This window comes from Microcaecilia unicolor, chromosome 8 (genome assembly GCF_901765095.1).
Source record: "Microcaecilia unicolor chromosome 8, aMicUni1.1, whole genome shotgun sequence".
Taxonomy (NCBI): Eukaryota; Metazoa; Chordata; class Amphibia; order Gymnophiona; family Siphonopidae; genus Microcaecilia; species Microcaecilia unicolor.
Window position 1 is genome coordinate 91,219,831 of NC_044038.1, and position 576,716 is coordinate 91,796,546.

Below are 576,716 nucleotides of genomic sequence, written 5' to 3' on the forward strand. Positions count from 1 at the left end.
TGATCTCATCCTATGGTTTTCAGTACCATCTTTACGCTGATGACTCCAAGATCTACCTCTCCACACCAGAAATCTCAGCAGGAATTCAGTCCAAAGTATCAACCTGCCTGTCTGACATTGCCACCTGGATGTCTCACCGCCATCTGAAACTAAACATGACCAAGACTGAGTTTCTTATCTTTTCCCCTAAACCAATCTCTCCTCTTCCCCCATTCTCTATTTCTGTGGCTAACTCTCATCCTCCCTGTCTCATCAGCTCGTAACCTTGGGGTCATCTTCGACTCCTCTCTCTCTCCTTCTTTGAACATATTCAGTAGACTGCTAAAACCTTTTGTTTCTTTCTCTACAACATCAGCAAAATTCGCCCTTTCCTTTCTGAGCACACTACCAGAACCCTTATCCACACTCTTATCACCTCTCACTTAGACTAGTGCAACTTGCTTCTCACAGGTCTCCCACTTAGCCATCTCTCTCCTCTTCAATCTGTTCAAAATTCTGTTGCATGACTTATATTTCGCCAGTGTCGCTGTGTTCATATTAGCCCTCTCCTCAAATCACTTCACAGGCTCCCTATCCGTTTCCGCATACAGTTCAAACTCCTCTTATTGACTTATAAGTGCATTCACCCTGCAGCTCCTCAGTACCTCTCCACTCTCATCTCTCCCTACACTCCTCCCCTGGAACTCCATTCACTGGGTAAATCTCTCTAATCTGCACCCTTCTCCTCCACCGCTAACTCCAGACTCCGTTCCTTTTATCTTGCTGCACCATATGCCTGGAATAAACTTCCTGAGCCGGTCCGTCAAGCTCCATCTCTGGCAGTCTTCAAATCTAGGCTAAAAGCCCCCCTTTTTGATACTGCTTTTAACTCCTAACCCTTACTCACTTGCTTAGTACCCTTATTTTATCATCCCCACCTTAGTAATTCCCTTATCTCTTATTTGTCCTGTTTGTCTGTCCAGTTAGATTGTAAGCTCTGTCGAGCAGGGACTGTCTCTTCATGTTCAAGTGTACAGCGCTGCGTACATCTAGTAGCACTATAGAAATGATAAGTAGTAGTAGAGGGGCATGGGTGGGTCAAGGGTGTTCCCAGAAATTAGACACAGTGTTATAGAATACTTGTATTCATGCACTCAGCAGTCATATGTACATAAGTACATAAGTAATGCCATACTGGGAAAAGACCAAAGGCCCATTGTAGGTGGTTATATAGATTTTGTAAGAGGCCAATTCCTACATACGTACTCGCTTATGTCTAGGGGGTGTGGCCTCCGCCTGACAATCGCTACATGGAAAATAACGGACAGACCAATGGAATATATTAGTTTATTTATACAGGGTTATATACAAAAATATAGAAAAATCCTAATCAGCTTATAGCATCAGCAATTCCTGATTGCATGCACAATGATACCAAAAATATAGAGAATAACTATGATTATCCTATTGGCTAATCTGTAATGACAGATAAATACAATACCGAGATCCTAATGATTACCACACAAGTCTTGTACTAGGCTAACAGCGAGTAGAGATCATAAATCCTGACGTCACGCATCTGATGGGTCCGAGCACAGACCAATTATCTAACCCAGCCTGAAAGAAGTAAGCTATGATCTCACCGTTCCGGTCACCAGATCAGGTTCCTTCCGATGCCTTAGCTGAATGTCTCAGCAAGGTCCCACGAGCTTAGGTGATGCACTTGTCTTGCTCAGCAACAGATGATACAGACTCAGTATAGATCCTGTAGACAGCTGTAACCTGGGGAAAAGCTTTGCCAGGTATTATCAGTAAGTCTCTCAGGTAAATCAGGTGCTTGCCGAAATGCAAGTCCTCTCCTCTTCTTTTCTCCTGTTCTTCTTCCGTTCTTCCCGCCAACTAACTTTCTTCTCTTTCTGTTTCTGGAATTTCCGACCCATCCGTTTTCTGGGAGCCAATCAGAAATAATCCCACCATGTACTCCCAGCATCTGTATGAAGCTTCCATTGTCCGTCTTATCTCGTAAGCTCTCTCTCTCTCAGGGACATGCATTCTCCCCCGATACAGAGTGACCTTGGAGGTGGTGCAGGCTTCAGTAAATCTATTACAAGCTGAAATGCTGACTTCTGCACAGTTGGTAGTCAGACATATAGGTGAAAGGTTGCAGCGTCCATGTTGGCTGTAAAGGTGCTCTCATGTGCACACCGGGTGGGTGAGATCACAGCAAATACTCCTACAGATTCCCCCCCTTGGAGATGGAAATTACTACAAAGGAGTAAAGGCCTTCTCCAACCTAACTACAAAAATAAGCCAGACAGTTCAGTCAGGATTCAGGTACAACTTCATGGTCAACTACAAAAAGTTTCAAAGTAAATCTCAACTAATGCAAACTAACACACTTCCAACAGTTCTATTAAGCAAGAGAATGTTCACAAGGAAATCAAAAATGCTAATACAGCAAAATACTGAATAATAGAACCCGCATGTGCAGTTAGTTAAAAGTCGTAACACATGAAAATTAATCAAACAAATCATGAACCATAATCACATAGATCATGAAAATCACATCATGCAAAGCAAAGCATATTAGTACAGAGAAGTGAAAACGGAATAAATTGTTGGCAAAACGCTGGTCAGATGTAACTACATAAAGTCTTGCAATCTCCTCGCCGTAGGTGACAAAGTGTTTACGCGATAGCGTAAATGACGAAGGTCTCTCCAAAACACTACAGCACACAGGAACATGATGAACCACGAGATGGACAAAAGTGGGATGACCACGTGAGTGGACATGTGGAACTGGGTGACATCAGATGAACGACGTTTGTAATCTGCAACCTCGAGAGTCTCATGGTCAACAGATAATTCAACAGTGTGAGAGTCTTTGGACTGTAAAAAGGGTATAAGGTCCATAGCAAAGTCAATAGGATGTCCACGAAATACATCAAGCACTTCCAACTCAGAAACAACCGGGTCTGTGTCAAGATAAAACAGGGAAACTCCTCCTACATGAGCAACAGCATACTTGGGTACAGCGATCACACAAACGTTGCAAGGAAGAGTGTAACGGTTGATTACATCATGCTTCTGAAAGGTGACAGTAAGTTCCGTACTAGGTGTGCTAACTAACCATACCGTATCCAGTACAGCTACAGTGGTATCAGAAAAATCGTCATATTTTGACACGGTAACCTTACACTTCTCTTGGACATTCTCTGTGGACAAGCCACAAAGAGCTTCTGTTGTGTCTTTCAGGAAAGGTTTACCAGGGCATAGCCAATTAACATCTTTAGTTTTGTGGCAAAGGTCTAAGTTAGGGACCAAATAATGTTGCGGAGCATCCTGTTGGTAAGCAACATACTTAGGTGTATCAACATTAAGGTACAAATTCTCATGCCAAGTACCTACATTTACAACTTGTTTAAGCTGGTATACATTCTCAGGCATAATAAATGGCAAATTAAGGATGAAGGCAATTTCCATACGCTCCATATCCAAATAAAGGGGAAAGGCAGTACCTAAATGAAATGCGATTTGAATTTGAAAAGGTTCAATAGACAAACGGGTAACTTTGGCAAAGGCATCTTTAACAACATCAGATGGTATCAGGTACATTGGTATCTGTCCCTGCATTAGCTTACTAACACTAGTATCTACTTCCCTAAATAAATCCTGGATAAGGTCCTTAACAGGTTGTATAAACACACGGTCTTCATTCATGGTACCTTTAATTGTCAACAAATCAGCTGTGTTAGCACTAATTTTATGTGTATGTAAATTCACAAGAGTGACCGTATCAGCAATAGTTTTACCCTGGGCCACAAGTTGGCTCTGTTGGACTACCAATTTGGTCTCGATGGCTTTCAAGTCTGCTTGGATGGCTTGTATATTGGCCTGCAGCTTTTGGACAGAAACTACGTTGGCAACAGACATGGAAATACCAAAAAGTGAACCAATGGCCGAAAAAATCAAACCACCGGCCAGACCAAGAAAACGCTTAGATCTGGACCTGGAATTATAAGGTTGCATAGGTTGTACCATGACTTTGTCCAGTTGATGCAAAATGTTCTTCACTTGTGCACGGGCATTTTGCATATAATTGAGAAACCAGGAATGGGTAACAGCAGACAGAGATAAGTTACTCATATTGAAATGTTTCAGTAGCACATGCATTGGGTCAAGGGACACAACTACTTTCTGTGGAACAATCTGGGACTGGGTAATCAGGAAGCCAGGGGTATCTTGCAGAACAACTCCAGACATGGGACCAGGTTCGATCATCTTGGACCTTGATCCCAGCAGCACGGAGATCAAGAACACGATCATCAGGGTTCTTTTCTGCATCTGCAAGGTACAAAGAAAACAGACTATGCTGTTGGGGTGTTAGTACAGTTCGTGTCATCAACACATACATCTGGAATCAAATGACTGGGATGACGTGGTCTCAACTGATTGATGTGGACCCATTTAAGGGTGTCTTCACCCTTAGTATTTTTCTTGAGGCAAATTTGGTAAGCCACAGGTGAAGCTTTTTCCACTATTGGGAATGGACCACGCCAACTAGGCAGAAACTTCCTTTCTTTAACCTTGTTTCTGGCAAAATTGAAGTAGAATACCTTGTCGCCAATTTGGTATTCTTTAGAGGTAGTCCCTTGATCATAATAGGCTTTTCTACCTCTAGCGCTACTTTCCAAATTTTTCTGAGCAAAGGCAAAGGCACTTTGCAAATGCTTACGCAAATGGGTGACATATTCATGAGTGGAGGTAGCACTGGACAAGTTCACATCATTAGTCCTGTACAACAAATGCATTGGTAATGTCATTTCCCTACCTGTCATCATCTCAAAAGGAGACACTCCGGTGGAACGGTGGGGTGTGGAACGAATCGCCATAAGGACCAATGGTAAGACAAGGTCCCAATTCTTACCTGAGGATGACACATACTTCTTCAGAATGGTCACGATGGTGCGATTAGCTCTTTCCACCTGTCCCGAAGATTGAGGTCGGTAAGCTATGTGCAACTTACTCTTTACTCCAAGCATCTTCCACATATGTTGAATCACCTCTGCCGTGAACTGAGAACCTTGGTCTGAATCCACTCGCATAGGCAAACCCCACCGGCTGAACACATGATTCAGTAGTAAGGTAGCCGTGGTTTCTGCCGTGCAGTTGGGTGCAGGCAGACACTCCAACCACTTGGTGAACAAGCAGGTGACTGTGAGCAAGTACTTGTTACCACGAGTGGATCGAACTACAGGACCAACCCAATCAATCTGGATATCCGACCAGGGCATGGCGATACCCTTCTTCCTAAGTGGTGCTCGGTGAGATGGTGAAGATGGCTGGAAACGACAACAGGTCAAACACCCTCGCGTGTACAACTGTACATCCTGTCGCATGTGAGGCCAATAAGCTACTTGCTTTAGGGTCTCATAGGTGATATTCTCCCCTCGATGTCCAGCACATGGTTCGTCATGGGCATGCTGCAACATAATGCCTCGATATTCTTTAGGCACCACCCATTGCTCAATGCCATGCTTGCTCGTCCGAATAAGCAGGTCCTTGTGAAGTTTGAACTTCTCTCGGGAGGCGTAGAGTATCCTCATTTCCTCATCTTGCTTGTGTTCTTCCGTCAGGGAACAGTCTTGCGGATTCCATATGTACTCATAAAATCTACCGATCACCGGGTCGGATTTCTGTGCCATGACAAGATCAAAGGATGGGACTTCCCTGCACCACTGGACCACCGGCGTGTCGTTGGACTGCTTCGCCTGTCGTCGGGTGACCGCATGGACAGCCGCAGTCTCCACATCTGGGGGTCGCCATAATTCTCCTGTAAGCGCACCCTCCTTGGCCAGGTGATCGGCCAAGTCGTTTCCCAGCTTGTCGGGACTGTCAACTTTTGCATGACCCTTGACCTTCTTCCAATAGATGGTCATGTCATGGTCCTTTACCAGTTGATCCAAAATCCGGATCAAGTTTCCATGATGTACTGGTTTTCCTTTGGAATTTAACATATTTTCCTGCTTCCAGATGGGCAAATGGGACACAAAATTCTGTCTCACATAGTCCGAATCCGTACATATGACCAACTGTCGGACTCCTTTCTGAATTGCAGACTGTACCGCCACCAGAGCTGCCACAATCTCAGCGTACTGATTAGTTCGCGAGCCCAAGCTGTGCTTCAGGGTCTCTTCAAGATTGGTTGGATCCCATACCACTCCTACTCCTGCAACCAATTCCTTGACTGTATCACGACGGTAAGCACAACCATCTACATAGACCTTAGGCATGGTAGCACAAGTCTGTTCATCATACAGATGGTGTCGATGAGGTTCTTTCTCTAGCGGGGGAACATCTGCTTCGGGAATACCTGCAATGGAATCCTGTTCTGCACAATCATGTAGGTCAGCCATACCTTGGGCTACTGCGTTACGATGTTTCTGAGCATACCTTACCTCCAGAGGCCAGCCTTGAAGAGCCAATGTCCAGGAGACTATTTTGCTGTTTGACACTCGACCGGTCTTAATTCGGTCACTACCCAAGAAACTGATGGGCTGGTGGCAAGTCTCCACAATTAGCTTCTCACCTTGGATGTAACTTCTGAAGTGTTGCAAAGCCCAAACGGTAGACAGGAGTGCTTTCTCACATTCGGAATACTTCCTCTCCACATCCGTTAGTCCTTTACTGGCATACGCCACTACCCTCTTATCCGTGTCATACTTCTGATATAGGACAGCACTCATAGAGTGTTGGGAATATCCCAAGTCCACGTAGAACTCACGACCTCCCTCGGGGTATGCGAGGCATGGGAAGCAGCTAAGCTTGTCTTTCAGCTCCTGCATAGCAGATTTCTGTTCTGGCCCCCAGACCCAAGGTGTATCTTTCTTCAACAACTTGACCAACGGTCGGGTGATCTCCGCATACTCATCTATGAACTGTCTGGAGTAGTTGCAAATTCCTAGAAAGGAACGAAGTTCAGTGATATTGGTGGGCTGTTTCAACTGTTGTAAAGACTGCACTCGCTTCTTCTGGGGTCGCAGACCCTCAGCAGAAATTTCATACCCTAAGTAATTCAGTGATTTCCTGCACCATTGTCCTTTGGCAAGAGTCAGTTTAGCTCCAGCATCTGCCAACTGCGTGAAGACATGCTCCATCTCCTCCAGGTGTTCCTGAAAGGTAGGACTCTTGATCAGAATGTCATCCACATAGACCACTGTTCCTCGAGCTTCAGCATCTGGTAGGGCTTTGTGTAGGAAAATGTTGAATTCAGCAGGTGAATTGAGAAACCCAAAGGGTGTCCTGTTCCACGTATACTGCTTCTTCCCAAACGTAAAAGCCAGTTTATGCTGATCGTGGGGATGGACTGGTACTGTCCAAAACCCTGATGCCAAATCCAGGCTGGTGAAATACTTAGCCCCCCTGATGGTTGCAAGGTTCTGATCCAGTGGAGCCATAGGCCACCGGGACAAGGGTACTCGCTTATTCAACTGACGGTAATCCAGAGCGATTCTCCAGCTGTTATTCTTTTTCAAGATGGGCCACAGAGGGGAGTTGTACGTGCTGTTGCATTGTCTGATGATACCCCTGGTCTCCAAAGTGTTGAGAATCTCTTGTACAGACTCATAGGAAGCCAATGGAATCTTATACTGACGCACAAAGACAGGCTTGCCACCAGGTTCCGTAGGCACTCTGGTGACATGTAGGTTCGTAAGTCCACAGTCATACGAATCTACAGCAAAAAGGTCCTTGTAATTGTACAACAACTGAGTCAACTTCCTCTTCTCTGTGTGAGTAGTACAAGCATCAGCCTGTTCCACTTGCTCTTTCACCATAGCATCAAACTCTGAGAAAGGTTGGTTGGATGAAATTTCCACCTGTTCTTCAATGTCCTCCTGCAAGGTTGAGGTTTCCATAGAATTCACCCTTCGAGGCTTCTGAGGTACAGACATTTCCCTGGACAGAAACAAGAAGTCATCTTCCACCTGTACCTGTGCACACGTCGCATCATAGGGCCAAACAAACTCGAGAGATATGAGGCCCCTGGGAGAGGTAAACCAACTGTCAGTCGTCTCCCCCCCCTGGCAGGTGTCCCAAGAAGAAGGCAGCCTGCCAAGGATAGGCAAACTTACCTCGACATCATGGAAAGACTGGCCAACCAGAAAGCCAAAAGAATCTCCAGCAGATAGCTCAACTTCAGCAGACTGTGGATTGGTGACCAACAGGTATAAGGTGGTACCGGTGACCTCCAAACATGGCAGAACACCAATTGCCAATCCAAGGTCTCGAAAGTGGGCATGTGGGTTAAAGAACACAACCTCATCCAGCAGACGTTGTCCTTGAGCGAGACGAAGCTTGAGGGAAAAATCCCGTACCCTACCTGGAATGGTTACATCCTTGTCACAGACTACCTCACAGACCTGGGGAATGGTCTGTCCAGACTTCAAACAAACAGCCTTAGGTTCAAGTTCCACTGGGTTGTTCTGCATTCTACTCCACAGGACTAGATTCACCAGGTCCACATAAACTCCCAGTCGTGCAAGGCAATCTGACCCCAAACATAAGGGTTCCCTCACGCCCCGGACAATAGAGAAGTGGTGAGTGAATGTCTTCTTTCCCACAGTCAAGGGAAGGCCACATATTCCGTCAAGCGGCTTGGAGCCTTGTCCCGGTACCTGTACCGAAGTAGAGGAACATCTGCTGAAGGGAAGTTGTACAGACTTACGAATTTGGCTGTACAACGAGTCACTGATGTAGGAGAGATCACTAGTGAACAGTAAAGTAGCTTGAAGCAATTGGGTGTTAGCCACCTGAACTGGTATGGTGAATTCATCACCTTTATGGGTGATGACAGTCACCTTGCAAGGATGAGCAAAATCAGGACCAGAGATAGGAGATGAGATTTCAGGTGATGCTGTGTCCTGTAAAACAATCTCTAGATGGTCCGCTTGTTGCACCAGCTCTTCATGCTTCTGACCCCCTTTTGGTGCCTCTGTCAACGGAGGCTCCCGCATGGGCGGATCCGCGGAACACCGGAGATCAGTCCGCAGGGGAGTGTCCTGTAGCTCCACAGAGTTGGCATCACCGACTGTACGCCAGTATCTCCCTCGCACATATTTAAGGGGTCGAGTGACCTTAGACCAGATCGTTTCCTCGTCATAATCCAAAACAGGCCGAAATCTCTTCAAAAGGTCATTTCCAATCAGAAATTCTTCACCCTCACTGGTAGTGATGATGGCAGGGTGCCTGACGGTCATCTGTCCAAGCTGTAAAGATAGCCAAACCTGTCCCACAGTTCCAATACTTTGATTGCCATAGGCCACCAGTGACAAGTCGCACGGTGTGACACGCAGCACATCCTGACCCCCCCCTAGAGATGCCTCGAGTTTCTGAAACAGGCCCTGGGTGACCAAAGTCACCTCTGATGCTGTATCCAGGAGACCTTCACAGGAAAGTACTTGTTGAATTAACAACTCCACGGTATATCTGTAACCTTTAGATATAAGCTTACCTAGAAAATACCTGACTTCCTGGGATGAGTCTTTTGAAAGAGGCCCTTCCGGGTTCGAGGGCTGCGACGCAGCATGGTTCACGGGGGACTCCTCACTGATGGACGACAACGCATCCACGTGGACAGTGGGGACGCTTGCGGTAACAGGTTTTGTGGCCACGTCTAGTCATGCTTGTTCTTCCTCCGAAGAGGATGGCTGTTCCACCTCAACAGATTTAACACTCAGCCCCGGAGGGGTCGGCGGTCTAGAAGACTGGTCCTTCTGCTTCTGGAATTTGACCTTTTTATGAGATGAAGGTGTCTTAGGTACACTGCTAGACTCCGCGATTGAACATCTTGCCATCAATTGGTCCAGCTGCGCTTGCATAGCACGGATCTTCTCTGCATTCCACTTCTTCTGATTAAACCGCTTCTTTTTAGGTTGTTGCTGTCCCTCCTGTGCAATAGGAGGCGCTGCATCCCGCGGCAGGGCCTGAGAGCCCGGCGGCGTAGTTGGTCTCGGTGCTTTGTTTTCCAGAGAAAGCGTGGAAGTGACCGCACAAACAGCGGGTGGTATCACCCTGTTGCGACTCTTGGATGCCGGTTTCGGAGTCTCTGCGATTGGCTTGGCGCGGCAGATTTCAAAAATTCCTTCAGCCTGCTTTAGAAGGCTGGAATAGGGTTCTGCGTTTTTTCCTGCCAAGGGAATCTTTATCGGATCAGGCAGACCCTGTATAAAAAGTTCCCTGAAATCACCAAATTCAAGATCTTTAGAATCAGGCGGCACCCCCCCTTGGTAAAATGCACGCTTCAAGCGATGGGCCCACTCCCGCGGACTCTCCTCCGGATTACAACTAATAGTATACGCTGCACGCTTAGCTTCAAGAGAGTTGGCAAAGAGACCGTAGCGCTTCGCTAAGGCTTGCTCCACTGACCGTAAATCGGGGTTATCGGACATGATCAAATCTAGAACTTCATGACACTCGGTGCTAAAGGTCCATTTGAGGAGGGCTCTGATGTCATCCTCAGAAGAGACGTGCATGGTCTGCAGGAGTTCATGCACTGCCTTAAGATGGGTTTCGATGGATACCGAGGCAGACTCTTTAAAAGGCGCTATTACGGTGCGTAGCATCTTTATAATATATGCTTGCCTCTCCATAGACATTCCTTTCTTGGGTTCCGGCCTGACATGCCGCTGATCACTACCAGGTGTAGAGAACCTCGGGGCAGGTGTATTGCTAAAACTGGGTGGATCTGCCGAAGGCTGAAACCCTGAGCTAGGCACCTGACCAAGTGAGCTGATGATTTCAGCAGGCCGTCCCTGATCCCGTGCTCCCAATGGGTGTGTCACTGTCTCGGGTCTGCTGCTTCGGTCACCAGCCACTATGGGGCTGGATTGTACAGAGGGGCGGGAAAGAGCCGAAGCCATGCCCCCAATGGGTGTGTTTAACTCGGGTCCCTCCCGGCTCACGTAACGGTTCATTTCGGGAGCCGGGCTTGGGTGACCCGCAGCAAAACTGTCGGGGAACTCTAAGGTATACGGTACTTCTTCCTGCGCCATGTGCGTAAGCTCTTGCTGCATTGTGGAAATCTTTACAGTGCACTCATCTAATGCTTTAGACAATGAATCTCTGTCCTTCACTGTACATTGTAATTGCAGTGAGACTGTCTCCTGCTTCTCTTTTAACTCCGCCAACTCTAGCTTGGCCGCGTGCCAATCTTGAAACACAGACACAGATTCTTCTTGAGTGGTCACTAGCTCCCTGCGCAACTCACTCTGAACACCTTCTGAGACCTGTTTTAGCTCCCGATATAATGTCTGCAACTTATCTGTTTCCCTAGTCTGGTTGTGTAAAGCACCAGTCAAACGAGAAAATTTCTCTTGCAACGAATCAAAAGACATGAGGTACTGGGCAATTTCTTGCTTTAATGTGTAATTACGTGCTTCACAATCAGATAGGTCACACTGCAAAGTTTTACACTTATCATACAGTGTCTGGCACTCCGTACACATCTCTTCCGAGGAGTGAGGTGGGGCGGGGCTTACATTGGTTCCTGCTAAAGCAGATTTGGCAGTCTCTAAATCAACTCGTAATGCAGCTAACTCGCTGTCTCGCTCCTGGACAGTTTCCCTAGTCTGGGACAAATCTAACTGCAAATCCGCTATGCGATCTGTTAGAGGTACAGATACCTCTCTTATCTCATTCTCTTATCTCATTCATCAAAGAGTCTTTAACTGCCAGTTCACAAAGCATCCATTGTGACAAATGCTGTTTCTCCTTTATAATTGTATTTAAAACCGTAGCATATACTTCTGAGCTATTCGGTGAACTGCTACTAAATAAAGCACGTACAGACTCTACTGTAGGAGGTGCTGGTTTCGTCTTACTATGAGAGAGTGGCAGTAATATTTTCAGCACGCCCTTCTCCTGTTCACTTAGGAGCATTTCAGGCAATGTGCCAACCGTGCCGGTCGCCATGTTAAAGACTAAACACACCCTGTGTTCGTTCCTTCCTTACAGAGTTAGAGAAACCGTTTTTTTCTCTTTTGGAGCTCAGAGTAATAAATCTGTCAACCAATTACAGCAATAAAACACCGCTGTATAAACAAAGGTCTGCCGTCAGCTAGGGTGGAACTGCAGTTCGTGCAAAGAGAAACAGAAGGTCAAACCAGCTTTCTGAAAAGACCCAGAAAAGTTTTAACTTCTGCTATTCTTGCACCAACCATCCCGGACGAGCCCCCAATTTGTAGGTGGTTATATAGATTTTGTAAGAGGCCAATTCCTACATACGTACTCGCTTATGTCTAGGGGGTGTGGCCTCCGCCCGACAATCGCTACATGGAAAATAACGGACAGACCAATGGAATATATTAGTTTATTTATACAGGGTTATATACAAAAATATAGAAAAATCCTAATCAGCTTATAGCATCAGCAATTCCTGATTGCATGCACAATGATACCAAAAATATAGAGAATAACTATGATTATCCTATTGGCTAATCTGTAATGACAGATAAACACAATACCGAGATCCTAATGATTACCACACAAGTCTTGTACTAGGCTAACAGCGAGTAGAGATCATAAATCCTGACGTCACGCATCTGATGGGTCCGAGCACAGACCAATTATCTAACCCAGCCTGAAAGAAGTAAGCTATGATCTCACCGTTCCGGTCACCAGATCAGGTTCCTTCCGATGCCTTAGCTGAATGTCTCAGCAAGGTCCCACGAGCTTAGGTGATGCACTTGTCTTGCTCAGCAACAGATGATACAGACTCAGTATAGATCCTGTAGACAGCTGTAACCTGGGGAAAAGCTTTGCCAGGTATTATCAGTAAGTCTCTCAGGTAAATCAGGTGCTTGCCGAAATGCAAGTCCTCTCCTCTTCTTTTCTCCTGTTCTTCTTCCGTTCTTCCCGCCAACTAACTTTCTTCTCTTTCTGTTTCTGGAATTTCCGACCCATCCGTTTTCTGGGAGCCAATCAGAAATAATCCCACCATGTACTCCCAGCATCTGTATGAAGCTTCCATTGTCCGTCTTATCTCGTAAGCTCTCTCTCTCTCAGGGACATGCATTCTCCCCCGATACAGAGTGACCTTGGAGGTGGTGCAGGCTTCAGTAAATCTATTACAAGCTGAAATGCTGACTTCTGCACAGTTGGTAGTCAGACATATAGGTGAAAGGTTGCAGCGTCCATGTTGGCTGTAAAGGTGCTCTCATGTGCACACCGGGTGGGTGAGATCACAGCAAATACTCCTACACCATCAAGCCCAGCATCCTGTCCCCGACAGCGGCCAATCCAGGTCAGGGGCACCTGGCAGCTTCCCAAACGTACAAACATTCTATACATGTTATTCCCGAAATTGTGGATTTTTCCCAAGTCCATTTAGTAGCGGTCTATGGACTTGTCCTTTAGGAAACCGTCCAAACCCTTTTTAAACTCTGCCAAGCTAACCGCCTTCACCACGTTCTCCAGCAACGAATTCCAGAGTTTAATTACAAGTTGGGTGAAGAAAACTTTTCTCCTATTTGTTTTAAATGTACTACACTGTAGTTTCATTGCATGCCCCCAAGTCCTACTATTTTTGGAAAGCGTGAACAGACGCTTCACATCCACCTGTTCCACTCCACTCATTATTTTATATACCTCTATCATTATATACCTCTATCATGATGGGATTTATGCCAGGTTTCAGCAGACATAAGCCCTTGTGGCCAAAGTTGGGCTCGGGAATCTTTTTGTCACGCCCATCACCTGATTCAGGAAGCCGCCAGAGTCCTGCAGCATGCCATGCCTAAGAATCTTGTGAGTGTTTACTTCCTGGTTGCTGCACTTCCCTTTTACAGCCCTTGATGGCGTGCTGACAGGTGACCTCTCTTCCTGGCTAGGGATATATAAAGAAGTGCTCTGCTCTCCTCCAGTGCTTCAGCAACAGGCTTCCAGAGTTGTGCTGCTCCGGTGTTCATTGCCTGGCTAGTTCCTGCTTCCAGTCCTGTTCGTTCCAGTCCTGTTTGTTCCTGCTTGTTCCAGCCCTGCCTGTTTCTGCTTCCAGTCCTGTTTGTTCCTGCTTCTTGCCCTGTTTGTTCCAGTCTTCCAACCCTGCTTGTTTCTGTCTCCAGCCTTGCTGTTCCAGCCACTCCCTGCTGGCCTCAACTCCATTGGGCCAGCCCCAAAGTCCCCCAAGAGCTCTTTTGAGACATCTAGACCACTCTGGTCTTGTTCCAGCCAGTTTGCTAAGCTCTGCCTAATCCTATGCTTCAGCCAGTCTGAGTCAGGTCCTGCCTTCTCCAGCTTCCAGACTCTGCCAGGCGGTCTCATCAGCAGCTGTCACAGAGGGCCTGTGCAGCATTTTCGCTGCACAGGTAGAGCCAATTTTGTCACAGCCAAAGGGCTCACCTTCCCCAACCATGACACTTTTCCAAGCACTTGGTGCAGAGCACCTTTTATAAAATACAATCTTAGCGCAGATAATTCCGGCGCCTACCTTTCAGCACCATTTATTGAATAACCATTCAGTGCCAGAGTGGTTGGGGGCAGAACCAGGAGTTATTGTGGTTCCACCAATATTCAGTGTTAGTGCCCAGATAACTATCTGGGCAAGTAGGAGCATATAAAAAGCAATCCTAACTTGCCTAGATAGCTAGCCAGTCATCGGCACTGAATATCGGCAGTACCTAGATATCTCAGATCTGAATATCCATTTAAGAAAACACTGACCACTACCAGCTGCTATTGATCTGAAAATCTTTGTTTAGAGAGTGTTCAGCAAATTTCCATTCTTACAAGAGATGGGTATTTCCTGATGTATCTCCAAGGACTCAGGAAGTTAAAAGAAAGTTTAATCAGTTACGGCCTAAAGCCTCGGCTTTAGATACATCCTTCCTCCTAAAGTATCCCAAGAGATATACAATTAGATATCAAGGAAAATGATTTGTTTAGTATCAGGAATTATTGTATAAAATCAAACCAATAGTGTAAGATGGCCTACTTGTACATTGGCAACCTGCACAGGCTTGGTTGTCTATGTTGCGCTGTTCCTAATTTCACTAGTTAATGAAGGAGCAGGCTGCCCCTGTGCTTGGTAAGGGTTTTATCCTGGCTGCTGCTCTAGCTCCAGACTTCTGTCTCTGTCTCCAACTGAGGTACAACCGAGCTTCCAGCAGTGGAACTCCATTTCTGCAGAGGGGAGGAGTGAAAGTCCAGCTTGCAGCCCACAGTTTGTTCTTGCTATAAACTTTAGGGACCCAGCAGTGGCATACTTAGGTGGGGCCATGGGGGCTTAGGCCCCCCAAAATTTGCTCTGGGCCCCTGGCTGGCTGGCAGGGGTCCCCAACCCCCCCCCCCCCAGCTTAAGACTTCGTCCAGCACTTGTCTGTGGCAGTGCCACCACATTGCCTGCCCTGCTCTCTCTTCCCCTCATGTCGGGCATGCTCTTTTTAGTGGTATTTGTGGCAGCGATGCTTCAGCCAAGATGTTACAGTGGCGGCAGTGGGCAGCGGAGGGGGGATAGAAGGCAACAGAGGGGGGCGGTGGCGGGACGGCAACCAAAATGTGCCCCCCCCCTCCCACTTCAAGGTCTGGCTACACTCCTGGGACCCACTAATAAACTTAGGTGACCAGAGGGAGTGGAAAACATGAAAAAGGATCTGCAGAAGCTAGAAGAATGGTCTAAGGTTTGGCAATTAAAATTCAATGCAAAGAAATGCAAAGTGATGTACTTAGGGAGTAGAAATCCACGGGAGACGTATGTGTTAGGCGGTGAGATTCTGATATGTACGGACGGGGAGAGGGATCTTGGGGTGATAGTATCTGAGGATCTGAAGGCGATGAAACAGTGTGACAAGGCGGTGACCGTACCTAGAAGGTTGCAAGGCTGTATATATAGAGAGATGTGACCAGCAGAAGAAAGGAGGTGTTGATGCCCCTGTGAGGCCCCACCTGGAGTATTGTGTTCAGTTTTGGAGTATGTATCTTGCTAAAGATGTAAAAAAAATTGAAGCGGTGCAAAGAAAAGCTACAAGAATGGTATGGGATTTGAGTTACAAGATGTACGTATGAGGAGAGACTTGCTGACCTGAACATGTATACCCTGGAGGAAAGGAGAAACAGGAGTGATATGATACAGTCGTTCAAATATTTGAAAGATATTAACCCGCAAACAAACTTTTCCGTAGGTGGGAAGGCAGTAAAACTAGAGGACATGAAATGAGATTGAAGGGGGGCAGACTCAAGAAAAATGTCAGGAAGTATTTTTTCACGGAGAGAGCGGTGGATACTTGGAATGCCCTCCCACAGGAGGTGATGGAGATGAAAATGGTAACAGAATTCAAAAATGCGTGGGATAAACATAAAGGAATCCTGTTCAGAAGGAAGGGATCCTCAGAAGCTTAGAGAAGATTCAGTGGCAGAGCCGGTGGTGGGAGGTGGGGCTGGTGGTTGGGAGGCGGGGCTAGTGCTGGGCAGACTTCTACGGTCTGTGCCCTGAAAATGACAGATACAAATCAAGGTCAGGTATACACATAAAGTAGCACATATGAGTTTAACTTGTTGGGCAGACTGGATGGACCCTGCGGGTCTTTCTCTGCCGTCATCTACTATGTTACTATTCTGCTTATTTTCGAAGGAGAAGGCCAGCCATCTTCCGACACAAATCGGGAGATGGCCAGCCATCTCCCAAACCCAGCCAAATCGGTATAATTGAAAGCCGATTTTGGCCGGCTTCAACTGCTTTCCGTCACAGGGCCGGCCAAAGTTCAAGGGGGCGTGTCGGCAGTGTACCGAAGGCGGGACGGGGGTGTGGTTAACAGATGGCCGTCCTCGGCCGATAATGGAATGAGGAAAGGCGGCCCTGACGAGCATTTGGCCGACTTTACTTGGTCCCTTTTTGTTCACGACCAAGCCTTGAAAAGCTGCCCGAACTGACCAGATGACCACCAACCCCCTCCCACCCAAAAAAAATATATATAAACATTTTTGTGCCAGCCTCTATGCCAGCCTCAAATGTCATACCCAGCTCCATCACAGCACTATGCAGGTCCCTGGAGCAGTCTTTAGTGGGTACTGCAGTGGACTTCAGGCAGGCGGACCCAGGCCCATCCCCCCCTACCTGTTACACTTGCGGTGGTAAATGTGAGCCCTCCAAAACCCACCTGAAACCCACTGTACCCACATGTAGGTGCCCCCCTTCACCCCTAAGGGTTATGGTAGTGTTGTACAGTTGTGGGTAGTGGATTTGAGGGGTTTTGGGGGCTCAGCACACAAGGTAAGGGAGCTATTCACCTGGGAGCAATTTCTGAAATCCACTGCATTGCCCCCTAGGGTGCCCGATTGATGTCCTGGCATGTGAGGCGGACCACTGCACTATAAATGCTGGCTCCTCCCACGACCAAATGGCTTGGATTTGGCCGGATTTGAGATTGCCGCCATTAGTTTCCATTATCGGCGGAAACCATTGACAGCGATCTCTAACGCCGGCCATCTGTAAGGCCAGCCCAAATGTTGAGATTTGGCCGGCCCTGACTGTATTATCGAAAAAAAAGATGGCCGGACATCTTGTTTCGATAATACAGTCAGGTATGCAGCTTTACGGTGCCGGCCTTAGAGATGGCCGCCCTTATAGATGGCCTGCCCCGTTCGATTATGCCCCTCCACGTTACTATGTTAAAGCAGGAGGAACTGTCATCTAATGAGTGTCCTCATATAAAGTACCTAGAGGCCTCAAAGGCTATAGTCACTGTACTCTTTCATAGCCTTCTGTAGACCTGCACTTCTGCAAACCCCACTTACTATTCAGCCTGTCTCCAAAAGATGTGACATATGAGGTCCAACCAATTCCTGGTTTCATTCAAGTCCAGCTCTCCCCTTCTCTCTCATAGTCAAATTAGCTACGAAGAAAGCAAGGAAGGGCAGAGAATTTTCAAACATGCCTACTGGCAAAGTCTTACTGTTTTCCATTAGTGCTCTAACAGCACTTCACAGACTGAAATTTGTGGATGCTGGTTTCCTGTAGGATAGCAACTTGGAATGTGGGAGGAATAACCTCTCCCATCAAATGAATAATTCTGACTATGCTACACCGCCACCAGGTGGATGTTACTTGCCTGATGGAGACCAGATTATTAGACAGTGAACTGACATCATTGGGTGGGAGAGGTCTTTTCAGTCTGCACTGGGGATTGTTGGGGTTGAGTTGCCATATTAATTCAGAAGATTAATTTAACGTCTTCCGAATTAATAGGGCCAAGCTAGTGCTCAAAGATGCTAAGGGCTGCTATTTGCTAATACAACTGTGGGTACAGGGACGCTTACTGCATTTTCTGGTACTATATGGCCCTATCCCCTTTGACACCTGGTTCTACCCGACGTTACTAGGTAGAATACTTTCTTATGCACAAAAGAATCTTCTAGTAGTGGGTGATACAAATCTTGTCTTAGATGACTTGCAGGATCGTTCCAATGGCCCACGGGGGGGGGGGGGGGGGGGGCTTGAAGAGCCCTGGGGATGGAGTGTTACAAATGCTCTTGATGGAGCTAGATCTTGTAGACCCATGGCTCCTCCTCCACCTGGGAGAACAGCTGAACTATGTATTTTACAACATACCCTATTTGAACATGTTTCGAGGGCGGTTGTGGGTCCTGGGGGTGTGTCGGACCACTCCATTGTATGGGTGGACTTAGAGCCACCGGCTTCATACCAGTTCTCCAGGTTCCAGAGCCCACCTACCTGTCCCATAATCAGGAATTTCTTAAATTTCTCGTAAAAAAATGGAAAAATCTTTACTCATGAATGTGCAACATAAAGAACAACCTTGTTTACTTTGGGACATATACAGGGGGAAATAATTGTATTTATTAGCACGCACAATGCTCATCTTGCCTCTAGTATTCTTCATTTAGAACGCCAGTTGGTGATGTCTAAACGCACATTTCTTCGATGTCCCACTCTGACCAACAGAGAGGCCTATTTTATCGTTCAGATTGCTCTCAACACACTGATCCATGAACATACCAATCACTTACTATTATACCAGAAATTTCATTTTTATAAGTTCAGTAATAAGTCAGGTAGACTTTTAGCACACCTGACAAAAACTTGGGGTGGCTCTCGGGCTGTACCTTGCCTTCAGGATCCAGTAGGCGGGGACACAGGGAACCACAGACGTATCTTACAGATTTTTCAGGAACACTTTACTTCTTTGTAGGGGGGGGAGGGGAAAGGCGTTTCTGTAGAAGCACTTATGCTCCAATGATCAGAAGCAAGCACAGGCTCTAGAGGCTGTTAGCACCATACTAGCGCCTGCGTTTGCTACTGCCCTATGATCAGAGCCCCTGAGCACGTGAAACAACACGCTCGCAGGCTCTGAACACAACTAGCAATCAAATGCATGCAAAACAGGACTCTTCAAGTAGCATGCAAATGCATGCTAAACCTATTCATCCCGAATGATCAGTGACCAGCTTGCCAAAGATTGGCTTGCTGGCTGTGGCAAACCCTACGCCAGCTCGGAGCTGGCGTTAGAGCTTGCAGACCATTGGGGAGGAATGGTGAGCCCTGTCCAGCATGCATTTGCACGCTAGTAGGCCCCCTTTTCCCCCAATGAAGCAACTCCCCCCAAGGAACCAACAACCACTCCACCCCCCAGCAACAGGGAGCTGGAGGTCCGGTGGACCTCCGGTCCCCCCGACCCAGATTCAGGGAGGGCTTGAGATCCGGAGGGTCTCCAGCCCCCCCCACCCAGTATTTGCAAGGTCCGTGGTGGTCCAATGGGCTGCTGTCAGTCCCCCACCCCCCTACCCCCTACCTTGAGTTGGAGGAGGGAGGTGGCCTGCCTCCCTCCTCTTCCTTCGACACTGCCTGCAAAATGGCGGCACCCAGCCCTGCCCAGTGTATCCTGAGATGTGCTGGGCGGGGATTCACTCCTATTCATCCCCAATGATCAGTGACCAGTGTGCCAAAGATTGGCTCGCTGGCTGCGGCAAACCCTATGCCAGCTCAGAGCTGGCATTAGGGTTTGCAGACCATTGGGGAGGAATGGTGAGCCCTGTCCAGCATGCATTTGCTTGCTAGTAGGCCCCCTTTCCCCTAATGAAGCAACCCCCCCCAAGAAACCAATGACCACCCCCACCAGGAACTGACAAAACCCCCCTCCAGCAACAGGGGGCTGGAGGTACGGCGGACCTCCGGTCCCCCAACCCCCCCGACCCATGTTCAGGGAAGGCTTGAGATCTGATGGGTCTCCAGCCCCCCCCCCCCCCCCCCAGCATTTCCAAGGTGGTCCAGTGGGCCGCTGTCAATCCCCCACCCCCTACCTTGAGTTGGAGGAGGGAGGTGGCGTGCCTCCCTCCTCTTCCTTCGACGCCACCTGCAAAATGGCGGCGCCCAGCCCTGCCCAGTGTATTCTGGGATGCGCTGGGTGGGGCTTCACTCCTATTGATCCCCAATGATCAGTGACCAGCATGCCAAAGATTGGCTCGCTGGCCACGGCAAACCCTACACCAGCTCGGAACTGGCATTAGGGTTTGCAGATCATTGGGGAGGAATGGTGAGCCCTGTCCAGCATGCATTTGCCCCCCCAAGGAACCGACGACCACCCCCCCCCAGGAACCGATGAACCCCCCCCCCCCCAGCAACAGGGGGCTGGAGGTCCCAGTCCCCCCGACCCAGGTTCAGGGAGGGCTGGAGATCCGGTAGTTCTTCAGCCCCCCCCCCCCCCCCAGCATTTGCAAGAAGTGTCTGGTGGTCCAGTGGGCCACTGTCAATCCCCCCACCCCCCTACTCCCTACCTTGAGTTGGAGGGAGGTGGCCTGCCTCCCTCCTCTTCCTTCGATGCCGCCTGCAAAATGGTGGCACCCAGCCCTGGCCAGCGTATCCTGGGATGCGCTGGGTGGGGCTTCACTCCATATAAGGGAGAAATTTAACATAAAATGCCCAACATGGCCATTTTTCACCAGTATAAAATGACTGCATCAGGGGCAGTAGGTCACCAGCTGATATATGCTGTTTTATCTTCCATATTGGATTTGGTGGACCACTTGCCTTGCTGCTTTTTGGCCCACTGTTGTTAATCTTTTCCCTGGAACCCCTTCTTTGAGTTCTTAACACGGACACACAAATATCAGGGGTGCAGATCTCCTTTGATATAAGGGATGGCATTTGCAGATGATTTGTTGGTAGTCCAGGTGGAACCCCACATATCATTGCCAGGGTTCTTAACATTATTTACAAATTATGGGGAGATGGGATTTTCACTCAATTTACAGAAATCCAAGGCTATGCCCATAGGGAATGAGGTTCAAGTCTGCTGAAAAGGAGTTTTTCCCTTGCAGTGGAAAGAGAAGGCCCTGTGCTATCTAGGTATACTCCTACCCGCCAATCTTTCTACTTCGTATGGGGTGAACATTCGGCCTTTGGTAGAGGAGACGAGACAGAGGTTGAGGTGGTGGGGGACAATACCATTATCTTTATGGGGTCGTATTAGACTCTTTAACATGATTTTGGAACCAAAATGACTCTATACCTTTCAGATATTGCCTCTGTTTTTGAAGGGTTGTGATGAGTGGAAGAGCCATAGGATTCTGCGATATTTCTTGTGGCAAGGAAAGAAATCTCAGTTGCCCATGGCGATTCAGCAGACTCTCGTTGATCATGGGGGAATGGGTCTCCTCAACATTAAATATTTAGCAGTAGTGAGCATCATGCATCACATAAATGATTGGTACAGAGGGACTGAATATTTTTCTATCACATTGGTGGAGACTGACTTGGTTCCAGGAATCCACCTTAGCATTATTTTCCATGGCTTGCCCACCCTACCACCTGGATTGTACAAAAGATATCCCAATTATAAAGCAGCAAGGGAAGCTTGGAAGTGGGTCTGTAAGCACTCTGCTTTTTCTCACAGAACAACTCCCTAGCTTGCAATTTGTGGCAACCTGGATTTCACACCAGGGCAGGGAAATGGCCCCTTTGCTAGTAGGAAGTTGGTAGACCTGGAGAGCAGATCGAAGTCTTTTGATTCTCTACAAAGGGAATTCCATCTACCTTCTTCAGACGTATTTTTATATGTGCTTTCTAAACTGGACCGACTTGACGGAGAACGTCCAAGACACATTATTGGAGACTTTCACCTTGGGAGGTCAACTCCTCATTCCCTTGCGATTTCACCATGGACAGTTATTGGACACAACTCTGGATATTCAAATGAAATTAGTGCAACTTTGGAATATCGAGTTAATGGTCTCTCTCACAGGAGATCAACTCTGAGCTTTCATACTTAACAGTAAAACGTATTCAGACTGTGTGCTTCACAAAGAATCACTGTACAAGTTTGCATTGCGTCTGCACATGGCACCTTATCGAGCTCATAAGGCTGGTTTAATTCCTTCAGGACATTGCCCCAAGTGTCAACATCCTAGGGCAAATTTGGGCCACATGTTTTATTCTTGCCCCACTTTCCAGCAGTTTTGGCATATTCTCCTTCAGTGGTTTGCCCAGCATTGGTCTACCTCAGTGTCATGTACACCCCTGTTACTATTTGGGGCTTAAATTTTGGACTCACCAGCACACAGGGGATGGAATCGCTTTTTTACATCGTTTAGTATTGTTTGCCCTCAAGTCAATTCTCCAAAACTGGTGTGGGTCTGTAGGTCCCTCCTTTCAGCAGTGGCAAGTCCTGATGTTGTGAGACCTACAAAGCTTGGGGAGTTCTGGCCACCAGACTGGAGGAAGAGGTCTTCAGCTGGCAGGACTTGGGGATCCCCACTAGCTTAGGTATTTATATTTTGCATTTGGACAGAGGGAATAGGGGAGGATGGGGAGAAAATATGGTGCCCACCCTCTTTGGGCTCAGGGCCACTGCCCCCCCCTCCTCCCTCCCCCCATCAGCTGTCTGGCTAAGCCACTGAACACAATACAATAATCTGTGATGAACATATCCCAAAGTTAACATATTTCACTTAATAAAAATAAAGCCCATTTTCTACCTTTGTTATCTAGACATTTTATTTTTCCATCATGTTGGTCCCATTTTTGTCTCTTCTGCTTTCCTGTGTCTTCTGATAATTCCATTCCCAGTGGTTACTGTCCATTTGTCTTTTCTTCTTTCTCCTGTCTTGTTTCATTCTCTCTCTACACCTTTCTCTGATATACTGATCTTTCCTTTTTAGCTGTTCCCTCCCCTTTTTTTTCTTTTCTGCCTCGCGGTCCACTCAAATTTCTTTTTTTACTTTTCAGATCCTACCAACTTTCTATCTCCCTTTCTCATGCTCTAGCTCTCCCATTCCTATCTCACTCCTTTCCCAGCCTCCTATTCCCTTCTATCATTCATCTGCTCCTCATTGCCACATTTCTACCGCTGTACTCACTATCCTCCTCTCATTTACCTCCTTGCCACCCCCACCTCCCCCACATGATTCCACAATTTCCAGTATATATCCTCCCTCCATTCCTGTAGCCCAGCATCTCCTCTCCGTCTCATAGTAACATAGTAACATAGTAGATGACGACAGAAAAAGACCTGCACGGTCCATCCAATCTGCCCAACAAGATAAACTCATATGTGTATACCTTACCTTGATTTGTACCTGTCTTTTTCAGGGCACAGACCGTATAAGTCTGCCCAGCACTATCCCCGCCTCCCAACCTCCAGCCCCGCCTCCCACCACCGGCTCTGGCACAGAGCGTATAAGTCTGCCCAGCACTATCCTCACCTCCCAACCACCAACCCCTCTTCCCCCCACCGGCTCCTCCCTCATGGCCTGACATCTCCTCATCTTTTTTCCTCCACCATCTTCCTGTCCCATCTCTCTTTCCTCCTGTCCCTTCCCTCATGCGCCATCATCTCACCTTCTCTCTCCCATTCCCCTCATGGTCCAGCATTGCTCCTGCTCTGTTTCCTGCTGTTCTTCCGTCCTCTCATCCCATGATCCAGCATCTCTCCTTCCCTCCCACCTGCCCACCCCCAGGTCCAACATTTCTCCTTTTCTCCCTCCCTCTCATCCCCTGATCCAACATATTTCTCTTTCTTCCTGACTGTCCTTCCTTCTACCATCTTTCCCTCCCCTGGGTCAGCCTCCCCTGGGTCCAACATCTTTGCCATTCTCTTCCCTCCTTCCATCCCATTGTCCACCATCTATCTATCACCATCTCTCTCCCTCCATCCGCCCTCTCTGTTTCCAGGCCATCATTTCTTTTTCTAGACCCCTCCCACTATCTCCAATCCGTCATTTCCCCCTTGTGAAGAAACAGTGTGTTTTAAGTCTGTAAAATGTATTGGATATTTTCCTACATTAATTATGTCTTGTGTATTTCTCCTATTTGACCAGCAGGTGGTGTTTCTTTGCTGTAAAGCTGTTACAGGGAAATGAATGCTTTTTCTTTAGTTTTAGCACACAAATAGGAAGCAAGAAGCAGTATGCTTTTAAAACTTGTTCTGAGCTCTAATTGGCCCAGGAGCTCATTTTCATTTGAAGTTTCATTTGAAATTTTGGACTCACCAGCACACAGGGGATTGAATCGCTTTTTTACATCGTTTAGTATTGTTTGCCCTCAAGTCAATTCTCCAAAACTGGTGTGGGTCTGTAGGTTCCTCCTTTCAGCAGTGGCAAGTCCTGATGTTGTGAGACCTACAAAGCTTGGGGAGTTCTGGCCACCAGACTGGAGGAAGAGGTTCTCTTTGCTGAGGAAGAGACAGTTCTCTTTGCTGAGGCTCAGTGAATTATATGTCCTGATATTCCCTGGTACTTTTTAGAAAGTAAACAAATGTTTAGTTAGTGTTAAAATTGATCCATATTTCAGTTATATGTTATTGTTTGCTGATTGCACTTTTTATGTTACAGTGTTCAATTTTTAAGACAATAAACAATTTTCAGTTTATTGCCTCTTTGTCTGGACTAATAAAGAATCCTGGTGGTTTGTGTGTTGGGTCTTTTATGGGAGTATTTTATGAGTATTTTATGGGAATTGTGGGACCACTGGGAGTGTGGCCTCCAGTAACCTAGAAATCACTGAGGATAATTTGAGAGTGGGAGACTCGCCCAGAGGCAGTTGGGACCCAATCGGTGGGAGGAGGGTGCTAGTGTAGAGCACAAGCGGCAGGTGCAGGCGGACCTGAGCTATGCTATATGACACTCTAAGTGGCCACAGAGTAACACCAGTCATTTCATGACACCCCTCTCTCTCATCCCTCCCTGCGTCCACCCATGGGCTAACTTAAAACAGCACCAGAGGGCCCCATGGTCCAAGTATCTCTTCCCCTTCTCCCCACCATGATCTGTCTCCCTCCCTTCCCCTCACCTCCCGGTCTTCTTTAAAAATCAATTTCCCTTCTCAGAGGGGTCCCAGCATGGCAGCCATTTTCACAAGCTGCCTGCGGCTACCCAGATGCTTTCCCTCTGTCACAATTTGTCCAGGTAGAAACAGGAAGTTGCGGCAGAGGAAAAGCTTCAGGGCAGCCACATCGGGGCTCCTCTGAGAAAGGAAATTGATTTTTTTTTTTTAATAATTTTTTTTTAATTGATGAATGCAGAGATAAAACAATTCCATGTTAAACAAGATAACTCAGGCAATTAACATTGTAAACCTGTACTAATACAGCGAAACTTCTATCATCAATTTATTTTCCCTTGTGTTCCTCCCCCCTATCTTCCCCCCTCCGCTCCCCCTTCCGTATTACTATATTAATTAACAATGGCATGTGCCTGCAAAAGTGTTGTACATAACTATTATCAATAAATCTGCATATTATTTTGGGATGTATCAACTCACAACCTGAACATTATTCAACAAAATTTTTAAATAAATATAAATCACTGGTGCCATTCTGTGTTCTTGGTTTGTAGTTCATTGTTCTGTTATACTGTGGTTCTGCCAGTCAGCAAGTTATCACCCACTTAGCAGGAGAGTTACATCGCATCTGTATGGTGCCACTATCCCATCCTACTTCCATAAACTACCTCTCTCCCCAACTATACCTACCCCCTCTTCCCTCCCCCCCCCTTACCAACCCCTCCCAAGGTATCTTCCAGAATCAACCCACCTATAAACCATGCTCTCTTCCAACAAAGTCAGAGGGAATTTAGTACTAAACTTCTACCTCTTGTGTGCAGCGACTGAATGTATGGGCTCCAAACGTCCAAAAAAGACTTCCTCCTCTTAGAGGAGCCTCTGACTCCCCGGTGTTCACAAAGCATCAGCTCATGAAATCTATTTCTCCAGTGCCAGAAGTCCGGGAGGGTACTGCCCACCCATTGACAAAGTAGCAACCTCTTACCAACCAGACAGGCCTTACGAACTAGGTGTTTCCCAGTTGTACTCAAGACAAAAACCTCGTGTCTATCCAGCAGTACACCCATCGGAGAACATATAATCCTAGAGCCCAGGAGAAGTGACAGATAGTTCAAAACAGCCATCCAAAAGCGCTTTACCTGAAAGCATTCCCACAAACAGTGGAACAGAGAGCCCGGCATTCTCCCACACTTTTCACATAACGGGTCTTCCACCCCTCCCATCTTAAAAAGCTGAGTTTTTGTGAGATACGCTCTATGGAGAATTCGGTATTGACATTCATGGAGGCCCGCATTACCAGTCATCTCCGGGATCCGAGAAATCAGTTTATCAAAATCTAAGGATAACCCCGGTCTGGCAAAATCTTTAGCCCACCTCATCCTAATCAACTCTCTGTCCTTCTGAAGTGGCAATTTCCCTAATATCTTATACAACTTTGAGAGTGAAAGTCGATCCGTGTCTACTCTGTCTAAAAATTGTCTCATCCGATGACAATGCCTGTCTCTCAAAGCTATCCAGACTCGAAATGTCCTATTTTCCATCCCCGGCCTAAAGGACAAATTGCCACAGATGGGCAACATATCCGACGTGTGAATCGATAAGCCCCAAATACCCATCAACTCTCTCCAGAGAGACCGCAAAGTTGTCAACAGTAGGCTATTCCGCAAGTGTTCCGGAACCTTTGCCCTTGGTGCTTGTACTAGAAAATAGAAGTGACAAGGGGCGAAAAACTGTCCCTCAATCGTACGGGGTGTATAATCTTCCCGGTCAAAAAACCAGTCACCAAAATACCTCAGTAAACACGCCCTGTTATACCTTTTCAGATCTGGTAAGCCCAGTCCTCCCTCCTGCCAGCGGCCCATCAACAGAGGCAGTGACAGTTTGGCCTTCCCCCCCCCCCCCCCCAACAATATCTTCTAAGCAAGCGATATAGGACTTTAAAATCCCGACGGTAGATAAGAATAGGCAATAACCTTATACAATAAAGCCACCTGGGGAATTCTACCATCCGAAATAACTGAATGCGCCCGTAGAGTGTAAGAGGCAAAGTCCCCCAACTCTTCAGCCATGCCTCCATAGCCTCCAGTAGTCGATTCACATTCAGTCCATATATCTCAGTCGAGTTCATAGACAGCCAAACCCCCAGATAACAAAACGAGCCGTGCGCCCACCGGAGCGGAAACGTCTGTCCCCATTCCCTCTTCTGTTCCTCCGAGGATGCCAATGCCAAAGATTTCATATAGTTGAGCTTGAACCCTGCATAATCACCAAACTCCTGGAAAAGTTCTAACAAAGCTGGGAGTGACTGGGAGGGTTGTGTCAAATGCACCAATAAGTCATCCGCAAAAGCAGACACCAGGAACCGCGACCCCCCTATCGGTACTCCCCTGATCTCTGGATGGGTTTATATCGCTCTAACCAAGGGGTCCAAGGACAACACAAACAATAAAGGAGAAAGCAGACACCCCTGTCTGGTTCCTCTAAAGATGTTAAATGAGCAGGAGCAAGCCCCATTTACCCAGACATGTGCCTTAGGCTCCAGATATAACACCTTAATCGCATCCAGAAAGAGCCCCTGGATACCATATTGCTTCAAAGTCTCAAACAGATAGTGCCAGTTCACCCGGTCAAAAGCTTTCTCCGCGTCAAAACTGACTAATAGAGACGCCAGACGCCTATGTTGTACCATCTCTAAAGAGGCCAATATAGCACGGAGATTCCTAACCGCTGTCCTCCCCTTTACAAAACCCACTTGAGCGTCTTCTATCAACTCCGGAAGCACCCGAGCCAGCCGATTTGCCAGAATCTTAGCGTACAATTTGGCATCTGCATTAAGGAGGGAAATTGGTCTATACGATCCAGGATCTTCCTTGTCCTTACCTGCCTTCGGGATAACTACAATCTGGGCCACCTTCATCGTTTCCGGCACAGTCTGCTCCTCGACCATAGAATTAAACAAGGCCAAAAGCGGTCTCTTAAGATTGTCATAAAACTGCTTGTAAAACTCCATGCGGTAGCCATCCATGCCCGGGGTTTTATGAGAAGCACTTTGCTGCAATGCTAGCATGAGATCTCCCTCCACAATTGGGCTATTTAACCTCTGCAACTGCTGAGGGGACAATTTAGGGAGCGCTACCGACTCTAAAAACATTTCAGCATTCAGCCCCTCATCTGCAGGCCTAGCATATAATGTTTCATAGAACTGGCCAAAATGGTCTGCTATGCTCTGATCTGTTCTCAATACCTGCCCATTTAAAGCTTTCAGTTGCAGAACTCTGGAAGCCCCCCTTTTACTCCGTACCATATTCGCTAACAATTTCCCTGCCTTGTTACTATACTGGAATAGTTTATATTTATAATAGAGCTGGGACTTAACTCTGATGCAACAATTCATTAAGTTTTTTCTGTACGCCCAAAAGCAGTGACCTATTCTCTTCAGTAGCTGTCCGACCATATATCTTCCTGTATTTGCGGACCTGCAATTCTAACCGCAATATCTCCTTATCTCGGACCCTCCGAGCTCTAGCACAGTAAGAAATAATATCCCCTCGTAAGACAGCTTTCTCTGTTTCCCAAAAAAGGATTGACTGTTGTCTGTGATTATCATTATTAAACTCGTAGTCAGCCATCCTTTCCGTTAGAAATGTTTGGAATCTCTGACCTCCAACTAGATCTAAGGGATATCTCCAGAGGCGCATACCCCCCCCCCCCCCCCTGCCTGGGTCTCCGCCAACTCAGCCAAATGAGAGCATGATCTGAGAACCCGTATGGACCAATCTCGGCACGTTCCATCTGCGAAACGAGCCCAAGTAGTTTACCTATGTCAGAGGAGGGCGGACCCAGGAAGAAAGAAGGGACGTCTGAGGAGGCCTTCTGACTCGCCGATCAGCTGTTCTTGCCCGTGCAGCAGAGGTGAGAGGCGCTGCACGGGCCGGTAAGGCAAAGGGGGGGTCGTTGGACGGGGGGAGCGGCAGCCACGACCAAAGGGGGCGGCGGGGCGGGGCACGGGACCGGAGCATGGCAGGAGGCGGAGCTAGTGTGGGAGAATACAGGAAGGGAGGAGGGCCGGCCCGGGGCTGCTAAAATTGGAGATTTTTTGTGCGGGGGGGGGGGGAAGCGGGGAGCAGCGGGGGGGGGGGCAAAGCGTCCATACAGGACGCTCATGACGAGTGCCTTTGCCCCCTCCCGATCCTTTTTTTTTTTTTCTTTTTTGGTGCTGAGGGAGAGGGGAGCAGCGGCGACCTGGGGCGTCAATAAAGGACGCCCCTGACGCGTTTTCGCCCCCCCCCCCGTTATTTTTTTTATTGGATTTTGTTAACTTCTAGCAGACAGACAGCCCTAACGGAGGTACAGACTCTCGTTAGATTTCACGGTGTTCTCCTGTGTTAAACGAATCGGAAAAGGTTAGTGCATGTCATTTCAATGGGATTTGTAGAAGAATTGCTCATCTGCATTCAGTTTTCGTTAGTTGCTACTGTCGTCGGAAAATAGGCTTTAGTGCATGGAAAGGATAGGAAATTCTTCCTTGAGGGCTCATTTAACGATGAAAAATGTTTAGTGCATCTGGGCCTATGTCTGGTAATTTGTTCCTCTACTGATAAGTGTCCCTGAGTGTAAGAAAAAAAAAAACATGACAGGACAGATGCCTAGGAGCCAGCTGGAAATTTAATGGAAACCTAATCTGCATCAAACCTTTTTTGTATTGCAAGAATAATTCTCATGACTGCTGTTTTATCACTTTTCTCCTCCTCTGCGTTCTCTTCTGATGTTCAAGCCGCATTCTTCCTTTGGATGTATCAGGGTACAGGTTTCTGTTCCCCCAATGTCATTCCTCAGATGTTCCTACTGCATTCAAACCACAGATAGATAAGGTGAGCAAGGCCTGCCCAATCATTAGGCAAGATTAGGTGTTTGGCTGGGGCACCAGTTTCTGGGGAGCAGCAAAGAGCTGCTGCAGTCAAAGTGAAACAATAGAGTCTGACAGCCACACCAACTTAAAGCACCATCAATGTGCACTTTTACCTGCAGGAAAAAAACACACACTGGTTTAATATTTTAAAGCATGATTAGAGGCAGATTAAGGGCCTGAAAGTTTAATGAGGGGGGGGGGGGGGAGTAATAAGGCTGAAGGTTAACTTAGTGCACTCAATATCCTTGCACTGGCTCTGGTGAGTGGGAAGATTTTTGATGATGAACAGCAACACAGCACCCCAATTTTACTGAAAGCTGCAAAAGAAAAAAAAAACCTTTAAAACCCATTACATGGTTATAAAATAAACTGAACAGGGAGCTCTATTTTGTACCAGTATGACAGGGCTTGTTGTTTCTTACCATTGACTGACTAACAATCTTTTTATTCAGGTAACCCTTACTGGTTTCAAAGTGCCTCTGACAAGCCTGATTGGTGGGTGGATGGTGGTTTCATAGCCAACCAGCCCTCACGTACTGTAAGATTGCATCTCCCCTGATGAGGGGAAAAAGGAGGGGGAGGGGGGAAGTTTCATTCTCTGATTGACCAGAAGCCTTGACACCTGTTAGACAGAGAGACTCTCAGATGAGGTTGTAGGCAGCAGCAGAGGGGAATCGAGTGGGCACCTTCTTCAGAGTGGTGAGTCGGAGCTAAAAATCTCTTGATTGCAAAAAGAAACTTTCCCAAGCTTCTTAAGGTCTGTGCTGTGAACTTTTGCTTTTGGAACCTGCTGTATGAACCTGTGCAAACATGGAAATGGGGTGCTTGTGGAAAGAGGGTATCCACAGTATGCTGTAGAAGGAGCTTGGATTTCGTATTTGCTGGTTCTGGATAGTGGCAGAGGTAGGAGCACATGGAACAAGGCTGGAAGTGCACATGTAACCAAGGCTGCAGTCTCCACCTCCTGCTCTGAGGTGTTAATATTCCTTCCAAGAACATTAAAAGATTTAGCTGCTGACTTTTCAGTAACTTTTCCAGGATTTTTTTTTTGGGGGGGGGGGGGGGGGTGTTGAGAGAGGCTTGTGAATCGAAAACAGAAGTGTCATAGACTCCAATTAAATGCAGAATGCAGAAAATAAAGTAGGAAAGACCGGTGAAAGGCAGAATGCAGAGGGTGATAAAGCTGGGTGCTCTGTGACTGAGATGTATGCACGTGTAAAGCGCTATCCTAGTTTTACCTCCAGTTGTTTCTAGTACCTGCCACTAACTCTTCTATTGATTTCAGATTTCATATCATTGTTAGCATGGTCAGGTTATGGAATCCTCTGACCTGTTAGGGCCATGTATGAAGTATCAGTGCACATTCTGGGCAATCAGAAGGTTGAATGTAATGGACATATATATGGCTTTCCATCAGCATAACTGACTAAGAGACCAGATGTGCTAAACAAAGCTTTTTCTCCATTTGGGGCATCTAGTCCATAGAAAACTGCATCGTTTCATGAGCATGGGAGGCTTTTAATGGATGTGGTGTGCACAAATCAGCTTGCTGGCAAAGTACTGGGAGAGGTGAATCCAATTCTGCTCTTTGTAACTGGGTCTTTAATAGATCCATGGGAACAATTTTACATTTGTTGAAGTAAGTTCTCCCTGAAGAAAACTCACATTTTATTTATTTATTTTTTGTTATTGCCCCAAACTACTCAAAAAAGTGTGGGCAAAAGACCATCTCACTCTATGATTTGCTGTAACTTTCACTTGAACTCTAGGTGCTCCAAAACAGTGCTTTCTGTGGGTTTTGCAAATCCTTTGGCTCAATTTTTTTGAGTGTTCACACCTATATATGCTGCCAAACTTTGGTAGCAAGGTGAAATCAAGGAGATTCTCAATAACCAGCCATCCTAATAAGCCTTTGAGGTGATCGTTTACCACATTAAGATCAAATCACTGAAACCAATTGATCTTTGCAGCCAAGTAGAAGGACGTTTTATTTAAGGGCCCTTTCACTAAAGCTTAGGGCCTCTTTTACTAAACCGCATTAGCAATTCTCATGCAGCAAATGCGAGACACCCCATTTAAATTTAATGGGCTGCATTGTATTTGCCGCACTGGGAATCACTAGCATGGTTTAGTAAAAGATTTTACTAAGCGGCAGTAAGCCCACCGCGGACTTACCATGCGCCAAACAGGAAATAATGCTAGGCTGCCACGGCAGCCCGGCAGAAGTTCCCACTCCGAACACGCACCATTTCTAGTGCCACAGCAATAGTTTCTATTTTTGTAGTGCCGGTGTTTACCCGGCGGTAATTGGGCACTGCTATATGCTGTCCAGTTACCGCAAGGTTAGCACAGGAGCCCTTACTGCCACCTCAATGGGTGGTGGTAAGTGCTCCCCCTGAAATGACCACATGGTAAGTGGTTCACTTACCGCATGACCATGTCTTTAAAAAAAAAAAAAAAAGAGATGCCTTTTACCCACTGCGGTAAAAGGGGCCTCAGCATGCATCAAAAACACACACTGATGCTAGCTTTGAATAGGCTGTGCTATATTGCCGTGCGGCAGCTGCTAGCATGACTTAGTAAACAGGGGAGTTAGTTATTTAACTTATGGAAGGACTGGGCAAAGTTAGAGCTTACAGAGTGAAAAAAGCCCCAGATCAACAGGCTGACACTTTTGAAATAGGCCCATTTTTGCACTAAAGTTTATTTACTACAATCATAAGAACATAAGAGTAGCCATACTGGGTCAGACCAATGGTCTGTCTAGCCCAGTATCCTGTTTTCCAAACAGTGGCCAAGCCAGGTCACAAGTACCTGGCAGAAAACCAATTAGCAGCAACATTCCATGTTGCCAATCCTGGGGCAAGCAGTTGCTTCCCCATGTCTGTCTCAATAGCAGACTATGAACTTTTCCTCTAGGACTTTGTCCAAACCTATTTTAAACCAAGATATGCTAACTGCTGTTACCACACCCTCCGGTAAAGAGTTCCAGAGCTTAACGATTCATTGAGTGAAAAAATATTTCCTCCTATTTGCAAAACTACTTCCATGTAACTTCCTTGAGTGTCCCCTAGTCTTTGTACTTTTGGAACGAGTAAAAAATCGATTTACTTCTACTTGTTCTACACCACTCAGGATTTTGTAGACCTCAATCATATCTCCCCTCATCCATCTCTTTTCCAAACTGAAGAGCCCTAACCTCTAGCCTTTCCTCATAAAAGAGGAGTTCCATCCCCTTTATCATTTTGGTCTTTCTTCTTTGAACCTTTTCTAATTCTGCTCTATCTTTTTTGAGAAATGAATGCAATACTCAAGGTGTGGTCACACCATGGAGCGATACAAAGGCATTATAGTATTTTCTGTCTTATTCACCATCCCTTTCCTACTAATTCCTAGCATCCTGTTTGCTTTTTTGGCCGACACCGCACACTGAGCAGAAGATTTCCGTGTATTAGCTACAATGACACATAGATCCTTTTCTTGAGTGCTGACCCCCAAGGTGCACCTTAGCATCGGGTAACTATGATTCGGATTGTTCTTTCCTATGTGTGTTCACCTTGTATTTGTCCACATTAAATTTCATCTGCCATTTGGATGCCCTGTCTTCCAATTTCCTCAGGTCTTCCTTCAATATTTCACAGTCCACACATGTTTTAACAATCTTGAATAGCTTTGTATCATCTGCAAATTTAATCACCTCACTCATTGTTCCGATTTCCATATAATTTATAAACATGTTAAATAGCACCGGTCCCAATACAGATCCCTGGACACTCTACTGTTCACTCTCCTCCATTGAGAGACATTACCATTTAACCCTACCCTCTGTTTTCTGTCCAATAACCAATTCCTAATTCACACCAGAACCTTGCCTCCTATCCCATGACTCTTTAATTTTATCAGGAGTCCCTCATGAGGAACTTTATCAAAAGCTTTCTGAAAATCTAGATACACTACATCAACAGGCTCACCCTTATCCACATGCTTATTCACGCCTTCAAAGAAATGAAGCACATTGGTGAGGCAAGACTTCCCTCGGCTGAACCCATGCTGATTCTGTCCCATTAAACCATATTTGTCTATGTGTTCTATAATTTTATTCTTAATAATGGTTTCCACTATTTGCCTGGCACTGACATCAGGCTTTCTGGTCTGCAATTTCCCAGATCACCCCTAGAACCCTTTTTAAAAATAGGCGACACATTGGCCACCCTCCAATTTCAGGTACTACAGACGATTTTAACGACAGGTTACATATTACTAACAGCAGATCAGCAATTTCATGCTTGAGTTCTTTGAGTACCCTTGGATATATGCCATCCGGTCCAGGTGATTTACTACTCTTTAATTTGTCAATTTGGCTCAGTACATCTTCCAGGATCACCGAGATTTCTTTCAGTTCCTCCGCATCATCACCCTTGAAAACCATTTCTGGTACAGGCAGATCTCTTACATCTTCTTCCTTAAAGACAGAAGCAAAGAATTAATTCAGTTTCTCCGCTATGACCTTGTCCTCTCTGAGTTCCCAAGAATTCCCTCGCAGGCTTTCTGCTTCTGATGTACCTGAAAAAGTTGTTACTGTGAGTTTTAGCCTCTGTGTCAAGTTTCTCTTCATATTCTCTTTTAGCCTTCTTTATTAACCACACTGGCTGTCATTGTCTCTTCTTTTCAACTTTGCAAATACGTAGAATGCATCTAGACTGAGCTTCCATGATGGTATTTTTGAAAAACGTCCATTCCTGATTTAGTGTCCTAACCTTAGCAGCTGATACTTGTAGTTTCTTTATAAACATTTTCCTCATTTTATTATAGTCACCCTTTCGAAAATTAAATGCAGCTACAGTAGATTTCCTTTGCAAGTTCATCCCAGATAGTAGCTCAGACTTGATCATATTATGATCACTATTTCCCAGGCGACGCAACACCGTCACCTCTCACACTATATGCCCTGCACACTACCAAGCACCAGATCCAAAATGGCTCCCCCTCTCATTGGTTTCTTGACCAGTTGCTCCAAGAAGCAGTCATTTATTACATCTAGAAATTTTATCTCCCTGGCACTCCCTGATGTAACATTTATCCAGTCAATATCGAGGTAATTGAAATCACCCATTATTATAGCATTGCCCAATTTGCCATCTTTCCTAATCTCTGTAAACATTTCTTCATCCGTCTGCTCTGTCCCGGCAGACGGTAGTACAGCCTTACAAGAATACTCCTTCCCTTCACACATGGAACTTCTATCCATAATGATTCCATGCTACTATCTGTTTCATGTGGAATGATTATTTTATTTGACTCAATTCCCTCTTTAACATACAGTGCACCCCTTACAGAAAAATACCTTTTCACAGCCCCAGCACGTTCCTTCCTAGACAAGTAATTCCAGTTATAAAAGTGATCTCTATATAAGGCACCTTAAACACTTTGTGTATTCTCACCTGCTTGGGTTAATGAGAATAGCTCAACAGCCACAGTGGTTAATGAACCCAGAGGGTATAAAAAACCTATATGTTTTTGCTGAAAGTGTCATACCAATTAGTGATTCTATAGATCATCTATAGATACCTATAAATTTTTGCTTTTCTTGGGACAGAGCAGCTGTCACACTGGTTTATGATCCCACAGAATGTCTGGGGGACTATTCATTTTGATCATGGCCAAGGCAACCTGTAAGCTGCATTGTAAAACATTTTCTTTAGGCATCTATAGATCTATTTTATTTGCTTGTTCGGGATAATGCATTTGGCATATGCAAACTGATGTTTTTTGCAGCTCTCTTACTGGACCTGTGGAAGAATTCTCAGGAACTGTTTCACATGAGTCACTGAGATCAAACATAACAAACATTTGAACAAATTTGTAAAAGAGGAACCTGATTAGAGATGAGCAAATAGCTCTGTTGATCTTGGACATTACCCCAATAGCTTTGGCTGTCCATGCTGTATTTGTGTTTTAAATGTTTGAAGATTCTACTGCCTGAGCTGTGTTCATGTGTTATGTGTATCAGTATAAAATCTGCATCGGGTTCTGATGAAGACCCGCTCTTTAGCTGCCTAAGTGCAACCCCTGCATAAGGTTCTGATGGATATCTAACCTCAAGCTGTCTGTGCTATATTCATGCTTTATGTGTATCAGTCTGACATCTGCATGGGGTTCTGATGAAAATCCACTCTTAGCTGTCTGAGTGCAGTGCCTGCATGTTTATGATGGATATCTACTGTCCCGCTGTCTGTGCTGTGTTCATGCTTTATGTGTATCAGTGTGACATCTGCATGGAGTTCAGATGGCTATCTACTCTCCAGCTGTTTGTGCTGTGTTCATGCTCAGTGTGTTGATATCTGCATTGGGTTCTGATGAAGATTCACTCTTTAGCTGTCTCAGAGTGACGACTGAATAAGGTTCTGATGGATACCTACTCTCCAGCTGTGTTCATGATTTATGTGTTCAGTATGATATCTGTATAGGACTCTGAAAATGCGTTCTTTAGTTGTCCATGCTGCGTTTATGGTTCCTTCTGCAGATGACATATGCGGTCTCCTAAGTGGATAATTCTTACACACCAATCCAGGAAAAGTTATTATAATACATATATGCTAACAACAGGGTGATCTGGGCCAATGGGTATGTCTGAGTGACATTCCTAGCTAATAAATTATTATGTCTGTTGCATGAAGAGACTTCAAGTGCTTTGGAAATAAGAGTCAGTGGCCAGGCTGTAGGAGATACCATTTTATTGGGCTCACTTACTACTTTTGCGATAAGCTTCGTGTGAGAGCTGTCATTCTGCACTGACCTGGTGAGCTGAGCACAGTTCTTGAAAGCTCATCATGAATGTATGAAGTTGAATAAAAAGATGCCGTCATGAAGATTCTGCACATTCAAGACAACAAACCCTGCAGCAGACCTGTCAAGTAATCCAGTTCCAGGAGGGAGACTCTTAGCCTGTCGTGATTTTTAAGCTTACATCCCAATGCACTACGGTATTTATTTATTTGCATGATGACATTAACCACTCGAGACCATTTACAGCAAATGTAACTGGACACAGGCATAATAAATCACTTAAACATCATCACAGGACACAATTACAACAGCAAGATAAACCTGAAAATAGGCAAATTAAATCATAGTACTAACGGTAATATAAAATGGGGTCACACATTAAAACTGTGCAGTAAAAGATTCATATGACAGTACAGCTTAAAAGTTATTGCAGCATTTATGTAACAGAGGCATGATACTCACAGTGCCAACACAATATACTTAAAAAACAACTTGACAGTAAAGGGGACATGCAGAGGTAGCACATCTATATGTCTCAACTGCATTTGCTCTCTCAGCTACATATTAGGATGTTCCATTGGCTTTGTACTGATATTTTGAGTATCGTATCTATATAATTTGAATGTTCTAATGTGTGTTTATGAGCTGCTTCATTGGTATTATGCTGACATTGTATCATATCTATGTTATTTGAATTTTCTTTCATGATGTCGATTATGGTATCGTTTGTACTGACACATTTCTGTTATATGATTGTTCTACAGTGCTGTTAAATGTGTATATTTCTGATACTGTTTCGTGCTTGTCCTATTACTGAGCTTTAATTTGCTAGTTCCAAGTTTACCTAATTTATTGTATTTATGTTTATATTTGGTTATTTTACTATTGTTATACTGTTAACAAAATTGTAATTTTTATGTTAAACTGTGCCTGCTGTACACTACCTTGAGTGAATCTCTTTATGAAGGCAGTTAATAAATCCCAATAAATAAATAAATGTAGAGACAGACAAGACAATCTTGGATTGTGGGCTCACTGGGGACAGAGAGAGTGCCAGTATGTGGTATGTAAACTGCTTTGGTTGTACCGCAGAAAGGCAGTATATCAAATCCATGACTCTGTATGCAGAGCTTAATTTCTGGGGGAATGGCCTGGCACACAGTTCCACCTCTTCTCTTTAGACTCCAAAGATCCTGCAAGGAAGAGAAGGGAAGGGAAGGGAAGGGGATGAGCCTGGAACAGAGCACTGTGCTCTCTTATCCAGCCACTCTTCATTGCTCATACCCCTGGCCTACCTGCTTGCCCTTTCCACCTACTCCAGTTTCTCTGCCTTTTTATCTACAAATTAAGCCCTGCCTTTATGTATGCTCAACTTTATTTGCTAATGTATATCAAATTTCGAAGAGGAAATATGTTGGGGTTTCCTGTTCGAAAATATGTGAGAATGTCCAAAATGAACAGCCACTTTACAAACTGAAAAGTTCAAATAATGAAGCTAAAAATCCAGTGATAAGGATTTTAAGAGAAATGGACATACAGATGTCCTTGCAGAGCAGAAGGTCAGCCTAGTGGTCAAAGCAGTAGACCGTAAACCAGGGCACCTAGGTTCATATCCCCCTACAACTCTTATTTTAAATGCTGAGCTCTTCAAGAACAGGAAAATACTTATTATACCTGACTGTATACTACCTCATTGGCCTTCAGGCTTGCAGGTGTCATAAATATGTAGGTACAGTAGGGATATGTCTGTTTCTGGAGGGCTCACAATTTAAAGGAAAAAGAACAAGAGAGAGCTGAAGTGTGAATTGAACCTGGATCCCTGGTTTACAGTCCGTAGCACTGACTATTAGGTTACTCCTCAGACCTACTTTCTGCTTTGTTCAGAATCCTTTAGATTGTAAGCTCTTTGAGCAGGGCCTGTCCTTTTATGTTAAATTGTACAGCGCTGCGTAACCCTAGTAGCGCTTTAGAAATGTTAAGTAGTAGTAGTAGTAGTATACAAATTGTCTACTAGTCCTGCTGTGTTGTGCACATGGATGTGTGACCAGCTAGTCAGTCGACTAAAACGATCAAAGGCTTAGGAGAGGAACCAAGGTTTCATCTGCTTCCCAAAGTAGAGAGCTGCTCTCAAGTTTACTGATTTACACCAAAACAACACGGTTTCATCCTGTGCTGCTGTCTAGATCCCTATGATAAAAAAGTGCAATGTCTATATATTTAGACGTTATTCTTATCGGGTGGGAGGTTTCAACGAAAAGGAAAACAAAATGTTAGAATTCTGTTAGCATTTTCAGAGTTGGGGTTCACTCAGCTCTGACGATACTCTAGAACAGAGATGTCTAACTTCGGCCCTCACTAGGTCGGGTTTTCAAGATTTCCCCAATGAATATGCATTATGTCTGTTAGCATAGAATGGAGGCAGTGCTCATACATATTCATTGGGGAAATCCTGAAAATGTGATTGGATTGCAGCCCTCAGGGACCGAAGTTGGACAACCCTGCTCTAGAAGAATGAAGAGTTATACGTAGAAGCTCTGGAATTTGACAAGAAATTTTTTTCTTTTTGCTATTTGATTGGATTCTTTAATTTTTATTAACATTAAGTAAATGTAATCATTTTTATAACTCTGTTGAGTGTTTCATGAGTTTGCATGTGTGGTTGGTCAATGCTGAAAGGTATTTGGAAGATGAGAAATGTCCAGTCTTGGACAGAGAATAGAGACATGACCCAGAAGGCAAGTTCTTAAACTTATAATTTTTCATTGCACTGTGAAGCATCCACAGCTCTGGTGTACATTTTCATTATATAAGACCTCAATATATGGAATTTTCTTGTGGTTAATAATGAGAAGAGCTGGTATTCATTGACTTTCAATTTCTCTTTGTGAACTATTGAAGGTTTCCCAACTTGAAAATATACGGTCTTAGGTGTGTAGAACATTTGGGGTTTCTTTTTGATTTCCAAAAATGATTTTGTACTTGAATGAATTGACTTAAGCTGGTCATCACATTTGGAGTTGGAAAAGAATTTTTTTAATTGCAGCAGAGGTAGCTAAGATACCAGTGTTTTTCATCTTCCCCTGGATTACGGCATAGAGCATTATGAATTAAACAAAAGAGGGTCAGCCTCAATGAACCTAAGCCAACTATGGGATCATTTTACTAAAGAGTTGCCACATGGCAACCCAGAACTACCGCCGGCCCAACACAGCTGCTGGCAGTAGTTCTGCCTCCAGCACCCATCATTTCTGGCGCTGCTGGATTAAAAAAATATATACTGCAGGGGGTTACCGCTGGGGTAGCGCAGCAGTCCTTGCCACCACCTCAGTGGGTGGCAGTAAGAGCTTCCCCCTCCCATATGGCCACACAGTAAGTGCAAGCTTACCACATGGCCATGTGTTTTTTCAGGCTTTTTAACCCGCTGTGGTAAAAAGGGCCCTGGTGCATGGCAAAAGCGGCCGCTACCTCAGGGTCCTTTTTTACCGCAGCTTGGTAAAAGGACCCCTGTGTAACTAAAAATATGGCCTCTCATTCTCTTGCAGTTCTCCATAGCTGAGCTGCACTGGAGTGAATGAATAACCTAATAGAAGAGCAGTGGGCTGAGAATGAGGGGAACCCAGTTCAAATCCCACTGCTGCTCCATGTGATCTTGGGCAAGTCACTTAATCCCTCCCAGGAAGAAAAATACCCACTGTACCTGAATTTACACTACTTTGATAGCTTTTGGGCTTGCAGGTAGCATATTAAAAAATACATTATTAGAGATATTAACTCAGTTTGGCTTGAAGTGTGAAAACTGGTCTTGATAAAGATATTCTGCCATGCTCCTTATTGCTTCACTGAGCTATCGACTCTGTGCCATGCAGCATCCTGTGAAGGAGTGCTTTTGCAATAAACATCTGAAAACATTTGTAAAACAAAATAACAACAAAAATCAATTAGTGATGTACAAATAGCTCTTTCCCATTTGGAAACCATCCTCGTCTGTGCTGTATTAATGATTTACAATCATGGGCCTCTGATGATGATCTGCTCTTCAGCTGTCCATAGGGAGATGGGATACCACCTTTCTGCGGTTACAATCAAAGCGGTTTACTATATATGTAGTAACATAGTAGTAATATAGTAAATGACGGCAGAAATAGACCTGCACGGTCCATCCAGTCTGCCCAACAAGATAAACTCATATGTGCTACTTTTTGTGTATACCTTACCTTGATTTGTACCTGTCCTTTTCAGGGCACAGACCGTGTAAGTCTGCCCAGCACTATCCCCGCCTCCTGCCACCGGCTCTGCCACCCAATCTCAGCTAAGCTCCTTAGGATCTATTCCTTCTGAACAGGAATATAGGAGCTTATTTTTGTTGTATCTAGGGCATTGAAGGTTTTACTAATGTGCACTAATGGATTATGCTAATGATTATTGTGTGCTAAATTATAAAAAGACCATTACATTCCTATGGGTGTCTTGTCATTTAGTGTGCGTTAATTGTTAGCGCATCTTATTTATTTATTTATTTATTTATTTCATTTGTATCCCACATTTTCCCACCTCTTTGCAGGCTCAATGTGGCTTACAATGTGTCATTGTTAGTAGATAGTAGATTAGGAGATAACAGTTAGTGTTAAATAGAAAGTAGCATCATCAAAATTTAACCAAGTAGATATAAGTAAAAAACATTATTGATAGTAGTAGGTAAGGTGGAGATGTCATAGAAAAATAATAAAGGGGCCCATAAGTGACTTGCGAAGAGTCACAATGAACTGCAGTGGGAATCAAATCCAGTTCCCCTGGGTCTTGGGCTACTCTTCCAGTCCTCTATGTTATATTCATGTTTATTTTTTTCTTATATAGTTCAATGTGAAAGTAGAAGAAAACAAACACAAGTCCACATCAATGGGGAAAGAGAAAATACAAATCAGGAAAATAAATTACTTCAAAGAAATTCAGGAAGAAATCCTTAAATGCATGTACCTAATACCTAGACCTAATTATCTCCACTAGATAAAAATATACTACTTAACTTCTTTTTTCAATAGCAGCTGTTCCACCTTGATTGGAGCAAAGAAAATATATTTACAATCAGGAAAATTAACCAAACATTTACAAGGGAACCTTACAAAAAAAGTTGCCCCTGGTGCCAAAATCTATTGTTTTCAACTGAAAACAAAAAAAAGCCTCATAGCGTTGCTGAGTGGCACAAGCCACATTGGGAAAAAATTGCAATTTACCACAACAAAAAATGAAATCTTTCTTTTTTAAATATGCTTTTAAAACAGTAGCCTTTTCAGATAAAAAGGTTACCAGGAGGGTTGCCCTTTCAGAAATATTTTCCTGTGATGTCTCAAGAAATTTAGTCAAATTAAAAGAAATCCTTTGACAACACATCCAAATCGCCCCCACCGCACCCCCACCCTTGAGCTACTTATTTCACTTGTTTAGGTAAATAACAACAATGAGAAATAAAAACATGATCCACACCTCCAATTACTAAAACCTCCTTGAGATATTTTATAAACAGTATTTCAGCTGACAAAAGTGAACAAACAAGAAAATTCAATATTCATACACCTAATATTATTTTCAAGAATCTCTAACTGCCTATGGAGGGAGAGACTATCCTTATAGCAGATATTCTAGTCGCTCTCAATGTCTTCACTTGAGACTCAACAGAAATCAGTTGCTCTGTCATCTGCACAATCTTATTATCAGTCACCTCCAAACAGGAGGTTACCTTAGAAGAAAACTCACACAGCTGAGATACTGGGCCACTAATGAGATCTTCCAGGCCTAAAACACAATCAATTAAAGTAACCTGCGAGAGAAAGGTAGAACAAACACCACTGAGTCACTGGCAGAGTCACTGGTCTTAAAACTCTGGACAAAGGTCCCCCTAAAGATGGTGGTCCATCAGTTGCTGCCTGAGCCAAAGCCCCGTGGGAAAGAAGAACCATCTTGGCTATCACTTAATCCCAACAGGCTCACAAGAGGAATAGGAGATGATGGGTAGGTCGTTCCCCCTGAACTAAGACAGGCACCCGAAATAGGAATGGAGTAAACATTCTCCTAAGCAGATCTTCCTGAAGAAACTAAATGTTTGTCCATAGGGCCTACCTTAGAGCCCAAAGAGTTTAAACAAGCAGCTGCCTGTACAGGTTATTCCTTTCTTCTTGCCCCTCATTGCACCTCAATAACAAATAATAAACAAAGTACCTTGAGCTGGCAAGTCATACAAAGATAGTTCCGGGCTCCAGGCTCCTCTTGGGTTCCAAAGGGGCATGTCCCTTAGGTCATGTCCCTTTGGGCCACACCCCTGAATTTGCACGCTGCAGGAGTGGAACATGTGTGTCTTCAGCCGGCCCTGAATACATCACTGGGATTGATCAACACTGCATCTCTTCCAGGAACTCCCAGCTGGGCCTCTTCAACTCACAGGTACAGCCACTGCTTCTCTCTCCCTGCTGTATTCATGCTTTATGTGTATCAGAGTGATGCCTGCATGGAGTTCTGACGAAGATCTGCTCCTTATCTGTCTGTGCCTTGTACATGCTGTATATTTATCAGTGTTAAGACAGTGTGGTTGTGATATTAATCTACTTGAATACTTAGAAATAAAGGTCAACAATCAAAAATTATACAACTTAGTCCATCAAAAAGGTAACATTCATTGGCTAGCCATTCTTCTGCCACCACGCAGCTTTTCCGGAGCTTTAAAAATATTTTTCTATTTTTAGCGCCAGGTTAGCGTGAGAGCTCTTACCACCTCCTAAATAGATGGCAGTAAGGGCTTCCTCAGGAAATGACCGCGCGACAAGTGTTTAACTTACCGCATGACCATTTCCTTTTTTCTTTTTTTTTTTTAAGCCTTTTACCCGCTACAGTAAAAGGGGGCCTTGGCACGCGGCAAATCCATGCACCAACGCTACCTCGAGGCTCCTTTTCCTGCAGCTTGGTAAAAGGGGCCCTAAGAGAGGAGACTTTCCCCTATAGTGTGTTAGGCACCAATAGGGCAATTCATTAATTTGGAGCCTCATGTTAGGTGCTTCGATGCCACGGGCTGAGTGCCAATTCTATGACAGCATTCTGGCACCAAGATTCTTATTATAGAATACTAGTGCAAGTCGATACTTAGGCACCTACATTGAGGCACACCCACTTGTGCCAGGTCTATGGCTGCATAACGTGCCATAGCTAAGTGCGCCATGCAGTGTACATAACATAGTATTCTATGAGCTATGCATGTAAGTTGGCACAATGCCTATGCCTTCCCATGTTCTGCTCACATGTACACCCCCTCACATTCACACTCCATAGCACTTATATGCTACTTTATAGAATAGTGCATTTGGGTATGTAAATGGCACTAACTGGTGCAGTTATAGAATTGCATTGCTAAAGTGTGCATTAAGGCACACTGTTAGCACATAGCCACGGTAACAGTTACCACAGTGGCTTGACACTTGGCACTCACTAGTTCACACAAGGAGGGTGTGTTTACGCACATAAATATTTAAATAACATATACGCATATATGCGTGCACATACGCGCATAAATGTACAACTTCCACCTAAGTTATATTCTGTAAATATGTGCTTATCTTACATAGCATGGAATTTACAAGTGGGCGTACCAATGGGAAGGCCTCTCACTTATGTGTGTAATTTACAAAATACTATGAATTATACACAGATCTCCTAGGTTTCATTGCATAAATGAGACCTGTACTAAAATAGCACAAATTAGTGGTAAAATAACCCATCTTACTGGTAGCCCCCATTGATAACTTCCCCCCCCCCCCCCCTTAGTGCGAAAAGTTTCAGTCTCTGGTAACCAGAGCTGACATTGTGATGTCATAATGCCTCATTCCACCAATGCCTAAGAGCCAGCCTCATCTGTGATGCCAAAACGAGAGGTGACAAGGGTGTGGATGAGGGTTTTGGCAGAGTGCTTGGAAAGAAAGGGGCGGATTTTACCGATGTTGTAAAGAAAGAAACGACAGGTCTTGGCGATCTGCTGGATATGAGCAGAGAAGGAGAGAGAAGAGTCAAAGATGACCCCAAGGTTTTGAGCTGAGGAGACAGGGAGAATGAGAGAGCCATCAACAGAAATAGAAAACGGGGGGAGTGGGGAGGTGGGTTTGGGGGGAAAAATGAGAAGCTCGGTTTTGGTCATGTTTAATTTCAGGTGGCGTTGAGACATCCAGACAGCAATGTCAGACAAGCACGCTGAAACTTTGGTTTGGATGCAAGGTGAGATATCAGGGGTAGAAAGGTAGATTTGGGAGTCATCAGCATAGAGATGGTAGGAAAAGCCATGGGATGAGATTAATGAACCAAGGGAAGAAGTGTAGATAGAAAAGAGGAGGGGACCAAGAACAGAACCCTGAGGTACACCGACAGGCAGAGGGATAGAAGTAGAAGAGGATCCACCAGAGTGAACACTAAAGGTGCGGAGGGAGAGGTAGGAAGAGAACCAGGAAAGGACAGAGCCCTGGAATCCAAGTGAGGACAGGGTATCGAGAAGTATGCTGTGATCAACAGTGTCAAAAGCAGCAGAAAGATCAAGAAGAATGAGGATGGAATATTGACCTCTGGATTTAGCCAGTAATAGGTCATTGGAGACTTTAGTAAGCGCAGTTTCGGTTGAGTGGAGAGGGCGAAAACCAGATTGTAGTGGGTCAAGAATAGCATGTGAGGAGAGAAAATCAAGGCAGCGGTGGTGAACAGCACGCTGAAGTAATTTGGAGAGAAAAGGGAGGAGGGAGATAGGTCGGTAATTAGAGGGACAAGTAGGGTCGAGTGAAGGCTTCTTAAGGAGAGGTGTGACCACAGCATGTTTAAAGGCAGTAGGGACAGTTGCAGTGGAAAGTGAGAGGTTGAGAATGTGACAGATAAAAGGAATAAGAGCAGGTGAGATGGCATTAAGAGGGTAGGAATGGGATCAGAGGAACAGGTGGTACATTTTGAGGAAGAAAGAAGAAGTGTAGTTTCCTCTATAGTAACTTCAGGAAAGGAGGAAAAGGAATGAGGGGAAGGAGAGAGAGGGGAACGGACTAGTGGAGGGAGAGGTGGCGAGGTAGAGAATTCAAGGTTTATCTTTTGAACCTTGTCATGAAAGAATTCAGCAAGCGTCTGAGGAGATAATGAAGGGGGAGTTGGGGGAGGGGGCACCTTAAGGAGAGAGTTCAATGTGGTGAAGAGAAGTCGAGGGTTAGAGCCAAGAGAGTTGGTCAGTTGGATATAATAATCCTGTTTGGCGCGTAAAAGAGCAGATTGGAAGGAGGTCAGCATGAACTTAAAGTGTAAGAAATCAGCAAGGGCCCGAGATTTCTGCCAGAGGCGTTCGGCGGAGCGGGTACAGGAACGTAAGTAGCGGATATTAGAAGTCAGCCAAGGTTGGGGTTTTGTACGCCTTATAGGGCGGGTCATCAAAGGTGCAAGTATGTCTAAGGCAGAGGATAGAGTATTGTTGTAAGAAGAAATAGCCTTGTTGACAGACGTGGATGGTGCCACAGTAGAGAGGAGGTTTGAAACATGGGAGGATAGAGATGAAGGGTCAATATCATGAAGATTCCTAGATAAATTAGATAAGATAGGCTGGGACTGGGAGGGAGGAGATTTAAGTGTGAAAGTTATAAGATGGTGATCAGAGAGGGGAAGATCAGAGGCAAGGAAACTAGAGGGTGAACAGATGGAGGAGAAGATGAGATCAAGACAGTGACCATTTTGATGAGTGGGGGAGGTGGAGCATAGTTGGAGATTAAAGGAGGATGTTAAAGCAAGTAACTTGGAAATATAAGAGTTGGAAGGATCATTAGAAGGAATATTAAAGTCACCAAGGATGAGAGAGGGGGAGGAAGGATCATGGAAGAAGGCAAGCCAGGCATCAAAGTCACTGAGAAAGGATGAAAGGGACTTATCAGGGGGACGATAAATGACCGCTATTCGAAGAGGCAGAGGAGAGAAAAGGCGAGATAAAGAGGTCCTGGATATAGGGGAGTTTGTTACAGATAGAGCGGGCATTCCATAGGGCGCAAGAGAAGGGCAGAGAAGAGGAGGGGAGTAGAGGAATAGAGATGAAGTTAGAGAGGTCGCGGTGAGATCTGTAGAGTTGGGATAATAGTTGGTGAGGAGGGCCAGGATTGGGATTGATGTCACCGGCTGAGAGTAAGAGAAGGAGTAAAAGAGAGCGGAGGAGAGTAGGAGAGGTGTGGCCATGAAGGCGTCGAAGGTGAGAGATATTTAGGTGGAATGGGGAAGGCAAAATGGAGGGAAGAAAGAGACGGAGATTAAAAGCCAAGAGGGAGGAAGAGAGTAGGAGAGAAGGTGAAGTGATGAAGTCGATGGAATGGCAGTGAGTTCCTGTAGTGGAGAGAGGTAGGGGGTGAGGGAAAAGATTAGGAAGGGACAGGGCTAGGAAGAGAATGTGAATAGGGGCCATAAATGACTGAGGTACTTTAGCAACTGGGAAGAAGATTAGATGTAAAGAGAAACGGTGCGCAGCACCTAGAGTGGAGGCCCTGAGTGGATCGGAGTGGACCTGGGTGTCACCCCAGAGAAGACTGTAAGGATATGCAGATGAGCTGCAAGTCCTCCACAGCACCTGAAAGGCAGCCGGTGGTAGAGCTGGGCACCTCTCAGCTGAGGAAAGGCTTACCAGGGGTTAGGCCGAAGCCAGCATTCCTCCCCCTGAGGGTCGCCTGATCTGCACATTTCACACTCATGGTCACGCCCCCTTTTTGGCAGTACACATTAGAAGTTACGCACATCACTTTACAGAATACGACTAGCAAGTTCTGCACGTAAATTCTAATTATTGCCAATTAGTATTGATATTTGCTTTTTAAGTGGTGATAATCAACGCTGATTGGTTTGTTAAGTAATTAAATTGCACACACAAATCCAGAATATGACCGGATTTTTGTGCACAATTTCAGTCGCCCTATATAGAATCTGGGGGTTAGTGCCTAACTGTAGGTGCATTGATGTCGACTTACGCCAGTATTCTATTATAGAAATTATACATGTAAGAGCCATTATAGAATAGGCACACTACTTGCTTAATGGTGGTGCCCAGTTATAGACTTACCTCCCAATTGCATTGCCTAGAAAGAGGTGGGGAATGAACAAGAAATGGGTGTGAACTGCGCACAGTAACCAAGGGGCCCTTTTACTAAAGGTTTGGCATTTGGCAACAGGCTTGCTGTGCGCCAATCTGGAACTACCGCCAGGCTACCGAGGACCCGGTGGCAGTTCCCACCCCCAGCACGCGCCATTTCCAGCGCTACAGAAATAGTTTCAATTTTGTAGGGCCGGTACTTACCTGGTGGTAATTGGACAGCGCCACGTTCTGCCTGGTTAGTGCGGGAACCCTTACCGCTACCTCAATGGGTGGTGGCAAGTGCTTCCCCTGAAATGGCCACACGGCAACTGATTCACTTACTGCACAGTCATTTCTTTCTCCAAAAAAAGGCAGACTTTTACCTGCTGTGGTAAAAGGGGGCCTCAGTGCACATCAAAAACATGCACTGACGCTAGCGCAGGCTCCATTTTACTGCAGCTTAGTAAAAGGAAACCCCAGTATGTATTAACTATTAGCATAGCAGGTAACACAGATCACTTATCACTGCCTCGGAAGGTGGTATTATGTGCATCTGTGCTATCTGCAATATATTTAATACTCAATGAATGTTTTCTTTCTGTGTTAACTGTATGGGAAGATGCTGTGGTAACACAGATGCTTTGCAGTAACAGTGCATTAATTTTTTCAAATAACATAAGGGAGTAGCCTAATGGTTAGTGCAGTGGTCTTTGATCCTGACAACCTGGGTTCAATTCCCACTGCAGCTCCTTGTTACCTTGGGCAAGTCACTTCATCCTCCATTATCCTAAGTACAAAAACTTAGATTGTAAGCCTTCTAGGGACAGCAAAAGTACCTGCATATAATGTGTACAGTGCTGTGTATGTCTAGTAGTGCTATAGAAATGATTAGCAGTAGTAAAATATTACCACACTAGTAAAAGAACCCCTAAGAGATTTACTGAGGCAGAAGCCTATGAGACAGGGGGTGCTGATACATCTGTGAGTGGAACCCTCATCCTGCAGACCGCTTATAATCTGTGTCTATACAGTGCAACCAGTCTCAGTGTTGTTCTACCAGTCTTTCCAGTGACGTGAGAACTGGATTGCTGTTTCTAGATCTGCAGGAAGGAGTCTCATTATTAGTGTCACTCGGCCACATACATTCTTTATTTGTTTTGTTACTGCATTTATCTTGATAGCCTGCCAGATCTTCAAAAGTGCACAAAGCAGAATACAGCAACATAAAGATGAAGCAACAAAATTAAAACGAGTCAAGCAATAAATAAAAGCAAACGTTAAAACAGGGGCAGATTTTCAGACACTTATCCAGTTTGCACATAGTGCCAGAGTGGTCTGTGGGCAGAGCTTGAGCAGAACCAGAGGTTATCCAATTAGCAACCATATTAAAACCAGATAGCTCACTGGATCAGGTTAGGCCAGCAAAAAGGCTGAATGTGGCTGCTAACTGGAGAGCACTGAAACCAGTATCTTTGATTTCATTTTAATTGTGGCAGCTGGCATTTTACCTAGGTGCAGATCTTCACAGTTAAATATTGGGCACTGAATCAATAAATAAAACTGCAAGAAATAAATCTAATAATGAAATTATAATACCAATCCATGAAAGAGCATAATATATATTTTAAAAAATCATCAACATAATGTTAGTGTTGGCTTTGCTCTTATTTAATTCCCTCTGACTCCTCCCTCTCTTGCTCTAGGCCTACATTGTTTTGCAACAACAGTAGCTGGTATAGATGGGAAGACTGGATAGGCTGTAAGATCTTTATCTAGTGTCATTTTCTCTATTTCTGTATTTCATGAAAAGTTGCTGTGTTAATATCGGTATGGTTTTTAGAGCCTGATTAAAGGATGAACGCAAAAAAATGAGTGTGAAAAGCTGGTAGGTCCCTGTGTTGCACAGTTTGAAACAGGCCGTCTTCTGCATTCATTTTGTGCAGCCTCTAGACAAGGAAAAATTCCGCGAGTGCTGCTGAAATTTTTGCCTGGTCCTTAACCTTTACTCATTGTGTGCAACTGTTTCCATAGAAAATGTTTTTTACATAGAGGCTACTGGAAATTAAAGCTTGGGGCAACAAGTGTGCAACTTCAAAACTGTGCAAAGCAAACAGACTCGTAGATGTGTTAGCTAATATTTTGGTTGATCCTTACATTTATCTCCTAAGTTCCTATTCTCCTAAGATAGGTAAATGACAAAATATTTTATTGATTCAGCCTGCAACTTTTTCTCATCTGATGGCGCAAAAAAGCTACTGGTACACTGAGCTGCCCACCCATCTCCATACACCTCACGAGTGTGGTGGAGGCATTTCTGTATTTCAGAAGTGGAAAATATTTCCCCTATATGACTCAAGGGCGAATCTCAAACCTTTACCTAATAGGCTAACATCACTTGTCTAGCCACTACACAAACAACATTCAGTTTTAAAACCAAGATGATAACTAAACTCAGTAGCTATCAGACACCTTTGCAGCTTCGCAGTGAATATTAGTTAGAGGTGATCTTGCATCAGATCCAGGAGATTTTATTGACATAAAAATGTGTGCATGTGTTGCCAAAGTAAAACACATAGGGATGACGGGGGGAGGGGGGATAATTTTATAACAGGACACCTATAAAAATGTCCAAGAATGCACTTATTTCATACAGGCAACACAGGTGCCATTGCGCTTTTAGAAAACAGGCTTATAGAATTAACCTGAGTATACTCCATTTGTGTATATACGTATTTTTATTTAACATCGCAACTACACCCCAGCTCTGCCCAAACTATCCTCCAGGGACGACCTATGTGTGGACTGCACAAAAGTACATGTGTTCCTGTCAGAATGCAGATTACTTTGCATATATTTCCCAATTCTATATAGTGTGCCTTAAGTTGCATGTGCAAATACAATCGTATTAACAAGCCAATCAGCGCTGATAATTGCCAAGCTTTATACCCCTTTCTTATTAGCCTATGGGGGCCCCTCCCCTTCCCAACTGCGGCCCATGTTCAAATTATATTGCCTACTCAGCCAGGGAGCCTGGGCTAATTTGGGAGCCTGGGCTGTCTGTAGGGATTGCTCCTGAAACTGCCAGGGATCTATCTGTCTGGGCAGTGGCGTACCAAGGGGGGGGGGCAGTGGGGGCGGTCTGCCCCAGGTGCTGGGGGGGGGGTGCCGCGCGCCTGTTGGCCGAGTCCGCTCGCTCCCTCCCTGCTGCTCCCTCTGCGCGGAACAGGTTACTTCCTGTTCCGCGCAGAGGGAGCAGCAGGGAACGAGCGGACTCGGAGCTGACAGGCGCGCGGCACCCCCCCCCCCCCAGCAGGTAAAAATGCACCCGGGGGGGTGTAATTTCACCAGGGAGGGGGGCGCATCGGCGATCCGCCCTGGATGTCAGCCAGCCTGGGAACACCACTGTGTCTGGGTCCCTTTCCTTTCTCTGGCATGCCTGGCTTTCCACCTTTTTCAAGATACTATGCTGGGGCCAGGGGTAATACGGGTTAGATCTTTCCCTGCTCTGCCTGTCTCCCTTAGGCAGAGCCTATGAGCCACTACAGTGTGTATATGTGCACATACACATGTAAAGGCCAATATCCCAACTCTAACATGAACTTGATCTTACCACAACATCACCCTGTATTTGTTCACACTGAAGCCTGCAAAGGCCTCTACGGTACTATGTAAGCCAGATTGAGCCTACAAATAGGTGGGAAAATATGGGATACAAATGTAACAAATAAATAGCACTTAAATGCAATGGTAAGTAGTTTGAAGGTGGCTGTACACCTGGGCTGAGCCTGGACAGAGTCGGGGTGGGGCACACAGTTATGCATATAAACTATAGAATCCTATAATCTATGCATGTTTTTTAAAACAATCTAGGCTCCAGTATTTACACCAGCTCTATAACTGGTATATGTGGTCATGCCTAAATTATAAGTGCATATTTGCACTGCAATGCTATTATTCTATAAAGCAAAGTTGGCACCTTCTTCCCTTACTAGACTAGACTTCAAACAGGCACCTACTAGACACCTAGAAATAGCTGTGTCTTTATAGAATTGCCTTCAAAGATGATTAGCCGATATATCACATTTGTAATAAACAATAATGTAATAACAGGTCATCTAGGTTTGAAGGTGGAGAAGGTGCCTATTTTGGTGCTATTTTTTAAAGACACATAAGTACATCTCTGGGGTCAATATTCAGCATGGTTTAAGTGGACAGGAGAAACTTCTGTCCACTTAATCCAAGCTGAGCAGACTGCCATCTATATTTAGAAGCATTTAACTGTGCAGTGCTGCTGAATATTGACTGACCACCGCAGCTGGAGCAGCATCGAGGAGGAGGTGGCAGTTAATTGGGCACTGGTCATATTACTGCCAGTGTCTGCATAGCTGTGCAGGTGCAAGCACTGAATATCAGCTGGTACCTGTATAACTAACCCCGGATACTCAATGCTGGTGCCTGACAGAGGATTCAAAACTGCTGACTGCTGTAGGCTGAATAGCAACCAGTCTGTTCTTATAGTCCCTTCAGTCTCTTTGAGTCCTGCCTAGCTTTATAACTCAGCCCAAGGTTCAACTTCTGACCCTATTGGTCATTTCCAGAGCCCCATAGTTCTTATGGGTATTTTCCCCCATTCCTTCCTGTAGATCAAAAAATCTCCATCTTGGGCTTAGAAAGCAAACACTGCACAGCCTCTTTTATTTCTCTCCCTTCTATCCCCCTGGAACACGCATCCTCCTGTTACGACTGAAGCTTAACATCCTTCTCTCTCTGTCTTCAACATTCATCTGTGCAGTAATTCAGATTCCATCTCTCCATCATTCTAAATCCATCCTTCAATCTGATCATCTCTCAGCCAAGTGGTCAGTATCCACTTGTAAAGGACTCAACCTGCTATGGCAGAACTTTTATTCAGCTACCTTCAGTAATGATTTGTTTTACTTATTTGTAATAAACTGTTGGAAATCAGGAAGAGCGAGTCTCCTTTTTGGGTATTGGGCTGTCTAGTAATACTACTACTACTACTACTACTATTTAACATTTCTAAAGCGCTACCAGGGTTGCGCAACACTGTACAATTAACAAAGAAGTACAGTCCCTGCTCAAAGGAGCTTACAATCTAAAGGACAAAAAGTGCAGTCAATCAAGAATGAGGCAGTCTAGATTTCCTGGATAGAGGTACAATGGTTAGGTGCCGAAAGCGACATTGAAGAGGTGGGCTTTGAGCAAGGATTTGAAGACGGGTAGGGAGGGGGCTTGGTGTATGGGCTCACAGAGTTTATTCCAAGCATAGGGTGAGGCGAGGCAGAAAGGGCGGAGTCTGGAATTGGCGGTGGTGGAGAAGGGTACTGAGAGGAGGGATTTGTCCTGCAAGCGGAGGTTATGGGTAGGAGCGTAAGGGGAGATGAGGGTAGAGAGGTAGTGAGGGGCTGCAGATTGAGTGCATTTGTAAGTTAGTAGGAGAAGCTTGAACTGTATGTGGAACTGTATACGGTACCTGATTGGAAGCCAGTGAAGTGACTTGAGGAGAGGGGTAATGCATGGAATATGCGCTATGGGAACTTATATCTTTGTGACTTTATCAAATACTAGTTCAGATCCAGCAGCAATAGAGCCTACATTTCTTTGAAGGGGTGAATAAACATGTGGATAAAGGAGAGCCGGTCGATATCATGTATCTGGATTTTCAAAATGCATTTGACAAAGTACCTCATGAAGACTCTTGAGGAAATAAGAAAGACACGGGATAGGAGGTAATGTCCTATTGTGGATTAAGAACTAGTTAAACAATAGAAAACGGAGAGTAGGGTTCAATAGTCAGTATTCTCAATGGGGGTGGGTAGATAGTGGGGTTCCCCAGGGGTGTGTGCTGGGACTGCTGCTTTTTAACATATTTATAAATGATCTAGAGATGGGAAAAACCAGTGAGGTAATTACATTTGCTGATTTCAAAGTTATTAAATCGCAAGAGGACTGAGAAAAAATTGCAAGAATATATTATGAGACTGGGCATCCCAATGGCAGATGATGTTTAATATGAGCAAGTGTAAAGTGATGCATGTGGGAAAGAGGAACCCAAACTATAGCTACGTGATGCAAGGTTGCACACTAAGAATCACCACCGAGGAAAAGGATCTAGGTGTCATCGTTGATGATACGTTGAAACCTATGCTCAGTGTGCAGCAGTGGCTAAGAAAGCAAATAGAATGTTAGGAATTATTAGGAAAAGAACGAAAAACAAAAATGAGAATGTTATAATGCCTTTGTATTGCTCCATGGTACGACCGCACCTTGAATACTGTGTGCAATTCTGGTCACCGCATCTCAAAAAAGATATAGTGGAATTAAAACGGTACAGAGAAAGGTGACAAAAATGATAAAGGGGACGGGACGACTTCGCTATGAGAAAAGGCTAAAGAGGCTAAGGCTCTTCAGCTTGGAGAACAGATGGCTGAGGGCAAATATGATAGAGATCTATAAAATACGGAGTGGAGTGGAACAGGTAGATGTGAATCGCTTGTTTACTCTTTCCAAAAATACTAGGACTACGGGGCATGCAATGAATCTACTAAATAGTAAATTTAAAACTAACCAGAGAAAATATTTCTTCTCTCAACGTGTAATTAAATTCTGGAATTTCTTGCCAGAGAATCTGCTGAAAGCAGTTAGCTTAGCAGGGTTTTAAAAGGTTCGGATAATTTCCTAAAAGAAAAGTCCATAAGCCATTATAAAGATGGGCTTGGGAAACTCCACTGCTTATTTCTAGGATACTGCCCAACAGTTTACAGCCTCACTCAGTATCAATCAAAAATAACAAAAACTAATGACAGAGTGTGTTCAACGAGTCAACTCTATAGTGTTCTGTGAGGAGTCAGCTGTTTCCGGTATTGATAGCGTGAAAAGAGTGCTAGTGCCATTTTGCATTCACCAAAAGCACTGATCGCAACACCTTTTTGGAATATGGCAGTTGCCATCCTAAGGCATTAAGACAGAGCCTTCCCTTCTCGCAGTTCTTGCGGTTCAGGAGCATATGTACAACGGAGAAAGATTATAAGGCGCATTCTGAACTGTTTGGAGCTAAATTAATACAAAGACATTACCCACGGAAAGTGGTGAAGCAGGCTTACACAAGGGCCAAATATAACAACAGGGACCTACTGCTATGTGACAGGCAATGACAAGAACAGGACAATCATATCATGACATTTGTAACGAGATATACCCCAGGAGGCGAGGTAACAGCGAGTATAGTGAGACGCCATTGGGATATCATGAGAGCATATCCTTTATTTACCGTACAATATAAGAACTGCCTTTTCATGATCCAGAAACCTAAAAGAGATTCTCAGCCCAGCGGTATTGCCAACGGATTTAATAGTGACAACTGAAAATCAGAGAGTTGGCAATGTGGGACATTACAAATGTTTGAAACAACATTGCAAAACATGTCCGATAACAATTGAAGGATTGAGTTTTGTAAATAAAGAGAAAACATACCGACTGAAGGGCAGTACCATATGTCGCACATCTGGTGTGATTTATTACATCAGGTGCCCATGCGGGAAATTGTATGTAGGTAAAACCACAAGATCGTTACATGAGAGGATGATAGAACATCGTTCGCGCATATCAGCACAGAGTATGGGAGCCCCTATGGTCCAACATTGGGTGATAAATAATCATGATATCGATGATCTTAAATGCATGGCAATTGAACAGGTATTTCCATCGAAGAGGGGAGGGGATTACAACAGGAAGATGTTGCAACGTGAAATATTTTGGATTTTTACATTGGGCTCAGTGGGACCCAATGGTTTGAATACTTTCGAACATTGGGGCTGTTTCTTTTAAAGGAGACGGGGCACAGTAATATAGCAATACAATTATAGTAATAGCAATATAGGAACATTAGAAACGGACATCAGTAACGGATATAGGAGTCAGCTGTTTCCGGTATTGTTAGTGTGAAAAGAGTGCTAGCGCCATTTTGCAATGATAGCGATGAGGCACACACAGAAGCTGTAACTAAGAACAAGGTAAGCTGGGAACGCTTTGTAAACACAATGAGGCAGCGAGTGGTTGTTATAAGAATAGTAAATGGATACATTTTTGAATGAATAAATTGATATACTATCTAATAATGAATATATCAGGAGGTGGGGGAAGAGTCTATGATTAAGAAGAGACCACGAGCAAGTGATTCACCTTAGAGTGAAAGATAAAGAGCTGTGGCAGGCATATAAGACTCCACCTGAACACTATAGAGTTACTACTACTACTTAGCATTTCTATAGCGCTGCCAGGGTTACGCAGTGCTGTACAAGTTTAAACATGGGGAAGGACCGTCCCTGCTCAAAAGAGCTTACAATCTAAAGGTTACAAACTATGTAGTCAGTGTAGGTATCATGAGTAGGGAAGGTGGTTAAGCGCCAAAAGCAAGGGAGAAGAGATGGGCTTTGAGTAAGGACTTGAAGATGGGCAGGGAGGGCGCATGACGTATGGGCTCGGGAAGGCTGTTCCAGGCATATGGTGATGCGAGGCAGAAGGGGTGGAGTCTGGAGTTAGCGGTGGTGGAGAAGGGTACAGATAGGAGTGATTTGTCCTGAGAGCGGAGGTTAGGGGTGGGAACATACGGGGAGAGGAGTGTAGAGAGGTACTGGGGGCTGCAGATTGAGTGCATTTGAAGGTTAAAAGGAGAAGCTTGAACTGTATACGGTAGCAGATCGGGAGCCAGTGAAGTGACTTGAGGAGAGGGGTGATATGAGAGTATCAGTTCACGCGGTAGATAAGACGTGCAGCAGAATTTTGGACAGATTGAAGGGGGGATAGATGGTTAAGCGGGAGGTCAGTGAGAAGAAGGTTGCAATAGTCAAGACGAGAGGTGACAAATGAGTGGACGAGGGTTTGGGAGGTCTGTTCAGAGAGGAATGGGCGAATTTTGCTAATATTATAGAGGAAGAAGTGACAGGTCTTAGCTGTCTGCTGGATATGGACAGAGAAGGAGAGGGAGGAGTCGAAGATGACTCCGAGATTGCGGGCTGAAGCGACGGGGAGGATGAGGGCGTTGTCAACAGAGACGGAAAGTGGGGGAAGAGGAGAAGAGGGTTTGGGCGGAAAGACAAGGAACTCAGTCTTTGCCATGTTCAGTTTCAGATGCTGGTTGGACATCCAGGCAGCGATGTCTGAAAGGCAGGCCGAAACTTTGGCCTGGGTTTCGACCGTGATGTCGGGAGTGGAGAGATAAAGCTGGATGTCATCAGCATAGAGATGGTACTGGAAACCATGTGATGAGATCAGCGAGCCCAGGGAAGAGGTGTAGATCGAGAAAAGAAGCGGTCCAAGGACAGAACCTTGAGGAACCCCAACAGAGAGCGGGATGGGGGTGGAAGAAGAGCCATTAGAATATACTCTGAAGCTGCGTTGGGAAAGATACGAAGAGAACCAGGAGAGGACGGAGCCCTGGAACCCGAATGAGGACAGTGTGTCAAGAAGTAAATTATGATTGACAGTGTCAAAGGCGGCAGATAGGTCGAGGAGGATGAGGATGGAATAGTGACCTTTGGATTTGGCAAGGAACAAGTCATTACAGACTTTAGAGAGTGCTGTTTCTGTCGAGTGTAGTGGGCGAAAGCCGGATTGGAGCGGATCGAGGACGGCCTGAGAGGAGAGGAAATCAAGGCAGTGGCTGTGGACAGCGCGTTCAAGTAATTTGGAGAGGAAGGGTAGAAGAGAGTTGACTTGTTGAACACACTCTGTCATTAGTTTTTGCTATTTCTAGGATAAGCAGCATAAAATCTGTTTTACTGTTCTAGGATCTTGCCAGGTACTTGTAACCTGGATTGGCCACTGTTGGAAACAGTATACTAGGCTTGATGGACCTTTGGTCTGTCCCAGTACAGCAACACTTATGTTCTTATGTACTTTCAAGGCACAGACATTACTCGTGCTCGAGAGAAGTGTAAATGTTAACATATACTTTATGTGCATATTTTATAAAATATGTGTACAAATTGTGACTCTGCCCATGCTCTGCCCACACATCAACCCTATGCACACTGTAATGGGGTCTGCTTCCTCCACTCTGGGTTGGGGCCGGCAGCCCTGTTAGGCTCACAGGTTTCCAGCAAAGAACCAGACTGCCATATGGACTTAAGACCAAAGTGCTTTATTCTCAATTCAGTTTCACTCTCAAAATTGAAATGCAGTTCACAAACAGGGTTCAGGCCGGGTTCCAAACTCCAGCCAACATTCAGTTCCTTAACAGTTCAGGCCCACTTCCTTTGCACTACCTTCCCCTTTCCCTCAGAAGGGCTCAGTCAAAGTTCAGCCTGCTTTTCTATACATCCCAATAATTCAACCCTTTCACAAACCGTCTCTTCAAAGGAAACCACTACTTAATGCCCCTGTCCTCTTCACAGCACCCAGGAGGACCCTGTATCAAACAGGGCTGGCAGCTTTTCTCCTACCTCACAGCACCACACCCCTGTGGCCTCTCACACTGCCTTCATGTGCTGGTCAGGGTTAAATCTACATTCTCACACTCCATGTCAGCTTACTATTCCCCCCCCCCCCTCCCAGGGAAGCTCCAGTGGCAGGTCCTTTCCGTCCTCCACCTACTCCATGGCAGCTTCTCTCTCAATCAGTTTCCTCTAAATCTCTCCCCCTCTCACAGCTGGAGGGAATTATATACCGGCGATGAAGCTAAGGCACTGAGCTTCACCTCCCCTTCTCCCTCTAGTGGGGAAGGGAGTAACTGGCTCCCCTAGCACTGAGTCACTGCTCCCCCTGCTGGGGTTGGAAATCCATTTCACCCTTTTGGGGCTACCCTCCTCTCTCCTGCTTGCAAGGGCTTCTGGAAACTGTAGTTCAGGGATTAGCTGCTTCTCTGTGGGGCCCCGAATGCTAGCTTTGTCACAACACCTACTGTACAACTATGCATCAGCTTGTATACATGTACCTTTAGGCAGGACCCACCCATTTACACATGTAAAACTCAGTTTATGAGTGAACATGGTTTATAAAATTACCCAATATTGGCCGATATTGCTGTTTAATGTATATGGGTCAATATTCAGCATCAGTTAACAGGGTAGGAGAAGCTCTTACTCAATTCATTCAAGCTGATTAGGCCCAGGGCAGATACTCAACAGCACTTAACTGGAGACTGCCACAGTCTATATTTTTTCTTTATTGTCACTCATTGTATTTCTTTTTCACCCTATTATTTTTATATTGTATTGTTAACCTCTCAGAAAGCCTGCTAATTGAGCGGTATATCAAAAGTCAAATAAGCATAAATCACTGCAGACAATGGAGTGCTGGAGCAGGCTCTCACGGGCTCAGGAGAGCCGTTTGTTATGTTTTTAAGAAACTGGCTCCCAAAATGTGGGCTCAAGTCCCCTCCTGAATTATCTTTTACTTTGCTGGTGGGGATGCTGAGCCCCGCCAGCCAAGTAAATAGACTGTTGCTGCTCCCTGCTCTTTGTTTCCAGCTCTGAGCAGCAGGCTGGGACTTCTCATGCATGCACGAGAAGTCCCAGCTTGGTGCTCAGAGCCAGAAACAAGCAGCGGGGAATGGTGGCAGTCCATTTATTGGCTGGTGGGGCTTGGCATCCTTGCCAGCAAAGGTATGCCTAATGTGCCTGCACGAAGAGGAAGAAAGAGGCAGGTGTTGGCCCCCCCAGTCCACTCCTGCCCCCCCCCCCAATTGCACGGCTGGATTAGCCCAGAGAGAGAGCCCGTTGTTAGAAATTTACCAGCACACTCCTGATTGTGGCACTATCCACGTTGTGCTGGGGCAGAGCAAAGGCAGAACTGGAAATTACTGAGGCACTGCCAGTATTTAGCACTAGTGCCCAAATAACTATCCAAGCAAATTGTACCACATAAATAGTATCCCTAATCTGGCCATATAACTATCTACATACCAGCCTTGAATATCAGCAGTACCCTGATAACTTCCATTGGCAGCCAAATATCCAAGTATATTCAACGTTGGTATCCAGATATGGCCTGGTGCTGAATTTCTGGGGCATAATCACTCCATGGTTGACAGTTTAAAAAAGAAACGCTGACCACCTGTGAAGAAACAGTGTATTTGAAGCCTGTAAAATGTATTAGATATTTGGCAGCAGGTGGTGTTTCTTTGTGTAAAATTGTTACAGGAAACTGAATGTTCTTTTCCTTTAACACAAGCAGGAAGCAAGCAACAATATACTTTAAAAACTTGTTGACTGGGCTGTGATTGGCCTGGAATTTGAAATTACCCAGCAGTTGTTGCTGGTTGTTGTTTCAGTTTCAGCCTGGAAGGAGAGAGAGAGAGAGAGATCTCTTTGCTGAAGCTCTGTGAACAGCTGTATGCCCTGATCTCCCCAAATACTTTCCAGAAAGTAAGCAAATGTTTAGTTAGCAGTATAATTGATCCATAATTCAGTTACCTATTATTGTTTTCTGATTGCACATTTTTTTTGTTCATTGTTCCAGTGTGACAATAAGCCTGTTTAGTTTGTTGACTCTGCCTGTCTGGACTGATAAAGAATCCTGGTGGTTTGTGTGTTGGGTCTGTGAGTGCTTTCTGGGAACTGTGGGACCACTGGGAGTGTGGTTCCAGTAACCTAGAAATCACTGGGGATAATTGGAGAGCAGGAGACTCACCCAGAGGCAGTTGTGACCAAGTCGGTGGGAGGAGAGTGCTAGTGTAGAGCACAAGTGGCAGGTGCAGGCGAACCTGAGGTGTGCTGGGGACAGACCCTCTAAGTGGCTGCAGGGTAACCCCAGGCAGGTGGCTAGGCATTTTGTGACACCACCACAAGCTGAATATTGACTAGATAGTAAAAACGTTCCTCATATATTCTGCGCTGTCGCCTCTTCCTATAGCAGCGTTGAAGAATATATGCATTTTTGTTTTAATACTATGGCTGACATTTAAAAAAAAAACCAAATGCAGACTGCTAGGTTTGATTACTGATCTATTTATCTGTAAAAAAATAATGATGTAGAGACCCCTAATGTTCTGCCATGCTCGGATGGCAGAGACCTCTGATGGCTCTATGAGAGTTTTATGTGGTGACCTGTTTATACCCCAGCAGTTTCAGAACAAGGGCAAGGGGACAGTTGCCTGAGATAATGATGGGAGCAGAACCCTTTTGGAGGGAAACCGGGACTTGTATAAAACCTCAGCCCACTGTAATCTTTGTCTTTGGCTGCATTAGAGGAAGTAGATGTTTATGTTTATTATGAGACTCTGGAGCTCATTTTCAAAAGCGAAAAATGTCCAAAAAGTGTCATAAAGCCCAATTTGGAAGTTTTTCTTCTCAAAACATCCAAATCAGTATTTTCAAAACCTATTTTGCAGATATTTATCTATGCAATTCATCTGCAGTGCGTCCAAATCTCATGGGAGCGTGTTGGGGGCATTTCAAAAGCAGGATTAGGGCGTGCCTAACACTAAGAATGTTTTATAGACATAATGGAACAAAACCAAAACATCCAGGACTAAAGCTAAGCTGTTTTGGTCTAGACCTGTTTTCAGAACAAATAAGGCACAAAAAAGGTGCCCTAAATGACCACTGGAGAAATCAGGGTGACCTCCCCAATACCCCCGATAAATGAGAATAAAAATATGACTTACCAGCCTTCATGACGGCCTCAGATGTTAAAGTCAGGTCTATTAGAGCATCATGCAGGTCCCTGGAGTAGTGTAGTGGTCGGTGCAGTGCACTATGGAGTGGGGGACTTGAGTCTCTATCTCCCTCTACCTGACACACTTGTGGTGGAAACTGTGACCCCCTCCCAAAGTCACCAAAACTCTACTGTACCCACATACAGTTGCCTCCTTCACCCATAAGGGCTATTGTAGTGGTGTATAGTGGGGGACAGTGTGTTTGGATGAGGTTTGCAGGGCTCAGGGGACAAGATAAGGGAGAAAAGGTTTGATGGGCACCTAGGAGCATTTTTCTGAAGTGCACAGAAGTGCCCTCTAGGGTGCCCCATTGCTCTCCTGGGATGTGTAGGGGACCAGTCTACTAAAAAGGCTGGCTCCTCCTACATCCCAATGGCATGAATCTCTATGTTTTGCACTTATTTGTTGTTGTTTTTTTCAAAAATGGACCAAAAAAACAAAACGTCCAAAGCATAAAACCTTGTTCAAAACAGTATTTTCGAAAAAAAAAAAAAAAAGATAAGACGCTTTTGTTTTTTGAAAATTACCACCTTTCCTATTTGGATTTTGGACGTTTTGTGCAAACGTCCAAAGTCTGACTTAGATGTCATATCAAAAATGCCTCTCTTTATATACTGCCTAATTTAAAAGCAAGTCTAAGTGGTTTGCACTAAAATTAAATAAGCAAATAACCAGAAAAAGAAAGAGGAACACCATCATAATACAGGAAAGATCATACATACCAGGAATCATTCATTCAACCCCAAAATTATGTAATATATCGTGTCAATAATCTCACTCAGGTCCATCTCCTGTGTAAGACTCCGATTGGTGCCCAAAGGCTACATGAAAGAAATGTGTTTTTAAAGCTTTCTTAAAAAGCATCAGATTATGTTCCTGCTGGAGTGAACAGGGGAGAATATTCCACAAGGACAGGGCTAAAAAGAAAAAAAGCTAGGGGGATTCAGGCTGCTAAGGCCTGGTCTCTACTTTTAGGGCTGCTGGTTCTGGCCTGATTAGCCAGGACATCTACTGAAAGGAGAAGAGAAGAGAGGGAGTCCAGAGGTGCTCAGAAGAGGAGTATGTCTCTTGCTACAGAAGGTGTAGTTCCCTGAAGAGAAAGGAGTAAGTACATTTGTGTGTGTATTTTTTTTTTTTTGTCTGCTCTGCTGCTTATGGACATGTTTTTATATTTTCCACCCTGCTTCACTATTGAGTAAAAATCTGGTTCACAGCAAACCCAGGCCTGGACTTACGTTTTTGGAGGTGGGCATGGGTGAAGAAGAGAGAATGGGTTCTATTGCCAACAGCCTCCCAGGTTTTACTGGTCCAGACCTGGAGCCCTAAATTACTAGAGAGTTAAATCCACAAAAACCAGTGTTATTTCCCTGAAATTGTGCTCCTGATCTGCTACATAGCCTAAAATAGCTGCTGTAAGGGTACCCAGGTTGGTAAGGGTTACAATGATACTAACAGTGAGGTTAAATTACATGGTGCTTCTCTCTGTTCAGATGAGGCTTCCAACCCGCTGGCAGAGCACAACATATTTTGTTGTTACTGCTGCTGATTCTCCTCTTTCCTCCAAGATTATAGGGTGTTTTTCACTCAGTTCCCTAAAACCACACAGGGAGAAATGTACCTGCTGCCTTTCAGGAGCATGCTGGTGGTTTGTTGGAAGTGGTGATGTCTGCCAAGATGTATGAGCAGTGTTGGTTGAGGGAGTGGCAGCTCCTGGCATCAGGAGCAGAAGAGAGACCGCTGTGGGTCAGCAAATTACCACTGATCTCGAAGACTCTTTGCAATCCTAAACAACAAACATCTTCCAGTTTTACTCAGTTTCAGTCTTAGTGGTATTTCTGATTTTAAATTTGCAAGATACAGTTATGTAAAGACAGCAATGCATAGAACAAAAACACCTGCTTTTTCTGTTCCCTTGACGTTCTTGTTAAAGCAAAATGTATAGGAGAGTTCCATGTGATCTGAGAAATTTATGGAACAACTATCACTACTACTACTATTTAACATTTCTAGAGCGCTACTAGGGTTACGCAGCGCTGTACAATTCAACATAGAAGGACAGTCCCTGCTCAAAGAGCTATTAAGCATAAAAGTCAAAGATACCAGCATAGATTCACTGCTTTCCTACATCTAGAGTGCTGGAAACAGATATCTGTACACATGCTGTTTCTCACATTCTGTAATCCCCCACATTTTACCCCACAGCTTGCTGCTCTCATAGAACTGGCTATAACATCTGAAGCTGTCATAGAGGCTGGTAAGTACTATTTTTATTCACATATTTGTGGGGTGAGGAGGGAGTCAGTGATCACTGGGGGAGTAAGAGGGGGTCATCCCTGATTCCCCCCAGTGGTCATCTTTTTCTGCCTTATTCGTTCTAAAAATAGGTCTAGATTAAAATGTTGACGTTTTAGCCTAGACGTTTTCATTTTGTTCCATTATGACTATAAAGCTTCCAAGTGTTAGGAACTCTCTAATCCCGCCCACAAAATGCCTAAACACGCCCCTTTGTGATTGGGACGTACACCAGACGAATTGCATAGATAAATGTCTGCAAACTAGGTTTTGAAAATACAAATTTGGACATTTTGGTGAGAAAAACGACCAAATGCTGCTTTATGTCACTTTTTAGACGTTTTTCTCTTTCGAAAATGAGCCCCATAGTGACATACTAACATAGATGATGGCAGATAAAAACCTGCATGGTCCATCCAGTCTGCCCAGCAAGATAAACTCCTAATATATGATAACATATGCATACTTGATCTTGAGCTGTCCTTGCCATTTTCAGGACACAGACCATAGACATCTGCCCAGCAGTGGTTTAATTTTCATGATGATGACAGCTAACTAGCTAATTTTAGCAAGACACAACCAACAACACAATTTGTCATTCTAATTCTGACGCCGCAAATTGTGCTCAGCCAGATTTAGGGCAGTTTTCAACTAAAAACCTAGCTGGTTAGGTTCTGCTGAAAATTTGGATAAAAATAACTTAGTGTAGCAGTTTAGATTTCCCCACACTAATCTTGCTCCTGATGCAGCTAGAACTTTTAGTGCAGGAAAATCCGTGGTGAAATCACTGCACTAAAGGGTAGCATGGTGGGCATGCAAAAGGACTGCATTTTAAATTGCTCTTCTTCTAATAGCTGTGCTAAATTTTGGTGCAGTTTTATTTTTCTTTGTAGTGCTAAATCTTTATTCCAACTCAGGGCTGGAGTAAAAAATTCAGCACAGGTGCAAATGAGCATCTGAGGTAAAGTACAGTACTTCACCTCAGATGGCCATTTCTACCAGGCTTCACTGGTGGCTCATGACCCCCTAACCACCCATCCCACACCATAAATATGTCCTTGATGGCCTAGTAGGCCCCTGGATCCTCCATCTCACAAACATGGCCTTGCTGGTCCAGTGGCCTCCTGACCCATCACCCTTCACATATATTCATGGTCTATCAGTGGGTCCCGGACTCCTCAATCTCTCATCCATCTTTGGAGTTGGTCAGCTGGAGTGATACCCACTCAACCTACTTCCTGTGCCATCATAATGAAAATGGTGGTGCTTGACTTCTAGAGGTCAGCCTACCAAACAAGGGAGTGCTTCTCATTGTCTCCATGTCTTAGGCCATGCCAGTCTAGGACAGTTCTTCTCAGCATCCAAGTTCTAACTAGACAAGAGAAAAAGCAGCTCCCTCGCTTTTCTACCTGAGCCTCTTTGAGCTTCTTCACAGCACCCCTATGCTGGAATCAATTATAACAACTCCAGTACCAGAACACCCACCACCAATATTTGGTGCATTAAATAGTTTAATCCAAATCTTATAAGGATACTCCAATTGCCCAGTGATGGACATATAGGCCCATCCTCTACTATAGGTCACATAAGGAATGGGGACCGACTCCAGAGTTTCCTCTATTTAAACATAGAGGGACTATTCATGAGGATCCTGCTACAATGCTATTAAAAATGTGTTTGTCTCAGACACACAAAATATATTTCCACTCAGAAAGAGTGGTAGGAGTTACACAGAGGATCTCCAGCAATTGGGGAGTGAAGGCTAAAGCCCAAGTCGAGCACAGAGGATCCTTGGTGCAGAGTAAGGAGCAAAACTGGAGATCAGGTTGGATTTATGGTGATACACCAGGAAGGTAGAATAGGCAGAGATTACAAGAGCCCAGAGGTCTTTTTCTGATGTCATATATGTTTTACATTTCTATGTATATTTCTGGTAGCAATGAGACAATTAAATACAGTTAGACTCACACAGAGTTGGAGAACAGTTGAGGTGAGATAAGGTGGCAGCTTGCTTTTTAAGGGTCAGATGTACAAACATTTTCTCATAAACACAAAATGAGAAAAAGCCTTCAGTACATCTGGCCCTGGCTGGGTTGTCACCATTCTGCAGTCCTCTGAATGAAGGAGGCAGCCTTGCCAGGACAGGATTATGTTATCTCAGAGTCACAGCCACCTACAGCCACCCTGGCTCTGCAGTAAAGTGATGTGTAAGGGACTCCAATTCTTGTTGCTGTGATGAGAAGAGTAGGCAGGACAGAGATCAGACACAGACATTTCCAGTGCAGTCTAGTATGCTAATCTCTCACCTCTGATTTACAACAGAATGTAGGACAGCTAAGTTTAGAACCTTTAGTGTCCACAGGAAAGTGGCTTACAACTTTGAATTCTCAGTACATTAAAAAAGAAAACCTCTGAAATATAGAAAAAAACATATACCACAATAGAGGTTGTACTAGAAAAAGAGCAACTATTTCTATACATCAAAACTGACATCAACAGAGCATGTGAGAAGATTTTTGATTTGATCAGTTGGGCTTTAAACCACCTGTCCAATAAGTAGCTGACATGTATTTTTAATTAAAAAAAATACAGAGGCAATACCAGTCAATTGCTAAATAAAAACAGGATTTTAAGTTTGTACATCAATTAATAGGGCTCAGACAGAGTTGAAGGCTAAGACTCACAATGCATTTGCCAGTGTTCACAAGTTTCTTTTTGTTCTTTTCAAGCCAATGTTGATGGAAAGAATTATACAAAAGGGGTCTACTATGTAACTTCATGGACTGTCCCTCTAGACTTTGTACATTTTGAAAGACTAAACAATCAATGTTTACTCGTTCCTTTCCATTCAGGATTTTATAGACCTCTATCATATCTCCTCTCAGCTGTCTCTTCTCTCTTACTCTCAAGCCTTTCCTCATTTGAGAGCTGTTCCACTAACTTAATCATCTTGGTTGTCTTTCTCTGTACCTTTTCTAATTTCACTGTATCGTTTTTTGAGATGCAGTGACCAGAACTGCACACCATAGAGCGATATAGAGGCATTATGTTTAGGTTTATTGTGCTTGATGTATGGCATTTCTTGAGGGCAAAACAAGGTGGTTTACATAGTTCAAAATAAAATAAATATTAGAAACGGAACGGAAATGGAACAGACTAGTCAGAATCCGAATGAAGAGAGGAAAAGATATAGGTGGAGAGGGGAGAAGTGCAGACCGTCCAGCAGTGCTTCCCTTTCTTAGGCCCGAGCAATACCAAAAGCGTGGGATTTTTAGAGCTTATTTAAACTTTAGCAATGGATGGTTCAAGCCTGATAGGAGATGGGAGTGAGTTCCACAGAGCACAGGCAAAGATGAAAAACACAGGGTACCTAATGGACTCAAGAAGGGCAAAGAATGGCGGAGCTGGGAAGAGCAAAAAAGTACTGGAAGAGCAGAGGACAAGCGGGGACGAGTAGGGGGTGAGAAGGGACACAAGACAGCCCATATTAACTACTTTGTGGGCTAGAACTAGGATTTTTAACTGAATTTGAAAAGCAATATGGAGCCAGTGATGTTGGTAGATATTCTTTTTTATTATTCTTTATTCCTTTTCTAATAATTCCTGTGTGCTTTCTTTTCTTGTTTTTTTTTTTTTTTTTTTTGCTGCCACTGTATAGTGAGCAGAAGATTTGAAAGTGCAAGCCCTTTGCTTATAAAGTTACACTGGCTCCCAATCAAAGCCAGAATAACATTCAAACTATGTACATTTGTTTTCACAACCCCTGATTATATTCAACCTTTAATATTTCAACAATTTTATTGATGGAACATTTCACAGTACATAGTTAGTATCCATAATATACAGGACAATAAATGCGATATCTTACATACATTTATACAGTTACTACGTGCCATCAAGTGTTTTTATAATTCCCGCCCCCCCCCCCCACCATGGCCCTTTTCCCCAAACCCTCTCCAACCTAACTCACCCCCCCCCAACCCCCCCGAATCCTAACCCTCCCCTTCCCCACCATAAGAATCCTATCTCTTCAACAAAGGGAGTCAACCGTCGCCTACATTTGGTAAGCGCCTCTCTCGTACATGCAGAAGGGGGTCACCCAATTGATTAAGAATGGCATTACGGGCCCGCGGTGCAAGGGCATGTTGTCGCGTCCCGCGCCCCTACCTGCTCTTCTGCCACGGGGGGCGGGAAGCCAGCGTCCTCCGCGGCGATGGGTAGCGGCCCGAAGACCTCGGCGTAGAGTCGGGCCCCGCCGCAGTGATGGCCGTTCCGGCTGGGACCGGAGGCCGGCGATTGCGACCACCGGTCTCTCGGTCACCGGTTGTGGGGGCGATATTCGCGCCGCCGAAGGAGACGGCGCCAGGACGCGGTGGTCGGCGTCTTCCTCCCTCCTGGGCAGGAGGGCCCGGAGCTCTGCCTCTGAGGCGCCGGATTGGGTGGCCAAGTTGGTGGTCCCACCTGGGAAATCGGACAGAGCCAATCAGAGGGGCTCTGCCGATACCTGGGACCGGATTGGTCGGCTGTTCCTACGGGGGCGGGGCGGCTGATGGTGTACAGTATTTAAAGAAGGGAACTGAGCTAGCACTTTGCTTCAGGTTCTGTTCCCGAAGCCTTTCTCCGTGGTTCCTGTGTTTTGTTATTTTCCTGGTTTTGCGGAGTTTGGAATTTGGACTGTTTCCTGGTATCTCTGCTTAGTTGCCTGCCTCGACCTCCAGCCTGACTTTGACTTCTCTACTAGCCGCCGGCCTTGACCTCTTGCCTGACCCCGACTTCGCTTTTGCTGCCGGTCCTGATCTGCTGCCAGTCTTTGGACTCTTCTTTCCACCTGCCCGCTTCTCTCCCGGTTCCAGCCCAGGCCAGTCCGGTAACCCCGCGGTTCCTGAAGTCCCATTGACCGCCTGCAGCTGGGGGCTCAACCCTTGGTGAATGGCGGTCGCCGCGGGTGAAGACTTGGGGTTGCGCGGATGTCCTTTGAGGTCCTTTTGGGCCTTGCGGGACCTAAGGGCTCACCCTCCTTGTGGACAAGACACATGTATGTAGCATTGCCAGGTTAAGTAAAACTCTCTCTGTCGCTTAAATTTCAGACGAACATCTCTTAATTCCAATAGTAAGAACGCATGTAGCTTGTTACGCCATTGCCAGTATGTAGGAGCCTCTTGTTTTACCCAGTTAATTAAGATGCATTTTTTACCTATTAGAAGCGCTTTATATAGCAGCGCGTTATAATGGACAGCACCAGCCCCTCTCAGCGCCCCCACTCCCAACAGAATGTTTTCAGGCCCCAGTGACATAGGGACCTTCATTATATGCCCCATAAAGTTACAAATTTTTGCCCAAAAAGCCTTTATCTCCAGACAGTCCCACATAGCGTGGTAATAATTGCTCTCGGGCTCCACACACTTGCCACACTGAGGTGAGTCCACCCCTCCCATTTTATAAAGTCGCAACTTAGAAGTGTATGCTCTGAATATCACCCTGCCCTGACATTCCCGCAGTTCAGCAGTAGCTGTTCCTTTTGGGATTTGTCGTATGCATGTCAGTAACATTTGTGATGAAATCACTTTATGCAAATCGGCGGACCACTGCGTCGCGAGGTGTGTCAGGTCTCTCTGTGCAGTACTCTGCAGCAACCGCTTGTGAAGTAGCGAAATCGATATAGCTTATTCATTAGGCATATCAAAAAGTTTATCTATCATGCCAGGCACATCAACAGCGAGAGAATTGATCTCCCCCTTCGCAACGCTCTCCCTGGTTCAAGAGATTATCTAACCTTCCACTTTCCCAGTTGTAAAAATGTGATCTACAAGTCAATCTACATTCCCTTACCTCTGTACCAAATGGTAGAATTCCCTCCTGAAATTCATTAGATGGAAACCTAATTATTTGATATTCCGGAAATACCTTAATGCCTCTCTGTTTAAGCAATTTTTCACAGATGATCATAATTAATTTAAACCCCTAACTGCACAATTATTCAATTTCTCAGTTCCATTCTAATTGTTATTATACATGGATGACTATAAATTGTTACGTTTTTGCATCTAGCATTCATTTCCATATTACATATTGTAATTACTCAATCCTCATTTAGGGCCCCTTTTACTAAGCCGCGTAGGCACCTACGTGCGCCAAATTGGAGTCACCGCCCAGTTACCACATGGCCCTTGCGGTAATTTCAATTTTGGCACGCGTCCGCTACGCACGTCTGAGAAATATGTTTTATTTTCTGGCACGTGTAACGGACGCGCGCCAAGTGGCATTTGACATGCGTAGGTCATTACCACCCAGATTCTTTACCGCTAGGTCTATGGCTAGTGGTAAGGACTCAGACCCAAAATGGATGCACGGCAATTTTGATTTTGCCGCACGTCCAATTTTGACAAAAAAAAGAGGCCTTTTTTACAGGCATGCTAAAAATGGATTGGTGTGTGCCCAAAACCCACGTTTACACTACCGCAAGCCATTTTTCAGCGCACCTTTGTAAAATGACTTAATGTATACTGTCCCGCATCACTTTTTGTATTGTTAATCACAATAGGTTGTTAGCCACATTGAACCTGATCTAATGGGATAATGTGGGATATAAATTAAATAAATAAATAAAATGTCAGCATATTGCAAATGATGACTCTTAGATCCTTTTTCTGGGTGGTGACTCCTAATGTTTAACTTACCATTGTGTAGCTATTTTTTTTTTTGTTACATTTGTACCCTGTGCTTTCCCACTTATGGCAGGCTCAATGCAGCTTACATGGGGCAATGGAGGGTTAAGTTACTTGCCCAGAGTCACAAGGAGCTGCCTGTGCCTGAAGTGGAAATTGAACTCAGTTCCTCAGTTCCCCAGGACCAAAGTCCATCACCCTAACCACTAGGCCACTCCTCCAGTGTGAGTCCCTGACAACTCTGTCTGCATGGTGCAAACTACCTGTTCCCCTGCCCTACTAGTGTCCCTCCAATTCCAGCTATCTCCTCCACAGACACAATATTTGGGGAGGGGGTGCTGATTTTTCTGGATCCCTGGTCCAGTTTGGCTCATTTTCAAACTCAGTAGGATGAATAGGAGTGGCCTAGTGGTTAGGGTGGTGGACTTTGGTCTTGAGGAACTGAGTTCAATTCCCACCTCAGGCACAGGCAGCTCCTTGTGACTCTGGGCAAGTCACTTAACCCTCCATTGCCCCATGTAAGCCACATTGAGCCTGCCATGAGTGGGAAAGCACAGGGTACAAATGTAACAAAAAAAAATATTCAGTGCAATTTAACTGGCCAGAAATGGCTCCTGACCAGTTAAATCACCTGTTCAAGGCTAACTGGTCATTTTCAGTGGTACTTAACCAGTTAGCACTGCAGTAAATCTTTGAGGTATGATTTTGATTATATCTGTTGGAATGTTTCATTCTGAATGAATGTGTTTACCTTTCCTATCATAAAATAACGTTCCTTTCATCATTTAACTATAATTTAAATTTGTAAATCACTGTGATGTGACCAAGCCTAGTGGTAAAGAAAATTTTCATAAACCATAATATCTGGGTCAAATTCAGCTGGCAGTGGGCAGTGTCTTTAAAAATGCTGCCCACTGCCAGCTGAATATTGAGGGGATAGTTTTTCATAAAGATCATTATAGGTTTGAACCACTCTGAATGAGCACTTTGTCATTTTTAATATTGTATTGGATAACTGATTGTTTATTATATTGTTGTTTCCTGCCTTAAACCCTCAATGGTAAAGTGAAATATAAATACCAGGTTGGTTTAGATTCAGAGAGACAGGAATTATATTTTGTAGACAGTGTAACCCAAAGAATATGGGCTGATATGTCAGGTGAAGGAAAGAAATCTTCAAAAATCAGAACAAATGGGGAAGGAATATATAATTAGCATAAGATAATAACATACTATCATTTCACGTTAGAAATGCTCTTCCATTGGTAATTCCTATGGGTATTATTTAATTTATGTTTTTCATTTTTTATTTTATTCTCTATGGAGAAAAAGACCTCACTGCCTATGTTAACAGCTGCTCCACCAGGGGTATCAAACAGCAGTCGTGAAGACATCAATTTACTTCAGTGTTCTAAAAAAAATATGGGTTTTCTTTTATTTAAATAGTCACTGACATCTTCATAATTCAGTCATACTTTTTAACTCATCACCTGTAACGTCCTTAAAACTTACCAGGTCTTGTGTTTAAATGTGTTTGTATTCTCCTTCTCTTACTATTGGTTAAGTGTTTTACTACAATTGAAGAAGGGTCAGAATCATTAAACATGCTTGAAGTGGTGCAAGCAAAACACTGTCAGCATCGGAAGACAAAGAAGTTGAAAGGGTCCAGTCTTCCAATTTCCTAAGATCCTCCTGCAATTTCTCACAGTCCGTATTCAATTTAATAAATTTGAATAGTTTTATGTCATCTGCAAATTTAATCACCGCACTCGCTCGTCTTCCCATTTCCAGATCATTTATAAATACGTTAAATAGCACTAGTCCCAGTACAGATTCCTGGGTCACTCTGCTTTTTACCTTCCTCCATTGAGAGAAATTGGCATTTAACCTTACCCCCTGTTTTCTGTCTTTTAACCAATTCCCAATCCACAACAGAACATTACTTCCTATCCCTTGGCTTTTTAATTTTCTCAGGAGTCTCTCATGAGGGACTTTGTCAAATGCTTTCTGAAAATCTAGATACACTACATAAATCAGATCACCTTTATCCATATGTTTATTCACTACTTCAAAGAAATTAAGCAAATTGGTGAGGCAAGATTTCCCTTGGCTGAGTCCATATTGACTCTGTCCCATTAAACCATGTTCGTCTATGTATTCAGTAATTTTGTTCTTTATAATAGTTTCTATCATTTTGCCCAGCACTGACATCTATTTTGCCAGTGTGTAATTTCTTGGATCACCCCTAAAACCCTTTTAAAAAATCAGTATTACATTAGCCGCCCTCCAATCTTCAGGTACTACTGATGATTTTAATGACAGGTTAGAAATCACTAACAGCTGATCTGCAATTTCATATTTATGTACCCTAGAGTGTATACCATCCTGACCAGGTGATTTACTACTCCTTAATTTGTCTCAGTACATTTTCCAGGTTCACCAAGATTTCTTTGAGTTCCTCCACATTGTTAACCTTGAAAATAATTTCCAGCATGGGTAGATCTTTTACATCCTCATTAGTAAAGACCAAAACAAAGGAGCTTGCCATAGATGCAAAAACTCATAGTAAAAGCTTTTTCAGGTACCTTAGAAGCAGAAAGCCTATGAGGAAGTTAGTTGGACCATTAGATCATCAAAGAGTAAAAGGGGCACGCGGGGAAAACAAGGCCTTAGCAGAGTCACTAACTGAATTATTTGCTTCGGTCTTTACTGAACAGGATGTATGGGAGCTACCCTTGCCAGATATGGTGTTTAAAGGTGAAGATGTGTAGGAATTGAAACAAATCTCAATGAATCTAGAAGATGTAATAGGTCAAATCAGCAAGCTAAAGAGCAGCAACTCACCTTAACCAGATGGTATAGAACCCAGAGTACTGAAAGAACTCAAGAATGAAAACTGTAAATCTACTATTAAATAATTTATCATCATAATTGTCCATGGTACCTGAAGACTGGTAAGTGGCCAATGTAACACCAATTTTTTAAAGGATTTTGGGATGACCTGGGAACCTACAGAATAGTGAGTCTGATGTCAGTGCACGGCAAAATGGTAGAAACCACAGTACTATAAAGAACAAATTACTGAACACATAGGCACGCATGTTTTAATGGGATAGAGTCAAAATGGGTGTAGCCAAGGGAAGTCTTGTCTCTCCAATCTGCTGTATTTTTTGAAGGTGTGAATAAACATGTGGATAAAGCTAAGCCAGTTGATGTAGTGTATCTAGATTTTCAGAAAGCTTTTGACAAAGTCCCTCATGAGAGACTGCTAAGGAAATTTAAAAGCCATAGGATAGGAGGCAATGGCCTGTTGTGGACTGGGAACTCAGTTTAAATTTCAGACTTTTTCTGTCATTGAGCCATTGAAGGAAAATTCAATGGCATATTTTATAAGCAGGTAAAACCAAATACCGGGAGATGGTGCATCTTGTCTGGTAATGCTGAAGAGACAAAGCTGGTCTTTCAGCTTCTGGCCTCAACTTTATGTTATGATCAAACATTTATCTTTAAAACGGTCGATGCCTTGTATTAGCTGTCAGTGGTGTCTAAGAATGTTCTTAATTAAGGGGCCTTTTTACTAAGCTGCAGTAAAATGTGACCTGTGCTAGTGTAGGTGCATGAAATTGGTGCACATTGAGCCAATTTTTACTGCAGCAGGTAAAAAGGGCTTTTTTAAAGGGGGGGGGGGCAGTAAATGGTCGTGCGCTAATATTAAAAGTAGCGTGTGGCTATTTACTGCCTGAGCCCTTACTACCACCTATTTACTTGGCAGTAAGGGCTCATGCGCTACTCATGCAGTAATCAGGCAGTGCGCGGCAATGTGATCACTCTGCAGATTACAGTCATGAACGCCCCCCCACCCCACCCCCATGGTAGCCCGGGGGTACTTCCTTTTTAGCAAGCGGTAAGCCTGCATTGGGCTTACCACTGCTTTGTAAAAGGGGCCCTCAGAGTCATGATCCCACTGTTTTTCTGGCACAGCAAAGATAGTGGTTACATAGCTTCTAGTGGATGAGATGTGTTTCCTTATTGTGCCTCTCTGTATATAGTTTTTCAGACATATGCTATTTTTTTATGTACTGGCTATTAACCATCTTGTTCATGAGGCAATATGGGTGGTGAGGGAAGTGGTTGAGAGTGCACTGAGGATTGAGAACAGGAGGTGAAAGCAGAGAAAGAACAGTGAAGAGGCTGTGTTGGTGAGAGCAATGGGTGAGAATGGAGAGAGAGCATTGAGAACTTTGTGGTGATGAGGGCAGCAGGTGACAGTGAAGAAGTAGTGAAGAGTTTGAGGTAGGGAGTGAAGTTAGTGAGAATGGAGAGGGAGCAGTGAAGAGATACAGGTTGGTGAGATCGGTGAAAGTGCTGAAGGAGAAGTGAGGAGCTTTCAGTGATGAAGGCAGTGGGTAAGAGCAGAGTTTGGGGTAGTAAAGGCAATGCTTAAGAGTGGAAAAGAGTAGTGAGGAGGTTGGGGTGGTGAGGGCAATGAGTAAGAATAGAGAGAGAGAGAGCAGTGAGGAAGCTCCAGCGCTGAACTCCAGCACGAACCAGCGAGCGACCCGGGATAGGCCACGGCCATCAGCCTGCCGCGTGGCCATGACGGGTCCCGACCGGAAAGACCCTGCTGAGCTCCAGCGCGAGCTCCAGTGTTGAACTCCAACGCGAGCCAGCGAGTGACTCGGGATAGGCTGCGGCCTTCAGCCTGCCGCGTGGCCACAACGGGTCCCGACCGGAAAGACCCTGCTGAGCTCCAGCGCGAGCTCCAGCGTTGAACTCCAGCACGAGCCAGCGAGCGACCCAGGATAGGCTGCGGCCTTCAGCCTGCCGCATGGCCATGACGGGTCCCGACCGGACGAGCCCCAGTTGTGCCGAGGTAAGCCGACCTCACTGACTGACTACCTTCGCAGAAGACCGCTACGAGGCCTGCCCTCCCTAGGTCCGAGTCAGAGTATTGCGGCGAAACCTGGAATCCTCGTATGTGCCTGTATGCGCCCGAGAGGTGTACGATGCGAGGAGATGCCAGATCGATCCAAGGTGTATGGAAAGCTGCATAGTTGACCACACACCAGATCGCAAGCCTCTAAGCAGACTGAAATCACCAGGAGAACTGCCGAACACAGCCTTCCAGCGTGGGAGACACTCGAGACAAGGAACCAACAGTCTGGGGCCGGAAGAGCTGGAGGGGACGCTGGGGACCCACACGAATGTGACCTGCTGCACGTTGGAGCTGAGCGAGTTCGGGTGAGTTCGGATGAGCGAACTCCTAACTAGGACCAGCCCATTCCATTGACCCAGAAAACCGATGAAAACCTCAGCCATTAGGCAGCCTGCGATTCTGCTTACTCATCGTATTTCACTGTTTTGTTTTGCTTCATTTGTGTGCACTGGAGACCTGATAAGAGCTGCTGCTGCTACTAGGCTGCCTTTGACTTTGCATGCTTGCTTTTGTTTCTGCTTTATCTCGTTGTCTCATTCTGTATGATTTTGTTTTATTTCTTCATTCTATGTGGACGATAATGAGGTATCAGCTGTTTTCCTCTTAAACCATATCTAGATTACAAATATCCTAGCCAACGCTTAAATCCGCATATTTGCTGACTCAGCAAACATGCTTTACACTTTGTGGTATCCTGCTTTTGTTCTGCTCCGCTTTGGGCACAATCAAGATGACAGCTCCACAAACTGGAGACCTGATGAGAGATGCTACCAGCAGGCATCCTGCGTCTCTGCTCGCCTACTTGCTCTATTCTGCTCTATTTTGTTTTGTTCGCTCTATGTACATTAGAGAAGATGGTTACACAAACTAAAGGAAACAAGAAATTCCGATGAAAGCCACCAACACTAGACTATCAAACAAGTGGTTGTTTTGTATTGTTCTGTTTAGTTCATTTTATTTTATTTTATCTCACTATGCTAAAGTGATCTAAATAAGCCGCAAGTGATGCTGCCTATCTGTACTGTATTGCTATGCTTGCTTTACATGCCTTGCTAGAACTACACTATGAATTGCAGATGCTATCCATGTTCTACCCGCTCTAATCACAATCAAGCACCAGAGGCAACACACTAATCCGCACTGAGCCACTGATCAGAATTATACAAATCTGTGACATAATTGCATGGTTTTCTTATAAATTACTGCACTGCCTAAAAGTGGATATGAACCCTAGCAAAACACTCTTAATTCTCTACTGTCTCACCTTAACCTTACACATATATACAACCTTCGATACAATTACCAACAACCACACAACTCACAAATCATTCATCACTTACACACACAGAATTCCCGCCCAAATAAACAAAAAGGACCACGATAAGCTTAAAACCATGGACACCAACAAAGAATACCAAGAGAAGTTCCCAAACCAACACACCAAGACAATAGACAATTGATAAAAATCACCACAAACCCGAACCCAAGGAAGAAACACCAACTAATACAAATAGATACACCAACGCCAGATCTATAATCAGAAAAAACACATCGATAACCGACTGGATAACGGCAGACCACCTTGACCGCCTTCTCATCAATGAAACCTGGATACATGACTCTAAAGACCCAATAATCCTAGAGCTTTGTCCACCAGGGTACAAAATTACTCATTGGACGAGAGAAGGAAAAAGAGGCGGAGGTATAGCTATAATCTATAAATCCCAGTTTACAATCACAACTACAGCCGAATTGATCCTCCCCCAACTCGAAATAGCCTCAGTCAGAGTTACTCACCCGAATTTACACGATCAATTAAGTATAATCCTATTCTACAGACCCCCGGCTAAGTGGCAAGAAGCACAAATCCACTTTACAGACTTCATATCCAATACTTGTTTATCATCCCAGAACATCATCATAGCAGGAGACATTAACCTCCACCTTGAAGACACTGGCTCAAATAACGTACACGAATGCAAGGAATTCCTCCAACTCTGGGAGTTCCACTGGCCTAAAATGCAGCCCACCCATAAACATGGACACACACTGGACATCATAACTCACAAATTTTCAGCTGACGCGAACCTCACATTCAAGGACACAAAATGGATTACCACACCGTGGTCAGACCACCACAAAGCAAACATTTCCCTCCTTTGGAAAACAAAAGAGAAACTACAAAAACAAGAAAAAAGAACCTACACAACGAGAGGAAAAATAGACCCTACAACATTTTGGCAACAAATATACTCCGCCGAATGGATAACAACCACAGAATCACCCCAATTCTTACAAGAATGGGATAATAAATGCAGAACAGTCCTAGACAATATAGCCCCGCTCCAAACCAGAACCTCGCATAGGATCAACTCAATCCCATGGTTCAATGAAGAACTGAAAGAATTAAAAACACAGGTCAGAAGACTGGAAAGAGCATGGAGCAAAAAAAAAGATGATCACACTCTTAGAGAATGGAAACAGTTACAAAGAAAATACAAATACAGCATCAGACATACCAAAAGAACATATTACAAAACCATAATAGGACGAGACTACAAGGACACTCATAAACTCTTTTCACTTGTTAACAATCTCCCAAACACCACACGGGTCACCTCGAACAACACGGACACCCCATCGGCAGACAACCTAGTGAAGTATTTCAATTAAAAAATCATAAAGCTCCGACGCATGATACCAAGTAACACCATTGAATACTCAAGCATCCTTGAATGCCTAGAGCCAACACCCGGGGAATACCCAGCTGACCGAATTTGGTCTAATTTTGACTTAATTTCAGTAGATGAACTCTCACACTGGCTCAAAAAATATGCCAAATCGCAGTGCAAACTCGACGTTTGCCCTACCAGCCTAATAAGAGTTGCACCCAAACAATTCAAAAAAGACCTCACGAATCAAATAAACTATAGACTCCTACATGGTCTCTTCCCTACGGAAAATGGAAACATATTACTCACTCCGCTGCCAAAAGATGCCAAGAAAAGCTCAATGGACTTAACTAATTACCGACCAGTCGCCTCTTTCCCACTCACTACAAAGTTGATGGAAGGAATAGTGACGAAGCAACTTACAGACTATTTGACCAAACACTCCATCTTACACAAGTCACAGTCAGGTTTCCGATCAAATCATAGCACCGAAACCGTACTTGTGTCTGCAATGAACTCCTTCAAAAAAACAATTGCAACCGGCAAGAACATACTCATATTACAATTTGACATGTCCAGTGCCTTCGACATGGTGGATCATGGAATACTAATACACATACTAGAATACTTTGGAATCGGAGGCCCAGTTCTCAAATGGTTCAAAGGATTCCTCACTACTAGATCTTACCAAGTTATAACGAATACTGCCAGATCACCGCCTTGGACACCGGAATGTGGAGTACCTCAAGGTTCTCCCCTTTCACCCACAATCTTCAACCTAATGATGATACCACTAGCCAAACTCTTGCCTAATCAAAACCTCAACCCATACATATATGCTGACGACGTCACAATCTACATCCCGTTTAAGAGTGACTTAAACGAAATAAACAACAAGATCAGCCAGAGCTTCCAGATCATGCACTCATGGGCGGACTCATTCTGGTTAAAGCTCAATGCAGAAAAACCCCAATGCCTAGTTCTCACCTCCCAATACAACACAAACAACTACTCCACCATAACCACACCTCACTGTACACTTTCTATCTCAGAAAATCTGAAAATTCTCGGAGTCACCATTGATCGAAACCTCACACTTGACACCCACGTGAAGAACACAACGAAAAAAATGTTCCAATCGATGTGGAAACTCAAAAGAATTAAACCTTTTTTCCCAAGAAACGTCTTTCGCACCCTGGTTCAGTCACTAGTAATAAGCCACCTGGACTACTGCAACGCTCTGTACGCAGGCTGTAAAGAACAGACCATCAAAAAACTTCAAACAACCCAAAACACGGCAGCCAGACTCATCTTTGGAAAGCCTAAATTTGAAAGTGCGAAGCCCCTAAGAGAGAAACTACATTGGCTTCCGCTCAAGGAACGCATTGAATTCAAGATCTGCACAACCGTGCACAAAATCATTCATGCAGACGCCCCACTATACATGCTAAACCTAGTGGATCTACCGCCCAGAAACACTAAAAGATCAGCCCGCAAATTCCTCAACCTGAATTTCCCCAGCTGCAAAGGAGTGAAATACAAACAGGCTTATGCTACGACCTTTGCATACAAAAGCACACAGTCTTGAAATGTGCTACCCAAGGCCCTGAAAACCATGAACAATCTAACCAGCTTCCGCAAAGCTCTGAAAACACACCTCTTTAACAAAGCTTACAAAAATCACCCTCAATGATACTAATCATCCCCAAACCACCCAAGCACACCTAAAACACTTCACATAAGCCACCCAGCATCTGTCCATCTAACTCCTTGTTTACCTCAGCTCATGACCAACTATCTCTTACTCATGTACTGACTTTAGCTAACTCCTTGTTTGCCTCAGCCCTTGATCAACTGTATTTTAATCATGTACTGACTTTAACATAACCCTACTCTGTAAGCCACATTGAGCCTGCAAAAAGGTGGGATAATGTGGGGTACAAATGCAATAAATAAATAAATGAAGGCAAAGGGTGGTAATGACCAAAAAGCATAATTGCTGAGCCATTCGTGGATTTGTCTCACTGCCTTTATTGAATGATTTAAGAAAATCAACCTAATCTGAACTATGACCCTGTGGCAGTGGTTCAAAATTTCTGTGGCAGTTTTTAAAGCTGTGATATAGTTACATATTGTGATTCTCAAGATGCACCAAAGCACCAATCTAAACTGCAAATTATTGTTTAAAATATGTGATCTTCAACAGGACTATTTTTCGTGTTACTTATACATGATTAGTTTCTTGTCTGTCTTTCAGTTGTCTTTTTTTTCACTCTTTAATTCCTTTTTATGTTTTCATTTTATTTCTTCTTTTCTTTCTTATTTCTTCTCTTACCATACCTTTTCTCCACAACCTGCCTCTCCCTGTCCTACTACAGGTTCTTGTTCTGTTCTTCCCTGTTTCATTCCCTAGTTTATGTTTATGTTTATTAGAAGGCTTGATATCCCACTATTTCTGATTGCAGGCCATGGCAGCTAATAATTAAGAAATAAAAGTTGAGAGAAAAATGAAAGGAATGCCAAAAGTAAATAGAAAAGGAAAAGACCAGCCAACAAAGAAACAATCATACATATATAATGGAAAGCAAAAGGATGTTAGACACACGTGAGTAAGCTGTTGGGACACTCAGACCACCACAAAACCCCGAGCCCTTATAATGGAGATTTAAAAGCTCTGTCAAAAAAACGTTTTTAGTAAAATTTTACATTTTAAAAATGACAATTCAGAACGAATTTGATGAGGGAGTGAATTCCAAAGTGAAGGTGCCAGGAAATAGAAAGCAGACAAAAGAGTGGATTTATAATATGCAAATCTGGGAGAGGGGAGAACCAAACGGTGGGAATCCAATGAATTGAGTCTCTCCTTCTTTTGCTCCATCAATGCTCAGTTTACTCTGTTCATAATCTTTCCTCTTGCGTCCAATTTGCCTCTTCCGCCATCCTCCACATACCTGTCTCTTATTAACCCTTCTGTCTTCCTGCACTTATTCTTTCCTCTCTACTAGGGCATGATTAAGGCATTTACAAACTGGGCACATCCCTTGGCCCTAAAGATTAAGTAGGGCCCTCTTTGAGGTACTAATTCCATAGCTCCCAAGACAGTCTTTTGCCTTGGTATGTCAGCTGTAAGCAGGAAAATGAGTTGAGGGAGGGTACCTTAAAACCTTCAGTTCTTTGCCGGCAGCAAGCAGCGACTCATACCTGCAGCTTGCACCAGCCCTGAACCTTCCCTCTGATGCAACTTCCTGTTCACGAGACCAGGAAGTTGTGTCAGAAAGGAGGCTTGGGGCTGGCGCAAGTAGCAGGTATGAATCGCTGCTGGCAAAGAACTAATGTGCAGATGATCAAAAGTCCCTTGCTGTTCCAAACAGTGTTCTAAAAATAGCTCTGGAACAGTGTGGGGCTATAACACCCCTATGATCAGAGCTAATAGCATGGAAATTTAGCATGCTATTAGCTCTGATCATAGGGATAAAGTGCAGGAGGATTGTGCTTGAGCGTATCCCACACTAGTTTGAAAGGTCCAGGCTGTCAAAAGTCTGGACCTGTCAAACGCAGGAGATGGAGGTCCATGGGACCCCCCAGACCTCTGCAGTCCCTCCAGTCCTGGTGGCCTAGTGCCACCCAAGCCCTCCCCCAACAGCGACACGGGGGCTGGAGGTCCACCAGACCTCCAGTCCCCCCGACCTCCATGCCACAAGGGCACCGGGGGCTGGAGATGCACCTAATCCCCCCTCACACCCCAAAAAAGCCAACAAACCCAACCCCACCACCTGTTGATCTAGTGGCCCCCTCTCCCCCTGTACTTCTGCAATGGAGGAGGGAGTAGCACATAGTAGGGAAGCACAGCTCAGCACGTCCCAAGATGTACTGAGCAGGGCAAGGCGCCATCATTTTGAAGGTGACACTGGAACAGGAGGGAGTATGGGGGGGGGAAGAGGGGACTGCTTGACCACCAGGTGGGGGGGGGGGGCATTAGCGCTTTTTTTGGGTGTGAGGGGGGTTAGGGTGGCTGGAGATGCATCAGATCTCCAGCCTCCCCTGTGCCCTTGTGTTAGGGAGGTCAGGGGCAATGGAGGTCTGTCTGACCTCCAGACCCCATGTCACTGGCTTGCTGTGGGGGGGTCGGGGCTCCTGCGGGGGAGCCCTTGGGTTCGGATCATCTGTTGGAAGAGATGGAGGAGCCTGCTAGCATGCAGTTGCATGCTGGACAGGGCTCCCCATTCCTACCCAATGCTCTGTAATCCCTAACGCCAGCTCCGAGCTGGTGTAGGGTTTACAGCAGTAGCAGTGTGCTAGTTTGGTGCACTGCCCACTGAGCATTGGGGAGGAATACTAATGTCCCTGTGTAGCATGCATTTGCATGCTGTAGCATTCAGAGCCAGTGAGCATTTGTTATACGCTCACTGGCTCTGATCCTGGGACACAAGCAAACGCGGGCGCCAGTCCGGCACTAATGGCCTCTAGTGCCCGCGTATGCTTTTGCTCATCTGGGCCTAAAGGACTTAAAAGGTACTGTGGGTTGGGGGAGTGGACATAGGAGATCCTCAATTGCCTGGGGGGAGGAACAAGGGCAGGGTAAGCACTGCAGGAGGGCGCCTGCCTTCAAGGGCGCCAGTCTTTGCAAGCAATCAAGCTCTGCTGAGGCTTTTGTTTTTCAGTATCTAATCTCTGCTGCTCATCTCAGTCTGACTCCAAAGCTGTCAGCTCTCTGTCCCATCCCCTCCCCCTCCCAAGCAGAGAAATATCCTCCTTGTGTTTGTCAGAGGACGTCACTGCTCCAACTGAATCTGGCTCTGAAATAACTTGTGGGAGCTCAGCTAACCTCTGCCCAGAGAGGGCTCAGACAGAGACAGCACAGCAGAGCCTGGACCCTTGTTTTGTCAGAGACTGCTGTTTAGTGCTGCACCTGACCCACCCTTTTCCACCCCCCACCCCCACCCCCAACACAGCAACTCACAGGACAGGAGGGCTAGATGCCTGCTTTCAATTCCTAACCATCACCTATCTCTCATTCCCACTTCAGTAACTCCTGCTAGTCTGTCCAACTCAGATTGTAGAATATGTTAGTTTATGCTGATTAAGTCTGTCCTAGCTAGATCCTAAACTGTGCTCGATGGGAAGGCTATTGTGCTGCATGCAGAGTCTAACTTCTTAAGATTTCAGGTTCATTTTTGAAGAATTTGAAGAGGAAAGCTACAGTTGTTGACTGAGCATTTTTCTGTGACTCTGCAGAAAAAGGAAATGCTGCAATGGGTTCAAGACCAACTCTGGATAACAATTCAAGGTTGGTCTGAGACTGTGTGGATAATCTGAGAATATACTGGCCCCAGTGTGTACAAATTCAACATCTGGAAAAAACCCAAAAGAGGCAAAAAAAAAAAAAAAGACCAAACCCCGGCCAGAGAGCTCTTCTGTGGTTATTGTATTTGAGGCCTCATATATAGCCTTTAAGCAGAAAGGTATCTGTGACAATTTGTCTTCATGCTATTGCTGACTCACTTTTGACTGAACAAGACAAACTTTGGGTGTACTGTATATACTCTAAACTGCAACTGCTTCCCTTGATGGGAGTCTGTTCTTGTGGCAAGGGTGAAAAAGACACATGGCAGGAAGAGAAGGTAAACATGTATACTATACATGTATCTTCATAGTTCCAGGAAGTCTCTATAGTTGGTCGTCCCCACCTCACTCCTGGACACCTAAGGTCATGTCAGTTTGCTGAGCTCATACCTTTCAGTAGGTCAAAGACCAGGCAGATGATTGTTTATTTATGTATACTGTAGATGCAGAGGACATGGAGCAAAGAATTGTTCTTTACCAGGACTCTGTCCTATCTCTAATTCAAGTTCATCTTACCAGCTCAGATATACAGTGCCAGGATTTGAGTCTACCTCTGGTTTTTGATAACAGGATCTTATTTTCTCTTTTTTTTAAATGAAATTCAAGGACTTCCGGTGACGTCATGAGCTAGGGAGCAGCATGCTGTCGAAGCTCTGAGACTCCTGACTCCACTAAAACTTAAATCTTGCATTGAGAACCCTACGGAGCGATTCCACTGTATGGAAAAATACTATAAAGCACTTCCGAAAGACATGGCACAAAAATCTGCAAAAAAAGACAAACTTAAAACAGGCAGCGGGGATACCAAGATGGCGGACGAACCCGCGATTATGGAACCTGCGTTTACTGAAAATCAACTCCTGCAGCTTACCCAGGCAATTACGAAAGCGTGGGAGCCGAAATGGGAAGCGCTGAACACCAAAATAGAAGCTTACCAAACTACATTAGACGGGATGGGAATCCGAGTCGGAGATTTGGAGGCTAGAGTTTCGGCCGTGGAAGATGATACACGTGGATTTAGCCCAGATATTGTAACCCTAAGACGTCAGCTCGCAGATCAGAGAAACTTATTGGATGATTTTGAAAATCGAGCACGTCGAAATAATATACGGATTGTTGGGCTGGACGAGGCGCTTCCAGAAAGAAACCTCGACACGTGGCTGGAAACATGGCTCTCAAAAGAGTTAGCGATTACAGATACGATGGGGCCGCTTATTGTGGAAAGAGCACACCGCGTGGGCCGCCGAACAGAGGATCGCCATAATGGCCGCCCACGCGTGGTTGTCGCGAAAATACTAAATTATTGCCATAAACTAGAAATCCTTCAAGGTTTCAAACACAAAAGAGATACGCTAAAATACAACAAAAAAAATGTGTTGATCTTTCAAGACTTTTCTACTCTAGTTCAAGAAAAACGGAGGCAATATCATGCGATTTGTTCAACCTTGGTACTTAAGAAAATTCGCTTTGTGTTGCAATACCCGGCTCAATTAAAAGTGCTCATACAGGACCAATGGAAAATGTTCCCTACAGTATCAGATGCAAAAAAATATCTCGTCGAAAATAACATCATTGATACTGTTTGAACAAAAGTTTAACTCCTTTGTGCAACAAGCTCTGTTGGGGTTAAAGTGTATGGAATTCTCAGACTAAGTGTATGTATACATATTTGGTTATATTGTGGAGTTTGGGGTCTCTACTGTTCACTGAAGTCCTAATCTCAACACCTGACTAGTTTAGGTGGATGAGGAAGGGTATATGTGGGGTGGATGGGATAAGGGGATGGGAGGGGGGAAGGGGAAATAGATTGGGGGAAAACTTTTGGCAGATGGTCAGTAGAAAATGTTCATCTAGAAACTTATTAATAGAATATTTATGTGCACAGATTATGAGAAATCTGACAAATTCCAATATGTGCTCAATGAGCAAGGGGGTGCCCTTGTATGGTGATGATGGTGGGAATACTAATATTACTTTCATGGTATGCCAATTAGAATAATATCTTGGAATGTGGGGGGTATAACGTCCCCTATAAAGCGGAATAAAATCTTAACGGCCTTAAAAAGGTATAGGGCTGACATAGTTTGCCTTCAGGAAACGAGACTTAATGATGTGGAACAATCAAAGCTGCAGAGATCATGGGTGGGGGAATGCTATGCAGTGGCAGCCAGGGGGCGCCGAGGTGGAGTGGTGGTCTTAATTCGAAAAGGATTAGCATGCAAAATATCGGTAGTGGAGAAAGGGGATCACGGGCGTACCCTCCTCTTAAAGGTATGGATACAGGGCACTGAATTTTTATTAGTGGGGGTATATGGCCCAAATGAATATGACCCAGGGTTTTTCAGATCACTAGAAAGCAGTTGTATTCAACATAAAATAAATAAATTGGTAGTGTTGGGTGATTTTAATTTAGTATCTAATCCAAAAGAAGATACCTCAAATCCCACTTCATCACATTACTTAGGGCAGAGGGCGAAAGGATTGAAAATGTTCACAAAAGCTCTAAATTTAGTAGATACCTGGAGAGTGATGCATCCTGGGGAAAAAGATTATACACACAGATCCAGGGCACATGGCACATTGGCGAGGTTAGATTATATATTCCTAGAAAGATCTATGTTCTCCCAGGTAAGAGCAGCCCATATAGGACCGGAAGAAATATCAGACCATGCATCAGTGTGGCTAGATCTCGAGGTTACGGGCGGGGGTGTTGGAGGAGCAGGATGGAGATACCCAGCATATTTACATACCGACCCCCTGTTTCAGAAACACTTGGCAAATAAGTGGGAGGATTATGCCATTAATAATAAGGAACATGCACAAACAGACCCATTATTATTTTGGTCTGCCTCGAAAGCAGTCCTGAGAGGTGACCTCATAGCATATTGTAATATTAGGAGAAAACGGCGGGTGGCAAACATCCTGCGTTTAGAAAAACAACTAGCGAAAGCTAAGAGAATTTATGCACATAAACACACATTAACTGCTTTAGAGAATATGAAAACAATCCAAATAACTCTGAATACTTTATTGCATGAACATGAGACCAGATCCTCGATTTACTACAAATATAAATTGCAACGTTTTGGTAATAAAACAGGGAGGTTATTAACTAGAGTTATCAAAAATTGGGGTGCACCTCGGGTGGTGACTACGTTAAAGGAGGATACTGGTAAAATTATAGTCACACAAAATGAAATTGGGCAGGCTTTTACTAATCATTTCGCCTCACTTTACTCGGCCAGTGCTCCACCAGAGCCAAGCCTGGTGCAGGAATACTTGGGTAAGGCGGGGCTCACAAAGTTGACGAGTGAGGAATTGACTATGCTAAATGCACCATTGACCCTGGGAGAACTGCAACAGGCGATTAAGAAACTTAAATTACGCAAGGCACCAGGACCCGATGGCTATTCCGGGGAATATTATAAAAGCTTGCCCCAGGAGGCACAGCTGGCATTACTAGAATACTTTGAGGAGGTGATAGAGAGGAGGGGCTTCCCCCGTTATGCCAACTCAGCTTTAATTACATTAATACCAAAACCGGGAAGACCGCATAATAGAGCAGAAGATTTCCGACCAATATCTTTGTTGAACGTAGACACAAAACTGTTGGCAGGAATACTGGCGGAAAGACTTGCAAAATATTTGCCCAAATTAATTGGAATGGAGCAAGTAGGCTTTGTTCGAAATAGGCAAGCCACACACAATGTGCGCCGCCTATTATTGGCAATGGCATCCAGCCAAGAGGGGGAGATCCCATCAGTAATAGTGAGTTTAGATGCAGATAAAGCATTTGACAGGGTAGGGTGGGAATACTTATTTCATACTATGGAAGCAATGGGAATTACAGGCTGGTTTCTGTGGGCGACGCAGGCTCTTTACTGTAAACCAGGAGCGCAGGTGTTAGTGAATGGAGTAAGAGGGAAAGAGTTTGAGATTATGAGGGGTACTAGGCAAGGTTGCCCTCTTTCACCTTCCCTCTTTGTGATATCATTAGAACCACTCATACGCACACTCCTGAAACAAAGAAACATCACAGGAATATCTGTGGCAGGACAGCAGGTGAAGGTACTGGCTTTCGCTGATGACTTGCTGTTGGCTGTCACTGACCCACCTAGATCAATGCGAGTTCTGTTAACTGAAATAAATAGATATGGACAACTATCGGGTCTTAAACTAAATATGTCTAAATCGTCAGCGTTAGAGGTAGTTAAGGGAGATAATCAAGATTGGAAACATAAATTTCCCCTTACTTGGGAGAAGAGATTTATTAAGTATTTAGGAATTCGCATTCCAGTTCAGTTGTCACAACTATATGAACTTAATGTGCAAAAATTGCTTACAGATACAAAGTTAAGTTTACAAACTTGGAGTGCACTCCCGGTATCGTTACTGGGGAGAATAGCATTATTTAATATGATTATAGCCCCCAGATGGATTTATTGTTTTCAAACTATACCACTGTATTTGAGGAGAAAAGATGAGCAAATTTTGAATCAACAGCTACAGACATTTCTTTGGAAAGGGAAAAGGGCCTGTTTATCTGTTAATTCCTTAAGTATACCAGTGGAATATGGAGGGTTGGGACTCTTAAACCTTCGTTATCTTAATGTTGCTAGCGGAATGAGGCACATAAATGATTGGTATAGGAATACCAGTGATTACACAAATACAGCCCTAGAATTGAGCCTTACCCCGAAGCTACACTTTAGCAATTATCTACATGCCACAGGCGCACCAATGCCATATATTTTAAAATATTCTGGGATTATGACAACGGCTAGAGCAATATGGAGATGGGTGTGCCGATTGCACCATTTTGATATAAAAGTGACACCATACTTACAAATACTGTATGTGATAACTTTGCTTTTGTGCCAGGTCAAATGTACTCTATATTTCACAGATGGAAACAAAAAGGAATAGTATATTTGTTGCAAGTGGTGACTAGAGAAGGTCGTATACGAACGTTTTCAGACTTGCAAAATGAATATACACTGTTGGACAGTGATAAATTTTATTATGGACAGTTGAGCCACTATATCTCTACACTACCATGGACATCGATGACAGAAGATGTTCAAGAAGAACTCTCCTCGGCTTTTACCTTGGAGTCACAGCAGAGAGTACCGATGTCGTATCATCACAGACATATACGGGATACAACTCCAGAACTAGAATACTGCAGATTGGCACACTTGTGGACTGGGGATTTACAAATAACAGTCTTGGAACAACAGCTGAAATCCCATGTTCAGCAGATACGACGAGTCACAGATTTTGCGACTCACTGGGAATTACAATATAAAATAGCCCTACGCCTGTACATCCCACCAAAGCGAGCATTTTACATGGGGTTATCGCCCTGGGGAGATTGTGTCAAATGTGGTGCCCCAGGGGCTACTCTGGGCCATATGTTTTGGGCTTGTGTTGGTATACAGCAATTTTGGAAACAAATCATAGCCTGGGTCACCAAGATATGGAGACAGGCATGGCATAATGAACCACTGCTGCTATTTGGACATCCAAACTTGGGGGTGTCTTCAAAAAAAAAAGGATATGCTGCATTTGTACAGAGAGTAATAATTGGTGGTAAGCAAACGATCCTTGCAGAGTGGTTATCCTATCAATACCCTACATGGCAGCAGTGGCATGTTCGTATGGTGGCCTTATTACGTATGGAGTGCATGTCCATAAAGGACTTGGAGTCAAGGACTGGAGTGAAATTCCAACAGCGTTGGAGTCCATTTTGGGACTCAATGACATCCGCAGCGCGCAGTCACATACTGAATTACTGACTACACTGCTATGACTTACAAAGACCAGGGGGGGGGGAAGGGGGAGGGGGGAGAGGGGAGTTAGAATGGGGGGGAGAGGGGAGATAAAAGTTTCCAACAGAATAAAAGAAAACCAACTGTAGATGCATAATGAAAGCTGTCAATACAGAAGTTTTTGTTACTAAAAGTTTAAGAGACAAGGCGATAACATTCATTTATAATATGTATAATCATATGAGGAAAGTTTTGTCGAATCCTTGGTTCTAAGTATACATGGAAGAATTGTATAAATATGATGTAGAATATGACTGTTCTTCAATAAAAACAGATTTAAACATAAAATGAAATTCAAAATGATATGTTAAATAATATAAATCAAGAAAAATTAGAAAACAAGATTTCTAAAACTTTTATAGAAAAGGAAAAATTCAAACATTCTACTCCACATTTAACTGGATCACATTTTCACCAAGAGTTTTTACTATAGGCTGAGCTTGTCTTTGTGGAAGACTACTTTTGGAGCCACCTTAACCATTAAGCCTAGGTGGCAACCTATGGTGACAGGTTCTGGGGTTTGGCAAAGACCAGCTGCAGTCAAAGCAAAACAACAGATCACAACAGCTACACAAACTCAAAGATCCATCAGCATGTACTATTACCTGCAGAGAAGGTGGGTAATTTTTTAGCCCATTGGTAAATTGGTTTTGAAAATTGCCCTTATTACATACAAACATACAAAACAAAGTTTAATATTTAAAAGCGTTATGTCCGTCTTTGCATTTTTGTAGGTGTGACCTCTTTGATTAAGGTGGTCTAGGCAGCTGCTTAGAATACGCCCAAGATAGGTGGAAAACAGGGGTACACACTATTATTTATTTGTGGGGACCAGGGCAGGACTAGGATATACCTAAGAGGCAGAGCAAGCTGTGCACCAGACTTCACACACTTCACACAATGATGGAGACCACACCAGTTCTTTTGCTGAAAACCAGAACCTTTTTTTTTTTTTTTTAAATCTCTATATTAATTCATAGAGACATTTACAGAATAAACACAGGAAACCCGTCACTCCCCAGCAGAACTGCAATACAGAGCAGGGGCGTAGGCAGACAGCAGATTTTGGGTGGGCCTAGTCAAGACGTGGGTAGGCACCAAGTGTTCTCCCCCCCCCCCCCCCCCCCAATGCGACGAGGCCAGTATCAGCAGCTTAGGAAGCTTAGACTGCTGAAGTGGAAAGCAGTGTTTTCAGCACCATCAGGGGGAGGTCTTCAGCTGGCAGAGCTTGGGATCCCCACTAGCTATAGCATTAAATATGTGCTGCTGTTGGGTGGGCCTGAGCCCTAAGTGGATGGGCCCCGGCCCACCCAGGCCCACCTGTGGCTACGCCACTGATACAGAGAGGTATTATGAAACAATAATCATGGGAAAAGCAACCAACCCCCACTTAATAAAACAGTTCAGCATTATTATAGGAGTCCCATTGCCTCTACTCTTTTTTTTAACTATCATTCCAACATAAAAATAAATCAAACCCCCATCCCCCTCCCCCTACAACCCCCCCCCCCCCCCCCCGACCCTGTCCGCTCATTTTCATGTCAACAAGATTTGTCTAACAGGCCCTCTGATGAGAACAAGGAAAGTACCCTACTCCACAAGTCCCGATACTGTCGGTGTCCCAGAGAAGTCGAAAATTTAAGTGATGTGAGTACCCAACTAGCCATTTCCCTCATAACTCTCTGCCAAACAATTATTGAAGGGGACTTGGGGTCTACCCAGGCCTGCAGAATACATTTCTTTACCAGCAGGGTAGCCAGCAAGGAAACCTGCACTGGGCATCTCCCAATCCCTGCTCACGGAGCGAGGCCTCACTTCCCATCAACACAGTTGTAAATTTTCACTCTACCGTGCATTGCAGAACCTTTTCAATGGCACCCAGCGTCCCCGTCCAGAGTGGTAATAGAGAAGGGCATTCCATGAAGGAGTGTAAAAAGGTACCCACGCTCGCCCTACATTTATTACAAACATCGCTGTCCCACAAACCCATGGCCCTCCCTCTTGCCTTGGAGATGTGCACTCCATGTAGGATTCTGTACTGAATATCCTGCAATGCAGCATTAGGTGTGACACAATGAATGCCTTTGAATACCTCTCCCAATTTCTTGTCTGTAATAGGTTCAGCCATGTCCTCACTCCAAACTTCCGCTAACTGCACCAGGGAAGGTGATTTTTTTGGCATCTCGAATCAGATGGTACTATTACTACTACAAATCATTTCTACAGCACTACCAGTCGTATGCAGGTACCATTGTGACAGCCTGTTTAGGTCGGGGGGCAACTGCGTGAATGTTTGATCCAATTGAGTAAAACCCATTTGTACCTGATACCTACGCTCCATGCTCAGAATGTAATCCCTTACCTGGAGGTAAGCAAAAAATTGCGAATTGGGGAGATTCCATGCATGCCTGACTTGCTCGAAGGAGGGGAATACCGTCCCTCCCAACTGCCTAAATTATCCCAAGTATCTGCATCCCTTCCCCCTCCATTGACTAAATACGGTGACACCCAGACCTGCAGGAAAATCTGCATTATTCAACAACATTAGATATGGGCTAGGTCCCTTGGCCGCCCCACTATGCTCCCTCCACCATGTCCATGCACGCCGTAATGCCAGAATAAATGGGTTCCTCAGAGCTCTTCTTTCCCTCCGCAGCCGCCGTGGTTCCAGAAGAACAAATGGGTAATTTTGATCACACCAGTTCCTCCAAAAGTCACCAGGTGCATAAAATCCCGCCACTGTGTGAATTTCATGAATCCATCTCAATAAAGCCGCAACATTATAGGCCCTCAAATCGGGTAAGCGAAGGCCGCCCTGAGCCCTATTACATAGTAACATAGTAGTAACATAGTAGATGACGGCAGAAAAAGACCTGCACGGTCCATCCAGTCTGCCCAACAAGATAACTCATATGTGCTACTTTTTGTGTATACCATACCTTGATTTGTATCTGTCTTTTTCAGGGCACAGACCGTATAAGTCTGCCCAGCACTAGCCCCGCCTCCCAACCACCAGCCCCTTGATTTGTATCTGTCTTTTTCAGGGCACAGACTGTATAAGTCTGCCCAGCACTAACCCCGCCTCCCAACCACCAGCCCCGCCTCTGCCATCCAATCTCCACTAAGCTCCTGAGGATCCCTTCCTTCCGAACAGGATTCCTTTATGTTTATCCCACGCAGTGGCATAGCAAGGGCGGGGCAGTGGGGGCGGTCCGCCCCGGGTGTCATCGGGTGGGGGGGTGCTCCGCTCCCACTGCTCCGCCTTTAAAAAATTTTTTTCAAAGCGCCGGAGAGTGGCAGGCAGCGCACCTCGCGTCTGCCCTGCTAGTAAAGAAGATCTCGCTGACGTCGTCGCCCTTCCCACATTGAGTCCCGCCCCCCTCTGAGGCAACTTCCTATTACCGCGAGGGCGGGCGGGACTCAGTGTGGGAAGGACGATGACGTCGACGAGATCTTCTTTACTAGCAGGGCAGACGCGAGGCGCGCTGCCTGCCACTCTCCAGCGCTTCGAAAAAAAATTTTTTAGGGTAGGAGCAGCAGGAGAACGGATCTCAGCTGTCAGGTCGGGGGGGGGGACTCAGAGGGGAGAAGGGGATTGGGGAGGGGTGGGGGAGCTCAGAGGGGTGCTTAAAGGGGATTAGGGAGGGTGGGGGAGCTCAGATGGGTGCTCAGAGAGGGGAGAAGGGGAGGGGGGAGGGGAGTGCTCAGATGGGAGAAGGGGTCTGAAGCTGGAACTGGGGTCTGACAAGGGGGCAGGAGGGAAAATGGGTCCATGCCTGGGGCAGGTGGGAGAATGGGTCTGGGGCTGAAAAGGGGGGATGCAAGGCATGTGGTGGATGAAGGGGGCTGAAACTGTGGGGACTAGTGGCTTTAAAGGGGACAGGGAGAACTGGCTGGGGGCTGAAGCTCGGGACTGATGGGAGAAAAGGGCTGGGGACTGGTGGGATAGTGGGGCTGAAAAGGGGGGCAGGTGGGAGATGTGGGCTGGGGCTGGAACTAGGGGCAGGTGGAATAAGGGGGCTGGAACTGGGGGCTGAAAAGAGCGGGCAGAGAGAGAGAGGGGATAGAAGGGGGGAGCGTGAGGGAGGGCAGACCCTGGATGGATGGTAGAGGGAGGGCAGACGGATTGAAGGGGCAGAGAGAAATGGCAGATGGTGGGTGGAAGGGAAGAGAGAAAGAGGGCAGACTGGGGCAAATGGTGGATAGAAGGGGCAGAGATAGAGGGCATATGTTGATGGAAGGGGGAGAGAGAGATGGCAGACTGGGGCAGATGGTGCATGGAAGGGGCAGAAGTGGATGGAAGGGAGAGAGGGCAGACAGTGGATGGAGAGAGAGGGCAGACACTGGATGGCAGAGAGAGAGCGAAGACAGATGCTGGATAGAAGGAAGACAGTGAAAAGATGAGGAAAGCAGAAACCAGAGACAACGAACTGTAAATATATATTTTTATTTTTTTGCTTTAGGATAAAGTAGTATTGTAGCTGTGTTAATAAATGTTTATAATAGAACATGTAAAAAAAAATATAATAGAACGGTAAAAAAAAAACGTATGGGGGCAACTGAGAGAGTAAAAACTGTACAACAGGTGTGGACGCTGTTCAAAAATAGCATCCTGGAGGCCCAGGCCATACATATTCCACGAATTAGAAAAGAAAGACGGAAGTCCAAAAGACACCCGGCCTGGTTGAAAAGTGAGGTGAAGGAAGCTATTAGGGCTAAAAGAAACGCCTTCAGAAAATGGAAGAAGGAACCGTCTGGAAATAACAAGTAACAGCATAAGGAGTGTCAAAGCAAATGCAAGGCGCAGATTAAGAAGGCCAAGAGGGAGTATGAAAAAAAGATAGCATTAGAGGCAAAAAAACATAGTAAAATTTTTTTCGGTATATTAAAAGCAGGAAGCCGGCAAAAGAATCGGTTGGGCCGCTGGATGACCAAGGGGTAAAAGGGGCGATCAAGGAAGACAAAGACATAGCAGAGAGACTGAATAAATTCTTTGCTTCGGTCTTCACCGAGGAAGATTTGGGTGGGATACCGGTGTCGGAAATGGTATTTCAAGCGGACGAGTCGGAGAAACTTACTGACTTCACGGTAAACCTGGAGGACGTAATGGGGCAGTTCGGCAAACTGAAGAGTAGCAAATCTCCTGGACCGGATGGTATTCATCCTAGAGTACTGATAGAACTGAAAAACGAGCTTGCGGAGCTTCTGCTAGTGATATGCAACTTATCCTTAAAATCGAGCGTGGTACCGGAAGATTGGAAGGTGGCCAATGTAACGCCCATTTTTAAAAAAGGCTCCAGGGGAGATCCGGGAAATTATAGACCGGTGAGTCTGACGTCGGTGCCTGGGAAAATGGTAGAGGCTATTATTAAAAACAAAATTACAGAGCACATCCGAGGACATGGATTACTGAGACCAAGTCAGCATGGCTTTTGTGTGGGGAAATCTTGCCTGACCAATTTACTTCAATTCTTTGAAGGAGTGAACAAACATGTGGACAAAGGGGAGTCGGTTGATATTGTGTATCTGGATTTTCAAAAGGCGTTTGACAAGGTACCTCATGAAAGGCTACAGAGGAAATTGGAGGGTCATGGGATAGGAGGAAATGTCCTATTGTGGATTAAAAACTGGTTGAAGGATAGAGTGGGGTTAAATGGGCAGTATTCACAATGGAAAAGGGTAGTTAGTGGGGTTCCTCAGGGGTCCGTGCTAGGACCGCTGCTTTTTAATATATTTATAAATGATTTAGAGATGGGAGTAACTAGCGAGGTAATTAAATTTGCTGATGACACAAGTTATTCAAAGTCGTTAAATCGCGACAGGATTGTGAAAAATTACAAGAGGACCTTACGAGACTGGGAGACTGGGCGGCTAAATGGCAGATGATGTTTAATGTGAGCAAGTGCAAGGTGATGCATGTGGGAAAAAAGAACCCGAATTATAGCTACGTCATGCAAGGTTCCACGTTGGGAGTTATGGACCAAGAAAGGGATCTGGGTGTCGTCGTCGATAACACACTGAAACCTTCTGCTCAGTGTGCTGCTGCGGCTGAGAAAGCGAATAGAATGTTGGGTATTATTAGGAAAGGTATGGAAAACAGGTGTGAGGATGTTATAATGCCGTTGTGTCGCTCCATGGTGCGACCGCACCTTGAGTATTGTGTTCAATTCTGGTCGCCGCATCTCAAGAAAGATATAGTAGAATTGGAAAAGGTGCAGCGAAGGGCTACTAAAATGATAGCGGGGATGGGACGACTTCCCTATGAAGAAAGACTAAGGAGGCTAGGGCTATACAGCTTGGAGAAGAGACGGCTGAGGGGAGACATGATAGAGGTATATAAAATAATGAGTGGAGTGGAACAGGTGGATGTGAAGCGTCTGTTCACGCTTTCCAAAAATACTAGGACTAGGGGGCATGCGATGAAACTACAGTGTAGTAAATTTAAAACAAATCGGAGAAAATTTTTCTTCACCCAACGTGTAATTAAACTCTGGAATTCGTTGCCGGAGAAAGTGGTGAAGGCGGTTAGCTTAGCAGAGTTTAAAAAGGGGTTGGACGGATTCCTAAAGGACAAGTCCATAAACCGCTACTAAACGGACTTGGAAAAAACCAAAATTCCAGGAATAACATGTATAGAATGTTTGTACGTTTGGGAAGCTTGCCAGGTGGCCTTGGCCTGGATTGGCCGCTGTCGTGGACAGGATGCTGGGCTCGATGGACCCTTGGTCTTTTCCCAGTATGGCATTACTTATGTACTTATGTAAATAAGGTAATCTTTTTATTGGACTAATTTTAATACATTTTACTTTCGGAGAACAAACCCCCTTCCTCTGGTCAGGATAGGACACTGTAACAGTACTATACTGAATTGACCTGAGGAAGGAGGTTTTGGCCTCTGAAAGCTAAATGTATTAGTCCAATAAATGATATTATTTGTTTTATTTCTATTTGTTAATTTGTAAAGTGGTGATTGGTATTTGTTAGTTTTTTCAAATTTACATCTGCTGTCTTTATATTTTGCACAGTACTAGAGGACATTTTCTGTTTCTGTGGTGTTGCATTGTATGCAGAGTCTGGCATCGGGGGTTCAGTTTAATTTTTGTCTAAATAGAAAGTTTATGATTACTTATTCTATAGTGGATTAGGGTGTATCTGTATTTGTGAAAAAGACATGGCTTTAGGTTGGCATTGACTGTGCAGGATCGACGATCTGTACTAATCTGTCTGTTTTCGTTTTACAATAGGTGAATTGATGTTCTAGTGCTCACTGTAGTGTTTAAGATGCTTTCCTTTTCCTTGTGTGACTCGTACAAATTACTGCTTATGGTATGGTAGAATTGCTCTATAGGTCCTGAGTGTTTTGTATTCTCGGTATGCCTAGTACTGGATTTCGGGGGGGGGGGGGGTGTTAAAAAATGACTGGCCCCGGGTGTCAACTACCCTAGCTACGCCACTGATCCCACGCATGTTTGAATTCCGTTACCATTTTCATCTCCACCACCTCCCGCGGGAGGGCATTCCAAGCATCCACCACTCTCTCCGTGAAAAAATACTTCTTGACATTTTTCTTGAGTCTGCCCCCCTTCAATTTCATTTCATGTCCTCTCGTTCTACCACCTTCCCATCTCCGGAAAAGGTTCGTTTGCGGATTAATACCTTTCAAATATTTGAACATAATTATCATATCACCCCTGTTTCTCCTTTCCTCCAAGGTATACATGTTCAGGTCAGCAAGTCTCTCCTCATACGTCTTTTAACGCAAATCCCATACCATTCTCGTAGCTTTTCTTTGCACCGCTTCAATTCTTTTTACATCCTTAGCAAGATACGGCCTCCAAAACTGAACACAACACTCCAGGTGGGGCCTCACCAACAACTTATACAGAGGCATTAAAACCTCTTTTCTTCTGCTGGTCACACCTCTCTATACAGCCTAGCAATCTTCTAGTTACGGCCACCGCCTTGTCACACTGTTTCGTCGCCTTCAGATCCTCAGATACTATCACCCCAAGATCCCTCTCCCCGTCTGTACCTATCAGACTCTCACCACCTAACACATACGTCTCCCGTGGATTTCTACTCCCTAAGTGCATCACTTTGCATTTCTTCGCATTGAATTTTAATTGCCAAACCTTAGACCATTCTGCTAGCTTCCTGAGATCCTTTTTCATGTTTTCCACTCCCTCCCGGGTGTCCACTCTTTTACAGGTCTTAGTATCATCCGCAAATAGGCAAACTTTGCCTTCTAACCCTTCGGCAATGTCACTCACAAATATATTGAACAGAATCGGCCCCAGCACTGATCCCTGAGGCACTCCACTACTCACCTTTCTCTCATCCGAGCGAATTCCATTAACCACCACCCTCTGGCGTCTGTCCGTCAACCAGTTCCTAATCCAGTTCACCACTTCGGGTCCTATCTTCAGCCTGTCCAGTTTATTTAAGAGCCTCCTGTGGGGAACCGTGTCAAAAGCTTTGCTGAAATCTAAGTAGATTACGTCTATAGCTCGTCCCTCATTCAGTTCTCCGGTCACCCAATCAAAGAACTCAATGAGATTCATTTGGCATGATTTCCCTTTGGTAAAACCAAGTTGTCTTGGATCTTGCAACTTATTGGTTTCCAGGAAATTCACTCTCCTTTCCTTCAGCATCGCTTCCATTACTTTTCCAATAACCGAGGTGAGGCTTACCGGCCTGTAGTTTCCAGCTTCTTCCCATTCGCCAATTTTGTGAAGAGGGACCACATCCGCCATTCTCCAATCCCTCGTAACCTCTCCCGTCTGCAAGGATTTATTAAACAAATCTTTAAGAGGACCCGCCAGAACCTCTCTGAGCTCCCTCAATATCCTGGGGTGGATCCCGTCCAGTCCCATGGCTTTGTGCATTAGCTTTGCGAAAGAGATCCGTGGTCGCTTGGCATGCCATATGAAAGAGCCTACCAGACTGCGGAACAGATCATCCTCAGGCTTGCGAACCCAGATTGGGAGCATTTGCAAAGGGTAAATCAGCTTAGGCAGCAATACCATTTTGACTAACGCAATCCGGCCAATGAAGCTCACCAGAAGGTCTTTCCACTGGTGACATAGTTTCTTGATCATGTCCAACCTGTCTAACACATTCCTTTTATAGATCCACACCTGATCAGCACTTAGATAAACTCCTAGGTATTTTATTCCCACTTTGGCCCATGGTAGAGGAAAACCCGGCACGGCTACGCTGACACATGGGGAACTAATAGGTAGTGCCTCTGACTTCCCAAAGTTTATGATAAGGCCTGAAAAGTCGCCAAATTCCTGAATAATAGTCATTACCAATGGCAATGTGGTAGATGCATTGTCCAGCAGTAGGAGCATATCATCAGCAAATAAGTTTATCCAATATTCCCTGCCCCCTTCGGAAACCCCCCTTCAAAGCTGAATCCTGCCGGATTCTAGCTGCTAGAAGCTCTAGTGTGAGGATAAAAAGTAAGGGCGACAGCGGGCACCCCTGCCTTGTGCCTCCTTTTAATGACAGTGGGTCTGTGAGAGAGTCATTTATATTATTTGGGCCGTGGGATTACTATAAAGTGCACAAATCCAATTCAAAAAATCCCCCTGGATGCCAAAGCGTTGCAACACCCAAAACAAATAATCCCACACTACTTTATCAAATGCTTTTTTGGCATCCAAGCTTGCCAAGATTGCATCCCCTGCTCTCTGGTTTCCCTCAAACAAAATCCTACTCACTTTTAAAATGTTAGCTGAGGCGAATCTTCCCTGCACGAAGCCCACTTGATCCGAGTGGACCAAACAAGGAGCCAAGGTGCTCAGCCAGGCCGCCAGCACCGCCGCCATGATCTTAATGTCTTGGTTGAGCAAAGAAATTGGTCTGTATGAACCCACCAACTCTGCATCCTTGCCTGGCTTTGGGAGAACTGTAATGTAAACATGATTTAGAGTAGGGCCCATTAAACCAGCGGACTTGACCTCTTCACACATTGAAATAAAAGAGGGAACTATCATGTCCTGCAAGATTTTATAATACTCCACGCTTAATCTATCCGGTCTGGGTTTCTTTATTACTCGCTGAATTTCTTTCCCTTGCAGCGGCGCATTAAGAAACGCTTGCTGCTCAGTGAATAGAGATGGGAGATTCACTTTGGCAAAAAAATCTTTACACTTGCTCTCTGAAAAACAGCCTTCGCTGTACAAGAAAGAGTAGAATCTCACAAACTCTCTTTTTATAGCATCTATCCCCGCATGCAGCGCTCCCTTTGAGTCCCTTAATTTACTAATATAATTTTTTGCTGATCTCTGATTCACCAGGGATGCGAGAAGTTTGTCTGTTTTATTCCCCCACTAGTGCAACCTATACTTATACAATTTTATATTATAAAGTGCCCTCATATCTAATAATTCCTGCAGCTGCTTCTTATTTTCCATATAAGCCTTCTTCCCATCATCCGAGGGGGATTGAATAAACTGCCTATGCGCATCTCTCAATTTAAGTGTTAGCTCCTTGGTTTGGGCTTCGCGGCGTTTGTTCAAAGATGCCGTATAAGCTATGATTTTACCATAAAGTACCACCTTCGCGGCCTCCCAATATATTCTGGCCCCCACTGATTCCATATCATTATTACCTAATCCAGCCAGCCCTGCCTCAGGTACATAAGGAATTCTCTATCCTGGAATAGAGCCGGGTTCATTCGCCAACGGGGTGGACATGGTTCTCCTCTCCACTGCAGATTGACCCACATTGGAGCATGGTCTGAAACATCCGGTTCCCCAATTCCCGATTGATCCGTTATACGAATTAACGAGTGGGACACCAGTATGTAGTCAAGGCGTGCATGGACCCCGTGCGGATGTGAGAAGAAGGTATAATCACGATCATCCAAATGCTGAAGGCGCCAGATATCTTCCATCTCCAACTCCCTGACCACAAAATTCACCCCTCTCCCATCTTGGTCTGTACAAACTTTCTTTGGGGTTTATGATCTATCGAAGGGTCACTAGTTATATTAAAATCTCCCCCTATAATAAGCGGGTAATCATCAAAGGTTGCCAAACGGGCTGTCAGCAATGTAAAAAATTTGTGAGAGTAATTGTTGGGTGCATAAATGCTGCAGAGCGCCACTTTGACGCCCTGCAGGTCACCCGCCACTATGACAAACCGACCTTCTGGGTCCTGATATAACTGCTGTATGTCAAATGCCACAGTTCTCTTTATCAATATAGCTACTCCCCTTTGCCTACTGTTATATACTGCAAAATATAGATCACCCACCCAGTCCCTTTTCAATTTTAGATGTTCAGATTTCCCCAAGCGAGTTTCTTGCAATAGCGCCACATCAGCCTGCTGCCGCTTAAAAGCCTGTAATATTTTTGTTATTTTTATTGGAGAGTGCACACCGTCCACATTAAGTGACACTATTTTCAAATTAGCCATGGCTTCTATATTGGGCACCCTGCGGAGCAAAACAGCAATGCTTATTTGAGTCTAGAGGATCCCCCAGCTGGACCCCCCAACACACCTACTCTCCCATGGCCAATACGGTCCCCAAAACCTACTCATTGTAAAGAAAGAACTCCTCCACTTCATTGAACCTGTCAGTGCACATTTTTGTTCTAGTTCCATAATCCTTCCATTTGCACTGTCCGCCTGATCCTCCTGATGTGACACGTGCTCTTCCACCTGCTGCAAGCGAACGCCTTGTCTTCGTATGTGGTCTACCGAGGCTTGTAGCTTGGACAGCTTCTCTTCGAGAACTACTGAGATCTGCTGCACCAACTCCCAAATGAGATCCGTGGGTAAGTTAGTAACAGGGGTAGACTCCTGCGCTGCCGCCATCTTTGTCTGCAGACCTTGAACGCTTTGCTTCTTCCCTCGCGGGACCTTCACAGGCATACCCTCTGTGCCTCTGTTGAGTAGGGATTAATAACTCGCCACTACAAACGTGTTCCAAATGAATCCAGCCAGGTAGGTTAGAAAGCGAATCGGGGGCTATAACGCAGATTAAATTACTGTTTTCGGTGTGACAGGAGCGGAGCCGGCAAAGAAGCATCCGCTCAGCTCCTTAGCATCACGTGACCCCCGAAAACCAGAACCTTTACTGTACTTCAATTGATGATGGTACAGCTTCAACAACTTCAACACTGATGGCCAACTATTTACAATAGCTTTCTCCTCTCTTCTAATCAAGCACAGAAATTACAAACAGCTTCTCCTTATTCTCCTTGTTACTCAAACCACTCATTGGTGTGGTGAGGGCTTGGCTTGCACACAATTCACTTGCTGGTACATTTAAGCAGATCTTAACTGTGATCAATATTTAATTAGTTGGTAAACACGTACATGCTCCTTGGTGGCTAGATGATAGACACTGTGGCTCTGCAGTGATTAAATTATCAGATGGTAAATAGTTATTTTCTCCTCCTGCCTGCTATGCAGTGTTGCCAGGTGGGCGGTTTTCCCGCCCAATTGGGCGGTTTTCCACGACCCGCCGCGGGAAATTTTTGCCCGCGGTGGGTCGCGGTTTTTTTGGGCTTCTTTTTCTTCTTTTCTGCGGTTTTTCGCGGTTTTTTTTGGCCGCGGGGGGCGGGGTTAGTGACGTTGTGGGTGGGGTTAGTGACGTTTTGGGCGGGGTTAGTGACGTTCTGGGCGGGGCCGGTGACGGGGGAGGCGGGGCCGATGACGGGGAGGCGGGGCCGATGACGGGGGAGGCGGGGCCTGTGACTGTGGAGGCGGGGCCGATGACGGCGGGGGCGGGGTTGATGACGGCGGGGGCGGGGTGATGACGCGGGGGTGGGGTGTCAGGGGCGGGGTTTGAGTTTGGGCGGGTTTTGGGCTGGTTTTTGGCCTGGATTGGGTGGGAAAAAAATTTTCCACCTGGCAACCCTGCTGCTATGTTAGAAGTTGCAGGATGCCTGGATGTCACTACAGGTACCATGAATGAATTCCTCTCTCCTTCTTCCCTGGACCACACAGGGGTGGAAATGTTCCCCTTACCTTTCCACTACACAAGCCAGCAACCGGGTTTCAGGTCTGTTATTTGTCCCTTGGTCCTTGAATCCTTGCTCTTTTAGCAAGTGCCTTGTAGTGCCAAGTCATGGGAGTTTGACAGGCTGATTCTGCATTCAAGATTTCTGCATCAGGCTGGACAGGAGGGGTCTCCCTAGTAGTATGGGTCAAAGGCGGGAGATGAAACCCAAGACAAATTTGGTGGGCAAAACAGGAAGCTTATAACACATAGGGGGGAGGTAACTGCTTCAACCAGATCCTTTCCCAAATTATCATAAAGTAAACCCCTCCTACCCTTCCTTTAGTTTCCAGAGGATTCTACTGTCTCTGGAAACTGGCAGGTGCTGAAACAGGAAAAAAAAAACAACAGGTTTACAGAAAGGCCATAACTTAAGCTGGCTCCAAACTGTTTATCTGATGAGGGATAGAAGCCTAGAGATGAGAGCTGGGATAAAATTTAGGCAGCTTATTCCTACTGGCTATCAGGGCTCCCATAGGCCAGCAATGGAAGCACTAACTTAATGGACTTAATGAACTATGCACAGCATAGATAATTCAAGACAGCACAAACTGCTGTAAAAATTCTCATGATGTTACATAGGATTGATCTAGGATAGGTGATGATGGGATAATCACAATCATTAACTTTAAGTATGAAAATATTGCGTGTGGGGGGGGGGGAGGGTTGCAAGCTTAATGATTCACCTAGAGCATCTAATAGCTTTGTAGTGTCCCTGACTATTTCTCCATTGGCTGATTTGGAATGGTAATGTGTTTCTCACCTCTAACTGTAGATTTTAACTGGAGCACCTTTTCATATTTGCTTAATTAACGTATTAATTTTTTTAGCAGGACAGCGATATGTTGTAGCAGAGGTCAAAAGAGTTGTTTGAAGAACATCTTAAGGAATATGAACCAGGTGAAGCTATGGAACCCATACCACTCAAGCCTGCTGCTACAGAAAGCCAATGAGATGAGACTTTCAGAGATGTTCTGTGATGTGCATATCAAGGTAGGCCATCAGGACTTCCATGCACATAGCCTGGTCCTGGCATGTGCCAGCCGAACGTTCCAAGCCCTTTTTCAAGGTCACAGCAGCAGGGCCCAAGATCACACTAAGCACTACAACCTGGACTTCCTGACGGGCAAGACCTTTCAGCAAATCTTAGAATACTCTTACACAGAGAGCCTAGAGGCCAGAGTGGAGGACCTCAGTAGCATCCTAGCAGCTGCTGAGGCCTTGGAGATGGAGTTTTTGGCAAGTGAATGCCTGAAGAGCCTGGGATCTCTTTCATCCCAAAGTCAGAAGATCAAAGCCAAGGTACTGGGTAATCCCACTGCGGATATCTTATTGAAAAAGGAGGCTGACTCAAACAGTTTAATAGGCAAAAGCACTGAGTTCAACAGGTCACCCTGTCAGGAAAGTCACAGTAACCCTGTCAATGGTATTGTCCAAGGTCAGAAATGGTATCCTACTACACTAGTGAGAACTGAATCAGACAATCTCTCCAAAGCAAGTCTGATAGAATCCAGTGGGTCTTTACTGGCCAATGGACATGAAAAAGTTAACAAAATGGCCTTTAATCTAATTGACAGCAACACACACCCAGCATCACCATCAAAAAGAAAGGTCGATTCTGAAGATCCCATTACTGCAGACAACACCAGTTCCATGGTGGAAGAGACAGAAAACAGTCATAATTTTGGCAACAGCAGCTTTAAGACAAGAGACAGTGTTATTACTTCTGCCACCACCACCACAATGCACCAGAACAGCCAAATCCCAGAGAACAGAGCAAGACACTGGTCTCCTGAGATGATCTGGGGCAGTGATGGGATGGTAGCTCTAAAATCCAATCAGTCTTTCCAGCCTGCTGTGCCACTGGTCAGCTACCAGTTGAGAGCATTTCCGCCTTCCTTTCCTATGATGAGCCCCCCACACACAACTCTGTCATCTTCAGTGGGGTTCCCTGGCTGTGTAAATCCTTTCCCAAAGGGTTTACTCCACAGTGAACATGGCAGCAGAAAGGACTTGACTGAATCCAGTATGCGTGAAGTAGTCAATGACAATGGAGGGACCACAATGGAGGTGCAGCTGATGAAACAACCGTAAGCATTAGGGGACAAGGTGTTATTATAGAGTCATCATGTGAGCACTGGTCATCTCAGACATACTGAGGATCTGGTCCCACCTTTAATACACTGCACTGGCTAACTTTTAATTCCTGCTTTTCTTAGAAAATTGGAAACTACAACTCTACAGGTGAAATGGGGCAGAGCCAGGACAGGGTCAGTGCATCCTTAATAAGCTAGATTCAACTAGTGACCGTAGAAAAATAAATTCCTATACTGAACCTTTGAGCTCCACTTGGGGCCCAATGCACAAAAGTCCCTGGAAAGAACCGCCTGCTATTTCTACCCCAATAAAAATTACCAAGGTGGAAATAGCGGGCAATTCTGAAAAGTAATCACATGAAAATGAGCTGCTTGCAAAAATAGAGCAGCTCGGTAGGGGAAAGCACCAGCGCATGCGCATAACAGTCAATTGGTAAGTGTGGCTGTTAAGTGCATGCCCTGAACGCGGCTCCATGGCAACTTTTTGTAGGGTTCCCGCTTTCGCGCCCCAGGGTTTTTTATTATGTGCGTGTATAAAAGCCGTGTGTGGCTTTTTTCTACACACAGCTTTCACACATGCACAAAGCTGTCCCCCAGCCCAGTTCCTTGTAGTAGTGCAGCTCCTCCCTGGATCCTTAATTATGCAGCCCCGTCAAGCAGCCCACAGATTTCCTCCCCTGTAGGTGATTAAACATCCGCACCACTTTTCTTCTCTACTTGCCTGCTTCTGCCCCTCTATCCAGCGCTAATATGATCCCCATCTGAACTGTGCCCTTTCTTCCAGAGCAGACCTCTAAGGCTCTGCACCAGCAGCTCTGACACCTTCAGCATCTGAGTCCGGGTTGTCCCCCACCCTTCTCCAGCAGAAGAGTTTGGCGCTACGCCGAGCCACTGCATACACTTTCTTATGGCAATAATGTGACAGTACCTGTAGCACTCTTTTCTTCCTCTGTGCAGGCAAAATTCACTGTGACCTGTCCTGCTATGGCTGCTCTAGACCTCCCGTAAAATTTCTGTCAATAAAAGTGGGTGGGCCTTTCTGTGCTACGCTTGCAAATGCTACTACTACTACTACTACTTATCATTTCTAAAGCGCTGTGCATCCCTCCGAATGCACATTTACACAGTAATCAGCTACTTATAAACATTTGCATATCATTAGCGTAGTCTGCTACCATGAACAGAAAAGACCCTGCAGATTCCCTTTGTGCATTTCTCGTTGAATACCATGATTGTAAAAATGTCTGGAACCGGTCAAAAACCCATGTTGCTGGCCCAGTAAGTTTTGTGCATCAGGCCCTTGGTCTTCATTCCCAGTCCTTGAGGACCATCAAAAGGTCAGGTTTTCAGGATACCCCTAATGAATACGCATGAGAGAAATTTGCATTAAATGGAGGAGTAGTCATGTAAATTTCTCTCATGGATATTCATTAGGAATATCCTGAAAACCTAATCTGTTGGCAGCCTTAATGGACTGGGAGTGAAGACCAGACTCTCTAGAGCTTGCATTGTTTCTCAGAGACACCAACATTTTGTCAACCATTTTATCCTCCAGTCACAGCTTAGAGCAGGTTAAATAACAGTGAAGAGTATTTTTGCAAGAGCTGGATACAGGGGGAAAGTGTAAAGAGAAGGTGTAATAAGAACATAAGAATAGCATACTGGGTCAGACCTATGGTCTATCTAGCCCAGTATCCTGTTTCCAACAGTGGCCAATCCAGAGAGAGGAAGAAGGGGTTAGAGGGAGAAAGGCAGAAAGAGGGCTAAGCAAAGCAAGGAGAAAGAGGAGCGAGTGTGATTGACAAAAAGAACCAATGAAGGAAGGATGGAAAAGCTGAGAAAGAAAGACAGACAGACAGACAGAGACAAAAGGTAAGAAAGAAGTATGAGGAGAAAAGCAGCAAAGGAGAGAGGAGATAGAATAGAGCAGTGAAAGGAAGAAAGACGTGAGAGGGATGGCACAATAAAGAGAGAGAATGGAGGGGTGAAAAAAGCTGAGGAAAGAGATAGAAAGACAATGGGAGCAGAGAAAAGGATGGATACAAAGAGGGAAAGCAGAGGCAGTAAGAGAAAGCTGGAGAGACAAAGGAATGAAGGTGAGGATAGGGACAGAGGAATTGAGAGAGGCAAAGAGGGAGAGGGGAAAGGGGGAGAGGGGGAAGGAAAAGAGAGGGGAGAGAGAGGGAGAGAGAGAGAGAGAGAGAAACAATCACAGTGCCGAAGGAAGGAAGGTAGACATGAAGAAAGTCCTTGATTTACTGAAGTGACACAAGAAACAGTCTGACTAAGTCTGTCCCTTATGAGAGGACTTTCCAGGCACCATAGGAAATTTCCACTTCTGAATCACTGCAGGTTATTTAAATCACCACCTTCCTATTAGACCATTCTTATCTCCTCCACCCTACAACCCGATAATGATTTCAGTGGAGAATATGGTTAACAATGTTCTTCGTATGTTATAATGTTTTTCTAGAATGTAGGCAGAATGATACAGCACACTAGAACTAGGGTTACCGTATTTGCGGAGACAAAATAAAATGGCTACTACCTTTGCTAAAGAAATATTTATTCATAGCAAATGTGTAAATGACTTTTAGTTAATGAACACATATCAAACAGTGACTGACTTAAAGTGCAGCAGTAGACAATAATCTACTGTTCAAAAACTTCTGGATTTGAGTTTGACTAAGTCTGAGCCCAAGCAATGGTGCTCAGTCACCTTGCTTTGCCCCTCACCTCTCTCCACCACGACAAGGTGCACAGTCACCTTTCCCTGCCTTCTGCTATACCCAGCCACAGGCAGGCAGCAGCTGTGCTGTTCACTCTTTCTTCTACTTCCCTGCTGAAATTGCACTGCAAGAGTAGGAGGAAACAGCCTGCTGAAATTGCACTGCAAGAGGAGGAAACCGTGAACGGCTGCATATTGGTCTGCTTCCTCCCCCTGTGTCTGCCTAGAGCTGACTACTCATGTGAATCAGGTGAAGCGGTAGAGACCCCCACAATTCATGAACAGATGGCTCCAGGCAGATACAGGAGAAGGAAATCCATATGAAGCCGTTCACTCTCGGTTTCACTGGGTGAAACGGAGAGAGAGCGAACAGCACAGCTTATGACTGCCCTGAATTTTCACTGGACTCCCAGATGATCAAAAGCAAATGTGGGCACTAGAGGTCAATAGCGCCCAACTAGCACCTGCATTTGCTCTGGCCCGATGATCAGAGCTGGCCAGCTCGTGTAACAGCGCACTGGCCATCTCTGAATGCAATGAGCATGCAAAGGCATGCTAAACAAGGCATTACCTATTCCTCCCCAATGCTCAGCAGGCAACATGCCAAACAAGGGTGTTGCTCCTGCAGCAAACCCTATGCCAGTTTAGAGTTGACATTAGGGTTTGCAGGTCATTGGGGAGAATGGAGAGCCCTGTCCAGCATGCATCTGAATGCTAGTGGGCCTCCCCATCCCACCCGGACAGATGACCCGACACCCCCCTCCCCCCCGACACAGCACCGGACACTGACACCCCCCAATACCCCCAGCCTCCTCTGACACAGCAACCAACACTTCCCTGGTGGTCTAGTGCTCCACAACCCCCCCCCCCCCCCCGACAGAGGCAAACCGGACACCCCCTCCCTGACAGAGAGGGCTCAAGGGATGGAGGTCCGGTGGACTTCCAGTCCAGCTCTTCCCCCCTGGTGGTCTAGTGCCCTCCACCCGTGTACCTCTGAGGGAGTAGCACTCCTTTCTTCAGCGCACCTCCAAAATGGTGGTGCCCTGCCCAGTGCATCCTGGGATGCGCTGGGCGGGGCTTCCCTACCATTCATGGGAGTTTCTCCCTTATATGGAGGAAAGCCCCACCCAGCACATCCAGGATGCACTGGGCAGGGTACCGCCATTTTGGAGGCAGTAGTGAAGGAGGGAGTAGCTCGTCGTTAGAGGTACACAGGGGGAGGGATGTTATACCACTGGGGGGGGGCTGGAGGGTTGGAGCACCGAGCCCTCTCTGTCTGGGAGGGTGTTCAGTTTGCCTCTGTTGGGGGGGGGTTTGAGGTTGCTTTGTCATTGGGGGTTGGGGAGTGCTAGACCACCAGGAAAGTGTCAGGGGGCTGGGGGTATCGGGTGCTTTGTTGGGGGGGGGGTGTAAGGGGTTCTGTCGGCGGGACTGGGGATGCCGGGCCCTGTGTCGGGGTGGGATGGGGGACCTTCAGCCCTGTTTGACAGACTTCTTTTTTTTTTTTGACAGCCCAGAGCTGTCACACAATTTCTGTGAGAGGATTGTGCCTTGGGCGCATGCCCAGGCACAATCCACCTGCAAAAGTACCCATATGATCAGAGTTAATAGCGTGCTTAAATTTGCATACTATTAGCTCTGATCATAGGGGAGTTAATGTCTCACGCTGTTCCAGCGCTAATTTTAGAGCACTGTTTGGAAAAATGTGGGACTTCTGATCATCTGCCTGTGAGTCTGGAATAAGTTGCAACTTAAGAAGGCTAGTGAATACTGCTACCACCCAGACAGAGGTGCAACTTACCACCTTAAGCAGTTTTCTCTCTGAGGGGGGTCAGACAGCAGCGGCAATACTAGCAGGGGGGGGTAGTCCTTGGAAGCACTGTGACTGGCAGCACGGGGGAGGGGTTAATGGCATAAGAACAGAGGGGAGCCTAGGGACAGTCTGAGTGGGGATTTGTGGAAGCAATGGTGGCTCTGAGGGGGGGGGGGGTCTGGAACTGCAGGTGCTCAGAGCTCTGTCATAGCTAGCACTCCTGTACCATTTCCTACAGCAGTGTATCTCAACCCTTTCCTGGAGGCACAGGTCGCCAGTCAGGTTTTTAGGATTACCACATTGAATATGCATGAGAAACATTTGAATCCAATGGGTTTCCAATATATGCAGATATGTCTCATGCATATTTATTGTGGTAATCCTGAAAATCTGACTGTCTAGGTGTGCTTTCAAGAGACTGCTAAGAAATACAGCACCTTCTGCTGAGAGGTACAAACTATTCAATCCCTCAGTCTTATCTCAACAACAAAGCAGACACAAGAAAATCAAAAGTTCTGAAAAATCAGGTTTCAAAAATCATCAGACATTTGGAAATATAAAAGTCACTTAAACATGTGAAGAAAAAAAAAAGATGTGTGTGCACAAGACTGATTTCTCCTAGAAACTGAGCTGGTGCTTCCCCAGTTCTCTCCCCTCCCACACTGCACATCTTCAAAAGAGGAGACATACTGCTTTGCCTGTAAGTACATTCCTAGAGCTCTCTTTTCCCCTCTTTCTTGACCTTTTCTATTCCTTTTTCTCATAAATTTTAACTTTTTCTCTTTCTGCCTGTTATTCTCTTTCTGTCTCCCTGTTTCTCCCTCAGTTCACATTAAGAAATTATATGGTGTGATGGGGTGTATAGGAAACTGGTCTTCTTTATACATATTCCATCACAGGGCAGTGGCATCAACAGGGGTGCAAGCTAGGTACAGGAAGGGGCGCAAGCCAAAGCAACACATGCATACATCATTCCCACCACATCACTCCTCCCTCACCCCTATTTTTAAATTAGCAATATATGAAACTAGGGTCTCTAGCTAGCTATAATTGATAGCATCTTTCAACAAATTATTCTGTGTGGGAGTGAAGTTTGGATTCTCTACAGGAATGGACAGAATCTCAATATAAACCCTGTACTTCAAGTTCTGTATCAGGTTCCTGAATCTCATGGAGAATCACGGTGCAGTAAAAGACAAACTTTTACTGCACCTTGATGAATTCCCCCCATAATGACCTCATTACTGTATATTTTAATGCAATGTGTGGCCAGGTCTTCCATGCGAGTTATCACCCATACTCAATTCCTCTCTTCATTGATCTGCCATTAACGTTTGCACACAACCCGCAGTAACCATGCAGCTAGGCTTCTGCATTGGCCCCTTAGTCACTCATTGCAATCAAATTGTCAAATGTGACACAAGAACAAGCAATTAAGCACCAGTAGCAAACAGGCATTTACAAAGTCTCTAAGATATATCACTCCTTTTATCAACAAGTGCTTCAATCTCGTAATCTCTTGATTCCCACCACAGGGTGTAGCACAATTCTTATTTTTCGCAGACTAGATGACAGTCACTTTTAGGATTCCATTTACAGTTCAGAAGATAGTAGCTTTAAGGATCAGGGAATCTGAGCTCAGATGTTGGTTTTAGCTTGGGATCCAATAAGCTGTACTGGAATCCTCAGGAATCCTGTAGATGTAAAAGATGGTGATACCCTTCAGCTTAAATATGTTCTTGAACCATAGGGTATATTGTCAGGGCACCTTGCTGGAATGCAAAGATATAGCCCAGTCTCTCTTTCTCCTATGTGAAAATAGAAGGGATGTAGTAGACGAGCCTCCCAAACCACTAGCACCCAACAAGGCAGCAATTTAAGTGGTTCTGAGTCTTGTGTACTTCAGTCTCATGCCTTTCAGTATATCAGCATGGGTGTCATTAGCATGCAGGATCCTGCTTCTGGAAAAAATGGAATAAAACCAGGCATGTCAATATTCAAAGCCATATATCTGGATAATGGCCACTGTTATCCAGATAAATGGTTTAGCCAATGCTGGTTGTAGATATTCAACGGCACTATCTGAATAATGCCATTGAATATTCTTACAGACTGCCTTAGTAAAATCTGGATAGTGTGGGGACAGTGTGTGGGTGGAGTGAGGGGGAGCTGGGAGAGCAACAATATTCAGACCACTGTCCGGATAATTGCCCAGGACAGAAAATTTGCTGTCCTAACTTTCTCAATGTTTTCCTGGCTCCCTTAGCTTCCCTAATCCACTCTTCATATTTCTACGATGATGATAGCCTCCTGATCTTCACTCAGGATCCTGACAATCCTGCCTGAATGCTATAGACAGTTGGCTTGTCTCGCACCATCTGGTCCTGAACCTGTTCTAATACACTTGCTTTATGGGTGACTAGTCGTTCTTCCTTTTCCTCCTTGATTCCATCCATTAGAAACTTGCCTGTAACACTAGTTGACTCTCCAGCTCATAATCGAAAGTGAAAGACACCTATATTTTGACCCAAATCGGGAGATGGGCGTCTTTCTCCCGTGGGCGCCCAAATTGGTATAATCGAAAGCCGATTTTGGGGGTTTCTAACTGCAATCTGTCGCGGAAACGGGTAAAGTTGACGGGGGCATGTCGGAGGCGTGGTGAAGGCGGGACTGGAGCGTGGTTATCGGCCGAGGAGAGATGGGCATCTTTAGCTGATAATTGAAAAAAAAAGGCGTTTTTAGTGCGATTTTGGGTCACCTTTTTCGGACCCTTTTTTTCATGAACAAGTCCCAAAAAAGTGTCCCAACTGCCCAGATGACCACTGGAGGGAATCGGGGATGACCTCGCCGGACTCCCCCAGTGGTCACTAACCCCCTCCCACCAAAAAAAAAACCACTTTATAAACTTTGTTTTCCAGCCTCTATGCCAGCCTCAAATGCCGTACCCACCTTCATGACAGCAGAACGTGTTCTATCCTGTGACAGTCTTTCCCTGGTTCTGATGTGGCTCTCGGGTGAGTGTGACACCTTTTCTGTTAAGGGCACTGCAGAGTCACATCAGCAATGCATTGTGGTGGGTGTAGGGTATTGGGCTCCGTGATTCCACTAGTTTGTGGTAAATGCTCACGATGTTGGTAGTTGGTAGGCTGTACTCCCATGGTGCTTTTCCCCCTGCTTACTGGGTCAGAGTGTGCCCTATTTTGTTTCCGGTAGTCCATGAGGTAGTGGCCATTTTTGTAAGCCAGTTTTAGATCCCTTTCATGTGTTAGCCACGTTACAGAACCTAGTTCTTACCTTGAATGTTGCTGAAAGAGGGCATTGTACAGCATTCTGCCAGCTCTGATCTACTGCTAATCTCAGTACCAGGGAGACTCGTTGCCAGTGGGGCACAACCTCTGATCTGAAGTTAACTGTGAGTAAACGTGCTTATTCCAATAAAGGACGTTTTCGGAGAGATTAGTCTTCAGGTGTCAACTGGTGTGCCAAAGTTATACAGCAGCAACAAGTCCTAGAGGCCTGCGTGTATGCAGGTCCCTGGAGCACTTTTAGTGGGTACCGCAGTGCACTTCAGGCATGTGGACCCAGGCCCATCCCCCCCCCCTTACCTGTAACACTTGTGCTGGTAAATGGGAGGCCTCCAAAACCCACTGTATCCACATGTAGGTGCCCCCTTCACCCCTAAGAGCTATGGTAGTGTTGTACATTTGTGGGCAGGGCCGTGCCTAGGGTCTCTGGCGCCCTCCTGCAGCCTATCAGTTGGCGCCCCCCCCCCCCACCCCCCCCCCCCGTGAAAATGATCGCTCACCACTTGCCACACTGACAGGAATTGTCAGCAATATTCTTAGAAACAAATTGCTATACATTGCAAAATAAGATAGCAGATGTAAATTCTCAAAGTGGACATATTCCAAACACTAAAATGAAAATAAAATGATTTTTTTTCTACCTTTGTTGTCTGGTGACTTTCTTTTTCTGATCATGCTGGCCCAGTATCTGATTCTGCTGCTATCTGTCCTCTTAACTCCGTTTCCAGGGCTTCCTTTCCATTTATTTCTTTCCTTTCCTCCTTTCTTCTTCATTTCTGGTCCTCAGCTTCTGCCTATTTTCTTCATACATGTGCAGTTTTTCTCCTCTCTTCCTTTTCCCTCATTTCATCTCCTTCATCTCTCTTCCCTCCCCTCTATGTCCAGCAATTTCTCCTCTCTCCCTGAGCCCTGCCCTCCCAATCCATGCCCATCCATGCTCCTCTGTCCCCTGCCCCCTCCATTCATCCCTTTCCAGCAATTCCCCTCTCTCCCTGAGCCCTGCCCTCCCAATCCATGCCCATCCATGCTCCTCTGTCCCCTGCCCCCTCCATTCATCCCTTTCCAGCAATTCCCCTCTCTCTCTGAGCTCTGCCCTCCCAATCCATGCCCATCCATGCTCCTCTGTCACCTGCCCCCTCCATTCATCCCTATCCAGCAATTCCCCTCTCTCCCTGAGCCCTACCCTGCAATCCATATCCATCCATGCCCATCTGTCCCCTCCATTCATCCCTATCCAGCAATTCCCCTCTCTCCCTGAGCCCTGCCCTCCCAATCCATGCCCATCCATGCTCCTCTGTCCCCTGCCCCCTCCATTAATCCCTATCCAGCAATTCCCCTCTCTCCCTGAGCCCTGCCCTCCCAATCCATGCCCATCCATGCTCCTCTGTCCCCTGCCCCCTCCATTAATCCCTATCCAGCAATTCCCCTCTCTCCCTTACATGACCCCCCTCGCATCCATGCTCCTCTCTCTCCCATGTCCCAGCCTGGCCCGCCCTATTCTCCCCCCCCCCCCTTCGCATCCATGCTCTCATTTCTCCCCTGCCCTCCCGCTCCCATTGTTCAACTGCCCACCCTCTTCTCTCCCCCCAACATCCCTTTTCTTTTTTTTCTTTTTAAATTTACCTCCGTGGCGGCGGTTCCGGCAGCGCAGCGTCAGGGAAGGAGGCGGCGCTCCCGACGTCTAGCCTTCCCTTCGCTGTGTTCCGCCTTCTTCTGACGTCGAAGAAGGCGGAACACAGCGAAGGGAAGGCTAGACGTCGGGAGCGCTGCCTCCTTCCCTGACGCTGCGCTGCCGGAACCGCCACCACGGAGGTAAATTTAAAAGGAAAAAAAAAGAAAAGGGATGTTGCGGGAGGGCGAGCGAGGTGAGCATGGTGCGGCGGCGCCCCCCAGAGGAAAGCGCCCCCCTGCCATGCTTACCTCGCTTACCGTGTTAGCACGGCCCTGTTTGTGGGTAGTGGGTTTTGGGGGAGGGGGGTTGGGTGCTCAGCACCTGTGGTAAGGGAGCTATGAATGTGGGAGCTTTTTCTGAAGTCCACCACACTGACCTCTAGGGTGCCCAGTTGGTGTCCTGGCATATCAGGGGGGCCAGTGTACTACGAATCCTCGCCCCTCCCGTGACCAAATGGCTCGGATTAGGACGTTTTTGAGCTGGGCGTTTTTAGTTTCCATTATCGCTAAAAAAAACAGCCCAGAAACAAACAAATCCATGGCATTTGGTCCGTACAAACCGTATTATCAAAAAAAAAAAAAAAGATGGACGTCCATTTTTTTCAAAAATACGGGCTGTCCCGCCTCTTCACATACACGTTTTCGGACATAGATGCCCATGGAGATAGGCGTTCGCGTTCGATTATGCCCCTCCACATGAGTTACTTAGGGGTGATATTCGATCCACAACTTTCTTTCAGTCAGTACATCTCCAAAGTAGTTCAATCTTATTTTTACTCCCTCCGCCTCATCTGTTCCCTCCACAGTTCCCTGGATGACGACTCTTGTGCTACTCTGTTGTGTTCTCTTGTCACTTCCCATATGGATTATTGTAACATTGTTTTATCTGGTGTCCTTAATATCCTTCTTAAATATAAGTACATAAGTAATGCCATACTGGGAAAAGACCAAGGGTCCATCGAGCCCAGCATCCTGTCCACGACAGCGGCCAATCCAGGCCAAGGGCACCTGGCAAGCTTCCCAAACGTACAAACATTCTATACATGTTATTCCTGGAATTTTGGAGTTTTCCAAGTCCGTTTAGTAGCGGTTTATGGACTTGTCCTTTAGGAAACCGTCCAACCCCTTTTTAAACTCTGCTAAGCTAACCGCCTTCACCACTTTCTCCGGCAACGAATTCCAGAGTTTAATTACACGTTGGGTGAAGAAAACTTAACTCCGATTTGTTTTAAATTTACTACACTGTAGTTTCATCGCATGCCCCCTAGTCCTAGTATTTTTGGAAAGCGTGAACAGACGCTTCACATCCACCTTTTCCACTCCACTCATTATTTTATATACCTCTATCATGTCTCCCCTCAGCCGTCTCTTCTCCAAGCTGTATAGCCCTAGCCTCCTTAGTCTTTCTTCATAGGGAAGTCGTCCCATCCCCACTATCATTTTAGTCGCCCTTCGCTGCACCTACAAACAGTGCAGAATACCACTTTGGCTGCTTGCTCATGCCCATAGATCTGATCATGTCATTCCACTCCTTGCCCAGCATCACTGGTTGTCAGTTTCTTTTTGTATTTGCTCTAAGATCCTTAGTCTGGTTTTCAAGGTCCTTCAGACAGGCACCCCTTCCTAACTTTCTTCCCTTATTTATCCCTATGTCGCTTCTCGTGCCCTTCATTCAGCCTCTGCCCAGCATCTATCCTTGCCCCCCATCCATTGCTTTTGTCTTACAGTAACTCAACACTCAGCATCCTTTTGTACTGCACCCATGCTCTGGAATTCCCTTCCTCCAGGTCTTCGAGCCGAGCAGTCATACCCTAGATTTAAGGCATCTCCTCCAACACACCGCACCAGGAAAAAGATTTTCCTGTATTAACTAGCTTGGAGAAAAGGCAGCTGAGGGGAGATATGATAGAGGTCTATAAAATAATGAGTAGAGTCAAATGGGTAGACGTGAAGCATCTGTTCACGTTTTCCAAAACTACTAGGACTAGGGGGCATGCGATAAAGCTACAAAGTAGTAAATTTAAAACAAATCTGAGAAAATGTTTCTTCACTCAATGTGTAATTAAACTCTGAAATTCATTGCCAGAGAATGTGGTAAAGGCGGTTAGCTTAGCCGAGCTTAAAAAAGGTTTGTACAGCTTCCTAAAGGAAAAGTCCATAGACCATTATTAAATTGGATTTGGGGAAAATCCACTATTTCTGGGATAAGCAGTATAAAATGTTTTGTGCAGTTTTGGGATCTTGCCAGCTATTTGTGACCTGGATTGGCCACTGTTGGAAACAGGATGCTGGGCTTGATGGACCTTTGGTCTGTCCCAGTATGGCAATACTTATGTACTTATGTAGATATCTGGGTACCGGTGCTTCATATTGTTGACACCCAAACAGAATCCATTTCTGCCCTGACACAACTGAATGAGTACCAAGGTGGTATGTCCAGAGTTTCAATGGCATTACCTGGATAGTCCAACACTTCAAACAATAGAAAAAACAGGTATGGGTATCTGGATGGCACCCTGACAAAATAGCCTTGTAACAAAATAACCCTTGACAAAATAGCTCTTGATGAAGATAAGAAGTAAAAACTTTATTGAATGGCATAAGCAAATTCCATCTACCATGATAATTCATTCATTTCATAATCTATATATAGTTTAATTCATGCTAAACTATAACATTTAATATCCTATAATAGAAATATAGCCATTCATTTAATCACATCTTTCACAATTTCCATAATAGTCTGGTGAGCCTACATACAGCAAAATCTACAATTGATACTGCCGATATACTACCCAAGCTGAATTTATAGGATAATAACTCAAGGGAATCAATTTCATCAAATTCAACCCCAAATTTTGATAAAATTATTTTACCATAAACACTCCTTCATCTCCTAGAGACTTTCGTAGAATTGAGTGTCAGAGTGCTATTTTTTAAAAATGTTTTCCCCGCTATAGTAATGAAATTCAGCCTTCCCAATACACTATGCCACATTCAAAATATGTTATTTTACACAAATAAATTCATAATAGATACTTGTCAGTTCTGTTTCTTTACAGTCCTGCTTTCCAAACGCTGGCCCTTCAGACAGTTCTGATTTTTACCTGTATTGCAGGGCTGTTCCTTCCTCCCTCCAGGATCCTCAACTCTTGTATCAATCCCAGCGCTGGCAGCGATTAAGACAGACTGTTGTAGCAGGTGTCGGGTTGGCGTTGCAGCCTTCCCTCAGCCTGATCCGGGAGCAAGGGAGACACACCACAGGATTTAGCAGAACAGATGGGACAGATACCTCAGCTCAAAGTAGCAGTGGGACTCAGAAAGACACACAGTTGCAGAAGAACAGGTAAAATACTCAGGGCGGGCCCTTTTGTCAGGGAGGTGCTTTTGTCGAGAGCCAAATTGTGGGCAGGCCCTTTTGTCAGGTGCTGATTTGTCGGAGGCTATTTTGTCAGAGGCTTTTTTGTCTGCTTTTATTTTTTTTTTCAGGGCTATTTTGTCTTCGGGCCTTTTTGTCGGGGCTATTTGACCTGGTACCTATCTGGATAGTGCAACTTAAAAATCCAGGTATTGCTCCAGTGAGCAGAACTTATTCTAGTTGGAGTGACTCCTAGCCACAAAAACCCTGCTGAATATTGGGCCCTTTGGGATAATTCTTTAAGAAATATGCTAATATGTTAGGTGGCAAGTATGTGTGTAAATGACTAGAAAAACAGGAATATACAGTGGTGGAAATAAGTATTTGATCCCTTGCTGATTTTGTAAGTTTGCCCACTGACAAAGACATGAGCAGCCCATAATTGAAGGGTAGGTTATTGGTAACAGTGAGAGATAGCACATCACAAATTAAATCCGGAAAATCACATTGTGGAAAGTATATGAATTTATTTGCATTCTGCAGAGGGAAATAAGTATTTAATCCCTCTGGCAAACAAGACCTAATACTTGGTGGCAAAACCCTTGTTGGCAAGCACAGCGGTCAGACGTCTTCTGTAGTTGATTATGAGGTTTGCACACATGTCAGGAGGAATTTTGGTCCACTCCTCTTTGCAGATCATCTCTAAATCATTAAGAGTTCTGGGCTGTCGCTTGGCAACTCGCAGCTTCAGCTCCCTCCATAAGTTTTCAATGGGATTAAGGTCTGGTGACTGGCTAGGCCACTCCATGACCCTAATGTGCTTCTTCCTGAGCCACTCCTTTGTTGCCTTGGCTGTATGTTTTGGGTCATTGTCGTGCTGGAAGACCCAGCCACGACCCATTTTTAAGGCCCTGGCGGAGGGAAGGAGGTTGTCACTCAGAATTGTACGGTACATGGCCCCATCCATTCTCCCATTGATGCGGTGAAGTAGTCCTGTGCCCTTAGCAGAGAAACACCCCCAAAACATAACATTTCCACCTCCATGCTTGACAGTGGGGACGGTGTTCTTTGGGTCATAGGCAGCATTTCTCTTCCTCCAAACACGGCGAGTTGAGTTCATGCCAAAGAGCTCAATTTTTGTCTCATCTGACCACAGCACCTTCTCCTAATCACTCTCGGCATCATCCAGGTGTTCACTGGCAAACTTCAGACGGGCCGTCACATGTGCCTTCCGGAGCAGGGGGACCTTGCGGGCACTGCAGGATTGCAATCCGTTATGTCGTAATGTGTTACCAATGGTTTTCGTGGTGACAGTGGTCCCAGCTGCCTTGAGATCATTGACAAGTTCCCCCCTTGTAGTTGTAGGCTGATTTCTAACCTTCCTCATGATCAAGGATACCCCACGAGGTGAGATTTTGCGTGGAGCCCCAGATCTTTGTCGATTGACAGTCATTTGTACTTCTTCCATTTTCTTACTATGGCACCAACAGTTGTCTCCTTCTCGCCCAGCGTCTTACTGATGGTTTTGTAGCCCATTCCAGCCTTGTGCAGGTGTATGATCTTGTCCCTGACATCCTTAGACAGCTCCTTGCTCTTGGCCATTTTGTAGAGGTTAGAGTCTGACTGATTCACTGAGTCTGTGGACAGGTGTCTTTCATACAGGTGACCATTGCCGACAGCTGTCTGTCATGCAGGTAACGAGTTGATTTGGAGCATCTACCTGGTCTGTAGGGGCCAGATCTCTTACTGGTTGGTGGGGGATCAAATACTTATTTCCCTCTGCAGAATGCAAATAAATTCATATACTTTCCACAATGTGATTTTCCGGATTTAATTTGTGATGTGCTATCTCTCACTGTTACCAATAACCTACCCTTCAATTATGGGCTGCTCATGTCTTTGTCAGTGGGCAAACTTACAAAATCAGCAAGGGATCAAATACTTATTTCCACCACTGTATGTATGTATGTATGTGAGCATTAGTGCCAGTATTCCAGCTACCCATTATTCTGTAACTACACACTTATCTTCCATTATCTTCCATTATTTATAAACGATTTAGAGATGGGAGTAACTAGCGAGGTAATTAAATTTGCTGATGACACAAATAGGTGTATTTTCAAAGCACTTAGACTTGCAAAGTTCCACAGTAACCTATGGAACTTTGTAAGTCTAAGTGCTTTGAAAATGAACCCCAAAGTTATTCAAAGTCGTTAACTCACGACAGGATTGTGAACAATTACAGAAGGACCTTACGAGACTGGGAGACTGGGCGGCTAAATGGCAGATGATGTTTAATGTGAGCAAGTGCAAGGTGATGCATGTGGGAAAAAAGAACCCGAATTATAGCTACGTCATGCAAGGTTCCATGTTAGGAGTTACGGACCAAGAAAGGGATCTGGGTGTTGTTGACGATAATACACTGAAACCTTCTGCTCAGTGTGCTGCTGCGGCTCGGAAAGCGAATAGAATGTTGGGTATTATTAGGAAAGGTATGGAAAACAGGTGTGAGGACGTTATAATGTCGTTATATCGCTCCATGGTGCGACCACACCTTGAGTGTTGTGTTCAATTCTGGTCGCCGCATCTCAAGAAAGATATAGTGGAATTGAAAAAGGTGCAGCAAAGGGCGACTAAAATGATAGTGGGGATGGGACGACTTCCCTATGAAGAAAGACTAAGGAGGCTAGGGCTTTTCAGCTTGGAGAAGAGACGGCTGAGGGGAGACATGATAGAGGTATATAAAATAATGAGTGGAGTGGAACAGGTGGATTTGAAGCGTCTGTTCACGCTTTCCAAAAATACTAGGACTAGGGGGCATGCGATGAAACTACAGTGTAGTAAATTTAAAACAAATTGAAGAAACATTTTCTTCACCCAACGCGTAATTAAACTCTGGAATTAGTTGCCGGAGAACGTGGTGAATACGGTTAGCTTGGCAGAGTTTTAAAAGGGGTTAGACGGTTTCCTAAAGGACAAGTCCATAAACTGCTACTAAATGGACTTGGGAAAAATCCACAATTCCGGGACTAACATGTATAGAATGTTTGTACGTTTGGGAATCTTGCCAGGTGCCCTTTGTCGCATTCTCGAGGACCTTGGCATACTGTCAGGCTTCTTCCCCGGGAGCACTGGGTTTGTCAGTCCTTGGACCACTACCGTGGAGCGGCGGTGGCAGGCAAGGTCACCTTCTTCAAGGTAGAGACGAGGCAAGACTGGACTGGAACCCTGGACTGGAGTTCTGCAAGGAATTCACAGGACTGGAACGCACCGGACGGGTGCGCACTGGACTGGAACCCACTGGACTGGAACACACTGGAGCAGAGCCCACTGGACTGGAACCCACGGGACCGGAACCCGCTGGATCTAGGCTTCACTTACACTTAGCCACAGTTCCCCGAGGGTAGAGCCCTCAGGTTCGGGCGGCCGGCAGGGCTTACAGGAAAACCGGAACTGGAACTAGCAGGCAGGAACAACAGGAGTCAGGATACAGAAGTGCCCCCAGGCACCTAGGCGAAAGCAAGGCAGACAGGCAGGGAATGTCCGGGTTCCGGCAATAGTCAGGTCTGACCGCAGGCAGAGAATATCCGGGACCAGGCAGTAGTCAGGTCAGACAGCGGGCAGAGTGTAGTCAGATTCAGGCAATGGTCAGGTCAAGGAGCAAGCAGAGAATATCTGGGTACAGGCAGTCGTCAGGTCAAGGAGCAAGACTATGGCTGGAGCTCCAGTAACAAGGAGTACTGGCAACAGACAGAACTAGGGCTGAAGCTCCAGAAGCAAAAGAAAACACACACGGGAAAACCAGAAAGCTAAACACAAGAAGACTAGTAAGCTGTACACAAGCTAACAGGAAAGCTATGCCCAAGCTAACCAGTCATACGCTAGAAACTCACACTAAGCAAACACAGGAGAACTAGTAAAGCTGTACACAGGCTAACAAGCAAAGCTGTGCCCAAGCTAACTAGTCATACGCTAGGAACTCACACTGAGCAAACACAGGAGAACTAGTAAAGCTGTACACAGGCTAACAAGCAAAGCTGTGCCCAAGCTAACTAGTAATACGCTAGGAACTCACACTGAACTGGACAATGTAGCAGTGCACAGAGCACTCTAACATAGCAGGGACCTTAGACGATGCAAAGGCAAAGGCTGCAGTCTCTAAGTGCTTAATAAAGCCCTTCAACACCAGAGGTACAGCTGCAGCAATCTCTAAGTAACTACGGAGGCTGTACAGGCACAAACCAAGGAGCAGGCAGAAAGCACAGTGAAACACAGAGAGGCTTCCCACACCCAGGTGTAGTGTAGTGAGGCAATTAGAGTCATGCTGGAAGCAGCCAGCACAGAGAGAGAGAGAGAGAGAGCTAACCCAGGCAACACCCACAGGTGCAGTATAGTGAAGCAATTAGTGTCATCCTGCTGGATGCAGCCAGCAGAGAGAGACAGAGCTAGCTCAGAAAGGACAGACAGAAGAAACAGGAGCCAGCTAGGAAGCTGACCCCCAGGAACAAGGTAAGTCTAAGGGTGGTCACGGCCACAGACGTGACAGTACCTCCCCCTCAAGACCCCCCCTCTGGTCTCCACGGGGGGTTCAGTGTCCAGGGGTAACTGTGGTGAAACCATCTGATGGGTTTCAAAACCCAGACATGGATCACTGGACTGGAAGTCCCAAGGAAGTTCAAAACTGGCAGACAGGAGCGGAGCTTGTAAACAGGAGGCTCCTTCGAATCACCGCTGGACCAACTCAGGAACTTGGATGCATCAAGAGGAACAAAATTCAAAAGGAATCCTTCCCTGAGGGAACCCACAATGTCCTGGACCTCTTGGCAATTCCATGTAGTGGCAGGAACAAGGCTGGAGACACTACCCCAGCTGACATCAGAAGCTGGACTGAGGCCCGAAGTGGCATCCCAGTCTTGACAGGACCCAGAAGTCTGAACAGGAGCAGATCTGAAACTGGAACCTGGGTTGGCATCCAAAGCTGGGCCGGTATTGGGACCCGGACTGGAATCAAACACTTGACTGCAACTGGAACTGGATTCAGGAGCTTGACTGGAACTAGAATTCAGCAAGAGGTCAGCCTCCTGACTGGCACTGGAACTCGGGGCGACCTCAGCATCTTGGCTGGAACTGGAACTCTGAGCAGGCTCAGCATCTTGGCTGGAACTGGAACTGGAAACGGACTCAGCATCTTGGCTGATCCTGGAACTCAGAGCGGACTCCACATCTTGGCTGGAACTGGAAACGGACTCAGCATCTTGGCTGGAACTGGAACTCGGAAGAGATTCAGCTGCAGGGCTGGACGCACCCCTCTGGCCGGACTGGAACGTCTCTCTAGCGTTAGCTTCAGGAGTCGTCCACCGAGCAGGGTCCAAGAGGAAACAGCCATGGTATCCCCAGAGCATGCTAGCAGGGTGAAATGCAAAAAATGGGTTTCTCCGGACCCCAAGCCGTTGAACACGCCTTCTCTCAGCTATAGCTTCGGGGGTATTCTCCAAGGTTGAATCAGAACAAGGTCTATCACAGTCCTCTTGGAACGCCATCTCATCATCAAGAACAGTAATTGAAGCAAAACTTATGGGCTGGACGCCCACGCTGGAATCAGGAACGGAACCGGGACTAGGACCCGGGCTGGCATCCAAGTCTGAAGTGGAACTGGAACTCTGGACAGGAGCTGGACCGGGACTGGGACCCGGACTGGAATCAGAGTCTGGACTGGCAGCGCCCCTCAAACTGGACTCAGGAGCTTGGCTGGGAGCGCCCCGCAAACTGTACTTTAACTGAGGCTCGGTCTGAAGCACCACTCGAACTGGCCTTAGGAGCTTGATTGGAGGTGCCCTCTGAACTGGAAGCGGAGGCTCCACCTGAACCACCCTTCGGACTGGCACCGGAGGCTTGGTTAGAAGCCCCCCTTGAACTGGACTCAGTGGCTTGACTGGACGGATCACTTGGACAAGAACCGAAGGCTCGACCCGAAGAGCCACTTGCACAAGACTTGGAGGCTCAATTAGAAGCGTCCCTCGGACAGGACTCAGAGGCTTGACTGGACAGGTCATTTGTACTAGAACCGGAGGCTCGACCTGGAGCGCCACTTGCATAGGCCTTGGAGACTCCGTCAGAAGCACCCCTCGGACTGGACTCAGAGGTTTTACAGGGCGTGCCACTTGAACGAGGACTGGAGGCTCAGCCCGGAGCGCCACTCGAGCAGGAATCAGAGGCTCAATTGAAAGCTTCCCTCAGACTGGACTCGGAGATTTGTGAAATTGTTACTTGGACTGGAATCGGAGGCTCAGTATGAAGCACCCCCCCGGACTGGACTCAGGTGCTTAGGTGGCAGCGCTACTTGAACTGGAGTCAGAGGCTTGGTTTGAAGTACCCCTCAGACTGGCTTAGGAGCTTGGCTTGACTTGACATCCCGAACAGGAGCTGAACCGCGAGAGGAACCCAGATTGCTCTGGACCAACGGCTGGGGAGCCTGAGCGTGGGCCTTCCACAGCATATTCTTTCAGCCTCCGCTTCTGGAGTATCCCGCAGGGCTGGCTCCTCGAGAAGTCTGGAGCGGTATTCATAAAGCTTAGTCAAAGGATCGATATCCAAAACTGGGCTATGGTGGACCCTACGCCCCTGGAGACGCTTTCTCTCGGCTGCCGCTTCCAAAGTATCTCTCAGGGTTGGGTCAGACAAAAGTTTCTTCCGGTAATCGCGGAGGGTCAAAAAACGATTCACAGAAAAAATTGGGCTGATATAGGGATCCGACCACAAATTAAGAACTACGTCCGGATTGTCCCTAAGGAACAAGGTCATGGGCAGCAAACCCAGATGGACGGATGATCTTGCCGGACTCATGGCCTTTGCATCCTGTCGCGTTCTCGAGGACCTTGGCATACTGTCAGGCTTCTTCCCCGGGCGCACTGGGTTTGTCAGTCCTTGGACCACTACCGTGGAGCGGCGGTGGCAAGCAAGGTCACCTTCAAGGTAGAGATGAGGCAAGACTGGACTGGAACCCCGGACTGGAGTTCTGCACAGGAATACACAGGACTGGAACGCATCGGACGGGTGCGCACTGGACTGGAACCCACTGGACTGGAACACACTGGAGTGGAGCCCACTGGACTGGAATACACTGGAGTGGAGCCCACGGACCGGAACCCGCTGGACAGGAACACACTGGATCCACCTACGCTTAGCCACCGTTCCCCGAGGGTAGAGCCCTCAGGTTCGGGCGGCCGGCAGGGCTTACAGGAAAACCGGAACTGGAACTAGCAGGCAGGAACAACAGGAGTCAGGATACAGAAGTGCCCCCAGGCACCTAGGCGAAAGCAAGGCAGACAGGCAGGGAATGTCCGGGTTCCGGCAATAGTCAGGTCTGACCGCAGGCAGAGAATATCCGGGTCCAGGCAGTAGTCAGGTCAGACAGCGGGCAGAGAGTAGTCAGATTCAGGCAATGGTCAGGTCAAGGAGCAAGCAGAGAATATCTGGGTACAGGCAGTGGTCAGGTCAAGGAGCAAGACTATGGCTGGAGCTCCAGTAACAAGGAGTACTGGCAACAGACAGAACTAGGGCTGAAGCTCCAGAAGCAAAAGAAAACTCACACGGGAAAACCAGAAAGCTAAACACAAGAAGACTAGTAAGCTGTACACAAGCTAACAGGAAAGCTATGCCCAAGCTAACCAGTCATACGCTAGAAACTCATACTAAGCAAACACAGGAGAACTAGTAAAGCTGTACACAGGCTAACAAGCAAAGCTGTGCCCAAGCTAACTAGTCATACGCTAGGAACTCACACTGAGCAAACACAGGAGAACTAGTAAAGCTGTACACAGGCTAACAAGCAAAGCTGTGCCCAAGCTAACTAGTAATACGCTAGGAACTCACACTGAACTGGACAATGTAGCAGCGCACAGAGAACTCTAACATACCAGGGAGCTTAGACGATGCAAAGGCTGCAGTCTCTAAGTGCTTAATAAAGCCCTTTAATACCAGAGGCACAGCTGCAGCAATCTCTAAGTAACTACGGAGGCTGTTCAGGCACAAACCAAGGAGCAGGCAGAAAGTACAGTGAAACACAGAGAGGCTTCCCACACCCAGGTGTAGTGTAGTGAGGCAATTAGAGTCATGCTGGAAGTGTTATGATTGGGGTCAGAACCCCTCTCAAACTTACCTCTTTCCTGGGGGTCAGCTTCTTAGCTAGCTTCTGTTTCTTCTCTCTGTCCTTTCTGAGCTGGCTCTGTCTCTCTGAGCTGGCAGCTTCCAGCAGCATGGGGTTAATTGTTTTACTTTACTACAGCTGTGTGGGTGGACTGAGTTAGCTCTACCTCTGTTTGGGTGTACTGGCTTCAAGTGCTTCACGGTGTTGCATTGGTATGGGTTGGGCCTCTCTGGGTCAGTGTGCTTTTGCCTAGGTCTAGGGAGTGTGACATCATCAGGGAGGGCCTTGATAAGGAAGTGGTGGTGTTTCCTTCAGAGCCTTTGCAACGGTGGTGTTTGCTTTAGGTAGGGTGGTGCAGTGTGCACTTCTGACTTTGTGTCTAGTTTCCCTGCTTGCTTTTGTTAAGGGCCAGGTTAGTGTTAGTGCAGTGTGCACTGGTGACTGTGTGTTTAGCTTTCCTGCTTTTCCCTTTGGTTCCCCTGTTTTTCCCTCTTGGTTTTGGAAGCATTGCTGTGTGTAGGGCTTTGGAAGCTCTGTTTCTGTTAGAAGTACTTCAGGGTTTGGTGTTGTTAGGAACACTACAGATTTTGCTGTTAGAAGTACTTCTGGTGTTTGTGCTATTGGGAGCATTGCAGTCTTTGCTGTTTGGGTTTTGGGTGCTGTAGAAAGCACTTCAGTTTGCTGTTAGAAGTACTTCTGGGTTTGGTGCTGTTAGAGGCACTTCAGTTCGCTGTGAGAAGTACGTCAGTAGCTTGGTGCTTAGTGGAACCTGGGTTAGGTTAGTGCGGTGGTGCACTGCTGTAGCGTGGGGGCTTAGGAAGCTCCTTTGCTAGCGTGTGTTTGCTTTCCTGCTTTTTCCTTGTGCCTTCCCTGTCTTCCCTTTTAGTGCTAGGAGCTCTATTGGATGTTTGGTGCATAGGAGCACGTTAGTTAGTTTAGAGTTGTAGAGCACTGCTTGTAGCTTGGTGCTTAGTAGCACCTGTGTTAGCTTGTGTATTTAGTTCCCTGCTCTGTTAGTTTAGGGTTTAGGAAGTCCCTTTCTTGAGCAGGGCTTAGGAGCTCCTGTTTAGTATAGGGCTTAGGAAGTCCTTTTGTCAGTTTACTGTTAGGAACACTCCTGCTGGTTTAGGGCTTGGGAGCACGTAGATCAGTTTAGGTTTAGGAGTACTTCTGTTTCCAGTCCTGGTCCCTGTGTCATCCGGTATCCAGTAAGTCCTGCCGGCTACTCAAACCCAGGAGCTCAACTCCTGGGGGGCTTAGTAGCTAAGTGCAGGTGAAGCTGTGTGGACCAGTCCTGTGTCCTCCAGTCCGGGCGATTCCAGTCCAGTGTTCCAGTCCGGGGGGTTCCAGTTCTGTGTCCTCCAGTCCGGGGAATTCCAGTCCAGTGTTCCAGTCCGTGTGTTCCGGCTCACTGGGCAGTGCCTGCAGTCCCTGCCGGTGTGCTTACCCTGTGTTGGTTGGTGGGTTTTGCCTGCTGCTGTCGCTCCTCGGCAGCAGCCCAAGGGCTCACGTTTGCTCCAGAGCCCGGCCCCGCGGGCTCTGAACTTGAGAACCTGACAGGAAGCAGCCAGCACAGAGAGAGAGAGAGAGAGCTAACCCAGGCAACACCCACAGGTGCAGTATAGTGAAGCAATTAGTGTCATGCTGCTGGATGCAGCCAGCACAGGGAGCCAGAGCTAGCTCAGAAAGGACAGACAGAAGAAACAGGAGCCAGCTAGGAAGCTGACCCCCAGGAACAAGGTAAGTCTGAAGGTGGTCACGGCCACAGACGTGACACCCTTGACCTGGATTGGCCGCTGTTGTGGACAGGATGCTGGGCTCGATGGACCCTTGGTCTTTTCCCAGTGTGGCATTACTTATGTACTTATTGTGCATAGCTTGCAGATGAGAGGACATATGGGCAGAGTGTAACCTATAGAACAATGATTCCCAAGTTTGTCCAGGAGTACCCCTTGCCAGTCAAGTTTTCAGGATACCCACAAAGAATATGCATGAAAGAGATCTACATATAATGGAGGCAGTATGTGCAAATCAAGAGTGGACTTGGGAAACACTGCTATAGAATACTATAAGTTATGCACATATCTTCAGAATCTAAGTGTGAGCATTTACACCAGCTCTATAGCAGGAGTAAATGCTAAAACTACTGCTAATTCTTATCATTTCATAGTGCTACTACTATTGCTACTCCTAATTCTGATCATTTTTATAGTGCTGCTACTACTGCTATTCCTAATCATTTCTATAGTGCTGCTTCTACTACTCCATATCATTTCTATTGTTACTGCTACCCCTTATCATTTTAATAGTGCTGCTGCTGCTGCTGCTGCTACTACTGTTGCTGCTACTTCTTATCATTTTAATAGTGCTGCTGCTACTACTGCTAGGCATCATTTCTAGTGCTACTGCTACTCCTTATCATTTCCATAGTGCTGCTACTACTATTAATGCTACTCTTTATCATTTCTAGAGTGCTGTTACTACTGTTACACCTTATCATTTCTAGAGTGCTGCTACTACTGCTACTCCTTAACGTTTCTAGTGTTACTGCTACTTATCATTTCTATAGTATTACTGCTACTTTTACTGCTACTACTTATTATTTATATAGTGCTGCTGCTACTACTACTTATCATTTCTATAGTGTTGCTGCTACTCCTTATCATTTCTATAGTGTTATTACTTCTTATCATTTCTATAGTGTTGCTGCTACTTATCATTTCTATAGTGTTATTACTACTTATTATCATTTCTATAGTGTTACTGCTACTCCATATCATTTCTATAGTGTAACTACTACTATTTATCATTTCTATAGATTCACTGCTATTCCTTTTCATTTCTATAGTGCTGCTACTACTGTTACTCCATATCATTTCCATAGTGTTACTTTTACTACTGCTACTCCTTATCATTTCTGTAGTGCTACTAGACGTAGGCAGTGTATATGTGTGCATATACCTGGTTATGCTAGTATTTTAGAAAGGAAAGTATGCACCTACTTTCCTCTATAGAATAGGTGCCTCTTTATAAAATTGTCTTCCACGGGTGTATTTGCCATTTAACAATTTACAAGAATTTCCCCATCTGCTTTGCACCTGCTTCAGAGATACCAATTTACCCAGTTCCAGGCTAGAGATTTTGGGACTGCCCTAGATTTCTGACCACTCAATCCTGGTATATTATGGGATTTGCAGAACTGATTTCAATGGGCAGATTCAGGCACTACAAATTTCACACTTTGGGATGCAAGTTCAAAACCGGGACTGTCCCAAAATCTCCAGCCTGGAACTGGGTAACTTGGCATCTCTGAGGCAGGCATAAGGTTCATAATAGTACCCCTTTGGCACTGTTTTATACAAGAGATTAAGGGGTAATTTTCATTAATCCTATATTTATTTTTCCCTCAAAAGTTAAGAAAAGCAACACCTTTTTCAGCTTCAGTGGTTAATTGTTGCTACTTGTAAGTGCAGGTTTTTAAAATCAGATTAGTATACATCTAAGTGCCAGCACTGGTTCATGGAAGTTACAAAATCAACACTTCCAGCTATTTATTGCGGGCAATTATATATAGACGCTGCAGAGTGATGCTGCTCTGTGTAATTTCTATGTGTATTTTTCTAAAATCACAGCTCCCACTGTATACATGTATTTGACGATGTTGTTATATGTATTTTACACATGGCTCTATGTTCAGCAGAACCTTCTGTAAACTATCAGGGAAAATGACTATCCCTTCCTGGGCATCCCATTTCCCATGCAGAGCCCTCATGCAAAATGGAGCTTCATGTATCTTTTCTTAAACGTATATTGCAGCATTCTACTTCCTGTCTATGCTCGTATGTCTATTTATATTCTCTTCTCTTATTTTTTCCCTGATAAGGGGATGATCAGAAGCAAACGCCGGCGCTAGAGGCTGTTAGTGCCATACTAGCGCCGACATTTGCTATTGCCCCATGATCAGAGTCCCCGAGTGCGTGAAACATGCTCGAGGGCTCTGAACGCAACTAGCATGCAAATGCTTGCAAAACAGAGCTAAACATATTCATCCCCAATGATCAGCGACCTGAGTGCCAAAGATTAGGTTGCTGGGTGCGGCAAACCCTACGCCAGCTCTGAGCTGGCGTTAGGGTTTGCAGACCACATTCTCCCCAACAAAGCAAACCCGAAGACTACCCCCCCCCCCCCAGCGACAGGGGGCTGTAGGTCCGGTGGACCTCCGGTCCTCCCCCCAGGTTCAGGGAGGGCTGGAGATCCGATGGGTCTCCAGCCCCCTCTAACTCCCCTCAACATTTCCCGAACAGTCCCTGGTCCCCCCGATGATTCCCCCCCCCCCCCAGGTTCAGGGAGAGCTGGAGATCTGGTGGGTCTCCAGCCCCCCCAACCCCCCAGCAAAGGGTCCCTGGTGGTCCAGTGATCAATCTGCCCCCTCCCTCCCTCTCTACCCCCTACCTCCCCACCCCCCCCCCCCACCTTGTGGGTTGGAGGGAGGGAGGTAGCCTGCCTCCCTCCTCTTCCTTCGACGCCGCAAAATGGCAGCGCCCAGCCCTGCCCAGGGTATCCTGGGATGCGCTGGGCAGGGCTTCACACTATGGTGTGATCACTGGACCAACAGGGACCTTTTACTGGGGGGGGGGGGTTGGGGGGGCTGGAGATCCACCGGATCTCCAGCCCTCACTGAACCTGGGGGGGGGAATCGTCGGGGGGACCAGAGGTCCAGTGGACCTCCAGCCCCCCAGTTGCTCGGGGAGGGGTTTGGTCACCCACTGGGCCACCAGGGACTGTTTGGGAAATGTTGAGGGGAGTTAGCAGGGGCTGGAGACCCACCGGAGGGGGATCGTCGGGGGAACTGGAGGTCCGCTGGACCTTCAGCCCCTGTTGCTCGGAGCAGGGGTAGTTGGGGCCTGGTAGTCCCATGGACCTCCAGCCCATGTTTGACAGATTTTGACTTTTGACAGCTCAGATCTGTCAAACAAGTGTGGGAGGATTGTGCTGAGTGCATGCTCAAGCACAGTTCTCCTGCACTTCTACTCCATGATCAGAGATAATTGCGTGCTTAAATTTGCACGCAATTATCTCTGATCATAGGTCTAATAACACCCCGCGCTGTTCCAGCGCTATTTGGAACAGTGTGGGGCTTTTGATCATCTCAGTGTGAGTGCTCATGCCAAGTAGCAAATACACAAAAGTGTCTGAGTGCTCCAGCACATGTTTCCAACCAGTGGATTGTATATATGCTGTGAGTTTAGCCTGCAGTAGTAGTGATAGCTCTTTAGGAAGTGGAAATGTATGTGCAGTCTCCCCTCTTGCTTTGCTTTTTTGGGTTTAGTGGTGGCTGTGGAGCATCCTCTCTGAGTTGCCTTTTTGTTCTTTCCAACCCAATGGAAGCTAGAAAGAATTATACAAAATAGTTTAGGAAAGTCTGTCTGGGAGCAAAATAACCTGCAAATATTTAATGGACTGGGATGAAATTTGGCAGATCAGAAAAACCAGTAACAAGACACAATTAGTTAAAAAATGGGCAAAATTGGACCAGAGCATAGGCATTGCTACCCCCAAAATTATGTTGCCACCCTGATATCAGCACACTGTCCCTGCGAGTACATCATTTTCTCCTTACTTCACTCTCTCCTCCCTCATTCCCTCCTGCAGGTCCCGCATCACTTTTCTACCTCCCTCTGTCTCTCTCCTCAGGGGTCCTACAAATTTGCAGTTTTCGCCAGCACTGCCAGCAACGATAACATCAGGCTCTTTTCATCCAGCCCTGGGGTCCTTCCTTCTGGCACAACTTTTGTTGCCACATGGCAAGGACGCAGCACTGGGAAAGCCTCAAAGTGGCTGGAAGGAGCTTGATGTAATTGCTGGGGGGGGGGGGAACAAAGGGAGATAGGAAGTTGATGCTGGACCTGCAGGAAGGAATGGGGAGGGTAGAAGCTGCACACAGAAGGGAAGGGAGAGGGGGAGAAATGTAGTGCATGAAGTACATGGATGGAAAGGGAGGGAGAGGGGCTAAATGTTGCACAAGAAGGAAGGAAAGGGAAAGGGAGAAATGCAGCACATGAAGCGAAGGGATAGGAGGAAACCGAGCTCATGGCTGAAAGGGAAGGGAGGGGTCTAAATGCTGCACAGGAAGGAAAGGAAGGGAGAGGGAGAAATGCAGCACATGGTGGAAGGGGAGGGAGAGAGGCTAAATGCAAAGGAAGGGAAGAAAGGGGGGCAATGTTGCACAGGAAAAGGAGATGGGGGTCAATCTGTACATGGATGGATGGATGAGATGGGGGAGGGAAATGCTGTACATGGAAGGGAAAGAGGAAATACTGCACATAGATGGAAGGGAAGGGTGAGGGGGAAATGTGCATGGATGGAAGGGAAGAGAGAGAGAAGAAATTTGCATGGATGAAAGGAAAGGGTGGTAATGTGGTCAAAGCGGTAATAGAAGATGGAGTAGAAGGTAAGAAACAGACTGGCCTAGAGACAAGGGAAGGAAGGAAGGAGAAACAGGGATGGAGCTAGGGCTGGTGAGGGGATGAGAGGCAGCAGATGATAGATGATGGCTGAGAGGGTGAGTACAGGGGATGGAAATGGGTGACTAGGAAGTGGGTGAAAGATAGAGAGGGGATTAGCAGAGTGAGGAAGGAGAAAGACAGGAGGGGAGAGCAATGGAATTGCTGGATAGGGGATGAGAGGGAGATGAGAAAAGCTGGTAGGTAGATGAGAAGTGAAAAGAAAGCAACTAAGTACTAGAGGGTGAGAGAAAGGGAGAATAAGGGGTAAAAAAAAATCATATATGGATGGAGAAAAGTGAAAAAAGAAACAAAAAAATGATCAGTGCCAGCTGTAGAGAAGAAAAAGGAAGGACATGAGGAGAGAGAATAAAAAATTTAGAAGATCAACATAAATAGTGAAACAGACTAGGACCTACCCAATTCAACCCAATTACAAAAGTGTCCAAATTACAAAGGTAGAAAAGAAAAAATATTTTTATTTAATACTTTTCAAGGATTGGTATGTGTCTGGTTTGGGAAAAGTACATCTATGCTATTTTTGTATTTAGCAGAGTACAGAAGAAAATACATTTTTTTAAACCAGTATTTTCACTGCTTATATAGTCTGGCTTACTTGGGGGTCTCCAATCCAATTTTTGTCTGCATGCTTTTTGTGGTCCCCTATTTTGTATCAGGTGAAGTGAAAGAGTCTACTAAAATGTAGTGTCTGTGTAATATTGTGTAACTGTCCAGCTTGTTCCAGTTTCCCAGTAGCAGGTATACCGGTGCTTTAAGGCCCAGTTTAATATTTATAACACTATCTTTTCATGGGTAGGTCAGGGCTGTTATGGTTTGGCAAGTTTTTGAGTGTCTTTTTGCTGGGTTTTCCGTTATTTTGCAAAATGTCTGTGGCCTGTTTGAAAGCAGGCTGTGGGGCAAGGGCTGTCAAAAGGTGGCCCTTGTCACCCAAAATAAAATACTCATGAGTAATGGTCTCCACATCCTATAGAGTCACCACACAAACTAAAACCCATCTGCTTTAAACAGTGGAAGGAGCTTGTGCTGTTCATGAGGTGATAATCACAATTGGAATATTTTATATGGCATGTTCTAAGTAGTTAAAAGTATGTACATCGGTTTCAGAGTACATGTATTTGCAGTAAAGGGAAAAGGGACAGAGCAAGGGGAAGCAGGAAGGTGTGCTCAGATTTCTTCTTCTGGTTGGACCACTTGGTTTACTTCTCATGAATGCAGTGATCAGGATCAGTGCACTGGTGATGAAGCTCTGATGAGTGAAAAATAGGGCTCAAAGAGTGTGTGAGTGAGAGCTTTCATGAGTGTAACACTCCTAATGAGTGAGACTTGGCATCAACATCCAAAGACAAGGGTTTCAGTATTGTGTTGTTATTTTATAGTCTGAGGTGGGGGGAGTGTTCCTGCTACCACCAGTTTCTCTCACTGATTATAGGAGACACTCCTATCATCTTGTAGTTTCTCTCAGCTTCTGTGTCTTTCTGTTAAAGATTAGAAGGTTCACAGGACAAACAAGACTTTGCCTACCTACACTAAGGTTAGACAATAAATATTTTTCTATTAGTTTAAAGCAGTGGCACTATGAATCTAAGCAGGCATTCCTCACTGCCAGATTCTCAGGTGCACTACAGGCATACACACACAAAAAAACAGAAATATACAGACAATACATAGGCATAAGACAAACATATGTACACATGCAGAGGGGCTGGAATTCCATGAGCCATGCTCTGGATGATTTTTCCATTTGTTCTTTTATGTCTCAGTTCTATCTTTTCTTTCAGGAGCAGATATTTTTAATCTTTTTCTTCTGTTTTTTTTTTCTATACCTTTTTCTTGCTTCTTTTCTTTTTTATCTTCTTCCTTGTTTCCTAATCCTATTCTTCTTATCTTATTCCTTCACTCAACCCAAACAGAAGAGGCACTATGGATCCGTAAAGGATCACAAACCAAAGAAACAAAACAGATCTCAGGTGAAGGTCACACAGCAACTAATTTATTAAAAATTAAAAAGAATAACCTGACAAGGCCACATTTTGCCCGAAGGTTGCGTCAGGGGTAATGCTAATGGGGCCTGATATGAAATCTGCACAGCCACTTTGGTGGCAGTCCACGGTTAACTAGTACTGTGCAACAAGTCCTCAGAGTACTCACTTCAATAATTCAGCGCAGCCCGGGCAGATGCAGCTAAGCTCTCCTTCGCTCTCCATCCCCCATCTACCTTTCAGAGTGTTCAATCTATCACTGTCCTCCCTCCATCTCCAGTCCTTTGACACCTGGGAAAGACTCTTCAGCGGTGCACATTTTTTTTTTCGTGATGAGTTGGCTGAAAGTCTAGCACGGGCTTCCTCTGTGCTTAATTTTCAGGAGGAGGAATTGCCTGTAGAAAGCAGTTCTATGAGGGTCAACCCTTTGGTGAAGGGCATCAGGAGACTCCCCCCCCCCCCCCAAAAAAAAAAAAAAAAAAAAAAAACCCTTCCCTATGAATCAAGATCTGAGAGAAATGGATTTTACAGAGTGGAATGCACTGGATACCTGTGCAGAGTAGCCAGGGCCATGGTGAAGCTTTATGCTATTCCTGAAGTGGATGCACCTGTCATGGCAGTGATGAAGAAGACTTCTATTCCAGTGGATTGGGGGGGGGGGTCTTGCGCTTAAGGATCCTGAGGATTGCAAGATGGAGACACTCTTGAAGCATAATTTAAACCTCTCAACTCTGGCCCTGCAGGCTTCTATCTGTGGCGGTCTGGTGACCAGAGCCTATTTTCGGTAGGCCAGGAGGATATTTGATGCCTCTTCCTCTTTTCAGATATTCAGCATTAACCACTTAAGTTATACGGTCAAATCAGACTGCATAAAAGTCAGTCCTATCTTTATGCAGTGTCACTTATGTGGTTAATTGCTGAATATCACAGTTAACCACTTAAGAAATAGCGAATGCTACATACCTGTAGAAGGTATTCTCCGAGGACAGCAGGCTGATTGTTCTCACTGATGGGTGACGTCCACGGCAGCCCCTCCAATCGGAAACTTCACTAGCAAAGGCCTTTGCTAGTCCTCGCACGCCCATGCGCACCGCGCATGCGCGGCCGTCTTCCCGCCCGAACCGGCTCGTGTTCGTCAGTCCCGTATGTAGCAAGACAAAGACAAGGGAAGACACAACTCCAAAGGGGAGGCGGGCGGGTTTGTGAGAACAATCAGCCTGCTGTCCTCGGAGAATACCTTCTACAGGTATGTAGCATTCGCTTTCTCCAAGGACAAGCAGGCTGCTTGTTCTCACTGATGGGGTATCCCTAGCCCCCAGGCTCACTCAAAACAACAACCATGGTCAATTGGGCCTCGCAACGGCGAGGACATAACTGAGATTGACCTAAAAAATTTACCAACTAACTGAGAGTGCAACCTGGAACAGAACAAACAGGGCCCTCGGGGGGTGGAGTTGGATCCTAAAGCCCAAACAGGTTCTGAAGAACTGACTGCCCGAACCGACTGTCGCGTCGGGTATCCTGCTGCAGGCAGTAATGAGATGTGAATGTGTGGACAGATGACCACGTCGCAGCTTTGCAGATCTCTTCAATGGTGGCTGACTTCAAGTGGGCTACCGACGCTGCCATGGCTCTAACATTATGAGCCGTGACATGACCCTCAAGAGCCAGCCCAGCCTGGGCGTAAGTGAAGGAAATGCAATCTGCTAGCCAATTGGATATGGTGCGTTTCCCCACAGCCACTCCCCTCCTATTGGGATCAAAAGAAACAAACAATTGGGCGGACTGTCTGTTGGGCTGTGTGCGCTCCAAGTAGAAGGCCAATGCTCTCTTGCAGTCCAATGTGTGCAGCTGACGTTCAGCAGGGCAGGAATGAGGACGGGGAAAGAATGTTGGCAAGACAATTGACTGGTTCAGATGGAACTCCGACACAACCTTCGGCAAGAACTTAGGGTGAGTGCGGAGGACTACTCTGTTAAGATGAAATTTGGTGTAAGGGGCCTGGGCTACCAGGGCCTGAAGCTCACTGACTCTACGAGCTGAAGTAACTGCCACCAAGAAAATGACCTTCCAGGTCAAGTACTTCAGATGGCAGGAATTCAGTGGCTCAAAAGGAGGTTTCATCAGCTGGGTGAGAACGACATTGAGATCCCATGACACTGTAGGAGGCTTGACAGGGGGCTTTGACAAAAGCAAACCTCTCATGAAGCGAACAACTAAAGGCTGTCCTGAGATCGGCTTACCTTCCACACGGTAATGGTATGCACTGATCGCACTAAGGTGAACCCTTACGGAGTTGGTCTTGAGACCAGACTCAGACAAGTGCAGAAGGTATTCAAGCAGGGTCTGTGTAGGACAAGAGCGAGGATCTAGGGCCTTGCTGTCACACCAGACGGCAAACCTCCTCCATAGAAAGAAGTAACTCCTCTTAGTGGAATCTTTCCTGGAAGCAAGCAAGATACGGGAGACACCCTCTGACAGACCCAAAGAGGCAAAGTCTACGCTCTCAACATCCAGGCCGTGAGAGCCAGGGACCGGAGGTTGGGATGCAGAAGCGCCCCTTCGTCCTGCGTGATGAGGGTCGGAAAACACTCCAATCTCCACGGTTCTTCGGAGGACAACTCCAGAAGAAGAGGGAACCAGATCTGACGCGGCCAAAAAGGAGCAATCACAATCATGGTGCCTCAGTCTTGCTTGAGTTTCAACAAAGTCTTCCCCACCAGAGGTATGGGAGGATAAGCATACAGCAGACCCTCCCCCCAGTCCAGGAGGAAGGCATCCGATGCCAGTCTGCCGTGGGCCTGAAGCCTGGAACAGAACTGAGGGACTTTGTGGTTGGCTCGAGATGCGAAGAGATCTACCAAGGGGGTGCCCCACACCTGGAAGATCTGTCGCACTACACGGGAATTGAGCGACCACTCGTGAGGTTGCATAATCCTGCTCAACCTGTCGGCCAGACTGTTGTTTACGCCTGCCAGATATGTGGCTTGGAGCACCATGCCGTGCCGGCGAGCCCAGAGCCACATGCTGACGGCTTCCTGACACAGGGGGTGAGATCCGGTGCCCCCCTGCTTGTTGACGTAGTACATGGCAACCTGGTTGTCTGTCTGAATTTGGATAATTTGGTGGGACAGCCGATCTCTGAAAGCCTTCAGAGCGTTCCAGATCGCTCGTAACTCCAGAAGATTGATCTGCAGATCGCGTTCCTGGAGGGACCAGCTTCCTTGGGTGTGAAGCCCCTCGACATGAGCTCCCCACCCCAGGAGAGACGCATCCGTGGTCAGCACTTTTTGTGGCTGAGGAATTTGGAAGGGACGTCCCAGAGTCAGATTGGACCAAATCGTCCACCAATACAGGGATTCGAGAAAACTCGTGGACAGGTGGATTACGTCTTCTAGATCCCCAGCAGCCTGAAACCACTGGGAAGCTAGGGTCCATTGAGCAGATCTCATGTGAAGGCGGGCCATGGGAGTCACATGAACTGTGGAGGCCATGTGGCCTAGCAATCTCAACATCTGCCGAGCTGTGATCTGCTGGGACGCTCGCACCCGCGAGACGAGGGACAACAAGTTGTTGGCTCTCGTCTCTGGGAGATAGGCGCGAGCTGTCCGAGAATCCAGCAGAGCTCCTATGAATTCGAGTCTCTGCACTGGGAGAAGATGGGACTTTGGATAATTTATCACAAACCCCAGTAGCTCCAGGAGGCGAATAGTCATCTGCATGGATGTGTTCTTCACCAGCCAATCGTCGAGATATGGGAACACGTGCACCCCCAGCCTGCGAAGTGCTGCTGCTACTACAGCCAAGCACTTTGTGAACACCCTGGGCGCAGAGGCGAGCCCAAAGGGTAGCACACAGTACTGGAAGTGACGTGTGCCCAGCTGAAATCGCAGATACTGTCTGTGAGCTGGCAGTATCGGGATGTGTGTATAGGCATCCTTCAAGTCCAGAGAGCATAGCCAATCGTTTTCCTGAATCATGGGAAGAAGGGTGCCCAGGGAAAGCATCCTGAACTTTTCTTTGACCAGATATTTGTTCAGGGCCCTTAGGTCTAGGATGGGACGCATCCCCCCTGTTTTCTTTTCCACAAGGAAGTACCTGGAATAGAATCCCAGCCCTTCTTGCCCGGATGGCACGGGCTCGACCGCATTGGCGCTGAGAAGGGTGGAGAGTTCCTCTGCAAGTACCTGCTTGTGCTGGAAGCTGTAAGACTGAGCTCCCGGTGGACAATTTGGAGGTTTTGAGGCCAAATTGAGGGTGTATCCTTGCCGGACTATTTGGAGAACCCACTGATCGGAGGTTATGAGAGGCCACCTTTGGTGAAAAGCTTTCAACCTCCCTCCGACTGGCAGGTCGCCCGGCACTGACACTTGGATGTCGGCTATGCTCTGCTGGAGCCAGTCAAAAGCTCGTCCCTTGCTTTTGCTGGGGAGCCGAGGGGCCTTGCTGAGGCGCACGCTGCTGACGAGAGCGAGCGCGCTGGGGCTTAGCCTGGGCCGCAGGCTGTCGAGAAGGAGGATTGTACCTACGCTTGCCAGAAGAGTAGGGAACAGTCTTCCTTCCCCCAAAAAATCTTCTACCTGTAGAGGTAGAGGCTGAAGGCTGCCGGCGGGAGAACTTGTCGAATGCGGTGTCCCGCTGGTGGAGCTGCTCTACCACCTGTTCGACTTTCTCTCCAAAAATATTATCCGCACGGCAAGGCGAGTCCGCAATCCGCTGCTGGATTCTATTCTCCAGGTCGGAGGCACGCAGCCATGAGAGCCTGCGCATCACCACACCTTGAGCAGCGGCCCTGGACGCAACATCAAAGGTGTCATACACCCCTCTGGCCAGAAATTTTCTGCACGCCTTCAGCTGCCTGACCACCTCCTGAAAAGGCTTGGCTTGCTCAGGGGGGAGCGCATCAACCAAGCCCGCCAACTGCCGCACATTGTTCCTCATGTGTATGCTCGTGTAGAGCTGGTAGGACTGAATTTTGGCCACGAGCATAGAGGAATGGTAGGCCTTCCTCCCAAAGGAGTCTAAGGTTCTAGAGTCTTTGCCCGGGGGCGCCGAAGCATGCTCTCTAGAACTCTTAGCCTTCTTTAGGGCCAAATCCACAACTCCAGAGTCATGAGGCAACTGAGTGCGCATCAGCTCTGGGTCCCCGTGGATCCGGTACTGGGACTCGATCTTCTTGGGAATGTGGGGATTAGTTAGAGGCTTGGTCCAGTTCGCCAGCAATGTCTTTTTTAGGACATGGTGCATGGGTACAGTGGACGCTTCCTTAGGTGGAGAAGGATAGTCCAGGAGCTCAAACATTTCAGCCCTGGGCTCGTCCTCCACAACCACCGGGAAGGGGATGGCCGTAGACATCTCCCGGACAAAGGAAGCAAAAGACAGACTCTCGGGAGGAGAAAGCTGTCTCTCAGGAGAGGGAGTGGGATCGGAAGGAAGACCTTCAGACTCCTCGTCAGAGAAATATCTGGGGTCTTCTTCCTCTTCCCACGAGGCCTCACCCTCGGTGTCAGACACAAGTTCACGGACCTGTGTCTGCAACCTCGCCCGACTCGACTCTGTGGAGCCACGTCCACGATGGGGGCGTCGAGAGGTAGACTCCCTCGCCCGCATCGGCGAAGCTCCCTCCGCCGACGTAGTCGGGGAGCCTTCCTGGGAGGCGACGGCAGCCGGTACCGCACGCGGCACCGACGCCGGAGACCTCACCTCGGGCGATGGGCCAGCCGGCGCCACGCTCGACGGTACCGGTGGCGCAAGCACCGCCGGTACCGGAGGGTTAGGGCGCAACAGCTCTCCCAGAATCTCTGGGAGAACGGCCCGGAGGCTCTCGTTCAGAGCGGCTGCAGAGAAAGGCATGGAGGTCGATGCAGGCGTCGACGTCAGAACCTGTTCCGGGCGTGGAGGCTGTTCCGGGCTGTCCAGAGTGGAGCGCATCGACACCTCCTGAACAGAGGGTGAGCGGTCCTCTCGGTGCCGATGCCTGCTGGGTGCCGACTCCCTCGGCGACCCAGAGCTCTCGGTGCCGACACGGGAAGGAGACCGATGACGATGCTTCTTCGACTTCTTGGAACGAAGCATGTCACCTGAGCTTCCCGGCACCGACGAGGAGGATGTAGAATCCAGCCGTCGCTTCCTCGGGGCCGAGGCCGAAGGAGGTCGGTCTCGGGGGGGCTGTACCACAGGAGCCCTCAGGGTAGGGGGAGACCCACCCGAAGGCTCACCGCCACCAGCAGGGGAATGGACAGCCCTCACCTGCACTCCAGACGAAGCACCACCGTCCGACGACATCAGCCGACGAGGTCCCGGTACCACCGACGTCAATGGAGCTGTCCGATGTCTCAGCGCCGATGCAGAGGGCCGATGCCTCGATGCACTCGATGCACTGGCGGCCGAGGATGAAGCTCTGGACGCTGAAGACGTCGATGCACTCGATACCCCCGGTGCCGATGCCGACGAAGAACCCGAGAACAAAACGTTCCACTGGGCCAATCTCGCTACCTGAGTCTGCTTCTGCAAAAGGGAACACAGACTACAGGCCTGCGGGCGGTGCCCAGCCCCCAAGCACTGAAGACACGACGCGTGCCTGTCAGTGAGCGAGATGACCCGGGTGCACTGGGTGCACTTCTTGAAGCCGCTGGTAGACTTTGATGTCATGGGCGGAAAAATCACGCCGGCGAGATCAAAAGTCGAAATGGCGGAAAAGGCACCGAAAAAACAAGGGGAAGAAAACTTCGACCCGAGGCCTAAAAGCGGCCTACCCCGACGACGAAAGAAAACTTACCGGGGCGAAAAAGCTGAAAATAGCGGGGGGAAAAAAGACCAAAGAGTCTTTTTCCACACAGAATGGATTTTTTTTTTTTTTTGTGAAACACGACGAACGCGCGAGGTCGACTTTGCGGGGCCCAACACGGCGAAAACACGACCGTACCGAGCGCAGACAAAAGAAGACTGACGAACACGAGCCGGTTCGGGCGGGAAGACGGCCGCGCATGCGCGGTGCGCATGGGCGCGCGAGGACTAGCAAAGGCCTTTGCTAGTGAAGTTTCCGATTGGAGGGGCTGCCGTGGACGTCACCCATCAGTGAGAACAAGCAGCCTGCTTGTCCTCGGAGAAAGCCAGCTGCATAACCCAGATATTCAATGCTGATGCCCAGACATGGCCCGGCATTGAATATCTGGGAATAACACTGCTGTTGGCTAAAAAACACTCACCACCGCCAGCTGAATATCGATCCTAGAAATGTTTTAGCCAGATTGAGGAGAGGCATTTCTGGGGACAGTTTTTAAATTCAACATAGATATTCTGCGTCGCTATCCAGAAAGCGAGAATCGCTGAATCTGCAAGTGGAGCGGTGAGTGCCACCGCACATTGACTGCCCACAGAATAAGCAGGCACAAATCTGCAGATACTTTAACCCAGAAAGTCTTTGAAAATCAGCTACAAGGCTTGTGGCCGGTAAAAAGTACACGCACACTATCAACTGGGTGGGTTACCTTAATCCCCTTCCTAAGAGTCATATTCCAATCTGAAAAACACCTTTGTGCTACAGCTTGAATAAAGATCTTTATAGCGTGTAGCAAAGAGCCCCCATTAATTGTGTACTGCAACCTCAAACAGCCCACAACTGGATTTTCTCCTCACACCTATGTGACTTTTATCCAGCAACCTGGAAGTGGCCACTATGAACATTAGTCTGGGCTGCCTTTAGTTTTCCATATAGCCTCTATAGGGGTAGATCTATCAAAACTTTTTGTTGTTTAATAGGAAATCATGGAAGCCATTTATGTTCGTCAGGCCGGAGATCTCAAAAGATATCATTTCCTTAGCCCTTACATTTTTAAGCGCACTCAGACAGAGCACACCAGCAACACAAGTTACTACTGATCTCACTAATCATATGCACACTTTTCTGTCATTACATCACATCTTCTTTCATGTACATAAACAAATGCATCCAGATTCCTACATGCAGTGATATCAATCATGCATACATACCACTAACCTACAAAAAAAAGATCAAATGCCATAATGTTAGCAAATGTATTATTTTTCTTCAAAATGTTGAGAAAAATGTTTATTTATTTGTAAAATCTTTTATACTACCCACAGTGATTCAAAATCATTCAAGGTAATTTATAATAAACAATTCAAATACAAAATTTAAAGACTGTGCTACTAATAGCATCAAAAAGTATAGCAACAACTCACAGGCCATAACATTGATATTCCTGGTATTTTGTAATATTTACCTCTCTGGGCTGGATGTTCCATATATAGGGCTGGTCCCACCACTATGCAGACTAGGCATTCACCTAGGATGGCTGCATTTGAGCGGTGTATCAGTGCTGCACCAGCAAAGCCCACAAGATAAGCCAAAGAGCAGCAGTGCATCAGTGGGCCTATGGGTACCTGCACACACTCAATGCAGCAAATCCAAGAAGACAGGAGGAGCCTCCACGGAAAGTCAAAGCAAAATAGCAAAAGTAGAGGCTGACAAATGCGCAAACCAATAGGGAGATAATATCAATAACCAGTTTATTCATATCAAGGACCCGACACGGTCCGTGTTTCGGCGCCAAAGCGCCTGCCTCAGGGGTCACAATCAACTTTCTCTGAGAAGAAGCTGATAGGCTTGAATAATTCTTTTATGTATGCAAGTTAATCCACAGAGAGAACAAAAGAACAGCCAACCGATCAGCAAACACCATGTGACAAGAAAGTTTGCTGATCGGTTGGCTGTTCTTTTGTTCTCTCTGTGGATTAACTTGCATACATAAAAGAATTATTCAAGCTTATCAGCTTCTTCTCAGAGAAAGTTGATTGTGACCCCTGAGGCAGGCGCTTTGGCGCCGAAACACGGACTGTGTCGGGTCCTTGATATGAATAAACTGGTTATTGATATTATCTCCCTATTGGTTTGCGCATTTGGCACACTCAATGCAGGCCACATCCCGCCCTCTCTGACTGGAAATAGCATTGGAGGAAACATGATGCTGCAGGCCTGGAGCATGCATAGTTCCTGAAAGACCCCCCACCACCACCACATCTTAGAGAACGGAGATAGGGTTGCAGTTACGGTGGCAGGTAGAGAATGGGCTGGACATGGTGGAGGAGCATGGAAGGAGAGGTGTGCACATGGTGGGGTGGGGAAGAGATTCTGGACATGGTGAGGGGAGGAAGGAATGGAAGAAGAGATACTGGAAACTAGGGGGAGGAGGGATGCTGGACTATAGAGGAGTGCATAACTGAAGATTCACATAGAGTATTAGATACCCTTGGTCTGGCCTTTTCCCTGTAGCTAAACAGACTGCACTTCCCTAGGGGATGGGGGATCTCCTTCTTTGCCAAGGTATCCTCCCCTTTCCTTCCAGCTGGCCCTGATGCCAGAGGAGAATCCATGTGAAAATGAAAGAGTAACAAGTGGGGAAAGCATGCAGAGCATGGTTCATGATACTTTTACCAACCCCTCTGTGCATGCATGTATGTGGATATCTTTGTTGTGTGTTCTGCATATGCACTGTATGTGTTGTCTCTTTTAGTGAGGTAGCTGTAGTGATGGATGCTGATGCACTTTGCACCTTTGCGGGATGGTGAAGCAGGTGTGGGAGGTAGTTTTGGGGGAGAGTATAGTTTCTAGGGGTGGAACAGTTTGTGGGGTGGTAGCGCAGTTGTTGGGACTATTTGGGGGAGGGGCAGTTTGCAGAATGGTGGAACAGTTGTGGGGTAGTTTTTAGGTGTGGGAAATTATGTAAAGGTAGTTTTTAGGGTTGGAGCTGGTAACAGGGGAGTCTTTTTGGATGTGGGCCAGTTAGCAGAGTGGTAAGGCAGCTATGGAAGTAGTTTTTAGGGTAGGAGCAATTTGCCGGGTGGTGGGGCAGTTAAGGGTGGAGCAGTTTGCAGTGTAATAGGGCAGAAAAAGGGTAGTTTGGGGTGGGGCAGTTTGCAAGATAGTATGGCAGTTGTGAGGGCATTTTTGGATGTGAGGCAACAGCAGGGGGTATTTTGTTTGGGTGTAGGGCAGTTTGCAGGATGATGTGGCATTAGTGGGGTAGTTTTGGGGGTGGGGCAGTCTATATGATAGTAGTAAAGTTGCAAAGAGCAGTTTGTGGGAATATGGGCAAGTTTTAGGGGTTAGGTTTGGTGGTGAGGCAGTTGCAGAGGGGTGCTTTTTATATGGGTCAATTTGCAGGGTGCTGAGGCAGTTGGAAGGGGTAATGCTTGGGAGTGGGACAATTTGCAAGGGGCTGGAGCAGGTGTGTAGAAGTTATTTGGGGGAGTAGGGTGGCTTGCAGGGTGGTGGGGCAGTTGCAGTAGTAGATTTTGAGGATGACAGCAGTTTTTAGGGTAGTGGGACAATAGTGGGGGTAGTTATAGGACATGGGGCAGTTTGTGCAGCAGAGTATTTTTAGGGGGTGGGACAGTTTGGAAGGTTAGGATAATAGAAAACAGAAAGAGGCAGTTTGAAATGAGGAATTCCCTAACTGCTATGTTTCACTATATATAAATTTATGTCCTACAGAAGCTGGAACTCCATCTCCCATCGAAATGCATTGGGCAAACTTTTGGGTGGAGGCTTATTTCTCTGGAACCCTCAGTCTGAATTGGCTCATTTTTGAACTTGATGTGACTTTTTTTTTTTTTACCAGTTTTCCCCACGTGCCGAGTTTAATCTAATTCTGTTAAATATTTATCCCCCCCCTCCTTTAGGGGGGGTGGCTTATTTATCTGGAACCCCTTGTCCAATTTTGCCCGTTTCTGAATTCAGTGTGTCTTTCTATTGTTTTTTCCGATGTGCCTAATTTCATCCCAATCAATTAAATATTTGCAGTTATTCTGCCCCAGACAGGCTCTCTCAAACTCTTTTGTATAATTCTTTCCAGCTTTCATTGGGTTGGAAAGAACAAAAAGGCAAACCAGAGAGGATGTTCCTCAGCCACAACCAAACCCCAAAAAAGGCAAAGCAAGAGAGGAGGCTGCACATACATTTCCCCCTCCAAAAGAGGTATCACTACTACTGCAGGCTAAACTTATAGCATGTATACAATCCACTGGTTCTAAATGTGTGCTGGAGCACTCAGACACTTGGTGGGGGGTGGGGGGGTGTTGCTACATGGCATGGGCACTCAGGAAAAAAAATAGAAGATATAAATAAATAAACAGACATACGATCATATTCAATACTGCAATATACGTTTAAGAAAATATATGTGAAGCTCCATTTTGCATGAGGGCTCTGTATGGGAAATGGGATGCCCAGGAAGGGACATTCACTGTTTCTGGGTAGTTTACGAAAGGCTGTGCTGAACATAGAGCCATTTATAAAATACTTATAACGACATTGACAAATACATGTATACAGTGGGAGCAGTGATTTTAGAAAAATATACATAGAAATTGCACAGAGCAACATCACTCTGTAGCTTCTACATATAAGTGCCCACAGTAAACAGCTGGAAGTGGTGATTTTGTATCTTCCATGAACCAGTGCTGGCACTTACATGTATACTGACCTAATTTCAAAAACCTGTACTTATAAGTGGCAACATTTACACAGTACATGTACCAATATCACATTCACTAGTACAAAGTATCCCTCTGTTAGCAGCTGCCATGCGCTAATATGGACATAGCCCATTCACTTTGAATGGGCTGTGTTGGCATTGCTGCACAGCAGCTGCTAATGCAGCTTAGTAAACAAGGGGGATAGTTCCTTAATCTAGGTATTAGACCATCGGAAGTAAATCCCATTCAGGGAATTGTCACTTTAAATCATCATCTGTCCAAATTTAGAAAAATGTTTAAAAACTTTTTATGCATTTATTATTCACTGTAAATCTCAATAGCCTTGCTTAAAATTATGAAACTTTTACATATCTTAAAGTTAAGGGGAATATGTGTCAAGGTGAACATGTGCCGACATGGTCGTGTTTCGCCTTAGATGTTTCAAAGCTATCCCTTTTATTTGTGTCTCACACGATGACAACTTGAAATGACAATTCCCGGAATGGGATTTGAATCACTTAGCAACAAGTTGAACTTCCGATGGTCTAGTACCTATATTAAGGAACTATATTTTGTGCTAGTGAATGTGATATTGGAACATGCATTTTGGATAGATTCACTATTTGAAGAGACTTGGTGCCATTATTAATCTAAACTATTACACAGTAGCACACAGTAACACAGTAAACGATGGTAGATAAAGACCCTCATAGTTATAGTTTGCCCAGCAAGGTGATCAGAGTCGCGTCCACCACTCTGTGTGGGCCCCAGTCACCCATGCTTAAACGCTGGTTGTGAAGTCTTCACCATGCCACCATACAGGCAGCCAAACAGGATGGAGTCTTGGTTATAATCACATATCATCCCCAAGTATTGCTGACAGTATTCAGTTTACCAGTCAAGATGTCTTCCCCTCCCCCAACACCCTCACTCGCAGCACATGACAATAAAAAGATCCACAACACTGGAGTTGCCAAAGCTTCACCTGTCTTTTGCCATTTGTGGGACACAGACTGTATAAGTCTGTCCAGCATCAGCCTCGGTTCTCCCAATGCTGGAGTTGCAAATCTTCTTTCAATCTTTTGTCATTGGTGAGACACAGACCATAGTAGTCTGTTCAGCATCAGCCTCAGTTCCCAACTTTTTCCCAAGATAACACCTCATCAGCCATTTTGTGTTTTCATCCTCTTTCCCCTGTGTCTATCCCATGCATTTTTGAATTTGCTCATCGGTTTTGACTCATCCACCTCTCCTGGAAGGATATTCTAGGCATCCACTACCCTCTCTGTGAAAAAGTATTTCCTGACATTACTCCTAAGTCAACCTCCCTGCAACCTCCATTTCTGTCCTCTAGTTCTACCACTCCTACATCTCTGGAAGAGGTTTGCTTGAATATTAATACCTTTCAAGTACTTAAATGTCTGTATCATATCACCTCTCTCTCTCTCCTTTTCTCTAGCGTATGCATATTCAAGTCCTCCATTCTCTTCTGATATGTCTTATGGCACAAACTCTGTTTCATTTTTGTCACCTTCCTCTGAACCACCTCTAGTCTTTTTATATCCTTGAAGAAATACGGCCTCCAAAAGTGGACACAATACTCCAAGTGGGGCTTCACCAGTGACTTGTACAGGGGCATCAACACCTCCTTTCTTCTGCTGGTTATATCTCTGTCTATGCAGCCTAGCATTCTTCAGGCAACAGCCACCACCTTCTCACATTGTTTCGCTGTCTTGAGATCCTCAGACACTGTCACCCCAAGATCTCTCTCCTGATCCGTGCGTGTCAGTCTCCTACCCTCTAGCATATACTGCTCTTTTGGATTTCTACACCCCAAATGAAAAAGGGTCTGTTTTTCTTAATATCTAAGGGAAAAAGAGATTAATAAAAATTACCCTTTAATCCCCTGTTTAAACCCATGGCCTCGGAGCTGGTGCAGAAGCAGACAGGGAAATTCTTGTAAATTGTAAAATGGCAAATACACATCTGCTGTGCATGTATTCTATAGAGAAAAGTCGTGCACACTTTCCTTTCTAAAATACTAATGTAACCGGGTATATGTACTGCATATGTCTAGTATTTATTTATTTATTTAGTAGCACTATAGAAATGATAAGAAGAAACAGTAGCAGTAGTAACACTGTAGAAATAATGAGTAGCAGTAACACTAACACTATAGAAATGATAAGAAGTAGCTGAAGCAATAGTAGTAGCATTTTAGAAATGATAAGGGGTAGCAGCAGTAACACTATAGAAATGATAAGAAGTAGTAGAAAAACAGTAGTAGTAGCACTGTGGAAATGATAAGGGGTAGCAGTAGCAGTAGCAGTAGCAGTAACACTATAGAAATGATAAGAAATAACAGAAGCAGTAATAGCAGCACTGTGGAAATAAGGGGTAGCAGTAACACTAGAAATTATAAGGAGTAGCAATAGCAGTAGTAGCAGCACTATGGAAATGATAAGAAGTAGCAGTAATAGTAGCACTTAGAAGTGATAAGGAGTAGCAGTAGTAGTAACACTATAGAAATAATGAGTAGCAGTAGCAGTAACACTATAGAAATGATAAGAAGTAGCAGAAGCAGTAGTAGCAGCATTACGGAAATGATAATGGGTAGCAGTAGCACTAACACTAGAAATTATAAGGAGTAGCAATCACTGTAGTAGCAGCACTATGAAAGTGATAAGATGTAGCAGTAACACTATAGAAATGATAAGGAATAGCAGTAGTAGTAACTATAGAAATAATGAATAGCAGTAGCAGTAACACTATAGAAATAAGTAGTAGCAGTAGTAGTAGAACTATAGAAATGATAAGAAGTAGCAGAAGCAGAAGTAGCAGCAGCACTATGGAAATAAGAAGTAGCAGTAACACTACAGAAATGATAAGGAATAGCAGTAGTAGTAGCACTATATAAATTATAAGTAGTAGCAGTAGTAGAAGCACTATAGAAATAATGAGTAGAAGTAGTAGTAACACTATAGAAATAAGTAGCAGAAGCAGTAGAAGTAGCACTATGGATATGATAAGGGGTAGAAATAACAGTAATACTATTGAAATGGTAAGAAGTATAAGTAATAGTAACACTTAGAAATGATAAAGAGAAGCAGTAGTAGTAAACTTTAGATATGATAAGTAGCAGTAGTAGTAACACTGTAGAAATAATGAGTAGCAGTAACACTATAGAAATGATAAGAAGTAGCAGAAACAGTAGTAGCAGCACTATGGAAATAAAAAGTAGCAGTGACACTATAGAAATGATAAGGAATAGCAGTAGTAGTAGCAGCACTATAGAAATGATAAGGAGTAGCAGTAGTAGTAAAACTATAGAAATGATAAGGAATAGTAGTAACACTATAGAAATGATAAGAAGTAGCAGTAGTAGTAACACTATAGAAATGATAAGGAGTAGCAGTAACACTATTGAAATAAGAAATAGCAGAAGCAGTGGTAGCAGTTCTGTCGTAAGACTCTTTGGTGGGGATTTAAACCGAGGCGCCTTGCAGCGCAGAGCTGCACAGCAAGCCAAAGGTATGCATCTTTGTGGGGCATCGAAAGAACTGTAGCTTTAAATCATCATATTAGTAGATGTTAGTGATTTGAAATGGCTAAAATGGATTGGGTATGGTTTTATGCTATAATATTTTTAATTATAGGGAGGATCACTGATAAATCTGACCTAGTGGCCCACGGCTTATCTTGCCCACCAGATCACATATAATGGAGATTGAAAAAAAGCAGTTGGATAGGTTCTTGCTAGACTGCTCCTTCTATATGGCTAATACTATTGAAGTCCTGTTTAGAGATAGAAAACAATTTATATGTGGTCAATACTGAGACTAGGATAGGATAAGTCATAGAAGGCATTGTCCTCAAACTTCAGAGATTTGTTTGCAAAGACTAGAAAGTGTACCCATACCAGCTTTTTATATAAATGCATGTTCTCTACGAAACAAAGTGAATGTTATACATGATTGGATAGAAGAAGTTCAACCTGGCATTGTTTTCTTTACTGAGACCTGGTTAATTTCAAATGAGGACCCAATTCTTAATGATCTGTGCCCTTTGGGTTACAAATTTTTATCTGTATCACATCAAGGAAAAAAGGGTGGGGGAAGTATTGGTATGTTATATAAAGATTTTTTTAATGTAATTGTTGAAGAATTATTTAGTTCCCCATCACTAGAGATTTTGTGTTGCAGACTATATGATTCTTCCTTAATAAGTTCTTTAAATTGTATTTTATTCTATTGTCCACCAGGCAAATGGACAGATGCCAAAGATGATTTTTATGATTTTATTGGTAAAGCTGTTTTAAATTCTCCTTACAACTTACTGTTAGGTGATATAAATCTTCATTTAGAGTTAGTGGATACTGTGAATGTGCATGACTTGAGAGCTTTTTCAGACAGCCTGAATTTTGTACTACCATCATTCTGTTCAACATATGAAAAGGGACATCAACTAGACATGATAGCTTATTCATATACAATAAGGGGGGATATAATTTATTTATTTATTGCATTTGTATCCCACATTTTCCCACCTATTTGCAGGCTCAATGTGGCTTACAGAGTATTCTTATGACATAGTCAGTACAGGATATCAGATACAATTGGTAGTGTACAGAGCTTAAGTACGTGAAGAGAGAAGGAAGGTGTTAGGGAGGATCGTGTAGAAGGTGGATTGTCATAGCTGGGTGGGTTATTGGGTAGTTTGTAGGGCTATGGGTTCTCTTTCTAGGCCTTGTTGAAAAGATGTGACTTCAAGGATTTGCAAAAGTTAGTTGTTTCATCAGTAGTTTTCAGGGCTGTAGGTAGTTCATTCCACAGCTGCGTGCTCATATAAGAGAAGGTTTTGGAGTGTATCAGCTTGTATTTTAGTCCTTTACAGCTGGGGAAGTGCAGATTGAGAAATTTGCAAGATGATCTTATGGCATTTCTGGGAGGTAAGTCCACGAGGTTTAGCATGTAGATTGGGGCGTCTGCGTGAATGATTTTGTGTACCATCGTGCAGATCTTGAACGCAATGTGTTCCTTGAGTGGGAGCCAGTGAAGTTTCTCTCTTAGGGGTTTTGCGCTTTCATATTTAGTTTTTCCAAATATGAGTCTGGCGGCGGTATTCTGGGCTGTTTGTTGATATTCTGTTCTTTGCAGCCGGCGTACAATGCATTGCAGTAGTCCAGATTGTTGGAATGTAATTGTATTTTGCATGCATTGCCTGTCACCTATTATTTCTCTGTGATTACTCTGTGACCTCTGATGTGAATTACTTAGAGAGGTCACACAGCTATGCAACTTCCTGTGGGGGTTAGATGCAGCAGATGCAGCACATGCAGCACATGGAGCACATGGAGCTCATGATCTCTCCTAACCTGAGAGGATCTATGGTGGTGTGAGCATCCATTACCATCTAAGCACATGGAAGGAGCTGATAATACAAATGTATAGTAATATGTATATATAAGCCTGTCTGATTATAATCTAACTACAAACTGTGAGTAAACAGATGTTTTGTTACTTCAACTTTAAAGTGACTCAGCAGTGAATTATTCAGGGGTGAATGAGAGAGAGATGAAGAAAGAAATTAACATTTCTAAAGCTGAAGCTGTGTGTACTAAAATCTGCTAATTATTTACTACAAATAATCCAACAAAAGGGTTACGGGCCCAGGGCCAGGAATTGAAAAAGAAGAGAAATATTACCAGGCAGAAAAAAAGGCCACATTTTTCTCTTAAGTTTTAAAGGAAAGATTCAGTCTGTCTCTCTCTCCCCCCACACAGCAGACAGAAGGCTAAGAAAATGGCTGAGGGAAGAAATTCACCATTTTTCTATTCTCTCAAGGTGCCTAAATTAACTGAGTTTAATTATCGGCAGTGGGAATTAAGATTCATATGTCTCCTTCGAGCAAAAAGATTAGATATATGCTTAGACCAAGACAGAACAGCTGAAAATATGGCTGAATGGGACAATGCAAACTATTATGTGAAGTGCATGCTTTTGGAAGCTCTCTCAGAGAAACAAGCCATATTAGTGGAGGGAAAAGATACACCAAAGGACATTTTACATAAACTGAGAACTATGTATGCAACTACATATGCAAAGCAGCAACCAATTTGGCTGGCAGAGTTGAATGAAACCAAATTAAGGGATAAAAGTAAGTGTAATGATCACATTATGCATCTTATGTCTTCATTTCAAAAGCTAGAACTTTCTGGAATTCCCATGTGTGATGCATTGAAAAGAGCATTTCTTTTTACCTCACTATCAAAGAAGTTTGATGTTTTTAGGTCTGTAAATGAGGCCATTGAAGGTCAATCTTTTGAACAGGCAACATCAAAACTAAGGCAGGAATGCATAATAAATGATTCTGAGGAGATGTGTTCTCAAAGCAAGTCAGAGAGAAATGAAACAAATTTCTTGGCAAAGAACAGAGGAAGGCGGAGCTATGGGAAAACTCCACCCAAGGGCAAGCTGATTTGCTACTCATGTGGAAAGGAGGGACATGTATCTAAATGGTGTAAGGAAACACAAAACACTCCCTCTAGCTCACCTAAGCCAATGGAACTAAAGAATTTTCAAACCAGGAAATGTATGAAGGACAAAGATAAACACAAGGGCTTTCTAATGGCAGAAAAATCTTTGACTATGGTAAATAATAATTCAAATGAAAGTACTTGGATTTTGGATTCAGGGAGCACATGCCATTTAACCAATTCTAAAGATTTCTTTCAGGAAATGTGTCCAGAGGAAGGTATTCTTAAAACTGCAAACGCAGGGACTGCTAAGATCCAAGCAAAAGGTATTGGATTCTTAAAATGCAAAGTGTCTAATGAAGTTAAAGAAATTCCTGTAAGTGATGTCTTGTATATTCCCCAAGCAGTTTGCAATATGCTTAGTGTATCTACATTAGATAAGAAGGGATTTGTGATTCATTTTGAAAACAGTAAGTGCACAATCTCTAAAAATGATGAAGTGTATGCTGAAGCTTTTATGCATAATGATGTTTATAAACTGAGCATTTCAGGTGAAGCCTCACATATGGCGCAAGTAAGGAAGAATGATGGTAAATGTAGTCTGGAAATCTGGCACCGCCGCCTGGGACATCGTGATTCTAAGGTGATCCAGGATCTTTACAGTAAGCAACTGGCCACCGGCATTCAGATAAGTGCAGATGCTGGTAAAATGGAGAAATGCATAGACTGTGTTACTCAAAAAGGTGTAAGACCCTCATTTCCTGCATACACAGGAAATAGGAGTAATAAAGTGCTGGACTTAATACACAGTGACTTATGTGGACCGTTTAATATCCCATCATTGGGAAATAACAGATTTGTGCTAATATTCTTGGATGATTTCTCTAGATATTGTGTGGCCTATTTGCTGAAAGAAAAAAGTCAAGTCACAGACATGCTGAAGAAATACGTAGCCATGGTGAGCAATAAATTTGAAAGAAAACCAAAGGTTCTTCAGACCGACAATGGTGGTGAGTTCACTTCACAAAGCATGCGCACATTTCTAGAACAAGAAGGCATTCAGCATATCACAACAGTAGCTTATACACCAGAGCAAAATTCTGTTGCAGAGAGAAAATTTAGGTCAATTGTGGAAATGACCAGATGTATGCTGTCAGATAGCAATCTCCCTAAAAGACTATGGGGGGAAGCCATTCTCACAGCAGTGTACCTACAAAACAGAATGCCAACTAAAGGCGCTGAGCGCACACCACATGAGACATGGCATGGTAGGAAGCCAAACCTGTCACACATAAGAACATTTGGAAGTACAGCATATGCTCATGAACCAAAGCAAAGAAGGCATAAGCTGGATTCCACAACAGAAAGGGGCATTTTAGTTGGCTATGCTCCAGGACACAAAGGATATAGAATTTTGAATCTGAAAACTGGCATTGTTGGCATAAGACATGTTACATATTTTGATGAAAACAAAAGGGTTGATAAAGGCTGGATTATCCCAGATGAGCCTTATCATCCAGAATATGAAACTAGAACCATAATAGACATGCCAGTGTATATAAATGCCATACCAAGGCAGATGTCTGAAAGCAACTCACCTGTATCTAACGAGGAACAGGCAGAGGAAGCAGACACAGAAAGGATCATTGAAGAAGACAGTACAGTTGGAGAAGGGGAATCAATTGGAGAAGAACTCTCAGATTTAGAGGATGCGGAAAGGTCAGACCAACCTGTTGTCAGACGCTCATCCAGGGAAAACAAAGGTGTTCCACCCCTAAGACTGTCTTACCTAACAAAGTCAGCAGAAGCTCAAGAGCCCTTAACATGGGATGAGATTGAGAAAATGCCAGCAGAAGAAGCTGCTGAATGGCATAAAGCTGCACAAGAAGAAATTGATGCATTGGATAAAAATAATACTTGGATTCTTACAAAATTACCTCCTGGCAAGAAAGCTATAGGATGCAAATGGGTATTCAAGTTAAAAAGGAATGCACAAGGAAAAGTGGAAAGGTATAAAGCCAGATTAGTGGCAAAGGGATATCTTCAAAAATATGGAGAAGATTTTGATGAAGTGTTTGCACCTGTAGTGAAACACACGACAATCAGAACACTTCTGAGCATTGCAGTCTCAAAAGGCATGCAAGTCAAACACATTGATGTGAAAACAGCGTTTCTTCACGGAGATATAACTGAAGACTTGTACATGGAACAACCAACAGGTTTCATAAATACAAAACAAAGACAGCTAGTGTGTAAATTAAACAAAGGTCTTTATGGATTAAAGCAAAGTGCAAAATGTTGGAATGAAAAATTGCATGAAATATTGACAAATTTAGGATTTAAGCAAGGTGAAGCAGATAAATGCTTGTACACTAGGTGCACAAATGGACAATATGCATACATTTTAGCTTTTGTTGATGATCTGCTCATTGCAAGCAAAAGTGAGCAAGAGTACAAGGACATTGTAAAGTGTTTAAACCTCAATGTTGAGATAAAAGAACTGAGTAATGTGTCATACTATCTTGGTATAGAAATTGAGAAACAAAATGATGGTTCTTATCTTCTAAGCCAGAAGCAGAAAATAAATGAGCTTATTGAAAGTTTAGGTATGCAAGATGCCCAAGTTGTAAGCACTCCCATGATCACTGATTTTCTGAAGGATGAAACAGTAAGAGAACCTTTACCAGATAACATCCAATATAGATCAGCCATAGGTAAGCTTTTATATCTAGCTACCACATACAGGGCTGATATAGCAAATGCAGTAGGAATTTTGAGCAGAAGGGTCAGCTCACCTACCAAATCAGATTGGACTGCAGTTAAAAGGATGGTAAGGTATTTAAAGGGTACCATTGATTGTAAATTAAAGATTTCAGCCAATAGTAATCCAAAACTAATATGTTACTGTGATTCAGATTGGGCAGGGGATCATTCTAATTATAAATCCACAAGTGGATATGTGTTTATGTATGGAAATGTACAAATTTCATGGGCCAGTCATAAACAAAGTATTGTGAGTCTGTCTTCTACAGAAGCTGAATATGTGGCCGTATCGGAAGCGTGCAGAGAACTGATGTGGATTGAAAAACTTTTACTGGATTTTGGAATAGCTGAAAAGAGACCAATCCAGATAATGGAAGATAATCAGAGCTGCATCCGACTGTCACAGAATGACAAGGTTCAGTCACGCACCAAGCACATCGCAACGAAATACCACAACGTGCGAGAGTTGGCGAAAGAAGGGGTCATCAGTCTACACTATTGTCACACCAGTGAGATGACAGCTGACATCATGACCAAACCGTTACCCAGAGAACATTTTGTGAATCTGCGTATAAAGCTTGGACTTTGTATGAATAAATAATTGCATGACAGTTATGCATGAGAAGGGGTTTGTTGGAATGTAATTGTATTTTGCATGCATTGCCTGTCACCTATTATTTCTCTGTGATTACTCTGTGACCTCTGATGTGAATTACTTAGAGAGGTCACACAGCTATGCAACTTCCTGTGGGGGTTAGATGCAGCAGATGCAGCACATGCAGCACATGGAGCACATGGAGCTCATGATCTCTCCTAACCTGAGAGGATCTATGGTGGTGTGAGCATCCATTACCATCTAAGCACATGGAAGGAGCTGATAATACAAATGTATAGTAATATGTATATATAAGCCTGTCTGATTATAATCTAACTACAAACTGTGAGTAAACAGATGTTTTGTTACTTCAACTTTAAAGTGACTCAGCAGTGAATTATTCAGGGGTGAATGAGAGAGAGATGAAGAAAGAAATTAACATTTCTAAAGCTGAAGCTGTGTGTACTAAAATCTGCTAATTATTTACTACAAATAATCCAACACAGATGACTTATTACCATTGATTGTACCAGGGTACGGAAGATGTGTCTCTGGAAAAAAGGTTTTACTCTTTTGAGTTTCCACATGAAGTAAAACTTCTTTTTCGTTGTATTCTTCACATGGGCATCGAGTGTGAGGTTTCGGTCAATGGTAACTCCAAGAATTTTCAGATTTTGTGACACGGAAAGAGAGCAGTATGGTATAGTTATCGTGGAGTATTTGTTTGTGTTGTGTTGTGAGGTGAGTACAAGACATTGTGTTTTTTCTGCGTTGAGTTTTAGTTGGAATGCATCCGCCCAGGAGTGCATGATTTGGAGGCTTTGGTTGATCTCGTTGGTGATTTCGTTTAGGTCTTGTTTGAACGGTATGTAAATCGTGACATCATCTGCGTATATGTAGGGGTTGAAGTTTTGATTAGCTAGAAGTTTGGCCAAAGGTATCATCATTAAGTTGAAGAGAGTTGGAGAGAGGGGGAATCCTTGGGGAACTCCGCATTCAGGTCTCCATGGGGGTGATATGTCCGCATTCGTTGTTACTTGGTATTTATTTATTTTTGTTATATTTGTACCCCGCACTTTCCCACTCATGGCAGGCTCAATGCAGCTTACATATACAGGTACTTATTTGTACCTGGGGCATTGGAGGGTTAAGGAGCTGCCCGTGCCTGAAGTGGGAATTGAACTCAGTATGATCTTGTGGTCAGGAATCCTTTGAGCTATTTGAGGACTGTGCCTCCTATTCCGAAGTATTCTAATATATGTAGTAACATACATAGTAACATAGTAGATGACGGCAGAAAAAGACCTGCACGGTCCATCCAGTCTGCCCAACAAGATAAACTCATATGTGTTACTTTTTGTTTATACCTTACCTTGATTTGTGCCTGTCCTTTTCAGGGCACAGACCGTATAAGTCTGCCCAGCACTATCCCCGCCTCCCAACCACCAGCCCCGCCTCCCACCACCGGTTCTGGCACAGACCTGCCCAGCACTATCCCCGCCTCCCAACCACCAGCTCTGGCACAGACCGTATAAGTCTGCTCAGCACCATCCCCACCTCCCAACCACCAGTCCCGCCTCCCACCACCGGCTCTGGCACAGACCGTATAATCTGCCCAGCACCATCCCCGCCTCCTGCCACCGGCTCTGCCACCCAATCTCGGCTAAGCTCCTTAGGATCCATTCCTTCTGAACAGGATTCCTTTATGTTTATCTCACACATGTTTGAATTCCGTTACCGTTTTCATTTCCACCACCTCTCGCAGGAGGGCACTCCAAGCATCCACTACTCTCTCCGTGAAAAAATACTTCCTGACATTTTTCTTGAGTCTGCCCCCCTTCAATCTCATTTTATGTCCTCTCGTTCTACTGCCTTCGCATCTCCGGAAAGGTTCGTTTGCGGATTAATACCTTTCAAATATTTGAACGTCTGAATCATATCACCCCTGTTTCTCCTTTCCTCCAGAGTATACATGTTCAGGTCAGCAAGTCTCTCCTCTTACGTCTTGTAATGCAAATCCCATACCATTCTCGTAGCTTTTCTTTGCACCGCTTCAATTCTTTTTACATTCTTAGCAAGATACGGCCTCCAAAACTGAACACAATACTCTAGGTGGGGCCTCACCAACAATTTATACAGGGGCATCAATACCCTCTTTCTTCTGCTGGTCACACCTCTCTCTATACAGCCTAACAACCTTCTAGCTACGGCCACCGCCTTGTCACACTGTTTCGTCGCCTTCAAATCCTCAGATACTATCACCCCAAGATCCCTCTCCCCATCTGTACCTATCAGACTCTCCCCGCCTAACACATACGTCTCCCATGGATTTCTATTCCTTAAGTGCATCACTTTGCATTTCTTCGCATTGAATTTTAATTGCCAAACCTTAGACCATTCTTCTAGCTTCCGTAGGTCCTTTTTCATGTTTTCCACTCCCTCCGGGGTGTCCACTCTGTTACAGATCTTAGTATCATCCGCAAATAGGCAAACTTTACCTTCTAACCCTTCGTCAATGTCACTCACAAATATATTGAACAGAATCGGCCCCAGCACCGATCCTTGAGGCACTCCACTACTCACCTTTCCCTCCTCCGAGTGAATTCCATTCACCACCACCCTCTGGCGTCTGTCGGTCAACCAGTTCCTAATCCAGTTCACCACTTCGGGTCTTATCTTCAGCCCGTCCAGTTTATTTAAGAGCCTCCTGTGGGGAACCGTGTCAAAAGCTTTGCTGAAATCTAAGTAGATTACGTCTATAGCTCGTCCCTGATTCAATTCTCCTGTCACCCAAAGACTAACCATGTCGAAGGCGCTGGACATGTCAAATTGTAGGAGAAGTATGTTGTTGCAATTGCTTGTTTGAATGCGTTCATCGCGGACACTAGTACAGTTTCGGTGCTGTTATTTGACCGAAATCCTGATTGAGACTCATGTAGAATTGAGTGTTTATTTAAGTATTCAGTGAGTTGTTTTGTTACTATGCCCTCCATGAGTTTGGTTATGAGCAGAATCGATGCTACTAGGCAATAGTTAGTTAGGTCCATTGTGCTTTTCTTAGCATCTTTTGGCAGCGGTGTAAGTAAGATATTCCCTTTGTCCGTGGGGAAGAGTCCATTTTGAAGCCTGTGGTTTACATGATTCGTGATGTCTTTTTTGAATTGTTTGGGTGCGGATCTTATTAGGCTGGTAGGGCAAATGTCTAATTTGCATTGTGACTTGGCGTATTTACCGAGCCATTGTGAGATTTCATCTAACGATAGCGTGTCAAAGTTAGTCCACAATCGGTCTGCTGGGCATTCCCCGGGTTTTGGGTCTAGACATTCAAGGATGTTTGTGTATTCAGTACTGTTGGTAGGTAACTTGAGTCGAAGCTTTATAATTTTTTCATTGAAGTAGTTCGCAAGATTGTTTGCGGATGGGGTGTCTGTATTGTTAGAGGTAACCGGTGTGGTATTTAGGAGTTTGTTTACGAGTGAGAAGAGTTTGTGTGTGTCCTTGTAGTTTGGTCCTATTATGGTTTTGTATATAATCATTTCTGACCTGACATGGACTGAAATTATATGGTCTGATCATTTTCAGGCATCCTTTACTATATATTGGTTGCCAATGCCCAAGAATCAGACTAGTCATACTAAGGTTTTATTTATTTATTTATTTATTGCATTTGTATCCCACATTTTCCCACCTATTTGCGGGCTCAGTGTGGCTTACAATACATTGTGATGGAAATACAGTGTGTTACAGTATGATTATGGGTTACATTGTGAGGAGTTATGGGAAGACAAAGTCAAGTCAAAAGTCGTTAGGGCGTAGAAACCATGGGATGTTAAGGCGATAGAACAATATCAAGAGAACATAGGGTATAACATTTCATCTGTGGGTGGAGATTGAAGTGTGTTGAAAATACGGGGTAAGAGAAATTCAGAAGGGAGTGTATTGATGCTTTTCTATTAGTGTGTGCGGACTTCATGTGTTTTGATCCTTGCAATAAATTTTCTCAAAGAGATGAGTCTTCAATTGTTTGTGGAAGTCAGTTAATTCGTAGATCATTTTCAGGTTGCGTGGTAGTGTATTCCAGAATTGCGTGCTCATATAGGTTAAGGTTGATGCATGCAGTACTTTGTATTTTATGCCTTTGCAATTAGGGAAGTGGAGATTGAGGAAAGTTCTGAATGATCTTTTAGCGTTTCTGGGTGACAGGTCTATTAAATCAGACATGTATGCAGGGGCTTCACCGTGGATGATTTTGTGGACTAAGGTGCATACCTTAAAGGTGATACATTCCTTGAGTGGGAGCCAGTGTAGTTTCTCACGCAAGGGTTTTGCGCTTTCGTATTTTGGTTTTCCGAAAATGAGTCTGGCTGCTGTATTCTGGGCTGTTTGAAGTTTCCTCAGTATTTGTTTTTTGCAGCCTGCGTATAGTGAGTTGCAATAGTCCAGGTGGCTGAGTACGAGTGATTGCACTAGGCTGCAGAAGACGGATCTTGGAAAGAATGGTCTTATTCTTTTCAGTTTCCACATGGAGTAGAACATCTTTTTGGTTGTGTTATTTGCGTGAGTCTCTAGTGTTAGGTGGCGGTCAATAGTGACTCCAAGGATTTTTAAAGTTTCAGAGATTGGCAGATTTAGTTTAGGTGTGTTGATAGCGGTAAATTTATTTGTGTTGTATTGGGAGGTAAGTACGAGGCATTGAGTTTTTTTTCTGCGTTCAGTTTTAGTCGGAATGCATCTGCCCAGGTATTCATGATGTATAGACTTTGGTTGATTTGATTGGAGATTTCATTAATGTCCTGTTTGAAAGGAATATATATCGTTACATCATCTGCATATATGTAAGGGTTAAGGTTGTGATTTGATAGAAGTTTTGCCAAGGGGATCATCATTAGGTTGAAGATAGGTGGCGAGAGGGGGGATCCCTGCAGTACTCCACATTCAGGTGTCCATGCGGTAGACGTAGTTGAATTTGATGTGACTTGGTATGAGCGCAAGGTTAGGAACCCCTTGAACCAGTTTAGGACATTGCCTCCAATGCCAAAATATTAAAGTATGTGTAATAGGATTCTGTGGTCAACCATATCAAAGGCACTTGACATGTCAAATTGTAAGAGGAGTATATTGGTGCCGGTAGCAATCATTTGTTTGAATTTGGTCATTAGGGTAATTAGTACTGTTTTCTGTGCTGTGATTTGACCGGAATCCTGATTGGGCATCATGCAGTATTGAGAACTTGTTGAGATAATTCGTGAGTTGTTTGGTTACCATTCCTTCGGTTATTTTGGTTATTAGTGGTATAGATGCTACTGGTCTGTAGTTAGTTATTTCGCTTGCGTTTTTCTTTGTGTCTTTCGATATTGGGGTGAGTAGAATTTTTCCTTTTTCCTTTGGGAAAAGTCCGTTTTGTAGCATGAAATTCACGTGGTTCATTAGGTCTGTTATGAATTGTTGAGGAGCTGTTTTCGTGAGGTTGTTTGGGCAGATATCTAGTTTGCAATGGGATTTGGCGAATCTTTTGAGCGTTTTAGAGATGAGGTCCTCTGACAGTGATTCAAATTCGGTCCAGATCCTGTCTGCTGGGTGTATTCCGTCTTCTGGGTCTAGACAGTCTAGAAGTGTGGCGTATTCAATAGGGCTGGTGGGAATTTTAATTCGTAATTGTATAATTTTCTCCTTGAAGTGTTTCGCCTGGTGTATCTTTGCTGTTATTTGTAACTGGTGTGGTGTCTAGCACCAATGATGAAATTATGCAGGCCACAATTATCAAACTCATTTCTGGAAGGAGATTATGTCTTGCAACACTCTTCCTCACCACGGAAAGAGGGAACAGAGAACCGCAGCGCTGGGTTATGACTGGTGATCACTGCAGCGAACTGTAAGCAGCAGCAACCGTCAATACAAAGACGCCCTTGCTAATGGAACCTCTCTGCCGCCAACCACTGAACAGCACCCGGAGCAACAGAGCTCTGCGCCCAGGACATCACCCCCGAGCATATAACTGTGAGTAACCTACCATCCCAAACTGACACCAAAATGAATACAATCAAAATACTCCTAACAATCTACTCCCTCTCACTGATCCACCTAATAATATCCATCACAGAAAACAATATCATACCCATCCTACAAAATCACCAAAAGCTGATCAAACACTCCACACTTCACCAAAATGACACCCATCAAATTAAAGGAAGACTATCTAAATACGGACAATACCAACAAAACGGAAGGAAACATTACAATAAACACACACCACCCAATGAACGACAACTAATAAAAATCCATACATCAAACCTAGCAACCCCATACCAAAATATCCAAGTGGGCTACATTAATGCTAGGTCCGTAGTTAACAAAACAACAACAATATCAGACTGGATCAGCTCAGAAAACCTCGATCTTATCTTCATCAATGAAACATGGATCCACGATCAAAGGACCCCATAATCCTTGAACTATGCCCTCCAGGTTACAAAATCATTCACTGGACCAGAACGGAAAAGAGAGGAGGAGGCATAGCAATAATCTACCGAACCCAATTCACTACCGAAACCATCGCCGAATCCATAACACCCCAGCTAGAAATTGCATCATTCAGAATCCATAACAAATCCCTGTTTGATCATCTGAACTGCATCCTGTTTTATAGATTGCCCGGTAACTGGAACGAAAGCCAGCCTACTTTCACGGACTTCATCTCAAACACTTGTGTAAACAGCTCCAGTACATTAATACTAGGCGACATAAATCTTTACCTAGAAGCCCCAACTCCACCAACGCACGTGAATGCAAAGAATTCCTACAGTCCTGGGATCTCAAATGGCCTCACATGCAAGCTACCCACATCAAGGGACACACACTAGACCTCCTATCATAACCTATTAATAACAGACATCAAATGGACAGAAACACCTTGGACTGACCACTACAAATTGAACTTATCCCTAGACTGGTGGACGAAGGGATTAAACCATACACCAGCACACACAACCTACACCACGAGAGGGCAAATAGATTCACAAGTATTCTGGCAACTGATATATGACAACGAATGGCAAACATGTACGGACTCCATACACTACCTCAACCATTGGGAGGACAAATGCAGACGCGTACTAAATGAAATAGCGCCCTTAAAGACAAGAATATCAAGAAGACAAAACTCGATACCATGGTTCAATGATGAATTTAAAAAACTCAAAACGGGGGTCACGTGATGCATTAGAGAGGGGAAGACGTGATTCCATGCTCTCTTAGGCCCCAGTACCCTACTTCATTAAATAAACCCGATAGAAACTTTGACTTTGACCCTCAGAATATATACGAGGTGTGCGGATTGCCAATGGACAAATTTGTAGAATCTCAAACGAAAACAATGACCGGAAGGGGAGTGAAAAGAGAGAAAGAAAAACCGCGGGCGACTGGCGGTGAGGAGGATCAGTTGAAGCGTGAGGGGCCGGCTTTCATGACGGAGCAATTGAAGCAGATAACGGAGGCTGTGATGAAAGTGCTTGAGCCCAAATTGGACCAGTTGTGCAGGTCGCAAATTTAGAGTCGCTGATGACAGAAACTACCCAGTGGACCAGCGAGCTTGAGCGATGAGTATCGGAACTGGAGGACTCGCTTACCCCGAATACACTCCAGATTAAGAAACTGACCTCCACAATTGATCAACTATCGGCAAAAGTAGATGATCTTGAGAACAGGTCCCGCCGCGCCAACTTGAGAATTGTTGGCTTACCGGAGACAGTCGGTGACCGGATCCTCGTTTCTGTTTTAGAAAGATGGCTGACAACTGAGTTCACATTATCAGATAGCATGGGGCCATTGTGCCTGGAGAGGGCCCACCGCGTGGGATGCCGGCAAGATGGCCGGCAGTCTCCACGGGTGGTGATCCTAAAAATCCACAATTATATACATAAAACAGAAATACTACGAGGTTATAGTATGAAACGGGACACAACTAAACATGAAGGACATCTGATTTGCATATTCCAGGATTTTTCAGCTTCTTTACAAGACAAGAGAAAGCAATTTAACCCTCTATGTTGATGCTTGCATGATCTGCAAATTAAATTTATGTTACTTTACCCTGCGGTACTGAAGATAAGGCAAGATGGCTCTTCGAAAACATTTGAAAGTGCATCTGAAGCAGCAGCTTTTGTGCAATGCCTCGAGGGTAACCAAAATGGAACCACCGCAGATAATGTGGAAAACTGAGTGGTCTTGGTGCAGACACTGAGGACATTAGGATTTATCTAGAGAGAGGTATTTTGTGGTGACAGGACTTTAACATAATTAAGGGTTTGAGTTACTACCTGTTGGTTTCAGAGGGCGGGGGGGGGGGCCTTAAGCAGGAAAGTGACCCCATACCCATTGGTAGAATGGGCCGGCTGCATAAGGAGTGGGGGTGCGGGGAGAGGGGGGAGGGGAAGAGTGCGGATAATTGAAGGGAGGGGGGGAGGGAAGCTCTTCAGGAATATTTGATAGGAGATGTGAGAAGAACTTGAGGGATAATATGTGGAGCCACTGGAGGAGCAGATCTCCTGGGGAGAAAGGCTGGGCTCCCTGAGAACACAATAATAAAATAACATCTGGTTGGAGCCGTCAACACGATCTAGGTGAATAGGTTACCAGTTCGTTTGATATCTTGGAATGTGTCAGGTATTTCCTCTCCGATAAAGCAGTCCAAGATATTAACCCAACTTTAAACATCATAGAGCTACCATTGCATATATCCAGGAAACAAAGCTGAACGATGTGGAACATGAGAAATTAAAGCAACAGTGGGTGGGGGAATGTTATTACTCCTCTTCAGGAGCTAAAAGGAGTGGAGTGGCTATATTGATCAAAAAGGGTTTATTATCTAAGTCTAAATTGGTTTATAAAGACACGGAGGGTAAGGTGGTGCTGCTTCATCTGAGTATGTGTAGGCAAAGCTTTTACTTGTGTGCAACATATGGTCCAAATTCTTATTCTCCCTCTTTTTTTCAAACACTAATCTCGCTGGGATTCCAATACTCCGATGCACCTTGGGTGTGCGCGAGAGATTTTAATCAGACCATGGATCCTCGGGTGGACCGATCCAGGGGTGAGGCAAGGGCGGAAAGAGGGAGAGAGGGGGGTCTGCCTCTGCTGTGTCAGACCTTAGGGCTGGTGGACCCTTGGCGTTTACTGTGTCCTACTACAGTGGATTATACTCACCCGTCGAGGGTGCACCAGTCCTGGTCTCGGTTGGATTACATACTGATACAACAATCTTTGTTTTTCAGAGTCACCCAGGCAGAGATAGGTCCCTTGGAAGTCTCAGATCACTCGCTGATTTGAGTAGACCTGGCATTTGTTACACCAGGGGAGTCGGGTTATTCCTGGAGGTTCCCTTCTTTTTTCTATAGAGATCAAAGCTTTATTACTTACATTAAAGAACAATGGGAACATTATGTAACTAATAATGCAGATTCTTGTGACTCACCCATGGTGTCTTGGGAAGCCTCAAAGGTGGTATTGCGAGGGGGGATCATTGCTTATATGAGTGCCCGGGCAAAGAGACTTTCGGCAGGTATAATAAGCTTGGAACGTGCTTTAAGACTGGCAAAGCATAAATATATACAGAGGCCCTCCCCGGAGAATCGTGACTCCTGGTCGGCAGCTAGCTTAGCTTTGAACTCGCTAATACATGAACAAACCCAAAAACGATTATCCGTGAGACGCATGCATTTTCATCATCACGGGAATAAGTCGGGGAAATTGCTAGCTCAGATAGCACAAACACGTTCCCAAAGGAAATTGATTACATCGATTCATCCCCCAAAGGGTCCTCGGGTATGTAGCCCAGAAGGGATCGCCAAGGCATTTTTATTCACATTTTTCTAAAGTGTTCGCTTGGGAGGGTGACCCTAGTGATATATGAGTCGATAACTATCTGGATGATGCGGGCCTTCCCCGTCTTTCACAATCTAATCGGGAGAGGCTTTTGGTATCATTGAAGCTCAAGAAATACAGAAGGTCCTTAAATCTCTCCCGTTGGGCTCTGCGCCAGGCCCTGATGGGTTCTCAGCTGAATATTATAAAATACTGCCGACCCAGTTTTGTGCACCATTTATTGAGTATTATGAAGCTGTGGTACAGAGGGGCTTCTTCTCTCCTAGAGAAAACGAGGCATTGATTACTTTGATCCCCAAACCGGGTAAACCCAGCGACAAAGTTGACTCTTACCAGCCCATTTCCCTCATTAATGTGGACTTAAAGATCCTAGCTAAAGTATTGGCAGCAGGGCCAGTCTTAGCAAGTGCGGGGCCCTATGCAGACCAATTTCGTGGGGCCCCATCCTAGCCCCGCCCCATCCTAGCCCTGCCCCCACCCTAGCTCCGCCCCCCACTCTAGCTCCACCCCATTGATAAGATTATTCCATTTTTAGAACATTTTTTTATTTATGAAATTTCAAATAAAGACAAATGAAGCTAAACTTGTACAAAAAAAGTGATTGAAATAATAAGCACAATGCTATCATGAAACCTCCCCTCCCCAGAAATTATTCCATTCAAGTCCACTACAATTAGTAGTTCCAATTCTCATAACAAAGGAGAATAAAGGAAAAATATTAAGAAAAGATCCAGTACTTTCAAATTCCCCTATTCATAGGCGACGACTCCGTGGGTGCTGTGGGTGCTCAAGCACCCCCAATAATTTGGCAGTGGCACGTGGGCATAAAGTCCCTCCCAGTCCTGCTCCCTGCACCGTCCCAAACCGAGACTCCCGACTCCCTGCACCGCTGTCTGACTGTCGCTGTGCTATCCGACGTCCGTCCGCTCCTACCTCCGCTCCTTCAATCATGTTCTGGACCGGGACCGCTGATGCCGTCAGTGACTCTCCGTGACGTGTCAGTGCAGCAGCCAGTAAGCACAGCACACTGTCTTCTTCGATGGTCGGAAGCTTTCCCTCTGACTGGCTTGCTCTGTTACACACAGTTTCCTGTCCCGCATAAGTGGGATGATGATCATGCTGCCTGCAACAGTCAGAGCCAGAGGAGCTTCCGGAGCCGCTATTGCTTCTGTGGCCGGACGGTCCCGCGCCTTCCTCCAGCAGCCTCCAGCCCAGTCAAGTTGTCACCACCACCGCTACTGCTTCTCATCCAGTAGACTAGCAGCGGACAGCAGTAGTGAAAAGCAAACGCTGGAAGATTGCACGGTCTCTAAGCTACCCGTGGCTGCCGATCCCGCCCCTTTGATGTCACTTCCAGTTCTGGAGCAGAGTCGGCAGCCAAGTGTAGGTAAGGCCCCGCGATTTGGTTATTATTTTTTCTTCTGATATTTTGAAGCGGCAGGAGGAGAAACAGCAGCATTTGGGGGGGGGGGGGGGCGAATGGATCTGGAAAGGATAGAGAGGGCAGACAGTGGATTGAAGACAGGGCAGAGAGAGGGAGGGCAGATGGTGGATGGAAGGGGGCCCAGGAGCAGAGAGAGAGAGAGAGGTAGAGAGGGAAGACCCTGGATGGAAGGGAGAGAAAGGACAGATGGTCGATGAATGGAAGGGGAAGAGAGAGAGAGAGAGAGAGAAGACATATCCTGGATGGAACGAAGAAGAGGTAGAGCAGACCCTGGTTGGATGGGAGAGAAAGGGCACATGGTAGATGGAAGGGGCAGAGATGGAAAGGGCACATCCTGGATGGAAGGGAGAGGAAGGGAAGATAGTGGATGGAAGGGGCAGCGACAGAGAGAGGACAGATCCTGGATGGAAGGGAGAGGGCGGGATGGCAGACCATGGATGGATCAGAGAGAGAAAGGGCAGATAGTGGATGGATTGGGGCAGAGAGAGAAAGGGCAGACCCTGGATGGAAGGGAGAGAAATGGCAGAGGATGGAAGGGCAGCGACAAAGAGGGCAGATCCAGGATGGAAGCAAGAGAGGGCATACAATGGTTGGAAGGGGGAGAGAGAGGACAGACAGGGGCATACGGTGGATGGAATGGGCAGAGACAGAGAGAGCAGACATTGGATGGAAGGGAAAGAGGCAGCAAATAGTGGTTGGAAGGGGCAGACACTGGATGGAAGGGAAAGAGGTACAGATGCTGGATGGAGGGGGCAGAAAGAGAGAGAGCAGACACTGGATTGCAGGGGCAGGGAGAGAGAGAAGGCAGACCCTGGATGGAAGGGGCAGATGGTGGATAGAAGGGAGAGTGTGAATAGAAGATGAGGAAAGCAGAAACCAGTGACAGCAAAGGTTGATAAAATATTTTTTTATTTTTTCTGCTTTAGGTTAAAGTACTATTGTAGCTGTGTTAATACATGTTTATAAATAGGAAATGGAAATAAGGTAATTTTTTATTGGACTAATTTTAATACATTTTGACTAATGTTCAGAGACCAAAACCCCCTTCCTCAGGTCTGGACAGGATACTGTAATAGCAGTATACTGTATTGACCTGAGGAAGGAGGTTTTGGCCTCTGAAAGCTAAATGTATTAGTCCAATAAAATGGTATTGTCTTGTTTTCCTTATTTGTTTTGTCTCTATTTGTTAATTTATAAAGTGGGGATTGGTATTTGCTAGTTTTTTCAAATTTACATCTGCTATCTTTATATTTTGCACAGTAGTAGGGGACATACATCACTATCACTGTTTCTGTGGTGTTGCATTGTATTCAGACTCTGGCTTCTTGGAGGTTCAGTTTAATTTTGTCTAAATATTTCTATTGTTAGTTTTATATTTTATTTAAATTTGCTATACTGCTAATGCTCACTAGCAGATCTCAGTGTTCACAATGATTAAAACCAGTTTGTGGTTACTTATTCTATAGTGGATTAGGGTGTATCTGTGTCTGTGAAAACGACATGGTTTTCTGTTGCCATTAACTATGCAGGATCGAGGATCTGTACTATTCTGGCTGGTTTAGTTTTACAATAGATGTTTGATGTTCTACTGCTCACTGCATTCAGGGAATACTTGGTGGAGCATGGCCTCTTGGCCTCGCTGTGCCACTTCCTTAATAATGCTCTTTTGCTCATCAAGAAATTGATTCTGTTCTATTGGGTGGCAGAAGATTCACCACCACCACTATTTTGGGAAGCTTGCCAGGTGCCCTTGGCCTGGATTGGCAGCTGTCGTGGACAGGATGCTGGGCTCGATGGACCCTTGGTCTTTTCCCAGTGTGGCATTACTTATGTACTTATCTGCAGCTATGGTTAGTCAATATGAGGGAAATGACCTGTTTTGAACATAGGACCTATCATCACAGCTGGCAGTCTCACTGTCTGCCACAGCTGATGATAAGAAATGCTGTGGCACAAGTTTTTACACTTGTGCCACAGCATTTCTTATCATCAGCTGTGGCAGACAGTGAGACTGCCAGCTGTGATGATAGGTCCAAGTTTTTACACTTGTACCATGCAACTACTTAGACAGTAGACTAATTTTGCACACCATTCATTTTCAGTTTGGTATTGCTCCGTTGTTAATTGTTTTATCTGAATGTTGCAATAAAATATATTTTTAAAAAAAACAAAACAAAAGGTGAATGTAGTCTAAGACTATTTTTGGTGGTGGCAAGTGGAGGGAGAAAGAGAATATTTGGTTGCGTTCATTCAGCACCCCCAATCATTTTGAAAAGTTGGCTCCTATGCCCCTATTACTCTGTAACCCATCAAACCAGAGAGGCAAGTAGCCACATCAGTTACTAAATAGTTTGAACTGATTGTACCTACTTTATATCAGATTTTGCTACTTCATGATTTCCATTCTCAGATTTTAGCTTAGTAATCTTTTCTTCCTGTGATTGCAGTCTAGCTTCCAAATGATTAATTCGAGGTGTCATATCATTAATTACTGGAAGCAGTGTTTTAGCTAAATCTGCTATTGCCATCCAAATTTTATCAGGAGAAATATCTGCAGATCTATGTGAAAATAACCCAGATATGTTAGAAACAGCCTCTTCCAAGCCAGAAGATCTTACTTGCTCAGCTTCTCCAGCAACTAATGTTGTTGGGCCAAATTCCTCTCAGGGAGGCAGACATTTCCAACCCTTGCACCGTCCGCAAGCGTCATTAGATGAGAGAGACACTTCTCCTGATCTCCTGCCTGCATGGAGTCCGATTTCGATTTGGCATAAGTGCACAACTGTTGGCGTCAGCAACGATGGCTCACCTCATGTCCTTACCACCTCCGACCAGGCTCCAGCTTTTCCTGCTCAGTGACTCCAGCCCTCGTGTCCGGAAACAGGAAATACATCAGAAGGCGGGACATTGAGCGGGAAGCTGGAGCCTGGAGGTGAGCCGTCGCGCTGCAACTGTCTGTCGTCGCCTTCGTGGGCGGGGCCATCGCTGCCTGAGATGGCTCGCTGGCATCGCTCAGTTAGTCGCCGGGGTCCAGGGACTCGGGAGCTGACGGCAGGCTCAGCGGGCCCAAGCCGGGGGTGGGTGCCGCGTCGGTGGTGGCGGGAGCGGAGCGGCCGAGCCGCGGGAATGGGGATCATCTCAGGCGACTAAGGTGAGCAGCAGCGGAGGTCAGCGCGGTGGCACCAGTGAGGCAGAGTTGAGGCACACTGCGCGGGGCCCTATACGGTCGCCTCTGCCTAAGACCGGCCCTGATTGACAGATCGCTTGGCACCCTGTATGCACTTGTTGATAGGGGATCACCAAGTGGGGTTCATTAGGGATAGGCATTCCGTACTTAATGTGCGGAAAGTGCTATTGCCAATAGCTCAATGTCATGCCACCGAGTCTGAACTGCTACTGGTTAGCCTAGATGCTGAAAAGGCATTTGGCAAGGTGAGATGGGATTATTTATTCCAAGTTTTATCCTACGTGGGCATAGAGGACTGGTATCTTGAAGCAGTTAAAGCATTGTACACGCCAGATTAATAGTAAATGCGACAAAATCACCTCCATTAACGGTTCGGGCAGGTACGAGGCAGGGTTGTCCTCTTTCTCCCCTTTTATTTTTGTTACATTTGGAGCCATTATTGCACACAATTGAGGCAGATCCTCACATCATTGGGGTGCAACTCCCTGCTCAACCGGTAAAGGTCTTGGCATTTGCAGATGACCTGTTTTTGACATTGACTCATCCAAAGGAATCCCTTACCAGGCTATTATCAGCTATAAAAGAGTTTGGCTTTTATTCTGGGTTTGTATTGAATCTTCAGAAATCAATAGCTCTCCCGTCCACATCAGAGATTAAGACTAATTGGGAGGGACCCTTTCCATTGCAATGGGCACAGGAGGATGTGACATATCTGGGTGTCCGGATTCCAGTAGACCTAAATACACTGTATTCGCGCAACATGGGATATTTGAAAAGGCGAGTAGCCAAGGCCTTACAAGGCTGGCATGATCTCCCCATTTCTTTGATGGGGAGGGTAGCATTATATAATATGGTCCTCTTTCCAATTTGGATTTACGCTTACCAAAGTTTACCCATGTTTTTGCAATATAAGGATGAGAGATGGTTGCATAAACAATTAAATCACTTTCTTTGGCAGGGGATGAGGGCCCAGATGACTATTGCCAGGGCAGATCTCCCCCGAGCTAAGGGGGGTTTGGGTTTACTGGACCTTCGCCTCTTCTCAGTGGCAAGAGGAATGCTCCATCTCTCAGATTGGTTCCATGACACTCATTTCTTTTCCCACACGTTAACTGAAACCCAATGGTTTAAACCACTGCACTTTGCTAGTTGGCTTCACATGTCCGCAGGTCAAACGACAAATCTAGGTACAGTCTGTCCTATTTTTCGTCCTCTGCGACAGACGTGGAGGTGGCTATATAAATTCTTTACCCTTAGTAATTCAGTATCTCCATTATTACCTATAAGAGGCAACCTTGGGACACCTCCAAGACATTTCACTATTGGGCGACTAGGGGGGTCCATTACCTGTGCCAAGTGATAACAGAACAGGGTACTATTAAATCTTTTCCAGATTTGTGCAGGGAATTTAAATTGCAGCAATGAGATTGTTTTGCTTATCTGCAACTTAGCCATTATGTTAATTCCTTGCCCAAGTCGTCCCTGACTCTGGATATGTGGGAATGCTATAATGATATGTTTGGACTTGATGCGCAGTCCCGCATTCCCTTGAAATATTTTCATGCTCACCTAAGAGACCATACAAAACAACATGACTTTGAAAAGGTGGCACAACAATGGAGTATGGAGTTGGGAGTGCGAGTAACACCGGAAAACCTTCAAACCTGTCTTTTAAGAACCTATAAGCTGGCAGAGAGTGTGGGCTCGTGGGAAATACAGTACAAATTCATTTTTCGTCTCCACATTTCACCGAAAAGAGCTCATCGGGCCACCCTGCAAGCTACGGACAATTGCCCTAAGTGCGGGAAGGGGAATGCACACTTGGGGCACATGTTTTGGTCATACTCCGAAATACATAAGTTTTGGAAGGACATGGTTACGCACGTATCTGCCATGGGGAGAATCAAGTGGGACCATTCCCCAAAACAGCTCTTTGATGGATTTACTACACAAGGGCGAATACGGACAGGCCTAAAAGACTTTCTACAATGTGCAACTCTGATGGGGAAGAAGGTGATTCTACAACACTGGCTGGCACCAGAGTGCCCTACGATGGCCCAGTGGCGTTCCACAATGATATATATGTGCTCCCTGGAGCGAAGAGACATTTCTGATCTAGCTTCCAAAAAAGGGGACATTTCCTTGTCATCAAGCAGATGAAGCCATTACGTATGGGTTGTGTCCATCAACCAGCAGGGGGAGATAGAAAGCACTCAACTTTTCACAGTGCCTCATGGCCAGCTAGCTCCACTGCCTCTTCAGTATTCTCTATCTCTCCAAGCAGGGTGGCTGCAGCTTCTTCGAGCTCCATCAAAAATCTGCCTGGGGGTGGCTCCTGGCTTGCCAATTGTTAGCCGGGGTGTTAGAGGCTATAGCAGCTGCACTTTGAAGGCACATAGGTCAGCCCTTTCCCTGCCTTACCCATGGCCCCGTGGATGTGGACATATTAGCTTGCTTTTCCCTGTCCTTTCCTACTTATCTGAGCCTCCGGAGTGAATTTATTTACCTCTTTTGCCTCTGCTTTTCTCACAGCGTAAAAAAAAAAAAAGTCGCGTCGCACTTTAGCGCAGCAATCTTGGAAAAGAGGTTTTGTCATGAGATTCTTCTGCAGGACCGGAGCTGTGATACTTGGTCTAGTGAGGTAAGCGTGTTTTCTGACTCCTCTGGGGTGGGCCCGCGATCGGGACGTTTTTGGCGCAAACCGCCATTTTGAATTTTACCTCCGTTTTCGGCGATGGCTGCGGAGACTGTAAAGCGCTGTTCTAAATGTGGCAAGCTCTGTAAATCGTGCTGTACAGGTGGCAGAGCTGGCCCGAGCATGGCGAGCGGCGATCTTTCGCGCTCTGAGCTGGCAGCGGACGCCATTTTGGATTTTCCACATGGCGCAGCCTCCGTTGCGACGGAGAGCCCTGAATCCGGGGGGGGGGGTCCTCTGAGTGAGGCTTATAATAGAGCTGATAGCCCTAGGCAGGATCCGGGCGTTCAGGGAGCGGTTTTCTCCCCTGATTTTGTTTTAATGCTGCATAAGGCATACATGCTTAAAAGAGCTCTTCCACAGGGATCTTTGGAAACTATGCCTGCCCCCCCCCCCCCCCCCCCCCCCCGGTGGATCCTGGCCTTTTGGAGTTGGCTTTGCCTGTTTCTTATCCTCCTGATAAATGCAGAAGGGCTAATTCCCCTTCTGGAGTGCAGGGGCGACCCTCTCAATGATGGTGCGCTGGCCCCCTCCTCGTTTCCTGTCATCGGAGGAAGACTTTCCCTCTTTTTCGAGGAGTGGGCCAAAATCTCCGCAGATCAGTGGGTCTTGGACCTGATCAGAGACGGATACCGAATAGAATTCGATGCCCCGGTGAGAGACGTGTTTGTGGAGTCCCGATGCGGTTCTGCCGCCAAACGGGCAGCGGTAGAGGAGACTTTGCACAGTCTGTGCCAGATAGGGGCTGTGACCCCGGTGCCTCCCGCCGAACAAGGTCTAGGCCGCTACTCCATTTACTTTGTGGTGCAACGAAAAGGCGGGTCTTTTCGCCCGATCCTGGACTTAAAAGAGCTAAACAAGTCCTTAAGAGTGCGGCATTTTCACATGGAAACCCTGCGCTCCGTCATTGCGGCGGTACAGCCAGGAGAGTTTCTCACATCTCTGGACCTGAAAGAAGCTTACTTGCACATACCAATTTGGCCCCCGCACCAGAAGTTTCTGCGTTTTGCAGTGTTGGGAAAACATTTCCAGTTTCGGGCCTTGCCTTTTGGCCTCGCCACAGCTCCCCGAACCTTCTCCAAGGTAATGGTGGTAGTAGCTGCTTTTCTCAGGCGAGAGGGTATCCGGGTTCACCCGTACCTAGACGACTGGCTCATCAGAGCAGACTCAGAAAAAGAGAGTCATCTAGCTACAGCTAGAGTGATTTCAGTCCTTCAATCTCTGGGCTGGGTCGTCAATATGGCCAAAAGTTACCTGACCCCCTCGCAATCTCTAGAATATTTGGGGGCCAGGTTCGACACCGCCTCGGGCTATGTATTTCTTCCCGAGCAAAGGCAATGCAAGCTTCAGAATCAGGTCCGTCTGCTCCTGAGGATGCCCCACCCACGAGCTTGGGACATTGTCCAGCTGTTGGGATCGATGACGGCCACCTTGGAAGTGGTGCCATGGGCGAGAGCGCACCTGAGACCTCTACAGTATTCTCTACTTGTACGATGGTCTCCAGTATCTCAGGATTATCAGTGCAGACTTTCTTGGCTCCCTGCGGCCCGCCTCAGTATGGAGTGGTGGCTCTCGGACAGCATGTTGCAGCGGGGAATGCCACTGGCGCTCCCCGATTGGTGCCTGGTGGTGACAGATGCCAGCCTGAAGGGCTGGGGCGGACATTGCCAGGGGAAGCATGCCCAGGGTCTGTGGACGCCCGACGAGTTGGAGTGGTCTATCAACCGCCTGGAGTTGAAAGCGGTGTTTCTGGCTCTTCTGGCCTTTCAAGTGACCCTGGAAGGATTGGCTATCCGAGTGATGTCGGACAACACGACAGCAGTGGCCTACATAAATCAACAAGGCGGAACTCAGTGCAGAGCTCTAGCCGTGCAGGCCGAACAAATTTGCCACTGGGCCGAGCTGCATCTACAGTTCCTGTCAGCAGCTCACATTGCAGGTCAGAACAACGTGCAAGCCGACTATCTAAGCAGGCATCAGATCGATCCAGCGGAGTGGGAACTAGCAGACGATGTATTCCTGCAGATATGTGCCAAATGGGGCAAGCCAGTGATGGATCTTATGGCGACCAGTTCCAATGCCAAAGTCCCGTGCTTCTTCAGCAGACGGAGGGATCCTCACTCTGCCGGGTTGGATGCCTTGGCTCAACCCTGGCCCCTGGGCTTGCTGTATGTCTTCCCTCCGTGGCCCTTGATAGGGCGAGTGCTCCTGCGGATTCGGCTGCATCCAGGAGAAGTGGTGCTCATCGCCCTGGATTGGCCCAGGAGGCCTTGGTATGCGGACCTCCGACAGATGCTGTTGGAGGCTCCCTTTCCGTTACCTCTGGTTCCACACCTGTTGTGACAGGGTCCGGTGGCCATGGAGGACGCCTGCCGCTTTGGTCTTAAGGCATGGCGATTGAGAGGGCGCAATTGAGAGATAAAGGCTACTCAAATAAGGTAATTTCCACTCTCCTGCAGGCCCGTAAGCGCTCCACTTCCGTGGCTTATGCCAGGATTTGGCGCCAGTTTGAAGTCTGGTGTGCTTCAAGAGCGCTTTCTCCGTTGCGGGCTCCTGTCTCGCCGATTCTGGACTTTTTGCAGGATGGTGTACACAAAGGCTTGGCCTATAATTCCCTGCGAGTGCAAGTGGCAGCATTGACCTCCCTGCGTGGCAAGGTTGAAGGCGTGTCCTTAGCTGCTCATCCAGATGTGGCATGGTTTCTTAGAGGGGTGCTTCGGCTCCGTCCTCCCATGCGGGCACCTTGTCCAGCTTGGAACCTGGGATTAGTATTGAAGGCCCTTCAGGGGGCTCCCTTTGAACCGCTTCGGTGTGCTTCAGAGAAAGATTTGACACTGAAGGCCATCTTTTTTAGTGGCCATTACCTCGGCGAGACAGGTGTCAGAGCTCCAGGCGCTGACCTGTAGAGACCCTTTTCTGCAATTCTCAGAGTCAGGGGTCATGGTTCGGACCGTGCCTTCCTTCATGCCTAAGGTGGTTTCAGCGTTTCACCTAAACCAGCCTGTTTTTCTTCCCTTCTTTGTTGAGGAGTTTCCAGTTTCATTTGGGCAGTTGCACCTTTTGGATGTGCGCAGGACTCTGTTGCAGTATCTGCGAATTACAAATGCTTTCAGGACCTCTGATCATCTTTTTGTGCTGTTTGCAGGTCCTCGTAGAGGGTCTTCAGCATCTAAAGCCACTATTGCCCGTTGGCTCAAAGAAGCTATCTTTTCAGCATATCTGCTGTCTGGCCGGGCTCCGCCTGAAGCCTTTAAGGCACATTCCACAAGAGCGATTTCCTCTTCCTGGGCGGAAACTGGAGCACTATCTCTTCGGGAGATTTGCGGTGCTGCAACATGGGCTTCTAAGTTCTCTTTCGCCCGATATTACAGGCTGGATGTGGCTGCTAGGAGGGATGCGCATTTTGGAGCACAGGTGATAAAGCACAAGGAGATAGAGCAGCTTTTAAACTAGAAATGGGGGGAAGGCCGACAGTCGCTCAAAAGTGCATGGTTTGGGAAAAGGTATCGTGCAAAGATACCTCACAAACAGGGAAGATAGGGTGTCTGGATAGTGAGGTTGCACAACAGACCGTGGTAGGCCAGGTGCCCTTAAATACAACTAAAGATCAGACAAAAGATGGCAAATCAATAGTGTCAGGTACTAAGCATCATGCAAATAGGAACAACAAACATACTCTGAAATGTCTATATGCAAATGCTAGGAGTCTAAGAAATAAGATGGGAGAGTTGGAATATATTGCACTAAATGAAAAATTGGATATAATAGGCATTACTGAGACCTGGTGGAAGGAGGATAACCAGTGGGACACTGTCATACCGGGGTATAAAGTATATCGTAGTGATAGACTGGACCGAACTGGTGGAGGGGTAACATTGTATATTAACGAGAGCCTTGACTCAGATAGGTTACAAATTCAGCAGGACACAAATCACACCTTTGAATCATTGTGGGTTGAAATTCCATGTATAAAAGGGGAAAAAACGGTGATAGGAGTGTACTACCGTCCGCCTCGCCAGGATGAGCAGGTAGACGCAGAAATGATAAAAGAAATCAGAGACGCGAACAAAATGGGCAATGTGATAATAATGGGTGACTTCAATTATCCAAACATATAGACTGGGTAAATGTAACATCGGGACACGCTAGAGAGGTACAATTCCTTGATGAAATCAAGGACAGCTTTATGGAGCAGCTGGTGCAGGAGCCGACCAGAGAAGGAAAAATTCTAGACTTGGTCCTTAGTGGAGTGCATGATCTGGTGAGGGACGTTATGGTACTGGGGCCGCTTGATAACAGTGATCACAATATGATCAGTTTTGATATCGACCTTGAAGTAACTGTACACAGAAAGTCAAATACGTTAGCATTTAACCTTAAAAAAGGAGACTATGATAAAATGAGAAGAACGGTAAAAAAAAAAACTTAGGGGGGCAACTGAGAGAGTAAAAACTGTACAACAGGCGTGGACGCTGTTCAAAAATACCATCCTGGAGGCTCAGGCCATACATATTCCGTGAATTAGAAAAGAAGGACGGAAGTCCAAAAGACAGCCGGCCTGGTTGAAAAGTGAGGTGAAGGAAGCTATTAGGGCTAAAAGAAACGCCTTCAGAAAATGGAAGAAGGAACCATCTGAAAATAACAAGAAGCAGAATAAGGAGTGTCAAAGCAAATGCAAGGCGCAGATAAAGAAGGCCAAGAGGGATTACGAAAAAAAGATAGCATTAGAGGCAAAAAAAACATAGTAAAAACTTTTTTTGGTATATTAAAAGCAGGAAGCCGGCAAAAGAATCGGTTGGGCCGCTGGATGACCGAGGGGTAAAAGGGGCGATCAAGGAAGACAAAGACGTAGCGGAGAGACTGAATGAATTCTTTGCTTCGGTCTTCACCGAGGAAGATTTGGGTGGGATACCGGTGTCGGAAATGGTATTTCAAGCGGACGAGTCGGAGAAACTTACTGACTTCACGGTAAACCTGGAGGACGTAATGGGGCAGTTCAGCAAACTGAAGAGTAGCAAATCTCCTGGATCGGATGGTATTCATCCTAGAGTACTGATAGAACTGAAAAATGAGCTTGCAGAGCTACTGCTAGTGATATGCAACTTATTCTTAAAATCGAGCGTGGTACCGGAAGATTGGAGGGTGGCCAATGTAACGCCGATTTTTTTTAAAAGGCTCCAGGGGAGATCCGGGAAATTATAGACCGGTGAGTCTGACGTCGGTGCCGGGGAAAATGGTAGAGGCTATTATTAAAAACAAAATTACAGAGCACATCCGAGGGCATGGATTACTGAGACCGAGTCAGCACGGCTTTTGTGTGGGGAAATCTTGCCTGACCAATTTACTTCAATTCTTTGGAGTAAACAAACATGTGGACAAAGGGGAACCGGTTGACATTGTGTATCTGGATTTTCAAAAGGCGTTTGACAAGGTACCTCATGAAAGGCTACAGAGGAAATTGGAGGGTCATGGGATAGGAGGAAATGTCCTATTGTGGATTAAAAACTGGTTGAAGGATAGGAAACAGAGAGTGGGGTTAAATGGGCAGTATTCACAATGGAGAAGGGTAGTTAGTGGGGTTCCTCAGGGGTCTGTGCTAGGACCGCTGCTTTTTAATATATTTATAAATGATTTAGAGATGGGAGTAACTAGCGAGGTAATTAAATTTGCTGATGACACAAAGTTATTCAAAGTTGTTAAATCGCGACAGGATTGTAAAAAATTACAAGAGGAGTTATTCAAAGTTGTTCAATCGCGACAGGATTGTAAAAAATTACAAGAGGACCTTACGAGACTGGGAGACTGGGCGGCTAAATGGCAGATGACGTTTAATGTAAGCAAGTGCAAGGTGATGCATGTGGGAAAAAAGAACCCGAATTATAGCTACGTCATGCAAGGTTCCACGTTAGGAGTTACGGACAAAGAAAGGGATCTGGGTGTTGTCATCGATAATACACTGAAACCTTCTGCTCAGTGTGCTGCTGCGACTAGGAAAGCGAATAGAATGTTGGGTATTATTAGGAAAGGTATGGAAAACAGGTGTGAGGATGTTATAATGCCGTTGTATCGCTCCATGGTGCGACCGCACCTTGAGTATTGTGTTCAATTCTGGTCGCCGCATCTCAAGAAAGATATAATAGAATTGGAAAAGGTGCAGCGAAGTGCGACTAAAATGATAGCGGGGATGGGACGACTTCCCTATGAAGAAAGATTAAGGAGGCTAGGGCTATTCAGCTTGGAGAAGAGACGGCTGAGGGGAGACATGATAGAGGTATATAAAATAATGAGTGGAGTGGAACAGGTGGATGTGAAGCGTCTGTTCACGCTTTCCAAAAATACTAGGACTAGGGGGCATGCAATGAAACTACAGTGTAGTAAATTTAAAACAAATCGGAGAAAATTTTTCTTCACCCAACGTATAATTAAACTCTGGAATTCGTTGCCAGAGAAAGTGGTGAAGGCGGTTAGCTTAGCAGAGTTTAAAAAGGGGTTGGACGGTTTCCTAAAGGACAAGTCCATAAACCGCTACTAAATGGACTTGGGAAAAATCCACAATTCCAGGAATAACATGTATAGAATGTTTGTATGTTTGGGAAGCTTGCCAGGTGCCCTTGGCCTGGATTGGCCGCTGTCGTGGACAGGATGCTGGGCTCGATAGACCCTTGGTCTTTTCCCAGTATGGCATTACTTATGTACTTATGTGCTAGCGCGTGGTGTGGCTTGTTCCCACCCTATTTAGGGATTGCTTTGTTACATCCCATACGTAATGGCTTCATCTGCTTGATGACAAGGAAGGGAAAATTAGGTTCTTACCTTGGTAATTTTCTTTCCTTTAGTCATAGCAGATGAAGCCATGAGCCCTCCCTGTATGATTGTCTGTATTGCAGTGATTCTGATTTCAGGTGCTGTTCTTGTTTCCTGAAGTTATATTCCTTCCTTGGGGAGTCGGAAAACAGTCTTCAGGATTCTTGTTACAGTTATAGGAGGATGAGTTCATTCCCTCCAGTTCATGTTTTGGGAGGATGAGTTTATTCCCTCCAGGAGGATGCAAGTATTCCCTCCGTTTATACAAAGTGGAGGACGAGTTTATTCCCTCCAGGAAGATGAGTTCATTCCCTCCTTTTTTTTGAGTTCATGCCTTTGTTAAGGGGCCATCATTCGCTGTGAGGAAAGTTCATGTTATTCCCATTGCGGTTTGCCATACTGCTTTGGAAGCTTCAAATACTGAAGAGGCAGTGGAGCTAGCTGGCCATGAGGCACTGTGAAAAGTTGAGTGCTCTCTATCTCCCCCTGCTGGTTGATGGACACAACCCATACGTAATGGCTTCATCTGCTATGACTAAAGGAAAGAAAATTACCAAGGTAAGAACCTAATTTTCCCATTTTGCAGGACCTGGGCTCCTTTCTGGGACACATTAACTCCAGTGGCTCGTAGTAGAGTTCTAAATTCCTAAAGGGGGGGGGAGGTGGGAGGGTTAGGGAAGGGTGAGAAGGAGGTAAGGGGGGAAGAAAATGAAAAAAATAAAAAGTTGTAATGTCACAATTGAATTCTGAACTACCTTTACTGTACATTACAGTAAAAATTGTTTAGTAAATGTTCTGAACCTATTGCTTTTATTAATAAATAAGATTTATTAAAAAAAAAAAACTCAAAACACAATCCAGGAAACTTGAACGAGCATGGAAAAAAACAAAAGATGAACATTCACTCAATGCATGGAAACAAATACACAGAAAATACAAATATGCAATAAGACAAACCAAAAGGTCCTATTACAAAACTAAAATAGGACCAGATTACAAAGATATGAAGAAACTCGTAAATAAGTTATTAGACACCACTCCTATTACCACAACCAACACAAACATCCCACCCGCAGACAAACTTGCTAACTACTTTAATGAAAAAATAATAAAACTAAGCAGCACACTTCCTCAGCACAACAGACATAGAAAACTTCTTCAACGACCTGGACCTAATCCCTGGTGGATGCCCAGCTGACCGTATCTGGTCAACATTCACTCTCCTCACCACTGAATCAGTTACAAAAACAACTCATAGGTTTGCCAACACCCACTGCAAACTGGACATATGTCCCAGTCATCTACTTAAATCCACCCCTGACCACTTCATAGCAGACCTCACATCCCACCTAATCTTCAAGCTACAACAAGGAATATGGCAACATCCTACTCACCCCAATACCAAATGACGCCAAGAAAAACACAAACGATCTTACCAATTACCGCCCAGTTGCGTCTATCCCACTAGTAATCAAACTGATGGAGAGTTTGGTGACCAAACAACTTACGGAATACATGGACAAGTTCTCAATACTACACAACTCACAGTCAGGATTCCACCCCACCACAGTACTGAAACTGTCCTAGTCACGCTCCTGGCCAAATTCAAGCAAGAAATAGCCACAGGTAAAAGTATACTTCTCCTCCAATTCGACATATCGAGCGCATTCGACATGGGAAACCACAACATACTACTAAGACTCCTTGGCCACTTCGGGATTGTTAGAAACGTACTTAACTGGATAAAGGGTTTTCTAACCACCAGAACTTACCAAGTAAAATCAAACTCAAACATATCACCACCATGGAAAGCTACCTGCGGAGTACCTCAAGGATCACCATTATCACCAATACTCTTCAACATGATGATGATCCCACTAGCAAAGTCCCTATCCAACCCAGGCCTCAAACCGTTCATCTATGCAGATGACATCACAATCTACATTCCCTTCAGCCATGACTTGACAGAAATAACCAATGAAATCAATGATGGCCTGAACATCATGAACTCCTGGGCAAATTCATTCCAATTGAAAATGAACACTGAAAAACACACTGCCTCATCCTCTCATCTCAACATAACAAGTACAAACCCACAACCATAAACACCCTAGAACACACCCTCCCTACCTCAAACAGCCTAAAGATACTCCACGTCACAATTGACTGCAACCTTACCCTTGAGAGCCAAGTAAACTCCGTAATAAAGAAAATATTCTATTCAATGTGGAAACTTAAATGAATAAAACCTTTCTTCCCAAGGGAAACCTTTCGCAACCTAATACAATCAATGGTCCTAAGCCATGCAGATTACTGCAACGCAATCTATGCAGGATGTAAAGAACTTGCAAAAAAACTCCAGACCGCCCAAAACACAGCTGCCAGGCTGATATTTGGTAAATCACGGTTTGAAAGTGCTAAACCCCTCTAAGAAAAGCTGCACTGGCTCCCAATCAAAGAACGGATCATCTTCAAAATCTGCACCTTTGTCCACAAAATCATCTACGGCGTAGTCAAAGGATACATTACAGACCTCATAGATCTACCAACCAGAAACAGAATCGGATCATCACAATCATACCTAAACTTACATTACCCAAATTGCAAAGGACTTAAATACAAAACAACTTACGCATCCAGCTTCTCCTACGTAAGCGCACAAATATGGAATGGACTCCCAAAAGCTGTAAAAATAATCCATAACTATCTGAACTTCAGAAAATCATTAAAAACCAACCTCTTCAAAAAGGCTTACCCCACCAATCCAACGTAAATCCCCACACCCAGCAACATAGCACAACCAATGATCGTACTGGACAATATATAATCTCAATTCCCTTCGAACATCATGGTGCCTGACACGCACCTACCACATTCGACCACAACACAACCTTGTATTTGTTATCAACCGACTGCTGAACGCCTTTGCGATATTGAGTGAGCCACATTGAGCCTGCAAATAGGTGGGAAAATGTGGGGTACAAATGTAATAAATAAATAACCTTCCTTTGTCAGCTGATGAACAGATTGACTGGTTGCATAACTGGAATGAACATTCTGAGACAATTTTAAATATGTTAGCTCCTACTTACTTAAAATGGATTAAACAACCTGGTAATAAGTGGTACACAACAGAATTAGTAGATATGAAGCACAATTGCAGGATTTTAGAAAGGCTATGGGAGAAAGATAAATCCCTGTTAAAAGAATTGGAGGATTGCTATATATATATATATATATATATATTGTCATGCTCAGCCGCCAGATCCGCACCACTCTTTCTCAGTCTCTTCCTTTCTTTACCAAGCACGCCCTTCACTCCAGAGTCGACAGTCTGCAATCAGGGTCTCCGGACAACAGGCAAATCACCAGAAGTGCTTTATTATCTCCTGAGTACATTTACTCTGCTTTAAGGCTTCACAGGCCTTTCCCTCTCCTCAGTGTAGCTCCACTTTTGAACACAGTTCATTGGAGCCCTGCTTGCAATATAGTTCAGCTTGGGCCTGCTTTCCACACAGTTCACTTTGGCCCTGCTTTCAATATGGTTTTCCCCAGCACTGCTTCTAATCCAGTACTTAGTAGCACTGCTCTTTCCCACAGTTAATGAGCACTGCTCACAATTCCGTTCAGGTAGCAATGTTTTCCTCCTCAATTCAGTTTTAGCACTGCTTTCAAACACAGTTTAGTTTAGCATTGCCTTCAAACACAGTTCATCTTAGAAATGAAATTAAACAGTTCAATTCAATGGCAATCTGGTCTAAGTCACTTTCTCACTCTTAGACCTAATGACCCACCTCCCTCATTTGTCAGCACAAAACCACCTGACATCCACCCACAGGGTCAATTCACCAAGGCTTCATTCACGCTCTCCAGTTCAGTTCATAACTCACTTTAAGAGCCCTCCACCAGCACTTCCATTTCCTCCTCATTCTCCCCTCCTTTCTCCTCCTCCAGTTCCATTCTCTCCTCCCCTTCCTCCCGGTCTAGGGGCTCCTCCCTTCCCCCATCTGATTCCATCTCCCAATCACACCCCGGCTCCTCCCTCCCTTGCATAGATTCTTCTCCCTTCACCTGATCTGTCTGCTGGTGCTGCACTGCCTTCTGGGGCTTGTAGTTTCTTAGCTCCTGGCTTCTCTGACGTTGCCCTGCCTTCTGGGCTTTGTAGTTCCTTGGTTCTGAATCTCTCTGGTGCTGCACTGCCTTGTAGTTTCTTTGCTCTTCACATACCCCCCCCCCCCCCCCCCCAATCAAACAATTGCTAGTCCGGTTGTTTTTTCCTTCCTTTACTACCAGACTAGCAATCCTAGACAGAACATCAACATGCTGCATTAATTTCCCTGCTTGATGTTCCACCTGAAACTGAAATGGTTGCAACGCCAAATACCACCTCATCAATCTAGCATTATGGTTCTTCATCTGACCCAGCCACTTTAAGGGGGCATGGTCCGTTACCAGCTTAAAGGGACGCCCCTCAAGATAGAACTCACAGGCTTGTATCGCCCACTTAACTGCCAGGCATTCCCTTTCAATCGTGGCATATCTAGTTTCATGAGGGAGAAGCTTCCTGCTCAAGTACATAATCGGGTGCTCCTCTCCCTCATGCACTTGTGATAACACCGCACCTAATCCTACCCCAGATGCATCAGTATGCAATACAAAAGGTTTCTCAAAGTCCACTGCTTTAAGTAGAGGCTCCTGGCATAATGCTGACCGCATCCCCGCAAATACCCTTTCCGAGTCCTCCTGCCACCGGAGCTGATTCGGTCTATTACCCTTCAACATATCTGTCAAGGGGGCGGCTCGAGAGGCGAAGTGAGGTATAAATCTTCTGTAATAACCTATCAATCCCAAAAAACTTCTTAGCGCTTTCTTATTTGTAGGAAGGGGAAACTCCTGAATACTTTTCACCTTATCACACAATGGCTTAACCTGTCCATTTCCTACCCGATAGCCCAAGTATTTTACCTCTCGCTGTGCAAAATGGCATTTTTGAGGGTTAAGGGTGAGACCTGCTTCCCGAAAAGATTGCAATACCCCCCTAACCTGGACTACATGAGTCTCCCAATCTGGACTATGAATGATTACATCATCCAAATCAGGGCCGCCGAGAGACTGGGCCAGGCCCGGGACAAGGCCATACCCGGGCCCCCCCCCCCCTGAGGTCGCCGCCACTCCCCCTCCACCGGGCCGAGCCCCTGCATTGAAATCACAGCGCCTCTCACCTCCATGTGAAAGCGCTGCAGGCAGCAGCAGATCGCCTCCCTCCTTCGGGCCTCCTTCCCTCCCTGTGTCCCGCTCTCTTCTGACATAACTTCCGTGAGAGCAGGACACAGAGAGGGAAGGAAGCCCGAAGGGAGGCGATCTGCTGCTGCCTGCAGTGCTTTCACATAGAGGTGAGAGGCGCTGTGATTTCAATGCAGGGGGCCCGGCCCAGTGGCAGACAGTCAACGACGGACAGGGCCAGTCTTAGCAACTGTAAGGAGCTGTGCAGACCAGTTCGCTGGGGCCCACCCACCCCATCCAGCCCCGCTCCAGTATACCCAAAATGACAAAAAACAAATTAGCATACAGATTCTGCATGCAGCACAATACCAGAAAAACAGAACATTGCTATACATTGCAAAATAAGACAGCAGATGTAAATTCTCAAATTGGACATATTCCAAACATTAAAGTGAAATAAAATGATTTTTTTCTACCTTTGTTGTCTTGTGACTGTTTTTCAGATCATGTTGGTCCCAGTCTCTGATTCTGCTGCTCTCTTTCTGCTCCCTTAACTCCACTTTCAGAGTTTCCTTTCCATTTATTTCTTTACTTTCCTCCTTTCTTCTTCATTTCTTGCCCTACATCCATAGGTAAAAGCTGGGTCCTCCGCGGACTTGACTGGAAGAGGTATAGAGTGGATCCAGCTTTTGCCTATTTTCTCCAGTCATGTGCAGTTTTTCTCCTCTTTTCCCTTTCCCTCATCTCCATCAGGATGCATCTCCTTCCTCTCTCTCCTCCATCCATGTCCAGCATTTATTCTGTCTCTCCTCCCCGCCATCCATGTTCGTCTCATGTCCTCTCTTCCCTCCCCTCCATCTATATCCAGCATTTCAACTCTCCCCTCTCCTCCATCTGTAGCCAGAATTTCTCCTCTCCCCTCCATCCATGTGCATCTCCTTCCTGTCTTCCCTCTCTCCCATCCATGTCCAGCAATTCTCCTCTGCCCTCCCCTCCCATCTATGCCAGTGATTCTCCTTTGCCCCATCTTCCCCTCTCATTCACTTCCAGTGATTTTCCTCTGTCCCCTGCCCTCTCCTCCATCCATGTGCATCTCCTTCCTGTCTTCCCTCTCTCCCATCCATGTCCAGCAATTCTCCTCTGCCCTCCTCTCCCATCTATGTCCAGTGATTCTCCTTTGCCCCATCCTCCCCTCTCATTCACATCCAGTGATTTTCCTCTGTCCCCTGCCCTCTCCTCTCTCTCCCCTCCATCCATGTGCATCTCCTTCCTGTCTTCCCTCACTTCCATCCATGTCCAGCATTTCTCCTACCCTCCCCATCATCCATAGCAACTATCCTCTCTCCCTTGCCCTCCCTACCCATCCCCTTTGCTCCCTGTCCTCCCTTCCCCTTCATGTCCAATGACTCGCCCCAGGCCCCAACTTACCCCCCCCCTTTTCACCCCCCCCCCCCTCCGAGTTTCAGTTCCCAGCCCCAGCTGTGCCATCAGTTTTCCACCACAGCCCTCCTCTCCTTACAGCCGCCCTGCATTTAAAAAGTTGCAGCGGCGGCGAAAACGCAGGCTCGTCTCTCCTTTAAGCCCTTCCCCTTCTCTCTCAGCGTGCACTGTGCCGCCTTCGCGGAAACCGGAAATTACATCAGTGCACGCTAAGAGAGAAGGGGAAGGGCTTAAAGGAGAGACGAGCCTGCGTTTTCGCCGCCGCTGCAACTTTTTTAATGCAGGGCGGCTGGAACTTGGAAAGAAGCTGAGACGCCAACGATGTGGCAGGGAGCGACAGGAAGTGCCGCGGGGCCCCTGGAGGCGCGAGGCCCTGTGCGACCGCTCCTGACGACGGAGGGCGGGTGGGACTTCAGGCGCCGGGCCCCCCTGGAGGCCCGGGCCCGGGGAATTTTGTCCCCCCTGTCCCCCCCTCTCGGCGGCCCTGATCCAAATATGCAGCCGCATATTCCTGGTGTGATCTCAATACTCTGTCCAGCAGGCGTTGGCAAGAAGCCGCAGCTGAATTTAAGCCAAATGGCATTCGCTTGAATTGAAACAACCCAAGCGGGGTGCAAAAAGCAGTCTTAGGCCGAGCCTTCCTCGATAAGGGAATTTGCCAGTACCCCTTTGTTAAGTCAAGAGTTGACAAGAACTGTGCCGAACCCCAGCCTATCTATCAAATCCTCAATACGAGGCATAGGATAAGCGTCTGGCACAGACAGCGCATTAACTCGCCGAAAATCAATACAAAAACGCCAGGATCCATCCCTCTTAGGCACTAGCACCACCGGACTCGCCCACGGACTAAAGGATTCCTCGATCACCCCAAAGTCCAGCATTTCCTTCACTTGTTTAACTACCTCCTGCTTTTTACCTGGGGATAACCTATAAGGCCGCTGACGAACCACCCTCCCTTTCTCCGTCTCAATTTCATGTACGATTAAGTGTGTCTCCCCAGGACACGCTGTGAGAACATCCTGAAACTCCAGCAACAGAGCTTGCATCTGTTCCTTCTGGGGACCCTCTAAGCTGTCTCCCACTGTCACTTCCCTAGGAATAAAGATCTCCGATACCTGCGGTCCCAAGTCCTCCTCCAATTCCTCCTCCCCTTTTGCCCAATAGGCTTTCCTTTCCTGCCAAGGCTGGAGTAAGTTCGCATGATAGGTCTGAGGCTTCCCTCGCTCATTCAATACCTCATAAGTGACCGGGCCCAACCGTTTCCTCACCGTACCGGGCCCCTTCCATTTACTTAAAAATTTATGTGGATTATCCGGGACCCTAACCACCACCTTATCCCCTTCCTGAAATACTCTGACCTGCGCTCCCTGATCATAATGCGTCTTCTGATAACTTTGGGTTTTCTCTAGATTACCCCGGGAATAAGTGCCTAACCTCCATAACCGCCCTTTCAAATCATGAAGATATTCTACTACCGTCTTATCCTCCCGTTCCGGCGGTACCCACTGTTCCCGGAGAATATCCAACACTCCCCTTGGGGCCCTCCCATATAATAATTCAAAGGGGGATACTCCTAGGGAAGCCTGCACACATTCCCTAGATACATACAATGCAAAAGGCAAAAGTTGATCCCAGTTCTCATAGTGTAATCCTAACCCCTTCCTTAACAACATCTTCAAAGTTTTGTTGAACCTCTCCACTAGGCCGTTGGTTTGAGGGTGATAGGCTGAAGTACAAATGTGTTTAATACCAAAAGCCTCCCAAACCTGTACCAGGGTGCGAGAAAGAAAATTGGTGCCTCTATCAGTTAACAACTCCCTAGGAAAGCCAACCTCACAAAAGAGCCGAATCAGCTCCTCAGCAATCACCTTTGCCGAGATATTTCGCAAGGGTATGGCCCAGGGGAAACGGGTAGCCATATCAACAATCACCAGAATATAAGAAAACCCTCTCCTGGATTTAAGTAGGGGACCGATAATATCCATTGCCAACCTCCCACACGGATTCTCAATTCGGGGAAGAGGGTGCAATGGAGCAGGCCTTGGCCCTTTCTCTGTCAGCTTCTGACATACCACACAGGATTTACAGTATTCCTCTACCTCTTTATATACCCCAGGCCAGTAAAACCGCCCTAGTAACTGTTGCACTGTATTCTGGATCCCTTTATGTCCTCCCAGAGGATGGTCATGCGCTAACTGTAACACCAACTTCCGGAATCCCCTAGGTACAATAAGTTGTTTAATCTCCTCCTCACTGCCCTCAGCTGGCATCACCCGAAACAGTAAACCTTTCTCTATCACAAACTTGGGTCCCTGTGTGCCCCCCACCGGCTCCCTCGCCCGTTCCTAGGCATATTTCAATGTGAGATCTGACTCCTGTTCCCTGCTAAAATAAGGGAACCTGCTCAACAACTCCTCAGGATCCTCCGGAAACTCCCCTCCATGCTCAATCCCTTTCATTGTCTGAGTCCTGTGCCTCTGCGTTAATTTTTTTACTTGCCCTGACTCCCGCGTCTTCCCAGGTGCCCCTAGTACCTCCAAATGAAAGGGAAAAATATGTGACAAGTTCTGCTCTACTCCTTCTTGCTCTTTCCTCTGCCCCCGAGTAACGACCAACCCTTCCTTTTCTCTTAAACAGTGCACAAATGGGGGCCAATCCCTCCCCAAAATTAGTTCCTGAGGTAGCCGGGGTAATATTGCCACCCATACCCAGTGTGACCCTGAAGGACCTTTTATACCAACCCGCTTAAGGGGATATGTAGTGGTAGCCCCGTGAACACACTGAATGCTGACCTCCCAGCCCCTATTATCATTACATACTCCCCTCTTTCCCTTTATTCTTTCCCACAGGGCCCGAGACAGCATGGTCTGATCCGCCCCTGAATCTAGCAGAGCATTGACCCAGACCCCACATATCTCCACTGCTTGCCTCAACTGCTTCACCACTGGCCCTTGGGAGTACGAGGTGAACCCTAGTTTCGCAAAACAGTCCCTCCTCAGATGTCCTTTCCTTCCACACCGGTAACACATTCTCTCCTCATTCACTGAAGGTCTGGCCCCTGTTACTCTTGCCACTTTCTCCCCCATTCGTCCCCCTCCCCCTTCACACCGCTGGGCCTCCAGGAAGCATTCCATGCTTTTAATGGCCTCCTCAAGTGACGTACACCCCTTCTTTATCAAATCCACCCGAAACTTTTCAGGTACATAAGTACATAAGTAGTGCCATACTGGGAAAGACCAAAGGTCCATCTAGCCCAGCATCCTGTCACCGACAGTGGCCAATCCAGGTCAAGGGCACCTGGCACGCTCCCCAAACGTAAAAACATTCCAGACAAGTTATACCTAAAAATGCGGAATTTTTCCAAGTCCATTTAATAGCGGTCTATGGACTTGTCCTTTAGGAATCTATCTAACCCCTTTTTAAACTCCGTCAAGCTAACCGCCCGTACCACGTTCTCCGGCAACGAATTCCAGAGTCTAATTACACGTTGGGTGAAGAAAAATTTTCTCCAATTCGTTTTAAATTTACCACACTGTAGCTTCAATTCATGCCCTCTAGTCCTAGTATTTTTGGATAGCGTGAACAGTCGCTTCACATCCACCCGATCCATTCCACTCATTATTTTATACACTTCTATCATATCTCCCCTCAGCCGTCTCTTCTCCAAGCTGAAAAGCCCTAGCCTTCTCAGCCTCTCTTCATAGGAAAGTCGTCCCATCCCCACTATCATTTTCGTCGCCCTTCGCTGTACCTTTTCCAATTCTACTATATCTTTTTTGAGATACGGAGACCAGTACTGAACACAATACTCCAGGTGCGGTCGCACCATGGAGCGATACAACGGCATTATAACATCCGCACACCTGGACTCCATACCCTTCCTAATAACACCCAACATTCTATTCGCTTTCCTAGCCGCAGCAGCACACTGAGCAGAAGGTTTCAGCGTATCATCGACGACGACACCCAGATCCCTTTCTTGATCCGTAACTCCTAACGCGGAACCTTGCAAGACGTAGCTATAATTCGGGTTCCTCTTACCCACATGCATCACTTTGCACTTGTCAACATTGAACTTCATCTGCCACTTGCACGCCCATTCTCCCAGTCTCGCAAGGTCCTCCTGTAATCGTTCACATTCCTCCTGCGACTTGACGACCCTGAATAATTTTGTGTCATCGGCGAATTTAATTACCTCACTAGTTATTCCCATCTCTAGGTCATTTATAAATACATTAAAAAGCAACGGACCCAGCACAGACCCCTGCGGGACCCCACTAACTACCCTCCTCCACTGAGAATACTGGCCACGCAATCCTACTCTCTGCTTCCTATCTTTTAACCAGTTCTTAATCCATAATAATACCCTACCTCCGATTCCATGACTCTGCAATTTCTTCAGGAGTCTTTCGTGCGGCACTTTGTCAAACGCCTTCTGAAAATCCAGATATACAATATCAACCGGCTCCCCATTGTCCACGTTTGCTTACCCCCTCAAAAAAATGCATTAGATTGGTGAGGCAAGACTTCCCTTCACTAAATCCGTGCTGACTTTGTCTCATCAGTCCATGTTTTTGTATATGCTCTGCAATTTTATTCTTAATAATAGCCTCCACCATCTTGCCCGGCACCGACGTCAGACTCACCGGTCTATAATTTCCTGGATCTCCTCTGGAACCCTTCTTAAAAATCGGAGTAACATTGGCTACCTTCCAGTCTTCCGGTACTACACTCGATTTTAGGGACAGATTGCATATTTCTAACAGTAGCTCCGCAAGTTCATTTTTTAGTTCTATTAATACTCTGGGATGAATACCATCAGGTCCCGGTGATTTACTAATCTTCAGCTTGCTGAACTGACCCATTACATCCTCCAAGGTTACAGAGAATTTGTTTAGTTTCTCCGACTCCCCCGCTTCAAATATTCTTTCTGGCACCGGTGTCCCCCCCAAATCCTCCTCGGTGAAGACCGAAGCAAAGAATTCATTTAATTTCTCTGCTACGGCTTTGTCCTCCTTGATCGCCCCTTTAACACCATTTTCGTCCAGCGGCCCAACCGACTCTTTGGCCGGTTTCCTGCTTTTAATGTATCTAAAAAAATTTTTACTGTGTATTTTTGCTTCCAACGCTAATTTCTTCTCAAAGTCCTTTTTTGCCCTCCTTATCTCCGCTTTGCATTTGGCTTGGCATTCCTTATGATCTATCCTGTTACTTTCAGTTGGTTCTCTTCTCCACTTTCTGAAGGATTGTTTTTTGGCTCTAATGATTTCCTTTATCTTACTGTTTAGCCACGCCGGCTGACGTTTAGTCTTTTTTCCCTTTTTTCTAATACGTGGAATATATTTGTCCTGAACCTCCAAAAATTGTTCCAGCACAAGCTCTTGCATTACCTGATTCATAGTTCTCTTTTCAGGCTCTAACCACTTTCCTGCTAAATCCAAAAGCTTTTGAGCCAACGCCCGGGGTGTTTCACTCTCCACCCAGCGTAATTCTCTGAATCGCCTTCTATATGTGTGTCGGCTCACTACATACCTGTCCAGAATAGCTTCTTTCAATTTGGTATAGTCTGCCACCTCCAGTGTAGGCAAAGCCCTAAAGGCGGCCAAGGCCTCACCAGACAGCGCAGGGGCTAATCAAATTGTCCATTGTTCCCGGGGCCACCCTGCAGCCACCGCCACCCTTTCAAATGCCCCTAAGTAATCTTCAATATTGTCCGACTCAGTCGGCTTACCCCACGGCAGCCAGTTCACTCCGGGAAGTCCTCCTACTCCCACCGCTCCTTCTGCTCGGTCCATCTTCCATCCGGCCCCCTGTCAGACAACCGTCCTCCACCTCGAAGCAACTCCTGAAATAAGTCCAAGAGAGGTTGCTGCTGCGCCCGGGAAGCCGCCAACGACTCCTCCAACAGCTGATGAGCCATCTCTTGCTGTTTCTGAAATTGATGCGTCATAAATGCAAACAGCTCTTTGGGATCCATATCCTTCACCGGATTCCCCGCACCTGCAAAAAGACAGAAAAACAACCACCCAAGTGCGGTATCTCACAAACTCTTTTCCACTGCACAGAAACTGTGCTTCCCCAATTACTGTATCCTCCCTCGCCTCCTCCCTAGGTACCCTTTACCTGGGTAGGCGAGTAATACGCCTTGGTCAGCGTTGGCCCCCACGACGGGCTTCCGAAACCTCCAAGACTCCTTCACCTCGCTCCGACTGCTTGACTGGTCTGGTCCGGAACTCACTCCACTCCTTCCAGGACACTACTCCTTCCCGTGGATGTTCACTGTGATCCCACCACTGCCACCATAATATGTCATGCTCAGCCGCCAGATCCGCACCACTCTTTCTCAGTCTCTTCCTTTCTTTACCAAGCACGCCCTTCACTCCCGAGTCGACATTCTGCAATCAGGGTCTCCGGACAACAGGCAAATCACCAGAAGTGCTTTATTATCTCCTGAGTACATTTACTCTGCTTTAAGGCTTCACAGGCCTTTCCCTCTCCTCAGTGTAGCTCCACTTTTAAACACAGTTCATTGGAGCCCTGCTTGCAATATAGTTCAGCTTGGGCCTGCTTTCCACACAGTTCACTTTGGCCCTGCTTTCAATATGGTTTTCCCCAGCACTGCTTCTAATCCAGTACTCAGTAGCACTGCTCTTTCCCACAGTTAATGAGCACTGCTCACAATTCAGTTCAGTTAGCAATGTTTTCCTCCTCAATTCAGTTTTAGCACTGCCTTTGAGGCAGCCATGGGCAAAGAAATTGTTAATTCTGTTTTAACTCTTCAGTTCTGTAAAGTAAAGTGGAGGAATGCCATATGGTTTAGATTATTTAGAAGTTTAACGTTTGGGTTAGAAAGGTCAGAGAGAGAAACTTTCTTTGACCCCTTGTGAGTGATGGATGGTTAAGGCTAGTTCATAGATATTATTTTACCACATATGGGTGTCATTATGAACAAGGCATGTTGCAGACATACTGTAGTTTTAAAAGGATTAGTTTTAAAATGCTTAGAAGGAGATAGTGTAAGTGTAGATATTCCTGATGTTTAGATTTGTTTTATAAGGAATTTTGATTTCTGCTTATTTTAGAATATGTTTTATTCTGTGTAATTAATAAGTTTTGTTTCTATGTAGAATATCTGTTCAACTCAGTGTTACTTTACAAGTAAGACTGCAGTTGAAAAGGTCATCATCTGGTTTGAATTATCCACAGTCCTAGCTAGTTCAATGTATGAAGCTAATAGGTGAAAGAGGTCAGAAAAAGTCAACTTACTTCCTTGATGGATTATAGCAAAATGTAGGACTGTATGCCATTAAGCAAGACTGGCCCCTTAGCCCCTAAATGAACCTAAGTTAGTATGAAGTTGATTGGGAAATTGATTATGTGAATAATAATAAAATGCAAGAGTTCTGGTGCCCAATTGTCTAGTGTGAGGGGCCCCAGGTCATAGGTCAGTTTAGAAAATATCAAACCTATGTAACTGATATTTTGAAATATATGTATAGAAATGATTGGTTCAGACAGGGTAATTAATCTATTCTTTACCATCTGGAAAGTAAGGGGGGCTAGGAGGGGGTTAGAACTGTATATAACTGGAAGCAGAAGCAGCTTACATCAGAAGAAGGAGCTGAGAAGGAGAGAAGAGTACTGAAGAGGACAGACAGAAGCCACAAAGACACAGAGAGCTGAGAAAGAGAAGAAGAGACTTACTGATGTCCTACTTTGTTTGCTGGCAAATAGAGAAGATTTCTCCCTCATTCTGGTGTGTGCTATTTGACTCCTGAAGTACCACAGATTCTGCTAACACTAGTGGTAATTCCTGCAACAATTCTTGGTGGCAGCGGTGGGATTATGAACCCTGCAGCAATTTCTGGCACCCAACTGCCTGAGGAACATTAGCCCTTCAAACACAGTTCATCTTAGAAATGAAATTAAACAGTTCAATTCAATGGCAATCTGGTCTAAGTCACTTTCTCACTCTTAGACCTAATGACCCACCTCCCTCATTTGTCAGCACAAAACCACCTGACATCCACCCACAGGGTCAATTCACCAAGGCTTCATTCACGCTCTCCAGTTCAGTTCATAACTCACTTTAAGAGCCCTCCACCAGCACTTCCATTTCCTCTTCATTCTCCCCTCCTTTCTCCTCCTCCAGTTCCATTCTCTCCTCCCCTTCCTCCCGGTCTAGGGGCTCCTCCCTTCCCCCATCTGATTCCATCTCCCAATCACACCCCGGCTCCTCCCTCCCTTGCATAGATTCTTCTCCCTTCACCTGATCTGTCTGCTGGTGCTGCACTGCCTTCTGGGGCTTGTAGTTTCTTTGCTCTTCACAATATATATATATAAGGCAAAACCAACGTTCTATGAAGCCTCCAGCCGGAAGTGTGAAGGGGGCGAGATATCCGGTTTCCCTATGAGTGTCTGCCCCACCCTCTCTGTAACACAGTCAGTGAAGGAAAACAGCAGAGCACGAAATCAAATCGCTGGCTCTGTAACAGTGAAGGACTCAGAGGGGGGAGGGGAGAGAGGCCAGAGGGCAGGGACACACACACTCCCACATGCACACAGAAGAAAACATTGCTAGCCCCCGTTTCATTTGCATCAGAAACGGGGCTTTTTTACTAGTATATATATAAAAGCTATTGTTTATGTCGAGAATAAATATTTTTCTGAGATTATAGCTTGGGATATACAAAGTCAGGGAAAACTTTTTCAAATGGTTAACAGTTTAATTCATGCATCACATATTTCTGAGACATCTGATGAATTGATGCCCAACGCAGATAACTCAAACTAAGCACAGGCGACTGATAAATAAATTGAGTTCCCTCGGTGCGGGACCCTAGAGTAACTGATTGGGTAAAAAATTGGTTGAATGGTAGGAGACAGAGGGTGGTGGTAAATGGAGCTTGCTCTGAAGAAAAGGAGGTCGTCAGTGGAGTACCGCAGGGATCGGTCCTAGGGCCGGCTCTTTTTAACGTCTTTGTAAGCGATATAGCGGAAGGGCTGTCTGGTAAGGTTTATCTCTTTGCGGATGATACTAAACTCTGCAACAGGGTGGACACCCTGGAGGGTGTGAATGACATGAGGAAGGACCTAGTGAAGCTAGAGGAATGGACCAATATTTGGCAACTAAGGTTTAATCCCAAAAAATGCAGGGTCATGCACTTGGGTCGCAACAATCCGAGAAAATGGTACAGTATAGGGGGTGTAGTGCTTCAGTGTGTGAAGGAAGAGCGGGACTTGGGGGTGATTGTGTCTGACAACCTTAAAGCTTTCAAACAGGTAGAAAAAGCGACGGCCAAAGCCAGAAGGATGCTTGGGTGCATAAAGAGAGGCATGACCAGCAGAAAAAAGGAGGTGATAGTGCCGTTGTATAAGTCTCTGGTGAGGCCTCATTTGGAGTACTGCGTGCAGTTCTGGAGACCACACCTATGGAAAGATATAAACAGTATGGAGTCAATCCAGAGGGCGGCTATGAAATTAGTAAGTGGTCTTGAATGCAAAAATTATAGGGACAGGCTTATGAACCTCAACATGTATACACTGGAAGAGAGGAGGGAGAGAGGAGACATGATAGAAACATTGAAATATCTCAAGGACATTTATGTACAGGAAGACAGCCTTGTTCAAATGAAGGAGAGCTCTGGAATGAAGGGGCATATGACAAACTTAAGAAGGAATAGGCTTAGGAGTAACCTAAGGAAGTATTATTTCACAGAAAGGGTGGTGGAGGCGTGGAATGGCCTCCCGATGGAGGTGGTGGAGTCGAGGACTGTTCCAGAATTTAAAAAGGCGAAATATTTTAAAGAATAAACAATTATGGGAAACATTCCCTCACACTTCTAACATATATGCTGTAGTTCACAAAATGGGGGGGGGGGGGGGGGGGGGAACTGATACACTAATCCTTTAAAGAGGATAAGGGTATACAAAAAAAAGAAATTCTATCATGTTACTAAAGGATAGCATTGAAGAGACTACAATTACATCATATAATTAAAGTCCAATGATAGTAAGAATCTCTATGGTCAATTAGGATTTCTTGCATTAATAAATGATCAAAGTTGTAATGGTTCAAAGAAATGATATGTCTTATTCTCAAGATAAATTACACATTTACAAGGGAACCTTAGTTGGAATTTAGCTCCCAAATTCAAAGTCTCTTGTCTCATAGATAGAAATCTCTTCCTTCTTTCCTGTGTCACTCTAGAGACATCTGGAAATATTTGAATCTTTTCTCCCATGAATAGAACCGGAGTAGTCTGTCTTAAATAAAGTCTTATTAATGCCTCTTTATCTTGAAGAAAAACAAATGAAACCAATAGAGTAGACCTAAAATCTACTTCAACTTGTGACTGCTTGAGAATCGCTGAAACATCCAAACTTTCAGGGGAAACAGTTAAAGGCAATTTTTCTTTCGGTCTAGGATCTCGAGGTGGCAAATAATAAAGTCTTTGCAACGGAGGAAAACCATTTTCCGGATATTGGAGAACATCTTTTAAAAATCTTTGAAATAATTCTCTTACTGAGGTATATTTAATAGAAGGAAAATTTAAAAGTCTCAAATTCAACTGTCTAGCCCCATTTTCCAAGTTCTCCAATTTACCATATCTGCATTCTGAAGCAGTTTACTCTCCAATTCTTTTACTTGGGTTAAAGATGATTCATATTGTTTTAAATTAGATTCTTGAAGAGTAATTTGAGATTGGAGAGAATCAATCGTAGAAGAGTTCGAGTTTGTATTAGTAACAAAAGTAAGGCATACCTTATGCAAGGATTCCATTGCAGTCCAGAGGGAGTCTAAAGTTACCTTTGGTGGTTTCTCTAAAGGTAGTAGGGGCATTTCAGGACTTAGCTGCGATTCTGTTTCCAGCTGCGCAGCAGATTTTTTTCTCTGAAACAAACTCCTCACACCCATTAACTTTAGGGGTAGACGTTAGGTTCAGATTTTCATGGGATTCTCCCAGTTGAGGCGTCGCCATATCCTGGGGGCTATACTCCTTATCTCGTCTCACCGCCGCAACTTCCGGTAGTTGGGCAAGATTTCCACCCAGTCTACTCTCTGCCTCTTGAACCTGACAATTTGGACTACGGGGACTAAGTGATATTTCACTTTCCTGGCCAGGACTCCTCTCAAATCCGGTCAATGGAGCGTCCCCATAGGCGTAGACTGGGGGGGCGAGGGGGGGCAATGCCCCCCCAAACGACGATGAGGCGCCGCCGTGCCATTAGTTTAAAAAAAAAAAAACACATGCACGCACGCGCTCCTCTCCATCCGCTTGGCTTTCCTGCTCTCTCTGTCTGCGTCCCGCCTTCCTCTGACGTCAGAGGAAGGCGGGACGCAGACAGAGAGGGCAGGGAAGCCAAGCGGAGTAGCGGACGGAGAGGAGCGTGTCCGTCTACCCCTCTCTCTTCCTCCCTCCCTCCCTCCACCGCAGGCAGCAGTCTTTTCCAGCATTCCTGGCAGCGGTAGCGATGTACACGCTGCCTTTGGCTCTGCCTCGAAGCCTTCTCTTCAAGTTCCTGTTCCCGCATAGGTGGGAACAGGAACTTGAAGAGAAGGCTTCCGGGGCAGACTGAAGGCAGCGTGTACATCGCTACCGCTGCCAGGAACGCTGAAAAAACTGAAGACTGTTGCCTGCGGCGGAGGGAGGGAGGGAGGAAGAGAGGGGGTAAACGGAGTCACCATCTTGGACCTCGCGGGGGGGGGGAGCAGAGGGAAGATGGATGGGACTGGGAGGGGTGGGGAGCAGAGGGAAGGAGCAGGAGATGAATGGGACTGGGAGGGGTGGGAAGCAGAGGGAAGGAGCAGGAGATGGATGGGACTGGGTGGGGTGGGAAGCAGAGGGAAGGAGCAAGAGATGGATGGGACTGCGAGGGGTGGGGAGCAGAGGGAAGGAGCAAGAGATGGATGGGACTGCGAGGGGTGGGGAGCAGAGGGAAGGAGCAAGAGATGGATGGGACTGCGAGGGGTGGGGAGCAGAGGGAAGCCTACTGGAAAGAAGACACTGAATAAAACAGAAGACACTGGGACCAAAGCGAATAGAAAAACTAAATGATCAGACAACAAAGGTAGATAAAAGTATTTTATTCATAATTTATTAATTGAAATGTGTCAGCTTTTTGAAATGTGCATCTGTGATATTTTGCCTGTAAATTCAATTCCTTCCTCCACATTAGCATATTCATTTGCATATGTATATATGCAAATGATATGCTAATATGCTCCGCCCATTCTTTGCCCCCCCCAAATGAAACAGTCAAACTACGCCTATGAGCGTCCCTTGGTGTAATCAGCGTCGCATTTGCTGTGATCGGTAACTGTCATCGAGTAGGGTCAGCAGAGGGTAAGGAGAAACCTCCTCTTACTTTCCCGTTCGTCTTGGGCATAGTCAAAAAGGAAAAAAAAATATTTTAGGAAAAAGCTCTCTAGAGCTCAGCATAGCACGTCTGGTCTCGACGCTATCTTGGTCAGTTCCCCCCCTGCCGTCATGTTTCTATGTAAAAGACCTTCTCTGTGAGAAATCTTATGGTTTAGAGGATTTCTAACTTTATGAACTTATTGTGTCAAATTTAAGGAGCAGATCTCTAAACATTGGTCCTCTACTTCTGGTGTACCCCAGGGATACCCACTTTCTCCAGTATTATTTAATATTCTTATATCCTCCCTGGGTAATCACCTGGAAAAAGCAGTATTAAAAAGTTTTATTTAGCAGACAATATCACTATTGTATTCCCTGTTACTATCAGCCTACAGGGTTTGTATAATGATGTTTCTAATTGTTTCTCTTACAAACTGGATGAGCTCCCATTATTTGAAATTGAACAGAGAAAAAAACAAGTTCCTTTTGATGGGAGCAAAACATAATTAGGAATCAAAATCAAGTCTGATTATAGATGGGGAATGTTTTATTTTAGATCAGTCTATTAAAATCTTAGGCATCACTTTGGACAATAAATTATAAATGGAACAACAACAACAACAACCATTTCTAAAGCGCTACTAGGGTTACGCAGCGCTGTACAATTCAAACATAGAAGGACAGTCCCTGCTCAAAGAGCTTACAATCTAAAAGACAAGAGAACAATCTAAAGACAAGTGAACAATCTAGAGGACGAGTGAACAGTTAATCTGATATGGTGGATAGATTGGGGTATTTTATATTTCTCGAGCGGTTAGGCGCCGAAGGCAGCATTGAAGAGGTGAGTTTTAAGCAGAGATTTGAAGATGGGTAGGGAGGGGGCATGGCGTATGGGTAAAGGAAGATTATTCCAGGCATAGGGTGAGGCAAGGCAGAATGAGCGGAGCCTGGAGTTGGCAGTAGTGGAGAAGGGTACTGAGAGAGAACAACAGATAAATTCATTAATTAAAAGTTATTTTATGCTATGAGAAGGTTACAGACTATTTGTAAATATCTGTCAGTAGAATTATTTTGACTGGTGATTCTTAGCAAATTGAATTATTGCAACATTGTTTATTTGGGGTTACCAAAATATTTGTTGAAAAAAACTCAACTATTCAGAATGTTGCTGCTCGCTTAATCTTCTTGCTTAAGAAATCAGACAAAATTACGGATTATTTTATCAAGCTTCACTACCTTAGTGTTGAGGCGAGGATCATTTTCACATTAGGATGTCTCTTGTGGAAGATAACCCAGGGTATAGTACCATTATACATGATTTCTCTGGTGCATTATTCTTTAATAGGATAATGCTATAAAACTTGTAGTCAGTTCACATTTGCTTTACCAAGTCTCCGGGGTATCACATCCAAGAAACTTTTCTCAGGTCTATTTACATATCAGGCTGATAAATTCTGGGATTGTTTACCATCAAATTTGAGATTTCTACCCAGTTATGGTCTGTTTAAAAAGAATCTTGACCTTATTGTTTAACAGATATGTGATTAATACATTTGGAATTTTTAAGTTGACTTTATAATATTCTTTGTTAAATTGTGACATCCTAGGTGAATTGTGTCCTATTGTCTTGCTGTAACCCGCTATGAACTATTTGATATGGTATTAGCGGGCTATAAGTAGCTTAACTGTAACTGTAGAATCAGGGCTGGCTCTACAGCAAATGACAAAATCAAACATGTGGCCTGCATGTGTGTGCCTTGAGGTGGATGGATATGTATGTGAAGAGGGGGCTGAGGGTTAGGTAAGGTGTCAGAGAAGGGGATATTTTTGTGATTAGGTGTAGAGTTGTCCTTGTGTGTGTATTCGGAGGGTGGTGATAAGGATAACCCACACTTGTTTCTTCTCCATTCCACTCCACTTGACCCCATGATAAATATTTAAAATATTTATCACCTGCCCCATCCACTGTTCTAGGCTAGGTACTCAAAAGAGGCTTTCACACACCTCCCTCCCCACTCCATTTCCAGTTACTAATCCTTCCCTGTATCCACTCCTTCATTCAGGAGCTGATGCAGAAAGTTGTGCACTAAAGAAATGTGCAGGGTTTCCTAATGTATGTGTAAAAAACACATTTTGCATCCAATGTCGTAATCAAATAGTATGCAAATAAGATGTGCAAAAAATGCCTGCTAACATTGGGTAGACTGAATGATTATGCTGTTTAATAGGGTTTCACAGTAATACAGTAAATGATACTAGTTCCTTGTCACCTGCAGCAGATGGTTGGTTATGTCCGTTTACCAGCAGGTGGAGATAGAGATAAATAGAACTGCAGGCAGTGATGTCAGACGGCCAGCCCCTTTCTCAGTTAGTATATCTCTATCTCCAGCAGGTGGTGGACGGCTTCTCTCCAGCTCCTGGATCCAAGGCTCCTGAGGGTGCTCCTGGGCCGGTGGCCAGTTTGAGCCGGGGGTGTCTGACTGAGGGTGTCAGCTTTAGGGGCATACCCAGTCTCTGGGTCCCTGTTTTACCTTATATTCCCTCTTTACAGGCTCTCTCTGCTGCTCTCTTCCCTTTTTCCTGCCTCCTCACTAAAAAGAAAAAAAAAAAAAAAAAAGGAATTTTTTAGTGAAAGCAGTTTTGTTCAGTGCCTATCTGATTCCTGGCTTAGCTCAGAGCCGGAGTGTTTTTACCTCGACTCCTGACTTGCAGGTCCCACGCTTTTCTTCAACAGCGGGTAAGTGCTGGTTTCTTTGATCCTTCGGGGTGGGCTGGTATGGCGGCGGAGACCGTGAAACGCTGTTCCCACTGTGGGAAACGGTGGTCGGTGGCGGGTCTCTGCAGCTCTGGGTGCACTGAGATTTCAGTAATAGAGGGGCCCTTACTTTTCCCTGAGAGCGTACTTTCCCACTCTGAGCCTCACGATCCGCACGCCATTTTGAAGAATGCCGCTGAGGCGGCTCCGGTGGCGATTTCTGATTGTATTCCTTCTCCTTCATTGGGAGAGCCTTCAGGGGGATCTGGCACGTCTGCTTTTCTTTCTGGAGGCATGGTGCAGGTTTGACTTCGTTGGGTGATTTCTTTTCCCCTGAATTTGTTTTGCTATTATATCAGGCTTATGTTCTGAAGCGTTCCCTCCCCCTTTCTGTCCCAGCTTCTGCTCTTGAGGTTCCTGGGGGCTCAGGGGGAGACCGGAGTCTGTTGGGCTTGTCTCTGGAGGAGATCTCCTCCCTGAAGAGACGGAGGGTTTCTTCGGTGTCCGAGGAAGGGTCCTTGGTCCCCATGCCTACAGCCCTATCTCTGGTTGCTCCTACAGAAGGTTTGTGGAGACAGACGTGCCTGGATGAGGTGGAAGAGAGTGTTCTTCCTGACCAGGCAGATACTTCTGCGGTGCGACTTTTTCATAAGGAGGAATTGTCCTCCTTTATTTCCCAGGCTTTAGAGGCTTTGAATATTGCAGACCCAGAGGTTGCGGCCTCTCACTCTGTTAACCCCAAAATGGCCAGTACCAGACGCCCGTCAAAGGCTTTTCCAGTGCACGAGGCTATAGAAGAGTTAATTTCAGCTCAGTGGGCAGACCCTGATGGGGTGCTTAAGGTGGCCAAAGCTATGTCTCGTCTGTATCCAGTCTCGGCGGACCGGACAAAGCAGTTTTCTCTTCCTAAGGTGGATGCTTTGGTGACAGCTGTCACTAAGAAAACCATGCTTCCGGTAGAAGGTGGGGTAGCGCTCAAGGATATGCAAGACAGACGTCTGGAGTCCTCCTTGAAGCGTGCCTTTGAAGTGGCCACTTTGACTCTTCAGGCTTCTGTTTGTAGTTCTTATGCGGCTAGAGCCTGTCTTAGTTGGTTCTATTCAGTTATGGACTTTTACTAGGAGAATGATCTTCCGAGAGCTCCGCAATTCTCTCAAATGGACTTAGGCCGCGCCTATTTGGTGGATGCCCTGTATGACTTGGTTCGCGCGTCGGCCAAGCTCATGGCCCTGGCTGTTACCTCCCGACGCCTGTTGTGGCTTCGACATTGGGCAGCGGATATGGCCTCTAAGTTAAGTTACCTTTTTGAGGGAAATTGCTCTTTGGTGAGGACTTAGAGAAAATTGTTAAAGATTTGGGGGATTCCAAATCACAATGCCTCCCCGAAGATAGACCCAAGCCTAGTTCTGGGCAGGGATCTTCAAAATCTTGTTTCTGGGAGGCATGGCGGTATCGCCCGGGTCGTTCTACTGGTGCTTTTCAGCGTCCTCGCTTTTCTCAGTGTTCGTACTTTCACAATGACAAGCATTTGACCGGAGCCCCTGCTCATCAGGGAGCTGCTCCTCGAGCCTCCCAATGATGGGGCGCAGGCCCACTCTGTAGGGAAGCAGATCAGGGGTTGACTCTCCCTATTTCATCCAGAATGGGTCAAAATAACTTCAGACCAATGGGTCCTTGATGTGGTGCAGGAGGGTTACAAACTAGAATTCGTCTCTCCCATCACAGACGTTTTTCTAGAGTCCCGCTGTATCACGTGCTCCAAATGGGCAGCGGTTCTAAAATCCTTACAAGATCTTCTACGGATAGGGGCAATAGTGCCTGTCCCCCCTCTCGAAGTTCGCACAGGCCACTATTCCATTTTCTTTGTAGTTCCAAAAAAGGGAGGGGTCTTTCGGCTTATTCTCGATCTAAGGAAAGTGAACAAGTTTTTACGGGTCTGCCACTTCCGTATGGAGACGTTATGGGCCGTTATTACTGTAGTTCAATCTGGCAAGTTCTTGACCACTCTCGACCTGTGAGAGGCTTATTTGCACATTTCCATTTGGCAGCCTCATCAGCGGCTCCTCAGGTTTGCAATTTCACATATAGGTAGGTCTATGTCCAGCTCATTTTCGAAAGAGAAGGGTGCCCATCTTCCGACACAAATCGGGAGATAGGCAGCCTTCTCTCAGGGCTGGCCAAATCAGCATAATTGAAAGCCGATTTTGGCAAGCAAGGACGGCCAAAGTTCAAGGGGGCATGTCGGCAGTGTACCGAAGGCGGGACGGGGGCGTGGTTAACAGATGGCCGTCCTCGGCCGATAATGGAAAAAGAAGAGCAGCCCTGACGAGCATTTGGCTGACTTTACTTGGTCCCTTTTTGTTCACGACCAAGCCTTGAAAAGGTGCCCGAATTGACCAGATAACCACCGGAGGGCATCAGGGATCACCTCCCTTTACTCCCCCAGTGGTCATCAACCCCCTCCCACTCAAAAAAAATGTAAAAACATTTTTTTGCCAGCCTCAAATGTCATACCCAGCTCCATCACAGCACTATGCAGGTCCCTGGAGCAGTTTTTACTGGGTACTGCAGTGCACTTCATGCAGGCTTACCCAGGCCCATCCCCCCTACCTGTTACACTTGTGTTGGTAAATGGGAGCCCTCCAAAACCCACCCGAAACCCACTGTACCCACATCTAGGTGCCCCCCGTTACCCTTTAAGGGCTATGGTAGTGTTGTACAGTTGTGGGGAGTGGGTTTTGGGGAGCTCAGCACCTGGGAGCTATGCGCCTGGAAGCAATTTGTGAAGTCCACTGCAGTGCCCCCTAGGGTGCCCAGTTGGTGTCCTGGCATGTGAGGGGGACCAGTGCACTACAAATGCTGGCTCCTCCCACGACCAAATGGCTTGGAGTTGGCCGGTTTTGAGATTGCTGTCCCTAGTTTCCATTATCGGCGAAAACCAATGGTGGCCATCTCTAAGGGCGGCCCAAATGTTGAGATTTGGCCGTCTCCGACCATATTATCGAAATGAAAGATGGTTGCCCATCTTATTTCAATAATACGGTCGGGGTCGCCGCTTTACGGGGCCGTCCTTAGAGATGGGCGCCCTTATAGATGGGCGCCCCCGTTCAATTATGCCCCTCTATGTTACCATACCTATCATATCTCGGGAGTTTTCTACGTTACTATGCCTAATGCATACAGACAGGTCTATATGTTACCATGCCTTTCATATATAGGCAGTTGTATTTGTTACCATGCATATCATGTATAGGGAGTTCTATATGTTATCATACCTAACATATATAGACAGGTCTATATATTACCATGCCTATCACATATAGGCAGTTCTATATGTTATCATGCCTATCACGTCTAGGGAGTTCTATATGTCACCATGCTGTCACATATAGGCAGTTCTATATATTACCATGCCTATCATGTCTAGGGAGTTCTATTTGTTACCACGCCTAACACATACAGACAGGTCTATATGTTACCATGCCTATCACATATAGACAGTTCTATGTTACCATGCCTATCACATATAGGCAGTTCTATATGTTACACTGTTACCAAGCCTATCATGTCAAGGGAATTCTATATGTTATCATGCCTAACACATACAGACAGGTCTATATGTTACCATGCCTATCATGTATAGGGAGTTCTATATGTTACCATGCCTTACATTCAGACAGGTCTATAAGTTACCATGCCTTACATTCAGACAGGTCTATATGTTACCATGCCTATACAGACAGGTATACATGTTACCATGCCTATCAACATATAGACAGTTCTATATGTTACCAATCCTATCATGTATAGGGAGTTCTATATGATGCTGCAATATCACAACACCAGCATCAGTTTGAAGAGTGGCTTTATTATTATGGCCTCAGCATAGTCAGATTCATTATAACAATTAAACCAACAATCCAACCATATTGCTAACTAACAACAGTTTATTAATTTAATTACTGGAGTTGCCAACTGTGTATGTGTGTGTGTGCGCATAAATCAACTGCTGAGAAGGTCTGACTGGTGATTCCTGGAAGATGAAATCCCCTTGCCAAAGCAATTCTGGATTTGACTGCAATAAATTAGCTCAATCTGGCATGCACAGTGAACATGTGACTCATGATTTAGAAGATCTCTTTTGGCACAAACATCTGCTTGAGTATTTTTGTCATGTGGTTGCTGCTTCCTCCCTCTGTGGCCCAGGACTTCGTCAGAGGAAGTAGTACAGTATAGATAGGGCACAGTATGTTCTGCATCACCTCTGGCTTCTCAGGTGAAAAACAACCAAACTCCCTTACTGTAACAGCCTAGCACTGTACTCTGATAGGGTTATGAAAGGATAACGAAGCAGATCCAAGACATGAGGTGTATGTATAGAAAAGTTTTGCTTAATTTTCAGATTTTTAGCCTACATTTTGGACAATATTTTCAGCTCATTTCAGAAATGAATGCATGTGAAATTTGATTAATGTGTGTAAAAATATTTTTTAACACTCATAAAGTGAAGTTACTTACCTGTAGAAGGTGTTCTCCAAGGACAGCAGGATGAATATTCTTACATATGGATGTCAATACTCTTACTGATGGGAGTTGTCATCCGACAGAGCCTGGTCCAGCAAGCACTCCCCAGCATTTTTCTAGAAGCCTACTGCACAAGCATACATCTTCTTGCCCATCATTGCTGCACAAGAACAGCTCAGTCTAATACAACAGCTGATAGAATTCAATTCCAAGGGGAGATGGGCAGAGCAGTAACAACAATATTCATCCTGCTGTCCTTAGAGAACACTTGCTACAGGTAAGTAAATTTGCTTTCTCAGAGGACAAGTAAGAGGAGGATATTCTCACGGATGGGAATCCCTAGCTACCAGGCTGTCTTAAAATAAAAAGGGGGTAAAACTGAGGCCTTCAAGAGGCAAAGCCCATAATCTAAACTAAATATCAAGTAACAAACGGGCCTGGGAGGGAAGGATGTAGTTGGGTTCTAGACCCCAAATAAATTCTGAAGGACTGTCTGACCAAATTGTCTGTTGCTATGGGAGTCCTGCATTAGGCAGTAGTGTGATGTGAATGTGCGGACAGAAGACCACATTGCAGCTCGCCAAATCTTTATTGAGGCTGACTTCAAGTGAGCTACTGACGCAGCCATGGCCCTGAGACTGTGAGCTGTGACATGATCCTCCACATTAAACCCAGCATGGGCTTATGTAAAGGAAATGCAGTCATGAGCTGATTTTAAAGTATGCATTTACCAATGGCAGCCCCATCCTGTTGGACTCAAAAGAAACAATAAGCTGGATGGACTTCCTATGGCTTTAGTCCACTCCAGATATAAGACCAAGGATCTCTTGCCATCCACAATGTACAGTGCACTTTCACCATCATGGGCATGTGGCTTTGGGAAGAATACTGGCAGAACAATTGACTAGTGTAAGATGGAACTCCAACACAAGCTTAGGAAGAAACTTAAGATGTGGACACAAAACCACTCTGTTGTTGAAAAACTTAGTGTAAGGCGGATCAGCTACTAAGACCTGTAGCTCACTGACTCCACATACTGAATGACCACTACCAAAAGCAAGACCTTCCAGGTCATACTTCAGATGACAGGTATCCAGTTTTATTAAAAGCAAGCCCCTCATGAAGCGAACTAAAGGCTGAGCAGGGATAGGCTTATCCTGTAAATGGTGATAAACACTCTAATTTAATAAGGTGAACCCTTACTGAGTTGATCTTGAGACTGACTGTGTCAGGTGTAGAAGGTATTCAAGGAGTTTTTGTGTAGGGCAGGAGAAGGGTTCTAGGACCTTGCGCTCACACCAAAAGGCAAACATGTTCTACTTGAAACCATATGACTTCCAGTGGAATCTCTTCTGGAAGTAAACAGAATCTGAGAGACACCCTCCAGTAAGTTTAAGGAATCCGCTTCCAACCAACATCCAAGCCATTAGGGCCAGAAACTCAGGGCTGGTCTTAGCAAGTGCGGGGCCCTATGCAGACCAATTTGATGGGGCCCTACCCTAGCCCCGCCCCCACCCTAGCTCCAGGGCCGGCCACCCCTCCCTCCGAGCTCCTGGGCCGCTCCCTCCGAGCTCCAAGGCCCCCAGCTCCAGGGCTTCCCCCACTAGGGCTAGGCCCCCCTCTCTCCCTCCCGGTCATTTTTTAACACCCCCCCTCCAAAATCCAGTACTAGGTATGCTGAGAATATAAAACACTCAGGACCTATAGAGCAATTCTACCATACCATAATCAGTCTTTTCTATGAATCACACAAAGAAAAGGAAAACATCTTAAAACACTACAGTGAGCACTAGAACATCAATTCACCTATTGTAAAATGAAACCAGACAGAATAGTACAGATCGTCGATCCTGCACAGTCAATGCCAACTGAAAGCCATGTCTTTTTCACAAACACAGATACACCCTAATCCACTATAGAATAAGTAATCATAAACTTTCTATTTAGGCAAAAATTAAACTGAACCCCCAAGATGCCAGACTCTGCATACAATGCAACACCACAGAAACAGAAAATGTCCCCTAGTACTGTGCAAAATATAAAGACAGCAGATGTAAATTTGAAAAAAAAACCTAACAAATACCAATCACCACTTTACAAATTAACAAATAGAAATAAAACAAATATAGAACATAAAATAATACCATTTTATTGGACTAATAGATTTAGCTTTCAGAGGCCAAAACATCCTTCCTCGGGTCAATATAGTATAGTACTGTTACAGTATCCTATTCTGACCTGAGGAAGGGGGTTTTGTTCTCCGAAAGTTAGCCAAAATGTATTGAAATTAGTCCAATAAAAAGATTACCTTGTTTACATGTTCTATTATAAACATTTATTAACACATCTACAATACTACTTTATCCTAGAGCAAAAAAATAAAAATATATATTTTATTTACAGTTTGTTGTCTCTGGTTTCTGCTTTCCTCATCTTCTTGTCACTGTCTTCCTTCCATCCAGCATCTGTCTTCGGTCTCTCTCTGCCATCCAGTGTCTGCCCTCTCTGCTGTCCCCTCCATCCATTGTCTGCCCTCTCTCCCTGCCCCTTCCATCCACATCTGCCCTCTATCTCTGCCCCTTCCATGATCCATCCACCATCTGCCCCTGTCTGCCCTCTCTCTCTTCCCCCATCCATTCACTGTCTGCCCTTTCTATCCCTTCCATCCACTGTCTGCCCTTTCTCTCTGCCCCTTCAATCCACAATTTGCCCTCCCTCTCCCATCCATCCAGGGTTTGTCCTCCCTCTCGCTCCCCCATCCAGGATCTGCCCTTCTCTCTGCCCCTTTTTTTCAGCCCCCAGTTCTAGCCCCACTATCCCACCAGTCCCCCATTTCAGCCCCAGCCCTTTTCTCCCACCAGTCCCGAGCTTCAGCCCCCCAGCCACTTCTCCCTGTCCCCTTTTCAGCCCCCAGTCCACAGTTTCAGCCCCTGCCCCTTTTCAGCCTCCAGTCCCAGTACTAGCCCCCTTATCCCACCTACCCTCCTTTTCAGCCCCCAGTTCCAGCCCCCTTCATCCACATGCCTTGTATTAGGGTCCCCCTTTTCAGAACCATTCTCCCACCTGACCCACGCATGCCCCATTTTCCCACCAGCCCCAGGCATGGCCCCCATTTTCCCATATGGCCCCTTCTTAGACCGCAGTGCCAGTCCCCTTCTCCCATCCAAGAACCCCCTCCCCACTCCCTTCTCCCATCCGTGAACCCCCTTCCCCACCTCAGTCCCCTTCTCCCATCCAAGAACCCCAGTCCCCTCCCCACCCGTCCCCTTCTCCCATCCAAGAACCCCCTCCCTAGTCCCCTTCTCCCATCCAAGAACCCCAGTCCCCTCCCCACCCGTCCTCTTCAATCATCCAAGAACCCCCTCCCCACCCCCTTCTCCCATCCGTGAACCCCCTCCCCACCTCAGTCTCCTTCCCATTTGAGAACCCCCTCCCTTCCCCCACCTGAGAACCCCCACCCCACACCCTTCTCCCATCTGAGTCCCTCCCCCCCGACCCACCTACCAGCGCCGTTCTCCTGCCGCCCACTGAATGATCTATGTGGTATAGATCATTCAGTGTAAAAAATGTAACGAAGGATGCTATATTGGAGAAACAGGCCAGATGCTTAAGACAAGATTCAATCTGCACAGACATCACATGAAAATAGCCGGTGCCAGTCAAGCCCCCACCCCTGTGGGCCAACACTTTACAAGACCAGAACACTGCACCAGTGATTTCACAGTAAGAATACTGAAAGGTAATTTTAAAACAATACAGGAATGTAAGACCTTTGAAATAAGAATGATTGAATATTTTGACACACAACAAACAGGACTTAATAAGGATCTGGGTTTTCTAACCCATTATAAACCATAAAGCTGTATTTCTCTGTTTATTTCTCTGTTTATTACCTCCTCTCACCTACCAACACCCATCCTGTTAGAATATCAATGAAATGCTTTGATGTCCCCATGCATACCCCCACCCTCCCACTCTGTCAGACTGTCAAAGTAATGCTTTGATGTTTCTCTTATATATACACTATCTGCTACCACATTTGCTTATTTCCGATCTGACGAAGAAGGGCAACCTTCGAAAGCTAATCAAGAAATGTATTAAGTTATGTCCAATAAAAAAAGGTATCATCTTATTTTCTTTTCCATGTTTTATTTTGTTTGATTTCTATTGATAACCACCAAGATAGGAATTCCTTCAGAGAATGGGTGATGTTCAATTCAATTCAATTTAGCTCTTATATACCGCTAATATCCCCTGTTTAGGGTTTAGTGCGGTTTACAATATTATTAGAATAACAGTTACAGTTTTATAATTATAGTGATGACATCATGAAGGTTACCTGTGGCTCAAGTTCACTAGGAAGACAGTTATCCTCAAGAGGAGGCGCGCCTTAGGAGTGGCATGTACGATGGAGGCCATGTGGCCTAGCAATCTCAACATCTGCCGTGCTGTGCTGATACTTGCTGATTGGCAAACATTCCGAACCACAGAGGTGAAAGACTGTTGGTTTGGGAGGAAAGCACTGGCTCGAGCTGTGTCTAGCAGGGCTCCAATGAACTCCAGTTGCTGGGATAGGCAGAGGTGGGACTTAGGTATTTTATCATGAACCATAGTAGCTCCAACACCTGAACGGGTCTGTGCATTGATCCTTTTGCACTTTCCTCTGATGTGCTCTTGACCAGCCTATTATCTAGATCAGCAGTATCCAAAAAATGTCTTCATTCAACATGCAGTTAACTTCTGGAATGTGTTGCCAGAGAATGTGGTAAAAGCTGTTAGCATAGCAAGGTTTAAAAAAAGGTTTGGATAAGTTTGTAAGAGAAAAGACCACAAGTCATTATTAAGATGGACTTGGGAAAATCCACTGCTTATTCCTGGGATAAGCAGCTTAAAATCTGTTTTCCTCTTTTGGGATGTTTGGGTCTGGCACCCCCAATCATTTTGAAATGCTGGCTCTTCTACTCTAGACACCATATCAAAAGCATCATAGGTTGCCCGTCCTGTGTACTTTCCCCAATCCAACTACTTGGCTACTATATAACAGAGCTCCTCAGTCTTCTCTCCAGGGAGAGTGATTGCAAACTCTGCCACACTGCGTACAATGCTGTTTTAAGAGTTGGTGCAAAGCTATGTAGCAGTGAACATAGCATTTTGGTAAAATTTCTTCCCAAAAGACTCCAAGGTCCAATCCTCCCTCCCAGTTTATATTATTGTTATGCTTACTCTTTTAACTCTAGCTATGATTTTTTTTATTCTTACCAACCCACTGTGTATACAGAGTATACAGTATATGAGAATGACTGATTGTCTGGGGGCAAATAACTCCGCAAATATAATGGAATGGGACCAAATTTGGAATGACAGAAAATGCAGTGAAAAGACACATCAAGTTAAAAAATCAGCCAAATCAGACTCGGGGGTTCCAAAGATATAAGCATATCCCAAAAATAACCTAATACATTTCTGTGGAAAAATCAGTTCTAGCTTCTTCAGGATAGAAACTAGGATAAAGTGAAACAGGGGAGTTAGGAAATTCCTTCTTTCAGCACTAACACACACACGTACTGCTAGACAACACACATATAAGCATACACATCCTATATATTAAAAAGCACCCTCAACGTTCTGAAGCTGACTCCGTGGCTTCAGTGAAGGGTTTGTAACAACTGAAGCTCAGGCTCCATCTCTGTCTGCTCCGCCCTCGCGTAAAAACATGATGACGTCGAGGGCGGGTAATGAGTTCTACCGGCATTAAAGAATCGTGCTCGCACCACTCGCCTGCACACGCACGCGCCTTCAACTAGACTCACATGCAAACACCAAGCGCCTATGTCTCGCTGCACACAAACCCACCAAGCCACTCCCGTACCCACAACAAGCGACCATATCTGTCTACTCCGCCCTCGCATCAAAACGTGATGACGTCGAGGGCAGGTAATGAGTTATACCGGCATTAAAGAATCGCAGTCGCTCAAATCGCATGCACACAGGCGTGCGCCTTCAACTCCACTCGCGTGACAATACCAAGCGTGTCTGTGTCTCACTGCAAAAAAAAGCGCCAATCGAGTCCCGTGCCCACAACAAGCGCGCCTGTGCACCGGCTATGATCAATGTGTCAATCCGCTCACACACAGCACCAGCTGTCATTTTAACACAGACAGGCTCGCACACAGCACCAGCTGTCATTTTACCACAGTGCTGCTGACAAACGGACGGGATTATTTCCAAACTCGAAAAGTTGATACTGGTGAGTGCCCTGACTCCCCCACACAGATGCTGCTACACTCTCCCCCCCCCCCCCCCCACTATCATACACAAACTTTGACAACCTCCCCACACCCCCCCCCCAACATCATACAAGGAATATCCAAAGGAAAATCAGCATGTTTCTGTATGACACACACACAGACATACATTCCTTCAACCCCCCTCCACCCCTTCCCACAAGCATCATACAAACACTGTGCCATGGAGAATTACACTCACTCAGACACACACACACTACCTCCAACCACCCCCACAACAGCAGACACAAACTCTGCCACGGTGTCTCTCACTTACACCCACACACTCCCCCCCCCCCAAAAAAAAAATAAAAATACATACACAAGCTGTACCCTGGAAAAACACCATCTCTCACTCACAACCAAAAACACAACCAAACTACACCCCCCAACCCACACAAAAACATACACACACTCTGCCATGGAGAGACAGCATCTCTCTCTCACACTCACTCACAATCCCACCCCCCTCCATACACAAACTCTAACAAGGACATTCAACATCTATCTATCTCACTCACACACCCACACCCACAGCCACAGCCCCCACCACCACCACCAAAAAAACCCCATACACTGATGGAGGACAACACTACGCTCCCCCCCCCCCCCAAGAATGAGCATGCACATTAGTCATGCAAATCAAACAATCCAAAAAAAACAAAAACCAAGGTAAACCTCCCCTCCCCCCCAACTTCCAAAACAGGGCAAAAGAAAGGGAAGTACAGGGGAACAAATGCAATTGTCCTCCCCGCCAAACACTCTCAAGCGCAGACCCCTCTACCCTCTCCCCGCCCCACATCATACACAAACTGTACAACCTTCCACACTCTCTCAATCTCATACACTCTCGATCTCACAGAGGGTCTGTATCGCACACATACTCTCTCACACTATGTCTCACACACACACTCTCTCTCACATACACTGTATCTGTGTGAAACAATCTCTCACTCTCACTGTGGCTCACATACGCACTCGCACACACTCTCAATCTCACACACACACTCTCTAACAGACACACTCGCAGCCACACACATTCAGTCTCTCTTACACACTCACTCTCACACACACACACTCTCTCAAACATACACACTCTGAGGAAAACCTTGCTAGCGCCCGTTTCATTTCTGAAAGAAACGGGCCTTTTTTTACTAGTAGATATACAATACACAAAACTGCCCTCACAAACAAGTGTAGTTTTCTGGCTAACCAAAATATACAACCAGTTATGCTTCCTGATGAAATGCATACAAATATTCCTCATAAATATCTGCTGTGGATATATCAACATGTCTGGTGGGGGAGGGAGCAGCAGAAGTGGTTAGTGATGACTACTACTACTACTACTACTATTTAGCATTTCTATAGTGCTACACTAGAGTTGAAAAACAATGATCTGGAACTCTTCTGCTCATACATAATCTCTTATTCACAGTAAAGTAGCAGGAGAAAGCAAAGTTACTTACCCTTAGCAGGTGTTCTCCGAGGACAGCAGGCATATATTCTCACATGTGAGTGGCGTCTTCCATGGAGCCCAATGCGGACACTGCCATAATGCCTTCCCACCCAACGCTCAAGCGCGGGACTAGCAGTGTAATATGAAAGCTAAGAAGACAACTCCCAGGGAAGGCGGGAAGGATGTGAAAATATATGCCTGTTGTCCTTAGAGAACACCAGCTACAGATAAGTAATTTTGCTTTCTCCACGGACAAGCAGGCATAATACTCTCACATGTGGGACTCACTAGCTCTCAGGGTCATAAAGTCCATAACTAATTTGGTAAGCAGAAATTGAGCATAGCGAAAAAAAAAAGAGGCAGAGGGTGAACTTTCAAGTAGTAAAAAGATTTTGCTGGACGGCTTGTCCAAATCGGCTATCCCGCTTGGAATGCTGCTCCAGACAGTAGTGAGCAGTAAAAGTGTGAGTAGAAGACCACGTTGCTGCCTTGCAAATTTTTTCAATGGAGGCAGAATGGAAATGGGCTACTAAAGCTGCCATGGCTCTTACATTGTGAACAGTGACACGGCCATGAAGGGTCAGCCCAGCTTGAACATACATGTAGGAGATAGTCAGCCAGCCAAGTCGAGATAGTACATTTCGTAATGGGAATTTTCATTCTGTTATGGTTGAAAGATATAAAAAGTTGGGAGGATTTCCTAAGAGGTTTAGTACATTCCATATAATACGCTAGAACACACTTGCAGACTAAGGTATGCAGTGCTGCTTCTCCAGGATGAGAGTATGGCTTAGGGAACAAGACAGGAAATACAATGGATTGATTTAGGTGGAACTGAAATACCATTTTGGGAGAAATTGAGGGTGGGTTCAGAGAACAACTCTGTTATGGTAGAACCTAGTGAAAGGCAGGTCTGCCACAAATGCTTGAAGTTCGCTTACTCTTCTGGCCAAACCAGAACCTGTACCTCACACAGAAAGAACTCAATACCATGGTTCAATGAAGAACTGAAAAAACTTAAAACACAAGTTAGAAGATTAGAACGTGCATGGAATAAAAAGAAAGACGAGCCCACACTTAACGCCTGGAAACAACTCCAAAGAAAATACAAATATACCATTGTATTTCCATCATTACAATGTATTGTAAGCCACACTGAGCCCGCAAATAGGTGGGAAAATGTGGGATACAAATGCAATAAATAAATAAATAAATAAGACAAACTAAAAGATTATACTACAAAACTGAAATTGGACCAAACTACAAGGACACACATAAATTCTTCCAACTCGTGAATAAACTACTAGGTATTACACCAGTCACAACCAACAGCAAAGATGTACCAGGAGCAGACAATCTCGCGAGATACTTCAATCAGAAAATCGTACAACTGCGACTTAAGATACCGATTAGTACCACCGACTATGCTGAATTCCTTGACTGTCTAGACCCAGACCCTGGCGTATACCCAGCAGACTGAACCTGGACCAGCTTCGAGACATTATCAGAGGATATCATCTCCCAAACGCTCAAAAGATTTGCCAAATCTCACTGCAAACTAGACATATGCCCAAACAACCTTATGACATCTGCTCCTCAACAATTTATAACAGACATAACAAAACACTTGAACTACATGCTACAAAATGGACTCTTCCCGAAGGAGAAAGGAAACATTCTACTCACACCCATACCCAAAGACGCAAAGAAAAACGCTAGTCAACTAACCAACTACAGGCCAGTAGCATCCATTCCCTTAATAACCAAACTAACAGAAGGAATGGTGACCAAACAACTCACAAACTATTTAAATAAATTCTCAATACTCCACGACTCCCAGTCAGGATTTCGGACTAACCACAGTACTGAAACAGTACTAGTTACACTCATGACTAAATTCAGACAAATGATTTCAACAATTTGACATGTCAAGCGCTTTCGACATGGTTGATCATGGAATACTACTACATATCCTTGAGTACTTCGGAATTGGAGGTAACGTTCTTAAATAGTTCAAGGGATTCCTAACCACACGATCATACCAAGTGACATCTAATTCGACTACTTCAGCCACATGGATACCCAAATGTGGAGCCCCACAGGGATCCCCCCTCTCGCTGACTCTATTCAACTTAATGATGATACCCTTGGCCAAACTATTATCAAACCAAAACCTCAACCCATACATATACGCAGACGACGTAATGATTTACATCCCATTTAAACAAGATTTAAAGGAAATTACCAATGACATCAACCAAAGTCTCCATATCATGCACTCATGGGTGGATGCATTCCAGCTGAAACTTAATGCAGAAAAAACCCAATGACTAATACTTACCTCTCAACATAACATGAACAAATTCACCACCAAACCTGAACCTTCCAATTTCAGATACCCTAAAAATTCTTGGAGTTACCATCAATCGACACCTAACACTTGAGAGCCATGCAAAAAACACAACCAAGAAAATGTTCCACTCAATGTGGAAATTAAAAAGAGTAAGACCTTTCTTCCCAAGGAATGTTTTCCGTAACCTGGTACAATCAATGGTGCTCAGTCATCTAGACTACTGCAACGCACTCTACGCCGGCTGTAAAGAGCAAATAATCAAGAAACTTCAAACAGCCCAGAACACTGCAGCTAGACTCATATTCGGTAAAACAAAATATGAAAGTGCTAAACCCCTTCGGGAAAAGCTACACTGGCTCCCACTTAAAGAACGCATCACGTTCAAAATATGCTCCCTAGTTCACAAAATCATTCACGGAGACGCACCAGCCTACATGTCAGACCTGATAGACTTACCACCCAGGATTGCTAAAAGATCATCCCGCACATTCCTTAACCTGTACTTCCCCAACTGCAAAGGTCTAAAATACAAACTAATGCATGCGTCAAACTTTACCTACTTGAGCACACAGTTATGGAACACACTGCCGCGCAACTTTAAAACGATCTACAAATTAACCAACTTCCGCAAACTACTGAAGACCCATCTCTTTAATAAGGCATACCACAAAGATCAACAAATGTGAACATATACTACTCCTCCACTTATATTCAGAATTGTCTTATAATATTTGCTTATTATATTACTATCATGTTTTATCATTATCATGTTACCCAAGCTTCTTCTATAACACTAAATGCATATCTTCTAACATATTTCCACCATTCATGATGTATTGTAAGCCAAACTGAGCCTGCAAAAAGGTGGGAAAATGTAGGGATACAAATGCAATAAATAAATAAATAAATAAAGTAAGTGCTATTAAGAACAGTACTTTCAGAGAACAGGAACGGAGTGGTTCATATGGAATTTTCATGAGAGCTGTAAGGATGGCATTAAGATCCTATGCCATCAGATGTAGTTTGATAGGAGGTTTGGTATGAAATAAACCTTTCATGAATCTTATGATCCAGGGACAAACAGAAATTGGTTTATTATCAACCTTTGAGTGGTAAGCGCTAACAGCACTCAAGTAACTTAGTTTTGAGGCCGGAATTAGTAAGATGGAGGAGGTTCTCTATAAGAGAAGGAAGAGAGCATATAGTAGGGTTGAGTGCTCTGGCTGTACACCAGAGAAAAAAATCTTCTCCAATTGAAATGGTAACATTTCTGTGTAGAGGGCTTCCTAGAGGCTAGTAGTATCCTAGAGACATCGTCTGGCAGATCTAAAGAAGCTAACTCTATGTTGTCAAGAACCACACCATTAGAGCCAGCAAGCAGGGGGTCTGGATGCAGGAGGAACCCCTTATTTTGTGTTATCAGGGTTGGAAAGGGATCTAACCTCAACGGTTCCTTGGATGGCAACTCTAGTTGAAGAGTGAACCAGATCTGTCATGGCTAGTAGAGAATAATTAAGAAGAGTTTTCCCAATGAGAGGCAGTGGGGGAAAGGTGTATAGAATATCTGTTCCCCAATGAAGTAGGAAGGCATCTGGGGCTACATGGTTTGGAGTATACAACCTGGAGCATTCCATTTCATTTCATTTATTACCATTTATAGACCATTCTTATCCAGAGTGGGATACAAAATAAACATACATAATAAATAAATAAAACATAGTAATTACTAACATATACAAACAAAAACAATATAAACAGACTCATCACTTCACTGTGTCTTTATTATACAAAAAAAAATCACATCAGCCGAAGATAAAGTAAAGTAACTTTATTCAGCACCAGATATGTACATGACCCTTCTGATGAAAATCACAAAGTGTAGGTGCAGAAAGCAGGGTAAAATATCTTGTAATAAAATTGTTAACAAGCAGTGAAGGCTCCACGGATGCTTAAAGCCCATCAAATGTAAAAAAAGGTCCACTCCTACTCTCTTGTACTTGTTTGTTGGACTGCATGTGGGGGTTTCTCTTATCTTGACCTTTTGGTTGCTGTTTTATTTATTTATTTATTTATTTATTTATTTATGTATTTATTGCATTTATATCCCACATTTTCCCACCTATTTGCGGGTTCAGTGTGGCTTACAATACATTGTGAATGGTGGAAATACAATTTGTTACAACTCGGTTATGGATTACATTGTGAGGAGTTATGCGAAAACAAAGTCAAAGTATCATTAAGGGAATAGAACAATGGAGAAGAACAATGGAACAATGGAAAGAAACAACGGGAAACTGATAGGGCAACTAAACAATAGTAGGAGAACAATTCGGTATAACATTTTTCTGTGAGTAGAGGTATAAATGTGGTAAAATTACGGGGGATGGGAATTCAGAAGAGAATGTATTGTTGCATTACTGTGTGTGGACTTCATGTGTTTTGATCCTTTCAGTAAATTTTATCAAAGAGATGGGTTTTCAATGATTTGCGGAAGTTGGTTAGTTCGTAGATCGTTTTCAGGTTGCGTGGTAGTGTATTCCAGAAATGCGTGCTCATATAAGAAAAGGTTGATGCGTGTAGCGTTTTGTATTTTATGCCTTTGCAATTAGGGAAGTGAAGGTTGAGGAAAGTTCGGGATGATCTTTTAGCGTTTCTGGGTGGTAGGTCTATTAAGTCAGACATGTAAGCTAGGGCTTCACCGTGAATGATTTTGTGGACTAATGTGCATACTTTAAAAGTAATGCGTTCCTTGAGTGGGAGCCAGTGTAGCTTCTCTCGTAAGGGTTTGGCACTTTCGTATTTTGGTTTTCTGAAGATGAGTCTGGCTGCTGTGTTCTGGGCTGTTTGAAGTTTCCTCAGTATTTGCTCTTTACAGCCTGCGTATAGTGAGTTGCAGTAATCCAGATGGCTGAGTACGAGGGATTGCACTAGGCTGCGAAAGACGGATCTTGGGAAGAATGGTCTTATTCTTTTCAGTTTCCACATGCAGTAGAACATTTTCTTGGTTGTGTTGTTTGCATGAGTTTCAAGTGTTAAGTGGCGGTCAATAGTAACTCCAAGGATTTTTAAAGTTTCTGAGATTGGAAGGTTTAGTTTTGGTGTGTTTATAGCGGTAAATTCATTCGTGTTGTACTGGGAGGTGAGTATCAGGCATTGAGGTTTTTCTGCGTTTAGTTTCAATCGAAATGCATCTGCCCAGGAGTTCATGATGTGTAGACTTTGGTTGATTTCATTGAAGATTTCTTTAATGTCTTGTTTGAAAGGGATGTATATTGTTACATCATTGGCGTATATATACAGGTTGAGGTTATAGTTTGATAGACGTTCTGCCAAGGGGATCATCATTAGGTTGAAAATAGTTGGTGAGAGGGGTGATCCTTGTGGTACTCCACATTCAGGTGCCCTTGTAGCAGACGTAGTTGAATTTGATGTGACTTGATATGAGAGCAGGGTTAGGAACCCCTTGAACCAGTTTAGGACATTTCCTCCGATGCCAAAATATTCAAGTATGTGTAATAGGATTCCGTGGTCAACCATATCAAAGGCACTTGACATGTCAAATTGTAGGAGGAGTATGTTGTTGCCGGTTGCAATAATTTGTTTAAATTTTGTCATTAGGGTAATTAATACTGTTTCTGTGCTGTGATTCGACCGGAATCCTGATTGGGCATCATGCAGTATTGAGAACTTGTTTAGATAGTTTGTGAGTTGTTTTGTTACCATCCCTTCAGTTATTTTGGTTATTAGTGGTATAGATGCTACTGGTCTGTAATTGGTTATTTCACTTGTGCTTTTCTTTGTATCTTTAGGTATTGGGGTGAGTAGAATTTTTCCTTTTTCCTTTGGGAAAGGTCCGTTTTGTAACATGAAGTTTACGTGGTTCGTTAGGTCTATTATGAATTGTTGAGGAGCTGATTTCATGAGGTTGTTTGGGCATATATCTATTTTGCAGTGGGATTTGGCAAATCTTTTGAGTGTTTCAGAGATGAGGTCTTCTGATAGTAATTCAAAATCGGTCCAGGTTCTGTCTGCTGGGTATATTCCGTCTTCTGGGTCTAGACAGTCTAGAAGTGTGGCGTATTCAATAGGGCTGGTGAGTATTTTAAGTCGTAATTGTATAATTTTATCTTTGAAGTATTTCGCAAGGTTGTCGACACCTGGTATGTCTTTGCTATTGGTTGTAACTGGTGTGGTGTCTAACTATTTATTCACGAGGTAGAAGAGTTTGTGTGTGTCTTTGTAGTTTGGTCCTATCATTGTTTTGTAATGTAGTCTTTTAGTCTTAATATACCAAAGTAATATTTTAGCTTTCTTCAAAAAATGCTGTTTCAACAATTTTTTTAAATAGTCCAACGTTCTTCTGGCTCCTAAGGGCACCTGGGAGTTTATTCCATTCTGTTGGGCCTGCTACAGAAAAAAAATCTTCCTCCTATAACATTTCAATTGAGAAAGTCAGGCACCTCCAATGTACAGGAATTATAAGAGCAAAATGCACGCTTCAAATGCTTTGAATGATACCAATGAAGAGCAGAAGCAGGGAAGCATGTTGTTCTGAGAAAGAGCAAAGAGATCTATTACTGCCCCCCCCCCCACCCACCGTTGGAAGATTTGATGAGCCATAGGCATGCTGAGGGACCACTTGTGAGGCTGAAGGACCCTGCTCAATTTGTCCACCACAGCATTCTTCTTGACGGCTAGGTAAAAGGCCCTTATAGAAGTGTTTTGAGAAGTTGCCCAAGTTTATATTTGGATTGCTTGCTGACAGAGGAGAAAAGACCCTGTTCCCCCTTACTGAGATAATACATCACAACCTGGTTGTCCATGCAAATGAGAATCATCTGATTGAGGAGGTGATCCTGGGAAGTTTTGAGGGCATTCCAGACTGCTCATAATTCCAGGAGATTGATTTGACACCATTTCTCCCATGGGGATCGAGAACCTTGTGTATGAAGGCCATCGAGTTTACCCCAACCTACCATGGAGGCATCCATGGTGAAAACTTTGTGATGTAGAGGGGGCTAAAGCAGAAGTTCCCAGGTGAGATTCTGTGGAACCATCCATCACTGGCAAAGTTGTGGGGAACCCAAATATGGGCTGAGAGGGGTTCCCTGGCTTGAGACCACTGAGAGGAGAGAGTCCACTGAGATATTTGGAAGTGGAGCTGAGCCAATGGTGTTACATGGACTGTTGAAGCCATGTGATTGATTGGACAAAGCATCTGACGAGCAGAAACTTGTTTGGAACTGGAAATCTGGTAGAGAGATACACTATAGTGTGTACCCTCAGTTGTGGGAGAAAGGCTTGTCTATGAACAGTGTCCAGGAGAGCCCTGATGAACTGCAAAGTTTAAACCAGTTGAAGCTGTGATTTTGGGTAATTTACTGCAAATCCAAGGACCTCAAGGAGATGTATGGCAGAGATAATGAAAGTCTGCGCCAACTGTTGAGAGCTTGCTTTGATCAACCAGTTGTCAAGGTAAAGAAAGACATGTATGCCCCATCTGCAGAGCGTTGCAGTTACCACTATCAGGCATTATGTGAAAACATGAGGTGCTGAGGCCAAGCCAAATGGCAAGACCTTGTATTGGCAATGATAGAATCCTAAAGTGGAAACGGAGAAAGTTCCTGTGAGCAGAAAATATAGATATGTGGATGTATGCCTCTCTTAGGACTAGAGAGTAACAGGGCCTGCTCAAGGGGCCATAGCACCCTGAGATAATTTTGGTTTGAAGCCCTCTCATTGGCACACCCCCCCCCCCACTGGCACCTCTCCCCCCACGCCATCCTTACCGCGGTCCGCCTTTAAAGGCAGTTTCCCCCTCCTGAATACCAACAGCATTTCACCTAACACTATCCACATTGGCACCACGTGTCTTCCCTCTGCTGCACCCCTGTGGAAACAGGAAGTTATGTCAAAGGGCAGGCCAGGACGCAGCAGATAGAAGATGCCGGGGCACTGATGTGGGTAGTGTTAGATGAAACGTTGTCTATGTTTGGGAGGGGAAAACTGCCTTTAAAGGTAGATGGGGGATGGTGGCCTGAGACAGAAAGAGGAAGGGGGTTCCAGGTCTTATTTTTTCCCTGCACATGCAACACTGCCAGGTAAGCTCTGGGCCAGCTTAACCCATAGGGCCAGTGACATCACAGGCTCAGGTGTTTGATGCCATTTATCTCCAGTATCAATAGGTTAAACCGGCCCTGGAGAACAAAGCCGGTCGTTGAGTTGGATCATGGGAAGAAGTGATCCCAGGGAAACCATGCAAAACTTTTCTTTGAGCAGGTATTTGTTTAAATCCTTTAAGTTGATAATCGGCGTACTACCCCCATCTTTTTCAGTATGAGAAAGTACCTGGAGTAAAACCCTCAACCCCTCTCCAGCAGAGGAACTGGTTCTATTGCATTTTGCCAGAGGAGGGCAGAAAGTTCCTCCTGAAGTTGGCTGGAAGGCCTTCTTTCCTAACGCAAAGTGTAACTGTGCTGAATGATCCAAAATAACCAATGGTCAGAGGTTATGAGGAGGCACCTCTCTTGAAATAGGATCAGCCTACCTCTTATCTATAGGTTGCTTGGTACTGACAACTGAACAGTGGCAATACTCTCTAGGAAGGAGTCAAAAACTAGATTGCTGTTTATACTGAGGAAGGGCCTGCCCTGCTGTTGTCGCAGGCGTAAGAGCTGAGAAAAAGTCCTTTGAGGAAGAGAAGCAGTAGGAGTATAATGATGCTTAGAACTGTAGGAATTAGAGCATCTACATCCTCCCGAATATCTTCTAGAAGAAGAGGAAGTAGTGGTAGAGGGCTCCAGTCTGCAGAGGGTTTTAATGGCATCTTTATGTTTTTTAATCAGGTCAGCCGCTTCCTCAACCTTGTTACCAAGTAAATTGTCTCCACGACAAGGGACATCTGTTAAACGTTCATTGACTGCAGATTCTAGGTCGGAAACTCTGAGCCAGGAAAGACGTCCCATTGCTACTCCCAAAGTGGAAATGCAAGAAAAGACATCAAAGCCTTATCTTGCCAGATATTTGCAACATTACAATAGTTTCCTGTGAAGTTTAAGAAAATCAGAAGCCTGTTCAAGAAGAAGGAAGTCTGCAAAGGAGAGCGCACTCTGCAAAAGAGACTTCAAGTAAATTGTGGAATAAAGTTGATAATCCAATATGCGGTTAGTTAGCATAGAGGCCTGGATTGTTCGCATCTCAAAAGCATCTAAAGTTCTTGCTTTTCTGTCTGGAGGAGCAGAAGCATGAGATCTCACACTGCAACTGTGCTTCAAGGTGGATTCCACAAGTAAGGAATGATGGGGTAATTGTGATTTTTTTTCAAACCCAGTGCATTTCTGTATCCTGTACATAGTGTCAGTTTTTTTGGGAGCAACCTGAACTATTAAGGGAGCTTCCCCGTTTTTGAAAACAGCATCCTTCATAACTGTATGAAGGGGGACAGTGATTCCCTCTTTAGGAGGAGAGTCGTAATCTAGAACATCAAAGAGTTCTGAACGATGTTTCTCTTCAGTCTCCAATTTGAAAGGTATGGCCTGGGCCATCTTGCGGACAAAAGCAGGAAAGGATATACTTACTGGGAGACACTTATGCCTTTCAGGTGGCAGAGAAGGTTCAGATGGAATGCCATAGGAGTCCTCAGCTGAGAGGTTGTGTGGTTCTTGTTCCGACTCCCAGGAGACGTCTGAGTCTGACTCTTCAAAGTATTTGTTTTGGGAGGTATCTGGAACAGTGTGTCTACTCTAGTGTCAATTCTGTGTGGAAGAATGTCGAAGCAGATGTGTCTATGAACCAGGACAGAGTTCCTCTGCCGATGTCGATGCATGCATTGGTCAGATTCATGCTGCCCCCCGATGATCGACACCGAGCCGGTGTGCAGGACCTCTTCCGTGACTGGCACTCTGATGTATCCTCAGGTTGGTCCAGGGAGCTTGAGTAAATTTCAAACCGAAAATAGTCGATGGTCCTTGGCCAAAAAAAAAGGCCCCAAAGGGCCCTAAATTTGAAAAATTGAAAAACTGAAAACATTAGAAAAATGTGTTTTGATGAAAAATAACAATGAGAAAAAGAAAATATGACGGAAAAAATATCCCAAAAAGAGAAGACGCCAAAAAAGAGAAAATTTGACGTGCTGAGGAGAGATTAGAAAGCCAACCTCTCTGCTCTATGGAAAACACAAGACTGCTGGTCCTGCGCTTGAGCGTCTGGCGGGAAGGCACCCCCGTATGCACGGCGGGGGCACTGCTCAAAGTTTTAAAGTGATAATACACAATGGTAGCGTCTGCTTGTTCTCAGAGAATTAGCGGATGAGTGATAGGTGCAACTACTTCCATTGGAAGGTTCCGGTTATCTTCAGAACTTTTAAGAGACACATTGGGGTTTGTACCTAGATGAGGGCTATCACTGCTAACAGTTACAATGTGAAATTATGAGATGTTTTACCTTGACAATCTTTTCAGTTTTACTTGGACGACTATTTGAATAGATAGATTTTTGCTGGACTATACTTCAACTAATCTTGTTAAGAATTACAGAGACAATACTGTTCTTTGTGCTGAGGTCTGAAGTGTGTATTATGTGGTTGGATAAACTGGACAGCACACTTCTCATTGCTACCTAGCTTTGATCTTTAAGATACCCAGTAGCTGGAAAAGATAGTTTATCTGTTTATCCATTGGTGTACCTCAGAATTGTCACCTCTCTGTTATATACACATACATACACACAACCTGGTTTTAAGAAGTGTAAATTCTGAGTATTCAGCAAGTTTCTAACAGGAAACCAAATGTACATGGAATAAAAAGAATGCAGGTAACAGATAACATCATGTTTCTGAGAATACAATGTTCTCTTAGCCAAGGTTGAATCTTTTCCTTCTCCTCTCCAACCCAACCCTGGATCATAAGCAGATCAGTGGCAGAACTCTTCCAACATCACTCCTCCCCGCAGTTCCTAGCCAAAGCAGTCAATTTGATGAGATGACTCTAGTTATGTGGTTTTGAAAGGGGCCTCTTTTCTCAGAACTGACCCTCTTCACATTGCCTTTGCTGAGGTTCACCACAGTTGAAATAGTAAGTTCACATAAGATAGAAAACAATGGTGGGCTGTAGAAGCAGTTTTAATGCTTTGTTGCATGCGACCGGCAACAATACAAATTCAGTTCAATTTTCTGTCAGCACAGCAGCAATTCTTTGCATTTCCTCAACTAGTGTTATCACTTATTGTCTAAATCAGACTAAAACTGATTAAGTTATCTGGAGTTCAGTGCTCAACTTCATTTCTTTTTTTCATTATGATCGAGAAAGCTCTTGAGGTTAGGCAGATAAGTGCTTGTGTGAGTACTTCAGTGGTTGGGCAACACTTTGTTAACCTCATGTTTGATCACTCTTCAGAACTCCTTTCATTCTAATTGAATAATCCTGATATTTTAAAGGGGAAGGTCATTGCAGTTTATGGAGGTGAATGAAGATATTTAGTGGGGTAGCACTGTGAAGTCTTAGAAGGTAAATGACATGATGGATGAATATTTAAGAGAATGATTTTATTGAGGTCTGTAAATATGAATACTATAGGAAAGATGTTAACTACCTTATCCAGAGGGTAAGCACGTAATACTTGGTGATTAATGCATGATCTAAATTTTGTCTTCCTACCAGGAAAGTGCAAGACATTACATGTCACTTCTGCGGGAGGTGCTTCTTGGATACCTTACACCTACGTTTACATCTCCACTCTCATGCATGTAAGTTCCATACCAGCTCAATCCCAGGAAGGCACAGAAATAAACAAGAAAAATTTAAAGTATACAAAATTAATGTTCTAACCCAGCTAAACATCCTGTATCAATTAACAGTGTTTAACTTGTAGAAGTGAGGATCAACAAACAAGTTTTGATTGATCCATTCTAGCCTTAGTTCTATTCAAGCATAGGCTTCCGAGATGGCACTGTAAATGTTTGTGTTGCAGTGTGTATGTGTGACTCCCTCCTTATAACTTTAAAATGGCTTGACCCAGCTACACCAAATTCTGTATGGCAGTAAGTTCTTAGGTAAACATCAGAACTGTCTACTATTTAAAATTGGTGAGTAATTTAGTAGGTGCTGTTTGGGGGGGGGGGGGTTGCAGATTTGACAACTCTCTAATATAAAATGCATCTAAAATGTTATACTTTCTACAGGTTTTTGGATAAATGTAATGCAGATGTATTTAGTTCAATAAAAAAAAGTCTCACCTACATGGCAACTACAGTACTGTCCTTAATTTTTGATATGAAGTTGTTGTTGTAATTAAACAGCAAAAACTAAATAATGTTCTGCTCCTAAAATTGAGAAGACAGCATTACAACTGAGTATTTTAAAGTTAAATAACATGAACCTCAACTGCCCCTGGACAAATCATAGACTTTTACACAGTGTGTTTTTACTAGCAAAAAAGGTGCCGGTACTCAAATGCTAAGCCCACCCTTCAGGGGTGAGGTGATCACTGATGGACCCATCCCACAATAGCCAGGCCCTCTGCAACCAGTCACAGAATCTATGACAAGGCAGAATTGGCATGTAGAGCCTGAGCTCTTTCATTAAAACTTGGGGTCCATGGGTCAATTTTAGCAGACAGTGGAAAAGATGCTGGTACTCGGTACCCCCAAGTACCCCCTCAAAAAAGCCCTGCTTTTACAACATACAACCTTATGGGACTACTTGGTTCAATGGTTGACTGAAAAACTGGAATGGGAAACAACTCCCAATTATAGGAGAAAAAACCACTACAGAAAAAACTGCTACCATTTACTAACTCAAAGTGTAATACCAAATATACTCAATTTTAATTGAACTGAAAAAGAAAAGGGTTCTAGGGCTAGAGCTCTGCCCAATAAAGTATCACTTATCTGAAAAACCATCGCCAAAAGAAGCTTCAATTTTTAAACAGATCCATATCCAAAGGGTCGTTTCAGCTTCATAGCATTGACAACTAGGCAGCTTGCTCAAAGTCCATAACTTCAACAAGGGCCCCCTTGTTTCACGGAGTTGCGTTAGGAAGAGAAACTTGTATTAGCAGCAGATAAGAGGAAAGAGAAACTAAGGAGTAAACACAAACATTAGGCTGGATTATCCACAAAGGGGACATCACCAACCAATAAAGCTACATGTTCTTTAACAGGATCATGAGATGGAGCAGCAAAGGACTAATTAACCATAATAGTTGTAGTACGAGCTAACAAATGTTTACAAAAAGCTAAAATAAAATGCATCCAATTACAGCAATAATGCAAATAGAAAAATGAAACATAAGTAAACTCTTTACCATAGATCCCAAAGTATCCCACCAGTCTATAAAACCCATGAACCAATATCACTAGGACTGATAGTATTTAACATAGGTCAGATCGACCATCTTTTTAATAGCATCTAGAGCTATTTGAGTAGTTTGGAACAGTAAAAAACATACAGTGCAATCCTCAGAAGCACTTACATGTCTCTTAAGCATACGGTACATATATAGTGATTGTATGGATCAGCAAATCTAGTATCAGCTGCTAAAAAGGACAAATTTCGGGGAATCCTAGGGAAATAGCAGGGCAGGGGACTCTGATGAAGATAAAATACAAAACAAGTAAAATGTAAACATTTTGTTAACCACAAATCAAAGCAAGAAGATCAAGAGCCAATAGACATCCAGAATCTATCAATTGAAATAAAATTGCAAAACATCAGAAACAAGTCCATGACAGGAGGCCACATCAAATAAAAGGGGGGGGGGGGGGGTTGTAATAAAAAAAAAATGAGATAACAAGTATCAAAACTAACATCCAAGGTCAATCAACAACACTGCAATAATCATAAAATGTCCCAAGAACAGAATAGTGAAGGCACACAGTCAGACTGTTCAGCAGACATCAGGAGAGAAGAGGAGCTGGCCAAATGTCTGCCTGATGCAAGAAAGTCAGAAAATCTAGTTGAACAGCAATGGGAATAACCACTTTTATAATATCTGGTCCAGTATACACAGAAAACTTTCACGTCTTATGGGTAAAATACTTCACATAAACCAGGTCTCCAGTCTGGTAGTGCAGGTAGGCAGCAATGACAAGTCTGCCTCTGGCGGGTGTTGATGAAAAAATAAAAGAGGCATTAACAGTATTCTGAGAGACAGAGAACAGGTGGGTAAAAATGTAATCCGGGTAAAGGTAATCTTAAAGAGAAGCATACGTTGGAGAGGGAGACCATAATCCTGTACCAAGTGTGGAAAAAGTTATAACATTCATATATTTAATGTATTAAAAAGTTGATAAGAGATAGTACTTGTGTGTTTAGTGTGCTTTAATAGGGGATTCAGAAGAGATACCTTTTTATGTTTTGCACCCAACTAATATTTCATTCAAGAGAGAGATCATCTTTATGTACTGATTGTACTACCAAATAAATTAGAAAGTCAGAATCATTCACTATACTGACTGTATCTGGTAGGTCATATTTTTTTTCAAAATATTTTATTAGTTTTCCATATATAACAACAATAAAGGGCAACAAAGAAATTAATGAAGGTACAAAAGGGAAAGGAAAGGAGAATATCTAGGTGTCTATTACATTATGAAGATATTCTCAACTGGCAACCAGACTTTTTTTCGTAGAAATGGTTGAGCGAAACTTCTCTGTCATGGCAAACTCAAATTTCTGATGTTGCAAAACTGTATTCCACCAAAAATGGACATTCAAAAGGTGTGCAGATTTCCAATTTTGTAAGATATGCCTTTGAGCAATGGTAAGAAGTACGTCTAGTAACTTTGCTTGTGGCTTTGGTAAGTCAAAAGATGTATAGGCAGATTTAAAAATTACGATGGAATAGGTCAAGTCATCATCAATAGATATAATCTTTTGCATGATGCTCCAAACCTCTTTCCAGAATTTATGAACCACTTGGCAGTCATACATCATATGAAGGAGGCTGCCCACCTGCTGTGAGCAGTGCCAACATTTATCTGATGGACACAGACCCACAGCAGCAAGTTTCCTAGGAGTCCAATTTGTTTTATGATATAGGAAAAACATGGACTGTAAAACTGTTGTGGAGGAAAGAGGTCTCACAACTCTTGACCAGAAGTAAGACCACGTTTCTTCGCTTAGAACACAACCGGTGCCTAGTTGCCAGTTTTGTTGGAGGACACAGTTATAATTATACGTTTTATTAACAAAAATTTTATACACAGAAGAAGCCGTTGCCCCTTCAACACCAATGTTTGTGCATTAACATATAAAGATGGCTGTTGAAATGACAATGAGGTTGACTTAATGAATGATTTAACACTATGTGAGAGTTGTAACCATTGGAAATATTTAGATGGAGACAGAGGGTATTTAGCTGTGAGGTCCGAGAAAGCCACAAGACTCATATCAGCCTTTACAATGTCCGAGATACAAAAAAACTCCCTTATATATCCACTGTTTCCAAAAGAATGGAGCCTTGTTTATTAAAATGTGCAGGTTATACCAAAGTGACATATGTAGAGACTTATTGAAGGGGATGATTTGGAGTTTGTCTAGCTCTAATAAAGGTTTAACTGTGGAGACAAAGATCTGGTCTAGTTTATTTATTGGAAATGAACTGGAAGTAAGAAGAAGCGGTAAAGTAAAAGGGGCTGCCATAGATTCTTTGAAATGTAGCCATATAGGGGTATAGTCATGGTGCTGGAATAACCATCTACATCCTTGCTGTATAAGACTTGTGATAAGTAAGAAAATCTGGAAACAGAACACCACCAGACTCCCTAGTGCATTTAAGCTTTTTTAACGCAATTTTTTTGGGATCTTGGAAAACCACAGAAAGGAAACAACCAAAAGAAAGGGAAGAAAGGACATAACAAAACTAGATACCAAGAAAGCAGGCAACTAATAAAAATTAATACATCTACGTCTCGAACCGAACCCTACCATTCAATCCAAATGGGATACAGTGGTGGAAATAAGTATTTGATCCCTTGCTGATTTTGTAAGTTTGCCCACTGACAAAGACATGAGCAGCCCATAATTGAAGGGTAGGTTATTGGTAACAGTGAGAGATAGCACATCACAAATTAAATCCGGAAAATCACATTGTGGAAAGTATATGAATTTATTTGCATTCTGCAGAGGGAAATAAGTATTTGATCCCCCCACCAACCAGTAAGAGATCTGGCCCCTACAGACCAGGTAGATGCTCCAAATCAACTCGTTACCTGCATGACAGACAGCTGTCGGCAATGGTCACCTGTATGAAAGACACCTGTCCACAGACTCAGTGAATCAGTCAGACTCTAACCTCTACAAAATGGCCAAGAGCAAGGAGCTGTCTAAGGATGTCAGGGACAAGATCATACACCTGCACAAGGCTGGAATGGGCTACAAAACCATCAGTAAGACGCTGGGCGAGAAGGAGACAACTGTTGGTGCCATAGTAAGAAAATGGAAGAAGTACAAAATGACTGTCAATCGACAAAGATCTGGGGCTCCACGCAAAATCTCACCTCGTGGGGTATCCTTGATCATGAGGAAGGTTAGAAATCAGCCTACAACTACAAGGGGGGAACTTGTCAATGACCTCAAGGCAGCTGGGACCACTGTCACCACGAAAACCATTGGTAACACATTACGACATAACGGATTGCAATCCTGCAGTGCCTGCAAGGTCCCCCTGCTCCGGAAGGCACATGTGACGGCCCGTCTGAAGTTTGCCAGTGAACACCTGGATGATGCCGAGAGTGATTGGGAGAAGGTGCTGTGGTCAGATGAGACAAAAATTGAGCTCTTTGGCATGAACTCAACTCGCCGTGTTTGGAGGAAGAGAAATGCTGCCTATGACCCAAAGAACACCGTCCCCACTGTCAAGCATGGAGGTGGAAATGTTATGTTTTGGGGGTGTTTCTCTGCTAAGGACACAGGACTACTTCACCGCATCAATGGGAGAATGGATGGGGCCATGTACCGTACAATTCTGAGTGACAACCTCCTTCCCTCCGCCAGGGCCTTAAAAATGGGTCGTGGCTGGGTCTTCCAGCACGACAATGACCCAAAACATACAGCCAAGGCAACAAAGGAGTGGCTCAGGAAGAAGCACATTAGGGTCATGGAGTGGCCTAGCCAGTCACCAGACCTTAATCCCATTGAAAACTTATGGAGGGAGCTGAAGCTGCGAGTTGCCAAGCGACAGCCCAGAACTCTTAATGATTTAGAGATGATCTGCAAAGAGGAGTGGACCAAAATTCCTCCTGACATGTGTGCAAACCTCATCATCAACTACAGAAGACGTCTGACCGCTGTGCTTGCCAACAAGGGTTTTGCCACCAAGTATTAGGTCTTGTTTGCCAGAGGGATTAAATACTTATTTCCCTCTGCAGAATGCAAATAAATTCATATACTTTCCACAATGTGATTTTCCGGATTTAATTTGTGATGTGCTATCTCTCACTGTTACCAATAACCTACCCTTCAATTATGGGCTGCTCATGTCTTTGTCAGTGGGCAAACTTACAAAATCAGCAAGGGATCAAATACTTATTTCCACCACTGTACGTAAATGCCAGTTCTGTGGTAAACAAAACGCAGACTATAACAGACTGGATTACTGCAGATAACCTTGACTTCCTATTCATCACAGAAACCTGGATACACGACCTTAAAGACCCTATCATCTTAGAATTATGCCCACCAGGATACAAAATTACCCATTGGACAAGAAATGGTAAAAGAGGAGGAGGAATAGCCATAATTTACAAATCTGAATTCACAATCACAAACACAGCTGAATCCATACTGCCACAACTCGAAATTGCCTCAATAAGAATCAATAACCCTAAACTGCAGGAACAACTTAACGCAGTTATACTTTATAGACCACCAGGCAACTGGCAAGACTTCCAAACACACTTCATGGACTTTATCTGGAACACCTGTATCTCTTCCTCAAACCTCATCATAATAGGAGACATCAAACTACACCTTGAAGATATCACCATAACAAGTACCCAAGAATGCAAAGAGTTCCTACAACTATGGGATCTCCAAGAACCAAATTCGCAACCTACTCACACCAAAGGACACACATTAGATATCATCACACACAAATTTGATCACAATTTAAACCTTATATTAACAGATACTAAATGGACACCTGTACTGTGGTCAGACCATTATAAAGCACATATTACCCTCCTATGGAGAATGAATGACACAACTAACAAACAAACACGAAAAACTTACACCACGAGAGGAAAAATAGATCTGGTAAATTTCTGGCAACAGATCTACCACGACGGTTGGACAATAAAGGCAGACACAATCCAATTCCTCTCAGAATGGGATAACAGATGCAAATCAATACTAGACAACATTGCCCCAATCCAAACTAGAACTTCGCACAGAAAGAACTCAATTCCATGGTTCAATGAAGAACTGAAAAAACTCAAAACACAAGTTAGGAAATTAGAACGTGCGTGGAACAAAAAGAAAGACGATCCCACACTCAACGCCTGGAAACAACTCCGAAGGAAATATAATTATACCATAAGACAATCCAAAAGACTATACTACAAAACTGAAATTGGACCAAATTATAAAGACATACACAAACTCTTCCAAATCGTGAATAAACTGTTAGACACCACACCAGTCACGAATAACAGCAACGACACACCAGGAGCTGGCGACCTTGCGAGGTACTTCAAGGAGAAAATCATACAACTGCGACTCAAAATACCTGTTAGCCCCATCGAATACACTACACTCCTAGACTGCCTAGACCCAGACCCCGGAGTATACCCAGCAGACAGGATTTGGACTGAATTCGAAATATTATCAGAAGATCTCATCTCACAAACGCTTAAAAGATTCGCCAAATCTCACTGCAAATTAGATATAAGCCCAAATAATCTTATGAAATCGGCCCCCCAACAATTCATAACAGACCTAACGAACCACGTGAACTATATGCTACAAAACGGACTCTTCCTGAGGGAGAAAGGAAACATTTTACTCACCCCCATACCTAAAGATGCAAAGAAAAATGCCAATGAATTAACTAACTATAGACCAGTAGCATCCATTCCCTTAATTACCAAAATAACAGAAGGAATGGTGACCAAACAACTCACAGATTATCTATACAAGTTCTCAATACTACACGACTCCCAGTCAGGATTTTGCTCTAATCACAGTACTGAAACCGTACTAGTTACGCTTATGACCAAATTCAAACAAATGATAGCAACCTGCAAAAACATACTACTTCTACAATTCGACATGTCAAGCGCCTTTGACATGGTTGATCATGGATATTATTACACATCCTCGAATACTTCGGCATCGGAGGCAGAGTTCTCAATTGGTTCAAGGGGTTCCTAACTACACGCTCATATCAAGTGACAGCAAATTCGACTACATCAGCCACATGCAGTGGCGTAGCAAGGGCGGGGCGGTGGGGGCGGTCCGCCCCGGGTGTCCGCAGGTGGGGGGTGCTCCGTCGCATCTCTTCTCCTGCCACCGCCTGCCTTTTTTTTTTTTTTTTTAAAATCCGTGCACCCACACAGGCAGCACTTCGCATCTGCCCTGCGTGTGCTGTGAAAGAAGTAAATCGCCAGCGCTGGCGTCGGGCCTTCCCTCGATGTCTCGCCCTCGAGGAAATAGGAAGTTACCTCACAAGAGGGCGGGGCATCGAGGGAAGGCCCGACGCCAGCGCTGGCGATTTACTTCTTTCACAGCACACGCAGGGCAGACGTGAAGCGCTGCCTGCGTGGCTGCACGGATTTAAAAAAAAAAAAGAAAAAGGCAGGCGGTGGCAGGAGAAGAGGGCTCTGTGGCTCTCAATGGAAGGGGGACGGGACTGGGTCAGGGGGGGAGCTCAGAGGGGAGAAGGGGATTGGAGAGGGGTGGGGGAGTTCAGAGGAGGGGTGCTCAGAGGGGAGAATGGGGATTGGGGAGGGGTGGGGGTGCTCAGAGGGGATTGGGGAGGGTGGGGGTGCTCAGAGGGGATAAGGGGACTGGGGAGGGAAGTGATCATGGGAGAAGGGGTCTGGAACTGGGGGCTGAAAAGGGGCAGGGAGAACTGGCTGGGGGCTGAAGCCCAGGACTGATGGGAGAAAAGGGCTGGGGACTGGTGGGATAGTGGGGCTGAAAAGGGTGGCAGGTGGGCTGGAACTGGAACTAGGTGCAGGTGGAAAGAGGGGGCAGAGAGAGGGGACAGACCCTGGATGGAAGGGGGGGTGCGTGAGGGAGGGCAGACCCTGGATGGATGGGAGAGGGAGGGCAGATGGATCGAAGGGGCAGAGAGAAAAGGCAGATGGTGGGTGGAAGGGGGAGAGAGAAAGAGGGCAGATGGTGGATGGAAGGGGCAGAGAGAGAGGGCAGACACTGGATTTCAGAGAAAGAGCGAAGACAGATGCTGGATGGAAGGAAGACAGTGAAAAGAAGATGAGGAAAGCAGAAACCAGAGACAACAAACTGTAAATAAAATATATATTTTTTATTTTTTTGTTTTAGGGTATAGTATTGTATCTGTGTTTATGTGTTAATAAATGTTTATAAATAGAACATATAAATAAGGTAATCATTTTATTGGACTAATTTTTAATACATTTTTACTTAACTTTCAGAGAACAAAACCCCCTTCCTCAGCACTATACTGTATTGACCTGAGGAAGGAGGTTTTGGCCTCTGAAAGCTAAATGTATTAGTCCAATAAAATGGCATTTTATTTTCTATATTTGTTTTATTTCTATTTGTTAATTTGTAAAGTGGTGATCGGATTTGTTAGTTTTTTCAAATTTACATCCACTGTCTTTATATTTTGCACAGTACTAGGGGACATTTTCTGTTTCTGTGGTGTTGCATTGTATGCAGAGTCTGGTATCGGGGGTTGTTTAATTTTTGTCTAAATAGAAAGTTTATGATTACTTATTCTATAGTGGATTAGGGTGTATCTGTGTTTGTGAAAAAGACATGGCTTTCGGTTGGCATTGACTGTGCAGGATCGACGATCTGTACTAATCTGTCTGTTTTCGTTTTACAATAGGTGAATTGATGTTCTAGTGCTCACTGTAGCGTTTAAGATGCTTGTGTGACTTGTAGAAATGACTGCTTATGGTATGGTAGAATTGCGCTATAGGTCCTGAGTGTTTTGTATTCTCGGTATGCCTAGTACTGGATTTGGGGGGGCGGGGGTGTTAAAAAATGACCGGCCCCGGGTGTCAACTACCCTAGCTACGCCACTGGCCACATGGATACCTGAATGCGGAGTTCCACAGGGATCCCCCCTCTCACCGACCATATTCAACCTAATGATGACACCCTTGGCCAAACTACTATCGAACCAAAACCTCAACCCATACATATACGCTGATGATGTAACGATCTTCATACCATTCAAACAAGACCTAAGTGAAATCTCCAACGAAATCAACCAAAGTCTACATATCATGCATTCCTGGGCAGATGCATTTCATTTGAAACTTAATGCAGAAAAAACCCAATGCCTAGTACTCACCTTGCAACACAACATGGACAAGTTTACCACCATCAGCACACCAAAACTAAATCTACCAATCTCGGACTCCCTAAAAATTCTAGGAGTCACCATTGATTGGCACCTAACACTTGAGAATCATACGAAAAACATATCCAAAAAGATGTTTCACTCAATGTGGAAATTAAAAAGAGTAAGACCATTTTTTCCAAGGACTGTCTTCCGCAAGTTGGTACAATCACTGGTACTCAGTCATCTGGACTACTGCAACTCACTCTATGCCGGCTGTAAAGAACAAATACTCAAAAAACTCCAAACAGCCCAGAACACTGGGAAATCCCATCTGCTGTGAAACTAGACAAAAACACCCCAAAGCAAAGAAAGTTAAAACATTTACAGTGTCCCGAAAGTTATTATTAAGCTGTCACAGGATAGTTTTAAGAAATAAGATGGGATAAAGCAGCCCGTGGAAATTCAAACAAGAGGACGATTAAATATGTAATTTGCAAGTGATCTGCAGACCGCATTCAGTGCAGTAATGAATTAACAGGGAATCGGCTCCTTTGAAGTACCTTGTGGCAGTGAGACGGTTAACGAACTGCACAGGAAAAACAAAGCCTTGTTTATCTCCGGCTAAGTTTAAAGGCCATGTAAATTTGTTGTGTGTTAGATATTGCTACAGAGAGCTGCAAAAGATATGCCTGTTCCCTTGTCTGGGGTATTCATCATGGACGAGGAAGAAATCCTGCAGGACACGCTCAATAGATTCATTAACAGCCACGAGCAAACGTATGAAGAATTCTTCAGCTCATTCACTAACCTTTGTAGAGTCCGCCTGATCCAGCTTGTCCCAGTCCACCTGATCCAGCTTGTTCCAGTCCGCCCAATCCAGCTCTCCCTGCTGCTCCAGTTCGCCTGATCCAGCCAACTTGTTCCAGCCCGCTGATCCAGCCTCTTCCTGCTTGCTCCAGTCCGCCTGATCCAGCTTCTTCCAGCTTGTTCCAGTCCGCCTGATCCTGATCCTGCTCTCCCTGCATACTCCAGTCCATCTGCTCCTACCTGTTACAGCCCGCGTGATCCAGCTTGTTCCAGACCGCCTGTTCCAGCTTCTCCCTGCTTGCTCCAGTCATCCTGCTCCACCTTGTTCCAGTCCGCCTGATCCAGCCTCCCTGCTTACTCCAGACCTCCTGCTCCAGCCAGCTTGCTCCAGACTGCCTGATCCAGCCTGCTCCAGACTGCCTGATTCAGCCTGTTCCAGCCCGTCTGCATCAGCTTATTCTAGATTGTTCTAGCCTGTTCCAGTCTGTCTGCTTCAGCTTGTGTAGTCCGCCAGCTCCTGCCTCAAACCATTCCAGCTTGTTCCAGCACTACTGCCGTGCTCTCCACCGCACTCACCTGCTCCTGCCCGCCTCTTACCCAATCCACCTGTGCCTACTAGCCACTCACCTGACAGACTACCACCTCCCAGCCCATCTCCCTACCAGCTCATCACTCCCCTCCCCAACTGATCACCCTCACCACCTGCCTGTCTCCCAGCCCACCGACCTGCCCTGTGAACACTTCAATCACTACCCATGGCCCCCATCCACATCCTATTCCTTGCCCTGTCCCTCCCCAATCTTTTCCCCCTCCAACCGCCATCTACCACACGATCTCACTACCCATCCCTGTCCTCTTCCGCCCTCCTCGCTACTGCAATACCCTACCTACCCCTGTCCCCCACCACCTCACCATCCCTACTGTCTTCCTCCTACTTCCTAGCTCTCAACCTTCAACACCTCCTTCCTGCCATGAACCCTTCCCCTTTCTTCCTAAGCGCATCCCGTCTTCGTCGCCTTCGTCGACCTTCCTCTCCCACCCTTCTCCGCACTGTCTTGCTCCTTCTCCTGCTATCCGCGGTAGACATCAATCCCAACCCAGGTCCCCCACTCCTGTCCTCGCCCTCACCTCATCTATGCAAACGTTCCCGCTATAGCTCCAATCTCATCTCTATCCCCCTCCTCCCCGCCTCCTCCCCGCCTCCTCCCCGCCTCCTCCCTCCCCTTCTCGTGCGCCCTGTGGAACGCCCACTCGATCTGCAACAAACTTCCCTTTACCCACGATCTCTTCATCTCCCATTCCCTTCAATTGCTTGCCCTAACTGAAACCTGGCTCACCCCTGACAATTCTGCCTCAATCGCAGCCCTATGCCACGGAGGCTATCTTTTCTCCCATTCGCCCCACCCAGCTGGCCGCGGTGGCGGCGTCGGGCTACTACTTTCGCCCTCCTGCAGTTTTCAACCTCTCCCCCTACCTCAGTCTCACTGTTTCTCATCCTTTGAAGTTCACTCCATCCGTCTATTCCACCCACTGCCACTCAGAGTTGCAGTCATTTACCGCCCCCCCCCCCCCGATAAATCCCTCCATTCCTTCCTTACCGACTTCGATGCCTGGCTCACCGTTTTTCTCGAGCCCTCATCCCCATCCCTCATTCTTGGTGACTTCAACATTCACACTGATAACCCATCCGACTCATATGTTTCTCAGTTCCTCACTCTTACCTCCTCCTTCAACCTCCAACTGAGCCCCACCACCCCTACTCATAAATCTGGCCACTGTCTTGATCTCGTCCTCTCTTCCACTTGCTCTCCCTCCAATTTCTGCGTTTCAACTCTTCCTCTCTCTGACCATCACCTAATCACATTCACACTTCAGCACCCTCCCCCTCAATCTCGCCCCACACTAACTACTACGTCCAGAAATCTCCAGGCTGTTGACCCCCCCACCTTATCCTCTTGTATCTCTGACCTCCTCCCTTCCATCTTGTCCTCCAAATCTGTTGACAAAGCTGTCTCCACTTACAATGCCACTCTCTCCTCTGCTCTTGACACCCTTGCACCGTCCATATCCCGTCCCACAAGGCGTACTAATCCCCAGCCCTGGCCCTTGCACCCGATACCTTCGCTCCTGCGCCCATTCGGCTGAACGCCTCTGGAGGAAATCTCGCACCCATAATGACTTCATTCACTTCAAATTCATGCTATCCTCCTTCCAATCCTCCCTATTCCTCGCTAAACAGGACTATTACACCCAATTGACTAACTCCCTCAGCTCTAACCCTCGTCGTCTCTTCGCCACCCTCAACTCCCTCCTCAAAGTGCCCTCCGCTCCCACTCCCCCCTCACTCTCTCCGCAATCTCTGGCCGACTACTTCCGTGACAAGGTCCAGAAGATCAACCTTGAATTCATCACTAAACCTTCTCCTCCTCTTCATCCTATAACCCACTCTCTCAACCAACCTACCCAGGCCTCCTTCTCCTCTTTTCCTGCTATCACCGAAGAGGAAACCGCCCATCTCCTCTCCTCCTCAAAATCCACCACCTGTTCCTCAGACCCCATCCCCACCAACTTACTTAACACCATCACTCCTACTATCACCCCCACCATCTGTCATATCCTCAACCTCTCTCTCTCCACTGCAACTGTCCCGGACACCTTCAAGCATGCCGTGGTCACACCACTCCTCAAAAAACCATCACTTGACCCTACCTGTCCCTCCAATTACCGCCCCATTTCCCTCCTACCCTTCCTCTCCAAGATACTTGAACGCGCCATTCACAGCCGCTGCATTGATTTCCTCTCCTCTCATGCCATCCTCGATCCACTTCAATCCGGCTTTCGCCCCCTACACTCAACAGAAACAGCACTATCTAAAGTCTGCAATGACCTGTTCCTCGCCAAATCTAAAGGTCACTATTCAATCCTCATCCTCCTTGACCTATCCGCCGCTTTTGACACTGTCAATCACAACCTACTTCTTGACACACTGTCCTCCTTTGGGTTCCAGGGCTCTGTCCTCTCCTGGTTCTCCTCTTATCTCTCCCATCGTACCTTCAGAGTACACTCTCATGGCTCATCCTCCTCCCCTATCCCGCTCTCTGTTGGAGTTCCCCAGGGTTCTGTCCTTGGGCCCCTTCTTTTTTCAATCTACACCTCTTCCTTAGGCTCCCTAATCTCTTCTCATGGTTTCCACTATCATCTTTATGCTGACGACACCCAGCTTTATCTCTCCACACCAGAAATCACTGCGGAAACCCAGGCCAAAGTACTGGCCTGCTTATCCGACATTGCTGCCTGGATGTCCAACCGTCACCTGAAACTAAACATGGCCAAGACGGAACTTATTGTGTTCCCACCCAAACCCACTTCTCCTCTCCCTTCACTCTCTATCTCAATTGATAACACCCTCATCGTCCCTGTCTCATCTGCCCGCAACCTTGGTGTCATCTTCGACTCCTCCCTCTCCTTCTCTGCGCATATCCAGCAGATAGCCAAGACCTGTCGCTTCTTCCTCTATAACATTAGCAAAATTCGCCCCCTCCTCTCTGAGCACACCACTCGAACTCTCATCCACTCTCTCATTACCTCTCGCCTTGACTACTGCAACCTACTCCTTACCGGTCTCCCACTTAGCCATCTATCCCCCCTTCAGTCCATCCAGAACTCGGCCGCACGTCTTATCTTCCGCCTCAACCGATATACTCATATCACCCCTCTCCTCAAGTCACTTCACTGGCTTCCGATCAGATACCGCTTACAGTTCAAGCTTCTCCTACTCACCTACAAATGCACTCGATCTGCAGCCCCTCCTTATCTCTCTACTCTCATCTCCCCTTATGTCCCCACCCGTAACCTCTGCTCTCTTGACAAATCCCTCCTTTCAGTACCCTTCTCCACCACCGCCAACTCTAGGCTTCGCCCTTTCTGCCTCGCTTCACCCCATGCTTGGAACAAACTCCCTGAGCCCATACGCCGGGCCCCCTCCCTACCCATCTTCAAATCATTGCTGAAATCCCACCTCTTCAATGTCGCCTTCGGCACCTAATCACTACACCTCCTCTCAGGAAATCTAAACTACCCCAACTTGACATTTCGTCCTTTAGATTGTAAGCTCTTCTGAGCAGGGACTGTCCTTATTTGTTAATTTGTACAGCGCTGCGTAACCCTAGTAGCGCTCTAGAAATGTTAAGTAGTAGTAGTAGTAGTAACACGGCAGCCAGACTAATCTTTGGAAAACCAAAATACGAAAGTGCGACACCCCTATGAGAGAAACTACACTGGCTCCCACTCAAATCACTTATAATGTCTTCTGCAATACCACTATCTTATATTCATGACCATGTAACCCAAAATCCTTCTGTAAAACCAAATGTATATCCTCTTCTTATTTCCAGTATCCATGATGTATTGTAAGCCACATTGAGCCTGCAAAGAGGTGGGAAAACGTGGGATACAAATGCAATAAATAAAATAAAATAAATAAGATAGCATTTTATCAACCTGTTGATAAAATGTGGAGGAAAAAAGAATCGGAATCATGCTCAAGATATAGTTGATTTTAGGAGAGATCATCATTTTAATAGTTTCAAGCCGGCCCCACCAGGATAAATTTAATGGGTGCCAGGTATGCAGGAGGGATTTAAGGGTCTTTACAATTAAATCAGCATTATGTTGAATGATGTCTGCATGCTCGGTATACAATTCTATACCCAAGTATTTAATTTTTGGCGCAATCCATACCAAGTTAAATATTTCAGCTATGTTTGGTAGCGCAAATTTGTTGAGTGGCAATAACTCTGTTTTTTGCTGATTAATTTTGTAGCCCAAAAAATATGAGAAACGAGATATTAACTCTAGCAAAGCAGGAATAGAATTGTATGGATCTGACAAATAAAGTAACACATCATCTGCATATGTTGAACGTTTGATCTCTAAGTCCTTATAAACAACTCCCTTAATGCATACATGAGACCGAATTGCAATTAACAATGGTTCAAGTGCAACATTAAATAGATATGGAGAAAGAGGGCACCCTTGTCTAGTGCCCCAGTGTAAAATAATATTATCGGATAAGAAGTTATTGGTGAGTACTTTGGCCACAGGATTAGCATAAAGAGAGTTAATTTTGAGCAAAAATTCTAAGGGACATCCCAACCAAGATAATGTTTCAAATAGATATTCCCATTCCACTCTGTCAAAGGATTTTTCTGCGTCTAATGATAAAGCCATAAGTGCTTGTGACTTCGAGGAGGCTATACGGGATAAGTGAAGAAAAAGTCTCGTATTATCACTTATAAGTCTACCAGGCATCTGGTAGGTCATATGAAGAGAAACACTTTTTATTCATGGTTTTGAATATATACTTGCATGCTTGACATTAAAGCTTTTAATACCATCATAAAAATAATTCTTAGCTGAGCTATAATTAGAGTGTATTAACCACAGCTTAAGTAATTGTGAACATGTTTTTTCTATAGCTTTCCTGCCAATGGGAATATGTTAGAAAAGGACAGGGCACAATTTGGACTAATGAAAGGGTGGAAAGTCCTAGGAATGTCAGTTGTGTTATAGTCCCCTGGGTATCCCATAAGATAAACAACAAACAGACAAAATAGAAACCACTTGAGACAAACAAATAAAAGACAGAGTTCTAGTAGGCCTTATATATATCAGATCGATCTGCTCAGGAGTCAGGCATGGGCTTAACCTGCAAATAAACACATGGTTATATTAAAAAAAACACCGTGCACGGTATCCAATCGGATTACCAAAACAGTTTCCTAGAATTAGAAGTACTTCTTATGTGCACAAATAAGCAAACTATATGTATATACAAATTATACATGGGATAACCATCCCATAAGAAGAAAAAACACAGCATTACTCTTTAAATGCTCCTTGGAGAGTATTTCTGCAAATAATAAAGAGGCTCTTTGGAGTGCATTCAAACAAAAAAGAGACAACAATGGAGTAGAGGAGTGGCCTAGTGGTTAGAGCACCAGTCTTGCAATCCAGAGGTGGCCAGTTCAAATCCTACTGCTGCTCCTTGTGATCTTGGGCAAGTCACTCAACCCTCTATTGCCTCAGGTACAAACTTAGATTGTGAGCCCTCCTGGGACAGAGAAATATCCAGAGTACCTGAATGTAACTCACCTTGAACTACTAGTGAAAAAGGTGTGAGCAAAATCTAAATAAATAAATTCCTTTATGTAAAAAGTTTCTGGGATAGCCATATATGGATCAAACCCTGTCATCATAAGAATCCTAAATTTATAGCTTGAACTGTGAAAAAGAAAAAAGACACTTCCACATTAATTTACAAGGTTATATGGCTCCACTATGCTGGCTCTTTTATTGGTAAGACACTCCCTCATTCACAGCTCCTTCACATATTCTTAATGTAAACAGGGCAGGGGAACTCAGAAGCATAGAAAACCATCATTTCTGCCGATGTTGGTGCGTTATCAGCAATATGCAAAATTCCTGTGAACAAAAATAAAACAAAAGCCCCCAAGTCTGGTTGCCAGTAGCTGAGCAACTAATTATTCAATTGTTTCTCCTTACTTTAAAGTACCTCTATCTGCAGTCAGTGGTAACCTCTGCATTTCTCCTGTCACTAAAATAGAGAGTTGCATGAGAACAGAAATCTAACCTGTGGTCGCCGAAATCTAACCCAACCCCACCAGTCCCTGTAGGGAACCTAACCCGTCCCCGCCTCAAGTAATTTCCTCCATTCCGTCCCCCCAGCCTGCCCTTGCCATGCTGCAGTCACCTTGACCCCCTCCCAAGAAACCAGATTCTATAAGCAGTAAAAATACTCATAAAAGTAACAAAAATAATTTTCTTCCGTACTCTAAATACAAAATTAAGATACACATATCCATGAGCAGCATGTCCCCCTCTCCATCCCCTTCTATTCCATGTGCTCTATTTCCACTTTTCCCTTCCCCACTCCTTTTCCCTGCACCCACCCACACTCCATCCACCCTTATTATCAAGGAGGTTATATAAAACAGGAGACAGGGTGATCCTATCTAGCCTGTTATATGGGCTGAAGCCAGTAGGTGGAGATTGACGCCACACTAGTTCACCCAAAACAATAGCACAAAGATTATTAGAAATAAGGGACATTTTTTGTACATTTATATCACACATTATCCCAAGCAATTTCTGATTCAATGTAGCTTACATTTGAAAATAGAGTGAGACAGAATAATAGAATTCAGTTATATCATGGAAGCAAGTAGATGGATATGTCTGAAACATTTAATAAAGTTGAGATTAGCATACATACCCAACTGGGCATTTAAAAAAAAGGCAAGTGCATTTTTATAATATACCACTGCAATCTACAAAACAAAAGGAGCAAGTTCCCACATGCCATTTTTTTTTCTTTTGATGTAGGCACAGGAAAAAAATAAGAATTTAAATGCTCCCAGGTTTCAACCTAATTCATGTTTAAGATGATAAAAATGCCATTAATAAGTAAATAAATAGACAGATCGATAGATACAAACTCTGAATGCTGAGCACCTAATTCTCATATCATGATGTCTGTTTTAGTGGCCCTTTACCAGGAGAAACAAATCTCTGCACAAACATAACAGTACTAGGGTGTCCCTTTAACCAGCCCCTCCATATGATACACTGATTATGATTTATAACAAATTACTACTCTATCTATAAAAAGTTATTCCATTATTATACTTCCTCTGTGTACATCTGTATGCACAAGCCAGCATGTTTGAAAATCTTAGTGAGATTAAATAAAAATTCCACCAACAATAAAGAACGACAATGTGGATGCAGCAGCTCATAGGTTTGCTTGCATTGTTTTGAGTGAACAGGGATTCCAGCTGCGCGAGGAAGGGGATACAGATAACCTTGTTTTGGTTTTTTTACAGTACCTTCCCTCCCACCCACCCACATACATAGTCCAGACCTCCCCTCCAGCCCTGGGTGCCCTCCCGGCACATACCTCAAGCCACCGTGGTGATCTAGTGGATTCTTCGGGGCAGGAAAGATCCCCTGTCTTTCCTGCCCACTGCCGCTGACCCTCTTGCTGCCGCATCTTCTTTAAAATGGCTGCTGAGATTTCCAGCGGTGGCCTCGCAAGACTTCAGCGGAAGTCTCACGAGGCCGCCACTAGAAATCTTGGCAGCCATTTTTAAAAAGCGATGTGGCAGCAAGAGGGTCAGCGGCAGCGGGCAGGGAAGACAGGGGATCTTTTCTGCCCTGAAGAAACCACTAGACCACCAGGATTGCTTGAGGTATGTGCCGGGAGGGCACCCTGCGGCTCAGGGGAGGAGAGGCAAAGCTCAGATCTCTGTGCATTTCCGCGGCGACCCCGCACCAGGTCCATCCCCACGGGATCCTCGCTCCCATGCAGCTCTCTACACTAAAGCAGAAAATCACAGCTTTACAGTCAGGAAAAGGTGGAAGAAAAAATGCCTCAAATCAGCGAGCAGACTCAGAGCTGGGGAGGTAAATAAACCTTTTTGTACTAGAAAGAAAAAATGCATCCACTAGATTCAGTTAAGGGAAGAGATGCAGAAATGCATGAGGCATAATTTAAAACTTCAGCAGTCCCAGCACTCAATCTTCAGGATTAGGTTACCTATTGGGAAGTAGTACTAAAGAGGTCAGCCTGGTTAAGGACGCAAGTGACAGATATAGTGAAGAGAAAGACGCTCCTGAATCACTGTTATATAGGGGGTGGCTGCAGAGGCTCTTTAGATGACTCGTCTAAAATTTCATTTCCTTCAACTTCATTCTGTACCTCACTAGTAGTTCTCTTAGCCTCATCTTTTCTCGCTTTATTCCAAAGTTCAACATTAATAAATGCTTTTTCAAACTTTTACCCTTCTCACAATTCTCCAAGGCTTTCAACAAGACTACCAAATTATAGGTCACTAGAGATCCCTCTTTGGGCCAGGACAAGAAAGGGCTAGACTTTACCAATTTATGCCATCTTTCATTGTACAAGTTAATATCCTTAGCCAATAAAAGATTAACATTACATACCCACCTTACAGGTGTTAAATTTTCCTTCTTTTTAGTCATTATATTACAATCCTAAAATCTACAAAGCATCCATAAGTAAGCCAAATACAATGAATAAAAAAAAATCAAGTAATCGATAAAAAATATTTATATACAATACTTACAATCGGACATCTTCAATTAATCTCACATATTCATTTACATGGCTTCGATCGGATTTCCTCCGTCCCTCTCGGACAGGCTCTCACTCTCCTCCGTCCGTTTTGAACATGCCCCCTTCCATCACAACCTGCATGACAGGTTCCACAGTCCACGATCATGCATGGAATCATGTCAGCGGACCAATTTTTTAGCACCCCCCCCCCCCCCCAGTTTCCTGGAAAGGATAATCAGTGGAAGGCTGTACAGGCTAAACCTTCGGGGTGCTGTTCCCTGAATTCACTCTTTTATACTTTAAATCTTACATGTTCTATTATCACACAAAGAGATAAACTCTGAATCAATTTGTAAAAGTAATTTATTTTTTATTTTTTTAAACTTTTATTTCAGACACCAATCAGACAAAGCCAATTACAGTGCAATTAAAACATATATTCTGTAATAAGCAATTGGGTCTCTCCCTTCCCGTGAGGGGAACTAAAGCAAATTCTGTAGCAAGACGTTGACTAATTCTCCTGATGTTCCCATCTCTTTCTTTAATTTTGTTTTTTTATCCTTCTTTCTTTCACTTCTAATTATATACATGCAAAGCTCCACATCTGCTGACCCAACCCTTCTTTCTGGTTTCGGCTGAATTTGCAGTTAATTACTTCTACACCCTACCCACTTTTTCTTGTTTGTTTACTTTTTCAATTCCATTCCTTCAGAAATGCTCCTATCTTTAAGCTGCACTTTGCCCCTGGAGTCTGTCACATCCATCTTCACCCTTCTGATATTCTGCTGATGTCTTTACTTGTTATCAGTTTTCCATGGCAGGCTGCTATTACATAAGTACATAAGTAATACCACACTGGGAAAAGACCAAGGGTCCATCGAGCCCAGCATCCTGTCCACGACAGCGGCCAATCCAGGTCAAGGGCACCTGGCAAGCTTCCCAAACGTACAAACATTCTATATATGCAGGGCTTTTTTTGAGGGGGTACTGAGTACCGGCACCTTTTCCAGTGTCTGCTAAAATTGACCCATGGACCACAAGTTTTAATGAAAGAGCTCAGGCTGAACACACCAATTCTGCCTTGTCATAGATTCTATGACTGGTTGCAGGGGGCCTGGCTATTGTGGAGTGAGTCCCTCAGTGATCACCCCACCCCTGGAGGGTGGCCTGGCATTTGAGTACCGGCACCTTTTTTGCTAGAAAAATTGCACTGTATACATGTTATTCCCAGAATTGTGGATTTTTCCCAAGTCCATTTAGTAGTGGTTTATGGACTTGTCCTTTTTAAACTCTGCCAAGCTAACCACCTTCACCACGTTCTCTGGCAACGAATTCCAGAGTTTAATTATGCATTGGGTGAAGAAACATTTTCTCCGATTTGTTTTAAATTTACTACACTGTAGTTTCATCGCATGCCCCCTAGTCCTAGTATATTTGGAAAGCGTGAACAGACGCTTCACATCCACCTGTTCCACTCCACTCATTATTTTATATACCTCTATCATGTCTCCTCCTCAGCCGTCTCTTCTCCAAGCTGAAAAGCCCTAGCCTCCTTAGTCTTTCTTCATAGGGAAGTCGTCCCATCCCCGCTATCATTTTAGTCACCCTTCGCTGCACCTTTTCCAATTCTACTATATCTTTCTTGAGATGCGGCAACCAGAATTGAACACAATACTCAAGGTGCGGTCGCACCATGGAGCGATAAAAAGGCATTATAACATCCTCACACCTGTTTTCCATACCTTTCCTAATAATACTGTTATCACACAACCTCCCAATGAAACAGCCAGGCTCTGCTTCAGTCAGGTGTTACAGCGTACAGACTCCATTTTTCATAACAAGCAGCTATCAAATGCACATAGATGTCTACACCACATGTACACCCTCTTGCAGTTAACCCTACTTATAGAATTGGCCTGTTTATGTAGTTGCCAAAAATGGAAAAGATCCCTGTGGCAACGTGACTCGCGGCTGGCTGCAGGACCTCACAAAAATGTGGTACACGCAGGTTGCAGATAAAAAGTCAAAAGTGCTTTATTTATGTACACCAAAAAGGCTGTACTCAGCTCTGTTACATCACAGGCTTAGTCCTTCTAAGCAGAGGCTTTCTCTCACAATACAGTCCTAGTCAATACTCTTCATAGGGGCTGGCTCCTAGCCAGGTCCAAACACTATGGCAACAAATGCTGTTTCAGGTCCCTTCTGGGCACACTTCAAACTTATACACTTTAGGAATACACTGCAAGATTCTCTCCTACTTTGGCAGTTTTCATTCTATCATTAACTCCTGGAAGCTGACTTGGCTGCTTACAACTTCCCACCTCAGGGAAACACACCACTCAGGTGCCACTCCTTTAGAGACCTCTTGACAATCTTCACTGGAGGCCTCTCCAAACTGTTCTGCTTTAGGGCATTTAACCCCATCCCTGCCTGAACCCATCCCCTCTGTCTCAGCACCATAAGGTGGTTCAACTTCAGCCTTGAGGGAGTGATCCTATGGAAACCCAGCCTTGTACCACCCACTCCCTCACAAAACCTATGAGACTGAACCAAGAAGACAGGAATACCATCACTCCTACTATCACCCCCACCATCTGTCATATCCTCAACCTCTCTCTCTCCACTGCAACAGTCCCGGACACCTTCAAGCATGCTGTGGTCACACCACTCCTCAAAAAACCATCACTTGACCCTACCTGTCCCTCCAACTACCACCCCATTTCCCTCCTACCTTTCCTCTCCAAAATACTTGAACGCACCATTCACAGCCGCTGCATTGATTTTCTCTCCACTCATGCCATCCTCGATCCGCTTCAATCCGGCTTTTGTCCCCTACACTCGACAGAAACGGCACTAAGGTCTGCAATGACCTGTTCCTCGCCAAATCCAAAGGTCACTACTCCATCCTCATCCTCCTCGACCTATCCGCCACTTTTGACACTGTCAATCACAACCTACTTCTTGACACATTGTCCTCCTTTGGGTTCCAGGGCTCTGTCCTCTCCTGGTTCTCCTCTTATCTCTCCCATCGTACCTTCAGAGTACACTCTCATGGCTCATCCTCCTCCCCTATCCCGCTCTCTGTTGGAGTTCCCCAGGGATTTATCCTTGGGCCCCTTCTTTTTTCAATCTACACCTCTTCCTTAGGCTCCCTGATCTCTTCTCATGGTTTCCACTATCATCTTTATGCTGACGACACCCAGCTTTAGCTCTCCACACCAGAAATCACTGCGGAAACCCAGGCTAAGGTATCGGCCTGCTTATCTGACATTGCTGCCTGGATGTCCAACCGCCACCTGAAACTGAACATGGCCAAGACTGAACTTATTGTTTTCCCACCCAAACCCACTTCTCCTCTCCCTTCACTCTTTATCTCAGTTGATAACACCCTCATCATCCCCGTCTCATCTGCCCACAACCTCGGTGTCATCTTCGACTCCTCCCTCTCCTTCTCTGCGCATATCCAGCAGATAGCCAAGACCTGTCGCTTCTTCCTCTATAACTTTGGCAAAATTCGCCCCTTCCTCTCTGAGCACACCACCCGAACTCTCATCCACTCTCTCATTACCTCTCGCCTTGACTACTACAACCTACTCCTCACTGGCCTCCCACTTAGCCATCTATCCCCCCTTCAATCCATTCAGAACTCTGCCGCACGTCTTATCTTCCGCCTTAACCGATATACTCATATCACCCCTCTCCTCAAGTCACTTCACTGGCTTCCGATCAGATACCGCATACAGTTCAAGCTTCTCCTACTCACCTACAAATGCACTCGATCTGCAGCCCCTCCTTACCTCTCTACCCTCATCTCCCCTTACGTCCCTACCCGTAACCTCCGCTCTCAAGACAAATCCCTCCTTTCAGTACCCTTCTCCACTACCGCCAACTCTAGGCTTCGCCCTTTCTGCCTCGCCTCACCCCATGCTTGGAACAAACTCCCTGAGCCCATATGCCGGGCCCCCTCCCTACCCATCTTCAAATCATTGCTCAAAGCCCACCTCTTCAATGTCGCCTTCGGCACCTAATCACTACACCTCTTCTCAGGAAATCTCAACTACCCCAACTTGACATTTCGTCCTTTAGATTGTAAGCTCTTCAGAGCAGGGACCGTCCTTATTCGTTAATTTGTACAGCGCTGCGTAATCCTAGTAGCGCTCTAGAAATGTTAAGTAGTAGTAGTAGTGGGAATACCCACTCCTCTCTGTGAGAGTCAACATAAATGTGCTGTTCACAACATGCATATTTTGACAGGGGAGGAAGGAGTGGACTCCACATGTGCTCTCTTTCACAAGCATATTTGATGCCTACTTCAAAGTACCTGTATTCCCTCACCAGTTTGAATTATTATAGACAGTTTAAAAATTGTCACCAAAAAGCTTTGTAAAACTATAGAGCATATAGCAGAGAAGGCAAGACTATCTTCTAGCAACCTAAAAGTACCGGAAAAAGAAATATTGCTAAAGATAGCAAAATCAAGATTTGGCAACTCCCATGGCCAAATTGTTTAATGCTTTCATAAGGAATCTAAAGACTCCAAAATCAATGCTTCTTGCAAGGATTATCATTATTACCAATGAAGGTAAAGATTGATTGTGGGTCATATAGGTCTATCATACTTCTAAATTTAGAATTAAAAATCTTAACAAACACTGTGGAACAAGGTTGGCAGGGACTATGCAGAAATTGAATCATTCTTGGCAGATGGGATTTATAAAAGGCAGAAAAGCTACACTCCATAATCTTAAACTATGCGACCAACTAACTTGCATTCTGTTTTACAGACCTCCAATAAACTGGAATAACAGTCAATCCATTTTTATGGACTTTATTGCAGACGCCTGCACTAATTACTCCAATGTACTATTAATTGGAGACCTAAATCTACACTTAGAAGACTCCAACTCCCCGAATACCCGCGATTGTATGGAATTCTTTCAACTCTGCAATATTGACCTTCCTCCAGTGCAACCAACTCACATTAAAGGTCGCTCGCTTGACATAATTTCTTACAAATTCTCCAACAACCAAAACATAACTATATCTGATATCAAATGGTTTAATATCCCTTGGTCTGATCATTATAAATCGACACTAACCTTATATTGGCGCACAAAGGATATGCTTTAACTCAAAATCCCTCAACAATCACCTCTAGAGGACGGATTGATAAAGACAGTTTCTGGCAACATATATATAACAACAACTGGTCAGCACAACCTAACTCTCTCTCTCCTTCCTTACAGTTTGGAACACCAGATGCAAACTCATCCTAGACGAAATTGCTTCCCTTCAATCCAGAATTTTATGTAAACGTCAACCATCACCATGGTTTAATAACCTACTAAAAAACCTAAAATCACAAACCAGAAAACTAGAAAAAGCATGGAGCAGATCAAGAAATAACCTCACCTTTAACGCCTGGAAACAGTCACAGTGAATTTATAAGAACACCATAAAAAGAGCAAAAAGAACCTACTATACTCAAAAAATCACAACCAATGGCACAGATATAAAGAATGTGTAACAAAATTGTTGGTAGCAGCCCGCATTTAATTTGAACAAACCAAATATAGTCAGCTGCTACCAATGATCTGAAGTCTTTTCCTCAATTAAATTCATTATCATCATTGTAGTAGAGTAATAGCTAGCCCTAAATATATTTGGTTTGTACAGATATAAAGAAACAATATCAGCTAATAAAGAGTCTCCTCAACACTAATCCAGTTACCTTCTCACCTTCAAATTGGCCATCTGCAGACCAATTGGCTAAGCACTTTTATAATAAAATTACTAATCTTCGTAACTCAATTCCCATGATGATAACTACATAGATACCTTTCTCGATGAATTGGATCCCAACATTAATGAAATTCCGGCTGACCAATCATGGACAAGTTTCACCCTCCTCACCACCGACGAAGTTTCCAAGGCGATCTCTAAACTCTCCAGATCCCATTGTCATCTTGATTCCTGCCCCAGCCACTTAATGAAAGACACCCCTGAACGCTTCATCACAGATCTCACTGCCCACCTTAACTTCTTGTTACAACAAGGTTCCTTCCCTACAGAACACGGTAAGATATTACTCACACCAATACCCAAAGATTCCAAAAAACCTATAGGTGATGTTACCAATTACCGACCAGTGGCTTCCATCCCCCTACTAACTAAATTAATGGAAAACAGAGTGACCTTTCAAGTCAACGAGTATATACAAAAATTCTCCATCCTTCATGAATCTCAATCAGGGTTCTGTCCTACCCATAGTACGGAAACAGTATTGCTTACTTTAATATCCAGATTCAAGCAAGAAATATCAATTGGAAATAGCGTACTCCTTTTGCAGTTTGATATGTCTGGAGCATTTGACATGGTTGACCATTGTATTCTTACTAGACTTCTGGATAAGTTGGGAATTGGTGGCAATGTTATAAAATGGATTGAAGGCTTTATTACCTCTAGATCCTATCAAGTCAAATCATCTACTGCAATTTCATCTCCCTGGTCATCAGATTGTGGTATACCTCAGGGTTCTCCCCTATCCCCAATTCTATTCAACCTTATGATGATTCCTCTGGCTAAATCCCTTTCCAAACATGGTCTCAACCCTTTTATCTATGCTGACGACGTTATCATATTTATTCCCTTCAAATTTAACCTGGCAGAAATTTCCAACAAAATAACCAATGGTATGAATACCCTAACTTCTTGGGCCAATGCTTTCAAAATGAAATTGAACAAAGACAAAACTCAATGCTTAATCCTCTCCTCCCAATATTCCACATTCCATCCAACTACTCTCACCACTCCTGATATCACAATTCCTATATCCAACAATCTGAAAATCCTTGGAGTTACATTGGATAAATACTTATCCCTTAAAGACCACGCAACATCCATCACCAAGAAAGTGTTCAACATGATGTGGATGTTGAAATGTGTGAAACCTTATCTCCCCTTGAATACCTTCTGCAATTTGGTACAATCCACAGTACTAACCCATGCTTATTACTGTAATAGTATCTTCATTGGATGTAAGGCCCAAATCATGAAGAAACTTCAGACTGCCCAGAACACGGCAGCTAGATTTATTTATGGGAAGCCTAGATTCGAAAGTGCAACACCCCTCCGTATGAAACTTCATTGGCTCCCTATTAGAGAACAAGTCAACTTTAAGGCCATCACACTAATACACAAGATCATCCATCGAGTATCACCAAGTTACATGGTCAATCTATTAGATCTTCCATCCAGAAACAGGTCAGCATCTTCACGAACATACCTTAATCTGCACCCTCCCAACTGCAAAGGACTAAAGTATAAAACATATCATGCATTTAACTTCCCCTACCTGGGATCCCAACTCTGGAATGCTGTATCCAGATACATTCGATCAACTAGTCAATACCTTCCCTTTAGGAAACTATTGAAAATCCATCTATTCAAACAGATTTACCCAAATGACTTGACCTACCATAAGGAAACATAAGCAACCCATCCATTTACCAGTTCATCTAATCATTAACAGCAATGGCTCAGAAATTACCTCCTACCAATCTTCTTACCCTCCATGCTCTTCCCTACCTCTTCTTCATCGCTCCACTTACTTACCTATTCCTATCCTTTCTCTCATACCTCTTTTATCCCATTTACCCTTGTTCATTTGTCCTACCACATACCTCCTTTGTTGATTCAGATACTACAGATTGTATTCTCTTGTTACTATGTAAGCCGCATTGAGCCTGTGATGAGCGGGAAAGCGCAGGATACAAATATAATAAATAAATAAATAAAGGTCGGCAGGGATTATGCAGAAATTGATTCATTTTTGGCAGGTAGGATTCATAAAAGGTAGAAAAGCTACAAATTACATTAAAGTTAAGTTGATTTGATCTGAGTGGCACAAATGGGTAAAATCCCATTGATATTGCTATTTACTGGTACTGAAAAAACCTTTGATAGAGTTCAATGGCCACTTCTGATAAAGGTTTAAAAGAAAACAGAGGTGATCTTTTTGAGGACATGTCCGGGTGGGTTTTGCCAATCTGCCCGTTTGTCCGGATTTCCAGAAATCTGGACAAATGGGCAGATTGCTAGCCTCCCTTCCGCTTACTTACTACTGCCCTGGTGGTCTAGTGACCTCTTCTGCCTTCGGGGCAGGAAACAGCCCCCTCTTTCCTGCCCGGAGCGCTGCCCTGCATGCATTATTATTATTATTACATTTGTATCCCACATTATCCCACCTTTTTGCAGGCTCAATGTGGCTTACATTTCATCGTGGATATTGGAAGTAGAAAAGAATGTACATTTGGATTTACAGCAAGTTTTGGGTACATGGTGGTGAAATACATAATATTGGGAATAGAAAAGAGTATACTTTGTTTTAGCAGAAGTTTTGGTTACATGATGGTGAAATACATGATAGTGTTAGAGTCAAAGGCATTAGGTACAAGAAGGTATGGGAGCAAAAGACAAAGAACATTCCTGGATATCTAGAAGAAGGTGGAGTTACGCATGTTGTTCTTTATAATATATTTTGTCGAAGAGATAGGTCTTCAGGAATTTGCGGAAAGTGGTCACTTCGTACACCGATTTCAGGTTAAGTGGCAGTAAGTTCCTTCCTGTTCCTGATCTCGGCGCCGATTCAAAATGGCCACCGAGAGTTGAAGTGGCCTCTCGAGACTTCAACTCTCGGTGGCCATTTTGAATCGCAGCCGAGATCAGGAACAGGAAGGATGCATGCAGGGCAGCGCTCCGGGCAGGAAAGAGGTGGCTCTTTTCTGCCCCGAAGAGGTCACTAGACCACCAGGGCAGTAGTAAGGTAAGGGGAGGGGGAGTGACAGGGTGTGTAACAGGGGGGGAGGAGAAAATGTGACAGGGGGTGGAGCAAGGGCATGAAAGGGGGCTTGGTGGGTGTGTGGTGGGGGCGGGGCATGTGTCCTCCTTTTTGGGGGACAAAATATGATAACCCTACTTGTTCCACACACATGATCCAACAGGTAGACAGAGCTCTGGAATCTCAATGTGAAGATCAGATGATGGGGGAAAGTAGGGAGCTTTCCAAAAGTGGAGGAGCCGTGCGGCAGCTACTAGCATGGCTTTGTAAACAGGGGGGTTAGACTTTATGCACTCCAGGGACAGGGAAATACCTAATGTACCTGAATGTAACTTGCCTTGAGCTACTACTGAAAAAGGTATAAGCTAAATATAAAAAGGAGATAAAGCAGATTTTAAACTAGAATATGGAGGAAAGGCAAAAGTCACTCAGGATCACATGGTTTGGAGTAAGGGACCTTCAAAAGATACTGGCAAAGTGCAGAAGTTAATCCCTCTCTCAGGATGTTCTATGATAAACGCTGAAGTAGCCCAGGAGTAAATTAAAAAGATTGAGATAAATGATTTCAAATTACCCCCATCAACTGTCACACAGGTTGTACATATTAAAAAAAACATTCTTTAAATTGTCTATATGAGAATGCTATTAGTCTAAAAATAAGATGGGGGAGTAAAAATGTATGGCAGTAAATTAGAGAGATATAATAGGCAATTCAGAGACCTTGTGGAAGAAGGGGCAGCCCTTTAATGTGATAGCAGGGCAAAAATGTTGAAAGGTGTAGCTATGTTAGTCCTGTGTAACAAAAATGTCTAAGGCAGGTAGTATCTTATACACACATCAAAAGAAAGCTCTTGAAAGCTCGTGCCTCAATAAATTAATTAGTCTATAAGGTGCCACCTGCCTTTATTATTATTTGTTACATTTGTATCCCACATTTTCTCACCTATTTGCAGGCATAATGTGGCTTACATAGTACCATAGAGGCATTCGCCAGTTCGGTAAAGAAACAAATATAGGTGATAATATGGTTGAGTAAGGAACATATGTTTCAGTTACAATCAGAATCAAGGAGAGGAGAGATTATTTAGTGTCCAGTACAAGCTTTGGTTGTGATGTGTTGCAGAGTTCATGCATTTAAGTTGGGTCGGCGGGTTATGCCTTTTTAAATAGGTAAGTTTTCAGTGATTTCCTAAAGTTTAGGTGGTCGTAGGTTGTCTTCACAACTTTAGGCAGTGCGTTCCATAATTGTGTGCTTGTATAGGAGAAGTTGGACGCATAGGTTGTTTTGTATTTAATTTTTTTTGCAGTTCGGATACTGGAGGTTTAGGTATGTTCGAGATGATCTGGTTATATTTCTGAGTGGTAGGTCTATAAGATCTGACATATATTCCGGGACTTGGCCATAAATAATCCTGTGGACCAGGGTGCAGATTTTTAAAGTAATACGTTCTTTGATTGGCAGACAATGCAGTTTTTTCACGGAGGGGCTTGGCACTGTCAAATTGCGATTTGCCAAAAATTAGTCTGGCTGCTGTATTCTGAATGGTCTGGAGTTTCTTTATAAGTTGTTCTTTGCATCCAGCGTATATTCTGTTGCAATAGTCTACGTGACTTAGCACCATTGATTGTATCAGGTTATGAAATATTTCCCTTGGGAAGAAAGGTTTTAAGCGTTTAAGTTTCCACATCAAGTGGAACATTTTCTTTGTTGTAGAGTTCACTTGGCTCTCTGGAGTGAGGTTGCGGTCGATTGTCACGACCAATATTTTCAGGCTGTTTGAGATAGGGAGGGTGTGTTCTGGGGTTGTTGGTTTGTATGTATTGTGTTGAGATGAGCGGATGAGACAGTGTGTTTTTTCAGTATTCAGTTTCAATTGAAATGAGTTTGCCCATGAATCCATGGTATTCAGTCTGAGTTTAATTTCGTCATTGATTTCTGTTAGATCATGTCTGCAGGGAATGTAAATTGTGACATATTTGATAATGCCTTGGCTAGTGGGATCATCATTATGTTGAAGAGTATTGGTGACATTGGTGATCCTTGAGGTACTCCACAGTCTGCTTTCCAAGGTGGTGATATGTTTAATTTTGATTTTACTTGGTATGTTCTAGTGGTTAGGAAACCTTTGATCCAGTTGAGTATGTTTCCCCCGATTCCGAAATAGTCTAGAAGTCTCAGCAGTATTTTGTGGTTTACCATGTTGAATGCGCTCGACATGTCAAATTGTAGAAGTTTATTTTTACCTGTGGCTATTTCCTGCTTGAATTTGGACAGGAGAGTGACTAGCACAGATTCAGTGCTATGAAGGGGGCGGAAGCCTGATTGTGATTCATGGAGTATTGAGAACTTGTGTAGGTAATCAGTAATCTGTTTGGTCACCATGCTCTCCACCAATTTAATTGCTACTGGAATAGATGCAACTGGGCGGTAGTTGGTAATTTTGGTTGCTTTTTTCTTGATATCTTTTGGGATTGGGGTAAGTAGGATGTTACTGTGTTCCTCAGGGAAAAGACCTTGTTGGAGCATGTAGTTAAGGTGGGATGTGAGGTCTGTTGTGAAGCGGTCAGGGGCAGATTTTAGTAGGTAGCTGGGGCAGGTATCCAGTTTGCAATGGGTGCTAGAGAACCTTTTCACTGCTTGGGTTACGGTTTCAACGGTCAGGAGTGTGAAGTTTGACCAGGTTCGGTCGGCTGGGTATTCTCCAGGATTTGGATCCAGATTATTGATAAAGTTTTCGGTGTTAGTTGTGTTCTGAGATAACATTTTTCATAGGTTGGTAATTTTTTCATTGAAGTAGGTAGCCAGTTTGTCAGCAGATGGGATGTCTGTGTTGGTTGCAGTGACTGCTGTAGTGTCTAGTAGCTTGTTGACATTTTGGTACAGTTTCTTCATATCTTTGTAGTCCAGCCCTATTTTAGTTTTGTAGTATGTCCTTTTGTTTTGTCTTATTGCGTATTTGTATTTTCTGTGTATGAGTTTCCATGCATTGAGTGTGTGTTCATCTTTTATTTTTTCCATGCTCGTTCGAGTTTCCTTGTTTGTGTTTTTAAGTTTTTCAGTTCATCATTAAACCATGGTATAGTATTGTGCCTGCGTGAGGTTCTTGTTTGTAAGGGCGCTATTTCGTCTAGTATGTTTCTGCATCTTTCATCCCATTCTGTGAGATATTGTGCAGAATCCGTTTGTGCAGTCCATCCTCCACTGTAAATCTCTAACCAGAATATTTCTGGGTCCATTTGGCCTCTGGTGCTGTAGGTTGTAGGTTGTTGTGTGTGGTGGGAGCCTTTCTTACGCCATTTTAGTGATAGATTTAGTTTATGGTGGTCGGACCAAGGTGTTTCTGACCATTTAGTATCTGTAATTTTAAGGTTCTGGTCTGGTGGTAGTTTATATGAGATGAGGTCCAACATGTGGTTGCGTTTGGGGCCATGTGAGGTCCCATGAATGGAGAAAGTCCTTACATTCTCGTGTGTTAGTGGAATTTGGGTCTTCTACTACTACTACTATTTAGCATTTCTATAGCACTACAAGGCGTATGCAGCGCTGCACAAACATAGAAGAAAGAGAGTCCCTGCTCAAAGAGCTTACAATCTAATAGACAAAAAATAAATAAAGTAAGCAAATCAAATCAATTAATGTGAACGGGAAGGAAGAGAGGAGGGTAGGTGGAGGTGAGTGGTTACAAGTGGTTACGAGTCAAAAGCAATGTTAAAGAGGTGGGCTTTCAGTCTAGATTTAAAGGTGGCTAAGGATGGGGCAAGATGTAGGGGCTCAGGAAGTTTATTCCAGGCGTAGGGTGCAGCGAGACAGAAGGCGCGAAGTCTGGAGTTGGCAGTAGTGGAGAAGGGAACATATAAGAAGGATTTATCCATGGAGCGGAGTGCACGGGAAGGGGTGTAGGGAAGGACGAGTGTGGAGAGATACTGGGGAGCAGCAGAGTGAGTACATTTATAGGTTAGTAGAAGAATTTGAACAGGATGCGAAAACGGATAGGGAGCCAGTGAAGGGTCTTGAGGAGAGGGGTAGTATGAGTAAAGCGACCCTGGCGGAAGATGAGACGGACAGCAGAGTTTTGAACCGACTGGAGAGGGGAGAGGTGACTAAGTGGGAGGCCAGCAAGAAGCAGATTGCAGTAGTCTAAACGAGAGGTGACAAGGGTGTGGATGAGGGTTTTGGTAGAGTGCTCGGAAAGAAAGGGGCAGATTTTACGGATGTTGTAAAGAAAGAAACGACAGGTCTTGGCAATCTGCTGGATATAAGCAGAGAAGGAGAGAGAAGAGTCAAAGATGACCCCAAGGTTTCGAGCTAAGGAGACAGGGAGAATGAGAGAGCCAGCAACAGAAATAGAAAATGGGGGGAGCGGGGAGGTGGGTTTGGGGGGAGAAATGAGAAGCTCAGTTTTGGTCATATTTAATTTCAGGTGGCGTTGAGACATCCAGACAGCAATGTCAGACAAGCACGCTGAAACTTTGGTTTGGATGCAAGGTGAGATATCAGGGGTAGAAAGGTAGATTTGGGAGTCATCAGCATAGAGATGGTAGGAAAAGCCATGGGATGAGATTAATGAACCAAGGGAAGAAGTGTAGATAGAAAAGAGGAGGGGACCAAGAACTGAACCCTGAGGTACGCCGACAGGCAGAGGGATAGAAGTAGAAGAGGATCCACCAGAGTGAACACTAAAGGTGCGGAGGGAGAGGTAGGAAGAGAACCAGGAAAGGACAGAGCCCTGGAATCCAAGTGAGGACAGAGTATCGAGAAGTATGCTGTGATCGACAGTGTCAAAAGCAGCAGAAAGATCAAGAAGAATGAGGATGGAATATTGACCTCTGGATTTAGCCAGTAATAGGTCATTGGAGACTTTAGTAAGCGCAGTTTCGGTTGAGTGGAGAGGGCGAAAACCAGATTGTAATGGGTCAAGAATAGCATGTGAGGAGAGAAAATCAAGGCAGCGGCGGTGAACAGCACGCTCAAGTAATTTGGAGAGAAAAGGAAGGAGGGAGATGGGTCGGTAATTAGAGGGACAAGTAGGGTCGAGTGAAGGCTTTTTAAGGAGAGGTGTGACCACAGCATGTTTAAAGGCAGCAGGGACAGTCGCAGTGGAAAGTGAGAGGTTGAGAATGTGACAGATAAAAGGAATAAGAGCAGGAGAGATGGCATTAAGAAGGTGGGTGGGAATGGGATCAGAGGAACAGGTGGTACATTTTGAGGAAAAAAGGAGAAGTGTAGTTTCCTCAATAGTAACTTCAGGAAAGGAGGAAAGGGAATGAGGGGAAGGAGAGAGAGGGGAACAGACTAGTGGAGGGAGAGGTGATGAGGTAGAGAAAGCAAGGTTTATCTTTTGAACCTTGTTGTGAAAGAATTCAGCAAGGGTCTGAGGAGATAATGAAGGGGGAGTTGGGGGAGGGGGCACCTTGAGGAGAGAGTTCAATGTGGTGAAGAGAAGTCGAGGATTAGAGCCAAGAGAGTTGGTCAGTTGGATATAATAATCCTGTTTGGCACGTAAAAGAGCAGATTGGAAGGAGGTCAGCATGAACTTAAAGTGTAAGAAATCAGCAAGGGCCCGAGATTTCCGCCAGAGGCGTTTGGCGGAGTGGGTACAGGAACGTAGGTAGCGGATATTAGAAGTCAGCCAAGGTTGGGGTTTTGTACGCCTTACAGGGCGGGTCATCAAAGGTGCAAGAGTGTCTAAGGCAGAGGACAGAGTATTGTTGTAAGAAGAAACAGCCTCGTTGACAGACGTGGATGGTGCCACAGTAGAGAGGAGGTTTGAAACATGGGAGGATAGAGATGAAGGGTCAATATCGTGAAGATTCCTAGATAAATTAGATAAGATAGGACGGGACTGGGAGGGAGGAGATTTAAGTGTGAAAGTTATAAGATGGTGATCAAAGGAGGGAAGATCAGAGGCAAGGAAACTAGAGGGTGAACAGTTGGAGGAGAAGATGAGATCAAGACAGTGGGGGAGGTGGAGCATAGTTGGAGATTAAAGGAGGACGTTAAAGCGAGTAACTTGGAAATATAAGAGTTGGAAGGATCATTAGCAGGAATACTAAAGTCACCAAGGATGAGAGAGGGGGAGGAGGGATCATGGAAGAAGGCAAGCCAGGCGTCAAAGTCACTGAGAAAGGATGAAAGGGACTTATCAGGGGGACGATAAATGACCGCTATTCGAAGAGGCAGAGGAGAGAAAAGGCGGATAGAGTGGACTTCAAAGGAGGAAAAACAGTGAGATTGAGGTGGAAGAAGGGGTTGAAATCTGGAGGAGGGAGAGAGAAGTAGTCCAACACCGCCCCCACGGCCAGCAGGGCGAGGAGTATGTGAAAATAGATAACCGCCATGGCAGAGGGCTGCGACTGAAGCAGAGTCATCAGGGCAGAGCCAGGTTTCTGTTATGGCGAGCAGATGGAGGTGACGCGAGATAAAGAGGTCCTGGATATAGGCGAGTTTGTTACAGATAGAGCGGGCATTCCGCTCTAGGTGCCCAGCGCTCCCACCAGGTGCTGTGGAGGACTTGCAGCCCTTCTGCATTTCCTCACAGCTGTATCCGGGGTGACTCCAGTTCCACCCCGATCTTCCCAGGGCCTTCTCTCCAAGTGCACAGAGTTTCCAGGTGCTTTTTGGCTAGGATCAGGCGACCCTCAGGGGGAGGAATGCTGGCTTCGGCCTAACCCCTGGTAAGCCTTTCCTCAGCTGAGAGGTACCCAGCTCTACCACCGGCTGCCTTTCAGGTGCTGTGGAGGACTTGCAGCTCATCTGCATATCCTTACAGCCTTCTCCGGGGTGACACCCAGGTCCACCCCGATCCACTCAGGGCCTCCGCTCTAGGTGCCGCGGGGCATTTTTCTCTTTGTATCTAATCTTTTTCCAGTTGCTAAAGTACCTTAATTGTTTATGGCCCCTATTCACATTCTCTTCCTAGCTCTGTCCCTTCCTAATCTTTTCCCTCACCCCCTACCTCTCCCCGCTACAGGAACTCACTTCCCATCCATTGACTTCATCACCTCACCTTCTCTCCTACCCTCTTCCTCCCTCTTGGCTTTTAATCTCCGTCTCTTTCTTCCCTCCATTTTGCCTTCCCCATTCCACCTAAATACCTCTCGCCTTCGACGCCTTCGTGGCCACACCTCTCCTACTCTCCTCCGCTCTCTTTTACTCCTTCTCTTACTCTCAGCTGGTGACATCAATCCCAATCCTGGCCCTCCTCACCAACTATTATCCAAACTCTACAGATCTCACCGTGACCGCTCTAACCTCATCTCTATTCCTCTACTCCCCTCCTCTTCTCTGCCCTTCTCTTGCGCCCTATGGAATGCCCGCTCTATCTGTAACAAACTCCCCTATATCCAGGACCTCTTTATCTCGCGTCACCTCCATCTGCTCGCCATAACAGAAACCTGGCTCTGCCCTGATGACTCTGCTTCAGTCGCAGCCCTGTGCCATGGTGGTTATATATTTTCACATACTCCTCGCCCTGCTGGCCGTGGGGGCGGTGTTGGACTACTTCTCTCTCCCTCCTCTAGATTTCAACCCCTTCTTCCACCTCAATCTCACTGTTTTTCCTCCTTTGAAGTCCACACTATCCGCCTTTTCTCTCCTCTGCCTCTTCGAATAGCGGTCATTTATCGTCCCCCTGATAAAGTCCCTTTCATCCTTTCTCAGAGACTTTGACGCCTGGCTTGCCTTCTTCCATGATCCTTCCTCCCCCTCTCTCATCCTTGGTGACTTTAATATTCCTGCTAATGATCCTTCCAACTCTTATATTTCCAAGTTACTCGCTTTAATGTCGTCCTTTAATCTCCAACTATGCTCCACCTCCCCCACTCATCAAAATGGTCACTGTCTTGATCTCATCTTCTCCTCCAACTGTTCACCTTCTAGTTTCCTTGCCTCTGATCATCCCTCCTCTGATCACCATCTTATAACTTTCACACTTAAATCTCCTCCCTCCCAGTCCCGTCCTATCTTATCTAATTTATCTAGGAATCTTCACGATATTGACCCTTCATCTCTATCCTCGCATGTTTCAAACCTCCTCTCTACTGTGGCACCATCCACGTCTGTCAACGAGGCTGTTTCTTCTTACAACAATACTCTATCCTCTGCCTTAGACACTCTTGCACCTTTGATGACCCGCCCTGTAAGGCGTACAAAACCCCAACCTTGGCTGACTTCTAATATCCGCTACCTACGTTCCTGTACCCGCTCCGCCGAACGCCTCTGGCGGAAATCTCGGGCCCTTGCTGATTTCTTACACTTTAAGTTCATGCTGACCTCCTTCCAATCTGCTCTTTTACGTGCCAAACAGGATTATTATATCCAACTGACCAACTCTCTTGGCTCTAATCCTCGACTTCTCTTCACCACATTGAACTCTCTCCTCAAGGTGCCCCCTCCCCCAACTCCCCCTTCATTATCTCCTCAGACCCTTGCTGAATTCTTTCACAACAAGGTTCAAAAGATAAACCTTGCTTTCTCTACCTCACCAGCTCTCCCTCCACTAGTCTGTTCCCCTCTCTCTCCTTCCCCTCATTCCCTTTCCTCCTTTCCTGAAGTTACTATTGAGGAAACTACACTTCTCCTTTCTTCCTCAAAATGTACCACCTGTTCCTCTGATCCCATTCCCACCCACCTTCTTAATGCCATCTCTCCTACTCTTATTCCTTTTATCTGTCACATTCTCAACCTCTCACTTTCCACTGCGACTGTCCCTGCTGCCTTTAAACATGCTGTGGTCACACCTCTCCTTAAGAAGCCTTCACTTGACCCTACTTGTCCCTCTAATTACCGACCCATCTCCCTCCTTCCTTTTCTCTCCAAATTACTTGAGCGTGCTGTTCACCGCCGCTGCCTTGATTTTCTCTCCTCACATGCTATTCTTGACCCATTACAATCTGGTTTTCGCCCTCTCCACTCAACCGAAACTGCGCTTACTAAGTCTCCAATGACCTATTACTGGCTAAATCCAGAGGTCAATATTCCATCCTCATTCTTCTTGATCTTTCCGCTGCTTTTGACACTGTCGATCACAGCATACTTCTCGATACCCTGTCCTCACTTGGATTCCAGGGCTCTGTCCTTTCCTGGTTCTCTTCCTACCTCTCCCTCCGCACCTTTAGTGTTCACTCTGGTGGATCCTCTTCTACTTCTATCCCTCTGCCTGTCGGCGTACCTCAGGGTTCTGTTCTTGGTCCCCTCCTCTTTTCTATCTACACTTCTTCCCTTGGTTCATTAATCTCATCCCATGGCTTTTCCTACCATCTCTATGCTGATGACTCCCAAATCTACCTTTCTACCCCTGATATCTCACCTTGCATCCAAACCAAAGATTCAGCGTGCTTGTCTGACATTGCTGCCTGGATGTCTCAACGCCACCTGAAATTAAATATGACCAAAACCGAGCTTCTCATTTTCCCCCCCAAACCCACCTCCCCGCTCCCCCCGTTTTCTATTTCTGTTGATGACTCTCTCATTCTCCCTGTCTCCTCAGCTCGAAACCTTGGGGTCATCTTTGACTCTTCTCTCTCCTTCTCTGCTCATATCCAGCAGACCGCCAAGACCTGTCGTTTCTTTCTTTACAACACCCGTAAAATCCGCCCCTTTCTTTCCGAGCACTCTACCAAAACCCTCATCCACACCCTTGTCACCTCTCGTTTAGACTACTGCAATCTGCTTCTTGCTGGCCTCCCACTTAGTCACCTCTCCCCTCTCCAGTCGGTTCAAAACTCTGCTGCCCGTCTCATCTTCCGCCAGGGTCGCTTTACTCATACTACCCCTCTCCTCAAGACCCTTCACTGGCTCCCTATCCGTTTTCGCATCCTGTTCAAACTTCTTCTACTAACCTATAAATGTATTCACTCTGCTGCTCCCCAGTATCTCTCCACACTCGTCCTTCCCTACACCCCTTCCCGTGCACTCCGCTCCATGGATAAATCCTTCTTATCTGTTCCCTTCTTCACTACTGCCAACTCCAGACTTCGCGCCTTCTGTCTCGCTGCACCCTACGCCTGGAATAAACTTCCTGAGCCCCTACATCTTGCCCCATCCTTGGCCACCTTTAAATCTAGACTGAAAGCCCACCTCTTTAACATTGCCTTTGACTCGTAACCACTTGTAACCACTCGCCTCCACCTACCCTCCTGTCTTCCTTCCCGTTCACATTAATTGATTTGATTTGCTTATTTTTTATTTTTTGTCTATTAGATTGTAAGCTCTTTGAGCAGGGACTGTCTTTCTTCTATGTTTGTGCAGCGCTGCGTATGCCTTGTAGCGCTATAGAAATGCTAAATAGTAGTAGTAGTAGCATTCCATAGGGCACAAGAGAAGGGCAGAGAAGAGGAGGGGAGTAGAGAAATAGAAATGAGGTTAGAGAGGTCACGGTGAGATCTGTAGAGTTGGGATAATAGTTGGTGGGGGGGGGCCAGGATTGGGATTGATGTCACCGGCTGAGAGTAAGAGAAGGAGTAAAAGAGAGCGGAGGAGAGTAGGAGAGGTGTGGCCACGAAGGCGTCGAAGACGAGAGGTATTTAGGTGGAATGGGGAAGGCAAAATGTAGGGAAGAAAGAGGCGGAGATTAAAAGCCAAGAGGGAGGAAGAGGGTAGGAGAGAAGGTGAGGTGATGAAGTCGATGGATGGGCAGTGAGTTCCTGTAGCGGAGAGAGGTAGGGGGTGAGGGAAAAGATTAAGAAGGGACAGGGCTAGGAAGAGAATGTGAATAGGGGCCATAAATGACTGAGGTACTTTAGCAACTGGGAAGAAGATTAGATGTAAAGAGAAAAATGCCCCGCGGCACCTAGAGCGGAGGCCCTGAGTGGATCAGAGTGGACCTGAGTGTCACCCAGGAGAAGGCTGTAAGGATATGCAGATGAGCTGCAAGTCCTCCACAGCACCTGAAAGGCAGCCGGTGGTAGAGCTGGGCACCTCTCAGCTGAGGAAAGGCTTACCAGGGGTTAGGCCGAAGCCAGCATTCCTCCCCCTGAGGGTCGCCTGATCCTAGCCAAAATGCACCTGGAAACTCTGTGCACTTGGAGCGAAGGTCCTGGGAAGATCGGGGTGGAACTGGAGTCACCCCGGATACAGCTGTGAGGAAATGCAGAAGGGCTGCAAGTCCTCCACAGCACCTGGTGGGAGCGCTGGGCACCTAGAGCGGAGGCCCTGAGTGGATCGGAGTGGACCTGGGTGTCACCCCGGAGAAGGCTGTACGGATATGCAGATGAGCTGCAAGTCCTCCACAGCACCTGAAAGGCAGCCGGTGGTAGAGCTGGGCACCTCTCAGCTGAGGAAAGGCTTACCAGGGGTTAGGCCGAAGCCAGCATTCCTCCCCCTGAGGGTCGCCTGATCCTTCTAGATGAAGGTTGATGTCTCCTAATATTAGTATGTTGAAATTGGTCGCACATGTGTTTGAAATGAAATCAGTGAAGGTAGTCTGGCACTCATTCCAGTTTCCCGGTGGTCTATAAAACAGGACAGAGTTAAGATGGTCGTGGAAGGTTTTGTTATGGATCCTAAGGGATGCAATTTCAAGTTGTGGTGTTATGGACTCGGCAATGGTTTCGATAGTGAACTGGGATTGGTAAATTAAAGCTATGCCTCCACCTCTCTTTTCCTTCCTGGTCCACTGAACGATTTTGTATCCTGGGGGGCAAAGATCTAAGATCATGGGGTCTTTATCATCATGGAGCCAGGTTTCATTGATGAAGAGTAGGTTGAGGTTGTCTGACGTGATCCAGTTTTTTAGTAGTGTTGTTTTGTTTACTACAGATCTGGCGTTGATGTTGCTGATTTGAATTTTTTGAAATGGGTCAGTTAAGTGGATTTTTGTTATTTGTCTTTGGTTTGTTGTTGTGAGTTTGTTGTGGGGGTTCTTTCCCTTCTGTAGTGATTGTCTGCGCACTGGTGGTCTTTCTTTGGTATGATTGATGATGGTCTGATGAGGTAGTGTGTATCTGGTCGGTCGTTGGGGGTGGTGTAATATGGGGATGATGTTGCTTCCTGCAAGTGGGGTAGTTAGTGTTAGGTGGACTAGTGATAATGAGTAAATTACTAGGAACAGTATGAAGGTATTCATTTTGGTGGTGGATCAGCTTGGGCACTTGGTGATCGTGTGTTGTAGGCTATTTGTTAGAACTTGAGTGAGGGGTTTTTTTTGTTTTGTTTTTTTTGGGGAGGGGATATGGGTGAGGTACTCACAGTCAGGTGTTAGGAGTCTTTCCTCGATTAAGGAATCTTCGTGCGTTAGGAAGTTGTGGTGGTGATTAGGGAAGTTCACTCATGGACAGTGCACGTGGTGTTGCTCCAGGTCGGGAGAGTCCTTGGGTCTGGGGTTCACATTTGCAGGCCGGGGCTGTGTTTTCAGTGGCCCCGGTGTTCTCCCTGATGCACTCCGGCATCTCCTGATGTTGTCCCAGAGGTGTTCTTTGTTGCTGCTCCTCCGGTCTTGTCTCCGGCTCCTTGGAGACTTGAGTGATCTCCCTGGGGGCTCTAGTATGTTGCCGAGCTTCCCTACTATGGTGCAGCCCACTGATATGGCTCCCTCACCTAATTTTGGCCTCCAATATGGGGTCAGGTGCCCGGCTGTTCGCGGCTGCAGCGTGTGGGATCGGATGGACCCTGCTGAAGATTTCGATTCTGTTGCGCTGAGAGGTAGACGGTGGAGGCAGGGGTAAGTACACTGCGTGGTCCCTATGCAGGCCCTTGCGGGGAGAGGTTCAATTGCCTTTCCCTGCACAAGGGTGGCCGTGAGTCAGCTGGAGCCCGATCGCTGGAGGCTAACGGTGAAGGCAGGGGTAGACGCGCTGCATTTGTTTTTTATAATGCAGGGTAGAATTTATATTGAAATGACAGTGTGGATTAAATTGGTGAAAAGGATGGCAGAACAAACTTTCTGCAGGAAATAAGATGCAGTGTGGAATCTTTAAGATAGAAATTCCATGTGTGATGGGGCGGGAGTATAGTGATGGAGATATACTGTCATCCATCCAGACAGAATGAAAAGACAGTCAGTGAAATGCTAACAAAAATTAGGAAAGCTAATAAATTTGCTAGCATAATAATATTAGGAAATTTCAGTTACCCCAGTATTGATTGGGCAAATGTCTCACTGAGACATGCCAGGGAAGTTTCTGAATGTTGCTTCTTTGAAATGTTGGTCCTGGATCTGGGGAAAGTACTTTAGATCTAGTCTTTCTTGATATACAGGACCTGGTGCAAGGAGTAAGGGTGGCAGGGTAGGTCATAAGTGGAGTGAAGATACTGAAAAAAATTCTGATGTGGCACTTATGTTTAAAAAGTGAGACTATGATAAATGAAGAAATTAGAAAACAAGAAGAGCAACTGCCAGGGTCTAAGGTTTACATGAGGCATGAACATAGGACAAATCATGGCCAGCATGGTTTAATGGTCAGGTGAAAAAGGCAGAGAAAGCCAAAAAGGCATCTATCAGAAAATGATAAGAGGTCCCTAATGAAGAAAATGGAGATCAGCACATGCACCATTAAATTAGATGTAAAAAAGAAATAAGGCAGGTCAAGAGAGATTATAAAAAGAAACTTGCTGTAGAGGAAAAACACTAATACTAAAATCGTTTTTTTTAAAAACCCATGAGGAAGTGAGCTGGACCACTGGATGACCAAGAGTAAATGGTGCTCAGGGAGGATAAAGTAATAGCAATAAGATAAAATAAAATAAATTCTTTGCCTCGGTCTTTATGATGTTGAGATGATGCCCACACTGGAAACCTTACCAGGGGGTTTCTTGGCATAAAGCTTCTGCTGCATCCTTTTCCATCTCTGACATTTCTGCCTCTTTCTAACACTGCTCATGCCCCAAGTGATCCACCATTATGACGCTAACAACAATACCATCACTTTATATGATTTGTGATGAATGTCTTTCTACATAAATGCCAGTTTTCCTTCTCTGCCTACTTGAATCATTTCTTGGTGCCTTTGTTTTTCATTCCACTGTTGCTGGTGCACTGCACCCTTTTTGCAGTGCCTTGGGGTCTTCTTCTCATCTTGGTAGATAAAGTTAATGATTGCTATACCTCCTAGTCTCTAACTATCAACTGCTCTCAAGGATAACATTTCCTCTTAGGCAAACAAATTTTGTGCAAATATGCATCCAATTACCTCAGGAAAGTATTGATGCCATCTCTAATGGTGAATAGCCCGTTGAACCCCAATGGCCAGATCTTTGGAGGAGTAGCCTAGTGGTTAGAGCACCAGGCTTCACATCAGGGGCACCGGGTCAAATCCCACTGCTGCTCCTTGTGATCTTGGGAAAGTAATTTAACCTTTCATTGCCTCAGATACAAAATTAGATTGTGAGCCCTCCAGCCCTCTAGTGTACCTGAAGGTAACTCACCTTGAGCTACTAAAGAAAAAGGTGTGAGCAAAATCTAAAATAAATAAATAAATATAACACCCCACCCCCCCCCCCCACCCCATGAACACCAGTGCTCAAACTTTTTGTCTTCATTGCATTGGGCTCTTCATGCCAGTGCTAGTACCACTTTAACCCACTCCCATTGCCTTGGGGGTCTTCCAGCCAATGTTAATGCTGCTATAACCCTCTCCCTCAGGGTATTCCAGCCAATGCTAGCACTACTATAACCCACCCCTGCTACCTTGGGTTCTTCCAGTCAATGCTGTTGCTACATTAACCCATTCTTGCTGCCTTGCAGAGGGGGGGTGTCTTCTGGCCTGTATTGGTACTGTTTCACCCTTCTCCCAGTGCCTTGATATGTTCCTGCCATTGTTGGTGCTGCTATGTCCCTATCCCAGCACCTTGGAGTCTTCATTCCAATGTATCACCTTGCTCTTCTGGGGGTGGCTTGGAGTCTTCATGTAGCTGTTAGTGCCCTTTGCTGGTGCTGTGGGGTCTTCATGCCTCCCTTGATAGCTTATAGTGCTGTTGCCTCTGTTACAGATACCTGCTAGAAAGTTTTAATAATGCTTCATTGAAAATATGGAAAGTAGCATTATTAGAGAAGAAAATAGTTTGCCCCATTGACTTTAATGGGAACAAATGAAATTCAATTCAAATCAATTCTTGTATACCGCTTTCCAGGGTTCAGTGTAGTTTACATTCTAAGTGAGACAAAAGCAAGTAGTGTTAGTGTGAGGTTTGAGAAACATTAGAGACCACTTGATTCATGCATGAGACTAAAACATTAAAGAAAGGATAATGGATGATACTAGGAAGCAAAAGTCATGATGGATTGTTATGAAGCAGTCTTTGGGAAGAGAAAGGTTTTTAGCCTCTTCCTGGTTGAGGTAGCTGTTGTCTGTTCTGATGGGAATAGATAGAGAGTTCCATATTTTTACTCCAAGAACGGGGAATAGAGAGCTGAAAATCTTCTGATTTCTAATTGTCTTTTTGGAACGGTGATGCTAGCTACCTCACAAACAGGGAAGTTAGGGTTTCTGGATAGTGAGGTTGCACAACAGACCGTGGTAGGCCAGGTGCCCTTAAATACAACTAAAGATCAGACAAAAGATGGCAAATCAGTAGTGTCCAGTAGTAAGCATCATGCAAATAGGAACAACAAACATACTCTGAAATGTCTATATGTAAATGCTAGGAGTCTAAGAAATAAGATGGGAGAGTTGGAATATATTGCACTAAATGAAAAATTGGATATAATGGGCATTACTGAGACCTGGTGGAAGGAGGATAACCAGTGGGACAAAGTATATCGTAGTGATAGGGTGGACCGAACTGGTGGAGGGGTAGCATTGTATATTAACGAGAGCCTTGACTCAAATAGATTACAAATTCAGCAGGACGCAAATCAGACCTTTGAATCATTGTGGGTTGAAATTCCATGTATAAAAGGGAAAAGGACGGTGATAGGAGTGTACTACCGTCCGCCTCGCCAGGATGAGCAGGTAGACGCAGAAATGATAAAAGAAATCAGAGACGCAAACAAAATGGGCAATGTGATAATAATGGGTGACTTCAATTATCCAAATATAGACTGGGTAAATGTAACATCGGGACATGCTAGAGAGGTACAATTCCTTGATGAAACAAAGGACAGCTTTATGGAGCAGCTGGTGCAGGAGCCGACGAGAGAAGGAAAAATTCTAGACTTGGTCCTTAGTGGAGTGCATGATCTGGTGAGGGACGTTATGGTACTGGGGCCGCTTGATAACAGTGATCATAATATGATCAGTTTTGATATCAACCTTGAAGTAACTATACACAGGAAGTCAAATACGTTAGCATTTAACTTTAAAAAAGGAGACTATGATAAAATGAGAAGAACGGTGGAAAAAAAAAACTTAGGGGGACAACTGAGAGGGTAAAAACTGTACAACAGGCGTGAACACTGTTCAAAAATACCATCCTGGAGGCCCAGGCCAAACATATTCCACAAATTAGAAATGAAAGACGGAACTCCAAAAGACAGCCGGCCTGGTTGAAAAGTGAGGTGAAGGAAGCTATTAGGGCTAAGAGAAATGCCTTCAGAAAATGGAAGAAGGAACCGTCTGAAAATAACAAGAAGCAGCATAAGGAGTGTCAAAGCAAATGCAAGGCGCAGATAAAGAAGGCCAAGAGGGATTACGAAAAAAAGATAGCATTAGAGGCAAAAAAGCATAGTAAAAACTTTTTTCGGTATATTAAAAGCAGGAAGCCGGCAAAAGAATCGGTTGGGCCGCTGGATGACCGAGGGGTAAAAGGGGTGATCAAGGAAGACAAAGACGTAGCGGAGAGATTGAATGAATTCTTTGCTTCGGTCTTCACCGAGGAAAATTTGGGTGGGATACCGGTGTCGGAAATTATATTTCAAGCGGACGAGTCGGAGAAACTTACTGACTTCACGGTAAACCTGGAGGACGTAATGGGGCAGTTCAGCAAACTGAAGAGTAGCAAATCTCCTGGACCGGATGGTATTCATCCTAGAGTACTGATAGAACTGAAAAATGAGCTTGCGGAGCTACTGCTAGTGATATGCAATTTATCCTTAAAATCGAGCGTGGTACCGGAAGATTGGAGGGTGGCCAATGTAACGCCCATTTTTAAAAAAGGTTCCAGGGGAGATCCGGGAAATTATAGACCAGTGAGTCTGACGTCGGTGCCGGGGAAAATGGTAGAGGCTATTATTAAAAACAAAATTACAGAGCACATCCGAGGACATGGATTACTGAGACCGAGTCAGCACGGCTTTTGTGTGGGGAAATCTTGCCTGACCAATTTACTTCAATTCTTTGAAGGAGTAAACGAACATGTGGACAAAGGGGAGCCGGTTGATATTGTGTATCTGGATTTTCAAAAGGCGTTTGACAAGGTACCTCATGAAAGGCTACAGAGGAAATTGGAGGGTCATGGGATAGGAGGAAAAGTCCTATTGTGGATTAAAAACTGGTTGAAGGATAGGAAACAGAGAGGGGTTAAATGGACAGTATTCACAATGGAGAAGGGTGGTTAGCGGGGTTCCTCAGGGGTCTGTGCTAGGACCGCTGCTTTTTAATATATTTATAAATGATTTAGAGATGGGAGTAACTAGCGAGGTAATTAAATTTGCTGATGACACAAAGTTATTCAAAGTCGTTAACTCGCGACAGGATTGTGAACAATTACAGAAGGACCTTTCGAGACTGGGAGACTGGGCGGCTAAATGGCAGATGACGTTTAATGTGAGCAAATGCAAGGTAATGCTTGTGGGAAAAAAGAACCCGAATTATAGCTACGTCATGCAAGGTTCCACGTTAGGAGTTACAGACCAAGAAAGGGATCTGGGTGTCGTCGTCGTCGATAATACGCTGAAACCTTCTGCTCAGTGTGCTGCTGCGGCTCGGAAAGCAAATAGAATGTTGGGTATTATAAGGAAAGGTATGGAAAACAGGTGTGAGGATGTTATAATGCCGTTATATCGCTCCATGGTGCGACCGCACCTTGAGTATTGTGTTCAATTCTGGTCGCCGCATCTCAAGAAAGATATAGTGGAATTGGAAAAGCTGCAGCGAAGGGCGACTAAAATGATTGCGGGGATGGGACGACTTCCCTATGAAGAAAGGCTAAGGAGGCTAGGGCTTTTCAGCTTGGAGAAGAGACGGCTGAGGGGAGACATGATAGAGGTATATAAAATAATGAGTGGAGTGGAACAGGTGGATGTGAAGCGTCTGTTCACGCTTTCCAAAAATACTAGGACTAGGGGGCATGCGATGAAACTACAGTGTAGTAAATTTAAAACAAATCGGAGAAAATGTTTCTTCACCCAACGCGTAATTAAACTCTGGAATTCGTTGCCGGAGAACGTGGTGAAGGCGGTTAGCTTGGCAGAGTTTAAAAAGGGGTTAGATGGTTTCCTAAAGGACAAGTCCATAAACCGCTACTAAATGGACTTGGGAAAAATCCACAATTCCGGGACTAACATGTATAGAATGTTTGTACGTTTGGGAAGCTTGCCAGGTGCCCTTGGCCTGGATTGGCCGCTGTCGTGGACAGGATGCTGGGCTCGATGGACCCTTGGTCTTTTCCCAGTGTGGCATTACTTATGTACTTATGTCCAAAATATAGAACAGGAAAAGTTCTCTACGATGACGAATCACAGAAGGCAAAAGTAGAGACTCACGTCTCTACTTATGTACTTATGTAGCATCAGTTGTTTCAGTCTGTTAGACTGGACCAGATATAGCGAAGCAGTCTTAGTCAGCATTGCAGAAGTAAAGCCCAGTAGAATTTGAAAAACAAGCAGCTTTAAACCTAAGTCTTTCTGCTATGGGAAGCCAATGTAGTTTGTTTAGATGAATTGAAACACTAGTATATCTATTCAATCTATATATTAATTAAGCAGCTGTGTTCTGTATGATTTGTAGTTTTTTTTTTCTGATATTGACACTTAATAATACTACTAAATAGGGACAAACTTATCCTACTAGAGTCACAATTCCAACAATTACTGACAACTAGACTCCAGTGTGTTCATCATATCAAAAATATCTTTATTACCAAACACATGCCTTTATCAATTGACACATCTACTATATAAAACACTCTATACCCCCATACACTCACCAATCACTCTTAGTACCTCTCTAACTTTTGATTCTGTTTAAACACACTAAAATATACATTAAACATTGCCATTCACAGGTATTGTGATTTTAAGTCCTTTACATTGATGTTTTAACTTCAAATTTGGCTTATTGCCCCAGTCTTCCACTCGGGGATTGTGTTCAAACCAAGTTGTACTGGCTTCACCTCCAATCCACTTAGTTATTATTACACGATAGTCCACCTTAGCCAATGTAATGTCTTTTAGATCCCGTGTGCAGGTACGCAGTGAAAGGTGGCCTCTCCACTATTCACCATAAGTTGTTCCTCATATGCATGCCGGTTCCCCAATGCTGGACCACATTTCGTTCAGTTCATCAAGAGGAACCACCACCACATTTTCTAAACTCTAACCAGCTACACGCTGAACTGGTGCACGCTAAAGCGTGGGTCAACGACCGCTCCACTGAAGCTTCCCCAAAGCCCACTCCCCACAACTGTACAACACTATGATGCTTACTCTGACCCCAATGTTATACTCAATCCCTCATCTTCTTCCCTCCATCCTTTACCATTTCCCTCCCATTCTCCTTCCCTTTCACCTATCATATCCATGTCTACCTTCCCTATTCTAGTTCATTACATTCTTTTCACATGTCTTTTGTAATGCCTTTCATAATGTACAGTAAGTAGTTATGATCATCACAATTTATAATACTGTTCCTACATTTCCTTGTTTTTACTGTATTCTTTACCATGTAAGATGCTTTCTTTTACTATGTAAGCCACACTGGACCTGCTGTATGTGGGAAAGAGCGGGGTACAAATGTAATAAATAAAATAATAATAATATGTATCATATGATCCAGTGTTCCAATACTATAATGGCACGACCAACATAAATTACTGATGCCATTATTTAGTTTGGATACTTTTAATAGAGTCCACAATGCTCTGTGTATTAGGAAGCATGCAATTTGGGATATGGTTACCGATCTTTGTGATTTAAACGTATACCACCATACTTCCTGCCATTGTTGTCACACACTGTATAAAATAGTAGGGCACATAAACTTGTTATGCTGTAGTATTTTATACCAAATAGATAGTTTCTTTCTTTTATAAGCAAAGTTAGGCATAAGGTCAGGCAAGTAGGAGTGCTTGCCAAAGGTTTCAGGTCAGACTTATTCATCCATAGCTACATACAGTGGATTAATTGTAGCCATCTATAATATTGTTTAGAGCGAGTTTATAAACATTACACAGTTTGGAAAATGAAATCCAGGATTGATTGTCTTCCATTAATTGTCCAATATGCCAGATGCCCACCTCCTGCCAATTTGGCCAGTTGATGAGGAGACCCTGTAAACGCAAATCAGGATTATTCCAAATCGGGGCATGTGGAGGGGCATAATCGAACAGAAACGCCTATCTCCATGGGCATTTATCTCCGAGAACGGGTCCGTGAAGGGGTGGGCCAAACCGTATTTTCAAAAAAATGGACGTTTTTGAGCTGGGCGTTTGTTTTTTTTAGTGATAATGGAAACTAAAAACGCCCAGCTCAAAAACGTCCTAATCCGAGCCATTTGGTCGTGGGAAGGGCCAGGATTGGTAGTACACTGGCCCCCCTGATATGCCAGGACACCAACTGGGCACCCTAGGTCAGTGCGGTGGACTTCAGAAAAAGCTCCCACATGCATAGCTCCCTTACCACGGGTGCTGAGCTCCCAACCCCCCTCCCCCAAAACCCACTAACCACAAATGTACAACACTACCATAGCTCTTAGGGGTGAAGGGGGCACCTACATGTGGGTACAGTGGTTTTTGGAGGCCTCCCATTTACCAGCACAAGTATTACAGGTAGGGGGGGATGGGCCTGGGGCCACCTGGCTGAAGTGCACTGCAGTACCCACTAAAAGTGCTCCAGGGACCTGCATACACGCAGGCCTCTAGGACTGGTTGCTGCTATAAAACATTGGTGCACCAGTTGACACCTGAAGACTAATCTCTCCGAAAACGTCCTTTATTGGAATAACCGCATTTACTCACAGTTAACTGCAGTTCAGAGGTTGTGCCCCACTGGCAACGAGTCTCCCTGGTACTGAGATGAGCAGTAGGTCAGAGCTGGCAGAATGCTGTACAATGCCCTCTTTCAGCCACATTCAAGGGAAGAACTAAGTTGTCTAACGTGGCTAACACAGGAAAGGGAACTAAAACTGGCTTACAAAAATGGCCACTACCGCATGGACTACAACAGGAAACACAACAGGGCACCAGGGGCGTAGCCACGGGTGGGCCTGGATGGGCCTGGGCCCACCCACTTTGGGCTCAGGCCCGCCCAGCAACGGTGCACCTCAAAAAAGTCCAAAGTCAAACCGCGACTTTTTCTTTGCTGCTCAGCTGCCGCTCACTTCAGTTTTCCCTCCTCCCAGCCACCCGACCCAACGCCGCAGGATTTGTTCCCTCCCTGCTCCCTCCCCTGTCAGACTGTTATCACCAGCAGAGCCGCGCTGCGCCAGGGCCATCCGCACGCAGCGCTGCTAGGAATGCTTCCTCTGCGTTGGCCCCGCAGCACGCCAGAAAATGTGAAGCCGGCCGAAGAAGGAACAAAGCAGTCACGTAGCGGAGCTGCAGACGTGCAGAGCTAGACTGCAGTGCCGCCCGAAGGAGGTGGAAGGGGATGGAGGGGAAAGAAGGCCTGCTGCACGCCGTTGGGTGACTGGGAGGTGGGAGAGAGCAAACTGCAGCGGGTGGCTGGTGGAGGAGGGGGGAGAGAGCGGGGAAAAATGTGCAGCATGTCAGTGCTCTGCGAGTGGCTGGGGGGGAGAGGGGAAAAATGTGCAGCATGTCAGCGGGTGGCTAGCGAGGGGGTGGGGAGCAGGGAAAATGCAGCATGTCAGCGTGTGGCTGGGAGGAGGGGAAGGGAGAGAAAAAAACCTACAGCATGCTGGCAGGTGGCTTGAGGGGGTCAAGAAGAGAGGGAGAGACAGGAGCACTGTTGGGATGAGGGAGTGAGACAGGGTAGTGCTAGGTGGGGTGGAGGAATAATTGCTTGATGTGGGGGGAGGGATGGAGAGATGCTGCAAGGGGAAAGAGAGGGAGAATTGTTGGATATGGATGGGATGGGGAGAGGGAGGGAAAGGCTGCATAGGAGTGGTAAAGGACCAGAGAGGAAAAAAAAGTGTTGGACATGGAATTGGAAGAAAAGGAGGGAAAGCTGAAAGGGGAAATGTTGGAACATGGTATTTGGAGAGATACTGTGGGGGGGGGGGGGGGGAGAGTGAGATGTTAGACCAGGGGCTCAAGGCAGGGAGAGGGAGAAAAGTTGGACATGAAGGTGGAGGAGAGGAAAGGAAAGGAGAGATGCACAAGCGGGGGAGGGGAGAGAGGTATGATGGCTCCAGGGAGAGAAGATGGACAATGGATGGTAGGGAAGAGAGAGGGGAAAATGCTGAACAATGGGGGAGGAGAGAGATGGGACAGGAAGATGCTGGTGGTGGGAGGTAAAATGGATAGGGAGATATCAGGCTACGAGGGTGAGGATGGGAGAAAGAGGGAACAGATGCTGGGCTGGAAGGGTGGAGGGAGGGAGACTGGGAATGGTGGGAAGTATGGGGGAGAGGCCCAGGGATTGGAGATGGCAAGAAAATAAATGAGAGAACAGTGATTACAGGGGTAGAAATATGGTAATGGTGCATAGATTGAAGATGGAAAGGAATGATAGGTTAGAGAGAGATGGGGAATGGGAGAGCTAGTGGGTGAAAGGAAATGGAAATGTGATAGATATCTGAAAAGTAAAAAGAAGGAAAAGATTTAGAAAGAGGATGAAATTTCAGTGTACAGAGGCAGAAAAGAAAAAAGAAAGAAAGGAAAGAGCTAAAATGGAAAGATCAATATTTCAGAGGCAGGTGTAGTAAGGAAATGAAATGACAGGAGAAAAAAGACAAATGGACAGCCGCTTGAAGAATTAGCAGAAGACAGACAGGAAAGAGAAATTGGAAACGATGGAAAATAAAATGTCCAGACAATAAAGGTAAAAAAATCATTTTATTTTTAATGTTTTAATTGGAATATGTTAGCTTTGGGAAATGTGCATAGTGGATGTCTTTTTATCGTGTTAAGTAGAAAAGGAAATGCACTTTTGTTTTTTCTCCAGTGTTGCAGTGCATGCTGAGGTTCCCAGTTCAATTTTGTCTATATATTTTTATTTCTAAGTTGTGATCCCTTGTTCTGTAATTTGTGAGGGTCTGTCAGTGTGACTGTAACAGCAGATGAAGAGATTGGAGAGGAGAGGGAATTGGGGGAGGGGCTTCTTTTCTGCCCCAGTCACCAGCATGGTTAACAGCAGCCCTGACCCTTGCTGTAGCTAGTGGGGATCCCCAAGCCCTACCAGCTGGGGATCCCCTCCGAAGCTGGCCAGAGCTGCTCCCCACCAAGCCCGGCAGATGGGGGCAGCATCCTGGAGCCACTGACAACTAAGCGTGTATGAGGTGCTGGCATCAGTGGCTCGAGGAGTTGCTGCTGCCTGCCGGTTGCCAACCATCTCTAGTGGAGGTCCCCAGCTGACAGAGATTGGGGATCCCCATCAGCTAAAGAATTTATATTTTGAGTTGGGAAGTGTGGGGGGAGAGAGAGAATTTTGTGCCCACCCACTTTGTGCTCAGGCCCACCCAAAATTGGTTGTCTGGCTACGCCACTGCAGGGCACACTCTGATCCAGTAGGCAGGGGGCAAAGCACCATGGGAGAAGAGCCTACCAACTACCAACATCGTGAGACTGTAACACAAGCTAATGAAATCACGGAGCCCAATACCCTACACCCACCACAATGCAATGCTGATGTGACCCTGTACTGCACCCGAGAGCCACATCTGACCCAGGGAAAGGCTGTGAGAGGATTGAACACATTCTGTTGTCATGGAGGTGGGTACGGCATTTGAGGCTGGCATACAGGCTGGAAAAAAAGTTTTAAAAGTGGGGTTTTTTTGGTGGGAGGAGGTTAGTGACCACTGGGGGAGTCCGGGGAGGTCATCCCCGATTCCCTCCAGTGGTCATCTGGGCAGTTGGAGCACTTTTTTGGGACTTGTTCATGAAAAAAAAGGGTCCAAAAAAAGTGACCCAAAATCGCAGTAAAAACGCCTTTTTTTTTTTTTTCAATTATCAGCTAAAGATGCCCATCTCTCCTCGGCTGATAACCACGCCCCAGTTCTGCCTCCACCATGCCCCCGTCAACTTTATTCGTTTCCGTGACAGAGTGCAGTTGGAAACGCCCAAAATCGGCTTTCGATTATACTGATTTGGGCGCCTTTGCGAGACAAACGTCTATCTCCCGATTTAGGTCGCACTATAGGCGTTTTTCTCTTTCGAAAATAAGCTGGATTGTGATTTAGACCGTTTTATTTTGTTTTTAATTTCCAATTCTTGAGACAGTTTTGGTTGATCTAGCAATATTATCATCATCCTTTCCTTTGTTTTAAAATTTTGTATGAAAGGAATATATTTGAGTGAAGTATATTTGTAGCATTCAATCTCAACTTGTAACCAGAGAAGTCTTTTGTTTGTAGGAGAGGCCACCAGCCATCTCGAGACTTGTCTTGACAGAAAAGCTACATGATATTCACAAGCACTGGGGAAGTTAACTCCACCATTTACCTTAGTGGATCTCATTCTTATTATTCCATAAATAAGACGAAAGTAAGGAGTCAATCTTTTTGTAAACCCAAGGATTGAACAAGCATGGAATCATGCTCAATATGTAATTTATTTTTGGTGCTATCATCATCTCAATCGATTTCAGATGTCCCTACAATGAGAGTTTCAGAGGTGACCATCTCATTGTCAATTGTCGCACTAAATCTAATATATAGGTAGAGTTATATTTCAATGTTTCTTCCACAGGTGAGCCAAAATATATTCCCAAGTATTTAATTTTATTAGCTGACCATTGGAAATTGTATTTCTTAATGTCTTCATCATATGTGAAGACGTTGAGTGGCATGATTTCTGTTTTAGAAATATTCAATTTTTACCCAGAGATGGCAGCATACTGATCAATTACCTCTAATATATTAGGTATTCTATTTATTTATTTATTTGCTACATTTGTACCCCACATTTTCCCACCTATTTGCAGGCTCAATGTGGCTTACATTATATTACAAAAGATAAAGTTATGAACAAAATAAGAGGTTTGTTCTAAATTAACATATTACTATGTAAGAAATAAGGAAGATATGTCTGTAGAATAATTTACATAACACATGATAAAAAACAATATTATATGATGACCAATGGAGTCCAGTGTTGTGTATAATAGTATGTCATTTGCATACACAGAAAGTTTGGCTTCTATTCTACTACGCTTGATACCCTTTATGGATATATTGTGCCTTTTTGCTATCAGCAGAGGTTCCAGTGTTATGTTGAAAAGAAGAGGTGACAGAGGGCATCCTTGCTGAGTTCCTCTTGTTGGATGAAAAGGCAAAGATAGTATACTATTAGTTTGGACCTGAGTGGTAGACTTATGATATAAAAGCTTGACCATATTAATGAATAATTGACTGAAATCAAACCACTGCAGTACATATATTAGAAAAGGCCATTCAACATGATCAAAGGCATTTTCTGCATCTAGGCCTATTGCCACAGCTGGTTCCTGTGACGTATTAGTTTGTGATATAATATTGAAAAACAATCTTGTGTTGACACTAGATAGTCTTCCACTCATAAAGCCAGATTGGTCAATGTGAATAATATGGGGCAAAAAAAACTCTGTAGGCGAAGTATTTTTGCATCAGCATTTATTAGGAATAGTGGACAGTAGTTTTGTGCACAGAGGGGATCTTTGTTTGGTTTGAGTAATACAATTATTGTAGCCTCCGTAATTGAGCCCTCTATTGTGCCTGATGCTAGAATGTGCTTATAATATTCAAATAAGTGTGGGAGTAATGCGTCTTTAAAGAAGATATAAAATTCTACAGGCAGGCCATCTGGTCCAGGTGTTTTCTTTCTTGCCATGTCATACATTGCTGATTCTACCTCGCCTGTATCAATATCCTATATAATAAAACGCACCTCCAACATTCTGAAGCTGACTGCATGGCTGAGGCATTCCTGCTCTCTGTATCCATCTCCTGAATTGACATCACGTACTTCCGGATTCGTTACAAGCAGAAGTGACCAACCACTGCTTCAGAATGTTGGAGGTGCATTCTATTAAATAGGATTGGTCAGTTCCTTGAAGCACAGCCAGAGCTCAGCGCCCTGTACAGTAATGCTCAGACACCAGAGAGAGAGGGGGGGCCTGACACCAGAGGGGGGGGAGGTATCTCTGTCACACACACACTCTCTCTCACAGTCAATGTCTTTCTCTCTCTCTCACTCTCACACACTCTATGTCTTACACTGTATCACATTCACTCTCTATGTGTCACACAGTCACTCACACACCCTCTTGGTCTCATACACTCAGTCTCACAGAGAGTCTGTGTCTCACACACACTCTCTCTCTCGCACACACTGTATCTGTGTGAAACACTCTCTCTATCTCTCTCTCTCGCACACACTGTATCTGTGTGAAACACTATCTCTCTCTCTCACACACTGTGTCTCACATATGCACTTGCACACACTCTCATTCTCACACACACACTCTCTCTCTCATAGACACACTTGCACCCAGACTCACTCTCTCTCTCTCACACACACACTCGCACATTCACTCTCTCACACACACAGTCACTCTCACATACACTCTCTCAAACATACACACTCCGAGGAAAACCTTGCTAGCGCCCGTTTCATTTGTGTTAGAAACGGGCCCTTTTTACTAGTTTTGTGATAATGCTCAGTTATCCTCTTCAGTTACTAATGGATGAAGTAGTTCATCAGGGAACTTTGTGTTTATGGTGTCAGAAGACAGCTCAGTTTCATAAAGATTACAATAGAAAAGTTGGAATTGTTGTGATATATCTATATCACTAGTCAGTATAGTACAACTTTGGTCTTTAATAGCAGGAATGTTAGTTTTGTCATTATGAAATTTCAAATATTCAATTAACTGATGACCACTTTGTTGTTTGTATAATAATAGGATGATTGCATAAAGAGCTGATCACATGCTGTTTTGCTTAAAAGATTATAGTTAAAATGAATCTTATTTAGTAGGTCTTGTGTAGTTATATTGTTGCAGGAATGGATGCATGAATTTGTGATACTTCAGGAGTCAGACAGCACACACCAGTATGAGAGAAAAATCTTCTTTATTTGCCAGCAAACAAAGCAAGACATCAGTTCTAGCTCTCTTCTCTTTCTCTCAGCTCTCTGTGTCTTTGTCTCAGCTGCTTCTCTTCTTATGCTGTCTTCTCCTTCTTCTGTCTGTTCCTTCTGTCCTTCTCTTTCTTCTGAGCTCCTTCTGACGTAAACTGCTTCTGCTCCTACTTAAATAGGGTCCTAAGCCCTCCTCCTAGCCTAGCCCCCTTTACTCCCAATTGGTTAAGAAATTGATTGGCTACCTTGCCTCAACCAATCATTACTTTTAAAATATCAGTTACATAGGTTCCAGACATCCTAAACTGACCTCTGACCTGGGGCCCCTTAAGCCAGACATTTGGTCTCCAGTCTCTTACATGTTATTATGATTGATTTCTCATATTCCTAGTACTAACTGCTAACTAAACTCTGGCATTCATTAAAGAGGTCAAAAGCCAATCTTACTTAATGGCATACTGCTATACTTTCAGGACTATTCCTACAGTTACCTATAATTAATCAAGGAGAAGAGAGCTGACTAGTTCTGACCTTTTTCACCTCTCAGCTTATACATTGAACCAGCCAGAACTATGGCTAAGTCAAACCACATGTGGATCTCCTCACTGCAGTCTTAAACAGCAGACAAAGGATCATTTTAAAAGTAACACAGAGTTGAACAAACATCCTACATAGAAATTATAGAGAATAAAACATATTCTAAAATACACAGAATCAGTATTCCTTATAAGCAAGAACTTCTAAATTCTAAACATCAGGAATATCTAGAATTATTTAGAATCTAACTAGCATTAAACTAATTCTTTTAAAACTACGGCATGTCTGGCTCATGCTTTGTTCATTCATAATAGTTTACAGCTGTGCCAGCTAGCATTGGCAATTCACAAGGGACAGAGTTTCATTTCTCACTGACCTTTCCTAACCTTAGCTCGGCCAAGACTTTCAAATAATATGAACCATCTGGCATTCCTTTGCTCTGCTTGCAAGGTAAAAAGCTGATTTTGAAATAGGAATTCAAACACCACTTTTAAACCCCAGATTTTAACAGACTTAACACTTAATATGATTTCTTATATATATAATTATGCCATGGCTGCCTCATTCCCCCCTTTGAGACTAAAATCAGCTTATGCAGAGATAAGTCTCACAACTCAAACTCTGGAGATTATAGTGATCCTAACTAGGAATAGACTTGTGAATCACCATTACCCTACTTGTTAAGGTTCGACGGCATACTGCCGAAGCACATGAGGCCAGGAAACAAAACAACAACCCTGCTAAAACTAAGACTATTAGGGAAATGAACAAGGGACGTATCCAGGAGGTCAATGACCACCACCAGGAGGTAAGGTCTAATCCTCCTCGGTAATCCTCCACATTAAGGCTAGCCAACTGTAGGACTTTATCCATGGCATGCCTAACTACATGCGTCCTATTTATGACAATAGTACAGCACTCTGAAGAATTTAACACTGTACAGAGACCACCCTGAGCTGCAAAGAGGTAGTCAAGGCCCATACGATTATACCGAGAAACTATACTTAATTCATTAATTTGATCCTGCAATGCATTGACTACCACGTTCAGCTCATGAACTAAAACATGGAGTAGGGACTGAAGTCTCCGAGTAGCCATACCTAGTTCAGTAATACCCGCTACCGGGCCTCCAATTGGAATCCAGGCTGTGGCAGAAAGGGCTACAAGTCTCTTTTTAGTCAGAGGATAAGTAGAATTAATATACTGGAGGGCTAATTCAATCGCCTCATCCTCTGTGGCAACGGAGGAGGGTAAGGACAAAGCCTCTCGCTTAGAGCGGTGCGGGGATAGTGGCTTAAGAGGAATAACTTTAGGAAAATAATTCAAGGTTACCAATACACAAAAATTATATGTAGGGGGAAGAATCATGTGGAGGACATTATCACAGAGCCAGTAATGACCAAGAAGAGGGTGAGGAAAGTTCCCAATAAATGTTGGCTCAGGCTGGACAGGGTACTTAGGGTGCCCATAATGCGAGCCCCTATCCCAGGGGGAACGAAGACGAAATGGAGACTTTGCACACCATAGGCGCCAATCCCCAATTGTGACAGGCTGCTCATTTGTTAGTAACTCTTCATACCCCGGGGACTTATGAAAGTAGAAAATAAGCTTGGACACTATAGTCTTCTCAGTGGTACGCTTAGGAGCCAGATAATCACCTGGGTCATAATCTACAGGTATGGTAGCAGGGCACATAGGAGTACCTGGAGAAACTACCCACACAGATTCTCCTTTTTCTGGGAGAACATTAGTATAATTACAGGGAATGGGAAGAACAGTTGAGATGTTTCTTGTTAAACAAAACACTCCAGAGGCTGGATAGGGAGACGTAAAGACTGGCCTTAGAGAAGAGTCAGAGGGGGAAGTAGCATTATAAAAGGACCACCAAGTATAATCCTGGCTCCAAGGGCCTGAACTCGAAAAGTAGGGAGGTATAAGAGCTGGGAGCTGCACAGGGACAGGTACAGCTGGGACATCTGTGGTATAAGGAGAAAATCGGGAACACACAATACAAGGGGAAGTAATCTTTGCCTGGCTAATTAATTCCTGGACAGAGTGTAACCAAAGGTTGGAGCGAGTTGGGGTATTAGGAACAAGGAGGCAAGGAGTAGAAAACAACAAAAGCATCCAAACTACTAACATTTTCTTTCTTCCTAATCTAAAACAAATACAGCAAACTAATTAAGCAATAATATTTCAACAGTCTGTGCTAATCACAGATTACTCTAATATAGTGTTCTCAGTCTTTGAGTTCTTATACCAGTTGGGATAGACCCTCAACTGACAAGGATCAAGCTCTCAAATTCCAAGAAAGCCAGAATCAGAGCAAGAAAGAGTCTCAGTGTGAAGCCGAAGTTCAGCCGCTCCTGCAGTATACAGTTGACCCTTCTTTTCAGCTAGTAGATTCTTTGGTTCGGGTCAGGCGCAACTTCAATGGCTCCGCTGGATCACTTTCTGCTCTCCACTGTCTAGGCTCCGTCTGATCCGTGCTGGGCTCAGTCTGGTCAGCAGACTTAATTCGAGACCAATGGACCCATGGAGTTATCCCTGCGACCTTCACAGCTGCAGGGGTAGAAAGCAAAACAGTAAAAGGTCCTTTCCATCGGGGCCCCAAGGGCTGGAGCCTCCAGTCTTTCACCCAAACTCTATCCCCTGGCAGGAAGGAATGTACCTGAGCCTGGAAGGGGACAGGGTTTATTTCTCTCACATAAGACTGAAGCTCAGAAATTATCTTACCCAGGAGGGCTACCTGCTCCTGCACCTGGGCAGACCCTATAATCCCTATGTCTCCCTTAATTCCCTGTAAAATGGCTGGGGGCTTCCCATACACAATTTCAAAGGGAGAAAGGGCTGTTCCTTTAGTTGGGGTGCATCGGAGGCGAAAGAGGGCTAGTGGCAATGCCTGTGGCCATTTCAATTGGGTTTCCTGACAAATCTTTGCTAGGCTATTTTTCAAGGTTCTGTTTGCCCGCTCAACCTGCCCTGAACTCTGGGGACGATAGGCACAATGCAATTTCCAGGTAATGCGCAATGCGCGGGACAGGGCCTGAAGTGTAGCTTCAACAAAGGCGGGACCATTATCTGAACCTATGGCAAGGGGCAGTCCATACCTGGGGATGACATCCCTAAGGAGGGCTCGAGCTACTTCTGTGGCTTTCTCAGTGACTGTAGGATATGCTTCCACCCACCCAGAAAAGGTACAGACCATGACCAAGAGATATCGGAGCCTACCGCTCCTGGGCATTTCTGTGAAGTCTATAACTAGGGACTCAAAGGGTGTTAGTCCTCTAGACTGAACTCCTGGTGGAATACGGGGTCCCTGACGAGCATTATTCTGGGCACAGAGAGTACATCGGGCAGAGGCAGTGGCAACCAGACTATCCAATCCTTCCAGCACCACTACTCGATTGAGTAGGCGGGCTAGTGCTGTTTTCCCTAAGTGTGATAGGTCATGAGCTTGAGACACTACAGGCCAAGCTAGGTGGCGTGGCACCAGAACTCTGGTATCAGGGAGATGTAACCAGCCATCAGGTCTCCTTACTGCACCTTCTTCTTGAGCCCATTTCTCTTCCACTTGGGTATATATAGGTGTCCATTCTTGCAGTCGGATTTGGAACAGGGGGGTCACAGTACTTGCTGGGGGTCCTCGAGCAGCTTCCTTGGCCACCCGATCAGCATGGCGGTTCCCTCGGGCCACTGGAGTATCTATTCTTTGGTGTCCCCTGCAGTGAATGACAGCTACCTTCTTAGGGGCCCACACAGCCTCTAGCAGCTGAAGTATTTCAGGTCCATACTTAACAGGTTGGCCTGCAGCATTTATGAGTCCCTTTTCCTTATACAAAGCTCCATGAGCATGTAGAGTTGTGAAGGCATATTTGGAATCAGTATAAATGTTGGTCACCAGTCCTGCTGCTAACTCCAGAGCTCGTATGAGTGCCACAAGTTCTGCTTTCTGGGCTGAAGTTCCTTGGGGCAGGGCTCTCGCTTCTATCACCTTGTCCTCTGTCACCACAGCATAGCCTGCCAGTCGCTTGGAGTTCTCCACATAACTGCTTCCATCTGTGAAATAAATTACATCTGGGTCCCTCCACGGAACATCTTTAAGATCTGGTCGACTGGAGTACACTTCATCCATAGTTTGGATACAGTCATGATCTGGTGGTCCCTCAGATGCTGGCAAAAGAGTAGCAGGATTGAATGTAGCCACTGTTTCCAGGTGTATCCGTGGATTCTCACACAAGCTGGCTTGGTACTTAACCATGCGGTTATTTGTAAACCAGTGGTTGCCCTTATACTCCATGAGGGTGAGAACTGCATGGGGGACTTTAACAACCAGTTCTTGCCCCAAGGTCAACTTATCAGCTTCCTGGACCAGTAAGGCTGTTGCTGCAATGGCCCTCATGCAGGCTGGCCATCCTTTAGCCACTCCATCCAGCTGTTTAGACAGGTATGCAACAGGCCTCTGCCAGGATCCCATCATCTGGGTCAGCACACCCAGAGCAACCCCCTGTCGCTCGTGGACATACAATGAGAAAGGTTTCTCCACATCAGGAAGGCCTAACGCAGGGGCTTGGAGTAGGGCTTTCTTTATGGCAATGAAGGATTGTTGAGCAGTAGGTCCCCATTCAAATGGTTCCTTTTCACCCCCCTTTGTGGCCTGGTAAAGGGGTTTCGCCATCAATGCAAAATTTGGAATCCAAATTCTGCAAAATCCGGCTGCTCCCAGAAATTCCCTAACTTCTCTTCTGGACTTGGGTTGGGGAATTGCAGCTACCGCTTGCTTCCTACTAGCATCCAGTCTCCGACTTCCCTGGGAAATGCAAAAGCCCAGATACTTCACTTCTGACTGACAAAGTTGGGCCTTTGAGCGTGAGACCTTATAGCCTGCATCCAAGAGTAGCTCCAGCAATTCTCTAGTAGCCTCAAAACACTCTTCCTGGGTCACTGCTGCAATCAGGAGGTCATCTACATACTGGAGTAAAACTCGCCTGGAAGGCTCAGATTTAAAAGTCTTAAGGTCTTGCCCTAGGGCTGTCCCAAAAATGGTGGGGGAATTCTTGAACCCCTGTGGCAGGCGGGTCCATGTATACTGAAGCTTCCTTCCTGTTACTGGGTTTTCCCATTGAAAGGCAAAAAGCAATTGACTGGCTGGGGCCACCCGAATACAAAAGAAGGCATCTTTTAGGTCTAGTGTTGTGAAATGGGTAGCTCCAGAAGGTATCAATCCTAACAGGACATATGGATTAGGCACTACAGGGTGTAATGAGATAGTGGATTTGTTAACCACTCGTAAGTCTTGGACTGGCCGGTAGTCCTCAGTCCCTGGCTTCTGAACTGGCAATAGTGGTGTATTCCATGGAGACTGACAAGGACGAATAATTCCATGGGATAACAGACGATTCAAATGTGCTTGAATCCCTTCCAAAGCCTTTCTGGGAATTGGGTATTGACGAAGATGGATTGGCCGGGCACTTGGAAGTAAGTCTACATGTACAGGAGGAATATTTCGGGCCAACCCTGGGGGATTATCTTCTGCCCATACCCCACTGACCTGAAAGCTATCTACCAGGGGTAGGTCAACTTGGCCATGTGACTGATGCAGCCGCCATTCTTCTTCAAGAGGGCAGCAGAAACTCAATATACCCTTAGGGCTGGATATCGGGGGCCGAAAGGAGACTGAAGTCTGGCCATCAGAGTCAAAGGAAATTTGGGCCCTAAGCTTGGACAGCAGGTCTCGGCCTAACAAAGGGATTGGACAGTCTGGCATATACAGGAATTCATGAGTGACTATGTGTGAGCCTAATTGGCATCTACGGGTTGTCAGGAAAGGCCTCCGGTTCTGCACCCCCGTGGCTCCCACCACTCGGACAGTTTTTCCAGACACAGGCGCTAATCGCTCCGTCACAACAGAATGTTCAGCTCCTGTATCAATCATGAATGGAATTGAGCGGCTCCCTATAGTTAGCTTGACCATAGGTTCCTGGGAGCCCAGTTTGTAGGAACCCGGTCTGTCCTATTCGTCCCATTCTGCCATCTCGGCTATCCCGATGATGTCAGATTCAGGAGGCTCATATCTTCCCTCTCGAACTCGGCCTCGGCTTCCTCGATCTCCTGGTCCCCTTCTCAGTCCCTGGCGCCTCTGGGGGCATTCATCTTTCCAGTGCCCTCTTTCCTTACAATAGGCACACTGGTCCCTCTCCAATCTTGGTCTGGGATTCTCCCCCCTTGGCCGGGATTGATTGAAGGAATCTCGGGGCCTGACTGGTGGTCCGGGGTCCCACTTTGGCTTCCCATTAGCTAGAGGTCGACCTCGGTTAAGGGTGGAATTAGTAATGGCTGCCGCTAAAAGGTCGGCCTTCTTCTGCATCTTCCGGTCAGCCTCTCGGCGCACCTCCTGATCTCTATTAATGAAAACCTTGGTTGCGATCTCAATTAGCTGGGTGGTATTCATCCCTGCGAATCCCTCCTGATGCTGCAACTTCTTCCGGATATCTGGCATACTCTGGGCCACCAATGCACTATTCACCATTCTCTGGTTTTCTTGGGCTTCAGGGTCAAATGGGGTGTATGTTCTGTAGGCTTCAATTAGTCGCTCTAGAAAGGCCCCAGGGGATTCAGTTGCCCCTTGGAGAATTTCAGAAACCTTTGCCAGATTAATGGGCCTCTTTATGCCTTTCCGCATACCTTCCAGTAAGTCCCGGCAATAGCCAGACAACAGTTCATAGTGCTGCCCATCATTTGGATCCCAAGCTGGAGCTGCGCGAGGAAACCGAGCTCTAACCCACCCCTCTGGGTCCTGTGTCCCCCCGGGGACACGCTCTCGCGTGATGGCCTCAGCATTTTGCAAAATCTTCCGCCTCTCCTCAGTTGTGAAGAGGGTCAGGAGAAGTTGTTGACAATCAGTCCAGGTTGGGTTATGGGTGGCCATAATGCTAGTCACTAGGTCCACCACTGCCTGAGGCTTTTCAGTATAAGAGGGGTAATGCGTCTTCCAATTCAGGAGATCGGTGGTTGTGAAGGGTACATACTGATAGGCCTGTGCCTGTATAACCTGACCCTCATTATTAGGATCCGGTCGAGTGATGGTTACCTGGCGAAGTGGCAGAACTCTCGAGGAGGTGGGAATGGAACCTGAGGTAGAGCTAGGAGCTACCCTCCTATCATGCTCAAAGGTGATTGCAGCAGGTCTAACCCATTCAGTGGAGGTATGTTGAACCCCTGAGGGATGGGGAGGGGTACTCATAGACTGAGAGGTGGTCACAGGTGAGTCAGTCCATTGAAAGGGATGCCGGGCCCCTGATGAGTGGGTAGGGGTATTAGAGGGAGAGGCTGGGCTGTCAGGAGTTGAGGAGTCAGGGAGTGGAACCCAAAACGGGTCTTCAGAGGTTAACAGGAGAGGATTTGGCACAGAAGGGTAAAGGCCAGGTGAAAAGTCCAACCTAGGATGTGGTGGGGTTCGCACAGTGGGGGAGGAACTATCTGGAGAAGCCTGTGCTGGAGAAGCTTGGGCTGGGCGACGTGGATCTCTAGGGGTAGCACGGAACCCCAACAATGGGCCATAAGGTGGTGGCTCAAGGTCTGAGGGGTCATCAGAGAGTATGGGTTTCTCAGACAGGGTAGGGGCGGAAGCCACCGATTGGGTGGTAAGCTTCCTAGGGCTCTTTCCCTCTTCTAGTTTAGATTTTCTAATCTTTCTTTGAACACGGCCTAACATGAATTTTACTGGGGATCCCATATAAGTTTTCAACCAGGAGGGAGGGTCAGTCACAAGGCTGTCCCAGGAATCTATATAAGGGAGTTGTTCAGAATATTCTGATTCTCCTACTACTATGCTGTAGACCTTCCGTATTACTTCAATATCTAAGCTGCCACTAGGGGGCCACCCCACTCCCATAGATGGCCACTCAACTTCACACAAGGTTCTTAGAGTACTTGAGCTTAAAGTCTGTCCATAGTCATTAATTAAAAATCCTTTTCTGAAATTTTTAAGCATACAATCTAGGGGGGTAGCAATTTGTCTAGATGATGTCCCACCCATAATGCTTACAGTTACAACACACAAAGAGGGGGGGAATTTTTGAGAATGCAGTAAGGGGTCTGCACTCTCGAGACACTAGGTAGACAGACAGCAATCGCTTCCTTCCGTTGCTGACCAATTGAACTCGCGTTAATTGGAAATGCAGCTATAAGAAGTCCGCACTCAATAATCATTCACGCATCACACATTCCATACAGAAAATCCCACCCAACAATTTCAGATTTCTCAAATACAGATAAGCTCAAGCGTTTTCGCTTCTAATCTCCTCTAGATTAGAAGGTACTAGGGCCTTCGCTGAGAGTTGATCAGGCTCTCCTTCCTCAATTTGTTTGAGGGGCTGATTTACAATTTTCTAGCTAGAATTACAATACAAAATACAGAATACATACCCGGCGAATGTTCTCCAGTCAGTTGGGTGCTGGGATTAATGCAGGATTCATCCCACCGCTGCCACCAAGAATTGTTGCAGGAATGGATGCATGAATTTGTGATACTTCAGGAGTCAGACAGCACACACCAGTATGAGAGAAAAATCTTCTTTATTTGCCAGCAAACAAAGCAAGACATCAGTTCTAGCTCTCTTCTCTTTCTCTCAGCTCTCTGTGTCTTTGTCTCAGCTGCTTCTCTTCTTATGCTGTCTTCTCCTTCTTCTGTCTGTTCCTTCTGTCCTTCTCTTTCTTCTGAGCTCCTTCTGACGTAAACTGCTTCTGCTCCTACTTAAATAGGGTCCTAAGCCCTCCTCCTAGCCTAGCCCCCTTTACTCCCAATTGGTTAAGAAATTGATTGGCTACCTTGCCTCAACCAATCATTACTTTTAAAATATCAGTTACATAGGTTCCAGACATCCTAAACTGACCTCTGACCTGGGGCCCCTTAAGCCAGACATTTGGTCTCCAGTCTCTTACATGTTATTATGATTGATTTCTCATATTCCTAGTACTAACTGCTAACTAAACTCTGGCATTCATTAAAGAGGTCAAAAGCCAATCTTACTTAATGGCATACTGCTATACTTTCAGGACTATTCCTACAGTTACCTATAATTAATCAAGGAGAAGAGAGCTGACTAGTTCTGACCTTTTTCACCTCTCAGCTTATACATTGAACCAGCCAGAACTATGGCTAAGTCAAACCACATGTGGATCTCCTCACTGCAGTCTTAAACAGCAGACAAAGGATCATTTTAAAAGTAACACAGAGTTGAACAAACATCCTACATAGAAATTATAGAGAATAAAACATATTCTAAAATACACAGAATCAGTATTCCTTATAAGCAAGAACTTCTAAATTCTAAACATCAGGAATATCTAGAATTATTTAGAATCTAACTAGCATTAAACTAATTCTTTTAAAACTACGGCATGTCTGGCTCATGCTTTGTTCATTCATAATAGTTTACAGCTGTGCCAGCTAGCATTGGCAATTCACAAGGGACAGAGTTTCATTTCTCACTGACCTTTCCTAACCTTAGCTCGGCCAAGACTTTCAAATAATATGAACCATCTGGCATTCCTTTGCTCTGCTTGCAAGGTAAAAAGCTGATTTTGAAATAGGAATTCAAACACCACTTTTAAACCCCAGATTTTAACAGACTTAACACTTAATATGATTTCTTATATATATAATTATGCCATGGCTGCCTCAATATCACTGGTATTAGATTTATATGCTTGCTTCGAGTGCTTGAGTTGGATTCCCATATGCAGTTGAGTTTTATTCAACAACTTGTTCTCTTTTGCTGTATAAGCAATAGCCTGACCATGAATGCTTTAAAGGAGTCCCAGACAACTGACCAAGATGTATCCTCTATTTGATTCAGATGAAAATACTCCGTAATAGCAGTACTGATCGTATTAATAAAATCCATATTCTTGAACAAGGAGGTATTGAATCGCAAAATATTGTTCCTTTGTGTTTTACATATTCCATTGTTTTATTGCAGCGTGATCTGAAATTGTAATGCATGAATTTCAGTAGCATCTAAGTATTTTACTAATGAATAGCTTACAAAAAAAGAAATCAATGCGCGAGTAAGATGAATGGGAAGCCAAGAAAAATGTAATCTTTCTCATTTTGATGCATTAGTCTCCACACATCTAGTAATTTGCATTGACCTATGATATCTTGTAATTTCTGCCATGCTTTAGTTTTCCTCTAAGTACATAAGTATTGCCATACTGGGAAAGGCCAAAGGTCCATCGAGCCCAGCATCCTGTTTCCACAGTGGCCAATCCAGGTCACAAATACCCAGCAAGGTCCCAAAAATGTACAAAACATTTTATACTGCTTATCCCCAAAATAGTGGATTTTCCCCAAGTCCATTTAATAACGGTCTATGGACTTTTCCTTTAGGAAGCTGTCCAAACCTTTTTAAAACTCCGCTAAGCTAACCACCTTTACCACATTCTCTGGCAACGAATTCCAGAGTTTAATTACACGCACCACTTTACAATTCTGTCCAATTCAGGATCAACTGGAAGGTTAAAATTATCTCTCATTATGATAGGGGAGTCCCCTTCAGACACTAGTGCAGCAGCAATATCTTCATAAAATTCAGGTTGATCATTATTGGGCTTATATTATATTAAAGATGACTAAGGCAGTATCATTAACTTCTACTTTCACTTTAATCCATCTGCCACAAGCATCATTTGCATGAGAAATTATTTTGATATCAGCTCTATTTTTAATTAACATGGCCACACCAATTTTCTTACCATCCGCTGGAGAAAATAAAATGGGATAAGACCATGAAGTGTGCATTTTAGTGGCCTCATGGGCTGAGAGATGTGTTTCTTGCGTAAAGAAATAATCAGATTTAAATGTGGTGGCATAGGGTATAATCTTCCTCCTTGTCATTGGATTTTGAATACCTGTTACCATAGGAACCAACTTTTCAAAATGATTGGGGGTGCTGAAATTTTTTTTTTTTTTTACAGGTGGTGCATTCCCCCTCCCCCTTATCCCCCTCCCTCCTCACCACCCCCCGCTCCCTCCCCCATCATCCCCCCTCGTTGCTGAATGAACGCAACCAAATATTCTCTTTCCCCCTCTTCTTGCCACCACCAAAAATAGTCTTAGACTACATTAACCTTTTGTTTTGTTTTAAATATATTTTATTGCAACATTCAAATAAAACAATTAACAACGGAGAAATACCAAATCGAAAATGAATGGTGTGAAAAATTACATGCTAAATCTCGTGGACCTACCTCCTAGAAATGCCACAACATCATCTCGCAAATTTCTCAACTTACACTTCCCCAGCTGTAAAGGACTAAAATATAAGATGATGCACGCCACCACCTTCTCCTACATGAGCACGCAGTTATGGAATGCATTACCCACAGACCTAAAAGCAATCGACGAAACAACTACCTTTTGCAAATTTCTGAAGACATATCTCTTCAACAAGGCCTAGAATGAGAACCTACAGCCCCACTAACCCACTTCACCAACCCATTCAATTATGAAAGCCCACCTTGTATAAATACCCTAATAAATCCCTTCCTTCCCTTAACTAATCTCTACACAATACTAACTATACTTGATACACTGGAATAACTATGTTATCAATACTATGTAAGCCACTTTGAGCCTGCAAATAGGTGGGACAAGGTGGGATGCAAATGCAATAAATAAATAAATAGCTCTGCCCTACCCACCCCACATAGTCTGGCATCAGCCTTCCCTTCCCAATCCCCCACCCAGAAACACATCAGATCAGCATGAAACATAAAACGTTTTTTTTCCTGGGCACTGCTACAGAGCCTACCCCCCATCCAGATGCCCAACATGAAATTATAAAACGTTTTTTTTTAAATCTGGGCTGTGCAGAGCCCATCAGCAATTCAGCATTATACAAACCTAACCAGTGCTGAGCCCTCCCCCACTCAAACACCGCCCCCCCTCAAAGTAATCCAAATATTACAAAAATTCAGAAAATGTTTTTGTAGGTTTTTTTTTTTACCTGGGCAGCGCTCCCCTGCAGATGTGTGCCTCTACAGCATCTCCCCGATTCCTGCCTACGCAGGACAGGAAACTGCTGGGCCCGGAAGTTCAAAAAAATGAAGCTGTGTGTAGGGTGGGCCATGGCAAGCATGCAGGGACTGGTCTGGAGCGGCTGCGCGGGACCAGACAGGAGGACCGACGAGACTCACTGGCCCACCACTGCCTAAGTTCAGGGCAGACTTCGGCGACGGCGATGGCGGCTCCTCTGTGCTCTGCTTCTGTTGCAGGCTTGCAATGCAGCATGCATCATCCCCCGCCTATGCAGGACCGGAAACAGAGCAGAGCCAGAGAGGGAAAGCTTCCGACGGCGTCGGCGAGGCGAGTCAGTCCGGACTCCAGGAGGTAGGAGGCGAGGTAGGCAGACGGGCGGACAGCACAGACAGTGAGTGGTGCACTGCAGCAGCCAACAGGGCAGGGAGTCGCGTTGGGACGGTGCAGGGAGCACTGCGGGAGCGGGCGGGACTTTAGGCCCACGACGACGTCACGTGACACTGCAAATTATTGGGGGTGCTTGAGCACCCACAGCACCCACGGAGTCGGCGCCTATGCCTGTTACATTTAGGGAAATATATATCAGTGACAACCATCCATCAAATACATATTTATCACTATTTGATTAATTAACAAATTTTAAAAAGTAGGCATAAACAGACCATTGCAAAAAAATATATAGCGCATCTCAGACACAGCTGGAATTCTATAGTAACAAACACTAAACCCGGGATTCTATAAATGGCACCTTAATTTCCATGCACAAATCAAAGCATATTCTATAACAATGCACGTAACTTAATTGGTTATCTAGCTGATCGGCGCTGTTAAATGGATGTTAATAAGCAATTATTAGCACTAATTGGCATTAAGATTTAAGCACAGAACTTGCTATGCGTATTCTGTAAAGTGGTGCATGTAAATTCTAAGTCTCATACTTGAAAAGTGGGCGGAGTTATAGGAGAGGAATAGGTGGGTCATGGGCATTTCTAAAATCTATGCGAGTTGTTATAGAGTACACACTCTCTGTGCCTATTTTACGCATTGGGACTTACACCAGGTTTTAGTTGGCGTATTTGACCGTGACTAAATTTAGTCACCCAGAGCAGTATTCAACATATTCTATAACGTATTCCTAAATTAAAATGTCCTTTATAAAATATGCTTTGATTTCTTCACAGAAATCGAGGCGCCGATATATAGAATCTACCCCTAAGTATGTAATAACGTTAAAGAAATGAACCATGGGTTATACAAGACTGTCCAAGGCATAGAGAGCAAATACAGTGAAGTGAATAAAGGATTACAATTACATTCATTATCAATCATACAAGCATGTATATAAAAACATCTATTCAGCACAGTATATGAGCTAAGTAATACAATGAGAAATCTGTATTTATAATTGTAGACCACCCATGTTATTTCTTGGTTTACCACGCATATAAAAGGACTGATGAAACTAAAGACACCATTAAAGGAAAAAGCCCCCGAGGAGCAGCAAACCGATTATATCTGCTAAATGGACTATACTTTAGAGCCATTGACATAACCACTGTATATGAGTAGTATTTGCAATAACTGTAAAGATAAAGGAAACAATTCTATTGAATATATAGATGGTTGGATTTATTCCTTCCAGGTAATTTGCAAAGTCAGCAGGATTACTGAAGATATACATACCAAATTTTGTCTCCATCTCTTTCAGGCAAGGTCTAAATGCCAGTAATTATTTTCTAGTTTTTGCATATTGTTTACTTAAGTCGAGAACAAAAAGTATAGTGCTACCTTCAAATTTCACCTGTACCATGATTTTCACCTGTTGCATTATTTCAATCACATGATTGTACCATAGTCATTTTAACACAACAGGGCGCGGGTATTTCCCTTGTGGTATTGTGTGTGATGGCACTCAGTGAGCTCTTTCTATTTCCAACTCTGCTTTTAGTTTTAGATTTGGAAGGAGATTTTCCAAGAAAGCTATAATATCTCATCCTTCACGGCCTTCTGGTAGGCCCAAGATGCGGACGTTATTTCTTCTCATTCTATTATTAGTGTCAGAAAGTTCTGCTACTAGAAGCAAAATTTTCTTGATTTCTCATTGCAGCTTTTTAATATTTTCCTTTGCAAATTGCATTTTATGCTGAGCAAATTCTTTGCGGAGGGATGTCAAGTCAGCCCGGATTTCCTCTGTGCCCTGCTTAGTGTTGGCAAGTAAATCACACAGGCCACGAATTTCTGCCAAAATAACGTGGGAGATCTCATCCTCTGATTTAGTAGATTGAGATTTTCGTGGTGAAGAAGGCTCCACATTCTTCCTTGTACTCTGTTTACCAGGCAATATTAGACTGTATATTCTAGTAATGTAGAATGAATGTTTTGATTCTTAATCGATACTCCACTAGAGCTCTGCTCTCATGCAGCCATTTTGTACAGAGTTCGCTAGTGCACCCCCTTTCATAGTTCACGTTTATTTGATATACTGCCAATCATAAAATATCTAAGCAGATTACGAGGGAAAAAAAGAAAATGTGGATAACAAAGAGAGATCAAACAAAGTATAAAGTACATTATAAAGTATTATGTAGCTAAATCTATAAGTAACATATGTTATTGTTATGAAATGAACTCCAGTTGACAACATATAGTATTTCTATGGGGCAATCTAATTTAAAATTACAGAGCTGACAGTATACAGCAAAAACAAGGGAAGTTGCCATCTGAGATCTCCTTGAAGTCAGAACCCAGGAACCTGATCAGTGGTGAATGCAATAGAGTAATAATAGTTTTTTAAAGGCAGTTTTGTAGCACTGAAATGAAGGTTCTGAGTGGATATAGATGGGAAGAGTGTTCTGAAGTGTGGGTGTTACAATACTAAAGCAGGCACGCCTTTTGTGAGCCAAAAAAATCTGTGTAGGGAGGAACAACCAGTGAAGACTGTTGAGAGGAACACAGTGAATGAGAGGGGACATAAGGAATCAGTGAATTGAAGAGAAACTGAGGCAAACCTGAATACAGGGCCTAATATGTAATCATGAGTATCTTAAATGTTCGCTCTGGAGAAGCAGGGTGACTTGATCAAATTTCTTTGCACCTGTCAAAAGTTTTGCCAAAGTATTTTGTATTAATTGCAACCTCCTAAGCATATATTGCGGTAGACCATAGAAGTAGTACGATTCACCAGCTTTTGTAAAGCTAATTTGCATAATTTTGGCAGGTGGCCATGCCCGCTTCTGGTTGCATCAGCCAATCAGAATTGAGGAACTGCCCAAGCCATGCTGATTCACTCTCCACCCAAACCTAACCCCGCCCTGCCCCACCCTTTTGATGACATCATCAGAAGTGATATCATAGCCTCATCCAAAACCCCTGTTTTACACTACTTGCTGCCATCTTGGATAAGTCACGTGATGGGAAATGATGTAAAAACATACTTTAAGTGCAGGGGGAAAAAATAAAAGGAACCAGACTGAGCATGCTCAGTGTCTGTGCAAAACTGTGCATGATCCCCAGAGGTTGTAGGGAGCAGTGTCTGGCAGTGGACGTCACTTCCCATCATGTGAGTCATCCAAAATAGCGGCGAGTAGTGTAAAATAGTAAGTTACCCTGTGGGCACCGCCATCTTGGATTTGTGCATTCTATAGCTGCCACCATCTTGAGGCAGGTATGCCAGGTGAAAAAAACTGCCTCTGTTTTCAATGGGTTCAACTACATGCAGTGTTCAGCAAGCCAAGTTGCAACTCTGTCACGTTTAGTAGAGATATTGGTTAGAAGGCCAATTGTAACTGTGACTATTGGGAGCAATATCTGTATGTTGTCTGCATATAGACAAAAAATGTAAACCTAATAGGAGGGCCAAGGGTGACAGAAAATCTTTAAAAAGTATAGGCCCTAACACCAAGCTCTGGGAATGCTACAAGGGAGAGATTGTGGAGCAGAGAAAGAGCCTGAGTAATGAACTGAAAAAGTTCTAGAATGGAGATATGATCTGAACCCAGTCCAGCATAATACCTGAGATATGATATTCAGTGAGTTGATAGAGACAGAAGGAATGATCCACCAGAGCAGCAAAGAGGACTAGTGACACAATTAACACCTGGCAGCACCAGTCTAGGGAGGTATGAACAAAGTCCAGTACAGCCGCTGTAATGCAAAATGGTCTGTAGGTGTTTTGCAGGAGTTTGGGGGATGGTCATTTATTAGTAGGGCCATTTGGGGAATTTGAGGGAGGACAGAACCCAGGGCCAGTCTTAGGCAGGGGCAGCTGCAAAGGGCCTTGCGTTCCCAGCCCCCCCCCCCCCCCCCCCAATCTGGCTTGTCCAGGGCTTAATTTGTGCCGCTATCTTTCTGGCTCCGCAAGTGATGTTACCACCCCAGTGTTCTCCCCCACCTTGCTGTCTTGCCTCCCCTCTTCCCCCTCCCCCCTCGAACTGGCTTCTCTCTCTCCTGTCTCTCCCCCAGCCAGCAATCCAGCATCTGCTCGTGTCCTCCTCCCTCCCAGAGTACCTTTTAAAAGTATTTTTTTCCAGAGATATCCAGCAGTGAGCAGGGATTCACATGCACTGCTCACCTGGAGCTCACAGCCACTTGTTGTTGCTGCATAGGCAAAAAGCATCAGACAGAAAGCTGTGAGCTCAGGGAGAGCACATGTGAATCAGTGCTTGATGACAGAGACCTCTAGAAGAAAATACAACATTTAAAAGGTACTTGGGGGACAGGTTGAGAGGTAAGAGAAGTCGGATCACTGGTGGGGGGAGGGGTTGAGGAGCAAGAACAGATGCTGGATTGCTAGCTGGGGAGGGGAGGGAGAAACGCTGGATCATTGATTTGGGGGGGGGGGGGAATGCTGGACCATTGATGGGGAGAGAAGGGAGAATGCTGGACCATTGATGGGGGGGAGAAGGAGGAATGCTGGATTATTTTGGGGGGAGTAAGAGAAATGTTGGGCTATTGGGGGGAAGGAGGAATGCTGGACCATTTCCCACTGGAATAAGAGCGACAATTTAGACTCAGATAAGGTGCAACCAAATAAAAGCTTTATTGGCATTTCTCTAAACCAATAGAAAATAATTGTTCTCTCTGGAGCAGGTTGTCACCCAAAAAAAGCCAGACTCAAAGACTGAATAACAAAATCTGCTCACCAAGCTTTCTCACTCTGTACTAATACAAGTTTCATTTCTCCTAAATCATGTGATTTCTCTTATTCTAACTTATTGTTCATATAAGGATTTTCCTGTTTTCTTCCATACAGAAACAAAAAAAAAGGCAAAGATCTGCCACAGAAATGGCAAATCAAAAGAAAAAAAGCAGATCAAAAAAGACAAAAAAATAGAACAGGAGGGTAACAGAAGAAGTGGTTTATTACAAGTTACCCGACGTGGCCACGTTTCGCCCTCAGGCTGCGTCAGGGGTAAAAAAACTACAAAATAAAAATACATAATGAGTAAAACATAAACTTCACCATTGTATATTTGATAATAAAACATATCTAAAAACACTATCACATCATATAAAATTAAAACAGATCAAATCTAAAAACATAATACAATAAAATATAATATCAAATCAATATCCGTTAAAAACATTCAGATTAAATATGCATGCAATAAAATAATAATTTTAATACAAGACATGATATCAACACAAAATATAATAATATCAACACTAAATGTATATCAATAGAACTGCATCGGACAAATAGGTGGAGATATACAACACTAAAATAACTAAATGACCATACATACTAAATATCACCTACCTAATAGGGGTAAAAAGCAAAGTGAACCCCTAAAAGTAGCCTACAACCACCTAAAAAATACAAAATAAAATAAATAAATAAAATCTCACAATGCTTGGCCTCAATTGCCGTCTTTTATGCACATTCAATGATCTAAAAATATTGAAATTAATATTCACTTTGTTAAAAAGTGAGAATCAGTGGGTTTCCATGTTCTAATAGATAGCAACTCAAATCAATAGAAATTGATACAAAGTACCTAAAAACATCATACTGTTCTATGACAATCACATGTATCCTGATAATGATATCATTCAAAAGAACTCCACAGTGGCCATGGAAAAAAAAAAAAAACTGATTACAACTCACAGGCAATCCAGCACTCATTGCTGTTGTTTGAATGTACAAACATCAATTGAAATTGTGCTGTTGCCATTAGAAAAAACTTTGTAATGGATGTAGCAATACTGATTCAGAGGCGCTCAGCCAAACTCACAGGCAATCCAGTGCTTTATGTTGCTATTTAAATGGGTGGATATCCATACATAAACCCTAATGATTTTATCATTAGAAAGAATTTAGCAATCCCACTCAGCACAACTGGCATGTAATGCAGTGCTCTTTACTGATACTTGAATAGGTAGATATACAATCATCTGTTTCAATCATAACTGTTGCAACATCCTAAACCCCCTCTAAGTATTGAAGCTAACAGCACTAAGCTGATCAGATTACACAAACTTCAATAAAACAGACATGGAGCAACAAGCAACTGGCTTAGAAAAAATAACTGACTTAGAATTTGCACTGACAAAAACATATTTAAAGCAAGCCAAACTGTTTAAACAATACACATCACCATCTAAATTCCATATGGAGTATCTTATATCTTACCTTACATAAGTGCTTCCCAAGCTTACTCAGCAAACTTCACAATGCTATGTTGACTGGCAGCATTATAACAAACACTCTGATTAGTCCTTTAAATATCCCCTGTCCTCTCTACCCTCGGTCAGCCCATCAGCCCCCGCGGTTCCAGCCTGCAGCTGGGAGCTCAACTCCTGGTGAACGGCGGTCACCGCGGGTGAAGATAGAGGGTTGGTCGGCTGTCCTCTGGAGGACTGTGGTTCTAGTCACCTCTGCCCTCTGGAAGGACCCAAGGCTCACATAGACTTGCAAACCAGACAGGAACAAGACAGATACATCTGGTAAAAGCGCAAGTGGAAGAACAAATGGCTAGAAATGCAAGGAGGGGCAACAAGAATTTTTTCAGGTATATTAGTGAAAGAAGGAACACTAAAAATGGAATTGTGAGACTGTAAGATGCTGTGAACCACTATGTGGATAATGATGAGGAAAAAGCAAACATACTAAACAAATACTTCTGTTCTGGGTTCATGGAAGAAAATCCTGGAGAAGGACCATGATTGACTAGCAAAAAGGTACATATGAGAATGGAGTGGATATAGCACCGTTCATGGAAGAAAGTGCTTGTGGACAACTTGGAAATTTAAAGGTGGACAAAGCCATGGGACAGGATGGGATCCATCCCAGGATATTGAGGGAGCTCAAAGAGGTTCTGGTGGATCCTCTTAAAGATTTGTTTAATAAATCCTTGGAGATAGGGGAGGTTCTGTGGGATTGGAGCAGAGCAGTTGTGGTCCCTCTTCACAAAACTAGTGACAGAGAAGAAGCTTGAAACTACAGGCTGATAAACCTCACTTCAGTTATTGGAAAGTAATGGAAGTGATGCTGAAAGAAAGGATATTGAATTTCCTGAAATCCAATAGACTACAGGATCCGAGACAACATGGTTTTGCCAAATATAAATCGTGCCAAACGAATCTGATTGATTTTTTTGACTGGGTGACCAGAGAATTAGATCGAGGACGTGCGTTAGATGTAATCTACTTAGATTTCAGCAAAGCCTCTGATACAGTTCCTCATAGGAGGCTCTTGAATAGACAGGCTGAATTTAGGACCCAAAGTCGTGAACTGGATTAGGAACTGATTGACAGACAGACGCCAGTGGGTGGTGGTTAATGGAATTCATTCAGAGGAAGGAAAGGTAAGTAGTGGGGTGCCTCAAGGATTATTGCTGATGCTGATTCTGTTCAATATATTTATGGGCAACTGCCGAAGGGTTAGAAGGTAAGGTTTGCCTTTTTGCGGATCATACCAAGCTTTGTAACAGAGTGGACACCTTGGAGAGAGTGGAAAAGATGAAAAAGGATCTGCAAAAGTTAGAAGAATGGTCTGTTTGGCAATTAAAATTCAATGCAAAGAAGTGCAGAGTGATGAATTTAGGGAGTAGAAATCCAAGGGAGAAGTACGTTAGACCGTGAGAGGCTGATATGCACTGACAGGGAGAGGGACCTTGGAGTGATAGTATATGAGGATCTGAAGGTGACAAATCAGTGTGACAAGGCGGTGGCTGTAGCCAGAAAATGCTAGGCTGTATAGAGATATATATAACTAGCAGAAGAAAGGAGGTGTTGATGCCCCTGTACAAGTCATTGGTGAGGTCCCCCCATTGTGTTCAGTTTTGGAGGCTGTATCTTGCTAAAGATGTAAGAAGACTTGAGGCAGTCCATTGGAAGATGACAAAAATAATATGGGGATTGTGCCAAAAGACGTATGAGAAGAGACTGGAAGACCTGAATATGTATACCTTAGAGGAGAAGAGGGACAGGGGAGATCTGATACTGGCATTTAAACACTTGAAATATATTAACATAGAAACAAATATTTTACAGAGAAGGGAAAATGGTATAACTAGAGGACATGATTTGAGGTTGCGGGGTGGTAGACTTAGGTGTAATGTCAGAAAATTATTTTTCACGGAGAGGGTGGTTGATGCCTGGAATGCCCCCTCGAGGGAGGTGGTGGAGAAGAGAACTGTGGCGGAATTCAAGATAGCATGGGATGAACACAGGGGATCTCTAATTAAAAAATGAATAGTATAAAAAACAAAGCTTAAAAGTTTGCATATGTGTTTACATGTCAAGTGGTGCTTATATGGCAACTCTAGCTATACCAACTAAGGCTGGTGCTTGGCTGGCTTGTACGGTCTGAGTCCCGTAAACAGCAATCCGGCAAAGGATGGGCTGTAGAGAGCTTCAACAGAAACTCCAATAATTTGGAACATAAGGACAGTGCCAGGCAGACTTTTACAGTCTGTGTCCCGCAAATGACAAGATGGATTCAAATAGGCTTTGACGACAGCTCCTGTGGTTGGAACATAAGGATAGAGCTAGGCGGACTTCTATGGTCTATGTCCCTGAAACAACAATTAAAGACCATGATCAAATATATATTACCATGTTCACTGTTGATTCAATCTAGAATTGAGAATGAAATGAGACTGTTGGGCAGACTGGATGGACCATTCCGGTCTTTATCTGCCATCACTTACTATGCTACTATATATGATAAGCACTGGCAAGTCAGATGCAAAGCATTAATAAAGAAGGCTAAAAGAAAATACGAAGAGTAACTTGGTGCACAGGCTAAAACTCACAGTACAGGTACATCAGAAGCAGAAAGCCTGCGAGAGAATCCGTGGGACTGTTAGCTCATGAAGGAGTAAAAGGGGTGCTCAGGGAGGACAAGGCCATAGCGAAGAAACTGAATGAATTCTTTGCTTCGGTCTCTACGGAAGAAGATGTAAGAGATCTGCCTGTACTGGAAATGGTTTTCAAGAGTGATGATGTGGAGGACCTAAAAGAAATCTTGGTGAACTTGGAAGATGTACTAAACCAAATTGACAAATTAAAGAGTAATAAATCACCTGAACCGGATGGCATACATCCAAGGGTACTCAAAGAACTCAAGCATGAAATTGCTGATCTACTGTTAGTAATATGTAACTTGTCATTAAAATCATCCATAGTACCTGAAGATTGGAGGGTGGCTAATGTAATGCCGATTTTTAAAAAGGGTTCTAGTGGTGATTCTAGAAATTAAAGACCGGTAAGCCTGATGTCGGTGCTGGGCAAAATAGTGGAAACTATTATAAAGAATAAAATTACAGAACACGTAGACAAACATGGTTTAATGGGACAGTCAGCATGGGTTCAGCCAACGGAAGTCTTGCTTCAACAATTTGTTTCATTTCTTTGAAGGCGTGAATGAACATGTGGATAAAGGTGAGCCAGTTGATGTAGTGTATCTAGATTTTCAAGCTTTTGATAAAGTTCCTCAGAAGAGACTCCTGAGGAAATTAAAGAGTCATGGAATAGGAAGCAATGTTCTGGAAAGAAAACAGAGGATAGAGTTAATTGGTCATTTCTCTCAATGGAGGAGGTGGAGTGCTGCAGGGATCAGTACTGGGACTGGTGCTATTTAACATATTTATAAGTGATATGGAAATCAGAACGACAAGTGAGGTGATTAAATTTGCAGATTACACAAAACTATTCAAGGTTGTTAAAACATGTGCAGACTGTGAAATATTGCAGGAAGACCTTAGGAAATTGGAAGACTGGGTGTCCAAATGGCAGATGAAATTTAATGTGGACAAATGCAAGGTGATGCACATTGGAAAGAATAATCCGAATCATAGTTGCCTGATGCTAGGGTCCATCTTGGGGGTCAGCAACCAAGAAAAAGATCTAGGTGTCGTTGTGGATAATACACTGAAATCTTCTGCTCAATGTGCGGCGGCTGCAGTGGCCAAAAAAACAAACAGGATGCTAGGAATTATTAGGAAAGGGATGGTGAATAAGACCGAAAATACTATGATGCCTCTGTATTGCTGCATGGTGCAACGTTCAGTTCTGGTCGCAGTATCTCAAAAAAGATATAGCGGAATTAGAAAAAGTTCAAAGAGTGCCAAAATGTTAAAGGAGATAAAACTCCTCTCCAGTGGCGTTCCTAGGGGGGCTGACACCCGGGGCGGATTGCCGATGCGCCCCCCCCGCCCCCGGGTGCAGCGCAACCCCCCTCCAGCGAAACGCGACTATCCCCCCTCCCCTTCAGAAACGTAGCCAGGTGGGGCTCAGGGGGAGCGGTCGCTCCCCTAAGCAACTGTTTTAAAAAGTGGCGCCTATGTGCCTCAACCCGATAAATCTTTTTTTTCTGCTCCCTCTTCTTCTGCCGGCGCTCTCCCGTCGGCGCGGTCACTTTTACTTCCCGATGCGTTCTCCCTCCTGCGCCGGCGATTATCAGTCAGCCTGCTAGCGTTGGGGCTTCTGCTGCTTCTCCTCCTCAGGCGCGCAACCCGCCTACTCTAAGCAACTTCCTGTTTTGCGCAGAGGTGGGATGCGCGCCTGAGGAGGAGAAGCAGCAGAAGCCCCGACGCTGGCAGGCTGACTGATAATCGCCGGCGCAGGAGGGAGAACGCATCGGGAAGTAAAAGTGACCACAGACGGGAGAGCGCCGGCAGAAGAGAGGGTGAAGCCAATTTGTAATCTAGCTGGAAGGAAAGGGGAAGACGGCAGGGAGCTGGATGGGAGGGTCAGAGTGAGAAAGGGAAGGGACACATGCTGGTTGGAAGGAGGAAGAGAGGGGCTGGATGGGACCTGAAAGAAAGAGTCAGAAAGAAGGAAAAAAGAGGAGAAAGATCTGGAAGAGACAGTTACTGAATGGAGAGTGGGAAGGGACAGGTGCTGGTTGGAAGGAGGAAGAGAGGGGCTGGATGGGATCCTGAAAGAAAGAGTCAGAAAGAAGGAGAGGAGAAAGATCTGGAAGAGACAGTTACTGAATGGAGAGTGGGAAGGGACAGGTGCTGGTTGGAAGGAGGAAGAGAGGGGCTGGATGGGATCCTGAAAGAAAGAGTCAGAAAGAAGGAGAGGAGAGGAGAAAGATCTGGAAGAGACAGTTACTGAATGGAGAGTGGGAAGGGACAGGTGCTGGTTGGAAGGAGGAATAGAGGGGAAAAATACTAGAAGGAATGGTCAGAGCGAAGGGGCAGGTGCTGGAAGGAAGAGTCAGTGAGATGGGTTAGAAAGGGGACAGATGGCGAAAGGAAGGTGGAAGAGAAGGGACAGACTCTGGAAAAGATGGGCAAGATGGCGACCAGAACAGAGTCCTGAAACGGGAGCTCCGCTGAATATCGGCAAGATCGCCCAAAGACCGCGATCCAAGTGGCCCTGCTGGTAACGAGGAGGCGGAATACCTCCTTAATGTGGGGACCACCGAAGATAGGAAACTGGAACCCAAAGTAGTGACCCACCGGGACATCACAGGGCACTACAAACCAGCAGCCCTGCGACGAGCTCCCAGACCAGAGCGAACCTCGCGGATCCCGAGTCCGCTGAGGACTCTGAGGCCGAGCAACCGAGGCTGTGGGAAGTCGGGAGAGACGCCACCTGACTAGACTCGGCAGGCCGGGCCACGACCGTGAACGGAGCGAGACGAGAGAGAAACGCACTAAACCAAGGCCAGAACCTACCTCGGAGCTGGCCTGGGGTGCGGAAAGGCTGTGAGCCTGTCGAGCGCAGGAGAGTGTCCCGTCCAATTGGGCCTGGGCAGACCGAGCGTGACCCGGGCGTCGGACCCGAAGGAGTGCGGTGGCGCGGATTCCTGATGCGGCACGGCGGTGCGCTAACCCCTTACGCGAAGTAGGTGCACACTACCGGCGCCTGGGTAAACTGGAGAACGCTGCAGCGGACGATTGCCCCCCCCCCAACCGAGGCACCCACGGATTTCCGAGGCGGCGTGAGGTGCGCCTACCCCTTGCACTCCGAGCGCTGCAGAATTGTAGACGAACCACATAGGAACCCAGGACCACGTGGTGAAGGCCAAAAAAAAAAAAAAAAACTACCAAAAAACTACTACAATTAACTGCTTGCTTTGCCTCACTGCATGCACCGATGTCGGCTAGGACTTACAGCTTATACTCTGCTATGCTAGCACTAAATAGAAGGTAAAGAGCTGCTATGCCACAGTAGCATCACTTTCTGTTATGTCCTTCTTTGTTTATTTTGTACAGCGCTGCATAACCCCAGTAGCGCTCTAGGAATGTTAAGTAGTAGTAGTAGTATTTAAGCAGATGCTTTAATTATCTTAAATATTGTACATAGAAGGCAACTAAGATGCTTAGCCAAATAACACTATCTTCTATAATGATTTAATTGCTATTGCCTTGCCTCGATCTAAATACAAGGCAAGTGAACAGCCTGGTTCAACTGTAAAACAAAGAAAAATTGTAACTTACACCGCTACAGCCTTATGCTAAATGTAATTATCTCACTCTGCTTGCTTACACCGCTACAGCTTCATGCTAAATGTAATTATCTCACTCTGCTTGCTTACACCGCTACAGCTTATGCTAGATGTAATTGTCTCACTCTGCTTGCTTAAGACCTCCAGACAAATGAGCCACCTTGCACAGTAAGATAATTGGATCAACACATAACGCTCACTGTTATGCTTTAATTGTAAATACAGGCGTGCTTGCTCTGATTAACCAAGCATGATTAGCATGAAATGCTGCCAAGCTTAAATGCAACTACAGGCCTGCTTCGCTTTGAATATAAACTTGCAGATTGCTTGCTACAGCGCCTCAAATACTGATATGAATACCAGTAAAACACTCCTAACCTTTTTCTGCATCACCCTACTCTCTCACGCAAACATTACCTACAAACCAGACAACAATAACACCACAACCCACAAATTACACAGCACTCACACACACACAATGCCCACCCTGAAGAGCATCGATAACAAGCCAACCACAACACACCAACTCCACGCACAACCTATGAACAACTTAACAAACCAAAACAACACAGACAACAACAACCCAATTACTTACAAATCATACAACACTCACACAGACACAATGAACACCCCAAACAACACCCATAATCACTCACCACCAACCCACCAATCATATGCACAACCTTTTGACAACCCACCAAACCAAAGACACAATAACCAATCAAGAGGAATAGCCTCCGGAAACGAGCACAATCGACAAAATGAGGAAAACAACAACAACAATAAATTCAATCACCGAAGGAACAGACAACTAATAAAAATAAACACGTCAAACCCTCCCTTGGAACCATATCGCTCAATTCATCTAGGATACATCAATGCAAGATCAGCAGTAAGGAACTCAGTAGACATACTAGACTGGATCGTCGCAGATAAACTAGACCTCCTATTTATCACAGAAACCTGGCTCCATAGTCCTACAGATCCAGCCATCTTAGAAATATGCCCACCAGAATACAAAATCACCCACTGGACAAGGAATGGAATAAAAAGAGGAGGCGGAATAGCTATAATTTACAAACCTGAATTCACCATCACAATCACGGGTGAATCTACCTCCCCACATCTCGAAATTGCATCGACAAGAATCAACCATCCAAATCTAACAGGCCACCTCAACACAATCCTATTCTACAGACCTCCAGGGAAATGGCAAGACTCCCAAACACAACTCATGGATTTCGTCTCGAATTCCTGCGTATCTTCCTCAAACATCCTCATACTAGGAGACATCAACTTACACCTAGAAGATGACACCTCACCAAGCACACGAGAGTTCAAAGAATTCCTAAAACTTTGGGATCTGCAAGCACCTTACATGCAACCGACTCACGAAAAAGGACACACACTAGATATCATAACGAATAAATTTGAATCGGATTCAAATATCATGATCACGGACACAAGTTGGACACATACACTATGGTCAGACCACCATAAAGCAAATGTCACTCTCTGCTGGCGAAAAACACACTTAAACACGACCAACAAACCCGAGCGAACAACATACACAACGAGAGGAAAAATAGACTCCACAACATTCTGGCAACAGATCTACCAGTACGAATGGACAACAAACGCTGACACCATCCAATTCCTCCAAGAATGGGATGAGCTATGTACAACAACATTAGACAAAATCGCCCCAACCCAAACCAGAACATCACACAGGAAAAAAGCAAACCCATGGTTCACCGAAGAGCTGAAAAAACTTAAAACACAAGTCAGGAAACTAGAACGAGCTTGGAACAAAAAGAAAGACGAACAAACACGAAACGACTGGAAACTACTTCGGAGAAAATACAAATACACCATAAAACAGACAAAAAGACAACACTACAAAACAATAATAGGACCAAATTACAAAGACACACACAAACTCTTCAGCCTTGTGAACAAACTGCTAGATACCACACCAGTTACAAATAACGGTAAAAACATACCAGACGTCGACAGCCTTGCGAAGTACTTCAAAGAGAAAATCATACTACTACGACACAAAATACCCACCAGTCCCATAGAATACGCCACTCTTCTAGACTGTCTGGACCCAGAAGAAGGAGCACACCCAGCAGACAGAACCTGGACCGAGTTCGAACCAATACCAGAAGACCTCATCTCTAATACTCTCAAAAAATATGCCAAATCCAACTGCAAACTAGACGCATGCCCAAACAGCCTCATGAAATCAGCCCCTCAACAATTCACAATTGACCTAACGAAGCATGTAAATTACATGCTACAAAATGGACTCTTCCCAAAAGAAAAAGGAAAAATCCTACTCACCCCAATTCCTAAGGATACAAAGAAAAACTTGAGCGAAATTACCAACTACAGACCAGTAGCATCCATACCACTGATAACCAAGTTAACTGAAGGGATGGTAACCAAACAACTCACAAACTATCTAAACAAACACTCAATACTGCATGATGCCCAATCCGGATTCCGGTCGAACCATAGCACAGAAACAGTACTAGTCACCCTTATGACCAAATTTAAACAAATAATAGCAACCGGGAACAATATACTCCTCCTACAATTTGACATGTCAAGCGCCTTCGACATGGTCGACCACGAAATCCTACTACACATACTTGAATACTTCGGCATGGGAGGAAATGTCCTAAGCTGGTTCAAGGGGTTCCTAACCATGCGCTCGTATCAAGTCACATCACACTCAACCACGTCCAAGGCATGGATACCTGAATGTGGAGTCCCACAAGGATCACCCCTCTCACCAACTATTTTCAACCTAATGATGATCCCTCTAGCAAAACTCCTATCAAACCATAACCTCAATCCACATATATACGCTGATGATGTGACAATATATATCCCTTTCAAACAAGACATCAAAGAAATCTCCAACGAAATCAATCAAAGCCTAAACATCATGAACACATGGGCAGACACATTCCGTCTGAAATTAAATGCAGAAAAAACTCAATGCCTGGTACTCACCTCCCAATACAACACCAACGAATTCAACGCGATAAATACACCAAACCTAAACCTTCCAATCTCAGAAACGCTAAAAATCCTTGGAGTCACTATCGACCGCCACATAACACTTGAAACCCATGCAAACAACACAACTAAGAAGATGTTCTACTGCATGTGGAAACTGAAAAGGATAAGACCACTCTTCCCAAGATTCGTCTTTCGTAGCCTAGTGCAATCCCTCGTCCTCAGCCATCTGGATTACTGCAACTCATTATACGCAGGCTGCAAAGAGCAAACACTGAGGAAACTTCAAACAGCCCAGAACACAGCAGCCAGACTCATCTTCGGTAAACCAAAATATGAAAGGGCAACACCACTACGAGAGAAACTACACTGGCTTCCGCTGAAGGAACGCATCACCTTTAAGGTATGCACACTAGTCCACAAGATCATTCACGGCGAAGCCCCAGCCTACATGTCCGAGTTGATTGACCTACCACCCAGAAATGCTAGGAGATCTTCCCGAACATACCTCAACCTCCATTTCCCTACTTTCAAGGGCGTGAAATACAAGACGCTACACGCGTCAACCTTTTCTCACACGAGCACGCAACATTGGAACTCACTGCCATGCAACTTAAGAGCGATCCACGAACAAGCATCCTTCCGCAGATTACTGAAGACCCATCTATTTGAGACAATTTACGGAAAAAACCAAAACACATAGAGCCCACACTCACTTACATAAATGCATCACACATCCACTTATGATCTCTCATCCCCCTAATTCCACATTACTCATACATATACTTACAGGAATATGTACACCATGTGCCTATGTGTCTTAACACTGCCCTTAAGCTTCCCATTGTCTCCTCCCAAACTCTCCCTGTTGATGTCCCATTGTGATATTCCTAATGATAATTCGATTATCTCGCATAACTTGTACAATGTAACCCATAACCAATTTGTAACAACTGTATTCTCATTATTCATATCTTATGAATAGTGTAAGCCACACTGAGCCCGCAAAGAGGTGGGAAAATGTGGGATAGAAATACAAACAAACAATAAATAAATAAATAAATAAATAAAATAGGGAGAGAGACGGGAGAAAGGGGGCAGACATTGGATGGAAGGGGAAAGAGTGCAGGCTGGATGGAAAAAGTAGAGGAGGCACACACTAGGTGGAAGAGGGTCAGGGGCAGACACTAGATGGAATGGGGGGAGAGAGGGGCATCCTATTATTTCACAGGTTTTCTTTTGCTAACTCTCCCCCCCTTTTCCAGCACCTTCTCTTTCCTCCCTACTGTACAGCACCTTCTTTCTATTTTCACTCCTCTACCCAATATATTCTCTCTCGTTTTCTCTCACCCCCTCCAGCATCTCTCCCTAACACTCCATCCAGCTGGATGGAAGGGGATAGGCCTCTAAAGGGGTTGAGTGAGGGCAATTGCTGGCTTGGAAGAGGGAGGGAATATTGGAGGATGCTAGACATGAGGTGAGTAGGAAGACACAGGGGAGATGCTGGACAAGGGGGAACAAAAAAAACAGAGGGGGTACTGGACATTACACAGGGATGAGGACCAAGAAGGGGTATGCTGCACATGGGAGGAGTAGGGATAAAGGGGAAATGCTGACATGGAAAGGAGAGAAGGACAAGCAGGAATGCTGCATACGAGGGGGGAGTAGGGTGTCAGGGAAGAGACAGTTACTGAGGGAGAGATGTTGGATGGAGGTGAGGGAAAGAGGACATCCTGGACGGAGGGGGGTAAGAGAAAACGAAAGAGAATATACTGGTCAGAGGAGTAAAAATAGAAAAAGGGTGCTGTACAGAAGAGAGGAAAGAGACGGTGATGAAGAGAGGGGATAGCAAAAAAAAACTATGAAATAGGATGAAGAATGGGAGGGCTGGAGTAAGGGAGATGAAAAGTATAGGCAGATGTGGTTAAAAATAAAAAGGAAGATTGAAGACTAAGTAGTAAAAATGAATGAAGTCTAAGAGGCAGAAAACTAAATGAAGGAAAGCTGAAAGGAAAAGATCAGTTCAGAGGAGAGAAAGTGAAGAAAGCAGGAAGGGAGAGAAGAAGTGGCAGATGAACTGGAGATCATGTGAAGAAAGTTAAGAAAAGCCAGAAACTGGAGACTGAGACAAACATGATGGGAAAAAGAAAACAAAATGACCAAACAACAAAAGGTAGAAAGAAAACATTTTATTTTTAATTCACTGAATGGAAAATGTCAGTTTTACAGTAAGTTTACACTGCTTTCTTTATATTTTGCAGAGTGCTGGTTTGATTTCTCTTTCTCTAGTGTTGCAGTGTGGCTTCTTGGGTTTTAAGTTTAGTCTACATATTCATATTTTAACTTTGTGGTAATTTATTCTATACCTGGCAAGGGTGTTCAGTGTTTTTGACTGAGGCCAGATACTCTGTTTGCACCTAGTTTCTGTTTAAGCATCTGTAAGAATTCAACTTGTTCCAGTTTTCTAATGGGCATATTGATGTTCTAGTTTCTACTGTAGTATTTCCTGTGTTGCATTTTTCTAGATAAGGTCTTTGTTGTGTTACTTCTGTAAATCAGTGGTGTTATGGTCAAGTAGATTATATAGATTTTGAGTGACTTTTGTAGGCTTTGTATTACAGGTACAGCTGTTCCTTGGTAGAGTACAGGGGCATTCCTGCTAATGGTGTCACCAGACTCATGGCTGAAGAATGGAGTGTTGGTTCTCCTGAACCACAGAGGAAGGGCAGCGCCAGTGGCACCAGCACTGCACTCTTCAGTCATGATCATGACAACACTAGCAGCACGAGCACTCCTGGTTGACAGAGTATGAAGTGCAGCTAAGTGCTAAAGAGCCAATGTGGGGTGAGGATGCTGTAAGTTAAGAGTGTGAATGGTAAATGACTGCAAATACTTTGCTTCATAGTTCAGGAAAAATTCAGTGAAAAATGTTTGGGCAATTCATAATGTGTTACCGAGCAGCATTCTTAGATGACTATTAGCTAACTAACCATAACAAAAATAATAGCAATTTTTCTATTGTGCAATGCGTTTCTCCACTACCAGGGAAGTCGACACATACTCATACTGTTTCCTGTGGTTTCCAATTTGACTTCTGCTAGTTCAGTTGTATGATCGTTGCTGGTGCCTATTTTACAAAAGTCTGCTCCCCCTGACCTTAAAACCTAGCTACGCCTCTGCTCCCCTTACTCTGCTATCCCTGGTGGTCTAGAGGTACCTCTTCGTCTTCGGGGCAGGAAAGAGCCTCGTGAGACTTCAACTCTCGGCGGCCATTTTGAAACGCCAAGAGCTGGACTCACCACAGGACAGGATGCAGGGCAGCTAGCAGCTCCGGGCAGGAAAGAGGGGGCTCTTTCCTGCCCCAAAGAGGTACCTCTAGACCACCAGGGATAGCAGAGTAAGGGGAGGGGAGGGAGGAGAGAGATGACAGGGGGGAGGTGAGGGCGTGGAAGGGGCGGGACAGGGGACGTGAAAGGGGCAGCTCCCCCCAGTGAAACGACACCCCGCCCGGTACATCTTTACCTGCTGGGGGGGTGGCGCGCGTCTGTCAGCAACGCTCGTTCCCTGCTCCCTCTGCCTCGTTACAGGAAATAACCCGTTCCGGGGCCTGAGGGAACAGAGAACGAGCGTTACCAACAGACGCGCGGCACCCCCCCCCCCCAGTGGCGTGCAGCCGAGGCGGACCGCCCCCCCTTAGTATGCCACTGCTCCTCTCATATGAGGAAAGTAACATATACATAGTAACATAGTAGATGACGGCAGAAAAAGACCTTCACGGTCCATCTAGTCTGCTCATCTAGTCTGCTACTTTTTGTGTATACCTTACCTTGATTTGTATCTGCCATTTTCAGGACACAGACCGTAGAAGTCTTGCCCAGAACTAGCCCCATTTTCAGGACACAGACCGTTGAAGTCTTGCCCAGAACTAGCCCTGCCACCCAAACACCAGGCCCGCCTCCCAATCTTGGCTAAGATTCTGAGGATCCATTCCTTCTGCACAGGATTCCTTAATGTTTATCCCACGCATTCTTGAATTCCACTACCATTAGGGCTCTTCAGCTTGGAAAAGATATGGATGAGGGGAGATAAGATTGAGGTCTACAAAATCCTGACTGGTGTAGAACAGGTAGAAGTAAATCAATGTTATACTCGTTCCAAAAGTACAAAGACTAGGGAACACTCAAGAAATTACATGGAAATACTTTTAAAACAATAGCGTATCTGGGTTTTAAAAAGTTTTGGAAAGGTTCCTGGAGGAAAAGTCCATAGTCTGCTTTTGATAGACATGGGAAAGCAACCGCTTGCTCTGGGATTGTTAGCATGGGTTACTGCCAGGTACTTGTGACCTGGCTTGGCCACTGTTAAAATCAGGATACTGGGCTAAATGGACTATTGGTCTGACCCTTATGGCTACTCTTATGTATGTTCTTATGTATGTTGTCCAAGTAAACAATAGAACGTAGAGGAGTTATTCTCTGTTTGGGTAAGTTTGGAATAATAATACCTCTTAGTATCATTAATCGCTTCCCTAAGTCTCTAGGGAAGCGTTTTGGGAAAAGATTTTAGTACCAGTAATACTGCTTTTTTCTACAGTTTTTGCAACCACATCCAAAGCGATCTATCTGGGGCAACGGAGAGTTAAGTGACTTTACCCATTATCACAAGGAGCTGCAGCGGGAATCGATCCCAGTTCCCCAGGACCAAAGTCTGCTGCATTAACCGCTAGGCTACTCCTCCACCTTTAAGATGAGTGATACTTAAAGGTCTACAACAAAATTCTTCAAGGGTAAAAACAAGCCATCTATGGAAGGGCTGGGAAGGACAGGGAGCAAGTAATGATGATAAGAACAGAACCCCAAAGGGTTCAGATACCCAGAAGCCCTATATTAAATAGACTAATTTAGGGGTAATTTTATAACAGGAAGCTATACAAGAAGGCAACACAGACATCTACAGATATGTGCCTTTATAAAATAGGTCCCCCGACTCAATCCCAGTAGAGTGCAAATGCTGACACAAACATTTACAACTGTTGCAAAGAAGGCATAAATTTGTGCAAGTATTGTATGTCTGTGTATGTGTAATTTATAAGACATACATGTACATTGCAAATCCACCTCTACTCAAACTATGCTTCCAGGAATGCCTATGCACAGAGTGTGTAAATGAAGCTGTCCTTTTTCCATGTGCATTTGGTTATGCAATTTTATAAAGCCTTTTTGTATTTCTACAACAGGCTTTATACATTTTATTTTTACTTATTTCATTTAGATTTTGCTCACACCTTTTTCAGTAGTAGCTCAAGGTGAGTTATATTCAGTTATACTGGGTATTTCCCTGTTTCTGGAAGGCTCACAATCTAAGTTGAGGCAATGGAGGGCTCACAATGGTTGAAGCAGCGGAGGGATAAGTGACTTGACCAAGATCACAAGGAGCAGAAGTGGGATTTGAACCAGGCACCTCTGGATGTCAAGACAGGTGCTTAAATACTAGGCCACTCCTCCATGCTACTTTTGTAAAATGATTTACAAAATAACCCTTTAAGCATTGACTGCATACTTGTAGGGTAAGGAAATGATTAGCAAGAATCAACATCAACAGTTCCTGCCAGACCAATCCTACTGGACTGCTTTAAAACAGCTTTGGAAATGTGATAGATACAATACTGTTGAAAGATTGATTTTCCAATGAATGAAGACAGGGTTAAGGTTATCATTTGCAAGTTGGTTAGTAAATGTCTGAAGGGGAAACTATGGCTTCACAAATACTGGCCCATATTCTAACAGCAGCATTGTTATTTTTGATGATTGACACCAAAATGCCGTACTATAAGTTCAAAGCAAGCAGACGAACACAGCAAATATGATGGTGAAAAAACGTTCAATGGACTCAATGAATTCACATCAGAAGTTTATTCACAAAATGCAATGGACTCGACACAAATCGTGTTTTGGCCACAGAGACCTGCCTCAGGAGTCTCTATAATGTGTGAGCATAAGATATTCTGAGCACTCTACAGAGAAAGGTGACATTGGCTGTGAACACTCTTATTTTCTCACATCAGTTATTAGGTGCGCTGTCTCCTTTCTCTGTAGAGCGCTCAGAACATCTTACGCTCACACATTATAGGGACTCCTCTGTGGCTGAAACACGATTCGTATCCAGTCCATTGCATTTTGTGAATAAACTTCTGATGTGAACTCATTGAGTCCATTGGACGTTTTTTCATCATCCTTGTGGCCATCTTCGCTGTGTTCATCTGTTTGCTTTCACCTGTGCGAGGGTCCTTTGTTCTTTTGTGCTTGTTGTTTCCTTCATACTATAAGTTCAAAGCAGGACAAACTGATTTTACAGAAGGATGTGATATTTTAGGTTAATGAGTGGACAGCTGGTAGATAATTATAAGGCAGTGATTCTCAACTCAGTCCTTAAGACACACCCAGCTGGTTGGGGTTTCCAGTGGATGAGAAAGACTGCATATGATGGAGGCAGTACATTAGGTCTATCTCATGCATTTTCACTGTGAATATCCTGAAAACCTGACCAGCTGGATGTACCTGAAGGAATGGATACAGGAATTACACAATACTTGGTAATATAAATCCAGAATGGTTGATAAACTAGCAATCCTAAGAAATATGCACTCAAAGGCTGAAGCGTGCTGGACTCAATTAAACAAGGAGTACAGAAGCAAGTAATAAAGAAAGTATGTTACTACTGTTTAAGACCATGGTTTTCAAACTTTATTGGTGTTAAGAAATCTACCACAAAACTACCACGGAGAGGGTGGTGGATGCTTGGAATGCCCTCCTGCGGGAGGTGGTGGAGATGAAAACGGTAACGGAATTCAAACATGCGTGGGATGTGCATAAAGGAATCCTGTGCAGTAGGAATGGATCCTCAGAAGCTTAGCCGAAATTGGGTGGCGGAGCAGGTGGGGGAAGAGAGGTTGGTAGTTGGGAGGCGAGGATAGTGGAGGGCAGACTTATACGGTCTGTGCTAGAACCGGAGGTGGGAGGCGGAACTGGTGGTTGGGAGGCGGGAAGTACTGCTGGGCAGACTTGTACGGTCTGTGCCCTGAAAAAGGCAGGTACAAATCAAGGTAAGGTATACACATATGAGTTTATCTTGTTGGGCAGACTGGATGGACCATGCAGGTCTTTTTCTGCCGTCATCTACTATGTTACTTGCCTGATTCCCAAATCCTCCCTTTGCTCCTCAGCTGGCCAGCCTCGATCCTGCCCACGGTGTGGTGTCCTGTTCAGCAGTGAAGAGGAGCTAAAGATTCACAACAGAAGTCACACAAAGGGTAAAAAATGTTTTCAAGCTTCTTTTTATGTTTTTTTTTCCTCAGATGACAAATGAAGAAATCCATTAGTTTTCATTGTATAAAACTGAATTTAGTTTCACAGATCTGTGCAAGCCCCTCTCCAGTGGAATATCAAGGGCAGGGTAGTGGGGGCGGTCCACCCCAGGTGCAAATGAAAATGGGGTGCTCCACTCCCACTATTCAGAATGCCGTTGTTGCCACTCCTCCGCAGTCCCCAGTCTCCATCTGCCCATCCTTAACTCCCTCAACAGTCCCACCTGGAATCCTGCATTTTTAAAATCTAATCTTTGAATTGGCAGCACAGCGTCTATGAAAGAAGTAGATTGCCTCGGGCCTTCCCTCACTGGGTCCCAACCTTGTGGAAATAGGAAGGTGGGACCCAGTGAGGGAAAGCTGCTGATTCAAAGACTTAAAAAATGCAGGGCGCCGGGTGGCAGAAACGAGAAGGGTGTTGTCGAGGGAGCTGAGGGTGGTCAGGTGGGGACTGGGGGCTGTGGCTGTGGCTCGAACTAACAGCTAAAATAGGGGCTAGGGCTGGAACTCGGGGGGGTGTGAAAAAGGGGGCTCAAATGGGAGAAGGGGGCTGGTGCTGGAACTGGGAACTGAGAAGGGGTAGGAGAATAGGACTATGGCTGAAAAGGGGGGCTGTATTGCAGGGCAGGTGGATGAAGGGAACTGGAACTGGGGGCTGAAAAGGAGGGTAGGTGGGATAAGGGAGAAAGGACTGAAACTGGGGGATGAAGGGGGCTGGCGATGAAACTGGGGGCTAAAGCTGGGGGCTGAAAAGGGGATGGAGAGAAAGGGGCTGGGACTGAAACTCGGGACTGGTGGGAGAAAAGGGCTGGTGCTGAAACTGGAGACTGATGGGATAATAGGTGGAACTGGGGGCTGAAAAGGGGGGGCAGGTGGGATAATGGGGCTAGAGGCTGAAAAGAAGGGTCAGAGAGAGAGAACAGATCCTGGATGGGAGAGGGAGGGCAGATGGTGGATGGAAGGGACATAGAGCGAGAGGGTAAACCCTGGATGGTAGAGAAAGGGCAGATGGTGGTTAGGAGCAGAGAGAGAGATAGGGCAGACCTTAGATGGAAGGGAGAGAAAGGGCAGACAGTGGTTGGAAGGGGGGGAGAGAGGGCAGTTGCTGGATGGAAGGGGCAGAGATAGAGGGCAGATGCTGGATTGAAGGGAGAGAGAGGGCAGTTGGAAGGGGCAGAGGGAGAGAGAGGGCAGATGCTGGATGGGAGAGAGAGGTGTACTGCTATGGATTTACAGCCTGTCTCACTGACACAGACTACCCAATAATTACCGTGGATTCTTTTGGATTCGTAATAAGTAAATGAAACCTTTATTAGGGAAGCTAAATACTACAATGATTAAGATATCTATATATATTGTGACAAGGCTACATCCCCGAGGTATAGAGTGAAGCAGCAAAACCATGAACTACATATCCCAGAATGCATTTCCAGTCCTAGCAGTGAGATCCCAGGGGATAGGCAAGCTGGCCATATACCGTCTCTGACCACAAGAGGGAGGGGAATGAAGGAGCCAGTTCCTGGGACCAGCAATCAGTATATCATGGTGCCCACCTGTAATAAGGAGGGGTGGGCTGAGAAGCAGGAGGAGGATTGGATGGAAGAGGTAATTAATCAGCCTGAGCAGGGGAAGGAGGCAGAATGGAATGGGAGCTTGAGAGCTGAGGAAGGCAGCCCCTGAAGGTTTGGAAACCTACATGGTTTTGGAATTTATTTTGGTTTAAACCCTGCTTAAGTAGAGAAGCCTGTTTTCTTTTGTTGAAACCTGATTATTTTGAGAACTGAAGTTGGAAGGCTTGTTTATGAAGGAGGGCTGTCTGGTGGGAAGAGGGGTTCAGTTCAGGAGGAGAGGAGCAGTGCAGGCTGAAATACTTGGGTTGAGGAAGTCCCAAAAGTATTGCACCTCCTGGAAGTAAAGGCTGCTTGGTGATTAACTGTCTTGAGGGGAAATCCTGCTTGTGGGACAAGTACTATTTGTTTGTTACTGGCTGGGACAAAAAAGCAGGGATTTCCAAAGGGCTCTTGCATTCCCCTCAGGGAAGGGGGCAAAGTCTTTGTGTAATTGGCTGATGTACTAAGCAAGCAGAACAGCCCTGCCTGAGAAGCAAGTCTCTACTCTGGAGTGGTTTTGTTTACGAATCTGGAAAATAAAGGAATGTTTTGAAGTATTTCCTGGTGCCAGTTTTGTGAAGTTCTGGCTATTCAGGGGAGGCAGCTTCCTCCCCCATACTGGAGCAGCGGGCCCGTTTACAATATACAATGTTTAGCACATATACAATGATTAGCTCTATACACAATCATTACATCACTGGCCTCTACATCTCTTAGACCAGGAAAAGAAGCAATACAGTATATACATACAATCATCACTGGTGTCCATCATCCAGGCTCTTATCAGCTGGGGGGGTGGGGGCGGTTCATAGCGAGAGCTAGGCGCTTTAGACCAGGAACAAACCCTCTGCGCAGTCCGTACGTTACTCACAGATGAACCCCACCTCTACCGTGACAAGCCTTCCCTTTTATTAGGCTCTGAGCCCATGTCCAGAGCTAAGGAAAGTTACAGAAAGCTATGGAAAATTACAGAATGCTTAACGTGGTCACATGCTTTTCCAAGTCCAGGTGGCCAAGCTGGGCCTGGGAAATAAGAACCATCCTCCCCTTTGCATACCAAATTAGTTAGAGCTGTGTCTTATCTTCTGCATAGAGAGATAATCAAAAAACTTTTATCATATTGCAAGAGAGCAGACAGTGGATGGAAGGGGCAGGGAGAGAGAGAAGGTAGACACTGGATGGAATCTGGCAGATGCTTTAGGATGAAGTAGTAGTATACCTGTGTTAATAAATGTTTCTAAACAGAAAATGGAAATAAGGCAATCTTTTTATTGGACTAATTTTAGTACATTCTGATTTCTGACTAACTTTCAGAGCCCAAAACCCCCTTCCTCAGGTCAGGATAGGATACTGTAACAGCAGTATACTATATTGACCTGAGGAAGGAGGATTAGGCCTCTGAAAGCTAAATGTATTAGTCTTATTTTCTATATTTGTTTTATTTCTATTTGTTAATTTGTAAAGTGGTGATTGGTATTTGTTAGTTTTTTCAAATTTATATCTGCTCTGTTTATATTTTGCACAGTAGTAGGGGACATACATCACTATCACTGTTTCTGTTTCCGTGGTGTTGCATTGTATGCAGAATCTGGATTCTTGGGGGTTCAGTTTAGTTTTTGTCTAAATATTTCTAATTTTAGTTTGTGGTTATTTATTCTATAGTGGATTAGGATGTGTCTGTGAAAAAGCCATGGCTTCCTGTTGGCATTGATTGTGCAGGATCGATGATCTGTACTATTCTGGCTGGTTTCATTTTACAATAGGTGAATTGATGTTCTAGTGCTCACTGTAGTGTTTAAGATGCTTTCCTTTTCTTTGTGTGACTTGTAGAAATTACTGCATATGGTGTGGTAGAATTGCTCTGTATGTCCTGAGTGTGTTGTATTCTCAGTATGCCTAGTACTGGATTTTGGAGTGGGGTACGCCATTACCCCTCTCCTTTGGTAAAAGAAACCCCACATGCTGAACTCTGCTCAAGTCTGACTGTGCTAAAATTCAACACATCTTTAACTGGGGGTCGATGCACAAATGCACCCATTAAATACATGTGCCTTGGGAAAAGTTAGTCACAACAGTGACAAATGCACAAAGGGGATCGCATGCAAATGAGATGCACGGATCCCCCTTTGTGCATCGTTCATTGTTTGCGACTCCAGCTGTCAAATGCATTTGGCAGTGCACAGAACCCCGCTCCCCGCTGCTGCCATCCCCAAAACTTTCCCTGGTGGACCAGCAGACCCTCCTGCTCCGGCCCCCACCAAACAACAAATATCTGGTGATTCAGTGGACCCCAGCCCCCCACATGCAAAAATTCTCCAGTGGCCCCTGACCTCCTTCAAGGAAAAATCTTCCTGGTGGTCTAGTGACCACCTCCCTACCCTCTTCCCCACTTTCAAACGATGGAGGCAGGAGGGCAGGAGCAACACCTCCTCCCGTCTGCCTCTCAGTCCGCCTTCTCAAAATAGTGGTGCCTAGCCCCTGCCTGGTGCATTGTGGGATGCACTGGGCAGGGCTAAACATCATATAAGGAAGAAAACTCCAAGGAGGTTAGATTGATGGAGAACAGGAAACAGTACGAGGCTATGTAGCTCATTATATGGGTTGAAGCCAGTAGGCAGGACTTGCTGGAAGTAGGCAGAGTCATTGGTTCACCCAAAACAATAGCTAATGCTATTGAAAGCAACAGTAAAAGATTATTAGAAATAAACGCTGTTCCAGTTGGATAGGCAATGCATTAAAAGGTGAAAGACAGATTTTTTTTGACAGCTTTTTAATTTATTTGAAAGGTTCCCATATGTAGATATAAATATCATTGAAACAGAACTAATAAACTCTGTATTTTGTGCTCATTTTTCTTCACTGTTCTATACAATAAGTAGTACATGGACAAATTTCAGTGAGGATATCGTGTTTACTGATGGGGTCATCTTAACTGTTGTAATCTGCCTTGGGAAGCCTGGTGTTATAAAGATTGGAAGTAAAATAAACTCTCCTTTTATTGGAGCACATGGAGTCACATCTTCACCTCATCTCTTTTGTACAAATGGATTATTCTGTTTTGAGCATGTTTCAGAGACAAGTAGTTTTCATAAGTCAAAATAATAAAAATATTTTCTTTCTTGCAGATCTCTCATGTGTTTAAACATAACTAAATGGGCTATAAGCCCCTAATGCAGTCCATTGGTTTTCTTATATTTTGTCCTTGTGATGACTTAAACTGTACCAAAACTGGAAATACAGTGAGACAGAAGAACAGAATTTAGTAACATCTAAAATGTATTAATATTATAATTGTATTCACATTTGGGTAATAACTGAGAATGCTGTTATCACAGAACTGGAAAATGCTGACATATTTAGACTGACTCTGGACTTCCGCATGAAGGTAGCTCTGCCCTCATTATTTAATATCTTTCTTGTAAATAGTAGTAATATACAGGAAGCAGGTGAAAGTTTGGTTCTTCAACCAGGCCTTTAATGAAAGAAGTAACTAACTTGTTAGTCTCATGCACACAAGGAGTGATACAGGCTGCACATACTGCAGCAGGACATGTTTATCCACTCCTACCCTAGCTGAGATAATATTTAACCATTTCTCTGACCTCATGTGCACCTTACTTAAAATTAGTCACCTTATTTTCTAACTTTTTACTCTCTTACCTATCTCTATGTTCCATCTTTGCTTATACCCTACACTGTCAATTAAAATGTTCTATTACATATTGTGTTGACATTGTAAGAAGTATACTTTGGCAGCGTGAACAAAGATTGATTTATCAATTTAAAACAACAATGCCTAGGGGACTGAATAAGAACGTTGAATGGAAGGCATTTTACTAGCAGCCCCTTTAAATAAAAGAACGAAAGTGATTGGGAGACGTCTTTGAAGGCGTCCTATAAAAAACCGCGGCCATCTTGCGCATTTGAAACATCGGAATAAAAATTAAAATTAAATTAAAATAAAAAGTTCCTGAAGCAGCGATTGAGGTCGCGAAACAAGACGTGCTTGTCGGAAAATATAACATAGAAAGGAAGAAGGAACAGAGTCGATATATCAAGGAGAGATTTAAAGAAAATTACGGCGTCACGAAGAGATCCTCATATCAGAGAAAAGACTATCAGAAACTTCACGGGCCCAGAGCATGCACCAGCCGGCTGGAGAAGAATAAACTGAATTCAGTTAAGTGCAATTTTAAAGGGACGGAAGTAAAAGATGAATAATTATAGAAAATAGAAAATGAAAGTATCGAGATAAGGGGTCTCCGTGTAAACATTGGAGTCATGATATTTTTATGTAAGATGTGAAAGTATGTGTTGATCAAGACCAGCCAATATTATTATTAGCAGTGGCTTGTTGGTAAAACATAAATTTAATCTTTTGAATAAAATTATGACCTATGATAGGAATTAACCCCACAGAATCCCTGGAATCCTTTATATAAAGGTTCTATTTCACCAATGTGGTGTTAGACCAGGGGTGGAGGTATTGAGGTCTATTTGATACAGAAATCTTCTGCAATTTTGGAGGTCTGGGTCATTACATACGTTTAACCTTGGAACAAGATAGATATAGAACATAGGAAGCCAAGGTACCTAATTAAGGAAAAATAAAGAAGTATACTATGCCATACTTTGTATTATTTGAATATTTTTACTGCTGTAACTATCTATTGCTCATGTTTGATTTATTCTTATTGTACACACTGCCTTGAGTAAATTCCTTCAAAAAGACGGTAAATAAATCCTAATAAATAAACAAACAATATTTAAGTGCATTTTTATAATATATCACTGCATTCCACAAAACAAAAGGAGCAAGTTCCCACAAACCAACTTTCTCTTTTGATCTAGGCACAGGATAAAAAACGATTTTAAATGCTCTCAGGTTTCAACCTAATTCATGTTTAATGTGAGATATAAATGTCATAAATAAATAGAAACTCTAAATGTTGAGCACCTCATTTTCAAAACATGACTTCTGTTTTAGTGGTGGTTTATCAGGAGAAAAAAATGTCTGCACAAATACAGTACCCTATAACCAGCCCTCAATGACACACTGATTACAATTTACAACAAATTACTACTCTACCTATGAAAAGTTATTCTGTTATTACACTTCCTCTGTGTACATCTGTATGCTGCACAAGCTGGCATGTTTGAACATATAAGTCAGATTAAATAAAACTGCTACTAACAAAGAATGACAACGTGGATGCAGCAGCTCATAGGCTTGTTTGCTTTGTTTTGAGTGTATGCAGAACGACGGCTGCACAGGGAAGGGGAAACATAGACTGACCTAAGTAGCTTCAACTTTTTAACGTCATGCTGTCTCCTGCTCTCAATCAAACTTCCTTGGAAAACTCCTTATATGATGCTTAGCCCCTGCCAGTGCATCCCAATCAGAGGCTTGGCACTGCCACTTTCCACAGGGTGGGCTTAGAGGCAGGAGGGATTTTTTGCAGGGGAGTGGGAGTGCGGGTGGGGTTTTAGGGTCCACCATACCACCAGGAATTTGTTGCCTGGGTGGGGGGAGGTCAGGCGGGGAGGGGTTGGGGTCCACCGGAGCACCAGACCACCAGGGAAGTTTTTAGGTCAGGGTCCTGAGCACCTACCCCCCTGTGCAACTCAAAAAAACTCCCACTCCACTTCACCTCCAACAACCCTGGTGGTCCAGTGGGCCCCCCAACGCGAACCCCAGAACATCAATGACCCCCCCCCCCCCCCCAACTCTCACCCCGCACCCCACCAAACTGCACCAACCCGACCGGCCCTGGTAATCTAATGGGATTCCTTCCCTCCACCATCCCCAAGACCCTCCCACATAACTTCAAAGCTGGAGGCAGGAGGAACACCTCCTCCCTCTCTCTCTGGTCCTGTGGAAAACAAAATGGCAGTGCCCAGTCCCTGTCCAGTTCATCCTAGGATGCACTGGGAGATGCTTAAGTACCGTATAAGTTTTTTTCCTTGAATGGTGCTTAGGAAGATGCACATTCCAAAAACTGACAATAGTCCAATCAATAAATAGAAAATAAAATTATTTTTTCAACATTTGTTGTCAGAGATGCCAAAGGTGGCCCATCCAGAAGAGTGACATGTACCACCCCAAGTGAAATTGAAGGTCAATGAATGAGGTTTTTCTTGCAGTACATTCAATCTATAAATTTGAAATGGTGGTGAAGGGACTGAAGTCCAAGGAAGGGCTGCTGGCTACACATATTGAAAAGTAATGCCTTCATGGATGACGTTACATATTTTAAACACAATTATTTCAAACACTTAACAAGAAACCACATACAAAACAATTCAACTATTTAAAGATCCCTCATCTGGCAGCATCTCATGATTTAAACTTGATCACACACATGTCTGCTATAAAGACAACTACCTCAACACACAACAGATTATGCAACATTTTCTAAAACCCTGTCTGATGTTATGACAAACTAAACTTAGATTAAAGTTTTGGTGTCACCTCAGTAAGGCCAACACATAATCACTCCACTACAAAATACTATGCAGAAACTTTGTGTAAAAACACATTCATAACCTTACCATACCTTAACAGCACTAGCTCCCAAGACTCAAAAAGCGACAACCTTACGCATGAAAAGGCAGCACTGTAAATATTATACCATGCCCTAATACATCAATACCCTACTTATTGAAAAAAAAACACAAAACAAACACAACTGCAACAAGATCTCTACACAGGCACTACATACTAGCAGAGTACCATACCTTATTCTAGTGATTATCAAACTGGGTTCTTCAGAACCCTAGGGATCCTCAAACTCTCTTCCTTAAGAAATTAGATTGTAGAATCTGTTTATATGAACATATACATGTTTACATAAACTGAGGGTTCCTCGGTGTATGAAAAACATTTTAGGGGTTCTAACATAGTAAAATGTTTGGGAATCATTGCCTTAGTTGGAGACAAAAAACCGAGATAGACCCTCAACAAATATGAAACAAGGGACCACACATGAAGGCATGAAACTGAACTGGAAACCTCAGGAAGTCAGACAACAATAACAGAGAGATAGAAACTGAAATGCAAAATACCAGAGATGGGCATTTTCAAAAGCTGACATATTCCAACTAATAAATTCAGAATAACATAATTTTTTCTACTCTTGTTGTCTAAGCATTTTATTATTCTATTCGTGTTGGTCTCGGTGTCACTTTTCTGATTTTTTTCCTATCTGTGCAGGGTCTCCAGTCCATTTGACCATAGGCAGTCAGTGGCCCAACTGTTTGGGGAGGCTAAAGGGAGCGAGGTTAGGCGTGGGACCAGGGGTGGAGCTTAAATCCATAATTGTCTGATAACACACAGAAAAAAAAATAAAAATAAAAGTCACAATACCTTTTATTAAATTTAGATATTAGATATGTATCATATGTCAAAGAATAAAGTGGTTGCTCAAAGCATATACTAACCACAATCGCTCAACTGCAAAACACTATGCACAAGTTTGTGCAAAAACACACTCAGAACCTTACTGTACCATAAATATTACACTGGGCAGAACCTAATACACCAATATACCACCCATACGGAAAATGCAGACCGTCAACAATATGAAACAATTCTCATGTACAGCCACAAAACACCCTAATTCATGTTTAATGTGGGATAAAATGCCATAAATAAGTAAATAAATATAAACTTTTAATGTTGAGCACCTGATTCTCAAAGTGGACATATTCCAAACACTATAATGAAAATAAAATGATCTTTTCTACCTTTGTTGTCTGGTGACTTTGTTTTTCTGATCATGCTGGCCCAGTATCCGATTCTGCTGCTATCTGTCCTCTTAACTCCGTTTCCAGGGCTTCCTTTCCATTTATTTCTTTACTTTCCGCCTTCCTTCTTCATTTCTTGTCCTACATCCGTAAGTAAAAGCTGGGTCCTCCGCAGACTTGACTGTCCAGTGGATCCAGCTTCTGCCTATTTTCTCCATCCATGTGCAGTTTTTCTCCTCTTTTCCTTTTCCCTCATCTCATCTCCTTCCTCTCTCTTCTCTTCTCTTCCCTCCCCTCTCTTCTATGTCCAGCAATTTCTCCTCTCTCCCTGGGTCCAGTCCTCCCATCCATGTCCATCCATGCTCCTTTCTCCCCTGCCCCCTCCTTTCATCCAAATCCAGCAATTCCCCTCTCTCCCTGGGCCCTGCCCTCCCATCCATGCTCCTCTCTCCCATGCCCCCCTCCATTCACCCATATCCAGCAATTCCCCTCTCTCCTTGTGCCCTGCCCTCCCATGCCCCCCTCCATTCACCCATATCCAGCAATTCCCCCTCCATTCACCCATATCCAGCAATTCCCCTCTTTCCCTGAGCCCTGCCATCCCATTCATCTCCCTTTCTCCCCTGCCCCAACTGCCCACCCTCTTCTCCCCCCCCCCCCCCCCCCAAGATCCCTTTCCTTTTTTTTTTCTTTTAAATTTACCTCCGAGTCTGGCAGCGCAGCGTCAGTGAAAGCGCTTCTCTTCGCTCAGTGTCCCGCATTCTTCTGACATCAGAAGAAGGCGGGACACTGAGCGAAGAGAAGCGCTTTCACTGGGAGCGCTTTCACTGACGCTGCGCTGCCAGACTCGGAGGTAAATTTAAAAGAAAAAAAGGAAAGGGATCTTGGGGGAGAGAAGAGGGCGGGCAGTTAGGATGAGCAGCGAGCCCCGGGTGTCGTCGTCATCAGGATCCGATCTTCGGCTAAGCCTCCCCAAGCCTCTGATACCGGGTGCCTATGCATTTGAGTTTTCTTCTCTATCCATGTCCACTATCCATCTTCCCTCTGTGTCCCTATCTGTTGTATCCAGCATTTCCCCTCTCTGTCACTATACCTCCCTCCATGTTCAATATCTGCCCACTCAGTGTCCTTATCCTTCTCTATTTTCAGCATCTTTCCTATGTGTCCCTATTTTGATCTGTCCTGCAGTCTATATCCCTTTAGTGTCCAATATTGTCCCTGTGTGTCCTTATTTCATCTCTGTCCTGCTTTGTTCTTGTGTCCCTGTCCCTATGTTCCCTCCATGCCCACTATCTCTTCTGTCTTCCTATCTCTCCTTTCTCTATTCCCTTCCTCCCATACCTCACCCCCTACCACCTGCTCTCTACCCTGGGACCAATATCTCTCTCCTTCACGTCTCTCTTCCTCCCCACTCCATCCCATTATATCTCCCTCTTGTGTCAAGTGTCTTTCCCCTCCTACCTTCCTCTCCTCCAGTCTCACTCTCTTCCTCCCTTCTGCTCTCCCCCAGCTGGTCCAGCACCTATCCCTCTAGCTCTTTGGTCCAGCACTTCTTGTCTGTCCCTCCCTCCCCTCCCTTGGGTAAAGCAGCACCTCCTTTATCTTTCTATCCCTGGATCCAGCACCTCCTTCATTTTTCTATGCCTAGGTCCTGACCTACACCTTTCTTTCCCTCTCCATCTGGCAGGTCCAGCGTCTGTCCCCTTTCCTCCTCCTGGTTCCAGCATCTGTCCTATTTCCTTTCCTCCCTTTCCTCCCCCTTTCCCGGTTCCAGTGCCCCTTCCCTTTTTCCCCCCCACCCTTCCTGGTTCCAGTGTCTGTCCCCTTTCTCCTTCCACCCTATCCCGGTCCAGCGTTTGTCCCCTTTACTCTCCCTGCCAGTTCCAGCATCTGTCCCATTTCCTTTCTTTCCGTTCCTTCCCCCTTCCCAGTTCCAGTGTCTGTTCCCTTTCTCCTTCCACCCTATCCTGGTCCAGCGTTTTGTCTCCTTTACTTCCCCTGCCAGTTCCAGCATCTGTCCCATATTCTTTCCTTCCCTTCCTCCCCCTTCCCGGTTCCAGCGTCTCTCCCATTTCCTTATCCCTCCCCTTTCTCATCCCCCTTTTCCCGATTACAGCATCTGTCCCCTTTCTCCTTCCACCTTCTCCCTCCCTGTCACTTTTTCTCCTGAATCAACCTGCCTCAGGGCTTCAGGCCTTCCCTGTAGTGCGACCCACCTTCACAGAAGCAGAAAGTTGTGTCAGAGATGGTGGGATGTTGTCATAGGGAAGGCCCAAAGCACCGAGGCAGGCTGATTCAATGGAAGCAGTGCTGCTACTGGGTCTGGCGGAAAGGAAAAAAACTGACAGAACCGAGGTGGGGGAGAGGGGAAGGACAGACGCTGAAACCGGGAAGTGGGGAGGAAGAAAGGGAAGATACTTACTGGGCGCCTCAGCCTGCCTATTCCAGATGCCAAACTCGTTTCCTCTCAGTGCATTCATGGAGGGGGCTTTGGCATGTGAGCTGGAGTTGGGGGCTCAATGTGTGTGACTTGGTATGTCTGTCTCCCTCATTGTCGTCCCCTCATACACACAAAATACAACCTGTCTCCCTCAATGCCCCCCACCATGCAGCACCTGTCTCCTTCCTTGCCCCCTATCATACAGCATCTCTCTCCCTGTTCCTCCCCCCTCCTCCCTCAATCTAGTACTTCTCCTCTTCTTCTTGTCACAATCTATGCAAGCCTGTGGCACTCTCAGCAAGAGCAGCCTGCTTTGGCCAATCCCAGGGCCTTCCTTCAGCAAGGGCAGGATGCAGCTGAAGGAAGCCCCAGTATTGGCTGAAACACCTATTGCTGAGTAGCAGGCAGCTTCAGCCAATCCCAGGGCCTTCCTTAAGCAAGGGCAGGATGCAGCTGAAGGAAGGCTCCTGGGATTGGCAGAAACAGCTACTGTTGGGTAGCAGGCTGCTTCAGCCAATTCCGTGGCCTTCCTTCAGCAAGGGCGAGACGCAGTTGCAGGAAGGTCCTGGGGGATTGAATGAAGCCAAGGAGGTTAGATTGAGAACAGGAGACGGTGGAAGGCTATCTAGCACATTATATGGGTTGAAGCTAGTAGACAGTCACAAGTACACCCAAAACAATAGCAAACGCTACTGAAAGCAATAGTAAAAGATTATTAGAAATAATGGACTGCCTATGCATGATCCACCTGTAAAAAGTCAAAAGATGTTCCAGTTGGATAGGCAGTGCCTTAAAAGGTGGAGGAGAAAAGAATGTTTTTTAACTTATTTGACAGCTTTTTAATTTATTTGAAAGCGTCCCATATGTAGATATAAATATCATGAAATCAGAACTGAATATTACTAAAACAGCTTCAAAAATTATTTGTAGCTGGTGGAAACAGCAATTATAAACTCTGTATTTTGTGCTCATTTTTCTACACAGTTCTATACAATACTGTAATACATGGACAAATTTCAGTGAAGATATCCTGTGTACTGATGGGTTCATCTTAACTGTTGTTGTAATCTGCCTTTGGAAGCCTGGTGTTATAAAGATTGGAAGTAAAATTAAACTCTCCTTTCATTGGAGCACATGGAATCACATCTTCACCTCATCTCTTTTGTACAAATGGATTATTCTGTTTTCAACATGTTTCAGGGACAAGCGGTTTTCATAAGCAAAATAATAAAAATAAATATTTTCTTTCATGCAGATCTCTCATTTGTTTAAATATAAGTAAATGGGTTATAAGCCCCTAAGACAGTCCATTGGTTTTCTTATATTTTATCCTTGTGATGACTTATACTGTGCCAAAACTGGAAATACAGTGAGACAGAATAATAGAATTTAGTAACATCCTAAACTTATTATTAAGCATTATAATTGTGTTCACATTTTGACAGCTTTTTAATTTATTTGAAAGCGTCCCATGAGAAAATGCTGTTGAAAAGTGACATGAAGAAGAAATAAATATATATCACAGAACTGGAAAATGTTGGCACAGTTAGGCTGACTCAGGACTTCTGTATGAAGGTAGATCTGCCCTCATTATTTAAATTATAAAGATTATGTACAAAAGAGATGAGGTGAAGATATGATTCCATGTGCCCTAATGAAGGAGAAATTAGACCTTATCTGCTAATTTGCTTTCCTTTAATCCCTCCGGACCGGCCCAGGATTTGACTGATGGGTTGTGCACGCCTTCCAGCAGGTTGGAGACTGAGAAAAAACTCTGACTCTAGTGAGCGAATAAGAGCCCTGGTCATGTGACCCTAGCCTCAGAATTTGAATAACAAAGCAGAAAGAAGAAGAATATAGTCTGTGCCCCAAGGAATTCAAGCAGCCAGGGAGCACTAGTAAAAATGTGCTCAAACGAAGGTTCACCGACAACTCTCACCAGTGCAGCGGTATGGCCTTATCATAATGGCTCACCGAAAACCCTTACCAGAGTATCGGTATGGCCTAACGGAAAGGGTCACCGACTACCTTCACCAGAGCAGCGGTATGGCCTGACTGTAATGGCTCACCAACTACCCTCACCAGGGCACCGGTATGGCCTTAACAGAATATCCAATTTTTTATTTATATATATATATATATATATATATATATATATTTTTTTTTTTTTTTTTTTTTTTAACTAGCAAACAAACCAGCTCTGCAAACTGAACCTAAAAACACAGACAGAAAGATAGAACACGGGAGGGGCCTGGGCCGGTCCGGAGGGCTTAAAGGAAAGCAAATTAGCAGGTAAGGTCTAATTTCTCCTTCCTTAGCATCCCTCCGGACAGGCCCAGGATTGGACTGATGGGACGTAACAAAGCAGTAGTCCTACGGGAGGGACCCCAGCAGACCCGCTGAAAGAACCCGCGACGCAAAGACCGCCTCCTGCCGACACTGAACATCAAGTCTTTAATGTTTAGAAAATGAATGGAGAGAAGACCAAGTCGCTGCCTTACAAATCTCCGCCGGCGGAACTAAGGAACACTCGGCCCAGGACGCTGCTTGCCCTCTAGTTGAATGAGCTTTAACAGAGTCTGGGACTGGTTTACCTGCCAAAAGGTAGGCTGACGCAATCATCTCTTTGATCCACCTAGACAGCGTGGGCTTCGAAGCCGACAACCCCTTACGGGAACCGGCCAAAAGAAGAAAAAGACGGTCCGTGCGACGAAAATCCTCAGTAACCTGAGATATCGTTTAAGCACTCTCTTAACATCCAGAGTATGTAACTGTCTCTGCTCCTGCGTCCCTGAGGCCGATCCCAGAACAGGAAGAAAAACTGACTGGGACAGATGAAATCGAGACAACACCTTAGGCAAAAAGGAAGGGACTGGACGAAGAACCACTCGCTCTTTAGAAAATTCCAGAAATGGGGATCTACATGAAAAAGCTTGCAACTCCAAGACCCTCCTAGCAGACGCAATAGCTACCAAAAACACTGTCTTAAGCGTCAAATCCTTCAAAGAACACGCCCGCAAAGATTCAAATGGGGGTTTTGTCAGAGTCGAAAGAACCAGATTAAGATCCCAGGATGGAAAGACTGATCTTACCGGAGGACGAAGAAGGCTGATTCCCTTCAAAAACCGGGCCACATTGGGAAGACTGGCCAAAGATTTACCCCAAATCCAACCCCGGAAACAGGAGAGAGTTGCCGCTTGCACCTTAAGAGATGAAAGAGACAGCCCTTTATCAAAACCTCGCTGTAGAAAATCAACATTTGAGCCATGGACGCCCAAAAGGGAAGAATGCCAGCCTCTGCACACCAAGCCTCAAAAATTCTCCAAGTGCGAATATAGTTCAGAGAAGTGGAGCGCCGACGAGACCGAAGCATGGTGGAAATTACTGGCGCTGAAAAACCCCGCTTAGCTAAACGGGCTCGTTCAAGAGCCAAGCCGTAAGACAAAATCGAGCTGGGTCTGGATGTGGAACCGGCCCTTGTACCAGCAAAGTCTTGTGAACTGGAAGCCGAAGCGGAGACTCGACCGACAGACGTTGCAGATCCGCGTACCAAGGACGCCGAGGCCAGTCTGGTGCTACCAAAATTACCGGTCCTCCGTGTTCCTCGATCCTCTGTAGGAGACAACCTATTAACGGCCAAGGAGGAAACACGTAAAGAAGGTCGGAGGGCCACTTTTGCAAGACAGCGTCTACCCCTGCTGCTCTTGCATCCCTTCGACGACTGAAGAATTGAGGGACTTTTGAGTTGAGACCGATGGCGCAAAGATCTAGAACTGGAGTGCCCCAGTGCCCCACTATCAACTGAAATGCTTGATCGCTGAGAGCCCATTCTCCTGGATCGAGGGTGTGGCAACTGAGAAAATCGGCTTGAACATTCTCCACTCCTGCTACATACGATGCTGAAATGGCCATGAGGTGAATCTCCGCCTACGCGAGGAGACTCTCCGCCTCCCAACACAAGAGACGGCATCTCGTTCCTCCCTGGCGGTTGATATAGGCCACTGCCGAGGCATTGTCCGAAAGAAATCGCACCGCTTTGCCTCTCAGGAGAGAACTGAAGTGCTGCAGAGCTAACCGGATCGCCCTGGTCTCCAAAAAGTTGATTGATTGAACTACTTCCAGTTGAGACCAGAGACCCTGGGTCCATCTACCTAAGCAATGAGCTCCCCAGCCTCGGAGACTGGCATCTGTCATTAACGGAATCCACCATCCAAAGGCATCCCTACAGAGAGATTCTTCATCCGTAGCCACCAAAATAGAGAGCTGCGTTCTCGGTTGCGGAGAGCCAATCACATCAGAAGCAAATCCCTCTGAGAGGACCACCGGGACAGAAGGGACCATCCGGGACAGAAGGGACCATTGAAGAGGCCTCATATGAACCCTGGCCCAGGGCACTACCTCTATAGTGGCTGCCATGGAACCGAGAACCTGAAGATAATCTCGAGCACACGGACGCCTCTTTTGAAGTAAACTCCTTATCTAAGACTGGAGCTTTACAATCCTGGCCTGCGGCAGAAAGACTCGGTCCCGTGCCGTGTCGAAGATGACGCCCCAATACTCCAGCAACTGAGAAGAAACTAAGCGACTCTTGGCTACATTTACAACCCAACCTAGGGACTGCAAGAACTCCATCACTCGGCCTGTAATGCGACGACTCTCCTGATAAGACTTCGCTCTGATTAACCAGTCGTCTAAGTATGGGTGAACAAGAATCCCTTCTTTTCTGAGGGCCGCTGCTACCACGACCATAACTTTGGTAAAGGTGTGAGGGGCAGTCGCTAGCCCAAAAGGCAGAGCGCGAAACTGGTAATGCCGTCCTAGAATCGCAAAGCGCAAGAACTTGTGGTGAGCCGGACGAATAGGAATATGCAAATAGGCCTCTGTGAGATCTAAGGCTGTCAAATACTCTCCCTGACGAACTGCCACTATGACCGAATGAAGGGTCTCCATACGGAAGCTTGTGACTCTGAGAGCGTGATTGACAGCCTTGAGATCCAAAATAGGGTGAAAAGAGTCCTCCTTTTTGGGAACTACAAAGTAAATGGAATACTGGCCTTGCCTGTACTTGGAAGGAGGGACTGGACAGATAGCCTGAAGATCTAAGAGCCTCTGTAGAGTGTCCCGAACTGCCCTCGCCTTGAGAGGAGAGCAGCAGGGAGACTCCAGAAAGGCATCTGAAATAGGCCTTGCGAACTCTAAGGCATAACCGTCTCGAATAACTTCCAAGACCCACTGATCTGAAGTGATGTGGGCCCACCTCTGATAGAACTGAGAAAGACGAGCTCTGACAGGGACCAGAGGAGAGGCCCTCGCACCTTCATTGGGTAGAACGTGTTTGGGATCGAAAACCGGTGTTGGAGAAGCCTGCTCCTCGGCAAGAACCCCGAAAGGACTGAGTTCTGTTGAAAAAACGAGACCTCTGAGGGTGAAAACCCCGACCAGCTTGAAACCTACGGAAACCTCTCACTGAACCTCTACCGAACAAAGAATCTCGACTGGACAGACGAGGCCTATCTTGCGGTAGGTGAGGAACTTTAGCATCTTCTAAGGAATTAACCAATTTATCCAATTCTTCACCAAACAAAAAAGTACCTTTAAAGGGAAACTTGCTCAACTTTGTCTTGGAAGCCGCGTCCGCCGACCAACCTTTCAACCACAGAGATCGGCGAGCAGCGACCCCCTAAAGCCAAAGACTTAGAAGATGCTCGCAACAAATCATACAGGGCATTCGCCAGGAAAGCCGCCCCCGTTTCAATCTTAGCTACCTCTAGATCGATAGTTTGAAGATCATCCGAACTCCTGTCCAGGACTCTCTCTGCCCACCTGAAACAGGCTCTAGCCACTAAGGAACCACAAATGGCAGCCTGCACTGCCAAGGAAGAAACATCAAAACTATTCCTGAGCAGAGAATCCAGTCGTCTGTCCTGAACATCACGAAGAGCCGTTCCTCCATCTACGGGAACCGTATTACGCTTAGTAACCGCCGACACCACAGCATCCACAACCGGCACCTTAAGCATAGCCCTATCCGCTTCTGGAACTGGATAGAGACGAGATATAGCTCTGGTCAGACGAAAAGCCGCATCTGGGACCTCCCATTGCGCTTTAATAACATCCCAAATGTCCTGGTGCATGGGAAAAGTTTTTTGGAAGCAGATCTAGAGCCCTTTAATCAAAAAATCAACCTTACGGACCTCTGAGGCTGGCGGGAGCTCTTCAAAGTTCAAAGTAGAAGAGACCATAGAAATGAGGTCTTGCAAATCATCCTTATGGAAAACTCTGGCTACAGAAGGATCTTCTCCTTGAGCAAAAGCACTAGCCTTAGGATCTGTAGAAGAGGAATCCTCCCAGACATGTTCCGCCAGATCTTCCTCCTCTTCTAAAAAGGGCATTTCCTGATCAAGATCTGACCAAAAATGTCCCTGCAAATCTCCTTCCCTAGATCTCTTAGGGGGAGGAGGAGCAGATGAAAACGAAGTACTTGGCTGAGCTGATGACTCACCCTTCTGCAGCAAAAAAGCCTGGTACATCTGGAGCACAAACTCAGGAGGAAAACCCCCTGCCTGAGTAGGCCCAGCCTGTATCAGAGCTCCTGAAGAAACAACATCCGAATTTGGAACCATGAGCACTGCAGGCTGTGTCTGGGACGGCAAAGATGGATTCAAAATGGCCGCCGTTCGTGCCAAAATCGACGTCCTGGGGTACGGGGGCGCGCCAGACCCCTCCGCAAGTACTGTATCGGAGCGCGATGGAGAAGACACCGAAACAGCTGACTGAACCGCCGAAGGAAGAACAGGACCCAAAGTTCCCACTAGCACTGTACAATACTTACAAGCGCCCAAAGAGGAAACCCCCCGACGCTGACAGACGGCGCAGCGCTTCAGTTTCTCGGACATGTTGGTCGTGCACGCGCGTACTTGGTTCGCGCCGAAACTCTTTTTTTTTTTTTTTTTTCAAGAAAGGCCCCGCTTTATCAAAGAAAATAGCGCTTAAAGAAAAAACAAATCACTTACTGGGCGCCTCACTCCTGAAAACAAAACAGGGCAGCAAGAAGAAGGTAAGAAAAGTTATGCTCTCTTTTTTTTCTTTTTCGTTCGTTAAAAACGCTAAACAGCTACACCACAGACAACTGACAGCAACCAGAGCTGCCTGCTCGTTCAATAAATGGGGACACAATGCATACCTAAAGGAGCAGCTAATGGCATGGGTAGGCATGGGTGAAGTGGAAGCACAGTGGTCCAAACTGAAAGCTTCTATACATATGGCAACTGATCTTTACACAAGGAAAGTCAACAAAAACAAGAGAAACAGGAAGTCTATATGGTTTTCCAAACAGGTGGCTGAAAAAATAAGGGCAAAAGAGTCTTCGTTCAAGAAATACAGAAGAATGCAACAGGAGGATCATGGAAGAGATTATCAGCTTAAACTCAAAGAAGCGAAGAGGGAAATATGGCTAGTGAAAGTGCAGGTGGAAAAAAAATAGCTAAAGATGTAAAGAGAGGTGACAAGACCTTTTTCAGATATACTGTGGAAAGGAGAAAAGATAGGAATGAAATTGTAAAACTGAAAGATGCTGAGAATGGCTTTGTAGAGAGTGATGATGATAAAGCAAATGAGCTGAACAAATATACCTCTTCTCTGCTCATGTAAGAGAATCCTGGAGAAGGACTATGCGGTTGGCTGCCAAAGGTATATCTAGGAATGGAGTGGATATTGCACCATTCATGGAAGAAAGCATTTATAAGCAGATTGAAAATTTGGCAGTGGACAAAGCTATACATCCCAGGATACTGAGGTAGCTCAGTATGAGGAAAGGCTAAAACAGCTTGGACTCTTCAGCTTGGAGAAAAGACGGCTGAGGGGAGGAGAGATGATAGAAGTATATAAAATACTGAGATGAGTGGAACGGGTAGACGTGAATCGCTTGTTTACTCTTTCCAAAAATACTAGGCCTAGGGGGCACGCAATAAAGCTACAAAGTAGTACAGTTAAAAGAACTGGATAAAGGACATGTACTAGATGTAATCTACTGGGATTTCAGCAAAGCTTTTGATACAGTTCCTCACCGAAGACTCTTGAATAAGCTGAGAGAGCTGAACTTAGGACCCAAAGTGGTGAAATGGATTGGAAACTGGTTGACCGACAGGCAACAGTGGGTGGTGGTATCTATTTTATTTATTTGGATTTTGCTCACACCTTTTTCAGTAGTAGCTCAAGGTGAGTTACATTCATGTACACTGAGTATTTCTCTGTCCCTGGAGGGCTCACAATCTAATTTTGTACCTGAGGCAATGTAAATGGAATCTGTTCAGAAGAAAGGAAAGTGAGCAGTGGAGTGCCTCAGGGGTTGCTGCTGGGGCCGATTCTGTTTAATATATTTGTGAGAGACATTGTTGGTGGGTTAGAATGAAAAGTTTGCCTAGTTTTGCAGATGACATGAAGATAGCCAATACAGTGGATACACTGAAGGGTGTAGAAACCATGAGAAAGGATCTCCAAATGTTGGAAGAATGGTCAAGGGTCTGGCAGTAATTCTAAGAAGTGCAGAGTGATGCACTTGGGGTGCAAAACTCCAAAAGTGATGTACCAGATAGGAGGGGAGAGATTGGTGAGCTCGGCTCAGGAGAGGGACCTTGGGGTGATGGTGTCTGAGGATCTCAATATGGCAAAACAATGTGACAAGGCGGTGGCCACAGCCAGAAGGATGCTAGGCTGCATAGAGAGGGGTATAACCAGCAGAAGAAAGGAGGTGTTGATGTCCCTGTACAAGTTGTTGGTGAAGCCTCACTTGGAGTATTGTGTTCAGTTTTGGAGGTCATATCTTGCTAAGGATGTAAAAAGGCTGTAAGCTGTTCCGAGAAAAGCAACAAAAATACTATGCGGGTTGCATAGCAAGACATATGAGGAGAGACTTGATGATGTGAACATGTATACTCTGGAGGAAAGGAGAACCAGGGGTGATATGATACAGATGTTCAAATATTTGAAAGGTATTAATCTGCAAATAAACCTTTTCCAGAAACGGGAAGGTGGTAGACCTAGAGAACGTGAATTGAGGTTGAAGGTGGGCCGACTCAGGAATAATGTCAGGAAGTATTTTTTTCACTAAGAGTGTGGTGGATACTTGGAATGCTCTCCCGCGGCAGGTGGTGGAGATGGAAACAGTAACAGAATTCATAAACGCATGGGATAAACATGCAGGAATCCTGTTTAGAAGGAATTGATCCAAAGAAGCTTAGCGGAAACTAGGTGGCAACACTGGTAATTGGGAAGCAAAGCCAGTGCTAGTAGGACTTCTACGGTCTACTACTACTACTATTAAACATTTCTATAGCGCTACTAGACTTAAGCAGCGCTGTACAAATGAACATGAAAAGACAGTCCCTGCTCAACAGAGCTTACAATCTAAATTGGACAGACGAACAGACAGCTAGGGGTGGGGAAATTGCAGTGGTAGGGGTGATAAGTGAAGGTGATAAGTCTGTGCCCTGATCGTGGCCTGGATAGAAATGGATGGGCAGGATTGGAGCTTTTCAAGGGCTTCGATGACATCTTCAGAAGTTTTAGAACAAGGACAGAGCCGGGCAGACTTCTATGGTCTAGGCCCTGAAAATAGCATGAACAAATCAAGATCGGGTATACATATGTTGTATCACCTCATACCTTTATGTGATGAGTTTATCTACTCGGTCAGACTAGATGGACTGTATAGGTCTTTATCTGCCGTAATCAATTATGTTCAGTGCATCTTTTCTAGCAAAAAAGGTGTCGGTACTCAAATGCTAGGCTACCCTTCAAGGGTGGGGTGATCACTGAGGGATCCACCCCACAATAGCCAGGCCCCCTGCAACCAGTCACAGAACCTATGACGAGGCAGAATTGGTATGTAGAGCCTGTGTTCTTTCATTAAAACGTGGGGTCCTTGGGTCAATTTTAGCAGACAATGAAAAAGATGCCGGTACTCAATACCCCCAAGTACCCCCACCTAAAAAGCCCTGATTATGTTACTATGGGGCTCAAAAGAGAAAAAACGGCTAAAAAGTGGCATAAAGCAGCATTTGGATGTTTTTCTCACAAAAACATCCAAATCAGTATTTTCGAAACCTATTTTTCAAACGTTTTTCTATACTGTTCACCTGCAGTGCATCCAAATCTCAAGGAGATGTGTCCAGGGCATGTTAAGGGCGGGATTTGGGCATTCCTAAGACTTAGATGTTTTACAGCCATAATGGAACAAAACAAAACTAAAACTAAGACGTTTTCAGCTAGATCCTAACTGACCAGATGACCACTGGAGGGAATCAGAGATGACCCCCCAATACCCCACCCAGTAGTCACTGACACCCTTCCCCCCCCCTAAAAGGGTGAAACAAAATATGAATTACCAGCCTCTATGACAGCTTCAGATGTTATAGCCAAGGTTACCAGGTCGCAAAAAACTTTCCAGCCCAATCTCTGGCCAAAAGAAGCCCAAAAGGAGCCCACAGTTAATATTCATGAGGAATCATGAATAATCATTAAAAATTGTGAATATTCATGAGGAAATCATGAATATTAATGAGGAATTCGAGAATATATGTATATACTTTTCAATTTACATTTGTTAGTAGATTAATTTAAGCAAGAACTTAGCTTAAGTATCAAGAAGATCCCGACAGGAAATGCTGAGGCAAGAGGAACAGGATACCGACTGAGGCAGGAACACAGCACCTGAAAAAAAAAAAAAAATAGAAGCAGCGCACCTGGAAAACACAAGCTGCAATGCTGACTGAGGTAGGCCCAGGCCAAGAACAGAACACTGAGGCAGGCCCAGGAACAGGGTACACACTGAGGCCTGCCACAATCTTACTGTTCCTGGAACTGCCCTGGTGTTCCTGCTGATGGCCAGGAATAGGAACAGAAACAGTAGCAGGAACACCAAGGCATGCCCAGAGGTCCAGGAACAGGACCATCACCGTCCATCTCCAAGGCAGGAACAGGCACAGGAACACTGAAACAGAGAGAGAAAAAGAAACAGATTAGGATGGAACAGTTATAACTACTCTGAGACAGATGAAAATGGAACTGTCTCACCCAATGGTCAGTCAGGCTACCCACACCCACCCCCTCCGAGCACAGTACTCACCGGGCTTTTAAGGCCTGGAAACTCCGCTGCAGGAAGGTGCACAATCGTCATCGTCGGGTATCGCGTCATCCTCCTCCTCGGCCTGGCTTATAGTCGCATAGATATCAGATGTGAATAAACTCAGCATCCGATCTGTAGGAGCAAACTCATTGCAGCATATTCCTTTGCGCCCCATGTAGCTACGAATACGCAACAAGGCTGCCAGAGTGCCTTGTCGCATCCTGTTTCTCAGTTTGGTCTTGATAAGATTCATCTGAGAAAAGGTTCTTTCCACAGCTGCATTGCTGAAAGGCAAAGCTAACATAGATAGAGCAAAATTCCCCAGCAGGAGGAAGTCATGATCTCCTGTAGCATCTGTGTGATTTGCTACAGTCACCCAAAACTGCTCGATCTCATTGTCACTGTGGATTGGCCATAACACACTGCTGATCCGCAGCCACTGTTGCTCCAGATCTCCAATACGACCTTTATACAGCGGTAGAAATGACAACTTCGACAGCTGTGGTTTCAGGGCTCCAAGGACAATAGATGGAGAAAGATCTGACAGAGACTCTAGCAGGTGGACGTTTGACGGTAGCCTCTGACGCATTTCCCTCAGAAGTTCAAATAGGTAATTTCTACAGCGTTCTTTAATGTGTTCTACAGATGCGGGTTCAATTCCAGAGTCATGCAGCGCCAATTGGAATTCGATACCAAAGTTCATCGCTGCCAGCGGTAGATGCTTAGACCTGTCTTCCAAATCATACATGAGAGTTGCGCCCCACGATGTGAATGTGGTCGGTCTCACAAGCCGCAGCAGCATGGTGCGATACAATGTCATTAGCTCATCGAGCAAACGGACAGGGCTCGCTTTATCAGACTGAAACAGCTTGTTCACTCGGTTGACTTCCTGCAGTATGGGCCTCAAAAATATCAAGTACAGCTTGTTTTGTGGTGTGTTGTACATCTGGTAGAGCTGGTCAGCGGTGTAGCAGCGTGCCCCATCCTTCGCTATCTGGAAGTGAAGCTTCAGTTCATCATATTGATCAAGCACACGCTGAACACAAGCAGCTATGGACAGCCAGCGAGTGTCTGACAACTTCAGGATCTTTAGTGGTTCTTGACCAACATTAATGCACTGATATATCTGTTTGTATTTCTGCTGGCGAACAGTACTATGGCAGAACCAGTTATAGGTCTCGGCAACCATGAATTCAATGTTCCTTGGCATCACCATCAGCGCATGCGAAGAACTCAGCTGAATTGAATGGCAAATACACTTTATGTGTACAATGTTGGGGCACACTTCACAGAACCGTGTTATTACTGAATTATTTCTTCCACACATGGTACTACAGCCATCAGTTGCTAAGCCAATGCATTTGCCTATTTGAAGATGATTTGATTGAAGAAAATTGGTTATGGCATTGAATATTCCTTCTGCAGTACCAGTCTCAAGGGCTAATATTCCTAGAAATGCAGTGGTAATACACTTCAAAGAACTGCTGTAGTAGCGCACCATCACACACAGCTGCTTCTCCAGGCCGATATCTGTGCTTTCATCGATGATCAAGGAATAAGGCGTGTCATTTGTGCACAGGTCCGAAATCAATTCTTGGTGGACTGCAGGGCCAAGGACATTCTTGATCAGTGCAGAACATTTCGTGTGGTGTATAGCTATGTCTTTGCCCGAAATCTTCTTCATAACCTCGCCTAGGTGATCGATCGTTGCGATACTGGAATGGCACGCAACGTGTGCCGCCAACGTTAGCTCCGCTGTCTTGGTCGATTTGTCGATAGTGATAGACTGGCAGCCCATATCAAATAATGACCTAGCACTTGAAAATGGCGCTGCAGTCCTCTTATGTTTGGCTGTATTGGCATGGTTCACTAAATCATGATGATGTGCACGTATCTCAGCTTTGCAAAAACGACAATATGCTTTGTTGTCGTCTCCTGGCACACTCCTTATCCAGTCTTTTAAGAGTGCCTCTTTCTCCCAGCTCTTGCAGTATTTCTTGGTATAAGATGCCCACTTTCCCATTATAATATGAATATGAACGGTTGGGAAGTAGAAAACTATCAGCAGGGAGTGGGGACTGTCTTTTTGTCTATGATCTACAGCGCTGCGTATGCCTTGTAGTGCTATAAAAATAAAAAAAGGGAAGTGCGTTTTACAATATAGCAGCAGCACTACAAATAGCAATCCACAATTTATGGCCGTCCATGATGATTTGGCTGGTTTAATAGGGAGGGGGGCACCTAGGTAGCATGTGGATTTTTTTAAATCTGTTTTACTGTCCCTTTTATCAAGAGAAAACAAGAAAATCCACATGGTACCTAGGTGTCCCCCCCCCCCCACCCTATTAAACCAGCCAAATCATCATGGACGGATGCACATAAATTGGCACAGCACGCGGCACTACCCAAGTTGCAAAGGACTAAAATACAAAATTATCATGTCTGTCCACTGTCCCTTTTATCAGGAGAAAACAAGAAAATTGTTTTTTCCTGATAAAAGGGACAGTAAAACAGATAAAAAAAAAATCCACATGGTACCTAGGTGTCCCCCCCCCTATTAAACCAGCCTATTTCTAAAAGAAACTTTAAGTGCAATACTTACAGTTAGTAGCTGGCTGGAATGGATGGTGCTCTTTTCGGGTCCACAGGCTCTCTCTCTCCACGAGGCTCCCTCTGCTGCAGTGCTGCAGCTGCTGCTCTCCTCCTGATCTCCTGCTCTCTGCTGCTCTCTGACTCTCCTCTCCTCTCTTTTCTTCCGGGGTCAGGTGGTCGCCGGGGAGTCCTCCTGAGTCCTGTCCTGATCTCCTCTCTTCTGGGTCGGGTCGGATGGTGATGACGGTCGACGCTCTCTCTGTCTCCACGTGGACCATGTGAGGCGGCTCTCTGTCGCTCTCGCTCTGCTCTCAGTCTCTTCCGGGATCGGGAACAACGAGGTCACAGATTCGAATTTCTGGCGCATAAGAAGGGCCAGATTGGGCTGCTGATTGGCGGTTGCCGTGGCAGCGCAGTGAAAACCGCCCAATCACGCAACCCACAGGGAATGGGAAATCCCCCGCAACCGCGTCCAAAAAGCCGCCCAATTGGGCGGGAATTCCGCAACCCTGGCATCTTTGGTTATATATCCACTAAAGACTCCAGAACTTATGAAAAATCTTTTACTTTATTAACAATAAATATCAATCATTCACACACCATTTACCATTTACATACATTGGGTTATCCTACTTGGACATTCACACGCTACTGCCTTCCATCCATATACATAAACACAGTGTATAGCAATCGGTATCTCTCTCAAGACAAATACATCTAATCATAAACAAATTTTAGTCTGATACCGAATAGTCAATCATTGGTTTCATAATGGACGCTGGTTCTATAAATGAAAACTTGCATATGATCTCATATCCAATGTTCCGTTGTAGCTACAACGGCTTTGTAAACGTTGTAGCAGATATATATGAGATTGGACCATTCCACCAACCACGGAGATGTTTCTTAATGAGGGCAAATGTCACTGCAGATGATCCAATTACTTCCGGTGGCACGATCCTAGGGCGGAAGTCCGGCCGATCACCACTTGGCGTGCAGCCTGATAAAGTATTATTACTGTGGTTCCTCCTGATGAAGGAGACGAAATGCCGATCAGCATTGAGGAACCGGTACATTGAGGGACCGGTACATTGATGTTTTCACACTTGGATACTCGCTTCTAGCCTCCACTTTTTGTGGGTTTGGACATCTGCAGTGACATTTGCCCTCATTAAGAAACATCTCCGTGGTTGGTGGAATGGTCCAATCTCATATATATCTGCTACAACGTTTACAAAGCCGTTGTAGCTACAACGGAACATTGGATATGAGATCATATGCAAGTTTTCATTTATAGAACCAGCGTCCATTATGAAACCAATGATTGACTATTCGGTATCAGACTAAAATTTGTTTATGATTAGATGTATTTGTCTTGAGAGAGATACCGATTGCTATACACTGTGTTTATGTATATGGATGGAAGGCAGTAGCGTGTGAATGTCCAAGTAGGATAACCCAATGTATGTAAATGGTAAATGGTGTGTGAATGATTGATATTTATTGTTAATAAAGTAAAAGATTTTCATAAGTTCTGGAGTCTTTAGTGGATATATGGTAAAACTGACTCTGTTTTTTTAAAAAAAAATCCCTATAGTTTATTAGTTGTTTAGATCTTTGGTTATAGCCAGGTCTATTAGAGTAGCACGCAGGTCCTTGGAGTAGTGTAGTGGTCAATGCAGTGCACTATGCAGTGGGTGGCTTGCGTCCCTATCTCCATCTACCTGTCACACTTGTGGTGGAAACTGTGACCTCTCACAAAGTCACCAAAACCCTACTGTACCCACATATAGTTGTCTCCTTCACCCATAAGGGCTATTTTAGTATTGTACAGTGGGGGGCAGTAGGTTTTGGGTGGGTTTTGGAGGGCTCAGGGGACAAGATAAGGGAGCAAAGGTGAGATGTGTACCTGGGAGCATTTTTATGAAGTGCACAGAAGTGCTCCCAATGGTGCCCTATTGCTCCTCTGGGATGTCTCAGGGATCACTCTGCTAAAAATGCTGGCTCCTCCTATATCCCAACGGCTTGATTTTCCACGTTTTACCCTTATTCGTTTTTTGGAGTTTTTTTTTAATGGACCAAAAAATAAAATGTCCAAAGAACAAAACCTTGTTCAAAACAGTATTTTGCAAAAAAAAAAAAAAAGGATTGATGTTTTTCTTTTTTGAAAATTACCTTGTTTCCTGTTCAGATTTTAAGTCAGACTTTAGACATCATATTGAAAATGCCCCTCCACATCTACTATAATAAAACTCACCCTCAACGTTCTGAAGTCACTCAGTCACTCACTGAAGGGTTCATGGATTCATGGTGGTGAAGCCACAATACTGACCATGTCTCTCTGCCCCGCCCTCGCATGACGGACCAATCAGAAAAAAACACCCTCAACATTCTGAAACACAAAGGACCATCACAACACCGTTCCCAGGCAACACTAGGCAACGTAAGACGGACCAATCAGAGGAAACTACGTGACAATAAGGGAGGAGCATTCCCCAGCAGAATGGTTCATTATCTGTGCAGCACGGAGAGCACAGAACCACCGCTGGAACGAGAGAAGAATATTCCTGCTGTGGGTATGTGCAAAAATAGACCGGGGGAGGGGGGGGGGAGAAATTTTTAAATGCCTAATGCCAGTACTGAAGAGTGCCAGAGGGCCTATAGCACAGACTATATTTGGGATCGCTTGACATGGAGTCAGAGGAGCCGGAAAACAATGTGCCCGTCACCATCTGGGATGTGGGCGAACAGGACAAGCTGCGGCCCAGCTGGAAGGATTACCTGCGACCCAGCCAGCAGCAAACAGCGACCAAGGAAAGGGGAGGAGTACTCCTTCCCTGCCTAGGAATCGCTGGAGACTGGCTGCCAAACTAACGAAACAACCGCACACCGATGCACCACCTCCATCATTCGAAAGGCATCCACTCTTTCTTCAACAGAAATGCAAACTAATAATACAAAACAAACAAAGAATACATGGTTTCTCAGGCGGCTGCAGGTAACTCCCCACCCCCTTCCTCTTCCCCTTTTGCCGAAGCGGCCAAGGACGTGCCCAACCATCCCCAGCCTCAGGCAAGCTGTCTCCCACCTCGGGGATTCCCTGAGCACCCGGAAAAAGACGGCGCTGCAGCACATAAATGTTCCCGCATTCCCCTGCAGCCGGCCTGAAATGGACCAAACATACCGGATCACCCCCCGACGGCCCGAGACCGTGCTCTTCTCCCTTCCGCCAACTTAAAACAACCATCCCTGTTCTCAGGCAAGCTGTCACCCACCTCCAGGATGCCCAGAACCCCAGCCCAATGGAAAAAGATGGCGCTGCTTCCAACAGCACATTTCTCTTCCAGCATTCCCCTACAGCAGCCCTGAAACGGCCAAAAAATACCGACAGACAAAGAACGTGCTCCTCTACCTTCCGCCCATCTAAAACAACACTGCTGCCTCAGCACAACACGCAAAAAAAAACAACACTCAACAAAGGCTGACCCCCCTACAACCACATTTACATTTCACCAACAGAAAGACCCCCCCTCCACAAACCTCCTTGACAGACAAAACCACACACACACAATACAACAAAAACACACCCTCAAAGCCACACACCAATCCAACCCACTTTGCCAGCACAGCACAGCACATCCCCCAACCCCCAGCAAAAAACAAAACAAAAAAAGACACACATCAACAACCTGCACACACACCGCACCCTCACACACTCACTCACACACACACACACACACACACAAAATAACTCTGTGACACATACACACACACAAAAAAAAACCACATGCTAGTGCCCGTTTCACTGGTTTCGGAAACGGGCCTTTTTTACTAGTTACATAATAAAATCACAAAAAAACAGAAAATACTCTTAAGAAGTCCATAACAAAGTCGTCAATCCAATGCCTTTACAAACAAATGTGTTTTCAAGTCCATGCGGAACTGTTCCGTACTTCTACATATTCTTAAAAATCCAGGCCAGTCATTCCAAATCTGTGGACCAGCAATTTTTTTGGTGCAGAATTCCGGCAGGAGTACTCAGAGGTAGACAGAGATACATACTGTAGATCCCAAGTTCCCCCCAAAGCTCAGGTTATGCTGCCATCTGGTGGATGATTATTAATATTAGACAAGATGATCCTTAATCTATAGAATTGTGGGGTGTTTTCCATCTTATGGTTGACTGTAAAGCAGATAGCTTGAGATACAATAATATATATATTCAAATCAGCAACCAAGAGCTTGTTTAAAGAAAAATGCTTTATGTTGCCGTCTTTTAAAAAAAACTTTTATTTATTGACAGAATAGAACAAAGTGCAGCAACACATTACACACAGCAATAAAAGAGCTGATCAAATCAAATATTGTTGAACCATGACCAAACATAGAAAAAACATATGTTCCATTCATTTTACATTTACACTCTCCACTTCCTTCCCTCCTATTCTCCTACTACTCTCACCTGTACCTGCTTGAGCTCTAGAGGTTAACTCATGAAACCTACCTCATAGGGCACAGTATAGTCTAGACCTCTCCTTCCCTTGTTGGGAAAGTCTAACTTGTTCCCATGCAATATGACTGCATTCCAGTGCTGTACTGGAGGAGTGTCTTTCCTTGCCCAGTGCTGGAGTAAGGCTTTTTTTGCTAAGCTAACAGCCAGTAAAAGGAACTGCTTTTGATAATCCAAAACACCCTGATTCATGAGATCTGTATCAAGTCCCAAAAGGAGAACCCTATAGGACCACTCAAAGGAGATATCTGTAACCCCTTCCAGATTGTGCAGTATTCCAGTTCAAAAATGCTGTAGTCTAGGACACGCCACGAAATGATGTATCTGTCACATCCGTCGCTCCCTCCGGCTGCTCCTCTGCGGGAAGCAAGGGCAGGGAGGAAGGACCCGCAGCCAGAGAGGGCTTACCCGACGGTTTCCTGGATGGGCGCCTGTTCCGGGTGCAGTCGGGGCCGAGCCGGTGTCCATTGCGGCGATGGCCGGCCTTCTTGAGGCCGCGGCTGAGAGCCGCCCTGTCCGGTGATCGCGGCTTCCGGGCTCTCAGTCACCGGCTATGGGGTCCGTGCTTGCGCCAGCGGGGAGGATGGCGCCGAGACGCGATGGCCGGCTTCTTCTCCACATTCGGACGTGGGAACCCGAAGCTCCGCCTCAGAGGAACCAGATTGGGATGTCGGTGCTGTAGCCCCGCCTGGGAGGCTGGACGGAACCAACCAGAGGGATTACTTCAGTAGCCGGGTTCCGATTGGCCGGCCATGTCGGCTGGGGCTGGGCGGTTGAATGCTGACAGTATTTAAGAGCGGGGCTGGAACAGGACGTTGCTTCAGGTTCTGTTTCCCAAGGCCAGTCTTTGTGTGTTCTTGTTTTCAGTGCGTTCCCTTGCTCTCCTGGTTTGACCTTTGGACTGTTTCTGGACAACTCTGCTAGCCGCCTGCCCTGACCTGTTGCCTGTGTTTGGATGACGCTGTGAGCTGCCTGCCCTGACCTGTTGCCTGTTTTTGGACAACTCTGATAGCCACCTGTCCTGACCTGTGGCCTGTTATTGGACTACTCTGATTTCCACCTGCCCTCCCCGCTCCCAGTTCTGGGTCAGTTCGTCAACCCCGCGGTTCCGGAAGTCCTGTTGGCCGCCTGCAGCTGGGGCTCAACCCCCAGTGAACGGCGGTCGCTGCAGGTGAAGACTTGGGGTTGCACGGCTGTCCTCTGAGGTCCTTCGGGGCCTTGCGGGACCTAAGGGCTCACCTTCTTTCCAGACAAGACGGTATCAAGGTACCTCTATGGGTTTCGCACTTGTCACATGTATCAACTTCCCAAAGCCCCTTGTGTGGAGGAGTAGCCTAGTGGTTAGTGCAGTGGACTTTGATCCTGGGGAACTGAGTTTGATTCCCACTGCAGCTCCTTGTGACTCTGGGCAAGTCACTTAACCCTCCATTGCCCCTGGTACAAAATAAGTACCTGAATATATGTAAACCACTTTGAATGTAGTTGCAAAAACCTTAGAAAGGCTGAATGAAGGAGCTTAAATTGAATTTCATGAAGACCCATATTGGGAGTTATCTGGCATACTACGGTAAAGCTGGCAGACAAGTCTTCCTCTGTTACCTCTTCCCTTAATTGTGAGCCCTAATAAGTAGCCTAATAGAAAAAAGGAGATCTCTGTTCTCTGCCTAATTTGTACCAAACTGCCAGTTTATTGTGTGTCACTGGCATCTGCATGAACAGTATATCTAATTTATTAAAAGAAGGAAGCTTATTTTCCACCAATCTCAGAGAGAAAGAGTAGTGCCTGAGCTGAAAGTATGAAAAAAAAATTAGCATTCGAAAGGTTCCATTGGGACTTGCATGCCTGAAAGGAAGGCACTCTGCCTGAACCCAAGGCTTCAACTTGCCCACATATCTACAGCCTCCCTTTAACCAGTGGAAGAAGAGAGAAGTGCCTTGGCTCACAAGGAAATCTGGGTTATTTATTAACTCCAAAAAGGGGGACGGTCAAGACACAAACCCCCACCCCCTCTCCAATTTGGTCTACACCAGTTCCAGGCCATCTTCAAAGACCGCAGCAAGGGAGGGAGATTAACCATGCGATTCTTAGAATGGAGAACATTGAACACTGAGTGTGGATTGGCGCTATCAGACCAAACATAGCTGGGTGCATATTTATATATTCCTGTATGTAATTCATGGAGCCATCAGAACAGGACTGCCACATTATATAAACAGATGTCAGGAAGGCTGACTCTCCTTCTAGGTCTATCTCTGACAAGCTTGTTATGTCCTATCCTTGCCTACCTGTTTTTCAAAATGAATCAGGTTATAATACTCCAAATATAGTGATTCATCTTTTTGGGAAATCCAGATTGGCACCATTTTAAAGGGGATATAATAGTATGGGCAACATCACCATTTTGACCAATGCCAGCCCCCCTAAAAAGGAAATAGGCAAGTCTTTCCACCTGCCGTAGAGAGTTTTAATAGTTTCTAATTTCTCTGAAATATTTTTCTTGTACATAGTCATCACATCTAGATGAAGGTATACTCCTAAGTACTTTAACACCCCTCTAGTCCACACCAAAGAAAAAGACATGCCCCAGTGGCATGCACATTTAATGGATACCACCAGAGCCTCTGATTTTTCAAAATTCATCTTTAGACCTGAAAAAGTCAAAATTCTGTATAAGGTCCACCAGCTGGGAAACTGCCCATGTCTCCTGATCCAAAAAAAATCAGCATATCATCCGCAAAAAGGTTGATCATATATTCCTTGAGACTACAGTGATCCTCTTAATACTATCCGACTGCCTGATTTTACTAGCCAGAGGCTCCAGGGTGAGAACAAAGAGCATGGGCGATAACTGGCAGCTCTGTCCAATGCCCCTTTCCCGGGCAAAGGTAGGGGAGAGGTCTCCATTAATTAAGATCTGTGCAGTGGGCCAACTAAACAACGCTCAGCTCCAACTAGGAATTTCCCCATGATACCAAATTGGGGCAACATCCAAAACACATAATCCCATAAGATCTTATTGAAGGCTTTTTCTGCGTTCAAACTAGTGATAATTGCATCCCCCTACTGTCTACTCTACTTGCAAGACAGCCAAGGCCCTGAGGATATTGGTAGAGGTATATCTTCCTGGCACAAACCTGTTTGATCTGGGTGAATCAACTGTGACCTACTAGTAGTAACATAGTAAATGACGGCAGATAAAGACCTGTAAGGCCCATCCAGTCTGCCCAACAAGATAAACTCATTTTACATGGTATGTGATACTTTATACCCGAGTTTGATTTGTCCTTGCCATTCTCAGGGCACAGACCCTAGATGTCTGCCCAGAACTGTTCTTGTACTAAGTTCTGAAGCGAACGTCGAAACCTCTTAACATTTTTATGCTTGTCTCTGCAACTCGTTTCAAATTTCTAGCTTCCATACACGAATTTGAAACGATATCCACACTTCACTTTTTCAAAACCTTTACGTTTTATTACCATTGGCTTTACATGTACCCAATGTTTTTCATAAACCAGCGTTTTTTACATTTTTTGACCATAACATTAAATATTTAAATTATCTTTATATCTTAACAAACTTCACAGGGTTACATATATTCAATATAATAGTAACCTCTACAAAGAGATACATTTAAGAGAAGGTATACATGTATAAATGACGTACATAGAGTGAGAAAGAGATATGTGTACATGTATATATATGTGCACATATCTACTATAATAAAACTCACCCTCAACGTTCTGAAGACAACGTTCTGAAGTCACTCAGTCACTCCCTGAAGGGTTCATGGATTCATGGTGGTGAAGCCACAACACTGACCATGTCTCTCAGCCCCGCCCTCGCATGACGGACCAATCAGAAAAAAAACTCAATGTTCTGAAACACAAAGGACCATCACAAAACCGTTCCCATGCAACGCTAGGCAACGTAAGATGGACCTATCAGAGGAAACTACGTGGCAATAAGGGAGGAGCATTCACCAGCAGAATGGCTCATTATCTGTGCAGCACGGAGAGCACAGAACCACCGCTTGAACGAGAGAAGAATATTCCTGTTGTGGGTATGTGCAAAAATAGACCGGAAGGGGGGGGGGGGGGGAAAGAAATTTTTAAATGCCTAATGCCGGTACTGAAGTGTGCCGGAGGGCCTATAGCCCAGACTATATTTGGGTTCGCTAGACGTGGAGTCGGTGGAGCCGGAGAACAGTGTGCCCCTCACCATCTGGGACGTGGGCGAACAGGACAAGCTGTGGCCCAGCTGGAAGGATTACCCGCGACCCAGCCAGCAGCAAATTTCCCTACTCCTTCCCTGCCTAGGAATTGCTGGAGACTGGCTGCAAAACTAACGAAACAACCGCACACCGACACACCACCTCCATCATTCGAAAGGCATTCACTCTTTCTACAACACACACACAAAAAAAAGCCACATGCTAGCACCCGTTTCATTGGTTTCGGAAACGGGCCTTTTTTCTAGTATATATATATATATATTATTTTTTGTTACATTTGTACCCCATGCTTTCCAACTCATGGCAGGCTCAATGTGGTTTACATATTGTATGCAGGTACTTATTTGTACCTGGGGCAATGGAGGGTTAAGTGACTTGCCCAGAGTCACAAGGAGCTGCCTGTGCCTGAAGTGGGAATCAAATTCAGTTCCTCAGTTCCCCAGGACCAAAGTCCACCACCCTAACCACTAGGCCACTCCTCCACTTATACGTATATAAATGTTTTGTCCTACATAAAAACATGCATTTTTAACACATTGTGTAGACACAATTTAACCATACGCTCTGTATTTTTAATTATTATTATTTTATATATTTTTTTACTTACCTATCCATAAGGGACTCTATTTATTTATTTATTTATTTATTTGTAGCATTTGTATCCCACATTTTCCCAACAATTTGCAGGCTCAATGTGGCTTACATTTGCCTTAATGGCGGTTGCCATTTCCGGGTAACAGAATTACAAATGGTAATGTGTTAAGTTGCATACATACATGGTAACATACATGTAACATAACATACGTGAACAGATCATGGTATAGATATATATCATGTGCATATCTATGTTAAGGAAGAATAAATTATGGTAATACATGAAAGTTCCTGAGTAAGAAATTGGAAGAATAAATTATAGTAACACATGAACGTTCCTGAGTATGAAATTGGGTTGTATCATTCTTTAGGTCGTCGACTATGGAGAGACCATATTCGACATAGAGATTGAAGTGGTTATGCTTATTCATTAGTGGTAAGGAGGTTGATCAGTCAAGAGATAAGATTTCAATTATGTCTATGTTGTGTAAAGTCTTATTTTTTGGTGTTAAGATGGGTGTTTATGGTATGCCTTCTTGAACAGATCTGTTCATATTTGATGTAATATTATTCTTCTCCTCCAACGTACTATTTTATGTTGAAACGAGAGTATCTTATGTGTAATAAATATATAAATGTTGTATGGTTATGTATAGAATTATGCACACAAAAATCAATATTGTCTTTATTTGATTATCTTTCTTTAGCTTGCACTATCATTATTATTATTTGGTCTATATACATCATTTTTTAATTTTTGAGTTTCCTGTTTTATCGGCGATTTTGATTGTTTACCTGTATAGTCATCGTTTTTTAATAATGTATACGTGTATATATGTGTTTTGTAGACTCCTGATGCAGGCCAAACGGCCGAAACACAACACTTGTGTTGTCTTTTTTCATCAATAAACAACTGTTTTAAGAGTGGAGGAGTGGCCTACTGGTTAGGGTGGTGGACTTTGGTCCTGGGGAACTGAGGAACTGAGTTCGATTCCCAGCACAGGCAGCTCCTTGTGACTCTGGGCAAGTCACTTAACCCTCCATTGCCCCATGTAAGCCGCATTGAGCCTGCCATGAGTGGGAAAGCGCGGGGTACAAATGTAACAAAAAAAAAAAAAAAAATCCCTCCAGTATTTGGTTTTTCATGGTCAAACATCCCACTTTCTTCCATACCTGTGCTACATAGCTCCTGGAAGAGGGTTTGAAAAGAGCCAACAACTTACAACCGAGAATTCTGTAGTATTCGTGATCCAATCCATCAGGCCTGGGACCTTGGCCAATTTAAGACGCTTTATCGCTTGTTGTATTTCATGCCCATAAGAGTTAAGACAAGCCATTTGCTCTGGTGTAAGAGAGGGGAGCTTAAGATTATTTATTTATTTATTTATTTATTTATTTTAGTGCATTTCTATCCCACAATTTCCCACAAGCTTAGACACAATGTGACTTACAGTAGGTCAGGCAAAATTACAATAAAAGAAAGGTATAAACATAGGATGACAGAGCTGGATGAATTCACAGAAAAGACATGGAAAGGAGAAACTGTCCAACAAGAGCAATTGGGTTAGAGTCCCACTTCAAACTACAACTGGAGAATCAAATAGTGGGATTCGGTATGGCATAGGCTTTCGTAAATAGGAATGTCTTTAAGAACTTCTTAAATAATTGATGGTCTGATATCCCTTTTAATTGCTTCAGCAGGTCATTCCAAGACTTTGCACTGGTATATGCTTGTATCTGACTTTCCTACTGCTGGGATAGTGTAGACAGAGAAAGTTGCGCGATTACGACGAAGCGTTCCTTTGGGGCAGATCAATTAGGTTGAGCATGTATTCAGGGGCCTCTCCGAATATGATCTTGTGCGTTAAAGAGCAGACGTTTGAAGATGTATGCGAATCTTTGACTGGGAGCCAGTGCAGGTCGAAATGCAATGGTTGTGCATGGGCATGTTCTGGGCTGTCTGGAGTTTTCTTAGTAAATAGTCATGACAACCAGCATATACCCCACTACATTAGTCCAGGTGTGAAAGGAGCAGCCAGTGAACATATGAAAAATGTCAGCCCTTTTGAACACGTCACATAATAATGTGTAGAATTGGACAAATGCTCTCCAAATCTCTGTGCCTGGGAAACTAAAGAACCCTGAGCAGTCTTGATGTGAGTTATCACTTGTCTAGCATCTCTGTGTTTGACCAGAGTGGCCAGAAGCTTACCTGACTTGTTTCTCCACCTGTTTAAGTTATATTTATATAACTGTATATTTCCATATGCCCTTTGATTTAATCTTTGATCTGCTTCCTGACCTCAATATATTTTTGACTAACGGAGTTTTCCATCCTGCGTTGGAGGATGCCTTTGAGTGAGTGTAGCTGTTTGGTCAGATCTAACATCACCTTGTCCCCTCACTTTCCTTGTTCTGGCAGTATATTCCAAAATGTTCCTCTTATCACTGCTTTCCCAGCCTCCCAAAACACTATTGGGCTTATCTCCTGAGGGTTATTATCAGTAAGATAATGCTCCCATCCGAAGTAGGAAGGTTTTGAAATCAGGGTCCAAATAAAGGGTTGGGTTCATTCTCCAGTTACATGATGTATTCCCTGGCAATAGGCAAGGATCCACCCAAACCATGTGGTGATCTGACACCACCCCATTTTCTATTCCTGTTCCTCTTACTGAAGGCAAATACGCTGGATTTAAAAGTGTGTAATGTACCTAAGAGAAAAAGGTGAAATCACGCTCTTCAGGGTGTAATGCATGCAAATGTCTAACAGCCCCAAATCTAATATAATAATTCGCACCTCCAACGTTCTGAAGCTGACTCCGTAGCAGTGTGGCAGTGAAGCCGTGTAGTATTCGTAGGGTTCGTAATCGTATTCCCGATCATTGCCCTGCCCTCGAGGGCACTCTGTATAGTTGCCAGGGAAAGAAACGCGACGTCAGAAGGAAAAGGGACCGACTACAGGCAATTGCTGTCAGTGCCCCGCTCTCCGAAGGCAGGGAAGGCTGCATGGTAACACGACGTCAGAAGGAGAAGGGACCAACCACAGGCAATTGCATTCGCTCTCAGTGCCCCGCCCTCGGAGGGAAGGGAAGGCTGCATAGTAATGCCACGACCAGAGAACAGAGGACCATGGTGGCGGGAAGCACACAAACCGCCCTGACAGGACTCTCACTTTCACGGAAGTTGAACTCCGAGGGTACGACAGTTCACTACAAATGCTGGCCCCTCCCACGACCAAATGCCTTGGATTTGGCTGGGTTTGAGATGGCCGGCATCGGTTTCCATTATCGGCGAAGGAGGATAACCAGTGGGACACTGTCATACCGGGGTACAAATTATATCGTAGTGATAGGGTGAATCGGATTGGTGGAGGGGTAGCATTGTATATTAACGAGAGCCTTGAATCAAATAGATTGAAATTCTGCAGGAAACAAAACACTCCTTGGAATCACTGTGGATTGAAATTCCATGTGCAAAGGGGGAAAAGGATAGTGATAGGAGTGTACTACCGTCCGCCTGGCCAGGACGAACAGACGGATGCGGAATGTTAAAGGAAATCAGGGACGCAACAAACTGGGCAACACAATAATAATGGGGGATTTCAATTACCTGCATATAGACTGGGTTAATGTAACATCTGTACACGCAAGGGACATAAGATTCTTGATGAAATCAAGGACAGCTTCATGGAACAGCTAGTTCAGGAGCCGACAAGAGAAGGAAAAATACTAGACTTAGTCCTAGTGTGCTCATGATCTAGTGCAGGGGGTAACGATACGAGGGCCGCTTGATAACAGTGATCATAATATGATCGGTTTTGATATTGGCATTGAAGAAGTGAAACTAGGAAATCAAGTACGCTAGCGTTTAACTATAGAAAAGGTGATTACGACAAAATTAGAAAAATGGTGAAAAAAAAGACTGAAAGGAGCAGCTCGCAGAGTAAAAAACTTGCATCAGGCGTGGATGCTGTTTAAAAACACCATCCTGGAGGTTCAGGACAAATATATTCCACGTATTAGAAAAAAGGGAAAAAAGACTAAACGTCAGCCGGCGTGGCTAAACAGTAAGATAAAGGAAATCATTAGAGCCAAAAACAATCCTTCAGAAAGTGGAGAAGAGAACCAACTGAAAGTAACAGGATAGATCATAAGGAATGCCAAGCCAAATGCAAAAGCGGAGATAAGGAGGGCAAAAAAAGGACTTTGAGAAGAAATTAGCGTTGGCAGCAAAAATACATAGTAAAAATTTTTGTTAGATACATTAAAAGCAGGAAACCGGCCAAAGAGGTCGGTTGGGCCGCTGGACGAAAATGGTGTTAAAGGGGCGATCAAGGAGGACAAAGCCGTAGCGGAGAAATTTAAATGAATTCTTTGCTTCGGTCTTCACCGAGGAGGATTTGGGGGGGACACCTGGTGCCGGAAAGAATATTTGAAGCGGGGGAGTCGGAGAAACTAAACGAATTCTCTGTAACCTTGGAGGATGTAATGGGTCAGTTCAGCAAGCTGAAGAGTAGTAAATCACCGGGACCTGATGGTATTCATCCCAGAGTATATAGAACTAAAAATGAACTTGCGGAGCTTACTGTTAGAAATATGCAATCTGTCCTAAAATCGGGTGTATAGTTACCGGAAGAACTGGGAGGTAGCCAATGTTACTCCGTATTTTTAAGAAGGGTTCCAGAGGAGATCCGGGAAATTATAGACCGGTTAGTCTGACGTCGGTGCCGGGCAAGATGGTGGAGGCTATTATTAGAATAAAATTGCAAGAGCACTATACAAAAACATGGACTGATGAGACAAAGTCAGCACGGATTTAGTGAAGGGAAGTTCTTGCCTCACCAATCTAATGCATTTTTTTTGAGGGGGTAAGCAAACATGTGGACAATGGGGAGAGTCCGGTTGATATTGTATATCTGGATTTCAGAAGGCGTTTGACAAAGTGCCGCACGAAAGACTCATGAAGAAATTGCAGAGTCATGGAATCGGAGGTAGGGTATTATTATGGATTAAGAACTGTTGAAAGATAGGAAGCAGAGAGTAGGATTGCGTGGCCAGTATTCTCAGTGGAGGAGGGTAGTTAGTGGGGTCCCGCAGGGGTCTGTGCTGGGTCCGTTGCTTTTTAATGTATTATAAATGACCTAGAGATGGGAATAACTATGAGGTAATTAAATTCGCCGATGACACAAAATTATTCAGGGTCATCAAGTCGCAGGAGGAATGTGAACGATTACAGGAGGACCTTGCGAGACTGGAGAATGGGCGTGCATAGTGGCAGATGAAGTTCAATGTTGACAAGTGCAAAGTGATGCATGTGGGTAGAGGAACCGAATTATAGCTACGTCTTGCAAGGTTCCGCGTTAGGAGTTACGGATCAAGAAAGGGATCTGGGTGTCGTCGTCGATGATACGCTGAAACCTTCTGCTCAGTGTGCTGCTGCGGCTAGGAAAGCGAATAGAATGTTGGGTGTATTAGGAAGGGTATGGAGTCCAGGTGTGCGGATGTTATAATGCCGTTGTATCGCTCCATGGTGCGACCGCACCTGGAGTATTGTGTTCAGTACTGGTCTCCGTATCTCAAAAAAGATATAGTAGAATTGGAAAAGGTACAGCGACAGGGCGAGCGAAATGTAGTGGGGATGGGACGACTTTCCTATGAAGAGAGGCTGAGAAGGCTAGGGCTTTTCAGCTTGGAGAAGAGACGGCTGAGGGGAGATATGATAGAAGTGTATAAAATAATGAGTGGAATGGATTCGGGTGGATGTGAAGCGACTGTTCACGCTATCCAAAAATACTAGGACTAGAGGGCATGAGTTGAAGCTACAGTGTGGTAAATTTAAAACGAATCGGAGAAAATTTTTCTTCACCCAACGTGTAATTAGACTCTGGAATTCGTTGCCGGAGAACGCAGTACGGGCGGTTAGCTTGACGGAGTTTAAAAAGGGGTTAGATAGCTCCTAAAGGACAAGTCCATAGGACCGCTATTAAATGGGACTTGTGAAAAATTCCGCATTTTTAGGTATAACTTGTTGGAATGTTTTTACGTTTGGGGAGCGTGCCAGGTGCCCTTGACCTGGATTGGCCACTGTCGGTGACAGGATGCTGGGCTAGATGGACCTTTGGTCTTTCCCAGTATGGCACTACTTATGTACTTATGTACTTATGATGCCGGCCCATCTCAAACCCGCCATTTGGCCAGCCCCAACCGTATTCCCACGACTAAATGCCTTGGATTTGGCCGGGTTTAAGATGGCTGGCATCGGTTTGTGCACTCGCTCTCACTGCCCTGCCCTCAGCTGCATAGTAACGCCACGGCCAGAGAAACCATGGTGGCGGAAAGCATACAAACCGCCTGACAGGACTCTCACTTTCAAGAAAGTTGAACTCCAAGGTACGAGCAGTGCACTACAAATGCTGGCCCCTCCCACAACCAAAATGCCTTGGATTTGGCTGGGTTTTGAGATGGGCCAGCATCGGTTTCCATTATCAGCGAAAACCGATGCCGTCCATCTCTGACATTTGGCCGGCCCCAACCGTATTATCGAATGAAGATGGGCAGCCATCTTTTTCGATATACGGTTCGGGACCGCTCTTTGCTGTTCGATTATTCCCCTCCATGTGTATCTCTCTCCTCCACTCTCTGAAAATGAACTCCAAGGTACAGACATCAAAGGAGGAGGCAAGTGGAGCGAATGAAAGGGGAGAAGAATCTTTAATCACTCTCTCTGTCTTTCTCTCTGTGACACCCACACTCCCCCCATGGGGTCTGTCTCTCACTCATACACACCCACACACCTCTGTGCATCTGCTGTGTTCTTCCACTCTCTGACACCCATCTCAGTTCTGAAGTACGTAAAAAAATATACCCATCATTCTGCCGCCATGATAGTTACTGATAATACACCACTGAAAATTACTGATTACCATCAGAGTACATTTTCTCCTAACACTTCCTTTAACAAAAGTAATGGCAGAAGGTCACATTACCTAGCTAGCGCCCGTTTAATTTCAATGAGAACGGGTTTTTTTTTTTTTACTCGTCCTTTCATAATGAAGTTAACTACCTTTTCTCCCACTCCTTTGGGTCTTTACTTCTGAGGATCACGGTCTATCAGAGGATCAGCTGTTATATTGAAATCCCCTCCACTAACTGATAATCTTGCAGACGTGCCAAGGTAGCCAGCAAGGTGGAGAAAAATCTATGAAAATACATGTTGGGTACATATAAAGAACATAGAGCAAGTTTTCCTCCCCATAATCTCCCCAATTCATACATCATATCTGCCCTCTGTATCTTGAATAACTTTGTATGCCACATATGCTAACCATCTATGGATAAGAATAGCAACTCCCCGCTGCCTACCATTAAAGGAAGCAGATGCGAGTTATCCCACCCAGTTTTTCCTCAATTTGGGATACTCTGAATTACTAAGGTGTGTCTCTTGCATGGGCAGGATATCAACCTTCCTGCATTTACAGTAACTCAATATTTTTGTACACTTTACATGTGAATGCATCTACATTCAAAGTTGTGAAGCATAAGCTACCCAACCCAACTGAGGGAAGTAAGCAATACATATAAGGCTGCTGTCTGTTTAAGTCTGGTGGAGGTCTCCCAGCTGAACCACCCCCGTAAGAAACATTGGCCACATGTAGGAGTAGGACATAGGTTCCCCCTCCTCCAGTATCTACCCCAATTCCCACTAACAAAGCCCACACCTTCTCCTAACCCCCCCCCCCCCGAAAAAAAAAAAAACAGATAAGCAAGTTGCAACCCCCTCAAAGTGTAATTTCTACAAACATCCTGTCCACAAATACACACACACACACCAACAAACCCACCATACGCATTACCTCACACGTACTCAACCCCCCATTACTCCGAATCTGGCTCCCAGCCAGCCTTCAGTCCAGTACCTAGCTCCCCCCCCCCCCCAGCCTAACAAAACTAAATAGTTGCAGAGGAATAACAGAGTCATGGAATACCATGAAGAACTATCAAAAGTGATAACCCCTCATAAAGTCAAAGCTGGTGTCATAAGGTGCGAGATGAAAGCTCCTGATGTGGCCTCAGTGGGGAAGCCGCTAGTGCACTCAGGCCAGTGTAATAGTACCCTGCTCAGATGGCCCACAGCAGTAAGCTTTGGTCCTCTGATAGAACATAAGCCAATACCACCCCTGATAATTAGGCATTGCACATCCGGAGTTCCCCACACTCCCTCCAGAGGGCCTCAAGCCAACACTCAGTCACTCTAAGTATGCAAGTTTGGGGACAGTGAAAATATTGAAGTCTGTAGTTTCTTTAGAAATGAAGCACCCCCACCGCACCCAAACACGAAGGGGCATTCCAATAGGTGTTGTAATGAGACACCCAACAAAAAGAGAGTTTCTGACACATTGACTATCGCCCAATCTGGTTATTTTGGCCTTCTTGGAGATTTTCCAAGAAGGCCCAAAATTCATCCACACTTAGTCAGGGTCACTGACCAATTTTCATGTGTGATGCACACTCTTGCAGGGTACTAGAAGGAGAGTTTGATTCCTCTAGCAAATAGCTGGGAACATAGGAGCTGACTCTGTGGGTGCTTGAGCACCCCCAGTATTGAGAAAAATTCCTTGTATGGGTCCAGGGAGGGGTTATTTCCATTGGGCTTAGCACCCCCAATAATTTTGAAAAGTTGGCTCCTATGGCTGGGAACAATAGGGACCAAGTGCCCTGCACTGTTCTGTGACCCTAGCTGAGAATTCATGAAAGATAAGGAAGGTTAAGAGGGACTTCAAAAAAAAGATTGCGTTGGAGGTAAAAATACATAGTAAAAATTTTTTTTAGGTATATTAAAAGCAGGAAGCCCGGCAAAAATAATCGGTTGGACCACTAGATGACCGAGAAGTAAAAGGGCGATCATGGGACGACAAAGCCATAGCGGAGAGGATTAAATGAATTCTTTGCTTCGGTCTTCACCGAGGAAGATTTTGGGTGGGATCCGGTGCCAGAAGCCCGACAAGTTGAAGAAACTTAATGAATTCTCTGTAAACCTGGAGGATGTAATGGGGCAGTTCTACAAACTGAGGAGTAGCAAATCTCCTGGACCAGATGGTATTCATCCCAGAGTACTGATAGAACTGAAAAATGAGCTTGCGGAGCTATTGTTAGTAATATGTAATTTATCCTTAAAATCGAGCATGGTACCGGAAGATTGGAGGGTGGCCAATGTAACGCCGATTTAAAAAAGGATCCAGAGGAGATCCGGGAAATTATAGACTGGTGATGTTTGACGTCGGTGCCGGGCAAAATGGTAGAGACAATTATAAAGAACAAAATTACAGAGCATATTCAAAAGCATGGATTATTGAGACAAAGTCAACATGCATTTAGTGAAAGGAAATCTTGCCTCACCAATCTACTACAGTTCTTTGAAGGGGTGAACAAACATGTGGATAAAGGTGAGCCGGTTGATAAGTGTATCGGATTTTCAGAAGGCGTTTGACAAAGTACCCTCATGAAAGACTCCAAAGGAAATTGGAGAGTCATGGGAAAGAAGGTAGTCTATTGTGTATTAAAAACTGTTAAAAGATGAAAACAGAGAGTAGGGTTAATGGTCAGTTTCTCAATGGAAAAGGGTAGTTAGTGGGGTTCCCCAGGGGTCTGTGCTGGGACCACTGCTTTTTAACATATTTATAAATGAGGGGACCACGTGACGCGATGAGCTGAGCTAGCAGCAAGGTGCCTCAGCTCCAGCACCCTCACCCCGTAAACAACCTACTTACTCATCGGCAGACCGCCAAACATCGTAGAATCAATTGGTAACGAGCGTATGGACAGATACCTCACCAAACTGCCAGCTGAATGACCCAGCGTTCCGCCAACAAAGGAAAAAGTAAGGTGAATAGCGCGGAAGGGAAAATGGCGGAGGTCATCTTGGATCCAGCGCCAGCGTCAAGTTTCACGGAGCAGCAGTTGGCTCAATTGATGGCCACGATTGCAAGCGTCTGGGCCCCAAAATGGACTGCACTGAACGATAAATTGGACCATCTTCAGACAGCGATGGACGGGCTGGGGACTCACACAATTGACCTAGAAACGCGGGTTTCCGCGTTGGAAGACGATTCACGTGGCTATGGCCCTGATCCGCGCAGCCTTCACCAACAATTGCGGGAACAAGAATAAAGCTTGAGGACTTAGAGGGCCGCTCGCGCAGAAACCACTTACGAATAGTTGGACCCAGAACAACTACTGGAGCGGAACCTGGAGGTATGGTTGGAGGCCTGGTTGGCGAAAGAACTGGCCCTCACGGATTCTTCAGGACCGCTGAAAATAGAGCTGTAGCGCACCGTGTGGGCCGCAGGCTGGAGGTAAACGCATAGACCCAGAGTAGTTGTGGCCAAGATTCTGAATATAGACATAAAACTGAGATATTGCAAGGATTCAGAATGCGGAGAGCCTCTTTAAAATACGGAGGCCAGAGGATATAATATTTCAAGACTACACGCAATCAGTTCAAGAACAGAGGAAAAAATTCCACCCACTCTGCTCACAACTAGTGGTGAATAAAATAAAATTTGCACTACAATACCCCGCGAAATTGCGGGTGTATGCACAGGAGCGATGGCAGACCTTTCAATCGGCAGCAGAAGCAGAAAAAATGTTAAGACACTAATCAGCTGAAAAACACCTGAGCACGAAGCAGGGGTAATTATAAGCATATAACCAATTGTTGTTTTAAGGTTCTAAGAACATGTTAAATGTTGACATACGTTAGAAATAGAGTGAGGTGAGGGTCCCAAAGTGGGAACCGTGGCCTTGGCTTTCTCGTGGGCGCTGCAGTCCACGCGAATGGCACAGGGTAACATAGCGGGGGGGGGGGGGATGGAAAGGGAGGGGGAAAGGGGGGTGGAAGGAGAGAGAGGGGCGGAAGAAAGGAGAGAGAGAGAGTAGAATTTCCCTCAGCAACCCCAGAGCAGCTATACCAAAACACTTATCCAGCACATGTGGACATAGTATCCCGGGTACATCCTGATGAGGGGGTTTTACAATTGGAAAGACAAGGGGTCAGAGAAGAGGTGTTAAAACAGAAGTCAAACTTCTCTGCGCCAGGGAGTCTCGGGTGGATGAGACAATGCCGGTACGCATAATCACATGGAACGTGGGGGGGATAACCTCACCCATGAAACGGGCCAAGATATTACAGGCCCTGAAAAGACATGGTGCTGACATCGCCTGTCTACAAGAGACCCACCTCTCTGAGGCAGAACACAACAAATTGAGGAAATCTTGGGTAGGAAAGGTCTTTGGCAGCCCCTCCGCCGGGAGGAGAGGCGGGGTGGTGGTCCTATTTCGGAAGGGCCTATCCTACAGAGCCACATTAATAGCTAAAGACACACAGAGGCAATATGCACTTCTTAAGCTTTGGTTGCAGGGGTTAGAAGTACATTTGTTGGTGGTGTACGGCCCCAACAGGTCAGATCCGGAGTTCTACCAGTCTATTCTTAAGCTGTGTCACCAACATGGTGGGGCCCCATTATTTCTGGTAGGAGACCTAAACTTGATTATGGACCCCGACTCTGACTGCACGAATTCCGTGTCCAAGCATTATCAGGGATATAGGCAACACACCTTAGCCATAATAGCACAAACGCTAGATTTGGTTGATGCATGGAGAGTCTTACACCCGACCGAGACGGATTTCACACATCGCTCCCGGGCCCATGGGACACAGGCTCGATTGGATTACATACTAGTTGCCCGTAGCCTGTTTGACAGAATACACAGGGCAGTGATAGGACCGGAAGAGATTTCAGACCATGCCCCAGTGTGGATTGAGATTGAAACCAATTTAGATAAAGAGGGGGGAGTGCATTGGAGATTTCCAGCCTACTTATATACAGACCAACAGTTTCAAAAATATATAGCGGAGAAATGGCACGAATATATGCAAAATAATAGCCAACAGGAAGATAGGTCAGAACTATTCTTGTCCGCCTCTAAGGCCGTACTTAGAGGGGATGTTATTGCCTATGTAAATTTAAAGAAAAAAGGTACGGCCGCTAGTATATTACTCTTGGAGCAACAATTGAAAAAAGCCAAACGAACACATATCCAATGCCCTAGTGTACAGACGCTAGAGACTCTGAAGGCAACCCAAGTAGCACTTAATACCCTATTATACGAAAAAGAAACGCGCTCCCTAATATATAGGAAAAGCGAATGATACATACCTGTAGCAGGTGTTCTCCGAGGACAGCAGGCTGATTGTTCTCACGACTGGGTTGACGTCCACGGCAGCCCCCACCAACTGGAACAAAACTTTGTGGGCGGTCCCGCACGCAGGGTACGCCCACCGCGCATGCGCTGCCGTCTTCCCGCCTGTGCGCGACCGTTCCCGCTTAGTTGAATGACAAGCAAAAATGAGTAAAAACGCAACTCCAAAGGGGAGGAGGGAGGGTAGATGAGAACAATCAGCCTGCTGTCCTCGGAGAACACCTACTACAGGTATGTATCATTCGCTTTCTCCGAGGACAAGCAGGCTGCTTGTTCTCACGACTGGGGTATCCCTAGCTCTCAGGCTCACTCAAAACAAGAACCCAGGTCAATTGAACCTCGCAACGGCGAGGGCATAACAGAAATTGACCTACGAAGAACAACTAACTGAGAGTGCAGCCTGACCAGAATAAATTCGGGTCCTGGAGGGTGGAGTTGGATTTAAACCCCAAACAGATTCTGCAGCACCGACTGCCCGAACCGACTGTCGCGTCGGGTATCCTGCTGGAGGCAGTAATGTGATGTGAATGTGTGGACAGATGACCACGTCGCAGCCTTGCAAATCTCTTCAATAGTGGCTGACTTCAAGTGAGCCACCGACGCTGCCATGGCTCTGACACTATGAGCCGTGACATGACCCTCGAGTCAGCCCAGCCTGGGCGTAAGTGAAGGAAATGCAATCTGCTAGCCAATTGGAGATGGTGCATTTCCCGACAGCGACCCCTTTCCTGTTGGGGTCGAAAGAAACAAACAATTGGGCGGACTGTCTGTGGGGCTGTGTCCGCTCCAAATAGAAGGCCAACGCTCGCTTGCAGTCCAATGTGTGCAACTGACGTTCAGCAGGGCGGGTGTGCGGTCTGGGAAAGAATGTTGGCAAGACAATTGACTGGTTAAGATGGAACTCCGACACCACCTTTGGCAGGAACTTAGGGTGAGTGCGGAGCACTACTCTGTTATGATGAAATTTAGTATACGGAGCATGAGCTACCAGGGCTTGAAGCTCACTGACCCTACGAGCTGAAGTAACTGCCACCAAGAAAATGACCTTCCAGGTCAAGTACTTCAGATGGCATGAATTCAGTGGCTCAAAAGGAGGTTTCATCAGCTGGGTGAGGACGACGTTGAGATCCCATGACACTGCAGGAGGCTTGACAGGGGGCTTTGACAAAAGCAAGCCTCTCATGAATCGAACGACTAAAGGCTCTCCAGAGATGGCTTTACCCTCTACACGAAGATGGTAAGCACTAATCGCACTAAGGTGATTCCTTACTGAGTTGGTCTTGAGACCAGACTCTGATAAGTGCAGAAGGTATTCAAGCAGGTTCTGTGCAGGACAAGAATGAGGTTCTAGGGCCTTGCTCTCACACCAAACGACAAACCTCCTCCACTTGAAAAAGTAACTCTTTTTAGTGGAATCCTTCCTAGAGGCAAGCAAGACACGGGAGACACCCTCAGACAGACCCAACGAAGCGAAGTCTACGCCCTGAACATCCAGGCCGTGAGAGCCAGAGACTGAAGGTTGGGGTGCAGAAGCGCTCCGCCGTTCTGCGAAATGAGAGTCGGAAAACAGTCCAATCTCCACGGTTCTTCGGAGGACAACTCCAGAAGAAGAGGGAACCAGATCTGGCGGGGCCAAAAGGGCGCTATCAGAATCATGGTGCCGTGGTCTTGCTTGAGCTTCAGTAAGGTCTTCCCCACCAAAGGTATGGGAGGATAAGCATACAGGAGGTCGGTCTCCCAATGGAGGAGAAAGGCATCCGACGCTAGTCTGCCGTGTGCCTGTAGTCTGGAACAGAACAGAGGCAGCTTGTGGTTGGTCTGAGAGGCGAAAAGGTCCACCGAGGGAGTGCCCCACTCTCGGAAGATCTTGTGTACCACTCTGGAATGGAGCGACCACTCTTGCGGTTGCATGACTCTGCTCAGTCTGTCGGCCAGACTGTTGTTTACACCTGCCAGGTATGTGGCTTGGAGAAGCATGCCGAACTGGCAGGCCCAACGCCACATCCCGACGGCTTCCTGACACAGGGGACGAGATCCGGTGCCCCCCTGCTTGTTGATGTAATACATTGCAACCTGATTGTCCGAATTTGGATAATTTGACAGGACAGCCGATCTCTGAAAGCCTTCAGTGCGTTCCAGACCGCTCGGAGCTCCAGGAGGTTGATCTGAAGATCTTTTTCTTGGAGGGGCCACAGTCCCTGGGTGTGAAGCCCATCGACATGAGCTCCCCACCCCAGGCGAGATGCATCCGTCGTTAGCACTTTCGTGGGCTGTGGAATTTGGAATGGGCGTCCCAGGGTCAAATTGATCCGAATGGTCCACCAGAGCAGTGAAGTGCGGCAACTGATGGAGAAGCGGATGACATCTTCTAGATTCCCGGTGGCCTGACACCACTGGGAAGCTAGGGTCCATTGAGCAGATCTCATGTGAAGACGAGCCATGGGAGTCACATGAACTATGGAGGCCATATGACCTAGGAGTCTCAACATCTGCCGAGCTGTGACCTGCTGAGACGCTCTGGTCTGGGAAGCGAGGGACAGGAGGTTGTGGGCCCTCGCTTCGGGAAGAAAGGCTTGAGCCGTCTGAGAATTCACAGCAGAGCTCCTATGAATTCCAGAGATTGGACTGGCTGGAGATGGGACTTTGGGTAATTTATCACAAACCCCAGCAGCTCCAGGAGGTGAATAGTACACTGCATGGACCGGAGAGCTCCTGCCTCCGAGGTGTTCTTGACCAGCCAATCGTCGAGATATGGGAACACATGCACTCCCAGCTTGCGTAGATACGCCGCGACCACCACGAGACACTTCGTGAGCACCCGTGGGGCAGAGGCAAGCCCAAAGGGCAGCACACAATACTGAAAGTGCCGTGTCCCCAGGCGGAATCTGAGATACTGTCTGTGAGCTGGCAGTATCGGGATGTGAGTGTATGCATCCTTTAAATCCAGGGAACATAGTCAATCGTTTTTCTGAATCATTGGCAGAAGGGTGCCCAAGGAAAGCATCCTGAACGTCTCTTTGACCAGATATTTGTTCAGGCCTCTCAGGTCTAGGATGGGGGCGCATCCCCCCTGTTTTCTTTTCCACAAGGAAGTACCTGGAATAGAATCCCTGCCCTTCCTGCCCGGGTGGTACAGGCTCGACCGCATTGGCTCTGAGAAGGGCGGAGAGTTCTTCTGCAAGTACCTGCTTGTGCTGGGAGCTGAAGGATTGGGCTCCCGGAGGACAATTTGGTGGAGGGGAGGACAACTTCAGGGCGTATCCGCACCGCACTATTTGGAGAACCCACTGGTCGGAGGTTATTAGAGGCCACCTTTGGTGAAAAAGTTTTAACCTCCCCCCGACTGGCAGATCGTCCGGCACAGACACTTTGATGGCGGCTATGTTCCCATGGATCCAGTAAAAAACCGTCCCCGGTTTTTGCTGTGGAGGCGCCGGGGGCTGCTTAGGCGCACGCTGTTGACGAGAACGAGCGCGCTGGGACTGTCCCTGTGCCTGAGTAGGCCTTCGGGCCGGCTGGGTGTACCTACGCTTGTTGTAGGCGTAGGGCGCAGCCTGCCTGGCCCGGGAAAAACGTCCACCTGCTGAGGTGGATGCTGAAGGCGCCCGGTGGGAGAGCTTGTCGAGGGCGGTTTCCCGCTGATGTAGTTGGTCCACCAACTGCTCGACCTTCTCACTAAAAATATTATCCCCCCGGCAAGGGACATCGGCCAGCTGCTGCTGGGTGTGGTTGTCCAGGTCAGAGGCACGCAGCCATGAGAGCCTGCGCATCACTATACCTTGGGCCGCAGCACGAGATGCCACATCACAGGTGTCGTATATACCCCTGGACAGGAACTTTCTGCACGCCTTCAGCTGCCTGACCACCTCCTGAAAAGGCCTGGACTGCTCCGGGGGGAGCTTGTCAACCAGGTCCGCCAGTTGCTTCACATTGTTCCGCATGTGTATGCTCGTGTAGAGCTGGTAGGACTGGATGCGGGTCACGAGCATTGAAGATTGGTAGGCCTTCCTCCCAAACGAGTCCAGAGTGCGAGACTCCCGCCCCGGGGGCGCCGAGGCAGTATTCCTCGAACTCCGTGCCCTCTTGAGAGCAGAGTCCACGACCGCCGAGTCATGAGGCAATTGAGGCCGCATTAACTCTGGGTCTGAGTGGATCCTGTATTGGGACTCCGCTTTCTTGGGGATGGTGGGATTAGATAAAGGTCTCAACCAGTTCCGAAGCAGTCTCTTTGAGGACATTGTGCAGCGGTACCGTGGAGGACTCTCTAGGTGGAGATGGATAGTCGAGGACCTCGAGCATCTCGGCCCTCGGCTCATCCACAGAGACCACGGGGAAGGGAATGCAAATAGACATGTCCCTGACAAAGGAGGCAAAGGAGAGGCTCTCAGGTGGCAAGAGCTTCCTCTCTGGTGAAGGAGTGGGGTCGGAGGGAAGGCCCACAGACTCCTCTGAGGAGAAATATCTGGGGTCCTCCTCCTCCCCCCACGAGGCCTCTTCCTCGGTGTCGGACATGAGCTCCTGTAGCTCAGACCTCAACCGGGCCCGGCTCGACTTCGAGGCACCGAGTCCTCGGTGGCGTCGTCGAGCGGTGGACTCCCGCGCCAGCGGGGATGAAGCTCCCTCCATTGACATCGACGGGGACGCGTCGGCGTCGAAGGCCTCGGCACCGGGCTAGAGCACGCCGGCGCCTCCATCAATGGCGCCGAGGGCGCAAGCACCCCCGGCGCCGGCACAGTCTGGCGCATCAGCCCTTCCAGGATCCCCGGAAGGATGGCTCGGAGGCACTCGTCCAGGCCCGCTGTCGGGAAAGGCGAGGGGGCCGGTAGAGGTGTCGGTGCCAGAAGCTGTTCGGGTCCAGGAGACGGCACCGAAGTGCTGGTGCCCTGACGTAACGAGACCTCTACCACAGAGGGGGACCGCTCCTCCCGGCGCTGCCGCTTCCTCGCCGTCGAATCATCTCTGGAGCCGGGAGCCACATGCGCCGTGGGCGACCGATGACGGTGCTTTTTTGTCTTTTTCCGGTGCCCGTCATCGGCGCTTGGCGGTACCGAAGAGGAGGAGGTAGATCCCCCTCGGCCTCGAGGGATCGGGTCCGACAGGGTTCGGTCCCGAGGGCCCTGGGGAGAGGGAGTGACCGGGGCCGATTGCCCACGCGGCCGCTCACCCTTGCCGTCTCTGGAAGACCGGCGGGCCAACGGGACCTGTGCTCCTGGGGTCGGTGCCGTCGGTGCCGATTTCGTGGACATTGGTACCGGTACCGAAGATCTGGCCGTCGACACCGATGCCATCGAAGTCGATGTTGAGGGGCCGGCGCAAGTTCCAAAATGACGGTCCCGTAGAACTTGCCTCGCCACCTGTGTCCGTTTCCGTAAACCGAGACACAAGGAGCACGTCTTGGTATCGTTCTCCGGCCCGAGGCACTGGAGGCACCAAGCGTGAGTGTCGGTCTGCGAGATATGCCGGCCGCACCGACCACACTTCTTAAATCCACTCGGGACCTTCGAGGACATTGACGGAAAAATCGCGTCGGCGAAGTCAAAGTCGTCGGTGGCGGTAAAATTCACACCTCGAAAAATAAATCGACCGTGCGGCCACAAGGCCGCAACGAGATGCCCCCGCTAAAAGTACGAGGGAAAAACAAAGTTTTCTCTTTTTTTTTTTTTTTTAAACAAAATAAAACCGAGAAAAGCAACGAAGAAAATCTCGCGGCAAACGCGCGATCCGGTTTCCGGGGCTGACAGAGAGAGAGACGAACACGGCTCTCTCCAGCGCGGAAAAGAAAAGACTGAGCGGGAACGGTCGCGCACGGGTGGGAAGACGGCCGCGCATGCGCGGTGGGCGTACCCTGCGTGCGGGACCGGCCGCAAAGTTTTGTTCCGGTTGGTGGGGGCTGCCGTGGACGTCAACCCAGTCGTGAGAACAAGCAGCCTGCTTGTCCTCGGAGAATATAAGCTACACAGATATGGTAACAAGCCCGGACGGATGTTAGCCCGGGTCATCAAAACCTGGGAAGGTCCTAGAATGATAGACGCGCTCAAAGATAAATCGGGCAAAATAACAAATAATCCAGCAGAGAGAGCACATATTCTTAGCAGACACTTCACTTCCCTATACAGCCATGAGTCGGTGGGAGGCCCACAAGAAATTGCGCAATTTTTGGCGCAGGCTGACTTACCAACCTTAACCAAATCAGAGATGGAGACACTGAATGCCCCGCTGACCTCCAAGGAGGTACAAACCGCGATTAAAAAGTTAAAATTACATTCAGCTCCCGGACCTGACGGGTTCTCAAGGGAATACTACAAAATGTTACCACCCAGGGCAATAGGGGCACTGCTTGCTTATTTTGAAGATGTGATAGATACAGGTAAATTCCCCCGTTATGCCAACACCGCAACTATAACTCTAATACCCAAACCGAATAAGCCAAAAGAACTGGCCGAGTCCTACAGACCAATATCTTTGTTGAATGTGGACACAAAATTGATAGCAAAGATATTAGCCGAACGGCTAGCACCCATTCTGCCTAGACTGGTCGGACCGGACTAAGCTTGCTTTGTTAGAAATAGACACTCAGTTCGGAATGTCCGGAAACTACTGGTAGCAATGGCACAGTGTCAAATAGAAGGAAGCCCTGCTATGCTGTTAAGTCTAGATGCCGAAAAGTCAGCTGGGACTTCCTTTTCCAAACATTAACACATATGGGCTTTGGTGGTTGGTTTCAGAGGGCCATTAAAACATTATATGAACGTCCGCACGTGGAGGTAGTCGCTAACGGCGTCTTAGCACCAGGGTTTGACATAGAACGTGGGACAAGACAGGGATGCCCCCTGTCCCCCTTATTGTTTGTGCTGTCCCTGGAACCATTGCTCAGACACATACATAGCACTGGGGCAGTGAAGGGAGTACAGGTAGTGGGACACCATATTAAGACCTTGGCATACGCAGATGATTTGCTGGTGATCATATCAGACATCAAGCGATCGACAGGCCCTCTATTGACAATCCTAGAGAACTATAGACGAGTAGCCGGCTTTTCGTTAAACCTGGACAAGACCCAGGCTATGGCCGTAGGAGGAGCCCCAGAGGCCCATGATACGAGGGGGTTCCCTTTTCAAAGGGTGAGTGGGGTGTTGAAATACCTGGGAGTTATGATTCCAGCTGATCTGACACAACTATACATACAGAATATCCAACTATTACTGAAAGACACACGACAGAGGCTTTGTGGGTGGGAATCTCTCCCATTGAATTTATTGGGTAGAATAGCAGTATATAACATGTTCATAATCCCCAAGTGGCTATATGTATTCCAGATGCTGCCTTTGGTGTTAAAACGCAGGAAGGAGAAACTGTTAAATAGTATGATAAGACAATTCCTCTGGAAGGGGAAAAGAGCACGCCTGCCCCTCCAAACTGTGTGCACACCGGTGGAATATGGTGGGTTGGGACTAGTTAGTATGAAAAATATTACTGTTGCCAGCGGCATGAGACACATCAATGACTGGTTCCGCTCCCAATCAGAATTCTCAAACACCGACCTGGAATTACAACTTCTCCCAGCAGTACACTTCAGTAACTGTTTGCACACAGCGGGAGGGGAGATACCAAATGCACTAAAGCTCGCAGAAATTATGAGCTCTGCAAAAGCAACCTGGCAGTGGATCTGCCGACTCCACCAATTTTCAACAAAGGTGACACCATTCCTTTCCATCGCGCAGAATCCACAGTTTCAACCAGGTTGCCTCTATCTGGCCTTTATGAATTGGAGACGACGTGGGATAGTGTATCTCCTACATGTCTTGACGCCGGAAGGGAAACTTCAACCCTTTTCAGACCTGCAAATAGAATACTCAATCTCACCGAAAGATGGGTTTCACTAAGCCCAGCTACAACATTATATTTGCACTCTCCCCTGGACAGACTTGACGGAAGACATCCAAGAGGAATTGCCAGCGGCCTTCTCACTGGAGGCACAAGTGCAGATTCCTCTGACTTTTCACCATCGCCACATCAAAGACACTCTTCCAGAGATAAACTATGGGCAGTTAGCCCTTGCCTGGAAAAAGGACCTACAATTAGAGCTGACTGCAGATGAGATGAAAGATCACTTACAGGCTCATTTTCAAAGCACTTAGCCTCCCAAAGTTCCATAGAAACCTATGGAACTTAGCCTCCCAAAGTGCTTTGAAAATATGCCTCATAGTATCCATACGCAAAGTCACGGCCTATTCGGCACATTGGGAATTACAATACAAACTTGCCCTGCGAGTATACATAGCTCCGAGAAGGGCATTCCACATGGGGGCGTCACCATGGGGGTCGTGCCCTAAGTGCGGGGCAGAAGGAGCGACACTGGGCCACATGGTGTGGTCTTGCATTGGCGTCAACATTCTGGAGGGCCCTGGCAGCCCACATATCTGGTCAGTGGCGGGTGAGGTAGCGAGAGGACGCCAGGATACTATTTGGATGTTACAAACTTCCGTCTCCTAGCCCAAAGGGACTGAAAGCTTTCTTAAGAAAATCAGTTATAGTAGCAAAACAATGTATCCTAGCAGAATGGACAACTAACAGAAAATCGACACTTCAGCAATGGAGATTACGCATAATTGATTTGATACGCACAGAGCGAGTAACCATCAAAAACTTTTCGTTCACGGAAGGGGAGGAATGGCTGCACGGCTGGAGCCCATTACTAAATACTATGACAACGGCTGCACGGAGTCGTTTACTGAATAGTGACTAAATGACAGCTCATGTTGGATAGCTATGATTGACACTGGGTAGACGAGGGACACCGAAGAATAACTGGGAAAGAGGGGGGAGCGGGGTAGGGAAGGGGGGAAGGGCATGGAAGATTGGGGAGGGAGGGATGTTGGGTCAGTTGGGGAGGAATAATACCAAATTTATGGCACTTAACTAACTGATGGACAGTTATGACTCATGTTGAATAATGTTTATTGACAGAAATATATGTACATGCTTTGAAGTTTTTGCTAATAAACAGATTTAAACATAACATATTTATAAATGACCTAGAGATAGTAGTAAGTAGTGAGGCAATTAAATTTGCTGATGACACAAAATTATTCAAAGTCGTTAAATCGCAGGAGGATTGTGAAAAATTACAAGAGGTCCTTACAAGACTAGGAGACTGGGCGTCTAAATGGCAGATCACGTTGAATGTGAGCAAGTGCAAAGTGATGCATGCGGGAAAGAGGAACCCAAATTATAGCTACATAATGCAAGGTTCCACGTTAGGAGTCACAGACCAAGAAAGGTATCTAGGTGTCATCGTTGATGATACGTTGAAACCCTCTGCTCAGTGTGCTGCTGCGGCTAAGAAAGCAAATAGAATGTTAGGTATTATTAGGAAAGGAATGGAAAACAAAAATGAGGATGTTATAATGCCTTTGTATCGTTCCATGGTGCGACCACACCTCGAATATTGTGTTCAATTCTGGTCGCCGCATCTCAAGAAAGATATAGTAGAATTGGAAAAGGTGCAGCGAAGGGTGACTAAAATGATAAAGGGGATGGGACGACTTTCCTATGAGGAAAGGCTAAAGCGGCTAGGGCTCTTCAGGTTGGAGAAAAGGCAGCTGAGAGGAGATATGATAGAGGTCTATAAAATAATGAATGGAGTTGAACAGGTAGATGTGAAGCGTCTGTTTATGCTTTCCAAAAATACTAGGACTAGGGGGCATGCGATGAAGCTACAATGTGGTAAATTTAAAACAAATCAGAGAAATTTTTCTTCACTAAACGTGTAATTAAACTCTGGGATTTGTTGCCAGAGAATGTAGTAAAGGTGGTTAGCTTAGCGGAGATTTTTTTTTTTTTTAATTTATAACCATTTAAATTTTTACAAGCGATAAAACAACTTGCCGGAAATACAGAGAAAGTAATATATAAGAATTATTTCAGTCAGGTAAATCTATTCTCTTCCTTAGACCACTAAATGGGGAGAGTGAAACAAGATAAGGAGATCAATTAAACAGTAGACAGAAAACAAAAAACGTGGTGTCAACCTGATTATCCCCAGATATTACTCGTCTAATTCATTATTCCACATTGATCATCTGGTTGGCTTCTTCAAGGCCAATATGGTGTATAGTCAAATCATTTCATTGAAAACATACTTATTGTCCAATATTAGTTAGAAATAATACACCTGATTACATTCTTTCTCTTTTAAAAACCAGAAGTTATTTAACAATATATATACTTAAGTCTCTAATTCAAATCCCACTGATTAAAGTAATCCCAGTTTTCACAGGCTTCACTCCTTTTAAAGTAATAATTTGAGGAAATATTTCTGAGGAAAACTTTAGGAGTCATACCCGGAACTCTGGGAAAAACAATAATCTTGATATTAATCATCTATAATAATATTCATTTTATTATTCAACTAGTAAAAAAGGCCCGTTTCTGACAGAAATGAAACGGGCACTAGCAAGGTTTTCCTCGGAGTGTATATGTTTGAGAGAGAGTGTGTGTGAGAGATGGAGTGTGTGTGTCAGAGAGAGAGAGACAAGAGTATGTGTGTGTGTGTGTGTTTGTGTGAGAGAGAGTGTGTGAGAGACAGTGTCTGTGTGTATGAGACTGTGTGTGTGTGTGTGTGTGTGACATAGAGTGTGATAGACAGAGAGTGTGTCAGACAGAGTGTATGTGAGAGACAGTGAGTGTGTGCCCCCCTCCCCACCTCCATGTCCCCTGCCCCCCCTTCCAGCCATCCATGTCCAGCGATCCTCCCCTCCCCCCCCCCCCCACGCATCAAACCCCCCTCGCCACCCGCAGCTGCCACTGGCTGCTGCTTCTCCTGTTGAGCAGCAGCAGCCACTACAAAAAGAAAAAAAGCAATAAATGTTTTTAAACATCAAGCATGGCACTGCAGACAGCCATCAGGCATTGGCTGTCGGCTCTGCAGCCGCTCCTCCTCTCGCCTCTCATGTCGCTGCGCTCCTCCAGGGTCTTACTCCAGGGGCAATGACATGGAGGCGAGAGGAGGAGCGGCTGCAAACCCGACAGCCAATGCCTGATGGCTGTCTGCGGTGGCGCGCTTGATGTTTTAAAACATTTATGGCTTTTTTTTCTTTTTGTAGCGGCCGCTGCTGCTCAACAGGAAAAGCAGCAGCGGCCGGACAGCGTTACCAGTGGCAGCTGCGGGGGTGTTTGAGCGGCGCACTCACAGCTGATTCCCAGGCAGGGGGAGGAGTGGGGAAACACACAGAGCAACTTGATCCGCATGTTTCCCTACTCCTCCCCCTGCCTGGGAATCAGCAGTGAGTGATGTCAGCCTGGCTACAGAGCCTAGCTCAGCAACTCCAGGAGCCACGGACACAGGCAGCTACTTTAGAAGGTTGGTGGTGAGAATTATTATAGAGGAAGTTTCTGGTCTATTATAATTTCAAAATCATAACCACTTCTTGCTCGTGTAGAATCATTTGTTATATCAATTTTTTACTCTCAAAGGGTTCAGTTGAATTGTCCATGTAACTCCCTAATAAAATTATATCTGAAACAAAATTATTTACTGCCACCGTTAGGTCCCGAAGCGCGTTCCAGATGGTATTCAATGTAACCTCTACAGGAGCCAAAAACTCCAAGTTGATTTCTCTTAGGTGTTTAGGAGTGGTTCCGCCGATTCGTGTTTTGCTGTAAATGTCCTCCGTTTCAGCATATGCCTCTAACTCACTCCTCCACTCCTTTGGACATGATGGTTGAATAATTTGGGAGCGATGGAATTGTTTTATCCAGGTCCAAGAGCATCAACGCTCCTTCGCCGGTGCTAATCAAAGGACTCGCCAACCCTTTCATCTGTGGGCAGTTCGTCGCGCAGCAGTCCCGCACTTGCTGCTCAGGGGACAAAATGCTGGCCATCGGCAGCTGACCGCTGGTTGTCCCCTTCCTCTCAGTTAAGGTAACGGCAATTGCAGAGAGGAAATTTACGTAAAGAAGACGAAACTTCAGAGGGCAGCTGGGCCGTTGGGCATACAAACTTCAGGTCGCCATCTTACTACTCTCTCAGTTTGGGACACTCTTTGTCTGGTTTCTCCTCAGAGGCCTGTCTGATATGGGTAACCCTTCAGCATAGCCCTCTGAAACACAGAAGCCCCTCCACCACTACAAGGTGGTGTCCCTTCGGAGGGGAGCTTAGCGGAGTTTAAAAAAGGTTTGGATGGCTTTCTAAAGGAAAAGTTCATAGACCATTATTAAATGGACCTGGGGAAAATCCACTATTTCTGGGAAAAGCAGCATAAAACGTTTTGTACTTTTTTGGGATCTTGCCAGGTATTTGTGACCTGAATTGGCCACTGCTGGAAACAGGATGCTGGGCTTGATGGACCTTTGGTCTTTCCCAGTATGGCAATACTTATGTACTTATGTAGCAGCAGCTTGTGGTCACTATATTCCAAATTGTGTTTTTGCTTGTATAAATCCAAAAGTCTGGCCTTGAGTTCATAATTTAAGAACCGCGCTATGACCGGGCCTTGGTCTCGCAGCCTCTTCCCAATATACACCAATGCAGTATGCCCTGTCCACCTGTATCAGGCCTGCACTCTGAGGAAGGCCCAGAGCCTGGGGCAACCAATGTTCTACCACCTCAAGCAAATCCTTGTCCTTCATGCTCTCCGGAAATCCGATGATTCATATGTTCTTGCACCTCCCGTGGTTCTCCTGGTCCTCAACACAGTCCAACAAGGACTTCACCTGATTTTCCAGGGATCCCCAACTGCTCCTCAACTGCTGTTGTACAGTCTTCTTGTGCTGAAATGTGGTCCTCCGACTCCTGAAGACATGTAGCATGATCTGCTACACAGTCCTTGATCTCTTCTATGGCAATAAGTTATTTAGCTAATTTATCATCCAGGAGTTGGGAGGTCATGGAGACTTGAAAATTAAATCCATAGATGCACTGAGTTGCTGCACCACCATCTTTTTCGGCATGCTCGCTGCTTTCTCCTTGTTCAGTCTTGTCGCTTTGACTAGAATACCGTGGACAATTTTGCCGTTCATGATCTCAAAAGGCCACCACCTAGTTCATGAAATTAGGTTTCACAATCTTGAGCAGTATCATAGCTATTCCATAATGCATAAAGTCTAAAAACCAAGGTTTGTTGGGCGTGAGGAGTGGAGCAAAGCCTCAAAGCGTCTGCTCAAGCTGCTACCAGCACATGACCCCCTCCATACCATGTTGCCTTCGAAAAACAACAATTCAATTTACATTAAAATTTAGCAGGTCAATTATGTGTTTACTGGTACTCAGTAAACATAAAACTTCCCTATCTTGTACTGACAGTCACTAGGCAAGCAATTGTATAACAGGGTGTCTCCATTTACACACTCTAAGAGCACTTGGTAGAAGACTATTCTATAATGGAAATTTGGCACCCAGGGCCGGTCTTAGCAAGTGCAGACCAATTTGGTGGGGCCCCATCCTAGCCCAGCCCCACCCTAGCCCCACCCAATCTAGCTCCGCCCCCACCCTAGCTCCACCCCATTGAAAAGATTATTCCATTTTTTGACATTTTTTTATTTATGAAATCTAATATAATAAAACGCACCCTCAACATTCTGAGGACAACGTTCTGAAGCCATCTGACGTCACTCCCAGGCTGAAGGGTTCGTGGATTCATGGTGTGAAGCCTTCAAGCCAGCCAGCCGTCTCTGCCCCGCCCTCGCGTCAAACGTCATGACGTCGAGGGCGGAAAAAAAAACAAACAATTCCGGCAGCGCAGCGTCAGGGAAGGAGGCGGCGCTCCCGACGTCTCTAGCCTTCCCTTCGCTGTGTTCCGCCTTCTTCTGACGTCAAGGATGACGTCAGAAGAAGGCGGAACACAGCGAAGGGAAGGCTAGACGTCAGGAGTGCCGCCTCCTTCCCTGACGCTTCGCTGCCGGAACCGCCACGGAGGTAAATTTAAAAAGAAGAAAAAAAAAAAAAAAGGAAGTTGGGGGGAGAGAAGAGGGTGGCCAGTAAAGTTGAACAATGGGAGCGGGAGGGCAGGGGAGAAACGACAGCATGGATGCGAAGGGGGGGGGGGAGAAGAGGGCGGGCCAGGCTGGGACATGGGAGAGAGAGGAGCATGGATGCGAGGGGGGTCATGGAAGGGAGAGAGGGGACTTGCTGGAAAAGGTTGAATGGAGGCGGCAGGGGACAGAGGAGCATGGATGGGCATGGATTGGGAGGGCAGGGCTCAGGGAGAGAGGGGAATTGCTGGAAAGGGATGAATGGAGGGGGCAGGGGACAGAGGAGCATGGATGGGCATGGATTGGGAGGGCAGGGCTCAGGGAGAGAGGGGAATTGCTGGATAGGGATGAATGGAGGGGACAGATGGGTATGGATGGATATGGATTGCAGGGCAGGGCTCAGGGAGAGAGGGGAATTGCTGGATAGGGATGAATGGAGGGGGCAGGTGACAGAGGAGCATGGATGGGCATGGATTGGGAGGGCAGGGCTCAGGGAGAGGGGAATTGCTGGATAGGGATGAATGGAGGGGACAGATGGGCATGGATGGATATGGATTGCAGGGCAGGGCTCAGAGAGAGAGGGGAATTGCTGGATAGGGATGAATGGAGGGGGCAGGTGACAGAGGAGCATGGATGGGCATGGATTGGGAGGGCAGGGCTCAGGGAGAGAGGGGAATTGCTGGAAAGGGATGAATGGAGGGGGCAGGGGACAGAGGAGCATGGATGGGCATGGATTGGGAGGGCAGGGCTCAGGGAGAGAGGGGAATTGCTGGATAGGGATGAATGGAGGGGACAGATGGGCATGGATTGGGAGGGCAGGGCTCAGGGAGAGGGGAATTGCTGGATAGGGATGAATGGAGGGGACAGATGGGCATGGATGGATATGGATTGCAGGGCAGGGCTCAGGGAGAGAGGGGAATTGCTGGATAGGGATGAATGGAGGGGACAGGTGACAGAGGAGCATGGATGGGCATGGATTGGGAGGGCAGGGCTCAGGGAGAGAGGGGAATTGCTGGAAAAGGATGAATGGAGGGGGCAGGGGACAGATGGGCATGGATTGGGAGGGCAGGGCTTACACTCTCTCTCTCATATACAATGTCTTTCTGACTCTCACTCTCACACACTCTGTCTCACACTGTATCACATTCACTCTCTATGTGCCACACAGTCACTCACACACTCGCTTGGTCTCATACACTCACTCTCACAGAGAATCTGTGTCTCACACACACTCTCTCTCTCTCGCCCACACACACACACTCTCTCTCACACTCACACACACACACTCTCTCTCACACTGTGTCTCACATACACACTTGCACACACTCTCATTCTCACACACACACTCTCTCACAAACACACTCACACCCAGACTCACTCTCTCTCTCACACACACACACTCACACTTTCACTCTGACTCTCAAACAGTCACTCTCACATACACTCTCCCAAACATACACACTCCGAGGAAAACCTTGCTAGCGCCCGTTTCATTTGTGTCAGAACGGGCCTTTTTTACTAGTTTCAAATAAAGACAAATGAAGCTAAACTTGTACCAAAAAACTGATTGAAATAATAAGCACAATGCTATCATGAACCCCTCCCTCCCCAGAAATTATTCAGTTCAAGTCCACTACAATTAGTAGTTCCAATTCTCATAACAAAGGAGAATAAAGGAAAAATATTAAGAAAAGAAAAAGGCACAATGAAGGTGGAGAGATGAGCACTAGTAGTGTATATCGGAGACTGAGATCAAATCCAACCTACACTGGGGCTTATGATTAAGGTTCATTCCTTGGTACGTACAAAACAAATCCATTTGGATACATTACCCCAACAAGGAAAGTTGAGTTATTTTAAGTGTGACTGATGAAGTGACACAGGGGAATCCCTAGTACATTATTTATGGGTAACTAGGTTGTTATTGTGAGACCACCAGTGTAATAGTCAATTTCTTTGCAACCTTCTATTTGCTCTCTAATGCTCTACCTCTACTAAGTGCTTCAAGAAGTAATTTACAGTAACATATAAAAGCAAACTGTATGCCAAACAGAAGACTGTGAAGCATAAAAACACAGATAAAATTGCATATAACCCTTTCTAGACTCCAAGAAATGGAGCACTTGTCACATTAAGCTAAAAAACCATCATGCAGCACAAGCTTTGATCTTCTGCAATAGATCTTTCCTTACAAAGATTAACCTGAAAATTAAAATGGCACACTTACTGGGAAAAGCACGGCAGGCAGCATAGTTCAGTTACAGAAAGGTTAATCGTTTGTTCTACCTGATGAAGTTGCCTGCCCGTCACAAGCATAAATCATAAGTTTCTTTATTTTTTAAGTCGCACTCGTCGCACTGGCACCAGCGATGGCTCACCTCCGGCTCCGACCACGCTCCAGCTCCTTTTCCCTTCCCGCTCAATGACTCCCGCCCACCCTCACGGAAACAGGAAATACCTCATCAGAAGGAGGTGGAACATTGAGCGAGAAGGCGGAAGGGAAAAGCTGGGGTGAGCTGTCGTGCCTGCTGCAAGTAACTATCTGTGTCGGGGCCGGGCTGTTGCTGCAACAGTCATTGTCCTGGGACTGGGAGAGCTGACGGCGGGCTCAGCAGCGATGGGGGGGGGCAGCGGTGGCGGGAGGAGCGATCATGATGATGCGGTCCGGAGCGAGCGCGGGATCATGATGATGCGGACGGTCCGAGCGAGCGGGGGTCTGAGAGGCAGGCAGAGTTGAGGCATGCCGCGCGGGGCCCCCTTAAGCGCGGGGCCCTATGCGGCCGCCTCGTTCGACTCTGCCTAAGACCGGCCCTGTTGGCACCTATCTTCCTTCCGTGCATTTAGGGAACCAGGAAGATCTTTTGATGAGAAACAGCCGGATTGCAGCCCTGATTGTAGGGAGTAGTATCAAACTACAGTATTGTTTTTAAAAACACTGCGGATGGGGATCCCCACAGGACATGGACACATCTGAGCGCAACCAACCTTCCATAATGAGCTAAGTAGCAGTATTCCTTCATATATTGATAACAGCTATTGGATGAAAGTCTATACACTACATAGTGGAAAATAGGATAGGAAGGTGGTGTGCAATGATGTACTAAAGGGGGCATGATAGCATGCACTACATGTGAGTCCTGTGGATGTAACCCCCATTCACTGAGCACTATTAGCATATTTAAAAAATAAAAAAAGGAGAAAGTGATGAAAATGGTTTTGCACAGTGCACTAGTGTAAGTTAGATAAGTTTCTTGATGCCTATTTAATTAAAATTCAATGCAAAGAAATGCACTTAGGGAGTAGAAATCCATGGGAGACGTATGTGTTAGGCGGTGAGAGTCTGATATGTACAGACAGGGAGAGGGATCTTGGGGTAATAGTATCTGAGGATCTGAAGGCAACAAAACAGTGTGACAAGGCGGTGGCTGTAGCCAGAAGGTTGCTAGGCTGTATAGAGAGCGTTGTGACCAGCAGAAGAAAGGAGATGTTGATGCCCCTGTACAAGTCGTTGGTGAGGCCCTACTTGGAGTATTATGCTCAATTTTGGAGGCCGTATCTTGCTAAGGATGTAAAAAGAATTGAAGCGGTGCAAAGAAAAGCTACAAAAATGGTATGGGATTTGCGTTACAAGACATATGAGGAGAGACTTGCTGACCTGAACATGTATACCCTGGAGGAAAGGAGAAACAGGGGTGATATGATACAGACGTTCAAATATTTGAAAGGTATTAATCCGCAAACAAACCTTTTCCGGAGATGGGAAGGCGCTAGAACTAGAGGACATGAAATGAGGTTGAAGGTGGGCAAACTCAAGAAAAATGTCAGGAAGTATTTTTTCACGGACAGAGTGGTGGATACTTGGAATGCCCTCCCACGGGAGGTGGTGGAGATGAAAACAGTAACAGAATTCAAAAATGCATGGGATAAACAAAAAAGTAATCCTGTTCAGAAGGAATGGATCCTCAGAAGCTAAGCAGAGATTGGGTGGCAGCGCTGGTGTTTGGGAGACGGGGCTAGTGCTGGGCAGACTTCTACGGTCTGTGCCCTGAAAATGGCAGATACAAATCAAGGTCAGGTATACATATAAAGTAGCACATATGAGTTTATCTTGTTGGGCAGACTGGATGGACCATACAGGTCCTTCTCTGACATCATCTACAATGTTACTATAAGATAAGTATATGCTTTAAGATTTATGGCATTTAAGATTTAGATGAAAAATTAGTATTTTGTTGAAACCAATGAATCCAAATAAAGTGCGTTTTTACTTGTAAGAATTTGATCAATGAACTTCTTGAGAACTGATGATGAGATGGGTGCAGAAGAACTTTACATTTAAAATAATATATGTGAAAGGAGCACTGCTGAGTTTTCGGGGCTCTATTAAATTTTGAGTGGGAGTGGACTGATATTTAATGATTGATTCAGAGGCATGTCAGAATTTTCTGTCACCTCTGCTGAAACAGGATTATTGCAGCCAGAACATTTTAGTTACTTATTATAAGTGCAGGCCATACATATTACGCCCACATTTAAGAAGTATCCCTTATATAAATCATTGAGATTGGCATGGAAATGGGTATATAGACAACTACATTATTCTTCCATGGTAACCCCCTATTTACCCTTTTGTTTTAACCCAAAGTTTCCCCCAGGGACAACTACTAGAGCCTTCAAGGAATGGGGGTTCAAATGGATTGATTATTTGTACCATGTTTTGGAAGAGGATGGTAAAAGTAAATCTTACTTTAAAAGAGGAATATCATCTAAGCCCCAAAGATTGCTATGCATATGTTCAGCTGCAGCATTATGTCACCAGTTTGGACTCAGTAAAACTGCATCTGGATATAAAGGAAACTTTATTTAAAGTTTATACTTTTGGTTCACAACCTCTTCGTTTTCACTATAAATATTTGCAAAGTCCAGTTGCCCCTGTAAACTAAGATGCACTAGCATTAGTTTGGGAATGTGAATTGCATTGTGAAATATAGTGGGGGAATCCTAAAGTCTTGTATAAAGGGACCAGAGGCAGAAGCAGGGATTAGAACTGGGACACATGTAGAGGAAGAAGCAGGGGTTAGAACTCTGCCATACATAAACAGAGGATGAAACAAGGATTAGAACTGATGCATATGTAGACAGAGGCAGAAGCAGGGATTACAGCCGAGTCATACATAGACAGAAGCATATGTAGAGGCAGAAGCGGGGATCAGAAGTGAGGCACACATAGACAGAGGCAGAAGCAAGGATTAGAATTGAGATAATGAAAAGGCAGAAGCATGGATTAGAACTGAGATATGAAGAGGCAGAAGGTGGGATTAGAATTGAGGCACACATAGATACAGGCAGAAGTAAGGATTAGAATTCAGAGATAGGCAGACAGAGGCATATGCAGGGATTAGAACAGAGGCACACATAAACAGAGGCAGAAACAAGGATTAGAACCAAAGCACACATAAACAGAGGCAGATACAAGGATTAGAACTGATGCATACATAGACAGAGGCAGAAGAGAAAATCTGGTTCTTACCTTGGTAATTTTCATTCCTTTAGTCACAGCAGATGACTCAATTAACTGATGGGTTGTATCTGCCTACCAGCAGGTGGAGATAGAGAACACAGAAAAACCACAGTGACCCTTGGACGGCTAGCCCCAACTGCCTTCAGTATTTGAGATTTCCAAAGCAGAGTGAACCATAAAGGTAGAATAACATAAACTTTCCTCACAGCGAACAAACGCCCAAGAACAGGAGCAATAACCATACAAAGGAGAGACAATCTCAACCTCCTGTAGTAGAACATCATGTAGAAATTCTGAGAACTGGTTTCCAACTTCTCCCAATAAGATTTATATCTGCATGAAAGATCTGAACAAAAAACAAAGTCAGACAGGGAGGGATCATGGATTCATCTGCTGTGACTAAAGGAAAGAAAATTACCAAGGTAAGAACCTAATTTTCCCTTCCTTGTCATCAGCAGCAGATGAATCCATTAACTGATGGGATGTACAAAAGCAATCCCTATTTAGGCCACACCGCGAGCAAGCACTTGTGTTCCAAAAATCGTTTCCTGCTTCGCTGCAACATCTAACCTGTAATGCCAGACAAATGAGAGCTGAGAAGCCCAAGTAGCCGCACTACAGATCTCTTGAAGAGAGAGTGCACCGGTTTCAGCCCACGAGGAGAAAATTGCTCTCTTGGAATGCGCCTTAAACGCTTCAGGCAGAGACCGGCCTGAAAGCAGATACGCAGAAAAAATGACTTCCTTGAGCCAACAGGTTATAGTGGCCTTAGATGCTGGACACCCGCGTCGAGGACCTGTCAACAATACAAAAAGGTGATCAAAAGTCCTGAAGTCATTTGACATCTGTAGATTCTGCAACAACTGTGGACATCCAAAAGATGTAATTGCCCAAAGGAGTCTGGGAAATCTTCTCTAGAAAAGGAAGGAAGAAAAATGGGCTGGTTCAGGTGAAATGCTGAAACCACTTTAGGCAGGAAGGAAGGCACTGTACGTACCGTTACTCCGGATTCCGAGAATTGTAGAAAAGGGTCCCGACAGGACAGCGCCTGAAGCTCAGACACGCATCTAGCCGATGTCATGGCCACCAAAAAGACTGTCTTGAGAGTCACATCCTTCTCTGAAGCTCGCTTAAGCGGCTCGAAAGGCGAACACTGGAGAGCCTTCAACACCAGCCCCAGGTTCCAGGTTGGACAAGGCGACCGTACGGGAGGACGGAGCCTAAGCACCCCTCTGAGGAATCGGGCAATGTCCGGATGAGCAGCAAGGGACAAGCCAGAGACTTTCCCTCGATAGCATGCCAATGCTGCCACTTGAACCTGCAGGGAACTGTAAGCCAGGCCTTTTTGTAAGCCATCCTGCAAAAAGTCCAGCACCGGCGAGACAGAAACCCGCGTGGGAGTGATCGCCTTTGAAACACACCACACCTCAAACTTGCGCCAGATCCAAGCATAAGCTGCGGAGGTGGACACTTGCGGGCCTGCAAGAGAGTGGAAATGACCTTGCTAGAATAGCCCTTGTCTCTCAATTGTGCCCTCTCAAGAGCCAGGCCGTAAGACCAAATCGGCAGGGATCCTCCGTAGACATCGGACCCTGAACCAACAGGTTCGGCACCAGGGGCAAATGAAATGGAGCCTCCACCATCATCAGATGGAGATCCGCATACCACGGACGCCTTGGCCAGTCAGGAGCGATAAGAATCACCAATCCCCGGTGTAGTCAAATCCAAAGTAGGACTCGCCCTATCAAGGGCCAAGGAGGGAACACATACAGGAGGCCCAAGGGCCAGGGTTGAGCCAGAGCATCCAACCCTGCCGAGTGAGGATCTCTCCTTCTGCTGAAAAAGCGAGGCACTTTGGCATTTGCACTTGACGCCATTAGATCCATTCTGGGAGTCCTCCATTTGGCACAAATCTGAAGAAAAACTTCTTCTGCCAGTTCCCATTCCGCCAGGTCGATTTGATGCCTGCTGAGAAAATCAGCTTGTACGTTGCTCTGACCTGCTATGTGAGCTGCTGACAGAAGCTGCAGGTGGAGCTCGGCCCAGTGGCAAATCTGAGCGGCCTCCGCGGCCAGGGCCCTGCACTGAGTGCCGCCCTGACGATTTATGTAGGCCACCGCTGTCGTGTTGTCTGACAGGACCCGGACAGCAAGACCCTTCAGAGTCTTTTGAAAGGCCATAAGAGCCTGGAATATCGCTCTCAGTTCCAAGCGATTGATGGACCACCCTGCTTCCACGGTTGTCCACTGACCCTGAGCATAGCTTCCCTGGCAATGCGCTCCCCAGCCCAAAAGGCTGGCATCTGTTATCACCAGGCACCAAGAAGGAAGCGCAAGTGGCATTCTTTGGCGCAGCATCCTGTCGGAGAGCCACCTCTCCATACTGAGCCGGGCCGCAGGGAGCCACGTTAGTCTGCGTTGATATTCCTGGGAAATCGGAGACCATTGTTTAAGCAGGGCAATCTGCAGAGGCCTCATATGCGCTCTCGCCCAAGGGACCCACCTCCAAGGTGGCCGTCATCGACCCCAGCAGCTGGACAAAGTCCCAAGCTCGCGGGCGAGGCATCCGCAGGAGCAGACGGACCTGATTCTGAAGCTTGCACCGCCTTTGGTCGGGGAGAAAGACAAACCCCGAGGCCGTGTTGAACCGGACCCCCAAATACTCGAGAGACTGAGAGGGGGTCAGGTGACTTTTGGGTATATTGACCACCCAGCCTAGCGCCTGCAGGACTGTAACTACTCTGGCTGTGGCAAGACGACTTTCGGTTGCCGAATCCACTCTGATGAGCCAGTCATCGAGATAAGGGTGAACTCTGATACCCTCTCGCCTGAGACAGGCAGCTACGAACACCATTACCTTGGAAAAGGTACGGGGAGCTGTGGCTAGGCCGAAAGGCAAGGCCCGAAACTGGAAATGTTGTCCCAACACTGCAAACCGGAGAAACCGTTGATGCGGGGGCCAGATAGGAATGTGCAAATACGCTTCTTTTAGGTCCAGAGACGTGAGAAACTCTCCTGGCTGTACCGCTGCAATGACGGAGCGCAGGGTTTCCATGCGAAAGTGTCGTACTCTGAGGGTCTCGTTGACTCTTCGTAAGTCGAGGATCGGTCTGAAAGACCCTACTTTTCGAGGCACGACAAAATTAATGGAATAGCGGCAGCAGCCGCGTTCGGCGGGAAGCACCGGGATCACCACTCCGAGGTGCAGCAAGACTTGTAAGGTCTCCTCTACCGCCACCCGTTTTATGGCAGTGCCGCATCGGGACTCCACAAACACGTCTCTCACTGGGGTACCGAATTCCAGTCGGTAACCTTCTCTGATCAGGTCCAGGACCCACTGATCCGAGGTAATCTTGGTCCACTCCTCTAGAAAGAGGGAAAGATGTCCTCCTACTGCAGGAATCGAGGAGTGGACTGTCCCATCATTGTGGAGGATGCCCCTAAACTCCTGGCCTTGAACCGGCCCCTGTGGAACGTTTGTCCGAGCCAAAGGAGTTCCCCTGCTGAAAATGGGCACGTTGAGAAAACCCAGCAGAGCGCCCCGGGTGATACCTGCAAGCTTCACGGAAGCGAGGTCTGGAGGAGAAAAGAACACAGGACCCTTGGAAGAAGGCCTCGGCCTATCCTCAAGTAACCGCTGGGGCTTAGAGTCCCCCAGGTCTTTCACAATCTTCTCCAATTCCTCTCCAAATAACAGGAGGCCTTGAAAGGGTAACCTCACCAGCTTAGAGGCCATGTCAGCCGCCCAATGCCGCAGCCAAAGAAGGCGGCGGGCAGAAACCACCACAGACATCTGTTTAGCTGAAACTCTGACCAGATCATAAAGGGCGTCATCCAAAAATGACAGGGCCGACTCCATCCACGGGGCAACCTCCGAGAAGGACCCCGCACCATCCGCGGGCTGTTCCACCGCCTGTTGCAACCAGGAAGGACATGCCCAGGCTGCATAGGAACTACAAACAGACGCCCTTAAGGCAAGGCCCGCAATTTCAAAGGACCGCTTCAGCGCGGATTCCAGCCGCCGGTCCTACATGTCTTTCAAAGCGATCCCTCCCTCTACTGGGAGAGTGGTCTTTTTAGTCACCGCTGTGACCCAACGCATCCACTTTAGGCATCCCCAAAGGGGCCAAGTGCTCCTCACTCAGAGGCTAAAGCTGACCCACAGCCCTGGCCACTTTCAAAGGCCCATCGGGGTCAGACCATTCAGCTGAAATAAGCTCTTGGATGGAGTCCTTCACCGGAAAGGCCCGAGTAGGCTTCTTAGTACTCGCCATCCTAAGATTAACAGAGGAGGCCTTGCCTTCAGCAGGATCATCAATCGAGAGGGCCTGCAAGGCGTCAGTAAAGAGAGCTGGCAGCTCGTCGCGGTGGAAAATCCGAACCGCATTGGGATCATCCAAATCCAGTGGCAAACAGGCACCCTCCTCTGGATCATCCGTCCCTGAGTGCCTGCCAGATCCCTCAGACTCCCCACAGCCCGACCACAGGGGGGGAAAAGGATATGCGCCATTTTCAGACGGGGAATTTACCAGTCTATGTTTAGCGTGTTTCCAACGCTCGGGGGAGGAAATAACATCTGAAGCCATCCCCAGGGCATCAACACCCGGAGGGAACCCAGGATACAATGCAGTCTCAGACACCTGCGGCAGAGCTCTTTTCAGCATGAAGACTTTATGCATTAAAAGCACAAACTCAGGGGAGAAAAACTCACCCTGACCCTCCGCCTCCGAATTAGGAGAAATGGACATAGGAGCTCCTCTGGCAGCCTCTAAATGAGGCGTCCCCCTGCACTCAGACTCCTTCGCAACTGCGAGGGTCGAGACATGCGGCGCTTCCAAAATGGCGCCCGCTGCCAGCTCTATCGAGCGGGAAGAATCATCACTCGCCATGCTCTTACTAGCGTGAGCTTCTAAGGAGCATGTTTTGCCCAGCCCAGCTTCTGATCTGCGTTTACCAGAACGGGAGCAGCGCTTAACTCCCTCAGCAGCCATTGCCCGACTGGATGGAAATATAGCAATAAAATGGCAGCTTCGCGCCAAAACTTACCCCGTTCGGAACGGCGTCCGCAGGACCTCCCCGGAGGAGCTGGGCACCACTCTCACCTCAGAAGACCGAGTCAATGAGCTCCGGTCAAGCTGCACTGAACCAGAATCTCTGGAAAAAGCCTCAGAACAGCCATGCAGTAAAAGTGCGCTCTTTTTTTTTTTTTTTTTTTTTAACGCTGTGAGGAAAGTTGGAGGCAGGCAGCAACAGAGGGACTCTGGGAGGACGGGGGAATGGGTAAGGCAGGGAAAGGGCGAACCTATAAGCCTTTAACCCTAGAACGCATATTGGGGGCCTTTTAGGCCCCCATGCTTACATTTTTGCTATTATCTGCAAAATTACTTTAGTTAGAATTTTGAAACTCAAGGTATTCCTCAAGTATGTCATTGTTGATAATATCCAGTTGTTCATATAATTTTTTTTCATAGGCATTATGGTGTAACAATGCTTGTTTGGTGAAAACTACATCTGTACGAATTGGGGGCCTTTTAGGCCCCCGCTGTTTTTATCATGTTCTCAGAAGTGTTTGTGTCTCAAGTTACTTTATTTGTACTCAGTAATGCTGGTGGAGGGGCCAGGGTGTGGATAATAACATGTGAGGATGTCATGTGATTTTTGGAGGGAGTGATAAGGCCATGACATCACCTCAGGTCCTCTGAACACTGAGGACAGTATACACTGTGAGCTAATTGCTGAAGGACCTGTGATCAGATAAGCTGTTGAGAGGAAATCTGTTTCATTTTCTAACATCTAGTCAGCAATGGCACAGTCTTCCTCCAAGTGTCTGACTGACCAAGAGATTGAAGCGATTATGTTTCAAAGCGATGATGAAAGTGAACTATCTTTGTCTGATGAAGAATATCTGCCACCAGCTAATCAAACATCCTCATCCAGTGATTCTTCTGATGATGAAGAAGTGAATCTAGTGGATCCTCAAGAAGTGATAAGTAGAACATCCAAAACGAATGTTTTTTGGGACAGTAATCCTACATTAGTCGGACGTACTCCAATACACAATATTGTGAGACAGGCTCAAGGAGCTGTGGGAAGTCCCAGTTACTTTACCCCTAAAGATGTATTCTGTACTTATTTTTCTGACAATATTGCAGAAGAGGTCCTATTATGTTCAAACCTAGAAGGAAGATGTATCGCTTCAGCAAAAAATAAGTCCTGGAAAAATATCTCAAAAGAGGAACTTTATGCATATATTGGACTTTTCCTGCTGGCAGGGAGTCAAAAATCGTATGATGTCCCAATACAAGAATTATTTCTGGACCCACTTTCTGATCCACACTATAAGGCGACAATGTCAGTGGGCAGATATGAGGAAATTAGAAGGATCATTCGCTTTGATGATAAGCGAACTCGTGCAGCGAGGTTTGAAACAGACAAATTAGCCCCTATCAGTTATATCTGGAACATATTTATCAAAAATTGCACAAAACTTTACAATCCTAGTACTAATGTTACTGTAGATGAGCAACTTGTACCGTTCAGAGGACGCTGCAAATTCATACAATACATGCCCAGCAAGCCAGCCAAGTACGGTATAAAAATCTTCTGGATGTGTGATTCTGCAAATTATTATGGCATAAATGGCGTAATCTACTGTGGCAAAGAGGTTGGTGCACTAGTACAGAAGGATCTGGGGTCTGAAATAGTCAAAACTCTTGCTGTTCCAATATTCAATTCAGGTAGAAACATCACCATGGACAATTATTTCACCAATGTTGAACTAGGCAATTTTCTGCTTGCAAAAGCTATTACACTTGTTGGTACTATAAAGCAAAACAGACGAGAAATTCCAGCAGCACTCAAACACAATCGTCAGCGAGCACTTTATGAGAGTGTCTTTGGATTCAATAACAAAGCGACTTTGGTATCTTACAAGGCAAAGAAGGAGAAATCTGTAATTTTACTCAGTACCATGCATCACGATTGCAGTGTTGACAGCAATAACCAAAAATTGAAACCAGAAATCATCCTGCATTACAATGCAACAAAAGGAGGTGTAGATAAAATGGATGAGATGGTGGGAGAATATTCGTGTAAGAGGCAAACAAAACGATGGCCTGTAGTACTATTTTCAAATATGCTTGATGTAGCAGCCCTAAATTCATTCATTATTTATACAGAAACTCATCCTGAATTTCATGCACAGAGGAAGGACAGGAGACGCTTATTCTTGAAGGACCTTTGTCATGAACTTGTAATACCTCACATGACAGAGCGAAGCGACTTGAAATGCTTGCCAAAGAAAACTAAAGAAGCAATGAAACGGTGTGGCGTACAGTTTCAGATTACTCCAGAGCCAGGAGAAAGAAAACGAAAGCGTTGTTTCATGTGTCCAAGAAACATAGAGAGGAAAACTGAGCGATATTGTTCCACTTGTAAGGAAACTGTTTGCAAAGAACACTCTTCTGAAAAAATAACATGTCAGAATTGTTTGGAAGACTAATATAATAGAAAAGAAAGTTAGAATAAAAATGTAGCTGCAGCTAATTTGCTATAGATTTCTATGCATTTTTGTGTGTTTTCATGTCTTTGCGTGAAATTTGGGAAAAAAAAGATTTTTTGGTGTTTTCTGTGAAAAATTATAATTAAAATGTTGTCCACTATTCATATTTTATTGAGCAATTTTGAAATAAACTTGTGAAAGTTATTTAAGTGTGTTTTTCTACATTATGTGCATGGGGGCCTAAAAGGCCCCCATGACGTTAATATGTATATTTTTAACGTCATGCGTTCTAGGGTTAAAGTGGGCACCACCAGCCACAACACCCCTGCTCAACTGGCAAACACAGGAGCCACCCCAGGCAGAAATCCAGGAGCTGATCAAGCTACGTCCACACCTGCTGGGAGATGGAGAAATACTGAAGGCAGTTGGGCTAGCCGTCCAAGGGTTACTGTGGTTTTTCAGTGTTCTCTATCTCCACCTGCTGGTAGGCGGATACAACCCATCAGTTAATGGATTCATCTGCTGCTGATGACAAGGAAACAGAGATTAGAACCAGTGACATAGCCAGAAGGCAATTTTTGGGTGGGCCAACAGATTGGATGGGTGGGCACTAGAGTTACCAACTTTTTGAAAGAGAAAAAACAGCAACCTGATGCACCCACTACCCATGGAAGTACAATCAGGGGCGTAGCCAGTATGGGGCCACGGGGGCCTGGGCCCCCGTAGATTTGCCCCTGGACCCCCCTGCCGACGACCCGACGACCCCCCCTCCCGCCACCGCCTACCTTTGCTGGCGGGGGACCCCAACCCCCGCCAGCCGAGCCGAGGTCCTCTTCTTCCCAGTCCCGCGCAAGGCTTTGTTCTAGTCTGTTGCAGGACATCAGACTAGAACGAAGAGGACCCCCCTTCCGCCGAAGTCTGGCTATGCCCCTGAACAATAGACTGCACTCTTCAGCCCCATTGAGCCATGGTCCTCCAACACACATATGGTATTGAAGCCAAACATATTCTGCATCCAGATAACCTCCTGGCCCTCCATCAACAATGGATACAGAGCAGAGCAAGGATATTTCCCCATAAAACTCACCACACAAAGAAATTTTGGTTTCTAGTGTCATCTCAATAATAGACATATTGTAAAATAATTTTTAAAAATCTATAAAACAAAAGTCACTCAGAACCTAGAGCAAATCTACCATGCCAGCACTAACTTCCAAAACAAGGATCTTACCTATGAAAAGGCAGTGCCTTAAGTATATAATGGGGCCCTAAAATACCAATACATTTATCAGGAAAGCTGAACAAGCCAAATTACTACAGAATGCTACATAGAAACTTCATGCTAACAGAATACCTCAGCCACACACACACACACACAACACAAATGCCAAATACAGAATAAGTGTGCACAAACTGTAGAAACATAAATTAAACAGAAACCAGACCTTGCATGTAGTAACATAGTAGATGACGGCAGAAAAAGACCTGCACGGTCCATCCAGTCTGCCCAACAAGATAACTCATATTTGCTACTTTTTGTGTATACCCTACTTTGATTTGTACCTGTGCTCTTCAGGGCACAGACCGTATAAGTCTGCCCAGCACTATCCCCACCTCCCAACCACCGGCTCTGGCACAGACCGTATAAGTCTGCCCAGCACTATCCTCGCCTCCCAACCACCGGCTCTGGCACAGACCGTACAAGTCTGCCCAGCACTATCCCCGCCTCCTTAATTTTCCCCGAGCTATTATACAAACTGTTTCTAGTGTATTTAGCTTACTCAATATTTTTTTTAATAATCTGACATATTAACTCATTTTGATTGAGTTCCACCACTTCTTTCCTATCTGACAATATTGAAAGGGACTAAAACAGATCAGGAAGGTCTGCTATTTATGCATTTATTTATGAAAATGCTTAGATCTCCAATTCAAACTAAGTACTGTTTCAGCTGTGAACATAAAAAACATTCATAATTAAAATTTAACTGCACCAACATATAGTAAAATAAAATCCACAGGGATCTTTTGCCTTAGTGCTTCCATGTTCCAGTTTCCAGCTTCAAGAGTTTTTTTTTTTTCCTGAATTTAAAATAGTAATTTAGGTCCAGATCGTCTGACATCATTTTCAGTCCAGATCACTCTGATAAGTCCTAGAGATCAGTTTGAGTTCTTGCTTGGTTTCCCAGCGGTTCAGCAAGGAATGGCTAGGAAGTTTCATTAGTTTCTCATTAATAGAGTCCTGCAAAGAAACATACCAGTGAAAACCCCTGTATTCTCAAGCGAGAAATAGTCACACTTTCTCGTACCAGAATGCACTAAGCTTGTCCCTCAGTAAAGAAAGCAATATAAAGATGTGAATCATCAGTATGCAGACTGCACCCTGCAGCAGGTCATTAAATGGTGGAATCTCTGGAAAGTTCCCTAGATCAGAGGGGCACTTCTACACAGTCTGACAAGCAGCATGCAAAGTTGTGAACACAAGTTATAGAATAAAGCGAATGATACATAGCAGGTATTCTCCGAGGACAGTAGGCTGATTATTCTTACTGATGGGTGACGCCCACAGCAGCCCTGAGGTCTGGAAATCTTCCTAGCAACAAAGTTTGCTAGAGCCTTTGGTCATGCGCGCGCACCGCATGCGGCCATCTTCCTGCCCAACGCACGGGGACATCAGTTAGATCAAAAAGCCTGCTGTCCTCGGAGAATACCTGTTACAGGTATGTATCATTCGCTTTCTCCGAGGACAAGCAGGCTGCTTGTTCTCACTGATGGGGTATCCCTAGCCCCCAGGCTCACTCAAAACAGCAAAGAAAGGTCAATTGGGCCTCGCAATGGCGAGGACATAACAAGGATTGACCTACAAAGAAACATCTGAGAGTGCAGCCTGGAACAGAATAAAAATGGGCCTAGGGGGGTGGAGTTGGATCCTAAGTCCCAAAGAGATTCTGCAGCACCGACTGCCCAAACCGACTGTCGCGTCGGCTATCCTGTTGAAGGCAGTAATGAGAGGTGAATGTGTGGACTGAAGACCACGTTGCAGCCTTGCAAATCTCTTCAATAGTGGCTGACTTCAAGTGGGCCACTGACGCTGCCATGGCTCGAACACTATGAGCCGTGACATGACCCTCTAGAGTCAGCCCAGTTTGGGCATAAGTGAAGGAAATGCAATCTGCTAGCCAATTGGAAATGGTGCGTTTCCTGACAGAGACTCCCCTCCTATTGGGGTCAAATGAGACAAACATTTGGGCGGACTGTCTGAATGGGCTTGTCCGCTCCAGATAGAAGGCCAATGCTCTTTTGCAGTCTAATGTGTGCAATTGACGTTCAGCAGGGTGGGTATGAGGACAGGGAAAGAATGTTGGCAAGACAATTGACTGGTACAGATGGAACTCCGACACCACCTTCGGCAAGAACTTAGGGTGAGTGTGGCGGACTACTCGATTGTGATGAAATTTAGTATAGGGAGCATGGGCTACCAAGGCTTGAAGTTCACTGACTCTACAAGCTGAAGTAACAGCCACCAAGAAAATTACCTTCCAGGTCAAGCACTTCAGATGGCAGGAATCCAGTGGCTCAAAAGGAGGTTTCATCAGCTGGGTGAGGACGACGTTGAGATCCCATGACACTATTGGAGGTTTGACAGGGGGCTTTGACAAAAGCAAACCTCTCATGAAGCGAACAACTAAAGGCTGTGCAGAGATAGGCTTACCTTATACACGTTGATGGTAAGCACTGATTGCACTAAGAGGAACCCTTACGGAGTTGGTCTTGAGACCAGACTCTGACAAGTGTAGAAGGTATTCAAGCAGGGTCTGTGTAGGACAAGAGCGAGGATCTAAGGCCTTGCTATCACACCAGACGGCAAACCTCCTCCACTTCAAAGAATAACACCGCTTCGTGGAATCTTTCCTGGAAGAAAGCAAGACGCGAGAGACACCCTCAGAGATACCCAAAGTGGCGAATTCTACGCTCTCAACATCCAGGCCATGAGAGCCAGAGACCGGAGGTTGGGCTGCAGAAGCGCCCCCTCATTCTGAGTTATGAGGGTCGGAAAACACTCCAATCTCCACGGTTCTTCTGAAGATAATTCCTGAAGAAGAGGGAACCAAACCTGACAACACCAGAGAAACAAGAAAGAAAGGCATTTCCTCCTATGCAAAATATAAAAATGGCGCAAAATATAAAAATGGCACATGTCAGGGATGGTGTTAGGGGTTGCAACTAGGGCAATTGTGCTTGGTTTCCTGGCCAGAGAAAGCCCCAAGCCTGCTGGAAGCTGAAGGCGCAGCCTGGTAATGGACTTTGGGATCCTCTCCTAGATTTCTGCCCTGGAGTCTGGACCCCAGCCATGTTTAACACCAACTCTGGCAAGATATACATTCCAAATCCAACATATTATATTCACAACATAGAAAATAAAATAATTTTTGTACCTTTTTGTTGTCTGGTCATTTATTTTTTAAATCATATTGGTCCCAGTCACTGGTTTCTGCTTCCCTCTGTCTTCTTTTAACTCATTTGCCAGGGTCTCCTGTCTATTTTACATTTCTTCTGTCTCCATGTTCATCATCCATCTCCCATCTCTGTTTCCCTATATTTCCTTGTCCATTATCTACCCTGTGTTCATATCCCCGCATCCATCATCATTCTTCTATGCACCCCATGCCCAGCATCTCCCTTCTGTGTTTCTATTCTCCTCCTTGTCTGGTATCTCCCCTCTGTGTTCATATACCCCCCTCTCCAGTGTCCAGCATTGTATCTCTATTCCATATCCCCCTTCCCCCCACTCTCTTGTCAGGCATTGCCCCTATGTGCCCATATGTCATCCCCTTTCAGCATCTCACATTTGTGTCCCTGTCCCCATGCTCCCACCTAATGCCCATCATCTCTCTTCTGTAGCTGTACACCTCCCTATGTCCCCTTTCTCCCTCCTCCACACCAATGTGTCCCTCTGCTCTCTGACCCCACCCCAACCAGCTTCTCTTCCCTTCCCCTTATGCACCTGGCTCTTTCTCCCCTTGTAGGTTCAGCATTTGACCCCCCTCTTCCTTTATCCCCTTATGCAGCATCTCTCTCCCCTTCCCCTCCAACCCATCTGCATATCCAGTACCTCTCCCTTCCCTTCAACCCCCCTGAATATCCAGCACTTCCCCTTCCTTCCAACCCCCCCCTGCATATCCAGCGCCTCTCCCCTTCTCTCCAACCCTCTGTGCATATCCAGCATCTCTCTCCCTTCCCTCCAGCTTCCTTTGCAGTTCCACATCTCTATCCCATTCCTCCAGCCCTCTCCTACATATCCCTCACCTCTCCCCCTTCCTTCAACCCCCTGCATGTCCAGCATATCTCCCCTTCCCTCCAACCCCCCCTGCATATCTAGCACCTCTCTCCCTTCCCTCCAACCCCCCTTCACAAGTCCAGTACCTCTCTACCTTCCTTCCAACCAGGGCTGGAGCTGGGAGACAGGCAAGCAGGGCTGGGGCTGGAGACAAGATGGTTAAGGCTGGAGCCAAGGCAGGGCTGGGGCTGGAGACAAGATGGTTAAGGCTGGAGCCAAGGCAGGGCTGGGGCTGGAGACAAGATGGGTAAGGCTGGAGACGAGGCAGGGCTTGGAGCTGGAAATGAGGCTGGACACATTGAAGCCAAGACAAATGAGACTAGGCAAGGCGACCTCGTTGCAAAGGCAAGGATGGAGTGCAGGAGATGCCTGAAATACTCCCTGCCTCGGAAGTGCAGGCCTTGGCATCCATCCAGCGCGTCCATGGTGCATTTGGGCACGTGCCCCAGCCCAGCCAGAATGCCAACAACAGTCAGCATAGGAAGTAGTGCAAGGAAACAGGCCGTGGCATGAAGGAGTGCTGTGTGGAGCCAAAGGTGCATCAGGGCGGGGGACATGACAGAAACTGTGAAACATAATCAGTGCTCTAAGCATAGGAACCTTCCAGAAACATAAAGACATCAGTCACTGTACATACTGAGAGTGGAGGAGTGGTCTAGTGGTTAGGGTGGTGGACTTTGGTCCTGGGGAACTGAGGAACTGAGTTCGATTCCCTGCACAGGCAGCTCCTTGTGACTCTGGGCAAGTCACTTAACCCTCCATTGCCTGCCGCATTGAGCCTGCCATGAGTGGGAAAGCACGGGGTACAAATGTAATAAAATAAAAAAAAATACTGGTTTATAAAAAGTTTTCCAATCCTAGGCTTTAGAATCATAGAAGGACAGGCACTAAGATCATTAAGTTCTGCCCCTGTCAAATGAATGATGGATATACCTTTGGGAAACACTGGTTTAAGTACAATGACCCCCTTTTACCAGTTAGATATTCTCCTGACCCCAGATGATGATGAAAACATAAGAACTCCTATCTCAATCCACTTTCCAAAAGCATGAAATCATCAGGAGCAGCAGTGGTGTCAACAATAACAGCATTCAGCACAAGGCCTTGTGTGCTGTATACATGCGCTGACCCCAGTATTCTGCATAGGTTTCCAGTTTAACAGAAAGCTCATAATGGAGGAGGCCCCTTGCTGAATGCCACCTACTGGGCAGCTCTATTTCTGTGACCCTCATCTGCTGATGTGACCCCATTAGGGGTCCAGATCCACAATTTGGGAACAATTGATGTAAGCCATCCCAGAAAGATGATTGTCTATCCTGCTCTTAAAAACATTTGATAGAGATTCCAACAATAACCTACTCCTTCCCAATATTTATGCTAGCCATTCCCCACCCCCAATACTCTGTATGACCCCCTATTTATGTGATGGAAGACGGCAATCAATTCAGCATGCAGTCTTCTCAAACTTAAAGAAACCTAACTCCTTCAACTTATTCTCACTGATCAGATTTTGTAGACTAGTTATTTTGGTTGTTTTCATCTGGAATTTCTATACATTTGCGGATGAAAAGCTTTTTGCATTATGTTAAGATTGTCCAAGCATTCCATAAAATTAACAGGTTTTGCTTCTGTTCCTACCTTCATGCAGGGAATTTCGCTGCCTCTTCTTCTTTTTCCATTGACCATTGCACAATGTATGGAAAGAACCTGAGCTCCCACAATGCCCAGCAGGAGCACATCACCACGCACACAGGAGGATGGGGCTACAGGTGCGCTGAGTGCGACACAGAGTTTCCCAGTCAGACTGCACTGAGGAAGCATCTCCGAACCCATGCAGGTAAAGGAAACTGGGCAAAGTGTTAAAGTAACAAAACACAGGGAACTCTAGTTACTATGAGGGAAAGTGGGACTGATTGTGGCTGTAGATTTTAGTGTTTTGGAGAGGTTTGTTTTTATTATGAATGCGATATTGTAATCCACCTTGAACAGATGTTTAGGTGGAAAATAAATTGAATTACTACCAATAGTAGAAGTGTCAGTGACTATTGACTACTCTGTACAATGCATGGAGACACAAAGGATACTCAAGTATCAACAGATGCAATCAGAGACCAAGAAAATGTGCTGGAAAGAAACAGAAATTGTTCCAAATATATTGGGTGCTACCGGCCTCAACGATTCCAGTACTAAGAACAGCACCAGCAGTAAATTTCAGATTTATTTAAAAATATTTTGTATACCGCTAATCACAACATTTTATGTGGTCTTCAATAACTATAGATAATGGGGTACAATTCTATAACTGGGTGCATCAAATTAGGCGCCAGTTCTATAATAGTACTTAGGCATGCCCAAGTCATTATAGAACACTAGCACAAATCCACTTTGGCACATCAAAAGCTAGGCATGATTGCTTATGTCAGGTCAATGGCTGGTGTTAGCAGGCATGGCTGGAAACACCAATCAACACTTGCAATATGGCAATCTGGTTTAGGATGGGCTGGAGAGGGCTTTGACGGAAACTCCAATAATTTGGAATGTGAGGACAGTGCTGGGCAGACTTTTACGGTATGTGTCTTGCAAATGACAAGACGGATTTGGATAGACTGGAGAGGGATTTGAAGTAAGGACAGGGCTGGATGGACTTCTATGGTCTATGTCCTAGAAATGCCAAAGAGAGACAATGATCAATTATTTTATATTACATTCAATGTTGGTTTAATCATAACTTGATAATGAGTGTGACTGTTGGACAGAGTTGATGGAACATTCAGGTCTTTATCTGCTGTCATTTACGATGTTACTATTAGGCTCATTTTCGAAAGAGAAGAACGTCCAAAAGGTGACATAAAAGGAACATGGATGTCTTTGTAAATGAATGACGTCTAAAGCCAATAATCAAAACAGAGATGAAAAGATGTTCTAATTGCAAGGACATCCAAGTATAGACGCCCCCATAAGTGGTGTGTTTTGGGCGGCGTTATGAAATGGATGTCTCCAGCATATAACAGATAGCAAAATGCTTTCACCTTGGTGGGAACATGGACGTCCACAGTTAGACCTGATATAAAAACGTCTAGGGTAAGAGGTAAGTTGTCTTTAGACCCATTAGCGATTTTGTGGAGTTGGAGAGTGGAGGAATAGTTGTTTTGAGAGACAGTTGAGAGTTGTTCAGTGCCCTGTTACCTTTGTCTATGTGCCCTAGTCTGAACGTTTTCACCCTCACTTGCCTCTTTTGTGTTTGACCTTTTCAGCTTTCCCTACCCCTTCTAGCCCTCAACCTCAGCCACTACTATTCCTTCCTCTATCTCCCCCATCCCCTCCCCATCTCTCTCCATTCACTGTCCCCAAGTTCACATTTCATTCATTACATCCCTTTACCTGTTTGTTGTCTGTGTTTCTCTCTTTGTCATGTGAGCTGCTGCTGCTGCTGTGTGTGTTTTTGTGAAGACTGTCAGTTGCTGCTTGGAGAGTGATAGCTAGAGGGTGTGGCAGGAGAGTGTGCAGTGGGTAAGAGAGTGGTTGTTGTTTGGCTGTGCTGTGTGTGACTGCATTGTTTGTTGGTGGTGGGAGAGTGTCAGCTTGTGTTTGTTGGTGGTGGGCTTAACCAGGTTGGTAGGGAGAGGTGAACACTGGTGTCATTGCATTGCACCTGTAGTGTGAGGAAATGGAGGCACTGAATGCACAGGTGGCTCACATGTTGGAGGAAGAGGAGAGGCACCACAGGAGATATTCACACCCCAGAGTTTTCAGGCCCCATAGCAGTTTCCTAGACCTTACTGACCTGCAGTGGCTCAATAGGTACCGCTTTGACAGGGCTGCCATTCAGCACCTTTGTGAGCAGCTCCAACCCCTCCTGCAGGTCAAGACCCTTATGAACAATCCCATCCCTGTGCACCTCAAGATCACCGCTTGTCTCTCTTTTTGGCCACTCGGAGATTCCAGTGTGCTAGCTGTGAACACGGGCTTCACCCAGCCTGCCATTTGCAACTGCCTCACCCAGTTTCTTGATGCCTTTCTTACCCATACCTCAGAGTACATTACCTTCCCCACCCCACCCCCAGGCCCTGCAGAACAACATGGCTCACTTCTACACTGTAACTTGCTTCCCCTCGGTCATAGGCGTCATTGACTGCACACATGTCACACTCAGACCCCCCCCCGGGCACGAGAGGCCACCTATAGGAACAGGAAAGCATTCCACTCTATGAATATGCAAGTTGTGTGTGACGCCCAGGGGGAGATTGTAGACCTGTGTGCCCAATACCCAGGTTCAACCCATGACGCCTACATATTACAACACTCAGGAATCTTCTACAGGTTTGACCGAGGGGAGATCACCGGCGGATGGCTCCTAGGTAAGTGCAACATGGATCTGCCAAAACTATACCTCCTCCACCGGGCAACCCTCAGCACTGTCTTCCTCCAGGTCACTCCACAACCCACTATTCCCACCCTACCTCCACAAGGTACCCACTCCAAACAATACACACTCATGTTTCTCATCCTGCTTCTCCCCAAAGTTGACAGAGGCTATCCACAGCGGAGTTGGCTCATGACCCCAATAGTGCACCCACAAACAGGGCCGGAGAACTACAACAGCAGGCATCGGACCACACGTGGCATCATAGAGCGCACCTTTGGACAACTGAAAAACAGGTTCCGATGTCTAGATCGTTCTGGAGGGGAGCTCCTGTACAACCCCCAAAAGGTGGCTAAGATCTTTATGGCCTGCTGCATGCTACAAAATTTGGCCTTGCGCAGAGGACAGGCCCTCCCAGAGGAGCCAAAGCAACCAGAGCAGCAGGCCCCAGATCAAGATGATGAGGAAACCCCTCCACCTCCTGGCCACACAGCAGAGCAGAGTGCCCACCAGCTAGGGGTCTGAGCCAGTCAAAGACTCATCAAGACAAGTTTTTTGTGACAGTAAGTAAACATTTATTGCAATCACATACTAGTTACACACCATCACCCGCTCTGTGCATATTCCCCTCTCTCCAAACCTCACACTCCCTTCCTCCCACCTCCCAGCACACCCCCATCCCTACCTCTACCACGTCCATACTCCCCCACCCCCCCCAGCATGTCCCACCAAATACACTCTTGTCTACTTCCCCGTCCCCTCCTACCCCTCCCACCGTGTTCCTGAGCAGCTGGTGGCAGTCCAGTTGTCGGTGCTGCTGGGGAACTCAGTTGAGAGTCCTCCCCTGATGAGGTTCCACTGTCCTCTGTGTCAACAAGGCAGCCTGCTGCCTCGGATGCCCTCTGGAAGTCCGGCAACCTTGTGGGCACGCCAGCTCCCATTGTGGGCACAGGACCCAGAAGGGGGAGCTGGTGTGGTGGCTGCTGGTCTCTTGTGTGCTAATGGATCAGTGGCTGGGGGGGGGGGGGGGGCTGAGGATCTCAACCTCCTGTGCTTTGCCGGTGGTTGCTGTGCACTGATGGAAGGAGATGGCACTTGTTGCTGCATCAGGGCTCTAGTGTGTACTTGGAGGTCATGACGTAGGCCCTCGTTGCTCTGCTCCAGCAGTTGGAGCTACTGTACTGCTTCTTGTTGGGCCTGTACCCCTTCCCTCTGCAGCTCCAACTTCCGGTGCCGGTAATCCTCAAGCTGTACATTGTGGCCCAGCAATTGGGTTCAAAGGCGCAGCAGCTGCCTCCTCTGGCTGGATGGTCTCTGCTAATGATGTGCCTCCCCTTCTGCCTCTGTGGCAACATCAGCAAAGGCTGTGGGTGGGGGAGGGAGATCCTCTCCTGCTGCTGTATCCTGTGGTTCCTCCCCATGTGACTGTTCCTGCATGGTTTCCTGTGCCATCACACCTCCAGGCCCACTGGTTTGCTGCTCTGCCCTTCAGTGTGCTGGGGCTGGTGGCCACTAGGGTCAGCTTCTGCATCTGACTCACTGTCATCACCTGCATAGCAAAAGGGGAGGAATTGTGTTGATCAAAATAACCCATCTTTGTTTTGTAGCATTCATATACATAGCCCCACATGTGAAGACCCAGCAAACAGATGGTGAGGAATGGCATTGGCAGGCAACCCACAGATGTCATTGTACAGAGCTGGAGACAAGGGGCACAGTGTACTTCAGAGACTGACGTGCAAGAGAACCACACAGGCAGGTGGGTGGACATAGAACTGTGGAACGAGTGCAGAGGACACAGTGGCTACAGCACAGAGGTGTGGAAAGCAGATATGCACAGTTTGGTGATGGGAAAAGAGGAGGGAGTGGGGAAGGTCCCCAAAGATGTGAAACAGTGGTAACATACACACACATAGCTGGAAACCCTCCCCCCCTTCCACCTGCCTACTCCCCGTGTCATGGTCTCTAATGAATAGTAATTTGTATTACATGTGGTGTTCTCACCCCCTCCCATAGGCGGTCGGTGGCCCAACTGTTTGGGGAGGCTAAAGGGGGCGGGGTTAGGGGTGGAGCCAGGGGCGGAGCTTATAGCCACAATTAACACAGAAAAAAAATAAGTAAAAATAAAATAGTCACAATTAATACCTTTTATTAAATTTAGATATTAGATATGTATCATATGTCAAAGAATAAAGTGGTTGCTCAAAGCATATATACTAACCACAATGGCTCAACTGTAAAACACTATGCACAAATTTGTAAACACACTCAGAACCTTACTGTACCATAACACTAAGCAGACCCTAATACACCAATATACCACCCATATGGAAAATGCAGACCGTCAACAATATGAAACAAGGGATCATAATATCACAATTCTCATGTAGAGCCACAAAACACACTTTTAGGGTGGATAGTGTTCACAATGAGCTCCTTTTATTAATGACTATATGTAGATCCTTCAAGAGGTAGTGTGTCATGATTTAGGCTCTAAAACCCTTTCTGATGTTTTGGTGCCACCTCAGTAAGGCCAATACACAATCTCTCCACTGCAAAACACTATACACAAACTTGTGCAAAAACACACTCATAACCTTAGCAAACCATAACAGCACTAATTCCAAGGACAGGACTTTACAACCTTATGCGTGGAAAGGCAGCACTGTAATTATACCAGGCTCTAAAACACCAGAACACAACCTAGTGAAACAAAAAAAACAACCCAAAAAGGGCTGTAAATACTACACACTAGTAGAATACTGCTCCTTGATTACACATGAAAAACACATGACACAACAGATATGAAGGCAAAACTGGAAAGTTACCTCAAGAAGTCAGATTCAGCATGCAGCAATACTAGAAAAATTGAAACTTACATGCAAAATATAACAGATGCACAATTCCAAAAGCTGACACATTCCAGTTAATAAATTCTGAATAAAATACTTTTTTCTACCTTTGTTGTCTGATCATTTAGTTTTTCTATTTGCTTTGGACCCAGTGTCTTCTTTCCATTTGATATTTTTTCTCTCAACATGTCCACCATCCTCTTGTGTCCTTATGCGTCCTGTCTACCATCTGTAGCCCTGTCCCTATCCTTTCTCCAGTTTCAGCATCTGCCCTCAAAGTGTTCCAATCCAGCCCTTAAATTCAGCAATTTCTCCTCCATCCATATCCAGCATTTCTCCCCTCCCCTCCATCCATGTGCATGTACTTCCTCTGTCTTCTCTCCCTTCCACTCCATCCGTGTGCATCTCCTTCCTTTGTCTTTCCTTCCCTCCATCCTTGTCCAACATTTCTCCTCTCTTCCCTGCCCTCCATCCATCCATGTCCAGCACCTTCCCTCTTTCTCTTCTACCCTTCCATCCAGTGTCATCCCTCTTTCTCTCTCCATCCTTCTACCCATTACCCTCTCCCAATCCTTCCGTCTATTGTCTCCCTCTCCTTCCATCCATTGTCTCCCTCTATCTCCCCTTCCTTCTAAACAGTTCTCTTTCTCAACCCTTTTCCATTCAGCATGTCCTTTCTATCCCCATCCTTCCAGTGTCTTTCCCTCCCTACCCTTACGTCCAGTGTCTTCCCTCTTTCTGCCCCCTCCTTCCAGCATTTTCCCTCTTTCTCCCTCCTTTCATTCAGCATTTCTCTGTCTGACAGCTAGGGTCTCCCCCAGTTTCTCCCCAGCAGCTTCTCTCTCTCTCCTGCCCATGTCCCCTCTTCCATCCAGCATCTTCTCTCTGGCTCTCCCCTGCTCTTTTCCATGGCCCCTCTTTCTCTCCCCATCTCTCTCTGGCTCTTTTCTGCTCTTTTCCATGTCCCTGGTTGTCCCCTTTTTCTCTCCCCATCTCTCTCTGGCTCTCCCCTGCTCTTTTGCATGTCCCTGGCTCTCCCCTGCACTTTTCCACTTTCTCTCTCTCTCCTCCAGAGTCCTCATGCATCTCTCCTCTCCCTCAGTCATCCCACCTTTCTCTTCCCTCCCCTTCTTGCTTCCCTTAGATCTAGAGTAGACTACCATCACTCACTCCTTTCTCCCCCCCCCCCCCCTTTTCCCATTCCCATGCCCTGCCATTGCTTTCCTTCCTCCCTCTTCCCCTTAGATGTGGCATCACATTCTCCTCTCTCCACCCCCCTTTCCCTTTGGTCTGGCAGCTGGCTGGCATCGCTTCCCCCCCCCCCCCGGACTAGTGCAGTATCGCTCTCCCCCTCTGCTCCTGTCACGTCTTTCAACTTCAAGGCTTACGGTAGCAGCATCAGCAATGATGTAAGTGCTGCTTTCAGCCTGCCCCGGAAGCACTCTCTGTACAGCTTCCCGCGTAGGAGGGACGCTGTCCAGAGAAGGCTTCCGGGGCAGGCTGAAAGCAGCGCTTACATCATTGCTGCTGCTGCTACCGGAAGCTTCGAAGTTGAAAGACGTGACAGGAGCAGAGGGGGACAGCGATACTGCACTAGTCGGGGGACGGGGGGGGGGGGGTAAAGACGGCAGTATCGCACGGTCCGCATGCACTAGTCGGGGGGGAGGGAGAGAGATGTTCAAGGCAGCACCCCCTCACGAGCTGCACCCGGGGCGGTCCACCCCCACCGCCCCGCCCTTGCTGCACTTGTGGCTGGGGAGGCTTAGCCTCCCCAAGCCTCTTATACCGGGCGCCTATGCCTCCTCCCCTACTTAGGAGCACCACACTGTCCCCACTTGTGGAAAACAGAGTGCAGCACAACAGATACCACAGCTTCCTAATCCTAAACCTACCTGAGCCCTCAGGCTGTGCTGATGTCCTGGGACCCAGTGCCGTGGATCCCCTCCTGGGGCAAAAGCCCATGAACAATGTGCTCTAGGGGAGTCAAGGTAGCAGTGTCATCTGCTGGGGGGTGGCACCAGCCTTATGCCTCACATCGCGCTTCAGCTGGCGCCACTTCCGCTTTCAGTCTTCTACATCCCTGCCACAGTGGAAGACTGCGTTGACCCAGTCCCTCACTGCCTCCCATTCTCTCCCCTTTGTTGAAGCAGCCAGTCTCTGCCCCCTGGGAGCAAACAGATTGGTGTTCCTTTTGCAATTTCTTGCACCAGGAGTTCTATTTCAGGTTCATTGAAATTACCCTTGTGGGTGGGTGCCATTCTGACAATGGTATCCAAAAATTTTAAAATACTGAGGACGTTTAAATACTGCCCGAGAGACGTCCCCAAGATGGACGTCCTAATTCTGATTATGGGTGGAAACCTATAAACGTCCACAGCTGCTCTGCTGATTTAGATGTTTGCATTCCCATTATGGGCGCCTCTTTAAAACGTCTTTCTCTGTGCTTGCACTTTATATGTTTTTCTTTAGATCATGGGGTGGCATTTATAAGCGTTTTAGGTTCAGTTGTAACAAACCTTCTTTTTCCCACTGTATGTCTGTGTGTACACCTTTCTGGAATTCTTGAAAGATAACTGGTGTGTGGGCTGTGTACCTTTCCTTTGAAAAAGTTTCAGACTGGGTGTTAGCTGGCAGCTTATCATATATTCTGCATTTTCTACATCTAACCAACTCTCCATTCTCTACCCTCTAGAAGCTGCTTGCTGTGTTTGATGTGGTCCCTCATTGCCCCCCATTCTCTCTCCTTAGTAGAAGCAGCCAGCCCCTGGCCCCTTAGAGCAAACAGATTGGTGTGTTGTCTGGCAATGTTTTGCACCAGAAGTTCAAGGTAAGCTCAAACCTCTCAGCCACCTCTTCCCCTTCTGCTATGTATATGCTAAACAAACACTTGCATCTTGCAGGACAGGTTACAGCACTGCAGCTGGTCAACAGGATTGCAAGGGACAGCAGTGGATTCTAATACAGTGGACTCTGACAGTGATGATTGTTTTTACCCACATCATTGTACAGATTTTATTTTATTTATTTTTGTTACATTTGTACCCCGCGCTTTCCCACTCATGGCAGGCTCAATGCGGCAGGCAATGGAGGGTTAAGTGACTTGCCCAGAGTCACAAGGAGCTGCCTGTGCCGGGAATCAAACTCAGTTCCTCAGTTCCCCAGGACCAAAGTCCACCACCCTAACCACTAGGCCACTCCTCCACAGATGTCTTGTTCTCTATTGTAGACTTGTGATGTTGAAAATTAAAGAAACTTTTTTTTTATGAAGGCCTCAGCTTGGCGGAGTCATGGGGTACTCTTTAGTTTTAGCCTCCATTCTCCAATCGTCACTAGTCTTCAAGTATGTTTTTATATCTGTATGTTTTATAAAAATTTTTAAAACTTTTAAATAGTTTTCTTGCTTGTTAGAAAATATATTATGTGGAATGTTATGACTGAAATCATTGCATTATGCATTTTTATAGGGGACATAACCTTGATGCAGCCAAACGGCAAAAGATGATGTCGTATCGGACAAGATATCCCCTTGAGAAGAGATTTATCTAAGCTAAGTGCTATTGAAGCAGTAATTTGCTATAAGTGTGTCACAGTCCCAGGCTTTAAACAAACAGTTACGGACTCTGGAACAACGTGAGCCCTTGGCCTACTGTCGTCGAGCGGCAGCAGGAGGCAAAACCCCCCAACCAGGACTGGACAGGATTCAGGATGTTCAAGCAGGATTCAGAATACTCAAACAGGCTTGGCTGGAACAGGATTCAGGATTCTCACACAAGCTTGGCTGGAACAAGATTCAGGATTCTCAAACATTCAGGATTCTCACACAAGCTTGGCTGGAACAGGATTCAGGATTCTCAAACAAACAGGATTCAGGATTCTTAAACTGGGCGGACACAAGCAGAGTCAGAACTAAAGCTGAAGGCTTGCAGGGCAGACACAAGCAGGATGGGAACTGAAGCTAAAGACAAACAGGGCAGACACAAAGCTGACCCACACAGACAAACAACAGAACTAAGGCTGAAGGTAGAGGGGACTAGAGCAAGCAAGGCATACTAGGCAGGACACAAAGCTAACCCACACAGACAAACAGAGAAGAACAGAAGCAGAAGTGCACACAGGCACCCTAAACAAGAAATCAAGACAGAAGTGCCCATGGGCACACAGACTATGAACAAGGCAACAAGAAATCAATACAGAAGTGCCCACGGGCACACAGACTAGAACAAGGCAGAAGTGCTACACTGCACACGGACCAACCTGGAGACCTTTGGCATTGCAAAGGCCCCGAATGAAAGTCCAAACAAAAAAAACAGCACCATGGGCCTTTAAAAATGGAACACAGTTCTTTAATGAATGAGCCTTGACAAAAAGACCCAACACTGGCCGTGTTTTGGTGCGTTTGGATACAGAAAGTGAAAGTGCCTTGGTGCTTTGTAGCTTTTACTATATGAGACATGGAGTAAGGAATAATATATTGTAAAGGAATATATTCGAGTTATTCCCCACGTTTTCCACGTCATCATTGTGACCCCTGACGCAGGTGCTAGTCACCGAAACACGGCCCGTGTCGGGTCTTTTTGTCAAGGCTCATTCATTAAAGAACTGTGTTCCATTTTTAAAGGCCCGTGGTGCTGTTTTTTTTGTTCGGACTTTAGTTTGTACTTAGTTCCCTCTCTTTTGTTATACCCGAATGAAAGTTCACCACTTCCTTATAAATAGGACAGAGGCAGGAAATACACTGAACACCAAAGTGAGGTTTGAAACACACAGGAAAGAAACAACAATGCAGACAGGAGCCAGCTCAGATGACCATTGGGACATAAGGTGAGTCAAAGAGGGATCACGACCATGGTCACGACAAAGTGGAACAAAAAACTTTCTATGTTTGAATGTCTCATGCAATTGAGGTTTTGAACGCTAAAAGAAAACTATTTAAAAGTTTTAAAAAATTTATAAAACATACAGCTATAAAAACATACTTGAAGACCAGTGACGATTGGAGAGTGGAGGCTAAAACTAAAGAGTGCCCCATGACTCCACCAAGTTGAGGTCTTCATAAAAAAAAGGTTTCTTTAATTTTCAACATCACAAGTCTAGAATCGTTAAGTTTGAAAGATATTGTCTGATGGACTTATGCTAAACATAGGATCTTGAATTGAGTTTGTTCTCTATTGGACACATTCAGTTGTGGCTGCCTGGGGGGGGGGGGGGGGGGGGGGGGGGAAGAGGCCCTGAGAATGGATGTGTGCATCCCTCATGGTCAACGGCTCCCCATTCTGTGCATGTTCTCTGGATTCAAATGTTACCTCTGTTTTCACCAGGTTCATGGGTATCCACATCTGGTAGCTTTTCTCCCGCTTTGCACTTCATGTATCTCCCCAGTAGGTTCCATCCTTCTTTATGTGGTGAACCCCAGTCCCCTTTTATGAAGTGCCCACCCATTCTTAAGGTTGTTGGGGGTGGGTAGAGGGGAAGCATATATGCACTGAATGTGTTTTCCACATTATTGAACACAGTCCTACAATCCTCCATAGTATGCACCGAATGTGTTTTCCACATTATTGAACACAGTCCTACAATCCTCCATAGTTATGGAACAACAACATTTGTAAATTCAATCCTGCAAACCATTTTCTAGGTGGCCCCATGTGCGTGCCTACCACAGGCTTGAGCCCTTAAGTCATGGTGAGGGAGAGAGGTTCTCGTTACAGTTCCTGTTCTAAATTACCTGCAGGTGGCTACAGCGTGGTGCCTATATAATTCCCCTAGCCTGTGCCCTTCTGTACCTGATTTATTATATTGCAATTGTGAAGTAATCCATCTAATGCTTTCACTATTGTTTCCCCTTTTCTCCTCAACAGTATATACCATTGCTGATACATTCAATGTGCAAAGATGGCCCAGTTGTTTGTAGGCACTTCCAGGCCCTCACCAATGTTGGTTGTTTGTGGGTAAGGTTGTCTGCTGAACAGAGAGCAAGCAATAGTCTAGGCACTGCCTATGCTTATCTGCAAGTTTGTACTTCACAGATTGCTAGTGCTAGACAACATACCTATTATTTAGACAGCTCTGTGCTGTGGGGCTGTATGGTAAGGGGGGAGAGGCTGGATGGGCATTTCTGTTCCTCAACAGAAATGCCCATCCAACCTCCCCCCCCTTACCATACAGCCACGCAGCTTGGAAGGAACAGATGTCCTTCTACATGGCCACACTTATGACACATACAGTTGACCTGTGATGCAACCCAGATTGCTGCCTCCTCTTACATCAACCCCAGCATTTGATAATACCACATATGTAGTGCACAAAATAGAGACACACCCTGGTAAGCAAAAAAACATGAAACATCTGTATTAAAGGTATAAAAAATAACTATATACAATATATTTGTTTTAAATGTCATTCAATGGAGACTTTCTCCTCCTCCCTCAATGGCCCTCTGTAGGAGGTGCCTCTGTGCTGCAAAGTGCTGCTCAGTGGAGCGCTGCAGCAGCATTGTTGTGCTCTGCTGCTGCTGGTGGTGATGCTGCTGGTTGTGCATCTCCCCCTCCTCTTCCTCCCCCCCCCCCCAAAAGGAGGCATATCCTGCCAGGGGTCTGGGACATTGGACACCTCCCATTCCCCTGGCTCCACCACCACACACTGGCGCCCTTCCACCGCCACTGCCTCCTCCTTGCCTGCTGGGGCGACTGCTGCCTCCTGCTCCTCCACTTGGCGCTGCTGCTGGTGCTCCTACCACTCTGTGTGTGTAAAAGGTTTGTCCTTGAGATCATCACATCCAACATGGCTTGCATAGTGCAGGAGCTGGCTGGCATCAGGCTGGGGGTGGGGAAAGGTGTGGTTAGTGCCCTGGGGTATAGGCCTGGAGAGATGCATGAGATGACATGACAGGAAACCCTGGAAGCTGGTCTGACAAGGAATATACAGGATGTGTTGGCAGGGCACACTCATTCCTCAGCAGCATGTTAGCATTTTGCGTTGTGACTATGGTTGGATGACCAGTTTTCGTGTGGGGGGGAGGGGGGGTGGAAGCACAATTTATTTAAATTACTTTAAAATCATGCTATGACATCCACTAATAGCAGGACCTCAGGCAGGAATACTATGAAACATTATCCACCCCAGAAAGGGGGATACAGAAGTGAGGCACCCTTCCCTGCCATAGCTGTTGCAATGTCACCCATTCCTTTGCATGTATCTCATTCATCTCAGAGGAGGTTAGTTGGAAGTTGCAGCCACACTCATGGAAGGGTACCTGCAACCTCAGGTGTTATGACTTACTATTTGCCTATTAGCCACATGGAAACTGATATTGTACATGAAATTTGCATTATGAAATAAATAAATACATTTACAAATGACTACAGATGCCCTGTTTATAATACTTACCTCGAGCCCTGAGGCACTGTTGCACGCTCCTAATCGTTGCAGGGCTCTCCCTATGTATTTGGCGGAATCTCCGCCTTAGTGATTCGAGGTCCCCATGTATCCCAAATCTTCTGTAAGATTCTAGTTTGTACACCAGGAGTCAGGGGATGGCCCTTCTTGCCTTCACAACACAAATTCCTTTGGAAGCCAAATTGGAGACACACAACACTGATGGGGGGGGGGGGGGCATTACATTGGTACAGGTGATGTAATTGAGGTGGACATGAGGACAGAGAGTACCATTTCTGTCAGCATTGCAGGGATGTGGGAATGGTTTTCCTTTCTAGTACATTGATTCTATTAATGGATGTGCATGTGCACATATCACTGATTATACCTGAATGCAGACTACAGTTAGTGCTTACATTGCTGAGGGAGCTCTTATATGTGGTGGTACAGGAAGGGGACCTGATAGCCAAAGCCCAGTGCTGGGGGGGGGGGGGGGGGGGGCATTCCCAAACAGTTACCTTTCCAAAGTGTCCCTTATTAGAGTCCATGCTCTAATAGAGATGGTCTTTGGGGGCAGATGGTGGTGATGCATGAAGAGGCACCGTCTGTGCCTCAGGCAAAGTTGCACTAGGCACAGGCTTTCTGCCACACTGAAATTGGGCTCTCTTTGCAGTGCCATGTTTCTCAGTGAATAAACGTTGTAAAATGTGCAGCACCTTATATGGACATCCAACACGTACGAATGTCATTACATCACAGCTCCATATATGGACGGTCATCATGTGGATGGCCATCATGTACATGGACATCTTCACACGTGCGGAGCCTTATATGGATGATTTAGGTATGCGAATGTCTTTATATATACAATGCAAAATATGAACGTTCACAGTACCTGGATGTCCCGCAAGTACAGTGGACGTTTGTAGCTGGCGACATTTGCCTTATAGACATCCTTCGGCAGTTGTGCTGGAAAGACGTCCTTTTTACTGTACTTTGGACATCTCTAATTTAGTCATTTTGCAGTGCGATTTTGGAATGTCTAAGAATGTCTATACTATCTTTCCATTATGCCTACCTGATTTTGGACGTTTTTGTTAGGACGTCCAAATTCAGACTTAGATGTCCTATCGAAAATGCCCCTCCATGTAACTAATAGTATTTATAAGTTGTGCTTATTGTTTGGTGACACACCAATGACTCGCTCTTGCTTCACCCATGTGTGTGCCCCCTTGCAGTTCATTCAATAGCACTTAGGCGCTACCTTACAGAATCTAGTGAATATATGTGTGTCACTGCTGATTATTGCTGTCAATGACACGCCCAAGTGGCGTATAATTCTAGGTGTCAGTACAAGAGAGGCTTGATAGATCCAGAAGAAGTAATGGTATAAGATGCAGGTTTTATTAAAAGAGCCTGGAGATCACGTGATGTGTTGAAGAGAGCGGAGGTGGAACAGCTCTACTCCTAGGCCGAACCCTCCCCACCGACCATAACGATTGAAGTTATACTCCAAACTAATTAAAATTCCAAACATGAAGATTGCGCGAGTGCATGGACAACTTTGTTACTCGCATTGATCTTCCCATGTCTCACTTTAGACAGGTGGGAATAGGTTGGGGTGCAGAGATGGGTAGGGGGCAGAAGGGCATTGGGGGGGGGGGAGGGGAAGGGAGCAAAACCATAGAAGGAGGGTTAATAAGGGTAGATCTCAATTAGTGACCATGACACATATCTTATTTAGGAGATCCTTGCATACTTCAGGAGGAATGGGGATGGGATTAACACCACATAGAGCCTTAGGTGAGGCTGGGCACCTGAGGCAGATAAGGCAAAGTACTTGGCAATGTTGCAGTTTCCAGTTTAAAGCACATTAAAACAATCCGATTTGCTTCCTGGAATGTGGGAGGCATAATGACCCCAATTAAGGAGACAAAAATCTTAGCAAGCCTCAAAAGACACAAAGTAGATGTTGGATGTCTCCAGGAGACAAAATTAACAGAGGACGAACACAACAAACTGAAGAGACAATGGGTGGGGGAGGTTTACGGAGCATCCTCGGGAGATCGTAAAGGAGGAGTGGCAGTGCTAATACGCAAAGGGTCTGGGGCCAAAACAGAACTAGTGAGAGCAGATCCGAAGGGACGCTATGTCTTAGTAAGGCTATGGATCCAGGAGAGAACCTTTCTACTTTTAGGAATATACGGGTCCAATACTTATGACCCAAAATTTTACCCGAGTCTTGTCCAGCTGTGCCTCCAGTATAAGTCAGCTCCCCTGATAGTAATGGGTGACTTTAATTTAGTAGCCGATCCTACTGCAGACCGTTCTAACCCGAGAGTGGCTTCTAGAGGAGGGACCCGGGTGCATGCTTTAACATCATTTCAACGATCACTTAACCTGGTGGACACTTGGCGCAGCTTACACCCCGGGAAGCGCGACTTTACCCATCTATCTAGGGCCCATGGTACGCTCTCCAGAATAGACTACATATTTATAGCCCAGAAGGCATTTCCATGAGTGTTGGTCGCTGAAATAGGCCCGGAGGAGATATCGGACCACTCCATTTTATGGATGGATGTGGAGGTGCCCGGTTTTTACCAGCAGGGCGGGAGATGGAGGTTCCCTAGCTATCTTTTCCACAATAGTGAACTGAAAGAGTTTGTTAGTTGAAAATGGGAGGATTATGTCCATAACAATAGGGAATATATAGATAGACCTGGTCTGTTCTGGAATGCTGCCAAAGCAGTTCTTCGAGGAGAACTAATTGCTTTTATCCATGCTAGGAATAAAAAACAATCAGCAGCAATAGTAAGTCTCGAACAGAGCCTTAAGAAAGCTAAAACCCAATATATCAAGCAACCGACCCAAAGAAATAGAGAACAACTTAGAGCGATACAGGTGACACTTAACGCCCTACTACATGAACGAGGCAAGAGGTTCTTAGCCCATCAACAATTCAAATTTCGTAGATTTGGAAATAGACCTGGAGCGATGCTTGCAAATTTAGTTTCAGCATGGAGGCCACGCAAACCGATAGTCACACTTCAGGATGAGGCTGGGCATACTCATAATAAGAGCGAGGAAATAGCGGAGATTTTGACAAAATTCTTCACCAAGCTTTATAGTTCTCCTGGAGACCCTACAGAAGTGGAGATACACAACCTTTTGGAAAAGGCAGGACTCCCTAGGCTAACAGATAGGGAGCGAGCAGATTTAGAAAGGCCCTTAGACGGCCGGGAGATCCAGGAGGTTATAAAGACTTTGCCCCTGGGAATGGCACCCGGACCTGATGGGTATTCTGGGGAATTTTATAAATTTCTACCCCATTCCTTCTATCCGGTGATATGCGGGTATTACGAGCAGGTGGCTAGAGATGGGCACTTCCAGGAACATGCAAATATGGCCCTGATCTCATTGATTTTGAAGCCTGGGCGGTCTGAACAACAGGCGAATTCCTGTAGGCCCATTTCATTAATAAATGTTGACTTAAAAATTTTGGCCAAGATCCTTGCAAACAGACTGTCGAGCATTTTACCTAGATTAGTGGACGAGGAGCAAGTGGGCTTTGTCAAGTCCAGACAGGCAGCCAAAAATGTCCGCCGATTGTTGTTAGCAACGGCAATTGGACAGTTGACAGAAACCCCCACGTCTCTGTATTCATTGGATGCAGAGAAAGCATTTGATCAGGTGGGATGGTTCTACTTGTTCCAAGTCCTAAGCTATATGGGATTTGGGGGCTGGTATTACCAAGCCATCTCAGCTTTATACTCAAATCCGGTAGCCTCTGTGATAGTAAATTGGATTAGAGCTAAACCATTTGAGATTTTCAGGGGTACCAGGCAGGGCTGCCCTTTATCGCCTGCACTGTTTATTTTGTCATTAGAACCACTTCTGAGACTCATAAAGAAGGAGGGGGGAATCCCCAGGGTACAGGTGGGGGATGAAGTCATCAATGCCCTAGCCTTTGCAGACGATCTGCTGATAGTGTCTAGCCAGCCACATGATTCCTTAAATGAGCTGTTGAGGCTGACTCGGGAATTTGGACGAGTGTCGGGTTTTACCCTGAACACTCAAAAATCACTAGCCATGGCCATATACCCGAGCAAAGCCCATCAAGAGGGGGGAGACTGTCCCATAACTAACATAGAAGGGAAGATCAAGTATTTAGGAACTTATATTCCGCAGGATTTAACCAAGCTATATCAAGAAAATGTGGAGCCACTTTTAGAGACAACTCGTTTAAAGCTTAGACTGTGGGGAAAACTATCCACTATCCTTCACTGGACGAATTGCCATATTTAATATGATGATTGCGCCAAAGTGGATTTACAAATTCCAGACTCTTCCGTTATTTTTAAAAACAGAAGATGAAAACCGTCTAAACCGACACATACAAAGATTTCTATGGAAGGGACGAAAAGCACGTATCCCGATAAAAACTTTACAAATATCACGAGAGTATGGAGGCATGGGCCTACTCAGCATCAGATATCTCACGGTTGCCGGTGGTATGCGCCATATCTCTGACTGGTTTAGGTCCACCTCAGATTTTTCCGCAACCAATTTGGAACTCACTCTGACTCAGGGAGTACACTTCAGCCACCTATTACACACAGGAGGAGGACCCATTCCAAAAGCTTTACAGCAATCGCATATACTACCCACAGCGAAGGCGATTTGGCAGTGGGTGTGTCGATAACACCGATTTTCGGGACGAGTTACACCTTTCCTATCAATATGTGACAATCCGCAGTTTACACCGGGAACCCTGCACCGCAGATTTCGACAGTGGCAGCAGAGTGGAGTGGTGTATATTCTTCAGGTGCTGACGGCAGAAGGACGCATAAAACCTTTTGTTGAACTTCAGGCCCAATATGCATTCAAGTCCGAAGACAAGTTTTATTATTGTCAACTAAAACATTACATAAACAGTCTACCCTGGGTATGCCTTACAGAGGATGTACAAGAAGAACTTTCTTCAGCTTACTCTTTGCAATCACAGGGCAGAGTGTCATCAACCATGCATCATAGACATTTAAGAGATATGACAGAAGAGCTTGACTATTCTACACTGGCAAAGTCCTGGAATGAGGAATTACATACAGAAATGACCCCTCAGGCATTGTAAGAGTACATTTATTCGATTCATAAATCCTCCAAGATGGCTTTGTACAGTGAAATGGAATACAAATTTGCTTTACGAACTTACATTCCACCTTGGAGAGCCTTCCATATGGGGGTCTCCCCGGACGGAGCATGTCCCAGATGTGGGACACAGGGAGCAACATTGGGACATATGTTTTGGACATGTAGAAAAGTTCAAAGATTCTGGAATAAAGTAACGCAAATGACTTCAAGCCTGTGGGGCGCAACATGGAGAAAGGGTCCAATGCAGCTGTTCGGTCGGCCAATAATAGTTCGCCCTGCGCCACCAGGCTTCCGGAGCTTCACACTCTCAGAGCCATAATGATGGCGAAAAAATTAATTCTCTCAGAGTGGATTACAAATAAAGAGCCAACATTACAACACTGGCGATGCCTGCTTATAGATTATATGAGGTTTGAAAAGAAAATGGCAGAGTATAAAGGGGATCGAATATTTACAGATAAAGACTTCTTTCGTATATGGACCCCGTTCTGGCAGATCATACCCTCAGAGGGTAGAGGACGTATTTTGAATATGTGAGGATAGGTCACTACAATACTATAGAGCACCAGATAGACATTACAAGGTTGAGATGGGGAGGTTCGGTGGGTGGGGGGTGGGGGGGGGAGATATAGAGGGGGAGAACTTGTGTATAGCAAGGAAGTTATAAGCATAAAGTTTGGGGGTTTTAGAATAAGAACAACTACTAGAATCAGTAACGAGAAGCAATGTTCCATAAGAGCTATAGACTAGTCGTAGAATAGAGAAGAGAATTTTATTCTTATGATGTAATGCTACTTATAAACCTGTATACTGTTGCATTATGTTGTGAAAACCAATAAAAAAATTTGAAAATAAAATTAAAAGAGCCTGACGTAGCCACGTTTGCATGGCTAGGGGCTACGTCAGGGTAAATACTGAAACATAGCATAGATAATATAAGTACAGTACAGTCTTGATTATCCAACCTTTGCTAATCCGACCATTTGGCATAACCAACAGACCCCCCCCCCCCCCCACCCGTGACATCATCACATTGCAGTTAAGAAGAGTGTGGCTTCTCTTCCTGTTTTCTGGCTTCACACGCTATAAGGAAGCCATCTTTGAGCAGAGAACATGCTTCTCTACAAGAGAACTATGCTTTGCAGCTGATACTCCTTCATGCAACCCTCACACGATTTAAGAAACGCGTGGCTTCTCTTCCTGTTTGTGATCTGAGCCCATGCTTCTATGCATGAATTTTTGGATTGAGGACCTCGCTTTTGCAGTGATGGAACTGCAGTCATGCTTTCATGCATTTGTTCTTCATGCATAAAGTATGTTTTCCATGCATTGTTTGAGGGGTTACCATTGTTTTCCATATTATCCGACTTATCGTCAGCGGGCCAGTCCTATTTAAGTCAGATAATCGAGACTGTACTGTAAGTCAAAAATTAAAACTTAAAATGATACATAACAAACATAAATATCAATCATTATAATACAAAAATAAATAACTATAGTACACAAATGTATAGAAATTCCAGATGAAAACAACCAAAATAACTAGTCTATAAAATCTGATCAGTGAGAATAAGTTGAAGGAGTTAGGTTTCTTTAGGTTTGAGAAGAAAAGACTGCATGTTGAATTGATTGCCGTCTTCCAACACATAAATAGGGGGGTCATATAGATGGTGAGGATTAGTTTTCTTCCTCTCCATATAGAACAGAGAGTATTGGTGGTGGGGAATGGCTAGGATAAATATTGGAAAGGAGTAGGTTATTGTTGGAATCTCTATCTAATGTTTTTAAGAGCAGGATAGACAATCATCTTTCTGGGGTGGTTTATGTCGATGGTTCCCAAATTTGCATGAGTCAATCAAAATCATAAAAACACAATCAAATATACCAAAACTAACGAGACAGACATGTACAGTGTGTGGGAACCAGCATAAAGTGTGTTTAATCATGCATATTATACACATGCTAGTTGTATAAAGTGCACATCATGGACTTGAGTCAAAGTGAGTTCATACCAAACGGTCAGCATTGCAAGGTACATACCAGTAGAGAGAGAGAGATAACAACAAGTTTCTTTTAGAAAGGTCAGGCACTGGTCTAAAAGCATGACAGCAGAGTTATAAAATAGGAGAATCTCACCAAACGTTAAACAATATATACAGATATATATCTATATAGATATATATAATATATATAAACATCATTAATCAAAAGGAGGCTTAAAAGATTATTGAAAACTCTTACCCAGGCAACTAGCAGGCACTTACAGCAGCTATTGCTTATAGCATAGCAGTGTATGAAAGAGACATGAAATAAAAGGTGTCTTATATACGTCCTGCTCACAATGGGTCAATAATTTAAAGTAAATAGAAATATCTCCAAAATGATTTAAAAATAATCAGGGTTTATGAAGGAGCACCTCTGCTACCTAATCATACTACCAAAAAACTGGTTCAAAAACTAAAAACAGGTCTAAAATCATTTAACAACATCAGTCGAAATGTGGCCACGTTAGGCTCTTTTAATAAAACCTTGGGTTATAAAGAAACCTTGTCTTCATGATCTATATAATTCTAGGTGCCTGTTTCTACAATTGCCTCCAATAAAACTGCATACAACAGAAAACAGACACGTTCGCCTATACCAAAATACAGCAACACTCTGGGGAAATCAAAATCTCAGGTTCCAATCATAAAATAAATGATCCCTAAGCAATACTGTTTAAACTCCTTCAAATCAATTTTACTCTATATTCTGGGGGGGGGGGGGGGGGGTGTGATCTTATCCTGGGTCACAAGTGAGATTCAATCCTGTCAATGAATGCACAAAATGTACCCAGTTGGAGACAATTACCCAAAGAGTAACTGCAGGACCAGAACACTTTCTGGTGTCCCTTATATTTCCAGCCCTTTATCTTTCCCAGGTGACATTCTTGAATACCCTTCAATAAACATACACTTCCTACATCTCATTCTCCTCCATGACAAACAAACATGCTTCTTGGACTACCTCACCATGTCGCCATTCATAAGTAATCAACAATCCTTCGTGTTTAGTCTCCATCTCAGTCATCTGCAATCTGTTCCTTCACATCTCTCCAAGCTCTTAAGTCTATGTTCAGATGACAAATGAGGAAATCTACTGACTTTTGTTGTACAAAACTGGATTTAATTGAATGGTTCTGTGCCATTATCTCTATTACTACTACTACTATTTAGCATTTCTATAGCGCTACAAGGTGTACGCAGCGCTGCACAAACATAGAAGAAAGACAGTCCCTGATCAAAGAGCTTACAATCTAATAGACAAAAAATAAAGAAAGCAAATCAATCAATTAATGTGTACAGGAAGGAGGAGAGGAGGGTAGGTGGAGGCGAGTGGTTACGAGTCAAAAGCAATGTTAAAGAGGTGGGCTTTCAGTCTAGATTTAAAGGTGGCCAAGGATGGGGCAAGACGTAGGGGCTCAGGAAGTTTATTCCAGGCGTAGGGTGCAGCGAGATAGAAGGCGTGAAGTCTAGAGTTGGCAGTAGTGGAGAAGGGAACAGATAAGAAGGATTTATCCATGGAGCGGAGTGCACGGGAAGGGATGTAGGGAAGGACGAGTGTGGAGAGATACTGGGGAGCAGCAGAGTGAGTACATTTATAGGTTAGTAGAAGAAGTTTGAACAGGATGCGAAAACGGATAGGGAGCCAGTGAAGCGACTTGAGGAGAGGGGTAGTATGAGTAAAGCGACCCTGGCAGAAGACGAGACGGGCAGCAGAGTTTTGAACCGATTGAAGAGGGGAGAGGTGACTAAGTGACTAGTCTTGTTCTGAAAGGTTATTAAAAACCACGTTCTGCTCTAATTGATCATGAAAATTCAATGCTGATTCCCAAGACCCTTCTGCCCCTGGAGGGCTTACAAGTTTAAAGTTTTATTAAAATTTACTATCCCGCCCAAAAGTATGTGCTGCCTGGGTGGCTTACAGTCTAAAAGCTAAGGGAGACATAGCAATCAAGATTCAACAACACACAATAGGAAAAGAGGGTGGAACTACAATCTTTGATAGGATAGGAGGGGAGAAAGCACAAAAGGCTTGCATTTGTGTATTCTAGAGTCCCGCAGCCAGCCCTGCTCAGTCACCAGAGAGTGAAATGAAAAGAAAAAAAGTTAAGAGTAAGCATCCTGAAATAAAGAAGTTTTAAGGGAGGCCTTAAATTGAGCTAGAGATGATTACTGTCATAAGTGTTGTGGTAGGGTGTTCCAAAGTTCTTTGCCCTGTACCGATAATGTGGAATGTCTAGTATGTTCATTAATAACTTCCCTGAAGATCAGTACGTTGAGATGATTTTGATGCACTGATCTGAGTGTTTGTACCTGATACAGTGAAGGGTTAAGTGACTTGCCCAAGATTAGAAGGAGCAGCTGGAGGATTGGTTGTCAGCCCCATGCTCAAACGATTAGGCTAGTCCTCCACTTCTTGATCCTAAAAATCTTTTTTTCTTTACTTTTACATTGAAGCCATTCAATATGAAATTATTAGCATGAAATATTGCTCAAAAGATATTCACAGTATACCATAAGAATAATTTTGATAGCCTCTGCCTTTATGCCCAGAATTCTTTTCATTCATCCTGGGGTGGCTTTTCAGCCTTCACCAGTAGGGAATACTCAGTTCAGCTGGTCTTGCAGGATGTATGTTAGTTAATACGGTACATCAGTATTTAAGGGGTCCTTTTACTAATGCTCTCTGAAAAATGGCTTGCGGTAGTGTAGGCGCGGGTTTGGGCCAGCGCCAATTCATTTTTTAGTGCGTCTGTAAAAAAGGCCTTTTTTTCCTAAAATGGACATGCGGCAAAATCAAAATTGCCGCGCGTCCATTTTGGGTCTGAGACCTTACCACCAGCCATTGACCTAGACGTAAAGATTCATGCGGTAACCAGGTGGTAATGACCTACGCGCGCCAAATGCCACTTGGCATATGTCCGTTACACGCTCCCAAAATAAAAAATATTTTTCAGACGCATGTATCTGACGCACACGAAAAATGAAATTACCACAAGAGCCACACGGTAGTCAGGCGGTAACTCCATTTTGGCGCGCGTTGACGCTTACGCGGCTTAGTAAAAGGGCCCCTAAGTTTCTTCTCTGATGGGACAGATTTGTTTGTATTTTTCTCAACAGAGTGCATCCTTAAAGACTGCATTATCCACTGTAAGCTTCTTTAAGGAAACCCTTTAGATTTTCTCATCTTGTTTTATGTTTCCTTTTCTATCTTTTTTTTTTGTTTATTTTTACTCATTCCTTTCATATCTTCCCCTGCCCTGCTTCTTTCATCCTCTTGTCTCCTACTTTCTTTGTTCTCTCTTTTATGTCTCTTTCACCCTACCCTCTGTCCCCTCACCACTACTGTTGCTCCTCTAGGTAACCATCATTATGAGTGTGAATTCTGCGGGCGATACTTCAGAGATGAAATTTTGCTAAAGAATCACAAGCGTGTACATGCTGGAGAGAAGCCCTATGAATGTAATAGATGTGGGAAGAAATTCAGCCTCAAGCATCAGCTGGAGACACACCTCCGTGTGCACACAGGTACTATGGAAACAAAGATACCCTCCCTCATTTATATTGGACTCTGAAAGAGTTTTGGTTAAGTAGTGTTTTCCTATCTGGGATTGGTCTTGCCACAGTCATAAAAGGGATGGGAGTATGATAGTTATACATATTACAAGGAGTTTTCTATCACAAAATTATCCATGGACATTGGTGATTTTGCTGGTATTCTAGTATTAACTAATGTAATTTCTCTCTGCATGGTTTACAGTCCTTCTAGACTTCTAGGGTTTTATTGTTCTCCTTGCCTTGAGTTAATTTTATCTTTTCCTACTGGCTTAGATAAATTGCGTATCTTAGATTTTAATTTACTTTTGACCTGTCTGCTGTACTCTTTGCTCAATGCAATCATTTCTTGTTTGACACTTTGGCTGAGTTTAGTATTTTGCATATTGTATCAGATGCCACTTGTAAGGCTGGTCATCTTTTAGACTTGATGGCAGCAAAAGGAGTAGTGTAATCAGCAGGGCTGTTTCACAAAGGAACAGAAGGATGAGAAATGTAATGAATAAAACCTTTATTCTTCAAGACCCAACACAGCACTGTGTTTCGGCATAAAGCCTACATCTGTGGTCTAAAAACAATAGGCATACATTAGAAACATAAATACAACATATAGAAAAATGTAAAATTATATTAAAATACATATTTATTTATTGTGCACTTGTATCCCACATTTTCCCACTCATGCAGGCACAATGTGGCTCACAAAAAATTAAGAAAATTTACAGTGTAAGGGAATAGTGCAAGAGGACAAAGAATAGACAAAGGGAGCAGTATCTAACAATGGGAAACTAAGGAGGGTAGGAAACAAGAAGAGTACATCAATTAGCTGAGTAAGTAGAGGAGTAAGTTTTAGCAAAGAAGTAGGTCTTTAGCAACTTATTAAGAGGGTGTGGTCCTCTTGTGATTTGAGGTGTTGCGGGAGAGCATTCCAGTGTTTAGGGCACCAGTAACGAAAAGAAGAGGTGAAAATCTTCTTATACTTGACACCCTTACAGGTGGGGAAGTGTAGATGGAGATAAGATCGTGCTGCAGGAGTGGCATTCCTGGGTGGGAGGTCGATCAAGGGGAGCATATAGACCGGAGCAAGCCCATAGATGATTTTGTGGGTTAAGGAGCAAAGCTTGAAAGTAATACGCTCCTGTACAGGTAGCCAATGGAGTTTGAAGCATAGGGGCTCGGCATGTACAAAACGATGTTCTCCCAGAATCAGTCTTGCGGCAGTGTTCTGGGCTGTTTGGAATTTCTTCAGTAAGGAGACCTTGCAGCCCGCATAAATTCCACTACAATAGTCCAGGTGGGAGAGGACTAGCCAGTGCACAAGTGTACAAAACAAATCCCTGGTAAGGAAGTATCTTATGCGCCGGAGCCTCCACATGGCATTGAACATTCTTCTGGTGACCAAGTGTACTTGATTATCCAACTGGAGATGCATGTCCAGGTGCACACCTAAAAGCCGCAGACTGGTGGCAATTGGAAGATCGTAGCCCTTTACTGGAAGCATAGTGTCAGTTATTTGGGTATGTGTGGATGAAAGTATGAGACATTGAGTTTTGTCCTTGTTTAATTTAAAGCGAGACACCTGTGCCCAATGCTCTATAGTGGAGAAGCAAGCTTCGATGAGGTTGGCAATTTCTGATATGGTGGTATGAAAGGGGATGCAAACGGTAATATCGTCAGCATAAATGAAAGGATTCAGGTCTAATTTGGCAGAGCTGAGGCTAAAGGCATCAACATAATATTGAATAAAGGTGGTGAAAGGGGTGAACCCTGTGGCACCCCGCAAGAGGCATTCCATGGAGCAGAAGTGACGGAGTTCACTGAGACCTGGTAAGTTCTAGTGGTCAAGAAGCCCTTATCAGTGTAAAACAGGCCCACTTATGCCAAAAGAGTCTAATAGATGCAGCAAGAGGCCATGGTCCACCATATCGAAAGCACTCGACATATCAAATTGAAGCAAGAGAACCTTTTGTCCAGTGGAGAGCTCTCATTTAAAGTTTGAGAGGAGGGTGACTAGGACAGTCTCTGTGCTAAATTGAGCACGAAAACCTGATTGTGTGTGATGGGCAGCCAGAAATTCATTGAGCTGAACGTTGACCATACTTTCCATTAACTTGGTTATCAGGGGTATCGAAGCCACTGGGCAATAGTTAGAGACGACAATTGGTTTTATATTAGGGTTCTTCGGAATAGGGGTGAGAAGAATGTTGCCATGGTCTGGCGGGAAAGACTCAGAGCTTAGCATGACGTTTAGATAGCAGGTCAGATCATCAACAAAACACCTTGGGGCAGCTTTTAGAAGATGGGTAGGACAGACGTCCAATCTACAATACTTATTGGAGAACTTTAGTAAAGCAGTGGATACGTTTTCATGTGATAGGTGGTTGAAGTTGGTCCAGGTGTGATCGGCCGGGCAGGAATCCACGGGCAAGGACAGGGATTCCAAGAAGTCGTCCACGTCGGAAAAACAACTAACAGTTGAGGACCGCAGGGTTAAGATTTTCTCTTTAAAATAGGTTGCAAGTTGGGTGAAAGAAGGAAGGTCGACACTGGCAACTTCTAGCTTTCGGGTATTGAGAAAAGAGTTTAATAGCTGATACACTTTTTTTATGTCCCGGCCATCAGATTGTAACTTAGATGAGAAGTAAGAATGCTTTGCTTGCCGGATGGCGTACTTATACTTGCGGTGACAACCTTTCCAAGCCCCAAGGGCAAGATCTGTTTTCGCCAAGCTCTTTCAAGTCTTCTTGTCTCTATTTTTAAGGCCCGAAGATCAGCGGAGAACCAGGGCGTAGAGTTACGAATATAAGAAGTTTTGAGACGTAGAGGTGCAATGGAATCCAGCAGCGCCTTGCATTTATTCTCCCAGTCAGAGAGGTAGTTGGGCGAGGCTGGCAGCAACTCCCCGCCATAACTGTAGAAGGACTTCCAGAAAAGACTGGGCTCGATGACGCCTCTGGTGTAGTACTGGTGAATCTTATGAGGTTGGGGGAAACCTGAAGCTTGCTAATGCAAGGTAAACTGTAATTTATAATGGTCAGACCAGGCCGTCTCAAACCAACTAGTATCTTGCAGGGAAAAAGTTTTGTCGTCTAAAAATTTGAAGGAGAGGAGATCCAAAGAATGCCCTTTACAATGAGATAGGCCAGTAATAGGGCAGTCGAGGTCCCAAAGTCGAAGAAAGTCTAAGAACTGAGTGGTATCGGGTGCAGCAGATTTATCTAAGTGGAGATTGAGGTCGCCCAATAGGAGCATATTTGAATTATCCAGGCAGATGTGTGAGATAAAATCCAGTAGTTCAGATTGACTGCTAGACCAAGTCACCGGAGGTCTGTAGAACAGCACACAGATTAGGTAACCATGAAGGGTGGAGTGATGTAGCTTGACTGCTGCGATTTCCAGCGAGGAAGACATAAGTTCTGATCTTGATTCTACCGTAAGGTAGGAGCGGTATATAAGTGCTAGCCCACCACCTCTTCTACCTGTCCTATCCCAGTGGATGATCTTGTAACCTTTCGGGCAGAGATCAAGAACAATGGGGTCCTTGGGTGTTCTAATCCAGGTTTCAGTAATGAACAGCATATCAAGATCCTCAGAGGTAATCCAATCAGAGATCAGTTCAGGTTTGTTCACGACGGATCTCGTATTTATATACCCCACTCGGAATTAACGGAAAGGCACTAATTTCACTCGTTTGAGCGGGGTAACTGTGCTGAGATATTGCTTGCTGAGATAGGACTTAGGTGCGAATCTCGCTGCTCCCTATGCCTGGAATAGACTCCCTGAGCCAGTACGTTAGGCTCAGTCTCTGGCTGTCTTCAAGTCTAGGCTTAAAGCCCACCTCTTTGCTACTGCTTTCGACTCCTAACCATGACTCTCTTACTCAACACCCTCACTTATCACCCCTACCACTGCAATTTCCCCACCCCTAGCTGTCTGTTCGTCTGTCCAATTTAGATTGTAAGCTCTGTTGAGCAGGGACTGTCTTTTCACGTTCATTTGTACAGCGCTGTGTAAGTCTAGTAGCGCTATAGAAATGTTTAATAGTAGTAGTAGTAGAATGAAGCAGACAGCTGGTCAAAAGGGGCTGCGGAGTGGGGCAGCATACGAGATGAAGGCCTCCTATGACCAGAGATGAGAGGAATGTGAGCATAAGATGGTTCAGTGGCAGTAAGGGCAGAGTGAATTAGGGCAAGCAGGTAGAGAATTAGTATTGAGTATGACGAGATCATGATTGTTTCAGTAAGGTGGCTGTGATAGAGGTGAGGGAGGGGTTATGGCGAATATCCAGTTGTTGAGCAGCGGTGAAAAATTAGCAGGAGGGAGGAGGCTTCAGTTAGCCAGAGGCGTGCAGAGGTGGCATGCAGGGAGAGTGGCAGGGAGAAATCCAGCGTGGCAGAAGAAAAGAATGCCCTCTGTTGCTGATGATTCAGCTGACAATTTGTAATCCATGACACACCAGTATGCATCCGATGAAGTTGGAATAACCTGGGCAGAGCACAAGCATTTAAACAGCTGTACTGAGAGTAAGGAGAAGGAGGGCAGAAGCGAGCATGGACGTCCTAACACCCTCAGCATAGACAGGACCCGGATCAGTGCAGCAGCGATCGTCTGACAGTGGGAGGGTACCAGCGAGTGTCAGTTGGTCAGCATCGGGACGGGGCTCCTCCACTGCTTAACAGTAACAGCTGATCGGCGTCGAGATGGGGCTCCTCCTCCGCAGCACAAGAACAGAGATCAGAGAAGCAGCACCGGAACCACCCACTGGCAGCAAAACGCCGGAGGGTCAACAGACGACCTCAGAAAGGTAGACACCGCTGGGCTAGAACTTGTTGTTGGCGGAGGATTTGGTGAGTGGTTGCTTCTCGACGCAGCCGGGTGGTTGAATCGGTCACAGTCCCAAGGAGGATAGTGAGCAGCTCCTGCTATGAGGACAGATTATATCGGACGCAGGGCTGGGCTAAGCAGGGCAGTGCTAGGGCCAAAAAAAAAGGCGAACCTGATTTGGGTTGAGCCGGATCTCTTTAAATATTAACAATTAATATCGCCGCATGCGGGAGCTGATGGGTCCGGAGTCCGTTAGTCAGCGGCCATTTTCAAAGCTTGAAGTTTATAGTAGCAGTTTATAGTATATAAATGTATAAGACCATCAGGCTCATTTTCGAAAGAGAAGGACACCCATCTTTCAACACAAATCAGAAGATGGGCGTCCTTCTCACATGGTCGCCCAAATCGGCATAATCGAAAACCGATTTTGGGTGTCCCCAACTGCTTTCCATCGCAGAGACAACCAAAGTTCACGGGGGCATGTCAGAGGCGTAGCGAAGGCGGGACTTGGGCGTGCCTAACACATTGGAGTCCTCGACCCATAATGGAAAAACAAGGGCGTCCCTGACAAGCACTTTGACGACTTTACCTGGTCCTGTTTTTCTTACGACCAAGCCACAAAATGGTGCCAGAACTGACCAGATGACCACCGGAGAGAATCGGGGATTACCTCCCCTTACTCCCCCAGTGGTCACTAGCCCCCTCCCACCCTCAAAAAACATCTTTATAAATATTTTGTGCCAGCCTCTATGCCAGCCTCAAATGTCATACTCAGGTCCATCACAGCAGTATGCAGGTCCCTGGAACAGTTTTAATGGGTGCAGTGCACTTCAGGCAGGCTGACCCAGGCCCATCCCCCCCCTACCTGTTACACTTGTGGCGGTAAATGTGAGCCCTCCAAAACCCACCAGAAATCCACTGTACCCACATCTAGGTGCCCCCCTTCACCCGTAAGGGCTATGGTAGTGGTGTACAGTTGTGGGTAGTGGGTTTTGGGGGGCTTAGCACACATGATAAGGGAGCTATGTACCTGGGAGCAATTTCTGAATTCCACTGCAGTGCCCCCCCCCCCCCCACCAGGGTGCCCGGTTGGTGTCCTAGCATGTCAGGGGGACCAGTGCATTATGAATGCTGGCTGGCTCGTCCCATGACCAAAGGGCTTGCATTTGGTCATTTCTGAGATGGGCGTCCTTGGTTTCCATTATCGCCGAAAATCAGAAACGACCAAGTCTAGGGACGACCATCTCTAATGTTTTGGGGCTCCTTGTACCCCTTCCCAAATATTAGCATGTACCAGCCATCCACAATTTGGAAGGATAAAAGAAACCAAGGCTACGTGCATATGAGAGAGTCAATTTTATTTACTTACCAAGTACAGATACAATTATAGTTTCTCATGAGAGATCAGTACAGTTACATAAAAAGATGTTCACTGTCTGCATCTCTGAAATACTGTTCTGATTCAGCAGCTTATATCGTTTGTTTCAGACAATCATTACATGGCTTTTTCTGCAAATCATCCTTCTCATAGATTATTATCTGGTTCTCACCATCTGCTTTCCTAAACCTGTTTAAACCACATTTTCCCTTTTTGTTTACACTAGTTTCTTTCCCAAGCCTGCTTGCCCGTAAGGGTATCATATCATAATAGACCATAAATTCCAGAGATCATAAATTCCAGAGTCCTGCAGGTTCATCAATCTCTGATAGATTCCAGAGTTACACAGACTTATCAATCTCTGGCCTTTTGACCCATTCCATAGTGCATGACTGTACTCATAATTCTACACTAAGGACAACCTAAATTTCAAGATTTGGGCGTCCCCGACCATATTATCAAAACGCAAGATGGACGTCCATCTTGTTTCGATAATACGGGTTTCCCCACCCCTTCACGGGGACGTCCTGTGAGGACGTCCTCAGGAAAACTTGGGCGTCCCTTTCGATTATGCCCCTCCATGGGATTTAGAAAATAAATAAATAACAATCCAGTGATATAATAAAATATAATGCATCAGATGGACAGAAAAAAACGTGATAAACTCCATATGATGATCAACAAAGTTGTAGTAGGTAACAGATTGACATAAAAAGCACAATTCCAAAGAATGATAATAATCAAAAAATGGTGATAAAACTAGGATGTATGTAACTGAAACATTCCAGCAAATAATTAATAATTATAAAACATTCTTTAAAAAGGCATAGGGTAACATAAAAAACAGAAACCTGTACACAGATTCACTGATGAATAATGAGGTGTCAGGATAACAGTCTGTGAATAAAATACAAAATGGCATTGTTGAACAAAGGGAAGCTGAAAAGGTGGAGCACAAGTGTAAACTTGTATGTAAGTAAAAAAAAGTTCAGAGAAGTTCCGAGAGGGCATTTCTCTGGTAAGTGCATGCTATTTTGCTTTGTGCTTTGGGAACTTAAAGATTGGGGTTTAAAGGAGGAATTGTAGGTTAGTGTTAGGCAAAATAAAAATATAAAAAACAAATGTTATCAACTAATTTCCATAGTCTTTTCCCCTTAGTTTTAAAAAACTTTGTACCACAGTATTAACAGATAGAATCTAGCAGGCACTGCAGGATCTAATTTAGAGGCAGATGCACTAAAGCTAAATGAGCCTTTAATGACCTTCCAACGAGGAAAATTTGATCCGTTGCATGCATCAAAGGGCTTTTACCGAGGAAGCCAGCAGCTAACGAAAACGGAATAGAGATGAGCAATTAGTGTGAAAACCCCATTGAAACGACATGCACTAACCTTTTCCGATTGCCTTTACGCAGGAAAAAGGCAGGAAAACTAACGAGAGGTCTGGACCTCTCGTTAGGACAGCTCTGTGCCAGGAAAAATCATTAAGTGAAAAAATAAACAAACTTTGAGCCAATCCCAGCGCATTAGCAGAGCTAAAAGCGCTGTGATTGGTCCAAAGGACGTCAGCAAACACATCAAATAAAAAATCCAAAAACAAAGGATCGGGAGGGGGCAAGGGCGCTCATCAGGAGCGTCCTGTATGGACGGCCTTGCCCCCCCCCCCCCCGCTGCTCCCCACTTTCCGCCGCTCCCCCCCCCCCGAAAAAGCAAAATGCTAGCTGCCCCGGTCCCCCTCCCTTCCTGTTCCTGTGTTCTACAGAGCTAACTCCGCCTCCCGTCGTTCTTCTGCCCCGTGCCCCGCCCCCGCTGCCCCCCCCTGAGGTCGACTACGCCGCTCCCCCCCTCCACCGAGACCCCCCTCCCTATTAACGACCCGAGCAGCGCCTCTCACCTCTTTCTGAAGCGCTGCACGGGCAGGAAGATCTATTGTGTTGGTTGTAGAGTCTCCATGACGTCTCTTCTTCCCTGGCCTAGGCCCCGCCTCCTTCTGACATAAGTAACCTACGTCAGAAGGAGGCGGGGCCTGGGCCAGGGAAGAAGAGACGTCATGGAGACTCTACAACCAACACAATAGATCTTCCTGCCCGTGCAGCGCTTCTGAAAGAGGTGAGAGGCGCTGCTCGGGTCGTTAATAGGGAGGGGGGTCTCGGTGGAGGGGGGGAGCGGCGTAGTCGACCTCAGGGGGGGCAGCGGGGGCGGGGCACGGGGCGAATGAATGACGGGAGGCGGAGTTAGCTCTGCAGAACACAGGAACAGGAAGGGAAGGGAGGGGGACCGGGGCAGCTAGCATTTTGCTTTTTCGGGGGGGGGGGGGGGGGAGCGGCGGAAAGTGGGGAGCAACGGGGGGGGGGCAAGGCCGTCCATACAGGACGCTCCTGATGAGCGCCCTTGCCCCCTCCTGATCCTTTGTTTTTGGATTTTGCTGACCGGGTAGCCACGTGTATGTGTTGTGGCTTTTTTTTTTGTTTGTTTTTACGTTTGCAGCATGCGCAGAACAGCCAGCAAAACGCTTGGCTGCTCTGCGCATGATTTAGGGGCCGATTACCAATGTGTATTGTGATTCTTTGATACATTGTACGTTTGAATACCGATCTGAGCATGTGTGACTTTTTTTTTTTGGTGCATTCTTCGTTTTTTAAAAATCGTTAGGGACTTTAACGATTTTGATTTTTTTTCGTTTGGTTGCTGCATCTGCCTATAAATCCTTTGCAGTTCTCTGTCAGAATGTTGTTCTGTGCTCTAGTTTTGTATCTGTGCTCCCTGTTCAGGGTTTCTGTTACTTTCCCTTTGTTTGGGATATCTCGTGGCAGCGTGTGTGTGTGTGTGTGTGTGTGTGTGTGTGTGTGTGTGTATTCAGCTTGCTGTTTAGTTTCCTTTGTCTGGGTTCATTTCTGTCAGCGTGTGTGTGTGAGTAATTAATTCACTGGCCTCCAGCTGGGGCTTTCCCTCGCTGCTTGCAGTTCTCTGTGGGAGGCCAGCTACTTTGTTTACTCAGTGGGGGCGTTGCCCCGTTCTGCCAACTCTGCAGGCTGCTGATCTGCGGGCCTTCCCTCAGGTTGTTTATACAGTTATCTTCCTCCTCAGTGTTCCTGCCTCTGACTTCTGGTTCAGTAAGTTTAACTCCTTGTGTACTGTGTCTCTGCCTTTGTCTTCTGTGTGTTTTAGACAGGGGATTTTCTTCATCCCTTTTGTATCTCTGCCTCTGGCCTCTGGTTTGAGGGCTAGTTTACCTTTTGTTTCCTGTACCTGTCTCTGGCTTCTGTGGCTGTTAGTTGGCTCCTTCTCCCTTCTGTCCTGGGGGGGGGGGGGGGGGGTTCCTGGCTGCGGTGTTCTTCTAGCTGTTTTCTCTGTATCCCCCTGTGGTTACAGGGTGCTTCCTGTATTAGTTTTCATTTCCTGCGCTAGTCCCCTGGGGGGGGGGGGGGGGGGTGGCACCCCATGCTGGTTCCTTTGGTGTCCTTCCTTGTAGTCTGGGGGAGGGGTTCTATCCTGGGTCTGTGGAGCCTCCGTGGTTGTTTTTTCCTGCGCCCTGTGGCTGGTGTTCAGTGCGTGGCTGGCACCTTGGGTCCCGTGGGGACTCCTGTGTTTCTTTTTCCCCTCCCTGGGTGTGTATCGGTTCCAGTTCGGCCGTGAGGCCCATACGAGTGGGTCTGAGTGTATTGGATCCAGTTCGGCCGTGAGGCCCGCTTGAATGCCTATTTCCCTTTCTTCCTGAAGTGCTGCGTGTGGGTAGGCTAGGGGTGTGGGATAGCTGGGGTGTGTAGGGGCGGGTCAGTCTCCCCTAGGCCTTGGCCTCTGCTATCAGCGGGCCTCGGCCTGGGCTCAAGGGCTCACGACCAATCCAACAGATTACACTGTCATACCAGGGTACAAATGATATCGTAGTGAAAGGGTGGATCAAATTGGTGGAGGGGTAGCATTGTGTATTAACGAGAGCCTTGAATCAAATAGATTGAAAATTCTGCAGGAAACAAAACACTTATTGGAATCACTGTGGATTGAAATTCCTTGTGTAAAGGAGAAAAGGATAGTGATAGGAGTGTACTACCGTCCACCTGGCCAGAATGAACAGACGGATGCAGAAATATTAAAGGAAATTAGGGACACAAACAAACTGGCCAACACGATAATAATGGGTGATTTCAATTACCCCGATATTGACTGGGCAAATGTAACATCAGGGCATGCTAGGGAGGTAAAATTCCTTGATGAAATCAAGGACAGCTTTATGGAGCAGCTGGTACAGGAGCTGACGAGAGAAGGAAAAATTCTAGACCTAGTCCTTAGTGGAGTGCATGATCTGGTGCGGGAGGTAATGGTGCTGGGGCCGCTTCATAACAGTGATCATAATATGATCAGATTTGATATTAGCTTTGAAGTAAGTATACATAGGAAATCAAATACGTTAGCGTTTAACTTTAAAAAAGGAGACTATGATAAAATGAGAAGAACGGTGAAAAAAAAACTTAGAGGAGCGACTGCGAGGGTCAAAAATTTACATCAGGCATGGATGCTGTTCAAAAACACCATCCTGGAAGCCCAGGCCAAATATATTCCGCGTATTAAAAAAGGAGGATGGAAGACCAAACGACAGCTGGCATGGTTAAAAAGTGAGGTGAAGGAAGCTATTAGAGCTAAAAGAAAATTCTTCAGAAAATGGAAGAAGGAACCGACTGAAAATAATAAGAAACAGCATAAGGAATGTCAAGTCAAATACAAAGCACTGATAAGGAAGGCTAAGAGGGACTTTGAAAAAAAGATTGCTCGTTACCTCTCGTCTTGACTATTGCAACCTTCTCCTCGCTGGCCTCCCGCTTAGCCACCTATCCCCCCTTCAATCTGTCCAAAATTCCGCCGCACGTCTTATCTACCACGTGAACCGATACTCTCATATCACCCCCCTCCTCAAGTCGCTTCACTGGCTCCCAATCTACTACCATATACAGTTCAAGCTTCTTCTATTGACCTTCAAGTGCACTCAATCTGCTGCCCCCCATTACCTCTCTACCCTCCTCTCCCCGTATGTTCCCACCCGTAACCTCCGCTCTCAGGACAAATCACTCCTATCTGTACCCTTCTCCACCACCGCTAACTCCAGACTCCGCCCCTTCTGCCTCACAGCACCTTATGCCTGGAACAGACTTCCTGAGCCCATACGCCATGCGCCCTCCCTGCCCATCTTCAAGTCCTTACTCAAGGCCCATCTCTTCTCCCTTGCTTTTGGCGCCTAACCACCTTCCCCATTCCTGTTACCTACACTGACTATGTAGTCTGTTACCGTTAGATTGTAAGCTCTCTTGAGCAGGGACTGTCCCTCCCCGTGTTTAAACTTGTACAGCGCTGCGTAACCCTGGAAGCGCTATAGAAATGCTAAGTAGTAGTAGTAGGTAAAAATACATAGTAACATTTTTTTTAGGTATATTAAAAGCAGGAACCCAGCAAAAGAATCGGTTGGACCACTAGATGACCGAGGAGTAAAAGAGGCGATCAGGGAAGACAAAGCCGTAGCAGAGAGATTAAATGAATTCTTTGCTTCGGTCTTCACCGAGGAAGATTTGGGTGGGATATCAGTGCTGAAAATGGTATTTGAAGCTGATGAGTCAGAGAAACTTAATGAATTCTCTGTAAACCTGGAGGATGTAATGGGGCAGTTCTACAAACTGAAGAGTAGCAAATCTCCTGGACCGGATGGTATTCATCCCAGAGTACTGATAGAACTGAAAAATGAGCTTGCAGAGCTATTGTTAGTAATATGTAATTTATCCTTAAAATCAAGCGTGGTACCGGAAGATTGGAGGGTGGCCAATGTAACAGCCGATTTTTAGGTTTCAACACTTTTTTATTGACGACAAGGCAAAATAAACATTTGTGCAAAGACAAGAAACATATAGAATACATCTGTCGTCAGATTGTTACCTTTGTTAACCCCCCCCTTTTTCCCTCTCCCCACCCCCCATATTATTGGTATATACCAGTTCTCGGAAGAGGGGTAGTGCTATTATCTACACATGATCCTCAACCAGAAACTTGTACAAAACCACGCCCCAAGGAGCACACCCCATATAAGAGATCCAATTCCCTGCCAACAATTAGCAACTCCCTCTCTCTCCTCCCCCACCCTCCACCCCATCCCAACCCCAGAACAAAACTGTGGTGCACGCAGCGAGTAAGCACCTACAATGATTGCAAGCAGACTCCTCAATAAATCCCCCCTCCCTTTCCCCAAACCCCATAAATCCTACATAAAAGGTACCTTCTATATCTTCCCCATATCTAGAAGAAACGAAAGTTCCAATTCCCAGGGATCAAAGAGAATTAACTACCAGACTTCTGCCACGAGTATGTAAAGATTGTATATATAGTCCTCAAATATCAAGAAATTGCTTCCATCTCCTGGGAGATCCCTGCACCCCCCGATGTTCAAAAAGCATGAACTCATGTAATTTATTCCTCCAATGCCAGAAGGCCGGGGGAGAGTTGCCAACCCATTGACTCAAAATGAGCCTCTTGCCAATCTGGCAAGCCTTACGAATCAGTTGTTTAGCCGGCCTGCTCTGCAAAGCAAAGATCTCATATTTGTCTAATAGAATTCCAGCAGGAGAGCTCAAAACTCTGGAGCCCAGTAGAAACATCAGATAGTGAAGAATGGTGGCCCAAAAATTCTGCACCTGAAAACATTCCCATAAGCAGTGGAAAAAGGAACCCGGCACCCTCCCACACTTCCCACACAAAAAAAGTGTCCACCCTCCCCATCTTGAAAATCTGAGCCTTCGTGAGATATGCTCTGTGTAATATATAGTATTGACATTCCCGCAAGCCAGTATTACCCGTCAACCCAGGAATCCTGGAAGTCAAAACATTAAAATCTAAGGAGAAGTTGGATCTCAACAAATCCCGGGCCCAACGCTGCTCAATCAGCTCCCAATCCTTACAAAGTGGCAACGTTCCTAAAGTCTTATAAAGACCGGAAACCGAAAGCCGGTCCCCTCGCATCGATTGGAAAAACTGCCGCACTTGGTGGCTATGTTGAGAACGCAAGGCGGCAGCGTCTAAAGAATTAACATAGTGTGCCAGCTGATTATAAGCGAAAATGTTATTAATGTCATATCCAATGCCCAAAGCCCCCAGATTCAACAATGAACCATGCAAACTCAAAACATGCTCTAATCGAGTTATACCCATCTGCACCCAACGTCGGAATGTGAAATTATCAATCCCAGGTTTAAACAACAACCCCCCTTCCCCCCAGGACCCCATTAGCAAAGACAACGAGAGCTAAGCCTTCTTCCCTCCCCAATAGTAACGCCAAATCAGACTATAGAGGGACTTAAGATCTCGTTGATGAATGCAAAAAGGCATTAGCTGTAATAGGTACAACCATCTAGGAAACTCCACCATACGGAACAACTGAATTCACCCATATAGCGTAAGAGGCAAGGACACCCATGTTCGCAGCCGCGCCTCCGTGGTCCGTAGTAGGCGTATGAGATATAGGTAATACAAGTCCGACAATTTCAAAGATAAGCAAAGGCTCAAATAAAGGGAAAGGGGGAAAGGGAAATGGGACTTGACATACCGCCTTTCTGAGGTTTTTGCAGCTACATTCAAAGCGGTTTACATATATTCAGATACTTATTTTGTACCAGGGGCAATGGAGGGTTAGGTGACTTGCCCAGAGTCACAAGGAGCTGCAGTGGGAATCGAAGGAACCCTTTGCACATCAAAGAGGAAAGCTCGACCCCCATTCCTGTCGCAGGTCATCCCCAGACACCAATGCCAGGGATTTAGCATAATTAAGCTTAAAGCCAGCAAAACCCCCAAATTCTTGGAAAAGTTCCAACAAAGCAGGCAGTGATCTAAGGGGGTCTGTGAGATGGACCAGGAGGCCATCCGCAAAAGCCGACAGAAGAAACCTCGAGGAGCCTACCGGCACTCCTTTAATGTCAGGATGAAGAGCTCTCTCTCTAACCAGAGGATCCAACGATAGCACAAACAAAAGAGGAGACAATGGGCAACCCTGCCTCGTACCCCTAAAGATCCGAAACTGATGTGATTGTACCTCATTAACCCCCACACATGCCTGCAGCTCTAAGTACAGAACGCGAACTGCATCCAAGAAACCCCCTCAAAACCGTAATGTCGCAAAGCAGCAAATAAATATGGCCATCTTACCCGAGCAAACGCTTTTTCTGCGTCAAAACTAACCAAAATTGTCTTCCCTTTCTGAGGCACCAGTTCCAATGATGCCAAAATACAGCGAACATTCTTAACTTCTGTCCATCCTTTCACAAACGCCACCTGGGCCCTGTCAATCAAATCAGAAAGTACCATAGCCAACCTATTTGCTAAGATCTTTGCGTACAATTTAACATCAACATTAAAAAGAGGTATAGGCCTATAGGATCCCGGGTCCCAGGGCCGTGCCTAGGGTCTCTGGTGCCCCCCTGCAGACTATCAGTTGGCGACCCCCCCCCCCCCCCCCCCCCCCCCCGGTGTGGCACAAGATGCAAAGGAAATAGGAGCTGAAAGATGGAGTGCATCTTTGTGGGATTGCTCAACAAATAGAGGGTTTACAACCACTTAGCTTTTTGTGCTTTCATGTTCACGAAATTAGTAATTAAATCTTTGATACCTAACTGGGCACATATATCATTCTCAATAGCAATCATGGCAAGGCTTACAAGCCTTTCTTGCAAAATACTTGATCGCAAACATTTTTTAATGATTTTTAACCGTGAAAATGATCGCTGACCACTTGCCACACTGACAGGAATTGTCAGCAATATTCTTAGAAACAAATTGCTATACATTGCAAAATAAGGTAGCAGATGTAAATTCTCAAAGTGGACCTATTCCAAACACTAAAATGAAAATAAAATGATTTTTTTTCTACCTTTGTTGTCTGGTGACTTTCTTTTTCTGATCATGCTGGCCCAGTATCTGATTCTGCTGCTATCTGTCCTCTTAACTCTGTTTCCACGGCTTCCTTTCCATTTATTTCTTTACTTTCCTCCTTTCTTCTTCATTTCTTGCTCTATATCCATAAGTAAAAGCTGGGTCCTCCGCAGAATTGACTGTCCAGTGGATCCAGCTTCTGCTTATTTTCTCCATCCATGTGCAGTTTTCTCCTCTCTTCCTTTTCCCTTATCTCATCTCCTTCCTCTCTCCTCCCTCCCCTCCATCCATGCCCAGCATTTCTTCTCTCTCCCTTCCCCTCCATCCATGTGCATCTCCTTCCTCTGTTTTTCCTTCCCTCCCCTCCATCCATATCCAGCAATTCTCCTCTCTCCCCTCCCCTCCATTTCCAGCAATTTCTCCTCTCCCTGGGCCCTGCCCTCCCATCCATGTCCCTCTCTGCCCTTTCCTCCTCCATCCATATCCAGGAATTCTCCTCTCTCCTCTCCCCTCCATTTCCAGCAATTTCTCCTCTCTCCCTGGGCCCTGATCTCCCATTCATGTCCAACCTTGTCCCTCTCTGCCGTTCCCTCCTCCATCCATATCCAGCAATTCTCCTCTCTCCCCTCCCCTCCATTTCCAGCAATTTCTCCTCTCTCCCTGGGCCCTGCCTTCCCATCCATGTCCATCCTTGTCCCTCTCTGCCCTTTCCTCCTCCATCCATATCCAGCAATTCTCCTCTCTCCCCTCCCCTCCATTTCCAGCAATTTCTCCTCTCTCCCTGGGCCCTGCCTTCCCATCCATGTCCATCCTTGTCCCTCTCTGCCCTTCCCTCCTCCATCCATATCCAGCAATTCTCCTCTCTCCCCTCCCCTCCATTTCCAGCAATTTCTCCTCTCCCTGGGCCCTGCCCTCCCATCCATGTCCCTCTCTGCCCTTTCCTCCTCCATCCATATCCAGGAATTCTCCTCTCTCCTCTCCCCTCCATTTCCAGCAATTTCTCCTCTCTCCCTGGGCCCTGATCTCCCATTCATGTCCAACCTTGTCCCTCTCTGCCGTTCCCTCCTCCATCCATATCCAGCAATTCTCCTCTCTCCCCTCCCCTCCATTTCCAGCATATTCTCCTCTCTCCCTGGGCCCTGCCTTCCCATCCATGTCCATCCTTGTCCCTCTCTGCCCTTTCCTCCTCCATCCATATCCAGCAATTCTCCTCTCTCCCCTCCCCTCCATTTCCAGCAATTTCTCCTCTCTCCCTGGGCCCTGCCTTCCCATCCATGTCCATACTTGTCCCTCTCTGCCCTTCCCTCCTCCATCCATATCCAGCAATTCTCCTCTCTCCCCTCCCCTCCATTTCCAGCAATTTCTCCTCTCCCTGGGCCCTGCCCTCCCATCCATGTCCCTCTCTGCCATTCCCTCCTCCATCTATATCCAGCAATTCTCCTCTCTTCCCTCCTCTCCATTTCCAGCAATTTCTCCTCTCTCCCTGGGCCCTGCCCTCCCATCCATGTCCATCCTTGTCCCTCTCTGCCCTTCCCTCCTTCATCCATATCCAGCAATTCTCATCTCTCCTCTCCCCTCCATTTCCAGCAATTTCTCCTCTCTCCCTGGGCCCTGCCCTCCCATCCATGTCCATCCTTGTCCCTCTCTGCCCTTCCCTCCTCCATCCATATCCAGCAATTCTCCTCTCTCCCCTCCCCTCCATTTCCAGCAATTTCTCCTCTCCCTGGGCCCTGCCCTCCCATCCATGTCCCTCTCTGCCCTTTCCTCCTCCATCCATATCCAGGAATTCTCCTCTCTCCTCTCCCCTCCATTTCCAGCAATTTCTCCTCTCTCCCTGGGCCCTGATCTCCCATTCATGTCCAACCTTGTCCCTCTCTGCCGTTCCCTCCTCCATCCATATCCAGCAATTCTCCTCTCTCCCCTCCCCTCCATTTCCAGCAATTTCTCCTCTCTCCCTGGGCCCTGCCTTCCCATCCATGTCCATCCTTGTCCCTCTCTGCCCTTTCCTCCTCCATCCATATCCAGCAATTCTCCTCTCTCCCCTCCCCTCCATTTCCAGCAATTTCTCCTCTCTCCCTGGGCCCTGCCTTCCCATCCATGTCCATACTTGTCCCTCTCTGCCCTTCCCTCCTCCATCCATATCCAGCAATTCTCCTCTCTCCCCTCCCCTCCATTTCCAGCAATTTCTCCTCTCCCTGGGCCCTGCCCTCCCATCCATGTCCCTCTCTGCCATTCCCTCCTCCATCTATATCCAGCAATTCTCCTCTCTTCCCTCCTCTCCATTTCCAGCAATTTCTCCTCTCTCCCTGGGCCCTGCCCTCCCATCCATGTCCATCCTTGTCCCTCTCTGCCCTTCCCTCCTTCATCCATATCCAGCAATTCTCATCTCTCCTCTCCCCTCCATTTCCAGCAATTTCTCCTCTCTCCCTGGGCCCTGCCCTCCCATCCATGTCCATCCTTGTCCCTCTCTGCCCTTCCCTCCTCCATCCATATCCAGCAATTCTCCTCTCTCCCCTCCCCTCAATTTCCAGCAATTTCTCCTCTCCTGGGGGCTTTAAATCTTTTACCTCCGACGGTCGCAGCAGCTGAGCAGCATCAGTGAAAGCGCTGCTGACGTCTCCAGCCTTCCCTTCGTGCTCGCTCGTTCGTTCCCTCAGTGTCCCGCCTTCTTCTGATGTAATTTCCTTGCGAGGGCGGGACACTGAGGGAACGAACGAGCGAACGTGAAGGGAAGGCTGAAGATGTTGGCAGCGCTTTCACTGACGCTGCTCAGCTGCTGCGACCATCGAAGGTAAAAGATTTAAAGCCCCCAGGGCGGCGCGGAGCTGAGGTAAGCGGTGAGGGTAAGCACCCCAGCAGCGCCCTCCAGAGGTCGGCACCCCCCTGCGGTGCTTACCCCGCTTACCATGTTGGCACGGCCCTGCTGGGTCCTCTATATTTTTCCCCTCCATAGGTATCACAACTATCTGGGCTAACTTGAAGGTCTCTGGGATACGTAGTCTGACCCGTCACCATCGAATTAAACAAATCCAACAACGGCGCTTTAACTTGTTAAAAAAAACTGTTTATAAAATTCTATGCGATATCCCATCCGGACCCAGCGTTTTATGAGAGGCAGTCTGTTGCAGAGCTAACATAAGATCCCCCTCCGTAAATGGCTTATTTAACTAGCTCAGCTGTCGGGGAGAAAGCCTCGGCAATACCAAATTATCTAAATACAAATCACTATCCAACCCATCCTCCTCTGGAGTTGCATATAAGGATTCATAGAACTGGCCAAAACGATCTGCTATCTCTCTATCCAAACGCAGCATCTTACTATCTAAAGCCTTCACCTGAAGAATTCGAGAAAATCCCCACTTCTTCCAAACCATATGGGCCAGCAACTGCCCAGCCTTATTACCATAACGAAACAATTGATATTTATAACATAGTAACATAACATAGTAGATGATGGCAGAAAAAGACCTGCACGGTCCATCCAGTCTGCCCAACAAGATAAACTCATATGTGCTACTTTTTGTGTATACCTTACCTTGATTTGTATCTGTCATTTTCTGTCGCGTTCAGGGCACAGACCGTATAAGTCTGCCCAGCACTATCCCTGCCTCCCAACCACCGGCTCTGGCACAGACCGTATAAGTCTGCCCAGCACTATTCCCGCCTCCTACCACCGGCTCTGCCACCCAATCTCGGCTAAGCTTCTGAGGATCCATTCCCTCGGAACAGAATTCCTTTATGTTTATCCCATGCATGTTTGAATTCCGTTACCGTTTTCCTCTCCACCACCTCCCGTGGGAGAGAATTCCAAGCATCCACCACTCTCTCCGTGAAAAAATACTTCCTGACATTTTTCTTGAGTCTGCCCCCCTTCAATCTCATATCATGCCCTCTTGTTCTACCGCCTTCCCATCTCCGGAAAAGGTTCGTTTGCGGATTAATACCTTTCAGATATTTGAATGTCTGTATCATATCACCCCTGTTTCTCCTTTCCTCCAGGGTATACATGTTCAGGTCAGCAAGTCTCTCCTCATATGTCTTGTAACGCAAATCCCATACCATTCTCGTAGCTTTTCTTAGCACCGCTTCAATTCTTTTTACATCCTTAGCAAGATACGGCCTCCAGAACTGAACACAATACTCCAGATGGGCCTCACCAATGACTTATACAGGGGAATTAAAACCTCTTTTCTTCTGCTGGTCACTCCCCTCTCTATACAGCCTAGCAACCTTCTACTTACGGCCACCGCCTTGTTACACTGTTTCGTCATCTTCAGATCCTCAGATACTATCACCCCAAGATCCCTCTCCCCGTCGGTACCTATCAGACTCTCACCGCCTAACACATACGTCTCCCATGGATTTCTACTTCCTGAGTGCATCACTTTGCATTTCTTCGCATTGAATTTTAATTGCCAAACCTTAGACCATTCTTCTAGCTTCCGCAGATCCTTTTTCATGTTTTCCACTCCCTCCCGGGTGTCCACTCTGTTACAAATCTTAGTATCATCCGCAAAAAGGCAAACTTTACCTTCTAACCCTTCAGCAATGTCACTCACAAATATATTGAACAGAATCGGTCCCAGCACCGATCCCTGAGGCACTCCACTACTCACTTTTCCCTCCTCTGAGCGATTTCCATTTACCACCACCCTCTGGCGTCTGTCCGTCAACCAGTTCCTAATCCAGTTCACCACTTCGGGTCCTATCTTCTGCCCGTCCAGTTTGTTCAAGAGCCTCCTGTGGGGAACCGTGTCAAAAGCTTTGCTGAAATCTAGGTAGATTACGTCTATAGCACATCCTTGATTTAATTCTCTAGTCACCCAGTCAAAGAATTCAATGAGATTCATTTGGCACGATTTACCTTTGGTAAAACCATGTTGTCTCGGATCTTGCAACTTATTGGCTTCCAGGAAATTCACTATCGTTTCCTTCAGCATTGTTTCCATTACCTTTCCAATAATTGAAGTGAGGCTTACTGGGACTTGGCCACCCTCTGATGTAGCAATTGATTCAACTCCTTCTGAGCCACCAACAAAGCCTCTTGTTGTGCATCCAAGGGAGAATTCCCATACTTAATTCTATGTCTCCTAACCAGTTTCTCCAAATGAAGGATTTCTTTATCCCTAAGCTTCCGAGCTCTCGCACGGTAGGAAATAATGTCCTCCCGCAACAGAGCTTTCGCCGTGTCCCAAAAAAGAGCAGGCTGTTCTTTGTGAATACCATTATGAAATTCGTAATCCTCTCACCATTCAGACATGTAAGCCTGGAACTTCTGATCTCCTACCAGGTCTAAGGGATATTTCCAGAAACGATCTCCTCCTCTATCTGAGGGATGATCAAGCAACAACCAAATCAAGGCATGATCCGACACCTCATAAGGGCCAAATTCTACCTGAGAGACCTGAGAAAAAAGGGGACCCGAGACAGATAATCTATATGAGATTGAGAATCATGAGCTCTAGAGACATGAGTAAAGTCTCTTTCCGAAGAGTGCAAAACACGCCACACATCCACCAGCTCCAAAGCACTGCAGAGCAACGACAGGGCACCACGATCTCCCCCGGAGCTCCCCACACCCGGGCCCGACCAATCCAGCGAAGGGTTGAACACCAAATTGAAATCTCCTCCAAGGACTATATTCCCACCCATGAAAAGGGGTCAACTGAGCAATCAACCCTTGAAAGAAAGCTTCGTCAAAAACATTTGGGGCATATACATTGCAGAGCACTAGGTGGCGACTCGCTACTTCCACCGAGGTTAAGATATATCTACCCTCAGGGCCTACCACCATAGACTTAGTCAGGACCTGTAACCCCTTCCAGAAGAGGATCATCACTCCCGCTTTCCGACCAACTGCAGGGGCTTCTACCAAAAACCCAACCCATCCTCTCTTAAATTTAGCATGTTCCCCTGAAGATAAATGTGTTTCCTGTAGGAAAGCTATATCTGCTTTATGTCTCTGCAAAGTCTGTAACACCTTAGTTCATTTTATAGGGGAGGAAACCCCCCCTACATTCCAAGAAATTATCCTAAGTGATCCCGAAGACCCAAAAATCACACATTGTCAAAAGGAAACATTCCTGTTCCAAAAATTAGAAGGGTCGCCCCCCCAGCCACCCTCCCTCTACCCACCCAGTCGACTCTCTGTCACACAACAAATCCACAGGTACCTCACACACACACACCCCATAACTGCCACCAACCAACCCCTTCCCCAACCTCCACCCTTCTACACCACCCCCTTGGAAATCTCCACATATCGTCTGTAGAATAAGATCTCATGAGCTCCCTCCCCCGCACCCACACACACAAAATAAATACCATGCATACAGTGACCCCCATATCACCCAAGTACCCCCTTTATTAATACAGGACAACAGTGTTAAATGCATGCACTTACTCCATTGGGGAGCACATAACCCCCCCCCCCCCCCCAAAAAAAAAAAACCAGTCCCACATAAAGAAAAACTGTATTGCCAACAGAACTACTTCTATGTCACTGAGCAGTAGCTGTCATCCCTGGGAGGAAAGGAACATCTTCTTCTGCCCGATCAAAATCCACCCAGGGCCGAACAGCCGATTTTTAAAAAAGGTTCCAGAGGAGATCTGAGAAATTATAGACCGGTGAGTCTGACGTTGGTGCCAGGGCCATGCCAAGGGTCTCTGGTGCCCCCCTGCAGACTATCAGTTGGCGCCCCCCCCCCCCCCCCCCCCCCCCCCCCCCCCCGTTTGGCACAAGATGCAAAGGAAATAGGAGCTGAAAGATGGAGTGCATCTTTGTGGGATTGCTGAACAAATAAAGGGTTTACAACCACTTAGTTTTATGTTTCAACATTTTTATTGATGAGGAAATAAACATGGTATAACAGATACCATAAAATATAAAACTTCAACAGTACAATGGAACATCACATATAAGTATTGAACAGACCATCATCAAATTTTTATACTCTCCGCTGTGTGTGCCAACCAATATTGGGGCTAGTGTGTTTAAACTTCAGACCAACTCACAGTAGGTTAAGGAGCAAACTTCGCCCCCGTGGACTAAGTCCTTGTATATATCGGCCTCATATTGACATGAACTGTTTTTTTTCTTTTTGGGGCTTATAACCACTTAGCTTTTCGTGCTTTCATGTTCACAAAATTAGTAATTAAATCTTTGATATCTAACTGGGCACATACATCATTCTCAATAGCAATCATGGCAAGGCTTACAAGCCTTTCTTGCGAAATACTTGATCGCAAATAATTTTTTATGATTTTTAACCGTGAAAATGATCGCTCACCACTTGCCACACTGACAGGAATTGTCAGCAAGATTCTTAGAATGATGCTCACATTTGGGAATGGGAAGCTATTTGATAGAACAAATTTTAGAGTTTCAAAAGGAGTATGAAAATGGCACAATTCGGTCTTAAACAGATCTTTAAAGGCACATAGTTCATCATACAGTTCAGTTCCATTGATGTCCTTATTATCACCATCTGATAAATGAAGTTGCAAATCATTGCAATACTGTTGGAGCTGTTCATGATCTGTTTCAGCAAGTTTATTTATGTTGTACAGCAATTTGAATTGATTGTAGTGTTGTTGTAACTGATCAAATCTTTCACTGAGAGAAGTCATTGCAACATCCAAAATTGTAAAGAAAAAAATTTACACGAAATTTATTTTCAGGTGATTGAGGCGATTCATCTTCTTGTTCATACTGGAACTATTTAGTCTTCTTCCTCCGATGGATTTGAGCAGTGGCTTTGAACTCCGGTTCCCCCTCAACGTCATGACAAATTTGCCGAGCAGTTTGAAGCAATGACTCATAACTGGAATCAGTACGGTAGTTAGAAATAAACGTTTTTAAGTTGTTAATGGCTGTCAAAGCAGTTGCAACATTTTCACTTTTACTCTGAAGAATCTTACTGACTGGATTGATATGATTCAACAGGTCATGCCACAGGATGAGGGAACACAAGAACTGGAAATCCTTCAACTTGGTGCTCAAAATATGCGCTTCATATTTTGATTCGTTGTCATATTTCTCATCACTAGAATCTCATACAGAGCATCATAGATTTCTCCAATTTTGTGCCTGAGTGGCTGCAGAGCATCTATGCGACTTTCCCAACGAGTTTCTGAAAGAGGTTTCAATGTCAGAGAGGGAACGTGCTTCCTGAGAACTGCCCAGCGCTTCGTTGATGATGAGAAAAACTTATATAACTCTTGAACTGTTCCAAAGAAGCCAATGGTCTCATGATTCACTTTGGCAGCATCATTTACAACTAAGTTCAGGCTGTGAGCTCCACATGGAATGTAGGAAGCACGAGGGTTCATGTTTAAAATCAGCCTCTGCAGCCCATTTCTTTTCCCTCTCATATTGGCTCCGTTGTCGTAGCCTTGACCCCTTATATCACCAATATTAAGATTCCAGGTGCGCAGTTGATTGATAACAGTGTCACACAGACCCTCTCCAGTTGAGTCATGAACTTCTAGGAAGCCTAGGAAATGTTCTTCAATGTCTACATTTCCTTCTTTGCAGTTAACATAGCGAATAATAACAGTCATCTGCTCAGTGTGACTGACATCTGGTGTACAGTCCAATATTATAGAATAGTACTTTGCTGTTTTGATTTCAGATAAGATCTTCTCAGTGATGGCATTGCCCAAAAGCGTGATAATTTGATTTTGTATGCGATTGCTCAAATAATGGATTTTGGATTCCTCTTTTATAGCCCTCCTTATATGTGCTGCCATGACAGAATCAAACTTTCCAAACAGTTCAACAATTTTAAGAAAGTTGCCGTTATTTCTTTCAAACAGCTTTCCAGATGTGCCTCGTAGAGCCAGACATTGAGATCCAAGAAATTTAATTATTTCGATGAGCCTTTCAATTACATCTGACCAATGTTTTTTTTCTAGCTCATACAGCCTTTGATGCTGTGAATCAAGTGTAGTTTTGTTTTTCAGATTCTTTCTGAAGTCGATCCACATTTTTGAATGTTTCATATGAGCTAGACTTGTTTCATGTGTAAGCAGTGCTTTGGATAAACTCCTCCAGTTGTTGTAGCCAGTCGATATAAAACTACTCGATGATTCACTTGGATCTGTTGGTGAAAACAGTTTGCAGCAGAAACCGAGTACAGTAACCATGGTCTTGGCAGAAGTTCACCATTTTCCATTTTTCGGTTGTAGTATATATCGCTGAACTTGCGTCCACTAGAGTTTGCGGGATACAAAATGCCTTTCTTTTGAACAGGTCCTGATTCTGTGAGAATAATTCTTATTTTGTCAGTGAGTTTTGGCCATTTTGCTGGATCAGATAGCTCAGGTGCCAATGAATCTGAAGGGCTTGATCCAGAGGTACTTGCACCTGGTTGGGGGTCTTCCTCCTCCTCCTCCTCCTCCTCCTCATCATCATCATCAGTGAGAGTAAATGAACAGGAATCTTCTGATTGTTGGCTGGCAATGACTTTCTTGGATGGGCTTGATCCAGAGGTACTTGCACCTGGTTGGGGGTCTTCCTCCTCCTCCTCCTGAGAGTACTCACCAGTCACTTTTAATCGTTTGACAAAGCTATATATTGCTCCTGCTTGCTTCTGGATGGCTTCTTCTTTTGCTGCTTTTCTTTTTCTGTTTTGCCAACCTGACAGTTTCTTTTTAGTTGCCATCACAACCACGACCAATTTGTGTGAACACTCAAAAGCTCTTTGACTTTTATACTAAAAGCAAATCAACAAGAACAAAAAACATGGTCAGTTTGCAGCATGAATGTGTCTGTATAACACAGAGTGTGTGTGTCTCACAGACAGAGATCGTGTGTGTGTGTGAAAGTGACAAAGGGGGGTGTAATTGTGAGGGTGCGGGAGAGTGTGTGTGTGTGTGTGTGTGTGTGTGTGAAAGTAAGGGTATTGGGGTTGTTTTTGACACCTGGTTGTTGTGTTGTAGCGGATGGTGTGGGCGTCGGTCAGGTTTCCTCTTACCTCTTGGCTGTTCTGATGGATGTTCAGAGCGCAGGGCAGGCTGGCAGGATTAGCAGTCTTCCCAATGTGTATCACTTTGCACTTGCCAACATTAAATCTCATCTGCTATTAGGATTCCCAGTCTTCCAACTTCCTAAGGTCTTCCTGCAATTTTTTACAATCCGCATGCATTTTAACATATTTAAATTGTTTTGTGTCATCTGCAAATTTAATTTCCACACTCATCATTCCCATTTGCAGATCAGTACAATATAGCACCGGTCCCTTTACAGATCTAGAATAACACAGCTTTAGAATTTCAACATGACATTTAAATGAACTTTAGTTGGTGCCAGTCAAGTTAGTATTAAGGTGTAAAAGTACCTACATTCAATCTACATATAATAAATATAATAAATATACACGGGGATGCTCCAGCCTATATGACAGACCTTATAGACCTGCCTGCTAGGAACGCAAAAAGATCAGCACGCACATACCTCAACCTCCACTACCCCACATGCAAAGGATTAAAATACAAGTCTACTTACGCAACCAGCTTCTCCTACATTTGCACGCAACTATGGAACGCGCTTCCGAAGACCATAAAGATAACGCAAGAGGTAACCATCTTTCGAAAACTACTGAAAACTGACTTATTCAAGAAGGCATACAACAAACAACCATCCTAATTACCAAACAATAAAAATGAAGATTAAGATTGGCCCGACCCAATCATGCGACCGAGCAAACTCAATGACCTTAATGAACAAATAGTACCACTTCTAATCTAATATCGTCTACTATTCAACCACAAAAGGACGACTAACCTCATCGCCATACATTAATACTCTCACCCTAATGTCCTCACCTGAGCAATTACATAATACGGACACCTACACAAGATCACAATGTATTCCTCTATCATGTATGAACGCACTTGATTGTAAAACCATGTACTAATATGTACGCAAGATCACAATGTATTCTTTCACCATGTTTGTACGCACTTGATTGCAAAACCATGTGCATATTTGTAGTCCGGAATGGCAATCGCCATTACGGCAAATGTAAGCCACATTGAGCCTGCAAATAGGTGGGAAAACGTGGGATACAAATGCTACAAAATAAATAAATAAATAAAATAAAGAGCCTGATTATAACAGGGTGCCTATGTGGAAAGTTAAAAAAAAAAAAAAAAAGGCTCATATTTTATTTCAATTTTCTAAAAGCCAGTTTCTTATACATCTGCACACAGCTACTGAAAACAGATCTTTTCAAGAAGGCATACCATAATCATCCATCTTAAACACTAAATAATAACACTACACAGGATCTATCCTTCCCCATCTTCAAATCCTTGCTTAAAGCCCACCTCTTCAATGTCGCTTTCGGCACCTAACCATTGGAGTAACCAGGAAACCCAGATTGCCCCAATTTGATTGACTGCATTCTTGTCCTTTAGATTGTAAGCTCCTTTGAGCAGGGACTGTCCTTCTTTGTTAACTTGTACAGCGCTGCGTAACCCTAGTAGCGCTTTAGAAATGTTAAATAGTAGTAGTAGTACTATACAAAACTGAAAGCCTATCACATGATTGATTACCCTCGCTACCTATATTTAAGCACTACCACTTCAAACCTCATGTTGAATAGAATGTCTATAGCAGATGACTACTACTTATCATTTACTACTACTTATCATTTATATAGAGCTACAAGGCATACGCAGTGCTGCACACCATACACAAAGACAGTCCCTGCTCAAAGAGCTTGCAATCTAGATATAAGACAGTACACAGAACAATTAAGGGTAAGGGAATAGAGAGGTGAGGATAAAGGACAGGGCAAGTAAGTTAGGAGTCAAAAGCAGTGGTAAAGAAGTGGCATCCTTGTCATTACATTTACTCTGAGCCATCATTTTAAAGTCAATTACTTTGTTTTTTTTTACAACATAGTTGCTGGATCCTAAGTACTACTAGAACTGGAAATCTGCTATAATAAAACGCTAGCCTCAACGTTCTGAGGACACTGACGTCACTGAAGTCACTCACATACCGATTCGTGGTTTCATGGTGGTGAAGCCACAACATCTTCATGCCCCGCCCTCGCGTCACACGTGATGACGTCGAGGGCGGAACACTAAAACAAATTTACGCACGGGAGCAGTAGGGAATACGTGGAGCATGTTTCCCCAACTCCTCCCCTTCCAACAAATCCCAGCCGCCACTAACGTGCACATGAACCCCGCCCCTTTCGCCACATAGCCCCGCCCCACGGTAGCACACGCTTAACCTCACCAACCTCCCTCCCTCCCTGTCACCTCCCCTCCCCTTACGCGTGTCTCACTGGTGGTCTAGAGGTACCTGTTCCGTCGGCCAAGGAAAGAAAGAGCCCCCTCTTTCCTCCCGTAGCGGTGGCTTCCTGCTGCATGGTGTGGGAGTCCGGCTCTCGGCATTTCAAAATGGCCGCCGAGAGTTCAAGCTGCCTCGTGAGACTTCAACTCTTGGCGGCCATTTTGAAATGCCGAGAGCCGGACTCCCACACATGCAGCAAGGAAGCCACCGCTACGGGAGGAAAGAGGGGGCTCTTCTTTCCTGGGCCGACGGAACAGGTACCGGAAGGGGAGGGGAAGGGAGTCCCGTGCCCGCTAGCGCCCGTTTCATTGGCGCCAGAAACGGGCCATTTTTACTAGTATTATATGACTGTTATACTTATGTCACAATCCATTTTATTACTCATCAGCTTATCTTCCTTTCCTCATGCCTTAGTCTCCCCTCCTTCCTCCCTGATTCTAGCTTGTTCTTAGTCTCCCCCCCCCCCCCCAACACACAGAAATTTCCTTTGCCTTCTTTTTCCTATCGTCCTCTTTGCCTTTGTGTTCCATCAGCTCTTATTTTCCTTTCCTGCCCTTTACTCTCTCCTCCTCCTTCGTTCCTCCCTGATTATAGCTTGTTCTCTCCCCCCCTCCCAGAAATTTCCTCCTTGCCTTATCTGAAGATGGTGCTGTGCTGTAACGCAGCAGAAGACCTGTGCTTGAATTCTCTTCTCCTATCACTCAACTAGTTTTTTTCTCCCTCCTGCTCAGGTTCTCATTAGGGAGCTATCACTCATGACCTTTTTCCTTCTTTGTTCCTTTCATACATAGCCACCAACAGTATCCATGTTTTCTCCCACACCCGGCCTTTCCTATCTCATGGCTAATTCCAGCAGCTCCCTGGCCATCCTTAGTACACTGTTTCCCAACCTTTTCAAACCCAAGGCACACCTACACTTTCAAAAATATTGTGGAGCAAAACAACCTCGGCAGTGTAGGCCAGTCTGCCAGCCATTACAATAATGAAAACTAAGTTAAACAAGGCGTCCTTACCTCCTTACCGATGATAACAACGAGCTGCGGGAGCGGGGAGCAGCAGCTGATCAGATCCAATGATCCAAGGGCGCCGGCTCTCCTCTCTCCGTCTCCGTCCCAGCACTACTCAGTCTCCAACGTGGCGGCGGCGGCAAACACCCGTCCTTTGTTTGGAATCGGACTGCCTGCGAGGCTCCAGGCGCGATGACGTCACGCCGTGCGTCACGCTGGGGCGGTGCTTAGCCTAAACTAAACAGACGAATGAGCGCAGGCTGCAGCGCACAGGAAGGCAGTAGCAGCCAGAGCCAGCAGCGCATGCGCATGTAGGCGCCAACGCAAATCGAGAGGTTAGTATTTTTTAATTTTATTAAACGCGGCGTCGGTGGCGGTGGCGCCCTGAAGGTGAGGCGCCCCCCTGCCGTGCTTACCCCGCTTACCGGGTTAGCACGGCCCTGCGTTGGTGCTGAGCAAAATGGTAGCGACTATTATTACGAACAAAATTACAGAGCATATTCAAATGCATGGATTAATGAGACAAGTCAACATGGATTTAGTGAAAGGAAATTCTTGTCTCACCAATCTACTACATTTCTTTGAAGGGGTGAACAAACATGTGGATAAAGGGGAGCCGGTTGATATTGTGTATCTGGATTTTCAGAAGGCGTTTGACAAAGTACTTCATGAAAGACTCCAGAGGAAATTGGAGGAGTCATGGGATAGAAGGTAGTGGTCTATTGTGGATTAAAACTGGTTAAAAGAAAACAGAGAATAGGTTAAATAGTCAGTATTCTCAATGGAGAAGGGTAGTTAGTGGGTTCTCCAGGGGTGTGTGGTGGGACCGCTGCTTTTTAACAAATTTATAAATGACCTAGAGATGGGAGTAACTAGTGAGGTAATTAAATTTGTTGATGACACAAAGTTATTCAAAGTCTGTAAAACGCGGGAGGATTGTGAAAATTACAAGAGGACCTTATGAGACTGGGAGACTGGGCGTCTAAATAGCAGATGACGTTTAATGTGAGCAAGTGCAAAGTGATGCATGTGGGAACGAGGAACCTGAATTATAGCTACGTCATGCAAGGTTCCACGTTAAGAGTCACGGACCAAGAAAGGGATCTAGGTGTCGTCGTTGATGATACGTTGAAACCTTCTGCTCACTGTGCTGATATGTCTAAGAAAGCAAAAGAATGATAGGTATTATTAGGAAAGGAATGGAAAACAAAATGAGGATGTTATAATGCCTTTGTATCGCTCCATGGTGCGACCGCATCTCGAATATTGTGTTCAATTCTGGTTGCCGCATCTCAAAAAAGATATAGTGGAATTAGAAAAGGTGCAGAGAAGGGCGACGAAAATGATAAAGGGGATGGGACGACTTCCCTACGAGGAAAGGCTAAAGTGGCTAGGGCTCTTCAGCTTGGAGAAAAGGCATCTGAGGGGAGATATGATAGAGGTCTATAAAATAATGAGTGGAGTTGAATGGGTAGATGTAAAGCTTTGATCCATTGTTATATTCTGCAACAATACTTTGATTGTCTCGCATAACTCTTCACAATGTAATCCATAACCAAGTTGTAACAAATTGTACTTCCTCATTCATATCATATTGTAAGCCACCTGAGCCCGCAAAAAGGTGGGAAAATGTGGAATACAAATGCAATAAATAAATAAATAATAGAATGTAAAGCATTTGTTTACACTTTCCAAAAATACTAGGACTAGGGGCCATGTGATGAAGCTACATGTAGTAATTTAAAACGAATCGGAGAAAATTTTTCTTCATTCAACGTTCATTCGTTGCCAGAGAATGTGGTAAAGGCGGTTAGCTTAGCAGAGTTTAAAAAAGGTTTGGACGGCTTCCTAAAGGAAAAGTCCATATGCCATTATTAAATGGACTTGGGGAAAATCTACTATTTCTGGGATAAGCAGTATAAAATGTTTTGTACTTTTTTTTGGGATGTTGCCAGGTATTTGTGATCTGGATTGCCACTGTTGGAAACAGGATGCTGGGCTTGATGGACCTTTGGTCTTTCCCAGTATGGCAATACTTATGTAAGAGAGTGCAGGTGTAATCATCAGTGCAAAAAGAGGAAGCAAGTTAAGAGAAAAATGTGATGGTAAGTCCAAAAAGATACTGTGTAGTTATATAGCACTAAATGCAAACTCTTAGAGAGGAGCAGAAGGGTGAGCTGGAGTGGTAACAGTGCATAAAGGTGTAACAAGCCGGAGGAACTACCATGAAGCATGTAAAAGATAGCAATTAGGGCTTGCCAATAGATTTGTCAGCACCGAGGACTGACGAAACATAACAGGATGAAGAAGTAGTGAAAATAATGAAAAAAAGTACAGCAGGAACGTGACAAAGTCATGTAAATTGAAATAGGCACTGGGGTAGAAAGGGAATCACAACACCAAACCTAGACGAAAGAAACAGCGGAAAAGAAAATGGGATAAAAAAGTCAGCTAAAATATAAGCAAATTCTGGCAATTAGAAATGGGCTATAAGGGACTACACAAAAAATACACACAAAGCATGTAGAGAGTGAAGGGTGTGCTGTGGAAAAGGTGACAAGTGAGAGACTGGAAAAACAGGAAAAAACTAGTGCACTGCTAGAGACCCAGAAAAATCAGAAAACACAGTGGAGTAAAAACATAGGGAGGGACAGAGGGAGCAAACAAATGTGCACCATGAGTAATACCTATTCTAGAAACAGCAGAAGTCGTCTTGACAATTGGCAAGCAGCTTCATTTTTCAAAAGAGAGGACATCCATGTTCCGATTTATGTTGAAAGATGGACGTCCTTCTCTTTTGAAATGAGCCTGCTTGCCAATTGTCAAGACGACTTCTGCTGTTTCTAGAATAGGCATAATTGAAATCCGATTTGGATGTCTCCAATTGAAGTCCGTCTGCAAGGACTCCAAATTTCAAGGGGGTGTGTTGGAGGTGTAGTGAAGGCGGGACTTGGGCGTGCCTAATACTTGGACGTCTTTAACCCATAGTCGAAAAAAACAAGGATGTCCCTGACGAACACGTGGACATTTTCACCTGGATGTGTTTTTTTTTTTACGAAATAAGGCACAAAAAGGTGCCCGAAATGACCAGATGACCACCGAAGGCAATCGGGGATGACCTCCCGTTACTCCCCTAGTGGTCACTAACACCCTCCCACCCTCAAAAAAATCTTTAAAATATTTCTTGTCAGCTTCTATGCCAGCCTCAGATGTCACACTCAGGTCCATGAAGCGCATGAAGGTCCAGGAGCAGTTTTAGTGGGTACTGCAGTGCACCTCAGGGACAGTCGGACCCAGGCTCATACCCCCCCTTACCTGTTACATTTGTGGAGGAAACAGCGAGCTCTCCAAAACCCACCACAAACCCACTGTAAACCATATATAGGTGCCCCCCCTATGGTAGTGGTGTACAGTTGTGGGTAGTGGGTTTGGGGGGGGGGGGTTGGGGGGGCTCAGCACATAAGATAAGGGAGCTATGTTCCTGGGAGCATTTTATGAAGTCCCTGCAGTGCCCCCTAGGGTGCCTGGTTGGTGTCCTGGCATGTCAGGGGGACAGTGCATTAGAAGTGCTGGCTCCTCCCACCCTCCAAATGGCTTGCATTTGGACGTTTTTGACTTGGACGTCTTTGGTTTCAAAATCATCGAAGTCAAAGATGTCCAAATCCACGGCAGTCCAAATCTAGGGGTGTCCAAATTTAAGGACGCCCTTGGATTTGGACGTCTTTGATGGTATTTTCGAAACGAAAGATGGACGTCATCTTGTTTCAAAAATACGGTTTTCCCCGCCCCCCCGGATTTGGACGTTTTGCAAAGACGTCCAAATCGCACTTGGAGACAATAACTCCGATTCCAAGTTGGCGCTGGAATGGATGCACCTGCGTTTGCTCCTGGAGGCTGCTGTGTTTGTGAGTTTTCCTCGGTGCATCTGTAGCCTTGGTCAACGATGGGAAAGCGGAGGGGGAAGGTAAAGGAATATCCCTCGGTTCCTGTGACCTCCTCGATGATGAAACAAACAACCCTGCACTTTCCCAGGCAGCAACCGGGTCCTCAGGGAACTTCGAACCCCCTCTGCAGCTCTCGGCCCTTCGGAGTCGATCAAGAGTGGAAACGGGGCTTCCCTGAGCCCTGTGGAACGAATTGCACCTCCCCAGCCTGGAGGAGAGTTGCTGGCTGTTCAAACAGAGACAGACGCCGAAGTGGCTCAGCTGGTCCTGTCTGAGGGTGTGACTGCAGCAACGGAGATGGATTCTCAACTTCGGGAAATATTACTACAATAGCTTCAAAGGTATTGCTTCAAGCTATTGTTTCCAAGTTAGCTCGTGCTGATAGTCTATCTCAATCTCCTCCTGTGGCTAGTGGAGTGATTAGACCAGCAATTGTGACGCTGGAGTCACTATGGGATATGGTTTACAATATCCAAACCTCTATGCAAACCACTTTAAAGCAGAATTCTTTTTGATATTGAAGTTCTTTCTGAGGCTGCCCGGCTTCAAGCACAAGTGACTGCACAGCAAACCCAGAAATTGGAACATGTGGATATCAAAATTCAAGAAATGGGATCTATAGAAACAGCTCTGGTTAAAGACAATAATTTCCTACATAACGACTTGAATACCTTGGAAACCAGACTAAAAGACTTAACCTTAGGTTTCTTAATTTCCCCAAATTGCCGTTAATTTCTCCCTTGGAGATGGTTAAAAAATATTTCGTGGACATCCTAGGAATGGACAAGGACCACTCCCTCCCTACACGGGCTTATTACATCGGGAGTACTGGAGTGGTGGTAGGAAATCCCCCCGTAATAGGAGAAGGAATGAATCTTACCTCATTCCTAGAAAGCTCATTAGAAATAGTTACTCAGAGGTTAACTCTGCTTGTCACTTTTGCGTTGGAGCCTTATAGGAATGCCGTACTACAGCTTTCATTGAGACATTTAGAAAACCTGTTTTTGGGCTCAAAGGTCCGTATCTTTCCAGATCTCCTCACGGCCTACACAGATGAGACGAAGGGCCTTTTTGGAACTTCGCCCCAGGGTGGTGGCATTGGGAACAAATTTTGTCTTGCAATTTCCTTGTTTTTGTAATGTGATGCTTGAGGGTAAACATTTTCAGTTTGTAGACCCAAAACAGTTGAAAGAGTTTATTGATGCAAGAGTTGATGTGAATATAGTAAACCTTCCCTAATCAGCAGGCTGGGGTCTGAACCAGAGGAAGCATCTATTGATTGTTAATTTTATTATTTTTTTTTCTTTCTTTTTTTTTGAATTTCCTTAATCTTGGAATCAAATTTCTTTAACTTGTGGACAAATGGGCTGTAAAGATATATACTTATTATTTTTGTTTCCTAATGTTAAATAATTGCCGGATTGCATATTCACTTTAAGTGGTGATGTATTGGAAAATTTAAATAAAAAATAAAAATAAAAAAAATTGCACTTGGACGTTTCTTTCGAAAAATGCCCCTCAAAGTCTCCGGAAGAAGCCTTTGCGAAACGGGTCCCCGTCGGGATCTTTGCCTACTGCACAAGATGTTTTTGGTGCTATATCATAAATTGTGAAGTGAATGCCTATGCAGACAATATTCTACAATTTTAGACTCTGGACAATCACATGATTTACTTGAAATTGTGGACAGTGAAGTTTTTGTGTGCAAGCTCAAGCTAAGTATCAATTTTATTGGTAATAGTTTGATTTTGAATTAATTCTGGAAAATTTGGTCTACCAGACAACCATTTGTTGGGAGGGTTTGCTAGACCTATGATGACTTTTTTTTTGACACGATCACATTAAAAAGTGGTTTTGAGCCCCAATATTGTTGATAAGGTCTTTATGAGGTCTTTTCCTCCCTATTTTTGGAAAATCGATACTTTTTGACACCTGTATTTCCTATATATTTATTATATTTTGTATTTAGGAGAGACAGTGCAGATAGTGGACACATGGGAGATGAGAATTGGGAGATGAAGGTTCTTCTGAATGTAGGGTGACATAAGGAGATGGAAGGAAGATACGGGACACTGTGGGTGCATATGAAGATGGAGGGTTGATGCTGGACATAAGAAGGGCATACGGAGATATTAAAAAGAGGAGATGGGGCATATTGATAGATGGAGGGGAGATGTAGGACATGGGGAGCATATGGAGACAGGGGAATGTAAGGACACATAAAAACTGAGAGATAGAGAAGATGTTGGATACAGGAAGAGACAAAGAAGAGGGCAGATGCTGGACACAGGGAAGGGACAGAATGCTGGGCACAGGAGGAAAGGGAGAGAGAGCAAAAGAGAGAAGACGCTAAAGGGGACAGTTACCAACGTGGGCTACTGTCATGCTATTTTAACACTGGGTCTCATTGAATAAAATGAGACCCCAGTGTTAAAATAGCATGACTTGTGATAAAATAACCTGTCTTAATGATAGCTCACATTGATAACTTACCCTCCCCCCCCCCTTAAGGTAGGAGAGTGAGGAAGACTAAGCAAATAGAGAGAAATTAGGAAGATGGCTAGGATGAGGTAAAAGACATGAACAAGCTGTAGGTAGGTAACAATATAAGAATACTAGTAAAAAAGGCCCATTTCTGGAACGAATGAAACGGGCGCTAGCAAGGTTTTCCTGGGAGTGTGTATGTTTGAGAGAGCCAGAGGGAATGTGCGGGTGTGTGAGAATGAGGGTGTGTGAGAATGAGTGTGTGTGACAGGGCCCCCTCCCCTGTTCCTAATGCCCCTCACCCCGTTCCTCCCCTCCTTTTCCTCCTCCTTCCCACACTTTGGGTTCCTTAAGGCTTTGAAAAGTCTATGTACCCCCGTGGCCCTAATGCCCAGTATCCGGATACCCCACCCCCAGATGTAATACTTTCACGTCCTTCATTTTTAAAAAAAGTGTCCTATCTACCCTGTGTACAAATGCCCGGCATTCAGATTGTGTTCCTCTCGTAAATTTTCATTTCTTTCATTCATTCAGAACTCCCCCCCCCTCGCCCCCCCCCCCCCCCCCCCCCCCCCGAAATTTTTGGTTCCTTCAGTCTTTAAACTCTCCTATGTACCCTGTGTGCTAATGGCCCGCATTGAGATGTTTCCTGTCCCAAATTTGCATGTCTTTCAGTCATTCACAACTCCCCCCCACTTCTCCAGTTTAACACTTTCGTTTCCTTCAGTCTTTTAAAACTCTCCTATCTACCCTGTGTCCTAATGGCCAGCATTCAGATGTTCTTCCTTGCCAAATGTTCATGTCTTTCAGTCGTTCAGAACTTCCCCCTCCCCCCATTTAACACTTTCGGTTCTTTCAGTCTTTTAAAACTCTCCTATCAACCCTGTGTCCTAATGGCCAGCACTCAGATTGTTTTATCGGCTGAGGAGAGATGGGCGTCTTTAGGGTGAAAATCGAAACAAGAAGGGAGTTTTGGACGAGAATTTGGTCCGCTTATTTGGACCCTTTTTTTTTCAGGTCCAAGTCCCAAAAAAGTGCCCCAACTGACCAGATGACCACCAGAGGGAATCGGGGATCACCTCCCCTGACTCCCCCAGTGGTCACTAACCCCCTCCCACCAAACCCCCCCCCACTTACAAACTTTTTTTCCCAGCCTGTATGCCAGCCTCAAATGCCGTACCCACCTCCTATGACAGCCGAATGTGTTCTATCCTCTGACAGATTGTTTTGCTTTGCCAAATTGTCTGTCACTGAGGTCAGTGCCTGCCTGCCTAGCAGACCACTTCCGGCAGGCACGGTCCCAAGCACTTCCTGTTGGAGGTGCGAATTATATATAGGATAAGCGTTGCCATACTGGACAGACCGAAGGTCCATCAAGCCAGTATCCTGTTTCCAACAGTGCCCAGTCCAGATCACAAGTACCTGCAAGATCCCAAAAGAGGTAAAACAGATTTTATGCTGCTTAGCCTAGAAATAAGCAGTGAATTTTCCCATGTCTATCTATACTTATCACACAAATAGAGGGAAATATTAGTTAAGCTCTGGAACTTGCTACTGGAGGATGTCGTAATAGCGGTTACTGTATTAGGTTAAAAAAAGGTTTGGACAAGTTCCTGGAGGAAAAGTCCATATTCTGTTATTGAGATGGATATGGAGGAAGCCACTGTTTGCACCGGGATTGGTAGCATGGAATGTTGCTACTAATTGGGTGTTTTGCCAGGTACTTGTGACCTGGATTGGCCACTGTTGGAAACAAGATACTGGGCTAGATGGCTATTCCTATGTTCTATGAAATTAACCAAACCTTTTAAAAAACGTAACAGCTTTTATCACATTCTCTAGCAACAAATTCTATAATTTAATTACACATTGAGTAAACAAATATTTTCTCCGATTTGCTTTAAATTTACTACTTAGTAGATTCATTGCGTGCCTCCAAGTCCTTGTATTTTTGGAAAAAAGTAAAAAAAACTACCCATTCACTCTACTCAGTGATTTTATAGACCTCTATCATATCTCCCCTCAGCCGCATCTTCTCCAAGCTGAAGAGCCCTAGCCTCCTTAGCCTTTCCTCGTAGGACAGTCGTCCCATCCCCTTTATCATGTTTGTCGCCCTTCTCTGTACCTTTTCTAATTCCGCTATCCAGATTATTTTCGAAAGAGGAAAGACGCCCATATTTTGACCCAAATCGGGAGATAGGCGTTTTCTCCCCCCTTGGGCGAACAAATCAGTATAATCGAAAGCCGATTTTGGTTGTCTTCAACTGCACTCCATCGCAGGAATGAACAAAGTGAATGGGGCGTGTCGGAGGCGTGGTGAAGGCGGGACTGGGGTGTGGTTTATCGCTGAGGAGAGATGGGCGTCTTCAGGTGAAAATCGAAACAAGAAGGGAGTTTTGGACGGAATTTGGTCAGCTTTATTTGGACCCTTTTTTTTCAGGTCCAAGTCCCAAAAAAGTGCCCCAACTGGCCAGATGCCCTCCGGAGGGAATCGGGGATCACCTCCCCCTGACTCCCCCAGTGTCACTAACCCCCTCCCACAAAAAAAAACCCCACTTTACAAACTTTTTTCCCAGCCTGTATGCCAGCCTCAAATGCCATACCCACCTCCATGACAGTCCGAATGTGTTCTCATCTCTGACAGCCTTTCCCTGGTTCTGATGTGGCTCTCAGGTGAGTGTGACACCTTTTCTGTTATGCGCACTGCAGAGTCCCTCAGCAGTGCATATGGTGGGTGTAGGGTATTGGGCTCCGGTGATTTCACTAGCTTGTGTTTAAATGCTCACAATGTTGGTAGTTGGTAGGCTCTATTCCCATGGTGCTTTTCCCGCTTACTGGGTCAGAGTGTGCCTGTTTTGTTTCCGGTAGTCCTGAGGTAGTGGCCATTTTTGTAAGCCAGTTTTAGCACCCTTTCATGTGTTACCCACGTTACTGAAAGTGGGCATTGTACAGCATTCTGCCAGCTCTGACCTACTGCTAATCTCAGTACCAGAGAGACTCTTTGCCTAGTGGGGCACAACTCTGATCTACAGTTAACTGTGAGTAAATGTGCTTATTCAAATAAAGGACGTTTTCGGAGACATTAGTCTCAGGTGTCAACTGGTGTGCCGAGGTTCTACAGCACCAACAAGTCCTAGAGGCCTGCGTGTATGCAGGTCCCTGGAGCACGTTTAGTGAGTACTGCCAGTGCACTTCAGGCAGGCGGACCCAGGCCCATCCCCCTACCTGTAACACTTGTGCTGGTAAATTGGAGGCCTCCAAAACCCACTGTACCCACATGTAGGTGCCCCCTTCACCCCCTAAGAGCTTATGGTAGTGTGTACATTTGTGGGTAGTGGGTTTTGGGGGAGGGGGTTGGGGATTCAGCACCCGTGGTAAGGGAGTTAGCATGTGGGAGCTGTTTCTGAAGTCCACCGCACTGACCTCTATGGGTGCCCAGTTGGTGTCCTGGCATGTCAGGGGGGCCAGTGTACTACCAATCCTGGCCCCTCCCACGACCAAATGACTCGGATTAGGACGTTTTTGAGCTGGCCGGTTTTAGCTTCCATTATCGGTAAAAAAAAAAAAAACGCCCAGCTCAGAAACGAACAAATCCATGGCATTTGGTCCGTACAAACCGTATTTTCGAAAAAAAAAAAAAAAAAAAAAGACGGTCCATTTTTGTTTTGAAAATACGTTCTGTCCCTCCTCTTCAACTTACCAGTTTTCGGACATAGACGCCCATGGAGATGGGCGTTCGCGTTCGATTATGCCCCTCCACATCTTTTTTGAGTTGCAGTGACCAGAATTGCACACAGTATTCGAGGTACGGTTGCGCCAAGGAGCAATACAAAGGCATTAAAGTATTCTCAGTTTTATTTTCCATTCCTAATAATTCCGAACATTCTATTTGCTTTCTTAGCTGCTGCTGCACACTGAGCAGAGGGTTTCAACGTATGATGACACCTAGGTCTTTTTACTGGGTGGTTTCAATGATGACACCTAGGTCATTTTCCTGCACGGTGACTCCTAGTTTGGAAACCATGTAGCTATAGTTTGGGTTCCTCTTTCTTACATGCATCACTTTGCACTATTCACATTAAATGTCATCTGCCATTTGGATGCCCAGTCTCGTAAGGTCCTCTTGCAATTTAAAAACTTAGAATAACTTTGTGTCATTGGCAAATGTAATTACTTCACTAGTTATTCCTATCTCTAGATCATTTATAAATATGTTAAAAAGCAGCGGTCCCAGCCCAGATCCCTGGGGAACCCCACTATCTACCCTTCTCCATTGAGAATACTGACCATTTAATCCAACTCGCTGTTTTAACCAGTTCTTAATCCACAGTAGAACACTACCTCCTATTCCATGACTTCTTAATTTCCTCAGGAGTCATTCATGAGATACTTTGAGGGGTATTTTCAAAGCACTGAGCCTTACAAAATTATGTGAAGGGGCATTTTTATATGATGTCTAAGTCGAAACATTGGACGTTTTACGCTAAACGTTCCAAATCCAATAGGACATGTAACCATTTTTGAAAAAAAAAAAAAAAAGAAAAATCCATATCTTAAAAAAAAAAAAAAAAAATACTATTTGACAAGGTTAGTGCTTTGCCACATTTATCTTTTTTAGGCCATTTTCGGGAAAAAAAAACCAACCCCCCCAAAACTAGATAAAAACGCACAAAATCAAGCCATTGGGATGTAGGAGAGTGCCAGCATTTTAGCAGGACTGGTCCCCCAGACATTCCAGGAGAGCAATGGGGCATAGGGGGCACTGCTGTGGACTTCATATAATGCTGCCAGGTACACCATTTCACCATTGCTCCCTTATCTTGTTTGCTGAGCCCTTCAAAACCCACTACCCCCACTGTACACCACTATAATAGCCCTATGGGTGAAGGGAGCACCTATATGTGGTTGGGTGGGTTTTTTAGTGAGTTTTGGAGGGCTCACAGTTTCTAGCAAGAGTGTAACAGGGGAGGGGGAGGTATGGGCCTGGGTCCACCCTGTCTATAGTGCACTGCACCACCACTAGACTACTCCAGGGCCCTGCATGCTGTTCTAATGGACAGCTGTTCTAATGGCTATTAACATCTGAGGCTGTCGTAGAAGCTGGTGAGTACTATTTTTATCACCTTTTTTTGGGGGGGGGAGAGGGGGAGGGAGTCATCCCTTAATCCTCCAGTGGTATCTGGTCATTTAGAGAACTTTTTGTGCTTACTTAGTTAGAAAAACAGGTCTGTACAAAATGTTGAAGTTTTCGTCCTAGACGTTTTGGTTTTGTTCCACTATGGTTGTAAACATCCAAGTGTTAGGCACGCACGCCCCTAATCCTGCTTCAAAATGCCCCCAACATGCCCCCTTTGTGATTTGGATGCACTGCAGATGAATTGCATAGATAAATGTCTGCAAAATAGGTTTTACCAAAATACCGATTTGGATGTTTGAGAATAAATTCGTCCAAATTATGCTTTAGGACACGTTTTTCTCTTTTGAAAATGAGCCCCGTAGGTTAATAAGTGCTTTGAAAATGAGCCCCTTTGTCAAATAGCTTTTGCGAATCCAGATACACAGTACGACTGGTTCACTTTAACCATGTTTATTCACCCCTTCAAGAAATGTAGAAGGTGAGGCAAGATTTCTATTGGCTAAATCCATGTAGTATTTTCTTATTAATCCATGACTTTGTATATGCTCAGTAATTGTTTTTTTTATAATAGTCTGTACCATTTTGCCCTACAGATGTCAGGTCATTGGTCTATAATTTCTCTGATCACTCTGCAACATTTTTAAAAACTGATGTTACATTGGCCACCCCCCCAATCTTCCATTACCATGCTTGATTTTAAAGATAAATTACATATTACTAACAATAGCTCTGTAAGTTCATTTTTCGGTTCTATCATTTACTCTGGGATGTATACCTCTCGAAACTAACTACCTGTTCCTCTGATCCTATTCCCACCCATCTACTTAACACTATCTCTCTACTGTCATCCCTTTTATCTGTCATATCCTCAATCTTTCACTTTCCACTGCGACTGTTCTTGATGCCTTCAAACATGCCGTTAGTCACACCACTCCTTAAAAAAAACCTTCATTGGACCCTACCTGTCCCTTCAACTCTCGCTCCATCTCCCGTCCTCCCTTTCCTATCCAAGATACTTGAATGTGCTGTTCACCGCCGTTGCCTTGACTTTCTTTCATCTCAGCTATTCTTGATCCACTTCATCTAGCTTCGTCCCGTCATTCAACTGAACAGCGCTGCTAAAGTATCAATGATCTGTTCCTGGCCAGAGCCAAAGGTCTCTATTCTATCCTCATCCTTCTCGATCTATCTGCTGCTTTTGACACTGTTGATCACAGCCTACTCCTTGATATGCTGTCCTCACTTGGATTTCAGGGCTCTGTTCTTTCCTGGTTTTCTTCTATCTCTCCCAGCGTACCTTTAGTGTATACTCTAGTGGATCCTCCTCTACTTCTATCCCACTGTCAGTTGGTGTACCTGAAGGGTCTGTCCTGGGACCTCTTCTTTTCTCCATCTATACTTCTTCCCTTGGTACCCTGATCTCATCCCATGGTTTTCAGTATCATCTTTACGCTGATGACTCCCAGATCTACCTCTCCACACCAGAAATCTCAGCCAAAATCCAGGCCAAAGTATCAGCCTGCCTGTCTGACATTGCTGCCTGGATGTCTCAGCGCCATCTGAAACTAAACATGACCAAGACAGATGCTTCTTATCTTTCCCCCTAAACCAACCTCTCCTCCTCCCCCATTCTCTATTTCTGTGGATAACACTCTCATCCTTCCTGTCTCATCAGCGCGTAACTTTGGGGTCATCTTCGACTCCTCCCTCTCCGCACATATTCAGCCAACTGCTAAAACCTGTCATTTCTTTCTCTATAATATCACCAAAATTCGCCCTTTCCTTTCTGAGCACACTACCAGAACCCTCATCCACACTTTTATCACCTCTCGCTTAGACTATTGCAACTTGCTTCTCACAGGTCTCCCACTTAGCCATCTCCTCTTCAATCTGTTCAAAATTCTGCTGCACGACTAATATTCCGCCAGTGTCGTTATGCTCATATTAGCCCTCTCCTCAAGTCACTTCACTGGCTTCCTATCCGTTTCCTCATACAGTTCAAACTCCTCTTATTGACCTATAAGTGCATTCACTCTGCAGCTCCTCAGTACCTCTCTACTCTCATCTCACCCTACATTCCTCCCCGGGAACTCTGTTCACTGGGTAAATCTCTCTTATCTGCACCCTTCTCCTCCACTGCTAACTTCAGATTCCATTCCTTTTATCTTGCTGCACCATATGCCTGGAATAGACTTCCTGAGCCGGTACGTCAAGCTCCATCTCTGGCCGTCTTCAAATCTAAGCTAAAAGCCCACCTTTTTGATTTATTTATCACATTTATATCCCATTTTCCCACTGGTTGTAGGCTCAATACAATTAAACAATGTAATAATAAGATGGTAATCGAATATGCAACATATAAAACAACAGAGATAATAAAAGATAATTAAAGATAATAGAGTCCATTAATTTTGCTGTAACAAAGAAGTAAGTAAGTTAGGTTGAGTCTGGAAGGTAAGCCTTCTTGAACAGGGTGGTCTTCAGTAATTTCCTGAAATTTAGATGGTTCTGAATTGATCTTAAGATTTTGGGTAGTGCATTCCATAGCTGTGTGCCTATGAAGGAGAAGCTGGATGCGTAGGTAGATTTGTATTTAAGGCCATTGCAATCTGGATAATGTAAATTTAGGAAGGATCGGGAAAAGCAGGAACTGTTTCTGGGTGGTAGATCTATTAGATTTAACGTGTCCAGGAACGTCTCCTTAAATAATCCTATGAATCAAGGTGCAAACCTTAAAGGCAATACGTTCCTTAATGGGAAGCCAGTGTAATTTTTCAAGAAGGGGCTTGGCAGATTCAAATTTTGATTTACCAAAGATCAATCTCGCTGCTGTGTTCTGGGTGGTCTGAAGTTTCTTGATCAGTTGTTCTTTGCATCCTGCATAAATTTCCGTTGCAGTAATCTAAATGACTTAATACCATTGATTGTATTAAGTTGCGGAAGACATCTCAAGGAAAGAAAGGTTTTATACATTTAAGTTTCCACATCGACTAAAACATTTTCTTTGATGCTGCTTTTAACTTCTAACCCTTATTCACTTATTCAGAACCCTTATTTTATCATCCTCACTTTAATATTCCCTTATCTCTTGTTTGTCCTGTTTGTCTGTTCTAATTAGATTGTAAGCTCTGTTGAGCAGGGACTGTCTCTTCATGTTCAAGTGTACAGCGCTGCGTACGTCTAGTAGCGCTTTAGAAATGATAAGTTGTAGTAGTGATCAAGGTGATTTCTTGCTGTTTTAATTTATCAAACTGCTCCATTACATCTTCCAGGTTTTTCAGAGATTTGTTTCAGTTTCTTTGATTCATCAGCACTGAATACTATTTCTGGCACTGATATCTCCCCCACATCTTCCTCAGTGAAGATCAAAGTCTCTCTGCTAAGGTCTTGTCTTCTCTGAGTGCTCCTTTTAAGTCTCGATCATCAAGTGGTCCAACTGATTCTTTTACTGGCTTGTTGCTTCTAATATGCCTAAAAAGTTTTTGAATTATTTTATTTATTCATTTTATATTACATTTATGTTGAATACATAAATGGAAAGAAAAGAGAAAATATCAATTAAAACAAACATTAAGGAAAAATATCATCTTTGTTAGTCCACATTATTGTCCACAATTGGGGGATCCAAGATCAGGAAAACAATCTCAAAGAAAATAAGAAAAACACCAAGTGGTTAATCTTACAATTCATATTTTCTGAGGGAGGAAGGTTAATCGGTAATTGCAGCCGGTACAATGGTAACTTAAAGGAAGTTGCTGCAGAGGGTTCTTCATCTGTTCTTTTAACTCCACAAACTCTTGTAATTTCCTGGGTTCAACAAATAAGTAATCAGGAAATAAAACACTTACAAGGGAATCGCTCTAGGAAGGTCCCACCTAGGGCAATGATTCTTGGCTTAAAAGCCAAGAGTTCACACCTCCTAGTCTGCAATTCCCTTGATATGTCAGGAAATATATTTATCTTTGAACCCAAAAAAACTATCAGCCATGTGTCGGAAATACAATTTCAAAACATTGTTCCTATCTAAATCAAAGGCAAAAGTCACTAATAATATAACTCTATATACAGGGTATTTTAGGAAAATTTATCTTTCTCAAGTTATTTTTCCTTAATTGGTTCTCCAGAAGTTCCAATTTTTTACAAGAAACATAAATTGTCCTTCATTACCAGATTAACTGATTTTCATAGAGAAATCATTTCTGAAATCAAAGTCTTTATTTTTTTATCTTGGACTTCCACTTTGTTAGATAAGTATTGATATAATCACATATTTATTCCTAAAAAATTTTGACATCTGAAGAAGAGAGTTATTCACACTCTGCAGCACTTCCCATAGTGCGTCCATTGTGACATTTTTGGCTTCACCAGGTCCAATTTCTCCACAGAAACTGCTCCAGGTATCTTCAGAGGCAGAGCTCACTCTCCGATCCCCCAGTTGGTTTATTATCCGAGTCAATGCTGCGCCCAGGACCTCCTCGGATCGCGTGAAAATCCTAACCCACTTCGGGCATTTCCACTGTCAACCTCCATAGCGAAGCGTTACTGTTTCCGGGTCTTGGAGAGGTCATGCCAACAGGGGGACTCAAAGTCACTCCCTCTCCACTGAGATTCGGCAATAAAGCCTTGCTGTTCCCCGAAGCAGGAACTGATATCCCCGACGTTATGACCCCGAATCTCTCCAAAGTAGACTGAGAAGTGGTGGGAACCCCAGCCGTGTTCGAGGAGGGCAACACCACGGCTTTGCCTTTCTTCTTCCCCATTCTCTGGGGAGCGCGCCTACTTCTTCAGGTATTCTGGTGTAAAACGGGAACTCAACTAACGTACATCCTCCCTCAATGCCATCTTGGATCCTCCAGTTTGGGACACTCTTTGTCTGGTTTCTCCTCAGAGGCCTGTCTGATATGCGTAACCCTTCAGCATAGCCCTCTGAGTCATTGAAACACGGAAGCCCCTCCACCACTTACAAGGTGGTGTCCCTTCGGAGGGGGCCTAAAAGTTTTTATTATGTGTTTTTGCCTCTAAAGCAATCTTCTTTTCAAAGTCTCTCTTTGCCTTCCCTATCAGTGCTTTGCATTTGACTTGCCATTCTTTATGCTGTTTTCTATTATCTTCAGTTGGATCCTTCCATTTCCTGAAGGTTCTTCTTTTAACTCTAATAGCTTCCTTCACCTTTCTTTTTAACCATGCTGGCTGCTGTTTGACCTTCCTTCCACCTTTTTGATATGTAGAATATATCTGATCTGGGCTTCCAGGATGGTGTTTTTGAACAACATCCACACCTGATGTAAATTTTTGACCTTTGCAGCTGTTTTTTTTTTTTTTAACCATTATCCTCATTTTAAAATAGTCTCCTTTTTAAAGTTAAATATTCATGTATTGTATTTCCTGTGTGTATTTACTCCAGGTATTATATCAAATCTGATTATTTATTTATTTTTATTTGTACCCCACACTTTTTCCCACTCATGGCAGGCTCAATGCGGCAGGCAATGGAGGGTTAAGTGACTTGCCCAGAGTCACAAGGAGCTGCCTGGGCCGGGAAGCGAACTCAGTTCTTCAGTTCCCCAGGACCAAAGTCCACCACCCTAACCACTAGGCCACTCCTCCACTCATTATGTTATGATCACTATTATCAAGTGGCCCCAACAACATTACCTTCTGCTCCAGACGTGGTGTGCTGGAGCCAGGCTCTCACAGGCTCGCGAGAGCCGTTTAAGTTTTTAAGAATTTTGGGAGCCGGTTGTTAAAGTAGGCCTCCCCATGGCTACTTTAACAACTGACTCCCAAAATGTGGGCTTGGGCCCACTCCTGAATTCTCTTTTACTTTGCTGGCAGTGATGCTGGCCCCACCAGCCAAGTAATAGACTGCTGCTGCTCCCTGCTCCTTGTTTCTGACTCTAAGCATCAGGCTGGGACTTTTCATGCAAGCGCAAGAAGGTTCCATCATGCTGCTCAGAGCCAGAAACAAGCAGCAGAGAATGGTGGCAGTCCATTTATTGGCTGGTAGGGCTCAGCAAAGGTATGCCTAGCGTGCTGCACAAGGGAGGGAAAGAGAGGCATGTATCTCCCCCCCCCCCCCAAATTTCAGGGGCCGGTTAAGCCCGGAGAGCCTGTTGTTAAAATTTTACCAGCACACCCCTGGCTCCAGATCACATGCTCCACTAAAGAGTAGGGCCCAGATGCACAAAACCTAAAGAGCCAGCAATGTGGTTTTTACACTGTTTCTAGCCGGTTTAGTGAGCACGGAGTACAGCTAGACATGCACAAAGGGGTTATGCGAGCTCTTTTCCTATCATGGAAGCAGCTAACCAAAAATCGTAAGGTATTATAATAAGCTAATTTGCTATACAAATGTGCATGCAAAGCGGATGCACAGCCATTTTCTGAATGATGCACACAAGCAGCTCCTACCTTTACCTTGGAAAATTTAACAGGAGGTCTGGAACTGTCGGTCCTGGCAGTTCTTCATAGCAAGTACTGCACAGCCGCCTCCTCTGCGACTCCTGCAAGAGAAGGACCCAAAGGCAGAGCTCCTGCCTGGGCAATGCCTCCAGCAGCTGGGCTGAGGCCCCCCTTGCTGCCTCATCTTTTTTACTTTAGTGGAGGTCACTCGCATGAGAAATATCTTTGATTTGAGAAGCTCTGGTGACCTCGAAGCATGGAGGAAATGTCAGTAATATGAATTCCAGGAGGCGGCTGAGATGAGGGAGAGATGCAGGTCTCTGCAAGGAGTTCTTGTGCTGCCTGTCCTGCCCGTGGCGGGATTCATTGCTGGCAAAGAAGTGGGGGCGGCAGAGGAGAGGTAGAAGAGAACCCTGGAGCACAAGTGAGAACCTGGGGGTGGGGGGCTGCTCTTCCTGAGGGCTCCAGGTGTTTCTCCTTCCTCCTACCTCTTGTATTAAAGAGAGCACATTTCTGAGCAGATTGCTTTCCACACTCCAGTCTAGAGAGAAGCAAGTTTTCTTTTTGTTCAGAGAGTTGGACTTTTAGGCAATGATTAAGCTGCTCCAGCATTCGGGATCTGCAACCCCACCCCAATTTTCTGCAAGCAGGAGAGTGCATTCTACCGGCATCAGCAAAAAGCTACGCCGGCTTTCATACATGCAGCTTGTATGAAAGCCGTCTGTAGCATGCGCAGTGCAGCCACGCTTAGTGATTGGCTGTTTCTGTGCATGCTCAGCTTGCTGACTGGGTTCACCCCCTATCGCATGCAATGAGCTGATCGCAAAAGCAGCAACCAGCTCATTTGTATGCGATTCACTTTGTGAATCCTCTATTCCAAATCAGTAATTTTTACCGAGGTGGAAATACAGAGCTATGCTTTACCAAGACCTTTGTGCATCTGGCTGTAGTTCTAGAATTGGTCTCCCTCTTGTTGGTTCCTGAACCAGCTGCTCCATAAAGCAGTCCTTCATTTCATCTAGGAACTTTACCTCCCTAGCCTGCCCTGATGTTACATTTATCCAGTCAATATAGGGGTAATTAAATCACTCATTATTACTGTGTTACCCAGTTTGTTAGCCTTCCTAATTTTTGCTAACATTTCTGCATGTCTGTTCATCCTGGCCAGGTTGACAGTAGTATACTCCTATCACTATCTTTTTCCCTTCATACATGGAATTTCTATCCATTGGGATTCTGAGGTGTGTCTTTGTGTCCTGCAGAATTTTTAGTGTATTTAATTTGAGGCCCTCTAACATATAATGCTACCACTCCACCAATTGGCTCACCCTATCACTGCAACATAATTTATACCTTGGTATGACACTGTACCATTGGTTATCTTCCTTCCACCAGTCTCAGATGCCTATTATAACTATGTTTTCATTTAGTACAATATGTTCTAACTATCCCATCTTATTTTTTAGGCTTTCTGGCATTTGTATACAGACATTTCAACAATGTTTGCTATTCCTATTTACAACTTGCTCAGAAGTTGACAGTGATAATTTGCAATCTTTAAAATCTGTCTTTATTTAACCTGGTCTACTATGGTCCTTACTGCAACCTTACTATCGGGATGTCCTATCTTCCTTGTTTTGATGATTTCGTTTAAAGATACCTTGCTCTGACCATGCGCTTTTGAGCAACTGTAGGCCTTCTCCCAGTGTCTAGTTTAAAAGCTGCTCTATCTCCTTTTTTATTGTTACATTTGTATCCACATTTCCCCACCTATTTGTAGGCTCAATGTGGCTTACACAGTACGGAGAGGCCTTGATGCCAGCAGCCTGGTTCACCCTGGTTAAGGTGGAGCCCATCTTTCCAGAATAGGCTCCCCTTCCCTAGGAATGTTGCCCAGTTCCTAATAAATCTAAAACCTTCCTCCCTGCAAGACTGTCTCATCCACGCATGAGACTCTGGAGCTCTGCCTGGCTCTTGGGTTCTGTGCGTGGAACGGGGAGCACTTCTGAAAAGCAGCACTGGAAAATGCTTTCTATGTAATAGCCTAAATTTGGCTTCCAGCATCTCCATCCCTTAGTTCCCTATCAGGCTTATTTTCGAAAAGAGAAGGATGCCCATCTTTCAACACAAATCGGGAGATAGGTGTCCTTCTCCCAGGGTTGCCCAAATCAGCATAATGGAAAGCCAATTTTGGGTGTCCCCAACTGCTTTTCTGTTCGCGGGGCATGAACAAAGTTCCCGGGGGGGGGGGGGGGGGGATGTCGGAAGCGTAGTGAAGGCGGGTCTTGGGCGTACTAACACCTGGTGGTGTCCTCGACCCATAATGGCAAAAAAAGGGCGTCCCTGACAAGCACTTGGATGACTTTACTTGATCCTTTTTTTTCTTACGACCAAGCCACAAAAAGGTGGCCAAACTGACCAGGATGACCAATGGAGGGAATTGGGATTACCTCCCCTACTCCCCCCAGTGGTCACCAACCCCCTCCCACCCTCAAAAAATTAAAAAAAAAATATATTTTTTGCCAGCCTCTATGCCAGCCTCAAATATCATACCCAGCTCCATGACAGCAGTATGCAGGTCCCTGGAGCAGTTTTAGTGGTGCAGTGCACTTCAGGCAGGCGGACCCAGGCCTGTCCCCCCCCCCCCCCCACGTTACACGTGTGGTGGTAAATGTGAGCCCTCCAAAACCCACCACAAACCCACTGTACCCACATCTAGGTGCCCCCCCTTCGCCTGTAAGGGCTATGGTAGTGGTGTACAGTGGGTGGGTAGTGGGTTTTTTTTTTTTTTTGGGGGGGGGGCTTCAGCACACAAGGTAAGGGAGCTATGTACCTGGGAGCAATTTCTGAAGTCTACTGCAGTGCCCCCTAGGTGCCCGGTTGGTGTCCTGGCGTGTCAGGGGGTCCAGTGCACTATGAATGTTGGTTCCTCCCATGACCAAAGGGCTTGCATTTGGTTGTTTCTGAGATAGGCATCCTTAGTTTCCATTATCGTCGAAAATCAGAAAAGACCAAGTCTAAGGACGACCATCTCTAGGGACGACCTAAATGTCAAGATTTGGGCGTCCCCACCGTATTATCGAAATGAAAGATGGACGCCCATCTTGTTTCGATAATACGGGTTTCCCCGCCCCTTTGTCGGGACGTCCTGGGAGGACGTCCTCAGGATAACTTGAGCCCCCTTTTCGATATGTCCCCCACGTCACTGATACCCACATGTATCAAAACAGCAGGCTCCTCCCCAGCACTCTCTAAAATCTTTTCTAGGTAATGTGTGAGGTCTGCCACCTTTGCACCAGGCAGGCAAGTGACTATCGGCCTTATTTTCTAAAGTGATGGGCACCCATATTTCGACCCAAATCGGGAGATGGGCGCCCATCTCGCAAAGGCGCCCAAATCGGTATAATCAAAAGCCGATTTTGGGCGTCTTCAACTGCCACTCCATCTCGGGAACGAACAAAGTTGACGGGGGCGTGTCAGAGGCGTGGTGAAGGCGGGACTGGGGTGTGTTTATCGGCCGAGGCGAGATGGGCGCCATCGGCCGATAATCGAAATAAAAGGCGGCAGAAGCGAGGATTTGGGGTCGCTTTTTTCACGACCCAAGTCCCATAAAAGTGCCCCAACTGGCCAGATGACCACCGGAGGGAATCAGGGATGACCCTCCCCTGACTCCCCCAGTGGTCACTAACCCCCTCCCAACACAAAAAAGAACTTTAAAAAATTATTTTTGACAGCCTGTATGTGAGCCTCAAATGTCATACCAGCTCCCTGACAGCAGTATGCAGGTCCCTGGAGCAGTTGTTAGTGGGTTGCAGTGGACGTCAGGCAGGCGGACTCAGGCCCATCCCCCCCTACCTGTTCCACTTGTGCTGGTTAATGTTGATCCCTCCAAACCCCCCCCCAAAACCCACTGTACCCACATGTAGGTGCCCCCCTGCACCCCTTAGGGCTATGGTAATGGTGTAGGACTGTTGGGCAGTGGGTTTTGGGGGGGGGGGGATTTGGGGGGTCTCAGCACACAAGGGAAGGGTGCTATGCACCTGGAGCTATTTTAATTTTTTTTTTTAATTTGTGAAAGTGCCCCCCTAGGGTGCCCAGTTGGTGTCCTGGCATGTGAGGGGGACCAGTGCACTATGAATCCTGGCCCCTCCCATGACCCAAAGCCTTAGATTTGTTCATTTTTGAGCCAGGCGCCTTCGGTTTCCATTATCGCTGAAAACCGATAGCGCCCAGCTCAAAAACGCCCAAATCCTAGGCATTTGCCCCGTACAACCCGCATTATCGAAAAAAAGATGGGCGCCCATCTTTTTTCGAAAATACGGTTTGTCCCGCCCCTTCGCATGGAGATGGGCACCCACTTTCGATTATGCCCCCTCAGTGTGATCCTCATACCCACCAGCCACCCCACATATCTATTGATCAAATTTCTAACTAAAATGGCAACCCTAACCCTTTCCCCCTGGGCAGAAGCCCATAGAGACACATCTTCAGTGCAAGAGGGTATTGCATCCATGGAGGGCAGGTCCTGGCTACAGGACCACTTCCTGCCTCTCCATGGTGATGCTCTTCCTTCAGGTTCTCTTTCTTTTCCATGTAAGCACAGAGATTGCCAGACTGAAGGTGGGACTTCTCTACTATGTCCCTGTAGGCCTCCAGTATAAACCTTTCTGCCTCAGCTCCTCCAAGTCTGCTATTCTAGCCTCCAGAGATTGGACCTATTTCCTGAGTGGTAGGAACTCTTTGCACCGAGTACACACATATGACTTCTTGCAAACTGGAAAATAATCAAACATGTTACAGTGCAAAAAATTGGATAGCCCTCATCTCACTGCTGGGGTGCTGCTTGCATTTTATTATTGGTGAGTTACTACTACTACAACTAGAAGGATGCAGATAAGAGAGCTTTACCCAGTGACGGGGGGGGGGGGGGGGGGGTTCAAGCTGTCATATAAGGGCTTTTTCTTTATATGGCAGCTTTAAACCCTTTAGTGGCACCATTTTGAAGAAGGCAATGGTATGATTCTACTGAGACAGGCAGGGGAATGACTGGGACTCGCTTCTGATTGGCCTGTCAGGATTGAGCTGACGTCTGAAGCAGCAGACGTCAGAAGTCAGACCTTATTAAACTTGCCTCTCCCTACAGTGGACGCTCTAGCGTTATTTCCTCTCAGCTGAGCTCTGGTTCTCTTGCTTAGTCTGTGCTCGTGGCACAGTGTATATTCTTTGCAGTTTGCTTCCTCTTCTCTTTGTTTCTGGTCTCTGTGTGCTGGTTGTAACCAGCGTTTCCTTGATTGTTTCACTGCAGTGCAGCTGGGTCTGTTATCTCTCATCTGCCTTGTTTCTCCCTGCCTGGCCACAGTGTTGATTTGCCTCTTGTAAGCTGTTCCTGCTTTGTTTGTGTAGTTTCCCTCTACTGCTTTAACCCTTTATGTGCAGTGCTTGATATTTGTCTTTCTTTTTAAAGGGCTTGATGGTAGACAGGAAAGTAATGGTGGATCATGGGTACTAGAAACTAGGTATACCTTCCCCCTACTTCCATATATACAAAGGTACCAGGGATACAAGTATACCTTCTCCCACCCACAGCTACCACAGAAAACAGGGAAACCTGATCCCCCATATTCACACAGGTACCAGGGAATGCTCTCCCCCACCCTACTTGAATAGAGTTACCAAGGTAACTGGATATAAATGGGTAATGGGATCAGGCCATAAACCATATATACATATACAAGGGAGAAGTCCATGGCATGCAGTAGGCAGAAACCAGGTCTGGTTCAGCTATTTTCCCCAAACACAGGCTACATATATGAAACTATATGATAGTTCTAGGGCAGAGATACATATAGGGTTCTCCCACATTATGGAATGCACTGCCTGCTGAATTATGAATTTAGAAACATCTCAAAGCACACTTTTTTCAACAGACCTTTTCTCCATCTGAAAACTCAGTTCTAACCCCCGTCGTCTCTTCGCCACCCGTAACTCCCTCCTCAAAGTGCCCTCTGCTCCCACCCCCCACCCCCCCCACTCTCTCCTCAAGCACTGGCGGACTACTTTTGCGACAAGGTGCAGAAAATCAACCTCGAATTCACCTCCAAACCATCTTCTCCTCCTCCTCACCCTATAACACACTCCCTCAACCAACCAACCCGGGCCTCCTTCTCCTCTTTCCCGATATCAACGAAGAGGAAACCGCCCTATCTTCTCTCTCCTCTTCAAATGCACCACCTGTTCCTCAGACCCCATCCCCACCAACTTACTTAACACCATCACTCCTACTGTCACCCCCCCCCCCAATCTGTCATATCCTCAACCTCTCTCTCTCCACTGCAACTGTCCCTGACACCTTCAAGCATGCTGTAGTCACACCACTCCTCAAAAAACGATCACTTGACCCTACCTGTCCCCTCCAACTACCGCCCCATTTCCCTCCTACCCTTCCTCTCCAAGATACTTGAACGGCGCTGTTCACAGCCGCTGTCTCGATTTTCTATCCTCTCACGCCATCCTCGATCCACTTCAATCCGGCTTTCGCCCCCTACACTCAATGGAAACGGCACTATCTAAAGTCTGCAACGACCTGTTCCTTGCCAAATCCAAAGGTCACTACTCCATCCTTATCCTCCTTGACCTATCCGCCGCTTTTGACACTGTCAATCATAACTTACTTCTCGCCACACTGTCCTCACTTGGGTTCCAGGGCTCTGTCCTCTCCTGGTTCTCCTCTTATCTCTCCCACTGTACCTTCAGAGTACATTCTCAGGGCTCTTCCTCCACCCCCATCCCGCTGTCTGTTGGAGTTCCTCAGGGATCTGTCCTTGGACCCCTTCTTTTTCTCAATCTACACCTCCTCCCTGGGTTCCCTAATCTCCTCCCATGGGTTCCAATATCATCTTTATGCCGATGACACCCAGCTTTATCTCTCCACACCAGACATCACTGCAGAAACCCAGGCTAAAGTATCGGCCTGCTTAGCCGACATTGCGACCTGGATGTCCAACCGCCACTTAAAACTGAACATGGCCAAGACCGAGCTTATTGTCTTCCCTCCCAAACCTACTTCTCCTCTCCCTCCACTCTCTATCTCTGTTGATAACACCCTCATCGTCCCCGTCTCATCTGCCCGCAACCTCGGGGGGTCATCTTTGACTCCTCCCTCTCCTCTGCGCATATCCAGCAGATAGCCAAGACCTGTCGCTTCTTCCTCTATAACATCAGCAAAATTCGCCCCTTCCTGTCTGAGCACACCACCCGAACTCTCATCCATTCTCTCATTATCTCTCGCCTTGACTACTGCAACCTACTCCTCACTGGCCTCCCAATTTGCCACCTATCCCCCCTTCAGTCCATTCAAAACTCTGCTGCACGTCTTATCTTCCGCCTGAACCGGTACACTCATATTACCCCTCTCCTCTAGTCACTTCACTGGCTTCCGATCAGGTACCGCATACAGTTTAAGCTTCTCCTTTTTAACCTACAAATGCACTCGATCTACAGCCCCTCCCTACCTCTCTACCCTCATCTCCTTACATTCCTACCCGTAACCTCCGTTCTCAAGACAAATCCCTCCTGTCAGTACCCTTCTCCACCACCGCCAACTCCAGGCTCTGCCCTTTCTGCCTTGCCTCACCCCAAGCCTGGAATAATCTCCCTGAGCCCATACGCCAGGCCCCCTCCCTGCCCATCTTCAAAGCCTTGCTCAAAACCCACCTCTTCAATGTCGCCTTCGGCACCTAACCATCATACCTCTATTCAGGAAACCTGGACTGCCCTACTTGACATTTCGCCCTTTAGATTGTAAGCTCCTTGGAGCAGGGACTGTCCTTTATGTCAATTTATGTTCATCTGTACAGCGCTGCGTAACCCTAGTAGCGCTCTAGAAATGTCAAGTAGTAGTAGTGTTCTTATATATATTATTTTTACTGCTTTTATTATTCCTTATTTTATTTTGTAGCTTATGCCATCTTCATTTTATGTATGTGTTCCATTTTTAATTTATGTACGTTTTGTTGTAAGCCGCTTTGAACCTCCGTAATAAGCTTTTTAAATAAATAAACTACTGTGTCTACACCAGCCTTTGCAAAGATACACAAGCTCATGTATATACAGCCACAGCGCCTACGTTCTGCGCCATCTTTATAAGAAAAGGATATGGTTAATGCATTTAAAATCCCACCGTTTTGCTGCGTGTGATGCCTCCTATGAATTACCTCTGCCCTTTTCCTACCACCTCTTGCACTGAATGATACTAATTTATCCTATCACATTATGTTTCTGGGCAGGGGAGAAGCCATTCGAATGCAACCTTTGCCACCAGCGATCACGGGACTACTCTGCCATGATCAAACACCTGCGGACCCACAATGGAGCAGCACCTTACCGCTGCACTGTCTGCCTCGAGTTCTGCCCCAGCCTCTCTGCAATGCAGAAACACATGAAGAGCCACAGGATGGAGGAGATCCCTGCCAACTGGAGCATCGAGAAGACGTATCTATACACCTACTCCAGCTAACACTGTCTGCAGCACCTCCCTGCTACTTGTCCTGTACTGACATCTCCTTCTGCTTGCCCTCCTTTTCAAATGTCCCCAATACCTTACCTTGGCCAAAAACGTCTCTTGCTACCATCCATCACATGACACTTCCCATGCCAATTTCCTCTCCTCTTCCTTTTATGCTGCTCTATCTGGAGAAAGTCTTCACTTCCCGCTAAATTAGACTTTTCAGCTGCTAGAAAGATTGCTCTTTCTCCCCCAAGTTGACAAGGGATGTGTAGTGTCCCCCCCCCCCCCCAAATTTTTTGTATTTACTTATTGCGCCTTTGGAGTGAGAATCATCCTAATTAATAATTAAAAGCTAAAAGGGCAATTCTAAAAATTGGCATCTAAATACAGGCAACAATTGTGTGTATAAGTTACAGAATAATAGTGCTTACATAAGTGATTGACACCACTAACTGGCAATTATGCACGTAAGTGCTAAGTGCTATTCTGTATCATACATGCCAACATCACTTAGTACATAAGTGCGAGGTGGCATAAACATGGGTAAGTCATGGGTGTGTCTGTGAGATACATACGTACTTTATAGAATACTACAAATTACGCTCACTCCAGGACACAATTAGGACACACTGACTTGGCATAAGTGTTGGCGCCTAACTTTAGGCATGCCAATGTATTTTATAATGGCATCTTGGTGCGAAGACACCATTATAGAATTGGTGCTATGATTATGGCACTGGTGTGCCTAAATCTTGGTACCAATTTATAGAATTACTACCTAAGACTTTAAGGATCATGGGCTGACTTTACAGAGAAAACCCACAGAATGTTGACAAGAAGTGACCCATAGAAGGAATACTGCAATAAAAGTGACTCCTAAAGGACCTACTTACTCCCTTGAAAATTGTATATATCACTCCACAGTGAATGTATTCTACCTGAACATTTAAAATTACATACATTATGGCATATGTTTTGAATGTGAATAAGAAATAGATAATGAAGAGGTAAGTCTAATCAGTTTGAAAGTACCCTATGCATAGGCTAAGCACAGCCCAGTAATCCTGGGGGCTTTCAAAAATATGACTCACCTAGTAACGTGAAAAGGAACTGTTTATGTGCACCCTGTGATGGAAGATGGAGCATTATGAGATATAAATGGATGGAAAACTTGCTGCATTATTTAGTTACATAATATCAGTAGTATTATACAGTGACTGTAGAATAAAAGTAATGGCTTTTATGTACTACATCAGCTTACAGCACTGCAGAGCAGAACCACATAATGGACTGGTTCCGATTATGGTTCTCCCTGGAACTGGCTCACTGTTTCGCTGTTTACTCATTTCTTTGTTGAATGTTTGCTTTGATATGTAGCCGATCCCACGCCATTGAAAGATTTATACTGTAATGGAGAAGTTGCTGTTGAAAGCCCGTAGCAGACTATAAAGTAATAATGTAAGGAACACTGTGACTCTATAAATAATAAAATGAAATACTTAAAACTGGTCTCAGTGTGTTTCTTATTAATTGCATCATTAACAAAAGCACCAAACTCTTTAAGCCAAGGAAACTTAAAAGCAGCATCACAGAAAGGTGGCAGATGCCTGGAATGCTCTTTCATGGAAGGTGGTGGGGACAAAAGCATGATGGAATTAAAAATATATGAAATAAACACAGAGGATGCCTACATAGCAAGAGGATGGAATAAAAGTATAGAGCATTTCCATTCACTCAAAGCAAAACTTAAAAGCTCTGCAGGCTAAGCAGCAGAATCAAGAAAGGACACCTAAAGTAAGGCACCAGGATGAAACACGCTAAGAAAGATACTATAATGGCAATTGAACACACAATTGCTATTATAGAATACTAGCACAACCTTAGGCGCGAGCACTTTACATCATGTCAAAGGCTGGTGAAGTGCTCACACTTAACTGTAGGCAGTTAGGCACATAAATGCTAGCATTCTATAACATATGAGTGTAACTGCTAGCATGTCTCTGACCCACCTGTGCTCTCCCATTGCCACACCCCTTACTAGGTGCATGCTAGAATATTGACGAAGGGTATTTGCATGCATAACTGCTAATTGGTGCCAATTAGCATCAATTAAGGCCCAATTATAGCCTATGATTGTTCAATAACACCAATTATCAGCCTTGTAATTAAATTAATTTATGCATGCAACTGACCTTATTAGATAATTTGTGTGTCTAACTTTTCGTACGAACTGTAAAGTTGGGTGTACAAGTTCATAGAAAAAAGGGTTAAAGGCATTGGTGGGTGCGAGGGTAACCTGTACAGAGCAGCATTTACAACCCAAAAACAAAAGGGGAGGGGATAACCTTCATGAAGTAGCAATACAACCCTAGCCACCTTTTGGGCAGACTGGATAGGTCATGCTGGTTTATCTTTCATCATTTACTATGTAATCCCACTGCTTTTGTAGTGGTTCAAGGTAATCTACTGACTGCGACTAATGAGATGTATTACCCCCATCCCCCAGGCACCGGCACTCCAGTCAGGGAGTGTATGGGAATTGAGAGGTGTCAGGAACAGGAAGGAGGTGAGGGGTATGATGGGTGAAGTATGGGAATATATGGGGGGAATATATTGTGGTGGGGGAAACCACCTTAGAGAGAAGCAGGAGCCATGTGTGGTTGTGTGTGCATATATGTGTGTCAAGGGTTGTTGACATGGGGTGAGCACTGTGCAACCTCCTTATCTTGTTTATAATTACCTCATCCAGTCTGGGAGCAGAAGCTCAGGTGTTGCCTACACCCCCATAAAATAACTTGCCACCCTTGTCACTAAGGTTTTTTTTTTTTGGGGGGGGGGGGGGGTGTGGAATGCAGCAGAACAGGCTACCTTGCTCCCTGTCTGGCATCTTCCACCTGTACAAGGTCCAGCATCTCCCTCTTCCAAACCCCACCCCTGCACAGTCTGGCATCTCCACTCTTCCTTCCCCTTACCCCAGCCCAGCGGTCCTCCAACCTTTTCATAGGTCAGCCAACAGCATCAGTAATCAAGGCAGCCTGTCTCCAGCTGGTCTCAGAAGCCCTCCCTCTGCCATGTCCTGCCTCTTCTGATGTAATTTCCTGTCTCCGCATAGCTAAGATGTGGAAGAGAGAAGGCTTCAGGACCAGTTCAAGGAAGACTGCATTGATTGCTGATGCTGCTGGCTGACCTGCGGGAAGGTTGAAGGACCTCCAAGGGTTGAGGGAAGGGAGACAGGATACTGGACTACATGGGGGTGGGGTGGGGGGGGGGGGGGAAGAGGAGGGTGACGAACAAGAGATACTGAATTGTGTGGAAAGAGGGCAGGAGTGAAGGAAGAGAGATGTTTAACCACAGGAGTGGCCAAGGAAAGAGATGCTGGATTGGGGGGGGGGGGGGGGGGTGGAATGGACGAGATCAGATGGGGGGAAAAGATGCTGGGCAGGCAGTGAATTGATTTGCAACTTTCCTGACCACTGACAGGCCATGACCTATGACCTACAAAGCTAAAGGCTTAAATCTAAAACTGCCTGAAAGCTGCATTTTTTTCTGTGTTCTCTCTGTATTATTGCTGAGAGCTGGAAATGCAAGGTCACACTGTACCAGCAGAGTGCTCTTCCCCCTCCCCTGACAGAAATGGTGCCGCTGATTCTACACTAACAAGGACACTCAATAATATGCTTACAGTTTGGGAGGGAAGAAGTGTTGAGACTAAGATAACACTATGATAAGACCCGGGTCCTAGGCAAATTCCTGTACAAGATGGCCGACTGAAGTCTTTGGTAAAAGAGCCTTAGACTTATTTTAAGACTGCTGTGTTTTTTATAAACATTCAGATATTGTGTTCTGTGTTTCAGAACATCAGATACTGTGTTTCATTCTATGTAAATCATGGGGTGAGGACAGAAAGTAGCTGACATTGCAAGGTGTAGACTGGATGGGAGGGGGAGTGATGCTCAAATCCACTGTATATAAGGCACGGTTGTGTTGTATCAGTTAGGAGGGGTGAGATGGCCGAGTGACTCTTTACCACAGTGGTCTCTCTCTCCCTCTGGCTAACAAATGCTGCCATTTGTTATGCCTTAATTCCTTACCTAATTCCCTAATTACTTTACTAATTCCTAATTACCTTGCCTGTCTACCTTGCCTGATTACCTTTTTCTGATTACCTTGCCTGATTACTTGTCTGACCACCCTGTCCAATTACTTGTCTAAATGTTCTATTGCTTAATTGCCTTATCGTCTAATTGCTTTGTTATCATCTATGCTGGACTAAAGACTATCCCTTTGGAAGGAAAATAGCCTCTGTCTTTGCTGTCACCCCATATCTCGGAGGTGGCTGGCCCATTGTATCTGGGGTGGGTGTAAGGAGGTAGAGACCCTATTAGCCCCATAGTTCCTAATTGTATATTTTCTTAGGGTAAGTAGATATATCAGAGAAATAATTCCTACATAATTACAGCCCTCACTGATACTAGGTTGTCAGAGGGGGCCATGTAAGAACAGACTCCACTAAAACAGCAGGAAGCAGAAAAAAAAGAGAGAGACTGGACTACGGGAGGAGTGAAAGAAACACTGGATCCATAGAAGGAGAAAGGGTGAGAGCGATACTGGACTGCAGGGAAGGGACAAGGGAGAGATGCTGGCCTGGAGTGGGAGATGCAGAAGAAAGGGAAGAGGAGCTAGATATGGGAGGGACAGGGACACAGAGAAGAGATGCTGGGCATGGAGGGAGCATAGCAACAGGGACAAAAAGAGGCAATGCTGATCATAGAGGGAAGGATAGGGACCGGAGGGCAGATGCTGAACATGGGGAAAAGACAAAGGACACAGCGGGGAGATGCTGGACAGGACAGATAAGGATACAGAGGGAATGATGGTGAACATGGTGAGGGAAGAAATGTATAATGGACAGGAGAGCAGAACATAGATAGGACTGGGAGGGGAGAGAAGAACAAAGCATTAGATGATTGGGACTTGGTGGGGGAGGGGAACAGACAGAAGATGATTGGGACTTTGTGATTGAGTAAGAAAGTTTTAAAGGGTAGAGCAGGGATTTATGAATAGGAGAGATGGAGAGGGAATTTCAAGGGAATAGTGAGGACCTGGAAGTTGATAGGTATGGGGTGGGGGGTTTTCCTGTATAGACAGTGTCTTTTTGCAGGGTTTTGTGTTATTTTGCAAAGGGTCTAGCCTGTTTGAAAGCAGGTCCTTGGCACCCAAAATAAAAATACTAAGCACTAGGGCCACCGGGGGGGGGGGGCCTCCAAGGGGGGCCCTGTGTTGTCAGTGGCAGGCAGGCACACAGGCAGAAAGTTGGACTGCAGTTTGACCATCACTTACTGTGTCTACTCTCTCCCTTGGTATGTCTTTCTCCTCATCCAGTGTGCTGGGACCAGGGTTATTGTGTTAACGCAGCTCTGCTGCCACAGGTCCTTCTTTCTGCCTCATCCCACATACTCCTGTGTAAAGTATTTCCTGTTTCTAATTAGGTGGGAGGGGACGCGGTGGTAGGAAGGACCTGTGGCAGGAGAGTTGTATTAACACGATAACCTGGGTTCCGGCACACAGGAACAGGAAAGAGCCAGGAATTCTGATTTTGATATGTCAATTGTAGACTCGGGGGGGGGGGGGGGGGGGGGGGGCTCTGCCCTAGGCCCGGCTTTGTCTCTCGGCGGCCCTGCTCAGGACTAGAAGTCTCCACATCCTGTAGAGTAACCACACAAACAAAAATCCATCTGTTTTAAACAAAGTGCTGTTCCTGAGGTAATAAGCACAATTTGAATATTTTTTGTGTGGTGAGTTGTAAGAAAGATAGCTCCATTGTTGAGGAAAATGGAATTTGTGATGCAGCACTGGAGGTGCAGAGTTTTATTAAATATAATCTTTATTAAGTTGCCAATAGAAAAATAACACAGTGTAATTAAACTCTGGAATTCATTGCCAGAGAATGTAGTAAAAGCAGTTAGCTTAGTGGGGTTTAAAAAGGTTTGGATGGCTTCCTAAAGGAAAAGTCCATAGACCATTATTAAAATGGACATGGGGAAAATCCACTGCTTATTCCTAGAATAAGAAAATATGTTGCAATAAGAACCTGTTGACTACGGAGGTTATCTCATAACTCATTCAATGTCCACATGTGCCAAATATTGGTATGACTCAGGGGACTAAATGTATCTATAATCATAGATTACCTCCAGCCAACCAGTAGTATCAGACAGCGCTCATATAAATACCTGAACTGGGGTGTCTCATAGATTTCTATTACTTAAATGCCCCAACAGGTCAACGAGCACTACAAACTTTAAATATACTACTGTTCAATTGGTTCAATAATTAAACATTATTGCAGTACATAAGCAAATAATGCACTAAGGTTACTTAACTTGCGGGCTCCAGACTGTGTCGTGTTAGTTTCTAAAGCTGGAGCTTCCGGGTTTCACCATAACATTGTGAAACCTGCCTGATAACTTCGATACCGTTGAACGCCCGACAGGACCCTGTTTCGCGGTCTCTTGCTTTGTCAAGGGCATGTATCTCTGCAAAACGGAAACGAAATTGTGATTATTAAAAACAGCTTAGTTAACATTTACTTGCTGAGCATGCCCGGCGCCTGGACTCACAGTATCGGTGGCTGATATCTGTATATCGCCAATCTAAGATGGCGCTGGCGTTTTAATTATAGCTGTCTTGACTCCACCTACAAAGGCTACGTCATCAACAGCTGATCTGCGATGATGTCAAAGAATCACCAATCAGAGAAGGCAATGATGTTATAGGATTGGCCATCTAAACTCCACCTCTGCAAACTGTGGCAAGGATTGCTGATCTAACATTAAAATTCAAATTAAAAGAAACAGTTCCATTGCAAATAAGCATTCAGGCCATACGGTTCAACTGTATTCAAACGAAAAATCCATTGTGTTTCTCTCTGTAATAATAATCTGTTGATGTTGCCTCCACGGATATTGGGAATCCTTGCCACAGTTTGCAGAGGTGGAGTTTAGATGGCCAATCCTATAACATCATTGCCTTCTCTGATTGGTGATTCTTTGACATCATCGCAGATCAGCTGTTGATGACGTAGCCTTTGTAGGTGGAGTCAAGACAGCTATAATTAAAACGCCAGCGCCATCTTAGATTGGCGATATACAGATATCAGCCACCGATACTGTGAGTCCAGGCGCCGGGCATGCTCAGCAAGTAAATGTTAACTAAGCTGTTTTTAATAATCACAATTTCGTTTCCGTTTTGCAGAGATACATGCCCTTGACAAAGCAAGAGACCGCGAAACAGGGTCCTGTCGGGCGTTCAACGGTATCGAAGTTATCAGGCAGGTTTCACAATGTTATGGTGAAACCCGGGAAGCTCCAGCTTTAGAAACTAACACGACACAGTCTGGAGCCCGCAAGTTAAGTAACCTTAGTGCATTATTTGCTTATGTACTGCAATAATGTTTAATTATTGAACCAATTGAACAGTAGTATATTTAAAGTTTGTAGTGCTCGTTGACCTGTTGGGGCATTTAAGTAATAGAAATCTATGAGACACCCCAGTTCAGGTATTTATATGAGCGCTGTCTGATACTACTGGTTGGCTGGAGGTAATCTATGATTATAGATACATTTAGTCCCCTGAGTCATACCAATATTTGGCACATGTGGACATTGAATGAGTTATGAGATAACCTCCGTAGTCAACAAGGTTCTTATTGCAACATATTTCTTAGCCCAACTATTGTTGTGTTTACACAAACTATTTAGGGTCAAAGTTTAGCCATTCATTTCTGCTTTTTTGTATTCCTAGAATAAGCAGCATAAAATGTATTGTACTGTTTTGGGAACTTGCCAGGTACTTGTAACCTGGATTGGCCACTGTTGGAAATGGGATGCTGGGCATGATGGACCTTCGGTTTGTCCAGTATGGCAACACTTATGTACTTATACGTTCAGATACATTGATCTTTTCAAATATTATACAATCTAAGGGGTTGTAGAAAATAAATAACAATATAATTAACCCAGGCAATGAACTATTTTAACTCCCCCTTTACTTAACCCTCCATACTCTCCCATTCTAAACTCCCCCCACCGCAAAGCCCTCCACTGCCATTTGCATCAAGAATCCGGACCCCATGGAGCCTGGCTGTGTTTTATACCAGACTCTGATAAATTCCCCTCTCCTTTCCGGTTCCCTCCCCCATTCAGCTACTTAATATTCAAGACCCAAAAGCGTGCCGATGAGAGACAGACTCTGCTCCCAGATTTTTGGAAACTTAGCCCAATTACATAGGTCCCACCCTGCTCTATATCTTTCTAAGACCATCTCTGCATAAGTAAAATGCAACCATTGAGTTACTGGAGGTGCGGGGTTATATTGAGATTCTGTCCAATCCTGTAGAGAATCTAGACTTCATTCCCACCCAGAAGAATTTGTTGAATAGTGCTATTAGTTATAACGGCAGTTTACCTGGTAGCTGAAAAGTTTACCTGGTAGCTGAAACTAGCTGGAGAGGAGGATTTCTTTATGCATAGAGTACCCTAACATTTTATATTGGTAATTTAAAAATAGGAATGGAGGGAGGGATATGTGATGTGGTGGTGAGCATAATGTACAGAAATGTAGTAAATGATGGCAGATAAAGACGTCCATCCAGTCTGCCAACAATCACACTCGTTATCAATTCATGATTAAATCAATAATGAATTGATATTATATACTTTATCATGATTCTTTGGCATTTCTGGGACATAGACCGTATGTTGCTTTAGCTTGCCCCCCCCCCCCTCAATTGCCAGCCCAAATATTTCTGTCTACAGACACCACTCAACAGAAGCAATGTTTAGGTGTAACATAGTTAACAAAGTAACAGACATCAGATAAAGACCAGTATGGTCCATCTATTCTGTCCAACAAAGTAGCTAGTCATACCTGGCTCGCTGCTTAAAGCATGCAAGTTACCTGCTGCTGTGAGGCCTAGTCTTGCAATAAGATTCATAAGATAAGCAGCTCATATCCTAAGACTGGCCCCACAGCATTCACAGATAATGTGTTAAAGCATGCTTCTGTTGCCAGGCTGGATGAGGTAATTAAAAAAAAAAAAAAAAAAAGCAAGTCTGGGAGGGGAGTGTGGCACTATTGCTGCAGTTAACTTCAACAGGTGAGGTGCCTCACCTCTTCTCAGTGTGCCACTGCCACATCCAAATTCTTCTGCCCCAGTGATCAACAGGTGGCCTAATGATAAATGTGCAGGGGCAGTTCTACAACCATCTCTTTTGTTCAGACTGCAAGCTCTTTGCCTGGGGGCCCAGTAAGAGTGTCATTCAATTCAACTGAATTTGAAGACTGTTTTACTTCCAAAGTGCTCCAAAAATAAGAGTCCTAGTATCTTTTAAAGTTTCCAAAACCAGCAATTAAGCAATTTTACTTCATTTGCAGACATTACATACAAACATCAGAACTTGAAACTTGATCTTAGCTATAGCTGTCCCAACTGATGTGCTTCTCTGGCATGGAAAAATCCCTGAAGATCTCAGACCTGTCTCTGAGCTGCACACATCTAATGCAAAGTTGGCATGCTGCAAAGAAATGGTCTGAATGAAGGCTTCTATTTGCCTTCTTCAGGAAACTCACCTGCTGCCCAAAGATGTAAAATTGATACACTCTAAAGCCTTTCCAGAGGGCAGGGTAAAAGACAGATGATGGAAGTAATAAGGTAATATGGGATAAAGGAAGTAGATTTACTGGCTGTAAATGGTTACACATGAAGAAAAAAAATCTGGCCTATATTTGTGCTGCCAACCAGGGCCAGGGAGATTTCTTTACGGGGAGTTGGGAAATAAGGTGTTAGGGTAAGGAGAGGGGAAACTGGATTTTAGGAGGAGGAGGAGGAGACCATAACCTGGCTCCATCAGGGGTCTGGATGTTTGAGATGGATGCCAGGGAAAGACTGGGCACAGAGCCAAGCTGAAAGGGTTTACTGAGCGCTTAGAGTTGTGGATATATGGACAATTTCTTTCTAGGAGAAGGGACTATATTTCTTCTCTCCCCCCCCCCCCCCCATGGATCAGAGTCCCATATTGATTATTTCTGGTTGATAAGGAATTGTACCAGGGGTGGTGAGAGTTGGTCTAGAAAATATTTCATGGTCAGATCAGGGCTTTATGTAAAGGGGTCACACCCTTTTGGTATCTTAATGAAACATTGTTGGAGGATGAGGGAATCTAGGCACAGATAAGATCAGACATCAAACCCAGTATCCTGTTTCCAATAGTGGCCAATCCAGATCACAAGCACCTGGCAAGATGCCAAAAGTGTATAAAACAGATTTTATACTGCTTATTCTAGAAAAAGCAGTGGATTTCCCCAAGGTCCACCTTAATAATGGCTTATGGCTTTTCTTTTAGGAAAGTGTCCAAACCTTTTTAAAACCCTGGTAAGCTAACTGCTTTTACCACATTCTCTGGCAACAAATTTCAGAGTTTAATTACACATTGAGTGAAGAAGTATTTTCTCAGATTTGTTTTAAATTTACTCTTAGTAACTTCATTGCATGCCCCTTAGTCCTTGTATTTTTGGAAAGAGCAAACAAGCGATTCATGTCTACCCGTTCCACTTCACTCAGTATTTTATAGACCTCTATCATATCTCCCCTCAGCCGTCTCTTCTCAAAGCTGAAGAGCCCTTGCCTCTTTAGCCTTTCCTCATAGGGAAGTCATCCCATCCCTTATTTTGTCGTCCTTCTCTGTACCTTTTCCAATTCACACTATATCTTTTGTTTGAATGTGGTGACCAGAACTGCATACAGTATTCAAAGTGTGGTTGTTCCATGGAGTGAAATAAAGGCATCCTAATAATTCCTAACAATCTATTTGCTCTCTTAGCCACCGCTGCGCACTGAGGACCTCATAATTTGGAATACTGTATTTGTGTGTGAGTGAGTGTATATGGTAACTTGAGTTGCAAATATTGTGTATTGTTCATTGAATCTGCTCGTCTCTGACCAATACTACTACTAATCACTTTTATAGCGCTACCATACATATAGGGGCTTTATTTTGTTCAAGGGCTAAAAAGAGCCAGAGAGATTTGTAAAATTGCAGAGATTACTTTAACAAGGAATTGCTGGAAAAGAAAAAAATAATAAAGGTCTTCCATTCTCTCGTCATTTAAGCTTCAATAATTAGGATTATGCAACCTGTAATTGTTTTTTTTTTCATTTATTTACTGAGTGAAAATACTAATTTCATGCAGTTTTGTTATAGTATTGTCTAATTTATGACATTGTCCCTATTTTTTTTACACTCTTGTTTGACACCAAAAGAAAATATACACACATAAGGCGTGAAACTTCAGGTAAAACAACAATTAAATCCGATACAACTGATATAGTAGTTCAATGATGTAATGAATTTTAAGAATGAACTAGCCCCTATCCCCAAATCCTCCCAATCCCCCCCTTCAAGAGTTTAAGATACTGCTACGCGCCGTTGGAGTGGAGTCCCAACTTGTCCCTAAGTGGGCACCCCACCCAGAGCACTTGGGACAGTTATCTCCTCTCGGAGAGTGGCTCAGTAGGCTTTATGTGGAGACACATATATGAAATACAAACTTATATTATAGAGGGTCATGGGATAGGAGGAAAAGTCCTATTGTGGGATTAAAACACTGGTGAAGGATAGGAAACAGAGAGTTGGGTTAACATGGGCAGTATTCACAATGGAGAAGGGTAGTTAGTGGGGTTCCTCAGGGGTCTGTGCTAGACCGCTGCTTTTTAATATATTTATAAATGATTAGAGATGTGAGTAACTAGCGAGGTAATTAAATTTGCTGAGGACACCAAAGTTATTCAAAGTCGTTAACTCACAACAGGATTGTGAAAAATTACAGAAGGACCTTAAGAGACTGGGCGGCTAACTGGCAGATGACGTTAATGTGAGCAAGTGCAAGGTGATGCATGTGGGAAAAAAGAACCCGAATTATAGCTACGTCATGCAAGGTTCCACGCTAGGAGTTACAGACCAAGAAAGGGATCTGGGTGTCGTCGACGATAATACACTGAAACTTTCTGCTCAGTGTGCTGCTGCGGCTCGGAAAGCGAATAGAATGTTGGGTATTATTAGGAAAGGTATGGAAAACAGGTGTGAGGATGTTATAATGCCATTATATCGCTCCATGGTGCGACTGCACCTTGAGTATTGTGTTCAATTCTGGTCGCCGCATCTCAGAAAGATATAGTGGAATTGGAGAAGGTGCAGCGAAGGGCGACTAAAATGATAACGGGGATGGGACTACTTCCCTATGAAGAAAGACTAAGGAGGCTAGGTTTTTGCAGCTAGGAGAAGAGACGGCTGAGGGAAGACATGATAGAGGTATATAAAATAATGAGTGGAGTGGAACAGGTGGATTTGAAGCGTCTGTTCACGCTTTCCAAAAATACTAGGACTAGGGGGCATGCGATGAAACTACAGTGTAGTAAATTTAAAACAAATCAGAGAAAATGTTTCTTCACCCCAACGCGTAATTAAACTCTGGAATTCGTTGCCGTAGAACGTGAAGGCGGTTAGCTTGGCAGAGTTTAAAAGGGGGTAGATGGTTTCCTAAGGACAAGTCCATAAACCGCTACTAAATGGATTTGGGAAAAATCCACAATTCCGGGAATAACATGTATAGAATGTTTGTACGTTTGGGAAGCTTGCCAGGTGCCCTTGGCCTGGATTGGCCGCTGTCGTGGACAGGATGCTGGGCTCAATGGACCCTTGGTCTTTTCCCAGTGTGGCATTACTTATGTACTTCCACCCAACTTGCATTCTCTGTCAACCGATATAGAGAGGTGTGGTAGCCGTGTTAGTCCACTCTTAAAGGTTATCTATAGAAATCAAACAAAATAAAACATGGAAAAGAAAATAAGATGATACCTTTTTATTGGGACATAATACATTTCTTGATTAGCTTTTGAAGGTTGCCCTTCTTCGTCAGATCGGAAATAAGCAAATGTGGTAGCAGAAAGTATATATAAGAGAAACATCAAAGCATTACTTTGACAGTCTGACAGAGTGCGAGGGTGGGTATGCATGGGGACATCAAAGCATTTCATTGATATTCTAACAGGATGGGTGTTGGTAGGTGACAGGAGGGTGATAAACAGAGAAATACAACTTTATGGTTTATAATGGGCTAGAAACCCAGATCCTTATTAAGTCCTGTCTGTTGGGTATCAAAATATTCAATCATTCTTACTTCAAAGGTCTTACATTCCTGTATTGTTTTAAAATTACCTTCAGTATTCTTACTGTGAAATCACTGGTGCAGTGTTCTGGTCTTGTAAAGTGTTGGCCCACAGGGGTGGGGGCTTGACTGGCACCGGCTATTTTCATGTGATGTCTGTGCAGATTGAATCTTGTCTTAAGCATCCTGGCCTGTTTCTCCAATATAGCATCCTTCGTTACATTTTTTACACTGAATGATATATACCACATTGGAAGATGAGCATGTAAAAGATTCCTTTATGTTGAATATTTTTCCCTTGTGAATGACTGTGGGGTCCCAGTGACAATGTGTTTGGCATAGCTTGCAGCTGGATATTACAGGGAAATGTGCCCTTTTCTTTTTCAGTCTGTGTTGGGAGTTTACTTCTGATCAGGGAAAATCTGCTACAGTACAAAGAAAAAAAAAGCCACAGACAGAATTCCCCTTGTAGTGACATACAACCCAGAGCTGGAGAAACTGAGGAAAATCATAAGAGACCTACAGCCCCTACTCCAGGAAGATGAATTACTGAAAGAAATATTCCCATCCCCACCAGTGCTGGCCTTCGGACAGCCACCAAACTTAAAACACAAGCTGATCAGAAGTAAACTCCTAACACAGACTGAAAAAGAAAAGGGCCACGCCCCATTTTTGACTGCAGGCATTAGAATTTCCTAACACCACATTATAGCATACGCCTAGAAAGTTGTGTGCATTAATTCTAATTAAAGCCAAATAGTGTCGCTAATTGTTTAAGTACCAATTATGGCACTGATTGGCTTGTTTATCAATTTAGTTGTGAGCACAATTTGGCCAAGCAGCCAAATTAATGCAAACAATTAAGGTGCCATGTATAGATTTAAGCTTATAGTTGCCATGTATAGATTTAAGCTTATAGTTTTCCTGCTTTAGTGACAGGAAAACATAATAGAAAACTATACCACTGACTGCCTATATGGGAGAAAAAATGATCTAAAGATTTAAGTGTTGTATGGCTCTAGCATAGATGTTAAATTCTAAGTAATATTATGACCTTTATATTCTGATTCTAGTTTTCAGTGTCTTGTTCTATTTTTGTCGAACTGAAAAGGAAATGCCTTTCTGAATTTTAAATGGCCTGTATAACTATGTTTATATTTCTGTGTTTCTTCTTTTCCACACACAAAGGGGCTCATTTTCGAAACAGAAAAATGGCCAAAAAGCGACATTTGGATGTTTTATTTGCCAAAATGTTCAAATAGCTATTTTTGAAACACATTTTAAAGACATTTTTCTATGCAGGTCTTCTGCAGTGCATCCAATTCACAAGGCAGCACGGTGGTGGTGGGGGGGTTGGGTGTTCTTAAAACTTGGACATTTTTCTGCTATAATGGAACAAAACAAAAATGTCCAGGGCTACAATTTAGAGGTTTTGCTGTAGACCTGTTTTATCATGACTAAGTCATGAAAAGGTGCCCTAAATCAGTGTTTCTCAAGTCCAGCCCTGGAGTACCCCTTGTAAAGTCAGGTTTTCAGGATATCCACGATGAATATGCATGAAAGAGATTTGCATATAATGGAGGCAGTGTATGCAAATCAAGTTCATGCATATTAATGGTGGATATCCTGAAAACCTGACTGGCAAGGGGTGCTCCAAGACTGGACTTGGGAAACACTGCCCTAAATGACCAGATGACCACTGGAGGGATTAAGGCATGATCCCCTTACTCCCCCAGTGGTCACTGACTCCCTCCCACTCCACAAAGATGTGAAAGACACAGTACATTCCAGGATCTATGACAGCATAATATGCTATGGCCAGTCTTTATGTTTTAACTTTTTATTGATGTCACAGATTAATACATGTAAAGATCAATAAATGTGTACTTAATACAAATCTCTGTCTTAAGCAAAACCTTTGACTGAAGTGTCAAACTTTTACTGTAAGTTCCCCTCCCTCTCCCCACCCCATCCCCCTACACCTTGTTATTGTGTACTCATTCCCTGTACATCCATCACATATTGCAATATAACAATGTCAGCTATCAACTGTCTCCCAGTCACATCAACACAGGCATACAGGTCCCTCCCCCCCCCCCCCCCCAAATTCCTCATGATGCCCTTTACCAACTCAATTCCCCTAACTCTAAACATCAGGACCTCCTACCCTTCAACCCTCCCTCCCAGCAATCCCTACCCCCTCCCTTAATCCACCCCCCACCCTCCAAAACAGGAAGTCGATCATCCTCTCCTTCCATCTACCACGTGAGTGAGTTTACCAATAGGCTCCGAGCTCTGCCTGATAAGCCTGCACGTACGGCTCCCAGACTTCCCAGAACCGTTGTTGACTTCTAGGGCTACGGTTCATAGCATGTGCTTCCATCCGCACCAGGGAATGAAGCAAGCTCCTCCACTGCCAGAAGGATGGTCCTATATCCTGAGTCCAATATTGTAAAATACATTGTTTCCCAATAATGAGTGCCTTATATGAATAGGCTTTCCTTGCCCCGCATGCTTGACCTACTTCCCCCTAGTCCCAGCACTACATTTTTAGGCGTGAGCCCAATCTTCTTATGCAGCAGCGCCTCACAAAATTCCAGTACTGGGCCCCAAAACTTGTTAATAGCTGGGCATCCCCAAAACATATGGTATAGTGTTGCTCTCTGAAAGTTACATTTATTACAATGTGGTGCTCGCAGTCTACCTGCATGATAGGCCTGTATGGGCGACAAATATGCTCTCAGAATGATTCTAAATTGTATCTGTCTATGTCTGGCACTAAGCACTTTATGTACAATCTCCTTCAGTGACTGGACTATATCTCCACCACTAATCTCCACCCTTAAATCCTTAGACCACCGCTGAGCCACTGCCTCATAACTTCGGTATGGGGCAATCATACTTAACTGTTTATTAGTATTGACACCGAGGTCTGCTCTCTTCCCTGAGGCAAAAACAAATTCACCAGTAGCTCATATATCCCTCTATCACATCTTTCTCTATGTAAGTGCTCAATATAACTATGGAGCTGATAATAGTCATACCATGTCACATTCTCTACTCCCACCATATCCTCTAAGGCCTCCCTGGATATAACCTTCCCCGTTTCTTGCATGACATCTGCCACTAATACCACCCCTTCCTGTGCCCACTTTATAAATCTCGGATGAACATTCCCTGGGTCAAATGCTCTATTCCCAACCAGTGGGAGGAGGTCCGTACACCATGGGTTCTTATTTAGTCTCTTTAATATATATGCCATATACGTCGCATTGGATGTAATAATATGTGATGCCTCCATTCCTTAGGTAGCATTTTACCATGAACATGTAACATATAATAGGGATGATACGGTCTAAATAATGCACACTCAATACTCCATGCCGTATGCTCTTCAGTTTCCAATATCCAATCCGCTAGGTGTCTAGCCAAGCAGGCCCAATTATATTGTTTAATATCGGGCAGCCCCAGGCCCCCCTCTATTCTTTTCCATAAAGATAGTCCAATTTAACTTTAGCCTTCTTTCCACTCCAACAGAACCTAGACAACATTCCTCGAAGCTTCTTTATATCTTTAGTCTGTAATAATATGGGCAGCTGTCTCAATACATAGAGCCATTTCGGGAAGAGCATCATTGCAAATAAGCCAACTCTCCCACTTAATGTTATAGGCAACCCCTCCCATACTGCTAACTTAATGTCTCGTATACTGTGTAACTTATCCACATTCTGTCTATATAATCTACTCAGGTCTCCAGTTAACGTTATGCTAGATATTTAAACTCTGTATTCGCCCATCGCAGTGGAAACTCTCCCTTCCATTGCCTTACCGTGTTGGTCGTGGGCATTCCCTCAGATTTTTGAAAATTCAATTTAATCCCGAGAAAGCCCCATATTCTTCAAAACCTCCATTAACACCGGCAGCGATCTCTCTGGTTTGGCTAATGAACCAGAATATCATCGGCAAAGGCCGCAATCTTAAATTCTCTGGTTCCCAATTTTACCTTCAATCTCGGTGTTACCCAAAATTTCCCTGATCAAGGGGTCTAACGTGATAGCGAAGAGTAAAGGGGAAAGAGGGCATCCCTGTGGTTCCTCTATTAATTACAAAGCTGCGAGAGTACGTTCCGTTTACCAACACTCTCACCATCGGATTCTTATATAATATGAGATCGCTTGTATAAAGTAGCCTTCAAAACCGTACACCCTTAATGATGCAAACAGGAATTCCCACTCAACCCGATCAAACGCCTTTTCGGCATCGAAACTGATCAAGAGGGAATCCCCGCCTTCCCTACGCACTCTCTCCATTGATGCCAATATCAGCCTAATATTTTTCCCACTCTGTCTCCCCTGTACAAAGCCTACCTGAGGGGCCGCCACTATTCTCGGTAACACTTTTGCCAATCTCGAGGCCAACATTTTTGCCAATAACTTGGCCTCATAGCTAATCAAAGAGATTGGTCTATAAGAATCTGGTAAGGTCGGATCTCTCGCGGGTTTCGGAAATACCATTATATCCGCTAGTTGCAACGACTGCGGAAGCTCCCCTAATTCAATTGATCTATTAAAGGCCTTAGTTAATGGGTCCCCTATGTCCTGCATTAATATTTTATACAATTCAGCCCTAAATCCATCTGGCCCCACAGCCTTTTGTAAAGCACTGCCTTTAATTTCTCTAAGGACCTCATCCATCTCAATTGGTTTGTTCAGCTCCCTCCTCTGTTGTTCTGAGATCCTTGGCTTAATGACATTCTCTAGATATATATCAGGATCTAAATCATCAACATCATTTTTAGCATATAACCTAGCATAGTAATCTCGAAACACATCTTGTATCTCGTCCCCATGTACCAAGCCTCCCGTCTGTGTCTTAACTGCCAGCACTCTCCTCTGCCCCTTCACCCTCCTCACCAGACCTGCCATCATCTTCCCTGGCTTGTTCCCAAACCTGTATAATTGATATCTATAATATTCGGCAGATTTACTTGCTCGCTGATGTATCAGCTCATTTAGGGCCACCTGGGTGGCTAATAGTTGTTCTCGAGCATGATTTGCGGACTTTGTCCGTATGATCTCCTCAATTGCAGCAACTGTTCCCCCAGTCTAAGAATCTCACGATCTCTCCGTTTTTTCTTTCTGGCGCTATACGCTATAATCTCACCCCGCAATACAGCCTTCCCAGCTTCCCAGAACAAAATCGGTGTATCTACATGTGATGCATTACGTAATGTATATTCTTCCCACTTCCCCCCTAATATATATCCAAAATTCCTGATCATAGTACAGGTCCATGGGAAATATCCATTTAAACTGTCTACTCTGTGAATTCTGATCTTTAAATTCAATAAATACTGCTGCATGATCTGAAATAATCGTAGGGTCAATATCAGCCCTAAGATGTCTGCAAAGCTTTCTTCATCTATCAATAGGTAATCTATTCGTGATTGCATGTGGTGGGCTCTAGAGTAATGTGTATAATCTTTGGTATTTGGGTTTAGAACCCTCCACACATCAATCACTCCCAATGCTCCACACATCAAATTTATACCTTTGTCCACCTCTCCTAGCCCACCTGCTACAGCATGGGATCTATCCATAGGGAGTCCGCTACCACATTGAAGTCCCCCCCAATTATCTTCTGCGGAATATTAAAGTGCTGTATCTTGCTGATGAGAGTATGGAAAAATTTCTTACTGTACACATTAGGGGCATAGATATTACTAATAAGGCAAGTGGCACCATTCACCTTGACCTGTGCCAAAATGTATCTCCCTTCAGGATCAACACACATCTGCCCCACCTCAACCTGGAGGGATTTGTGGAACAATATTACCACTCCAGCCTTCTTCCCCACCGCTGGAGCCTCCAACACTGTTCCCACCCACCATGTTTTAAGCTTTCCATGCTCCTGAGACGATAAATGTGTCTCCTGAAGGAGTGCTATATCAGCCTTTTTCTTTTTAAGACTATGAAGAATTTTCTTACGTTTAATGGGAGATGAAATACCCCCCATTCCAGGAGTATACTTTAAGCCCCATCAATCTCCTGTATCTCTCTTGTGCATCATCATACCTATCACATCTATAGGTATGTAGGAATGGTGTTCCAGCACCACTCCTACTATTTGTCCCATCATCCACTCATCTTTCCACTCACTCACATATCTCTTCTGACCCAAGTACCCAATCGAAATCCTGTTAACCTAGCCCTATACTTCCCCCTTCCCTCCCTCCTACCTCCCATCCTTGAAATCCTCCCTCCCTCCCTCCTGTTCACAGAGGTAGTCACTTATTAACACCTGCACTCACCCTTCAGTTCCCTTTAACCCATCCATCCCTTTCCAGGCCCAGCATCTTGTCCATTCCCAGCTTTATAGGTCTCTTCTTATATACCAGACTTTGTCCATCTTCTTGTCCATCGGCCAAGAACTATTTCAATTCCAAACCGGATCTCAGCTCTTTTATCCGCATTCTGCAGACCACCATGCCATGCCCGAAAGCCAGCAACAACAACATACAGTTTATCCTCCATCTCCATCTGTTTCCTATGTTGTCACATTATGTGTTGTCTCGTCCATAAGACATTTTGTCTTCAGGCTCTATTCATACCATACAAAATGCTACGACTCAATCCTGCAGTATTCAAAACTTGGAAATTTATTTTTATTTATTATTTTATTTATGTCAATTTATATACCGTATCTTATTGCTACTGCAAGACAGAACGGTTTACAATTTATAACAATACAATATGTACAGGTTGGACAAACATTAGAACTCCACTCATTACAGGAAAGCACAGCAAATCCACAAACTAGCTACATAAGATGAAAAACAGTATAACTCATGATTTAGTATACAGGAGAACACCGCAAATACAAAATTAAATACATAATATAATCTACACAGACAAACAATACAGTTTTGATTTAATATGTTACAGATGCCCATTTATGACCTTTCTTCCATTATTCTAGATTCTGTTCTACATAATTGATAAAGTAGAAGGTTTTCAAAAGTTTCCGAAAATGAAAGTAATTTCTCAAGTCTGATCTCCTTTGGAAGGCCATTGCAAAGAGAGGGAGACAAATAGAAAAAAGCCGAATTCCATGTAGATTCCCATCTAGCCCTAGTGAGAGGAAGAATCACTAACCTGTTGTCTGTCAGGGATCTAAGGGTTCATGTGGCAGTGTAAGGAATAGTTAGATTTGACAGATAGTCAGGATTTAGTGTATAAAAAGCCTTATGGGTCAAAGCTAAGGCTTTAAACTTAACTCTTGCTTCAACCGGAAGCCAATGCAGTTGATGTAGTAAAGGTGTTGCTCTGTCATCCCTCCGGGCCCTACAAATCATACGTGCTGCAGTATTCTGTATTCTTTGTAGTTGTTTCAAGCTAGCTTGAGTGATCCCTGCATATATGATATTACAATAATCTAGACATGAGGTAATACAGGCAGATGTCAACGTTTTAAGGGAATCCTTACTAATTGAATTCCTAACTGACCAAAGTCTCCTAAAATGGAAAAAAGATTTTTTTCACTACGTCGGATATTTGATCCTCAAAAGTCAGAGCAGAATCGATTATAACCCCAAGGTATCTAAAGGATTTAACTGTAGGGATGTTCTGGCCAAATAGCATAGGTACCACTGCTGGACATGTGCCCTGTCCTACTATCCAAGATGTTATAGTCTTATCTGGATTTAATACTAATTGATATGTTGTGAGCCAATCTGCCACTTTATCCAGACAGATTTGTAGCGGTGTAAGAAATCTCATGACAACTTCCCTTGAGTAGCTCTCCATGTTCATATAGTCCAACTTAATCCACTGTCCTGAATTTAGTCACTGTATGTTTCTGTGATCATATCCTTCTTCCTTAAGAGCCTATTCGCCTCCATGTTGTTGTATATATTCTTTAGCGGTTTCAACTGTGTCAAAAAATTTTGTGACTCCATTAATTGTAAGGCGCAGCTTGGCTGGGTATAGGAGCGCAAATTTTATTTTTTTGTTGAAAAGATCTGTACATAAAGGCGCGAAAGACTTCCTCTTCATTTGCACCTGCTGTGAGTAATCCTGAAAACAAAGGATCCTTCTTATCCTGATATGTAAGGGTGCCACCTCCCCGTATCGCATCCAGAATATGTTGTTTATGGCGAAAATTAAGCGTTTTTAATATGACCACTCGCGGTCTGGTCGTTTGCTGTCGCAGAGGTCCGACTCTATGGGCTCGCTCCACACAAAATCTCTGTAATTTATCCTCGATGTGTAACGACTTTGGCAGCCATTCCTCTAGGAAGGTAGGCAGCTCTTTATGCACCAGCGATTCTGGCAGTCTAACCAGACGCAAGTTATTTCGCCTGCCTCCTGTTCTCCAAATCATCGATCTGTCTCCAAATCCTGAACTCATCGCTCTAATTTTTTGTTAATCTCCTTCTGCGCCCCCACAGATTCTTCCACCTCTGAAATCGCTGTAAGCCTTCATCTAGCTCCAGAGTCATGCTATCAATACGCTCATGAGCCTCCTCCATCCGATCGAACAATTGCTGAAGTTTCTGTCCAGCGCCGCCTCGACCGCCGCTGTTACCTCAGCTGTGATCTCCGTCAGCCATGCGGATCCCACCGCTAGCTCCCCTGGATCGCGCTGGTCGGTCATCTTGTTGTCGGGCGGTTTCGATTTATCTCGCTCTCTCCTCACCGTTTTTGCTGCCATTCTGTTGCTCTCTACCAGATCTTTAATCACTTAACGTTTCTCCCACCTTATGTGAGCAAGGCTGTTGCGTTTCTCACCTTGGGCACGCTAAATTAGCAGACTTTTCGGGTGAATGTGCGCGGAGCTTAGCTTTCCAGCGTCAGCCCCGCACCCATGGCGTCACGTGACCTCCGTGGTCTTTTTCACTATGGCCAGTCTTATTAGAGCAGCATGCAGGTCCCTGGAGTAGCCTAGTGGTCAGTGCAGTGCACTGTAGAGAAGGGGACCCAGACCCATATCCCACTCTAACTTGTACACTTGTGGTGGAAAGGGTGAGCCCTCCAAAACCCACCAAAAAACCTACAGTTTAAAAGCGATATAGCAAGTCTGGAATAAATAAATAAATAAATATAAAGTGACAACTTACAGGCATAAGGGCTATTGTGGTGGTGTACAGTTGGGTACAGTAGGATATCTGTGGGTTTAGGAAGACCACCCATACAATATAAAGGGGGTAAAGGTGAGATGTGTACCTGGGACCTTTTACCCTAGGGTGCCCCACTGCTCTGTGGGATGTCTATGTGGCCAGTCTACTAATGGATCCTCCTACAGGCCAATGGCTTGATTTTATATATTTTTCACTTGGAGGGGACGCACTGAGCACAACTACATCTAGGAAATGGCCATTTTTGAAACAAACAAAAAAAAAAAAAGATAGGCGTTTTTCCTCTTTGAAAATGGCCATGTTCGCTACTGGATTTTTGGGACGTTTTCTGCAAAACATCCAAAGTCAGATTTAGATGTTATATTGAAAATGCCCCTCTAAAGGTAAATATGAACCAGATTGTTGGCCTGACATATTTACTTTAACAAAGCAAATTAGAGAAGGAGAAGGAGAATTTTGCAAGGTGTCAAAATAGTTCAGAAATTATATAAGAACTAGTAAAAAAAAGGCCTGTTTTTCAAAGAACTGAAACGGGCGCTAGCAAGGTTTTCCTTGGAGTGTGTATGTTGAGAGAGTGTGTGTGAGTGACTCTATGAGAGAGTGAACGTGCGTGTGTGTGACAAAGAGTGAGACTCGGTGCGAGTGTGACTGTGAGGGAGTGTGTGTGTGTGAGATTGAGAGTGCCCCCCCCTTCCTCCAATTCCAGTATCCCCCCTCCCTCCGTGTTTCTGGGTCATCGTCCCCCCTCCCTCCGTTCCTCCGAGTTTCAGGGTCATCCCCCCTCCCTCCGAGTTCTAGAGTCGTCCCCCCCCTCCGAGTTCCGGGTCGTCGTCCCCCCTCCCTCTGAGTTCCGGGGTCGTCCCCCCCTCCCTCTGAGTTCCAAGGTCGTCGTCCCCCCTCCCTCCGAGTTCTAGGGTCATCCCCTCCCTTCCTCCGAGTTCCAGGGTCGTCCCCTTCCCTCTCTCTGAGTTTCAGGGTCCCCCCTCCCTCCCAGTTCCAGGGTCATCGTCCCTCCCTTCCAGTTCCAGCCCCCTCCCTCCGATTTTTAAAGTCTCTTCACTTACCAAGTCAGGGTTATGGCGGTGGCCAGCAGCGGTAAAACGTGTGCAGGCTTGGCCCTTCTCTCTTTCTCAGCTGTGGTCCCGCCCTTGCGGAAACAGGAAATGAGGGCGGGACCACAGCTGAGAGAGAGAAGGGCCAAGCCTGCACGTGTTTTACCGCTGCTGCCGGCCACCGTGGTAAGTGAAGATGACTTTTAAAAATCGGAGGGAGGGGCCTGGAACTGGAAGGGAGGGAGGGACGACGACACCCTCATGCGTATGACGTGCCCTTCCCTCTCACTGTTCCGCCCTCGACATCATCACGTTTTGACGTGAGGGCGGGACAGAGAGAGATGGTGACAGACTGACAAAACCTTACGAAAGCTTCACTTAATGTGTGCCAACGGTCAGCTTCAGAACGTTGGAGGTGCTTTTTTATTATAGTAGATCATTAATAATTAACACCACATTTTAAATGTTCTGCATTGTTAAATTATTTTATTATTTTTATTTTTGTTACATTTGTACCCCGCGCTTTCCCACTCATGGCAGGCTCAATGCGGCTTACGTGGGGCAATGGAGGGTTAAGTGACTTGCCCAGAGTCACAAGGAGCTGCCTGTGTCTGAAGTGGGAATTGAACTCAGCTCCTCAGTTCCCCAGGACCAAAGTCCACCACCCTAATTAGGATGCTTATGTACTTTTAAACTTTCATACAAGTCTAATTTGTCTTCCATAAATGAAGTTGTGTCCATATGATTTTCTTGTGGCACTTCCTGTGCACAGTTGTTTATCAGAAAGCCACAATGTCAGAGGTTTAAAGTTATACTTTGAATTGTATGGAGGAAGATATAAAGGAGCTGGGGGACATGGAAGTAAAACCTCCATCCTTGAGGAAAATCTGTGTTGAAGGAATTGAGTAGATAGGAACTTTTGCTGAAAAGTTTATTTTGGTTACGGTTAAAGAAAGTGGTTTGAGAAAACTGTATTGGTAACAAGAAATGTGATTTATTGCAATTTGTTAGTTGCCATTGTGGGAGTCATGATAACAGCATAACAATAGCAAATTGACATAGCAGGGATAGGATGGATGTCAGCAAAACGCGAATGATGCTATGTTAGGCAATATGTGGCAGTAGATCGACAGAACGCCTGATGATGACATCATGAGCTGGGACCCTTATAAGGGATCTTGGGACTCTTCTGTGCTCCCTTTGCAACGGGTCTCCTAACTTCTGCCTGGTGTGAGTTGCTACGCTTGGTCCTGATCCTGTCTGCTGTTCCTGCCCTTGCCCTTATTCCTGTCTTTGTCTCCAGTCAGCCTGTCCTTGGTTCCTGCTTCCTTCCTGGATTGACTTCTTGGCTTTGACCCCAGCTTGGCTTCTCTGACCCTCCTGGACTTTCAGCTTGTCTGATCATGCCTTGTTCGCAGGAATTGCTTCGACTTTCTTGGTCCTCTTCCTGGCAGTGGAATTTGGACTTTCTTGGGCCTCTTCAGTACCACTGTTGGTATCCAGTCCAGCTCGCCTGCTTTATCCTCCGGTTCAGTACTGTCTATTACCTATGCTGGTAAACATACAACGTGGTAGCCTGGCTGACTACAACCTGATTCATCCCTGGACCTTATTCAGCGAAGCTTACATCACTTCTGGTCTACTCCTAGTTATTCTTACACCATAGATCTTCTGGAGAATCTGAAGACTTGGCCAGCCTTGATCCTAGCCTGGGTGTGACCCACCTGCCGCAATCCAGACCCCACATAGCCTCCGGGTTAGTTACTACTACTACTATTTAGCATTTCTATAGCGCTACAAGGCGTACGCAGCAGTGTAAACTCAGCTGTGGCGCAAGGGATCACCCTCCTCACTGCATGACACTGGGCTATCTAATTGTGAGGATTTCACATTTTCTAGAGTAATCTAATCTAGAGACTGCTAACATGCCCCCCAACTTACCATGTTGATTGATGCATCCCTTGTCCCTTACCCTGCCTAGTTCACGCTGTTAGTTTCTCCCCTCCTATTTGCTTCTTTTATGCTTGCCTAAGCTTTTAACTTTGTACTCTTATTTAATTCTCTGTAAGCCACATTGCGCCTGCATGAGTGGGAAAATGTGGGATATAAGTAACAAATAAATAAATAAATAAAATTTACACAGATGATCAGCCATTACATATCTCGTTACATTATAGTTATGCAGCTGATTGTTTTCTTTTATAAATGCATCTAAGTAAAATACAAACGTAACCTATCCTGGTCTCTTGTACAATACAACTTCTTTAGTGTTGCCTTTCTCTCCTTGTGTAGGTGATTCTGGACAGAATCAAAGGGAGGACTGTGGTGAGAGACTTAAAGGGAACTCGGAAGAACAGAGTCTGGAAGAGTTGCAGTTTCGGGTCCAGTAGGGGATAAGGGAGAAATGGAAAGCCTGTCAGTTATGGATGATGGAGGGCTCTTAAATTGAACTATTAACTGATAAGAGAGAGTGAATGAAATCGTCTGACTGTGACCCGGGGAGGTCCTTGACACAGCCGAGAGGCGAAACATGCATGTCGGACAGTTTGAGTCCCCAGTCCGAACGCACCTAAGATAAATGTGCTTGAGATATTAATATAAATGAATAAAAGCCGATGAAGAAGTTAGTGCTGTTTTTAATTGCCATAAAATCATTGTTGGGCAATTTAGCACTACTGAGGCAAGAATAATACTGCTCGAGTTGCATGTGAAAATCATGATGTGAGAATATATTGTGATGGGAGAACAAGTACTGGGACCAATGAAAGTAAAGATAGTTATATAATGAAAACAGTTTTTCTGAGGCTAACAGTGGCCTTGAAGGATATGAAACATGAATGCTTGGCTAATTAGCAGCTGAACCAAATGTCCTAGCAGTAGACCTTGAAACCTAGAATAAAAGAAAATAAGAAAATTGTCAGTAGCATAGCCAAAGAAGGAAGTATGTGGGCCAGAAAGATATGATGTACCTACTGATGGAACAGACAGGGCCTGAGAAAGGAAAAGTGTGTTTGTCAATTATGTTATCATGCCAAAGAATGAATCTGTATCCTAAAATTTGCTAATAAAAGTAGTCCAGCAAACAGGAGACTGCGGAGATTATCTACAAGGCTGCTGGATTTTTGCAGTTGTGATAACCTCTCCTGAAGTTGGCTTTAGTTACAACCGTAACCTGTATTGTGTGTTTATTTCCTCGAACATACCTTGGGCTCTGAAATCTAAGAGCCAAGGTAAGGACAAGGAGTCCCCCAGGTTTTTACAGTCAACAAACTTCCCTGCTCAACTCCACCTTAAGAAAGTGAACGGTCACAGTATGTCAACCAAAAAAGTCACTGCAAGCCAGTGTGTATGCAAAAACAATGGTAACAGGAGGAGTGGTCTGAAGCACATAAAATACATGATATGCCAAAAGAAAAAAAGCAAACAACTGTGAAGTCTTCAATTGTGCATGAAGTCCAACCAGTACTGGATGAAATCTCCTGGACAGGATGGCATTCATCCCAGAGTACTGATAGAACTGAAAAATGAGCTTGAGGAGCTTATTGTTAGTAATATGTAATTTATCCTTAAAATCGAGCGTGGTACCAGAAGATTGGAGGGTGGCCAATGTAACGCCGATTTTTAAAAAAGGTTCCAGAGAAGATCTGGGAAATTATAGACCGGCGAGTCTGACGTTGGTGCTGGGCAAAATGGTAGAGACTATTAAGAACAAAATTACAGAGCATATTCAAAAGCATGGATTAATGAGACAAAGTCAACATGGATTTAGTGAAGGGAAATCTTGCCTCACCAATCTACTACATTTCTTTGAAGGGGTGAACAAACATGTGGATAAAGGGGAGCCAGTTGATATTGTGTATCTAGATTTTCAGAAGGCGTTTGACAAAGTACCTCATGAAAGACTCCAGAGGAAACTGGAGAGTCATGGGATAGGAGGTAGCGGTCTATTGTGGATTAAAAACTGGTTAAAAGATAGAAAACAGAGAGTAGGGTTAAATGGTCAGTATTCTCAATGGAGAAGGGTAGTTAGTGGGGTTCCTCATGGGTCTGTGTTGGGACCGCTGCTTTTTATGTTTAAATGATTTTTATTAGTTTTTCACTTAACACAACATACTTATAATGCGTCCAGACAATGTATTCCACTAATACAGTCACTTCTATATTGTTATCAGTGTCTGGATTTTCTTAACAACTTGATTTCATAACATCCACTCCCTTAATTTAGCATCCCTCCCCCTCCCCCCTAGGTCTACTACCCATCCCCCCTCCCTTCTCCCCCCCCCCCCTTTTTAGAGGCAGATCCATTGTCCTTTTATAGACATCCATTTTTGTTTGATTTATTTACATATTCAATAAATGTCCTCTGGCCGCAGGTGACATAGAGTCTAAAAAGGGGCCCCATCTGCGTTGAAATCTCAGCTCTCCATCTGGGGGCCGACGATTAATTTCTAATCTTTCAAATCTCATCAGCTGTATCATCTCCCCTCTCCAGAGTTGGTTTTGAGGTGATTTTGGGGACAACCAAGCTGTGAGTATAGTTTTCTTGGCCACAATGATGGCCCGAGCCGCAAACTCCCGCATGCCCGGGGCCACCTGGCCTTGCATTTGTAGTTTCCCAAACAACATCTCCGGTTCAGGGCACCAGTCGAGTTGCCACATACTTGAGATCCATCGTAGCAGTCTCTCCCAGAATGCTCGCGTGGCTGGGCATGTCCAGAACATGTGCCCAAGTGTAGCTCCCTCAGCTCCACACTTTGGGCATGCTCCGTCCGGGGAAAGCCCCATATGAAAGGCCCTCCTCGGCGGTATATGGGCTCGCATCACCATCCGGTATTGGAGCTCCCAATGCCCTGCCATTGCAGTCGTCCGCCTCAACCCTAGGATGTGGTCTTTCAAAGTTGCTGCCATTATAGTCCCATCCAGTTCTCCACTCCATACCTCTGCTAATTTCTTATAGTCCAGTTCAGGGATTGTATCTTTTATATGTCTATGATGGAATGTGAGTGGTACTTTCTGTTGTGATCTAATAGTAAATGCCTCTGCCAGTTCCTCCTGGACATCTTCAGTTAGGGAATCCCAGGGTAAGCTAGCTATGTAATGTTTCAGCTGATAATAATAAAACAGATCCGACGACAGTAGGTGATATTTTGATTGTAGTTGATGAAAAGGTTTAATTTTCCCATCTTCTGTCAGCACCTGTACCAAATACACCAAGCCCTGTTGTTTCCATCTCCGGTAGGCCTTATGTAGCTGTCCTGGCTGAAAGTCTAGATTCCCACAAATAGGTAGGTATGGTGTTGTCCTTGCTGAGAATTGGTGCAGTCTACAAACCCACCTCCAAACTGCGCGTGCTGTTGTAAAAATACCTGTGTCCTCAAACTCATTTTGAACTTTTGTCCTTGGTGCATGTAACAAATATCCAAAGTGCATGTTTTGTAGTGCTGACTGCTCCAATGTGGTGGCTGAGAAATAGTTCGTGCCCCTCAACCAGTCATTTATGTGGCGCATGCCACTTGCCACCGTCAGATCTCTTATATTCTGGAGCCCCAGGCCACCATACTCCACTGGTGTATGTAAAATCGACAAAGGTATTCGGGGCTTTTTCCCCCGCCAGAGAAATCTACTAATGGCCTTATTTAATGTTTTCTCATCCTTAATGGAAAGATATAATGGCAATACCTGAAATGCGTAGAGCCATCTTGGTACTATCATCATATTTATTATGGCAATACGCCCTATTAAGGAAAGTGGGTATGCCTGCCAAAGCTGTAACCTAGCACATGTGTCTCCCAGTAACCTAGTGACATTTAATGCGTATAGTTGCGATAATCCTTTGGTACCCCGGACCCCAAGATACTTGAATTCTTCCTCCGCCCAGGTCATCTTGAGAGTTCTTTGCCATTTGGTCCCTTCCCCTTGCACCATCATAGCTATTGATTTTGTGAAGTTTAAAGTGAAACCCGATAACTTACTGTACTTGTCGATTAGTTTTAGTAGACTCGGTAGGGAGCTATCTGGGTTCGTGATGAAGATCAGCAGGTCATCCGCAAATGCCAACGCTCTTATATCGTGTGTTCCCAACCTAACCCCTTGTATCCCCTCCTCCAATTTTATTGCTCTAAGCAAGGGCTCTAAGGACAAAATAAATAATAAAGGCGAGAGGGGGCATCCCTGGCGCGTTCCTCTACAAATCTCAAACTTTTCACTTCTCACCCCATTGATAAGGATTTCAGCTGTTGGCTCAGTGTAGAGGGCCCTTATGGCATTGTAAAACCACCCTTGAAATCCCATATGTTGCAGTGTGCCAAACATGAACTCCCAATCTACTTTATCAAAAGCTTTTTCTGCATCGAGACTGAGGAGTAATGTTGTTACATTTTCTGCTTTGCTCCAAGCCATTGCCATTAGTAGTTTAAGGACATTCCCTCGTGCCTGCCTCTGCCTCACAAACCCCGTTTGTTCTTCTCCTATCAGCCTAGGCAATATGTTCGATAGTCTGTTTGCTAGGATTTTTGCTAGAATCTTATTGTCTACGTTTAGTAAAGAAATGGGCCAATATGCCTCCGCTTGGTCCTCTGGTTTTCCGGGCTTCGGCAATAGGGTTATGAGTGCTGTATTTGCATAGCGAGGGAAACTCTTAGTTTGAACTACACTGTCAAAGTAAGCTCCCAAAGTTCCCATAAATGACGCTGGCAACAACTTATAAAACTCCCCGGAGAACCCATCTGGGCCCAGCGCTGAATGCAGCGCCAGCCCTCGAACCACCCCCTGAAGCTCTTTCCCTTGGATGGGTTCATTCAACCTTTGTATCTCCTGGTCTGTTAAATGCATGGTGCCCACCTCCCGCAGATAAGCGTGTAATGATGTCCCTCTGGGCCCTTGCTGTTTTTTTATATAGTTGGGAGTAGTATTGAGCGAATATCTGCTTTATCTCTTCATTGTTAGTCCTTATTTTCCCTTGTTTATCTTTCACCGCTGTAATCACCCTATGAGGTTTCCAATTCGATACCAACTTTGCTAACATTGAACCCACTTTATTGCCATACCTATGCAGCTTGTATCTGTGATAAAACATCGCTCTAGTAGCTCTCTCATGTATGTGGGAGTTAAGAGCTACTTGTGTCGTTTTTAGCCGTTCCCAGGTCTTTTTGTTTGGGTTACTCACATACTGCCGTTTGGCTCTCTGGAATTGTTTTTCTAATTGTGTAATGGCTCTGGCTATCTTTTTATTCTGTGCTGCCACATATGCTATCACATCGCCTCTTAAAACTGCCTTTGCAGTCATCCAGTATAGACTAGGGTTAGCTATATGCTGTGCATTAGATACTGCATAGGTTTCCCATTTTTGATTTAGGTATTGTGAAAAATCTTTATCCCTATAATAGGTACCCCGGAAACCTCCATCCCCTACCCACTTGATAATAACTAGGGGCCTCCACATCCACCCATATCGGGCTGTGGTCGGATATCTCTTCTGGGCCTCTCTCTGCTCGTACTATTTCTGAAAATACTTCTCTGCTAACCATGATGTAGTCAATCCTCGAAAGGGTCCCATGAGCCCTGGATACATGAGTAAAGTCCCTCTCACCTGGGTGTAGTGTACGCCATGCATCCAGGACTCCCAGGGTACGCATAAACGTACGTAAGGCCCGTGCTCTTTGACCGCCACTCTGGTCTCCGTTCGGTCTCGAGCAATCTTGTGCTGGGTCCGCCACTAAGTTAAAGTCGCCCATTATTATTAGTGGATGTTTTAATACTGCACATTTCCGTATAAGGGACTGATAAAAACCTGGATCATATACATTAGGGCCGTATAAGCCCAATAACACCAATTGCCTCCCCTGTAGCCACAGCTGCACCAGCACATATCTTCCCTGTGGGTCCTTGGAGAGTAGCTCAGCCTTAGCGGCCACCCCCCGTCCTATCAATATCGCCACTCCTCTTCTCCGCCCATTTGCTGATGCTGAAAAGACCTCCCCCACCCATGACCTTTTTAGTTTTTCGTGCTCCAGCTCAGAAAGGCAGGTCTCTTGTATACATGCTATATCAGTCCCTTGGCGTCGTAAAGCCGACAAAACTTTTGCCCGCTTTATAGGTGATGTGAGTCCTCCCACATTCCATGAAGTGAAACGAATTTTTTTAATTTGTGTCATATGAAGCTGTATTTATGTTCTAACAATAGTCCCCAACCTTTAAGCCTTCCCTCATGGGTCCCGCCTCCCCCCAAGTATCACCATCCACAGGTGCCTCCATGGTTTCTAAACTTCCATCATATTGCTTTGAGTGGTGCAAGGTTGCTTCTGTCCCTCTATCCTCCCCTTGTTTTTCCTTTTCCGACAATCCTCCCTGCCTCTTCCCTCCCCCCTAACTGCCCTCCGCCCCCGCCCTCCCCCATCTGTATCCTTAAACTTTCCTTTCCTTTTATTCCCTTTTCTAATCCAGACCGCCCCCCCTACAACCCTTATCCCTTTCCTCATTCCCTCTTCTATCACCCCTCTCATTTCGCGGTGCTACTCGCAAAATGACCGCTCCCTTTAGAGGCAAGAGGCTCCCGCCCCCGTGTCCCTCCAATAACATTTTGTCTAACCGACAATACTTTTTAAGCAGGTAAACCTTTAACATGGCAGTGAAACAATCCACAAACAAATAACCTTCAGCTTTCAACACTTCATACCCCTTATCTTTTAAAAAGGATTTCACCTCAGCCACTGCTGTGAAATGGTGCCATTTCTCCTGGTGCAGAATTTTCAAGCGGGCTGGGAAACATTAGGGCAAATTTTATGTTCTTTTGATAGCCAGGTACACACTGGGTGAAAGCTTCTTCGCTGTTCTGGACAGATTGTGAGTAATCCTGGAAGATTAAGATTTTGTGTCCATCATATCTGGCTCTTCTCTTTTTACCCGAAAGCCCCTCATAATTTCCACTTTTATGTCTAAAATGAGGATTTTTTTGCTCACTATTACTCTGCGGGCGATTTTTGGCTTCCTCTTTCCAACCTACGCGCGTGGCGCTCTTTCGATTACCAGAGGGTTCCCGGAGTCTGTCAGCGGCCTCAGTTCTTTTGCCAGCCACGCCTCCAGCCATGTTTCCAAGTTTAGTTCCGGAATTCTCTCTGGATACCCACTATTCGAATGTTACTCCTTCGGGAGCGATTCTCCCAGGTCCTCCAATTCATAGCTTGTGCTGCCACTGTTTTTTAAGGCTCACTATATCAGGGGCCTGCGAGCGGATATCATCCTCGAGTGCTGTTACTCTCGTCTCCAGGTCCCCTGTCCGAATTCCCAGCCCATCGAGGCCGGTTTTAATTTCCTCCACTTGCTGTGAAAGCGCACTCCAGCGCGGGTCCAGCGCTTTTATCACTGCCGCGGTTAACTGCTCCAACTGAGCGTCAGTGAAAATCGGAGTCGGCATCGTGGTGTTATCCGCCATTTTAGATTCACCACCTCCTGCCTTGTTCTTCTCTTTCCGCGTTGATTTCTGTGCCATCCCAGGTGGAGTTTTTTGTAAGAACTTTTCCATAAATTATTTGTCGCACATTCGTGTTTTAGTCGGTTTAAGACTTTATAATTGCGGTAAATTTTCGCATTCAGGGGCGGGAAACCTCGGAGCCGAGTTCAGCTGCTGCTGCTCCGCTCACCGCATCACCGGAAGTCCCCCCACCGTTGCTTTTTAATATATTTATAATGACCTAGAGATGGGAGTAACTAGTGAGGTAATTAAATTTGCTGATGACACAAACTTATTCAAAGTCGTTAAATCGCGGGAGGATTGTGAAAAATTACAAGAGGACCTTACGAGACTGGGAGACTGTGTGTCTAAATGGCAGATGACGATTAATGTGAGCAAGTGCAAAGTGATGCACGTGGGAAAGAAGAACCCAAATTATAGCTATGTCATGCAAGGTTCCACTTTAGGAGTCACAGACCAAGAAAGGGATCTAGGTGTCGTCGTTGATGATACATTGAAACCTTCTGCTCAGTGTGCTGCTGCGGATAAGAAAGCAAATAGAATGTTACGTATTATTACGAAAGGAATGGAAAACAAAAATGAGGATGTTATAATGCCTTTGTATTGCTCCATGGTGCGACTGCACCTCGAATATTGTGTTCAATTCTGGTCGCCGCATCTCAAAAAAGATATAGTGGAATTAGAAAAGGTGCAGAGAAGGGCGACGAAAATGATAAAGGGGATGGGACAACTTCCCTATGAGGAAAGGCTAAAGAGGCTAGGGCTCTTCAGCCTGGAGAAAAGCAGCTGGAGGGGAGATATGATAGAAGTCTATAAAATAACGAGTGGAGTTGAACAGGTAGATGTGAAACATCTGTTTACACTTTCCAAAAATACTAGGACTAGGGGGCATGCGATGAAGCTACAATGTAGTAAATTTAAAACGAATCGGAGAAAACGTTTCTTCACTTGACGTGTAATTAAACTCTGGAATTTGTTGCCAGAGAATGTGGTAAAGGCGGTTAGCTTAGCGGAGTTTTAAAAGGTTTGGACGGCTTCCTAAAGGAAAAGTCCATAGACCATTATTAAATGGACTTGGGGAAAATCCACTATTTCTGGGATAAGCAGTATAAAATGTTTTGTACTTTTTGGGGATCTTGCCAGGTATTTGTGACCTGGATTGGCCACTGTTGGAAACAGGATGCTGGGCTTGATGGACCTTTGATCTTTCCCAGAATGGCAATACCCAACCAAAGGCCCCTAGTTTGCTTCCCAGTGCAATAAACAAATAGCATGCAAATAGTCTGTACACAAAAAATGTATGCTTGCATGAATGAGTATACCAGACGCACGCACAGCTCTGCACAAGCAGCAGCTATATTATGGCGCACAAAAATTTATATTGGCATCCAGATTTGTAAGCACATACATCTGCATGGGTGCTGGAATGCTATTCTGTGCATACTGTTTTTGCAGTACCCATATTATTTATGTGCAGAATAGCATTCCAGCACATGCACAACTTTAGGAGCTGCATGGGTGCCAATACAATTTTTATAAAATGGGAAAATTAGGTTCTTACCTTGGTAATTTTCTTTCCTTTAGTCATAGCAGATGAAGCCATTACGTATGGGTTATGTCCATCAACCAGCAGGGGAGATAGAGAGCACTCAAACTTTCACAGTGCCCTCTTGGCCAGTTAGCTCCACTGCCTCTTCAGTATTTGAAGCTTCCAAAGCAGTATGGCAAACCGCAATGGGAATCACAAGAGCTTTCCTCACAGCGAACGATGGCCCATCACAAGGGCATGAACTCATAAAGGAGGGAATGCACATCCTCCTGGAGGGAATAAACTCATCCTCCTTATTGTATAAGTGGAGGGGAACACCCGCGCCTCCTGGAGGGAATCACACATCCTCCCAACACACTGGAGGGAATGAACTCATCCTCCTATTTATAGAACTGGAGTGGAACACACGCGCCTCCTGGAGAGAATCAACACATCCTCCAAAAAAAACATGCTGGAGGGAATGAACACATCCTCCTAAATTTAAACTGAACATGAATCCTGAAGATTGTTTTCCAACTTTCTCCCAAGGAAGGAACTTCAGGAAATTAGAACAGAACCTGAAAAACAGATTCACACGCATACAGACCAATCATACAGGGAGGGCTCATGGCTTCATCTGCTATGACTAAAGGAAAGAAAATTACCAAGGTAAGAACCTAATTTTCCCTTCCTTGTCATCAAGCAGATGAAGCCATTACGTATGGGATGTAACAAAGCAATCCCTAGATAGGGTGGGAACAAGCCACACCACGCGCTAGCACTTGTGCACCAAAACGCGCATCCCTCCTGGCAGCCACATCCAGCCTGTAATGTCGGGCAAAGGAGAGCTTAGAAGCCCATGTTGCTGCACTGCATATCTCTTGAAGAGAGAGTGCTCACAGTTTCAGCCCAATAGGAAGAAATCGCTGTCAGTAGAATGTGCCTTAAAGGCAACAGGCGGAAACCCTGCCGGCCAGCAGATAAGCTGAAAAGATAGTTTCTTTGAGCCAGCGGGCAATAGTGGCTTTAGACGCTGGAGACCCTCTGCGAGAACCGGATACAAAACAAACAGATGATCAGAAGTCCTGAAAGAGTTAGTAACTCGCAGATACGCAGCAGAGTCTGCGCACATCCAAAAGGTTGCAGCTGCCCAAAAGATTCAGGAAAATCTTCCTCTGAAAAGAGGGCCAAGAAAATAGGCTGGTTTAGGTGAAAGGCTGACACCACCTTAGGCATAAAGGAAGGCACGGTCCGAACCGTGACTCCGGACTCTGAAAACTGCAGAAATGGGTCTTTACAGGACAGCGCCTGGAGCTCTGACACCCGTCTCGCCGAGGTAATGGCCACCAGAAAAACGGCCTTCAGTGTCAAGTCTTTCTCCGATGCTCGCCGAAGCGGCTCAAAAGGAGATGCCTGCAGGGTTTTCAAAACTAGCCCCAGGTTCCAAGCTGGACAGGGTGCTCGCACTGGAGGTCGGAGCCGAAGCACCCCTCTAAGAAACCGTGCCACATCTGGGTGAGCAGCCAAAGACACGCCTTCACCTTACACGAAGGGAGGCCAACGCTGCCACCTGCACCCGCAGGGAATTATAGGCCAAGCCTTTTTGTACACCTTCCTGCAAAAAGTCCAGAATCGGCGAGACAGGAGCCCGCATTGGAGCAATGGCTCTGGAAGCACACCAAGACTCAAACAGGCACCAAATCCTGGCATAAGCCACGGAAGTGGACCGCTTGCGGGCTTGCAGGAGAGTGGAAATAACTTTATTGGAATAATCTTTATCCCTCAATTGCGCCCTCTCAATAGCCATGCCGTAAGACCAAAGCGGCTGGCGTCCTCCATGGCTACCGGTCCCTGAGTCAACAGGTTCGGTACCAGAGGTAACGGCAGAGGAGCCTCCAGGAGCATCTGTCTGAGGTCTGCATACCAAGGTCTCCTTGGCCAATCCGGGGCGATGAGGACCACTTCTCCTGGGTGCAGCCGAATCCGCAAGAGCAGGCGCCCTATCAAGGGCCATGGGGGAAACACAAAGTAGACCCGGAGGCCAGGGTTGAGCCAAGGCATCCAACCCCGCCGAGCGAGGATCTCTCCGTCTGCTGAAGAAGCACGGGACTTTGGTATTGGCACTTGTCGCCATTAGATCCATCACGGGCTTGCCCCATTTGGCACAGATCTGCAGGAATATTTCGTCTGCCAGATTCCATTCTGCTGGATCGATCTGATGCCTGCTCAGATAATCGGCCTGCACATTGCTCTGACCTGCAATATGAGCTGCCGACAGACACTGAAGATGCAGCTCGGCCCAGTGGCAAATCAGTTCGGCCTGCGCGGCTAGTGCTCTGCACCTTGTTCCGCCTTGTCGATTTATATAGGCCACCGTTGTCGTGTTGTCCGACATTACTCTGACAGCCAATCCTTCCACGGTCACTTGAAAGGCCAGAAGCGCCTGAAACACCGCTTTCAACTCTAGGCGGTTGATGGACCACTCCGACTCCTCGGGTGTCCATAGACCCTGGGCATGCTTCCCCTTGCAGTGTGCGCCCCAGCCCTTCAGGCTGGCATCTGTTACCACCAGGCACCAAACGGGGAGCGTCAGCGGCATTCCTCGCCGCAACATGCTGTCCGAGAGCCACCACTCCATGCTGAGTCAGGCCGCAGGGAGCCAAGTAAGTCTGCATTGGTAATCCTGAGAAAAGGAGACCATCTCCGGAGTAGGGAATACTGTAGAGGTCTCAGGTGCGCTCTCGCCCAGGGTACCACTTCCATCGTGGCTGTCATCGATCCCAGCAGCTGGACAATGTCCCAAGCTCGCGGGCGGGGCATCCTCAGGAGCAGACGGACCTGATGCTGAAGCTTGCACCGCCTTAGCTCGGGTAGGAACACATAGCCCGAGACTGTGTCGAACCTGGCCCCCAAAAACTCTAGAGATTGTGAAGGGGACAGGTGACTTTTGGCCATATTGACGACCCAGCCTAGAGATTGCAGTACTGAGACCACTCTGGCTGTAGCTTGTAAGCTCTCTGTTGCAGAGTCTGCTCTGATGAGCCAGTCGTCCAGGTACGGGTGAACCCTGATACCTTCTCGCCTGAGAAAAGCAGCTACTACCACCATTACCTTCGAAAAGATTCGGGGAGCTGTGGCGAGGCCAAAAGGCAAGGCCAAAAGGCAAGGCCCTGAACTGGAAATGTTTTCCCAACACCGCAAACCTCAGAAACTTCTGGTGCGGGGGCCAAATCGGTATGTGCAAGTAAGCTTCTTTCAGGTCTAGAGACGTGAGAAACTCTCCTGGCTGTATCGCCGCAATGACGGAGCGCAGGGATTCCATGTGGAAATGCCGCACTCTCAGGGACTTGTTCACTTCTTTTAAGTCCCGAATAGGACGAAAGGACCCACCTTTTCGCGGCACCACAAAGTAGATGGAGTATCGGCCGCAGCCTTGCTCGGCGGGAGGCACTGCCCCCAACTGAAGCAGACCTTGTAAAGTCTCCTCCACCGCCGCCCGTTTGATGGCAGAACCGCATCGGGACTCCACAAACACGTCTTTTACTGGGGCGTTGAATTCTATTCTGTATCCATCTCTGATCAGGTCCAGAACCCACTGATCTGAGGAAATCTTGGCCCACTCCTCGACAAAGAGGGAAAGCCGTCCTCCGATGACAGGCATCGAGGAGAGGGCCGGCGCACCATCATTGAGAGGGTCGCCCCTGAACTCCTGGTCTTGAGCCACCGGCTGCGGAACGCTTGTCCGAGCGAAAGGAGTTCCTCTGCTGACCACGGGCACGTGAAGTGAACCCAGCAGAACGCCCCGGGCTGTACCTTCTAGCTTCACGAAAGCGAGGTCTGTACGAGGAGTGGACCGCCTGGCCCTTAGAGGAAGGCCTCTGCCTATCTTCGGGCAAGCGCTGGGGTTTTGGATCACCCAGGCCTTTCACAATTTTCTCCAACTCCTCACCAAATAGGAAAAGTCCTTGAAAAGGCAACTTCACCAACCTTTGCTTAGAGGCCATGTCCGCTGCCCAGTGTCGTAGCCACAGACGACGGCGAGCCGCCACTGCTACTGCCATTTGTTTAGCCGAAGCTCTGACAAGGTCATAAAGGGCATCAGCCAGAAAGGACAAGGCCACCTCCATCCGCGGAGCCACATCCAAGAAGGGCTCCGCTCCATCTCCGGGCTGAGCCACTGCTTGTTGCAGCCAAGCTAGGCAGGCTCTCACAGCATAACAGCTGCATGCAGACGCCCGAACAGTGAGACCTGCAATTTCAAAGGACCGTTTCAATGCTGTTTCCAGCCTACGGTCTTGAGCATCCTTCAGGGCAACACCTCCTTCAACAGGGAGGGTAGTTCTCTTTGTCACCGCAGTGACTAGGGCATCCACTGTAGGCATTTGAAAACGAGCCATATGTCCCTCACGCAGAGGGTATAACTGCCCCATAGCCCTGGAAACTCTCAAAGGTCCCTAGGGGTCAGCCCACTGAGCCAAAACAAGCTCTAGGATGGAGTCATGCAAAGGGAAGGCCCGAGCAGCTTTCTTGGTACTAGCCATCCTGGGATTACCCGAGGAGGCCATGCCACTGTCAGGATCTTCAATCGAGAGGGCCTGCAGGGTATCTGAAATAAGCGCTGGCAGCTCATCACGGTGGAAAATCCTCACCGCGGAGGGATCATCCAGATCCTGTGGTAAATCCGCACCTGACTCTGGTTCCTCAGACCAAGAACGTCTGTCAGAGTTCTCCGAATCCTCACACCCCGACCACGGGGGGGAAAAAGGTGCACCACAATCTGAAGGGGAATTAACCCTTCTGCGCTTATCTTTAGGCCAATCATCCGGGAAAAAAACCTCACTGGGCAGTCCCAGGCCAGAATCCATCGGGGGGGGGGGGGGGGGGCAATCAGAGGAGCCTCAGGCGACCCTTGAGGAAGGGCTCTTTTCATCATGTATGCTTTATGCAGCAAAAGCACAAACTCCGGGGAGAAAATCTCACCCTGGGCACCCAAATCCTGTACGGTGCTAGCCACTCCTGAAATAACCTCATCTCGTGGTGCCCCACCCGGCTCAGGTCTCTCCGTGTCCACGGAGGCCGCGCCATGTGGTGTAAGCAAAATGGCGCCCGCTGCCAGCTCAGAGTGGGAAGAAACATCGCTCGCTATGCTCGGGCCGGCTCCTACGCCAGTACAGCACGATTTACAGAGCCCTGCTGCTGATTTGCGCTTGCCACAAGTGGAACAGCGCTTTACATTGTCCGCAGCCATCGCCGAAAAACGGCGGTAAAATCCAAGATGGCGGTTTCGCGCCAAAATTGCCCCGATCGCGGGCCCACCCCGGAGGAGTTGGAAAACACTCTTACCTCAAAGGATCTAGTGTACAACTACGATCCTGCTGAAAATCAGGTCAAAAACCTCTGTTCCAGCTTCTCTGCGTTTAAAAACGCGACGCGACATTTTTTTTTTTTTTAAGCTGTGAGGAAAGCAGAGGTATTGAAGACTCCGGAGGCTCAGATGAGTGGGAAAGGCAGGGAAAGGGTGAACCTATATGCCTGCATCCACTGTTGGTGGGTAAGGACAGGGAAAGCAAGGCAATATGTCCACATCCACAGAGGTATGGGTAACGCAGGGAAAGGGCTAACCTATGTGCCTTTAAAGTGAGGCTGCTATAGCCTCCAACACCCCGGTTAACAACTGGCAAGCCAGGAACCACCTCCCGGCAGATTTTTCTGGAGCTCGAACAAGCTGCAGCCACCCTGCTAGGGGAGATAGAGAATACTGGAGAGGCAGTGGAGCTAGCTGGCCAAGAGGGCACTGTGAAAGTTTGAGTGCTCTCTATCTCCCCTGCTGGTTGATGGACATAACCCATACGTAATGGCTTCATCTGCTTGATGACAAGGAAACTAGCATTTATAGGAACAGGCATATATTATGGGCATATGCTGGAATGCTAATTTCATGCATGTACATTAATATAGCACTTTAATCTGTTCCAGGACACCTCCCTCATAGCTCCTTGTCCTTGCAGATTTTACTTTTTTTGGGCCATCCCCTTCAAGGAATCCAGAAAAAAAGTTGAGGATTCTGTGGGCTTGCAGTAAAGAAAAGAAACAGGCAAGACATCCTCATTAACACTGACTCCAGAAGAATGAGCTAATCTTTTACGCCTCCTCAGACCTTGCGCTAAAGCCCCAGCATTAGAAAATCCTGTGCTCAGCCTTTGGGGTCTTCTATGCACTTGTCTGCATCTGCCTTTATTATTATTTACATACAAATGAAATCTAGCGCAATAGCAATAAAGGTAAGCAAGGTTAAACTGTGACAAAAGAGACCTCGGCAGTGACTCGTTTCATGCTGGGATCACTGCCCAACAACTCACTAATATCATCATCAGTCTCACAAGATGTCACAGAAACTCATTTCTCAAAATACAATACTTTAATGAATATCCTTAAATACGTTTCGTAAAATCACTTATCTTAACTGAATTTGTAAATTCCATGCCAACATGACAGGTTTTGATATAAAAGAGACAGTTACTAAGCCAAATTTAAATCAATAACAACTAATACAGCTATTCCCAACTATATGAAGTATCAAAACTTAACTAAACTGACAATGCTAACATCGCTCAGCGTCTAAAGTAGATCTCAAAATGGCGCTAAAATTACTAGCACCACCCTTATAATAACAACGGAATAAGCTCAGCCAATCAGAAGTCAAATCAGAAAACAGCCAAATCAGTCAAAGGTCAAATCAAGGAAAACAAATCAATTTCTAAATTAAGACCCACAGGCACCGCTGTATCTAAACTATAAATCCATCTTTGCTCCTTATTATTAAGCAGAGACATAACGTCACCTCCCTCAACCCCTTAATAGGTCTAAAAGTCCTCCCAATATATATAAGATCACAGGGACATAACATAGCATAAATAACATGATCTCGATTACAATTTGTGTTGTCTCCAGAAATAATTTTTGAATGGTGAGGAGTGTCCCACAAGGGACTAATGATCACAGTAGTGCACCATTGACAATGGCTGCAAATATCGTGACCCTTAATGATAACTGTCTCAGCAATGTAATCTAATCTTTTATAAGATAGCATCTCTCCTATAGTACGTGCTCGCTGATAAGCAATAATAGGCGGATCCTGAAAACAATTATGAATCTGAAGTGCATTCCAAAATGTATATATCAAAGATGTAACTAATGAGATATGAGCAGTATATGAAAATACTGCCACTAATCTATCTTATATAAATGCAGTATTATATTGTAATAATGATTGAGTTAGCATATTTTGCACGATAGTAAGCCTTTCTTAATGCAGATGTAGTATATCCCCGAGCCCTAAATCTTTCCCATAAAGACTGAGCATGAATTTTAAAATCTTGATCTACAGAACAAATCCTACAAACTCTGAGAAACTGACAAATGGGAAGATGTACACATAATGTATATGGGTAAAAACTGCCAAAGTGTAGAAGAGTGTTCCTAACTATAAAGTGCAGTATGGACAAACAAATCTTTAACAAAGTTGAACATTCAAAAATTGAATCATAAATCTGTCAGATTTAATAGTAAACTGAAATAGCGATGCTATTGAATTAATCCAAACTTGAAATTGTTGTAATAAGTCATTACCTCCTTCCCAAATAAAGAAAATATTGTCCAGATAACATCTCCATAATTTTATATGCTGGAACCAAATGGAGGGATAAATAAATATTTCTATTCAAATTCAGCATTACCAAATTGGCCACAGAGGGGGCTAGAGAAAATCCCATAGCCAACCCTTGACATTGTTAAAAAAACTGACCTTGAAAAAATAAATAATTTTTAGTTATTACTAGTGTGGCCAATTTTATAAGAAATGATGATGTAGAAATACATTGAGTAGTATCACGAATCTCTAGTTTTTTTTATATCAGCTCCAAAGCCTTTTGTTGAGGGATAGCTGTATATAAGGATACTACATCCACTGTGACCAACAATGAATTAGGTGTCAACTGAATGCCTGAAATTATATTCAAAAAATGGGTGGTATCCTGAAGATAAGATTTAATCAAATTCACTTTGGGTTGCAAAAAAATGATCAAGCAAAAACATGATCAACAAATTTGCTCAGCGGCTCCATCATTGTATGACAAAGTGATACAATTGGACGACCTGGCAGTGTATTCAAGCTCTTATGAATTTTAGGAACAAAATAAATCTGCAGAATGTGGAGTTTTGGCACATAAGAATCCCATTTCTTTGGCAGTCAACATGTTATTCAACAAAGCTTCACCCACAATATTCTTATGTTCTTTTTTTTTTTTAATGTTTTTATTATGAAGAGAAACAAACCATACAAGAGTATAAGGAAAACACACATTACCAAAGGTACAGACAGCAAAATCAATTTCCATAGTCCAAATACACAAATGCAAAACTGTGGTATACATTGGTAAATACCTCTTACTGTAAACAAACCTAACCAGAATGCTCTGCTTGTGTGCACTCCTTCCCGTTTGCGGACCAGGGACTTGTCCTGAGACTGAAACAGGCTGCCTCTCCTCTTCTTTTTGTGTTTATCCCTCCCCCTTCCAGGAACCCACCCTCCCTCCCTTCCCTCCCCCCCGCCCATCCCCCTCTCCTCGGATCTGGTACTAGATCTACTAGAATTGTGCAATGTTAGTAACGATGCTCCAATTAGTGAGCGAGTAAGATAAGAGTGGGCGCCTATGATATCAGCACCCTCCATTTCCTCCATAATTCTACATAGCCAGCATCCCTTACACGATGTGTGTCCGTATACACGTCCCCCTGTTCCCATCCTGCCATCTGTATCATACTAGCCTGCCATTTAGCTAGAGGGGGCGGTGTTATGTCAATCCATTGTTGTAAAATAACTCTTTTTGCTAGCGCTAAAGCCAGAAGAACAAACTTACATTGAGATGCCGATAACCCCTGTTCCACAAGGTCGGCATCAGAGCCTAACATTAATATGTCATAGGACCATTCTAATTGAGCCTGAAGAGTTCCCTCCAGCCGCGCCAGAACACCCTTCCAAAAATCTCGCAGCACCCAACATTCTAAAAAATGATGTATGATTGTATCTTTACCCCTGTGGCATTTCACACAACCATCTGAATCCCAGAGACCCAGCCTCTTGCCCTTGCATCTGGTGACATAGGCAATATGGAGAATTTTGAATTGTGTTTCATGGAGTCCCACATTGGGTGTGATTTTGAAAGCCAAATAGAAACACCTGGAGAGTGCCCGCTCTGATATCTCCTTCCCTATAAGTGCGCTCCATTGCTGTGCCAACTGAACATAGAAGGGCACCGGGCGCCAAGCCAACCCCAACCCATACCAGTAAGACAACCTATTAGTTTCTGACGGGAGTTGCATAAATTCCTTGTCTAGCTTAGTGAAAGTCGGATACACATTGCCTGGACTTTTCAAAGAATGCATATAATGGACAAGTTGCAGGTGAGAGAAAGCTAGCTGTGGAGGCAGCCCCCACCTGGATTGACACACCGAGAAGGAAGGAGGTCCACCATCTCCCACTTCTATGAACTGACCTACATACCGGCACCCCAGTTGAACCCATTTTGACATGTGCGATTTCCCCTGCCCTGCAGGAAACCTAGGATTGTTCTACACCTCTAGGAAGGGGGAGGGTCCTCCCGCCCCACCTACCCTCCCCCTCCACCACTGCCAAGCCAGACGTAGCGGCCTCATAAGCGGAAATATCTTAACAGACGGTCCTAAATTATGGAGAACTGAAAAAAAACGAAAACGGCGCAGCCTCATTCTCCCACACGTCTTCAGAGGCAAACACTCGTACCCCCGTGTGCATTTCATGTATCCATCTCAGTAATGATGCAACATTATAGAGCCGAAGGTCTGGTAGCTTGACCCCTCCCTCTTTCCTAGTCCTTGTTAACTTATGATACCCAATACGCGCCCTCCTGTGACCCAAAATAAAGGAAGAAATTACTCCCCGGAATGTACTTTCATCCCTGCCCTTGATCCATAGAGGCATCATCTGAAGCGGATACAAAACCTTAGGAAAGAGCACCATTTTCACCAGTGCCACTCTGCCTAGAAAAGATATAGGATAATCCCTCCACCTACCACATAATTGGCGAATAGCCTCCAGCCTATCGGTAACGTTTCTTCTATACATTGTTGAAATCCAGGTTTAAGTATACTCCCAGATACTTCAAGGTTCCTGTAGACCACGCAAGAGGAAAGTTTGAAATCTGCCTGCAAACACAATCTGAAGATAGCGCCATCGCCTCTGACTTTTCGAAGTTGATCTGAAGTCCCAAAAAAGACCCGAATTGCTTTATTAAATCAATAAGTAGGGGAAGGCCCTTAGACGCACAGCCCAGAAAAATGAGCATGTCGTCTGCAAAGAGGTTGACCTTATAAACTTGCTTCCCCACTTGGATCCCCTGTAATGCTCCTAACTGCCGAATTTTACAGGCCAGTGGCTCAAGAGCTAAAACAAAAAGCATGGGTGACAGAGGACAGCCCTGTCTGGTCCCCCTTTCCAGGGCAAATGATTGAGACAAGATACCATTGATCAAAATCTGGGCTGTAGGCCTGCTATAGAGAGCACGCACTCCGGATAAGAATTCCCCAAAGATGCCAAACTGCGGTAGGATCCAAAACAAGTGATCCCACAATATTTTATCAAATGCTTTCTCCGCATCTAAACTTGCAATAATGGCATCTCCAGGTTTCCCTCCCGTATTCTTCATGACACTCAGTGCCCTCAGGATGTTCGTAGATGCATATCTACCAGGGACAAAACCAGTCTGATCGCTATGAATCAATGAGGGAAGAACTCGTCCCAGCCTAGCGGCCAGGATGCTGGCAAACATCTTAATATCTTGATTTAAAAGAGAAATCGGCCTATATGACCCCAGCTGCTCTTTGTCCCGTCCTGGCTTGGGTAACACTACTATAGTGGCATGAGTCAGGTCACCCACTGCTTGTCCTGGTGACATCAGCGCCTGCCCTAAGTCTCTGAAAGGACCCATCATATATTCCCCCAAAATCTTATAGAATTCGGGTCCCAGCCCATCCGGCCCAGGAGCCTTCGCTAGTTTAAGTCTCTTAAGGGCGGCTTGAATTTCCTCTCCCTGTATGGGTGCATTCAGAGCAGCTAGGTGGTCCGGAGCCAAGAATGGGAGGTGCAGACCCTTAAAAAACTCCTCACGCTGGGCTGCGTTGCAAGCTCCCGCATCATACAGCGATTGATAGAAGTCCACAAATGCCGCTTGAATTTCTGCTTCTATTTCACACACCCTTCCTGTCCTCAGCTTGATACGAGAGATTACTTGCTTCGCAGGCCTATTGCGTACTAAACTCGCTAACAGCTTCCCCGCCTTATTTCCCCATCTGTGAAGCTTGTGTTTGTATAGTTGAATATCCCTCATGGCTCTTTGGTGCAAAATGAAGTTAATTTTGTCTTTTAAATCTTGAAAGCTATCTCTCAACGCCTGGTCCCCTCTTAGAGCCGCAACCCGAGCATCCTGTAGTTGTTTAAGCTTAGAGAGGAGCTCCCCATCCTGTTGTTTCCTCATTCGGGAAGTGTATTCTATGATTTTACCCCTCATTACTGCTTTCCCCGCTTCCCAAAATACTACGGGGTCAGTATCTTGCGGATTATTGTCCACCAAATAATTCTGCCACTCTTTAATTAGAAAGGGCCTAAACTCTTTGTCCAAATATAACGTAGGATTCATTCTCCATCCGGACACTACCCTTCCCTTTAAACTACCCAGGTCAGCCCATACCATACTGTGATCAGATACTGCTTCCGCCTCAATGTCTACCTTGCGAGTTTGCGAGAAAAGGGAAGGAGGTATCAGTATATAGTCCAGTCGCGCCCGGACTCCATGCACATGAGAGTAAAAAGTATAGTTCCTATCGTCCGGATGCATGGCTCTCCATATGTCCACCAATCCCAGCTCATTTTGCAGTAGTCCCACCCCCTTCCCATCAAAATCCTTGGGTCTTTTCTTTGGAGGGTTACAATCCACTAGAGGGTCTGCTGTAATATTAAAATCTCCCCCTACTATCAGTTGATAATCACTAACTGTAACCAGAGCCGCCAGTAGAGAAGAAAAGAATTTCTGTGAGTAAACATTGGGCGCATACACCGAACACAGAGCTACTTTACTACCTTGTAGAACTCCTGCCCAAATAAACCTCCCTTCTGGGTCTTGTATGATCTGGTGTCGGCTAGAGTCTAAACCTTTATCAATGAGTATGGCCACCCCCCTTTGCCGGCTATTAAAGGATGCAGACACCAGTTCTCCAACCCACCTCTGTTTTAATTTTAAATGCTCCGAGGACGATAAGTGTGTTTCCTGTACTAATAATACGTCCACTTTCATATGTTTACTATATTGGAGGATTTTAGATCTTTTGATAGGCGAATGAATGCCGTCTACATTCAATGTAGCCACCCTTAAGCTAGTCATTTAACCCCACCCATCGTGCCATTGCAATAATAGATCTGTCCACCTGTCCCACTGGCGGCGTCCCAGCTGACCGCCTCAGGAACACTTGCTAGCAACATCATTACAAAAATTGTCTCCCCCACACTCCTCACTCCATACTGCTCAGGTTCAGTATCGTTCAGCACCAATTCCGCTTGTTCCCTTCCCTTTTCCATCCCCTTATTTCCACTGACATTACAATGATTACCCTTCAACCATCTCCCCTCTTCCCTCATGTCCCCTCCCACGACTCTTCCCTCATACTCTCCCTCCCCCTATCCCTCCCTCCCCCTCCAGTCTCTTCTCCTCCTCCTTCATCCACCCACGCATCCAACCCCCCTTGCACACTTGCCCCCCTTTCACTCCCCCTTCACATTCATCCTCTGTCCCACCCAGCCCCCTTATGTATACCCACTAACACAGTGCCCCCGCCCCCTCCCCCCCCACAGCACCTCTGTTAAATCAATTGTCCGCCTGACAATGATTTATAATCGTTTTTGGTTTCCCCCCCACAGGTTATAAGAACAACAGATTAATTAACAAATCATTAAACAGCATATCCCCAACATGCCTATCTTAACTGCACTGCACAGCGGGGAAACCTCCTCTGCCCATCTCTTTGTGCTCTCTTTGTCCGATTGACAATGAGTTTTTTGTTTTTTTTCCCCCCACAGGCTAGAGAAATAACAAATTAACTAACAGACCATTAAACAGCATATCCCCAACCTGCATATCTTAACTTCACTGCACAGCAGGAACCACTTCTGCCCAGCTCTCTGTTCTCTTCTCATATGCAGAGAATCCAGCCGACCATCTGCGACTCTTCCCACATCTTGTTCAACTAGTTCAGCATTGTAAACAGCTTGCAGATCGTTAAGTGTAGTATCAGAGATAAGGGTGCCAGTCGTGTGATCATTTATGAGAAAACCAAGAGAACAGAGTAATGAAAGGTATAGGAATAAAAACAAAAGGCTGTCCACAAGCTTGCCGAGCTCTACTTGCAATTTACGACTCTTGCTGAGGCCCCGCTGCTCTTCTTCTATTCCTCCACGCTGCCTCCATTCCTCGATGCTCCTCGCGCAGAAATTTGGTTCCCCACCGCATCTGATAACTAAGCAGTTTTTCCTAACTTAAATCTGAACAGTTTCAAAATCGCCACAGCGCTGTCCCACGCACCCACCGTGCCTCCAACACATTAGCGTCTGGTTCCCATTGAGCGCGAAACCGCAGGCTGCCCACATCAGCTCCTATGGATCTGGAGGTAGCTTGTCCAGGAACGCTTGCAGCTCTTCCGGCTTAGTGAGAGTGATCGTGTGGTTGTCATGCGTAACTCTCACCCTGGCTGGGTACTGGAAAGCAAACTTAATTCCTTTAGTGTATAATTTGGAGCAATATGGTGCCAAAAGTTTCCTCTGCTCCGTTACTCTTACCGAGAAATCTTGAAAGAGTAGAATCTTAGCTCCTTTATATTCCAACATTTTCTGCTTTTTGAAGAGTTCCAAGATCCTAGCTTTGATCGCATAGTTTAAGTACCTGGCAATAACAGGTCTCGCTCTTCCAGATTCCTCTCTGCGGTTTCCAATTCTGTGCACTCTTTCTACTTGAACACCTCCCGCCTCCGATGATAACCCTAGAGCCTTCGGTAACCAACTCTCGGTCAGCTCACGTAGGTCACTCTCAGGCACTGTCTCAGGGATTCCTATAATGCGCAAATTGTTTCTGCGGCCCCTGTTGTCTTGATCTTCTACCCGGTCAAGGAGAATTTTAACCTGTGCCTCCAGCGTTCCTATCCGGGTTTCCGCTGCTGACAAAAGATCTTCCTGTGCCGAGATGCGCTCCTCCGCGTGCTGAATCCGCACCGCGTGTCCCGCGACGCTGTCTTTGATTTCTTCTACTCCCTCATGGAGTTTAGCCAGTTTGTCGTCTAATAGCTGGGACAAATGCCTCATAGAAACTTGTACCATGTCCTCTTGTATTCCCGACGCTATTAGTGGTCCCGTTGGTGAGGGAGCCATGCTGGTGGGGGAAACGGAGGAAGAAGAAGCAGAGGACGCCATTTTCTTTGCAGCCACACTCAACTTTTCGCGTCTCTCTCGCAACGATTTCACCGGCATTCCCTCTCCTCTTCCCTCTCGATCTTTAAATCCCTGCCGTGCCACACCACTCACCCGCAATTTGGTTTATTTTTCAGCGCGGAATGTCTGCATAAAAACGTGCTTTTTGTAAAAGGGGAGAGGAGCCGAGCCAACAGGCGTCCGCTCAGGCTCTTACCATCACGTGACCCCCCTTATATTCTTACAATTTGGCTGTGGGATCATTATCAAGAACTATATATGTGGAAGTATCACCGAGTTGTCTGTGCGCTTCTTGTATATATAAGTCCAATTTTTGTACCGTAGTATCACAATTTGATAATTGTTTTGAAGTTCCTTAAATGTTTTACATTCTACTTGAGTCAAATTTTGCAAAGAACGTACTTGGTGAAAACTATTTTATAACCTCCGTAATTCTTGCAAAACAAGTCTTTGAAATGTTGTAATAGCTGAGTCTGATGAACCCAGAGGCATCTATCTAGAATTCAACTTAAATAAAGACACATCTCTATCAAAGGTGTTTTGTTCAAAATATTTTGTGAGATGAAGTTTGCGAAATAACCAGTGTAAAGCAATACGAGTTTTAAAAGGATCATATTTAACTGTAGGAACAAAGCTTAACCCCAACTCCAATAGATCACGTTGTTGAGAAGTAAGAATATCTCCAATTAAAACTACTGATAATCTGGGGTCCTCCTGGCTCGAGTACACGGACCCCTGTATTGCTGCTCCTGATAATTCTGTGGTCTGTTGGACTGGCCCCGAGGGCCTCCTCATCGGATAAAAATGCCTGCTTATGTTTCACCGGAGGTGGTCTTTGTTCTTCATGACTTCCATCCAATTCACCTGATGAATGCGCAAAAGGCTGTCCACGATTAGTCCTGGTGCCATGTTCTTTCTGCATCCAGCTGTACATCTGGTTGGTTTGGTAATCATATTCATCCCATTTATATTTTTTAATTTTAAGCTGTCAAGTTGACTCTTGGAATGCTTGAATTTTTTACATTAATTCTGAATTGTGCTGGGTTTCATTTCTATGTATCTGAGATTATTGTCCCCGCATTAAGTGTTTTCAAGTTTTCAATTTTTTGATTTATCATAATTACAAGTCTCTGGATATGGCTCAACTGATACCAAAAGTGTTGTTATTCAGATGAACAAAAGGCTGCTATATTACAGAGATCATTTTTATTGCATAATCCAGCTAGTGGTGGCGGTGTCATGGACAGATATTGAACACCTGTCCAAACATTTAACTAGAGCAGAATTGCATGCTAATACCATGGCACAATATGTTAAGTCTCATATGATTCCCAGGAGTTTGCGAGTCTGGTTGGAATCTAAGATGTTCACTTTTGACCCTAATTTTTTGAACAAGTGGAGTAAAGACTTGAATCTGCTGATTAATGAGACAACTGCAGCCATAGAAAAAGATCTAAAAGTGGAAACTGAACAAACTTCCAGTGCTCTAAAACAGTCTCTTGCCTTAGAAAGTTATGATAAACAACATTCCGAATTAATGTAAAAAGTTCAAGCATTTCGAGAGACAACTCAACAGGAACAGTGGTGGGGCAACATGGTCACAGATACAGGCAAAGTAATGTAAACGTATAGCTATGTTCTGAATCAACTGTAGGCGACAGAGGGTTCTCTGACATGTCCCATTTAGCAGAGAATTACAATAGTTTAACCTACTGGTAATAAGAGCATGTATCTGTACATTTATTGGGATTTATTAACTGCCTTTATGAAGAGATTCACCCAAGGTGGTGTACAGCAGGTACAGTTTAACATAAAACTTACAATTTTGTTAACAGCATAACAATAGTAAAATAACCAAGAAGTATAAATACAATAAATGAGGTAAACTTGAAAACAGTAAACTGAAATCTAATATTAGAACTACTGTGAAACAGTATCAAAAATATACACATTTAACAGCACTGGAATTCAAATATCAGAGATATAATACACTGTTAGCATAATACCAATGGTGCACTTAAGTATGCATTAGAACATTCAACTAACATGGGAAAATTAGGTTCTTACCTTGGTAATTTTCTTTCCTTTAGTCACAGCAGATGAATCCATTAACTGATGGGATGTGTCCCCCTACCAGCAGGTGGAGATAGAGAACACTAAAAACCATAGTGCCTCCTGGACGGCTAGCTCCATCTGCCTCTCAGTATTTGAAGCTTCCAAAGCAGTATTAAACCGCACAATGGAATAACATGAACTTTCCTCACAGCGAACCAACGCCCCAGAACAGGAGCAACAACACAAAGGAGGGACGAACTCAACCTCCTGCAGAAGAACAGTCTGTAGAAACTGAAGAACAGGTTTTCAACGCCTCCTGAAGAGGGAACATATCTGCATGATAACTGAACAAAAACAAAGTCAGACAGGGAGGGATCATGGATTCATCTGCTGTGACTAAAGGAAAGAAAATTACCAAGGTAAGAACCTAATTTTCCCTTCCTTATCATCATCAGCAGATGAATCCATTAACTGATGGGATGTATCAAATCAATCCCTAGATAGGGAGGGAACAAGCCACACCACGCGCGAGCACTTGAGCTCCAAAAAGTGCGTCCCTCCTGGCAGCCACATCTAGCCTATAATGACGGGCAAACGAGAGCTTAGACGCCCAAGTAGTAGCACTACAAATCTCTTGAAGAGAGAGTGCACCAGTTTCAGCCCAAGAGGAAGAAATCACTCTTGTGGAATGTGCCTTAAAGGCGTCAGGCGGAGGCCGGTGTCACGTTCCAAATGGCTAATAAGCCCAGCAGCAGCTGAGATTCAGCAGCAGCAATCACCAGGCAGCTACGGGTGCTATGCAGGCTCCAACAAGACAAGCAAGTCTGGCAGGCCGGAAGATCCGGACTGGACTGAAGTCTGGAACGGGAAACAGCACACAGACAATCCAATGCAGCCACCAGGGGGCGAGATGACTGAGAGCCTGAAACCAGGGCACGACCGTGACAGTACCTCCTCCTCAAGGCCCCCCCGACTTCCACGGGGAATTCAGGTCTCCATGGGTAGCAATGGTGAAACCTGCAAAGGAGCTTCAAAACATGACCAGAGGCAGCTGGGCTGGAGCTTGAACTCAGCATCTTGGCTGGAACTGGAACTCGGCTTAGGCGCAGCATCTAGGTTGGAACTGTAACTCAGCCTGGATTCAGCAGCTTGACTGGAGCTGGAATTTGGCTTAGGCTCCGCATCTAGGCTAGAACCGTGACTCGGCTTTGGCTCCGCATCTAGGCTAGAACTGTGACTCTGCCTGGACTCAGCATCTTGGCTGGAGCCGGAACTCGCCTGGGACTCAGCATCTTGGCTGGAGCCGGAACTCGCCTGGGACTCAGCATCTTGGCTGGAGCCGGAACTCGCCTGGGACCCAGCATCTTGGCTGCAGCCGGAACTCGCCTGGGACCCAGCATCTTGGCTGGAGCCGGAACTCGCCTGGGACCCAGCATCTTTGACGGAACTGCAACTCGGAGCGGACCCAGCATCATCTTGGCTGGAACTCAAACTCGGAGCGGACTCAGCATCATCTTGGCTGGAACTCAAACTCGGAGCGGACTCAGCATCTTTGCCGAGACTCAGCACAGAAGCTAAACTGGGCCTCCAAAAAGGCGGCAAGCGAGCCAAAAACTCGGGACTTCTTAGATGTCTTCTTTCAACGGTAGCTTCTGGAGTATCTCGCAAGCCTGGATCGGAGATAAGCAGGTTCCGGTACTTGAAGAGCGAGGTCTTAGGATCAATGGCGGAAACTGGGTTTATCCAGAAACCAAGCCCTCCGAGGCGTTCCCTCTCAGCAGCAGCTTCAGGAGTATTTTTCAAGGCCGGGTCAGAACAAAGTATCACGGTAATCCCAGAGCGTTATCCCACAATAAAGGTCAGAAACTGAGGCAAGACCGGAATCCGGACGGGAACTAAGCTGCCCTCAGCCAGAACCCCGGAGTGCCAATAAAGGAAAAAGTCATAGGCCGGAGACCCAGCAGGTAGGGTGATCGTGCCGAGCTCATGGCCTTTGTATTCTGTCACGTTCTCCAAAACTGGAACTAGGTTAGTGAGCCCTTGGGCCACTGCCGAGGAGCGGCAGTGGCAGGCAAAACCACCCCACACCAGGAACAAGACAGGACCTAGATAGGAACAGCAAGACTTCACCTGCACTAGCCGCCCTTCCCCAGGAGTTGAGCCCCTGGGTGCAGGTGGCCGGCAGGACTTGCAGTACAGGGCAGGAGCTGGATCCCAACAGGCAACACACAACAGAGTAGGGACTAAAAGCTGCCAGGCAGCCACTAAGAGAACCACAGACAGGAGAGAGTCAGGACTGAAAGCTACAAGCAGCCACTAAGCAAGAAACACAAACACAAGACAAGGAAAGGCAGACCAGAAACAAGACTAGGACCTAAACAATAAAATCAAAGCGAACAACACACAAACTAGAAACAGACAAGAAACTCGGACTAGAACTGGACTAGGCAGAAGTGCACAGCGTACACCCACATACCAGGGCCTTAGGCGATACATAGGCAAAGTAGAGAGTTTCCAAATGGCTAATAAGCCCAGCAGCAGCTGAGATTCAGTAGCAGCAATCACCAGGCAGCTATGGGTGTTGTGCAGGCTCAAACAAGACAAGCAAGTCTGGCAGGCTGGACGATCCGGACTGGACTGGGCAAGTCTGGAACGGGAAACAGCACACAGACAATCCAATGCAGCCACCAGGCCTGGCCACCAGGGGGGCGAGATGATTGAGTACCTGAAACCAGGGCACGACCGTGACAGCCGGCCAGACAGCAGATAGGCAGAAAAAATGGCTTCCTTAAGCCAACGGGCTATAGTGGCTTTAGACGCTGGAGACCCTCTGCGAGGACCTGACAACAATACAAAAATGTGATCAGAGGTCCTGAAAGTATTTGACATCCGCAGATACTGCAACAGAGCCCTGCGCATATCCAGAAGGTGCAACTGTCCAAAAGATTCAGGAAACTCCTCCCTGGAAAAGGAGGGTAAGAAAATGGGCTAGTTCAGGTGAAACGCTGATACCACCTTAGGCAGGAAGGAGGGCACCGTACGTACCGTCACTGAGAATTGCAGAAATGGGTCTCGACAGGACAGCGCCTGGAGCTCAGACACCCGTCTCGCCGAAGTAATGGCCACCAAAAAGACTGTCTTAAGCATCACATCCTTCTCTGAAGCTCGCCTCAGCGGCTCGAAGGGCGAACACTGCAGAGCCTTTAATACTAGCCCCAAGTTCCAGGACGGAGAAGGGGCCTGCACGGGAGGACAGAGCAGAAGCACCCCTCTAAGAAACCGTGCAATGCCCGGATGCGCAGCCAGGGAGAGGCCAGAGACCTTCCCCCGAAAACATGCCAAGGCTGCCACTTGAACACACAGGGAATTATAGGCCAAGCCTTTTTGTACACCATCCTGCAAAAAGTCAAGTATCAGCGAGACGGAAGCCCTTGTGGGTGTGAGGGCTTTAGAAGCACACCAGGACTCAAACTGGCGCCAGATCCGATCATATGCAACAGAAGTGGAACGCTTGCGGGCCTGCAAGAGAGTGGGATGACCTTGTTAGAATAGCCTTTGTCTCTCAATTGCGCCCTCTCAACAGCCATGCCGTAAGACCAAAGCGGCAGGGATCCTCCATGGACACTGGGCCCTGTGACAACAGGTTTGGTACCAGAGGCAAAGGAAACGGAGCCTCCACCAGCATCCGCCGGAGGTCCGCATACCACGGACGCCTGGGCCAATCCAGGGCTACGAGAATCACCAATCCCTGGTGTAGCCAAATTCTCAGAAGAATGCGCCCTATTAAGGGCCATGGCGGGAACACATAAAGGAGGCCGGTGGGCCAGGGTTGAGCCAGAGCATCCAACCCCACTGAGTGGGGATCTCTTCGTCTGCTGAAGAAGCAAGGGACTTTAGCGTTTGCGCTTGATGCCATGAGATCCACCTTGGGCCTGCCCCATTTGGCACAGATTTGAAGGAATACTTCGTCTGCCAATGCTCACTCCGCCGGGTCGATCTGATGCCTGCTGAGAAAGTCGGCTTGCACATTGCTCTGACCTGCGATATGAGCTGCTGACAGAAGCTGTAGATTCAACTCGGCCCAGTGGCAAATCTGAGCGGCCTCCTCTGCCACGGCTGCGCACTGAGTGCCGCCCTGGCGATTTATGTAGGCCACCGCTGTCGTGTTGTCAGACAGAACTCTGACAGCCAGCCCCTCCGGGGTCTTGTGAAAGTCCAGAAGAGCCTGAAATACCGCCCTCATTTCCAAGCAATTAATGGACCATCCCGACTCCTCGGGTGTCCACAGACCCTGGGCATAGCTTCCCTAGCAATGTGCTCCCCAGCCCTGCAGGCTGGCATCCGTTACCACCAGGCACCCCTTGGGAAGGGCTAGCGGCATTCCCCACCACAGCATGCTGTCTGAGAGCCACCAGTCCATACTGAGCCGGGCCGCAGGGAGCCACATGAGTCTGCGTTGATAATCCTGGGACATAGGAGACCATCTTTGAAGCAGGGCAATCTGCAGAGGTCTCATGTGCGCTCTCGCCCATGATACCACTTCCAAAGTGGCTGTCATCAACCCCAACACCTGGACAAAGTCCCAAGCTCATGGGCGAGGCATCCGCAGGAGCAGACGGACCTAATTTTGAAGCTTGCACCGCCTTAGGTCGGGTAGGTAAACAAACCCCTAGCTTGTGTCGAACCGGACCTCCAAGAGACAGAGACAGAGAGGGTCAGGTGACTTTTGGGTATATTGACCACCCAGCCCAGAGACTGCAGTACTGAGACCACTCTGCCTGTGACATGACTCTCCTCCTCGGAGTCTGCTCGGATGAGCCAGATGTCGAAGTACGGGTGAACCCGGATACCCTCTTGCCTGAGATAAGCAGCTACTACCACCATTACCTTGGAAAAGGTTTGGGGAGCTGTGGCGAGGCCGAAAGGCAAGGCCCGAAACTGGAAATGTTTTCCGAACACCGCAAACCGGAGAAACCGTTGGTGCGGGGGCCAAATAGGAATGTGCAAGTAAGCTTCTTTTAAGTCCAGAGATGATAGGAACTCTTCCGGCTGGACCGCCGCAATGACGGAGCGCAGGGTTTCCATGTGAAAATGCCGCACTCTGATTCGCTGACTTTCTTTAAGTCGAGAATGGGCCGAAAAGACCCACCTTTTCACGGCACCACAAAGTAAATGGAGTAACGACTGCAGCCGCATTTGGCGGAAGGCAAAGGGATCACTGCTCCAAGGTGCAACAAGACTTGCAAGGTCTCCTCTACCGCCGCCAATTTGACGGCAGTGCCGCATTGGGACTCCAAAAACATGTCTCTCACCAGGGCGCTGAATTCCAATCGGTAACCTTCTCTGATCAGGTCCAGAACCCACTGATCTGAGGTAATCTTGGTCCACTCCTCGAGAAAGAGGGAAAGGCTGGCGAGGAGTGGACCGGTGTCCCATCATTGTGAAGGACGGCCCTGAACTGCTGGCCTTGTCCCGGCCGCTGTGGATCGCTTGTCCGAGCGAAATGAGTTCCTCTGCTGATAACGGGGAAGTTGAGAAACCCCAGCAGAGCGCCCCGGGCGATACCTTCGAGCTTCACGGAAGTGAGGTCTGGAAGAGGGAGCTGCATGACCCTTGCAAGAAGGCTATCCTTGGGTAACCTCTGGGGTTTAGAATCCCCCAGGTCCTTGACAATCTTTTCCAGTTCCTCTCCAAATAACAGATGACCCCGAAAGGGCAATTTCACCAACCTTTGCTTAGTAGCGCTTTAGAAATGTCAAGTAGTAGTAGTAGGCCATGTCAGCTGCCCAATGCCGTAACCATAGAAGGCAGTGAGCAGACACCGCCACAGACATCTGTTTAGCTGAAGCTCTAACCAGATCATACAGGGTGTCAGCCAGAAAAGACAAGGCTGACTCCACGAGGGACACCGCACCATCCACGGGCTGCTCCACGGCCTGTTGTAACCAAGAAAGGCAGTCCCAGGCTGCATAAGAACTGCAAACAGACGCCCTTAAGGCTAGGCCCGAAATTTCAAAGGACTGTTTCAGAGCGGATTCCAGCCGCCGGTCCTGAATATCCTTGAGGGCAACCCCTCCCTCCACCGGGAGAGTGGTCTTTCTGGTCACCGCGGTGACTAAGGCATCGTAGCCAAGTGCTCCTCACTCAGAGGGTACAGATGCCCCATAGCCCTGACCACTTTTAATGGCCCCTCAGGGTCAGCCCATTGAGCCAAAATAAGCTCTTGGATGGAGTCATGCAAAGGAAAGGCTCGAGCAGGCTTCTTAGTACTCGCCATCCTCGGATTACCCGAGGGGGTCTCACCATTAACAGGATCATCAATAGAGAGGGCCTGTAAGGCATCCGAGATCAACGCTGGCAGCTCATTGCGGAGGAAAATCCTAACCGCAGAGGGATCATCCGGATCCAGTGGCAAAACTGCACCCTCCTCTGGCTCCTCCGACCACGAGGGCCTGCCAGAATCCTCAGAGTCCCCACAGCCCGACCACGGGGGGGGGGGGGGGGGGGCGCTTTCTGACAGGGAATTAACCTATGTTTAGCGTGCATCCAATGCTCATGGGAAGCCACATCATCAGCCCTGGGCCATCCTCACGCAGAGGGAAACCAGGTGGCACCGCATTGCCACCAGAAACACAGTGTTCAACTTGAAAACATTCAAGATCTTTACTCAGGGGCTCGAAAGGAGACCGCCTAAACGCCCTAAGGACCAGGTTCAAATTCTAATCCGGCACCACTGGACCCCAAGGAGGTCTGAGATGCCCCACACCGCGAAGAAAACGAATGAACTCCGGAAGAGACGCTAAGGAGTGGCTCCCCGAACGACCCCTCTAGCAAGCCAATGCCGTTAACTGACCCTTTAAAGTACTTAGCGACAGTTCCTTATCCATCACTTCCTGCAAAAAGGCCAGAACGGACCCAAGAGGGGCTGATTGAGGGGAAATGCCTGCTAAGGAACACCAAGCCACAAACAACCTCCACACTCCATCATCCGCAGTAAAAGTGGAATGTTTGCACGCCTGTAACATGGTCCCAAAAACTGCCTCCAGCTATCCTGGACACCTCAGATGCGACCGTACAAAGGTGAGGCCATAAGCCCAAATGGAGCGTGATCTTCCATGACTACCGGCCCCTGATGGATAAGATCCGGCCAGTGAGACAGATGGAATGGCTCGTCGATCAGGAGGCGAATCAAGCCCGCATACCAAGGACATCTGGGCCAGTCCGGCGCAATAAGTATTACCAGACCCGGAAGACGAGAGATTTCCCCACTACTCGACCGACCATCAGCCACGGAGGAAAGACATATAGAAGCTCCAACGGCCACTGCTGAAGAACAGAGTCTATTCCTTCGGACTCAAACTCTCTGCCTCTTAAATGTTGTTGCTCACAGCTTTATTAGTAGTAACAGTGGGATTTGAACCGGCCACCTCTGCATTACAAGACCAGTGCTGTTACCACTTGGCCACAGCTACACTTTGTTGAAGAACCGGGTCACCTTGGTATTGTAGAATCGAGCCATGAGATCCATCACCGGAGTCCGCCAGCGATCCGAAATCTGGCTGAAAGCCGGCGGAGAGAGCTCCCACTACCCGGCATCCAAGCGATTCCAACTGAAAAAGTTGACCTGTACCCTTAGCTCTCCCGCTATGTGAGCCCAACAACCGAACTAGACGCTTCTCTGTCCCAAGAGACAGCACTGATGCCTCTTCTGCCAGCGGAGCACTTCTAGTTCCACCCTGCCGAATGACGAACGCTACCGCCGTCGCATTGACGCAGAGAACTTGGACTGGTTGAACTCTCAACAACATCTCGAAAGCTAGGAGCGCCAACCGAAATGCCCGAAGTTCCACGAGATTGAAGTGCAACCTGGACTCCGAGCGGGACCAACTCCCCTGAGCTGATTGGCCGAGAACCACACACCACTCCGACGCGGTGAGAGGCATGCCTCAAGTCAGTATCTGACCTGAGCCACTACCGCAGAGCAAAAGAAGCTTGCGGTGTCCAGGAAAAACGAATTGAAGAACCTTGGAAAGGAAAGACCAATGGCTGAGTAGATACCATTGCAAAGGCCGCATGCGGCTCCGGGCCCAAGGGACGACCCCTGAACATAGCCCCACGCTGTTGGAGCCTTCAGCCGAATGAGGGAAGAAACCTGGCACAGCTTCGCCCGTCGCTGTTCCGGAAGAAAAACTCCACCCTGACGGGCAACCAGTCGTACTACCAGGTACACCAGAGACAGATGGTGTAGCAGCATATGTCTGTAGTACCATTGCATGCTACAAAAAGCAAACTACAGTGGGTCGTGAAGCCGCACCCCTAGAGCTCAGTGCTTACTCTCTGCTGATTGCAACCACTATTAAGCTATCTCTACACTGAAGTAGCTCCTGGGCCACTCCTCAGAAATTTAGGTACCCCATAAGAAGCAATTAGAGGTATCGGGTACGCTGCAGTACCAGGTAGCTGAGGCTAATATGTAAAAGTGTGGCCAGTATCAGTTTGCAAAGAAAGAAAGAAAGAGAGAGAGAGAAAAGCAAAATTTAATAGTGAAGAGTTCTGAAAACTGTTCTAGTCATGTAAGAACTACTTGGCCAAGTCATAAGAGATAATGAAATAAAATATGCCCCACTGTTACGCTCTGCTACACTTCTCCAGGATGGGTTGGTTTCTGTTTCCTAACCTAGCAGCCGTCATCCGGGTTGGATCATGGACAGCAGCCATCTTGGCTAGCTCAGGAGGGGGCAGCCATCTTGGAGTAACGCGGTCAGGAAGGAAGCCCATATTTGGATGTAGGCACCTCTGCTGACGGGGGCAGCCATCTTGGAACAGCTGCTCATGGTTGAGCCTAATTCCTGCTCTATTTAAAGCCCTGTTTCCAGTCCTTCCATGCTTCGGCTTCTATTCACTTAGAGGTTGTGGTCTTCATCTGTTCCAGTGTTTTCCTGTGTTCCTGACCTTGGATTGTTTACTGACCACGCGTTGTGTTGCTGCCTGCCCAGACTTTTGGATTGCTCTCTGTTTTGCTGCTTCACTGACTCTTTGTTCCTGGACTGTGTCTGCCTGCCTGCCAGCCTGGTCAGCGGTTGTGCAACCCCGCCGGTTCCAGAAGTCCTGGTGACCGCCTGCACCTGGGGGCTCAACTCCCAGGGAACGGTGGTCGCTCCCCAGGTGAAGCTAGGGGTTGTCTGGCTGCCTGATCGAGTGCGGTGCCACTTCATCTTCGCCGTGCTCAGTCGGGGCACAAGGGCTCACATTCACCAGGTCATAACACCCACTGGAAACCTAGCTGAGCTCACGCCTTTTGAAAATCCAGATACACGATATCAACCGGCTCCCCTTTGTCCACATGTTTGTTTACTCCTTCAAAGAATTGAAGTAAATTAGTCAGGCAAGATTTCCCCACACAAAAGCCGTGCAGACTTGGTCTCAGTAATCCATGTCCTCGGATGTGCTCTGTAATTTTGTTTTTGGTAATAGCCTCTACCATTTTCCCCAGCACCGACGTCAGACTCACCGGTCTATAATTTCCCGGATCTCCCCTGGAACCTTTTTTAAAAATCGGCTTTACGTTGGCCACCCTCCAATCTTCCGGTACCACGCTCGATTTTAAGGATAAATTGCATATCACTAACAGTAGCTCCGCAAGCTCATTTTTCAGTTCTATCAGTACTCTAGGATGAGTACCCTAGTGGTTAGGGTGGTGGACTTTGGTCCTGGGGAACTGAGGAACTAAGTTCGATTCCCAAATTCAGGCAGCTCCTTGTGACTCTGGGCAAGTCACTTAACCCTCCATTGCCCCATGTAAGCCGCATTGAGCCTGCCATGAGTGGGAAAGTGCGGGGTACAAATGTAAAAAAATAAAAATAAAATATTTTTATATTCCAAGACATCCAATACAAAATTAGGCCCTCAAAAAAGAAGAACAAATCCAGGACCAACTCCCTTCCGGAAATGCAAAGTTCGAACTTTCTTCCTTCAAAAAGCCAAACACACAAAATATACTGAGCACCAGAAAAGTTTAAAAAAAGGACAGAAGCAAGACTTAGCTTTCCAATTTAGTAGCAATTTCCACTGTCCATTCCTCTACGTCCAACAGAAATTTCTGCTTCAGGTCCTTTCTCAGGGACGCCAGTGCCTCCTTCAATTGGGTCTGTTAACTCCACGTTCTTCTTTTTTGAGGGTCTAATTTTGTATTGGATGGCTCATTAAAGGAGTACCTGGTAGTAGCTTGGGGGGGGGGGGGGGGTTATGATTGGGGTCAGAACCCCTCTCAAACTTACCTCTTTCCTGGGGTTCAGCTTCTTAGCTGGCTTCTGTTTCTTTTGTCTGTCCTTTGAGCTGGCTCTGTCTCTCTGTGCTGGCAGCTTCCAGCAGCATGGCTCTAATTGTTTCACTATACTGCACCTGTGTGGGTGGACTGAGTTACCTCTCTTTGGGGGTACTGGCTTCAAGTGCTTCACGGTTTTGCATTGGTGTGGGTTGGGCCTCTCTGGGTCAGTGTTGTTATGATTGGGGTCAGAACCCCTCTCAAACTTACCTCTTTCCTGGGGGTCAGCTTCTTAGCTGGCTTCTGTTTCTTTTGTCTGTCCTGTCTGAGCTGGCTCTGTCTCTCTATGCTGGCAGCTTCCAGCAGCATGGCTCTAATTGTTTCACTATACTGCACCTGTGTGTGTGTGTTGCCTGAGTTGCTCTACCTCTCTTTGGGTGTACTGGCTTCAAGTGCTTCACGGTTTTGCATTGGTGTGGGTTGGGCCTCTCTGGGTCAGTGTGCTTTTGCCTAGGTCTAGGGAGTGTGACATCATCAGGGAGGGCCTTGATAAGGAAGTGGGGTTGTTTCCTTCAGTGCCTTTGCAACAGTGGTGTTTGCTTTAGGTAGGGTGGTGCAGTGTGCACTTCTGACTTTGTGTCTAGTTTCCCTGCTTGCTTTTGCTAAGGGCCAGGTTAGTGTTAGTGCAGTGTGCACTGGTGACTGTTTGTTTAGCTTTCCTGCTTTTCCCTTTTGGTTCCCCTGTTTTTCCCTCTTGGTTTTGGAAGCATTGCTATGTGTAGGGCTTTGGAAGCTCTGTTGCTGATAGAAGTACTTCAGGGTTTGGTGTTGTTAGGAAAACTGCAGAGTTTGCTGTTAGAAGTACTTCTGGGTTTGTGCTATTGGGAGCATTGCAGTCTTTGCTGTTGGTGTTTGGTGATTTAGAATCACTTCTGGCTTATGTGTTAGCTTCCCTGGTTTTCCTTGTGGCTCCCTTGTCTTCCCTTTTAGTGCTAGGAGCTCTTCTGGTTGCTTACCAGAGTAGTGCTTAGGAAGCACCTTGTTAGTTGTATCTAGCTTGCTAGAGCAGGGCTTAGGTAGCTTGGTAGTTTTGTGTTTAGCTTATTAGTGTAGAGCTCTGCTTGTAGCTTGGTGCTTAGTAGCACCTGTGTTAGCTTTGTGTTTAGTTCCCTGCTCTGTTAGTTTAGGGCTTAGGAAGTCCCTTTCTTGAGCAGGGCTTAGGGGCTCCTGTTTAGTATAGGGCTTAGGAAGTCCTTTTGTCAGTTTACTGTTAGGAACACTCCTGCTGGTTTAGGACTTGGGAGCACGTAGATCAGTTTAGGTTTAGGAGTACTTCTGTTTCCAGTCCTGGTCCCTGTGTCATCCGGTATCCAGTAAGTCCTGCCGGCTACTCGAACCCAGGAGCTCAACTTCTGGGGGGCTTAGTAGCTAAGTGCAGGTGAAGCTGTACGGACCAGTCCAGTGTGCTCCAGTCCAGTGTGTTCCGGTCCGGTGTGTTCCAGTCTGGTGCGCTCCAGTCCAGTGTGTTCCGGTCCGGTGTGTGTTCTAGTCTTGTGTCCTCCAGTCCGGGGGATTCCAGTCCATGTGTTCCGGTTCGCTGGGCAGTGCCTGCAGTCCCTGCCGGTGTGCTTGCCCAGTGTTGGTTGGTGGGTTTTGCCTGCTGCTGTCGCTCCTCGGCAGCAGCCCAAGGGCTCAGTTTGCTCCAGAGCCCGGCCCCGCGGGCTCTGAACCTGAGAACCTGACAAGTGTGCTGTTGCCTGGGGCTAGGGAGTGTGACATCATCAGGGAGGGCCTTGATAAGGAAGTGGTGTTGTTTCCTTCAGAGCCTTTGCAATGGTGGTGTTTGCTTTAGGTAGGGTGGTGCAGTGTGCACTTCTGACTTTGTGTCTAGTTTCCCTGCTTGCTTTTGCTAAGGTCCAGGTTAGTGTTAGTGCAGTGTGCACTGGTGACTGTGTGTTTAGCTTTCCTGCTTTTCCCTCTTGGTTTTGGAAGCATTGCTGTGTGTAGGGCTTTGGAAGCTCTGTTGTTGATAGAAGTACTTCAGGGTTTGGTGTTGTTAGGAACACTGCAGAGTTTGCTGTTAGAAGTACTTCTGGTGTTTGTGCTATTGGGAGCATTGCAGTCTTTGCTGTTGGTGTTTGGTGCTTTAGAAGCACTTTTGGCTTATGTGTTAGCTTCACTGCTTTTTCCTTGTGGCTCCCCTGTCTTCCCTTTTAGTGCTAGGAGCTCTTCTGGTTGCTTGCTAGAGTAGTGCTTAGGTAGCACCTTGTTAGTTTTGTATCTAGTTTGCTAGTGTAGAGCTCTGCTTGTAGCTTGGTGCTTAGTAGCACCTGTGTTAGCTTTGTGTTTAGTTCCCTGCTCTGTTAGTTTAGGGCTTAGGAAGTCCCTTTCTTGAGCAGAGCTTAGGAGCTCCTGTTTAGTATAGGGCTTAGGAAGTCCTTTTGTCAGTTTACTGTTAGGAACACTCCTGCTGGTTTAGGGCTTGGGAGCACGTAGATCAGTTTAGGTTTAGGAGCACTTCTGTTTCCAGTCTTGGTCCCTGTGTCATCCAGTATCCAGTAAGTCCTGCCGGCTACTCGAACCCAGGAGCTCAACTCCTGGGGGGCTTAGTAGCTAAGCGCAGGTGAAGCTGTGCGGACCAGTCCAGTGTGCTCCAGTCCAGTGTGTTCCGGTGCGGTGTGTGTTCCAATCTGGTGCGCTCCAGTCCAGTGTTCCAGTCCGGGGGGGTTCCAGTCCTGTGTCCTCCAGTCCAGGGGATTCCAGTCCATGTGTTCCGGTTCGCTGGGCAGTGCCTGCAGTCCCTGCCGGTGTGCTTGCCCAGTGTTGGTTGGTGGGTTTTGCCTGCTGCTGTCGCTCCTCGGCAGCAACCCAAGGGCTCACGTTTGCTCCAGAGCCCGGCCCCGCGGGCTCTGAACCTGAGAACCTGACAGGGGGCAGGGGAAGTAAAGATCACTGGAGAAGGCAATGGCAAACCACCCTGATAATAGTGTGCCAAGAAACCATCATGCAAGCGGAGCCCCCATAAGAATTTTGGCCACTAATCTACGATACGGATTGGTCTTTTTACGCTGGGATGCAACCTGCAGGGGTGTGTTGGACGCAATGGCACCAATTCAAACGCGCACGTCTAGGCGGCAAAAGGTGCCACCGTGTTTTACTGAGGACCTCAAGGAGCTCAAAGTCATTTCAAGGAGGTGTGAAAGAGCTTGGAGAAAGCAGAAAGATGACCCTAACCTCTCTGCCTAGAAGAACTCTCAGCGAGCATATAAATATGTAATCAGAAAAGCTAAAACATTGTACTATAAAACAAAAAATAGGGCCTGATTACAAGGACATCAGAGCACTTTACTTCTACGTCAACAAACTACTGGATTCCACAGCGCTCACCTCCTCATCAACTGTCATCCCATCTGTTGGTCAGCTTGCCACATTCTTTAAAGATAAAATACTTAGTCTCTGGAGATCACTACCACAGCGCTGTTCCGGAATAGAACAGTTCATCGATAACCTAGCTCTGGATCCAGAAGGGTGCCTAGTAGATAGAACATTTTTGCGCTTTTCTACACTTACCTTCAATTCCATCACGCAGGAGATCCGCAGATTTTCCAGTAAGTTTTGCTACTTGGAAACCTGCCCAAACTATTTACTTAAAAGTGCACCTGCTTGCTTCGTTGCTGATCTGACACAGCAACTGAACTTCATGCTAGGCAACGGATTCTTCCCTGACACTCATGGGAATATGCTACTCACATACAAAATTCAGTATAGGCTGTAATTCCAAAGGTAGGTAATCAAATACTATGCACACTGAAAAACAGCCTAACACAATCACACAGGTGATGTTTCAATTACAAGATAACAGGAATACCCTCAGAAACCAAGGCTCCCGCCAGGGTCTAGCCAACAAAACACTGTTGTCTTAAGAAGGACTTTGTGTTTGTGACTTAATCTCTTTCATAGGGTATACTTCCTGTTTCTATGAATTACAAATTTAAAGCTCCCAAAGTCATAAACATTGAATCTTTAGGATAACTGAATCAAAACACATTAGAAGCAATAGCATAGTCTATGTTCTACTTAGCTTGAATCAATGCTGGCTTAACTCCCCCACACTGCATAGGCGTACTCCTAAAGAAGCTACAAACCATCCAAAACACAGCAGCTCGACTCATCTATGGAGTGTCAAAGTTCACCAGTTCCAGACCACTTTGAGAGAAATTACACTGGCTTCCCGTACAGGAGCGTATAACTTTTAAAATCTGTACCCTAGTCCACAAGATTCTCCATGGAGCAGCCCCAGCGTACATGGATGCCCTTGTCCTCCTACCACCCAGAAACTCGCTCAGAACTGCCCATTCTTACTTAAACCTCCATTACCTTGCGTGTTCTAGACTCGGTATAAAACCATGTATGCTTCCACCTTTTCCTACGTCAGTACTCACTTGTGGAATGCACTACCTAAATCAGTGAAAACGGTTCAGGATCATCTGACTTTTAGGAAGTCACTTAAGACCTGCTTATTTGGGCAAGCATACCCTAAAGATCCGGTCCAGCCTCACTGACCTCAGGACACTGCTCTTATGGACTGACCCATTCCTTTATCCTTACCTCTCCACCCCACTTATACCTTTCCATTTATTGTACTCGCCTATTTGTTATTTAAATGTTGTAAGCCACATTGAGCATGCCAGCGGTGGGAAATTGTGGGATAAGTGCTGTAAAATAAAAAAATAAAGTCATTTGCGACTTGGTACTTGCGTATAGAGAGTTACCTTTACTCACAAAATTGTGTGCAAAGCCTACCACAATGTATTGCTTTGACCCCGCACTTAGCTTTGCCATACTTGCCAGAAATGTAGTTTGCCCGTTTGGTTTGGGGGGAGATAGCAAACTACATTTCTGACAAGTAGAGGGTGGTCAGAATGGCAGGGGGGGGGGGGGTGTTAACTAACAACTCCTCTCAGATTGGCATGGTTTGGTAAAAGGGGTGAAGAAAGAGGATGTAAATTTTCTCTCTTCCATCCCACACTTTCAAAACTAACAAGCCACCAGTTCTGGATTTTTTACAACCCCATTTTGGTGCATCATAGGACCTCCATCAATGATTTAAATGGACAGAAATACTACAAATATCACACTGCTTTACAGAGCAGCCAAGTTATCCATTCTAGAAGGAAGACTTTTTGGCCAGGCCTGGTTACCTCGAGAATGACTACTGATGAAATTAAAAAGCCATGGTATAGAATGCAGCATCCTTTTGTGGATTAAGAACTAGTTAACCTTGACTCAATGGACAAGGTTAAATAATGGGGTTCCCCAGGATGTGTGCTAGGTCTGCTGCTTTTTAACATTTATTAATGAACTGGAAACAGGAAGGAGTAAGGTTGTTGTTGTTGTTACATTTGTACCCCGCACTTTCCCACTCATGGCAGGCTCAATGCGGCTTACATATTGTATACAGGTACTTATTTGTACCTGGGGCAATGGAGGGTTAAGTGACTTGCCCAGAGTGATCAAATTTGCCGATGACAGATTATTATTATTCAAAAGTTATTAAATCACAAGAGAACTTTATGAGATTGGAAGACTGGGCATCCAAATGGCAGATAAAATTTAATGTGAGCACTTGCAAAAAGATAATGTAGGGAACAGGAACCCAAATTATAGCTACATGATGCAAGATACATGATGCAAGATTCCACATTAAGAGTCACCTAACTCTCAGTAGGCTCTTTTCCCTGTCCCTCCTCTGCCCTAAGCTGGCCTGACTTCCCATTCCTTACTTCCCCCACCCTTAAACAATCTAGCATGCTATCCTGCCCTCCTCTCAAAACGAGCGGAGCTTCTCCCAAATCCAGTGTCCTCGAGCCATATATCACGGCATTTGCCTCAAAATGTAGGGGAACCTACATGCTCATCCCTTGACACTGGCCCAACGAGGCTCAAGAAGATGTACAAAGTGCCCCTGCCATTATTGCTAGGGGACAAGAGTTTTCTCTGGGCAGCTGTTACCGTTCTTTTTGGCACCTGCTCTGCTGATGCAACTGCTCCAAATGGAGTGTTTGGGGATGGAATTGCTACTACTCCCTGTCCTCAGAAATTTCTCCTTTCACTACTGCCATGACTGAACTTGGGGGAAGTGGGGGAGCAGGTGCTAAGGCCCTTTTCCAGAAGCACTTGCTGTTGCTATTGTTCAATAACATGGACTACATCCCCTCAAGGGCTGTGAATATTATTAAGAACAAAACTACTACTACTACAAATCATTTCTATAGCGCCCAATCCAGCACTTGAAGCTGGAAGTCCCATTTTTAATTTACAAAAATTCATGTAAAACACATTATTGAAACACTATTAAATTTCACAAATCAGCAAGCTTTGCATACAAGACATACTTATTTTTCTTATAAACCAGCTATTTCAATCAGTGCTTTTCTTAATGGGTGAAAAATATACCACCTTAACATCTCAAAACTTGTTATGCCCTGGAGGACTTCCCTATTAAAAAAAATTATAGTTAAGTTTGGGATGTAAATACATTAGTCCTGGTTTTAAACGTCCACCCAAAGCAATTTGGTACTGAAATTACTGCTGAGATTCCACAGGGCAACAGGACAAGGCTATCAGTAAGCCAGGACTGACCCACAATTTCCTTCCTGGAATTGGGTAACTTGGAAGCTCTGAATTCTATGTGGCTAAATTTTGCAGTAGATGCATAATTTTTGAAAGCAGAAATAATTAATATCGTAAATATCAAAGAACAATAATTATTGGAATTAAAAATTCTTTCTTCTGATTGTTGATAACTTTTACATTCTTAAACCAAATAATCACTACTAAGAATTATCCGAAACCCAGCAAAACCGATCAGTACCTCTTCCTATCTGACAGCGACTGGCAGTGGCGACTGCAAGCAACTTGCCTTTTATAATGGACAGAAAAAGGCGGTATTCTTGGCGTTGTAAACTACACTTGCGCAGCATGCCTCTCTGCTTTTTCGGCCAATCTCGCTTCACGCACTCAACTTCCCATAATCCCTTGCTGGAACAGCCATTATCAACTCTGCGGCCACGAACGTACGTAGTCCTCAAAACGTCGTAGTAGGTGCTATGCAAGGAAGGCCTTGGTGCTATGTCAAAGGATTTGTCGTAAAAAAAAAACCCTACAGAAAAGACTACATCTTCCATAAGGCAACGTGCGACAAACCTGTCTCTCTGCAGCGTCCTCTAGGAGTTGTAGTTTTGAAACTTCTCCTGACGTGCATTTAGAACGGCGCATGTCCAGACAGCAGACTACGATTCCCGTGGAGCCCCGGGCCGGCGGTCCTGGGAGGTGCTTGTACTCCTTCCCCTGTGGCGCTGTGTGAAGATTGTTATTGTAGTTTTATCTTAGTGATTAAAGATGGCGGCAGCTGCGGCCTCTGCCTCGGCCTCGGCGGCCGGGGCGGCGGCTGCAGCAGGCGTAGCGCGGGGTCGATTCCCTGGTCGGCCGTGGGGCGGGCGGAGCCGGTGTGGCGGCGGGAGCGGGAGTGGAAGCAGAGCGGAGAGGTCTCGGGTACCTCTCAGGGCTGGAGGAGGAGCTGGGGGAGAGGCGTCGGCGTTGGGCCTAGCTCCGGACCCGGCCCTGCTACAGCTCCTCGGCTTCAGCCGGCGTCTGCGGCGGCTCAGGGAAGTGTGCGGCGGTGAGCAGGAGGTGAGTGACCGAGAGCAACTAGAACCCCGGTGGGGTGGAGTGTGATGCTTACTGTCATCCACAGAGAAATAGCTAGTGCTGCCGTGTCTGACAGCTCGTGGAGACATGGAGGCAGTGACAGGATTAGGTTGCAGACAGAGACTCAGAAAAATAGTTTTAAAGGGAGCACACAGTTGTTATTGGTTTAAGATGGGAAAGGTAATCACTGTCCGTCTAGGAGGATGGACAGAAATAGAGTGACAGACGGGTGTAAATGAGAAAATTAAAAGCTGCTATCATCTTGAAGTGAAATGACATTTACTGGGGCTGAAATCTTGTTTGAGAAAGGTGCTATATAACATAAGATAATAATAGAACAATAATGATAGTAACCTTTGAGATAGGGGAGAAGTCTTACTCCTTAATTTTAAGCATTGTGAAAACGTCTGTCACTGTCAGGAGGAAAGAAATAAGTAATAAGTGTTTCTTGAGGTGTTTGCCTGGTGGAATGTGACATACTGATCACACAGCCCAGCAAAGAGAGAGAGAGACATTTTAAGTTTAAGAAATGGAGAGACCCAGGTGGGTGGGAAGGTAATAGGAAAATGTAGAGGTATATGCCACTGCACTGTGTACCTTCTCCCCCCCCCCCCCCCAAAAAAAAAAATGCTATTAAGTCCAATAAAAGTAAGTTAAACAGAAAAATGTCCTCACAGAAACACACGCCCAGGCTTGGACACTATGAGGCATATTTTCAAAGCACTTTGGGAGGCTAAGTTCCATAGGTTTCTATGGAACTTTGGGAGGCTAAGTGCTTTGAAAATAAGCCTCTATGCCACTCGCCCTTGGAAATACACGAGGGTATTAAGCGCCCTTGGAAATACTCAAGGGTATTAATTTTAAATCTGGGGGCAATCTTTTTTTTTTTTTGAAGAAAATGTTCTTCTCTTTTTAGGGAACAAGGGAGGTCAGGTTTAAAATTTTTATGGCTTTTGGAGAGACCTTGAAGAGGGGTCAGCTCACTTTTACTTTTAAGTCAAAAATTTCACATTTCCTACTTAAATCATTTATTTCAATTTCTGTTTTTGGAAGTCATAAGAACATAATAGCCATTCTGGGTCCATCTAGCCCAGTATCCTGCTTCCAGCAACGTTCCATACAACCAATCATGGGGCAAGCAGTGACTTCCCCCATGTCCAGCTCAATATGGACTTTTCCTTCAGGAACTTGTCCAAAGCTTTTTTAGAACCCAGATACGCTAACTGCGGAGATACATCCATCGGCACCAAGTTCCAGAGCTTAACTATTCTTTGAGTGAAAAAAGTTTTTCTCCTGTTTCGTTTAAAAGTATTTCTATGTAATTTCGTTGACTGTTCCCTGGTCTTTGTACTTTTTGAAAGAGTGAAAAATCGATTCACTTCTACCCGTTCTACACCACTCAGAATTTTATAGACCTCATTCATATTCCTCCTCGGCCATCTCTTTTCCAAGTTGAACAGCCCAAACCTTTTTAGCTTTTCCTTATATGGGAGGAGTTCCATCCCCTTTATCATTTTGGTTGCTCTTCTTTGAACTTTTTCTAATTCCGCTATATCTTTTTTTGAAGTATGGCGACCAGAATTGAACACAATACTCAAGGTGAGAAGTCAGAAGATACTTGGTTTTGTCATATTCTTTTATCTTCTTCATAGGTGTTGCACAGTTATTTGGATTCTGGGAGTTGAGGTCAATTTTCAAAGCCAGTTTGAAAGATATATGGGTCCTTTTACTAAGCTGCATTAGGCACTGATGTGCACCTAATGCAGCAAAAAATGGATGACCATGGGTTGTGCTAGTGTCTTACAGTAGTGTTTAAATGTGTGTGCTCTAACTGCACGTTAAATTTCTTGTATTTTTGAAGGGGCATGTCGGGGTCGAAGAGTGGACATTCCTGCGCTAACCTGTCAGAGCATTTACATTACCTCTTGCTAACTGGTTAGTGCAAGGATAATGCAGGAGTCCTTACTGCCTACAAAATAGGTGTTGATTAGTGCTCCCACAGTCGTTTAAAATGGCTGCACACTAATGGTGAAAATAGAAAAAATGCATTTTTATGGTTGTGGTAAAAATGGCCTTAGAGCACAGAAAAGACCTGCATAAGGGTGCACTAAGGCCAATTTTTGGTGCAGCTTAGTAAAGGGACCTCCATAATGTTATATTTGTAGAAATGGACTTTTATAAAGCTGCCTACATGCGGGTAAAAGTTTACAGGTTACATGCTACTGCCATTTCACAACAGCAGGAATTGGGGGTGATTGTGTCTGATGACCTTAAGGTGGCCAAACAGGTAGAAAAGGCAACGCTCAGAGCCAGAAGGATGCTCGGGTACATAAGGAGAGGGATGACCAGCAGGAGACAAGAGGTGATAGTGCCCTTGTACAAGTCTCTAGTGAGGCCCCATTTTAGAATACTGTGTGCAATTCTGGAGACCGCACTTACGGAAAGATATAAACGGGATGGAGTCAGTCCAGAGGGTGGCTACAAAATTGGTCAGCGGTCTCGGTCATAAAACATATGTATACACTGGAAGAGAGGCGGGAGAGAGGGGATATGATAGAGATGTTCAAATATCTTGGTGGCGTTAATATACAGGAGGTGAGCTTCTTTCAAATGAAGGAAACCTCTGGAATGAGAGGGCATAAGATGAAGTTAAGAGGAAATATTCTTTCACGGGTGGATGCGTGGAATGGCCTCTTGGTGGAGGTCATGGAGACGAAGACTGTGTCAGAACCTAAGGCAAGGGACAGACGCATGGGATCTGTTAGGAAAAGGAGAAGTTAGTGGTGGGCCATACAGCCCTTATCTGTTGTCATGTTTCTATATTTTTATCTGCTTTGGGGGGAGGAGCTCCTGGGGTGGACTTAAGATGCTATTTGGAACTATATACATTTATGCAGAAAATGTGTAATTAACAGTTGTGCATATATGTGTGTGTGTGTTTCCTGGAATAATTTTCAATTGAGAATACTTTTTTATTTTGAAAATGTTGCAGACTTCATGGAGTGAGAAGTGCATGTGTACTTTTCTTCAATGTGAGCCATTATAAAATGACTCTTAAAATGACTAGAAGTAGTTGGATTCCACCATATTTGTTTACAAATATCTTCTATCATGTTCTCTTTCATATTTACTCTTAGGTCTTTTGTAGTCTTTTACATTCCAGTGTTTAAAATGTCTTTGAGTCCACTTTACAGCTGTCTGCACTGTACTCATTTTTTACATGCTGCCTGCATGAGGTTCAGCTACAAGTCTGTTCTTCACCTCCTTGTGCTGCAGTCATGCTTTACATACATGTATGGAATTTTGTGGTAAGGAAATCCACTTTATATCCTTGGGAGGTAGGCAGCATGAAATCTATCTACATTTTGGGATCCTGTCAGATACTTGTGACTTGATTGGTCACTGGTAATGCCCTATTGAGGATTAAAAACTGACTAAAAGATAGAAAACAGAGAGTAGGGTTAAATGGTCGGTATTCTCAATGGAGAAGGGTAGACAGGGGTCTGTGCAGGGACCTCTGCTTTTTAACATATTTATAAATTATCAAGAGATGGGAATAACTAGTGAGGTAATTAAATTTGCTGATGACACAGTTATTCAAAGTTGTTAAATCGCAAGAGTATTGTAAAAAATTGCAACAGAATCTTACAAGACTGGGCATCCAAATGGCAGAGCAAGTGCAAAGAGATGCATGTGAGAAAGAGGAACCCGAATTATAGTTACGTGATGTAAAGTTTCACATTAGGAGTCACTGACCAGGAAAAGGATCTAGGTTTCTTTGTTGATGATACTTTGAAACCCTTTACTCAGTGTGTAGTGGTGGCTAAAAAAGCAAATAGAATGTTAGGTGTTATTAGGAAAGGAATTGAAAGCAAAAATGAACATGTTATAATGCCTTTATATCGCTCCATGGTGCGACTGCACCTCAAATAATGTGTGCAATTCCGGTCACCACATCTCAAAAAAGATATAGTGGAATTACAAAAGGTACAAAGAAGGGCAACGAAAGTGATAAAGGGGATGGGATGACTTCCCTATGAGGAAAAGCTAAAGTGGCTAGGGCTCTTCAGCTTGGAGAAGAGGTGGCTGAGGGGAGATATGATATAGGTCTATAAAATAATGAGTGGACGTGATTCGCTTGTTTACAAAAATACTAGGGCTAGGGTACACGCAATGAAGCTATTAAACAGTAAATTTACAGCAAATTGGAGAAAATATTTTTTCACTCAACTTGTAATTATATTCTAGAGAGAATGTGGTAAAAGCAGTTAGCATAGCAGGGTTTAAAAATAAAGGTTTGGATAATTTCCTAAAAGAAAAGTCCATAAGCCATTATTGAGATGGACTTGGGAAAATCCACTGCTTAGTTCACAGCACCTGAAGTGCTGTGGAGGACTTGCAGCTCATCTGCATATTCTTTACAACCTTCTCTGGGGCGACTCCCAGGTTCACTCTGATCCACTCAGGGCCTCCGCTCTAGGTGCCCATCTGAAACCACTGTACACTGCAGGAACACATTGTCCACCGTCTGTATTCATCATCTGACCATCTCTTTTTTTTCCTCTTCCTTTTTCTCAGCTCTCAACCTTCAACATTTCCTTCCTTCCATTCATCCATCTTCTTTCTATCTGAGTACATCTCGCTTTTGTCTCTGTCGTCATACCTCTTCTACTCTTCTCCGTACTGTCTTACTCCTTCTCCTGCTCTCTGCGGGGGACATTAATCCCAATCCTGGTCCTCCACATCAGCTCTCATCCTATTTGTGCAGGTCACACCGTGATATCTCCAGTCTAATTTCTGTTCCTCTTCTCCCCCCTTCTTCCCTGCCTTTCTTTTGCGCTCTGTGGAATGCCAGCTCTGTCTGTAACAAACTTTCCTACATCCATGACCTCTTTATCTCTCATACTCTCCATCTGCTTGCCCTAACTGAAACTTGGCTTTACCCTGAAGACTCTGCTTCAGTCGCGGCCCTATGCCATGGAGGTTATCTTTTCTCCCATACTCCTTGCCCGGTTGGCCGTGGAGGTGGTGTCGGGCTACTACTTTCATCCTCTTGTAGATTTCAACCTCTTCTTCCACCTCAGTCTCACTGTTTTTCTTCCTTCGAAGTCCGCTCCATCCGTCTATTTGCTCCTCTGCCTCTCCGAGTAGTAGTCATTTAATCGACCCCCTGATAAGTCCTTTTCTTCGTTTCTCACTGACTTTGATGCCTGGCTTTCCTTCTTTCTTGAACCTTCATCTCCCTCATTCTTGGGGATTTTAAGTCATGCTAATAATCCCTCTGACTTTTATGCTTCTCAGTTTCTTGCTTTAACATCCTCTTTCAATCTTCAACTGTGCTCCACTGCCCCCACTCACCAGAATGGCCACTGTCTTGATCTTATCCTCTCCTCAAACTGCTCACTCTCCAGTTTCTGTGCCTCAACTCTTCTCCTCTCTGACCATCATCTAATAACTTTCACACTTAAACACCCTCCTCCCCAGTCCCGTCCAATCTTAACAATACATTTAGAAATCTTCAGGCTTTTGACCCTTCTACTCTGTCCTCCAGTGTTTCAAATCTCTTCTCCACCACTATGTTATCCAAGTCTGTCAATGAGGCTGCCTCTTCCTGTAATACTATTCTCTCCTCTGCTCTGGATACTCTCGCTCCTCCCATTCCCTGTTCTGTAAAATGTACCAAACCCCAGCCTTGGCTGACCTCTAGAATTGGCTACCTACGTTCCTGTGCCCGCTCTGCCAAACGCCTTTGGCTAAACTCCCGTGCCCATGCTGACTTCATACATTTCAAATTCTTGCTGACCTCCTTCCAGTCTGCTCTTTTACTTGCCAAACAGGACTATTACATCCAGTTGACAAATTCTCTTGGCTCAAACCCTCGACGTCTCTTTGCCACACTGATCTCTCTCCTCAAATTGCCTTCACCTCCAACTCCCCCTTCACTTCCCCCCAGACTCTGGCTGAGTACTTTCATGATAAGGTTCACAAGATTAAACTTGAATTCTCAACCAGGTCACTTCCACCTCTCCTTCCCTTAGTCCATTCTCTCAACCCTCCAACCCCTGACTCCTTTTCTTAAATCACTGAAGAGGAAACTACACATCTTCTTTACTCCTCGAAACTAACTACCTGTTCTGTTCCTCTGATCCTATTCCCACCCATCTATTTAACACTATCGCTCCTACTGTCATCCCTTTTATCTTTCATATCCTCAATCTTTCACTTTCCACTGCGACTGTTCCTGATGCCTTCAAACATGCCGTAGACATACCACTCCTTAAAAAACCTTCATTGGACCCTACCTGTCCTTCCAACTATTGCTCCATCTCCGTGCTGTTCACCGCCGTTGCCTTGACTTTCTTTCATCTCAAGCTATTCTTGATCCACTTCAATCTGGCTTTCGTCCCCTTCATTTACCTGAAACAGCGCTTGGTAAAGTCTCCAATGATCTGTTGCTGGCCAGATCCAAAGGTCTCTATTCTATCCTTAGCCTTCTCGATCTATCTGCTGCTTTTGACACTGTTGATCACAGCCTACTCCTTGATACGCTGTCCTCACTTGGATTTCAGGGCTCTGTTCTTTCCTGGTTTTCTTCTTATCTTTCCCAGTGTACCTTTAGTGTATACTCTAGTGGATCCTCCTCTACTTGTATCCCACTGTCAGTTGGTGTACCTGAGGGATCTGTCCTGGGACCTCTTCTTTTCTCCATCTATACTTCTTCCCTTGGTACTCTGATCTCATCCCGTGGTTCTCAGTATCATCTTTATTCTGATGACTCCCAGATCTACCTCTCCACACCAGAAATCTCAGCCGAAATCCAGGCCAAAGTATCAGCCTGCCTCTCTGACATTGCTGCCTGGATGTCTCAGCGCCATCTGAAACTAAACATGACCAAGACTGAGCTTCTTACCTTTCCCCCTAAACCAACCTCTCCTCCTCCCCCATTCTCTATTTCTGTGGATAACACACTCATCCTTTTTGTCTCATCAGCTTGTAACTTTGGGGTCATCTTCGACTCCTCCCTCTCCTTCTCCGCACATATTCAGCAGACTGCTAAAACCTGTTGTTTCTTTCTCTATAATATCACCAAAATTCGCCCTTTCCTTTCTGAGCACACTACCAGAACCCTCATCCACACTCTTATCACCTCTCGCTTAGACTATTGCAACTTGCTTCTCACAGGTCTCCCACTTAGCCATCTCTCTCCTCTTCAATCTGTTCAAAATTCTGCTGCACGACTAATATTCCGCCAGTATCGTTATGCTCATATTAGCCCTCTCCTCAAGCCACTTCACTGGCTTCCTATCCGTTTCCGCATACAGTTCAAACTCCTCTTATTGACCTATAAGTGCATTCACTCTGCAGCTTCTCAGTACCTCTCCACTCTCATCTCTCCCTAAATTCCTCCCCGGGAACTCCGTTCACTGGGTAAATCTCTCTCATCTGCACCCTTCTCCTCCACTGCTAACTCCAGACTCCGTTCCTTTTATCTTGTTGCACCATATGCCTGGAATAGACTTCCTGAGCCGGTACATCAAGCTCCATCTCTGGCTGTCTTCAAATCTAAGCTAAAAACCCACCTTTTTGATGCTGCTTTTAACTCCTAACCCTTATTCACTTGTTCGGAACCCTTATTTTATCATCCTCACTTTAATATTCCCTTATCTCTTGTTTGTCCTGTTTGTCTGTCCTAATGAAGTGGAGGAGTGGCCTAGGTGTTAGGGTGGTGGACTTTGGTCCTGGGGAACTGAGGGACTGAGTTTGATTCCCGCTTCAGGCACAGGCAGCTCCTTGTGACTCTGGGCAAGTCACTTAACCCCTCCATTGCCCCATGTAAGCCACATTGAGCCTGCCATGAGTGGGAAAGCACAGGGTACAAATGTAACAAAAAAAAAATTAGATTGTAAGCTCTGTCGAGCAGGGACTGTCGTTTCATATTCAAGTGTAAAGCGCTGCGTATGTCTAGTAGCGCTATAGAAATGATGAGTAGTAGTAGGATAAGCAGCATTAAATCTGTTTTATTTTGTGATCTTGTCAGGTACCTGTAACCAGGATTGGCCACTATTGGAAACAGGATCCTGGGCTTGATTGACCTTCAGTCTGTCACATTATCCTCTAGTATCTCTAATCTCCTCCCTTCCATCATGTCCTCCGAGTCTGTCGACAAAGCTGTTTCCACTTACAATACCACTCTCTCCTCTGCCCTGGACACCCATGCACCATCCATCTCCCGTCCCATAAGGCTTACTGATCCCCAGCCCTGGCTGACCCCTTGCATCCGATACCTTCGCTCCTGCGCCCAATCGACTGAATGCCTCTGGAGGAAATCTCGCACCCATACCGATTTCATTCATTATAAATTCATGCTATCCTCTTTCCAGGTCTCCCTATTCTTTGCCAAACAGGACTATTATACCCAATTGACTAATTCTCTCAGCTCTAACCCTCGTCGTCTCTTCGCCACCCTTAACTCCCTCCTCAAAGTGCCCTCCGCTCCCACCCCCCACTCTTTCCTCAATCACTGGCTGACTGCTTCCGAGACAAGGTGCAGAAGATCAACCTTGAATTCACCACCAAGCCTCCTCCTCCTCTTCACCCTTTAACCCACTCCCTCAACCAACCAACCTGGGCCTCCTTCTCCTCTTTTCCTGATATCACCGAGGAGGAAACCGCCCACCTCCTTTCCTCCTCGAAATGCACCACTTGTTCTTCTGATCCCATCCCCACCAACTTACTTAACACCATCTCTCCTACTGTCACCCCCCCATCTGTCATATCCTCAACCTCTCTCTCTCCACTGCAACTGTCCCTGACACCTTCAAGCATGCTTTAGTCACACCACTCCTCAAAAAACCATCACTAGACCCTACCTGTCCCTCCAACTACCGCCCCATTTCCCTCCTGCCCTTCCTCTCCAAGATACTTGAACACGCCGTTCACAGCCGTTGCCTTGATTTTCTCTCCTCTCATGCCATCCTCGATCCGCTTCAATCCGGCTGTCACCCTCTACACTCGACAGAAACGGCACTATCTAAAGTCTGTAATGACCTGTTCCTTGCCAAATCCAAAGGTCATTACTCCATCCTCATCCTCCTCGACCTATCCGCTGCTTTTGACACTGTCAATCACAACTTACTTCTTGCCACACTGTCCTCATTTGGATTCCAGGGCACTGTCCTCTCCTGGTTCTCCTCTTATCTCTCCCACCGTACCTTCAGAGTACATTCTCATGGGTCTTCCTCCACCCCCGTCCCGCTCTCTTGGAGTTCCTCAGGGATCTGTCCTTGGACCCCTTCTTTTTTCAATCTACTACTACTACTACTACTACTATTTAGCATTTCTATAGCGCTACAAGGCATACGCAGCGCTGTACAAACATAGAAGAAAGACAGTCCCTGCTCAGAGAGCTTACAATCTAATAGACAAAAAATAAATAAAGTAAGCAAATCAAATCAATTAATGTGAACGGGAAGGAAGAGAGGAGGGTAGGTGGAGGCGAGTGGTTACAAGTGGTTACGAGTCAAAAGCAATGTTAAAGAGGTGGGTTTTCAGTCTAGATTTAAAGGTGGCCAAGGATGGGGCAAGACGTAGGGGCTCAGGAAGTTTATTCCAGGCGTAGGGTGCAGCGAGATAGAAGGCGCGAAGTCTGGAGTTGGCAGTAGTGGAGAAGGGAACAGATAAGAAGGATTTATCCATGGAGCGGAGTGCACGGGAAGGGGTGTAGGGAAGGACGAGTGTGGAGAGATACTGGGGAGCAGCAGAGTGAATACATTTATAGGTTAGTAGAAGAAGTTTGAATAGGATGCGAAAACGGATAGGGAGCCAGTGAAGGGTCTTGAGGAGAGGGGTAGTATGAGTAAAGCGACCCTGGCGGAAGATGAGACGGGCAGCAGAGTTTTGAGGTGACTAAGTGGGAGGCCAGCAAGAAGCAGATTGCAGTAGTCTAAACGAGAGGTGACAAGGGTGTGGATGAGGGTTTTGGTAGAGTGCTCGGAAAGAAAGGGGCGGATTTTACGGATGTTGTAAAGAAAGAAACGACAGGTCTTGGCGGTCTGCTGGATATGAGCAGAGAAGGAGAGAGAAGAGTCAAAGATGACCCCAAGGTTTCGAGCGGAGGAGACAGGGAGAATGAGAGAGCCATCAACAGAAATAGAAAACGGGGGGAGCGGGGAGGTGGGTTTGGGGGGGAAAATGAGAAACTCGGTTTTGGTCATATTTAGTTTCAGGTGGCGTTGAGACATCCAGGCAGCAATGTCAGACAAGCACGCTGAAACTTTGGTTTGGATGCAAGGTGAGATATCAGGGGTAGAAAGGTAGATTTGGGAGTCATCAGCATAGAGGTGGTAGGAAAAGCCATGGGATGAGATTAATGAACCAAGGGAAGAAGTGTAGATAGAAAAGAGGAGGGGACCAAGAACAGAACCCTGAGGTACGCCGACAGGCAGAGGGATAGAAGTAGAAGAGGATCCACCAGAGTGAACACTAAAGGTGCGGAGGGAGAGGTAGGAAGAGAACCAGGAAAGGACAGAGCCCTGGAATCCAAGTGAGGACAGGGTATCGAGAAGTATGCTGTGATCGACAGTGTCAAAAGCAGCGGAAAGATCAAGAAGAATGAGGATGGAATATTGACCTCTGGATTTAGCCAGTAATAGGTCATTGGAGACTTTAGTAAGCGCAGTTTCGGTTGAGTGGAGAGGGCGAAAACCAGATTGTAATGGGTCAAGAATAGCATGTGAGGAGAGAAAATCAAGGCAGCGGCGGTGAACAGCACGCTCAAGTAATTTGGAGAGAAAAGGAAGGAGGGAGATGGGTCGGTAATTAGAGGGACAAGTAGGGTCAAGTGAAGGCTTCTTAAGGAGAGGTGTGACCACAGCATGTTTAAAGGAAGCAGGGACAGTCGCAGTGGAAAGTGAGAGGTTGAGAATGTGACAGATGAAAGGAATAAGAGTAGGAGAGATGGCATTAAGAAGGTGGGTGGGAATGGGATCAGAGGAACAGGTGGTACATTTTGAGGAAGAAAGGAGAAGTGTAGTTTCCTCAATAGTAACTTCAGGAAAGGAGGAAAGGGAATGAGGGGAAGGAGAGAGAGGGGAACGGACTAGTGGAGGGAGAGCTGGTGAGGTAGAGAAAGCAAGGTTTATCTTTTGAACCTTGTTGTGAAAGAATTCAGCAAGGGTCTGAGGAGATAATGAAGGGGGAGTTGGGGGAGGGGGCACCTTGAGGAGAGAGTTCAATGTGGTGAAGAGAAGTCGAGGATTAGAGCCAAGAGAGTTGGTCAGTTGGATATAATAATCCTGTTTGGCACGTAAAAGAGCAGATTGGAAGCAGGTCAGCATGAACTTAAAGTGTAAGAAATCAGCAAGGGCCCGAGATTTCCGCCAGAGGCGTTCGGCGGAGCGGGTACAGGAACGTAGGTAGCGGATATTAGAAGTCAGCCAAGGTTGGGCTCGCTGATCTCATCTCATGGTTTCCAATATCATCTTTATGCCGACGACACCCAGCTTTATCTCTCCACACCAGACATCACTGCGGAAACCCAGGCCAAAGTATCGTCCTGCTTATCTGACATTGCTGCCTGGATGTCCAACCGCCACCTGAAACTGAACATGGCTAAGACCGAGCTTATTGTCTTTCCACCCAAACCCACTTCTCCTCTCCCTCCACTCTCTATTTCAGTTGATAACACTCTCATCCTCCCCATCTCATCTGCCCGCAACCTTGGAGTCATCTTCGACTCCTCCCTCTCCTTCTCTGCGCATATCCTGCAGTTAGCCAAGACCTGTCGCTTCTTTCTCTAAAACATCAGCAAAATTCGCCCTTTCCTCTCTGAGCACACCACCCGAACACTCGTCCACTCTCTCATTACCTCTCGCCTTGACTACTGCAACCTACTCCTCACTGGCCTCCCACTTAGCCATCTATCCCCCCTTCAATCCGTTCAGAACTCTGCTGCACGTCTTATCTTCCGTCAGGACCGATATGCCCATATCACCCCTCTCCTCAAGTCACTTCACTGGTTTCCAATCAGGTACCGCATACAGTTCAAGCTTCTCCTACTTACCTACAAATGCACTCGATCTGCAGCCACTCATTACTGCTCTACCCTAATCTCCCCTTATGTTCCTACCCGAAACCTCCACTCACAGGTCAAATCCCTCCTCTCAGTACCCTTCTCCACCACCGCAAACTCCAGACTCCGCCCTTTCTGCCTCGCCTCACCTCACCCTATGCTTGGAATAAACTCCCTGAGCCCATACGCCAAGCCCCCTCCCTACCCATCTTCAAATCCTTACTCAAAGCCCACCTCTTCAATGTCGCCTTCGGCACAAAACCTTTATACCTCCATTTAGGTTATCTAGACTGCCCCAACTTGACCTTTCGTCCTTTAGATTGTAAGCTCCTTTGAGCATGGACTGTCCTTCTTTGTTAAACTGTACAGCGCAGCGTAACCCTAGTAGCGCTTTAGAAATGTTAAGTAGTAGTAGTAGTACTTATGTTTTTATGTTATGTTCTTATATACTGTTGGAAACGGGATACTAATCATGATGAACTTCCTACTTGAAGCAGTATGTCAATTCTTATGTTCTTAAACTTTCATAAAGTTTGTGTACCAGTATCCCTTCAATATTGTTAAAAAAACAGTGCTTTGTCACCCACTTACCTACCATGCATATCTCCCTGTCTCTCATCCACCCAGCTCCCTGTTTCACTTATATATAGTGTTATTTATCAACATTTGCTTATTTCTGATGTGAAGAAGAAGGGTTACCTTCAAAAGCTAATCAAAAAGTATATTTAGTCCAATCAAAAAGTTATCATCTTATTTTCTTTTCTATGTTTTGTTGTATTTCTTTTTATTACCTTTAAATTAAAGCTAAATAGAGACAAAACCAAGTTCCTAATCATAACTAATTCTGCTCACCCAATGACTAACAAATACTTCTCTATTGATAATGTGTCTTACCCTTTTTCTTCCACCTTGAAAGTCCTGGGAATAACTATCGATTAGTATTTATCATTTGAACCACAGGTTTCTGTTGTAGTTTCTAGTGTCTTTAATTCTCTATGGAGATTAAAAATACTGAGGCCTTTCTTTTCAAATTCAGTATTTCAGTCTTTAGTACAATCCTTAGTGTTGTCCAAGTTTGATTATTGTAATGCTGTTTACTCAGGTTTGAAAATCTCTCTTATCAAAAAACTTCAAACTGCCCAGAGCACTGCAGCTTGTCTTTGTATGCAAAGCCCCTCAGTTTACCAAATCAGCCCCTTTCTTAATCAAGTTACATTGGCTTCCTATAAATGCAAGAGTCACTACTGTGCACCCTTGCTTATCAAATTTTGTTAGGTCTTCTACTTGATTATATGCAACACTTGCTGTAATTACCATCACTCAATGCCTATCCTGCGTCAAGAGAGTATCTACTTCTCCATTTTCCAAACTGTAAGAATTTCTGTTAAAAATCAATTCATGATGCCAGTTTCTCATACCAAGCTACTAAGCAAAGTCAATTTTCTGACTACCTAAAATTTTGTAAATTGTTGAAAGTGTTTTTATTTAGAGAATTCCTTGCCACTGTTGACCATTGTAATTCTCTTAGCTAGTTTATTTTCAACAGTCATTCTGCTGCTATGATGTTGTTATTATTATTATTATTATTTGTTACATTTGTATCCCACATTTTCCCACATATTTGCAGGCTCAATGTGGCTTACATAATACTGTGAAGGCATTCGCCAAATCCGGTATGGGATAGGTACAAAATGTTGTATTGGAATATACCTCTTGTTGTCTCTTACTTTGTTTAATCATTATAGTACTATGCTTGATGTAAGCCACACTGAACCCAAACTTGTTTGGGATAGTGTGGGGTATAAGTGCTATAAATAAATAATGAAGGAATATTTTTTAAATGATTTATATAATTCTGTTGGTGCTTAAACAGAAATAACGTGTTGCTGGTATCTTTCATGAATGATTTTAAATGAAGCCATTATTTTGCAAGAGCTTGTCTTTGGACATTCCTAAAGGGAATCGTGTTCTTACAGAGACGTCAGGGATTCTGTTCAACAGCAGTGCATAGGGATCTCAGGTAGCAGCAGAACCCTGTAAACTTTAATTATCTTAATAAATAATAATTAAAATATAGAGCTAGAAGAGGAGTAAATAGGAGGATGAATATGTTGACTCCCTGGGATGGGGGCAGCTGTCATCCTTCTCTGTTTGGAAAAGGGAGAGGAAGTCGGTCTGTTTGCCTTGTCCAAAGAGGTGGGAAATTGTGACTCATATGCTTTGGTGTAATTTCCTTTCAATATTGTTTTATAGTGAGTGCCAGTTCTTCCATGACTTTATAACTGAAGCAGTGGCCATCCCTGGAGACTTTACTAACCTGTGTTACCTTTAGGAAGGTGTTTCAGGGGCACTGATGCCTCATTTGTGTATTTAATATCGTTTTTCCCCCCTTTCATTATTTCACGTCCATCTGCACAATCCTAGTCTCCAATGAGAGGTCTCTTAACATCTGTCAGGTTTCTTTATTTTAGTCTCACATCTTTAAAATGAAAGGGGTGGTCAGAAAATTGAGCCATTGGTGGTTTTAGAAACAGTTTTGTGTGTTCCATTTTGTGCTATAGTTTACAGGATTACATGGTATCACAATTGCTTTTGTGAAATCAATAATTGATTTTAAGCTGTTTGCACATTGTTTCCATTGTCCTGTTTCTGTGTGCATATATACTTGGAAGAAGCATAAATGACCTCATGTAGCCTAAATCTGTTTATTCCAATGTGGCCACACCTTGTCAGTCGCCATAATGGATGTTAGGTACCGGTAAACCAATCAGATACCTTTTTATTTATTATTTATTTTGTAGCATTTGTTTCCTTGTCATCAAGCAGATGAAGCCATTATGTATGGGTTGTGTCCATCAACCAGCAGGGGGAGATAGAGAGCACTCAACTTTTCACAGTGCCTCATGGCCAGCTAGCTCCACTGCCTCTTCAGTATTCTCTATCTCTCCAAGCAGGGTGGCTGCAGCTTCTTCGAGCTCCATCAAAAATCTGCCTGGGGGTGGCTCCTGGCTTGCCAATTGTTAGCTGGGGTGTTAGAGGCTATAGCAGCTTCACTTTGAAGGCACATAGGTCAGCCCTTTCCCTGCCTTACCCATGCCCCCGTGGATGTGGACATATTAGCTTGCTTTTCCCTGTCCTTTCCCACTCAGTGGATGCAGGCACATTGGTTCGCCTTTCCCTGCCTTTCCCACTTATCTGAGCCTTCAGAGTGTTTTTATTTACTTCTTTTGCCTCTGCTTTCCTCACAGCGTTAAAAAAAAAAATTAAAAATTAAAGTCGCGTCGCGCTTCAGTGCAGCGATCTTGGAAAAGAGGTTTTTTCTTGAGATTCTTCTGCAGCACCGGAGCTGTGATACTCGGTCTAGTGAGGTAAGAGTGTTTTCTGACTCCTCAGGGGTGGGCCTGCGATCGGGACGTTTTTGACGCAAACCGCCATTTTTGAATTTTACCTCCGTTTTCGGCGATGGCTGCAGAGACTGTAAAACGCTGTTCTAAATGTGGCAAGCGCAAATCAGCAGCGGGGCTCTGTAATTCGTGCTGTACAGACGGTAGAGCCGGCCCGAGCATGGCGAGCGGCAATCTTTTGTGCTCTGAGCTGGCAGCGGACGCCATTTTGGATTTTCCACATGGCGCGGCCTCTGTTGCGACGGAGAGCCCTGACTCCAGGGGGGGTCCTCTGAGTGAGGCTGATAATAGAGCTGATAGCCCTGGGCAGGATCCGGGCGTTCAGGGAGCGGTTTTCTCCCCTGATTTTGTTTTAATGCTGCATAGGGCGTACATGCTTAAAAGAGCTCTTCCACAGGGATCTTCGGACCCTCTGCCTGCCCCCCCCCTCCCCCCCGGTGGATCCTGGCCTTTTGGAGTTGGCTTTGCCTGTTTCTTATCCTCTTGATAAACGCAGAAGGGCTAATTCCCCTTCTGAGTGTGGCGCACCCCCCTTTCCCTCCCCCGTGGTCGGGCTGTGAGGATTCTGAGGGGTCTGGCAGAACATCTTGGGCTGAGGAGCCAGAGTCGGGTGTAGAATTGCTACAGGATCTTGATGATCCGTCTGCGGTGAAGATTTTCCACCGCGAGGAACTGCCAGCGCTTATTTCAGATGCCTTACAAGCCCTCTCGATTGAAGATCCTGGGAGTGGCACAGCCTCCTCTGTTAATCCAAGGATGGCTAGTACCAGAAAGCCTGCTCGAGCCTTTCCTTTGCATGACTCCATCCAAGAGCTTATTTCGGCTCAATGGGTTGACCCCGAGGGACCTTTGAAGGTTGCCAGGGCTATGGGGCAATTATACCCTCTGAGTGAGGAACATTTGGCTCGCTTTGCAATGCCTAAAGGGGATGCCCTGGTCACGGCTGTGACAAAGAGAACTACCCTCCCTGTTGAAGGAGGTGTTGCCCTGAAGGATATTCAAGACCGCAGGCTTGATTCAGCTCTGAAGCGGTCCTTTGATTTGGCAGGTCTCACTTTTCGGGCGTCTACATGCAGTTGTTATGCTGCTAGAGCCTGCCTGGCTTGGTTACAGCAGGCAGTGGAACAGCCCGATGATGGAGCGGAGACCTTATCTGAAGTGGCTCCGCGGATGGAGTCCGCCTTGTCCTTTTTGGCTGACGCCCTTTATGATATGGTCAGAGCTTCGGCTAAACAAATGGCTGTAGCAGTGGCGGCTCGCCGCACTCTTTGGCTACGACATTGGGCGGTGGACATGGCCTCTAAGCAAAGGTTGGTGAAGTTGCCCTTTCAAGGCCTTCTCCTGTTTGGTGAGGAGCTGGAAAACATTGTTAAAGGCCTGGGGGATTCCAAACCTCAGCGCTTGCCCGAAGATAGGCCGAAGCCTTCCTCTAAGGGTCAGGCGGTCCGCTCCTCTTACAGACCTCGCTTCCGTGAAGCTAGAAGGTACCGCCCGGGGCGTGCTGCTGGGTTCACTTCGTGTGCTCGCTTTCAGCAGAGAAACTCCTTTCGCTCGGACAAACGTTCCGCAGCTGCCGGTTCAAGGCCTGGAGTTCAGGGGCGACCTCGTTTCCTGTCATTGGAGGAAGACTTTCCCTCTTTTTCGAGGAGTTGGGCCAAAATCTCCACAGATCAGTGGGTCTTGGACCTGATCAGAGACGGATACCGAATAGAATTCGATGCCCCAGTGAGAGACGTGTTTGTGGAGTCCCGATGCGGTTCTGCCGCCAAACGGGCGGCGGTAGAGGAGACTTTGCACAGTCTGTGCCAGATAGGGGCTGTGACCCAGGTACCTCCCGCCGAACAAGGTCTAGGTCGCTACTCCATTTACTTTGTGGTGCCACGAAAAAGGCGAGTCTTTTCGCCTGATCCTGGACTTAAAAGAGCTAAACAAGTCCTTAAGAGTGCGGCATTTTCACATGGAAACCCTGCGCTCCGTCATTGCGGCGGTACAGCCAGGAGAGTTTCTCACGTCTCTGGACCTGAAAGAAGCTTACTTGCACATACCTATTTGGCCCCCGCACCAGAAGTTTCTGCGGTTTGCGGTGTTGGGAAAACATTTCCAGTTTCGGGCCTTGCCTTTTGGCCTCGCCACAGCTCCCCGAACGTTCTCTAAGGTAATGGTGGTAGTAGATGCTTTTCTCAGGCGAGAGGGTATCCGGGTTCACCCGTACCTAGACGACTGGCTCATCAGAGCAGACTCAGAAAAAGAGAGTCATCTAGCTACAGCCAGAGTGGTTTCAGTCCTTCAATCTCTGGGCTGGGTCGTCAATATGGCCAAAAGTTACCTGACCCCCTCACAATCTCTAGAATATTTGGGGGCCAGGTTCGACACAGCCTCGGGCTATGTGTTTCTTCCCAAGCAAATGCGGTGCAAGCTTCAGAATCAGGTCTGTCTGCTCCTGAGGATGCCCCGCCTGCGAGCTTGGGACATTGTCCAGCTGTTGGGATTGATGATGGCCACCTTGGAAGTGGTGCCATGGGCGAGAGTGCACCTGAGACCTCTACAGTATTCTCTACTTCAACGATGGTCTCTAGTATCTCAGGATTATCAGTGCAGACTTTCTTGGCTCCCTGCGGCCTGCCTCAGTATTGCGTGGTGGCTCTCGGACAGTATGTTGCGGCGGGGAATGCCGCTGGCGCTCTCCGATTGGTGCCTAGTGGTGACAGATGCCAGCCTGAAGGGCTGGGGTGGACATTGCCAGGGGAAGCATGCCCAGGGTCTGTGGATGCCCGACGAGTCGGAGTGGTCTATCAACCGCCTGGAGTTGAAAGCAGTGTTTCTGGTTCTTCTGGCCTTTCAAGTGACCCTGGAAGGATTGGCTATCCGAGTGATGTCGAACAACACGACAGCAGTGGCCTACATAAATCAACAAGGCGGCACTCAGTGCAGAGCTCTAGCCGCGCAGGCTAAACAAATTTGCCACTGGGCCCAGCTGCATCTACAGTCCCTGTCAGCAGCTCACATTGCAGGTCAGAGCAACGTGCAAGCCGACTATCTAAGCAGGCATCAGATCGATCCAGCGTAGTGGGAACTAGCAGACGATGTATTCCTGCAGATATGTGCCAAATGGGGCAAGCCAGTGATGGATCTTATGGCGTCCAGTTCCAATGCTAAAGTCCCATGCTTCTTCAGCAGACGGAGGGATCCTCACTCTGCCGGGTTGGATGCCTTGGCTCAACCCTGGCCCCTGGGCTTGCTGTATGGCTTCCCTCCGTGGCCCTTGATAGGGCGAGTGCTCCTGCGGATTCGGCTGCATCCAGGAGAAGTGGTGCTCATCGCCCCGGATTGGCCCAGGAGGCCTTGGTATGCGGACCTCCGACAGATGCTGTTGGAGGCTCCCTTTCCGTTACTTCTGGTTCCGCAACTGTTGTCACAGGGTCCGGTGGCCATGGAGGATGCCTGCCTCTTTGGTCTTATGGCATGGCGATTGAGAGGGCGCAATTGAGAGATAAAGGCTACTCAAATAAGGTAATTTCCACTCTCCTGCAGGCCCGTAAGCGCTCCACTTCCGTGGCTTATGCCAGGATTTGGCGCCAGTTTGAAGTCTGGTGTGTTTCAAGAGCGCTTTCTCCGTTGCGGGCTCCTGTCTCGCTGATTCTGGACTTTTTGCAGGATGGTGTACACAAAGGCTTGGCCTATAATTCCCTGCGGGTGTAAGTGGCAGCATTGGCCTCCCTGTGTGGCAAGGTTGAAGGCGTGTCTTTAGCTGCTCATCCAGATGTGGTACGGTTTCTTAGAAGGGTGCTTCGGCTCCGTCTTCCCGTGCGGGCACCTTGTCCAGCTTGGAACCTGGGGTTAGTATTGAAGGCCCTTCAGGGGGCTCCCTTTGAACTGCTTCGGCATGCTTCAGAGAAAGATTTGAAACTGAAGGCCATCTTTTTAGTGGCCATTACCTCGGCGAGACGGGTGTCAGAGCTCCAGGCGCTTTCCTGTAGAGACCCTTTTTTGCAATTCTCAGAGTCAGGGGTCATGGTTCGGACCGTGCCTTCCTTCATGCCTAAGGTGGTTTCAGCGTTTAACCTAAACCAGCCTGTTTTTCTTCCCTCCTTTGTTGAGGAGGAGTTTGCAGATTCATTTGGGCAGTTGCACCTTTTGGATGTGCGCAGGACTCTGTTGCAGTATCTGCGAATTACAAATTCTTTCAGGACCTCTGATCATCTTTTTGTGCTGTTTGCAGGTCCTCGCAGAGGGTCTTCAGCGTCTAAAGCCACTATTGCCTGTTGGCTCAAAGAAGCTATCTTTTCAGCATATCTGCTGTCTGGCCGGGCTCCGCCTGAAGTCTTTAAGGCACGTTCCACAAGAGCGATTTCCTCTTCCTGGGCGGAAACTGTAGCTCTATCTCTTCATGAGATTTGCAGTGCTGCAACATGGGCTTCTAAGTTCTCTTTCGCCTGACATTACAGGCTGGATGTGGCTGCCAGGAGGGATGCGCGTTTTGGAGCACAGGTGCTAGCACGTGGTGTGGCTTGTTCCCACCCTGTTTAGGGATTGCTTTGTTACATCCCATACGTAATGGCTTCATCTGCTTGATGACAAGGAAGGGAAAATTAGGTTCTTACCATGATAATTTTCTTTCCTTTAGTCATAGCAGATGAAGCCATGAGCCCTCCCTGTATGATTGTCTGTATTGCAGTGATTCTGATTTTAGGTGCTGTTCTTGTTTCCTGAAGTTATATTCCTTCCTTTGGGAGTCGGAAAACAGTCTTCAGGATTCTTGTTACAGTTATAGGAGGATGAGTTCATTCCCTCCAGTTCATGTTTTGGGAGGATGAGTTTATTCCCTCCAGGAGGATGCAAGTATTCCCTCCGTTTATACAAAGTGGAGGACGATTTTATTCCCTCCAGGAGGATGAGTTCATTCCCTCCTTTTTTGAGTTTATGCCCTTGTTAAGGGGCCATCGTTCGCTGTGAGGAAAGTTCATGTTATTCCCATTGCCGTTTGCCATACTGCTTTGGAAGCTTCAAATACTGAAGAGGCAGTGGAGCTAGCTGGCCATGAGGCACTGTGAAAAGTTGAGTGCTCTCTATCTCCCCCTGCTGGTTGGTGGACACAACCCATACGTAATGGCTTCATCTGCTAATACTAAAGGAAAGAAAATTATCATGGTAGGAACCTAATTTTCCCATCCCACATTTTCCCACCTATTTGCAGGCTCAATGTGGCTTACATTTGCCGTTATGGCTATTGCCATTTCTGGACTTTAGATATGCACATGATTTTGCAATCAAGTGCGTACATACATGGTAGAAGAATGCATTGTGTGCTTGCATAATTAACACGTGGTTTGCAAACAAGTGCGTATATGTGTGGTAGAAGAATACATTGTGGTCTTGTGTCGGTGTCAGCTTTATGTAGTTGCTCAGGTGATGGTATTAAGGTGAGAGTAATAGTGTAGGGCATTGGTTATGTTGTTTCGGTCTTATTCTTCGTTGTTGTTATTGTTTAGAAGTTAGGACGATTGTTTGTTGTATGCTTTTTTGAATAGGTCCGTTTTCAGTAGTTTACGAAAGATGGTTAGATCTTGCGTTGTCTTTATGGTCTTCGGGAGCATGTTCCATAGCTATGTGCAAATGTAGGAGAAGCTGGTTGCGTAGGTGGACTTATATTTTAATCCTTTGCAGTTGGGGTAGTGGAGGTTAAGGAATGTACGTGCTGACCTTTTAGCATTCCTAGCAGGTAGGTCTATGAGGTCTGACATGTAGGCCGGAGCTTCTCCATTTATAATTTTATGGACCATGGTGCATACTTTGAACGCAATTCGTTCCTTTAGTGGAAGCCTGTGTAGTTTCTCTCTTAGTGGTTTGGCGCTTTTGTATTTTGCTTTCCCGAATATAAGTCTGGCTGCCGTATTTCGGGCTGTCTGAAGCTTCTTAATGACTTGTTCTTTACAACCCGCGTATATTGCGCTGCAGTAGTCTAGGTGACTCAACACCATTGACTGTACTAGGCCACGGAATGTGTCTCTTGGGAAGTAAGGCTTGATTCTTTTAAATTTCCACATGGCGTAGAACATTTTCTTTGTTGTATTTTTCGTTTGGTCTTCTAGTGTGAGGTTTCGATCAATCGTTACTGCCAGGATTTTCAAGCTATCAGAGACCGTAAGAGTGTATTCTGGGGTGTATATAGAGTGTTGTTTTTGTTTGAGTTGTTTTGTGAGGATAGGATGAGACACTGTGTCTTTTCTGCTTTTAATTTCAGTTGAAATGCATCCACCCATAAATTCATTATTTGGAGGCTACGTTGGATTTCTTTTGCAATGTCTGTTAGGTCATGCTTGAACGGGATGTATATCGTGACATCATCTGCATAGATATACGGATTGAGACCTTGGTTGGATAGCAATTTAGCTAGAGGTGTCATCATTAGGTTGAATAAGGTTGGTGACAACGGTGATCCTTGTGGAACACCACATTCTGGTGTCCATGGTACTGACGTTTTTGATTTTGAGATCACTTGGTAGGTTCTAGCTTTTAGGAATCCTTGGAACCACTTCAGTACGTTTCCTCCAATCCCGAAGTAGTCTAAGATGTTCAAGAGTATTTGGTGGCTAACCATGTCAAATGCGCTGGACATGTCGAATTGGAGGAGTAGCACACTGTGTCCTGTTGCTATTAGTTGTTTGAATTTAGTTATGAGGGTGTTTATCACTGTTTCTGTACTGTGGTTGGATCTGAATCCCGACTGTGATTCATGCAGTATTGTGAATTTGTCTAAGTAGTTGGTAAGTTGTTGTGTTACCATACTTTCCATTGTTTTGACAATCAGGGGGATGGATGCCACTGGTCGATAGTTGGTCGTGTCGTTTAGTTTTTTCTTTAGGTCTCTGGGTATTGGTGTGAGTAATATGTTTCCTTTGTCTTTTGGGAAGAGTCCATGTTGTAGCATGTAGTTCAGGTATGTTGTAAGTTCTGTTATGAAGTGTTTGGGGGCGGACCTTACTAGATAACTTGGACAGGTGTTCTTTGTGTTCTTAATACAGTTTTTGACTTGCAACTGAAGAACAAACCCTCACAGTCAATCAGACAAACACAGCAAAGGTGACTGGAAAAAATGGTCAGACAATGGAAAATATCAACTGTTTATTAGCATCCAAGACTCATGAGAGATGATTGGAGCTGATTGTATATTTTCTGCACACACCGTTTCTTTGTTCTGTTAACCTGGTTTTTATCATCCATTTGGTTTTTCCCACCTACGGAAGTTTACACGGACAGGTTATGACATACACCACTAGGACAGAATTGTAGTTGGTTAAATGTTTTAAAGTGTAAACTTGATTGGTAGTTGGCTGTTCAAACTTGTCTAGAACAAGACTGTGTCTACATACTGTACACTTCCCACAAACAGAATGTGTCTTGGATGATAAACAGTTGATATTTTCTGTCGTCTGGCCATTTTTTCAGTCACCATTGCTGTGTTTGTGTTTAATACAGTTCATAACATTTTTTTCTAAACTTAGCTGCTTGGTAGAATGCAGATGAAATAATTTTATCATTATACATTTTTTAAAAATGAATGTGAAGGAGTAGAGGTGGAAAATTTCTGGTTGCCAGCACACCTAAAAATTGATATGTTACTTACTCTGGCCTGAGAGAAGCTACTTCTGTTGTGGTTGCGTCTGGGGTTGAAGAAGTGACACCACCAGTGCGTTTGTTTAGGAGTGGAGCTGTTTCCACTGAATTCGGTGTTGGGCCATAATAAAAGCTGCTTCTGTTGGTAAGTCCCAGTCCAGGAGCTGCTGCCTCAATTTTGGTAGGGGTGCAGGGCAGTTTCCATTGTGTGTGTTGGGGGGGGGGGGGGGGGGGCTCTGGCTAAAAGGAACTTTTGGTATGGAGCTTGGGGTATCAGCTGCTGTGGTAAGGCCCTGGACTGGGGATAGCTAAATCTGCTAGGTCCCGAGCAGAAAGACTGGTTGCCACGTTGTTATCAATAGTCCAGGGAAGAAAGAGCTGAGGCAGAGAGGTCAGGGGAAGGAGGGGGGTAGGGGTGGAGGGAGGCACAAAAGTGAAATAAAATAGTGACAAATCTAAAGCTGAAACAAAACCCCAAAACAAAGGAAATATTTGTTTATTTATTAGGATTTATTTACCACCTTTCCGAAGGAAGTCACTTAAGGCGGTGTACAGCAAGAATAAGTCAAATATAAGCAATGGACAATTATAGCAGTAAAAATATTCATAGTATGCTACATTACAGTGTCAACATAATACTTGATAAAACATTTTAATAGACGGTATAGGGTGTAAGCAAAGATAAAACATATAGATAAGTAATAAGGTACTAATTTAAAGAAAGTTGCAAATGAGGTCAGAAAGGTGCTTGAATATTATCTTAGTGTGTGTGTGGAATATTATCTTAGGTGTCATTCCTTGTGTGTGTGTGACTAGCAAGTTGGCTCTTTAACCAGGCCTTTAAAGTAACTAAGTTTTCACCTGCTTCCGGAAGTAGAAATAGTCTTGTGTTAGGCGAAGCCCTTTACTACTACTACTACTACTATTTAGCATTTCTATAGCGCTACAAAGCATACGCAGCGCTGCACAAACATAGAAGAAAGACAGTCCCTGCTCAAAGAGCTTACAATCTAATAGACAAAAAATAAATAAAGTAAGCATATCAAATCAATTAATGTGAACGGGAAGGAAGAGAGGAGGGTAGGTGGAGGCGAGTGGTTACAAGTGGTTACGAGTCAAAAGCAATGTTAAAGAGGTGGGCTTTCAGTCTAGATTTAAAGGTGGCCAAGGATGGGGCAAGACGTAGGGGCTCAGGAAGTTTATTCCAGGCGTAGGGTGCAGCGAGACAAAAGGCGCGAAGTCTGGAGTTGGCAGTAGTGGAGAAGGGAACAGATAAGAAGGATTTATCCATGGAGCGGAGTGCACGGGAAGGGGTGTAGGGATGGACGAGTGTGGAGAGATACTGGGGAGCAGCAGAGTGAGTACATTTATAGGTTAGTAGAAGAAGTTTGAACAGGATGCGAAAACGGATAGGGAGCCAGTGAAGGGTCTTGAGGAGAGGGGTAGTATGAGTAAAGCGACCCTGGCGGAAGATGAGACGGGCAGCAGAGTTTTGAACCGACTGGAGAGGGGAGAGGTGACTAAGTGGGAGGCCAGCAAGAAGCAGATTGCAGTAGTCTAAACGAGAGGTGACAAGGGTGTGGATGAGGGTTTTGGTAGAGTGCTCGGAAAGAAAGGGGCGGATTTTACGGATGTTGTAAAGAAAGAAACGACAGGTCTTGGCAATCTGCTGGATATAAGCAGAGAAGGAGAGAGAAGAGTCAAAGATGACCCCAAGGTTTCGAGCTGAGGAGACAGGGAGAATGAGAGAGCCATCAACAGAAATAGAAAACGGGGGGATCGGGGAGGGGAGTGCATTCCATATAAGAAGAATGAGTAAAAACAAAGTCAATTATTTAAAGGCTGAGCAAAATGGAACTTTTCTTTGGTTACTAAAATATTTTGGATGGTGCTCAGATTCTTAGAAAATGTTTCAAGCCCAGTGAGAGGTACCTTACATAAAAAAAAATACCTTTGACAATTATCAGTGTTGATTGGCTTGTTAACTAATTAAGTTGCACACGCAAATACAGAACACTACCTGTATTTGCGCGCACGACTTAAGTTGCACTATATAGATTCCGGGGGTGAGTGCATCAGCACTAATTGTGAATGAACTTAATGAACGCTAAAGAACTTTTCAGTATGGTAGCTGTAGGGGATTTGCTGGGCACTCTCCCAGCACTTAATGCATGCTAATTTTTTACTGTTAAAGTGTGATAGGTGCAAATCCTTACCGTATTTCAGTAAAAAGGCCCCCAATTCATCAAAACCTTTCCCAGTAATCGAGTACAAAAATATGGGAAGGAAGGGCCACACTCAATAAAGAGAGTTACTAAGGAGTGGTATTTATTTTAAAATGTATACACCACCTCTTTCAAAGTACATATATATTAACAAATAGAATATTGTTCAATAAATGAAACATGAATTGAACCTTATTTTTTTTTATATGGTAGGGTCACATCTAGCTCAGCAGCTGGTTTCCACAAGTATGTGACAGAGATTCCAAAACTTAGTAAAGTTCCATGATGCTTACTCCAGGAATAAGCAGTGAAATCAAGTCTTCCATAATAAAGATTTATGGACTTATTCTTCAGGAAATGTTTCTTACAGTGATATGAATAAGTTCCACAATCTTCCTAGTTTCCTCTGTCATTGCACATATGTCACACTGAATGTTTTCGGATATTTAAACATTAAATGTAATACTAGAACCTGAGTAAATGGAGCAGTTTTTTTTTTAAGGAACAAAGTTATCACCACCCATGTGAAAAAATAACTGCCCCTAAACTTAGTACCTGGTTGCACCATCATTATCAGCAATAATTTATCAGTCTTTCACATCACCGTTGAGAAATCTTAGCTCATCTTCTTTTCAGAGCTGCTACTCTAGTTCTACACATCTGTACGTTTTTATGCATGAGCTGCTCATTTCAGGTCATTCCACTTTCTCTGTTGGGTTCAAGTCAGGACTGACTAGGTCAATCCAGAACTTTAATTTTGTTTCTCCTCAGCCATTCAGATGTAGACTTTCTTTTGTGTTTTGGTTCATTGTCTTGCTGCATAACCCTAGTAACACTTTATCTTCAGCTCACTGACAGATGACCAGGCATTCTCCTTAAGAATTTGCAGGTACAGTGTGGCATGTATGGTTCTTTCAATAATGGCAAGTTTTCCAGGTTCTGAGGCCTCAAAATATCCTCACATCACACTGCCACTACCATGTTTGACTGTTGGATGTTCTTATAGCGGAATTCTGTGTTTGCTTTATGCCAGACATAATAGGACCTGTTGTCCAAAGAGTTCCACTTTTGACTCATCTGTCCATAGATCATCATCCTAAGAGTGGAGGAGTGGCCTAATGGTTAGAGCACCGGGCTTGAAATTCAGAGGTGGCCGGTTCAAATCCCACTGCTGCTCCTTGTGATCTTGGGCAAGTCACTTAACCCTCCATTTCCTCAGGTACAAACTTAGATTATGAGCCCTCCTGGGACAGAGAAATATCCAGTGTACCTGAATGTAACTCACCTTGACCTACTACTGAAAAAGGTGTGAGAAAAATCCAAATAAATAAATAAAATAAAAGGCTTGGAGATCATTCAGGTGTTTTTGCAAAAGTGAGATGACCATTGATGATACTGGGTTGCTGCTCTCCAATGAATCCCATTTTTGTCCATCCTTTCTTATTGTAGGAGCCATGAACACTGACCTTACCTGAGGCAGGCGGATCTTTGGATGTTCTTCTGGGATTTCTTGTGACTTCCTGAGTGAGATGTTGGTGCACCCTTGTAGTAATTTTGGGAGATAATGGTTTTCATTATGTTTCGGTGGAATCCCAGAGCTTTAGAAATGACTGTAACCTTTTCTAGATAATGTTTTAATAACTGTTTTTTTTCCACATCTCTTCTGGAATTTTCTTTAAGTACATAAGTATTGCCATACTGGGACATACCAAAGGTCCATCAAGCCCAGCATCCTATTTCCAGCAGTGGCCAATCCAGGTCACAAATAGCTGGCAAGGTCCCAAAAAAGATCAATACATTTTATGCTGCTTATCCCAGAAATAAGCAGTGGATTTTCCCCAAGTCATTTTAATAATGGTCTATGGCCTTTTCCTTTAAGAGGCCATCCAAACCTTTTTTAAACCCCACTAAGCTAACCACCTTTGCCACATTCTCTGGTCGTGGCATAGTGTTCTTGAAGAAACTGGTGATTACTTCACTCCCATGATTCAATATATAGTGAGGTTTAGATTCAACAGGGTTGGATGTGTTCAATCAGCTGAATCTAATTGTCAATTAAATTTAGTCAGCTGGTTGTTAACTAAGAGGGCAGTTACTTTTCACATGGGTGATACAGGTATTGGATAACTTTGTTCCTTAAATAAATTAAGTAATAATTTAAAAGCTGTGTTGTGTTTATTTAGGTTCCCTTTATTTAATACTACATCTTTGTCTAATACCAATCAGAAACCAATGATTTGATTTTTTTTTTGTACAGAAATCACTCGTGGGGGGGGGGGGGACTTTTTCACATCATTGTAAACCTAGCTATACCAACTGCTTTTATCCCAGCAACAAATTCCAGAACCTAATTATGACCCTACATAAGTGTTGCCACACTGGGACAGACCAAAGGTCCATCAAGTCCAACAGTGGCCAATCCAGGTCACAAATACCTGGCAAGGTCCCAAATAAGATCAATACATTTTATGCTGCTTATCTCAGAAATAAGCAGTGGATTTTCCCCAAGTCATTTTATCAATGGTCTATGGACTTTTCCTTTAGGAAGCCGTCCAAACATTTTTTAAACCCCGCTAAGCTAACCGCCTTTACCACATTCTCTGGCAGCGAATTCCAGAGTTAAATTACACGTTGAGTGAAGAAAAAATTTCTCTGATGCGTTTTAAATTGACTACTTTGTAGCTTCATCACATACCCCCTAGTCTTAGTATTTTTGGAAAGAGTAAACAAACGATTCATGTCTACCCGGTCCACTCCACTCAGTATTTTATAGACCTCTATCATATCTCCCCTCAGCTGTCTTTTCTCCAAGCTGAAGAACCCTAGCTGTTTCAGCCTTTCTTCATAGGGAAGACGTCCTATTCCCTTTATCATTTTCATGGCCCTTCTCTGTACCTTTTCTAATTCCTGAACTTTGGAAAGAATCATCTCTGACATGGAATAAACAAATTCCTACTGTTAGACACTTTAATGACAGAATGGTTAAGAAAGAAAAAAAAATCAGCTGTCAATTATCAGTATTCCAGACTGCTAATCTGGTCAAGAAAACTCATATAGACTTTTTATCTGAAAGAGATCATATGACTTGTTGCATGGTTGTGATAACCCAGCAGAGAAATACTCCTTTATATCCCTATTCCTATTGTTTGAAAGTTTAACCTAATTTTTTTCAGTTCTATTTATTTCTGAAAATCAGCAGAACTTGCATAGCGAGCAATTTCAATACAAGGTGGTCTTTTAGTTTCACCTATTTCTCATAAATCTAATTAACAGGAGATTCATATGGTCAACACCAGATCCTCTCCAGTTTTCTATTCTACTGCCTCATCAGTTAAACCTCATCAGTAAACTAGGGGATTTCTTTTTAGGAAATAAAAATTCTAAGTTTGGTGATTTTAGTAGTCGTATCATTGTTGAGCAGGTCCCCCTGCCCTACTTGTTTCTTTACTTGAGGAATAATTTCATTAAGGTTTTCCTGTCTGAAGCTTCCAGCCAGAAATTATGTAAAGAAGTCCTTTCTATATTTCATCTTGCATGAGATATTAAGTGCTTCTTTTACAAAATCAGGTAATGATTCCTGGTGAGGCAAATGTGACAAAGCCCATTCAATTGCTGTGCGGGAATCACTACCACGGCTTAGTAAAAGGAGCCCTAAATGTGAGAGCATAATAATTCTCCCTAATAATAACATGAAACTAAAAATGATTTGGAGTAATGACTGGCTTACAAATCTTAATCTCCAGAATTTCATAAAAAGACGAGATCTAATTTCTGCCCCTTTTAACATAAATGGTAGAATCAGTTTTGGGGAGAATTCAGAGGAAAACTCTGATAAGTCAGTGGTAGACTCTTTTACAGTGCAGAATTCAAATCTAAAAGGAGAACAGAAAGAAAATCTAAATGAACATCTGCCAGTATTTGAAGGAGTTCAAGAATGATCCCTGAGGAATCACCTGGAAGTGGCATTTGGACAGCTTTAAAAATATCACACATACCCCCCCCCCCCCTTGTTTACTAAGCCACACGGCTTAGTGCACCAGGTGCCACTAACATGGCTTTGTAAACAGGGTTGATAATTACCAACTTTTCTTTTCCCCCACTCACACTTAGCTTTCAGAAGTGGTCAAGAAAAAAGTGAGCCCCATACAACCACAAACTTGCACCAACTTTAATTCAAATTGTACATCCACAAAGTGACATCTATTTCAAACAATGTTGTATGGTTTCGTAGAAATCCAGCTTTATTTATTTATTAGGATTTATTTACTGCCTTTTTGAAGGAATTCACTCAAGGCGGTGTACAATAAGAATAGATCAAACATGAGCAGGAGGCAATTAGAGCAGTAAAAGTATTTGAACAACAATACAAAGTATGGCATGATATACTACTTGCAACGACAACACAATTTGTAGTAGAACATTATAATTGGTAGTGAAGGGTAAGGCAAATCCTATATAATAATTTGTACCTCAGGGTTCTTTGGCTGGCTGGCTGGGTTCATAACATCTTCCCTCTTACTGTCCCGCCCTCGCGTAGATACGAAATGACGTCAGAGGAGGGCGAGACACTGAGAGGGGAAGACAAGGGAACGCTGGAGGCGACGCCTGCTGCAGCTTCAACCTGGATTTCGATGGGGACAGAAGGCCGGGGGAGAGCCACTGAATGGCAGCGCATCCTTCCATGGTGGGTCTGGGGTGAAACACCAGAGGCCGACTGTCCTTTTGATTGCAGTATGGCCGGGCCATGCTCGAGACCCCAGAAAACAGGAGGAGACCCAGGGAATGGGCTAGGCATGCCGCCAAAGTGCAGTTTTTCCCAGCAGTTCTGGCAAGCAGAGCTTGGCAACACTGAAGACATGATTGCTGTGGACGGCCCCCCAGCCACTGACCACAGGGTTAGACAAGGCCACAATGCTGTGGGAGCACGGAAAAGGCAAGAATCATGGGACATGGAGGGGAGGGGAAAGAAGAATCGCTGGACATGGAGGGGAGGGCAGGGGAGAGAGGAAAAATCGCTTAGATGAGAGCCTTCCTAGGACCCGTTTCATTTTTGACAAAATGGGCTTGGTTTCACTAGTTTTAAACAATAGTACCCAAAAGTTAGAATGTCTAACGCAGTTAATATCAACTTGAACAGTCTGAATGTTTAAATCTGATGTTCAGAGTGTCCCCCTTTTGCAGAAATATGTTTACGAAGTCAATCCCACCACTGAGTGACTGCTCTGTCAGTGATCAAAACGGCACCACTCTTCAGTCATTCTTTCAGATGGTCGACTTCACGGGTTTCTCAGCGGTAGACTTGCTCCTGCAAAATCCTCCAAATCTGGTAGCCCACTGGCATGGGTGTAGTAACGAGTGGCTCCTACCCAAACTTCCTTGGACTAACCTACCACTATCTTCTTTTCTTCGGGCCGCTGCTATGGCAGCCTGGAGGAACCG

At 45.3% G+C, this 576,716-nt stretch overlaps 2 protein-coding genes across 2 annotated transcripts in view; both read left to right on the plus strand.

Moving 5' to 3' along the window:
• Positions 1-103,383: 103,383 nt before the first annotated feature.
• On the plus strand, positions 103,384-478,390 carry LOC115476747 (zinc finger and BTB domain-containing protein 16-A-like). The gene is made up of 7 exons (XM_030213317.1): positions 103,384-104,582; positions 225,510-225,599; positions 316,848-316,857; positions 317,166-317,244; positions 398,383-398,571; positions 421,877-422,044; positions 476,740-478,390. Exons 1-7 carry the CDS (start codon positions 103,384-103,386, stop codon positions 476,967-476,969), a joined length of 1,965 nt encoding a protein of 654 aa, XP_030069177.1. The 3' UTR covers positions 476,970-478,390.
• A 67,281-nt stretch (positions 478,391-545,671) lies between these two features.
• KMT2B (lysine methyltransferase 2B) overlaps positions 545,672-576,716 on the plus strand; it is an 880,409-nt gene continuing 849,364 nt past the window's right edge. The window contains 1 exon segment of the mRNA XM_030212457.1: positions 545,672-545,946. The gene's annotated coding sequence lies outside the window, so the exon portion shown is untranslated.

What these genes read in the sequence shown, in the direction of transcription:
- LOC115476747 (XM_030213317.1), top strand. Translation starts at nt 103,384, where the DNA reads ATGAACCAGGTGAAGCTATGGAACCCATACCACTCAAGCCTGCTGCTA. An exon ending in GTGCAGCTGATGAAACAACC is followed by an intron (nt 104,583 to 225,509) that starts GTAAGCATTAGG and finishes TCTTCCTACCAG; the next exon opens with GAAAGTGCAAGACATTACAT. An exon ending in CAACAGAAGTCACACAAAGG is followed by an intron (nt 317,245 to 398,382) that starts GTAAAAAATGTT and finishes ACCTTCATGCAG; the next exon opens with GGAATTTCGCTGCCTCTTCT.